The sequence below is a fragment of the Tympanuchus pallidicinctus genome, unplaced genomic scaffold (assembly GCF_026119805.1).
Source record: "Tympanuchus pallidicinctus isolate F22 unplaced genomic scaffold, pur_lepc_1.0 scaffold10, whole genome shotgun sequence".
In the NCBI taxonomy this organism is placed as follows: domain Eukaryota; kingdom Metazoa; phylum Chordata; class Aves; order Galliformes; family Phasianidae; genus Tympanuchus; species Tympanuchus pallidicinctus.
The window spans coordinates 3,279,197-3,855,912 of NW_026294619.1; the positions used below are offsets into that span (position 1 = coordinate 3,279,197).

General features: G+C 44.6%; 2 protein-coding genes across 5 annotated transcripts; one reads left to right on the top strand and one right to left on the bottom strand.

Annotated features, from left to right (window-relative positions):
• The first annotated feature begins 128,667 nt into the window (after positions 1–128,667).
• LSAMP (limbic system associated membrane protein) lies at positions 128,668–416,707 on the top strand. Of its 4 annotated transcripts, XM_052702829.1 has the most exons (9): positions 128,668–129,321; positions 256,464–256,696; positions 310,231–310,356; positions 387,950–388,084; positions 392,136–392,256; positions 393,139–393,287; positions 399,549–399,601; positions 405,224–405,416; positions 411,919–412,093. In XM_052702829.1, exons 1-8 carry the CDS (start codon positions 129,167–129,169, stop codon positions 405,407–405,409), a joined length of 1,158 nt encoding a protein of 385 aa, XP_052558789.1. In that variant the 5' UTR covers positions 128,668–129,166; the 3' UTR covers positions 405,410–405,416; positions 411,919–412,093. The 4 variants fall into 4 exon arrangements, with proteins under 4 accessions (XP_052558789.1, XP_052558792.1, XP_052558810.1 ...); XM_052702832.1 differs by lacking the exon at positions 405,224–405,416 and having other exon boundaries at positions 128,670–129,321; positions 399,549–399,584; positions 411,919–416,707; XM_052702850.1 differs by lacking the exons at positions 399,549–399,601; positions 405,224–405,416; positions 411,919–412,093 and adding an exon at positions 394,120–394,476 and having other exon boundaries at positions 128,672–129,321.
• Positions 416,708–436,731: 20,024 nt separating this feature from the next.
• GAP43 (growth associated protein 43) lies at positions 436,732–489,708 on the bottom strand. Its single transcript, XM_052704599.1, has 3 exons — positions 489,579–489,708; positions 459,648–460,269; positions 436,732–437,036 (listed from the first exon to the last, which is right to left on the bottom strand). The coding sequence occupies exons 1-3, from the start codon at positions 489,606–489,608 to the stop codon at positions 436,948–436,950; spliced, it is 741 nt and encodes a 246-aa protein (XP_052560559.1). The 5' UTR covers positions 489,609–489,708; the 3' UTR covers positions 436,732–436,947.
• Between the last annotated feature and the right edge of the window lie 87,008 nt (positions 489,709–576,716).

Consider the following 576,716-nt stretch of genomic DNA (forward strand, 5'->3'; position numbering starts at 1 on the left):
AGCACTTCTTTCTAGCTACAGGCAGTGTAAGCTTATGAAGTGGAAACCACCTTGTTGGAGAGAGGTATAAAGGAGCAGCCTGACTCTCTAGTATGAATATGACGGAGTATTGTTTTCTTCAAGGGAACAGCAAGTTGTGTTTATCTTTGTATAACTGGTTCTGGTCACAGCCTTATTTGGGAGTGGGCTGTGACCACCTTGTTTGAGGCTGGCTGTCCCAGAAGGATTATCAGTGCTGTGCCATTTACCTGAGATGCTGAGGGTGAGCAAAGCAGTGCCCACCAATTGCATCTGCAGCATCCTCACAGCTTAAGCTTCGTGCACAGGGATTCATTTCACATGCTGTACATTATTGGTGGTCTCTCAGCAGGCAGGGTTGGTTATTTGTTTCCGTCCTACCCAGCTTGTTGCTTTCCCTGTTTCTGACCTAGCTAGCGTGCCAGTCTCTTGACAAGCCCCTGGCTGGCCAGTGTTCAGCTGAGCGGCACGGGTGCTCAGGAGCCTGCCATGGATGGTCTGTAAATCAGTTTGTGCTGTGCAGCAAGGCTCTGGCTTAACGATGAGTCAGAAGAAAAATGTTATTAATATTTAATGCGCGAGCTGAACGTCTGGCGTGCTGTTATTAGTTACACATCATGAGGGGTGCAGTATCGGCTACCAGTCAATGCAGGTCGCTTCCTCCAATGTTCTCATTCTGCAGACTTAATTTGTACTGTATTTTTCCATTCACTGAGACAAATATCTGCTCCATTTAAAGGGGCTTTGTCAAAATCTTCCAGCTAAATCTTTAAATTGGTGTGCCTAGCTTTCAAGACCCCTTTCTGTGAGACACTTGATTACTTCGGAGAGCAATTCCTCAAGCTGTGGGGCACTGCTGACTTCCAGAGGGGTTCTGTGCTACATTCTGGCTGTGAGACCCCATTTGGAACAGGCTGCCCCGGGAGGTGGTGGAGTCTCCTTCTCTGGAGATGTTCAAGACCTGCCTGGAATGCCTACCTGTGCGGCCTGCTGTAGGGAACCTGCTTTGGCAGGGGGGTTGGACTCAATGATCTCTGGAGGTCCCTTCCAACCCCTACAGTTCTGTGATTCTGTGATCTGGCAGATGGCCCTTTGGGGGTGAGCTGTAGGAGTCATGGAGAGCAGGTCTGAACTGAGTCTGCCTGAACCTGTTCTTCAACAGTCTACTGCTTGCAAACCCTTTAAGTACAATACCCAAGCCAGGGCTGTGTCTTTTAGCCAGCAATGGTGTTCTGCTGCTGAAGAGCACTGAATAATCCACATCTGAACTCTTCCTCAAAGCCTTTTTTCAGCCAGCTTCCCAGCATGGAGAATGCAGGGATGTGCTGCTAGGATTTCTGATCTCCACACATCATGTGAGGATAGATAGCTGTCCCTGGCTTGGGCTCTTGTTGTGCTGTAGCAGCCACTGAGCCTCCAGGAGGATGAGGTTTTATTTATGAATTGAAGTAAAGCTGCGCAGGGTGAGGAGTCCAGGCCAGTAATTTGTATGCAATTAGTGTAAAAATTATGCTTTCTCAGAAAAGCATCTGGCCAGTTTCTGCAGTCCGTTCCCTTCTATTCCCCCACCATACACAGTCATTAGACTGGGGTACATTTTCTTACTTGTTTTCAAGTCTCTTCATGGCCCTCTTGCTCATAAAGGTGTTGTTTATTATTATTTTTTTTCAACCTGCTCTAAAACTACATGCTAAAGAAGATTTAAAAAAAAAAAAAAGGAAAATGAAAAAAAGACAAGGAGGGGAAAACCAACTACAGTATTGCCTCCAAAGAGGACACATGGTTTACAAATAAGTGATTTTTCTCTTCCCAGTTACTTAATACTTTGTGGGAGAATTTGCAGCTTCAGGCATGGATTGGCTTCTTGTGACAGTGAGAAAGGGATCCCTTCTCATTTCACACTGTTTCAATGCAAAGGTCTCTGCTCTTTGCTACAGGTCGCGTTTAAAAAGAGGAATGGCTGGCAGGGACAGGGATTGTTCCCTTCTACTCTGCTCTTGTGAGGCCCCATCTGGAGTACTGCATCCAGGTCTGGGGTCCCCAGCACAAGAAAGATATGGAGCTCTTAGTGCAGGTCCAGAGGAGAGCCACTAAGATGATCAGAGGGTTGGAGCACCTCTCCTATGAAGAAAGGTTGAGGAAACTGGGCTTGTTTAGCTTGGAAAACAGATGGCTCTGGGGAGACCTCATTGTGGCCTTCCAGTATTTGAAAGGAACATACAGGCAGGAGGGGGAACAGCTGCTCATGAGGGTGGATATTGACAGGACAAGGGAAATTGATTTAAGCTGAGACAGAGGATGTTTAGGTCAGATGTTAGGAAATTTTTCACACAGAGGTGGTGACGCACTGAACAGGTTGCCCAAGGAGGCTGTGGATGCCCCATCCCTGGAGGCATTCAAGGCCAGGCTGGATGTGGCTCTGGGCAGCCTGGTCTGCTGGTTGGTGACTCTGCACATAGCAGGGGAGGTGAAACTAGATGATCATTGTGGTCCTTTTCAACCCAGGCCATTCTATGATTCTGTTCTAAGTTATTCCTGAATCCCAGCATCGCAGCTTATACTGAATTCAGAGCTCACCCTTCAGAGCTTCAGCATCATTCATTCCTCTTGCGCTAAACTGACCAGCTCTTGAAGTCTTGCTTACTTGGAGTCAGCACCAATAAGAAGATTAAATGAAGGGAAACAGTTGTATTCATAAAGCATGTCTCTTCTTATGGCATATGGGGGGAGGCACATACAGCTCCTCTTTCTCTATTCTTTTTGCAAGATAAATCCAATTCCTGTTCATTTTGGGGGGGGGAAAAAAAAAAATCACAAGGAAAGCAACAAAGCCATACACAGGTAATAACACTTCAGGAGTGGCTTCTGGGGAAGAAAAAAATAGCGTATTGCTCTCAGCGGAAGCAGCTGCTTTCCTTTCTGTGTATTAACCCATTCCCCTTTGAATACCTTTTAATTTCTCATTCCCAGCTGTTTATATTTTTATGCTAGAGTATTTCTTCAAGACACTTGACTGGAGCAATCTTATCAAATTGAGGTCAGTCTTACTGTAGGACTCCTCACTCAGCCATTGGGCTCAGTACTTCACATGGGAAGAGAAAAGTTATCTCAGTAAGCGAAGACTGTGAGAATGAGATCTGACCAGAAAATTGTTATTTTAAGACTATTCTGACTCTGCTTAACCAGCTTATTTTGACCACGTAAGATATTATTAAAAGATTAAAAGTTCAGCTCCACAGTGTCATAACTTTGTTATTTTTAAATTTTAGCACACGTGCTGGAAATGCATTAAGGATAATAGAAGTCTGTACACACAGTGATTTTTTCTTTAAAAAAAAAAAAACCAACAACAAACCAAAACAAAAGAAAAAGACCAAAACCAACCCAATAAAATCATTGTGTGAAGTAGCAGGATGGGATGGATAGGCATAGAACGCGTTTTGAATGATTTTATTAACGCTATTATTAATAATTTTTAAAATAGCTTATTTTCATAAAGTTCCAGTGACATAATCCTTCAGGCTGTGACCTAGTGCCCACTGGTGTCAATGTCACCAACTGGTGTCAGTAGATTATCTATTAAAAAAAAAAAGATTTTAAAATATAGTAATTATTCTCTCAATTGAATAAAAATAGAATGTTCTTTTGTATCAGAATTAAGGCCATGGTAGTATAGGATCCTGGAGCGTTTTTACCCACTTCAGAGTATTAGTCTAGAGAGAGGCAGAATTCCAGTTAGGAATAATTGCACATATTCTTGCTATGCTCTTCTTCTTTTTTCCACTTCATATCTCCCTGTCCTTCCTATAAATTGGCTGTGTTTCTGTAAATTGAAGTTTTTTGTTTGTGGAGTTTGCAAAACGTTCAGTGATTTCTTGTGGAAGAAGCATTAATAACTAGCATATTGGTGCTAATAAGTTGTGTGCTTTTTTTTTCTTTTTTTAAATCACAATCAGAGTATGAAGATTTGCTGTGAATTGTAAAATTAGCCAAAGCCGCCTGGCATGTCGCTGCTGCACTTTTTCTCTTCCACATGACATATTCTTAACTAAGTCAATCATTTACATGGGCTTTAAATTTAATTTAAATGTAATGAATTTAAATTGGGCTTTGCTCTATTTCAAGGTTGTTGGGTTACTTTTCTGTAAGTTAACATTCAGCACGAGGGATTCAACTTTAGGTTTGCTGTTTCAGTTACTCCCTCTCCTGCCCCTTTTTTCTTTCTTCTTTTTTTCCCCCTTTCCCACTTTCCCAAATCAAATCCAGTCCCACCACCTGGTGGCCCAGGAAGTGTGTGGGAAGGAGAAAGGGGCAATGCAGTGGCAAGCGACGCGTGCTGGGAATGTGAGGATTGGCAGCAACAGAAAAGCATTATGAGAAAATCAAACATACGTTTTCAGGAGGAACCGTGCGATTCTCTCTGCGCATTAGTGCCTATCTCAGTAATCATTCTTTTCCTCCATCAGGAGCCCTCTTAATCCTCCACCCCATCGTCCTCCTCTATCAAATCTCCAATACTTCTGAAACAAATCAAATCAAGAATTAACCTTTCAGCCGTGAAACATTCCTTTGCTATGGTATGTGTGTCCCCTGTTAATCACTGTGCTGCAAAAACATGAGGCAGAGAGTGCGTACTCCATCAGAGTTACTGGACTTCTATATTTTCTACGTTTGCCCTTGTAAAAGTCCCTTGGTCCATCTTAGCAAGAATCTCATGATGCCTTTTCTCAAATGTTGCACTGGGGAGATACTGGTCTGTAGTGGCCCTAAACTGGAAGCGGTTCTGGAAAGCCACTCTGCCCAGAAGTCATTGTGCATCTATGGGGATGATTGCCACATAGGGAGCATATAAGCAGGAAGGGAAATGGCTGTCTATGAGGGTGGGTGGTTATAGAACAAGGGGAATGGTTTTAAACTGAGAGGTTTAGGTTACATGTTAGGAGGAAGTTTTTCACATACAGGTGGTGATGCACTGGAAAATCTTGCCCAAGGAGGCTGTGGATGCCCCATCCCTGGAGGCATTCAAGGCCAGGCTGGATGTGGCTCTGGGCAGCCTGGTCTGCTGGTTGGCGACCCTGCACATAGCAGGGGGGTTGAAACTAGATGAGCATTGTGGTCCTTTTCAACTCAGGCCACTCTGTGATTGCCATGGTGCTGCTCATTCATTTAGGGAAGGTTTTCTTTATTGCACTTGGAAAGGGACTGTAAGGAGAGCTTACTCAAAGTCAGTGATTTAAAATGAGCAATTTGGAGACAAATTCTAGGCAAAGAAAAAGTGAAGCAGAGTGGCTTGAATTTGGAAGGACTCAAGAGTGAGAGAGAGGGCAGTTTTGCATAGTTTCAGGACAGTGCCTCCCAGAGCCTGATCCCAGCATCTGCCTTGTAGGCATAGAATATACAAACAGGATGCCTCAAATAATTTGCTTATTTCTGTGAAGTCTTAGTATTTTCTTGGTCGTTTCTGTGCATTTAACCCAGGCTGCCCACTGTCCATGTATGCCAGGTAATTCTAGATAGTAATGGGAAAGACTGTCGGTGTTGCACTTCAGTGTACCTTCTGTGGAAATGCTTTTCTCTGCTTTCTTTTTTTCCCATGTCAGTATCAGGTTACAGTTTCTTTTACCTATCTGCCAATGGTATAAATTGCTACCATTTTGTTTTCCCTCATCTGGATGTCTTCCCCCTAAAATAAGGTCAACAGAGTGCAAATATGTTAGTGCATTCAGTCTCGTTTCATTTTCAGCTAAAAACTGGGGTGCTACTGCCACTACACTTAGTATTAACTCTCTTACAGTGGCTGCAGGTTCCCCAGGGGTTAACAGTGCTGGTTGCAAAGTGCAGAAAAAATATAGCAGCTCAATAGTAATGAAGTAACAATGTACTAACATAGCAAAAAATTGAGTGAAAATTAGAGCATAGCTGATTCATCACTGTGTTATTCTACTTAAACCAGTAGTGAATCAGAGCCAGCAGCTTGGGGAGAGGTTGTTAGAGTCTTTATGAAGTTTAGAGCCATTTACCAGCATACAGTCAAATTCATTTTGTTTCATTACAGTTATGATAACCTTACGTATTTGGGGACAGGGAGTAAATTTTGTTTTGTTTTGGGTGTGTATATTGTTTTGTCTCTTGAAGGACAAATCTGTTGCAGAAGTTTCTCTGTGTTCCTGCCTAATAAGAGCCAGGCTGTAAACCTGTAGTAAAACAGTTGTAGCATCAAGGGGTATGCATAGTAACTTTTAAAGTGGTGTATCATTTCTGTGCACTTGTAAATACAGCCGTTCTACCTACTGTTGGTCTTGCCTTATAATTAGACATACTTAGAGTCTTCTCTAAGTAATATTTCTGAGAGTTAGGTAAATAATTTATAGGGTACTCTTCACAAATGGATACAATGTGAATTCAGAGCTAATCTGCTCCTCTGGAGGTACATAAAATTATCAAGCTTATACAAGAGCAAGCTAATTAGAAAGCAATCATCATCAACAACAGCTGTTCTTAGCTCGCTGAAGGGCGGAGGCTTCTCTAACACTGTCCACTCATCCATTTCCTCTCCCCAGCTTTCTGAGACACAAAAGCATCTCCAGAGCTACTCACATACAGCCATTCCTGCCAGTTGCTCCCAGCTCAGTGGTCTGTCTATGCTGGCAGTGGGTTCATTTCTGCGGCATGTTATTGCCATCTCACTGAGGATGGATGTGTATCTGGGTCACGGTTGGAAGGGGAAAGATGGGGGATGTGTCCAAAGTGTCTTTCATCCCACCATCCCAAAAGGAGGTTTTTGACCACAAGATTTTGGTCTTTCTTATTTTATATATATATATATATATGTATATATATGTATGTATAAATTGTAATATTTCAGTGGGGTTGAAAACTGTGGTAAATGACAATAATAATAATGAAAAGAAGTAATAATTTCTGTGACATTACTTTTAAGAAGTAACATTTGGAAATGGTGCAGTCAGTTCCCTTTCCTGACTTCACCTTTGTTCCTTTTAACCCCATCATGGGCAGTGTTTCACCCACTGGGTGGAAGAACGTGTCCATCAACTTGTACCTCAAAAGTGAAGTCATAAACCCTACAATATAAAGCATCCATGAACTTGGCAGGTACCCTCTTGCCTTGTAGTCACCACGTGGCACGTAATGGAAAGCCAAGAAACTTATTCATTGTAGCTGCCTCAGTGCATACTGAAGTACCTTCTTCTAGCAAATTTGTTGTGCTGGTAGACTGGAGAGGGATGAATTAGCTCTGGAAGATCTGTGACGAGAGAGAGAGAGTGGTTAGAGAGGTTTTCAGGATCACTCAGCTCCAACTCCTTCCTAGTGCCCCAGTGATTAGAAGAACCTTGCCAACGCGTCATAAAGCTCTGAATGGTGAGGAGGTGATCTGTTGGCAGCTGGCCTGGGGGCACATGCTGCTGGAGGCAGTCTTTATCCTCAGCAATGAATGACAGAGAGGTTTTTTTAGAAGGCTAGGGTGGCCTCAAAACATTACATCGCTTTTCTACTTTGGTGAAGGATTCATCAGAGAAGCCTTCAGCTGCCAAATATCTGACCTTGGAGAAGGCCAGACTGTCCCACAGAGAACTGAGAGTTGCTGGTGGTCGTCTTAATTTCTTTTTGCTCTCCTCTCTGCAAAACACAGAAGAGCTGAGAGGAAGGGAAAAGTAGACTGTCAGCGGAAATGCTTTGAGAGACCTCACTAAGGATAGGCTCTCCTTAGCAGATGATACTGTGTGAGTTGCAGAAGAGGAGACTAGGTTTGGGGTGAGGAAATATGGGTATCTGAAGAGGAATTCAGGGTTGGCAAAGCCTGTGACAGCTTTATAGATTAAACTGCTGCCAGATGTTAATTGTTTTCTGTGTAGTTTTCAATTGATCTGTAATTTGACTGTAGATTCCAGGCTTTTATAATAAATTGTGTACAAAGCTAGCCACTTAAGGTGATAATAAAGACTCAAAGGCAGACAGAGTCATAAATTTGGACTTATCCAAGAGTAAGAGATGAGTTAGGGCTTCCGTGGGAGTGTTTTATTTTTCTTCTCCTTCCTGCATTTTTGTTGTGTAGAGAAATGGGAAGGAACTGGAGTTTTTCTGCTCTGGAGACAGGAGCGAAGCAGAAGGTTGGATCCTAGCTGTGCTGCAGACACATTCCTTTCAGTGGATGATGCCCCAGCATCCATTTAACCTGGCAGATTAAAACTCCCATTTGCTCTGATAGGGCAGGAGCCTTTTTGGTGCTCAGGTGTTCTCCTCTGTCTTCGTTCATGTATGTGCATCCACATTCGCTGGTGTGTGTGTCCATCTACTATTTTGGCTTTTCACTGTGACAGCTGCTGGCTTGGCTTGTTGTAGTGAAAGCCCTGCTGGAGGGTAATAACCTGCAGACCTTGCATCCTGGTGTGGTGTCTTGCACTTAGTTTCAGAGGTGTTAAGACTGCCTGTGGACAGGTACTTCTGTCTCCATCTCTGGCAAATGCTAGGAAGCAACTGTCAGGCCCCAGATGATAAAAATTGGCTTGGATGGAGCACTTCAGGCCTTCTGCTCTTTCTGTCACTCTGTGAATGGGGCGCAGAGTTTTGGTCTCAAAGATTTATGATAGTGACTATCTGATCATGATTTGTAGCATGCAGTGCTGTGGCACTGAGGTGTATGGCAGCAGTTGGCCTCAGCAGAATGACAGTTTTCTACTTGAAAATAGTTTTTGTCTCCCTAGCAAAATGTTCTGCTGCACTCTTGCAGGAAAATTGAGTGATATGGGGATTACTTAGGGCTTTGAGTAGTTGCGAGAGTGCACATAGAACCCTCTTAGAGGAATATTGAACAGGAGTCACAACTGGGCCACTGTGAGCTTGGCTCTACTCCTGGACGCAGGGCACGAGAGCTCATGCATCAGATAAGGGAACTGGAATTGTTCTGGTGGCTTCAGCAAAACTAAACTGATTAGCATCACCTGATTGCATGGCCCTTTCCCATCGTTTTTTGCAAAGGCTGACAGTGCGATAACAATTTGCAAACTGCTGAGGACAGCTGCTGTGCTGTTGGACAGTTCAGGGGACTCTGCAGGAGTCAGGAGCCTCAATGGGCCTGAAACACTTGAAACAGAAAGCACCAGGTTTTCCTCATCCTTGCCCTGTGGGGCATCTTTGCAGCAAGTGGCTAAGGCTGTTTGGAATCTACCCACATTGGTTTCTGATGACACCAGAGCTGCTGTGAGCATTCTCTTCTCCTAGTGCCATGCCTGCCTCTGCTGCTGCTTCCATTCGAAGTCACCCCTCTGTCTCCTTCCAGCTGCTGCCACACAAGCCCATGCATTTTGATTTTTCTTTGAGCTCCTGCTTCAAAGGAGTGTCCTTACATAGTTCTTCCCAGAGTACAACCCCTTTGTTTCAAGTTAATGCTCCTGTGTGACAGTAAGCCAAACAAGGGGCTGTAAGATGCTGTGCTGATGCACAAAACCACTTGTGTGCCCATATCCCCCACTGAACGTGTGCATTATGTTTCATTGTCCTGTGTGTGAGCTGCCACAAATAGTGTGTGTGTGTCGTGTATGCTATAGGTTCTGAGGATTTTATTGTCTGGCATGCTCTGGTGTCTCACTGATGTGTATGCTTTCTGCATGCTCTCCTGCCCTGTGATAGTAGCATCCTCTGAGAGCAGGATGGCAGCCAGCTGCTGGCTCATAATTTGGCGTGGACTGTCTGTCACATGGGATTAGCTTTTCTGATGTAGGTTTCTATGACAAGCTTTCCTTTTGAAGGCGTAGAATTGAAGCTGAATGTATGCAGAGCAGCACTGTGCAAGGTGATGGGCTCTTGTATGTGCATACCTGGAGTCGTGCTGTTTGTCCTGTGATGCTCAATATGAAATCCTGAGTGAGTTCTCCTTAGACAAATATATCTGAGGAGTTCTCCCTTGTATAAAAGGTCTTAAGATTGAACTTCTACAGCAGGATCTACTGTCTTGCAGAAGAGGCTGCTGAGAGAACTGAACAGCCTGATCTAGGGAGTGGTCAAAGATGAGAGAGCCCAGTGTGGAGAACTGTGCTGTTAATTTACTCTCGTCTCTCTTTTTGTGGAACAATAAATCCTTTCATCCCACAGACAGTGCATCCTGCTGAGAGCTAAAGCAATGAGATTGTGTATGCTCTGCAAGCACTCATCTGCCTAGAGATCCAAGCCCTCCTTCTGCTCCCCTCCTTTGCTACCCTGCCCTGCCACAAACAACCACTTTATGACCTAAGAAAATGGTTCCTGTAAAGGCTAAAAGGCACCCAGCCTGCTAGCATTTAGAGAACTGTTGGACTTTCCCCTTTTCAACTGGTCTTTGCCACTTGAAACTAATTCATGAGATCCATATTTCTTTTCTCACTGTGTGATCCTTGGAAGCAGAAGGCAAATGAGAAGGGCACACTCAGTTTCTACCCGCAGATGCAGCAGAAGCAGACAGCGGTTGCAGTTGAGGAATTTCTTACCTTTGTGCCTGTTTTTACTTTCTTTTTTTTTTTTTCCCCTGCTGCTCTCTTCCTTAAGAGTACCTTGCACTCATCACTGTGCTAAGTCACTTGTAGCCCTATGACTCTCGATTGCCCTGTAGAGAGGGGTGGGCTATTAACTGAAGTGGAAAGGGTTGGTGTGTTGTTACTTCTTCCTCAGCAGAACTGTCTGAGAAAGAAATAATATCTCAAGGACATCTCTCCTCCCACTTTGGAATCCCTCAGCCAGCTGGAGAGGATCTTGAAATATGTCCAGTTCAGCCGAGCCCTGTGATGGGACTTTTATTGCTGCTAACGAGGCAGGTCACCATGCAGTACCTGCCTGAGGACCTTCAGAGCTGTTCCCCTTCCCTGCAGCAGAGATGCTGCTCACCCTCTGACCTGCTCCTCTCTCAGAGGCATCACACCATCCATGCTGTCATTGGACAGGTTGCCCTTCCCCAGAATCTGCTCCACGCCCTGTTTTAATTAAACAACCTAATCTTTTAAGTGACCCTATGCCGTGACAGCTGCTGTAGGGCCTGCAGAGTCCGGACGAACTTAATTACTCACTTTGGAGATGCTGTGCTCAGCCATCCAAGTGACAGGGCCTTCATCTTCCTATTCATGCTTTCCAGTACAGTTTCTCCTGCGGTGCCAGACCCAACCTCCAGCAGGTGGTACTTGCCCCAGGCACTCCTGCCTGGCTCTTATTTAAACCGCCTTCTGCCTGCAGTCCTTTGTGCAAAAACTCACTCACACCTCAGTCCTTTCCAGCGGCACCAGCTCTGAGTTCTTGACTGAAAGCCTACAGCTGGAGACACAGCAGTGATTTCAAGTGATTCCTCTCATTCACTGGGAGATTTTGAAGGCCTCAATGGCCTGACTTTGGACTTTAGGCCAGCAGTTAATCACAGTTAAAGCCCCACAGCTCAAGGTGTGGAGTCTTCCACAGAGCAGAACGCAGGAGAAAGGGATGCAACAAGGTTTGGCGGTCTGCTTCTCTGTGTTTAGGGGAACCACATACCTCACCTGAATGGCTTCAACTGCTGGGCACATTTCTTTATATATGTCAGTTTATTCTCTGTTGTAGCTCAAGGGCATTTGAAGGACTTACTGCAAACTGGGAGAAAGGGATGGGTCTTACAGGTGGAAGGAGGAGGAGCTGCCATTTGTTTTGTCACTGGAAATTGTCTGATCCTGGCTGGAGTCCTCCTGTTTCCCTTGGCAGAGGGGAATGTGCAGGGAGGGGGTAAAACCTGTCTCTTTAATCTGGAGAGTTGAAAAGGCCCAGATAAATAAATAAATAAATAAGCTTCTTCTCTTAATATTCTGGGCTGAATCTCTCTGAAGGGAAAATGAAAGGGGAGAATGAGAAAATCATAGTTTGTCCTGTGCAGCGAGAATGTGTCATCACACCCATGCTTCTAGGTGGTGGGTTTGCTCATGAAATGTCCTTATTTACTCTCCCACGCTTTGCTAAAGTGTTTTTGCTGAGCAGAGTTGAAGCGTTTTTTAAGAGTTTGCTTCTCTCGAGCACTCTGTAGATGGCACCGCTGCGCCCCTTTCCAGGAACGGGATCTGAAATGCTAACGTGAAGTACCGGTGCCATCTGCTGGCAAAGAGGAGTTTGTCTTCTCGTGAGTTTTGTTCTTAGCGGCTTGAATGCAGCAGGGTAGCCGCAGACTGCTCCATTTTGGGTGTTTGAGTAGTGGAGTGTGAGCTCCAGCATTTCTAATTTGGATTGATTTGTTTGTACGTAAAGATCTTGTAGCCCTGGCTTCTCGCTGCAGGACTTGCAATGCAGCCCTTGCCTGGTGGTAGTGTCCCCGTTCCACAGAATGCTGAAGGGTTTTGTGGAAATCCCTCAGACTGCTATGTCCAGATGGGATGGAAGATGCTGCCCCATAAAGCCTTGTGAAAATGAGCTTTGCAAACTCACATAAAGTACTGCAGAAAGAACTGTATTCCTCTCTTCAGAGTTTGGATGGTGTGCACTATGAAGATCTTTCTCAGATGCTCACATCCATCCCTGGGAGAGCTCGGCAGGCCTGACCTTGAACACTTGGCACTGAACTTGGCATTGAACACCTCCAGTGACGGGGGCATCCATAGCTTGTGCTGGTGCACCATCCACATAGTGAAGAATTTCCTCCTAACAACTAATCAGCATCTCACTTATTTTAGTTTAATATCCTTTACCTTGTCCTATTGCTCTCAGACTGTTTAAGAAGTTGGTCTCTGTCTTGTTTATAATAAGCTTCCCTTACTGGAAGGCCTCAATAAGGTCTCCCCAGAGCTTGCTTTTTTTCTGAGCTGAACAAGCCCAGCTCCCTAAACCTGCCTTTTTAGGAGCAGTGCTCCAGCCCTCTGAACATCTGGTCCAGCAGTGCTGACCCGTTTCACTGCACTGGTTGCAGGAGGTGAGAGAGGGTCAGCCCTGCTCTTCTTACCTCAGAAAAATAAAGGCATCGTTGATGAACTTTTTCACAGCCTCAGTCTTCATCTCTAACTCTGAAGGGTGACTGAAGGTGAGGGGAACACCCCACCATAGCCCAGCAATTATTCTGCACAGCTAGGAGTGAAACTCTGAACCATCCCTTCACTTATGCATTGGTACTAACACAGCTTCAGGCCTTGGTGAAAGCTGAAGACCAGGATCTCTTTTGTCTCTCTTTAAGATCTTTGCACAGATTGTGGCTGATTACACTGAAAGCAGGTCTGGAAACAAGCAAGGTCCATATTAGGGTTTCATTTGGATTCCTTCAGAGCTTCAGAAATGGTTGTGGTGATTGGGAGAGGTGAAAGGATAAATGGGGAGATATGTTTACCTTCATGGAAAATACTTTTTGTGAAGATAACCAGTGAAAGTGTGACACAACTTTTCTGAGAAAGGTCTCTCAAATTCCAGAGGGAATTTCTGGTGTAGGAAGGATAAGGAAATGGCAAAGACTGAATGGTATCCTGAAGACAAAAAGCAACATTTGTCTCTGCTCTTCCTCTCATGTTTTTCACTGTTGTTTTTTTTTTTCTTTTTTTTTCCCCACGGATGTTTTACGTTTTCCAGTATTCTTGGGCTGGTTGTGTTTTGTTTTTGTCTCAGAACGCATTCTTAAGGTTCAGGTTGGATATTAGGAAAACATCCAAAATACATTAGAAAAAAATCCTCAGGAAAAGCTGTGAGGTATTGGCACAGATTGCCCAGGGAGGTGATGGAGTCACTGTGGGCATGGTGGAGATGGGCTGACGGTGGTCTTTTCCAACCTTAATGATTCCATGATTTTCTGAAGTAGGTGACTCACAGCTGTAAGTGCATGGACCTGATAGGTGAGAGCTTTCTAGAGGAGAGGGTGACTCTTCTGTAGATAGCCAAAGGCTGAAGGACTGCTTTAATGGCTTCTGGCACTGCAGAACAGCATCCTCTTTTTTTTTTTTTTTTGCGTTATTTCTGCCCATCATTAAAGCTCCCATTGCCACTTCATGAGCAAATGCTGCACTTTCCTCATCAACTTCCCAAACCTTGTGCTATCCGCATGCTTCAGGTAGAGCGCTGCCAAGCAGACTGTGCTGCAGACACTGCCAATGAGAGCTAAAGAACAAGGATGTGGGAGTTGCTAGGGAAAAATGGAAGAGAAAAAGTGGAACATGTGGGTAGGGTAGGGGAATGGAGTTGCAGGATCTAGATTTCTTTTTTTTGTTTTGTATTTGGTTGTGAATGTAGCAGTTTCATAGTTAACAATAGCTGAATCTTCTTTGACCATCATAGAGAATAAAACTCATGCACTTTCACTCTTAGCAACCTCACATAACAATGCAGGAAGCTGCAAAACTTTCCAAATCCTTGCTTGTTGTGTAACGCCTTTTAAAGGATCCTCTTGGATATAAGTGACAGTGGCAGCATATGAAGCCGTTTCTGTTCTCTGTGCTGCAGCCAACAGAGAGCAGCATCGTTATACGTCTGCTCACACAGGCGGTGAGGAGAAGCCACTGCAGTGCCTTGCTTCAAGAGGGAAGAGAGATCAGGAGCGTTCCTTGGGAGTGGCAGCGTTGGTCCAGGAGGCACTGAAGCATCACATACGTTTGTGACCAGTGCCAGGCCAGGCTCTGACTGAGATTTGGGCAGAAAACATGGATAATAAGCTGTAAAGCTTGTTGGTTTGTTTTAATCAAACTTGACAGCAGTTTGTCAAAACGTTTACCATCTCTTGTATTAGGGAACTAAGCTAGGTAGCACAAGGCTGTGCTCTGAAATACATTTCCCATCTGACAGAGAGAAGTCTGGGCTTCTCATTCTTTTTGTAGGATGGGGCTTGCAGCACTACCCTGGCTCTTGAGGGTGTTATATGGGTGAAGCATGGATGTCTGCAGACTGTGGAGTGGGGAAGCAGGAGGTAATGGTCCTGAGAGCAATACGCTCCTCAGTCCTGGGGGTAAGTTGAGTCAGATTTGGATTGCAGCCTGGTGGGTATGTGTGTGAAGGGCCACAGCAGGCTGTTATCTAGGAAAAGGCAGCATTTATCTATCTATATATATAAAGGCAGCACCTATCTGTGCAACATCTTTTCTGCTAGAATTAGTGGCTAAAGCCATGTTGGTACATCTTCCCTTAATGCACGCACAGCTAAAGAGGTTAGGGTGGGCAGGACCCACTTCCAAAATAGCAGATTCTTCCCCTGTGGCTGCAGGTGCTGCCTCAATAGGGAAGCATGCTATGGCTTGCTGCTAACCCACCCATGCACAAGCCACAGAGAATTAGCCAGATGGTTTCACTTGAAAAAATCAAAAGTGCAAAGCCATCTGCTCTCCTGTCCAGATGATCGTGAACTTGACTTCTTGTCTACCAGTCTAAATTGAATCTCCCAGAGGGCAGGAATGTGTGTGTGTGCCCAGGTCAGAAATCATTGAGCCTGATGGGGGCAAGAGGACTGCAAACAGCTTTATCACTCGAATTTCTTGTGGGCAGAAGTTTCCAGCATGTGTTGCGGCAACCTTTCCACGGTGAGACAAATGGCAGCAAAACAGCTATTAGTCAGGGGAAAACATCAGCTGGGAAGGCTGCAGAGCACTGGCTGGCTCTGCCTGCCTGCAGCCCAGGGAACGGCAGAGGGAGCGCTCGCATCACTCTCAGGGATACATCTGCATCTCTTCCCAACCAGGCATGAGGGAGAGCTGCTCAGGGAATGGGTTAGATGCTCCTGAAGATGCTTACGCCTCAAGATGGTCATGACTTAGCTGATGGAGGAATGACACTGCCAGAGCATGCAAGCCTTCAGACAAGGATAAGAGAGAAATGCTCGCACAGGGGACAGTTGCTACTGAATGTAAATTGGAAAGATCTGTAGGCTGGAGCACCTCCTCTATGAGGACAGGCTGAGGGAGTTGGGCTTGTTCAGCCTGGAGAAGAGAAGGCTGTGGGGTGACCTCACTGCAGCCTATCAATACCTGAAGGGAACCTACACCCAGGAGGGGAGTAAACTCTTCAGAAGGGCTGACAACAGCAGGACTAGGGGAAATGGATCCAAGTTGAAGGAGGGAAGATTTAGGTTGGATGTTAGGGGGAAGTTCTTCACAAGGAGAGTGGTTAGGCCCTGGAACGGGCTGCCCAGGGAGGTTGTGGATGCCCCGTCCTTGGACGTGTTCAAGGCCAGGTTGGACGGGGTCCTGGGCAACCTGATCTGAATGTGTACGTTTGGTGGCCCTGCTAGGCAGGGGGGTTGGAACTACATGATCCTTGAGGTCCCTTCCAACCCGGGTGATTCTGTGATTCTGTGTGATCTGTGACAAAAAATTAGATCCTATATAGGGACTGAATAGAGCTTAGGGGCCGAAATCTTTCTCCAGCAATAGCTAGAAAGCCTAATTTGACTCTGGTTCTGTTCTCTCTTTTTAGATTTGTGTGATTTTGTTAGGAAAGAAGTCCCCTTGCTGGAACTGTTGTAGAAATCATGGCAGTTAATTCAGCGTTGCAAGCAGATGTTTGTATGACTAGAGCATAATTGTGTAGTTGCCAGCACTCATGTTTTGTCATGAGCTGTGTAGTATTCTCTGTGTTCCCAAAGGCCTTAATGTTGAAGTCAAAATAATTTGTCTTTCACATTTCTGGCCCTCATGCTTTAGACAACCAGAATGGGCCTGAAAGGTTAAGAAGAAAGGAGGGGAATGAAAAGAACACATTTGTTTTTTGGAAAAAAAAATGAAAGCCCACCAGGGGACTGACTCCCGATTTTATTATTTGTTTGTTTGTAATGTATTGGTAACGCAGCACTGAGGAAATGTTGTGAATTTTGCTGGTTTCCTTGGAAGTTAAATTCCCTGGAAGCTGTATTCATCCATTTGAGAATATGCAAAGCTACCACATAACTCTTGCAGTCACTCAGGAAAGATAGGTGCAAAATCCCAAACTCACTGCTAACAAGTAAGGTGAAAATAAAAGATAGCTTGCAGAGATAAAGGAACAAGATTCATCAAGACAAGCTCTGTTCAGCAAAAGCTTGAAAGTACAAGCTTACTTTTCTGCAAAGAAATCATCCTGCTGACTTCAGTGGATTTTATTGTGTTCATATCCAAATGATTTTGAAGAGAAAATAGGCTGGAGGAAGCTGGGAAGCACTAGTGGACAGTTCATGAATTGGAGGAGGTAGAATTAAGCTAATAAATGATTCATTCAGAATTGTTTACCCAGCTTTAGCTAGCATCAGGAGGGAAAGAATGCAAATGGGGCTGATTATCCAGCTTCACTTTGTGCCACTGAGTTGTTCTTGGCTCAGGAACTCTTCCTACAAAGGGAAGGCTTGCGCACACTATCACTTGAGGACATTTATCACAGAATTGGACAAAGGTCTGAGAATGCACAGCAGGAAATCCTCATGGCAGAGCAGAGGGCTGGATTCCCCAGGTGCTCTTTCCTTATCTGCCACAATGCTTTAGTGTTGGTAACCATGCACATTGCTAGCAGAATTGCCTGAATGAAATTGCGATGAGGGAACTCTCCCCTAAGAGTTGAACACAATAAGGATTGCTAATAAAGGTACAGCAGAATCCTTGTCAAGTTGCTAACTCTTTCTTGCAGAGGAAATAGCAAAGCTAAAGTGAAAATACCTGGCTGATTCTCTGCAAAATCTACAGCCAGCCCTCTGTCTCAGATGAGGATTTTGGAATTGGATCCACCCACCAGCTCCAGTGACAAGCAGCAGGAAGCCCAAGACAGGCCTCACACTGATGGTGTTGCTCAAGACGACTGTGTTTGCTGTTCCTCAGTGCCCCTGAAGAAGCAACCCATGCACAGAGATGCAGGAGGCAGGCCTGTTTATTTTGTGACCTACTCCAAGCAGAAACTGCTAGCCAAAGAGAGGGCAGAGCAGTCTCTTGGTGGATGTGATACCTGCCATTAGATGGCCTTCCCTTGAGAACATGTTCATCTACAGGCATAGGACAAAGAACTGAGAGTGCACAGAAATGCTCATAACAATTTCTTGGGGTTGGGAATGTAAGGGGGATAGCAGGAAAATGCCCAGTGCTGTTTGAAATGTTAATGAAGTTACCAGCAAAGCCATAATGATGTTCCAGAGGAGAGGGCCAGGGAAAACATGGGCTCTACTTTACTGGGAGTTTAAAAGAATAGCATGGACAAATGTCTGTCAGGAATGATTTTAATGTAGTTGATGTTTTGGGGGGAAGAGAATGTCTAGGTGATTCATCAGCAGTCTCCCAGCTTTATTTTATGGGATTGTAGTAGTATCGGTTGTAGGGCAGAACTGCATAGTAGCTCAAAGTGACTACAGATGGTCAAGAACTCTGCTTTACAAGTGGTTCTTGTCAGTGTCACTCCGGGACATGAGGACTAATGATGCTGTAGAAGGAATGACAGCCACTCACTCATGAACGCAGCCGCCTTCAGCACCTTAAGTTGTCTTTGGAGGTCTCCCATCCACGAATCTGAATTAATGCTCCCCTGGAACAGGGAGAGAGAGACAGAAGGAGATTTATGGTGGTTTGCAAGCCTGAGAGAGACACCATGACTAACAAGCTAATTAGCCCCTCAAAAGCTGGTAGACAAATGGAGAAGAGCTTCTGTCTAACCCGTAGCCGTACATTTTGCACACTGCAAAGGCAACTTGCCTGCAGGGGCCAGCAGAGTTTGCTAGGAAAGAGACTTCATGTACATCTGCTTCCCATCTCGCCCCCTGCACCTCACCATGGTGACAAGGTTTCCATCCACACAAGATGTCTGAGGTGTAGGTGAAAGAGACTTTGGTGTTGGAGTTGGGGTAACTGAAGCGTGAGCCTGGTGGAGGAGGGGCACCAGTAACACTGTGCACCCTACATTTCTTGAGGCTCCTGCCTTGCGAGTTTCAGAGCGAGGGAGCAGCCCACTCCACCTCCATCTCTGTGAAATGGATGGAACATAAGAAACGTTTTAAATAATTGAGTAATGAAATGAATATATTAATGCTCAGAGAGCGAGAGAGGGCTCCTGGTTGGACTCATTCAGGCAAACAGCCCCTGACAAGCCAGGAGAGAAGTAGGGTCAGCATTTATTCCTCTGGAGGGGATTGTTCAGTGGCTCTCCACAGAGCCCTCCTTTTCTCTCCCATTTCTTTGTTCAGTGATTGCAGCTGATTTTCTATCTCCAGGTTGTCTATTCAGCCCTGTTCTCATACTTGACTGTCTCTGCATCTTATCTTCCTTTAGCTTTACGCTGTTTAATCCTCCAAAACACAGACATCCTTCTCATCCTATCCATCTCCAAGACGTATGTTCACCCTTATTCTGTAGCCACTTTGCTTCTTAGGAGTATTTAATTACAGGTGAGATTCATCTTCTCTGCAGATATGCTGCCTCTTGTTCAGGAGACAAGTAAGTGTTGAACACCAAGTGCACTTTGTTTCTGGGAACACTTGCACGGCTGGCAGCTGAGGCTGGCGGTCCGAACCATCCATTTGCTTATGCAGGAGCACAAGCACAGAAACACGTTGGGTTAGGTAAGTCAGGCAGTAAATGGCACAGGAGCTGGCATTAAGAACTGTGATTCTAGTGAAAAACAGGGAGCAATCAAGCTGGCTGCAAACAGCTGCTGCACAGTGTTTGTTACACCCTGCTCTGCCCACACCCATCCTGGCTGCAGACCCCAGGCTCGGGCTGCCCGTAGCAGCTCTGCTTGTGCCCCTGTCCACCCTGCCAGCCCCCCTGCGCTCTCCCCACTGCTTCAGGACTTAATTCCTCTTTGTGGAGTCTGCCAGTGTTGCTGATGCATGTGGCGATTTGTCAAAACGACCGTTCAATTCCAGACTATTATGACAAAACCCGTTGATTCCTATCAAGTGTAACCTGAGTCATATTTCAGATCCTAAATCCAAAGTGCTTAAGGAATCACTCAGCCATTTTTTGTTTGTAAATGTAAATGCAAATCATCCAGATACTAGCTTTGCCCTGCTTGAGCACTTCTTTTTCCCACTCAGATCTTCCTGTTTGGATTATGTGGGGAGCAGAAACTTCGGAGTTCTGGTAGCCCTGACGCTGAAGTCAGCAGGGCCCTGCTGCCTATGCTAAACAAAGCAGTTGTGCTGCTGCTGTGTTGTACTGAAGGTGCAGGGCTTTATGTTGAAACCTAGGGTGAAATGGACAAGTGTAAGTCAGAGCAGGAATGGGTTCAGAAGAACGTGAGAAGAGATGAGCTGGCAGAAGCTGGGAGCTGGAGGCACTGCTGGAAACTTAATTTTCCTCTTTTGGTGATGAGAAGATTCCACAGATCAACATAAATGAGTAGCTTGTATTAAAAAAACCACTTAAAATATATCTACAAGATACTTATATAATAGTTATGGAATCGGAACCTGGGTAGGGATCAGAGCAGCAGCTGGTGAGGAGAGGAGACGCTGATGGAGAGAGACAGATGGTTTCTGGGTGCTGCGTGCAGGGACGGGTGGGGAGGAGGAGAGCACCAGTAGTTGAAAAGTGGCAGCTCTCTCCTTCATCTGAAAAGTTATTTCTTATGCAGAGTGAGTGTAACCCTCCAATGCGTCTTCCAGTTAGTGACACCCAGGAAATGTTTTATGGATGAGACTCCATCACCTGTTAGCATGAAGAGGAGAAGGCAGAGCCACCGGTGATGGATGATCCTCTGGAAACTGCACTGTGTCCTCTGTACCTCCAGCTCTGTGCCTCTTTATCATGCATCATCACAGCAGCATCCACCTGTGGCTGCCAGGAAACTCCCAGTTCCCAGCTCCTCTCCCACTTAACTTCCAAGATGTTCTGACATCTCCTTCTCTGAATCTGCCTTTCTTTCTGAGTAAAGATGGATGAACTGTGGCCATTCCTGGAGGTGACAAAGGGATTGTTCTTCTCCGGACATGTTGTGTAGAGTTGTTACTTGTTAACCCTCACTTCCTCAGCGAGCATCCTAGCATAAATCAGATGGTTTTGTGGCTTGGGGGACAAAGCAGAAAGATTTTGCAGAGGATTTATTTTGAGTGATCGTGGATACATGCTTGCCAGTTTGAAATCTTTGTGTGCAGTATTTTTTGTTTCTTTTAGTAAATACTCTTTCTCTGTGTCTATGTCACTGTAAACTACAGTTGTTAATGACACGGGGAATGACAGAAAATAACCACGATGTGTATTGGAAACCCCTGGCCCCCAAACCAGATTATGGTGAGAGATGAAGTAAGGAGAGTGCTTCAGAGGTGACAGGCCAATCCCGCTGATACTGCTCGTTTGCTGAGCAGCCTCAAAATCCAAGCACTTGTCAGAACCTCATTTAATAAAAGTCATTTTCTGTATACATTTGGAAAATACAGACAGAGCCTAGGTACTGGCCAGTGTTTCAGTGCGTCTGTTCTTGGATGGTGCAGTATCAATTAAACCTTCCTCTTCAGTCCCCAGTCATCAGGAGCTCCCTTCTGTGTCTGCCAAACCCAGTTTACAGAAGCAGGTCTCTGACTGTGAGCTGTGTTATTGCCATGCCAACCCTTTCTTCTTTCCTGAGTCCCTGAGTCCCATCTTTGTTTTTGCTTCCTGCAGGAAGCCTCCTGCTAACTCCTCATTAATCAGCCGGCAGTTCACTTCAGCGCATCACTTAGTCTCATCTACGTGGTGCCCAAGCCTCCCCATCTTTTTTATTCCTCTGCAAACCAGAGATGGCTTCAGTGTATGAGAGCCCTGGAGAAGCAGTGTAGTGCTGGTACGCTGCAGGCTGGGAGCAAAACCCCAGGGCTGATTCAAGCATGCAGTTCTGGCTCCAGGTTGGGTAGCAAGGCCAGTGTAGGTAAATTTCTCGAAGCTCTGCTACCTGCCTCCCAATTGCTTCCCAGCAGGCAAGTCCAAGTGATGCAGAGGGGCTTGGGACCAAGCTATGACCGCATTGCCTCTGCATGTAGCATATACAGTGTCCCATAGAGTAAAGGAAGTATCAAGCTACGAGGCTGAGGCTATCCTGACTGCCTGGCCCAGCTCTCATCCATCACACCCACATCCACATGGTGCACATACAGCAGGCCTGATAGCAGGGGAAGATGAATGCCAAGGAATGCTGCTGTGGTAATCGCCCACCCCAAGAGGCAGAATTTGTCCTGATTGCCAGCGAGCTGGGGATACAGCCTAATAATGGGTCCTAGGGAGCAAATTTATTTTAGTTTTATTCCCCCTCACCCCCACCCTTTCCTTTGCCTGAGTGTTTAGCTCTGAAAAGAATAATTTATCAAATCATTTTTCTTCAACTTCGGAGGAGGAAGAAAAAGGATGGAGGGGAAAAAAGGGCCCTTTGCTGTTTTAATTGCTTTGCGGTGTACTTGTGAGAGCGGAGCCGAGCTTATCAAAGCTGGTGCAGCTGAGTCCCTGCCACTTGCTAATGAGAGCTGCCACGTGAGCAGCCACGCTCCTCCGATGGAGCAGATAGTGCTCCGACCAGGCAGGGCTCAAACACTGGCATGTTCGCTTAAATGAGGAGCTATGAAATGAGGGGGGGGGGGGCTGCTGGGGAAGCTTGTTTTACAAGGACTCGGAAATCAAATTAAGGGGGTTGTTTATCTTTTTTTTTAAAAGGCAAAATGAGGCGTACAACCTAGGATATTGCTGGACTTGTTTTTCTGATGATTCATTTCTGAGTCAGGTGCCAGAGTCTAGGGAAAAAGAGGAGGTTTTTTTGTTTGTTTTATTTTGTTTTTGTTTTTCCTGGAGTGAATAAAACACAAGGAACCATCTGGATTCCTGCAGCTCATTTGTTTCTGTGCATCTTTCAAGAGTTGGGTGCTGTGGCCACTCCTGAGAGCTACTATGGAGGCTAGGGAGATCTAGTTGCAGGGTTGGAAGGGCTGATTAATTGGTCATAGCTCTGCAGTACTGAGGAGCAGTCCTGAACCTCTGGCTCAGGATCATTCCTACTGAGTCTTAATCTCTTAGTACAGTTTTATGTCGTTTCTGCTAAGTTTAAACTCATTGCAAGCCAGTTTCTGGCAGGTGAACATTTACACTAGCTGCCAAGGTTCATGGGTTATATCATAACTAGCATCCTGACCTCCAGCATCTCTACGTATATAGGATTGGGTTTTGCCATGGTATTTTAGTCACAGGCACCTCATAGCTTTTCTTCATGTGGCTGCACCAAAACCTTTCAATGCAGCTACCACTCCTTGTGCAACCCAAACAAACCAGCTAACCACCAGCTAGCCCAATTTTGAGTGGCAAGTTGGATCAGGTGCCATCCTTTCTGGCTTTTATTATTTTAGGGTTCTGTAGTTATGTGCTCCTGTTGTGCTGAGGATGAGTCTAGGGTACCCCCAAGTGGAGTGCATCCAGGATTGTACCCATCAGTGAAGATGACTTCTCCCAGCACAGGGTTCAGCACAGCATTGCAGGCAGGAACACAGGGTATGAAGGAGGTGACTAAGATCTCCTATTTAAGTTCCTTTTCTATAAAATTGCTCTTGTCCCTCCTGGCTGTCAGCACACTTAGGTTTCACATTTTTAATTAAAAACTCTACAGCCAAAATTTCTGTAATATTGTGAAAGCAGAAACTGTATTCTACCTGACTGCTTGTCAGTTTCTTCCAATGAAGAAACAATGTCGGTTCTCTAAAATATCAAACGTGAATAAAATATGTTCCCTTTTTCTTTTTTTTTTTAATCTTTACTTAAAAAAAAAATAGTTTCATAAAAAGCTCTCTTGAAAGCAATGATAGGACAATCTATTATTAAATGAAACAAATCAATATTAATGCAATCTGATGGCTGAGATTTGCTTGAGTAGTATTTTATATTCATGTGTATGCTGTTAACTCTGCCTTATTAGATATCCGCAACATGGGTGAGTTAAGGTTGCTGTGGGAACCATCATTTTTTAACTTTCCTGACTTTTACACAGGTGAAGTCAACCCCAAGCTAGCTTGCATTAATATCATGTAATTTCCTTGATTGAAAAAAGTGTTGGAGTACTTTATTGTCTGTGTTCCCGCATTCGATTGCATGTTCAGCCCATAAGACTTCAATTCATAGCCCCACAGCAAAGAATTAGAGCGTTTGAGCTGGAGCTCTCTTTTCACAGACACAGAGAAAGAATAAAGAGGGGTTTTTTTTGTTGTTTTTTTTTTTCTTTTCTTCCAGAAAGCACTACTCCAGGAAGAGTGCAGAATTCTGCACTATGTCAACATCCGAAATGGTGGGAAAATGATGTCAGGCGTGGGCTGTGCATGTCACCAAGTGAATGCAATGCTAGTGTGAGGCTTCATTATGCTCTCTGCTGTTCCAATACATCTTCCTTATACCATGTCTTTTCCTGAGCTTATCAAGCTTATTCAGGAGGAGTGAATCCAATGGATGGCACCCTGCCCACAGCAGGGGGTTGGAACTGGATGGTCTTGAAGGTCTCTCCCAACCCAAGCCATTCTATGACTCTATGATGATTCTATTTAATTGCCTATTACTAATTATCTACAACTTAACAACATTAGTATCTAAAACTATATTGGCTGCAGGCTCTTTATAGTCAGTGGAGCGAGATAGCCAGTTAGGAAACTGTTTGTCAGACATTTTCATCTCATGTCCTCAACAGGATGGGATGCTGTTTTCACATAGAGCCTCTGTTTCTAGTACCAAAACTGGCTTGCAGTTCTCTGCAAAGCTCTGCTTTGTGCCATGGAGAAATGGCCTCAGAGCTGTTTCTTTTACTGGACATGATTTGTACTGTTCAGCGTATTTTCAACTACTTGTCATCAGCACGTGAAATTTTACCATCAATACGAGTTTAGCTAAAGCTGGAGCATAAAGGGAAAATAGCAGCTCATCTGTTGTAACTGTTGGATAAGGACATGTAAATCTGGGAATAGATGTGGAAAAGAAGAACCTGGAGCTGGCATCCTACGTTCATCTACTCGGGAGGTATTGGAAATAGCAAATCAAGCCTCTCTGTGTGGGAAGCAAGCAATCTTTAATAGTTGGTTGGCCTCTTTTGGCTAATAATGCTAGTCAAAATGAGTGGTGTTATTGATAGCAGTCATTTTGTGTAGGAGCTGAAAAGAATGTGTGAATCTCAGTTTAAGACATATGTTGTAACTCTACTTATGCAAGGGGATAACTGTTTCAATGGTTAACTGAACTCCTGCAGTAAGTCATTGTGGCTGTTTAGCAGAGATAGGACCATGCACACTATTATGGTGTGTTACGGAACTACACAATTTATTATTTTGTGCCTTTGTTGGATGGTGACACTTTTTGCAATTATTTGTTTCAGAAAGACAACTTAAGCCAGTCAATGTGATCCTTTCAGTCCAGAGATGGAATTTCCTTGGGGCAAAAGCAGTTAATAAAAGTTAAGTCATTGCATAACGGGACAGGAAAGAATGCCATGTGACTGAGATGGCCAATTAGACATCATGAATATTCAGAATACTCTAATCGAATGAAAGCTCATTACAAACACTCAGACTGAAATTTACTCATGTAAAATATTCATTGAACAATTTTGCATAAATAAATAATAAACAATAATAAATGCATAAAAAATTTGTTCATAGACCATCTATCAGCAAGGGAACAAAAAGGACGGAATCTGCTAAATAAACTGAATGCAATGAGTAATCTGCCTACTGCGAGTTCTCCCATGGTAAGTCTGCTGGGGAGATCTGACATGGGCATCTCTCTTCTGAGAAGATATGAGTGAGTCTGAAATTTCGCTGAACATGTAAACTGGAGAAAACTTACAGGAGCAGAGAGAGGTTCAAACCCGTTTCTGCCTGTGAGCAAAAGCAGCCTCTTGTTCAGCCAGCCAAGGTTTACAAAACTCCTCCCTATGCAGAGGATATGCTCAGCTTCGCCTGTTGTGGTAGAGGGATGCTGAGCGAGGACAAAATTGAAACTGTAGTGGGTGTGAGGTGCAAGGGAATGTATATTGCTGGACACATGCAAACAGACTGTAAACAAACAGAAAAAGGTCAAAGCTGTCCCAGAGCTGCATATGAAATAAATGCAAATATCCGTGTCCTCTCCGCCTACCTGCTTGGTTAGCAGGGCCAGGGAGAGGAGGGGAAGAGCAATCAAAATGCTGTTCCAGTAAAATGTGAAAGCCAAAGAGCTGTTAGGAGAGAAATACCAAGGAAAGGTGCTCTCCTCTGATTGGAGATGGCTGCAAGTGGAAAAGGCTTATGCTCTGATCATACTGTGGGGATGCCCGTCTATGTAGCATCTGGCTCTTGGGAGGTCTGTGACACAGCCTGACCTATTGAGCATGGGCTACGCAGGAGCTGTGTCTTCAGGGCAACTTTTGTTGTTTGCTTGAACAGATGCTAGAATAGCAGCTGCCTGCTCTCCAGTTGTGCCCCATCATGGGAGCAGTGAGTGGGACAGGGATAGGGATACAGGGTGATTGCATAGCCCTTTGTGCTGCCCAGTAATTAGAATGTAAAGGTGGTTTGTAAGGGTTAATTTAGTGAGATTGCTTACATTCCCACTGCTTACTCTGAGCTGTGATCTTGGGCTGTTCAGGGGTGCACCTGTTTTCCTTGGCCTTCAGGAGGTATTCAGCATCTCTGCTGATTAGGCAAGGAATGCAGACCGGGTGGGCTCTCATCTGTTGTCATGCCACGTGTCCAGTTCCCAGCAGGTGAATGTGTGATGCTAGCATGAAGAAAAACCATCTCCCATTGTGAAAGAGGATTTCTGAAATGCGGGATTTTCTACTGAAGTGGATGATTATGTGTCTTTCAGTCTGGAGTGAAACTTTTGAGCTTTCTTGGTTGGATTTTGGTTGGAAGAGAATCCTCCTCCTTTAACTGTTTGCAAATCCCTACCCTGTTATCACAAGACAGTTAACTGTCTAATCACATGGTTTTATTGCATGCTTAGCCATGAAACACCCCATCCTGCCAGATGCTCTAACAGACTGTATTAGGGAAATAATAACAAGGCAATTCAGAAGGCTCGTCTCATAGCTGCTGGGTAATTTAGTGACCAGGCTGTTCTGTAATTTTGTTGTCACTGTGGCTCTGTGGATTTGGCTGGGAAAAACTGTGTCAACACATGTGCCATTTGCCGTGATGGACTGTGTGTTCTCCAGCCACGCTGCATGGGAGGAGCTGGTATATGAAGAACTGGAGGTGTGCTCGTTTCTCTTTATTGCTAGTCAGGGCGGACCTCTGCAAGGGGGCTGATCATTGCTTTCCTTGCTAGCTGCTTTATCGGAGAGATCAAAAACAGAAATTGTAGTGTGGGTTGGTACTTCTCATCCCTACAACTGGTATTTCTAGGAGAGAATGGAATATATGGGATGGGAACTCTTTATCTGTTCAGGACAAAAAGTTATCCCTTGGGCTCTCTCAGATTAACATTTCTGCAAGCGCCAGGATTTATCGAACAGAGGAAGGCAGAGAATATATTAAACCATCTGTTTCCCTATTGAAAGACACTGTAAGGTAGGACAGAGATGAGTGTGTCTCCTTGTTCACGGCTGCTACGTAACAGTGAGAGATGGGAGATTGAGTGCTGGCAGGAGACATTTAAAGACAAGTAGCATTCGGTAGGAGCCTCAGTAAATTCATATTTACTAGCAAAGGAGGAATAGCAGCGTATGAGCAATGTGCAAGTGAGAAATTTCTGTTCCATCAATCCTTGTCTGTGCTCTGTGCCTCAGCATGAGGCTTTCTTCAGCCCCAGTCTGTCTGAACAAGGCTTGGTTTGAACAATCCCTCTTTTCCTCGAACCCGGGTTGTAACCCCTTTGTAAAAGCACAGCTCCCTCCAGACAGTGATCAGAAACCCACCTCCTCCAGCCATGCTACTCATTCATAACCCATGCCTCAAATAGACTGCTAAACAAATGAGAGTGTGGATGCTTCACCTCGTCCTTGTGCCACAGCAGATGGCTGAACAGCACATCCTGCCAAGCAGAGGGTGGCAGAAGCTCAGCCCTGGTGCTGGGCAGAAAGAAGAAAAGGGTGTCTGTGACTACCAATAAAGGGAGCAGTCCTCTCAGCTTTATTGAGCTGTACTGGAAGAAGCGTCTGTTTTGCAGCACCTATTCCTCTCCCAAAAAGATCATAAAGATTATTGCTTGTTGTATTTTTATCTCTCTGCTCTCACATTTCCTTCATCTGGACAGCAGAAGAGAGGAAAGGCATCAAAGCAGGCCTCCAACACTACCCAAATATCAGATGAGGAGTATTTGTGTTTGGGAGTGCTCAGATCTTTAAGATAAATATCGCTTGCACTGTGTTCAGTGGAGATTGCAGGGGGAAAGCATCCACATTTACAGAGGAAATGAACTGCCCAGTCACTATGTATAAAGTGAATGGAAGGTGCTCGAAGGAAGAGGTGGCAATTAGGAGGCTTGTTTGGCGTTTGAGAAAAGAAAGTTCAATTCCCTGCTGTGTCATACACGACCCATTTGTCAGGCAGGTCATTTAGCCCTCTACTCCCTGAGTTCACCATTGCAATATGACAGTGGCATCCACCTTACAGAAGCATTATGAATGCAAATATGCTACCCCGAGGTACTGAGATACCATAGAAAGAAAACTAGTAAACACAGGTACCTAGAATGAAATACAGCCCCTTAATGCACTCTAGCAATGTCAGAAACCATGCAGTGACAAAGGTCCAGCTGACGGTCTAGCTGACTGCAGGCAGTTGAACAGGGTCTGTTTCTTGCTCAGAGCTTTGACAATGCTTAGCATATTACAGAGTGTTCTTGGTTGCTTCCTAGACGTTACCATATTATTAAATAATCATCTACTGAAATTCCTGTAATAAAAGTGAACGAGCTGGGATTTTTCTCCTTCTGTTTCTGCTGCAAAAGCACAGTCTAGCATACACCAAGATGTGCCCCATACTGATGTCACGGAGAGCAGATCTTGCACAGAATTAAGGAATTCTAATGCCTGCTTGTTGATGAAGCTGCTGCTCAGAGGTGGAATGAGGTGGCACGTTCCTGTGCCACTTCTTTAGCACACTGATAACTATGCCATCATTTTTATAGAAAACAGCTCCGTTCATAGAGCTCTGATGATCTTAACAAGTGCTGCCACTGCTGCTGGGTTTCTGCAAGGTTATGCTGATTTAGGAACTGTTTCTTCTCTGGAATGCAAGTTACAACTCATCCTCTGGCTGGCCCAATCTTCTGTGACTGGCCTTCAGCATTGTGCCTCTCAGTGAGCTCAGCAGGAGCAGGGATGCCTGATGGGCAAATCAGCAGAAAGCTGTCTCCTGGCTAGTAGCAACTGCTCTATCACAGCAGCCATAGTGTGGGCACAGCTGGGGCTGTGCTGTAACTCCTTGCACCGCTTGAGTCAGCACGGAGCTCCCTCATGAGTCACTAGCTCAGCATAGAGGCAAGACTATGTGGGGTGCAGCAACTCGTGCACACATGAATTGAGTCTGCTATGTCTTCTTGAAGTCCTGCACTGTAGGATGAATGGGGACTCCCCAATCACCCTCATGTGAATGGGAACTAGATACAATGTGATGCAGAGATCTATCTACACATCCAGGAAGGGAGCACGCACACCCACAGAAACACTATACCTTTGTCATTTTACTCCCCATTTTGAGTTCTGGGCAAGCAAATGAGAGCAGTGCTGAAAGTCAGGAGCTGAGGATACTGCTAGATGATCAGAACAGAGAGTTTAAAATCCCTGTTTGCAAGCAGACATCTCAGGAAGTCTTTGGGAAAAAAAAGATGGATGTCCGTGGGAGACTCTTATCCAAGCACTGACCTATAGTCTGGTAACTCATCCCATCTTCAGTATGACCAGTGGTAGATCAGAGGCAGCTGTCAGTCACTTACATTGCACCAATTTTGGGCTATGCAGTCAAACAAAGGTATTGTTCAACTTTTATTTCATACCATGTGCAAATATAGTATACATTCTGAACTGCTCGTATCTGCATCTTAGGTTCTTTCATCTCCCCGTTAATCATTTTTAGACTTTCTTTTTAATTCAGATTTTGAAAGTTTCTCATATTAGCTTATTTCTATGGGTTTTTGTACTTGCTGTTCTACTACCATGGAACAGTGAGTTCCACAGGTTCTCAAGTAGGCACAGTATGACACAGATGTGCAATTAGTGAAGCTCTACACTGAGTGTTTTCCTATTCCTCTCTTTTGGGTCGCTGAACAGTAGCATATCATTCATACTTGAGGTTCTAGAGGTTGTCCTGGTTTTGAAACGGTAAAGAGCAATAGCATTTTCCCAGCAGCTTAGCAATACAGAGAGATACATTCTCTTCTCTCGCTTCAGGGTATTTAAAGCTGCTTTCCTGTTATGCTTCTGCAGTCAGCAATGGACCTCAGTGCCTTTCTCCTTCCTCCTAGCTCTCCCCACTTCCCTCTTTATAGCTGTAATAGCTTCAATGAGGTTTGAATTCAAGCTTTCAATATTCCATGACCAAACCTCTGCAGGTAGCATGGCGAATTGGTTTCCATGCCTGAGATGCCTGCTTTCATAGAGCACGTTGAGTCATTGTGCCAAGGGAGGAAATGGAGCAGCCTCAAACTAACCTGAGAATATCGGTCGACTCCAGAGCTCTTGTGGAGGAAGCAAGGAGGGCTGGCAGAAGCCCTGATTAGTTACCCTACTGGATTTTAAACTGGTTTTTGGATGAAGAATTTACTGGGAACTCTGTGTCCTGGACTTTGTGCAAATCGAACTACAAGTGAGGCCAGCTTCAGAATTACTGGAGCGCTGAATGAATTGTGTTGCAGTGGCTGCAAGTTGAGCACATAAGTCTAAGTGCTTGGCACCCAGTTGTTAGGAGCAACAGCAACTAAAGAAGCAGTGAGAAGAGAAAAGAATTTAGGGTGGAACTGCATGGCACCCAGTGTGTGAATTCTGGCTGCTGCATCCAACATGGACACACATGCACAGGTCTTAGAGCTGATAAGCGTGCAGCCTGGCCTGGCAGGTGATGCAGTCAGTGTGCACATGCTCCTCACATCTCTCCAGGTGGCTTTCCCAGCTTAGTGCTCCCGTGGGTCCCACAGGGTCCTCTCCAACCCCTCTACAGTGCTCTGTGAGCAGGCTGGCCCTGAGAGAGCATTCTGGGGACCACACAGGAGACCACTGGGATGGATTAGCCAAACATTTTCCCATGGATTGCCTTGCCACGGAGCCAGTCTGTATCCATGACAGGTTTACTCTACTAGCAAACCCTCAAGGGACTTGCATAACCACTTAGACTATAAATCTGCCCCTTTAATACATTTAGTCTGCAGCTAGTCATTTCTCTCCTGTGATGTTTCTCATCTCTTTTCTTCACTTCTCTGCTTTAGAGTTGCTATTAGTCCTGCCTTTCTTTCCCCCCTCTGATTTCTTTCCCTCCTCCTTTCTTTCTCCTCTGGTGATAGAGTCCACTGAGCAGTCTGATTGCCACTCTGGGGTTCAGGTCCTGCTGTAGGGTGGACATATTGCCTTGCCTTTTCTCCTTACCTGCTACCTCATTTTAAGATGCTTGCATAGGCACAAAATGGAGCACCATGACTAGACAGATGCATTCTAAACCTATTTATTAACCACCTCTGTGGCAGTCCTCATTTCCCTTTCAGAAGTGAAGTATGTGTCCATTTCTCTTTTCTAGTAGTTTGTCTTATTTTGCATCTTTCTGCACGCCTGCAAGCAAGTTAAAATGCCCTTGTGCTGAAAGTGTTGGGGAGAATCCTTCACGATTCAAGCATAGGAGATGCTGGCACCTTGTTTTTGCAAACAGTTTGTAATGTTTTACCCAGCATCTAAAAGTAGGCCATACTGATGGGTTCAGAGTCCTGGAGAAAATATTTCTGCCTAACATTCTACTTCTCTTCTGCCTCTTCAAAAGCACTGTGGACATAATTTTCCAGCCCTTCTACCTCATAGGTATCCAAGAGTTCACTGGGCAAGGGCAGAAACACCCTGCTTCATGAGGCTTGCACATTTAATCCATCCCAATAGGGAGGTTAAATCTCTTAGTATGTCATGGATGTGTCTATGCATATATGCCCACCAGTGCACTCTCATATAGAAACATCCCAATATCCACGTGACTAAACAGAGAGGAGTGTTTAGGGGAGAATGAGCTGACCCTATTGGGGCCATAGAGGTAGGATGAGGGAGAAAGCCCCCCTCCCCTGCTTGCCAGTGGAACATGTCTGGGAAAGGAGGGGAGGTGGCAGACTTGTGCTGTCTGTACTGGTGAAGCAGCTTCCATTGAAGCCAGAGTGCTGCTGGGGGTAAGCCTGAGCCCATTGAAGAATCCCTGCTGCAGTGCAAACCTCACTCCTCAGTGCAGGACATTGCATAAAGCTACCATCTGTCCTAATGTGATGTGTGTTTTTAACAGCACCAGCATCCTCTGTGAATTTATAGTGATTTTTCATTTAATCCCCTTGGCATGGCTTGCTAGTTGTTTTGCCTTCAAATAACATAGCAAAAGGAAATTTCCTCCATGTTCTCTGTCGCTGGTCCTGATTTGGATCTGACATTCACACCATTTGGAGAGGAGTGAGGGAAGAGAGTAATTTTCCAGTTTCACTGCTGCTCTTTTTTTTTTTGTAAGAGGCAGGTGCTGGGGGATTGTCATACCTGGATCACTGTGTTCAGGAGTGAGTTACTGGTCTAATAAGGCCACCTTCTTTGGCATTGGCCAGAGGAAGCTATTTCAGTAAAGCAGAGAATGGCCGTCATTCTATGCAGAGAAAGCAGTAAATTGCAGCATTGCTCGAAGAAAGAGAAGTGAGACCTCCAGGCTGAACTGGCACTGCAGCGTTTTGCAGGACCTGCTCTTTTAGCAGCAAGTTTCAGCTTTTGACTTAGAGGACCACAGGGCAGGTTGTACGTAGAAGAAATTGAATCCAGGATCATGAAGCCTGACTTAGCAAGCACGGCTTTTCTGGGCTCCCCTGATTTCCTTTGCCAGAGTGTTAGTTTGCCTCTCATGGAATATCTTTCAGCTCTTTTCTTACACCCTTTGGGAAACAAAAATATAGATTACATATACTGCACAGGGAGTGAAAAAATAAATAAAATAAATCTTCTTCATGCAAACTAGACATCTTTTCCACATCAAAACATCTTGGTTGCAAAGCTTGTCAGTAGTTTTTGTCATTCTCTCTGGGCAAAAACACACTTTTGTTTTTCAGAATGAGACAAAGCTCTCATGTCTAGCCAGCTTGGTGAGAAACATTGAGTCCATGCAGATGGTTTCAATTCTGCCTAAATTCTTGTGTTTCTCCATAGCTGGCTCTAGCTTTCCCGATGTTCACACCCAGAAGTGTCAGCAAGAGGTCAGTAGTAGAATCAAGGCTGTTCAAATTTGGCCCCTCATCCTTGAGTTTTTGATTAAGTGGTCAAGAAGACTGCAGGTACAAGGCTGTGTCTTGGCTATCCTAGCCAAAGTAGCTGGGAAAGGGAAGGGTACAGCAAGACTAAAAAGTTGTTCCTGCCTTTATATTTTTCAGCAAGTCTGCAGAATAGTCTAAAAGCAATGAAATACCAAATACTGTTAACAGGAACAGCTCTTTTCTGAATCTGTGAAAAACACACAGTTGCCTGTTGATCGTTATCATAAATTGTATTATATCCTACTTCTCAGTCTTTTTCATTAGGAGATCCCAGGGCTCAGCTGCAAATGTAATGCCCACATCTGCAAAAAGCTAAGCAGCCCATCTGTATTCACAAGCTGTTATCTGTGGTTTCATCTCTGTTACATTGCCTTTATATAGTTTCCATAGGTTGTTCCATGCCAGGCTGCTGCTGTTGTATCCAGACATCCTGGCTTCAAGTAGCCATAAGCTTCTCTTGGCCTGCACAGGCTGTTTGCTTCGCTTTTTTTTTTTCTTCCCCTGCCCTGCTTCAAGTACTTTTTTTCCCTTTCCATAGAAGCTGGTCTTATGCTCTGTGTGCTGTATGCACTGGAGCCAGTCCTCACTGCTCTGGAGCAGGGTACACCTTTTATTAGAGCTTTGTAGGCAGGGTGAGTTTATAGACCCTTTCCTCAGGGACCCATCATACTTAAAGTGAAAATTATGCACAGAGATTGTAAAGATTCGGAAATCCCAGACATTCTTTACTAGCATGAGTATGTGCAAGGCATGGAAAATCATACATGGCAGTTACTTTTCCCTGCTGGCCCCTAAGGACTCTGTATTCCTGTACCCACCAAAGACCTCACAGCCTTTCACCGTCAGTGGTTGAGGGAATGCTCTGGCTTTTATAAGAGCTGGCTACCTCCACAGTGTGTTCCCATCAATGCCATGCACTGCTAGGTGCTCTGCTTTTCCTTCTTTCCCACTTCCAGCCTTAGTTTCAGCTTGGAAAACCAGCTTGCCCTAGGCAGCAGCCAGCTGGTTTTCTTTTGTGCTCTGTTTGAGTGGATGCCATCAAAGTTTAACAGGCCTATTCTGTTATCATTGTCACCTCCTGTGGATTTTAGTTCAACTTAGAGGCAGAAAACCTCAGAAAAGAAAATACAAAAAAAAAAAAAAAAGAGAAAAAAAGAGAAGGTATGAGAACCTCTCAGATCTTGGAGTCCTCCACTAAAGCTGGAGCCCCTAGCATCAAACAGAATTCATAAGCTTCACTCAGACACATTATCCACATAGTCATGGCAGCTCACCGTCCGCTGGCACTGGTATGAGTTGATCTGGGGTGCAAACACTCATTGGCACTCACAGAAAGGGGAAAGCGTGTGTGCAGCAGGTGCCAATGCAAGCAGCATCCTTTGGAGAAATGACTGTGGAGCCGCCTGTGGTCATGGAAACCACTCCTGCCTTCCCTCCCCTTCCAGCACAGCGAGACAGAACGGTTTGTTCTTGCCATAGCTGCCTTGTGCACAGCCTGAGCTCCTGGGAAGCCGAATGCGGGCAGCCTTTTGTGCTGCGCCATGCTTTCAGCGGCAGGCCACATACAGTTAACCGTCCTCCCCGCACCCCACCAACGCCCCTTCAAAGGGAAAATTAGATCAAAGTTTTATCAGTTCGCTGTGTTTGAGAGTAACACATGCCAGGATTAATAGTTCTCAATTTTTCAGAAATATTAAAATTTGCTCTCTATTGTCAGGACAATAAATCTTTTAGCCTGCAAGTTCATCTTGCTCTGAGAACGACCAAGCGATTACTGACCCCAATTACACAATTAAATCTTTGAAATAATACTGTTTGATATTAAACAATTACATTTCTCATATGAAAATATCACCATTCTCTTGCCAGCTAAGAGAGTATTAATAATGTATCTACACAGATTCTATTGTGTGTTAATAATGAATGTCTACAAAACCTTATAGGACGTTAATACTGCATGTACCCACAGAGCTCTATAGGATGCTAATACTCACCCACAAGGCCATGGGAAATGCAAATAGTGAATGCAAAGCAAAGAAATGGGATTGCCTACCCATTCTAGTCTTTAATACAGCAGTCTGCTCTCAGCACTGAGAGCAGTGTAACATCACAGAAAAACAGGAGGAAAGTGCAGTCAGATGCTCATGAGGATGAGGAAAAGGGCCATGTGTATAAGATGTGAGTGGTAACTATCAGAAGTGATGTTTGAGATCTAATAAGAACTGGGGGCTTCTGGCATTGACTTTGCTGGGATTTGGAGTGGAGAGTACGGGAATATGTGGGGCAAAACCAGGTCTAGTCATAGAGCAAAATGGAAATGTGGAAAGTGTTGGTACGCTGAGCAGGAAACCCTTAATGCACTCGCAAAACACAAGCATGGCAGTCTGTTCTGGTCTCTGGATGTAATTAATAATTGAAAGCAACAATATTGCACAAGGAAAGGAAAGATGGAAGCTGTCTCAAAGAACTTAAATGTGGAGATGTGGAATAATACCTGAAAAGATGGAGTAGGAGTCTCATTGCTGGCAGCAGTTACAACCAGCATGGATTAAGTTGTAGGAAAAAAACACAGAAAGGAATGTAAGGGCCTGGCTCCACTGGTGCTGGGCTAGGTGGCTGAAATGGTTACTGCTGCCTGTGCTGTCGCTGGTTATGCCATGGCTGCATGTGCTCACAAATCCTAGCAGCAGCGAATGCTGGTTTAACAAGCATCCACAGAATTTTCACAGAAATATTTACCTCCCAGTTGCTCCGGGATATTGAAATACATCTCTGAACCTGATGTAAAAATAAGCAACTGCAGCATCTTGTCGGATGACAATAACGTGCCTCTGCAATCCCACGCCAGAAGCTAATAATTCAAAGCCACAAAATGGAAGTTGCTTAGTAGTTATGGAAAGGTGTACTTTCTTTTTTTATACTAGATCCTGAGCACTGCAAGCAGAGAAATGTCTCTCTTTAGTGCCAAACAATATTTTAAAGTTGCACTGCAGGAAAGCTGCCCTACAAATTGAATTGTGGTAGAGCAGGCAAGGTGTCCTGTTGCCACATGTTCATTCCTATAGATAGCACTTTCTGTTCCTCAAGCAAGCAGGACTTGCTTGGCAGGGTTCTTGGTTGTGCCACTTGGCAGACTGGCAGCATTATGGTTGGCTGGTGCACCCTTCTGTGTCCCATGCTGGATGGGACCCTGAAAGACAGGCTGCCAGATGCACACAGAGTATTCAGGGCACAGCATTGTTTGTATGAGAAGTGACTTTAGAGAACATAACCCCTGACCGATAGGAGTCAGAATAGCAAAACAAAACAGAAGAATAAAATGAAATGAACCTTCAGACAGGTCCCTTAGGAATAGACTGGGGCACTGGTTAACAAAAGAACTATTTGTTTCCACGATAAAACACTCCTTTTGTGTTCTCTTCTGTGTGTATTGTAGTGAGTATATTGACTGGCAGGAATGTTCATGGGAGCACTGAATTTTATGTAAATATTGGAGACTATTTGCAGGAGGCAAATTTTGAACTCATAAAAAGTAGTATTCTCTATGGAAGCCTGATCCTAAAGGTTACTCAAAAAACAAAAACATACAGTGGGATTTACAGAATATATTTCACAGAAATGTATCTAACTCAGCTCCAATTTTGAATATCGACTATCTGGGCACAGTTTGTGGACAAACAATATACTGAGAATTATTTACAGAGACAAGTCAGCAAATAATTGCAAATGACAAATAAATTTGAGAAAATTACAAACTGCTTGTGGACAGTTCATGAACAGAAGTGAGGCAAAATTAATCAGATAAATTATTCACAATGAATGAATCTCTCAGCTCTAATTAAAACTCTGTAGGGTATTAATAATACATGCTCACAGAACCACAAACAGAATCTTATAACCAAAAGGATCCATCTGTGTCTGCCTCGCAGACCTTCCCATCCTAGAAGGGCAAGCTGCTGTTACCATCATGTCTTGATATTTTGTGTTTGCATGCTGATGCTGCTTGCTGCTGATAAAAGCCCTCTTTGCAGGCGGTATGTGTGGTTAGTGTGGTAGGTTTCCCACAGATGTTTGTGGTGCAGAGGATCTGCTCCTTCAGAGTTCTTTTTGCTCTTCCAGCTCTAGGAGGATTCCTGGGGAACATGCATAGCATTGCCACTGCTTGTCTGAAGTCCTTCAGGTTTTTCCTTCATGAGTGTTGCAAATGATTTAGAAAATGATTTAGAAAATGATTTTTTTTTTCTTTTTTTCCCCAAGATACAGATACAAACAAAGACCTAAAGGCCTAATCCTGAAGATTCTCACAATGGGAACTTGGCTAGCCCAGAGTTTCCCTGCACCGACTCTGCCAGTGCCCCCAGTGGCTTGCAGCCCTTTGTATTGCAGATTGAGACTCCTTGCACATAGGTCTGCTGTGACCTGGTGTGCTTCCTGATTAAAGAAAGCCTTATCCTAACAGGAATATTTTGAGGGGCTTGATCACTGTGCATAGCAGGACTCTCTGCCATGGGCAAGGAGCAGAAAGCCCAAGGCATTAGGCTGAGTGATGGCTGTTCTGCCTGTTGAAAAAATGCCAGCAAAATAAGGAGACTTGTTCTTCCTCCCTCCCACAGTTGTGTTATTTAGCTCTGTTTGTGGTATAACTGCATCTTCATACTCTGAGGAACTTCTCAAACCCACTCCCCCTGCCCTGATTCCCTGTCTTGCAGTCAAGACTTAGTCAATCAGAAAATTGTTTAATACTCCTTTATTCCCAAGAGATCTCCTGGCCTTCTGTGTTCCCATCCATCAGCTTCTTTTCTACCAGCTACCCCCACCCCTCCTATGTCTTTTATCTGCCCAAACTCAATCACTCTTTCCCTCTTCTTTTTTCACTTGTCAAAAGGAATCAGAATTCAATAAGAGCAGGCTGCAAAATATCAGCATTAATCCCCTTGTTCTCATGGGGCCAATGCCATGAGTCCCTGGGTCCCCTTATCGGCACCAAACTGTATTTCACCAGCTAGAACCCTTCTGATAGCATGAATACCTGCCATGCAGGTGTCTCCAGCTGACAAGATAACACATTATCAATCATATATCCCCAATTTATGCAAAAAGCCCGTCTTCCGTTTATTTCATCTCATGGTGGATGAAGAGCTGGTGGAGGGGCCGAAAAATTAAATCCTTTCTGTTCCCTTACACTCTTAGAGCCAAATGACACGTCTCTTGCCTATCCACAGCAAAAGCCTTTCTCCCCTATAATTCACTTATTAGCAGTTATGCGGTGATGGTGGCTCAGAAAAGGAGCCCTGTGGAAAACCACCAGTGACTGGTCATGAGTCTGATGTAACTCCATTAATTACAAACTTTTATGTCTGACCTGTCAGCCACCCGCTCACCCATTGTAATAGGTTTTTCTCTGTCTGTATGCTGTATATTTGTCCAAAAGGATACTGTGAAAAGCAGTATCACAAGTTTTGCTGAAACCCGCCAAGATTACATCAACTGGCCTCTCTTGCTCAGCCAGATTGGTAACAGAATCACAGAATCACAGAATCACCCGGGTTGGAAGGGACCTCAAGGATCATGTAGTTCCAACCCCCCTGCCTAGCAGGGCCACCAAACGTACACATTCAGATCAGGTTGCCCAGGACCCCGTCCAACCTGGCCTTGAACACGTCCAAGGACGGGGCATCCACAACCTCCCTGGGCAGCCCGTTCCAGGGCCTAACCACTCTCCTTGTGAAGAACTTCCCCCTAACATCCAACCTAAATCTTCCCTCCTTCAACTTGGATCCATTTCCCCTAGTCCTGCTGTTGTCAGCCCTCTTGAAGAGTTTACTCCCCTCCTGGGTGTAGGTTCCCTTCAGGTATTGATAGGCTGCAATGAGGTCACCCTGCAGCCTTCTCTTCTCCAGGCTGAACAAGCCCAACTCCCTCAGCCTGTCCTCATAGGGGAGGTGCTCCAGCCCCCTGATCATCTTAGTCGCCCTCCTCTGGACCCCTTCCAAGATCTCTACGTCTTTCTTGTACTGAGGGCTCCACACCTGGACACAGTACTCCAGATGGGGCCTCACAAGAGCCGAGTAGAGAGGGACAATCACCTCCCTCTCCCTGCTGACCAGCCCTCTCCTGATGGAGCCCAGGATCCCATTTGCCTTTCGAGCTGCCAGAGCGCACTGCTGGCTCATGTTAAGTCTCTCGTCCATCAGGACCCCCAGGTCCTTCTCTGCCGAGCTGCTCTCAAGGACCACTCCTCCCAGCCTGTACGGGTGCCTGGGGTTCTTCCGGCCCAAATGCAAAACCTTGCACTTTGCCGTGTTGAACCGCACCACTCAGCTTGGTGTCGTCAGCAAACTTGCTGAGGGTGCACTCAATTCCCTCATCGATGTCATTAATAAAGATGTTAAAGAGCACCGGTCCCAAGACAGACCCTTGGGGGACACCACTTGTTACCGGCCTCTACCTGGACATAGAGCCATTGACCACCACCCTCTGTCTGCGGCCTTTCAACCAATTGCTTATCCATCGGGTCGTCCACCCATCAAATCCACTTCCCTCCAATTTGGAGATGAGGATGTGGTGGGGGACCATGTCAAAGGCCTTGCTCAGGTCCAGGTAAATGACATCGGTCGCATTCCCTTCGTCCACCAATGCCGTCACTCCATCATAGAAGGCCACAAGATAACCTTCTTATGGTAACCTTCTTATGAAGGAGGTGCAGTTGGTTAAACAGGATTTTCCCCTTGTGAACTCATGCCGGCTGTGACCAATGACTATGTTGTTTTTCAAGTGTTTTTCAATAACTTCCAGAATAATCTTCTCCATAATTTTGCAAAGCAACAAAGAGAGAGTGACAGACCTGATGCAGGAGGCAGAAGATGTTCAGGGTACATCTTGCTCTTCACAGGCCATCTAAGGTGCCCATTACAGTCATAAAGGAGGGCAGGACCTTGCCTCTGTGAATCATAGAATCATAGAATGGCTTGGACTGGAAGGGACCCCAAGGATCATCAAGTTCCAACCCCCCTTCCACAGGCAGGGCCATCAACCTCCATATCTAATACTAGACCTAGGTTGCCCAAGGCCCCATCCAACCTGGCCTTGAACACTTCCATGGATGGGGCATCCACAGCCTCTCTGGGCAGCCTGTTCCAGCACTTGCCACTCTCTCTGTAAAGAACTTCCCCCTGACATCCAATCTAAGCCTTCCCTCCTTGAGCATAAAACCGTTCCCCCTTGTCCTATCACTATCTACCCAAATAAAAAGTTGATTCTTAGCCTTTTTACAACCCCCTTATAAATACTGGAAGGCTGCCATGAGGTCTTCTTGCAGCCTTCTCTTCTCCAGGCTGCACAAGCCCAGATCCCTCAGCCTGTCTTTGTAGGGGAGGTGCTCCAGTCCCCTGATCATCTTTGTGGCTCTTCTCTGGACCCTCTCCAGCAGCTCCCTGTCTTTCTTGTACTGGGCGCCACAGACCTGGACACAGTACTCCAGATGGGGCTTCAGAAGGGTAGAGTAGAGAGGTCCCTCTCTCTGCTGGACACCCCTCTGAACACATGGCATCTTTAAGTTGTGAAAGCTCTCTGTGCTGGCAGCTCGCCTTCCTCCTGTGACAGCCCCAAATGGCTATTGCCTGCCAGGGCTCATTGGCAAGGGTCTGTAGGACAAGCAAGATTGGCTTCAATTCACAACTCTTTTAGTCATGTCCTCCAACACAATTCAGCCTCGTCAGCAAGGTGTGGGATGTGCATGAAATAGCTTTCTTTACTTCATCCTGCAGAGCGGAGTAGGACTAAAATTGATCTTAAGTGAGAGGGATGAGGAAGGAATATGCAGTGTCTGTGGCATTGGGGGTTTTTATGCCTTTAGTTATGTTCTCTGGACTCTGCAAAGTTAATGGCACAACTTCCATGTCTGTAACAGATATTGGTATAAAAATGCCTTTGACCAGTCTAGTTTGTTTTGTTTACTGTAGGGAACTATGCTTTCATAGTAAAAGGAGCCAGTACAGGTCTAACAGTTACTTAGGTTGAAATGCTTGGATAAGATTTCACAAACTGAAATAGTCAGACCTGTACACAGTACTGAGTTGACCAGCTTGACCTTCCACTGAAGTCTGATCTCAGTGGTAGCCATCATATGCAAAGATCCAGTTTAAAAGTCCTAAAAAAAAAAAAAAAAAAAACAAAGTAAGAATGAATGATACTTAGTAAGTAAAGAAATGGAGATGCAGTACCGTTTCCATTCCTGCAAGGTGGCATTTTCTCTGCTCCACAGCGCCCTTGGTTCACAGAGTGGCTGATGATGTGTGGGGAAGGAAATAAGCAGCAAGAGCAAATGACCTCATAGTCAGCGAAGAGCTTGGCTTTTATTGCAAATGCCTTTACTAGGATGGAAAAAGGTAGGAACCAAAAGAAAAAAGAAAAAAAAAAAAAAAAAAAGGCAGAAAGCTCAAGGCAGAAAAAGGCCTGGAAAAGATGTCTTTTCAGTTGTTTCCACAGCATCTGTTCCTAAAAGGGGTTGTGGTTCCTTAAACATATATTTAACCCTATTCTCACAAGTCTTTTCTGTTCACTAATAAAGGAAGATTCTAAAAACAACAGTGAGCCCAGGTGTATCACAGGGCAGTATTTATCTTGGTCTCTAATCTGTACTTGAATTGTAATGTGCTTGGAGCAGTGACTGTATCCTTGGTCTTTGTGTGTGCAATACTTATCAGAGTGGATTTCTGTTCCGCAAATGCAGCTCCCATGTGCTGCCTCAATACAGAAAATTAGTGATGGTAATAAATCACAGCCAGCACTGATTCTGGAAAGACCAGTTGTGTGGGAGAGGAAAAGAACAGTGGCTGTTAAACCTAAATCATAGATGTTCCTGTACTCTCTTGAAGTCTTTGTCCCCCTTCAGTGTCTGCCCTTGCTACTTATTAAAAAGTAAAATGACTCCTTTAGAATGAAGGCTTGTTCTGTTGGTACTGAAGATCCCAGCTTTAAGCTCTAGGGACAGGTGTGGCATCTGCCATCACTCACGGTGCCCAGAAATCAAAATGCTTATGCCTGTTATGTCAGTGAGAGTGTCTGTCTCTCTCTGACAAGGGAGTCAGTTGACTGGTGGACTTGCTATAATGAATTAGCTAGCTGAGCCAGTGTCCCTTTTCTAATCATCATGGGTAATTAGTATTCTGTACCACTCCAGTCCTTCCAGATGCAGGAGTCCCCACCTTTGCACTGAGGCACTATGGGGAGATCTTCTCTATCTCTGGACCCTCCAATTTTCCACGTAACAGCTGATATCACTCTCCAGACCTCTACCTCCCTTTCACCCTTGGGACCTCTCCATAAAGACACCTGTCTTATTCTATTAGGACTGTTCCCTGTGGGGACGTGGAGATGTATGGATCATGTCTACTGCAGTTTCCATCTCCAAACTATGACATGTCATTGATCAACATCTTCTTGCTCTTGTGTCTCCTCCCTCAGTCATTAATGACCTTGATGGACACTTTATGTTGTACTGCCTTGTTTTCCCAGCACTGAAAAACGTGCTGGTGAATCAATCAGAAGCCTTCTGTTTCTTCTTCTTCACTGAAGTTTTTGTTATATCCACACTGAGAGAGAACATTAGCATGAATGAATATGATGGAGAGCTATAAAGTTTTTATTATCACAATTTTAGGCTGTTCATCTTATAAGAGGCAAACTAACTCCTTGGGAGGGAAGAGTATTGGGAAGCACTTGCAGAGCAGTCTGGGGAGGAATCCCAGTGGGGATGGAGCAGATGAAGGACAAGGGAATTTGTGTTGTTCATAAAAGCAAAATGAAGGTAGTTTGCAATAATCAACCCTCAGCTACATGCAGGTAGTGTGAAATTGTCATCTTGAAGTGGCCTAACTTTGTGCATTGGAGAATCGTATTTAGCCTCTTACATGTACTAGTTTGGTCTGGATAATACAATTAATAAAAAGTGGCTTGCATAGTGCCCAGGACAGCTGCCATAAGTGTGTGGATGCTCTCTGGGCCTGTGGATGAATATACTGTGGATGTGTAAGCGCTTTTCTCTTATTTACTCCTCTCACCCTCCTCCCCTTTTAAAAAAGACAATTTCTGTGCATCTTTCCCTGGTCTCTGGACTGTGACTTTCAGACAGTTTTCGATAAGTCTGTGTGGGTGTGGGTTGTTTTGTCACTTATTACCTGGGCACTGCAGAGCTCGCTGAGTTTAAATTTATGTGTTCCGGCTTTTATTGCTGTGCCACTTGGCTCTTTTGAATTATCTCAGTCACCAAATGAATTTTATAGTCCACTGGGGGCTGTCCATGCTTGTTAAGGTGATATTTCCATCTCCAGTGTGCTGTGGAATCTCATCTGCCACACAGCAATCGCTTCTGCCGCCAGCTGCCTATCACTTCGTCAAGAAGCACCCCCTGCTCCTCGGAGACTAAGGCAGTGACTGGACGAGTTGTAGCAGGGCTCCTGGGAAAATGCATGACTCACAGCAGGACTTTTGCTCAGGAAGGAGGTGTTTGATGCTGTTGCATCGTTGGGTCATACCAGCTGCTTGCCCCTGAGCCCTACTTCAACTACATCCCTCCATAAAGAAGGATTATCAAGCAGAAGAGGTGGTCCCATGGTTCAAGATCCATCCTTTTGTTTTGCCATAAATTGTTTTCTCAGTCTCTTCTGGAAGCGGGTCTGATATTATGAACCCCACTGTCATTTCAGTAAAGTTGTCAAAGTTTCAGGGGTATTTTGAGAGTTTCCCATGGCTTGCATCAGGTCTCATAGCACAGCAGGTCTGTATGGTGGCAGAGGTATGAGAGCAAGTGAGAAATTTATTACTCTGCAGTGATGAATGCTGTGGGTTTGATACAGTGCTGAAGCATGAGGAGTTGTCCAAGGGCAGACCTAATGGCTTGTACTCCTAGCAGGGATCACAACACTCTCCCTCTCCATCTCGGCATCCAGAAGACTCTCTTTCCCAGGAGACTTCACCTCTTCCCGGTGCCTCCCCAAGTACCCCCACAAGCACTTGCCATGACTGCGTAGATGTCTCCAAATGACTGTTTCTGTCTTGGAACCTTTTACCTGTTTTCCATTGGCAAAAAACAATTAGTATGTCCCTTGTGCCATTTGTTGGCATGGCTGATAAGCAGCCCATGTATGGCTTTGCCAGGAGCCTGCAGGTAGAGAGATCGGCTCTGCTTTTCAGCTACAGTATGTTATCCATCACGGTGGCAATACAGTGATTGTTCGTCAGATGATGTGGAGTTCTTGCATTTTTGCCCTGATCCCCTTAACAGAGCTTCCAGTGGAGTCAACCACTAGAAGATAACTTGCTGCTTTCGTTTTCCTGCACAAAGGGCTTTTTGATGGTATTTCTCAGTGAGTCTCTGCTGGACTCCATGTGATGTTGTTTCCTTTCTCCACTCCTCCATTGTAAACTACCAATCAGTGATATATTGCAGCTGTTTTCATGATTCATTTTCTTAAGCCTGTCGTAAGGCTAATTGGTTTTCAGTTTAAGTCCTGGATCTTGCAAATTACAGTGTGTGGGCACTTTGCAGGATCCAGGCCCCAAATTTTCAATCCCCATTGTCATTAGCTGTGCTAGACTCTGTGTTAATCCCTCTCCAGCTAACTGTCTTCATACAGCAATTTAACTGCTTCATATTAACCTAGTGTACCTCTTCCTGCTGATTGTTCTGCGTTCCTGTGTCACCCTTGTGAGCACCCCTTGTATCCCTCCTACTGAGTGCAAATAAAAGCAAATTATGAACAAAATAAAGCTTAAAGCTACACATCTCCTCCCTTTCTCCCCATTCTGTCCCTCCAAAAAAAAAAACAAACACAACACCATACCAAAACAGATTCCTGTAAGGAGTTATCATGTCCATCATTTAACTAAACTGTACATATCTAGTGTTTTTAATCTCCCCTCATAAATCAATCCCTCCAGGTCCTTATCTAGTTCAACCGTCTGGAAATTAAAAAATAAAACAGATGTCACAATAGGACAACTCTGAAATGTCTTTTCTGGGGAGGGATTGAGTGGTAGCAAATGATATTTTGTATTTTATAACCCCTTCCATCTAAGGATCTCGATGTACTTTGCAAACAGGAGTGACTTAAGGGGTCACTGTGTCCCCCGTGAGGCTGGAAAGGCTTGTCACAAATCTGTGTCAGCTAGCACCTGTCTTTATGAAGCACGTGCAGCTGCTGGAATTGCTCAGCCTCTGCAGGGATTGAAGTCATTTTTTCCTGCTGCAGGAAATTAGCTTCTACCTGCTTCAGTTGCAAGTGAAGAGGAGGCTTCCCATTAGGAGCAGAAGGCTTCTTACGGAGATGTGAAATACTGACTTCTTTTAGTAAAGCTAACTGGATTAAATGTGTACGCATTTAATAAGCCATGTATTTTAGAGGCAGGAAAAGTCAGACACAAAAGACAAAGTGATATGTTCGGCATCATGCAGTGAACAAGAGACAGCGAGGGAATCTTCATCCATTGTTTTAACTGCAGAACCATTCCCTTTTCTGCAAATAGCAGGAAATTCTGACTACTTATGGCCAGCAGCATGAAATTTGGGCTATACATCTAGGGATTCAACAGAATGGCTTTATCAGAAACTCCAGATTTGCTTACAGGCGCCAAGGGAACAGTCTTTCTCAGGAGATTTCCACTGCTTCCTGCTTCAAGGAAGATTGTTTTCAAGGAAGACAAGAGCAGCTGTCTTTCTGGTGGTATCTTGCCATTCCACACTGTCCTCGCAGCCCCCAGAAGGCACACTGGCCTGCCCTCAGATGAGATAGCAGAAGGTACCAGGTCTTTTTCAGGTTTGGCTGAATTTCTGAATGTAGGCTTGCATTTTTTCTTCTCTTGCCCTTACTGATCCAACCCATCCCCAATAATTATCTCTCAGATTCATCCTTTCCCTCCATCCCGATTCTCCTTAACTGCTCATTGAGATTAGGAAACATCCTTTTAGTCTCTCTCTCTCATCCTCATTAAATCTCCTTTTTATTTTTTTTTTTTCCTTTATCTTCATCTTCTCCTTCCTAGACTGTCACTAAATTAAAAAAGAAAAAAAGTAAAGAAAAGCTCTTTAATGTGTTAAAAAAAAAAACTCTTTGAAAATGATACCGTCTGTGTCGCTTCTCTCTCTCTGTCTTTCTTGCTGTATGCGCTTATTTATTTATTTTTACAGACTGAACTAAAACTGGCTTATTGATAAAAGCCACAGTGGCTGCTGTTTGCTGATGATTAGATGCAAAGAAGAGGCCTTTCCTTGCTCAGATAGGTAAATATGTAAAAGATGTTATTTAAATTGAAAGAACAGCATGACAGTGTGCATTCCTCCTCCCTCCACCACCACATGTCACAGGCACAGATGTCCAGGAAAAAGACAGGACTAGAATCCAAAGATAAAAGCAGAGTTTGCCCACGAATGTGTACTTAACCCCAGGCACTGATTCCAGAAACTGCTGATGTCTCCAGGCCCTTGAGAGATGTTCCTCTTACTAGCAGACTGCAAATTACAGCATCTCAACCCTCATGGTTTCCATTAGTCAGCCCTAGAAAGGAAATGGTACAGAAGAGCAGCTTCTTACCCAATGCGAGCAGGATCAAGATGTTCTCTTTCAAAAAGAAAAGAAAAAAAAGTAACACTTTACTGTTTGAAATACTTGAGGACCAAGCCTAAACATTTTCTCACAATACCCTTCAGTTTGGAAATTTGTAATCTGAATCAAAGTGCTAATAGTCAGAAAAGACTACTAATTCATCTTCACTTTAATCTGAATGTGTTACTATATGAGCATGTGTCCAGGTTATCTTTGTTCTCTCTCTCTCAAATACTATGAGGAATGAAACTGCAGGAGCTTTTGTGTTAGCTACGTGCACTTATCCAGAGCTGTGTGCCCATAGCAAGTCAAAGTTGTGCTCTTGCACATTTAGAGTTGTTGGCAAACAACCTGCTGCAGGTAGCTTGCTGCAGTCACACTTGTGGTATTGGTAATGAGGTTGGTAACTCCTGGTTGCAGAGCTCCAGACCATCTGTGTGTGCCAGCTGCCTGGGCACTGACATGAAAGAGCTGGGTGTGATGGTGGCACATAGAATCACAGAAGTGTTGGTTGGAGGGGACCACTCATTGGGCCTCCAGTCTCCAGTCCAAACATCTCTCAGAGGGCCACACGTCAGGATCAAAAGTGCTATATCTCAGTAGGTTGATTTCCTCTTCCCCCCTCCTTCTCCTGCCTCATTACCTCCTCAACACTCTGCCAGCACCAAGGCAGCGTTGGCTGCCTATCCAAGTCTCAGTTCCAGAGGCACATGAGGTGGCCTGTTGCAGAGCCAGCGTAGATCCAGATTTGCTTTTTAGTTCAGCTGTAATGTGTTTTTGGCTTATGAGCAGAACCTGCTTCAGTTGTTGGGTATCGCAGCTGTAGAAGGCAAGGAACAGGTCCAACGCACTATGCACTGGGGCCTTTTGTATGTCTGGTGGAAGGTGTGTGTGGGGAAAAAGAAGAGAGCCTTTGGATAGTTGGGAAGTATGACAAACTCTTATTCTTCTAGTCAGTCCATTCTCTTGACTGAAGAGTTGATGTCACAAATAAAAAGGTACGTCATGACTCGAGCACTGGCCTAGGAGAACATTACTGCCTAGAGGAGACAGCAGTGAAGGTCTTTCATCTGGCCTGTGCTCGAACACATAAAAAATGATTTTAGAAGTAGAAAAAGAGAAAGAAAAACTACAAATTGATAAAATCAAGAACTCAAACTGAAAGAGCAAAGTAGGAAAAAGACACAGATACCAGAAAGGAGAAACTCTGCGTCATGGGGAAGGTCAATATGATTTATTTTCATGAGCAGGATCTAGTCTTGGAAAGGTGGTTTGCATTTTTTTTCCCATGTGGTTACCTATAAGGAGGCATCTAGGTGAATCTGTAATAACAAGTGTCAATTTTGCTGCGTTTAATGAGTGATGTGGTTTGTACTGGAAGAAATCATGTAATATACAAGCTCGCATTGCTGCACTGATCTGAGGAAGTCAGTGATACTTTTTAGTTTGCCCTTCAGGGTAAGTAGGACTGGATTCTCGACAACATCAACAAAATGTTCTTGAGAATACAGCAAGGGTGCAAATGGAGAAGAGGAGAAGGGTTTCTGCCAGATCCGTGACCTGATTTCTGCTGGTGGCATTTTGTTCAGATAGACATCGGCCTTACTTTTGTAGTGGAGCCAAACAAAACCCACAGCATATCCATCTGCATTTCAAGCTGTATCATTATGAAGTTGCCTTTGAATTTTCCAGTTCTGTGTGATCCTGCTGCCCTTGACTCCTGTGGTAGAAAATACCAGTTTATATAACCAACGGCTGTGCCTTGCTGTCTGGAGTTACCTCAAAAAAGCCACAAAGCCCAGTGAAAACATGCATCCTATATCTTATGTCTTAGAAATGCTGCAGGCATTTACCAGATCATTCTCTATGATTCTTCAGTGCTTAGTCACTAATTGTTATTCACTGCTCCCACAGAGCATTTTGTTTTTTATGACGTGTGTAAATGGCACACTTATTACCAAACAAGGTTTAAGAGTGAGAACAAATCTAGTTTATTCTAATAAAGTGAAAATTAAAACAGTGGGCTACACTATTGGAAATGGGAGTTACGCAAAATGAGACAGCAAAATGGACTGTCAGTTATCTATGTGACACTTTTCTTCTCTTTCCTGCTCTTTACTGAGGAGCTCTCTCCCAGCCTGGGACTCTTAGAACTGAGAGTGAATGCCAGGAGTTATTCTTCCTGAGTGAATAGCTTACATGGCGTACGGCCTTCCAGTATATAACCTTCCATCTTTAAGGAACCATGGCATGAATGTGCCTTTTCAAAGTGGCTCCTTACCTCACTATTCTCTCTTATAAGTTTTGTACTTATACAGAGAGAATACTTACAGAGTATTCACTAATAGCATCCTTTCCCTTTCTATTACACTGTTCAGATGATTTCTGAGAGGGAAAGGGAGAGGGAGAGGAGAAACAGTTGGAAGGACCTTCAAAGACCAAGAAGCACAGCTGACTGGCCACTTCAGGGCTAAACAAAGGTGAAAGATCTCCAGAAGTATGGAGCATCCTCTAGAGGGCTTGATGACTTCCAAGAAAAAAGGGAAAATGAATCATTCTCAGATTTGTATCCCTCGTGCAGGCATCAGGCCCTTCACTCCCTTTGATACCACTCCTGGTGGTCCCCAAGCAGAGCTGTCAAATGGTAAGATGGTGGGACAGCCATTGTCAGGCTGATGGCAGTCCTCATACAGAGGGGCTATTCGCCTCTGTGCTGTAACTAACAGTGGTGAGGGGTACCAGGAAGGATCTCTGTTGGGTTGCTCCCAGTCATTCCATATGAGAGGTTAAAAAAAAAGGTGTTTCAAATGTTTCCTTTCTACATGCCTAGAGGCTGCTTCTGCTCCTCACTCTCCATCTTTTTGATTGTTTTTCTTTATATCCTTTTGCTGTCTTGCTTTTTTGGATGGGAATCTCTGAGGGACTGTGATAGTCTCTACCCTATATGCCCAGTAGTTAGGGGCTTCACCATTAGTGGGGCCCGTGAGCCTAAAAACAACCAAGCGTAGTGGTTGGGTATTTGCTGGGGTGAAGTTCATATCACAGTGTTACAAGGTTTCCAAGCTTCCTCAGACCTAGAAAGTGATCAAATAAAGAAGAAAAAATGCTTACTTAACATGAAAAAACCTGAAAGTGTCAAAAAAACTGAAGGCAATGGTGCCAGTCCCCCCCGGCACATGGCAGAGCAGCCTCTCTCCCTTTGCTACAAACGCAGGCCTGTCACTTCAGAGGGACATATGGCCCTTTCATTTCTCTGGCTGTCACCACAAGAGCAGAAAGACCACCCTGGAAGCCACCACCCCTACTGCTGCCCTCCCCTTCTGAGCAGGAGAAGGGACAACCTGTCGTACTGTACCTGTTATCTCCTGGGGAAGGGAAATGGAGAGAAGTTATCCATTTTTCCACAGTTGGGGCATGGCCACAGTGCAGAGAACAGCACCAGCAAGGGCTGGCCATGGTTGGAGATGTGCAGCACATCACCTGCTGTGAAGGCCTTGGGGGCCCCTCTGCTACGTGCCACTGGGATTGAAGCACTTTATTCTTTTATCAAAGAGAATTTAGATTGGACATCTAAACCCCTTTAAAAACAGAGAAGTCTTGATGTTCTGTGTTCCCAGTGTTTGATGCGGGAGTGTTGCAAGGGGCAGGTAACACTGGTTTCCTGGCCCCATCTTGCATTGCACAAGTCCTATGGCATGGTGGGGCAGAAGAGTCCAAGACCTACTGTGAGGAGCAGGTCCTTACAGTGACCTTCAGCTGGACGGATGGGGAGTGCTTTCAGTTGTCAGAAAGATGAATGAGTAAGTAAAGGCTTCTTTAGATCTCTTAAAGGACTGTAGTGAGCCTTTTCCCATGGGAAGACATTATGAAAGCTTGAGCACTGAGTTATGGAGTTTGGCTTTTATGCTTCTGGTGACTGATGACTCATATCTTTGGCTTAGAAAGCCTTGCTGTCCATTTGCCTGCCACAACTTCCCTCAGTTTGAGCAGCAGTGCATCATTTGATATTCCTTTTTATGTACAGGTAATACGCACCGTTATGTATAAGTACAGAAGGCACAATCACAAACTTGAAAGACACTGGGTTTGCAGAGTGCTGTGGGAGGACCAGGAGGGTGACCGAGTGTCAGTAGCTCTATTTTCATAGTGTAGAGGGGAGATTTTTAAAGGGTTGCAGTGTGCCTCTGGGAATTTGGTGCTCAAGTTCCAGGTTTTTAAACATGCTGGTGTCTCAGTAGGTTTAAGCAGTATAGAAAGATGAAGGTAGCAGCTCTGGCAGTGCAGACTTAAAGGCATGATCCCATATGTTTGAGGTGGCAGGGAAAGAGGCAGTGGGATGTGACTGGAGGGGAAATGTGGAGGAAGCTGAAATGTGCTATCGCTGGTAAAGGAGGAGGCTGAGCTCAAGGTGAGTTCAAACAGGTGAAAAGAACAGACAGGGCTGAAATTGCTGTAGTTTTTTGTAAGTGAGAAGAAGAAATTGAAAACTCAAGAAATTGAAACTCAATCCGGTGGACACTTCAGAAACAACGGAGGGATGAAGTGGGATAGATGTGCTGTGACAGGATTTCAGGGTGAGGAGAGAGAATGCTAATGGCTATATTGTATACACTTCGTGTGTCAGAAAAGCTAGGAAGAAATTGCAGTGTATGGAAGTGAGCAGGAACGAGCAGCCAGGCATGCCTCCCAGCTGTCAGGACAAAAAAGAAGGGCTTGGGTGCTGGCTATGTTGCACAGTTGTCATCATCCCAAGGGACTGCCATCTGAAAGCCTCTCCGTGGGAGGTTCACTATTTCCCCTGTCAGTACTGCAGTCTCTCATTCTACACACTGAAGAAGCGGCCCCCAGGACTCAAGAGACCAGGCTGGGTCATAATAGTTTCATTCCTCTTCCAGGCCTACCACCTTTCCAAAGGCTTCTGCTTTTCTGCACTCTGGGGAAATGAACTTTCTGGAGAGAAAGGGCACAGATATTGTGAAAACTATTTCAGTGGAGTTGTTTAATTGCAAAGGAGGAAAAACAATTTGTAAATTAAATGAAGTACCCTGTTTACAATTAAGAAGTGTAAAGAATGATCTGAGAAGAAACTGACATTTTGTCAGTCTGATGGCACAGTCGAAGCCACAGGAGATACAGCAGAGCATCTCAAAGTAACAAAGGAAGCAGTGGCTTTTAGAGCAACAGGAAGGCAATTAGCTTTGTTTTCCCTACAGTTCCTTAGATGTCTGCTTGCTGTTACCTAACTGTCCTGTCTGCCTCTTCATCCTGTGCTCTGCTAGGCAACGTGCACACTAGAGGGTCACAGAAACTTGAGGGGTAGCTGAGAACGGCTACAGTATTAACCATCTGTAAACTGAATTGCATCGTGTAGTCTAGCACCTGCTCCCTCCCTAACAAGATGAGTGGGAAGGGTTTTCACATGAGGTAGTTAACATGTTTGTCTGTCTTTTGGTCTGTATATTGCAACAGAGATGTGCAGCAGAGGCTGGGTATTCCTTGTAGTGGTGGAGCTGGGGTTGCTTTGCTGTGTATGTTTGTAGTCTAGCCTCCAGGCTTTCCCCTGGGTGGTGTGAGGCTTCCAAAAAGTGGTCAGAAGGAGCTGGAATCTATGAAGCAGTCACACTTGTTAAGATGTTGGCAGCAGTAGCTGTCTAGCCAGTTGCTTAACTATTAAATAGTATGTCTGTACTCTCCTAGGACATCCTGCAGTAAAAATTAATAGTGATTACATAGCGATAATACAGTGGTTCTGATAATAGTCATATCAGCCTGTATGTAAAGAGATAAGAGCCAATACTATAAATACAGTAATATCTATGTGGAGAGTCTTAAGAACATCACATATAATAAATGTGGCTATAGTATTTGTAATGAACAGTGTAGTTCTTTGCCTATAAACTCTGCAGTTTTCTTGCAATTAACTTGCTTCATTTTATTCCTTTTTTCCTCTCTGTGCTGCTGTAACTGCATAAGGACGCTTATGACTTAAGTAAGAAGCTATACTGAGCTGAGTAGGTGCCTGTTAATATTCACACTAAACTTTAGAGCAGAGACTAAGGTAACAGAAAAGTTCTCAGGACAGCCTTGTGCTCAGAGCTTAGAAGGCTTTTCTGGATTTCCACTTCCATTAGTCTTTCTTTTTCTTGTACTGTGCCATGAGAAAGCACGTGAGGAAATGGATGAAAGCTTTTTAAGCTGACTCACTAAGGTTAAGGTGCCTTGTTACTCAGTGTATGCACACTTAGAAGATTCACAACAGCTGTGGGAAGAAGTCCCGCCTCCTCTGAGAAACTGAAGTGAGCAGAGACAGCAGAAAAACCCTTCTGTGTGCTGCACACTTGTGCCTCCTGTCTGTGGCTTCAGGGAGGAACTTCGAGGTGCTCTGCGCTTCCTCAGGGCTTAGTCCCAAGATATCCATACATTCTTTGAGTGCCAGCAGCCAAGGATCGAAGCAGGAAACTCTGAGGTTAGTGCTATCAATTTTTTTTTTTTTTTCTTTTCTTTAAAGAAAGAGGAAATAGAGGTGTCAACAGAGGGAGGGCCTTCCCTAGCTTTCTAAGCTGGTGCTGCCAGGGTTAGAGAAGGGGGTTACTATTTCAGGACATTCCTTCTCACTAGAAACACAGAAGGGAGACTTTTAGATTCAGAAATCCTATTAGGAGTGATCTGTGCTGAGGATAGCTGCTTTTCTGTGGATTGCAATGTGTGGAGGGCACTAAGGTTTTCTCAGGCCCAGGTGGTTATGCTTTGAAAAAGATGGCACAGCGTGTGGTAAACTAACTGATCAGCCCAGTGTGCTGGGATGATAAGGAGGGCAAGGTATCCTCAATGAGAGGGGAAAAAGTCCTCAGGAGTGCAAGGGATTGTACAGCTCAGACCCTGCTGGTGGTGCTTTACACACAGAGTTAGCTGCCCAAAAGCTTGGCCTTCTTCTTGGCCTAACAGTGAGATGTGCCTGTTGGGTGGCACCAACTGCAGACGCTGCCTGTGGACCCAAAACTTCTCCAGACTTATAAAATTCATTCTAAAAGACTTTGGCTGCAGTGTTTGTCAGAAACCCAAAAGGATCCTGATGGCACAGACAGCTGCCGTGCTCGCCTGCAGGGCAGCAATGATAGAGCAATACTTTTGAGTGGATAATGGGGACAGGAGTGGTGTGGGGGATGGTGAGGGAAATGGGCCACACAAGTGCTTTAGGAACTTTCTAGAGGTGATCAGGGTTACTGTCAGGAGTGGTCTGTTCAGCTGGCTGCTGTGCTGCTGAGAGTGGGTGAGGTGGTTTCCTTAATTTATGTTTAGAACAGCATTTTCAGCTGATATAAATGCATTACTTGCAAAATTCAAAATGGTATGTATAGAGTTGCAATCAGATATAAAACTCAAAAATCTGACAATGTCTCTTTACCAAAGATTTTCATAGAATTATAAAATGGTTTGGGTTGGAAGGGACCTTCAAGATCATCTAGTTCCAACCCCTTGCTTTAGGCAGACACCTCCCTCTAGACCAGGTTGCTCAGAGTTCCACCCAGTCTGACCTTGAACACATCCAGGGAGGGGGTATCCACAACCTTGTTGGGCAACCTGTTCCAGTGCCTCACCACCTTCACAGTAAAGAATTTCTTTCTAATCTCTAGTCTAAAACTACCCTCTGCTAGTTTAAAGCCATTTCTTCTCAACCTGTTGCTGCATACCCTTACAAAAAGTCCCTCCCCAGCTTTCCTGTAGGCTGCTTTTAGGTCCTAGGAGGCCACTATAATGTCCCTCTGGTGTTTTCTCTAGCCTGAAGAGCCCCAGTTCTCTGTCTGTCCTCATAGGGTAGGTTCTCCAGCCCTCTCATCATCTTCACAGCCCACCTCTGGACATGCTCCAACAGCTTGATGTCCTTGTTGTGCTGGAGGCCCCAGAACTGGACACAGTTCTCTAGGTGGGGTCTCACATGGACAGAGTAGATGGGCAGAATCACCTCTATTGACCTGCTGTTTATGCTTCTCTTGATGCAGCCCGGATATGATGGGCCTTCTGGGCTGCATGCACACACTGACAGTTCATGTTGAGTCTTTCATCAACAGACACCCCCAAATCCTTCTCCTCAGGGCTGCTCTCAAGCCATTCTCTGCCCAGTCTGTGTTTATGCTTGGGATTTCCCTGATACAGGTGCAGGACTTTGCACTTCGCTTTGTTAGACTTCACAAGATAACTGGCCCATATCTTAAGCCTGTTCAGGTTGCTCTGATGGGCATCTCTTCCCTCTGGGGAGTCAACTGCACCACTTAGCTTGGCGCCGTCAGCAAACTTGCTGGGGGTGCATTCAATCTCACTGTCCATGTCACCTACAGAGATGTTAAATCTAATCCCAGCACTGATCCCTGATGAATACCACTTTTCACTGGTACACTGAGCCATTGACCACAACTCTCTGCAGCCACTCAGCCAGTTCTTCATCCAGCCAGTGGTCCATCCATCAAATCCATTTTTCTCCAATTTGGAGACCAGGATGTCATGTAGGACAGGTGGATGATGTCAGTTGCTCTTCCATTATCTACTGAAATTCTAAATCCATCATAAAAGGTCAGCAAGTTTGCCAGGCATGATTTACCCTCAGTGAAGTCGTGTTGGTTACCACCAATCACTTCATCTTTATTTTTCATGTGCCTTAGGGCCTTCAGGAGGATCTGTTCCATGATCTTGCCAGGCACAGAGGTAAGAGTGAGGGCCTGTAGTTCTCTGCGTCTTCTTTTTTTTTTCCCTTTCTTGAAAGTGGGGATTATATTTCCCTTTTTCAATCAGTGAGAACCTCACCAGACTGCTGTGACCTATCAAATGCAATGCGATAGTGGTTTAGAAACTTCTTCTGCCAGTTACCTTTGAATCTGTGAATGGATCACCTCAGGTCCCATAGACTTGTGCTCCTTCAAGTTTTTTTGGTGGTCTTGAACCTGATCTTCACTTACAGTAGGCAGATCTTCCTTCTTCCACTTCTTTCCTTTGTTTTCTGCAACTTGGGTGGTATGACTAGAGCTCTTGCTGGTGAAGACTTTTAATAATCCCTGTCTTACTAGAGGGAAATCTTTCTCACTTGACAGTCATTCCTTACTCATGTAATCACTTTTTGGTAGTCTGTACATCTGTGAATAACTATTTTCAAGGATGAAGTATAGGAAATGTAAAATTTCATCTGAAAGTCTCTGAGACCTCATTAAGAATTGCAACTGCTGCCACTGATCAGCTCGTTTCCCCAAAACAAGTTCAAATATCCCCCTAATTTTATGATTTTTGTTCCTCTCTTTTTTAAAATGTTTTAAGAAAAATATTAAAAAACTTAAATGTTTTGTTATTTACATGTTAACAATATTGTATATTTGATGAGGGCTGCTCTGAAAGTAATGCCTCCTATGTTATTGTGTTTGCCCGTGATGTCTGAAACAGATGTTGGTGGTATGGCAGTAGAGTTTGAACCTTCCCACCAGCATTCCATTACATGTTGTTGCTATGCGCCAAATAGCAGCAGAGGGGCAGACAAAATGGTATCTGACATGGAAGTGTGTATGAAGCAAAGATCACAGAATCATGAATACCCATGCATTACTACAGAACTCTTAGGACTGGTATGGCTCTCTGGTTGCTATCCAGTATTGTTTTCTTTTTTCTTCATGTTGACAGTGATGAAGTAGCAAAAGGAGGTCAAATTGAAAGGGAATTCAGGATCTTGATAATGTATAGGTGAACAATTAGCTGATGGATTGGGCTCTATGTTACAGAATTGGGGTTAAATCAAATTGGTGTCCAGTCAGTGATTGTGTTCCATATTAGAGCTAATTCTTCTCAGTGTTTTCATGAATATATTGGATGCAGGACTCGAAGGTATACTAAGTGTGTTTATAGACAAAGCTAAATTAGGAGGAGCTGCTGACTCCCTTGAGACCTTGCAGAGAAGTCTTAGCAAACTGATGGGCTGGGCAATTGCCAACCCTGTGAAGTTCAACAAGAGCTAGTGTGTGATTCTGCACCAGAGAAGGAGTGTGAGTCTGTGCCCCTGTATCTGTATACAGACCAGTGGATGAGAGGCTGGAGAGCAGCCACAAATAAAGGGATCGGGGATTCTGGCTGAAAGCAAGTTGAATGTGAGTCAGCGTGCCCTGGCAGCCCAAAAGGCCATCAGTACCCTGTGGTGCATCAGGCCCAGCACAGCCAGCTGGGTAGGGGGAAGGGTCGTCTCGCTTTGCTCTGCATTGCTGCAGCCTCACCACCAGAAGAAAATGGGAGAGGTCAGCAAGCAGGGACCTGGAAGGAGAAAGAAATAGAAATTGCAGTCTAATTTTTTTTCTCTCTCCCTATCTTCCCATTTCTCAGTCTTGTCTGTTTGAGGCTTCATGTCAAATACCTCTGTGCGTGTTCCCCTCCCCACTCCCAAATCTCATCTCTCTTCAGAGCCTTGGCTTTAAATACGCGCACATATATATGCAATTAAATGCAGGCTTTGACTTTTCGCCTGGGAAACTGGAGGGATAAGGTGAGCTAAGCTTTTAATTACGAGTACCCATTCTGGGAGGCAGGGAATTCAAGCTGACAGTAGATGCTGCAGTGCTGTGCTTAATCCCGTCTTACAGGGAAGGGAGGGGAAAAAACATGAATCTGCTGGAGAAAAGGTTTCCTGAGTATATAAAGAAAATATTGTTTCTTTTTGCTTTCCCTTTTGAACATTTTTTTTTTTTTTCAATGTCAAGTAGAAATTAGGCATTAAATACTGAGAATTTGATTATGGCTTTTATTAAGGTGAAAGCATTAATGTGCCCAGCTGACCTCTAGCGTCGTGCTGTTTGTGCTAGAATGGGTTATGTTCATCCAGGCTTCTTGCATTAACTTGGCTGGAGTCACAGTCACAGACAGTTTGCTTTTGTTTGAGCGATTATCTTGGTGAAGTGATGAACAGTGTAGGAGTTCAGTGGCACTGCTTCCAATACAAGCACAGTTGAGGTTGCTTGGGGAAAAAATAAGAAGTGTTCATTTACATTCTGCAAAGAAACCACTAACGGGTTTTCCAGTGTTACAAAAAGTAAAAGTTGTTCTCTGCTGTTTGCCAAGTATGATGCATGGTCCAGTCTCGTTCATGCCTCTCTTCTTTTTTTTTTCCCCCTGTTCCTTCCAGTTATTTGTCCCTGTGGTTTAGGAACAGTAAACTGTCTCCTTGCTTAAGAGGTGGTGAGCCTACAAAGGGAGGTAGGATCAGGCCTGGAGCCAGGATAGCAGGTGCAAGTCACAGGTGAAGACTTGACTGAAGAGGAAAAGCAGAACAGAAAGTGAAATGTGCTCACATAGCATCTCTGCTGAAGTGCTGGAAGGCATCACATCTATCTTGTCTTTGTGTCCTTCTCCTCCCAGCCTATGCTACAGCTTTGTCAGTCAAACTCTGCACTCTTTGCAATTGTCCATGTGCTATTTTCTGTAGTGTGTTTTTTCTGCAGCTTGTGCTGGAGCCTCTGACCAACCAGCCTTGGTTCAGGCTGGAGCTGCTCTTGTTGCCACTACTAGCTATTACAAGCCTTTCCAATATTTTTCCTTCTCCCTTCCTTTTCTCTAGATTAAGTAGTTGCGTGTCTGTGAAACTATTGCATTTGAGTATGTCCATGAAAGAGGAAGAAAGGTCTTTACCTTTCATATAGGAGAGTCAGTTATTCCTTTAGGGAAGCTTCTCACAGAAGGACATGGGATGCCACGTACTGGAGCATAACATTTTTATAAAGGGTTTTTAGATCAAGAGAAGGTATTAAGGGCCAGGTTTAGCAGGAGCCTGTTAAAGAATGAGGTCTGGGCATTCAGAGAGCTGGTTAGTCAGTGGCACAGTGGAGCTCTTGTTTTCTTGTTTCCACGCTTTGGAGGGAGCTGGGCTAATATCAACATTTCAGCTGGGATTTTTCTTAATTCGAGTTCTTTTATCTGAACTTATGCAGAACAAGAACTGTAAGAATGAGTCTTCTGCTATAGACTGTGACCCTCTATGCGGCATAAAAGCCGAGGCCTTTGCCTAAGACTGCTGTTAACTGGAAAACCTGACTGTCTTACTGATATGAAAAATCTCAAAATTTCACTACTGCCTCTGAAGATCCTCTGTAATACCATCATGCCTCCTGATTAATTTCCATAATGCAGTTTTGCCAAGTAGACCTCTGTAACCTTCTAGCTGACCTCTCTAACCTGCTGTTCCTCACAGGTTCCTGCTATTAAGAGCTGAATAATCCACCCAAACCTACCGCCTTCAAACAGATTAATGGAGTGGCCTGACATTTATATAAGACAGATTCCCTTCTCCAAAGATACCATCTGTACAAAGCCTTTATTTCTTGGCCTCAGCTCTGCTTTTTTTTTTTCTTTGTTATTTTTTTAAGATGCCTTTTTTCCTTTGCTTCAATTCTTCAACTTAGAAAACTGAGTTGTATTTACACAACTACAGCGTGTCACCTGTGATAAAGGAAACCTGTCCCAAGCTAGCTAGCATTCAGTTTAGGATTTAACAGCCTGTATTAGATACAGTGCTCTAGGTAGACTTCTCTGTGCCACTTCAGTCAAGTGGGAAGTGTGGCAGTGAAGTTGGTGATTGCCTAATGAAGCAAGATCCGTGGGGATCTGACAGCCAATTTGTGCATGGGGAAAGAAAGCACTTGAGAAATTAAGACATTTCTTAGCTTGAAACTAATAGTGTGTGTGCATGCATGTATGTATGGGGGGGGGGCATCTCAAAAATGCTTAGAATCCCAACAAACCTAGCTGCACCTTTTGTGAGTCTTCTGATGTTTGGCTTGCAGAAAATTGTGAATCCCTTCAGTGAATAATGTTCTCAGTCTTCAGGATTGCCTTATTTCTCATGCCTTAAACACTGACAGCGTTGCCCAGTTTCATGAAACACAATAAAGATGAATGCACGGAGGCTCTGTGATAGTGGGCTAGTGTGGTGACTAGGAAGGGGGAGAGAAAGGCACAGATTAGTCTTGGAGAGGTCCCCTAAAGCAGCACAGGTAAATTTAGAGGTTGGTTTTACTTGTGGGGAGAGTTTTTTTTGTTTATTTTTTCACCTGAGGGTTTGTTTCCTATTGCCTCCTTGACCTGCATTTTGCAGATGGAAGGAATCTCAGCCTGGAGCAAAATTTTCTTTTCTCACTTGGCTGTGCTGGTCCTGATGGAAGGGTTCTACAAACAAGCAGCAGGAAAAAAAAGCAGAGTGTCTTGGTGCCCTGCTTTGTGTGATGCCTGAAAGCTCTCCAAGTCATCACTGGGGCAGAGCTGAGATACAGAATGGGACTGTGGGGGTCTGAGCTGAGGACCTCAGTCTGTTGGCTTGCCTCTCCCCCCACTTCTCCAACTCCAGCTGTGGAATCCCTTTCTGAGAGGCTCTTGTAAAGGAGCTCAGCATGGCTGTGCTGGATTCAGCCCTCTGACCTGCGTTTCAAACCACCTTGTAGCACAAAGCAGGTCTGGAGAAGGCTTGTGTGAAAGCCTTTTGGGAATGGATTTGTGGAAAGAGGGAAAACAAAGAAGTGGGATGTAATAAGCACACCGGGGAAGGAAGGAGCAAAAGAGAAGGGAGCTCTCTGATCTGTTGTCTGCTCAAAGTGCCTTGGCCATGGGCTTGCCCCTAAGGTGGTGCTGGGGAGGTGAGACTGAATGCGCAGTTGGTATGTCAGGAGGATATGTCTGAGAGAAGCGTTTATTTAAGACAATCGTGATCAAATATTCATCACCTCTCACTCCCTCCATCCCACTACGGCTTCTTTCTTGCTTCTCTCAGCTGGAAAAGACTTCAGAGTAAAAGAGGGAGCAGCACTTAAATGCTTATTTATGTTGTCATTTCTAGGCATTTTATCAGGTTTCTAATGAAATAGATTTTCTCTCAAGAGGTGCATATTTTCTGAGCCAGAGGGGGAGAACACTACAGATTGCTGAAAAAACTGCCCACATTCAATACATTTGTTGCATTATTAATGATGATAAAAGCAAGAGGTTATAAACATTTTCTTTTCTAAGTACTAATTGTAGCTGACCTTAGCTTTAAAAAAAAAAAAAAAAAGTACAAACAAACCCAGTAAGCCTAAAATGTAACTGTCAGGGCAAAACTCTCTTCTTGACAATCCCCAATGCTTTCACATATATCATTTCTAAGAGTGCTGCCAGAGCCAAACCATTTGGGACTAGAATTATAGCAGAGATTAGCAGGATTCTGTTCCAAGAATATCTTTATGGTGATCACTTGTCACTTGTCATTACAAATAAATCCTATTGGTCTTCTTTCCTCAGTCTCATCCTTGGCTTACTTACACTTGAGAAATCATTCTTCTTCTCTCTTTTACCAGCAAGCAAAATTCAGGTTGCTTCTTCAAGTGGCTGCTGGTTTATCCTGACTCAACACAGCCATCAGCCCTGGGTGGGGGAAGATGCAGGAGTTTTTCATGCTTGTGTTTTGTCCTGTAGCTGATAAAATGTATTCTAGTTGGTGTTGTTGGATTATTTCACATTTCTGTGTTTTCACGTGGGGCACAAAGGAACAGACAGCTGACCCTGCATCCCATTTCCTCGGACAAAATGAAGGTGCTTTTTGAGCCATGACTCTGACTCTCACGGGCACCTGGAGTGTTCCAGCAGGACAAGTTTCTTTTCATGCTGTATTGCTCACATGCACACAGGAGAAGCCATCTGAGTAAAATAGCAGAAAACAAGTGCATGAAGAAATAAAATAGGCCTTTCATTTGCCTGCACCAGTTTAGTGGGCTAGCTAGCTGATTGGAGAGCCCAGGTATCACGAATTTTGTAGTGCAGTCCCACCTCGTGAACTGCATACCTTCTCTTGGAGGCTGATGCACGCAGGGCTGTGGACAGGGTAGCTAATAACTAGACTGTCTACTTCAGTGATGCTGGTGCTCTTGTTCAAGGCAGCATGAGGCAAATTTTGCTGGCTGAATTCTCCACAGCTGTCGTGAAACCCACTGAGTTTTTATGGGTGATGCTGAGACATCCTAAGTCTAAGCAGCAGAAATGGAATATGAAGCAATTAAGGAAGGTATTGCACTGTTACATGAACAAATCAAGTTAGTTATCCATATGAATGTTCAGAAGGGTTGAGAGTTGAATAGTTACCCGCTGACTTGTGTTGCTTTCTTTGGAGCTTTAAAAAAGACATTTTGTGTTAACATCGGAGCTTAGGCTGGTGTTTGAATATGCTTTAAAAAACCAAATGCATTCACTGATATGTTGGCTTTGTTTGCAACAGAATGCCTTATTTCTATTTATTATTTCAGTCATTTATTATTTATGTTACAGCAACAGCTAGAAGCCTCTTTTTGCTAGGTGTCATACAGATTCATTGTAAAGGGAAAGTTTGTCTTGTCTGCTTGAGATGTGGGCATGCATTCAGAGAAAGGAGAAAACTAATTGCAGAACATGGGAAGGGCTCAGATCTGTTGGATTCTGGCTTCCCAATGTAAACAGTGGCCCTCACAAAGGGCTGTGTGAAACAAAGATGTTGCCCTCTTTCATGTGAAAGCTTTAGTTTGAACTGACACTGGATGGAAGCCTTTAAGTATATCATACCAGTAGCTCTGCTTGGATGGAATGTCTTCCTGAATTGTATTGCTCAGCTGAAGAAAACTGTGTTGCCTGAAGCTGGTGGCCTCTGTGTTTCTTCTGGAGCACTTTCCAGAGGCAGAAAATTAGAGGTCGTGCTTAACTTCTCTCCTTAGTAGAACACATTGTCCACATTGCTCAAGGTACCTGGGCAATCTTCCCCAGATGTGCATGCTAACAACTAAATGTTTTGATGGCTGCTGGTCTTTGAGTTTAAAAGCAGTTGGAAAGGGACCAAACCCTTGGAGATTCATATTTGCTTTCGTTAGGATAATTAAAGAGCAGAATAAGCAGAACAGACAAACTTCCCCAATTTAAGATTCAAATGAGGGATTCTGTGAATGGTATTTTGGATCAGGTTTTCCTTCATGCTATGCAAGGAAATGGAGTTCCAGCAAGAAGAGGACGGGGATGATTTGAGAATCTTGTTTTTTGTTTTGTGTTTTTTTTTTTTTTTAATGCATCTTCTGTCAGTACTTGAATATGAGACATAGATGATCTCCTGATCTTGGTATAGAAGTAGAGTTATTCACGGGAGTGAATCTCCCAAAGGATTTTCTTGGTTATTTGTTTCTCTTGAAGAAGAAAACTTTAGTTTTGCGGCTTTGCGGAAGAAACTTCAGAAGTGTTTCAGTAGAATGACAAAGTGATTGTAAGGGGAAAGAGATGGAAGTTGCATGGTGATGGGTTTCAGTGTGAGAGGGAGAAATATTAAAATGGAAAAGACATGTAGATGCAGCACTGTAGGACTTGATTTAGTGATGGGACTTGCTTGGTCTGATTCATGGTTGAACTCCACGGTCTTGAAGGCCTCTTCCAACCTAGGTGATTCTGTGATTCTCTGTTTCCCAAGTGGCCAATTTCATGTATTTATTCTGCTTTGGTGGACGTGCGTAGCAGTAGAGCTGGCTACACTGGTGTTCTGTGAATGCAGCCATACAGTGAATCTGCCACTGTGTGGTTGATCATAGAGGAAATCATAGAATCATGAACGTTGGAAATGGCCACTAAGGTAATCTAGTCCAACCATCAACCCATCACTACCATGCACAAACGAGCTGCTTTCCTGGTTCTAGTGCAGTATGGAAGTTAATGTGAATTTGACAGATAATCACCCGCTTCTTCCCCTGTACCGCAGCAAGGATAAGCAGCTGAAAGCATGCCTTCCAAAAGTCTTTGTAACAGTGGTACTTTCTCTGTGAGTAGGTACTGTAACGGAAAGAGTTGTGGTTGTGTTCTTTAATGGAGATCTCCTTATCTGGGTAGTATTCTTGTCCTTTAACAGACAGAACATCAACTTTGTAGCTTTGCTAATATTCCAGCATATCTGCTCTATATCTACTTTATTTGTGTCATTATTTCTGGCATTAGCCTTGCTGTCTTCTCACGCCCCTCCCCCCCGACACAGCTAGGCCAAATATCAAACAGATGCCTTTTCCTCAGGGATGTCACTGAACTCATTTCTGACAGACAGGGCTATTTTCTTATTAATTATTTAGTCAGTTTCTCTGAGGAGATCTAGGCCCTTTCAAAAGCACTTTCTGGTTTTCTTCCAGTGCGTTGGAGCTGCGTGTACACGGTGGTACTGTGCCACACATGTGAGCAGTGTCCTTGTGTCTGAGTCGACTCTTGTTCAAGGAGTAGACTTGCTCTTCCCAGCGAGTTCTGGTGTCATTACTTCTGCTTCTGCCCATGGAACAGATGCCAGAGGGCACGTGTGGGGAGGCAGTCTGTGAAGACTAGGCATAAAGCTAAGCAAGTAAAAAAATAATTGCAGGAGGCTGTCCTTCACCTTTTATTTTGTAAACACTCAAGTATTAAATATAAATGAATCTTTCAAGGATGTATGTTTTCTTCAGGGATGCCTGTTTGCTACATCCTTGTTATAAGAAGGCTTGTTTCTTTTGGGTCTAGAAAGCAAAAAAGATATCTTCTCTATCCCTGCTCTCTCCTCCAACTCCCACACAGTCTTCCTTTTTTTCTTGCTTCCTTCACTGAATGATAGGAGAGCAATGAATGCTGCAAAGCAAGCATGCCCTTACATAAACTACCTAACCAAAATCTTAAGCATGTTATAAACCTCAGCAACCAACTTTTTCACATAGCTTTGCCTCTGGACCATGTTTGTTTAACCTGTGTCACTCACTGGGGCAGCTCCCCTGTTTTGAGTGCTGGATGCCAACGTGTTCAACAGAGCACAGAGGCTGCAATCAGAGCTTACAGGTCATTGTCTATCTTCTGCAGACTGGCATGAGCAGCTTGGGTATGTATTTTTGATAGCAACCCCCTTGTTGCTTCAGATTAAAATGTTTTTCTGCAGTTATTTTATATCAGTGCTGCAAATTACATCACATAGCAGGAGACATCACCTTGTTGGCTACTTTATTTTTTTATAAGTTAAGTTGCCTTGTAGTAGAAGCAGACTATCATTGGCTAAACTGCAAGATCATTACTGAATGTATTATCTTAAGTACATCATATGAGTGTCATGTCTACTGCAAAGTACTGATGAGATAATCCTAAACCATACCAGCTGTCAGCAAGAGGAGAAGAGGCAGGTTAGGGATGCATTTAATTTTTGTACTTCTAGCTGTTTTGCATAAACAAGCCATTGCACCAGTATTAGTTTGAAAAACATGCAGATTAATTATTGCACATTTAGTAGCAAAACTACCTTTTTTTAAAAAAAGGTCTCTGATGGCATCTGGGATGTAAGATGGCACTATTGTTTTGGGTTTTTTTTCTTCAGCGGGGAACTCGCAGCGACTCCCCTCATAGCCTCTTGCAGCAGGGAGCAGGCAGAAGCAGCAGCTGTGGTGTGCTCTGGTCCCAGCTGGATGAAGCACATATGCCACAGTATGAAAGCTGTGTCGCTAGGAAAGTGATCAAAGCTTCACTACTGTTGCATTCAGAGTCTCCTTCTGCCTTAGACCCAGGAGCACAGCTCTTCCCCATCTCGACTGCTTCCAGGGGAAGGCATGGTTTCTGTGTAACTGTAAAAAAAATAGCTGGCACCTACAGCCAGTTCCTCCAGTCTCCTTCCAGTGCCTTCCAGTTCTCTGCGTGTGTGGTGTCAGCAAATGCACAGCAGTTCTGCTTCCAAATGGGATTGGGCAAAATAAAATAAATTATTCATCACAGCAAAAGCTTGAGCTGTCGAAGTGTTTGTCTTCTGTAGTGCCTTTGTTATCAGTTCCATCACCAAGGCCAGCACACCTTGTCGTGGGTTAGAAGTCAAACCACTACAGAGGTGCCATTCCCTTCCATTTCGGTAACTAAGAGTCAGGGGTAGAGGTGAGTAACATTACATTTGGGACAAAGGCACTGCAGGTCGTGGTTGGGAGCATTTCTTTCTTTAGGGACTACAGATTTAACTGTAGGGGGTGAGCTTTTTCCTCATTTCTTTCCTTAGCTCCAGTGACTAGAGGTGAGGTTTGAAGTTCTTTTCCAATCTGTTTATTTGCTCCCTCCTCTATAAAGACAGAAGAGTTGCATCCATCTTTTGCGTAGGGGAGAAACGTGAGAGAGTAGTATTAAGTTAATGGAGGACAGGCTGAATGACGGATAACCTGTCTGTCCTTCTTACATATTCCCTCTTCACCTCTTTCAGTCATTCATGTGCTTTATCACTTACTCTCACAAAATGTATGCAAACTGACATCTAAAGTCTGAATGTTTTTCTGCCCTACCCTTTTCTCTTCGTACTTGTTAGTTTACTCTGTTCCATGTTCTGGTCCAAAGAGGGGCAACAAGACTTGTGAAGGGCTTGGAGAATATGCCCTATAAGGAGTGACTGAAGGAACTGGGGCTGTTCAGTGTGGGGAAAGGAGGCTGAGGGGAGACCTTATTGTTCTCTTCCAATACCTGAAAGGTGATTTCAGTAAGAGCAGGGCTGGTCTCTTCTCATTGGTGACAGGACAAAGGGAAATGGCTCCAAGTTGTTCCAGGGGAGGTTTAGGTTGGATATCAGGAAGAGCTTCTTTATGGAAGGGGTTGTTAAGCACTGTAATAGGCTCCCCAGGGAGGTGGTTGAGTTACCATCCCCAGATGTGTTTAAAAACCATTTGGATGTGGTGCTCAGGGACAAGATTTAGTGGTGAGTTGTTAGAGTTAGGGTACTGTGATTAGATTGTGGTTGGACTTGATGATCTTGAAGGTCTTTTCAACTTGAGCGATTCTATGTCTTTAAGAGGAGATCAAAAAACACAAGCATGGGAAGGTGTAGCAGTAGGTATAGCCAGCAGTAATATGAGAGATGACATGAAGGAGGAGAGGAAATTCAGACAAACTTGCTAAACCTTGAAAGCTCCACTGCTTCTTGGCTCTCCTGAGGGCCATGTCTTTGCATGAGCAGGAACAGCCTTAAGGCTGCTCTTCCTCATAGCAATGTATCAGTTGCTCCACAGCTTTTTGTGATTCCCATGGCACCTATGTTCTGGCCCCAAGAAAAGCTCTGAAAGTTATCCTCTTTCTTCTAAATCACTGTGGCCACAAGGGAAAGAGGTTGGACAGCTGTATGGAAGTGGCCTATAATTTTGGATGCTTTGCTCTCTGCTGAGTATCTCTGATGACATTGCTTTCCTTCAACATCAATGTGCATGCAGGCTTATACAGAGTGGGGTCTGTAGGGGGAAGTGTGGCTTTTTTTTTTGACTTCTGCAACCTGTCCTTGTTTGGAACTCCCTATGAGGAGCTCCCTCATCTTTTCAAGTTGCCCTTTGAAGGCTAAAGGAGAATGGGGACCAAAGAAGTGAAAGGTATGCGCAAGCAGGCGGGTTACTGAGGGCCTGTTCATATTAGGGCCATCTTCTGATTCCTCGCTTTAAAGACATTTTATCTTCACTTCCAAGGGAGGTCTGTTCTTTGCCCTTTTTTCCTAAGTAACTAAAATTCATCAGATAACCTCTTAAGGCCAGACCTAAGGCAAAATCAGTCTCCAAAGGAAGCAGCAATTGCTATAGCTTAGACAGCTAGCAGAATGTGAAATCCATATTGGTTTTTAAAAGCACAGGCTTTGTCTTGCTTATCTCTAATGATGACAGGCAGCAATTATTTTTATTACATACACATGTGGACATGTGAAATACAGACTCTGCTAAAGGCAGGAGCTTCCTGGGGGACCTTGTAGTGATCCTCACTTCACTGCTGAGGGCAGCTGAATCTTTTCTTGAGCAACGTCCTGTCTCAGTGTTTGAATCAAGTACCCTGATTGATCTGTTTTCCTCTGGAGTTTATTAACTGCTCTGTTCCCCTAGGAGAGCTGGGTTTGGAGGGGAGATGCACGGCAGTGAGATGAGCATGCACTGTGGCCCCACCAGCTGGGGCTCTGATGGAGAACCAGGGGGTTTTAAATGTCAGTGAGTTAATAGCATCCAACTGGTCCCTGAAAAGGAGGATGCTGCAAGCAGAGGCTTTCTTCTGGGCAGGCTGGAAGGCTCCTAATTACTAGAAATCAAGAGAAAAGTCAGTCAGGCGTGAGATAGAAACCTCACAGTGGGGAAACACCACACTGGGAAATGCCTAGTGAGCAGACAAAGTTTCTTAGCTCTTCACAAATGTAGAAGATGATTACCGTCAAATTTCTTTCTCTTCCTTGCTCTCCTACTTCCCTGTGGAAAGAAAAACAAGCTCTGTCTCACAAGCTGTGCCTCTCCCTGTCAGTCCCTCTGGGGTCCCCACAGTTATGCAGAGCACTTTCCTGCTGCTGCGCACTTTCAGCTGGCCCTCTGCAGCCCAGGGTAGAGTTAATGAGCTGGGGATGCAGCACTGTGCTCCTCTCCTTGCTTTCATTATGCTTCTTACTTCAAGCTTGCTCTTCTTCTTCCCCCCTCCCTCCCCAACTCATATGTACACACTCAAGATCAACCTGGCTGTGTGAGTCGATCATACGATGCCTTGCTTTGGGCTGCAGAATGATCCCAGAGAGCTCTGATTAATGTGAAAAACTGGTGTCAGGTAAAACCAGGACTTTGTGTGCTCACTCTGCAAGAGCTGATTGCTTGTGAACACAAATTGAAGGGAATGGTGAAGTGAATTAACTCCCTGATAGGATTGGGGAGGACCAGTCAGCCACTGCCTTGACAAATCTGCCTTGTCTTTGTGTTTTCCGGTCCCCATTTGTCACTGTGAAGATTTCCTTCCCCCTGTAGTTTCTCCCCTGCGGTTTACACATAGTCTTGGGAGCCAGGAACTCTGTGTTTGTCCTAGATTCCTCACAATTTCCTGGAGTCACTGAATTATTAGGGCCAAAACAATCTGAGTATCTTGTGTTGCTCGGAGGGGAACTGCCCTTGCTTTTTTCGTGCCTGCCTTACAGAGCTGTTTTTCTTTATACAGCTTTGGCTCAAAATGTAATGCTGGGAAGTTTTCTTCCTCCTGTTCTGCAGCAGTGGAGGTCACCCAGTAAGATCCGAGTCTCACGGAGGTGAGGAAGGTCAAGTGAGGAAAGCAGGAAGGCACGCGTGTTGTGCTTGGTTTCTAGGAAGTTTGTTGGAAGCTGTTTGTGTCACTTCAGACCTTTGTGTCTCTCTCACAGCCTGCAGCTATGCGTGCTACTGCTGATCTTCTGCTTGGTTTTTGACAGAAACCACAAGTCAGGTTTTCTGTGAGAATGTGTCACTGTCCTTTGGCTGTGTCGTGGCACCTTGTAATCATGGATATGTGCCACTGTGCTGAACTCTCTGCCCTGTTAAGTCTGCAGCTCTCGTGTTAGCTGTAGTGTTGATGACAGCCCTGTAGTGCAGAGTTCCTTCGAAACTTGACTTCGGGCTTGGACTCTTCCGTGCTACTGGTTTGCCCTGTGCAGGAGCGCACTCAGTGGGAGGGGATGGCCATTTCTAGCTACTGCAGGAAAACAGCCATGTATCCTTGCTTTTTTTGGAAGCCTTGGGAGAGGAAGGAGGGAGAAAAGTATGAAAAGCCCAGCAAGTCGTCACTCAGTCACAGAGCTGTGACTCAGCCTTAGCTCTCCCTGGAAACTCTGATCACATCTCCAGAATGTGCATGGAAAGCAGTGCTGAGGCAGGGAAGCGTAAGTCTGGGGTCAAAGAATTAACAAATGGATGTTTCAGCTGAAAGCACAATGAAGTCTCTGCTGCTGGAGCTCAAATCACTTTGCATCTTTATAATATGAACAACGCTATTATTAACATACAACTTGTGTGCTGTTTTTTTTTTTTTTTTTTTTTTTTTTTTTTTTCCCTCTTCTGCTCCAGAGGAATGGAATTCCCCTAATCCCTGTTTTATAGATAACATGAGGAACAGGCAGGTGAAACAGTCAACAGCCTAGCCAGAGATGCAGCATTTTCCCTGGGATCTATAGTACATTTGTATAATACCTAGGCTCTTCATCTTAGTATTCAAGGCTGTCTTTGTAGGAGAAGGGCTTGTTTGGTCTGGGCTGATGTTTTTCCTGTGGAAGTAAACGTGCCTGCTCCTCTTCCAACCATCCTTACCACCCACTGTTTCTGCAGTGATTCACTGCCCACTGAGTTATGCACTGTCATCTTGTGCATGGGCAGGTCTATGCAGCTTGTTTGGGATTCTTTGAGCCTGTGAGGTTACTAAGAGGATGTCCCTGCAATACTCTCTTTGTCTGTTTTGGATATTAATTACAAGGCACAGGTATGTTAATGTAGAGTAAACTTGGTTGTTTATTGCATACAGCCATCTTTGCCTCGGGAGGTCACTGAAGCCAATTATTGTAAAAGGATTTCAGAAAAGGCCTGGATAATTTTATGACCACTTGTAATTTTATATTAAGAAGGGGATAATCAAATCTTACTCTTTGTGGCAGAAGATGATAACCATAGGGACTATGAAATGGCTCATTTTCTCTCCCATGCCTTAGCTGACCATTAGGCTGGAGGTTTCACCTGCCTCTCTATCACTTTAAATTAATTGCTGCTGAGCAGAGCAGACTAAAGGCCCTTAATCTTCTGATTTCATCTGGCAGGTTGAAAGCTGTTAGACTTTGGTCTGCTTCTCCTGTTTTGTTGTTGGGGAGAAGCAAGTAGAGATATTTCCAATGGAAATCATTGGGTGCAGGAACAGCCCCAGCTGCCCTGTGCATTCCTGGACAGGTCAAGCTCACAGCTGTGCTCCTGGTTGCCGGAGCAGTGGCACAGCATCACAGGTACATGGTGAATAGCTTCTGGCCCCAACAACTCAACCAGAGCAGCTGTCACATTGCCTGGCCCCCAGGCAGCATTTGTATGAGCAGCCTGTCTTGGCAAATGATTACGTTGGATTTTGGATGAGAAAAAAGTCTTCTCATTTGTTCCAGGCTTCAGCTGCATTGCTTGCATTGGCTCATCTTTAGGATGTTCCTTGGGCAGGGGATGCCAAGCTGACGGGATTGAGAAGTGAGGGTAATACAGGGAGTTTTTCATTCTGTGGCTCTGCTGTGCTGGCTCCATCGTGATCCATGGCTGTCTGCTGCGTTTGTTCTGTGAGGTGCTGCAAATGGATGAAATGTTTCACTGAATAATGAATTGTGGCCTTTGAGGCAGCCGTCTGTGGAGATGCTTCAAGCCATTTTCAATTGTGAAGAAAGTGATGTTCTTGCCAGTGGCCTCTCCAGCTTGCAGAATTCCTCGTGCAGTTTCCTCATCAGCTTTCTGTATAAAATGGAAATTTCAGCTGCATCAGTTTTCAGTCACTACTAGACAAACTGTTTTCCCTCCCCAGTCTTTTAACCTCTCTGCTTGTAGGCAGAGGCCAGAATGCAGGTTGTCACAGATACGCCATAGGTGAATAAAGTAAAACTAACTGGATATTTTATCTAAACACTCTGTATTTTAGCCCTCTGCATCTGAAGGATCCTGTGCAGATGCACTTTGGGGAATGCATCTCTTCTGAGGCTGGATGTGGTAGCAACTTCTCCACTGCAATATTAACTGTTGGTTGAGATCATAAAATATAGAAAGAGCTCTGTGTCCGGTTAAGGAAGATGGAAATGGTATCCCTTTATCTTATCCTAGCTAGAAGACAGCAAACATCTGTGCAGCTGTACGTGAGAGTCTCTTCAGTCTCTTGCTTCAGTCAGTAACGCTCTGAACTGGCAAATCCACTGCCTTGGCATGCTGTTTTGTAGTGTTACACTGTCCATCTCTTACAGATGGGAATCCTAAATACTTGATGGAGAGGAATGAGATCAAAAGTAGAAAAACTGCAGGATTGTTGGCAAAGGAGAATAAGAGATGCTGTCAAGAGAGGAACTGAACTGGGAAGGGGAGTAAATGAGGCAGATCGATGCAAGAAGGCTGTTCAAAAGGCAGGACGCAGAGCAGAGACTTTCAGAGCAACAGCAGTGAAAGCTCTACCACATGAGATAGTGCACAATGAGAAGAGCAGTGGTTAGAGAACACAAGAACTCCATCTGTCAAGGTTTACATCTCGACATCCATCAGATCCTTCTCCTTGCAATCAGTGTTCCCATCTCGTTCCAGCCCTCCATACCTTGCTTTGTGCCGTGCTGCTTCCTTCCCATTCCACAGGCTTCAAGCTGTGAGTATTTCTCCCAGCTGCCACAGGCTAGTCCAGGTGATCTCATGACTCTTCAGGCTGAATTTTTCTTTACCTATAATTGAAGGAGCAAAACAAAAAAATGTTCCTTCTCAGTCAGCCTGGTGGCTCTGCACCGAATTTATCAGCATGTGCATCCTGATGCTCGATGTTCTCCCACAAATTGGGCATTGCTGTCCTCAGGTCATAGGGCTGTGTGTTTTTCACTGAGTTTGGTCTTCTCATTATCTGCTATAATTGGGGAAAACTTTAACTTCATGGGACAGAAGCTGTCAAACCTATTTCTCTGGTATGTCTGTAACTGCAGGAATTTGTAAAAATAGAGCCAGAGCAGCATAGCGCTGATTGGAGCTTGCAGCAGTTTACCAACAACCACTAATTGCCAGCTCTGTTCGGATGAATTGAAAATGACCAAGATAATGCAAATTAAGAAGATGTTCCCTTAGCAGGGTTTTAGCAGCTTCTGGGAGCAGGAGAAGTCATGCAGCTATCTCTGATCCTGTGAGCAGAGTTCAATTTGTGGCGGCTTCCTTAGGCTGGGAGTAAACCTGTGAGCCCCTGGACCACGGGCTGCCTCCAGGGCTGTGCTGGTAGCTAATGCCATGCAGAGCCAGGGTTTCTCTCAGTCTATTTTGGTCTGCCTATGTAGCTTTTAATGAAATATTTTCAAACTTTATCAGTAAGAATTGACGCCGCGAGTTTCTTACGCGCTCTGTTTTTTTCCTGAATGTAGTAGTGATGCACTGGGAAACTCTACGCCTGAGAGAATACTGACAGGGATGCGGGATCAGTTGTGTAAGAGATTCCTGAGATTCCCTTGTTCTCTTTGTTCTCTTGTTGTGCAGTTCTGTGGGACTCCCTGATAAATCCATGAGCGCAGGTGGAGTAGAGCCTGATTATTGTGGGAGGACAGAGGGGAAGCCTCCCTGCTCTCTGATCCCTTCCATCACATTCAAGAAATGTGCCTATGGGGAGAGAGCCCTGACACGCATGCCCTGTGTTTAAGGCAATGGAAAGAACTGTGTATTTCAACAGTTTGTGTTTCTGGTGGTCTGCTGTGGTAGGCAGATAGAGACCCTTCAGCTTTTGCAAATGAAGTAATTTCACCTTTTTTGTCCCTACCTCGTACAAGTTTTTTATTTTTTTGGTGGGAGAAAGTAGCCTGCTCTAAGGAGCAAACAGAAGTCAGATCTGTGCCAGGCAGGGGGAAGTTGGGTACTGTAAGTACAACAGCACAGCCTCAGCAAGGAGCAGCCAGTAGTAAGCATGGGGCGTCCTCTTGACAAAGGGTGTGGGGCACTGGATAGATTTAACCTGGCCCTGCCAGAGAGTGGCTGTCATCACGTACTTCCAGGGGTAGCAAATAATGGTGAACCTGACAAATATTGTGTTGGAAATTGTCATCACCAGATGGAAGTCTGCCCAGATGTCTCTGCTGATTTGAAACTTGCTGGCTGTTATCTGGGTGGCTGCCCAGTCACAAAAAAACTTGTACTGAAATGGCTTGAGGTCTTGGGTGCCATTCCTACCGTTTCACTCAGGGAATAAAATCAGAGGAGCAGGCTGTCTATGGACTCTGTCATTTCTTTCTGGTGCTTGTCCTATGGCAGTGGATGTTTCTAGGAACAAGCTGGTTAGTTTGTCTTTTTTTCCATGAATGTTCTTATGGGCACATTAGGGTGTGAACACTGCTGAAGTACAGATAGTTTTAAAAGTTTTTTTTTTAGAAAGAAAAAACGTGTTTCATTTCCCACTTTTCTTTGGAAAATGAGATTGGTGGGAATGTGTTTGCATGTGCGTAAGGTAAGGTAGTGATGTTCAGAATGGCTAGTGTGAGTGCACTTAATAGTACACACAGAGGGAGAAACTTGAGACTGATGGTGTTGTTGTTTCGAATTAAGCTTTTTTTTCCACAGTGAAGGCTCAAAGAAAGTTGAGGATAGCTGCCATGGTGCAGGAGGTACAGAGGAAGGGCTTTAACACTGGCAGCAGAGTGCCAGCAGTGAAAGAATCCAGAGGTTCAAACATAATTCTGCACTTCCACTCTCTCTTTAAGTGGTGTGCTTATGTTAAGCAATTCTCATTCACAATGAAATCTGGTGTACTTTATTTAATAACTGTGTCAGGGGGCTCCTCTGCGATCCGGAGTGCCAGAATTGGTTGGCTTTTTAATGGGGCCTGTCAAGGGAATTGGCTACAGATGGGGAAATGAGACGTGTTCACTCATCTCTGGTTTTAACCTCCCAGCTCTGGAGTAGAGGGTGGGTTCTGTTAAGTGCACTTTGTGGCTTTTTCTGGTCCGTAACAGCTCTCTACTTAATGCAAAATGCTACTTCTCAGCTTTAACTCAGCAAGGCAAAGTGCAGTGTTACAAAAGCACTGTGGGAGGGGAGAGGACGGAGAGGAAGTACGCATGTTTATTTGCTCCCATTACAGCACTGCTGTTATGAACACAGATCGAAGCTTTCCTTCCAAAAGGCCCCTTGGCACAGGTTATTTGCACATAAATGGCTGCAGGTGATTTATTCATCTGGCACAACTGGGTTCTGCAAAAGAAACCGTGGGCTCTACTTCCAATACGTTAATACCATTCCTGCAGTGGTCAGAGGGCACGTGGAATTTGCTTTGCTATGGGAGGCTGCAGACTTGAAGAGCATGGCTGAAATTTTCAAAAATCTGGAGTAATTTGTAGATGTCCTTTCTGCTTACTGGTATAACTTTTTTGAGCATAGCACTAACTGTCACATAGGGATTTCGATGCTGTGGTACAAAGGGAAGGAAGATTGTTAGGGAAGGAGTTAGGAAGGGAAAATTTGCATTGCCTAACTGGGTTAGTGTGTTATGCCACTGTAGAGGAAAGAAGAGTTTGAATACAGGGGAAGAAGAAGGGGACTGCTGTGGGCTTGTTCATTAGGTAGAATTGACTTCAGTGATTAAAGAATGCCATGGAGCTAGGTGGTCTTGAAGGTCTCTTCCAACCTAATCCATTTCTATGTAATCATACAAAAATGATTCCTTGATATGAGGGTATATTATACCTCTGTCTGAATTAGCTATATATGTGACTGAATCTAGATTTTGATGACTGAGTGTTGCCCCTTGAATCCCTCTGGTGGTGGCTTTGTTTCCTCTGGAGCTGTTGGTGTCCGCCATTCTGTAGACGTCTAGCTACATCATTTGTAACATGAATTACAGTATTGTAACTCATTAGAGAGAAGAGAATTTGTCATAAAGATGAAATTCAAATGCGTGCAGTGACTATGGTTGGATGATGTCATCACTGGCTGGGTTGGTGAGGATGTTGTGTACTTTGACTTCAGCAAGGTGTTTGCCATCTCCCACAACATCCTTGTTAGAAAATTTAGGAAGTATGGGACAGATGAGTAGATGTAGTGATGCAGAGTCTGGTTGGAGGCCTGTAACAAGAGGTGTTCCCCAGGGGTCAGTGCTGGGTCTGGTCTTGTTCAATGTTTTCATCAGTGACCTGGGTGAAGGGATAGCATCCACCCTCAGCAAGTCTGCTGATGATACAAAGTTCGGAGGAGTGGCTGACCTGCTGGTAGGCTGTGCTGCCATTCAACAAGACCTGGACAGACTGGAGAACTGGGCAGGGAGGAACCTGATGAGGATTAACAAGAGCAAGTGTAGAGTCTTGCACCTGGGGAGGAATAACCACAAGCATCTGTACAGGTTAGGGGCTGATCTGCTGGACAAGGGGCTCTGTAGAGAAGGATCTGGTGAACAACAGGCTGGCCATGAGCCAGCAGTGTGCCCTTGTAGCCAAAAAGACCAATGGTATCTTGGGGTGCATTAAAAAGAGTGTGGCCAGCAGGTTGAGGGAGGTGATTCTTCCCCTCTAACTCTCAATGTGGTGAGGTCACATTTAGAATACTGTGTCCAGTTCTGGGCTTCCCAGTTCAAAAAAGGCAAGGATCTCCTAGAAAGAAGTCCAGCAGAGGGTCACAAAGATGAGGAAGGGCCTGCAGCTTCTCCTGTATGAGGAAAGGCTGAATAATGTGGGTCTGTTCAGCCTGGGGAAAAGAAGACTGAGAGGGGATCTAATAAATGTCTAAAGGGGTGTGGGAGGCAAATGGATGAGGCCAGGCTCCTCTTGGTGGTGCATAATGATAGGACAAGGAGTAGTGGCCCAAAACTTGAACATAGTAAGTTCCATACAAAGATGCAGAAGAACTTCTTATACTTCTTATGAACCTGCAATAAGGGTGACAGACCACTGGGACAGGTTGCCCAGAGATGTTGTGGGGTCCCCTTCTATGGACATATTCAAGACCCATCTGGACACCTACCTGTGTGATCTACTATAGGGAACCTGCTTTAGCAGGGGAGTTGGACTCGATGATCTTTTGGAGGTCCCTTCCATCCCTGCAACTCTGTGATCCTACTGGTCTTTTGCAACCTTAATGATTGTATGATTCTTAATGATTCTGTGATCTATCACTACTGGTTTTTAAGGTGAAAAGGACTTTCTAGGTAGAGTACCTGGATCCTAGAAATTGAGTACCAAGAAGTAATGAGTTGCTGGGAGAGGGATATGGTGGGGAAGCGACTGCATGGATCAAGTGGTCATACAAATCAGTAGGGTGAACAGAGGATGTTGTGGAAAGGAATTTGTTTTAGAAAGCACCTTGTAAAAATTGGGGTCCTCAGAGCCATCTGTAGAGAAAGCGGTCTGAAAATCTCTCACATCTAACTTCAAAGGTGCCCAAAGGCTTTCAAGTGCAAATATTTAGAAGCTTGAGCATCAGTTGAGAGCAGAGGGGATGGCTTGTTTTCCCTCTCACTATTCCCCCTCTCCCCCCAAAGGGAATTACGAACTGTTATTTCCATAAAAGTTTTCCACAAGGGAAACCTGTTTCCATCACAGTATATTTACATGAAAGGCGAAAAAGCCAAAAGTCTACAGTAATAGAACTGCAAAGCACTTACGTCTTTAGATGTCCTTCTTCAGGAGAACATGAATTGTTTTTCTCTGACCTAACCTGTTGCCTCTGAGCTGGGACTTATCATAGAAAATCTCAAGATAGAGAAGCTCATGTTTGGATTGGATTAAAATTTGGCATCCACTAATCAAACAAGAGAGGAGCTGGAGAGAAAGGTACACTGAATGTTTAGGCACCTGTATCGTTGACCAGCTGGAGCCAAGAGTATAGGGTGTTTGTCCTATCACAGTATGCAGAATTTTGTACAGCATGGTGGTCAGGGTATGAATTGAAAGTTGAAGGAGCTGGGTCCATATGCTCTCAGATAACTCTTAGACAAGTCCTTCAATCTTTTAGTCCTTTAGCTCGCTGCTTGCAAAAATGAGGGTTGTGACATTGTCTTAAATCAGAAGCCTTGCAAACATACATATGTTACTGATGTTCCAGTTCTGAAGATGATATGAATGCATTCAACAGTTAAGATAAGCCAGCGATTGAAGGGTATGGAAGGTAGCTGGGTTTAAGTTCTGTTTTGAGTTCACTTTCCTGCAGGCCGCGCGTAAGAACTTGAAATGAGTCTGCTGGAACCTGACATCTAATTCCTTCCCATCTCTAGAGGAATAGAAAATACCATCTAGATTGTGTACTTAGGAAGTCAGCATATGTTGATTTTTAACAGGGCTGAGGTTATTTAATCTTTGTTACTTTTACGTGACTCAAGATCTTCTTCAATGCCATTAGAGGAAATAAGACAATTTCCTTTTTTTCCTCCTTCTCTTTTATGACAAAAACCCAATCTGCTTAGGGTTAGCTCTGTTATAGAATTTTCCTTTTAACAAACCCAGTAATACAAAAATGTCATGTGAAATCCTTCTCGCCCATTACAGAACAATAAATCTCAATCTAGAAGCTGGAGATCTCTGTGGAAAAAGTCTCTCTCTAAATATTTATATATATATTTAAATTTTATTTCAAATTCTCTGTTGTTTTCTGCTTGTCTCTACCCCTTGGAAAAAAATGTCCTTATGTGAAATAAATCAGCTTCAGTTTTCTTGAGATGACAGAGCAACTTCTATTTATACCAATTTAAAAGTCTTGGATACGGGATCAAAATGTGAATGCAGACAATGTCCAGCTATTTCTTAAGTGACCGTAGTTTGAGCTCTCCCATTGTCTGACAGCTTGTTTGAAGAAGGGTGGTGGGAGTGATGGTCTGGCATAGTAAAGAGTGTAGAAAGGCCTGGGGAACAAAAAAGGAGTCAAGATCTCACTGGGCTAGCTGACTCACAAGGAAGGTAACGCTGTCAGAGAAAGCCTGAGTCAGCCCTGCAGTGGAAGGTTGAAAAAGATCTAAATATATCCAATTTCTGTTCATGCTATGACAGCTTATAATATTCTTAACCAAATATTCATCGTATTCCTACTGTTAGAATGCAGCCCTGGTGCGAACACACTGCGAGTCTGGCACTCGAGTAGCATTTGGCTCTGTGCTTTGCCAGAGTCATCCTAGGTGACCTTGGGTAAGTCACAAAAGGAGAAATGAATATTGTGAAATCCCTTTACAAGTTGTGTGCTTCCCTCTTTCCTCAGGAATCTATCAGAGTTCCTAAGCCAGATATGCCCTTTTTTTTTTTTCCACGAATGTGGGAAAGTCTATGTGCAGGGTGGGGGACAACAGCAAGGTTCTCTTTTGTTTGCTCTAGGTTCTTCCTCTTGCTGAATAGCTCAGGTCTGCATATTCCTTGAAATGTGGGCTTAAGTCCTTACTGGTAATTGAGTATAGGAAGGATTTGCATGAGTGTGCTCTGTACTAGATTATAGCTTTGCAAAGTGCTGCTATGTCCTCCTTGTCTTCAAAGAGAAAAGGAAGATGGGGATGTGTTTGTGCAGTAGGAAACATACTGTGTGTAAAACCCAGATGACAAGGCAGTGAGGGAGTATCTAGCACATCAATTCAGCCAGAACATGGCTGTGAAGGAGGGTTTTGAATGTCTGCCAGGTTTAAGTGGTTATACACATGTTTAATTGGAGAAATATAGATGTCTCAATAATGGATGAGCATAAAGATTACCCACAGAATTACCTCAGGTGCCTCCAGGGCATTGAACAGAAGCCAGGAGGAGGTTTGGTGCATGGCCAGTAGCACCTACGTGTTCAAGGTCTGTTTAAGGATCCTGCACTTGGCTCTCCAGTAATGCGAGCACAGCTCTGCCTGCCAGAAGTGTCACGGGTATTCATACCCAAAGTGCAGAAGTGCTGGGACACTACGGACATGTGGTGCTTATCAGTGCCTATGAAATGTGATCAGGATGGCTCCTCGAGGGTGCATCTGCAAAGGTGAGACTGGAATTTAAATTTTATTAGCTCTCAGCTGCAGGTTTTTGCCAGCTTGGTGTAGCTGGAGACGAAGGAGCAGATTTTGACCCTGAGGCCTGTGCAGTCCCTGAAGAATGGACAGGGGTGCTGCTCTTAGGATGCAGGTGAGCTGACATGTGAGTTGGAACACTGCTGGCAGAAAATGCAGCAGGAGGGGCCGTAACCTGGCAGCAGCGAAGCTCTTAGCCTTCGTGTTTTGCTCAAGCCTGAAAAGCTGTAAAGGTCAAGGCAAATTCTGGGCTTCCTCACAGTCTTCCTGCAGCTCTGCTCCAGATGTCTTGGTGCTTTAGTTGTTTTTCGTTTTGTCTCTTCATAATTTTGTTTCTCTCCTTCGTTTTGCTTGTGTGCGTTTCTTGCAGTTTATAAGGAATCAGAAGTGGGGGAGGGGGAACTTTCAGCGCTAGGAAAAAACAGCCAATGCACCTCATGCCCACATGGCTCTCGCACACACACTTCCTGCGTTTGACAGCAAAATCAATTAATCATTAGGAATCTCCTCCTGGTATCAGCACTGAAAGATTTCTTTGCTGTAGAAGAGAAAAAGCATACAGGAAAAAGGCAGAAAACGTAAAGAAAACAAACAAACAAAAAGCCCAATGAAAGAAAATGAAAACCCACATTTTCCACCTAAATGTTTTCTCTCTCTTGTTTTCCTTTCACATAGCCACACACTCACACCTGCAGATGTTGACACAGCGATCTGGCTGGCTGGAGCTGCCACTCAGTACAAGCACTATGGGAGGGCAGAAAATAGCACTCTGAGGAATAAATGTGTCCCTGTTGGTCCCGCTTGGGAGGGTTGTCTTGTGTGGGTCTCCTCTTTATCCCCTGCTCTGTTTTCTCTGTTGAGTGTGAGCGTATCCACAGGACTCCTTTTGAATTTCCAAAGAGACACACTTGCCCCTTTCTGCCCGTTTCTTGCAGGGAACAAATGTGCAGAATGCTGTCTCTGAAAACTTGACCAAGAGGTTTTCTGCTCTGATGGAGATTGTTAGTCCCCTCCTTATCTTCTGGGATACTTGTCCCCTGTGCCAGTGTTTGCTTCTGATTTAATGCAGTGCTGAGAACAAGCTGTATTCCCAAGCTGCTGTGTAGAAAGAAGGGCAAATATGTCATCTCTGCCAGCTGAAATCTTCAAGGTGAGAGGAGGGATCAAGCATAACGCAGGAGAAGCTCACATGAAGGTGACCTGGTGGCTGTGGGGTTTTAGTTTTGTTTGCAGAGAAACCATATGGGTATCTGTGCATACTGCTGTAGGGAAAGCAATTCCCCCGCAGAATAAAAAATGACATTCATGGTGCTTTGATCCTATATGTCACTAATGCAGCTTCAGCACAGGCTGATGTTAGTCAAATGCAATTGCCCTTAGCAGGCCACCCAGCATTTCCAGCTGGAGCAGCGCATGGGCTAACATTTCTTCCTCTGCAACCAGGGCCCGCTCCATGCAGTCTCTGTCCTTGCAGGGAGTACTGGCAGCAGGTCTCTCCCTGGTGTCCTCAGAAGGCACCAAGCAGAGAGCTTCCTGGTTCCTGTCTACCCTTAGAACATGAAATCACTGATGAGACAATGTGGAGATTAAATGAGGAAAGCTTAGGCTGTTAAGGTGATTGGGAGCTCACTGCAGCACAGAGAGATATCTCTGCTCTGCAGGCAAGATGGAGGGGTTTGTATTTTTTTTTTTTTTTTTTGCCTGTTGGGTTATTTTGTCCTCCTCCAGGCAGCAGAATTCACATTCACAGCATCGCAGTTCCTCCTGCTTACTCCACACCACACTCTACCACCACTAACTCCTTGGCCCAAGCTGTGGGTGTTGGGACCCTGCTCCTGTTTGTCTGGTGATGAGCATGCATTTTTCTGTCCCACCCTGTGAGACCCCAGTTTCTTTTAAACAAACACGCACACCCCACAAACATTTTAAGGAGACTTTTGCTGATATAAGCATTAAAATTCAATGGCCTTAACTGCAGGATGTTTGAATTGGAAATTATTTGCTTTCTCTAATCCACCAAATAAGCCAAATAAACCCAAACTGCCTCGCTGCAAAGGTGACTCTCGCTTTTTGTGCGTTTGGAGTTTGCTGTGATGATCCTGAGTATTTCTCCATAACCAAAAGGAAATAAAACCCATCCATCTGTGCCGGCAGCTCTAAAAGATTCTGGTTTATTCGGGCGGGAGTTATGTGAGGAAAGGACCGTGGCTGAAAGCACCACAGGGAATTAGGAACGCTGAGGCACGATTCTGCTTCTGTCTTGGTGAGTGATATTAGTCGAGTTATGAAAACTTGGATGTTTTTCCCCTTCATTCAAGCCTAACTCAAAGGCATACTGCATAAAAAGGCTCACTGGTGCCAATTTTTCACTCTGCCTGGCATCTGCGGCCGGGGATGGTGTTAACAAAGAAGCTAGTGGTTGGTTCTGTGGCTTAGAAGTCAATTGTATGCTAACCTCTGTGTATAATTTAAGAGCAGCCTGAGGGAATACTAGTCCACGAGTTCCTTTAAACTGTACCATCTGGCCAGGGCCCCTGGTGACAAAGATGCGGAGTCAGAGAGTGATAGTGTTCCAGCTGCACCCCATATTGCCTTCCATGTTCCCCTTACCAGGAGAGGTGCAGTGGGAATCCAGTGCCATCAGCTTCAGCTGCACACCAACTGGGAGCATCCTTCTGGGGAAGGTCTTCTCCCTCAGAAGACAGTGGGTGAATCGCTGTCCAACTGTTATGGCCTAATTCTGTTTTGAGAAGAGTTTTAGAGGGAAAGCATGGATATTCTCAAGATGAATTTTTCAAGTCAATGCCACGATGAAAATACTGATTTTGTTGTTAAACTAGTTCCTGTTTTCTTGTTTTGTTTTGTTGTTGTTATATATGATTGTCTCTGGAGAAATCATCTCCATTTGAATTTCAGGGAAGATTATTTTCTGTAAGTCCAAAATGTGCAAGTTTATAAATCAATAAAGATGGCGCTTGATCTCAGTTCTGCCTGGTCCCCCTGTAAAAGTGTGTGCTCTGATTTAATACAAGAGTTGTCTGTCACAGACAATGGATGACTCTACCTAACAGAACTGTTGACGCACAAAAGTTATTTCCATCACATCTACAAGCTTAAAGAATGTGTTTTGCCGATGCAATTAATTTGAAACAAACCCTGTGTATCCTGTAGAAAAATTAGGACGCAGCAAATCCTGGCAAAAGAATGGCAGCTCAACCTCTTTCCCTGTCAGAAGTGCAGGCAGAGCAGAATAGTTCAAGGCAGCTGGGACTGCCCCAGCCACAAGATTACAATGCCTCTTAGAAGATGTAGGGGTGCACCTGCTATTGCATGGAATTGCATCAGCTTGGATGAGTCAAAAACAGCATGTGGAGGTGGCCCACTGTCTTGCAGACCTTAAAAGGCAGTATATTGCATGATTTTTCATTTTTATTTTTTAATTTTTATGTCATCTCTGGGAAGGTGGGAAGGTAGAAAGGCCTGACGTGGTCTGTGGCTTGGTCTTCATAAAGGTCAATGAGTGCTAAGCTCTGACTGATTTGAATGTTAGAAGTGATGCCTGGCTGAGTCTTGCGTTACCAGGAGACTGGATTTAGGAGTGCTGGGGCTTAACGTGTCAGGATGTTTGGCAGCAAGTTCAGGCAGTGCCAAAGCATATGGTATGTTTTATTAAATACCTGCTCACAATTTAGCCAAGAAACTTGGCAGCCAGCATGTGATGTCCAACTGAACATGTGGAAGCTTCGAACCACCGAGGCTGATCTCCAGCCCTTGGACAAACAGGAAAGCATTATGAGAAGCTAGTAAAAACAGGCACCACATTCTCTCTTGAGACCCAGCCATCAGTGAGCAGTGCATGCCCAGTGGCAGGAGAGTCACGCAGTGTCTGTACTGCTTTTCGACAGTGCAGTATCAAAGGTTTCTGTACCAATGTGTTTGCTATTAGGTTTCCTCATTCATGCTCCCACCTTTCTTGGCTTCTCCTCAGAGCTGGAGTGGGAGGACGCTGTCAATTATTCTATTTGTGCTCCATCCACAATCTGAAACTCTGCCCATTATTCTAGGGCAGACAGATGTTTTTGTTGAAATGAATGGCTGGAAACAAGTTAACAATGCCGACAGTTAAATTGACATAATTAGACTTCAGAGTTAATACCCATAGAGACCTTTGAGAGGAGCTGGTATTTAACATAGCTGTTGTTCTTTTGAAAAGGGATAAGATGGATCTGTATTAGGGAATAAAAATAATATTAAAGAAAAGATTACAAACTTTTTTTTTTTTAATCACAAAGGTTATCACTTTGCTAAATGCAGAACTGAAGGATCCCATAGTCTGTGTTGAGTGCTCCCAGATGTTGCATTCCAGTGCATTGTTAGGTGCTTATGCAGTCTGAGCCTTAATTTTGCTTTCTGAAATACTTTTTGCATTATTTCTTGGCTTAATTGTTTTGTTTTGACATATATCCCATTTGGTTTTCCTGTATTCAGTCTTGTTCTCTATTTCAACTTTCAACTTCTCTGTTGCAACTCTTTCCCTTTGTTACGCATACTAGCTTGTCATGATGCAAAATTTTAGGTCCAAGCAGGCAAACCTATACCTTCTGACATGAAATCTGCAGCTGTGTCCTTTGTGCCTTCCACTGCTCTTAGAGAGTGCCCACATAGCTGTGCTATGCTCTGAGCATGTCATGTGTTATTGAGTGATAATTTTGCTTAGAACGCATAAAGTAGAACAAAAAATGAGCTACCATAAAGGGAAAGGGAGCATCTTTTTAATAAACTTATTTGTTCCCTTACCTGGAAACTGCTCTGAGCAGCCCAATACTCGCAGAGGTACTTGAATTTTTGCTCCTGTGCAGGAATTGTGCAGTGTAGAAGATCAAGCTGTCTGCCTCCATTTGTGTAATGAGACCACTGGAGGTAGGAGTTGAGACTCAGACTGAGATGCACGTGAAAGATCGTGAAATGCTCTTTAAACAGATGTACAATTACAGCACTTCATATTTTCCTGGAACACTGGCTTTGTGCTATTAGTTTCCTGACAAGGAAGTTTGTTTAATGTTTGATTTGGTTTTTGTTTTTTATTTTTTATTTGCACTGCTGGAGCCAGAGCGTAGTATATCCAGAAGCAATAGAGCTTTTATAGGAATCTGTGCCTTTCAAGCTGGCATTTGCCCTTTGCAAGCAAAAAAGAAGAAGAAAAAAATAATAAGAAAGGCTGAAGTCTTTACAGTGCCTAGTGAATCCCCCAAGTCAACCACAGAAGTCTGAAGGCCGACAGCACGAGGTGCACCGTAGGCCCCGGTTCTCCTCCAGGAGCATTGTTTGAACACAATGAAAAGGGCTTCAGTTGCAGAAGTCAGAAAAAAATCAGTGCTCTGCAAAGGCAAAGGATACCAAAGGATGCTTGTGTTGGGAGCTGCCCTGAAATGAGGAGATGCGAGTGAGATTTGGCTTTGCCTCTCCCTGCAGTTCCAGGTTGCTTGGATCCTAGCCCTTGTGGTTGGCTTTCGTTCTTCCAGAAAGCCATAAAATGTCTTTTGTATTGTAAGGGAAACAGAAAAAGCTAGAATAAAAAGTCAGTGAGTGAGGAGGAGAAAAGCAGTAAGGGAATTATAGAAGTGCTGCACGCAGCTTCCCTAAGGCCTCTCTGCAGCCCCCATTTCCTTAGGCAGCCTGCCCAGATCGCAGGCAAGCTTGAAACTTCCTCTGCCTTTATTATGGAGTGCTTTTCCAGAGTTCCTTATCAGAGTCTCAGTACCCAGTTCTCCAGGGCTGTTTGCTACATGTCTGGCAGAGGTGTGCTCTGTGAGGGCGCTCCGCCATGCTGACCTCTTCTGTCTCCATGCTCAAAATGGGGACTTTCAGTCCAAAATGGCATTTATTGCAGACGAAAAAAAAAGGGAAAAGTTTCAGAAGGTTGGACTAGATGATCCCTGGAGGTCCCTTCCAAACCCGACGATTCTGTGATTCCATGAGAGAGCACAGTTCACTGAGTATTTTTAACATGAGAAATGATTCCAACCTCTTGCAAATTAGCAAACTCAGTATATAGACTAGAAAGGTTGGCTGGTTTTCAAAGAAAAACAGAAGAAAATGCCCAGGAAAGAAAAACCATTCATTACTGCTTGCCCGTGAAGACAAAGAATATTTTAAGTCTTTGTCCTACCAGTTGTTCTAGACCTGTTTTTAAAAATAAAAGTTCATGGTTTTGTGGTGGCTTGGCTATGAGGAGCTGTTTGGATTTGATGCAGACCAAACAGTGAGCAAAGCCTTTGCGTATGGGATAAAATATGGCTTTCTCCCTACCGTACTCCATAGCTGAGCTTCAGAGTTTTGCCACTTTGTTACTTTAGGCATAAAGTTAGGGTACCTGATTTAGGAGGATGATCTTTGAAAGTGACTTTGATGGTAACAATCATCCTGCAATTTGTCTGTCTGTCTCTTCATTCTTGAATCATCCAAGGTGCCTAGACTCTTAGTACAGCATCTTTGATGAGATAAGCCTGGATGTAAATCCTGGACATGTGCTGTTGTCTTGTAGTGAGGGAGGGTGTTCTTGGCGTTAGCATAAAATTGATGTACCTATCACTCTGGCTTGCATGACATTGTCTGAGTATCACAGATGGTTGTAGTAGACCTTCTACTAACTGGTCTTGTTCAACACCTTCATCAATGACCTTGATGAGTAGCCAACCTCAGCAAGTTTGCTGATGATACGAAGCTGGGAGGATTGGCTGACACGCCTGAAGGCTGTGCTGCCATTCAGCAAGACCTGGACAGGCTGGAGAGCTGGGCAGTAAAAAACCAGATGAGGTTTAACAAAAGCAAGTGTAGAGTCTTGCATCTAGGGAGGAATAATTGCATGCACCAGTACAGGCTGAGGGATGAGCTGCTGGAGGGGAGCTCTGCAGAGAGGGACCTGGGTGTCCTGGTGGATGACAGGTTGGCCATGAGCCAGCAGTGTGCCCTTGTGGCCAAAAAGGCCAGTGGCATCCTGGGATGCATTAAAAAGAGCGTGGCCAGCAGGTCGAGGGAGGTGATCCTCCCCCTCTACTCTGCCCTGGCAAGACCTCATCTGGAGTACTGTGTCAAGTTCTGGGCTCCCAGTACAAAAAAAAAAAACAGGGATATCTTAGAAAGAGTCCAGTGGAGGACCACAAAGATGGTGAAGGGCCTGGAGCATCTCCCCTATGAAGAAAGGCTGAGTGAACTGGGTCTGTTCAGCCTTGAGAAAAGAAGACTGAGGGGGGACCTGATCCAGGTCTATGAATATCTAAGGTGGGGGGCAGAGTGGCAAGGCTGGATTCTTTTCTGCAGTGTGTGGAGACAGGACAAGGGGAAACGGCAAGAAAATGAAGCATAGGAAGTTCTGCACAAATGTGCACAAGAACTTCTTTACAGTGAGGTGACGGAGCACTGGAACAGGCTGCCCAGGGAGGTGGTGGAGTCTCCTTCTCTGGAGATGTTCAAGACCTGCTTGGATGCCTACCTGTGCGACCTGCTGTAGGGAACCTGCTTTGGCAGGGGGGTTGGACTCAATGATCTCTGGAGGTCCCTTCCAACCCCTACAATTCTGTGATTCTAGGGATACCTAATGCTCGTGGCCCCCTGCACTAATGGCTGCTCAGGGACATTACTGGAGAACATACCAAAATACTTGAATACCTGCCAAGTTCAGCATCTCTGTGCAACTGTTAAGTGAACTCAAATGACAGATGCCCCATTCCTGTACCCTACAATTGGGGTGCGAGTTTTTAGTTCTTGGATGAAATGGCTGCATGGAGAAAACAAACTGGCTGGGAGCTGATTGTGAGCCAGGGGCCAGACCACAGCTGTGATTTTGAGAACCACAGCTACCTCTACTCACTTAGGACTGAAAAACACCTTGTCATCATTAGCCTCTGGTCTGTCAGTTTGAAAGGTGCCTCTGTAGAGCTAAAATTTCATGTATTAGTGCTGCTCTGTAACAATGTAGAAAATGATCAGCTTCTTTTCTGCCCCACCCCAAAAGAACAAGTTTCCAGTACAAGATGTATTGTGTTTTGACTTTATTATTTTTTTTTCCCTCGGACACAGAGGTAAGCTGATTAACTTGTACAGGGAAAGCAAATATGAAGTTACAATTAAGGGCTTGGTGTTTGTCCTGAAAGCTGACCCAAGTGTACTAGGTGACTGCCAAAAGGTTAAGTGCAAACTGTGTCTAATTTGTCTGGATCTCAGGCAGAGCAGATCTTCCATCTGCGAGTTCAGAGTTGGCTGGGGTAGGAGATGGTTTGTTTTTCTCTGTTACTGAGTCAACAGCCATGGGGTGAATGGCTATCACAACTCTCACAAGTTTCTATTCCAGGTGTAACATATGCTTCCTTTGCCTTTCCTTTTTCAATGTAAGTGTTATTTGCATGTATGCAATCAGCAAGATACATTCAGGCTACCAGAAAAATAAATTCTCCATCTCCCCCCCACTCAAATGTGTAGCAGTTGATCTACAGGAACAAATGTTGAGAAAAAATGATTTGTGGCAGATGTTGTATCGTTACCTCACTACTGGAAGTTATTTTGAAGATGTAGAGAAGAACCAGACTACTCTTAAACTAAAGCATGTTTACATTTTAGATACTGAATGCTTATGAGCCGTAATGTATACCACAGACATGGAGAGTAAGCATTTTCTTGATACATAAGTCAAAATGCCAGCTCAGAAAGAAAACAACCAGATGTCTATTAAGCTATTTTTGTCAGGGTTGCTTTGAACTCCAAGCCGTGTTTAAGAATGTCAAGTGCTTTTCAGTATCAGACTTCTTCACGTACATTTTGAGATTAATTTTTAATGGCTGTGAAAGATGAGTGGCTATCATCCTCGCTTTCTATTTGATGAAGACTATTGATGCGATGTGTTGAAAGTGGTGAGAGGAGTAGGTAAGCTTTCTGTTTTGGCTAGTTGGACTGGCATTTCTTTGAAGTCTTACAGCACAGGTGAATTGGCTGAAGAATCTGTTTTTTGCTGGCTGTCAAGATCGCAGTTTTGTTCGTCCAGTAGGCAGCACATAGCCTCTCATAGAGGTGGTACAAATGGGATCCATGCTGTTGATATCTCTAAAGAAGGCCTGGGAAGACTCTGTGCCAAAAGCACCAGTGCTTGCATTTTGCTCAGTGTTACCCTTGTTACCCTTGGCTTCTATTTCACTGTTTATGAATGAAAAAAGAAAGTTGTCATCTCAAAAAATTAATAATAATAACAATATCTTTAAGAATTATTAATGGCTAGTGTGCAAGCAGACAAGACTTCTTAATTCCCAGAAAACTTGTAATGGACTAGTGCCATATGTTTAGAACATATGGACTGATCAAATAAAATGCTTCTGGAGGGAAGCATTTACACCTTGCTTGGCAGCATTTGAAACCAAAATGTAAAAACCATGGTGGATCAGCCCTACCTGCACTGCAGACACTCTAATGAGGCAAGTGGAGAGCTAATGGACTACTGATTAAGCATGTTTTAGATATCCATTTAACTAAAGGAAATATTATTGGGCTTTGCTTACCCAGGAGGTCAGAGATTTCACAGCTTAAAAATGCAGGAAGCATCCCTGAGGGTTATTAAGACATAGCCCCTCAGATCTCTCAGGAATGAGCATTCAGCAGTGCACCATTAGTCTGTCAGATCACATGGTCTTATCACCCTCCTTTCCTTCAATTTTTGCTATATTCACCTGCTGGATCTTGTCTTAAATTAGGCTGTGAGCTCTTTCTGGCTTTCTTTGTATTTGCATAGAGACGAGTACAATGGGGTCCTGATACTGAATGAGGCTTTTGGGTCTACTATAATACCAATATATGAGTAATGAATAGCTAATAATAATAATAATAGTGTCTGCTTTGTGTATGAGCTGCTGCTGCTTTTTTTTTTTTTCTTTTTTTTTTTTTTTCTTTCTTGCTCTTATTCTTGTGAGCTACCTCAGCCTCAGTGGCTTCAGCCCACAATTTCTTTTCTTATTTTGCTTTTCTAAAGTGCAGTGTCTCCAGCCTAGCAAACAGACATACACTGATGTACTAGAGAAGAGCGCAGGTGGAAGAGGGCATGTGACAGGTAGCATAGATGTTCAGTCAGGTCAAATAACAGTGTTATACCTTGAGTCTTAAGCTGCGTCCCAGCTGTCTTTGCCAGTGTTTCAGTACTGTCTCTCCTGTGGTTTATTCTGATTCTTGTGACCTTTTCCAGCTCTCTTCCTTGCTTTACAGTTACAGAAGCTGGATGCCAAGGGCAGCTCTGTGTAGAAGCCCAGCCTGTAAACAGGGATGGCTTCTCTAAGTGGAAATTGCCTGAGCTCAGAAGAAGTATCTCTAGGGACGGACCAACTTTCCCTCAGAGGGAAAAGGCTGGATAAGCACAGAAGGCAGCCTATGCAAAATGAAAAATAAATCTCCCCCAGAATAGTATATGTCAGAGTTAAAATGTAAAAGAAAGAATAAGGTACAGTTAGTTACCTGTGAGCTGCCGTCATCTAGCACTGACTCCATCTCTGTTCAAGTACTTGGTCACTTTTAATAGCTGCCTATTCTGGCACTGTCTTGATTACCTAACCCTTTATATTTGAGAGACATATTTCTTTAGTAATTTTTTTTCAGTGATAAAGTGGATGCTTACCTTGTTCATCTTCACACACCTTTCCTTTGAGTTAGCAGTTACTCTTAGATTTCTGTATTGTCTGTTCAGGCTTCATCTTTCCATCTCTGTGAAGGCAACCCATCCTCGGGACCTTTGAGCAGGTATGGCTAATGAAGGGTCAGTCTTCACTTCAGCTTGTAATTTCCAGCCCAATTGAAAACGTTGGTGCACTGGGGTCCTTACAGGGAATTTTGCACCAGAAAGGCCAGTTCTGTAATAGATTCTCTATAGTCCCTCTTGCTCCTCACACCACACCCTTGCATCGTGTTCTGATGACTGGCTTTGGGGCCAGAGACATTCCCAGCATTCACTTAGTTAACTAGTTGAAGCTGAAAGAAAGGGAATGATGCCAAAAGGAAACTTGCTCCCCATATACACGTCCATCCACTGTGGAACAGAATGGGAGCTCGGGGATGCAGCATGGACTTGGCTTTTAAAGAGCTGCATGCATGGGCGTGTGCCCTGCTTGAAGGGGGAAATGATGATTTGGGAATGCTGTAGTCTTCCAGAACCAAAAAGCTGTGCAGAGCATTGCTACCTCCTGTTTTCAGATGTGCATATGCTTTGTTGACTGACTTGGAGTATATTTAGGAGATAACCAGGAATCTGTCTGCCTGTCTGTCTGCAGGGGGTATAATGTAAGGGTGGGTCTTTCCCACTGTAGTTTTTGGTTGGAAGGAGACTCTGAGAGGGGTGTAGAAAAGGAAGGAGATAACCCTCAGGAAAGTCAAACTATCTATTTATTTAGTTATGTGTTTTGGGTTGCATTTTGCATTAATCGCTGCCACACACAGGAGCCCTGTAATTTATTATTGGTGATAAGTGTGGACAGTAGCTATTATTTTTGCTCTCTGTTCTAAAACGTGGCAAGCAGGGACACTTAGATTTATGGAACATGCATTATTCAAATCTCAAGGCCCGATGGCTCAGCATGAACAACCCCAGCTATTTCCAGAACCTCTCAGTCCTTCCTCCTTTGTTCCTCCTTGTTTTTCCTTTCCCCTATGTTTTCTTGCTGCGTTGTTACGTTGGGTGGAATTTTTTCAGACTGGTGTAGCTCCAGTAAAACTACACGAGTGACAGAATCAATCTCACAGGGAGTTGTGGTTGGGTAGATACCCAACTGTTGGAAAGGTGCTGATGTGGCAAAGTGTAAAAGTTGAGCAGTTTCCTGGGTCAGTCTTCTTTATTTAGCTTTTAATATTGGACCGTACTGGGACTGCTGTAAGGCTGGAACGAAGGCTGTATGTCTTCTTGCCTGCTCCTGCTAGCACTTCAGGCACTACACCTACAAGACCTCTTGTCTTCAGACATGCGCTGTCTCTAAATATGCCTGAAATCACTTTCATGTCTGCAATCAGCATGTTAATCGGTAAATGTCATGAAAGCAGAGGATTTAGATGTCTTCATTCTCTTCTTTGGGTATACAGATTGTGGTAGCCGGGAGGGTTCTCTTGGCAGAAGTTGCCTCTAGCCCGACCGTGGATTTGGCTAGTTTCTCCCTCCAGCTGGTTGTGACTGCTGTTTAATGAATAGTAAAGAATTTCTGGGGAATGGCGAAGAAATCGGTTTCTTGGAAACTCCAATTTGCAGTTAGAGGCCAAAGGAAGAAAAAAATAAATAATCAGGTGTGAAGCCATGAGAAAGCCAGTAAATTTTATGGAGCCTTCAGACCGGGAGATAAAACCTGATGTTGGTAGCAAAACTGAAAATGAAGTCTTTATCACTGAAGAATAATGTATGGAGGCCCAAACAGAGCCACAGCTTAGAAAGACAAGAATAGTCAAGTAGTAATTCTCAAAGAAGGAGTAAAATTTGAGCAAAAAGAAATTCAGTGACTTAAATACCACCTGAAGTGGTCTCAATAGCACCTAGTTCACACGCATGCTTCTGAAGTGTTACAAGTCTCCAAGTGTGAGCACTTCTGTGCTGTCAGGGATGTATTTTAATTGAAATGCTGCTCTTTGTGTTATGTAGCGTAGTTACACCTACTGTGGGCTCATAGGATAAAACCACTACATCTTCACACACATTACCCTTATCTTGAATTGTATATTGCCTTTTAAAAATACTGTTGGAAATAGGTCACCAGGAACCTGCAAAACAGGATATGGTAGAGAACTGAGTAAGTGTGACACGCTATGGGGGATCAGAAAACTGGAATCTGAGGGTTTATTTCCCATGCATTAGTTCACACAGATTTTATCTGCCACTCTGTTAAAATTGTAGAGAACTGGAGGGATCTAGTTGTACTTATGGAAATACAGTATGTGGATAGCAATCTTCAACTTTACCCAATGCAGCTGCATCTTCTCAGGCCATTTATGTACCTGCTGTTGAGCCCTGGTGTTCTTGTTATTTCCATGCTATATTACAGCAGAAGAAAACTTTCTCTTCTTTCTTTGGAGACTCTCAGGATCTGCTCCTAGGGCGAAGTACCTCTTAAAAAAATAAATGTGAGGCACGATGAGAGAAAAACAGATAAATATACAACAGAGAAAATAGCAATTTTGAATCAACGTTAATTGGGAAAAATCAATGAGTTACAATAAAATCTGTGTGTGTGTGTAAAAAATGAGGTAAGGTCCCAGACAAGCATTCTATGTAGATTTGCTTAGGCTCTGCCAAAATACCGTTTCTGATAGAGCCTTTGGAGAGACAGATTTCAGGTCTCACAGACATAAGCATGTTAACTGTTTCTCAGCCTCTGAAATACCATGACCAGGAGAAACTCAAAGTCATGCTTTTGATACTTTAGGAAAGAACTGTAATCTGTACTAATTCAGAATTGAACTGAAGTTAGAAATCCCAATTCCGAGAGCCGCTGAACTTTGACATGTCATCTGGAACAGAACTTTGTGCCTGGTGCCTCTCTATAATAGGATTATTCTGAATTATCCAAACTGAAATTGAGCACACGCAGCAGCGTCACATGGACTGCGGAAACAGGTTATCAGGCTCAAGCAAATGTTGTTTATAGCAGCTAATTTCTTGAATGCACAAGGAGTGCTAGCTCCCATTTTAGGCACTCTGGACGTTAATTCTGAAACTGAAAATATTATATCTGGTTGGAATATTTTCTCTAAGGAAAAAAAATCATCGTATTTAATATTTTTAACATAGTATAAAAATAAAAATGAGTTGCAAATCGGGATGGCAAGGCAAGAGCAAACTGTTGATGGAAAATTAATTTCTAAGAAAATTTCAGAGGAAATTGAGCATGATACAGGTCAGAGCTTTGATGAGATTGACACATAGCTGCAGAATACTTTGATTTCCACAAACTGGCAGTCCTTGCAACACTTTTTTTTCCATGAGACATTTTTCCAATCAGTGTTGCTTATTGTGGCTCAATCATTATGAGTGACTTGAACGGACCAAGTATGTTGTCCTCCCAGGAGAATCACTTGAAGAGTGACATGACACAAAACTTCAAGTAAGTAGATGATTAAAAACTCAGGTGATAGTTTTAAGAGCCTAAAGGGAGAAGTAAGGATATTGAAATCCTTAGAATGCTTTGTATGTTATTTATTGTGTTAGGATAACGTCTAGAGGTGAAATACAATTCCTGTCCCAAATTCCGCACGTTCTAAATAGAGAATGCTTGAAAGTCTGTTATCAGGGTGCTATCAAGTATCTGCAAAGTATTTTGTCTGCTTCTGAATAGAGGTGGGAAATGAAACACAGGGAACTGTGGACATATAAGAAGTAGTCTTTTAAGAACAGGCTAGCTAGAATGCTCAGAAAGTTTAAATGGGCTTAAAGCCTGGAACCAAATAGTGCAGGTCATGCTTGTATGAAAAAGAGAAAGGCAACACAATTGAGGACAATCATACACTGAGTGCATCAGCAGTGCCAACAGCACATGCCAGAGGTTTTTGGCAGTACACATAAAGGAGACATTAATTGAACTGTCAGGAAATAATAATTAGTGAAGTGTATAAAGACAATTAATGTATTATTTATAATGTTGTTCTTCTCTGAAAAGTGTCTGGAAAATGTAAATACAATGGTAGGTCCCAGTAGGAAGCTGTGAGGGTTGAAATTGATCTTTCAGGTAGTGGGGCATGGTGAAGGCCGCACTATTTCCAGCAGCACCTGGGGAACCCTGTAGTATGTGCTGTGTGTTCCTTGAAGGCACAGCCCAGGTTTTTAGACATGTGTTAGTTAAATTAAGCATCTCAGTCTTCACTCCCAAATCCTAGCTGCTGTACTTTCAAGATCTGTTCCTCCCCATGTCTAACATTTCTGATCCTCAAATTCACCAGGATGCCTGTATCTGTGAAGAATAAGAATGGTTAAAAAAGAGATGATTAGCTTTTACCTTCAAATACACCAGAATTAGGTCTTGACTTTTCATAGCTTCCCTTTCCCCACTTGTTTCTGATGTTTAAATGCTGTAGCAGATGTCTTCTTTTCTAGTCATGAGTGACACTGGCAGGGTAAGGTTTCTTTCTTGCATTCCTTTTTCTCATCCTAACTCTCAAGACATTGCTGTTTTTAATTCCAGCGTAATCCAAGAGTCACCGTTTTTTCAGTGGATCCTTTAGTAGACTATTCTAAAGACCTTTATCCCCAGCAAGTCTTAGTAGGGTCTAGCAAGCAACATGCAATGGATTTGGGGCTTCACTGTCTTAATAGTTATGAATTATTTCACCTATCACTGCCTGCTTATCCACTTTTAAAATGAGTGTAATCTAAGCTTACCTAAAGCAGTAGTTGGAGTGCTGACAGTCTTAAAGAGGAGATGCTGGCAGAAATGGAAAGGACGTGTTGGATGCTGAATCAACGAATATGTATCATTTTAAGTTTTTCTCAGAATCTCTCTCTGATTGCTCTAGGGATTTTCTTGTTTTCACACTAAATAGTGGAATAGTGGACTTCCAATCTAGTGCATTTACATTTTTGCAAGCACCACTGCAAAACATCTGGTATTTCAGACAAGTGTTGTGGTCCTTCCTGTGCTAACTTCTTAGAAATTTCCAGGTGGGATGAAGGGAAAGAGCTGTCTTATTTAGTAATCTGCCAACTAGTTTTTTATTTAGAATACTTCCATTTACTCAGGTGGTTATTTTAGATCATTGTAGCAGGGTCAATGTACTTTTCCAGAATGAAGAACAGAGGATGAGATGCTTCTGTAACACACGTGACTTGTACATGAATAACTCAGGCATATGTAATAAAAGCATCTTAATAGGCAGTTGCATGATTCCTGCATTACACTCCTGCTCACTGCATATAGTCCATACAGAAGTTCTCTACAGAAGGGCAGTCAGTCACTTCAGGTTTTAGCTCTATTGGTTTGCTTTAACGGTGCTGATGCTATTAAATATGACAGCGCTATATATTCTTAAATCTGCAAGAAGCTGGTTTAGTGCCATGATTTTATCTAGAAATCCTTAACCATTGTGAGGCACATTGCGTTATGAAACAGAGTAGGATTTAGCAGAAACACAGTGGGAGTTCCACCATGTGTGCTTGGATCAAACATGGCAAAAGAGACAGATATTGTTTTACAGATCGTACCAAAAGAGTTTTGTGGGGCGTAACTTAAACTTACTGCACTACACTTGATCTTAGCCAAAAGGCCGAGAAGCAATACAAGCTATTGAAATTACATGAGCTCCTAAAACAAACTGAGACAAAAGAGATTGATGAACTCTATAAGGTGGATACTAACCAATTGCAGCTTGTCTTTCTCCTTCTTGAAAGCAGCACTGTGATTGCTCTTCAGATCTTTGTAAACAGTCAACATTTGGAATAAAATCTCTGGCTAAAGCTGGGCTTCTCCAAGGAGGCAGCTGTGCTGGCGAGAACCATGCTCCCACAGTATTGCCTTAGTATTCCCTTGGGCTTGGAGAGGAAGGCAGGTTGCACCGCGCTGCTTTGCAGCAGAAGGCCTGAAGGAAATGAGAGGATCAGAGAAGTCAAGCAAGTTGGTGTGTTTGTCATTAGATGAGAAGATCTCCCTTTGAAGTTGTCTCAGGACCTGCCTGAATAACAAGGCCTGTCATGAGTAGACCGATAAAGACCAAGTGCCTGACAGTGACAACAATAACATTTTACCATTCTGGTGGCAGCTGGACTTAAAAGTGAGCTGGGAACAGAGGCTATCTTAGTGCTGTGTGACCAAAAGCCTGCTGTAGAGGTAATGCTGCAGTGAGGAATTAATGTTTCCACGGTGTTTTTTAAAAGGAGGGAACCTTTTCTGACGCTTTGCCCTTTTCAGAGTCTGTATGTGTTTGTCAGCCTAACTTGAGCTTTTAAAGAAGAATTTTACACCAGCATCTCAGTGGGAATTAGAAGATGCTGGGTGTGCTTGAGTATCTATCTGTCAGGTGCAGGTTATTTGCTCTCGTCACCAAGTGGAGCGTGCAGTTTGGGATTGCTGGGCACCTCTTCTGTGGGAGAGCCTGGAACTGGGAGACCAGAGGGAGCAACATGTCAGCTCTGAGATTTGTCAGGACAACTCATGGGGCCTTTTGACTACAAGAGCAGCTGGTATGGGAGGTGGAGGTGAAAATGTACTCGCAAGGCTCTTGCTCAGAGGGGAATATCAAGCATTGTAGAAACCCTGCTGTTCGTAGTTGGAGCAGATATCTGAATGTGTAGAGGGACAGCTCCCGACAGCTATCCAAAATTTAAATGTTATTTCTTTTTTTTTTTTTTTTTTTAATCACATTATACATGTGGCCAGTATACATTTAATTTTTTCCTGGAAGTCTTCTTTCAACCATGTTCTCCCTGTATTTGTTGTGGAGACCTCTTCTTTCTGATTTAAACCTCTATGAAACATAGTCTCTTTTTACCTGTCAGAAAGCCTTTAATTATGGATGCTGCTTTCTTGCAGTAAATGTTGACCTTAAACTTTCCAGCATGTGGTACAGCTGGCAGATCCACAGACATCTTTGAACTAAGTGTGTAGAGTTCAAAAATTTGTTCTTCTTGACCAGAGGGTGTTCTAAATCATGGTAGAAGTCCATGGTTTGCTGGACTTAGAGTGGCTGCTTCACAGATCCCAATCTACTGTAGCAGTTTTGTTAAGAGCTGCTAGGTTTCTGATGAACAAAACAAATGAACATTTTTATTCTATCCATGTCTTTTGTGAATTGATCTTTATAACCATTGCAGTCCATTGATGTTGTTGAAGATCAGGCTCTTGCACAAGCAATGTGAAGGCAAATGATTTCACTGTCTCTAACTTCCAGCCAACCATTGCTGCTATTGAGATAACGTATGTTTTTGTTGCTCCAATGTTTTTTTTTTGCCATTCAGTCAGGGCTCAGAGGTGATGGAAAAAGCAGATTGTCCTTTAGTTTAATAGGTTGCCCTGCTGTTTTCTGATGCTGAGATCCTTGGCTTAATTTATTGCTGCAATGGATTGCTTCCAAATAAGGATAATCCTCCTCATGCTGTTTCTTCACTTGGTTACCTCCAAGTTCTTTTCACTGGCAGCATCAGCCTCTGCAATTCTGATTTATTCTTGCCAGGAGAGTCTTATTTGTTTGCTGTGTTTATTGTGGTTATGGTCCTAAACCCGGTATCTTCAGTAGCTTAAAACTTTCCAAGACAATTGCTTCAAGGCCTTGAACTTTTTCCTCATGTTTTCAACCTAAGTTGAAAACCTAGTTCCAGAAGAAGAATTTGCTTGGCTGTGTTGGTAGACATGATTTTAAAGTCATGACTTTTTTCTTTTCCTGGCTAAATTCATTGAAATTAACAACTTTGTGCGAGGTCGATTCCTGATTGCGTAAGGGAGAGAAAGTGCCAGGAGTTTGCTATCACCAAATTCCTTCAAGAATGCTGTGTACAAAGCAATGGCATCTCTCACATCTGCTCTTTAATAAATAAGATGTTTAATCTGGCTTAGTGAATCTTCTTGGCTCTTAAAGCTGGAGCCTGGCTTTCACCAGGATGCCTGTATCTGTGAAGAATAAGAATGGTTCAAAAAGAGACAATGAGCTTTACCTTCAAAACCTCTCGGTGGCTTTGAAGTGGCTTTGGCACTCTGCACTCTTCTGTCCCACTGCTACAGTCCTCTGTACTCACATGACTGTGGAAAAGAAGATACTAGAGAGGAGAGGGGCGAAACTTGTATCACGTAGTCCAACAAAGCCTTATTTTGATCCTAATTTCCTGCAAAGACAGAAAAAAATAGCATGTGATTGTCTCTTCTCCCCTCCAATTTGCTGGGCATTTTCATCCCTTTTTCCTTCCCCTCTCTTTTCTTTCTTTTTTAAGGAGTGTGAATGTGCGGAGGTGCACAGAGGGAAATAAGTTATCCTTGCAACATGCAGATTCTGGTTGACTGGCAGAAATCAAATAGGACTTCTCCAGGCAACCTTCTTCCAGGTTCACAACATAATAGGCAATGATTCTCACCAGCAGTCTATAACTCTTTTTGTAGCTCTGGGAAAGAGCACTGTTACTTCATTTTAACTTTGTGCAAATTTAATTATCAGCAGAAATTCATTTATGGTAGTAATTTTCGACAAGAAGCCCTTCTTCCAAATAGAAGCTGAAAAGAGAGCACGAGAATGCATTTAAGACAGGCAGATAACTTGCTGTCTAACCTCGAGAAATGCTCGTATTCAAACACCTCATGCACATGGAGCGTCATGCTCCAGCAGACCCTTCACCTCCCTCTGCAAGGGGCCTGAGATAAGGTTGCTCTGTGAACCTCGGAAGAATGAATTTCTCAGCTCCTGCACGATTCACATCTCAGCCTGAAAGTTGCATCAACAGACTATTTGCTGCTAGACTAATTACTGGATATCGACAAGGGGGGTAGATGTTTTTGCATGCTCAACCTCAGCTAACTGCATTAACACAACAGTCAGCTTTCCTGCTTTAAAGCCAGTGAAGGGCGTTCTGCCTCAGACCTGTGCCCTGCTTGTTGGAGTGCTGCAGGGGAGAGCTGAAGGCTTGATTGAAATTTGAAGTTGTGCTCTTCCTGCTCAGTCTTTTGATGAAATGGTTTTTAAATCTGAACGTTGCCCTGTCACGGAGGCACAGCACAAGGTTGCAGCAGGCCCTGGATAAGAAAGCACTGAGGAATGGGAAGTTGGCTACTCACCTGTAGTGCAAAACAACCTCATTGATACGCAGGAGACTTCAGTCTCGGTGACTTTCAATGTCTTCCACAGCATCAAACTGATATTTCAAAGAGATTAAGAACTGAAGGGAACATATGATATCCATTTAAAGCCAAGACTTCAGATTTAATGAAGGCTGTATCAGAATGAGATATGATTCAGATATCAAATTACATTTGTTTAGCCCAACACAGCTTAATAAATCACAGCAACATTTAATAAATATTTATCTTCTTTTAATCACCCGTTAGTGCTTTTTCTGATCTCCCCATTCCCTTAATGGCTCACTCCTGTATTTATGAAATGTGATTTCCATTTCTCTAATAATCAATGCATCTTTTTATTTTTTTATAATTTGGGCAGCTTTACTGAACTTTTGTGAGATTTAATTAAGATTAAGGTTTAATCTTTAATTTCAATATATAAATTACCCCGTGTTTGCCATTAAGTCATTATTTGGTAACTCATTGGGTATGAAGTCTTGACTGGAAATGTGGCAAGCTCAACAGTCATTACAGTATAAATGTTAATGAACTTCAGGGGAATCTTCGGATAGGAGGAGGATCGTGGCTGCAGTTACGTCTCTCTAGCTGATGTGTGTAATTAATAATGCGAAATGGGAAATAAGGAAGGTGGGTTGTGCGTGGCTGTCAGAGCTTCTGTTTGCATGGGTGTCTGGTGCAGCAGTGGAAGTCAGGGTGAGGTCAGTTGGAAAACAGCAGCTTGTGGAAATAACGCTTGTACACGGTGACTCAGCTGCCAGCACGGCATGCAACATGCGAGGAGGCTGTGAGTAGGTGTGAGTCTCATGGGGTATTTCCTACACCATGCTGAGCTGCTTCAGACTCAGAGACTGAGCCGTGCCGAGCCATCTGAAGGGAGATCCAGGTGCTGCCAGCGCCATGACTCTCAGCAAGACCTTGACTGCTGCCTAAATCTCCTTGAAGGTGGTGCTGTGCAGCTGTTCCGTGCTACCTTCCCCGTCATCACTGGCTCCCAAACTCAAAATAATAATCTGTGAAGCTCTGTAGGTGGTTGTCAAAGTCTAATTTAAATTTCAGGGCACATGCATTCTGCAGCCATTTGCTAATCCCAGACACGCTATGGATCTCATCTGCCTACTTGCTTGCTTGTCCTTCCTATGAAAACAAAAAAATCAGAGGGAAGCAAAATGGTATGTTATTATCTTGTCATAGCTTGGGCAGGCACCTGGATCCTGGGGAATGCTCTTAGCTTCCACCATGCAGATAGAACCCATCTTCCAGAAAACTCTCACAGGTAGTTAAGTTAGACATATTTGAGTCTTTCCATGAGTTCATATTGTTTAATGACATTAGCATTGCCTTCGTCTTCTATCTGGCACTGGAAAATTTCTGTTGACTCCCCTTCAGGATCTTCTGCTATGTGCAGAAAACTTTGGTTTACCTACAGAGCCACGGAAATAATGGCTAAAAAAATCCATAAGGATGCATGCAATATTTATAAAGTTAATGCACTGTTCTTTGAATATTCCATGCTTCCATAACATCTGTCACATATCAGTATAATAGTCTCTGAATTTTGTATGACTCCAGAACATCACATCTGCCATGGCCTTTTTTGGCAGTCTGCTGTCTAGATGGGTCATAGTGCTTCTTTTCCCTCTTCCACACTTAATATAAACACCATGCATAGGATAAGGGCCTTATGGACTTCATTGAGGGTACCACTTTTGCCCAAAATGTTGTAGACTCGATTCAGAATTTTTGCTTAACCTCTGCACAAATTTTTCAATACTTACAAAATTATCTAGACCTTAAAATTCTGCTCAATCAGTTGTTAACTGGGCTTAATGCTTTCAGCCTTTGCTCTTCATGTCTTGTTGATGGACCCTTCTCTAACCATCTGAATATTGCAGAGTAAAATACATATTCTGATGCTTCTGTTTATAGGTTTGAACAATACAACCATTTTATATCTCGTCTGAGAAGCAGCCACTGCTGTAAATTAGTGAAGAGCTATCTCTTCTCTCTGGTTCAGTCAATGTGATTACTGCAACATATCTCTTTACTTGAGCCTACTATGACTGTGGCTCCTTTTTTGGGACCCTTTTCCTTCCAAATCACTACCGGAAGGAGATTATCTAAGGAACTTTGTTGTTGTTGTTGTTAGGTGTCACAGCCATTTCCCCATACTGGAACTGCATAGACATATAGTTTGGATTGGAAACGAAGGTTGAGAATAGTAGACTGGGACACAGGGATGAATCCTCAGTGTTTGCTGCACAAGGCACATCTGATGAATGGCATTCCAAACTAGCTCTTCTGTTGGCTCTCCCACCGGAATGCTGTAGTGTAACTACTGCAGTAACATGAGGAAGGAAGAGGGTTTGTTTCCTTTCTCTTCTGAGCCTTCTGCTTGCCACCCATCAAATGTTTTGAAAACATCTGTGAGGAAATTGCTTGCAGTTGCAAGGGGCTGGACTTGGTCAGCAGGTAATTTATAGACCAAAGTAAGTTTAGACTGAATAAGATGCTTCCCTCTAGCATAGTCAGCATGACTGCAATCAGTTGGGGTGGAAAATAAACATATAGTTTATCAGATTCACCAGATGAAGTGCATTAATCCAAGATGTGTGGCAATGCTTGTGTTAAACATCCTTGGTAAGAGTTCTTGGACTGCTTTTGCCTTCTACCTTTTGTCTGCCTTGAGACTGATTCCTCAGCGGTGTCTTGCAGTGAGCAAGGAATTTGAAGGGTTTCAGGAAAGCTATGTTTGATGTGTTAGCTGGGCAGCACTTGCATCAAATCTACAATACCCACATTAAGGTTCTTTGTTAATGGCACCTAACCTCAATTGTTTGAAGGAGATTCTCTGGCAAACTTAAGAGGCCTGATCCAGCAATAGTGCTGGTACAGAGCATGAAAAAGAATACCTTTGCTGTTACACCAAAATGTCTTCTGGTTTTGGGTAGGTCTGTTTGTAACCTAGCAGCAATAGCTCTGGTTTGAGTTTCTCTGTTGCCTCTCTTTGGTTTACCTCTATGGACCATAAAGACTGTGAGTCCCTTTAGTTTCAGGGTTGCTAGAGGAACTGTAAGTTATGGCATGGTAAATGCCCCTTTTGCTAACATATCCCCAAATTATTAGTACTCATCACTTTGAAAATAAGTCCTTGGAGGGAAGAAGGGAAGGAGATTGACAGGCTAACGTCTGTCCTCTGGCATCAGCGTGTGCTGTGGTGTCCTGGGGAGCTTTGGTTTAGATTTTGTAGGCCAGACAGTTCAGGGAAAATCTAAAATGCTGAAGAGGAGAAGATGGATGCCTAAATGGGGGAAAGCATTAATTGCAATTAATGTACAGGAGGAGTAGTTCATCAACAGTAAAGCAGGCGAAGTTCTGACTGGCCAGCCAGCTGCCTACATCTATCACTGCTCAGCACCTGCAGGCAGACATTTTGTTGTGCTTATTCTGCAGCCGCCCAGCACTGATAGAAAGATAGCTGGGGAAGAGGAGAGACAGAGAACTGCAGACACTTGAAAGGAATTTTGCATAGGCACAGGAAGAAATCACACCTGCCAAAGCTGAAAAGTGAAGTGGGAACACTTGTGGCTGGGCAGGGGGAAGAAACTTCTTCCCCAATAGATCACTAGGAGAGGAAAGAAGACAAACAGCTGTACTGCTGGAGCATCGTCCTTCCCTTCCCCAGCTCTGTGCCTTGTTGAGGACGAATACCCTTGCCTTTTGCATCTTGTAAGGGTGATTGCTGCTATGCCATGCTGATTGCATGGTTGCCAGCTTTTTCTGATTTTTATGTATTGAATGGCAAAGCCATACTGACTTTTTGTTTCATGGAGCTTGCCAGAGACCACATTAAAAAGATTCTGGCTTTTGCTCCAGAGCACTAGTTTGAACCATCAGTCATTTTGACATTGGGTTTCCAAAATTGAGTCCAGATGCTAATTTCTTTAATGGAAGCTGCAGATTCTGTAAAGGCCTCCTTCCACGTTGCCCTTGGATCTTCTTTCCCTGGGAAGAGGTGCATACTGTTTTGACAGACAGTTCCTATTTGCATTGGAGCATGCAAGAACATCTGGGGAAAGAAGGGAACTTCACAGTTGCCTGTGGCTGAGAAGAAAAAGTCATCTTAGCACAGCAGATTTGGATGCCTTTGGCTGACAGATGCCACGTGAGTTGTGCTTCTTAGAGGCAGAACAGCTCGGTGTCTTCAAAGCACACCAAATCCGTAGGAGTCACTTTCCTGGATGCACCGCTGTTACTCTGCTTCTTGTTATTAGTGTGTCAGCCTCAGCAGGAAAGCTGGATTTGAGATAAGGCCACAGTTGGAAATATTTGGGTTGGGCATGCTGGTTGTGTAAGGGAGGTGCTCAAAGCCAAGGCTGTGCCTGCCTGGGAGGAATTTGGAGTGAAGCAGCTCGAATCTTATTATGCTAAGGCTGTACCAAGGGAAAAGTTCTGCACAAGCATGTGCAATGGATAAAAACAGGCTTTTGTTGTATTTTGTGCCCTCCTTCGTTACCACAAGTAAGGGTCTCTCTCTCTTAATCTGGAGGAGAAATTGCTCAGCATGGAGGGGGAGGCTCAGCTGGTGTGCTTGAATCACTAGAACAAAACATACCCCCTCAATATCAGAGAAAACCCATCCCAGCCATCAGGATCCTCAAATCTGAGTCTTAGCTAGATGGTAACACATTCATGCTCTCCAGGTGCAATTACGTGTCATACACAGAGGCAGTCTCATCTCTGCTACAAACTCTGGGACAGGAAAGTTCTGTTTTGTTCTCTCACTCGGTTGGTTTGACGTAGCAACTGGCAAAAGAGGACTCTGTTCTGTAAGCACAGAGTGCTGCTGCTGTCCATCTGTTGAGATGCTGACAGTGACGTGTAAACCAAAAGAACCCCACTGACATCAGTGGAGTCATTTCCACCTTAATGAGGTACAGGGATTGAAGTTGGCTGTGACTTTGGACCAGTTCATTTCCTCATGCCTCAGTTTCCCTAGCTGTGAACACATTCATTACATGCTTTCATCAGCTTACCTAGTGTGGTTGAGATTTCTAGGTTGTCTGCAGAGGTTGTTGTAATCTTCAGATGTTGTAGGAGTGGGAAGGATTATCATCATTATTTCTGACAGGCAACTGTAATTCATCTTTGCTTACCAGACCCCTATGGTAGTCTTATTGTGAAATGAGTAAAGGTTGCTTCAGCGTGGGATTCATGTGAGTTTATTTGTCATTGAGCCTGGTAATAAATTGGCCCCAGACAGTGTTACCCGAGCTGTGCAAACAGAGAAAATTTTATGATTCTTAATTTAATTTGTATTCTCCATTTCTCACTATTTGTATTCTCTCAAAGTCTGAAAAAAGCTTCTTCTCCATTTGATCTGGACGTTTCCTGTGTGATGAATGCTGATTATTTCTTTCTCCTCCTCCTGAGATATTTATATTTTTGATATTTTTTTTTTTTTATAAAGTAGGAAACGATGACTTAATTAAGTCATGTGTCTCTTGAAAGTAAAGCTTTTTTAGTTATTTTAAGCTCCCTCCACTGGAGGCTTCTGCAACAGCATTGGAGAATGGAACAACCTCAGATAAATACAACGCTACTTAATTTTATACAGTGCCGTTCTATAAGAAGCTTTTGAAGGTAGAGTCGTAGAGTCATTCTGAGTTGGAAGGGACCCATGAGGATCATGGTGTCCAATTCCTAGGTGTTCTTCCTATGTCTATGGTGAGCATTTTGTGAGGGAATCTTTCAGGCATTGATGTAACACTAATATCTTAACCCTTATAATGACAGACCTTTGGGAAGCAAGTGGAGTGCTTTCAGAGCAAAATATGTGGCTGCCAGTAAAAAGCAACTTTAAGGAACATACTGGGGGGTGAGATGAGGTTATGCTAAGAGCTGCAAGGAGAAGGTTCTTGGAACATGTTGAAAGGACAGTGAATGTAGTAGCTCCTAGAGAGAGCAACTGCACCAGAAACAGAGCAAAGTACCATCCAGCCCTCACCAAGAGCAATAGGAGCAGAGGGCAGACAGAATTATTTTCCCACTGCCAGCAAATCCACCTGTCTTGTAGTCACATAGATAAAGTTGTTTCACGTAGGTACTAGAGAGCATTCAAGCTTGTTATGCATTTCCGAGCTTGCTTAATCAGAAAATAAAATCAGACTGTATATGTGAAAGCATTTCATTTTCAAATGTTTCAACAAAACAGCAGGCAGTCGGTGGGATAGCATTAGGATCACTGAGCCACTTCTTGGTAGGCTTTAATTTGCCTAAGCCTGACTGTTTGGCTTTTGTTGAGAAGGAGGGAAGATGATTTCCCTGCTTCAGGTCACTCTGCTGAGACAGTGGCTTTTTCTCCATCTGGTCCATCTTCTGGCCTTAAGTTACACCATAGGAGCTTCAGGTTGGATATTAGGAAAAATAGTGGAGAGGCAGTGGCACAGTTGCCCAGGGAGGTGGTGGAGTCACCGTGCTGGAGGTGTTCAAAAGCCCATAGATATGGCACTGAGATGCACAGTTAGTGGGGATGAACTGAGGTTGACCTGATAATCCTAGTGGTCTTCTCCGACCTTCATGATTCTGTGATTCTGTAAAGGGAGATAATATTGCTCAAGCTGAGAAAACCAGGAGTGGAGTTGAGTAGAAGGCTGGCAGGATTGACTGAAACAAGTTTTTAGGGTGAAAACTGTATAAGTATTCCTCCCCCTGCCTTTGCTGTGAAGTGTCACCACGCTCTATTCCCTCCCATTCCTCCTGCTCAGAACCACTGTTTATGGATGCTGTCGCATGCTCACCACAACCACACCACTCAGAAGTGCTGCTTGGAGCACTGCCCGCTGCAGTCAGTGCATGTTACCCTGCCCCTCCTCAGCAGCACACAGCACTTGAGGAGCTCGTCCTTATGGGGAGACCCCATGCATGTGCTCACTTTGCAGAGGTAGGGGATGACAGCGAAGAGAGAAAGCTGCTTGGAGTGGTGGTTTTTCTTCATTTTTGCATACAGCTCTTTAATAGCTGTGTAATAAACCAGTATTGATGAAAGAGGCCATTTACCATCAACTTATTTGGTTTTCTGCAATGAGCTAATGTTTAATTAATGTGCAATAACTTCTGCGACCGAATGTATCCCGTTAGATTTACTATAGGGGACAGTTTGAACATCAACTTAAGCGGCCAATGACTGCAAATGTATTTATTAAGGTTTAAACATGTGTAAATGAGTTCGTGTCTATTTGCAGAGCTGTTAAACTACAGTAAATATGTTCTTTGTCAATTGGTGGTTAATTAACATCCATTAGTTCTCCATTAAGAGCACAGTTTGGTGTCTGAATTTCCTTGCTTAGTACTAACTTTGAATTAGGGTTGCATTTTTACCTCCTTCTACAGAACAGTGTTTCCAAAATCCACTTTCTCCATAGGGCTGGAGCGCTGGGAGCAAGAAGACGTGCCAGTTTTTGGAATGTGCTTTGCAAGGCAGGAGGTTCACGAAGGGACAAGTGGAATCTTAGTGCCAGGCCTCGCTGCTCCTATTTATAAGCTGAGAAGCTTCCCTCTTCTCGCAGCTCAGCCTCCCGAATGTTTGTAGGCACTGCAGGTTACAGAGCTGACTCACATGTTCAATGCCTTTCCACCTCTGAGCATTTTGGGATTTGCCAGTGTAAACACTGCTAACACCTGCATGGAGGGGGTACGCAGAACAGATCATAGAGGATCTGTTTACTCCAAAGGAAATATTTAAGGTGGGCATTTCCGAGCAAAGGCTGTGTGGGGCAAGTTCACAGAATTGTAGGGGTTGGAAAGGACCTCTGGAGATCATCGAGTCCAATCCTCCTGCCAAGGCAGGCTCCCTACAGCAGGCTGCGTAGTAGGCATCCAGGCAGGTCTTGAACATCTCCAGAGGAGACTCCATAGCCTCTCTGGGCAGCCTCTTCCAGTGCCTTGTCACCCTTACTGTGAAGAATTTCCTTTGAATATGGTGCAGAACTTTCTATGCTCAAGCTTACAGCCGTTTCCCTTTGTCCTGTCCCCACAGACAGCTGAAAAGAGGTTGGCCATGTCCCTTCGACACAAGGGGTGTTAGGCACCCTGTCTTCCTGCTCGGTTGGCCGCTATGCCAGCAAACAACCACAAGGTGACACTGTCCCAGTACGTTATTTATGTTTTGACAGGGGAGCGTAGATTACATTTGGCATAAAAGAGTGTTCTGGGCATCCGGATCTGTTCCCTGCTTCTTAACTGGGAGTTAGGTATGATGCCGACATCATGCACTTGTTGGATCTAGAAATTAAAAGCATTTTCAAATTGCCAACTCTCCATGCAAGCACTGCCTTTTTACAGAATGAGTAGCTGTAAGAGTGACATTCACTACTGCTCACACACAGCAACTGAGGAATGCCTGACCAGTCACATCACCATCCCAAGCCATCACAAACGTTTTGTCTTTCTCCTCCTTTCCTCTGCAGCTGTCAGAATTTGAGGTGATAGAGCATATTGCTTACGGCTGAGGATGGGAAGAGTCCTGTTGCTTTCTGCAGTTGTGCGAATATACAATATACTAGCTGTGCAAGATACAGCAGTGAAGGGAAACATGGGCTGCTGAGGCCAATATTTTAGGAGCTGGGTTTTTACCCAAGGTATTCCAGTGTCTTTATGCTAGGGTTTGGTTTCTTCATTGTTTTACAAGAATGCTTCAGCTCTTTGCTGGAACTGATCTTGGATGGTAATGCTGAGTGAAGGTATGATGTGGTACAGGCATAATCTGCATGTTGAGGTAATAACCAGTGATGTACATTAGACATATAAGTAAATGGTTAATATGATAAGAATAAGGTACTACAGCATGTGTCATGTTTTATCAGACATAGTATCAGAAGCAGCTGAGATAAAACACATTTGTAAGGTACATGGAAGTACAGGTAAAAGATATGCTCGGAAGGGTGGCCTTTGAACCTGTTTGCCCAGTTGTGATGTTAGGTTACCTGTGGCTATCTTGTTTAACCAGATCAGGTTTAAAGAGCTGACCGTGTTGTTTGTGTGGTCATGAATAACAGGCTGAACTTGATACTGTTCTTTTGCCTCATGCTCTGCGCCTGCAAGCGTTTACTTTGGTTTTAATAACATTAGCTAAATTGGTAGCACTGTTAACTACTTCCCCTTGATTTCTCCCTCATGAGCCTGCATGCCTCCCTGCATTTTGCTACTCTGAGATTATTAAAGGAACAGGCAGAGAAAAGAACAAAACTTTGATCAGTTCTAGCCATCAAAGCCTTCCTCAGCCTCCTAGTAATGGGGATCATTGAGAGAAATTGACCTAGTTTATTTCTAGGGGTGGGGGCAAGAGGAGCTTTGAACTGAATAGGAAATGCAGTAAATGGGCTTTCCTAGAGAAGCAGCAGATTCATAGGATCAAGAATCATAGAATGGTCTGGGTTCAAAAGGACCACAATGGTCATCTGGTTTCAACCCCCCTGCTATGTGCAGGTCGCCAACCAGCAGACCAGGCTGCCCAGAGCCACATCCAGCCTGGCCTTGAATGCCTCCAGGGATGGGGCATCCACAGCCTCCTAGGGCAAGATTTTTCAGGCTCATCCTGGTTCCCTGCATCATTTCACAAAGAAGAAGCTTTTTGTGGTTCATGATTTGGTAGTGGGGAAGAGCCCTATGCTGCCACCGGTATTAAAACCGCATCCTGCCCATTGGTAATCATCTGCATGCATGCCATTATGAGCTTCTGTGAAGTTAAATTAGCAGTTTTGGTTTGAGGCATGTCTGTAAGTAGCAATCATAACTCATCCTTTTTTTCCCCCACCAATTCTAGACAGGCAGGTCCTTGAAAGAACAAATCTGTAAACTGTGAGCAAGTGGACGTGGTAGCCATGTCAGTTGCAGGCACAATGCCAAGGCAGCAGCAGCAGAAACTTGCTTCTTCAGCTCCTTGGACACAGGCTCGATCTGAAAGAATTCATCCCAGAAGAGCAGTAATCAAAAAAGTAGTATCTATGGTAGGGTGCTTTGCTGACTTATAGGAGGAGAGCCAGGCTGAATTATAAAGCGTGAAACTGTCCATTGGGGCTGTTGGGTTTTGTCTTCTTCCCTAAATTGTCCAGTTCTCTGTGCTGCAGTCAGTGCTGCCCAGTCACAGCCTCAGCAGGGGTGGGGAGGATTTCTGGGGATGTTTTTCTGCAGAGCAGACAGGCAGTTGCAGCCTTAGGGGAGGATGGGGACACGCGGTGCCTGACCAATAGTTACGCGCTCAGTGGGAGACCTGAACTACAATTCCCATGAGGCATTCCATTCCCAGAGGCAGACTGCTGGGAGACTCAGAGCAAAATGCACTAAATTCAGAGTGCCAAAACGTTTTGGCTCATTGGAAAACGCTGAAATTTCCCAATTAGCCTCTATATTTCAGATTTTTTTAAATATATATATATATCAACATTAATATTTCAGTCCTTAACTTGAATGAGGGATGGAAATCAGTGATGAAGCTGTTGGAATTTTCCATGAGGAAAACATTCTGATTTGTTGTTTCTTTTTCTTCTGAGCACAGCTTTAAAAAGAGGTAGCTGCACTTGTTTCTGTGAAGTGCTTTGATATATGCGGATGAAAAGAGCTATAGAAGTGCTAATTATTGTCACACCGGTTTTAATTATTCTGTCAGGCTGAGGAGCAGCTGCCAGTTTTCAGCCAGCAGTGGGTTTTTCAAGATGTCCTGTCCACAGTTCTCATAGAAACAATCAGATACTTATTTTTAATTGTTTTAAAAAAGAAATCTCTCTGTGCTCAGCAGATGCTACATCTCTCTGATGGAAGTTCAAATCCACCTGTGTGTGGGATGTTGGTATCAGGGCAGTAATTAAGGGAAGAGATGGAAAGCTCCATTTGCTAGCTAATAGGGAGCAATCCCCGGGGGAGGGGAGGAGGAGGAAGTGGTTGCCAGCCAGGGTGAGATGCTCTGAAATTTGCTGTGCACAACATTTTAAAACGGAAACCACAACGTCCAACATTTGGGAGAGGAGTGTTTTTTACCTCTTTCCTATTTGTCGCTGCAGTTATTTATTTACATTACGTTTTGTTCTGTCTCTGGGAAGACCTAAACGAAGCACTGCATCTTCAGTCAGCTCAGAGAAGCTCAGCAGAGCCGCACAGCTCAGCCAGTTTCAGGATAAACTTTGTTTACCCGGCAGTATTGCCAGCTCTCAGGGGAGCTGGAGTTGGAAGGCCTCTGCTCTTGCCTTGCTTTTCAGCCGTTCCGCCTGGCTGTGCTGCCTCATCTGTGTCAGTGGAATCCTAAGGCGATGCTGGCTGTGTGTGTTTGTCCCTGCAAAATGATCCGACAGAAATCTGGGGGATTTACCTATGGCACTCCAGCAAAGACAGCCTGCCTGGTATAAAGAAGCCTACTGCGTGTGCTAAGGGAGAGATTAGGATCAGGGAACTGATAGGCACAGGGCTCTTTAGGGTGTTGTGTTCTCACAGCAGAAGTATCAGTGCTGTGAGCTAATGGAAGGAAAGGAACTGTATGGACCAGAAGTGACCTGAGGATGCACCCAGACATATCAGGAAATAGGCTACAAGTATTCATGGGGCCATCTCCAATGGAAATGCAAGGTGTCACATAGAAAGGACATCGGTGGCCATGAGCGGATAGCTAAGCTCTGGAAAAGCCGCCTTCCAGTGCAGGCTCTTCTGTCTGTGAGATTTATAGAAATAAGATGAAGTTTTTCATGATCTTTCAAAATTGCATTATGTTTTCAGAAGAAGAAACATTTGCAGAAGGCACAAGTGGCAGTGACAGGTCACTCCCTCACTGTCATATGGTTCTGTGCACCCCTGTGTCAACAAACTGGTGTCTAGGGCATGCAGCAACTTTTCAGTGCTGTCAGTTGGCAATTGGTCTCCATTAAAGGATAACAATGATATTTCTTTGGAGAAGAGACTTTCTCTTCTGTTCTGGTAAATGATGTGTCAGGCTGTTAAATCACAGAGGTGGTTTTATTCTGTCCCATTTGCTCTGTTTGCTTTCTTTCTTTGTATTTCCGGTGTCTAGTTCCTCAAGGCCAGCATGATGTGCTATATGTAAATCTAAGAAGCTTAAAAATCCAAGTCCTTCCACACGTGTGTTCTCCTTTTTAGGGGAGAAGGTCTGCTATATAAAACCCTGTGACATGATAAGCACTAACGTGGCATTGATTTCGATCAATATGAAGCAGAAGGATTTGCCCCACTGCGGCGGCTCCTACTCAGTTGTCGCCTAAGGATTAGGAGGATTTTAAAGAGATAATGCACAGCTATTCTTCCTGTCCTGGAGAGAGCTTGGTGCCGCTTCATGTGACTCAGCTGTAAAGCAGAGGAGACAGACACACAAGGAAAATGTGTCATCAGGACCTCGAGAACCTCTTTCAGACTCTGTGACGCTGGCCCGGTGACGCCCATGTAACTGTTCTGCCTGAGCAAGGAAAAGGGCAGAGGGAAGAACACTATTTCTTCAGAGAGTTGCACAGAGAAACAGCACAAGGGAGTGAAGATTGTACGTGGGGGCCAAGTCTGTACTCTGAAGGACAGTGGGTAATTTCAAGTTTTATCGTATAGTAGAGGCAGGAAATGAGGGTGGGTTTTTGTTGTTGTTTTTTTTTTAAATTAATGTTGAAATGTAATGTGGAGTTATCTAAAAGCAAATTGCATGTTTGGGGAAATCCTACCAGATGTTTTCACTTAGAAAAGTCCAGCTGAATTCACACAGGTACTGGGGCAAGTAGTGCTTTCTTTCCTCCTCTGTGGTCGGCAGACATTAGCCAAAGCCAGGCATGTCATGATAAGCTTCAGTTTGTCCAAATTGCCTTGCAGCAGCTGAATTTCTGCCAGCCTTCCAGCAGGCTTCCACCTCCCTGTGTCCAGGATCAGGCCCACACTGCAGTTTTTGTTCCAGAGCAAAGGTTCTGTGGCCCTGTAAGCTTCTTGCCAGGAGTGTTTATTGAGGAGTGAAGAGATAGGAAGTACGTTGCAGCAGTGTCAGCATTATGTTAACTTCAGCTGGGTTGGCCAGCAGAGCTCAACCTTTCTATCTTTCTCAAGGGAGCTTTGAGGTGAAGCTGTCTTTGGGGCATGTATTAACAGCCTAATGAAAACAAGGCAAGCTGACTCCAACATCTGGTAAGCACAATGGTAGGAAGTAGCTTAAGATTTAACTCATGTTGTACAGCACAGAAACATACTGCTGTATTTGTGATAAGCTGGTAAAACATATTAGTTAGTTAAATGTGTATTCTTTGCATTTCCTAAATCCCGCTATGGACAGTGCAAGAGTAATTTTCTCAAAAGATCATCTGTACCAAGTTAAAACCCTAAATGCAGTTCTTTTTCCTTTCTTTTGAAGAAGGTAAATCTTACTCTGAGATTCACAGAATCACAGAATCACAGAATTGTAGGGGTTGGAAGGGACCTCCAGAGATCATTGAGTCCAACCCCTCTGCCAAAGCAGGTTCCCTACAGCAGGTCGCACAGGTAGGCATCCAGGCGGGTCTTGAACATCTCCAGAGAAGGAGACTCCACCACCTCCCTGGGCAGCCTGTTCCAGTGCTCCGTCACCTCACTGTAAAGAAGTTCTTGTGCACGTTTGTGCAGAACTTCCTATGCTGCAGTTTCCAGCCGTTTCCCCTTGTCCTGTCTCCACTCACCACTGAAAACAGTCTGGCCTCGCCATTCTGCCCCCCACACCTCAGATATTTATAGACCTGGATCAGGTCCCCTCTCAGTCTTCTTTTCTCAAGGCTGAACAGACCCAGTTCACTCAGCCTTTCCTCATAGGAGAGATGCTCCAGGCCCCTCACCATCTTCGTGGCCCTCCGCTGGACTCTTTCCAAGAGATCCTTGTCTTTTTTGTACTGGGGAGCCCAGAACTGGACGCAGTGCTCCAGATGAGGTCTTACCAGGGCAGAGTAGAGGGGGAGGATCACCTCCCTCGACCTGCTGGACACGCTCTTTTTAATGCACCCCAGTAAGCCATTGGCCTTTTTGGCCACAAGGGCACACTGCTGGCTCATGGCCAACCTGTCATCCACCAGGACACCCAGGTCCCTTTCCGCAGAGCTCCCCTCCCTCTGTTTCCTTTTGAGGAAGGCCAGTGAGGAAATAAAAATAATATTTTATATATATATATATATATATTTATTTCTTATTGCCTATATTCCAAATCTTGTAAAAAAATCAGAAAGCATTAATCATTTCTCTAGCCAGTCTAAGACAAAGGGAGAGAATCTATTTTTGTAGGCTCTCTGAATAATGCTTCATGTTTTGTTTTGCTTTCTGAAACACTTTCTGGTCTTAAACTTTATTACCCTTTACCTTAACTTTCCAAAGTCTTCTATTCTGACTTACTATTAATGTGACTTAATTGCTGTGGTTGCCATATGAGTCGTCAAAACAGCTTTGCATCTTTCTGGGGGATGCTAGAATTTGACATTCTCTTTTGTGCTGGCAAAATCGTCAGGGGAGATGAGAGCTATAACCTGCTGGGGAAAGTTATCCTTAACTGCTGGATTCAGGGAATCAGACAAAGTTGAGCAGCTTGCACATTGTTTTGGGGCTTGCCATTAGAGCTTCATTAGCTCCATAATCATATTCCAATTACAAAATATGTCTCTCTGTATACTCAATTCCATCCATCTCCCATACAGCTATCCAAACACATGGCAGCTTTATGGAAAGATATTACAGGAGCCAGAAACATGCAACCTCAGTTTCACTTTGTGAAAGCTCTTGAGTCAACTGTCAGGAGCTGAGGGTCATCTGCTCAGTAGACATCCTCAGTCTTTCTGTTACATGTAGTAAACTAAAAGCAAAATGCCTTGTTCCCCAGTCATCAAAACATTGACTCTTTCCTGGCCATCATGCTCAAACAGTGAATTTTAAGATTGGCTCTTCGGGAGATCTTTCAAGAGCTTCAGAATCATTCTGGATGCTGTAAGAAAAAACTTGCTGTCTGAGTGAAACACTTTTTTTCTGTCCTTTCTATCTTCTGATTTATTTGGTTTCCTTATTGTAAACACTATTCTCTATTTAAAAAAAAAAAAAAAAAAAAAAAGAGAGATAGACTGTAATACGATGGAAAGCACAGTGACAGCAGAGCAGCAAGGTCTCAGGCTGCATGGAGTGAGGATTCACTGAAACACAACAGCCATGGGCGCACAGATAAGGGAACCTTCCTGAACAGGACTCTTCTCCAGTGGAGCTACCATTATCTCTTCTTGCATATCACTGTGATATGTCACCAGGCCTAGCATCTTCTGGAGCTCTTCTTTCAGCAATGACAGACTACTCCTCTGGATGAGATAGGTGGCCCATTGTGCCACTGTCTGTGCTTCGGCCACCCCTGCTTCAGGAAGGTGGATCAGGTCTTTCACCCACCGCTGAATTGGCAAGGTCATCTTAACTAACACTGTTTGGGTTAGTGGCTCTACTGCCTATAATGTGTATGTGCCTGAAATGACTGTTTTCAGTCATACTATCTCTTCTGCTCCACACCAGACCCGAGATGAGAACCCAAGTGGGGTTTGAATGGTTGGGCTGCCATAGGCCCAAGCTGAACCTGACCTGAGTTACATGGACATAAAGTTCAGCTGGAAGGGTAGAATTGCATGCACCTAGTGCTTGTGCCTGTTTAAACTAGTTTAACAGCTAGTTAGGCTGGAAGACCTCCTGTTCCATTCCCCCTTGTCCCATATTCGGTCTTTCTTTGTGAATGTGTATAAAGGCCTCAGCACATGTGCTAAGTGGGATATAAAGGAACATCAGTATTCCAGTATACCCAAAAATTCTTGCAGCTGCCTTGGCACAGTAGGGACTGGGAATGCCTGAACCTTGTCTGTTTATTACACTGGGTAGTACTTTGGTCTTTCCCAACAAAACTACAGCCAGGAATTTCACAGATAGGCCTGGTCCTTGCACCTTCTGTGGATTTATAGCCACCGTTTCTCTTGCAGATAGGTAGAGAATTAATCTGCTGCCTTTTCTAATGCTTCCAGCGAGTCAGACATCAGCATGAGATCATCAGTATAGTGGTAGAGTTTGATGTTATCGGGTTTATTCCAATCCGCTAGGTCATGCACCACTAGGTTATGACAGTACCCTTGTAGCAGGACCTGAAAGGTCCACTGCCTGCTTCCCCACAACATGCAAACTGATCTTATTATTCGTCATGGATGGGAATACTGAAGAATGCATTTGCCAAGCCTAGGCCACAGTGGTAGGTTTCTATCTTCCCTACTTAATTTGTCTGTAAGGGAGGCAATACTGGGCACAGCTGCATGATCAGGCAGCATGGCCTTATTCACTTCTCTGTAATCCACTGTCACTCCCCACATTCCATCTTTCGTACTGGCCACATGGAGGAATTATACAGGCTACGTACAGGTCTTATGATTTCTTATTTTTCAAATTCCTGCACCATTCTTGAGATTTCCTCTTGCACCCCTGGGCTTCTATACTGTTTAGTGTTATTCAGGCAAATCGGTTCATGTTTCATATGGTCTCCTAATATTGCCTGCACTGCCCGGATAATAATACATCTCTCAGTCTGAATTCTCCCACAGTTGTCTGGAGAGTCAGACCCCATAGTATATCTATGCCCAGTATATACTCTGGGACTGGAGCAATAGACATCTTATACTTTTGGAGCCACCCAACCCCCACCTTCAACCTTGTGTGGGTTACAGGGATGGTCTGTCCCCCAAACCCCCAATCACCACCCTAATCTCCATGGAATTTAGTTGGCTCACCATAAACAATTGATGTTTCTGCACCCATGTCTACTAATGCCATCACTTGTTGTATGCTCTTCCAAGACTGAAAATAGTTAATTCAATATAGGGCCCCAGTCCATCTGGGAGTCAGAATCCCCCATCACACAAGTAACTGCTCAATTGCCAATTCTTTTTCCTCAAGTGGCTCAGGCATAGTGGCCCAGGTCACTTGGGAAGGCTTTTTCCTCTTGTTGGGTACTAGAAATCGTCCAAGTTCCATGTTCTTGTTGGCACTTGTTCAGTAATTCCTGTCCCTGCTTTTTTGTTTTTTGTTTTTTTAATTTTTTATTTTCCTCCAGCTGCTTCCATAGCTGGAGGAAAACAGGATTGGGCTGGCAATCAATCTTTGCAAATTGAACCCCAGAATTGATTAAATCATTAAACATCTAGTTTTGGGATACCTGCATGGGCCCCAGTCAAGATGTCCGCAGGGTGGGTCTCCTAGTTTTAGTTACGGAGAGGACCTCTGCCCCTTCTCATGTTCCGATATTGTGGCTGGTCTGTAGGCACTTGTTTGAACAATATGCATTAATAGTTAGTGGTAGCAACCCATGCTACAGTGGATTTTGCTCCTACTCTTTCTTCTTTGTTAGGAAAATTTGTTCTCGTTTATTCAAAAGTTCTGCCATCTTGGAAGGGGATTTAATAATTGTACCATTGTCCATTATGGGTCCCCATTCTGAAATGATTTGAGCAGCATTCTGCCAGGGGGATCCCAGCGTTTCCCCCAGGAGTTCCTCCTTCGGAGTATTAGAGGTCCCGATGACCAGCCAATGCATTATCCTTGTAAGATAATCCATCCTAAGTATATATGCTGCTGTCACTCCTGCCTGGTTAGTGTAACATGATGGAAAGCACAATACTGACAGCTGAACAGCAAGATCCCAGGCAGCAGCAAGTGAGGATTCACTCAAATGCAACAGCAGTTAGCATAGAAACAAGAGAAAGAAGCTGATTATCTTCAGAAGGCCTTACATAAGCAGGGATCTCCAGGGCAATATCCTTACGTCCACTGCCAACCTTTAGCTGAGGTCTGGGAAGGGGTGGATCCTGGCTTCGTCTCTTCAGTCACTCAGGTGCACTGCATGCCCCTGAGCTCCCCTGAGTTGGCCCTGCCTTCCTGTCAGGTGCTCAATCACTGGTTCAAGCCTTAACTTAGCATTTCCACTGCAAAGACCATAGAGCTTAAAACTTGGTGGTGTTTTTTTGTTTTTTTCTTCTTCTTCAGTTATCTCAGTAGGTTGGAATGTCATATATGCTGGTTTTACCTCACAGAGCATGATGATGTCATAGTCCCCTTTCCACAACAAAGCATACCCTGCTCCTCCCTCCTCCGAGTTTCTTTCCTTATGTACTTACAGTGCCTGGGGCCTCAACCACGACTCTGTTGTGCTGGGTACATTAGAGTGGGGAGCGTTTTCTCTCTAGTGAAACTTAAATCTTGTGAGCAACTCTCTGTGCCATTAAGAGCAAGCAACCTTTTCAGTCCAAAGATTTAAGCCCTGACATGTTACCTATCAACCTTATATGTAAAATAAAACTTTAGCTTTTTGGATCTTTCTTATTGCCAAACGTTGAAGGATGTAACCACATTATATATCAAGTATTGATTTCTTCCAGTTTCCTTTGGATACTTTTGAGTGCTCATGGTCTTTCTGTGCTTCGATCAACAGTGCTTCATTTGTACAGTGGCATTGAGGGGGCTCTGCGGTGTGGATGCTTTATCAGAGTCCATCTTGGAAGGACATAAAGGCAGCAGGGGCTATTTTGAGGCTTTTCTGTTACCTCTGTAAACATCTGCATGGCTGCTGTTTTGCTGATAAAAATATGATTTTCATTTGCAGCAATATATATATATGAATATAAAATAGTGATTTAACAAAGCTTAATTGTAAATAAGACAGCAACTCTATAAGATGTAAGATGGCAAGGACAGGGTTAAACATACTTATCCAGGAAGACCCTTCTGTTGAGCCACAAGGTTCAGAGTGGGCCACTTTGCTTCTGAACTCCTTGAACCAAATCAAGGAGTATATGGATGGTTGATAACACTCCTAAGTCCCAGACTTTGTCAGTATTTTATGTCTAAAGGATTATATGTTGGCAGTTAATCTAAGACACCATCTTAGCAAAACTTAAAAAGTTCTGCAAGCTATTAGTCACTTACTGAGGACCTGTCACAGCAAGGATTCTTTTGATGTCAAGGCATAGGGAATCTCTTCAGTAGAGGCATTCCTACTCAAGGGGAGATTGTGTTGTATATCCCACTGTTGTATAGGAGAGCTCAATGTGCTCCTGGGCTGCTCACTGTTTAAGAGGTAAGATGATTGACTCATAGTCATATTTGCGAACTGAATGCAGATCTTAGTTTCTTCTAAATTTGGCTTGAGTGAGACAATGACCTGCACCGTGGTCAGGTGAGTGCATTGCTCAAGTTAGCCCTTAATTATTGTGTTGTTACTTGTCTTCCCCAAATCCCCATTGAGTGGAATGCAGCCATCGTGACCTGTCACATCCATCATGACTGTCACTGATGTTTATTAACTGCTCAAGTTGGATACAGGAATCACGACCACCTTTGGTGATTATCACTTTAAAAAGATTACAGGAAATATAGATCAGGTTGCAGAGGGATGGAGGAAGCATACCGTCACGTGATATCAACATTAATTTATTGACATTATGTTTACCAAAATGCTTAAACCTCAGTGCCAGTTGTGATTCCCTTAACTTTTGTGATAACCGTGCAAATGTGTTTTACATGATGGCTTACAGTGTGGAGGCATGTGTCTGGTAGCATAAGCAGTGTGACTGGCAGTGGTGTTTGCAGATATCCCTTACTCACAGGTATCTCAGTCCCTCAGCCACGGAAATGAGGCTGAATATTTCAGTTTGTATCAACAATGCATCCTCAGTCTCATCATAGTTGTAATGTGAACAAGGCACCAGCTTTTCATGAAGCACTCATCAAACATCAGTAAGGGACAGATTTGTTTTGGAAGTTCTTGAGTAATGATGGCGATAATCTGCATGACCTACATTGCTTGTGGCTAGGAGCTTTATTAGTTTGGCTTCTTGGTGTTTCCTTATTGATTGAGTTACAGCAGTAAGACATGACAATTAATTATAGCAATTTGGCTACCAAAGATATTTCACTGTGAAATAATTTCGTGTACCATGTATGTCAGGGATATGAGGAGAGTTTATTTGAAGTCAGTGGAAGAAACTTTTCAAAAACCTATACTCTGTTGTGTCCTTTAGCAGAGAGGAGAAATAGAAAATACCTGGATTTCGTCCAGACAGCCAAATTTGTCTCAACCTCCTATTTCCTATTAGCTCAGAATTTTCTTTCTCCTTGGTGGATGCTTAACAGATCTTCATGTAAGGTCCTCATTTGCTTCTTGGCACTGGAGGATTGGCCCAGATGGTGACAGGACAGACAGAGTGTGTAAGCACTGTTTATGGCATTAGATTTCTCAGGTGGTTCCTTGGTATGTCCCAGGCACGCACTCAGTACAGAAATAATGCAAGGTTTGGGAGCATGGGAACTGTAGAACTAGCTTCACCCTCATCCTACTAGCAGCTGCCTTTTGCTTTTGGAACACAGTCCTTTTCCTGTCATCCTCTGAGAATTTTCTTTACTAAATACCAGCAGAGACCTAAAATATAGGTCTTTCTGTGGCATGTTACATCATTAGATTCAAGTTTCTTACTGACAGCCATTCAGTTGCTTTGGGTGTTGGGAAGCATTTGGAGGGGAATGGAAATGTTTTTACAGCGTGCTTGTGATGCAAGGGGATTGGCCCCAAGGTCCCCACTAGGCTCTCACGTCGTGCGATTCCCTGCAGACACACATGGGCAGAGAGGTGCTGTAAGGCCATCGGCTTCCCGCTGGCATTGGTCCTGGCATTCTTCTTTGCAGAAAGCATTTCTTGAATAAGGGGCCTTATTCTGAATACTGCTCTCCGTTCGTATTGTGTTCTAATAATATCACACAAGAGACATGAAATGGCTTTGATCATAGGGAGTAAATGCCACCAAATATTCTTCTTCCTGAAGGAGAAGCCTTTTCCTTGCGTCATTAAAAATTCATGACAATAGCAGCTTCATCTTTTCAGGACTTAGCTACATTAGCAGATGAGGAGAGTGGGCAGGGATAACAGGGGATGCTGATGGACAGAATAGGGGTGTCCTGCCAGAGATGGAAGCAGTAGAAATAAGCACTTCATCTGCTTATGCCAGGTCTGTCAAAGGCTAGTCAGATTCACTGTTTGTTCCCCATTTTGATGAACAATGAATTTACTGGAAAATTGTTGTAATTCAGTCCAATGAATTTGGATTTGAAGGTATGCCTTAATTTCCATATTTGCTTTGCTATTTCTGTGTTGTGATCACTCTCTAGCCAAGAGAAATTTACAGGAAGCAGGGTGAGAGGTGGACTCGGGAGGTGAATTTACAGCCCCGATGAAATTAGTGACAAAGCTCCATGTGATTCTATCAGGGCTAGGACTCCTCCAAAGGGCCTTTGCCTGTCAAGATTGTTTTTGCCATCTCAGAAACTCTTAGAAATTTCAAACGAGTAAAATTGGTGGGCTTTAGGCTTCTTCTGCTTCCAACCTTCATCAGAAAAGTATGTTTTGAGGCCTAGGACTTGTGAGGATAACTCCCTGCTTTTGGCGGCACTTTCTTACTGTGCCAAGCCCATGACAGGCTTTCCTGCCAGCTGTTTTGTAGTAAGCACTCACCACACAGAAAGTACCTCTGCTAAAGGATTTTTGCATTCTTCCATGTGACTATGTGATAGTGTTTTGTCAAGGTGAAAACTATCCTTTTCACAAATCCAGGCCCTCCTTGGTTCCTCACTTCTATCTGGCAATTGCAGGGCAATTCCTTGCAGACAGAAAGAATAAGGTGAAAAGGTTTTATGGGCCACGTTTTTTGACTTCAAAGTAATCAGCGATAGGTATCCCCCAAGGGCACCTGAGGCAACCTCACCTACCAGTGCTATCAGTCTGGTATCTGGGGTTTGTTTGCTAGTCCATTTGTGTGTCACTTTTTAAGTAATGAGCAATGGAAATGGCCTGCTTAGAGCTCCCTCTCATCATCAGAGAGGTTTTGGGGGGCTTATTTCATTACCCTGCTCCAGTCAGATCCATCTGTAGGGCTGTTTGCACATCAACAGCCTCTGTCCAGGCAGCTGCCAGGGTGCTCTGTCCGACCTGCTCTTTGTCCTCCCCTGATGTCTGCCCGCAGGAAGAAGCTGGTGGGCTCATGGCGTTATTTAAAAATCACCTGTGTGTTGTATAAATAAGGAAGGTAATGAAGTGTTGCTGAAGGCCAGGGCTTATGCACAAATCCTCAGGGGTTCACGGGAAGCAACGCTTCCATTCCTCTTTGGGCTCTTTTCTTTTTGTTCATTCAGCAAGCTCTTAGATCTAACAGGTTTCTTCAGAGAAATAGATTGTTAGAAGGGGTGTTTGCTGGCAGTATGGGGACAGGTTGAATTCCTACAGCTGTCTCTGCCCCATAAGGAGAACGCTCACCTGTTCTCATACTGGAAGCCTTAAAAAATGTTCCCAGCTCTCTGCTCTAAGGAGCTGTTTCAGGATGTGTGGGTCACTCCTCCAGCCCAGCTTTAGCAGCACTGTAAGATGGGCTACAGAGAAGAATTTCTGTTCCCTCTGTGGGTATTGGCTTGTCTGGTAGGTACTGTTTCACCTGAGCAGTTTTCAAGTATGCCCACCTTGGGGTTACTTTTGTTTATTCAAATTGATGAGTTTGAATGAGATTAGATCAGGGTGGTTGAGACAGACTGCCTCTGCCTCAAGCAGTGACGCCCGTGGGCAGTGCAGCTGTGCTGCTGCTACATCCCATCTCAGGACTATGCCGGAAGCAGAGCGGAGCTGCCTGACAGGACCAGCTGTTGGAAATGCCACCAGCAAAATCCTTCATCCCCTGGGGAGCCACCTTATTTCTGCAGCTCTCAGTGAGAGGGTCCTCCTTACCCCTTCCACTGCTTGGACTTGGGCTTGGCTTCTAAGTTCTCATTCCTGGCCCTATCTGCATGCAGTCTGACCCTCATCGCCAGCATGGCACAGGGAATCTGGTATCTGCCAGCTCTTGTGGGGGCTGCTGAGAGAACTCTATTTCCCTTCCTGGCATTTCCACCCTGGGGATGCATGGTAGTGTATTTAACTAGGATCAAAATTGGTACAAAGTGAGACTCAAACAGGTACAACACTATTCTTAGGGGAGAGAGTTTCTAACTACACATGTCCATTTAGTCTGAGCAGATAAATGCATGATTGGACTCAGTGGCTGGACTGTAAAGAAAATAAGTTGGTGCTTAAAATAAGATGAGAAAATCTTGACTTGAGGGGGATAATTAATTAATAAAACCACTGATCTTAAATCTCTGCAACTGGAGGTGCGTAAACCAAAGTTGGGAGAGTCTCTTTCACAAGGTCCTCTGGCACCTTGGCACAACCAGTGGTCGTGGCTTCTTGCCAAGAGAAGTGAGTGAGTTTCCATGGCTTGGGGCAGGCAGCTGGACAGCAGCTTTAAAACCTATAAATAGGGCTGTCCCTGACAGATATAGGACATGGATGCAACTCAGAAAAAGGAGAGAAACTTAAAAATATCAGGATGAGGAGACAGGAGAAAAGAGCAGAAAATAAGTGATGCAAAGGTATCCCTGATTTGCAACCTGTAAGAATGGTATTGAGTAGTCTGTGGGACAGTTCTCCCATCTCGTCATCTGGAAAATCTGGACAAGTTTAGGAATACGTTTTCCTTCTTTTCAGATTTGAATGCAGTGAAATGATGTCAAGTGTTTTCAGAAGCATGAATTTCAGGCAGATTGTAATTTCAGAGGGACCCTTCTCCAAATTTCTGCATTCAAATTTATCTCCTTGCTTGTTGTCTGTGAGGTTTTCTGACAGTACCTGCTGTCCTGATGGCATCACAAATCTTGAGAATCTTTCTTGTCTCGCTGAAGGCCTCACTTTCAGTTTCATAAAAACTATGTGGGAGCTTCTGTAATGGACAAGAAAAAGCATGGCACAACAGCCTGCTGCACTCTATTCATCACAATAAAATTAATTCTCTGGTGATGATGAATGTATAGCATGTATCATTTCAGAAAGACTTGGGAGCTCTGTTCCGAATCATCACTGTCAGGATGATTATTCTCATCCATTAGTATTGTGTGGAGAGCTCCATGCTGGAGCAGGTCATTGAATTTAGAGCAAGGCTCAGCAGAATGGGTTTTACCACTTCTTGGTCGTACAGGATTCCTGTCTGCTGTGATCACAACATCCTTGGCAGTGGCCACACAGTCATTTGGGGGTTTGTTAATGACTGTGTTAAGAAACACATCACAAACTTGCCCCGCATGTTCTATAGATTGTGGCTTGCGGATACTTTTTTTATTGCATTGTCAGATCTTTTTACAGTCTGTGGTGCTTCATCCTTTGAATACCATCAGAAACTAGAGGTTTACAGGGATCTCCATTAGGAGGCTGGAAATTACAACGTGCCCCAGGAGACATTACTTTTTTAAATGGTTAAATTAGGCGTCTGCTCTGAAGTGTCCTCAAGAGAAGATTATCTCTCTAAGGGCAGAGAGAGACAAGGGAGATTAGCCTTTTAGCTTTTGTGAATTCCTCATTAAGTGATTTACTTAAAGTCACAGAGCAAATAGGGGCTGGAGGCCTCCCAAGTCCTAGAACCTCCCAGCTTCAGGGTCATCTCTGCTTATATGTTGGGTGGGACTTTCAACTACTTTAGCATCCTTTTGTGAAGCCAATCCTAGTTACTTCTATTGGGGCTGTAGATCTTCACTAGCACTGGGAGGGACGTTCCGGGAAGACACTGAGCCTACACAAATAGAGCTGCTGCCTTTCCAGGCATTTGTACAGGAAGTGAAGCATTTCAGGCTCCACTTGACTCATCAAGTGTTACTTGACAGTTGTAAAGCAACGATTTCCCTCCCAGAGCAAAAAAAAACACATGTAGCATCCCTTTGAGAAATGCCAGAGCTGGACTCAGCTCTCTCCCTGCTTCCTAAGCCATGAACAGGAGAGGGCCTTGGGAGGGCAGTGCAGGCTGCTGCCCAGTAGGTCTGCAGACTCTGTGTGCAGGTAGGGTTTAACTGAACAACTTCTAACAAAAATGGAAGCTCTCCTAGTTTCTCATTCCTCAGAAGTAAGAAGGACTTGTTACCAATGACTTTTTAGTTCTAAAAGCACTTACTGTGGCAGCAACCAGTAATTAAGGCCACAAACCAGTTGTGATGCTAATTCTTTAATGCCACTCAATCATATCCTGCTGAAAAAAGGCTGCTGTTCTTCTCCTGTCTAAGCTTTGGATTTGGTCTTTAAGGGTGAATCTGAGCATGAGTACAAATCCATTTAGCCAGTTGAACAAGATTTTCTCTTTCAATGATGGTAACAGTTTTCAACCCAGACAGTGCAGAAGCAAAAGAACTTCCAAGCTCAAGGCCTCACATTTAGCTGGTGGAAATCAGGGATAGCTTTTCAGCTGTGGGGGTGATACGTCAACTTAGGGCAACTCAGAACCTGGATCTTGGTCTCTAAATTGTCCACGTGGAAGTGATCGATTGTGAAGCCAGATCGATGACACAGTAAAGAGGTTACAAATCGGTGGAAATCACTACTGCTCTGATACAGGAGGAGGTTATGTTACAGCTCAGTGACCACACTTAGAGTGTTGTGCATGTACATGTTATCATCCACAGTTATGACCTATCTGTGACTGCTCTTGATGTGCTAAATCCTTCTGTCTGATGAGGTTCTTAGTTCAGAGGAAGCTTGTTCTGGTTTCAATATATGTCCTGACATGTGTCTCAGGCCTAAGCTTGCTGATTTTCAGATTCAAAAGCCAGACTGATTTATAGATTTGCAAACCAGTCATAACAAGCCAGTTTTTCTTAAAATAAAGCACATGCTGAAAGTGTTATTACTAGTATTTGAGCTATCATACACTTACATTTCCTCATATTGCAGAATGTTTCCATATAACCTGTCTTCTCTGAGTGCCCTGGGGATATGAGTAAGTGACATTAATGCTCCAGTCTCCATAGGATGAAGATGGGTAGACAGCATCTTGCCCTCAGATTTTCTTCTTTTCAGTTTCCTCATGGAAACGTCCTCTCTTTTTGCAACTCGCTTTTTGGCCTGGTGTAGATGGAGGCCACTGTATCTGGCAGGTACAGCTGGAAGAATGGTCCGAGTGCAGCCTAGAGGAACTCTCTTTAAGTGTGAGGAAAAAGGTGTTTAACATTCAAAGTTCATTTCGTCCTCAGTTTGCCTGTAGACGCACCTGCTGCATTCACAGGCTTTTCCCCTTCTCTTTTAGTCTTGCTTCTCCTCCTGCTCCTCCTCCTTTTCTACTCTTTTGTCTCCCCATAGGCCAGAAAGAAAAGGAGGGTTGAACATAGCTGCTTAATTAAATGATACAGCCCTTTGCCACCATGGCAGAAATGTATGCCAGGAGGATCTGCAGGCACAGGAAGCAGAGATCATCATTGCCTTGACACGGTTCCTTCATCTTCTTCCACGTGAAACCACTTTGCCTCTTCCCCATTCATCTCCATAACTTCTCTGCCAATGGAACACAACTGTATTTTCTCTGCATGGCTGAGGAGCTGTGAGTAGGCTCTGCTGCTGAGTACAGCAGTGTATCTTGGCTAAACATGTCATAGCTCACAAAACATCATATGTTTTCACTGACCCCTGTAGATACCCTAAATAAAGTCCCTAGGTGCTTGGATTTGACTTGCAGAGCAGTTAATGTTGTCCCCTTGCAGCAATCAGGTGTGTCATGAAAGACTCTGAAGGCTTCTGTGAGAAATTCTTTGCCTTTAGACAGTTCAAATGCAGAGAAGTCCATCCCTGTTTGTGTCCAAAGTCCATGATTTTAGTTTCTGCTGGCTTTCCATCAGAAGCAGATGGAGGAAGGTGATGTGGTACCTACAGGACTAGGCTCATGCTGCCCATTCCATTCCTGTACTACAGCATATTAAAAAAATTTTGACTCGTCAGGCCAGAACTGACAGTTTTTAGAAGGTAGGAAAGTCGGAAGGCAGTCCTGCTGCTTTCATTATCAGCTTCCAGCAGGGGGAGATGAGCCTAGAGAGTTATTTCTTCCGGGAGCACACACCGAAAAAACCCATGTTATTTATTTTGCTCATGAAGCTTTCTCCTAGCATCTGTGTGATTCTTGCTTGTTTGGACTTTTACACCCAGGCAACTTCTTCCTTTTACTTCTGTATGTTTTTAAAAGCAAATAAGACAAATTTCAATGTTTTCCCAAGGTTTACAAGACCCTCAGGGGAATTTAATCCTTATCCCTCTGTTTATTATGATGATTATTATTAAATAGTTATGCTAGAGTGGTTCTAATGAGGATTGCATAAATGTCTGAGAAGAGGAAGACTTTGTTCTTATTTCCATTTCAGTGGAGAGGGGTCTCCCACTCTGCTGTGATGCAACTATGTTATTGGGAGGCATAGCCAAGTGCAGTCCCACCTTAAGTCAGGCTGTCATGGGGGTCTGGGGATAGGATTCCTGCCTTCTCCCTCTCTGAACCCTCCTCTGTCACTGTCTATATAAAACATACCAGTGTCACTTTCCACGAAGTATATTTAACTAAGCATTAAATTTAGATTTAACTGGATAGTTATTGCCTCCTAAGTAAATACTCTGAGATAAGGAAATATTTAGTGAGCTCTAGCAGTTGGGTGGCAGATGCTTCTTGCATTACATAATAGTTAATCTTTGACAAATATGTTTTCCTTACTCCACTGGCATTTAATTTACATACAATAGTTCTTATTAAATGTAGATGGAACATATGTGGGAGGCCCTTGTAAAACAGATCCATGCAAAGTTTTGATTTGCAAAGAGGAGTGCTATCTAACTTCATATGGGGCTGGGGCTTGTACTCAAACTGTTGCAAGAGTCCAGAGGCATCTTCCTGATGCCCATCGTACCATGCCTGGGATGCCACCAGTGATGGCATGTCTTTCCCTTGTGCATAGATAGGGCAGTGGCTCTGAGTCGCTCAGCAGCAGGGGCTTCTTCAGTTCTGTCTGCAGCAGCTCAGAAACACTCAGTGTGTGTGGATGAACTGCCAAGCCCTTTCTCCTTGCTCCCCTTCTCTGTTGCCATCCATACCAAGTCTCTTGTTGGGAACTATCTGCATCTGCTCACTCCCTTGGCTTGAATACAAAGCAGCCATCTCTTTTGCTACTGCTTGCATGACACTGGAGAAGTGGTGTCTTGACCTTAGCCCTTAATTTGTGGGTTTTTAACACATGCGGAGATTGTTTAAGCACCCACAGACAGCATAGCCTTTCCATACCAAGACTGCAGGGGTTGGTTCCTAGGGGTTCAGAGAGGACTGGATGCATTCCTGGAAGAAGAAAATCAATAGAGGGCCATGAACTACAAAGACATTGCCACTGGCTTGGGACATGCCGTAGACACAGATCATTGGGAACTGGGGAAACGCTCAGGGGCAATCACTGCCCGCTCGCCTTGAGCTCGTGATTGGCTCAGCAACAGGATGCAGGGCTGGCTGGACCTCTGCTCTGATCCTGAGCCTCCATTTGTATGGCAGGGGGTCACTGCTTGCATCTCCCTAGTTTGGGTCTGACGTGCCCCCAGGAGTCTTCAAACTACCTCTCCCCTCCGTTTTGGCCATAGAAGGGTTATTATGCTGGTCGAGCATTCCTAGGAGCCGTTCTCCATCCCTCCCTCCCTCACACACAGGGGAGCGGGATGGGGAAGCAGCAAGCCGGTGACAGCAGTAAGACACACGGCCTATTCCTCTCCATTAATTTCATCTTTTTTTTTTCCTCTCACTCCGGTGCAGGGCCGTTGTGTGCTCCGGGAGCCTTCCCGGCGGGCAGCGCTGCTGCAGGGCTCGGGGCTCAGCTGCGGCTGCTGGCACGCGGGGAGGACAGGCTGAGCATTCACACTGGCGGCAGCTCAATACCAGCATTGTCCGCCCTCCGTCCCTCAAAGGCTGGGAAAAGAGGGGGGGAGGGAGGGACCGAGCGAGCGGGGAGAGCTGGGAGGGAGGCGGAGGGAGCGATGTGCCACTGTTTGTTTGGGGAGAGAAAGTGTGAGAAGGGAAAAAGCGCTGCTTGGGGCTGCAGGGGCAGTTGCCAGCATTGCTCCTCCTCGTATCGGCGAGCTCAAAGCCAAGTTGTTTGCACTTTTGGCCGTGCTGCTTTGAACACGCAGCCCCCTTCTCGCAGTATTTACTCCTGTGACCGTTCACCGTATTGTCCTCCATCCTCCGTACCCCGCTCCTGGGGCCTCCTCCATCTGCCTCCCGCAGCCACCCCCGCCTGCCCTCAGCCTCGCCACCTCCCTTCCCGGCTCCCCCATTCCTCCTTCCTCTCTCCCATCCTGCCTCCATCCTCCCTTTCCCTCCTGTCCCCATCCTTCCTCCTTCCTCTTCCCAGTCTCCCAGCTCGCCATCGTCTTTCCCCTTCCCGGGCTCCCTCCGCTCACGCACACACACTCGCGCATCCCCGGCCAGTCCCATCGCGGAAGCCCGGTCCCGAGGATCAGAGGGGCTGAGGGCATGGGACCGGGGATGCAGCCGCTCCTCGCCGCTCCCTTCCCGCTCTCGCTCCAGCCGTGCGGCCGAGCCGCCGTCCTCATCTCACGAGTGCGGCTCCCTCCCTCCTCCTCCTCTCCAACCTCCTCCTCCTCTCCCTCCTCCCTCGCTCGCTCCGCCTGGGAAAGTGGGTTAGGAAGGGAGCTGGGAGCTGCACAGCCACGCACCGAAGCAGGACCGGCCAGGCGCGCAGCCGGCGGCACGGGAGCTGCGCTCTTCTTTTTTTTTTTTTCCCACCTTTCTCCATCGCTCCAGACGGGTTGATTTAATTGTTGCTGGGTTTTGCCGCCTGACTTTTGCGTCGTTTTGATCTGCCTTTCTGACACGCGCACGCTCCTCTTTTTTCCCTCTCTTTTCCTCCGCTGAAGGTTGTGCTCAGACTTTTTTTGGAAAGAGGGGGGGAAGAAGCCGGCGAGAGACCGAAAAGAGCACAAGAAAGTGGCAGCTGAGGGCTGTGAAATCACCTCCCCTTTCCGGGGCTGTCTGTCAGAGCGAGAGTTGTACATTATTATTACTGTTTTTCTTTCTCCATCCATCCATCCACCCATCCACATACACGCGCAGAGAGAGACGAGTGCAGGCAGCGAAACTCACCGAGACCAGCCATGGTAGCGAGGGCTCAGCCTGATCGGAAACAATTACCACTGGTCCTACTGAGATTGCTCTGCCTTCTCCCCACAGGGCTGCCAGTCCGCAGCGTGGATTTTACCCGCGGCACCGATAACATCACCGTGAGGCAGGGGGACACAGCCATCCTCAGGTAGGGCGTTCTGCCAACTTTTCCTTTTCCGTATGCGTGTCTGTGCTGCCGTGCTTGCAATGCATAGATGTAATACTGTGTGCGTGCCTCTGTGAGTGTTATTTTGCCTCTCCGACTGCGGTAACGGCAGCTGCTGCAAGCAGGCTCCGCGTGTGTGTTTGTGCCTTCGTATCAAAACATTTGCAAAGCCTTTGAAAGCCTCTCGTAGTGCTCTGGATCAAAAGAATTTCAGCGGGGAAAGATGTGTTTGTGTGAGTCTGCTCTCGCCAGCGTGCGTTCGCCACCAGCCCAGCCGTATCAATGGAGAGAGCGAAAGGGATCCAGCTGTGCTTGCCAGATGTTCCGTTGATTATGCCGTGCCTCTTGTCGTACCTTTGCAAAAACTTTATCCCTGGTGCTGTGGGAGCTCTCGGACAAGTTGTTGCGGGAAACTCTGGCTTTTCATTTTATTTATTTATTTTCTGTGCCCGGAAGGGAGGGCAAATGGATACAGAAGTGGGAAGGATGGAGAATAAACAGCGGGAGAGCTTTGGTGTCCCCGCAGCTCACATCTCACTCACTGCGCTGGGTCTTTTGCAGGGCTCGGTGGGTGGGTGTTTGCTGTGCCTGAGCAGCTGGGAGGAGGAGGGTGTCTTTGCACACCAAGCCGTGTTTTGCTGGCAGTGTTGAGCACTGTATTTCCTTATCCGCCGTGTGGGTTTTCCAGCAGTAGTTCTGTGGCTTCGCGGGCTTTTGGTTCAGAGCGTCTCAAATAGCTGAAAGCTGCTCCTGTGGGTTTATTTTTCAAATTCTGCCTTGCTCAACTTACCTGCAGTAGGTTCCCTACCAAAGGAAAATGCTGTGTGTGTGCATGTGCTGTATATTATGGCTATAAAACTACTGGACGTAACATGAAATAAAGTCTGTAATCTGTGTGAGGAGCTGATAGTGCACAAACCCTGAAGCACCAAGGGAGCAATTCCCTAGCAAAGCGAGCAGCAGCCGCAAAGTTTTCTTTCTCTTCCTCTGAAATAAATCCTGCTGGATGCCACCAAACAGCCTGCAACATGATCCTCTGTGCCCTGCATCCCTCCCAGTTAATGACAGAGGGTGTGTGAGCCAGCAAGATGGGATCGGGGACGGAGGATGCTAGGAGAGAGATGTATGTGTCTGTGTGTATCGCTTCCCTCAGCCCCCGTGTGCTGGCTTGTTTTGATCCTGGCATATCCGTTCACAGCTTCCATTCCCCAGCTCTCCAGACTTGTTAACTCGCGTGTAAGATTTATCCACACAGGGTAATAGGATTTACAGAGTAATTCATCTGCCTTGCATACGCGATGGAAGGGGTTTAGAGGCGACACGGTAAACACCTAACAAGGGGTGTTGCCTCTGACTCCGGGCTCCTCTCCTTTCCACTCAGTAGCAATTCATATATCCCATTAACCCTTTTCTGGTGGAACTCTTGGCCGGCTCATCCCATTTTTTAAAGGCAAATCCCTTCCATCAATCCTTTGCCTTGGTCAGGCAGATGTTTGCTGGCGTATGTTTGGGACAGCAGCTGCAGACAAGTCATTAAGCTCACTTGCCCAGCCAGGGGTCACTGGATTTCCATTTCCCACTTAGCCTTGGAGCTCTGAAGTTTATCTAAACACTGTGTGCTGAAGCTGTGTTTGCAGCAGAGCAAGCTGAAGGATGGTGGGGATGCTGCCTGCATGTGTTGCCTGCAAAAAGTTCTGTCAGCAAGCCAAGCAGGGTGACAGGGAGTGTGCCTGGGAGAGTGGTTTTGGGGTTCATAGATGTGCACGGAGAGCGTGGCCTCTCAGTGTTAGGTCAGGCACTAAAATGCACCATCTGAATAATGAGATCCAGCTGTGTTAGCCAGATGTGTGCCAAGTGGCACAGTTGGTGGGAGCTGTGCACCTCCCAGCCCTGCAACTGCAGCACCAAGTAGTATGCTGCTCCTGGCAGGATGTGCTTCTGTCACAGGTCAGCATGGACAGTGACCTCCCCCAGCTCTTTAAGCAGACCTCGTGTTTCTGAGGAAGGGAGGTTGTCTCCCTCCCTTTCCCCAGGACTAGCCCCATGTTTCTGGGACATTTTGGTCCTTGCTTCAGAGGAGGGGCTGCAGCCGGGAGATGGGATGTCAGGTTGCAAAGGGAGAGGGTTCCCTCTGCCTTGAGGTCCCGCACAATGACTTTCATTCCCTCAGTTTTAAAGTCAGACTCTGTTTGCTTGCTCCCCCCTCACTGTCTCCCCTGCCGCTCCAAAACATAACTCATCATGACAGCCTTGTGTTTGGAAAACTCCCAGCATCTCGCTCTCAGTGCCTACAGACCCACTGGTGACAACACAAGGGGAAGAGCCAGATGGGGAAAAACTATTAGATGGTCTGTTCTGACCATGCTCTGAGCAGATCTTTACTTCCACAGAGAGATAGATAAGAGATTTCTGTACAGAGATCGTATCACCTCTTGTATCTTTGTTACACATCTACTTCAGAGCGAGCATGCAGCAGCAGTTTACCAGTGCACAGTAGCTCCAGCCTCTAGCTTGAAAAGAAAATGTAGGAGGGAATGAAAATGGTATGCAGTTGGAGAGAATGGAAGGCAATGTACATAACGATAATATTAGTAAAAACATTCTGTTCCTCCAAATTGTGGCGCGGAACATTCAGCGTGGCATGGAAGACGGGGTATTCTCAGTGCATCTGCTCCTCGGGGGCCTTGCCCGTTTATTTATGCTGTTGCACTGGTAGGCGGAAGAATGGGCGGATGGACTAATCTATGAAGGGGAGAAAAATATTTTCCTATTGTAAACCCTAATGTTCCTAAAGGAAGCCACTCCTCTGGAGCTTCATCTACAGCTTGTTAGAATGGAATTATTCTGGGAAGTTTGAGTATGACTTTTTAAAGCCATGGCATTTGAATATTCCCCTGCTACGGACATTAGAAAAATGTTCTGAACGCTATACTGGCTCATCTCCTAAATGACCTGGCACCAGGTTTGATTCATCTGTTGGCCTTGCTGAAGGTTGATGACTTTCAGCGATATTTTGGCATGGGGAAGTTAGTCAGGGAATTGCAAAGAGGGAGAATAAAAATAGCTTGTGATGGACTATCCACAGGGAAAAGGGTAATGATCGGCTCCTTGCAGTAAGACTGGAAAGGGAGGAGGGGGCTGAAAGGTGTAAGAGGTGAGAAGGGCTGAGCAGAGCTGCTGGGGTTTGTCTTCGGCCAGGAAGATGGAATGGGATGTTTAGGAGACGATGCTGTGCATCAGAAGCTCTGTCAGATTTAAGATTTAGTTCATTTTTAACTCTGTCTTCAGCAAGTGAAGGGGAACACTGAACCTTAATTTGAGTACTGAGAGGGAATCGTGTAATTCCTGCCAATGCAAGATCAATTTCTGCCTGCAAGATCACGGTCACGAGGTTTTCAGGTTTTGTATGCAACTTCTCTACTTGATGTTAAAAAAAATTGCCAAGCAACGAACACACAAAATATCCCCCACAGTCAATTAAAACATGAAAAGAAAAACACAGCCCTTCTTTCTGTTTACCCACTTCCACCTCATTTTTCCTGCAAGCACTGAGTGAGCAAAGGCAGGGGCCCAGTGCTAGGGAGGGGATGAGAAACAGGAGGACATCAGCTCAGCTGTGACACGTGTGGTAGTGCAGGGAAGCTGCTGCAAGCTGAGGAAGCAGGAGACCGTGTCACTGTGTTACATTTGGCCTTCAGGTAGAGTTGCAAGCAATTTAGTGATGGAGTCCGTGCTGTATGATCACACCAGAGTACCTTTACAGCACTGTTCTGGGGCCATCAGCAGGGCTTGCAGCTTGCCCAGTGCTTTTGGTAGTCATGGTACAGGGACTAGTTTGGCCTTTTATGTCTTCTGCAATGGGTCTCGTTGCTAGCTGGAAACAAAATGGGTCTCATTCCCATTCCCATCCATTCACTGATACCAGGAGAAATCCACCAGAGCCGAAGGGCACTGCCAGAAATACCTTCTTTGTCTTTGGGGCAGTTTCCTGGGGACTGCCAGTAAAAAGGCACAAGTGACACAGGGCCTAAGCTGCCAGGTGCTTCTCAGGTGATGCTGAGCCCCATGGGGAGCTGGGACCTGGCAGAATCTAGAATCTGGTTCATGGTGTTTGAGTTTTTCCAAGTGTCAGCTTTTTGTCAATCTGCTTCTGAGGCATTAATGAAAACTAACATTTAGCTAGGTGTCCAGTTTCCATTTTTACCAGGTAGGAGGCTTTAGGCTGACAGCATGTATGGGAGCTTTCATCCTAATGGGCAGTTTCTAAAAGTCCATGTGGCAGGATGGCCTGGCATTCGGTGACCAGCAGTGGCAGTGGCACTGTTTGTGTGATCCTGTGGTATGAGCAATTTCTGCTAACTCTGTTAGTGGCTGCCCTGTGTTTTGCTCATGTTCCACGTGTAGAGCTGTATGGAGGATAAAGGCACTTCAGGCCAAGTAGCAGCACAGCATCACGACAAAGCTTATGCCCTATACATACGTTTTAAAATAAAAGGAAAAGCTCTTCAGATTATACTTATAATTAGCATATGATTTATAACAGGGAGCACCGAGTTGAGCCCTTTACTAGAAATGAGAATAGGCATGTTCAAAGGTATAATGCTACATAATAATACAGTCTCGGCGGTAAAATTGTAACCCTGCTTATTAGTGGTATTGTTGTGGCACTTAAGGCCACGGCTAAGTCAAGGCACCCTTTGTGTTAAGTGCTATGTGAGCGAAAGTGAGTCCCTGGCCATTAACTGGGATGGGCAGGGGATGGGGGAGAGGGGGAGGCCCAGGGTGACCGGCCTGGCCCCAGGGCGACAGCCCAGCAACATCTCCATTAGGCTCAGCCACACACTACAGCCCAGCAGATGTGACAAGCAAGGCTTCCCGTGTGCATCCTGTTCTTCTCTGGCATACAGTGCTGTTGTAATGTGTGCATGTTGAGAGGGCGTGTTGGGGTCTGTGCGAAAGGGTCCACACTTAGCTGATACTTTCCTTCAAAAAAAAAAAGAAAAAGAAAAAGAAAAAGAACTAAACTATAAAAAGAAGTATATAAATGCAGTAACAGATGATGTTGCAAAACTTCCAGGTCTGGCAGCAGATGGTGCCATTATATGAAGGCACACACGCATACATAGATGTCTGTGTGTATACATATGATAAAGGGAATTGCAGTACGTACGGGAGATCGGCATCTCTCCTCCTCTCACATGCACGTGCATATGCACAGCGTTACGCACAGAACACCCAGTGAGGAGTGGGGAGCTTGTCAGAAGGCTCCCCACTCAAGGGGACAAACAAGGACAAACCAATTATAAGCAAAGGTTGGCTGGAAATTAGGGAAAGATTCTTCTTTTGGTGGCATTACTTATGTTGAATAACACTGTACGTACAAGTTGCATTCAGAAAGATGGAGGAGGAGAAGCAGTATCCGACTGTATGGCTTTAACCTCCTCTCCTGAGCCTGCACGCGCACTTCAGTTTGCAGCTGAGCACCATATGCTTTCCTACGTAGTTGACATTAAAATTTATATAGTGGGATGTGTTACCTTGGAGTGTCTTGGAGCCAGTACCTCTTCCACACTGCTCCCCTCCTCTGCGGGTCACAAGGAGAGATTGAGCCTTAAAATACCTTGCAGTTACGGGAATTTGCAGTCTCATAACTATAAGTTTTCAAAATATATATTAGACATACCTGCCCTTTCCTTCCAGACCCATAGGCTTCCCATTCTGATGGAGCTGCAGGGCCACCACTTGCTGTGACGCGGCTGCAGGGCTCCAGCAGGCACACTGCAAGGCTGGATGTAGCCATTTTCACCTCCTTGTGTTGTCCATCAAAATTCGCTCTGGTTTGTGTGAACTCTGGCTCTCCTGGAGTAAGAGCAGTGGAGGGCACAAAGGTGAAGTCGGGAATTTACTGAGTTTTCTTTTTACTCTTCTCTGGCTCAAGAAGAAACGAATGTGATTTTCAGCTGAATCTGACACCAAAGCATTTGCTTCAGGCTTCAGGCACATCTAACATGTCTGGTTTTATGGTAAGTAATGGGAACTAATAACGTTGAGTTTCACCTCTGCCTAGAAAGCAGCTATTTCAAAATAATCCCAGCAGCCAGTCTCCTCGGTGCACGCCTCATTCTGCAGATCTTGTTATTAGGAGCAACTCGGTTGTGTGGGAGAGGCCTGCTCTGACCCCCAGGCGCCCCGTTGTGCAGGGAGGGGAGAACCAACCCCGCTGCAGCCCAGCTGAATGCACCGAGGATGGGCTGCTCTAGCCAGAGGCAGCGTGATGGAGCTCTCTGCTGTCCATCACTCTCTCTGTCCCAGGATGGCTGTTTGCACTCAGTGAGAGACCGAGCCTCGGAGCTGCCTGTCTGCCTGGGTTTTGGTGCTTTGCCGTGCAACCAAAACCCATGAAACCCACTAGCAGGCAGCACTCATGATTTTGAATAGTAAATACAAATCTCTCCTCTCCCTCTGTGTATCTTTCTCTGTTATTAAGCTGACAGGCACTTAGCCAATTACCCAGTTATAGTCTCAGCTGTACTTATGGAGGAGGAAGAGACAACGTGCACAGCTCCTGTCTTCAGGGCTTCAGCTGAGCCTCCCTTGCGTGCTGTAGAGTTTTCCCTTATGTGGGCTGCTTAAGACGCTTGGGGAAAGAAACCAATGACAAAGATGAGTTACGGGAGGGGAACGTGGAAAGCAGGAAAGGGGGCTGCTCACCTAAACCAGCGGCAAGGGCAGAACTTCCATTGTTTGCCATTGGTTTTGTGTTCAAATTTGGCAGAACTGTGAGCGCCTTTGTTGAAAGAGGTCGCGTTGGGGGTGGAATGCGATGGCTACGGGGACACGCTCTGTCTTTTTTGGCTGTGACAGGGCTGAGAGTCAGAAACTGCAGCGACAGACTGTGAATCTGTGCCTTGAAGTACGGGGCTATGTGTACGTGGGGGATGTAGTGTGAATCCGTAACTCGGAGCCAAGAGCCACCCCTAATCCCTGATGCATTGCGCCTAGAACATACAGCCTGCGCCAGCTCAAGTGTTTACTCCAAACAGCAAAATTTAGGCGAATAGAGCTGAAGTGTTCTGTGAATATTTTCATGAATGTTAAAAATGAATTCACTTTGGCTGCAGCTGCGCTTCCTTTGTGTGTGCTCATGCATCCTTTTTTGTTTTCCTCTCTCCCCTGTGTATAATCTGAGTGGATGAGTTTTCTTTGCCCCAGCGTTCACGTACAGAACATTTTAAACAGGTTTGTAGATGAGGAAACAAGGTTCTAGCTGCAACTTCAGCAGCTGGCAGCCCGTGGCTGTGCAGATCTGCAGGCACGTGCCCTTCTCTCCCCAGGCACTAAGTTGGTGCATACGCTATGATGCTCTTGATACGTATTTATATAGGATGTTGCTTGGGGAGCATTGGTCATGGTCCTTGCAACACCTCATCAGAGCCTGAGCGTAAAAGCAGTGGAACAAGCAAGATGTGGAGCTGATCGCAGCTTGAGCCACAGTAATTTATGTGCATGTGACAACAGAAAATTACCTTTAAACTCTGCACCCAACCAATCAATCTTGCAGCAGCCTGTTTTTGGTAGGAAAGGTGCCTCAGGCCAAGCCTATCAAGCTCAGAAAAAGAAAGGTTAAAATGTTCTACCATCATAATCTCTTTCTTTTCGTTTGGAGGAGAGGAGCCACAGTGACAAAGCCAGGCTGACTCCTTCACGATGAGCCCCTCCCACCCCCAGCTCAGATTCCCAAAAGGAGTCGGCAGGAATTTCTGTGGTCTGATCCCAACTTCATCTTCTCGGGGAACAGAAAGCATGTGATGGAGGGGCATGCTGGAATTAGAAAGCGCTTGAGAGAGGAAAAGCATCACCACGGCAAAGCAGCAACCCTACTGGATGGCTGCAGGTAGCACAGGGACTTCAGGAAACCCCCTTGGATCCAGGCTGCCTTCTGAGCCTGCAGCAGAGGGACGTGGGAAGTGATTAATCCCCGCAAATTACTGTCCCCTCCTTGCCAAATACAATATAACATGATCCGTAGTCTCCCTCTCTGCAGCTATGGAGCACGGAGCCTGCGCCAGCTGCAGCAGTTGTTTATTGGAGCCCTGTTGTATTCAAGCCCCCTCCTTGTGTGAGCTGTGGCATGTGTGGTTTGCTGGAGCCTTGGTCCCTTGAGAGCAGGCGCATTTATTAACAGTTCCCTTGGGCTAAAGGACAGCGAAGATGGGCAGGGAATGCTGCACCCTCCTTATCTCCTTCCCGTTCTTGTTTGCAGCTTGCTGTTTCTCAGATGGACTCTATCCTCTGGGGTTTGCTGGAGGATGTAGCCCATTTTGAAAGCTTGGCAAATGCAGCCCCTTGTAGTGGCTTTCCCCCTCAACTTTCCCACTGCAGGCTGTTTTCTGGAATGGATCAGCTCAAAATGAGCAGAAGCATGCTTCTTTATTTAAAGCCAAAAAGGCAGAAAGTATAAACATTAAGAAGTGTGCATAGTCTGATCCTTTCTCACTTGCATGCTACATAAAGCAGCCATGGTTTTGGATAGCAAATAATTCAGGGCAGTATGCTTTAAAGTGTGCTAAGTGTGGGCAGCAATAACAGGTGTTCTTATCATAATGAGGGACAGAAAAGGAGTTGCCTCCTTCACCAGCTGAATTCATTCTTTAGGGCCTCCTGCTATTATACCTACTGCTTGCTGACACTTAGAGTGTGCCAAGAGCAGATGCAGCACCTCATCTTCTTTCTTCCACTGCCATCCTTGGGTGTCTTCTGCCTTCAGGACAGGGGAAAGGGTCAAGCACATATGCAAATGTTTGTCAGTTGGGACAGGAAGGATGGGTAAGTTCATCGGGGGACAGGTGGTGTATCTTCATCTCTATTTCCCCTCATGAAGCCTGTACACAGCTCCCCCTGTTTGGCATGCTCCCCAACCCAGCCTGTGACCTTGATGAAGCTGTCTGTCACATCTCTTCCATGTCTTCTCCACTTCCCCTACCTCTCCTTTGCTTTTTGTCTCTCTCAATCCATCTCTTTCTCACCCATTGCCCCTCCTCAAGCATGCTTTTATTCCTGACTCGAGCCACTTCTTTCTCTTCTTTGTCTTCTGCTCTCTTTGCTCAGTTGTCCTCTTCTTCAGACTTCCCTTCTTCCTGGACCTGGGTGCAAGAATGAGGAACTGGGGGAGAAGCAGAGGAGGATGGCAGAGCAGCATGGAGACTGTGATGCGCTGGCCTCTTCTGCTTTAGATGACAGACTGAGCTCTGAGCTCTTTTGTGGAGCCCAGCCACTCAGTTAGCCACTGGTCTTCAGGCTGGGCCTGCAGAATATTCCCAGAGCATTTATTTTCTGCTCCAGTGCAGAATGCCTGATGCCTGTTTGTCCTCTGAGTGAGGGTAGAGGCTGTGTGTCACCAATAAAGCTCCTTATTTTCCTAACAGGAATGTAGTTACATCCCAGTGATCTGCTGCTCCTGCTTTCAATTGCAGCCCAAGTTGGAAATGAGTGGAAGAATAGGGCAGCTGACAGGCAAGAACTGAGGCTGCAGGCTTGCGTGAAAGCAGCTTTGCTGCAGTCTGCAGAAGACCACACTGCTCTGCTTATTTCACATGCTCTGTGGTTCTGCTGGTAGAAGATAAAAGGGTGCAGAAGGTTTGGTTTTTTTTCTATCACGTCACGTCCTTCTTGGGTGAGAAATCTGACACTCCTGCACAGTGCTGATTTGGGGAGACCCAGACTGGTACTGGGGTACAGACCTGACCCTACACAAACGGCAAGGAAGACAGATGCACTTAAATAAAAGCAGTAGTGCAATGCTGTGGAAAGTCCTCAGTGTTTAAAGTGCCAAACCTCTCTGGCCATGAAGAGAAGCAGTTTGTCTTTAGCTATTGAGTTATGATCATCTCAGACAGATTAGTCCATCGTAGGAGAGGCTTTGCAGAAACTCTGGAGGCACCTCCGCACGTTTGGCAGGGAACCATGAGATGCTAAGAACTAAAGCCAGCTACTGGTGCTGTATGTGCATAGCCCTCAATGCTTGTAAGCTTTTTTTATCCTTCCATGGTACCTCTGTTTTGTGGGACTGGGTCTCCAAAGCCTTTGTGGCAACAAATTCAACCTGGCTGCCTTCACACTTAAGGGAAACCTGAGCCTGGCATCCATAATCAGGAGCAGAAGGTGCTGCCGGCAATCTGTCTTCCGAGCACTGCATTAAACCCATTTTAGCTCTTTCAGCTAAATATCAAATTGTCTGTCCACCCACACATCCTCCCCCCTGCATCGACTGTGCTTAGTGGTGGACCATCTGTAGGACTTCCACCAGGACAAGGGGGTCCACAGGGGTTCTTGCATAATGTACTTTGTGCGTGTTTGTTGGCCTTTAGAGTGGCATTTCTTGCCTTCCTATTACTCTGGCTGCTCTCCAGTACTGGCGACGAATCAGAGGCATGCAGGTCTATCCATTTGAAAAGTGTGTCCCAAGGTGGAGCAACACGCAGCTTCCTTCTCACTTGTGTTAGGAAGAGGTGCTTAGATGCAGGCCAAGTGAGTCAAGGACCTTGAGCATAATCGGGACAGTTAGCCTTTTAACTGACCTCTTTTTTCCTTACTTAATTCAAAGCAGGAACTGTTAGGCTTAAGGAAGAGAGGTCTAAGGATGAGGTATGATTAATGACATGTAAGCAGGTAAGATGCAAAAAGAAAGAAATAATATTTTCTGCAGGAGAATGCAATGAGGAATGGTTTTAGACTGCAGCAAGAGAGGTGGGCAGAATGTCAGTAAGAACCCTGCAGCAGTAAAGGCAGCAAAACATTGGATCAAATTGCTTTGGGTAGCTGTAGCTCCATTACTAGAGGGCTGTAAGGACAGACTAGACATATACAAGGAGTGACAGATGCCACAAATGACGAAGTAGAACTGATCCATCCTTCACATAGAGGAACAGACTGGATGGTTCCTTTGGGTCTCTTGCCCTCTGCTTCTCTGCACATAGCCTTTGGGCTCAGAGGATGGCAGGAGCTCGGCAGAAAGACATCTGAAGGCAGAGAGGAGTGCCTTTGGAAGGAGCCTTGTAAACCTGGCCAGGAGGTCCTTGCCCATTTCTCCTGCTGCAGCTGCTCTTCTCCTTTCCATCCCTGGAGCACAACATGCTCTGAGCCATCAGTAGTTGGTGCCTCTCCAGTCCATGCATGTTACACTAAAACTATCTGGCAGAAGAGGCAAGAATCAATATCAAGACTGTTCTTAAAACCAATTTTCTGTTGAAGGGACACATACCTGTTCCTCATCTGCTGCCCTGGGAGGGCTGTGGAACGTAGAGGATATTCTTCCACAGATGTGACAGGAAAAATGAGTTGAAAGTTGCTTCTTAGTGGAGAAGTTTGAAGTTGTTACTGAATGTTCATCTCATAAAGCTTTGTCAGCATGTTCTGCTAATGAAATGGTACCTTTCCCTGCTGTGAAGTCATCTCTATGCTCTGGGATCTGAACATGTGAGACTCAGGGTCTGCCTGAGGGATGGTTGTGATAGTGTTATGAGCGCTGCTGGGGCCTTTCACTATGGGGGAGGTAGCATGTAACATAAGGCACAAAATCTTGCATCCACTGCTGTGCCTCAAGGCAGAGATTTGGCTGGCTTCCAGGGACATCTCAAGCAGCCAGAAGGCTCAGTGCAATGGGGATGCAGGGGAGCACAGGAAAGGACGTTCTGGGAGAGAGAAGAGCAAGTTAAGAGAGGAAAAACTATCCAAGAGTGGGGGTGAAGAATGCGAAACAAATCTTGAGGGCCTGCTGTAAAGCTTGGATGGATGTCCTTTGTCTTAATCTTTCTCCAGCTGTAGTGACCAGGTTGTTACAAACTGGTCAGGTAGGCTGCCAGAGGCTGTCTCCATTGCTCACCCATCGTCCGCTCTTGTCCCGTCTCTGACTCGTGTTTTCTTGTCAGCATTTCTTTCCAACAGATCGATCCCTTCTTGGCTCATCCCAGTGATTTTTTAAGCATAGAGAGAAACTTCCTCTTGGTGAGTGAGAGATAATCAAGCTGAATTTTACCCATCTCTGAAGTGCAGGCAGTCTGTGAGCAGAACCAAAGTCAATATCTTGGCAGATGCTGTTTTGCATTGATTTATCTTCTCTTGGAGTAGGCTGGATGGCCTCAAAGAAGGCAGCACGGTCTCCTGGCCAAGCCCCAAAGCATTCGCAGGCAACATTAGCCTGTTTGATTCAGGATCAAGGAGCTGCTCTCCTCACTGTCTGGGAGTAGAAGACTGTAGTGCCAAACTCACAAATCCCTCCTTTACTCTTGCGTTCATACTGGTGCTAGTTCTTGTGCCGAGACAGATATTGGGCTCTGAGCAGTAGCTCAGGGTGCTGAGCTAAGCCAGCCTCATCTGCTGGCTTAATGGAGCAAGAAAACAGCCGTCTGTGCTGCTGCTGGGGCAGGGAAGAGCAGCAGGGGACCTGCCCCTGGGGAGCTTGCAGCACAGGGGGGGAGGAGGGGAGTTTCCCTTGTGGGAAACCGGCATGTGTTGAGAAAAAGGGAGAGGAAACTTCTCTGTGAGCAGGGAGGGCCTCCAGCAGAGCAGGCAGGGGGCTTTCAAAACCACAGCTAAAGAGAAACCATGTGTATGATCTCTAGCAGACAGCTGTGTACAAAACCCGGTCCCTCTGGCACCATCCCATCTCCTCAGCTCCCTCCCAGCCCCTCAGCTCCCAGCCTGGCTGAACCCATCACAGCTCCTCTCCCCCCACCTTGCTGCTTTCATGCTAGAGCAGCACTGACACATCTCCAGCTCTGCAGTCTCCCTGAGGGCCTGGCCAGATGCTGATTGTCTTCATGCCCAGTTGGGGACAGCAGGAATTGTTATAAAATAGCATTGATTCCTTGTGCAGCACGGAGAAAACTTTCCCGAACAAGTCCATGCCTTTGCTCCTGGGTCTCGCTGAGATGTCTCTCAAATGTCACAGTACGTTTGCAGTGGAGAGTACCTCTGGAGGCTTCCTGTGGGCTCAGGTCTTGATCCAGACGGAAAATAGAACGAGTTGGTTGAATCTTTCCTTGCAACCTAATTCTTTCTGCTTCCCCTTGTCATTTTTACGTGAACAGAAGAGGCTTGGGACTGAAATAGGAGAAGCTGCAGAAGCGAGCGCTTCGGATGCAGGAGAATGCTGTGCTGGGGGAAGGAGAGGGGCCTGGAGCAATGGCTGAGCTGCAGTGCACAGGGTAGGGGCAGAGCTGGGCTGAGGAGCTGGGGGTGCAGGTCTGCCATACTGTCACGTGAGGGTGGCACATTAAGGGAGGGCAAGCATTTCTACAAGACAGCAAACAAAAACAAGGGGAGCTTCTTCTCCCCTTGTGTTGCTTTGCTGTGGCAGGAATCTGTGCAATGTGGAGGAGCCCAGAGGAACCTGTGCCGAAGCACAGCTCCTGGCCCCCGGCTCCCTGCCCATAGGTACAGCTGAGCACACAGCACCTGTGGGCAGATGGAGCCCTTTCTATCTCTCCAGTTGACACCAGCTCCATTTGTCCCCTGCTTCAGCTCTGTTTGAGTCCTAGGCACTGCGTGCTGCTGCTGGGGCTGGTGTTGGCACCAGCACGTGTTCCTTCACTTGAGGGCCTGCGGCCACGGGACTGGTACTGTGCTTGTATGCCATCCACTTCTGTTTGTGATTTCTGCCCTGTCCTTGCTTATTCTCTGGTTTCCTTTGTGTTTATTATTCTAATTTATTGAGTTACCTGAAGTGTTGCTGCAGACACCAAGGCTGCTTTGCAGAAATTAACGATTGTGCATTCTGCGTGGTGGTGCCTCGTATAGACTTGGCTTTTATGCGATGGAGCTTAAAATATGCTCAGGGAAAATGAAAATGTTCACCTCCATTATAAGCACGCGTAGATAAGTTGTTGTCAGATCTGTGCCAGAGCACGTGGAATTACTTTGAGACTGTTTTGCTCAGTAGTCGCTGCCATTTCTGAACCTCAAGATACTTTAATTAATTTACCCTTCGAAACAAGTTACAGTTGGTCACTCCATTCTGCAGTGGGAGAAACTGAGGCTCAAAAATGAGATGTGCTTAAGCAAATCAGTGGCTGGCCAAAGGCCGCTTGGTTTATAGGTGGTCTTCAGAGTTGTGCTACGTAACAGGCTGCTGCACCAAGGTGTTGCAGCAGAAAGCCTCCTGGTATGTTCTGGGCTGCATGAAAAGAGGAGTGGCCAGCGGGGAGAGGGAGGCGATTGTCCCCCTCTACTTGGCTCTTGTGAGGCCCCATCTGGAGTACTGCGTCCAGGCCTGGGGCCCCCAGAACAAGAAAGAAGTGGAGCTCTTGGAGCAGGTCCAGAGGAGAGCCACTAAGATGATCAGAGGGTCGGAGCACCTCTCCCATGAGGAACGGTTCAGGGAACTGGGCTTGTTTAGCTTGGAGAAGAGAAGGTGCTGGGGAGACCTCATTGTGGCCTTCCAGTACTTGAAGGAGCTTATAAACAGGAGGGGGAACGTTTATGTTTATAGGGAGGATAGTGATAGGGCAAGGGGGAATGATATTAAACAGAGACAGGGGAGGTTTAGGTTAGACATTAGGAGGAAGTTTTTCACACAGAGGTGGTGACGCACTGAACAGGTTGCCCAGAGAGGCTGTGGATGCCCCATCCCTGGAGGCATTCAAGGCCAGGCTGGATGTGGCTCTGGGCAGCCTGGTCTGCTGGTTGGCGACTCTGTCTGTGGGAGAAAGGTTGAAACTAGATGATCATTGTGGTCCTTTTCAACGCAGGCCATTCTATGATTCTATCATAATATAACAGAAAAGTGGGGATGCTATCTTCTCAGTTGTGGTCAGAAAGGCCCGAGCTGGCAGTTCCAGTTCACTGGCAATGAAGGTACATGCAGGGAACATGCAGCTTCTTTTGTGTTTCTGAGAAAGTCACTGATCACTGCTCACGCTCAGCTCCCAGTACATGAAATGGAGATTCTGGTCCAAAGGATAAGCGGGATGGTGCAGAATGAGCCTGCATTCATGTATCTCTGTAAAGGGTACAAAAGATAAAGATAGCTGTGTGGACTCTTGTGTTGTTTATGATGTTCTCATTTGCTTTTCTGGTAAAGAATAAAGAAGAATGTCTAAAGAATTAATTGCACAGTGCTTAGCAGCTTGCTGGGCTCTGCTGGGAAGATCAGGATGGGGACATAGGAGATGACAGACCTACGTGTCTTGGAGGTGTGCGGCAGGTCCTTTCAGGGGCTGTAACTCAGTTGCGTGTGCCCTCCCAGCTCACTGCGTTCCTTGATGTGTCCGTGCCAGATTCGGTTTTTCTTGGAGATTACTCAAAGGGGGAATGTATGATGCAGGGTGGAAATTCTAGCTGCTGGGACATAAGCCACTTGCATAGTGTGTTCTCTCCCCTCTCTTGCCTGAATGCTTAAAAATCCTGCAGAGAGAGTACTTTTCAAACAGACTCTTAATTAACATATGTGAATTTCCTCACAAACAGAAGAATTTAGGAAATATCAGGTGATAGCAGAAGTCTTTTAGAGCACTATCTTGCATTTCTTAATCGGCATTGTGTAAGAAAATAGAAAACCATCCTAAGTGGGCAAATATGCAAAATGACTTGCTGATATGAGAAATTTCTTCTGTGCCTTAGGCGGATTGTCTCCTGCATGTGGTTAGAAACAAGAGGATTTGTATCGCAGATGTTGGGGGAAGAGGTTGTGAGGAGGAGTTTTCCCATCACATATTAAGCAAACATTGGTATTCTTGCAATTCACATAATTGCCTTGTGCTCCTTTTGTGAACAGAGTTTGGCCTTGGTAATACATAGGTGGCTCCAAAAGTAGTGCTTCTTATTTATTCCCATGGAAACCATAACAGATACAAAGAGCACAATAATACTGTTCAGCAGAGCAAATTCTCAGCTACAGAAATCTATTTTTCTAAACAGTCTAGGTTAGCTATGAATTTTCAGTTAGCGATGAACAAGAGCTGTACTTGTAAAGATCTGCATGACAGACATGACCCACTGTTTCACAGCTGCTTTGACAGCTTTGTTGCTATCAAAATGTTGCCCACGCAGTCCATCTTTCATTGGCCCGAGCAGATGGAAATCAGAAGATGCAAAATCTGGACTATACAGCAGGTGTAGTAGGACAGTCCAGCTAAGACTGGCAACCTGTTCCACGGTCTTCCAAGTGGTAAGGGGCCTGGTGTTATTGTGTTGCAAAAGGAAGACTGTTGTTTTCTCTGACCTGACCCTGGAAGTTTGAGCCTTCAGCTCAGTCATTGTCACAATGTAGTGGTTAGAGTTGATGGTTTGTCCGTGTTCCAAGAAATGCAGCATAGTCACTCCTTTTTATTGCAAAAAAACGATGCACGTCACTTCACCCACCAAGGCCTGCATCTTGAACATTTTCTTCAATTGCCATTCCATGGACTGTACCTTTACAGGGCATTTGCCTTCTCTGTGCTCTCCATTATTTTGTTTATTGCTGGACTATCTGCTCTGATTTGTTTCCTCCCGATAGCAGAAGGCTCCAGTCTTTTCAATCTCCCTTCTCACAGAAGTTTTGCCAGGCCTCTAACTCACTGCTGTCACCCGTCCCTGAACCTCGTTTATTTCTATTGCGCCTTGTGCAGATATGGTGACCTGATGTGGAATATCGTATTGCGGTACAGCACTCTGCTTGGCCTTGGTTTTTCTCTCTATCTCCTTGCAACCTGTCATCATGTTTAGATTTTTTTGTCAGTTCCAAGCAGAGGATTTTCAGGACTCTTCCATATACATATGGAGAAATCTTTTCTTAATGATTAAATGATTTAGAAGCCAACAAGATATCTCAGATTATTTTTTCCAGAGTGTGCACCACCCTATGTCCTGTTCCTAGTAAGACCTCTTGCATAAGGCAACATGTGCCTGAGCAGAATATCCTTTTTTTCAGTTTTTTTCTAAGCCAAGTTGCTGCACTGCCTGCTTGCACTCTTGTTTAATGGAACCTCAGTCTACTCTTCTGTTTGTTTTTTTTTCCTTAAAATTCGCTGTTTATTTTTTAAGCAGTCTTCTTGCCATCCCTGCAGGAAGGGTCCTGCTGCAGGGCACAGTGCACTTCTCATCACTCAGGCAGTTGCCTCTGAGGCAGAACCTGGCAATTATCAAATGGCACGTGGCAGACAAGAAGTGAAGAAGAAGGATGTATCCAATTGAGACTGCAAGTGGAGTTTGGGATGGCAGATTGTAATTAAACTAATCAGAATTCAGACATGACTACCGTCTTCGCACCCGGCGCTTTTGAGAAGTGTCAAGCAATCTTTGATTATAAACAGTCTCTTCCTTTATACTCTTATCATACTAAAGATGTTGTCCAATGTCTGATGTATTAAGTCCTAGGAGGCTAAAAGGTACTAAGTAGCTTCTTTTGCCAGAAAACCAAAGCCACCTGTACAAAGCCTCTGTGGGCTTGAGCAGAGTAACGTCCTCAGAACTCTGCTTTTCTGCACAGTATCCACCTGAAACTTTTTTTCTGTATTTTTCAGAGACCATTACTTTTTTTTTCAGATGGAAGTAGAAAGCAGCAGTATTCAGGTGGAAGAAGCAGGCATGGAGGCTGCTGAACAAGGTGTAGCCATAGAAATCAAGAGATAGAGAAGGAGAGGTATCAATACGAGCTTCCTTACCGCAGATGCTTTTAGGCTTGCCTCTTACTTGATCACTTATTGTATGTAATTACTTCAATCGAACTTTCTTTGAGCTGTGTTATTTCATACAGAACAAGAAATCCATTTGATTTGTAAGAAACTTCTGAAACCATGTGGCTGACCTCAGCTCCCAAAAGAGTCCAGTGGAGAATTCAAACATACAAAGGAAAAACGCTTGAGCAAAATACAAGAAAATTGCTTGGCATGGTTTTGACCTGAAATACGCCCTAATAAGATGCTGGTTGCAAAAGCTGAGATCACGTGATGCTCAACAGTCATCCAGCTGTGAATAGCTGATTCACTTTTTTTTTTCCCCTATTTAAACTGAGAGAAAAAAATAAGGACATTCTTAGTCTGTGTTACTGAAGAGCAATAGATTTAGGTATGGCTCTGTAGGAAGAGCCCCTAGTGCTTTTGCTATCTAACCTATTGTGTTTTAGTACAGGAAACGCATATTGGTATATGCTCTTAAAATCTGATAAGTTGGCAATAGTAGCAGACTTCAAGAACTCCCTCTGACCTTTTGGGAGGAAATTAGTCTCCTGTATGTTCAGAGCACTACCTTCTTCCTTCTTTCTGGAAGAGTGCAGTTGCAAAGTCCTTTTGGATAATCAAGGCTCCAGCTCTTGATGAAATAAAACAACCTTTTATAACAACAGCACCTCCTTCCCGCATCTCCTTTCCTCCCAGAGTGCAGTTTACCTCCCACCACGTCTCTGTAAGTTCCCTGTTTGTTCCTCCAAAACATTTTACAACTCTTTAATGAGACACGTATCTCCAATTTACTACTATTTAAAAGGGTAAGCAGTTAATGTCATAAGACTGAGAATGCCTGGTAATTAATTATTAACTCCAAGGACCTAGCTATCTCTCTAACCAGCCTTGTCTCAAATAGCATCTCTCTCAGTTAAAACCTCTGTTCACAGTAATTAAGTAGGAAGGAGGAGGAGCATCGTGGAGTCTGCCCAGCCAAATCTAGCTAAGACCAAGTGCAGCTCTGCCAGGCTGCCCTTTCATCTGACTGTCTGGCACTGGCATCATGGGAAAACAAATTTGCGTGACCCTTCATGCACTCCGGCTTTGTCTAACAGCAACTTCTGCAAATAATTCAAGGGGATCCCCTCTGCTCCCTACTGCCAAAGTACGAAGCTGGTTGGGATCGTCCCCATCTCTGGAAGGGCAGCCTGTCCTGGGAAGACTGCAGCCATCAGCCAGCAGTACTGCTGTGCTCCCTGAGAGTGCAGCATTCAGAGCTGGAAGCAGTTTGCATGACTGGCCCTCAGCACCTATGCAGCATCCTGTAGCACTTGGCTTAGGCTCTTTAAACAGCATTTAGCCTAGAGTTTTGCAAGCAGAAATGCTAGTGTGTTGGGAAGAGATGTTTGTTAAGCATATACAGTGCCTGATGCAGAGATGCAGAACAAGATGATTGAGGTGAGAGCCTGTGGTTTGCAATGGGAATGTGCTGAAAGCATTAGTGGTGGGTTTACAACCTCAGGTCGAGCCGGCTTGATGAAGGACTCTCTCGTCGTGATCTTGCATGGGAGAGCAAGATTGGGAAACCCATGGTGTGTTTTCTACACTGCTGACTCACTATGCGTGAGTTTTGGCATCCTCTTTCCACTTTCTAGACTTCCCCTTCCTTATCTACTCTTTAACGGGGATAAAGATGCTTAGCACCTTCCAAAACTGCCTTCAGCGCTGTGAAGGAAAAGTGCTAAATAGCACTGGGGAAAAGCAGGGTTGGTTCATTGTCTCGTGGCCAAGTTTCACTTTGTTTAGCTATTTAATTGCCTCTGTACTTTCAGCTAGAAGAGGTATTCTTCAGAGCTTCCTTAAACTGTCTTGTGGTGCATCTGTGCACTGCTAACAAGCGAGGCTTTTCAAGTCTAAAGGGAGATGCCCTTCTGTGATGACTGAAGTGATCGCTCATTGTTCCTTTCCCATCTCCCAAAGGTGCTGCCAGGCTTTAATGAACTATTCATCAAGTGCTTTGAGATCTTTTGATGGAAGCAGTCCAGGCTAGTACATGATTCTCACTGCCAGGGAGAGGATGACATCCAGCCATTTGCTGATTGCCTTCATCTGCAGTCAATAGCCCCTTTCTTTGGATGGGGGAATCCAGCAGCAAAAACGCTGCTGCAGACTTAAAATGTGAACAAATAGGAAGCTGTAACTGTGTCAGGTTCTTTTATTGCAATGTTTTTAATTGGCTAGATCTGTGGAAAGGACAGGCAGGTTGGATCTGAGATTTCTGTGGGTTTTTTTGGTGCGTGGTTGGTTGGTTGTTTGTTTGAATCAGGGCTTGCCTTCCTGTTGTGGCTCTACTGCACAGAATAGGCTGTTTTTGCCAACTGCTCCAAGTCTGATGCTGAGTTGATCAGAACTGAGCTTTTGTGTGCATGACTGTCTTCTGTGCAGTCCTTGTAATTTTACCTCTGTAATAAACTTCTGTGCATAGTGGGACTCGAGTGCATTTGCTGTGCCAATAAATCCTGTGGCCTCAGCATGGGATCCCTTGTCTCTGTGTGAGGATGGATTGTGAAGCAAGAAGGAGATGGACACATCAGTGAGGGGGAAGTCTGAACATCGTGCAGATGTCTGCCCTGCCTGGACATACATCTACCTGCTGCATAGTGGCACATTATTTCTGTGTCATATTTTGAAAAGGCTGAACCTCAAGCAAGACAATACATTTCACTCCTGCTGTCACGTACTCTTTCCCTCCCCCTGCTCCAAGCGGCCTGTTCTGTGTGCTGGAGGAGCCTCACCTTGCTCTCTCACTCCACATAGCCCTATTTCTTCTTTCTTCCTTTATGCCTCTCTTTCTAATTATCCTTTTCATCTTCTGTTTCCTTTGTTTGTTTAACCTCTCCCATCTCATTCAGAGAAATGCATTCCATTTCTCTCCCCTCCTGGCAGTGCCATTTCTGTACCTGTGTGCACAGGTTGCCCCCACCTCCTGGGCTTCAGTTACCCTTCTCCCATAGCTGTCTTCTCCTTTGTAAAGTGCTTTGAGGTTCCTTTATTCCTGCCACGGCCATACCTGTGAGTCAGAGCTACGAATTCTTATCCCTTTTGGCTGGGCCCTGAGTCCAAAGAACAAAAGGGAGAATCTTCCTTCAAGGAGCTTATGCTCTGAGCAGCAGGGATAAGAGGTGAGAGCAGGCAGCGAGTGCACGGAAAGCACAAGATACTGCAGGTCAGCGTGATACTGACAGCCTGGCCCTACAGAAGTGCCTAAATGATATTATTCCCATTTCTTTTTCCCCTTCTGCTCTCTTTTCTATCCTTTTAATCACCTCTGGGTTGTCTTTTTCTTCTGTCCTAGAGATTATAGGGGCTTTGTCATTTTGTCTCCAAGCAAAGGGAGAGAGCACAGAGTGTTTTCATTAGGGCAGGGGCTGGAAGGAAGGAGCAAGCCGTGGTATATGCTAGCTTTAATCTTTATGGTAATACTTCGGTAAATATCTGCTGTTCTTTCTCTCCTGTCAGTGTGGCAGCCTGTGAATGGTATGGAGTTGAGATCAGGGGAAGAAGAGGGAACTGCCGAGAGGATTAGGAGGTTAAGATAGGATTATGAGGTCAGAATGGAGAAAAAAAAAGAGAGAGAGAGAGAAAAGAAATAGCAAAAGAAAGGGAAAGAAAATGAAGTGTAGTAGTTGCGATAGTGGAAAGTGAGGCAAGTATACAGGGTACTGGAGAAGATGAGACTTTTATGAATGGGTCGATGAATTCAGAGGTCCTGGAGTCAATAGTCTCTCTCAAATGATTTATTGAACAGAAAATCATTTGTTCCATGTTGCTCCACAAAGGCTTTTCTTCTTCTTTGCTCTGGAGAAGGGGTCTGGCAGGGATACACAGACACCACAGTACCTGGCAGCCCTGCTCAGCCAGGAGAGCACAGCAGGAGAGACTGTCAGGAGAGGTGCGTGAGCCACCACAGCTACACCGGAGGAGCTGGAACTGGGATAGTCCTTGCTCAACTCTGACAGCCTCCCTCCCTCCCTCGTGGTCCTGCTGTTTGGTGCCCTACTTTTAGGCAGCCTCCTGCTGAGAGTGATGGAAAAAAAAAGTGAAAAAGGTGCAAGTGCCTGCTTCCTTGAGCTGATCTGTGTGGAGCTCAGGGAACAGATTTGGGACTTTGGAGGTCAGGGCAGTTTCAGTCCTGCTTTCGGTTGGTGTAATCAAAAGGAGAGAATGGGTGAACCATGTCTAGACTCAGAAGGAAGTGACCCAGACCATTGCACACATTTAATAAGTTTGGATGAATTAAACCAAGCAGGTCAAATGTCCGATCTGCCTCTTCTCCTCTAAAAAATAATGAAACGAGAAGCTAAAAAGAATGCGGCATTGGGTTTGGTAATGAAGCCCTTCATTACCAGGGAGTCAGGGCAAAACAAGGGCCTCCCTCTCTCTGTGTGAACTCAGCAGTGCATCCAAAGCATCCACACCTCCAGCAATGCTAGTGGAAATGTGAGTGTTCCTTCTCTTTTTGCATGTCACACAACAAAAAGGTGTGGAAGCTGCAAAATGGCTTCTGACCCCTGGTCAGCGACAGGTCGGTGGGATGCAGCAGGTGGGGAGCTGAGTGCAGTCTGTGCACACACGTGGTTTCCCAAGCAGTCTGTGAGGCCTGGCATGTAGTCTGCCCTGTAGGCTCTGCTTCTGCATTAGCAGGAGTTCTGAAGAAGGCATGAATGCCTTTCCAGAGACAGGGACTAGAAGGGAGCACACCACTTCCTCTGCTGTAGGCTCAGTGATCTTCACAACTGATGGCAGCCTGTAGCCTTTACATTATTTTATATGATGCTGTTGTTTGACACTGCCTGGACATGTGGCACTTCCCAGCACTCGAGAAGCAGAGATGTGCAGTTCTCCTTCAGTTTTCTCTGTGGGCAAAAGTGAGTTCTGGATGGTCTGTGTGGGTCTGTGAGGAGCGCTGCTCCTCTCTTTCTGTTCTCCTGAAACAGGTTCTACTCCATTGAGAGCATGTGGTCACTGCTTGTCTCTCTCCCCAAAAGGAATGAAAGCTCATTACAGGTTTTTGCCTCTTTTCATCCTTCCTTCTCCATTCGCTCTTTGGAAAGCTTGAGGCAGCAAGTCCTGTGCTCTCTTACATCCCTGGTACAACTCAGTCGTTCTGTGCAGCAGGGTGAGATGCCTGCTGTCAGCAAAAGTTGGGATGCTCATAAAATCTGGGCGTTTTCTCACATTGACAGCCCTTCTGACCATCCCTTTCCCTCTGCCTCTGAGCCCTTCCAGTCCTTCATTTGTGCCCTTGCTTTCTGAAGTCACCCTGTAATTTGTCACTTTTTGGAGGTAATGCTGAGTGCAGCCCCACTGAAGCAGGGACTTTTGCTTTCTTGGACTGTGTTCTCTCAACTGGTTAAGATCTTCAGAGATGCTCATGGGCTTTATGTAATTTCCATCTGCATTCAGACAGCTAGACTCCGTTTCGTTTTATTTGCATTTAACAATAAGCTGCTTTTCCTTAGCTCTAAGTTGCAAATTATCAAAAGTCATCAAACTCTATCCATTGAAATTAAATATATAGTCCCTAATCAAATCCAGGTCAGTTAATCTGACTGGCTGCAGAATGGTCCCAGGGCAGGACTAGGACAACTACTGTATATACAGGGGTAGAAAATTCTTTGATGTATTTCACTAGGGGCCACACAAGACATTTCTGATATAATGTGATTGTTCAGACGAATGCCTAAGCTGCCTTGGCTCTGTATATTCATCTTTAATTACTAAAATAGGACAGATAATTCATAACCCTTGAGGTCTTTATTTTCTGACAGTGAAATTCAATGTATGCTTGGCCAAGGGGGAGAAAGGTAGATTCCAAGAGCAAAAGAACAAAGTGAGAGGAGTAGATGAAGAAAGCAAAAAAAAAAAGAAAAAAAAAAAGAGAGATATTAAAATAAAAAGCATTCTGGAAATATGAGGGAGAATGAGAAGTAAATGAGGAGGCAGCATAGAACAGCCTAATGGTCAGTTGTACATCCTTTACTGTGAGTAACAGGACTGCATTAAGCATTATCATGTTGTTGCTTATTATCAAATACAACTAGATGCACTGATCTTGATGTTCCTTCCACTTCTGTGTTTTGGGGAGGGGTGTAATGACTCCTTTAATACAGGCACTTTATATAGGGAGAATGAGCGACAGTCCTTCCAATTCAACGATCTTGAATTGTGTATGTGGTTGCATCTTACCAGCAAAGCCAGTTGTCAAATAATAGCATCTTTGAGGATGTGTTTTCACAGAGTTTGGAGGACGAGGTTCAGAGGAGATGAGGGATGGAAGGGAGAAAATAAAAGCAGACACAAGAAGAAAATACAGATAAGGAGGAGAGGCTCAAATCACAAACTGACTGCCATAAAGTCAGAGGGAATTGACAGACCACCACGTAACAGCAGAAGGATAGACATCTAGATCCCAGCAAGTTGAGAGGCAGTAATGTTGATGTCCTATGGCTAGGTCACTGCCAGTCAGTATAAATGCTGCTGCACATTCGCAGCCAAAGGGGCTTAGCAAAGCTAATGAGCAAGGAAAGAATGAGGGTCTGGGGAAGGAGAATTTCTCTCTTAAAACTGGCTGGGAGAGGATGTCTCTGTGCGAAAGGATTTGCAAGGCAAAACAGCACACACTAGTGCAATAAATAAGCTGAGCTAGGGAGACAGTGAAGGGAGGAACGGGAAGTCAGGTTGTAGTAAGGAAAAGGGAGAGCCTGGCATATTTGCCCTGTCTAAATCTGCTCGGTCCTAGTAATTAGAAAGAACATACTGAGAGTGCTCATCAGAGTTGCAAGTTTAATGATTCAAAATTACAGCAGCCTGACATCCATTAAGCCAAAGCATTTGTTTTGGAAATGTCATTTTTCATGAGGGAACACTGTCAAAGCACTGCCCAGTCTTGTGCTGGCAGAGCTTTTAATGGCAACCCAAGACTGATGTGTCAGGAGCATACAGGGCAGGAACTAGGGGTTTTGGCAGAGCCAAGTTTGAGAAACGGAGGGTTGAATGAGTAGGGATGCTGCAGGGCAGGAGAGGAACACTGGTAGGATTAGGTGAAAGCATACCTTGTACCTTCCCCTTCTTGGGCATTGCTGTTTGTAAGTGTTACGTGCACCTACAGTTTTCATTTAAGGGAAGTGTAGTTTCTGCTTTGTTTCACTGTGCTATGAAATCTGTCACACTTAGGGGCTGCAGAGAAACATCTGTCCTTAGCCATGGGGAGCGAAGAAGGACCTGCTTTGTTTCTTGCCAGGGATGGTGGTCATTTTTGGGCACAGAGGGGTTACGGCAGGAATCTGCTAGCAGTGTTGTTCTGCCAGTCCCCAGCAAGCAGCTGTGTGCTTGCTCCCTGCCTTAGTTCCTTCCTGCAGCAGTGTGCAGGCAGCAGGATCTGTCCATTTCACAGGAAGGCTAATTCATGTGCCTGTATGTTAGTGAAGATGACCAACAACAAGATTGCAGAAAAGCAAAATCTGAAGAACAAGTCCTTGTGCTTTGAGTGACAGTACTTCTAACTGGAGGTACACTTGCAGACTGTGGCAGGGAGTAAACTGTTTCAATCAAAAACTAAGCCATGGTGAAAAACTCGCTGAGCTTCAGGTCATGCAAAGACACAGGAAAATCCATCTACATTTTTCATCTCAATTTATCTCAAGCACTGAAGCATCATCAAGTCAAAAAACCACAAAATACCTTATGTGAGAGCCCGTGACCTGTCAGCATGAACCTGCAGAGCACGTTGGGCATTTCAGCATGCTGGCTCTTGACAGAGAACTTGGAAGGACATCAGGTAAATTCATTAGAAACCAGTAGTTCCATTAGTGTTATAAGGAAACCTGTTTTCTGTGCCTCACGTATCACAGCTCTGTTGGGTACTGATGATGCACAAACAGTTTAAGTGCTTCTAGTAGGCGGATTTTATACCTTTCCTGCTGAGTACTTCCTTTGGTACTTGGTAATGTTCCTCGGGTGCATAGCAATGTCAGTGTTTTAATACTAGCAACAGCAGTAGCTTATGTTTATCTTTTATCACTTAATCATTGATTTCTGAAATACGTTTCTGAATGTCAAAACCGTGGATTCCAGATCTGCTGTTTCAAGCAAACCTAGGAAGTAGGTTTGGTTTTGAGTTGCTAGAGTTCAGGCCCAGCCTTTTGACCAAGGACCTCCACCACTGGTTCCATGACCTAAGCCAGTAAGCAGGGGTAACAGCTGCAGTCACTCTAACCAGTACTGATTATGCCAGTAAGTTAGTGAGAGAGAAGGAACCAAAAGGCTTGTGCAAGTTCACTTCATGCAGAGAAAGCATTCACTGCAAAATTTAGTGCCAGTTCTGAACTTTCTCTGTATGTTTCTGAGTATTTCAACACAGGATTTATTCAGTCTGCTGCTGCCAAGTGTGTGCAAATTTTGTTCTACGCACTAAGGGCTCATGTCACATCCCTGATGTCTGTATGTGTGGAGTTGTTAGAGCAAAAGACTCATGATAATGCCTTAGGGCAGGAAGCGACAGCATGAGCGAAGAGTATTGGAAGGCTGGCACAGGAGCTGAGGAATGGCCAAATTCTGCCTGCATCCCTAAGAAGTGTTAAGTGACTGAGAGACAGCTTCTGTGTTTCACTGAATCACAGAATTGCAGGGATTGGAGGCGACCTCAAGAGATCATGTGCTGAAGCAGGTTCCCTACAACAGGTTGCACAGGTAGGCATCCAGTTGGGTCTTGAATATCTCCATAGAAAGAGACTCCACAGCCTCTTTGGGCAACCTGTCCCAGTGCTCCGTCACCTTTACTGTACAGTTCTTCTGCATGTCTGTATGGAACTTCTGTGTTCAAGTTTTAGGCTATTACTCCATTATGCACCACCACGTGCATTCATTTGTCTCCCATCTCCATTTAGATATTTATAAACATCAGATCTCCCCTCAATCTTCTTTTCCCCAGGCTGAACAGACCCAGCCTTTCCTCATACAGGAGATGCTCCAGGCCCTTCCTCATCTTTGTGGCCTTCCACTGGGCTCCTTTCAGCTGCCAAGGAGCTCCAAATCTTTGGTTCCTATGAGACTGAGACCGTGGCACCTGACTTCATTCCAAACAGAGGCAATCAGCCTGTTCTTGCCTTACTTTAATCACCTTCCTACTGAAGGTTGGCTGCTTTTTGGATAGGTTTGTATCCCATATATTTCCTCTCTGCACCATCTGTTCGCAGACTGGATTACAGTTGCTGCCAGTTAAAAAGCAGATTGCTTTGGCCCAAGGTCAGGATCGCAGCCCCAGTGCCCTGCCTGCCTCCCGTGGATTTACACACTGCACAGAGGGCTCACCGCCTGGCTGCTGCTTGCCCAAAGTTCCCACCTACTGCCACGGAGGGATATTCAGGTCCTTCCTCTTGTACCTTGCTCCCATCCTCCTGGACTCTGTCCTCCTATATGCCCTACACTTGGCTCACTTTAAAGGCCAGGGAAAGAGAGGAGAAGGTAAAAGTACTGGCTGTCAGCCTTGATTTACCTCCAGTGACACACCGTGCTCAGACTTGTCAGCATGCCAGCCTCAGCATATATCAGCACTGCTTGCCAAATCGTTTTGGTGACTTCTGAGAGACATTTGAGCCCTGCTCTGCCCTGCTGGTAATTCAGAGGCTGGCTTACTTCAAGGAATGGTGAGGAGGTGCCGAGCAATAGGATATCTGTCCCACCATCTGACTTTATCTGACTGGCAGAAAAGAGAAGAGGGATTTGCAGTAGTGTGGTATTCCTCAGCCATGGTTGTGCCCTTCACAAAAAAGAAAAGGGGGCCAGTGCATTTGTTTATCAGGGCACAGTGGTATCCAGAGGGTGAACAGCAAGGAGATTCTCTGATCAATATTTATCTGAGGAAAGCAATGGAACCACTGGCATGCCTAACCCCAGATGCATCTGAACCATAGTCTTGTACTTACGGCTGTACGGAAACTGGATGCACAAATCTCCACATTTCTTTTCCCTTTCCCTTCCTTCTGATTGTATGGACTCTTTGCAATCTCTTCTTGATTTTCTCTTCTTCCACCTCAGACCCTCTGTAATTTGTTCTCTGTGTTTTGAGGGCGGTGCTGGGCCTCAATCGGCCTCTTTGTGGCAAATTGCAGGGCTCTGCTCCCTTGTTTGACATAGCACATTCCCTTATTCTACTTTCTTCTTCCAACTTTAAGTCACACGTAGTGTCAGTGCCACATCCTCCTGAGCTCTGTGAATCTCAAAGGGCTTTGTCCTTTCCAGACGCTCACATTGCCGAATCCAGGTTCAACCACCCAAAGTGACTTCTAGACCTCCTGCACTCTGACCTATCACACTATCTCTACACCTCTTAGTCAGCAAGGGCTCACAGCTCAGGCTGTTGTTGAAAAGCTGCTTGCTTTTTCCTTTCAATTCTATTCACTCCAGTCCTTTTATCACTCCTAATGATGAAAAAATCCTCCCAGTCACATACTCTTGTAATATGGAGGCTAGTTATTTTCTCTCTTGTATTATTCCTAGTCTGTTTCTTCCTCTGCCACATACAGAAAATCCATCTCTTTTTTCTCTCAATGTTTCTAACACTTCTTCATGTCTTAATCCTCCTTAGTCTTGATTATCTTAACATTTGCTTCCATACTTCCTTGAAAGTCTACCCCCTTTCTCTGGACACCATAAAGTGGCATGCTAAAATCTCCCCTTTTCCTCTGCTAGTGAGAATTCATCATCTTTCTGTTTGTGTGACTCATCCTGATGTCCTTTGGACTCGAAGTTCCTTGTCTTTGCCTTCATGATCCTACAAAATCTTGCTGGTGTTTCTAACTGAACTCTCACATTCCCTGCCTTTTTATAACAGTGGTATTGTCCCAGTCATTTACCAACAGTATTCCTCGGGTACAGCAACACAACACCCTTCTGAGACCATTTCTTCTTTGTATTTTTACCTGACACCCCAAAGTGTTTCTTTTCTGCACTTTCTCAGTGTCAAAGGAGTAACCGTTCCCGCCTCCTTCACTCTATGCCTTATCTTAGGCACTTCTCTTGGCAGTGAGGGATTGCGTGCTTTGCCCTCAGCATTGCTGGATGGTGCTCAGTGACTTGCATACCCATTCAGTTGCCCTTTAATCCAACCATACTTGCCAAAACTTTAGTTCCTACTACCTCAGTAATCTGCCCTGCTTATTTCAGCCCCCGCAAGAAGCTGGGGATGCCAGGCTGGGAGGTATGTGCCCCATATTTGGGTCTCAGTGCTAGATGTGGCTGGATTAGGGATACCGTGGCTGTTGTGTAATAGCACTAAGAGGATTGCTGTTACCTTCCCAAGCGTGACTCAACTGAAACTTATTTTGGATGTAGGTGGGCAGGTGATGTGTCCCAAGAGGAAGGGGAGGGAACAGATTCCTCAACCATAAGTCATCTTTTTTTGTTGTTTGGTGGTTCTTGTTGCTAGCAGTACAGCACAGCATCCAATTTCTGGAGCAGAAACGATCCTGTTGGCCTGTCCTGCTGCAGGGCCAATGCAGGGCTGGGCTGGGTGGGGAGCAGGAGGCACAGAGCTGGGCCCTCGGTGCAGGGCAGGCTCTGGCAGGGAGCAGGCTGTTCCCTCCATTAGCGCTATAATTCAGGATGCCACCAGGATGACCTGGCTGGATTAATGAGGTGATTCCTCTGCACCTCATATGGCCTTGAGCTCTTGTCGTTTAGCCTCAGCCCAAGAGGCCTGGCTCTGTGCTGAGGGGTTGGGGAGCAGGAGGAGACCTGCTGCTGGTTGGAGTGGGGCTTGAGAAAGCCAATACTCTAATGAACCAGCAATGGCACCTAATCAATGTGTGAAAAATGGGTAATTCTTCCTAATGCCCTGTTAATGTTCTCGTAATGATCTGTCAGGGAACTCTGGCTAATTATCGTCATGGTAATTTGGCACAGGTTAGCTTGGGATAATGTGGCCTGTGTGACCAAGAGCACATATTGCCACCCATGGCCTCCTGCTCTGCTGCTCTCTCCATTTCCTCCCGCTCTTCCCCTGCTATCTCCCTTTCCTGATCACAGTTGTAATTAGGCAATTAGTTGATTGATTAGTTAATGTTTGTACAACACTTCAAACATGCATAGTCCCAATTCAGCGATCTTTGTTACTGCTTCTTTGCTTCTGTCTTTTTTCTTGCTTTTATGATGCATTTGTCCCTCTTCCTTCTTCCCCTCCTATTCCTACCTCTCCTGGAGGTTCGGGACATATTTGTTCTGGTGTTTTTCACACTAGCCCAAAGACCACATAGAATCCCTATTTCTTCAGCCTTACCACCATGCCAGGGCACGGGCTTTCTCTTACAACTGCTTCAGTCTTGCTGTCCCATCACAATCTACCACTGCCCGGTGCACAGAAATCTGAAATCTGTGCCGTGTGATGCTGGAATACAATCCTGTTTTACTGGCCAGTATGTTGTTGACCTCGAGTCGAATTTTAATTCATGTAATTTTTTAGGGAGCTTAGCGAAAGGAAAGAGTACATTGTGCCTTTGAAAGTCTTCTTGTTTCCCTGCGGTGCTAAATCAGGAATACCGAGGACTTACATTTAAGCTCTTGCTACAGTTAGCTTGAAGCTAGCTAGAAAGGAAGTGAGTGGGAGGGCAAGTGGAGAGCGACCTATTTGCACATTAATGTATGATACGCCTCATTGTATTATATAAAGGCCTGGTTTGCATATGTTTACATAGCTTTTCAAAAGGGGAAACCCAGTCATTGGAAACCCTCAGGATGAGCATATGGCTATAGAATGGCTGTACATTTACAGAGGAGCTTTCTTCTCCTAGCTGACATTTATGTAGCTTATTTGTGTCATCCAGAAGGATCCCAAACCACTTAGCTCACTGCTGAAAGGCAGCCAACTCTGAAATGAAACAAGTTCACCATTCTTGCAGAGAAATTCCCCTGCAATGAAAGTTTAGGATGGGATCTGGAGATCCTTTCTGTGGCAGAATATACATTCAGGACCTTGGCTTAGGAAGCTAAGGGTGCAGCAATATGCCGATGCCACTGTGGTCTGTTGGGACTTCTGGGATTTCTTAGTGACAGGCCATGGCCAGTCTGAATAATTCTGCCTCCTACAACTGGGTGCTCTTTAATAATAAAATCACCTTTGTACATAGCCAAACCTCAGCTCCCTTATTGTCAAAAGACCTAAAAGGTCTTTTACTTCTTAGGAGGGAGTGGAGCAAGGCTGTGTGTGAGATTGGATTTCTTGTCCCGGCAACACAGCTTCCCTCCTGACTCGTAGTATCACTGGTTCTCTCCATTTGGTTCTACAACAACAGCTTTGCCATCCCTTAAAGACTGTGAAGATGTCACAACTGCTTAATATTAACAACTGTAATTTTTCCCTCACTTGTCTCTGGCCTGGCTTGGCTCTAGAGAATGCCTGGTTCTAATCTTGAGCCTTCTTGTCTATTTGCTACATCACTTCTGCAAAGTGGAGATGCTTTTGTAGATGGAAGCCAATGCAGAATGTCAGTGTGCTGAGAGCTGGATAAATCCTGCCCAAATGTAACGTGTTGATAGTCAACAGACTTGTTTCTAAAAACCCTTCCTCCAGTGAGTGACCTGGAGCTGACCCACGTTTATTTTGGTATCATTCAACTCAAGTCTGAATCTGGCCAGGAACACATTTTGTCTCTTTGTTTTTTTTCTTCTTCTTCTTTTTTTTTCTTTTTTTCCAGGAAAGAGTAATTGTGAAAATGGAGATATTACTTCTCTTTTACCACTCTGAACCACTCTGTGTTTTGTTCTAACCCTTTTAGAAACTGTTAATTTACTGAGCTGTGTTCGCTCAATGTTTCCAGAGAGAAGAAAACAAGTACCAGTGTTCCTGCCGTGTGAGTGGCTTGAATAGCAATATAGGAAGAGAGAGCACAACAGACAGAAGAGTACTCTGGTACAAGATTAGGCAGTTGAGATTTAGTACTGAAATGTATAAACCAGAGGGCATATCTGTATGTCTCATCTGTTTACTGATCAGTCTCCATGCCTATTCCCCCTTTCCTGCTCCCCCCCTTACCCATTCAGACACAGTGGCCAGCACTGGGAAGGAGTGTATCTTTCCTTGCAGAAGTGTGTTTCCAATTACAGGCCCTTCAGGCACTCATTCTGATGAGAGATTAGAAAATGACTTTCCCTCTGCTGCTCATTCCCTCTCTTAATCTACCTGCTCCTATCCGTGTGTATGGAAGTTTGATGTGCTGCTTCCCTTACTTCTGGGTCTCCCAGCGAGGAGATACAGAATACGCTGAACTCTGGCTATGAAAAAAGACAGAGGACAAATTATGACAAATGCTTATAAAATTCTGAATGTCATGGAGGAGGTTTCACTGAGTATTTATAATGCAAGAGCTAGTAGCAGGTTCAGCACTGACTGAAGAGGAGTTCCTTTTTCAAACACAGGATGTTTTGTGTAGAACTCATGGGAATTAGCACCCAGAGCCACATTCAGAAAGCCTTCTTTAATCTGCTATAATAGCAGCCTGTAGATTGCCACCCTTACTCATGCATTTATTTCTGCTACTGCATGGGGATCTATACTGTCCTGCCATTGTCACCCTCGGTTTCCCCTTTGTGGGATTCACCATGGTTATGGGGTTAATCATAGAATCATAGAATGGCCTTGGTTGAAAAGGACCATAATGAATCATCTAGATTCAACTCTCCTGCCACAGTCAAGATCTCCAACCAGCAGACCAGGCTGCCCAGAGCCACATCCAGCCTGGCCTTGAATGCCTCCAGGGATGGGGCATCCACAGCCTCTCTGGGCAACCTGTTCAGTGCGTCACCGCCTCTGTGTGAAAAACTTCCTCCTAATCTCTAACCTAAATCTCCCGTCTTAGTTTAAAACCACTCCCCCTTGTCCTGTCACTATCCACCCTCGTAAACAGGCATTCCCCCTCCTGTTTATAAGCTCCCTTCAAGTACTGGAAGGCCACAATGAGGTCTCCCCAGAGCTTTCTCTTCTCCAAGCTAAACAAGCCCAGTTCCCTCAACCTTTCTTCATAGGAGAGGTGCTCCAACCCTCTGATCATCTTAGTGATGCTCTGGACTTGATATTTAAGCCTTGGTACTTAAAATGTTCCTTAGCCTTATCCAATTTTCCAATTTATTCGCCCCCCTCCCCCCCCCCCCTTTTTTTTTTTTAAATGTGTTAATTTTTAGCCTGTAAAAAGAGAAATATGGCATCAATTAATCTCAAATTCTTCTACTAATTATACAGCTGATTCATGCCCTCCATGCAATGCTTTGTCACTCCTTAATAAACTTTAGCAAATACGCACAGGGGCCCCTTAGCAGCATGCATGTAACAAACCTCAAGTTACACTGGTTGGGTTTCTTAGAGGTAGGTACAACGTTGCTTGTTCCTTCTTTAAACAGTTTCCATTTTGTATGATCTTTTGCAGCCCACGGTCTCTCCAGGGCTCTAATCATTTGCATTACCCGTGTCTGCTCCTCTCACTCATTTTTTAGAAAAGTACTAGAGCTGACCAGCCACAGTTTTCCAGCTGAAGGCACGGCTTGACATATGCAGTGGCATTAATACTTTTCTCAGTGGGTGAGATTCACCCACCCCTGAGAGAAATGACTCACACGAAGTCTAGGCACCACTTAAATCCAACGTAAGCTGTATTTTGTTGGCTTAGATGAGATTTTGCTGGAGCTTTGGCCTCGCGCTGAGCCTCTGCACAGGAATGATTTTTCACCAAGTATTATTTTTGCGTCTTAACGTTTCATTTACTTTGGGTCTACTATTGAGGTACGCCGGAGAAAAGTCTTCATTGATCTGCCTACAGTAACACAGTTTTTTTTCTCATCGGATCATACTTAATTTTACAGCCCAGGGAGATATCTGAGGAGTGTAGATTATTTTTCCGAATGCGCATTGCCTGTGTCAAGACCGAAGCTCTTTCTGTGGTCTGTCCAGCTGCTATGTATCAGCTTGACTCTTTGAGGATCCACAGAGTCCAGGATTGATCATTTTATATTAGCAGTAGATATTGGTCTCTCGCAATTTCCTTCTCCCTCTCAGTGCATTAGCTGATGTATTGCGTATATACGCAAGTCGTACAAAATTCTCAGCAGCACCCTGCTGTTTTCACCGTATTAAAAGAAGATCCATCATTCTTTCTTTTCTGCTTTTTGTCTTGTAGAGACATGTTTTCCACGAGAGAACTTTACATCTCCGATGCAGTATTCCTTAGTTTTTGTAACAGATTTTTCATGAAATGCTCTGCCAGAGTCTTTTTGAAAGGCAATTTATAGGAATATCCACGTGTGCCTATCTTTTGCAGGGAAACAAAAGTCAGAAGTGAAAAACACTCAAAAAGCAAATGAAAGGAATAGCTGTTGTATACGGAACAGTTAAAGACGCGGCTCTGTTGGAGCGTAAACACCGCTAAGGATCCCCGTGGTCAAGACTGCAAAACCAGAGCAGAACAATCTGGACATCTCTTTTACTATGACCTTAGCTGAACCTCATATACTTCATCAATTCTGCAGGCCCACTGAATTTTCCCAAAAGAGGGCCAAAGTAATGAGCATTTATGTGCTCTTCAGCAGTAAAGGGCAAAGAGAATTAGTATCAGTTATTATTTTCCAGTGATGCCAGGCCTCGAGGCTTGTTGTCACAGTGATGTTCTAGCACGTGGCAGATTTCAAGCAGTCACACTTAGCAAGACTATGAACACAGGGGAAAGTTGGCCTTCCTTTGTTTCTTCAAGAAACGTTTTCTTCTTCATCTTATTTTTTGTCACCTGATTTAACAGGCCTTCCTTCAGGTGAAGGTGCAATCTTAGGGCAGCTGACACTGGAATGCCTGTGAAGGGTACCCGCTGTCGGGGTGGTTTTGTTTTCTATTTATTATTGTCCTTGATGGCTTCAGAAGAACAAAATGTATTTCCAAAGTCATGCATGAGCATGAGCTCTTGGAAGGACATAGCCAGGTACTGTACAGCAGTTAACAGATGGAGACAGGAGCACATCCTGAGGACAAAGAAATGAGGTTGCCCTCCAGTTTGCATTTCTCCTGTGCCCTCTTCCACCTCCATCATATTTGTGCGCTACAGGCGCGCTAAAGGCATTGGTAGTATATCTTGCTGGAACAGGATGAAAAGCCATCTTGCTCTTCACTTTCCCCTCTTTTGCATGCCTTCTCCTCCTCTTCCTCCTACTTCTCTTCTTCCTCCTCCTCTTTCTCCTCTTCCTTCTCCATCTTGTCTTCCTCACACACTCAGATGCCTGCACGCACACAGCCACTCGTGTGGATGCACACATTCCTTCCCTTGCAGTAGCTGTCCCTTCAAATCACATGTTGATCTCTGTGGGGACATCTCTTGGCACAACAAAGGAAAATAGATCTTGTCTGTAAGAATATCTTAGGAAGAAAAGCCACACAAAGATGAACCTCTGAGTAACAGAGTGAGCGAAGCTGAGAGAAAGCTGTCTTGTTACATATAATTGAATCCCTCAGCACCCTTAAGTGACACCTTTCTTGCTTACACATACAGGAAATATACTGCACAAATCCTATTAAGCTGCAGCTAAACTAATTTAGCTGGTGGAGTGGGTGGACAAAATCCTTCTTCCTTTAAGAAATTGTGTACCACTGATTGCCTGATAAATGTGTACGAAACCCCCCTGTTTAAAGAAGATGCAAGGACTGACACAATGCCCAGGCTCACAGCTGGAGTAGAAGGAGGCAGGTATTTCACGTCAGTCAATTACTTTACAATGGAGAAAAGCATGCACAGACCCTTCCCTTTTGCAATGAAGGGGCAAACTCGTGGCAGCAGAGTGCAGTTACACTGCTGGGAGCTGCTGGGTACCAGCAGCTCTTAGACGTCAGTGCTCGTGACAAGAAGCGGCCAGGCCCTTGTGCTCAGGTTTTAGCCATTAAAGTGGTTGTTGCGTTTTGCACCTGCCATACAGCACATTGATCTTGTTACATCTAGCCCTTGCTTAAATCCATCAGGATTTTGTATGCAGAGGCAGACAGGCAAAACCTGGAATTTGTCATAAGCTCTAGAAGAAGAAAGCAGAGTTTAGGGACTGGTGAGCAGTGCCTTTATGGCCACCCAGAGCTGTAAGAATGAGTTAATGGGCTGTTGTCACAAAGGCTGGCAACATCTCGTTGCAGCATCTCATGAAGAGCAGGTGAATAAATTCAATTCTCACCATATCTCTGGCTAGCGGGGTGCTGAGTACTGCTCAGTCACGTGAAGAAAGTCAGTGATTTTCCTGTACTTTGTGGTTACCTGCCGTAGAGGCCCAGCTCTCACATGTGTTGATGGGGAAATGGTCCTGGTGCTGGGTGCTGGAAGCTAGGTAATGCTTCATTCCATTATTATGAATTTATTATGCCATTGTTTGATTCTTTTGGAACCTTGTTAGATCTTAGCCTCAGTTATTTAAGGGAAACTAGTATGGCTGCAAATAGAAACTGACCTGTTGTGATAAGTTCCTGATCATGAACTCTGGGCATCTTCCATGTACAAAATTAGCCATGCAGCAGTAAAGTTAGGATTTCTGAACTGTGGCCATGTAGACGTCTTCGTTTGCATCTCCAAGGCAAAAAACCTGGGGTGGGATTACCCAGCTCCCTTCCAATAACTGTGCTACATTGAGGAGTCAGAACAGTAGCTCTTAGGATGATTCTCATTTTGAATGAAACTTAGGTTGGATGAGATTATACAGCAAGGAGGTAGATGTGTTGCGTGGTGGAGAATCTCCTTAGGGCCTTTGCCTGATACATACTTCCAGAAAAAGTTGATGTGTGGCCAGTGGTCTCATGTGCTGCTTGCAGTGCATCTCTTTTCTGATAGTTGTTAGTCACTGAGCTATCTTAAGCAGATATGTGGCCTTCATTGCCCTACTATATGAGTACCTCTCAATCTTTTTAATGCATTGTCAGAGCACCTCAGGCGTGCAAGGAAGTAAAATTACTCTATTTCACAGATGGGAAACAGGGAAATTGATGGTGAAACTCTTAGAAAGATACAGATACCAAAGTCTTGCCCAACTGCCACTCTTGTCTCTTAAATCCAAATGCGCTTCTTCAGTGATGCTTGTTTTTATATAATAGATGCATATTTGTGTTGTTTACTATCATTTCTATCCAGGTACTTACACTGTGTTTCTGTACAAGCCTAGGAGAACCCTAGTCCTATTAAGACTGAGCAGCTTAGCAGCTTGGCTTCAGAGCAGAGGCTTTGGGCAGAGGTGCGAGTGCCTTGCTCCATGGGCTATGCATGATCCTTCCTTTCTCAGGCCCAGAGCATTTTTATGGTAGATTTAGGAGGAAGGAACTAGTATCTTCTCAGCACCAATGGGGATTATGGGAGTTCCTCTGGGAAATGGAAGAGTATGATCTGACCCTCCTCAGACAGAAACCAGAATTAGACCTACATCCCTAATGAATTTTCAAGCTGCTGAGATATAACATGAAGGGGAGCTGGTAGCAATCATTTCTTTCTTCACCCTCTTTTCTGGAAACATTTTTCCAGGAGAGGGCAGATTTTTACCTAAGTGGTTCAGCTATAGAGACAGGTAGCATTTAGCAGGCTAACAGGCACTGCACCCCACTCCCACCCCCTTTCCTCCATTACCATCTGTGCAGCATCCCTTCCTAGTCATATGATTATATGACTTATATGCAGGAGCTACTGCAGAGCTCTACTGGAGGACAGGGTGTCCAAAGACTGACTTTAAGCATGCAAGGCAGCAGGTTGCAAGAAAGGAATGACAGTCCAGGATTCTTTGGCAAAAGTGGTGACACAACTGGTAATTTAATAGCTGCTAACTGAAACAGATCAGTGTGATACAACAGGAACACAGCGTGGTACAGCTCCTATAGCCACTGATTATCATTCATTCCACTCTGTCTCTTTGGCTCCTTCAGCATCAGAGAACTCAAAAAGGTGCAGAAAAGAAGGGCCGAAAATACAATGTGAGAGGCTTCAAGTCCTGAGCTAACAGGACTGGCTAAAAATAAAAGAAGGTCTTTATAGTCTATGAAGAAGATAAAGAAGGAGAAGCTGTTAAGAGAGGATTTAATTAAGTGTAAAATCCTAAATGGGACAGATAATGCCATGGCATGTTACTGTTCACAGACTGGCTCAGGGAGAGGACGGGCACCTGCAAAGGAAATGAGTTCAGCTCAGCTGATTTGACAGGACTTATTCACACAAAACCTACATATGCCTGTGCCAGAAAGAAGTGAGAGGAAGGAGCTTCAGCGTAGCACAGGTAGAAAGGCTTCCCAAGGGGAGCAGGGGACTCTAAGTATCTTAGTTAGAAAAGGAGATGGATGGTCTAGCATGAAGCAGGAGATGGTCTGGTGACCAGCTAGGAGCTTCCTGGCCTGGACCATGGAGTGTGGCACAAGTAGGAAGATCTCTTTTGTCTCAAGCTGGGTAAAGTTGCTGAGGTAGCATTAAGACTTCGACAAGACTAGTTAAAGAGCAGCATGACCCATACTGTGTATTTTACTTCTCTGAGTGGTATTCTCAGAGCATAAAATCTGACCTTCCCAGTGCACTTCAAGAACAATGGCAAATATCTTCTGAATCACAGAGGAAGGTTTGTCCTGTCCTTTGCTCTAATGAACTTGCAGGAGAATCACATTTGCTGCATGCAATAGAGTGTTGTTCTTGATACATCTTACGATGCCAGAAACCTGCCCTGGGATTGCCTCTGCCTATGTTTCCAAATGTTTTGCCAGGGACTGGGGAAGAAGCAGTTTAGAAATTCAAGGCCTCTGGTGCGTGTTTGCCATAGCATATTGTCTGCTCCCAGTATCATACTGGATCTCATTTCAAGTTCTAATTAAAGTGTAAGCATGAGAAATATGTCTAAGGAAGGAATTTCCATCCTTGAAGTTTCATTTCCTCTAAGAAAACCTAGAAATATCACCAAAAATAAACAAAAGGCTCAGAAGCCTCTTTTTCATTTCTTTCTCCTCCTTCTTCCCACCTTCCCCACTTGTATTTTTTCTGTAGTTCAAGCTGGCAGTATTGCTGATAAATTCCTTATGACATGGTCGCTGCTCTGAAGGTTACACTGAATAGGGGAAATATCATTAAAGCCAGGATAGCGCTTCAAATGGAAGATTTTCAGTACCAGTAGTGAGAATAAGGAGGGGAGAGGGCTGCAGGGGTGAACCGAGGAAGGAGAGAACATATTCATTAAATGAGATCTGAGAAATTAGTGCAGCGCCTCCTCTTTGCCGTGCTGAGAACAGATTTTGTTTGACGGAGGGAGAATGCAGTTGGTTTTGCAATACCAGTACTGAAAAATGATTTCCAGAAATACGATACATTGTGCAAAGATTTGCCAAATTTTCCATTTAGAAAAGAATAATAGTATGAGTATTTAGCTAATGAAAAATGTAGACAGACAAACAAAACCGTCCTCAAATGCCGTTTAGCTGTTGCACATCTCCTGGGAATCAGCTGCTGCTTTCAGTCTGGTTTTACCTGCTATTGCTCTAAGCTAAACTTTCCATTTATATGAGAAAAACTGGAGTCAGGAGGATTACAAGCACCTCCGCTTTTGATTTTTAATAAAAAGCGAACATTTACTTCTCAACAGTAGCAGCAAGAAAGGGAATTAAACCTGAAGAGAGCGGGCTGACCTCTGGGAGCATGAGCACGTGCACACACGGATTCTCCCTGTCTCTCTTCTTGTTGCCCAGTCCTTCTGCTGGCATACACTGTGCTGTGTGCATGCCAAGGTGTGTATGTGTGCCTGCCGTGCTGTATGCTCTTGCACGCTTGATTCCTCGCAGGTGACCCCATGTGAAGATGCACATGTGGCCTCTTCATTCATTCTCCTCCAGCTGTGTAGATGCACAGGCCTTCATCCCCTTTTTCTTATAGCAAGCCCCTTACAGCATCTCTAAAACCATTCTGTAGAATTGTACTCAGCTATTCAAAGGCAGGAATCTGATCCATGAAAGAGGATTTTAAAATAGCAAATGCAGGAGTATATTTGAAGTCTGTCTTTTTGTTCCCTGCTTTGATAGCGCACATTTACAAGTTTTTATTTGAATCCCTAACAGCTAGAAACTTGAATTTGTATTTGAAAGAAAAGCTGCAAGGCCTTTGGTTGGCCATCCAGCTTTAGAAGCTGGGACTTTGGGGAAAAAAAACATACCTACGTAGTCACAGAGCACAGATAAAATCGCAAAGGTAGGCAATATCAAATGAAACTTGAGATTACAGGAGAGTTGGCCAGGAAATCCCCACACCGGTGCTTTTTCTGTTGTGTTTTCTAACCCTGCTCTGGTTAATGCTTCCTGACCCAGCAGCAGGAAGGGAAAAAAAAACCCTCTCTCTCTTCACTGGATATTTATGCTCCCGTGACAGCTATCACTGTGCCAATGCTGTCCTGGGTAGCAAGGCAGCAGAGGAGGGTTTTCCAAGAAGGAATAATGCAGGCGGGGCTGAAGAAGCAGATGTACATTATTTGTATTGGCAGAAGGTGAAAAACAACCCAACCCCCTCCCCACCGAAAAGCACACTTATAATTAAAGCCCAACAGATTTATTGCTTTGACTCATTCTGGAATTTATCAAAGTATCGCTGTGTGGCACAGAAGTGTACGGCATGATTTACAGTGGAAAGGCACGGCAGCGATTCCCTCCAGGAGAACAGAGGGAGCTTTGTTGCTGCTGTGATAGGACCAGACGTGGTGGGAGAACCTGGGGAAGCAAGTGCTTTGTCAAAGCCGACCTCTTGCCTCCTCCGTGTGTGTGTGCACAAATCTAGTCACTCCGATCACATCAGATGCTCTAATCATTGTGACATTATGTATGGAGAAGCAGGCGCTCGTAGAGCACACGCTACTTTCTTCATCATCATCATCTAGTTGCTTTTTAGGAATTTTTTTCACCTTCTGATGAAGAAAACACGCTGGAAATTGACAGCAGGGATAATGAACACAAGAAGGTGTTATAGATGGTGGCAAACTAGGAAACAGGTTTCTGAACTTCCTAACTTGTGTTCGTTTAAACAAATGGATTTATGTTTGCATGCGGCGTTCAGTAGTACATAATTTTTGCATTTCAGAACACCGGGGGAGACCCTCTGTAGGCAATATAAGAGCAGTAAATTGTAGACCTGGCAAGTGGGCTGCGTGAGCCTTGTCATGAATGCAGAACTCGCCTCAAATTGTAAAGATGTGAGTTCAAATCCCTCTGGGGGTTCTGTTTTTATTAGTAATACTTCATAACTTTAATTCTAGGTGTCAAATGGATCACTGCACGTTCAGTACTTAATTATCTCCATCATCCAAAAATACCCTGCCTCTAATAAAAATATTTAAACAGCTCTTCCAGGAGCATAGCGTGATGCAGGGCCCTCCCTATTCCTCAGAATGTCCCAGTTCTGCTGATGATGTTTGTTAGGTGGAGCAGTCAAAAGCATCAAAGTGGCTGAAGCGTTTTTGCCTAAGAGGGGTGAGGTGTGTGAATGAGGCCTGGGTAGCTCTGTCCCACCTAATTTTAACTTCAGATAAACCAGTGGTGGTGGGATGTCAGCAAACCAGACTAAATATCCAGCATCACAGGATTGTAGAGGTTGAAAGGGACCTCTGAAGGTCATCAAATCTGACCTCTACTAAAGCAAGTACCTTACAACAGTTTGCACAGGAAAGCATCCAGGCAGGTTTTGTGTATCTCCAGAGATGGAGATTCCACTACTTCTCTGTGCACTTGTTCCAGTGCTCTTTCACCCTCTAATGAATGGTTAATTGTTGCTGTGCCATCGTGCCTTGGGGCTGCTGTAGGAAATGTCTCCAGCTAGTTTACACGTCAGATAAATCACAGTCCTGTTCACTATCACAGTTTGTATACATTGTTTATATGAATCCTTGAGTTTCGCAAGGAAAGTGAGAAAAACCAGACGCCAAACATAGTAAAGTGCTCTGTAATTATGGCCCTGTGGTATTTTTTTTCAGATGAGAGGAGTTATTTGTTTCTTGTGGCGCTAACGCTCATGAAGAGTTTGTGCTTCACTTTCCACACGGAGGCTTCCTCTCTCTGTTACATGCAGCATGCATGGTAAAATAAATTATTTCTTACAGTGTAGTGTACAATAACTGCTGCTTCCATTCACTCTTGGGCACTAAGAAGCCCAGAGATTCTGTCACCTTGCTGTCAGACTGTTAGTTTCCTTTGACAATGGGCAGAGAAAAGGGCATTTCCAGAGCAATTTTTGAATGGTTTCAGTCTTTCCACTGTGTTACTAATACTGTTTTGTTCTTGTTACTATATGGTGTGGCTTTCACTTTGTGCAATAGCATTTATTTTCAAAGATTGCATTCTGCTTATTACGTTATTATATTCTGATTCTCAGATTGTACCAACATTCTCATCCAGTCATAACATGGAAGCATCACTGATAGTTTTGCTTCAAACTGGGGATCAGTTTCATTCAGAATGTATGAAAGCCCTCTAATGAATCTGAGCAGAGTTTCAACCCAGTGACAGACGGATGTATTCATTCAGCTTATGCCTGGTTTTGCATTTTGTATTTCAAATGTTACACATGGCAGTAACAAAGTTCTGCTAATCCTTGATGCTAAACAGAGCTGGTCAAAATGAGGATAAAACTGCTGGCGAAGTGTCTCTGTTAAAATAATTCTGTTTGTTAGTTTGTTTATTTATTTATTTTCCACCAGTTTTGGAACCTCTCGGTGTTTTGCAGAGCGATTTTGCAAGAAATGATCTGGCAACTTTTGGATTTTTTCAACACTTATGGGAGAGTGTTGAGTTTTCTTGTCTGCCTGACATGAATTGGCAGGAAGGGCTGTGTGTACAGCTTCCACTGAAAAATGCCAATTAAGTAATGTACTACTTGTTGAATAATTAAAGCATCAGCCAGCGTACTCATTAAGTGTTCTCAGCAGCTGATCCAAGTGGTTGCACTGGGTGGTTGGGCACTTTCTGTGCTTGTTGACAAGGTTTGTTTTTTTTTCAAGATACAAACTGTCATTCTAAAAAATCTGCAGTTATGGCTGGGATAAACACGTTCACAGTGTGGCCTGCAGCCTGTGTGTTTCAGCAGGGCATTTAGACAGGCTAGGGGTGTTTGAAAAGCACCCATGCTACTGGCAGTAGCAAAGTTTGATGATGGTAATGAAATCCATATGGTACGTGCATGATATGAAAGACTTTCTTTGGGTATGGGGTGTCGGGTCCTGAGCTCTAAATGCCAGTAATCTCCCTCCCACCGTGTTGTCCTTGCTTTGTTCATCAGTTTGCCTTATTGTGCTTTCCTCCTCCTTCTCCCCAGCCTGCCCCACCACTGCCTACGGCCCCATGTTTCTCCTGTGTATTCATTTCCTCCTTGTAGATCAATTCAGCCTGTCCTGGCCAATTTGCACTGCTGACTGGCCTCAGCAGCCTACGTCCTTGTCACTGCTGTGCTGAATTAGAAATTAAACCATGTCGGATGAGAGCCACGGAGAGGCCTTCTACAGGTTATCGACGGAGTCTGTTGACAGTTTCCCAAGCCACTATCTTGCATCCCAGCCAACAGCAGCAAAAGAAACTGGGTCATTCCAGACAGAAGCCTGGCTGTTCTTGTCCAGCAGTGACATCAGGAGTGGTTTTTACTCATCTGTAGGATAGCAGTGTGTGGCAAGCACTCATACAGAGGTGTATGCAAGCATCTTGTGAGCCTGTTTGACCACAGGCCTGCTCCAATCTCACATTAGGCTTTTATAGTTTTAATTAGCTGAGAAATAAGTCTTCAGCTTTGCTTCATTGCTAGACACTTCTAATGTCTCTCCCTAAGTGCCTTCTGCAAACACAGGTCACTGTATAACTGCATGGTCAGTGCTGGTTGAGGTGCAGGTACTCATTTCTATAGTGGGAGTTCAGAACAGGGTAAGTTAACATAGGAAAAGTGTGTGACAGGTGACGTGGCAAATGGCAGCTAAGCTAGGGAAGCTGGGAACTCAGTTTTGCAAACCAAAGCTATGCCTGTTGGCAGAGCAATCTCCTTAGCCCTCATGCTTTCAACAGATGTGTTCAGCACAAACCCTCCCTTGCTGCTGTGACACCAAATTCAGTTGCACAGACCAGGAGGCCCACAGGCCCTGAGCCCCAGCTAGGCTGGGACAGCTGAGTTCTGCCTGCAGGGAGCCAGCCCACTTCTCCTAGCAACCCAGTGTGAATTTGACCATAAGGAACTCCACTGAAGTAGGGAACTTGCAGTGGTGGAGTTCAACATCTTCAGATGCCTTTGTTCTAAAAATTAAAGAAGAAAAGTAACAGGGAGAAAGTCCTGTTTGAGGAAATAAAGATATTTTATGTGATGTACGGTTTGACCTTAAGATGTTGTTACCAGTGCATCTGAGGAAAGAACAGATGCTTCTAGATGGACCAAGGATTTTCTTTCCCTTATCAGAAGGTTAAAATAAATGCTTTTCCCCTGCTGCTCCTTTTCCTGCGGTCCTCTGGCTGATAAGAGGGAGATCAGTGTTATCAGACAAGGAGGCAGGATAATCCTCAAGAGGGGGGCCATAGCCCTAGAAGGCGGTAGGGCAGTGGAAGGGAAGGCTCTGCATGCCCTGGGGAGGAGAGGGATTGCGTCCCACCCTTGCTCCATGGCAGGAGGCAGCACAGCCCATTTACTCAAAGTGAGAGCTGGGCCCTGCTCTCTGATTCAGTCATGGTCTCAACTGCCTTTCCCTGAATTATCGAGGGAAGTTGCACTGATGGGATGCAAGCCCTGCTCTGCAATTCAAAGGCAGGTTGGGAAATCTTTGCATCTGAGGGCCAAGCTGGACTCTTCTCTAAGGTGCTGCTGCAGCTGGAGCTTCTCTAACTCTGGTTCTGCTGACCAAACAGGAGGTTCTAGTTCCTGCTTCGGGGGCTGTGCTGGCTCTGCCAGGAGAAAAAAGTAGTGAATGCTTATTTCAGTCAAGAAAGTGAGTGGTGCTCTCCCTGATCAGCCCAGGGGAGAGATTGAGTGTGCAGAAAATGCAGTGTTCTTGCACAGTCACTTCTCCAACCCGAGCTGCGTTTTGAGGATGCAGAGCTCTGCTTGGCGTGGGAGGAACTAAGCTTTGTGCTGCTGCCTCAGCATTTGTGCCATCCGCTTGTGCCGAGCAGAGTATTTTTTCTTCTCTTCTCTTCTCTTCTCTTTTTTTTTTTTTTTTTTTGGAGTGCTCCATGAAATTGTAGTGACTCTTTAATTATCTTGGGAGCTCCATGAGCTATTTTGATGTGTTGCCTCTCTGGCTTTGGCACACGCTCTGGGCTGATGACACATGGTCACCATTCTCCATCTCCGCATCACTCTGTCACCGCTGAATTTCAAATGTCGCCCTTGAATTTGACACGTAGGGATCTGGCCAGACTTTAAAAATCCTCTCCTGCCTTCAGACACCAGTGCAGGTAATAAAAGGGATTTATCAGCCTGCACTTCTCTGTGCCTGTGGGAACGAGCAAGGTGTAAATTCATACTGAGTTCTCAGGAGACCAGTTTGCCTCTTTCTCTCAAAATACCGTATAGCATAACTTTATTGTCTTGGGATTTTTTTTTTTTATTATTTTTTTAATTTTTAAAAAATTTTTTGCAAATTGTATCTCAAGTTCTTACAGAGCAAAACAACTCACAACAATGGATAAATGAGGAGTTGAGAGCTGGCAGTCAGAGGGGCCAAGAGCAGAACAGCAGAGGGAGCGGGGACCAGAGAAAGAGGATGGGGAGATGTGAGCTGTGAGGGAGAGCAGCAGAGATGGCTGAGCTGGCAGGAGAGCTGCTGTGCACAGCGGGAGCAGAGGAGGAGCCGGCTGCTGAGCCAAGCTGTGAGCAGAGGGAAGAAGAAGAGGTGGGTGCGGGAGAAGGGAGATGGCAGGAAGGTCAGCTGGGTCCGCTGCAGGGAAGATTGCACAACAGGGGCAGGTGGTTTTCAGAAGTATACATTGTTGGAGCAGCATTGTATGAGTTCTGATATGGAAAGATGTAAGTAGGCATGTACCAACACACACGAAGGAACTGGAGAGCCGCATATCGGGGGAAAAAAGAGATTTCTTCTTCACAGCTGCGCAGTGCAAAAGCTTGGAGACATCTTTGGGATCAGTGCCCTTCAGTAGTGACTGGTCCAGAAGTGCTCCCTGCTAGGGCAGCTCTCACTGGGGCTTGCCAGCAGTGTTCTTCTGTCCCCCGAGTCCTTGGGTGTGCAGGCCAGCCACTAGCCACTTGTTTTCTTTTACCTCTCTTTGCTAAATTGGTTTGATCAAAACATACCCAGGACCTGGGAGTCTAAATAATGGTCTTGCACTTCCCGTGTGGAGCTCAGTAATATTTACTGAGCCCGACGGCTTCATTCTCCTTGGCTCTGACTGCATTAATGGCTGGCTGCAGGGAGGGAGGGCAGGGATGAAGGATAGCTGAGAGGGGTCCAGGCGACACGGCTAACGGATGGCCTTATTAGAGACACTTTCCTGGGGCCTAAGTGGAGCTTTTTTGTCTGAGTCGGCAAGAAGTGGGTCATTTTGCTGGGCTGTCAGGCCCCAGCTCTCACTGGAGAGAGGATGCGGTGAATGCAGCAGCATGCTGGCTTTTGGATGCTGCACCTGGCTGGGGGTGAGGCAGAGAGACCTGCCTGTACACTGCCCTTAGGGACCCCTTCCTGGAGAAAAGCAGACCCTGAACGCTGCCAAATCCCACTCGATCAGCAAGCAAAACGCAGAAGGAAGCTGGTAGGGAAGTAATGCAGCTGATCCCACTGCAGAACACTCCTCTCCCAGCTTTTATCGCTACCTCTCTCTGCAGTTCTCTGGAGAGGCGGTGGTGGCTGACGAGGGACTGGCTCAAGCTGCTATCCATCTAATCTGGCAGCAGTTTTAGAGACCTAGTGACAGCTGGGTCTCATTGGTCCAGTGTCGGGTCACACCTGCAGGGATCTGAGGCTGCTACAGCCATGCAGGGAGAGTCCCAGCTCCATCTTAAGCTCTCACTGCTGGTGGCTTTAGCTCTGCAGATGCCTGCTTCTCTCTGTAGTACTGGCCCAGTCTTGGGGATGTTGCATACTTACTCCCTCCTACCATCCTTGCCATCATAAATGTGTTGATGGATCACCTGAAAAAAGCAGTATCAGAAGCAAACGAGCCAGAGTACGCTGCAAGAGACTGCTCTGAGGGTATTTCCAGCTCAGCAGGAAACCCAGTCCTAAGAATTTATAGCTCAAGATTGCCAGAGTTGAAGTCTGAGATAGTCTCCAGTAAGATTTACATTTCTTTCGGCACTATCCCAAATGCAGCTGGTGATTCCTGTGATGCTCACCAGTCCTAGGAACACAGATTGCTACCAGAGGCAATGCTGGGTTTATCCCAGCACATCTTCCTGAGGAGGACCTGATTAAAAAAGAGCAAATGTGCTGTCAGCTCTGTCTTAGAGGACATGAGAGATGGAGTCCTTTTTTGTTAATAAGGAGGGCTTGGTGCTGCATTGCATTGGCTTCCATGTGAACTGGTGTTATGTGAGGGGTATCTGAAAAGGATGGTACAGTTGGGGTAAAAAATTTCCTGTTTCCTGAAGTGGTATTTGGGTGAAGTACCTCTGGCTCAGCATGCTGGAGAAGGGTGCTGTGAGATACTTTGGAGGAAAAACATGACCAGGTGAAATGCTATGGTAGGAGACAGGAGTAAAGATGCTTACATTCCTGTGAGGCAGGAAGCAAAAGGTCAGTTTGGTATGGATTTACCGCCACCCACCCTGGTTTTGTACTCCCAGGAACCCACCACATTCTGAGCACCATTGGGCAGGATGAGAAACCAGACCACAGGCATTGCTCTGTCCTTGTCCAGCTCTTCAGAGATCTGTTGCACATAGCAGCCTCTGAGTTGCCGGTCTGGGTGAGACAGATGTAATAGCTGGTCTCTGGGATTGCCACGTGATTCTGAAAGGTGCAAGCAGCTTGTACCACACCGTGGCTGAATTACCTATTCACAGCAGACATTTTCTTCCTGATTGAATGAGGTTAATGAACATCTTATGCCTGCCAGCATGAGGGTATGTAGTCCTTTATCAAACATAGGCGATGATTCTGTTGTTGCTATAAAAGCTTTGCTCTTTTTTTTTCTTCTTGTTTTTCAATCCTCCTCTTTAATTTGCAGCAATAAGTTCCAAAAGTTGATTTTATGTAACAGGAAAAAAAAACACACTGCCTTTGGACAAAAATATTTTGAGTCCTTTTACCGTGAGCTTTATAGTGTGTTCATATATATGTTACAACTGGGAAGGATGGTCACTGTTTAAAAAGAAAAGAAATCCGATATGAATGATCAATTACTTGATTCCCCCAAACAATCAACAGCCCATGGCAGATTGCCGTATCCTGTGGCAGTAATGAATTAATGATTACCTTTAGATTAGGCTTGTACTGCATGCCTGAGACCCCGAGAGCATGGCTAAATTGGCTCGGATGGAGCTGGGATTGCTGAGTCTGTATAAGCCTCCTTGGGCTGTGATCTTGTCAGAACTCATACACTGAGCTGAAGAGTTTGATTAGGCGGCCAGGCCTGTGGGGAGGAAGCGGGAAGAGTCTGGACTCTTTGATAATGAAGACTTGAGCTCACATACCTGCAGCGGGCTTTCAAAGGCAGCAGGCCCTATGTGCAGACCCAGGCAGGCGAGCAGGCTCTCAAGGAGCTCCAGCGTCACCGTGGGGCTTATTCCAGTCCCCAGAGCATGGCCTGGATCCCAGTGCAGCGTGCACAGCCAACATGCTGGCCTCCTTCCCTTCTCTTCCCTGGCCCGTGGGACCTCCCTCGGCAGCTGACACAATCCAACCAGTCATAGCTTTTGACGTGGGCAAGATCTGTCTTCCTGGCATTAGGGCCTCAATTAGCCTCTTCTATTTCTAATGCTCTAAATTTGCGTGGTGAGAGCTGGGATTAAGGACAGGCAGTCTTAGTGCAGCTCCTATTAATAAATAAGGAAGATTAGGAGCTTTGTCAGATAGACACTGCTTCCTCCTTCATTTAATTATTCAAGAACACCTTGTGTTTAACCCTCCACCCTCTGAATGAAGTAAATAAAGAGGTCTGAGATTATTAAAGATAACATTTAAATTAATTTTCTGTGTTGTTGGTCAGGTAAGAAAATTTGTCCTCCTGTAATTGAATGATCCTGGTGCTGGCTTCCGCGGGTTTTTAAAGAAGTCTTTTGCTCCCTTTTTTGCATAAATACATTTTTCTGTCAGGTTGGGAATATTTCTGTCTGTGCTCAGGGACTGCTGTTCCTACTTACAAAGCACAAGTAGCAACAGGGCAAATTTCTTCCCTACCAGCAGGCCACAGTTCAGCTCCTGAGGGACCACATTTGGAATTAAACTAGGAGCGAAATTTTTGTGGCCCACTTTTCCTTGCTGATACTGCCAGAAAGAAGGATGTCTGATGGACTTTGTGAGGTTATCTGAGGTTTTCATCTTACCGACACCTTCTCATTCATTTCATAGTTGGTCCTCTAAGAGGCATTAGTACCCAAGAAAGAACCTGCTCCCAAGGATGCATTCAGGTTGCAGTGACCTGGAGGTAAAAAGTACTTCATCCCATTCCTATGCAGCTAAATCCCCTCGGGATGTGTATCTCAAAGTGTGACTACAACAGTTTCCAGATGTTTCATATCTTCTCATGCTCTATAAAGAATGATGACTAAATTGCAGTTTAGTGACCTTAGAGATATAAAAAGGGGGAGGGAGAGAGGTGGCTGTCTGGCAGAGAGCTTTACAGTAATGGGATCTTTGCCAGTATCATTCATGCTTGAGTCAAGGACTTTCATTTCCCAAAAAGAACTGGGGATTACTGCAGCTTCTGCAGCTGCCCTGCAAGCAGATATGTCCTATCCAAAGATGTGGGTGTGTGCAAAGGCATCCTGGTGTCACCTCGCCTCGTAATAGGAACAAATGTAGCAGAGATTGGGATGCTTAGTCTCAAAAATCCTGAAGGAAGAGATGGCAGCTATTAGCCCCAGTATAATCCGTTTGTCTTCTGTGCCTCTGGCCACAGCGGGCTCTGCAAAGCTACCTTGTGCATGCTGTGAGCCCTGATGCAGGCTGGAAGGGCTGACTCAGTGCATTCTTCTTCCATCTCAAGTTGCAGGGCATAATTCCTGATCAGCTAATGTGGATTAATTGTTTCAGGATTTATGCATTTTTTATCTCTCAGGGGGTCTTTGGATTCATTGTTATTTGTAACAGTGAGCTACGCAGGGGCAGATAAGAGCCTTGAGACCACCATCATTTGGCTTGGAGCCTTCTCGTCGTCTTTTGCTGATTGCTCTTGCCCCATGTACATCATTTTGGAATATAAGACATGATGCTTCCTGGCACGGGCCATTTCTTTTTTCTGATGACCTAAGATCAATAGACTGTGTTGTTTCTAAGCAAACTGCTGCTAAACAGCTCTCTGATTACATCTCCTGTTTTTGTTCCTAAGCAGGCCTGCAAATTTCTGGGCATGTAAAGGCACGTTCACTTTGAGGAAAACTTGTTCTACATCGCCTGTTTCAGAGCAATTTTCATCTAGGAGATTAGCAGAGCAGCACAGGGACATCTTAATGTACACTCAGGAAACTCAGAGTTGGTTTTTCAGAGCATCTATTCTTTCCAACTTTAGAAGGTGCTTTCAGCAAATATTCTCTGCTGTTCACTTGGCATTGACTGTTTCTGTAAATGCTCTGGCAGCGAACTTATTCAGTAGAATAGTCCCAGAAAGGGGTATGACTGAAGTCACCTAAATAAATAATGTAGGGGAATATTCACTGATTTCTCTGCCCAGCATCTTGTACAGTGCTGTGTGCTGTTCTTGTTCGTGTAATGGATTACCTTGTTCTCCATAAAACACGTGATGGGGATGGATTTTTGCCATTGAAAGAGCCTCCAGTGGCAGAAAGGAAGAACTCGAGATGAGCAATGTACTTCCCTCTCCATATTTCCTCAGCCTGTACAAACTCCTCCTGCTGCTTTCCTCCCAGGAGCCATGAAGGTCAGGATGCTGACGCTGACTCTGAAGCATGAGGAGGCACCTTCCCTCCCATGGAGGGCGATGGACCAATATTTTTCCAACAGTGTTTCTCCCAGCTGCTGGCGTGCCGAGCCCTGGATCAAGCTGTGAATTAAACGTCCCTTGTCCACAGACTCCACAGACCAGGCCTTCCAGCAGCCCTGCTAGGATGTCCAATTCAGCCAGGACCTTTTTGAAGCTCAGGGCTAAAGACTCAGGGTGCGGAGCCCAGGTAAAATTAGGATAGATTCTGTAAACCCAGATTGCAATTATGTGGTCACCTTGGTGCTCCTCCTTTGTTGTAACACCCCCCCCCATGGTCTCCAAGGAGTGACTCAAACCCAGCTGAAGCAAGGAGGGAACTCCCTTTGGGAAGGAAAATGATGACTTTTCCTTCATTTGGAGAACACTATCTGTAGGTGGGTAACAGTTGTTTTGGAATAACCGAGAGCGTAACAAAGGAAGGGGCTGGGAACGCTTTTCCATTTTCACAGAAGTGTGATGATGATAGGACTGCTCGCTGTGAGACTTCATTCTGTACAGAGTGACACTATTTAGAGAAGCCACGCTCACACGCAGCGTCCTTTGCTCTGCCTGCACCTGCGCTCTGTGTGTGCTACTGCAGATGGAGGGCATTAGTTGTGTTTTGCTCCACTTCAAATGCATCTCCCTTTCACTCCCTCTTTGTCTTTGGAGAATGTTATGGCACTGAGCTGAGCAGGCTGACAGTGCCACGTATCCTTTGTATGCACACGCGGAGGCACAGGAGTAAGCATCCCTGCTGCAGCCTGGAAGCTTTCTCTTTGTAATAGAATACGGGCACACACATAGTGAGAGGGAAGAGGAATCCTCAGTGTGCTCTCCATACCTTTTGTTTGACATGGGGGCTGTGTGCATTAAATTAAGACTCGTGCTTGGGGAGTGTGTCCTTTTATGTAAGAGGGTCATCTCATAAGTGGGGCAGGTCAAAGCATCTCGTGTCCCACACTAAGCAGCTTTGACCCATGTAGTGCACGTCAGACTATCACTCTTAATTTGATAAACTGAACACTAGATTGATAATCCTGCCTTGTTTTTCCCTCTTCTCCTCTTTCTAAATATATCTGTACCTCTCTGTCCCTTAACTGTGAACTTGTATCTACCTCTCTCCATAGATTAATCATAAATATGGATATAGATGACAGAAGGGCATGGTGGGAAGGCAAAGCTATCTACCTCATTTATCATTGCTACAGTGGATGTTTGGGTGGTGCCTCACCTGTCCAAGGTCCACGCTTTTCAAGCAGGGTCAAGAGCAAAGGTATTGGAACAAACAGGTCACAGCCTAGCTAATTTTAGTCTTCTGCTTTGTGTGGTTAGCTCTCTCTGAGCAAATGAATCTCAGGCCCTTGGCGCGCTCTTGAGTGACTAGAAAAATTATGCCTGGTAATTTTCAGTCAGCTTGAGCAGATTTACATTGAGGCACGGAGAGTCAGACCCCTCGATTGCAGTATATTAAAAGGATGAACGAGGGCTTTTGAAAGGGTCAGAAAATGAAAGGGATCAGTTGTTGGCAAATATTTGTAGACAAGCATTCAAATCAGCACAAGGGTTTTGTAAAATTCTAAAGATTCAAGGTCATGACGGTGGGAATTGAGGACTGGGGACTTTCTTTTTGGCACTGAGCAAACTAATTGAAATATTAATTAAAAGTATTTTTAAAACTACCAATAGCATTGAAAGCACCAAGTTAAAGATGGACCAAAAACGTCCCTCTGTCCTTTCAGACCATGCTGACAAGCGTCTTGTGTGCAGTGATGCAGCAGTGAAATAATCAGCTGTACCCTGCACTGATGCACTATCTGCTGACGTGCTGCGTGCAGTTTTGGGCAACATGCCTTAAGGAAGAGGTAAACAAGCAGGAGAGAACCCAGAGGGGAGCAGAAGGTTTTCCAAGAGGCTTTGAAAACACGACCTGTATCGAAAGGTTAAAAGGACTAGAACCGTAAAGTTTCACTTTTCTAAAAGGGAAAGGCAAAGAGAAACGTTAAGAGTCTTTGTTCTTATAAATTGTTCTTTTAAAGGTGGTATTGATCTGTTGTGCTCTGAATCCCAAGATGCGAAGTTGAATACTACGAAGGCTTTCTAACTATGGGAATAACAATGTGCTGGAAGGGGTTAGAATCATAGAATCATGTGGCCTGGGTTGAAAAGGACCACAATGATCATCTAGTTTCAACCCCCTGCTATGTGCAGGGTCGCCAACCAGCAGACCAGGCTGCCCAGAGCCACATCCAGCCTGGCCTTGAATGCCTCCAGGGATGGGGCATCCACAGCCTCCTTGTGCAACCAGTGGTTCCAGTGCGTCACCACCTCTGTGTGAAAAACTTCCTCCTAATCTCTAACCTAAACCTCCCCTATTTCAATTTAAAACCATTCCCCCTTTTCCTATCACTATCCACCCTCGTAAACAGCCATTTCCTCTCCCTATTTATATGCTCCCTTCAAATATTGGAAGGCCACAATGAGCTCTCCCTGGACCCTTCTCTTCTCCAAGCTAAACAAGCCTAGTTCCTTCAACTTTTCTTTATAGTAGAGGTGCTCCAGCCCTCTGATCACTTAGTTAGCATAGGTGAGAGAATGCAGAGCCTCTTTCATTGGCACTTCAAGTCATGTAGGCTGATGATACTCTCCAGGAGTGGAGTTAGAGGTACATTTGATCCTGTCTCGGTGTGGCAGGCTGGACCAGATGATGTTCTTGAGGTCCTGGCTGGTTTTACCTTGCTGCAATTGCTGTGATTCGACATGGTCAAACCAATCTGACTTCCATATAAGCCAGCTGTCTTTTCTTTACCATACTAAAATTACTCCCGTCTGAAACAGATGAGATACCAAGAAATGAGTACATTTCATGTAAGCAAACTTTTCTAAATGCCTTTAGGTTTGTTTTTTTACTCAGTCTCTTACAGGAGATTATTAAGGAACAAGCTTGTCACTGGGTAAGAGATAAAGCTGTATCACAAATAAAGTAATAAGAAAAACAAAATTTACTGAATAAATGCAGAGGGAATATATAGCTGGTTCTCATCATGAAAAGATGCCTCAGCTCAGTGAAAGTGTCACCAAACAGTGTTATGACTTGTGTTTAATATGGATTAATAGCCCCAAAAAGGGAATATTGCTTGGGAGGAGATGTGTGTAGATAATACAGCAATATTTCGGTTGCCCAAGCTTACGAAAGGCATTGAGGAGCTCTGGCAACGAGCTCGCTGAGGTGGTTTACAAGCGTCATGAGAGTAAATGAAATTCAGTGTAGCAGAGGCAAGGTGATGCACTCAGGAAACAACACATTAGAATTAGTCATGCTCGTTTCTGGGTTCTAAAATAATTGTAACCACTCAAAAGAAAGGAACAAACAAACAAACAAAAAGAGACACGGCTGTGAGCAGCTCTGTGAAAACATTTGTTCAGCCTGTAGTGATGGTGAAATAAAAGCATGGAAGATGAGAGAGTGCATTAAGAAAGGGGTAGAGAATAATAGATAAAATAATACAGTACCATTATATAAATTGATGGTACGTGCTCTCCTTGTACACTCTATTCAGTTTGCTCACCTCATCGCACAAAAGGAAATAACAGAAATAGATGAATGACCAGAGAAAGGGAACAAAAATGACTGGAGTCTTTTAATAGCTTTCTTCATAAAGAATGATTAAAAAGAGCAACACTGTTTTCTCGAGGAAAGACAAATAAGAAGCACTGTGACAAAGGTACAGAAATAGTCACTGCAAAAAATAAGTTCACTCAGCCATTCCTATTGACTTTGCCTTCATTAGAAGAAAACAGGAGAAGCAATTACATGAAAAGGAAAATGATTTACACCTGTGAAGAGGAGATGCTCTTTTACAAAATGGCTAATTAACATATGGAACTTAGTGCCACCAGATACCACCCAAAATCAGAAACAGAGCAAGAGCTCAATGAGATTCTAGGCTGACTCCTGTGTGCGTACTGGTAACACTCAAAGGCCCACCAGCAAAGATAAGAAGAAACACTGGACAAGGTAATACATAAGACAGGAGAGAGCAAGGGGTCTTGAATCTTCCTGTTCCTCAGTAACAAACAAAAAATCTATTATAGTCTTGAGAGCAGGAGAGGATCTTCCCTTCCAGCACATTGTCACGTGTGTGGACGGTCTGGGAGTACTTTGGTAACTTACTCTAGAGCGAGCCATTTGTAGAGATGGGATGTGATTGAGGTGAATTATTAGTTACCTGTTTTCTGTCTTTTGAACTGTGGCATTTTGAAGATTTTGGCAAGAGAGCAGCTGGCTTCTAGTTCCAGTTCTGCCATGGAATCATTTTGGGGTATTTCATGTCTCTTTCCTCAGTTTTCCTGTCTGTACATAGGATAGCTGTATTGGTGCAGCCTTGTAGGTTAAGAGACTCCAGGATGCTTAACCAGTTCTTGTTTGTTAGTTACTGTTAGAAGCTGAGATGGGCGTACTAATGATGCTTGGTGAAAAAAGCAGTATGATAGGCTGTGATGTCCAGGTGTTTCTGTGTTATTTTAAATGTGACAGGCTGTTGTATTTTCAGGCAGAGGATGTGTTCCCCTTCCTCATGCTACCCTGTGGTCCTGTGGCCATACTCATGCTCAGGAACCTGCTCATGAATCAGGACCTTCTTTGCAAGACATTAAAGAACACCTTATGTTAGCATTAACTTCTTATTTTGTGGGTGCTCAAATCCTTCATCCCCAAAATCAATTTTGATAACCATGGATATCGACTACATTCAAATATACCTTTCGGGCCAGCAGTTTTTTGCCTTGCTTTTCCTGGCCGTATTAGTCAGAATCTAGGGCAGTTTCTCTGTGTGCGTGTTCCATCTGCAGCTTGCAGAGAGTTCATTCTGTTGTAGAGTAAGGAGCAGAAAGCATCAACTGCAAATATGAAATTTAGGTGCCTCCACTCCACCTCACCTGGATGTCAGCCGTGCCATGGACTGTGCCAGGACACACAAACCTACACATCCTTCTTTTCACTGCAGCTCCGATTTCTCCACATGGTGACACACGTGTTTCAATGAGTGCGTGTTCCCATCATTCCCCAGTGTCCCATCTGGCACAGCTTGTGGCTGCTATGGAGCACACATTTACAATTCCCATCAGGCAAGAATAAATGGTTGTAGCTGAAATCTGTCCCAAGTGATAGAGGAGTGTTTAGTCATCTCCTTACTAGGAAATAATCCTAGCAAGTACTTGGTTGGTGCTTTTTATTTCCTAAGTGCTTTACAAATATCAGTTAATCCTCAGGTACCAGCACACCTTTTGCTTGGCTGTTTGTACTGAGGGCTGAACATCAGCTCTCTGATGCTAGAGGCAAGAGCCTTTACTCTCTGAGCTAAACAGCCAGCTCCAGTTGCCTGTCTTCTAGGGTGTCTTTAGCCCCTCCATCTTCCCTGTTCACGACCACAGAGGGCAGATTGCTGCATTATTAATTTCTCATGCTCTCTTAATACCTTCCATAAGCGAGGAGAAAGGAAGAGAAATGCCTCTCCCGCTGCAAAGAGAAACCTGCCAGATTCCAGGGAGGTACTTTTCTCTTCCTGCCCATCCTGAATGGTGCATTCCTCTAGATAGTTTCTGACCAGCAGAGAGCAAATCATAATTTAGATTTCTTTTTTCCAAAATCAATTAGACTCTTTCAGTGGTAGAAGTAATTTGTGTGACTTTTAATCTTTTGCCTCAGACTGATCAGCACTTTTTGAAGAATGTGGAGCCAATGTCTCTGCTAATCCAGGTAAATCAACCATATCTGGAGACAGACGGACAGAGAGGGAAGGAAGGGAAGCTATTAAAACCAAGGAAGGCCCGTCTCAGGATTAAAAGGCATCAGTAAGGTACCTGATTTATAGGAGAAGAGTTGCCTTTCAGTCATTTTTAATGGAATATTATTAAAGGAAAATCAGGAGCTGTGAAACCTTTTGTGTCTCATCTCCTAATGTATTTATTTCTGCAGCAGGGAACCCTGTTAACCCCACCAGGTAATGTATTCCTCGGCTGGCACAGGTGGCAAGGTTGTCCCCTAGAAATCTTATTACAGAACAAACTCTGTTAAATATTTGCACATGAAAAGTCTGTCTCAAGGTTTCAGGGTTCTGCAGTTTGCTTCTAAAGAAAAGTGCCTTGTGGAGCTGCTGAGTCTTGCTGTGTGTGGCTATCAGATACCATCATTTTCCACAACTCTCTGCTTTTTTTCTTTCCCCAACACCAATTAATTTAGATAGATAGACTGCTAAATAAATGCTTGCCTAAAACAGTGTTGGCCTCTGGGCAAGGGTTGGGTTATGCTTCCGAATTGCTTTCCCATAATTTTTTAAGCAATCTAATAGTTGAGATTGTCGTCATTGTAAGGAAGGTGAGTTCCGCATAGCAAATGACATACAAACCTCAATCTTGCAAACACCTATTTCATTTTCTGTACCATTAATAGTCCTACTGCAGTTGCTGGGAAGTCTAAAGATGACTATATTGAAATGTCAACCCCGAATATGAGTAATATGGAAGACGTGGCTTTCTTGTGATATTAGTGAAGACTCTACAGGAGGAAAGGCTGTTGGACTGGATCTATCTTTTGCGTTCTTCATTCTTGCCATCACCGTTCATTATCAGCAATGCTTTCTAGTGCGTGCTGAAATCCTCACAGAGATGCCTAGATACTTGTTCATTGGCTTTCCAACTGGACTGTTTATGCAAGAGGAGGTTCTTAGAGGCAGCCACCATATTGCTAACATAGCAGTCAAGCGGACTTGCTCAAAACCCAAAGCATTTAGCTGCTTTTGCATTAATTATTGAGCCACAGGCTTTCAAATCCCTTGCAAATGTAAATGAGAAAGTTGCATGTGTGCATCTTTATGCATTCCTGCAAGGTGTTTCCATCAAAAGGAATCACCCCCTACAGTCATTGGTTTCAGCCAGAACAGTGGCACAGTGGGAAGCATGTTTACATTCAGATGTTACCACCTCAAAAGCAGAATCAGTAAAAACATAGTTTTGATTTCATAGGATCAAATAAGAGAATATCCCAGTGCTTTCCTTTCTTTCTACTAAGTCTTTTAAGCAGCGTTTGTTTAAACAGCATCAAAGTATTTATAAGCAAATTAGGCAAAATCACGTAGTAACCTGATAAGAAAGGTGTAAGTTTTTTCTTCTAGGACCTCCCACGATGTGCCTGCTGATTAAGGCTTAACAATGTATGTCACTGTTGTGGGTTTGCTAAGAACAAGCCTGCCATTGGGCCTCTTTGGGAGCTTTTATGCAGCAAAGCAGTAAATGGCAACACAAGATAAAAGCTGGTGGAGAACTGGGACCTTAGGCAAGCCAGAGAGCCAGGTTATGATCTCAGTGTAGCTGGCATAAAGGTGTAATAACATGAAAGTGGTTATTGCAGCTTCTGTGTTCACCTCTGCCATAAGTCGGTCAGATTTAGGTTTTCTGAACGGATCCATGCATGCTGACACAGGTGTGGGTTATGCAGCACTGTGTGGATGGGCAGAAGGAAGTTTCTTGTGATGTCTCAATTTTATCTCATTCTGGTTCAGTGTAAATGCTTTGCTGCCTTCATAATAGACACGGGTCCATTTAAATTCACCTCAGGTTTCTCTCATGCGCCTGTGTGAGCTGGAATTGTGATGTATTGGGAGCATATGGTGAGTTCTAGGAAAGCAGCCCTGCCAGGGATGTATTTTATCAACTGCTGATCCAGAGATCTTAGCTGGTGGTTAGTGGTGTTTGGTGCAGTCATTTCAGAGCCCCAGTTCCACTGGCCACAAGAACTCTCAGATGTTCCACTTCTGGGCAGGATTTTGCATTGCTGCTGGGCAGTGAGGCTCTGACTCCTGGCTTCAGCAGGAAGTTTCTCGATGCACTCACAGAAAATACTACATTAAAACCAGCTGAAAAGCTGGATATTTTTCTCCAAAGTGATGATCTTGCAAAAAGTTCCCATTAGCAAATTTCACATAGTCAAAAGGGTCTTCATTTTTTAGCTGAAAGATATTTCTCCATGTGAAAAGTCTTTTTCTTTTGAGGGGAAAAAACAGTTTCTTTATTTATGCAGGAACCAAAATTTCCATTTAAAAAGTGTTCCAAACGATGGCTTTCAAGCAGATGCAAATCCATTCTTTCTCCAACCCGAAAACTGTGGCACACACTCATCTACACTTGCAGTTGGCTTCCCACTCTCTCTGCCCAACATCTCCCTTAGGAGAGCACCTGAGAGCCCGGCCTTGTTATTTAATCCCAGCAAAAGTTGTGCTGCAGCTGCTCCCTGAAGATTGCTGCACCACATGAAATGACTATGCACAAAATTTACTGATACGCTGTGTACTTCTTTAGTGGAATATTTTCTTTAGAGCATCTTCACACCCTTCTCCTCTTTCCCTGCTTTCCTCCAAGGGAATATGAGCCTTTTTACTTTTAGGTTTTCATTTTGTTTTGTTGTCTTGTTTATTGCTTTCTGTCTCTCTGAGGTTCCCATACAAGACTTAGCTGCATCTGGCTTTTATTTGAGGAAAGTCCAAGCTTGCTTCTCTCGGCCTCACTGCTGGGTTCTCTCTCTCTCTCTCTTTTTCCTTTTCCTTTTGTTTGTGTTAGGAAGCCCTTGTGCTTCTCTGATGTTTTTCATCTTGGGACAGTGGTCTGTTGTATCTGATTCTGGTGTTAGAGGAGGGAATAATGAGGTTGGAGTGCAATGATTGTTTAATTAAAATGTGCACTGTATGAATTCAGGGGACTATATTTTGTATATATATACTATTTGTGCACACGTATACATATACATGTGCATGGATACATATCATACTGGTAATTGCTCTGAGCATCTTTCTTGCTTTCCTGTACTGCACCATTCACTGTTTGCTACAGGGGAAAGGAAGAGCAGAGAGCACACAGAAATGTCACAGCTGAGAGGGTTTCTGTAATCCTCCAACATATGTTAAACATTAAAGCTCCTTCAGCAAGTCTGATGTGCTCACAGTCATCATGGGACCAGCAGTTAAAGCGCCCCAGTGCTGCCAGGAAAACGTTATCCTGGCCCTAATTGAGAGCGACTTAACTAATGTTTCATTTCCTAATTAGTCCTTGTCAGCCGCTGGAAGACTGCGGATGCTGCTGGTGGCATGGGGCCCATCACTGCTGTAATTGAAGTCGTTCTGACAGTCCAGGGCTTTGGGGTGATCCATAAAGTAAGGCTGATGGTTTGGGACCAAACTGGGTGGTGGAGGAGAGAGGGTCAAGCATCGGCTGAGGCACCGTGTGAGTGTGCTGTGCCAAACCTGAATGGTCACGGATCAACTCTGAAGCGACAGAGATGGTAGGAGAGCAGTGAGGGGATGAGGAGATCACTCTGCTGAGCTCAAGTGGCTGGAGAAAGCTCGCCAAAGAGAGCTGCTGTTACTGCATGGGAAGTGAGGAGGAGCAGATCCTTTTCTGGAGAGCAGGTGATGAGCAGTGACAGACCAGCTGTGAGGAAACAGCGTGAGTTTGGTGGGAAGAGCTCAGCCTCAGCTCCCTCGCTCTTGAGTGCTGTGATTGAGCTCCTGCCTTCCCCACCACCCCTGATTGGGTCTCTGCTGGGTCAGGACGTCCCTTAGCTGTGGTGTCAAGGTACCTGAAGCAGAGCCAGGGACTGTGGGCACCCAGGACAGTGCCACATCAGTTGGGGACAGGGCATTGGGCTAACAATTGGAAAATAAACTTCTAAAAGCCTCTTTCAGTTGGAGATGAAAGAGAGGGAACAGAGTTTGTGAACAGATTCTAGCCAGGAAGAAGTGATTTGGAGCTGCTTGGCAAGGGGGTTATCTGCCTTTGCTTGCCAAAAACCCTGGTAAACAGTAGGTTGGGATGTATCTTGGGGAGGAACATGGCTCATCGCACACATTGCAGGATTTGTGAAGGGGAGCATCTGGGCACCTGTGACTTTGGCAAATACAGCTGGCAGGCACCTGAAGGACGAGTGGGCAGCAGGAAACCTGCAGGAAGAAAATACAGGCAGAGCCAGCTCTGAGGCACATCTAGCTGTGCACTGGGTGCTGTAGCCCTGCCCATGCCTCGAGTCATTGTGATGGTCACAAGAGAGGTCTGCAGGTGATGGAACACATCACAGCATGCAGGTGTGCTGAAGGAACAGGAACTGGAGTCAGATCTCTGGGTTGATGTGTGAGTACCATGGTGAGTAAGAAAAACCCAACAGCTTCTTGCTTAATGAGCACAGTTCAATGGTTCAAGCTGTAAATGGATAAGCAAGCGTAGATTTGTAGCACAGCATCAAATGAAGGGAGAGAGCTGTGTAAGTGCTGGGTGATGTACTGTCTTAGTGGGATGATGCTCAACATAGGCATCTTTTCCCAGAGACTCTCTAGTTTCTTACTGAGTACCCCATAAAGGTAAAAAGGGGAGCTTTCAGATGCATGTAGAACCCCACTGTGTTTGTAATTTCTATAGCAAACATGACCCAACCCGCTCCTAGCTCCTGCCTGGGTGATTTCTCCCTTTGTACCAATTGCGTTGCTCGACCTTGTTGCCCTCTGTGAACCTGTGAACTCAAACACAGCATAATAAATTCCCACTTCATCCCAGGTGCCTGTCAGCCTGGAGCTTCTGAAGTAAGGTGAAGAGGGAAAGAGGGGGCTCGTGTCTCTTTACCAAATCAGGCTGGCTCTCTAATGCCCCATTAGCATACCACACGCAAGCATTCAGCTTTTAATTAGTTACGTGGTGTGATAATTAAGTAGCATTTCTCCACAATTTTCCTCTTGTGTGGAGTGGAGGGGAGGGGGACGGGTGCCTGTTGGGGCTGGGGGTTGAGGTTGTGTTAATGCTGTAATTGCGACCCCAAGGAGAAGGTGAAGCCAAACGCACGCTCTCCTGGGGAGCCAGGGAAGCTGCTTTAGTCTGGCTCCATCTCCCTCCCTCACCCAGCAGTGCAGGCTTCCCCTTCTTCTCCCTGCAAAGCTCTGTGTAGAGAAAATCATCTCCTCTGGCCCTGAGCTTGTGCTCCGTCTCTTTCTGGGGGGGCAAAAGAGGGCCAGCATCCTGCAAGAATGACAGTTGCCTGTATTTATGGGACTGCTATGGGGAGAGGGAAGGATCTGATGGGGACGTGCAGGATCAAGGGAACCATGAGCTGTTCCAGATCCGGGGAGCCATGCACAGAGCCAAGCTGGAGCAGTAACACAAAGGTGTTCTGTAGTAACAGGGGGAATGGGACATTGACAGAGTAGGGCAGGAGAGAGACAAGGGCAGAGCATGATGGGCTGCAGTGCACCATAAATTTGGTGTTTGGCTCTGCAGCAGGCATTGGAGGATAAAACAGCCTTCCTGCCATCAGGAACAGCAAGGGCCTGTGCCCAGCTGCAGCAGGGCAAGCGTGGCCTCATCAGTGGGGAATCTCTTATCGAAGTGTGGAACAGGTATAATTGATCCATGCAAAGCAGCGGCAGAAATAAAATAGAGCCTATTACCAATGCGGCCTGTTGTTTCAGCAGCATGCACACCATTGGGCTGCTTATGACAGGGAAACAGATGGTAGTTCTGTGAGCCTCGCACATCCTGGCACGCATGGAGATTCAAAGAGTTACTGCATCATGGAAGAGGCAGATGCAAGTTTGTTAGGTTATAAAACAAAATACAATTTCACAATGAACTCGGCAGCCACACCGTCCCTTAGCCCGTTCAGAACTGTCTGCATCGAGTATTTCTCCACTTTCCAATCACAAATTCAAATGATAGTGAACTCTAAAATATGGTGGGCTTTTCTGCTTGTGCGATATGTGGGAGCAGAACACCCACAACTAATAAATAATTTCCAGAAAGGCCTTTTGAAAATGATCCATTGGTCTTTGGAGTGACAGCATAAAGCTCTTCCTAGGACATCACTGCCAAACCATGGCCCTGGGCTTTCATCTGCTAAGGTGAGCTCTGGTACCTGGATTTGCCTGCTCACCCTGGTACTTCAGGCACTCCCGCCTTAACCAGCAGGCAAGGTTTTTGCCTTTGTAGTGTCCATCTCAGGGGGTTCTACCAACACTTCAGTCTGCTCCCCACAGGCTGAGGAGCCATCTCCTCCAGCTTGGAGTGTTAGCATGGTGCTTGTGGGAGTGGCACCATTTTAAGATCTGCATCTTTGCTGCTGTGGAGAACAGCAGCCTGTCTGTGGAAATGGCCAACAGCTGCTCCGGAGTTGTGCTCTCCATGCACATGGGGAAGGTTTCTAGGAGGCTGCTTAACAAATGTAGATGGCAGAGATGAAATGGCAGGGCTGCTGTCATTGGTGTTTGGTGATTGTGTGCAAAGCAACAGGAGCGCTGAGTATCCGTGGAACTCTACAGATGTAGAGAGGGTGTTGAATAGAAGGGTGTTGAATAGAAAATGGCACAGCTATGATGCATCTTTGAGTTTAGGGTGTCAGGGAAAGCATTTTGAAGTTCTGCCAGTGTAAGATGTGAGGCTTTTGCCTTCATAGCAGCTCACTTCCCTGTTGGGCAGCTCTGAGGATGAGTGCTTTGCTCCCTTCCTGCTCTCCCACCCTACCTCCCAGCTGTTCCAATGCCTCGTAGTGCTGCCCTGCTCTCCAAGTCCCAGACCTGTTTTACCCCAAGCCTATCATTCCTGCCCAAATGTACTATGATACGTGAAAGTGTCCAGTAGGATAATCATCTGTAATTACCAAAACACTTTTTTTCCATTGACGAAGCTAGGCTTGGAGTTTGGAATACAGGGCGTAAAAGACCAGTAGAATAGAGCTTGATTGATAGCTAGCATGATTGCAAAACTACAGTACCTGCATCCAGACAGCTATAAATTGTTCCACAGTGCCTATCAGCCAGTTTCTCTTGAAACATTTGATTAGAGCTTCTTTCAGCCACCCTTGGCCCTCCCCAGCTGCTAGGGAAAGGGCTTTTGTATGAGAAAAGCTTACGTGATTCAAGCTGAAATCGCGTCCTAAATATTTGAAGCGACATGAATTGAACACCCACATCTTTTTCTATGGCACTGAAACTGGCTAGAGAACTGCCTTGCAAAATGATAGAGCATTCAATAGCCAAAGCATAAAATTGCTTGCCCAAAATAAAATGGCAGAAATGCTGGAAAATTATCTGCCCAAGAAGAGGGTGTGTGCGTAGGTTTTTTTGTTTGTTTGTTTTGTTTTTAATTTGGTCACTGGCACAAGTGTCTGAGCAACACGCAGATTTTTGCTGTATCCCTCACCTTTTGCTGTTTCCCTTGGGAAGAAGGTGCTCGCAACCTGGGGAGGTTTGTCTTCACGTCCCATTGGAAAGCGCCATAGCAGCATCACTGCAAACTAAGCTCAAGGTCACTGACAGAACAGAGACTTGAACTCCAAAATTCTTCACACGCTGCCCTGCCCTTTCTCCTCTTCCAGGGTAGGACTGAGGGCTGGGGAACACCCAGCGGGTGTATGTGAGTCACGTTTTGCAAAGCTGTGCAACTATTTAAGCGTCCTACCCAGCTTAAATGGCAATGGGCAGAGACCTCCCACGCAGAACTGTCAGAGCAGCGTGTATTTATTTATTTATTCTCTTTTGGATAATTTAGTTTAAATCAATGTGACACACACTGGTATGTTTTCTAGTATAAATCAACAGGAAAATATAGTTCTGTCCTTGTTATGTGTACAGGCTGGCATATCCATCTATGCGGCTGAGAAGACTCGGGGGGCCTGACAATGAAACTTCCCAGAGGAAACTAACTTTTGCATTCCCTCCCCCAAATGTCTATTGCCTCTGCAAGCGCTTTTTCTTTTACTAATGAGAATAATAAGCTTTCACAGAGAGAGACTTGCAGCATGTGTTTACTGCTGGGAAAGAATGTAGATAGAGGTTCGAAAGAAAGCAAAATAAGGTTCTATCTGTGGTATCTTGTTCAGAAGAAATGGCGGTTTAAGGAAGAGAACTCAGAATCACTGAGGATCCTTGAACTTGGTTTTGGGATTCTTTTAATGGAAGTAGAAGTGAAATAAAACCACTTAGCAGTTTTGAATCAAAATATCAGCTACACTTGGAAGCAATCTGTGAAGCAAATTATTTTTGTATGTATAGCTGTTAAACAAAAACTGAATACGTTTTGCAATACTCGATTTCTTCAAGTATTTGCATGGGAAAGGAAGTAGCACTCCACTTCTGTGGAGCACTGAGTGCAGGGGATTTTCACAGTCAGACTCCATAGGCCAATATCCAAACTGAGGCTCCCAAATCTTCTGTTCCCTCCCTGTCTTAACATTCAAATATTTCCATATTAAGACCTCAAACAGCTAAAACTTCAGCATGACACTCACGCAAGGTGAATGAAAAGCATGCCTGGGGAGAGCACAAATCATTAGTGAAGTGAATGGTTGGTCTGCCTTTTTCCTATCGCAACCCTTTTGCAGCCATCACAGAGCAATTACAAATAGGTGGATGTAGGGCCAGAAAGGCATTGCAGGCTGGCTTTCAGGCTATTTTCCTAAAGGAAAACAGGGCAAATCAGTTGCAGTGCACTGACAGAGTGACATGCCATCCTTAGATGGATGCAGGTGAAAGGAAAACACCCAAGTTATAGCAACCAGCACATTATCTCAAGGAACTGCAGAATACTGCACTGGGGATAGGGTGTAGCAGTGGGGGAAATAAAGCAAGCCCAAAATAAACTAGTCTGTGCTATCACACCCATTGGAAATGGGTGGCTTGCTGCAGCTTACAATGCTGCTCTGTCTTCTAGGCACCTTGACACCAAGAGGATGCAGACAAATCAGAGAGAATCCAGAGAACAGCAGCTAGGATGATTAAAGGGCTGAGGGATTGACTTATTAGGGAAGAAGATTAAAGGAACTAAATATGTCTAGCTTGGCTAAGTGGCAACTTAAGACGGGACATGAATTATAACAATCCACCAGCTTTTGAAGGATGCAAACAGCTAGGAAAGAGAGAAACAGGGAGCAATTGACAAGTCTGGTTCAAGGGGTGAAGAGTAGCTCACTGAGCATATGATAATTTAGGTCGAATAACCAACAAACAAAGAATCCCACCCAATATCCTGGATAGCTGATGAGTCTTTGAAGGAAATAATAGACAGTAAACAGTGAGTTGCATTTAAATAGAGATACACCGTAAGAGCTAGACCCTGTGTTTGGTAGTCTCCTGGCAGTAGTTCATCAGTACTGCTGTCTTGCTTAGGCCAGTCAGTAATTGCTCCTGCTCAGATCGTGGCTGCTAATGCACAGAGGTGAGAGGCTACCACAGAGGGCAGATCTACTGGGAATGGGAACAACAACGTGGGGATGCTGTGAGAGTGCACTCAGTGCTCTCTTCCTGTGTTTTTTGGGGGGATGTGAAGCACCTGAAAGTTCAATTATCTTTGTGACTTTATCTTGCCAGTGGGATCAGAGGTGAGGTTTGCGATTTCATCTTCTCATTTTCTCCCTGCATATCACATAGCCATGGCAGAGCGCATGTGCTGAGCTGCCAGAAATTCTGCATATTATGGAGCTTGCTGTACCGACAGCGTGAAATGGAGGTGTCAGAAGGATTCGTGCCACTAATTAAGCTGCTGTGTGTGGAAACATAAGCGTTGTCAGTATTTAGCCCCTACCATGCCTCAAGGCTCTGCTGAGGTGTTTTTCCTCTCGTTGGCTCGCTGCCCCCCCCAAGATGCCTTCTGAGGGGCTTCTTGCTTTGCTGCCGGCAGGCCCTGCATGGGTCCATGGAGAAACAGAGTCTGTGTTTTTTGGGAGAGCACCAGAGATCTGGACCTTGTCAGGGAGGTGTTTGGGCTGGGCTGTATTCCCAAACCAGGCCATGCACACGGCTTCCAGGAGCATCTATTAGAGGTCAAGCACAGACAGCCAACGTACCACTTGCAGGAGGAAAGGAGACAGCATACTTCTGTCCCCAGTAATAGGGAGCACAGGGCCTAGGTCGCATTCCTGGCCTTTCATATGGCTTAGCAGTCCTGCCCTAGCCCTGCTCTTGCCCAGGTGGGCCCATAGGAGAGGATGAGGCCAGGCCCATCTTTTTGCACTGTGGAGATAACACCTGCCACACTGTGAGTTCTGCAGGCTGGGGCACGTTCTTCATGCGGTGAGGTCCAGCTGTGCTGCGGAGGAAGGGCCTCGTCCCTTGGTGTTATTTGTGGGTCTGCACTTCAATCCCCCACAGAGTATGGAATGACAGAGAGCGCAAAGGTTTCCCACTGCGCAGCATCAGCCCTTCCACTGCAGTCAGGGCCGGGTGCTGCTGCTTCTGGCCTGCCAGCATCCCCTGTACTCCCTACAGGTTACCTAAACACCCCCAGAGCAGCAGTGGGGGCAGGTAGTGCCAGCAGTGCCGGTGTCAGCAGTGCCAGCAGCACACAATACGGAGGTGTTCCCACACAATAAGTTCTGCCTGATTGCAGGCCAGCCCTCCACCAGGCGTGTGATCAAGTACCCTCCCCACCCCAGCCCCCTTTTTGCATAGAGGCTGTTTTGCAGAAAACACCATGGGGAAAGCGGCTTTTGCTAAATGTTTTATAATGTGCCAGGGAACCTTTATCAAACATTTAATCCCAAACCTGGCTTTGAAGCAGGGAGGCATACAATTCCGTAATTAATTTTTTTTTTTTTTTACCTTCTTTTGCTAATCGCTGATAAAAAGCTTAATTCTATTAACAACTCGACTTGACAAATTGCACCGTTCAACGGAAGCGTTTAGAAATTAATTACGCATTTTATTGCATAAGATCGGATAAACAGGGGAGCGCCGGCTGAGCGGGAGAGGAGCATCGGTGCTGGGCCCAACGCAGCCGCTCTACGGATTGGTAGCCCTTTTCTTACACCATCTTGGAGCGTGCGATTTACATGGCGAGAGAATTGCTGACGGGACTGTTTTTCCATTTGTTTGTTCTGGTCTCCTTGCTGATTGCAAAAGTTCCACGTAGGAGAGTTTATTTTTGTAAAGGTGAATTGCAAAGCTACGGTGAAAATTCAGCTAAGCACAAATTTCTGTGCTGAACAGCCTCCGGGGGGGATAGCTGGGCTCCACGAGGCTGAGGATAATGAGAACAGGGGATAGCAGAGCAAACCGTGAAGTGAAGGAACAGCAAAGCGTTGTAGGGCACAAACAGCAGATTGGGATGAAGGGAAGCCCAGCAAGTCGTATGTGTAGCCACTGAGAGAACGTGTGGGTTTGTACTTGTGCATGCATGTAAATTTGCATGCATAGGAGCGTTCGTAGATACATCGCACATGTGTGTATGCATGAAGACACAAATATGCTCCCAAATTCCCCGTTATGAAATTCAGTAATTTGTGGTTTCATGAAGCTATTCCAGGAAAAATGGAGAGATATACCAAAATGGCAGATTTGTTTTATCTGCCATCCTAACATACCACAGCTGTCCATAAGCAATCCTTAATGATGTTCAGACTCAGAGCCACATTAGCAGACCTCCAGGTTTGCGGCAGGGCTTTTCTTTTGGGTCCTTGTTTGAACCTCCAGTGAGATTTGGGCCCATTCCTGTTAACTTGGAATGCATGGATGGCATTTCTCCATCCTTCCCACGCTGCTGCCTGTGCGCTGGCTTGTTTTTCTCTCGGCTTTGTTTTTATTTCTTAGAGGCATACCAATAACCTTTCTCCTTGGCTGCAATCCATGCTGTTGTGACCCTGATGAGTTCCAATCTGAATCTGGAAAAGCAAGAAAATGAACTTCATTTCTCACCGCTGCCTCATTTTCCGTAGGTGGGCCTGGCAAGCGCAGGTCCCCGCAGGCTGCCCAGCCAGCTGGCGAACACTCGCTTATGAGTAGGGCTTGGGAGGAGAGGGTCACTGGGGGTGTGCTGGGCATATACACATCCCTATTTGTCCTGTGTGGACAGCGAAGCCCATGCACCAAAATAGGGATGATTGAGTCCATCTTGAACTCTCCCTTCTTCCCCTGGTAAACACAGGAGCAGCCTCAGGAGTGAGAAAGGATGTCCACAGGCACATCCTTGCTGTCGTCCTCTGCTGCTGCCCTCCCTCGTGCACACAAGCCACAGCAAGTGGACAGTGTGGGAGCATGATGATGCTTTTCTGGTATCTCAGTTCATGCTGCTCCTCTAATTGCAGTAGGCACAGGGGAAGGCAAGGACCACGTCAACAGTCATTGATGCTTTTTTGCAGCACCTCTCTCCTTACATTAGGAATTTCCTTTATTTTGGTGGCATCGGTTGGGATTACTCAGTTAAGGCTAAGTTTATACTTCCACTTTTAGGCTTATTTTTAGTTTTCCAACCCATGTTAGGAGAAACTAATTTGTTTGCAAAATGAGATATTCAAAACCATGTAAAATATGCCAAGGAGAGGTGGGACTTCTTTCTTTTTTTTCCTTTTTTCTTTTTTTTTTTTTTTTCCTCCCTTAGCAGGATTACAAGTGTTCATGATTTGCCACAGCATCCACTAACTTTATCATCTCTTATTACATCTCTCTCTTTGACTCAGGCACTCCCAGCCGCTTTGCCTTGCCAGAGCTCACAGTGTCACACCCCCACACAGGTATTTTTCACAGGCAGCAGCTGGCAACTGGAGAGAGGACCCCCCGAGGTGGGGGCATGGCCAGCCCTCAATAGCTTGTGCTAGGAGAGGGAGTCATGGGGTTGTGGTGATGAAAGGCAATCGGGGAGTAATCGAGTTGTGGGAGCATAGGAGAGGCAGAAACAGATATACAGATGGTGCTCGGCAACTAAGAAAAGAAACATGGTGAAGGAGTGAAAGAAAAATAAATAAAAGTTAATAGAGCTAAGCAAAAATACTGAGAGGAGAAATATAGTGCTGCTGAAAGAGGGAACAGAATGAACCCAGAGACAGGCAACAGGGACGCTGCAGAGAAAAAAATATTAACAATAAAAGATAGATCACAGCGTGCTAGATGGCAAGAAATAAACAGCAAGTTTAGACAATTTCAAGGAAAACTATTGAGTCAAAATGTGTAGAGGGAAAAAGGAGAGAGAGGAAAGAAGGCAAAGTGGGGGGAGAAGAAATTCAGAGGCAGCTTTGAAAATGAGAATTAAGTGACTGAAGCGTCAGTGCCAAATGAGCATGGTACTCCAAGGTCTAAGGCATTTAGCAATGAAATCCAGAGGGAGCGATGAAAGCTGCCTGGTGGCAGCCCCCCAGCCCACCCCTGGGGCTGCCCGACCCCACAAGCTGCCCACATGGGGATCAGCAGCCCCCATCAGCAAGGACAAGTGGTTTCGGGAAGGGATGCACAAAGGAGAAGGGAGAGGAGAAATGTATCTGCCCTAGCAAGCCTCTTTGCTGCAGGGTCTGTGTGGTTTCAGGGCTGGGTGAATTTGTCCCAGGATGGGTTGGAGGTGCAGGTGGGTGCCGGCAGTTCACCCTGGCCCAGCTGGCATTATGCAGGATGATGGGGTATGAAGGAATGCACCATTGGTGTCCGGTGAAGCAAGAGGAATTCACTGGTATTTAAAGTTAAATCAATGTGCTGCCTGCAAAAAATGATCCTTTGCCCTGAATATTAATGTCAATTTGGCGTATGATAATTTAAATTTAATTTAGTTGTATAGGATTCATTCTCAGACCTACGCATGAATAGACAAGTAATTTTGCAACATGACTTCATCCAGCCCTTCTGCTTGTAAAGCCGTCACAATGCGTTCAGCCACAGGCCAGGACGTCCCCGTCTCTTATCCACCGTGGTCCCCCGCTCTCCTTCCCTGCCTCTGAAATGTGAAGCTTGATGGAGCGTGGCAACGTGTGATGGTGAATAGGAGAACAGTAAGCAAAAAATGTTACCCCTTCCAGTGTCATGAGCAAAATCCCAGCTGCACTTCGTGCTCTGGTGCCAGGAGCTATTAATAGAGGTCTGCTAAGGTTTATTAATTATAGCATTATACTGGGCCTGCTTCAGTACGAAGAGCGTGTACATTTTGTTCCCATTTCCCCATGTATCTTCTTTCTGTCATCTGAAGAAGCATACATAGGTGCAAAGGTGTTTTGAAAACAAAGGAAGAATAGCCATGCAGGAAGCTTCTAAAACTCATACGCCAGGCCCAGCATACCCAAAACACCTCAGTGAGAGCTCAGCCTTTGCTGGTGCTGTGGTTGTATCTGGGCAAAATGCAAAAACGTGGTGTCCTCAGACTGTTGGGAAAATCAGACTTTATTTTCGATTCTGAGCTGTGCCAGTTGACAGCTCCCTGCAAAACCCACCAGGTGAAGCACATCAGTAAGAGCTATTTATTTACAGACCTGCCATCCAGAAGTGCAGCTGAACATCTCAGCTTCCCTTAATAGAAGCCAACATGACCTGACAGACTTTGATCTTCTGAAAATAACACCAGGTTCCAGTGGTGACGTAGGGCACTGTAGGAAGTCTGCGAGGGACTCTTCAGGTTCCTTCACTGAACAGCTTAGTAGCACTTAAGAGCATGATCCTGTAAATCTGCTCTTAGGCAACTAGCCCATTGAGTTTAATGGGATTACTTGTGCGAGTAAGGCTTTGTGAGATGCAGCCTTAAGGGTGGTGGAAATGTAGGGAGCTGGCACAGTAGGATATACCTTGATGGAGATGCATACATCACTGGGAATAGATTATACTCCCAGGGCTGTGAGCCATTTGGTTTGCACCAAAGGGGAAGGAGATGTCGGGAAGGGTAGCAGAGAGGCTCAGTGTGGGCAGTGCAGAGATGGGGACCGGCGATCCCTAAGATGGCTGAGGGACTGTCAAAGTGGGATGTGTATGTGCAGGGAGATTCATGAGTCTTCCGTTCTGATTCCAAAGCAAAGCTTGATATGATGATGTTTGCAAGCCTTCTTCCCTCTGTCTCTGCGAGTACTGAGGTTTGGGTAGAACAAATGCTCATGAAAATAAAATTCCTACTATGAGTATTTCCATCAAAGGCAGTTTTGAAATGCTCTGTTGAATGGTGAAATTTCCATTTGTGTTGCCAGCTTTTTATCCAAGTCACAAGCTTCGTTTTTAACCTGATCCTCTGTTAGTTGGGTCAAGCTGGATAAATGTGGCACTTCTCTTCCTGTCCGCGTTCTGGAGCTGCCTGTCTGCAGTGGGTTCCATTGCTTCGGCCTCACTCTGAGCTATGCTGGCTGGCTGTGATGGAGCCCTCTCATAAGCCCATGTTTGATCTGTGCATAAACTTGTACATTTTCCAGCATTTCTCTAACATGCCTGGCTCGTGTTGTGTTGATTTTGCTAGCGATACGGGTGTTAGTCCTGCAGTATGTAGGAGGGAGTGGTAGGGCTTGCAGCTGGCAGTAATGCTCGCAGTATGTGTAATGTGTTGGGAAAAGATTATTTGCTGCCAGAAAATACGTCAGTAATCCCGAATAATAAATGAACTTGAGAATTGGAGATTTCCCTTGCTATCACAAAAATGCTATGGCTTTGGTCACTTACAAATACACATAAGTGTGTTTGGTCAGCAGTGCAAATCTCTCCTGGTTTTGGTGAGGAAAAAACACCTGAGTCCAGGCTTGTCCTTCAGGTTCCCTGCCTTCTAAGGAACCATCTGAAAAAGGCGCAAGTGATGTTTAGCTTCAGGTTTTGCAGTCCTGTGATGTCCTGTGAGGTCTTGTGATGTCCATCCAGAAGGACCTGTAATGTTCTCCACATGGCATTTTGCTGAGGATGGCATCCACTCACTGTAGACAGAATTTCTGCATCTAGAGAGACAGGCAGGGAGGAAGGATGATGTGTCATCCCTCTGCCCTGGCAGAGAGAGGCGTCAAAGACACGTCCCTTCTGGCTTGGTGGACTGGGAGGCTGCCCCTGCACTGTCCCTGTGAGTGTCTCAGACCCGAGGACATCTCCCATTTCCCTTATGTACGCACAAGTCCAGGAACAGCAGCACATGTGAACGAGCATCACATAGCAATTGGGGCAAGTGTGTTTGTCACCTGTCAAGCTTGGTGCTGGCACGTCTGGATCTGCACATCCACCTGCTTCAGGAGAGAAAACACACCAGCGTGCCCCGGGGATGTGCCCGTATGGTCCCCACGTGTGGGGCTGCATTTGAGGCATGTCGCTGTGTCCTCTGCCCACGTCTGCCTGCGTGTGCGACTGCGAGGGTTGTTAATCCTGTTTATAGCCGGCAGCAAGATGGGCAGGGAGCCGCTTAACAAGAGCTGACACATGAAGAAATAAGGCTTTTGTCTCCGTTGTACGTTAAACAATTCATGAGGTTTGGAGTTGAATAAGACATTTAATGAACGTTGGCCTGCTCGGGCTGCCTGCAGCTGGTCATTTCTCACCAAGGCCTCGGTGCTTTTAAAGGCAGAATAAGGAGATGTGAGCCATGAGTCATAAAATTTTAACAAATAAATGGCATTTCCTATTTTTCTTAACATGTGGAAATAGATGAGACTGCTAATAGCAGCATTTCCAAATATCTGGAACAGCAGCAGGTTTGTAGATGTTGTGGGAGCACAGCTAAATGGTGGCGAGGATTACATGTGGATAGTTGTATTTACCTATCGCTGGCATTGTTTGTTTGGTGTACAGAAGCAGGTCCAGGATCCCTGCTTGCTTTGCAGCAGCACCTTGTTAATTCCCTGCTTAGCTCTCACACGTATGAGGGGCAGAGTGGTGCAAAGGGGATGATTTGTGAGCTGAGCAGATCTCGCAAGGGTGGCTAATTGGGGGCTGAAGGAAGGGGGGCTGCTGAGGTGCCCGTGGCTGCGGGAGCATGTGGTTACCCTTATGGTTTCATCTTGGTTTTATATTATGCGAGATTGTCTCCCTTTACACTGAAAAAAGGGGGAAAAAAAAGAGAGAGGGAGAGAAAGACATGTTTACACACTTTAAATGTTTGGAAATAAAACTTTACAGGGCTGCTGTTATGTTGCTGTACTCCCATTTGATTCACTTCACCAGGTTCTGTGGTGCCAACAAGCAGCATCTATTTGTGCTTTTGCAGTTTGTTCTCCCCATGGGCTGAGGGGAGCCGGGGTCAGTAGCCTGCAGTGTTGTGAGGCTGGGCTCCCCCGAGCTCTCTTGGGCATAGGCAGTAAGCACCAGCATGGATGCTGCATCTGGGGCCACGTGGGCTTTCTGATGTCTCTCTCCTCAGTGCTTCCAGATGGGAGCCTGGAGCAGAGGCAGAGGCAGGGAGGGGTGTGCTGCCACTGCTGCTGAAGTGTTGCAATTTAATTTGCTTTTGGGGGGCTGTTCATTGCCGTTGGCTTTGCGCACAGCTGCTGACTGCCCATCCCACAGGTAGCAGGAAGGTTGCCTTTCTCTCCCTGGTGAGTGTGAAGCCCCACTGCTGTGCCGGGGCTTGAGCTGGCCATCTAAACCAGATGGTGCAGCTTCATGCTCAGCTTGCACCACTGCCCAAGGCAGGTAGTCAGTGCCTGCATACCCACTGGATGATACAGAAAGCAGCTGCCCTACATGATGCTTTTGTCCATCCATTACAAGAAGAGAGTAGCTGAGCCCTGGGACACCAGTCCCACTGGTCCCAGCAGCACATTTTCTTGGAAAGGCTTTGAAAATCCTGTTTATAATCCCAGTCCGGCTTTCAGTATGGCAACAGGGACTTTTGTTTTGGCCTGCTCATAATACTCAGGCATTTTGCTCCAGAACAAAGAATCCTGTTTTAGCAACAGTCTTTATTAGTGCATATTAATGTGCGCAGTTGGTGTCATTTATTTTAACATGGAATTTAACACTTTCTGTCTCTGCACTGGATTAATAGGAATCTCATTGTCTGTCAGTGGGAGGCAGCCATTTAGGCTGTTTCACATTATGTGCTCTGGCATTTAGTGCACTCTTTAGATTGTAGCTTTTCAAGACAAGGGTCTTCTTTTTCTTCTTGTGCAGTAGATTCTTCCTAATGTGCAGCTATATATATAGCTATTACTGCTAATTCACCTAATATGGCATGGAGAATTGATAGGTCTTTGGAAATGTTGTGACGAAGAATCATGCAACACGATACATGGTGTTAGCAGTTACAGAGGTCACAGGATTGGGTTTACATTGCATTTATCTTCCTCACTTCTCCAGCTCCTCATGCCCTTGAATCACACGCACCTCACAAAGAGGGGGAATCAACATGGCTTCATCATGGCCTCAGTAGAAGAAGAATGTGACCCAAAGATACAAAATGCCTCTTTTTTTTTTTTTTTTTGGATGTCTCCTGACTCCAGTTGTTACTGTAGATCTGTATGAACATTGCTTTCAGATTTGTGATGCCCCAAGTCATCATTTTTTGTTAGCTAGCCTTGGTCACAAAACTTACAGATGCAGCTTTAAAATAAGCAGCTTTGTAGTTGCTTCCTTTCACTAAAGAAATGCCTGCCCTCAAACACAGGGGCGAGAAAGTAGAGCAGGGGATTACAAGGGAAGATGATATGCCATGCACAAATACACATCGACGGCCTCGGGCTTTGACACCAAATTATTATGCTAATGCCATGCACATTGGTGCAGTGACTGTTTGCAAAGGCAGTGTCTTTTAGGAATGGGTCAAAAATTTGTGTTACTGTTTTATCACAGGGCTCATTCCTGTGAAACTGGAGTTACAAATCCGTCTTGAGGCCTGACTGCTATGAGATCTACAGCCTGTACCTTGCTTTTCACAGAGGTGAAAGCTCCTTGAAGCAAATCATGTTGGCTGGTTACAAGCCCTTAGGGTGCTGTCATTAGACAAGCAGGAGAGGGTGAGCAGAGCTGAGGTCCTGGCACAGAAGCTGTGTTGAGTGACACTGGTGCTTTCCAGCCATCAAGTGGCATTTGCTCAGTGTCTACTCCTCGGGCTGAATCTGATGACACCAAGATGGCTTGTTGTGTCTGGTGGCTCAAAGCCCTCCCCATATGGGACAGGGACAGCTGTAGAATTTCCACTTTGTATTTTGGAGTCAAAACTGGGGAGCAGAATAAACCTTGGAACAGCATTTTTGCGTTAAACCAGCTGTCAGATGGGAAAATCACAGTCTTTCACCTCACATGAAAGAGTCAGGGAACCTATCGCTCTATCCATCCTTTGGTGTCTATTTTCTATGACTCTCTCCCTTCACCCCACCGTATGCGACACACTAACCGTGCTGTCTCCCCTTCCTCTTTTCTGCCCCAGCGTTGTGAGCTGGAGAGTGATGTCTAGTAGTGCTTTTTGTCATACAAAGTGTAGAGCAATATGAGGATGGCAGCCCTACGGGAGCAGATGGCATCACTCGCCTGGCTCTGTTTCCTCAGACAAAGTAGGATACTGCAAACTGGTGCTCGCTTTGCATGGTACTGTCTGCTTGACATATCCACGGGTCCTGTGCAGTCTGGAGAAGCAGGCAGGCTGTTAGAATGGCTAATGTGAGCAGGGTGTGGTGAAGGCATGTTGGGAATGGAAGTCCTGCATGTTTCTGGCTGTGTTACTTCTCAGAGGAAAGGATAAGATGCCAAAAGAAAGAGGCCATAAAGAGGAGATTTCTCCACTCTCCTCTGCTTGCGGAAGTGTGACCAAGAAGTGCACCCTACCATTTCCAGCAGTGGAGGCCAAAAATATAGGATTAATTAGAGCAGGGAGGAGAGGGAAGGTTCACTGTTCCAGGATGTCCAAGCTGTGAGCCGTCTCCTAGCCAGGCACTTTCCATAGCCAGGAGCCCTCCTGCCCCGTCCATGCTGTGCTGCATGTGACAGTACTGTCTCCTTCAGTTATGTAGTAGCCTCCCTAATTTTGGCTTGCTGGCCCACCCTCTCCATGTTAGCGCGTTGCTAATAATTACCATTTTTCAGAACTATTTTGACTGTTAAAAAATGTTTTTTTTAAAAAAAAAAGGAAATAAGCTGATTAAAAGAGACTACTCATTAGCATAAGCTCTTTGCCGTTCAGCCCTCTTCATAATTAAAAGCACTCATCTGTGGAGACCTCGATTCTCCCCTGTCCTCTGGGCTAGCTTTTTGGACATTTTTCCCTGTCAGTTTGCTGTATTTTACCCTATCCTTCTTTTTCTGGTTTCCTCTCCAGCAGCTTCCTGGTAATGGTGGCAGAGGATTCAGGCAGGTGGAGGCTTAGGTATTAAGTATGAGATGAAAAACAGGACAAATTTGCTGTGCCTTAAAGCAGTGTCTTCTGTTTATGGCTGCTGGCGTGGGAACAAAGCAACAGTGTGCTGTGTGGCAGCCATCTCTGCTCTAAACAGCATTGGACCGGGGGGGGGGGGGGGGGGGGAGGGTTGTATGGATGGCAGACCTGTCATGCACCATGCTTACAGCCCTTCACCAGGGGAGCGGAGGGGCAGCGCTGAGCTCTGCTCTGTGTGACAGCGACAGGGCCCGAGGGAACGGCATGGAGCTGTCAGGGGAGGGCAGCTGGGGGTCAGGGACAGGGGCTGCACCACAGGGTGCTGGGCATGGAACAGCCTGCCTAGGGCAGCGGGCACGGCACTGAGCTGTGAGAGTTCAAGGAGTGTTTGGACACCGCTCTCAGATATAGGGCTTGGATTTTGGGTGGTGCTGTGGTCCTTGTGGGTCCCTTTCTACTTAGGATACTTCCCTGCTTCCTCCTTCCCTCGCTCCCTCAGTACCATGCAGTTCTCTGTGTCTCCTGTTTGTCAATAGCCACCACATTTAATCCTGAAATGCTGGCCTTTGTGAGTCCACTGAGTACTCTGGAAACCTGTGGAAGAAATGGAGGAGAGCCCTACCTATAGTTCTCAGCACCATCTATGTTTTTACAATTAAAGCCCTGAGGCAGAAGCTACATTCAAATCATCTTGCAGCTTAAGTTTTATGAGTGGAAGCTCACCTCCGTGGGGTGGACAATTGCTTGGCATAGACGAACGGGATTCAGTTGCCTGAGTGAACCCCTCTCACTGGTGCAGATGAGGGAGATTTCTCCAGACAGTCTTGTTTAGAAGTCTATTTATGGCTAATATTCTCCTGTGATGTGAAACGATGATGGACCTTGAAGTATTCCATCAACTGTTTGCTTTCCCAAGGAAAATTTCTGTGGGTCACTTGTCAACTATGGCAGATGGTAGCAGTCAGCAAAAATGTGGTTTCTTCATTTAAGAAACTGCACCCATGACTGCAGTTGTGCATTACTTGATGCTACTAAAGGGCAGCCAGGTTGGTGCGAACATCAGCTTTTCCCTAAACAAACTTGGGGCTGGCTGGCAAAGATCTATAACCTATTCCAGGAACAGTAGGAGATGGCAGGCCTTTTCCTTGTCCCTGTTTCCCTCTCATTTCCTCACTACCAAGACTGCAAAAGGACTGGAGTAATTCCAGTTTGCCTGGGAGGAGTCTCTAGGTAATGGGGCCATTTGGCTTTATAGCACCTTTTTGCTCCTGGAGCAAAGCTTAAGAACTGTAACTGGTACCAGCTTTGGTTCACTATCTCTACTCTCCATGCTTTTTCAGTGTCTTATGCTTGGCCCTGCAGGAGCTGACACAGCTATAGAGAAGTGAGATTGGCGTCTAATTTGCGTCATGCCTCAGCAGCTACAGTCTGACTGCAGGCTTTTTCTTCCCAGGGTTCCTCTAAGAGCCAGCAAAGAACAGCTGATTTTTGGATCCATGAGGGATTTGAGATGGCTGGCAGGTTAGATACACTGGGGCTAATGGTCATCTCTTTCACATCAACTTTCCATTGGTGGAACTCCATTGATTGTAATGAAGTGATGCCTGATTTACCGTGACAGCCAGAAAAGCATCGCTGTTACTTTTATTTATTTCCCTTAGCTCTGTAAAACGTAACACATCTGAAGTGAAGGGGAATATGTCACAGTGAGAGACTTACCCCAGTGAAAAGCACTTGAAAAGCTTCTGGACTCTATGCTCCAAAATTCACCCCACACTCCTCCATCTTCTTTCCCTGACTTGTATCCATAAATCCCCTGCAGTGCTGCATGTGTCTGTCTCCTCTGAGCTTGTGTGTGCTATGCGAGGATCATCTCAGCACTGGATATGGGGGTGGAGAGAGGGGTACACTGGTGTTGACTCTTGATCATACCATGGTACCTCGTAAGTAGCTTGGCAGGAGTTTGTGACGTGACAGCAGGCACCGTCAGCCCCAGGTATGCATTCAGCCAAACTATGGCTGCAAAGTCACATTTAAAAGGTCAGGAGCAATGTTCTCCGTTTTCACTTTCCCCCAGCACCATGGACTTGCTCTGCTTGCTTGACTGTCTTTTTCAGAGCTGTCAACCTGGCTAAGGTCTCACCTGTGTTTCAGAAATAACCTGAAATGAACAGCCTGAATAGCCTGCAAAGGTCAAGGCAATGCCTCACTGCTGGTGAAGGGCCAGAGTCACTTGTTGTTTCACTCATTTCATTTGGTAATGTTGAAGATTGTGGCTCAATTTTTCTCAATCCAATAATCTATGTTTACCTTCGCAGAAAGGGTGCATGCTACTGTCCTTTTTTTGAAGGCAGGGAAACTGAAGCAGTAACGCATTTATACTAAGCTGCCCAGGATATCTCCATGTGTTGCTTTTCACCATCAGAGCTACAAAAGGAGAGTGAATGATGTTATCTGCAATGTACAGTTATAAAAATCCAGTCGTGTTGTTGGGAGAGAGCTGTCAGGGCAGCATAGTGTGTCTTCTTGAGTTGCTGTGATGCCCAGAACCAGCAGGCAGGTTGTAGTTAGCCTACAGTAGTTAGCTGTAGTTAGCTGTAGTTAGACTGTGACTCTCCAGCCTGGGTGCATGGCTCTGAAACTTTGCAGGGAGGACAGATCAGCAGGCTGTCCCTTTGCACCACAGCGATGACTGTGCTGCACTTCTGCATAAGTGAGCAAATAGAAAGTGGAAGTGGCAAAAAAGTTTCACTACGAAGTGTTCACACTTGTCCTCAGTCACAGCAGGGCTATACATTTAGCACCTCCAGCATCCTTCTCAAGAATGGAGACAAAAAGCATGTTCATCCAGCCCTTTCCAATATTTGGGGCAAGTGTTGTGCTGCTTTCAAGGGAGGGCATTACTGTCGTGAACAGGCATTCAAAGTGCAGTATGTCCATCAGTCACTGCAGAATCAGAAGCATCTTCACGTTGTGTTTTGCTGCTTACAACCACAGAATTCAGAGGCAAAGGTTATGTGGGAACAGTGTCCTACCTTCCCATTACAGGAGTTAGGTGGTCCCTTTCATAGAATTATATCATAGAATGGCCTGTGTTGAAAAGGACCACAATGATCATTTAGTTTCAAGCCCCTGCTATGTGCAGGGTCACCAACCACCAGAACCAGGCTGCCCAGAGCCACATCCAGCCTGGCCTTGAATGCCTGCAGGGATGGGGCATCCACAGCCTCCTTGGGCAACCTGTTCCAGTGCATCACCACCCTCTGTGTGAAGGACTTCTTCCTTCTCCTTCCATTTCTCACTGAATTTCAAACTGATGATAGCAGAGGCTTCTCTGGATAAATGGTCAAGACGTTGTTTCTGATTTTTGTCACAGGGCCTGACTGTTTCCCTGTGAAACTGTTGCTTTGGCCCTATGGATGCTGGCTTAAGTCCTACAGGAGTCCTACAGACTCCTAGCTTAGTGGGTTTGTGAAAAGTCATGGTGATGAGGTGCTCTGCAGAGGAAATGAGAAAACATAGGGGCAGTACTGGTGTGGAAGGATGCTGAGAGCTATATAGATAATGAGTTTTACATTCAGACCATGGTAACATTACAGTTATATCAAGTCTTAGTTATTTCAGGTCTTAGGAGAACTTGCCAGACACTGCTGCTCTTTCTCATAGCAATAGCATTTCCACTTGACCCAGGGCACTTAAATACTGTGGTATTAACTTTAAAGTAGACAAATATTTGTGGATAGATAGTTTACCTAGAGAAGGAGATTTATTATTTGCTATGTAGAGTCAGCAGACTCCATGGGAATCCATGTATTTACTTTCTGGGGGCAGTGTAGGTTGCTGTCTACAGTGAGGCAGTGTGTACGTGGGAAACTTCTGAAGTTCTCAAACTGACATGTTTGAAAAGCAATGGGTGCTACAGGGTAGATGGGTGGGTAACCCTGTGTTTTTTTTGAACAATAAGATCAGGTAAATTCTGATCAGATAAATTCTGATTGCCTATTTTCTATTCCCTCATCTGGTGAAATCCTGCATATTAAGCGTAAGGAATTGAGATGTATATAACAGTGGTTAAATTCAAAAATGGAACACAAATATAGTTCTCAATTTGAACTATTCAAGTCTATCCAAATAAAGCTCTTGTCTTTTGTCCAAGACTTTGTGGAACACTTAGGTTTCTACTACCATGTACCAACCTTTCATAGTCTTACTTTTCATCTGTCCTGCTAACACATAGCTCTTTGATATCTGGCTACAAAGATGGGACTCTTGAGGGACACAAGGAGTTAAGCAGTGAACAGAGCAGTCACCTGGCTAGTAAATTAGGGAGGAGGACCCTGATCCTCTAGCCAAAGTGCTCATATTTGCTAAGACTGGCTCCAAGCATCAGGTTGTAAGGAGTCTTCCCTCTCCCTCAGGGATCCAGGTCTTTTCTTTAGTTAGCTAGGGAGAGAAAAACAGTAGCAAACCAAAACAAAAAGCCTGACATCAGATCTAATTAATAATAATAGAAAAGCCAATTTCACAGCCCATTACCCCTTGTAGCCAGGTGGGGGGTAGGCAGGTGATGAGGAGGAGGGACTTGAACAAACATGGGCGGGTGTGTTTGTGGACCTCATGAAAGAGGTGGGGTGATGGTGACTCTCAGAGTTTCCCTGCCAGACGTATAGCTTTAGGCTCCATTAACCCAGAACCCAACAGAAGGTACCATAGCCAAGGGGAGAATCTTTAAAAATGCCGACAGCATCATTTTGCTTCATTAGCAGGGCTCCTGCGTGCCTCGTTCTCTCTTCCCCGCCACCACGACCCCCTCCCCTCCATCCATGCCCCCTCCTTTCCCTCTCTTTCCGTTTCGTTTAACTGAAGGCAATTCATCTCGTTTTAATTAATTTTTACTTGCAGCGTTATCACCCCAAGTATAAAGGCAAAAAGTTGTTTTTTTTAATTACAAAGCTAACGGCATTAATTACCAGTACAGTAAATGCATCAACGCTCAGGAGCCAAGTAGCGTTTGGAGGCACTGAGGCAGTGAGCGGCTGTGACAGCTGTAAAGGGCTTTAGTTTTTTTATTCCTTCTTCTTTTTCTTTCTTTCTTTTTTTTTTTCTCTTTTTCTTTTTTCTCCTTTTTCCTTCTGTTTAACAACCTCATCATAGAAGAGCCTCTCTTTGGAAAAAAAACAAAAAAACAAACAGCCTGAGAGTGTCTAAAACACAAGTGGACACCTCCAGCTGTCCACTGGGATTTGGCATTTGGAAGGGGTGTAGCAGTGAACCCTTGAATGAAAGAGTTGGAAGTGTCAGGAAGAGTCCATTTAGTTCATCTTTTGCCATCAGAGCAGATGCTGCTGAATCTGTTTCAATTCTGGTGGATATTTTGTCAGTCTACTTTGACAGACTTAAGGAAGTGCATGTTTTTGCGGTCTTCCAAGTCTGCACAGTCCAACTCCAGCTAGTTGAGTAGTTCAGCCTGGTTTCACACTCATTTCCTAAGTGTATCTTTGTGAAATGGGATATTTGCAAAACTTTGGTGGGCTGGGAAGTGGAGATAAGACAAAATGATGGGTAGCTAACCTCTGTCCAAGCAGGACACGTGGGCCCATCTCCAGGAGGCGAAGGTGATTCTTTGCTTCAGCTGTGATCTCCACAGACCCTGAGTACAAACCAAAAAGCCTAAGTAGTTTCACTCTTAAAACGCAAAGTACTTTGCGTTTTAAAAAAAAAAAAAAAGTGGGTGGTATTATACAAGAGCTGCATTTTCTTCTCAGATTCACTGTGGGCACACAAGTGGTCATTCAGGTCTTGGGTGAAAGTCTTCTTGTGAGGATAAGGTATGTGCTGCTTCAGTATCCTTGCACACGTGTGGGAGGAGATGTGCAGAAAGGACGGTGCTCACATGCCCTGAGCGTGATGTTATGCTGATTTGATCACGTATCCTCAGTACCCAGAAGCCTTCCTCACTTCTTCTGTCTGAAAGTTTTTATGTTGGAAATGACTCTATAACAAAGTTTGGTTCTGAAGTGGTAACTGTGGTTCGGTCCATTACTGAGATAAAGCACAGGGTATGGTAAAGCACTAAGTCAGACTCAGATGATATGATGTAAAAACTTGTTGCATCTGACATGAGGTTATGAAATTGGGGTGGGGATCAGGATGCCATTCGTGGTCCCCGTTCTGAAAACTTCTATCAGCTCCTGTGGCTAACGAACGTAAAATGTCAAGTCCAGGAGGAGAATGTGGGAGAAGTCCTCATTATGTAGGAGCCACATCGTTGCACGGATTTATATTTTGGGTTTCAAAACATATTCATTTCTCAAAAAGAGACTTTAAAATGTTCTTGAGTTTTTTACACCATACAAAGCAGCACTTGATGACAGGGAGAACAGTCAAGAGAATAAATAGCTTTGCCTCTCTGTAATGTGTGGAGACATAAGGACTTTGTCTCAGAAAACGGGTGCCAAGTGTACTGACTTTGTTAGAGAACTGGGCTTGGAAAGTGAGGTGTGAACAGCACTGACAGCGTTGGAGAGGGGATCTTGACTCTGTGCTAGGCAATTAAGAGGCATCTGGCCCAGTAGCTTTTGTTTCTGTATGGTCCCAGAGGCAGGTGCAGAATTGGTTCAGAAGGAGAGAGGGGTCAGCTTGGCGACCACACCATGGTAGTGACAGATGAAGGAGGCTTCGTCTTCACCAGTCAATGGTCACCCTTTGAAGGAAAGGAAGGATGGTGCAGAAAAGGCCCCTCAGTAACTGAGTGGGCCAGGGAAGGAGATGCAGCGTGTGAGGAAGGTTGCTTTTGCTATTTTTATAAGAATAAAGGAACAAGTATGTGGAGGATGGACCCCAGACAGAAGGCTTACAATGGGATTCCTGAGCCATGCTTTGCTTTGAGCTGTTTATGGCCCAAACCTTGTCTGGTCCTGCTACAGTGAAATACCTCCATTAAATTGTACAAGGCTGTTCATTCAGCCCTCTCTAAAAGGATGAGGAGATAGGTCTTTGTATGTCCTTGCTTTTCAGTAACCTGGATGTGGGAGGACAGTGAGAATGAGTGAAAATGACCCTAATAAAGAAATGTCTATCATTTTCTTATCCCAGCCAGAAATTCTGTGGCACAGAACATTTAAAAAAAAAAAAAAGACTAAAAAAAAATTTAAGAACTTGGAAACAACCTGAAGGGAAAAAGTTATGAAATTAAAACCTAGAGAACCAGCAGAGAAGGTGCTTTAAAAATCTGTTATTAAAGTCACAGGAGGTAGCACCATAGCCTGAAATGAAAATCAAAATAAAAACCTGGAAGCAAAAAAGGTAAGAGAAACTGGTGCACTTAAATAGCAGGTTATGTGGGTTTATTCAAGTCAGAGAAAGAATCCTTTAAAAATTGGATATTCCGTCCAAGTGATGCTAATAGGATGGAACATAAATTGCAGCACTGAGATGTAAAATTGAGATTAAAAAAAAAAAAAATTGAAGAATAAACAGCCAAAGATAACACAACCAATAATAATAATTTCTTTACATACCAAGAGTTGGGAGCCCCAGGGAGAGTCAGTTGAGGAGGTAATCAGGATGGACAGAGATTGCGGGGAAGTCTTGGTCATTACTAAAGAGGAGAAGAGGACCCTGAATGCCCCCATATGCATTTTGCAGAGAAAAGAAATGACACTGTCCTCGGGTGATGTGTGAGTAATAACAAATCTGCGTGTAAAATGGGACTGTGCCAGATCTCCCTGTTATTCCAAAGAGATTCCATGTCTGCAGGTCCCAAATGTGACTTGTTGTTCTTTATAGAGGAATTTGTATCCTTTCAGCTTTACCCTGGTACCACCATATATTCTGTGGGGAAAAACAACCTGAAAAGAGCAGGTATGAAATTAGAACTTTTAGAACCAGCAGGGGACTGCTATAGGAAGACATCCTTATTAGATTCACAGGAGGTAGTACCATACCCGTAGATTAAAATTGAAATCAGAACCTGGAAGCAAAAAGGAAGTAGAAACAAGGGCAGTTAAATGCCAAGTTGCACGGGTTTATTCACATCTTTAAAAAATATATATATAAATAAACAAGCAACAAAAGAAAGAAATGTAAAAAAGGAGCATCCCAGGGTATGGAATGCCCTATTCTTTTTTGTTGCTGTTCTTAATGGTCAGGATCTTCGTCTGTATAATCTTAATCAGTTTTGTTATTCCACTTTGACTGCTTCTGTTGGTCATCTCCATTCTGAAATGAGCGTTTCTGTCACCCACGTCAGGCTTTGGGCTGACTGCTGGCATGGCCCCATGCTGCCAGGTACCTGCCATGGGCTGTGCCAGTTGCAAGTGGTAGTGGAGGAGCAGAAACGGGTCAGGAGAATGCTTTAGAGATTTAGTTTAGAGGAGTTTGTTGGAATCACATCAACACGTTACCTTCTGTGTCGCATCAACGAGTTACCTCCCGCATTTCAAAAGATGAATTTCTTCTCTACCTATCTCTTCCTCTCCTCAAAGTATTCTCATGAGCACCCCTGCATGTCCCCTAGGCCCGACCTTACTTTCTGCTTAGTCGCTGGATTGTCCCTCCCCTCCCTTCCCTCCACCCCCGGCCCCTGCCTTCAATCTGCATCCCAGTCACCTTCCCGCGTCTGTTCCGCGTCCTTCTCCCTTTTGCATTTATTTATTTATTTCGCTTCCCCGGGGAGGGAAATGGAGAAAAAAATAAAAATAACTATGCAAATGAAAGGGAAAAAACGGAGAGAAATTTAATTAAAATGTGTGTGTTTCTTTCCCTTCGAGTGCTTTAGGGTGGAATAGCAAATTGTTAAAAAAGAGAGCACTCAGAATAAGGTTAAAGAGCTGAAAACTGATTACATGCAATTGAAAATGAAAGCGGGGAGGGGGGCGGTGGAGATGCAGTGTATTGAGATAGGTAAAAGGCTCAGGGAAACTCTTGCTGGAGATGGGGCATTTTTCAATGTGAGTTACAGCCAGGCAGGCGCTGCATGCGAAGTCTGTGATGGGGTTTCAGATGCTTTACATCAGGAGAGAGGCAGGGAGGAGAGCTTTTTACTTTGAAGAGCAATCTGGAGAGAGCACCGTGCAGATGAGAGCTGAAAAGAAAACAGGTCAGGGTGGAGGGCTGGAGGTGAGGCATCTGCTCCATCCATCCTGGTTTGCGGTGGTAGCTCTGCCATGCCACAGCAGAGGGCAGCGCTACCAGAGCCTCCAAGGGTGAGAGGGAGGAATAAAACAAGCTCATGCGTTATGCAGGATCTGCAATCTTCATTTCTGAGCTTGATCAAAGCCCTGGATAGGTGTGTGTGTCTGCAGGAATGGGAAAGAGAAGTTGTTGGGAGCTGTGTTTTGGCTTATGAAAGATTCCAGGGTGAAATCCGAGTTTGTGGGGGAGCTGAGGTTCCCGGCCTCAGGCAACTTTGGAACACAGGGCCCGCTGCTGGTCTGTTCATGGGGGATTCTGGCAGTTCTTCCTAAAATAACAGCTCCATTAGATTGAGCACGGGTCCTTCAGGAGTAAAGCCTGTCTTCCCTGTAGGCGTGCTGGGTCAACATAAGGACCAGCTACCATCTTGTGCATCAGTGAGAATGTATATATTATCAGGTCTCACTTTGGAGCAGTGTTTTTCCATTACATCTTCTCCATTCTATTCTCATTCCATTGTGGGAATCATTTCTTGGCAGCTTCATTTTGTAATTAAACAGCCTGTGAAAGACCACATCCCCACTTGTGCCCAACCTTAGCTCCAGCCTGCCAAAGCCTCTTCATTACCAAGAGCCCACGGGACACCTCATGAATTTCATTTCTGAACCAGTGTCTGGCCCAGTGCAGCCGTGAAGAGGCACATTCCTAGCAGCTCTTTCCCAGTGCCATCATCACCTGCAGCAGGGACTGGAGGCTTTGTCTCAGAGCTGCAGCAAAACCCAAGCCCTCCTTTATTTGCTGCTAGCGCATACTGCATTCAGATGCTGATCCTGCACTTCTTCGAGCCTTGGCTGGAAAGAGAGGAGAACAGGGAGTGCTGGAGGCAGCTGCTGGGCTTTGCGTACTGTGGGTACCTGGAATAGTGTTTGGAAGGGCTTCCACCCTAAGTAGCCATCCCATCCAAGTTACTGACCATGGCTCGTCTGCGTGCTTTTTCAACCCTCTCTTGCTAGAGGCTTGGTGGTAAGGACAGTCAGATCCTTCCCCCTCTGCCATAGCAGAGGTCGAGGTTGCAGCTTCTGTAACCTACCAAGGGCAGCTGTTCCCTTCTGCCCTCAGATATTAAGGGTCCAATTTTCCCTTTCATTTCCTGTGCCTTTTTGAGGGAAAGAGAGAAAAGAAGTCTCTGCTGTGATGCAGAGTGATTGCTGCCATTTGACATCGGCATTTATCTGCTTGGTCTTTTCATTATCTCCTTCTCATTTGTTTCTGCTCATTTTCAAGTGTCTGCTGATCCTCTTCCTTCCTCTGGGGCTGGCTGTTGTTAAAACTCCACTGCTTACCTGCTCCGTATATCTTGACTTATCTGCTTGGTTCACGTCTCCATTCATTGATTTTTCATACCCAGCTGCTAAATGAGCACTATTTGCCCCTTTTCTGCAAGCATCTTCCCCTTTGCTACTGCAAACTCCTCCGTACTCCAGCTAAAGCACTCTGGATTCTCATTACAAACAGCAAAGCCGGTAGGCTTCTGATTTCTCCAGCTTCTGCCTGTGTGCCAGTTGCTTTATTTTCAGTATAGAGGTCACACCGCTGCTGACTCTTGCTAGAGACGTTTCCCTAACTTTGAGCCCAATTTATCAGTCAGGAAACATGGCTCATTTTTCCCAGGTGCCCAGACCAGGAATAGCCTCTGGCTGTTACATAGCTTTTCAACAAACTGTGTCAAGAAGCAACAAAATCCTGCCTCTGGGAACATGTTCCCTTTCTTAGTTTTATTCTGTATTGTTAAAATCTCGGTTAGTGTCTCAATTACATATAGACAGGTACAAGCTACAAATTCAGATCAGAAATTCACGGATGTTTGTATCCCAAGGGCTTGTCTGCCTCACTTTTTTGTACCAAAGCTATACAGATACATGAGGGATAAGCTACGAATACATCTGTAGGAGTATCACTGTCCCTACATTTGAGGGTTATTCTGAGCCATTCAAAGCTGCTTTAGTAGTGCAAAGTCTAGAAGCAGGCCACCCCCAAAGTTACTGCATAAACCTAAGTGCTAGAAAATCCAGCCTCCAGTGCAGACATACGCACCAAAAGCCAAATCAATGCTTTTTATCCAGTACTATAGCAGAGGTATCAATCCCACATTTCGTACCCATAAAATCAGTGCAATTTCTGTTAACTTTGACATATCTCTTTTTCAATACTCATGAGGCCTGCTGTTCTGGGGGAGGAGAGGGAATAATAAAAGCACGAGACACACAGCACAGCTTGCGGTCTGCAGAGATCTTGTGCAGCATTGTCTGTTGAACCAAAATGTAGATATTGTAGATATAAATGGAGGCATTGCAGATAAAATAAGACACAGCAAGAATCACTGCAGATTTCTCAAAAACACCACGGGTGGAAAATACCTACAAGATCATCCAGTCCAACCACCCACCTATCACTAATAGTTCTCACTACACCATCTCCCTCAACACAATGTCCAAACGTTCCTTGAACACCTCCAGGGTCGGTGACTCCACCACCTCCCTGGGCAGCCCATTCCACTGCTTGACCACTCTTTCAGAAAAGTAGCATTTCCTAATGTCCAGCCTAAATCTCCCCTGGTGCAGCTTGAAGCCATTCATTCTAGTTCTATCAGCAGTTATACAAGAGAAGAGGCCGATCCCCAGCTCACTACAACCTTCCTTCAGGTGGTTACAGAAAGCAGTAAAGTCTCCCCTGAGCCTCCTCTTCTCCAGACTGAACAATCCCAGCTCCTTCAGCCACTCCTCCTAAGGCCTGTGCTCCACATCTCCACTGTCCTGGTGTGTGTTTGCTACTGTGGAGTTAGGAAGTCTTTGGGGCTGGAGGTTTTTTGAGGCAGAAAAATGGTTTCTTTGCCTTCTGTAAGTGAAGTTTTGGAAGAGAAGCTAAGTTTGACTCACTGGAAGTCTCCAGTGCTCGTAATTGTAGGAAGTTTGTGGTTCTGGAGGTTTCTTGGTTACTCTGCAGTGACATTCCCTATGTCTACTCCCAGTTAATACAGACGTGTTGGGAAAGCATAATCCTGTGGTTGCCTGTGAAGTCCCACATCTAACATTCCCTCTTGGATTCAGGAAAGAGAAACCTGTGTAGGTGTGAATTTCTGTGGGCTGCAGGAAAGGCTGCCCAGGAGCTGGGAGGCGAAGCAGGCAATTCTGCTTGTCCCAGCACGGGTCCTGAGCTTTGCTTTCCCAACTGTGGAAGGCTGGCAGCATGCATATGTTGCTCTTAATCTTCCTTTTGCATCCCTGTTTTTGTAGTTGTCAGAGCGCCATATTATGCAAATTGGAATTAAGCAATTAAGGCGATAATGTTTCCCTTGAAGAGTTTGACAAGGCAGAAGGAACACAGACTGCTTTCCAGACAAGCTTTTGGTTGCATATTTACCTAAAAACAAAAGTAAGAAGGTGATGGACAGACACCCCCGCAGCTCCATGGCTGAGCCACTGCAGTTATCCTCCCGTTCTGCTTATCTCATGCCCGCTATCAAGGCCATGGGTCAGAGGAGTTGCTCCCTTGTCCCCTCAGCACGTGAGAGGCTAAGGGATGCCACAGCCCTGCATGGCGTTTGCATCTTAAACAGATGTTTAAGGGTAGATCTCAGCACCGTGCTGTGCTTAGGTTCAAGGGCTTTTGACACTGACCCAGCAGTTGGGCTATCACACAGCTTTGCAAAGCTGGTATTGGGGATGAGGAAGGGTGAAACTGCTGTCAGACGCGAGGGTGCAAAAGTTCAGAGCTGTCAGGAGTTCTTTGACTTTGTGACTTTGCTGTCTCTTGTGATTTCTTCCCATCTTGCCCACAGCGAAAGTTCCTCTTGTTCTCACAGAGAACTTTCTAGTCTTCCTTCATGTAGACTTGCAGTAAGTTTGGGAAAGAGGCTGTGGGTCTGCTATTGAACTATTTTGCCACAGCAGTGATTTTTGTGTTGCAATCAAAGATGGGCTAAAACTGAAGCTGCAAATCTCAATTGTCTTTGAAAGCAAGGTGCTGGGAGCTGGACTGACCTCTGGAGATTTGTGCTGCCGTTGCCTTTGCGCACTCTTTGTGTTCAGCAGTTGAGGTAATGCCTTTGAAAGCAGTTGATCAGATGTAAAATCTGCTTTGAAGCAATAATTATGTGACGGATCAGACCCTGGGGGTAGAAATCTGCAAAATGGCATCATTTGAGATGAGCTTCACCCTTTGTTTTTTCACAAGCTGTCCTTTTTTTTTCCTTGGGCTGTAGGTGGTCACCTCTGCTTTGAACTTCACTAGCTCTTGAGCATCACATTTTCCGCATCCTCTGCAGTCCCAATGGAAAAAGGAAGGGGGGAGGGGGTGTTACGGAGTTGTTGCCAGCTGAGATACAGAGGACCTGATTCACCGTGGCTCTGGTGCACCCAGGGAGTCACTCTGGCACAAAACAGTGACTCAGAGGTGGTGACTCAGGCTCCAGCTCTCTATTAAATAGTCAGCAAATGTGGCAAGCTGAGTCCCAAGCGACACTAATGACTGAGAAGAGATTGGAAAGCCTGGGGTCTAATGGGGTCTGTTTCCCAGCTGGCGTGGGCACACAGGGAGGCATTACCAGAGAGAGGTAATGGGTTGATCGGGCTGTGTGACAGAGCAGTCTTTTGCAACAGCATATGGGAGTGCACAGGAGGATTTGCTTTAGCTTAAACCCTTCCTCAAGTTGCGTGAGCTAAAATGAAAGAAGGCCTGCTCAGAGATGATTGTGAGAAGCTGAGAGGATATTGCAGAGATGGATGACCCTTTTCCCTAAGTATTTTTTACTGCTTATTTTCAGAAGAAGGATATGGATGAAGGGGACCCTTCTTCCAACCCAGCAGGGCTGATATTAGGCTACATTTATGGGTAAAGCTGTAGTGAGTTAATCATCCATTATGAGACCCTGCTTCTCTTACATGGAGCAGCTTTCACATGGCAGCAAGTTGTCCCCAGTGGCATGACTGTCCAAAGCTGTTCTTTATGTCTCCATCTTGCCTGGTCACTTCCCAGTGAGGTCAGCTGAGCTTATTCTCAGTGGCAGTTGTTTGGCCTGAATTAGTACTCAAGGAAGCATTGGCTCAATCGATCCAGATAGCTCTATCTAGCCTTTTTTTAAATAAGGCCACAAGTTCCCACCAGCTGCGCATCATTTATCTGCTGTGGAGTTTAGCAGCCAAGCTGTGTTTGTGGAGACAGGAAAAACAAATAGAAAGGAAAAAATCCTGGAACAGCAAAAGGTAAATGCCTGCTTCTGCTTTCACTCAGGGTAGCCAGAGGAAGTACTTAAGGGCCACTACCAAGCCTTGATGCCCTCCATCCCTCCTCCTCGCTCGCCTTTAACTGCTCTCTGTGGCCACGCTTAGTGGCTGTTTGCCTTTGATTTACCGTTTAACCGGCATACTGAGCCCTGGTTCCAACTGCGATTGCTCTTTTCCTCCCACTAGCTGAGAGCTGCACCGTGCTGCCCTCCCTCCCTCCCTCCTCGGAGAAGCTCCGGACGCTCTGCCGGATGCTTTAATGAGCTTGCATTTTCCTGAGAGGCCAGATCTGATCGTGACTTGAATGGCAGCTGCCAAGCAGACAGAGCTTTTAGTTTCAAACTCAGCAAGAAAATGGTTTTGCCTTCCATCAGAGCACCTTGTGTACTTCAGAGGCTCACTCATTACGAGCAATTTCTATTAAGAGCTGAGTACCTTTTGTGTTCCTTGGGAGCAAAGGATGCTGAGTGTCTCCCAGGGCCTGCTCAGCACCGCTGAGGATTGCGCCTGCTGTGTGTTTGTGAACTAGCATCAGCAGAGATTAGACAAGCATGCTGGGAAGAGTGCGACTCCAATTGCAGTCCCTGGAGGCTTTTTTGTTGTTGTTTCTGCTGGTTCACTAGGTATTCTCCCCCACCCCCTTCTTAATATATTTATCTTACAAAAGTTGCGTTTTGTACTCTCCTGAAAAGCATTTGCCATTTTCTGTATGCCTGGCAGATCTTCTCGGAGTGCTCTGCTTCCCACTGGGAGCTGCAAGCATTTGAAGGGTAAATACAGTGAAGGATACAAGTTTCTTATGGGGGTTCTAGGCTGTTCAACTGAAAAGCATGAGGTGTCATAGAAAGAAGATTGTCAAAAGTGCCCGGGCGTTGAGCAAGGCTCGAGTCCTGCTGATGGAACAGGTCTCCAAGAGGAGGGAGAAGGTTCTTCTTTCCTAAAAACTGAAGAGGAGAAAGAAGCTTATGGGTATATGATGGGATGTGGCAGGGGAACCTCATAAGCAAATGAGACAATTTCTGCCTCAGTGGATAGGGGAACTCAATCGAGTCCTTCTGTGACTGTTGTAGCCACAGAGCTTGTGCACTTACAAAGGTGAATTTAGGCAAAGAGTGCACTCCTGTTGTACATCAGAAGTCGCTCTCACAAATGGCCTTCAGAGAAGGCAGTATCAAGGAGCATCCCTGAGCACCACCATCTTCCTGGCAAGGTCCGAGGATAAGCCCAGTGGGCTCGCTGACCTCCAAAGAGCAGACGATGATAAGGATGCTGAACTGCAGTCCAGAAGGAAAGATTTCTCCTTCTTCCTACACTCCAACTCCCACAGCTGGATCTGAGTAAATGACTCATGCCAGCTGCAGCTCACAAAGTGACAAGAAATAAAGAAGCCAAGGGGACAAGGGAGAGTAAAGCCAACTGAGTTCATCTGCTGTGCTGTTAGTATGTCATGGACCGTGCTTTCATGGAGCTCAGAGGGGCTTCAGCTCTGCAACAGGAATAGGGTACATATGCAGTATTTCCTGTGCAAGATGTTTTACAAAGTACTCTGAATAGGAAAGAGTCTGAGTGGCAAGGAACTTCATTAACTACAAGAGATGTCTTTAATAAAGATGACAATAGTACTGAAAACACCAGAGAAGCACTGTAAGATGAGGAAGGCCCTTTATGCTAACATCCTATTAAGCAACAGAAAGCAGGTTGAGAGCAAACCTTGGTCTATAATTTCAGAAAATTGTGTTTTATCACAATTGCCCCAAACTATCAAGCCTTTGACCCCCAGTGCAAGTGGAAGGAAACCCTGTCTTCATTTACACTGCTCTTTGTCTAGAATGTGCCAACCAAAATCCCTGGAAGCACAATAAGAAATACAATCTATCTATAATTAAATGTCTCTAAATCTCATTGAACTTGAGAGTGGCTGACAGGTGGATGAATATTCAATTGAAGTATTGTACACGCTGTCCCTTTTCTTCTGAGCTTTCCCTAGAATCAGCTTTTAGTCGCTTTGAGAGGCAAGAGAATGGACTTTGCAGACTGCCTCTTTAACCTGTACAACAGCTTTTCTGTTCTGCGCTGCATCAGGATTTGCCTCCCTGGCCTTCTGGGAAGCCAAGAGGTACCCGATCCCTGTTCACATCACTGAGGATGTCACCAATGCCTATTTTAGTTTCAAGGATAAAGTAACTTCTAGTCACATTTGAAACCTGTGAGCTATGAAATCCACAATCTGAGTTTTGACTATCTTATGACCTGCTCCATGCCTGACTTCTTTCTCTGCTCCAGTGTCCTGTTCCATGCGTGACCATTTATCCACATCAATGCAGTAAAATGCAGGTGAGGAGCACAAAGTTTTCTCATTCTCTTTTGATTGCCTTTTTCACTTGACAACAGTATATTACAATAGTAGTGGCAAGGCTGACAATTTTGGTTTGTCACCTTTGATTCTTACTCCTGGTCTCTGATCGCCGCTTCATCTCATCAAACAATACAGGAAAAACTCTCTAGCCCATTTCTCATATTGTATTAAGTATTTAAATCACCCTCCATTTTATCACCATGCCTAACAGCATCTAGGTCTTTGTTCTAAGCACATCCCTGGAATAGCACAGGCCCTACAGTATTCCTCAGCAACCTCATACAGCAGAGTATGCCCGCCTTCAACGCTTGCTCTAGCTTAAGGAGTTTGAGCCAATGCATCGTAGTCCCAACTCTTCTCCATTAAAATGCAGGCACGTGCTGTTTGTTTATCTCCCTCTGGGAACAAGCCGAGAAGAGTGTTAGTGTCTAGGAAAATAGTAATAATAATAATAATAATAATAATAATAATAATAATAAAGCCCCTAGGTGACAACTCAATGTTTTCCGAGGTCTGGTTAAGTTCTTTGGAGCATAGAACTCCATCACTTTTCTCAGCAGGGTATAATTACTCATAACTTGAAGGTTTTATCTCTGGGCTTCCTGTATGAAAAGGGAGAAAGGAGGTAAATCTTGCATTCCACGAGAGTATAGATGTTTAATTAAGTATCGCATTTAATTGTTCCAGACTTCTGCTTGACAGTCACTGAATTTTGAACATTTTGTTGTTTTGGTGTTGTTTTTGGTTTTGTTTTTTTTTAATTGGAATTGAAAAGAAAAAAAGTGTCTGACATGTAAATGTTGTCAGTCCCGTGTCTCGCTCTGTGCCTCAGGGTGACATGATCCAGGACTGGTACCCAGGTTCCTGCTGGGAACTCTATTTCCACTCCGTTCTCTGGGGGACAAGTTACTCCCTCCATCCTGCTTCCAGTAGCCCTTTCTGTCACCTGAAGTCCAACCTGACTTGTGCCTGCTCCCTGGCATTTGTATTCAGGTCTTTCCTCTCTCTTTCTTCCTGTTTCTTCGGGACTAGGGAAAGAAGGGCAAACTGGACCTTGGAATAATAAATGTTCTGTGTCTTTCTTACACCTCCATTCATCCAAAGATCTCAGAGCACTTTGCAGGAATTAATAATATAAGGCTCGCTCTCTCTCTGTTAAGGTGACTGGTTTTATTGTCCTTGCAGTGATAATAGCAGTCTCTTTGAAGCCTGCTTTGTCTCCTGTCGGATTGGGAGATCTCCTATCTGTAAAGGAAGGAGAAGGTAAATCCTCTCCAACACTGCTTCCCAAGAGCAGAGATGCCTGTGCTGAGGCCTAGTGGTGGTTTGGCTATGGCCAGCACCAGCATTACAAGATGTGAGACCCTGATGTGCAGCCTCTGCTGGGAAGGGGCAACCACGTGAAGGCAGGAAGGCTGCTGGTGGGAGTTGGGTCTGTGTGAGATTCTCCTCTTTGACCAAACTCTGGAGGCTTTAGAGGAGGCAGGCCTGACATTTACGTGCTGTAAGTAGGGAGATCACAGCTAATAAGCTCTGTCTGTGAAGCAATGAGAATTGAGTCACTTGTGCTGATTCTCATCGTAAACAGTACCCAACCACAGTTTTTCCAGTGGAGTTGTTTCTTGGGGCTGTCAAAACTATGACAGAAAGAGGAGAATTCAGTGATTTGGTTTCTTTGTCTTTCTGCCCCTTTCTTGAGGATAAACAGAAGTGCTGTCTTGCTTTTCCTTCTATGTCTCTGCTGTAGTTTCTATATACAGCACAGCAACTTTTCTGTGCTGCTTTTGTCCCACCTGGTGCTAAAATCCCCTGAAGACCAGACTCCCTTTGCCTCTGATTGAGCTTCTGTGCCTTGTTTTCAGCCCCGAGAGACAGTGATGAAGCAACATCTCAGCCTGACTGAAATAAAGTGCATTTGAGCCTCTTTGGGTTGTCTCACAACAGCAGGTTCCACCATGGCTTGCTGAAGCACAGTTTGCCCGTGCTGTTACTCGTGCCCCAACAAGATGGAAGGAGATTTTGTGGTACCACAGCAGCCCTCCAGTTCAAATGCCTGCTGGGACCTGTAGGAAGACTCTATGACAGGAGGGGGATGATAGAAAAGGAAGGAGAGGCACATGAGCTGAAAAAAAAGAAAGATGAAGAGTGACTGGAAGACCCTACTCTTCAGTTATAATAGGCTTCATCTATCAGATAGATTGCCTTAATGTGTCTCCTAACAAGGCTTCTCCAACACACACACACCCTTTACTTTGGTTTACCTCTTTGATACTGTCACATGTTCTTCATTTTCCAGTGCACTGCATTCATTCTTTGCCTTTAAACTCTAAGGATTAAAGCAACTGGATAAAATAAATAAATAAATGAAATTAAAAGAGCTGACATTTCATGCTGTTGTCGGCAGCCTTTGATTTTCTTCCAGAACAAGATCATTACTTTTCTGTCCTGCTTTCAAAAAAAAAAAAAAAAGAAAAAAAGAAATAGAAAAAGATATGCATAGACTCCTTATATATTCATTTATCACTTCTGGGATATGGTAAATGTGGGGAGCAGTTAAAGAAGGAGACACTTGTGTCTGCAGCGTAGGGAACCGTAAGAGACGGGAAGCTAAAAGCTTCCAAATCTAGTTCTGGGAAGGGGACATCCTTTGGCTGAATTGTTCATAGAATCCCCAGGACAACAACTTCATGGTCCAGGCTGAAGCTACCATAGTAACAAAGATCATCTAGATGAAAAACAATCTAAACTGTGAAGTTACAGTCCAAACAATAATTCTGCAAGCCTTCAAAGAGGAGGAAAGATGACCCCTAGGATTTTCGGCTCACTGCTACTAGCATGGAGACTGGGAGGTAATTCATAAAGTGTGGTGCTGGCTCTCATTCTGTGCAGGTTTGGAAGTTCCTAGGCCCAAGTTTTTTATTGACAGCAGATTATATCTATCCAGGAGCTTTTCCTAGGTTTGAAGCTTAACTCAAATTTGCTGTGTCTGTGCCTCTTCAGAGCAGACTGAGCTGTGGCTCTACATCCACAATTGTGGGATCAATGAACCTGCTGTGGAATGTTTGGGAACCCACTAGAGGCACATTTCCCACCATGAAATTGGAGGATATGCGGCAGTTCAGATCCAGCCTTGTTTGGGCTCTGAGCGTATCATAAATCTCTGGCACTGGGTGATGCTTTGCTGTGCAAACGAAGTCCAAGGAGAGCCTGAAGCAAAGAAAACGTGTTTGCACTCTCGGTTCCAGCCTGAGTGAATCACAGAGTGACTATAAATAAGGAGAAGGAAACTGCTGCAAGGAAGCTGATTACATGAAATCGTCCATTCCCTCCATTTCCTTTTTCCAGGATGGTTCAGTGCATCATCTGTATGTTTCTGACAGGACAGTTTTGGTACATCCTAATGCCGAGCCTCTTAACAACTGTGGTCGTATCATTGTTTTCTCAGCCATACTGCCTTACAGTTGCTGCCCTATGTTGCTGAGAGACTTTCTTGAGCTATCTCCTAACAAAGACGTGTGTTATAGTACTGGCAGTTCCTTGTTTAACCTGGGCAGAAGGCAGCATCAGCTGAGAGAAGAGATGTTAAGGTTTGATACATGCTAGTTGATGGAGGTGAGTCTTATGGGACAACCTGACATCATTGCCGTACATGCTTCATGTAAAAGTTCTGTGCATGTCATGCAAATGTTAAGCATGCCAAGTAATGCATTGCAATTAACTCAAAAACCTCTGATTTTCGTGCGTTTCATCTTCCTAAAATCCTGGCTATAAAAAGAAATGGAATCTTTCGAAAACTTTGAAATTCCTCTTGTCAGGACCTCTTGCCTCAGTGAGCTTCTTGATATGGACAGATTTCCATGTCTGTGTTGGTCTTACAGCATGAAGTCAATGACAAGATGTATGTTAAAGGTCAAAGGCCTAGAACTGGATGATTCAGTGCACATCCTTGTGGTTCTCTACTATGCGTTGCCTTTTCCTGCCAGCAGGACAAGCCAGCCCTGTTTACCTGTTTGGCATGCTGGGAGTTAGCATCAAATGTTACATTCCTAACCACGCTGGCTGCATACTGCACAAACAGTATCAAAATACAAAATCTGGTTTCCTATCAATTGTCCAAACAACACCAGGATGAGTCACTGGTACAGGTTACCTTGTGTTGTGGTTGATGCCCTGTCCTTGGAGACTTTCAAGGCGAGGCTGGATAAGGTCCTGGTCAACCTGGTCTAGCTGTGGTGTTCCTGTTTATTTCAGGGGAGCAGAAATAGGTGGTCCTGAGAGGCTCCTTCCAACTCTCAGGATTCTGTTATGCTATGATTCTCCTATGCTCATATGCTATGCTATGATCATCTCAGTCACAACTAGAGAAATAAATATCGGACACGGTTTCTTGGTTTCAACTATGACAACTTATTGTGCAGCTGTTGACTTAATTAAATTAGAATGACCTCTAAAAGTACGTCCATTAAGAGCAACGCTGCAGAGCAAAGTATTCTGGGTACCATTCTGCAAATAGCAATTTTGTCCCATGGTTCTGCATTGCTCTCAGAATGCTCACTAACAGTGCTCAATGCCCAGTCTTGGTCAGCAGTGACACACATAACTCCAAGTGGCTCGCTCAGCAATCGCTTCATCGCATTCAAACGTGTTTCGTCCTGATCAGAAACAGAAGATCAGCAGCACCAAAAACAGAGCTCCTTTCATTGGCCGCAAAGACATTAGCAGCTTACTTGTGCTACTCTGCCTGAACTGCCCTGCTTTGACATGAAGAGGATCTGGTCTGTATAACCTGATGACTGCTGGATGTGCCACTGTAGCAGAGATGTAGACCTGTTGGGCGGAGACTTCTCCATTTATGCTTATGTTCTCAGGGTATATCCTCCAAGTCACCAGGCAGCTTTCACACGAGAAATGGAGTCACAGCCATTCAGGGTTGAGACCACTGCAATTCTTCTCTGTTCAAGTATGTGTGGAGAAAAATTTCTTGCCTTTGTGGTGCAATAGAGGTGATTCAGCTTCTTAGTTGCTGAGCTATTGCCTATTGCAAACTGTATGGAGAAGAGTGAGTATCTTAATTTTTCAAATTAGGCTCAGAGAGTAGATGATGACTCTCAAGCCTGTTTTGTACGGAACCAAAACCCCTGAGAAGATGTTCTCGAGGATGGTGATTGCACTGTTGATCTGAGACCTGGGACATCTGGGTTCATTTGCATATTCTTCCAAGCATCCTGTGTGACTTAGGGCCTTGCTCAAATGCCTGTCTGCCCAGGCATCCAGGACAGGAAAAGGATTTAATCTGGCCCCATTTCCCTACACAGTCATCACAGAGAGTCAGGTGTTTCCCTTAGGCCATCTCATCTTACTCTGGGTCCATGCTCATCTTTCCTCTGACCAAAGAACCAAGATTTGCTACCCTTAGATAACATGTGACCTGAGTCCCACCAGCTGGGATGCAAAAAAACAATCAGCAAAGTCTTTTGCATGTAGGTAGCAGCAGGTCTGAGCACAGCTTTTGCTTTGGTGCCCTGAAGTAGCCTTTTTGAGAACATTCCACGTTTTTCCAACACACTGCACAAGCATCAGTGATTGCCCAGTTTCTGTACTTGCTAGTTTTACTTTCTACAATTCAGGTGCGAAATGCTACAATTATCTGGCACCTCTGCCTTGTTTTGGGTGAGAGGAGATTATGGCATTTTAGTACATGCTCCGGAAGTGAGAAGTCACAGCTTTGGAAGCAGGGCCTGGGGTAATGGCTTGCTCTTAGCAGGATGATAGAACACCTTGGCCCATGCCCACAGGCTCACTGGTGGCTCTATTTTAGCATGCACCACTTTGTCTCTTCCTCGTCAGATGCTGGGAATATTTGTTATGGCAGACTCTAGAGAGATCAGCGCTACTTCCAAGCCTTGATCACTGAGCTGGAGTAACTAGTGGGTTGATTCAGTGCTGTCACTGCTTCCTTACAAGTTGCTGCTAACCCCTAGCCCGGTGTTAAAGGAAGCTGAAGTATTAGTTACAAATATCATCTGTCAGAAACGGCTTCTGCTACTCTTGCAGCGTGCAGCACTTTATACCACAAGTTTTTGCTCAGAGGTGATAGTGTGAAGAATATGGATAGCAGCAAAGCAGAGGGATGTTAGAGCATTGCTGCTGTGTGATAAGCAATTTGTTTATAAACGGCTTCAGATTTTCTTCCAGTGTTTTAGTGGTTGATAAGTGCTCACTAAAAAGAGTAATTTTTAGAACTCCAGCTGTTCTTTACAAACTGTTTGCTTCAATGAATCATTACTTGCTCAGTATTTGCACTCTTTTATTGGTTAACTGAATATCATGCTAATTGTCTTTCTCAACTGGGTAAGTAAAATATTGGTCAGACTTTTTTTTTTTTTTTTTTTTTTAAATCAGGCTGTTGGGAAATTTTTTCATTCTGCAACATCGATGTATCAGAATGGAAACATTTTACAGAAACGTGTGTTTCTGTATGCAGCAGCCTTCAGCTTTTCAGAATCAATATATAAATTCTGGTCAAAAGGCAAAAGAGAGAAATAGTCAAATTGGGCTCTTACTGAACAGGCAGGGATCTTGTCTAGGCTGCAGAAAACCCTGTCCAAAGCCTTGTATGGCAATCTGGCAGGATCTTGTACCCGTATCTTGCATATACCAAGCAAATGAATGACTGTTACCTGCTCAGGAGTGGCTCTTCCTCGACCCAAAAGAAAAAAAAAAAAAAAAAAAAAAAAAAAGAAATAAAAAGTTTAAAACTTTGTAATAAAACTTAGGAACAAATTCCAGAACTTCAAAATTTTGCATGCAAATGAATTAATGTATTTTAATTCTTTGGCCAGTCCTATGAATAACAAATAGATGCTGTCTGGTGGTGTATCAGCCTTCATGTTACGAAGCATGAAACCTTGGCAGTTCACAATTTTTCACTGACACCAAGAAAGTTGTCAAATGCTCACAAGTGACAAGTGCCACGAGTGCATAAATCACAGCCATTCAAGCTCAGCTTTTTTATTATAGCAACTGCTAACCGATCAGGGGCATTTTCTTTTAGTGTTTTGTTCACTCAGTACTAGCAAATACAGTATGATGCAGTGAAAAAGAAGTGGGAACACTAGGCAGCTTCAGTTATTGCAAGATCTCATAAACTTGCTTGAAAAGGATGAAAAGCTTGAAAAGGATGAAAACGTCAGAGTAACGTTGTCTTTTGCTTGCATTCTGGTTACATCTCAGTATTGGTAGTTTTGGTTCTTAACCTGAATCACTGTTGGTCATTATGTTGGTAAGTGTGAGCTATTTGGCTGATGATCATGTTCTGCTTTAGAAGTGCCTGTGTATGACTCGGAGGTGAAGTGGCTACATGTGGAAGCAATTTTGAACCTTTCTTGATACAAAAAAAAGAATATTTGAATACAAAACCAAAGAAATCGTGATGTTTTTGATGTCTGCTTTTGGCAAATCTGTTGATGTCAAGTGTACTTGCAAACTGCAACCTCAGATACTAGGAAATAATCTTTTGGGTCTTAATAAAAAAAAAAAAAAAAAAAAGTCTTCAGACAGCTGTCCAACTCTAGGAAATAAATGGGAACAATTTGATTTTAGCCATGACAATGCACAATCTGGCATTTTTTGAATGAGAAAAACTTGGAGACTGGAAATTAAACTGTCAGTGCTGGAAAGTATGGGACTGTGAAGACCACAGAGTGTTTAATCAGTGTGTTAGGATCATTCCTGAAAGGGGCAGGAAACAGATTGCCCTGGAAGGACAAAACTCCACAAATGTAATTGCAGTGTAAGGACAGAAGAAGGTGGGTGCAGGAGCGACAGGAGCTGAACAGGCAGATGGAGGACAGTGAAGTTTGCTTTTTAATATATGCACTAGAGAAGAATTCTACTGTCCCGAAATCCTTTCCACAAAGTCATCCTTAAACTGGACCCATAACTTGAGGGAGAGAGCAGAACCTGACTGTTCAGGCGATGCTGAGGGGATACTGATGGCTCTCGTAAGTGCATAGTCGAATAGTTCCTTGGATGGACACGGGAATAAGAGCAAGGTCAGCAGTGGCATTATGCTATTAAATTTCCTCATGCAGGCAGCCATTAGTAAGCTATCTCTGCTTATTGCTGTAATAATGTATGCTCTGGCTCTGCACTGTCATCGGATACAGAATTTTGGACCCTTTCTTCACTGTTGTTGTCCCTGATCGCAACCGTACTGCTGCACCAGAAGGAGCTGCATCTTTCACCCCAGCTTTTCTGTGGCATCATCCTTGACAGGGATGTTCACTCCAGTTCCAGAGACAGTGATTACATCCACAGGCTAGTGCGATGTGCAGCATCTGCAACAAACTGAAATCAAGCACATTCTCTGTAAAGATGAGCTTTGTTTTGCTGTTACAAAAACCTCACATGCTTTTTTTTCTTATCTCTCTGATCCTAATCCTGATGTTTCCCTTTAGTCTCGTCTCAAACGGTATAGCAGAGCGCAGAATAAGATAATCTGTACCAAGCAAGTCATGCAGCTTGGAGCTGCATTGAAGGAGGGGAGGGGTGTCAGATGAGGGTTAGGAAAATGTTCTTCATCTTTTCTTAAGGGTGGTGGGCGTGTAACAGGCTGCCCAGAGCAGTGGGCACAGCCCCGAGTGCTGGACTTCAAGGAGTGTTTGTACACTGCTCTCACATAGGGTTTGGATTTTGGTTGGCCCTGTGTGGAGGCAGGAGTTGTACTCGATGATGCTTGCAGGTCCCTTCCAACTCAGGATATTCTATGCTTCTGTGTAAATAAAGCCTAGTGACACCCATGTGTTAGGTATGCATGTGCTGCTTGCCCACTGCTTGTCAGCTGTGTACTACAGTCTGGGGTAGTGCCACTAACCAGTCGCTCCCCAAACGAGGCAAACTGCACATCTGTGTTTGAATGTCACTCCCTGCATGCGTGTCTGATCATCATTTGTAACTGATGTCAGGGAGATTGTTTTTGGTGTGGAAGTGAGGAGCCCCAGTTTCTGGTCTGAATGAACGACTCTGCTGTGACTTAGCTTTCCATTTTTTGACTGTTTGTTTTATTTGCAAAGCCCTTTTCCTCCATCCTCTCCATCCCTGTCGCTCTGTTTGTAGAGAAAACAGGCAGAACTGACATGTAAAGGTGCCCTCAGAGCCAATTTGCAGCAATTGGTAAAGATCAGACTGCATCCATCTAAAAATGCCTATCCATAGGGAGCTGCCTCGGAGCTGAGTGTGGGAGAGTGTTTTAAAGGCACAGCTAGAGCAGGAAAAGGATCTGTTTTTAAATTGGAGAGGGGCAGATCAATTCAAAAACAGCAAGGCTGTCCTCAGCCCTTCACCTACACCTTCTTTGAGAGCTGAGACTGTGATTGCATTTTTATTTGTTGCCGTACATTTTTGCACTGCTTGGTTTTAACTCAAATGGCAGCACTAACGCTAGACACACTGTATTAGCAGCTCTTTGTAACTACCAAGCAGAGAGTGGTGAGCAAAAAACTGTAGTGTGTGTCTTTACAGATCCAAATCCCTTGGCATTTTAGTCTTGTGCTGCTAGGTTAGTGGGTTGGCATTTTTGTTTTGTTTTGTTTCTTTGGACCTTTTATTTTATTTTATTTTATTTTATTTTATTTTATTTTATTTTATTTTATTTTTTTGTAAAGCTAAGACTTCTCTACAAAGTTTGATGGAAGATTTTGGCCAAAAATACTGCTTTTCCTCTTGCCCTGTCTACCTAGCCAAAATCATTTGGAGTTTTGTTGGTTATGCCAGCTAGAAAAGGAAATTGGCAGTAAAATCATGTTTCTTTGGCAAAGTCTGTCTGTTCCCAAGAATGTATCCCGCCTTATTTCTGTTGGGCAGCAGGGAGCAGGCTATTGGAGCCAGTTATCCCATCCACTGCTCCAGCTTGGTTTCAGCGAGCGCCTGGTGTGAGAACCCCTCTCCTTGGGCTCCTTTCTGCTGGGTCATCCTCAGTTCTGCTCCCCTCTCTGCTAGCTTCAGCACACTGTCACGTTTTCTACCCAAGCTGTTTTGATGCCATTTGCATATTCAGCAAGCTTTCCTTAGCAATTACAAGCTCATGCTCTCTCTAACTACTGCAATGACATTTTCAGGTAGGTGTTGCAGGAACAGTTAGGGCTCTGAGTTTCAGCAAGGCTTAACTTTTGTATCTTCAGAGTTTGGAGCAGTTTGGGTTCATACTTCAGAGGGAGAACCCCCAAGCAACATCAAGTAGGATAAGGCATCTGCAGCCCTGTGGCTTTATGCTGGCAGCTGATGCAAGGCTCTATCAGTCATGCAGTCAACAGCATGCACCTTCAAGTCATCGGTAAGGTTTATGATGCTAGGAAAAATTATCTGATTCTGTATTCCTTCTGCAGGCTTGTTGTCTCCCTCTCCCCCTTGTCCCCTGTGTGTAAATGTTGCAAAGCTATCTTTTGCTCAGCTACTGATTAATCCAGCATTAATCGACCTCCCCTAATTGTACTTGGCTATTTTCTCTCCCTTTATCCTTAAATTGCTCTACTGGGCAGGGGGTCTGGAGGGCAAACACATTCATTATCTTACCGGCAAACAAGATATGAATTGCACTGCAGGGGACAAAATTAAATTTACAGTTTCCCCTTGTACATGTCATAAACTATTGATTTAAAACAAGAGGGGACTCAGGAGTGGAGCCAGTACATCGGCAATCTTGCGCTGTTTTCGCTGTATTCTGCCAGGGGTGCAGAGGAGTAGTGGGTCCCCCAGGGGATTTGTAAGGCAATGAAAAAGGCAGAGGGTAGTTAAGGTGTAGTCTGTCTGGTAGCTCCACGGGCGGCTTACCGACGACTCTCTTTCTAGCTCTAGATCTTAAAGTCCTGTGGTAGTCTTAATGGACCCACAGCAGATACTTCTTCCCACATATGCAAAGACTGTTGTGATAAGGAGCTCTTTAGAGACTCCATGTGTGTAGCCCAGTCCCAATGACAGGGAAAGGAAGGGATTTCAGACACTGGCCGTGGTGTTTGTTGTTGGTTCTCGCCCTGTCTGCTGTGCCAAATAGAGGAACTATTGGCTGGCAGCATGAGCAAATCAAAGAGTACCTTTGCAGTGCTCAGTCAGCGTGAGCCCTAGCAACTGGCACATTGCTAAAGCACAGTGTTTGCCTCATATCTCATGGTCTCTCAAACAAGACTGGAAACTCTCGTGTAATAAAGGCCAGGAAAAAGCATATAGTCCATTCACACAGGAGAAATATCCTGCATGTGTTACTGGTTGTCAGCAGCATGCCACGCTGTGTCCCTCTGCTAGCGTTGGGGCTAGTATGTATGGGGCTAAACGCAGACCCAGTGCTTGGTGGAACGTCATCTATTATATGCCTAATGATGTTAAAAAAGAATTTAGTCCCTCCTGTACTGGCAGCCGTTTCTCATTACCAGTTAATTGGACCTAGATGCAGTCACTGTTGAAATCTGTTGTCAGTAGCAAGTTGTTATATTAGAGTAGGTGCACCTTGGGAGGGTTGCTTATGTCTCCAGACAGCATGAGAGAGTCAAAGGCTGCAACTACATAAAACATTTTCCTTTTCCTAGGGTTTCCTAGGGACAGATCCCATTAAGGTGTACTCTGGCAAGACTAATAGGGCTGCTGACAAGGGTTGAACCTGTATGTTGTCCAGACAGCAAAAGGCTTTCAGCACCTATTCAGCACAAGAAATCTTGTTGCTTCTCCCTGACAGCTGCAAGAAAGGTGGGAGGATCTGCTGGAGAAATCTTCCTTTCCCCTCCTTTGCCTCCTCTGAGATGGTCCACATGGAGAATTAGATGCAAGACTCTGCATACTATCTGCTATAGGACCTAATCTAGCAAGTGGCCAAAGATAAGCACTGACTGCCGAGATTTGATGTGAAAATCTGTGCAGAGGAAGCTCTTTGCAGTGAGGAACTTTTATTAGCTCCAGGATATTGACTACATACACTCAAGCACTGTCTTCTCTCATCTTATCTATTGCTTCAAATGTGTGCCTACCCACTGACCCGACTCTTCCGGATCGTTCCTTTAATCAGCTTGGGGATGTAGGAGAATATTTTGTCAGAAAATATTTCTGACTGCCAAACTTAGTTTATTTGCGTCTCATTGCAAAACAGACCCCAAGAGGTGAAATGCCGTAATCACTTGCATTTCTGATTCCCCAGATCACTTGCCTCTAAATAACTATGATGTGCTGTGAGGACTGGGTAAGAATTTAATTATGTTATCACAATTAACCTGCCATCTTTTTATTTTATTTTTTTTTTCTCTCCTCTTTTTTTTTTCTTACAACTACAAAATTAACTTTAATTTTGAGCCAAAGGCTTTGTTGTCAGCAACTTTATCTGCTATTTGCCAACTCGCCACAGAATCTTTTCTACTAGCACATAAAATAAGAATTCACAAAGCACTTTAAAGCTTGAATACGTCTTTACTTGCACAGCTTCTCCTGTTCATTTTCAGGATAGTCTTTTGCAGTCTGTAATACATCACTAGCACTGCCCCTTCTTCCTTCTTGTGTTGTAGATTTCCTAGGGTCATAAAAAACTTTTATCAAAGAAAACCCTCCCATGTGTACTCCATATTGTCTGCTCCCTTGCAGTACCTTTTCTACAGCTAACTAAGGACCATGGCTTTCATTCCTGTGTCTTCTCCACAGAGGATGGGAGTTTCTTTCAATCAGGGTGAAGCATTCAAGCAGTGTGGTGAGTGCTTTTCAGTTCAGAACCATGGAACACATTGGGTTGTAAGGGACCTTAAAGATCATCCAGTTCCAAGCACCCTGCTTTGGTAGGGTTGCAGTCCCCATTCCAGTGTATGAGCTAGTAGGGAGGCACGCAACTACCATTCACCCAAAGACTCCTGCTTGGTACAGTCAGCTTTGTAACAGTCTCGTTTTCATCTCTCCTTCAACAGTACTCCATTTTTTTTCTTTCAGTGGTAGTTATATTTGCCATATTGAGAGGTTAAAGTGACTTTCCGCCCACTTTGGGCAATTTAAGAATCTCACATGAGACAATGAAGCTACGGTTCCATTTGTCACTCAGTTTCCACCGTTCTCTTTCGTGTCACACATCTTCCCCTCCTTCCTTACCTGTTCTTCAATAAGGGATTTCTCTACTTTTCTCATCTTCTGCATAAGCCCAACCCTGAAGCAGAGCAGCTGTCTTATCTCTGCCTGGCCCAGGGGTCTGAGCATCTGGATGAAAGTGCTGACTCTTTTCTTTTGTGCGGTGCAGAAGATGTGCCCTAGTACCCTTCATTTCCAAGCAGAGCTGGAGCTAGTCCAGCCTGTGAAATCTGCCTAGAATCTCAATTTTCCTCTCCTTGCCTGCTGTCACCAGAGAAATCCCAGCTTCATCAAGTGCTTATTCTGGTACTTGGCTTGTTGAATTGCTGGGGAAGGTGACTTGAGAATTTTGGGTTCTTGCCAGTCATTCACAAGCCAATAGCAGCAGGGGGAATAGTCACTCATAGCACCTGTGCCAAAATGTGGGCATAGGCCTGGGAGCTTTTAGGAGCCCTTGAAATGTCACAGTATGCAGTTGTTCAGGAATTCTGGAGGGTCACCTGGATTTTCTTATCTGCTCCGTCAGCAAATGGAAGTTATTCTTCATCTTTACTTCGTTACCAACCAGAACTGACCGTAAATCACTTTCAGGAGTTGTTTTTGCCTTCTTCCTTCCCTGCCATCTACCCTGTATGGCCTGTGTTCCAGCCCTCTCTGAGCCTGCACTTCTAGGAGTATCCTACATCATGGCTGTTTGTTCTCCTGAGTGTGTTGTGTATAAAGGAATTACTACAACATATGGTCAACACTCCACACTTCATATGTTATCCATCACATTACAGAGTTCAACCACGTGTCCCTCCTGCAGCCAGGGAAAAGAGCCTGCCCAGCTCCCATCAAGTGGTCCTATTAACTTGCCCCTCTGCAAGAGGCTTTGGGATCATTTGCAGACATTGCTCAGATGCAAGGGTAGTACCAAAAAGTTGGCAGTGAATGGAGCGATGAGGAAGCGTGCGGAAGTCAGCTGGGAGAAGGGACAGTATGGAGTAAATTAGGGAGAGAGGAGGAGTTCAGGTTGTGAATGGAAAAGAAGAGAATAAAAGGAGAGTGACGACTTGAGGGAAGAAATAACAGCTGTGTTTTGAAGGAGATGTAAAATCAACATTCTTGCCTCTCTCAGCTATTAAAAATCTCTTTGATTTTGTTTTAAAGCCCAGATTGTTATCCCAAGAGTCAGGTCTAAATTCAGAGTGGGTAATTGCAGCCTGACCTACTTGTCAGACCCATTCTGGTGGCAGTAGGGTCTCACTTTCTGAACCTAGCTGTGCTGTGCTGCTGCTGTTATCTAACCTAGAAGTGGCTTCATCTCAGTGCTGAAGGAAATGACTGTGACATGGGTCTCTCTAGTTTCATCCCAGTTCCTCATGTTAGAGGGAGGTACCTCCACCGTTCGGGAACAACACTTGCCTTCAGAAATGCGCAGAAATTCCTTGGCAGAGTAAACAAATGTGTGCCTGGGAATTCCCACCCCATTGGAGAGTTTGGATGGCGGCAGAGAAGGCGAGCAGCAGAGTAGAAAGGACCAGCTGTGTGTTGTAGAAAGGAGGGCTGTGTGTTGTTCCCTTGCTCACTTGATACTGATAGGAGGCAGACTGGTTTTGAGAGGCTTAGAGGGCTGATATGGTTGAATCTCCCATTGAGTCCTTCCACTTTCAGCTTTCAACCAGTCCTGTCACAGACAGAACTGCCAACATTCTCTTTGAAACTTAGTTGGGAAGGCAGCTCTGGTGGTCTCTTGTCCAACGTCCTTCTCAAAGCAGAGCTAACTTCAGCATTTGATCAGGTTACTGGACCTTGCTGCATTAAATTTTGGAAATCTCCCAGGACAGAGGTTCTTCAGCCTGCCTTGGCACCTTTCCAGTGCTGCAACACCCTCATTATGAAAATATATATATTTTTTTCCCACCAAACATTTTAAGAGCTCAAAATTGCTCCAGTTGTACCCTCAGAACTGCTGATGGGAGGGAAATATTCATTTACTTTGGCCTGCTGTTTACACTCTCATTATTGCAGCCAGCTATGCCTTTAGCCTTCCTTGCTGCAAGGGCATGATGGAGAATGATCTTCAGCTGTTAATAACAGGGACTCTCTGGTCTTTTTCTGCAGGGCAAGTTAGACCTCATTCTGAAGTGTTGCATGGGATCATTTCAGCAGATAAAAGACTTTGCACTTGTCCTTGTTGAATTTCATGAAGCTCCTGTTATCCAGTTTGTCCAGGTCCACAGAATAGCCTCCAGGGAGCCCCAAGCTTCCCTGAGTTTGATTTTCTTCCTAAAGATGATGGAGATTTGGTGTTGAGCTCAATGGTCCTTGTAGATCCCTTCCAGCTCCTGACATTCTATGATTCTATGTTCATCCAGGTTGCTGATGATCAGGTACACCAGTCTGTCTGACTTTGTGCAGAGAACTGAGTACTACTACTGTTAGCATGGGTTAGAGTGCAGAAAGCTGGGGGCCTTCAGCCTCTGAGGTACAAAAACAGCTTGAGATACCTTCTGCCTTGAAGGGAACGCAGGTTAAGTAGACAAGGCAGAGAAAGGGCATGAAAAAAAAATGAGACCAAGAGATGTTTTGGCTTGCTTGAGTTGACATTTCAGGAGGCTTCATTGCTGAGAGTAGAAGTGTATTTGCTGAGCATTAGGGCAGCATGATAAACATGGGCTGCCCGGCTGCCTGGCTCACTGTGTGCAAGTATTATGGTATTACTGAGCCTGCAGACAAGCCAGGTAGCTTTCTTTTCTTCCCCACCCCACCTGGCTTTTGAACCTTGAACTTGCTCCATGGAAATGTTCAACCCACAAACCGGCTCCATGGGGCAGCTCTGCGTGTCAGTGCTGTGGGGATGGGGGCTGCCCTAAAGGGAGACAAGATCCCATCCCCAGGTGCTTCCATCCACACTCACCAGCCCTGCTCAGCAAGCCCAGGGCTTCAGCTGTTGGAGAGATTAAGGAAGTAGTTGAATCTGCTAATGCAATAATAGTAATTAATAACAATAATGGGTGCTTTTAATGTATTTTGTCATGATTTACTAGGCAGGGAGTGCCGTAGGAGAGCAGAGCACTTTGCAGTGAGAATAAAAAGGCAAGGTGACTGGGCCCTAAATTGCACATCTGGGCGTGATTTGGAGAGGCAATTTATTGAGACCATAAATGACGGCTTTTTCAAGCAGCTTGTTTTGGTGCCTGTGAGGGAGAGCACGGCTCCTGATTTAAGGCTCCGCTCTGCAGTCCTGGCTCACAATATAGGGTTCCAGGAGCATCCCTCACGGCAGAGGAGCCCACTCACTGAGGGTGCCCTCTTTTTCCAGGCTCTCTGGTTGCAGTGTGGTCTGCAACAGCCCTGGCTCTGTCAGTCCCTCAGAAGCAATTCCTTCTGCCCCTAAAAACGAGCTCTGTGAAATGTAAAAGGCTGTGGAGAAGCCCATCCTCCCAGCACAACTTTAACGCTTGCATTGATCTCAGTGATTTTGTGTCAGCGTTGTGGCATGAGTTGGCCTCCGCGCTGCAGAGCCTTGCCTGGGCGAGTGGGCACTTTTCATTGGGTTTTATTAGTATTACTATGATAGGGCCTGCAGCAAAGAGCTTGCCAGGATGCAGCATGCCCTTCCCTGAGGCTGTGAGCATTGTGGTGGAGTGCCGCAGGTAGTGGCCAGGCGCAGAGGCCTGGGGTCCATACAGCCTCCCCTGGGATAATCTGCTGCTCAAATAAGCTGGAGGACAGAGTAAATCAGAGCAAACAAGCCAGAGAAAAAGCAATCCTTAAAAGCCCTGGGCTCATCTTGGCAGTCATCCCTGCCTCCGTGTGCAAGGAGGCCATGGAAGCTCCACATGGAGGGGGATGGGGAGGCTCACCAGCCACTCTGCAGAGCGTGGGCACTCATTAGAGCTCATCAAGAGCCTTTTAATGAACTTCCAAACTAGCAGGGGTCAGATGTAATGGTAGGTGATGTGTGAATGAGAAGGAAGCTGGGAAGGGCAAGAGGCAGCAGTGAGGGGACTGTGCTTACACAGTGCTGGGAGAAGGATGCCATTGAAAGCTGCAGCAAAGGCAGCAAGCATCCTCCCTATGCTGTCAGCCTCTCACAAGGCAGTAGGCAGCTGGGAAGAAGGAGCAGGGGCTGATGCTGAGCAGAGTCTCCATGCAGCCGCCAAGCACCCTGCTGAGAATTTTAATTCCTTGAGGCCAGGGGATCCTGTCTGTGGGCTCGCTTGGGAGCCTCCTCTGCCCAAGCAGGGCTATGCTTGCAGCCTTGTGGTACAGACCCACACCCAGAGGTGTCCACATGTGCCAGCAGATTTTGGGCCAAGTGATCCAAAATCAGGGTGCAGGGACATGTCTGTGTGAGGGGCTATACCTGCATGTGGCTGACACCCTGGAACATTGCAGTGGCAGCTCTGTGGGCATCGTGCACTCGTTTCTGTGCGGATTTTTGCTGATGGGGATGATATATGCATACAAAGTATTTTGTTATTGTTATTATTACCCAAAGTTATGGATCAGCTTGAGAAACTCAAATGCAGTAAATCACTGGGACTGGGGTAGCATTAGTCTCAGGGCTGTGAAGTAAATAATGCATGAAATATACTGACAGCAGTGTCTGACAGATCCTTATAAACTGCATCTCTCTAACGAGCGCAGAGCTGCTAATAGCAGGGCTGGATTCGGGAAGAAAACACGGAAACCTTGCCGCTTTCAGACAGTATGATGCAGATCAGCAACTGCTGCTCCCGCAGCCAAGGACCTGCTGTAGAGAAGGGATGATGGCATGGGGCTCTGGTGGCAGACTGCTGTCCCTCCTCCCCCCCCACGTGTCTCCAGCCTGCCCTGCCTTCACCCCAGTGCACTGGGAGAGGAAATGCTGAAGGCATGCTAACTGCTATTATTATTTTTTTAATAATCAAAAGACATCCTGGGAATTATGTGTCTATGAGCTCTCTTTCAATCCTAGCCAAACTGATTGTGGAGCTAATTAAAGACAGACAGGTACAATAGTCGGATAACTGTAACACAACAGGATCAATCCTATGCGGCTTCTAGAAGGTAAAACTGGGCCTTTTTGAGCCACGAGTTTTTATTTTTTTTAAGTTCAATAAAGTAAGAGATAAAGGTGATCCCCAGCAGACATTACGTGCTTTGATTTTCACAAAGCCTTTGATAAGGCCTTTCACAGGAAATTACGAAGGGAAATAAATAGCCATGGGAGAAGGGGCAAGGTCTTGGCATGGTTTAAAAAATGGTTGAGTGAGAAGCAGAGAGCAGTTGCACCTTCCGTGGAGAACAGCTACAGTGGGAGTCAGAGAGTTACTTGGAGGACTTCTGTCTGCCTGCATTTGTTCGTAGTGTTTTGGTGATGACCCAGCCCAATGTTAGGGTGTCACAAGGCCCATCAGCACCATGGTGGGCTGCAGAGCAGTAAAGCAGGCTGCAAAAACAGCCTCCACTTCAGCTGCACGGTGATGAGCTGAGCTCCCGGGCTTCTCAGGGGGAAGAGATTGGGAGTCATGGTGAGTAACTCGATAAAAGCTTCTTCACTGGGTAGTATCGCTTCCAAAAGCAGAGAGGATGCTTGGTTGCCTTTAAGGGACAGGAAAACAATAGGGAATATGTTATAAAAAATGACATTATCTTGAACACTGGCTACACCCTCATTTAAGACAGCATGTAGAATTACCAGAGGGCCGTGAAGCATGCTTAGTAATCTTGTGAGATTTACCTACAAGGAGGCAGTCGGTTGGACCAAATGGGGCTCTTTTTTCTCTTTTTTTTTTTCTTCTGTTTTCAACTGTTAGCAATCTCACAAAAACACACGAGCTCCATTTCCCCTTTGCATCTCTCCCTCCTCGTGCTTGGTGATGTGCCCTCTGCCATACCCATGCATGCACTGCCTCCAAACTCCAAAGGGATGGTGAGCTCCACACATCCGAATGCTGTAGGCTTGTAATTGAGTTAGTTACACTAATGAAGGGTGCGGCAGAAACGGATTGGTCCTTCCTCCTTCTCTCCTTCTGTAACACTAGAACAAGAGGTCACTTGGAGATGCTAATAGCGGCTTAATTTAGACCACATGAAAGGAGACACTTTTTCGCACAGCAGGTAGTCAGTGTGTGAAATCCACACTGCCTCCGGAGGTCAGAGAGTCAAACGATGCAGAAGGATTTGTGAAGTTTCTGGGTCATTTTTTTTGCACTATAACAGCTATCATCATGGAGAATACGAGAGCACCCCCAGGCAAGACCCCATGTGCAGCGCATGGAGCAGCAGTCAGCGCTGCCCTAGTGGCTTTAACCTTCATGCCCAAAGGAAGCCAGGGTTGGTCTGGTTAGAGATTATAGAGTCATAGAATCATAGAATGGCCTGGGTTGAAAAGGACCACAATGATCATCTGGTTTCAACCCTCTGCTATGTGCACGGTCACCAACCACCAGCCCAGGCTGCCCAGAGCCACATCCAGCCTGGCCTTGAATGCCTCCAGGGATGGGGCATCCACAGCCTCCTTGGGCAACCTGTTCAGTGCGTCACCACCTCTGTGTGAAAAACTTCCTCCTAATCTCTAACCTAAATCTCCCCTGTCTGAGTTTAAAACCACTTCCCCTTGTTCTATCACTGTCCACCCTCATAAACAACCTTTCCCCTCCTGTTTATATTCTCCCTTCAAGGAGATCTTCCCCCCAGTGTGTGTAAATATCTGGGATTGCCCCGACCCAAGAGCAGCACCCTGCACAAGTGTCATGCTTTCATTTTTCTTCTGTTCCACGTCTAACTCAACTGTCCATCTAGCACTCCCCTTCCCTTGGTGTCATGCATCATGAGTGGTAACAGAAGTAGTGCAGCCAGCAGGAGCAAGGAGGTGATTGTCCCTCTGTACTCAGCGCTGGTGAGGCTGCATCTTGAGTACTGTGTTCGGTTTTGAGCCCCTCACTGCAAGGCCCTGGAGTGCATCCAGAGAAGGTCAGTGGAGCTGGTGAGGTGTCTGGAACACAAGTCTTACGGTGAGTGGCTGAGGGAACTCAGATTGTTCAGTCTGGAGAACAGAAGGTTCAGGGGAGACCTTCCCGTATCACAGCTCCATGAAAGGAAGTTGTGACGAGGTGGGTGTTGGCCTCTTCTCTCAGGTAACAGCAGTAGGATAAGAAGGTATGGCCTCAAGTTGTGAGAGAATAGATTCAGGTTGGATATTAGGAAAAATGGCTTATTAGAAAGAGTGGCGAGGCAATGGCATAGGCTGCTCAGGGAGGTGGTGGAGTAACTGTCCCAGAAAGTGTTCAAGAACCATGGTGATGTGGCACTGAGGGATGTGATTAGTGTACATGGTGGGGGTTGGTCAATGGTTGGACTTGATTTTAGTTGTCTTTTCCAACCTTAATGACTATGTGATTTCTGTGAGGGCTCTGTTTCAATATATAAATGAATCTTTTGCTCTGATGTTAAAAAAAGGGAGGACAGTAACTCTGCAGCTGCCTTTATCCTGGCCAAGTCAGTCCATGACCCATAGCGTTTGAGTGATCTTGAGATCTCTTGAACATGGTGTCTGTGGACTGGTGGCTTTGCGACTCTTCCAGTTGGTTGCCTGCATTGCCTGCAGCACCATGAGCTGCTCAGCAGGTCTGACTGTGTGTAGGTGTTGGTAGATTCTCCCTGTGGGCACCACAGGCCAGAGACTGTGGTAGTGTTGAAGAGCTGTAAACATGGGAAGGTATTTGTATTTATCATCAAGAACAAAGCATAAAAGAACAGGGAAAAATATTTGCAGAGCTGTCTTTGTCTTTAGATCCATGTTTGACTGACCTGGAGTCCTAGGAAAGCCATTATCCCCTAGAGGTTTGGACTCAATCTGTTGTTGCTGTTTTTCTTCCCGTTGGTAAATCCAGCTCAAATCCTTTTGTCACTCTGCACTCATTTTGACAACAGGGGCTGCCTCACAGCGGTGCAGAGGGCTTTACAGGGGATGGAGCCAGGACACCAGCGCTTCTAGTGTCGTCCTTCAACTCCTTGCTGTAAGAAGTGGGCTGTTGGGTGCGTTCCCTTGTAGATAGCTGCTGAAAAATCTCAGTTCGTGTACACTAAAAGTGATCATAATTCACTCAAGGCTTCTGAAGCTCTACACACAGCTCTCCTTCTGGCGGCATCACGGCAGCTCTCCAGCTATCCTGCCCGCCTTTTGCTTTCCACTGTTGTTGCCACCTTGATAGCTGCCTGTGTTTTAATATGTCAGCCTGTTGGATTTTTTTTCCTTCTCTTGTATCCTGTGTTCCTCTAACAAGCAGCTTGCAACAGAACAAACAAGCAATGCAGGAGTGCTCTAGGCAAACGGGATGTTTGGTGTTTGATTTGAATACATACATATTTTTCTTGGTTAAAACTTGTGATATTCATCAAACACATCGAGGAAGGCTGTGAACAAGACCTCTCTCTTTTTCCTCTCTGACACACACTCCTCATCTCAGACGAATCCTGCACACCTTCTCATTCTCACTCTCGCTGTCTGCTTTCCCTGCAGAGCACAGTCTCTCTCACATCCTTGCACGCACGTTCTATGACCGAGGTCTCATTCTGGCATATATGAAGCTGCCTTCTTGTCTCAGCAGACCCTGTGCACGCTGCAGATGACACATGCACCCATGCACAGCTGCTTGTGCACCCACAGGGGCTCTACTGCCAAGAACAAAATTGCTTCTAAATTATGTGGCTGGGTACGGCTGTGGTAGGGAGGAATGGGTGAAGAGGTGAGGCAGGGCTGGAAACAGTGTCATCTTTTCACCTTTCTGCACTGATAACATGGAGGAGAGAGCATGGCCTTGTCGCTCTGTCATTCACTTGCATCCCCTCCCATGCAGTCTCATACCATTCTCCCCAAAACTTTCTTGGTCGCCCTTGCTGATGGCTCCTTTTCTCTTGTTTCTGCCTGTCTGTCAGGCCCTGATCACATCGCTGTCAGGGTTGCAATGACAGCAGCTTTTTCTGACAGGTGGATATGGTTCTGTCACTCTCAGCAAAGCTCTTCAGCACCCAGATCCGAGCCGAAGTAGCAGTGCTGGAAGGCACAGCTAAATGGTCAAATGTGACGATGACATCTCATGTTTCTGCATGCACAAGGTGACAATCCTGCCAGGTTCGGCTGTGTATTTTCAGGATGCCCTGCTTTCAAAGAAAGCCTTGCAAACTGTGCTTTGCCTTTATGAGGACTGAGATTTGCTGTGGCTCTTAAAAGAAAAGAAGGCCCTAGACTTTTCTCTCACGTGTGTCTCTCCCCTCTCCTGTGTAGGGAGGCACTGTATAGCCTTCACCTTGCATGAAGCAATGACAATGTTTTGGCTGCTGTGATGGATGCTGTGGGTGTGCTCTAGAGCAGGCAGATGGATGCCCTTCACCTAGAACATGACCACGTGCATCCATAAAGCCTGAGAGGTGCTCAATGCGTGCACAGCAGGCGAGAACTCTCAGGTTTTCTGATTACCGTGGTGGCAGCTGGTAACCTTCCAGCAATGGGTGATTGGAGTGGTGCATTCCCATGGCTGCTGCAGTGCTCAGATGGTGCTCGGATTTGAACTGGCACCAGGCAGGCTGGGAGCGAAGAGATTATTAACAGGGAATGCGAAGAAGAGGAAAGGTGTTTAGGCAGCTCCTACTTTGCATGTCTAATTCGGGAGCTAACCCTTCTGTAACTCCCCGTTCTGTGCCCAAATTCAAACTATGCAAAATCATAACTCATTAAGCATTAGTATACCGTAAGATAAAGACCTTGCTTGTGTAAGGCCATCAAGCACCGATATTGACTCTCCAGGACATTTCTAAGGCTATTTATATCACAATAAAGCCTTTTTATGAGCGTCATCAATCAAGAGAGACCGCATTTTGGCCTGGAAATGATTCTGCTTGAGTTTCCAGAAAGGAGAAGGGTAAGTAATTATGGGATGCATTATCCTCAATCTCATCTGAAACCCCTAATTGAAACCACACAGGAATAGAGTGTATTGGTTATAAAATAGATGGTAGGGGCATTGCTAGCGCACCTACGGTGAGTACAACCTTCCAGTTCACAAAGGGGTAGAGGCTGGTTTTTCGGTGGGTAACACAGAAGTTGCTTATGCCCATGTCTGAACAAGGAGCATCTGCATTTCCCTGCAGTTGTGCTGAGTGGGGGGTACTCACTGCTTGCAACTCACTGTGCCCCCAAGGTGCTTCTCTGCATGCAGCTGAGCATAGGCAGGAGCAGCCATGCTGCAGGTAAGGGAGTGCGGCTTCACATTGCCTGTGGGGACCTCCGAGCCTGAGTAATGGCAGGGCTTGAAAGCTGTTACAGATATTTGATAATTAATTGGCTGGGAAATCAGTTTATTTTAATGACTCTGGTTAAATAAAGTAGAGAGATAAAAGGACTCTAAGTTCCTGCGGTGCTAAACTACTTCCAGGGACAGAGACAGCCCATTACATGTCTGCTTTTATGCCAATGGAGGCTTTTAGTTCTTGCAAAGGCTCTCCTGAATGGTGGTTGAAACCTTTATCTTCCCCAAATCCCAGCAGTTTGGGTTTGGAACAAGAAAGGCTGAAGAGTGGTTTATTACCCAGGATCTGCCAGGCGGGAGGGGACAGGCTATAGAGCTGCTGCCGTAACCTCGTGCTTCACCTCCGGCCCAGTACTTACCGCAACGCGGCTCCACTGGTGGTTTATCACTGCTGTATACTGCTCTAGGGGGAGCAATGCATGTAGCTCGGTTAACCTCACTTGTCTTTCCTAACACTGGCAGATCTCACACACTCAAGATAGCATCACATAGAGGAGACGTGCAGCAGCCCAGCATGAGCAATACCGAGGCTGGGCAACCCTGAACTGCTTTTCCCTGATGAAAAGCTGCAGCAGCACAGCCAGCACGATCACCACAGAGTCAGAGAGGGGTTGGTCTCAAGTCCCCTGAGTCAGTTGTCTTTTATCTTCCAGCTGTTTTGGAGGTATCCTTGTTTAGCACATGGATGTGTTCCTTGAGGGAAAACAACGTGTCTGGCCAAAGAGAAGAGGGGATTTGACTGGGATCTCAGCATGAAGATTTCAGAGGGTCATGCTGGTGTGAGCTTTACGTGGGTCTGTAAGAAGATGTTTTGTGTGTGACTGTTCCAAGCGCGTGGAAGGACCTCAGCAGCAATGCTGAAGGAGAAACTGTAGGATCTGTTCCTTGCTTTGAATGTGAACTTTCATCTCGAGCCAGTGCATCTCGTCCTGAGGGTTGTGCAGCAAGCTGTGGATATATGAGCAGTGTTCCCAGCGCAGTCATATTTGTCAGAGTCTGCAAAGAGCCTGCAACACCATCTGTTTTAGTGAGCAGATAAGGGATTAAACTGCAGGAATCACGAGATCTATGCAATACATGGAGGGGTGGGGGGGGCATGCCAGACGATCACAGTACAGCTTCTTTTTTTTCCCCAAAACCTAAGAATAACTTTAACATTCTCACTTCTAGGGTTTAATGTCAAAATTAACTACTATTTCACTCCCGTCTCGCAAATCCCAAACAGCTCTCATTGCTGCCAGTACTGGTGCTTACGCTGCTGCAGATTAAAATTCAGCACACATCCTCTCCAAGAAAGAAGTGCTGTTTTAATAGAGCAGACCAAAAAGAAAACCCTCAGAGTGGTAGAAGTACAGCAGGACCTCGTGTTTGCTGCCTTGTAGCTCTCAGAAGTGAGCAGTGTCCAAGGGTAATTTTGGTTTAGGTGTCCCACAAGGTTGTGCAGTCCTGTGTAAATGCCAACCAAGCACAGACGCTGGGGATGCAGACACCCACTGGGTGGGCACGACGTCAGCTCCCTTGCATGGCTGGTGAAAGCCTACCTCTAGCCAAGTGTAAACGCAGAGCAGGCTACAAATCCTCATCTTTTAAACAATCCCTGGATCTGAAACCTCCTGCCAGCTGGAGCTGCTTTTAACTGAGCAGACTGAAGTGCTGTATTTAACGAATTCATTTAGAAGCTGATGTGAGGAAGCAGGGCCGAGCCTCAAGTCATGTAAATCTAGGCATCTCCATTTACTTAGCAAGGCCTCATTGACCTTTGATTTACACCGGCTGAAGCTGCAGTTGGGCATCTCTCCATTCACTGCCAGACTTCGGAAAATTAGTTAGCACAAGCAGTCTGCCAGAAGAACGGGCAGGATCAGGCATGGTCCACGTGGGCAGCCTGAGCGCTTGCCATGGCAGGAAGAAAGCAAGCTGCTGGCAGCGCAGGACCGAGCTCTGTGGGTAGGGGACTGACTGTGCATAGGGGAGAGGTGTCATTGCACGGCAGGCTTCTGGGAGAAGTGGCAGGAAGGACAGTTGGTCCAGGTAAGGTACTTCTGGGTAAACCCTTCCAGCAGGATTCAGCAGTATTGTTTTTGGGTGGAAGTGCAAAAAAAAAAATAAATTAAAGTTCGGTTTTCTTGCCGATTTGCACAGCTTGTTTTGCCAGTTCTTGAAGACTGCAGGTCAGAATGTTCAGGAGCAGTCAGAGCGGTTGTGCCTGCGATGCCGCTGGGAGCTGCGCGGGAGTTCATGCTCCAAAGCTCGGAGCCAGTTGACCCAAGCCTGTTGCTTTCAAACTGTGGGCAGCATGAGTTTGTGCCTTGGCTGCTGCTTTCTGCTCTGAATTAGTGTCCCCAGGCAGTTCCCAATTAGAGAGAGTGAAAGCACAATCTCTCACAGTAGTGCTCAGATAAGTGTGCCCAAAGGTGGTGTCTGGGTTTGTGAAGGCTGTTTTGCAGCCATCACTCCCCACCTCTCACCATCCCCGCTGCACACCAAGCAACTCTGCCTATGAGGCAGGTCAGGTCTGCCAGGTTTCACTGCAGGATGACTGTGGGAATTACTCCTTCCCCAGTTCTCTATGAGTCCTGCCTTCCTACCAGTCTGTTTCAAACAGGAGGTTTTAACCAAGCTCCTGGCTTTCATATTAACAGACAAAACACTATCCAATGTGCTTGACACTTCTTTTCCACTCTTCCCTCTTTCCTCTGCTGTTTATTTATTTATAAACATGTCCTCTTCTGCAAGGCGTACTGTATTGGAGGGTGAAGGTAAGCTCAGATCAAAGCTTTTCAGAATTCTCCCTTCCAGCCACTTCTCTTCTTCCCCTCCCCTGCAAGCCTTTTTCCAGTGCCTCCTTTGGAAAGGCTCCTTTGGTGGGCTGAAGTGGTACATTGGAAGGAGGCAGAATGCAGCAAAGCTGCAAATAAAGGGACAAAAGTATTGCCAAGCACTGCCTAGCTTTTATGGCTTTGCCATGGTTTCCACTTAATGAAGCTCTTTGGCACACAGGATAAGCAGAACACGTCTGAGCCTTTTAGCACTTTCTTCTATGATTATAAAACATCTGTGAGACGTATTTTCAATAACAGCTCATATTCAACAGCAAGGTAAAGAAAGGGCTACATTGATAAAGAACTCATTCTGCCAAATGCTGTTTAGAAATGTTGGTGTTGTACTGCGAGCTGGTAGGCCCCAGAGCAGTTTGGCAAATCTGATCTTAATCTCAGTGCTGAGCACTTTTAAAAGTCAGGGGTCAGTTGTGACTTTTAAGGGCTTGAAAACTTGAAATGCTTTTGGGAATATGACCATCTGCCAGTGGTTTTTGGAAATAACAAAACATTTAGTCTTTGTATCGGTAGTTTATTCAACTAGTAGTTGATTGCTTAGGAATGTACTTAATGAAAAGAAGACTGTAGCTGTATTAAGTATCTGAAACATTAGAGGCTTCCTTGCTTTCCTTGGGGGACTCTTCATGAGACTAGCGCTTGAAGGTAGTAAAAAAGTTCTTCTTCTTCAAGTCTGAACACTTATTTCTCCTCTCTTTCTTGACTCAGTTCTCCTTTCTGGACCCCCACACATCATGCTAAATAATTCCTCTCTTCCCTTGGTGCTTTCAGCTTCCAAAGAGGTATAGCTTGTCAACATATCCCTTTTAAGTCCTCTCTTAGTCAGGTTATACATATTTAATGTTTTAAGCTTCCCTTAGATGCTGATCCCTTTCCAGTCTTTGATGGATTTTGTTGTTGCTTGCCTCTGAATTCCCTCCAATTTCCCCATATCACTCTGGTAACAAGGTAACCTGGGATTGACTGTACCGTCCAGGTGCGCTCCGTACTCATCCGAAGTTGGTTTTGGATGGAATTAAAAAAGAGAAGCAGCAGAATCTCTCAAAGGGAATCTGCTTCGTGTCTTCTTCTCTCAAGGCATTATTTCATGATGGTATTTCAGCACTGGCTTCAGATATGGAAATGAGAACGTGTGCCTTGCTCAGAAGCTGTTTTCTACTTTCATGTGGAAGAGAGATAGAAAAGGGGAAGAAGGGTTAAGCTCCTCAAAGGCTGTGTCTACATTAGACTTTTTTCTTTCTATTTCCTACTGTTGCTCACATGGGTGTAGCTTAGTCCACAGTGGCACTGATGACATTGTTGGAGCAGTCAGGGAAGTCAATGTTTCTCTGTACATGATCTGTGCAATCTCTGCAAGCCCCAGCTCCACCAGTTGTGCAGCAGCAGTGGGAGCTTTAGATGGAAAGGATCAGTTGTAAATAATAGCTGGAGTGTTGGCACATCAAGGAGATGTCCCTCTTGCGGATGCAGCAGCAGGAGGGATAAGGCAGGTTAGGCCCACCATTGCCCTCATTGCCGTAAGCCATCCTTCTCATTCAGCTGCTGAGGGCAGTGCTTGGAAGGGTGGATGATAATTTGTGTGAGTCATCTCAGGTATTCAGAGCCTCAGAGAAGATGGGAAAATTTGGTCTTATTTTCGCTAATATTGCTCCCGTTCCCACTGTGCTTTGCCTCTAAAAGGAATTTCGGTATTCTCCTTTCCCTTTTGGAGAAGGAACAGTATAGATGGAAAAGATACGGTCCTCAAAACAGCACGATGTTGGAAGCCAGGTAGTGTACTACTCAGGTGTTGGGAGGAACTGTTTCACATCATACAGAGTATGGAGTCACTTCCGAATTTCCTGTAACACTTAAATCTGATACAAGTCACAGCCCTGTACCAATTAAGGGTTAATCTATGAAATTCTCAGCAACAAATTATCAAATTATCTCAAAATGAGGATGTTAATGAGTTTAAAAACAAAAGAAAAAGGGGGCAAGGGGTTAAGAAATGCCTGGGGATAAAAGAGGTATAGTACAAACTTACAAGGTGGAATGCAAACTGTCATTCAGACAGGAGGCCAACTCATATTTGCTTAAGTCTAGATTAATGGGCTTTTGTGGCTGGAAAGGATCATGAGATTTAGATGGTGATTTACGCCGTCCTTTTAGTAGGTGTTCCAGCTTTGTTTGAAATGTCTGTCACTAATTACAGGAGGATGAGCACTGGACCGTGCATCTGGGTGCTCAGATCCTGCAATACCCATTCACTGCTGCTGCTGTTCCCAGTTTGTTCCCCAGACATTCGTGTCTGGACAACCCTTGCTCTATGATCCCATTTCTTTCTGCTTTCCCTTCTTTCAGAACTGGCCTTTTCTATACTAATCTGTGGCATCATCTCATTCTCCAGTAGCTGTGCCGGCTGCCTTGATGTTTCTCGCCAGCTTTTGCCTCTCCCTGTTTTTTCTCTCCCCCCTCCTGCAATGTAGCATTGCCTTTCTCCATCTGCCCGATTGTCTCTCTGCTTTTTATCTGGGTGCTGGAGCTCCAGGTGCTGTCATTCTCTGCGACAGCACAGAACGTTTCGCATTGCCTCTGCGGCTGGATAATTACCAGATACTGAGTCACGTGGACTACCCAGCCAAACCCTCCCTCCCCTCCTGCCAGAGAGGAGATCACATCTCGGAAATACGTTTCCTTTTTATTATTATTATTATTATTTTTAAGAAGAAAACCAAGGGAAAGTTTGGAAGTTGCTCTTCTGGAACGACCTAGTGGTGAGCACATGAATGTTATCAATAAGGCAGTGGTGGCTCAGGTAGAAGGAATACTTCATCTCCAATACTGAATTTTGTGAAGGAAGGTAAAGGGGATGATAGTCTATAGGGGCAACTTATTAGTCACTCCCAGGCCCAGTCTTGATGTATTCCTGAGGCAGAAAAACATTATAATAGTACAGAGACTCTTGAGTTGATGCTTAGTTTCAGGTCCTTCTACAAATTCAGTGTAAAAGCCAATATCCAGTTCCCAGAAGAGACTAATTGCCTTTCAGTGAGCTTCAGTTCCTAAGCGACTGCAGGTGCTTTTTAAATGCCAGCTCATGTCCTGCTGATGGTAAAAGCACAGCATCCTTGGCGTAAGTGAAGCGAAACCCAAAGACAGATCCTCTGGCAGTGTTCCCCATTGCCATCCTGCATCATCTCTGTTATTCCCTGGTTTCCCCTTATGAAAGTGCAGAGGTCCCAGTGATGCTACGAGAAGCTGCAGACAAGCCAAGTGAGGCATACACTCACGGCTGGATGAGGCTGTGTGATCAGTAGCTGATTAGCGTCACCTAATCATGCTTCGTCGAGATCAGAATCAGGTTTCTGACTGTACTTAAAAGGGACACCAACAAGTCCCAAAAGGGAAAAGGAGGGAGCTCGTGGGCTTTCCTCAGCAGTCTTATCCTCCCATCTGATCCCACTGCAAGACCCTGATGGAAGCTTTAGGAGCTTTATTTGGAAATCTGAAATGTACTGGGTCTGGCTAGGATGGAGTTAACTTTCTTCATAGCAGCTCGTACTGATATCGTTAAAAGGTACCTCTGCTTGAATGGATGTGGACTAGAGCTGTTTATGCAGGTATACTGATCCCCAGAAGATGGGAAGAGCTATAAATCAAGCCAGTATAAGTTCTCTTGTTCTGGTATAGTTACATCCACCCCAGGAGAGTACTGGCATAACAATTACTGTAATTTTGGGTTTGATAATTTTTTTCTATACAGAAAACAGAAACCTCTGCTCTTAAGAAGTCATTTTAACATAAAGAAAACCCATGGGAAACCAGCTGTGTGTCTGCTAGTGAGAGCCCATGCAGCTCTCATTTTTAGGCTGGAATATTTTTGGCGAATTCCCTTGGATTTCATTTTCCGTCCGTATCGAATGGAGAGATGAGGATGCTCACAGCACATGAGCAGTTCTGCACTGATAGTCATATTCGCTGGTTGCAATCGTTTTTGCTTTCATTAAAAACAGTTGATGTTAGGGAGAGCGAGATAGGAACGTTTCTGTACAAGGCACTGGGGAGACCTCATCTAGAAAGTTGGGTATGAATTCTGGTCACGGCAGAGGAGTTCAGACTGAAGCAGGTGTGGAGAAGGGCTACTGGGATGTTTAGGGCAATGGAGAGTCTATCATACAAGAAGAAACTAGAAGAGTCTGGCTTGTTGAGCCCAGCAAAATGAAGGCTGAGAGGGAATATGATTGCTCTCAGTGAACACACTGGAAGATAAGCACCCAGGAGAGAGAAAAGTTATTTAAGCTAAAGGATGGTGTTGGCATGAGAGGAAATGGATATAATCCAGCCATGAATAAATCTAGACTTAAAATTAGAAAAAGAGAAAGAAAAAAAAAAAAGGTTTCTAATCAGCAGAGCAGAAAGACTTTGGGCTGCCTGCCATGCCAAGCATTGGAGAGGGCACTCATGCAATTCCATGGAGAGTGAGCAGTGGTGCAGGGACCAGAATTGTTGTGAGTGAGTGGTGAGGGGTTAGGGTTAGGGTAGGGTTAGGGTTAGGGTAGGGTTAGGGTTAGGGTGAGCTTTGGAATTGCTTTTAGCTGATGAGTGTTAGCATTTCTCCTAGCAGTGCTAGTGGAGCTGGTCCTGGCTGTGTAAATAAATGTCTGCAGTCAGGAGCAACAGAGCACATCTCTGGAGACAATGAGCCAGGTAAGATTTTCTTTGCATCATGTGTCTAGTTTTTCCTATAGTTAGAGGTGACATTTCTGGCTGAAGATCCCAAAGCACTTTCCTGGGGTAAAGGCATTATCCTTCCCTTTTCTACTGTGAAATTGCCCAAGACCGTTTTCAGTATTGTGGAAATGGTGACTGAGATGTGTGTGAGGATGTCCAGGTGCCTTTCTCCAGTTCCAGTTTCCAGTTGTCCACTCCTGGATGGCTCTTACACGATTGTCAGGCATTGAGTGAGGAAAGGAAAGATACCAGTAGCAGCTAGAAATGGCGCAGTAGCTAAAAATCATGAAGGAGCCACATCATATTGTACTGTTTGTTTTATTTTGTTTTATTTTTAGTTAAGTTTTTGGGGGGCTTTTTTTTTTTTTGCTTTTTTTTTTTTTTTTTTTTTTTTTTATGAGATAGCAAAGAGGCTAAAGAGGCACAGCAGCAAGTTTTCTTTTCCTTCTCTGTGTATGGATTGAACTGATGGTAAAATCAATAGTTCCTAAGTCCCTGTAGTGATTGTCCAAGACGTGACCATCACCGCTCGCCGCCCTTCTCAGTAGCTACATCAGCAGATGTCAAGAAATTAAACCCGAAACCACAAGGAAAAGCTGAATGGATGGATCACAAATAGTTTATTAGCACTCACTAGCACTGATGGTAATGCTTTCAATAAGCCTAATGAAAAGCATTTGACTATCTCAGTGAACTTGTTTATTGATTATTAGTGAATGATAAGAGCCATTTGATATCTTGCAAGATGCCTTGCTCCCATTGCCTTGCAGTTAAAATGTCAGTTAACATGCCATTTAATATTCTATTAGTATTGAATTAGCACTTATTACACTGTGAAAATCATCACCATAAATCCTTATTAAAGCATGATCCATAAGGTTGGGTGGCATCTCTGGCAGAGTAGGAGGGTGCGTGTGTGCAGGCTGACATGCTGGGAAACCTGAGTGCATGTTTGGAGCATGCCTGGGCTTGGAGTTTCCACACTCATACACTGATTTTCTGTGGCAGTTTCAGAGGCACAGGTATGCCCAGATGAGTAGTTCAGACCCAGTTTGCTCGCTCGTCCAGTTTTCCTCCTTGCCTTTTCTTTCCCTCTCTCTCTCCCATTATTTTGGTTGTACCACTGGCCTAAGGATAACCCTGGGCAAAAGCAGCACACAACACGTTATGACACAGTTTTTGTTTTCTGTAGTGTGTCTCCTCCTCCTGTCAGTCACTGAGGGCCCCTGAGTGAGCATTCTGAAGGGGTATCTTTGCACCTCATTAAAGAGCATGGCGCAGAAATGCCACACCTGCCTCCAGGCAGAGTAGGTGGTACATATAGTGCAAGTCCAAAAAGCAGCATGACTGGGTTGGTGCTGTGCTGGCTCTGTTGTACTCCGCTCGTTCAGATAGGTGTATTGCGGGTTTGGAAGTGGCTGAGAAACTTCAACGCCCACTGAGTTCAGCTGCAGCTGTTAATCTGCTTAGTTTCTCAATGCCATCCCCCTTGGGATCTTCACAAATCCAAAATGTGCACAGAGGAACTTGGAATACCTTTCAGAAAGATTGAACCTTAGGCTGGGGTCTTTTGGGCTGCTCTCTAAAGCAAATGTTTGTCAAATCAGGCTTGCTTCCAGCCTGGCCAGCAGCTTGGTGAGCCTCTCAGCTAGTCCCACACAGCCTGGCTTTCCTCCTACTCCCAGGTAACTCAGTACAACCCAGAGTGCATCCACAGAGCAGGGGAGTGGGAGGTGCTGGCTGTATGGTGGGGTCACGTCACACAGGACACAGCTGTGGCATGGCCTGAATGAAATGCATTCAAGCAGAGGAACCTGGAAAATGTCTGACCCGTGCTAAGAGGCTGTGTGAAAGCCTCCTAGCCTACTGTCAAATGTTTGTCTTATCATGAAGTGATAATCTTTATCCTCTCTATTCTTTCTCAAAGGCAACACATGCCTGAATAGTGCCAGGGAGAGGTGCTAGATTATTTGGATGCCAGGAGGCTGTGAGCAGAGCTCTGAGCAATGGAGGAGCGAAAGCTCTGGAGACTGAGCTGCTCTGTCCTACAGGCTGCTGACAGACAGGCTCTCTCAGCCTATGTGAGCCTGGCTCTGATGGGTACAGCTGCCAAGAGAGAGAGAAGTTGAGTCCCCCTTGTCTTCTTCAGCTGTGAGCTTAACACCACAGCTTCTTCTCCTTGTGCTGCTGAAACTGAGGGCTGAAGAAGCTGTGTGCTGAGCTGACAAAGCTGAAGCCCTGAACCTTTGCCCTCTAGACTGGCAGGGGGCTGGGAATGCAACTCCTCTCGTGTGCTTAACTTCTGAAGGTGAGCTGGGAGCATGTGAAGGACTCCTGACCTTTCCTACTGGCAGTTAGAAGGGATCTGGTGACTGGGATCTCTTGTGGCCTTCCAAAGTCATTAATTGTGCGTGTGTAGGCCACAGACAACAGGAAGTGAGACCAGGAGCTGTGGCCACCCCAAATCTCAAATGTTCATGAAGCCTTTCCAAAAATCCTTGTGAAAGAATCGGGCTTTGGGCCATGGTGATGAGGAGCTGCTGTACTAGCAGGATTGTACTAACTAGTACCTGAGCAACGTAGTAGTGGGAAGGGACAAAATGGAGGCGCTTGTTAATCTCTCTCTCACCTTTCTCACCATCTTCAGGTGTTATGTAGAAGACAGGAGCTCCAAGGTGGCCTGGTTAAACCGTTCTGGCATCATTTTTGCTGGAGAGGACAAGTGGTCCCTGGACCCTCGAGTAGAACTTGAGAAGAGAAACCCCCTGGAGTACAGCCTGCGGATCCAGAAAGTGGATGTCTATGATGAGGGGTCCTATACGTGTTCAGTGCAGACACAGCATCACCCCAAGACTTCCCAGGTTTACTTGATTGTGCAAGGTAAGCAACATGCCTGAGAAGCAAGCAAAGAGAGACAAACATGGCAGGTGGAAGGATCTGTGTCCTTCTTAGGGAAACCACAGAGCCAGTAGGCTGTGGACCTTGCAATAGCAGCCAGGAGTGAGCAATTCCTTTGGTTTACAGCAGGAGCCAGCAGGGCTTCTCCTTCCTCTGTGGCATGGCGGCTTTGCTCTGACATCAGTCTGTCCGTTCCAAAGCAGTGACAGAGTAGGGAATATCAGTGATGCCAAGGCATATTCTAGATACAAACCTGGCTCTTGGCTCTGGTCCTTCTGGCTCTGAGGGGAAAGCATTTGTTTATGATGCCACCTGTTGGGATGAGGTGCTTGTCTTGTGTCTTCCCAGATAGCCCTCTTGTTTCTTCATCGTCTCTGTCCTCAGATTTTCTTTCTTTCTTCTTACATCAGCAAGAATGTTGTGCTTTTTGGCCTTCTGTTGTCAGCCTCTTGCAAGGCTGGGGAATTAATTTTTCTGGATGTTTTTCTGTGCAGGGTCACTGGTTTGCAGGGTGCACTGTCTCTAGGCATGTGTGAAACCTGGTACCTGTGGTAGCAGCCGCCTACCTTATGTTATGTACTCCATTTTTAGCTGCCCTCCTCCTGCGTATGTCACAGGGAACTGGAAACTTGGCAATCTGAAGCAGCATTGCCCTGTCTGCCTGCCTGCATGCTTGGTGTAATAGAGAGTAAACACATCAAGGAGGTCACCAATTACTGGTAAGGGCACTATGGAGTTTGCTTGTTCCATCCTGCCTAGACCAGAATAGCAAACAAAACAGTTGACTTTTTTTTTTTAATTTAATCTTCCTGCAATTCTGTCTATCTGCCTATTTATCTAAAATATTTATAGATTAGCTTAAATAGATAGATATGTATGGCTGTGTTTAATACGTACTGCAGAAACGTTCAGCTTCTTTGTTATGAGTCAGATAGGAATTTGTTGTCTCTTCGGATCTGTCTAGCAAACAAAAATGCTCCAAATTTCATTTCTCGCAGCTAATGTTTGGATTATTCTGTGTATAAATACATGTACAAATGGACTCTCCTCTTGCTATTACTTGGCCAGCTCAGGGCTAACTAGCATGTTGAGTGTTCATCAAGACAAAGTCGGGCTGTGTGGTCAGGGGTGATGCCTTACATGTGAGTGCAGTAAAAATGAAGTTCCCAATTTGTCTTGTGCAAAATCCCCCTTCAGCAGCATGAGGAGTTATGTGCACCAGCACTCGGAGCAGGTCTTCTGGACTGTGTGAGAGTTTGAGGGAATGCAGCCAGCATGAAACGCACTCACAGAGCCCTGGAGGTGTACCCAGCCTTGCTGCAACCGTGCAGGTAGTTTACTTCTGGTAAAGTCTGACCGCATGCGGTTTTCATTTACCTGTCCAGAAAAAAATTGGTATGAATGAATTTTAGAGCCATGCACATGTATTATTAATTTTATTTGTGCCCATTAGATACAAGTGTAAGCAGCAGAATTGAGTTCTCCAGCTGAGCTTTCAATTAAATGTGTGGGTGTCCAGCTCTGAGCTACTGCCACCTTTCTGAGGATGAGAGAATTCAGGTACTGGCACACTCAAACATGCCTCACAGCAGTGTCTGTGGATAATCTTTGCTTAACATGTTCCATGAATTTACCAAAAGACCCACTGCAACATCATGCTTACTTCTCAAGCCTCAGGTCCCAGAATTCTGTAATTAGATGAAACTCACAGCTTCAATTTTTCTAAAATTAAATATGATTTGTTATGATAGTTGAAAGAAAAATTAAAAAAGAGAAATATAAATACAAATTCCTCTACAATTTGGAGGAATTAGGCTTGTTTTAAACCATATTTTTATTAGTTTAAAACTAATGAATAATTCATTTTAAATAATCTTAACTAATAAAACTAATTTATTAGAAACTGGTATACACTGCAAAATATCCCTTTTCTCTCACTGTATCATTTTCTCATATTGATTATTATTATTATTCCCAGATGTGCAGTTTGCCAGCCTGAAAAATAGTCTGTCACTAGTGCAAATGAGAGGAGTTTGGATATTGAGTTGTGTGCTAAGCTTTTTAGGTTTCTTATTTAATATAATTTATTTCTTTCTCATGCTTTTGTGTAATAAAATTAAAAGCATGGACTAGAGAAAGCAGCAGGCATCCTAAACTGAAAAGTAAATAAATGTTTTCGGGAGGACACAGCTCCTGAAAAATTAAATAACAGGGTTGTTAGCTGATTGATGTGCTGGTCTGGCAGGAGGATGCCTGGGCTGACCATCAAAAGTTCTTTCTGAGCAATCAGGCTGGTGCTGCCCACACTTGCCACCAGACATCCTGCAGTGTCTGCTGATGGACATCAGCTGTGCTCATGCCCTTTCTCTTGCTCAGTTAGTGATGTCCCAGGTCTCTGCTCCCCTGCACTGCGTACCAGAGGCAGGGCCTTAATCTCTCATTTTTCTGCAACCTCATCTAGATGGTCACTGTGAAAGCCCAGCCCCCTCACGCCAAGAAACAGATGAGCTGGCTATCCCAGAGACTAACAAGTAGGTAGGTACAGGATAGGTGCAGTATAAATAAGGAAGGCCACTTCCATAACTGCAGTGCCAGCTGAAAGAGATGGGTTTTGATGTTCCCTAAGAATTGGCTGCATTTACATCATCAAGCTTAATGGAGTTTCATTTCCACTCTTCAGCAAATCATAGAATCATAGAATATAAGATTATCCAGCATTCTTTATTACTCTTTCCCCTTTTTCAAACTCTAAGACTGCTCTACTTGGAGATGTAGACATCCACTGCTTAAAGATTGCTGAGTATAACCATTGGCTGGCTCTTCTGTCTTTCTGACTCAGATGGCCAACGCTGTTGCCAAAGTGGGGTGAGCTGGAGGCAGCTGTTTCTGCCCAGCTCAGTCACAAACAAGTGCTGGTATTGTGCCCTTCACATTGAGGTGAAGACATGAAAAGGCAGCTATAACCCACCAGCATTTTATGCTGCCACGCTGTTGGTGTAGTGGCAATTAGAGACTTTCATTTGCTACTCTGCATATTTCTTTTTGCCTTTGATCAGAGATGCAAAGATCTGGAAGGGCCCACAAGAGGCAGCATGCTCCCTTCCTCTGCACTAGAGACAAGATCAGATAGATGTTGGTTGCTTCCAACATGTGTTTTTTGAAGAGACCCCATGCACCAAAAGCCGTGTATGGCCATTATCTCATACTTGTTGTGCTTGGAAAGCTTTTAGTAAGATGTGATCCAAACTGTTTTTGTTGCCAAATATTTATGATCCTTCCCCAACAGATGATGGTAATTTGTCTTCCTCTTACTCAAAACTACCTTTCACCTGCCCATTAAACCCTATGGTCTTAGACATCTGCAATCAAGCCTATCTCACAAGTTGTATTTTCCATCCCTTACATTGTGCTTTTTTCACTACTGTACAATTTGGTAACACTTTTCCTTAAATATATTGTCCAGAACCTAAGCAAAAGTTCTAGTTTAGGACTCATTTGTGCAGGTGAAAGGTAAATAAATGACTGTATATTTTGCATGTCATGCTTCACTTAACTGACCTTAGAATGAGATGAAATTCACCTTTTATTTATAAGAATACCTCATTGCTTTCTCTTATTAATTCCTGCAGCTCTCAGGTAGTGGCTTACTGCATGTTGTGACTTGATGCACATTCTCCATTTCTACAGCTGAGCATTAATTGTGATTTCCCCCTTCCTGAGCACAGCACTGGTGCTTGCTGCTGTTGCTTTCCATCCAGTTGATTTCTCAATGGAGATGGGCTCCGTGGAGAACGTACTTGTAGTGGCCCTCATCTTGGCTTCCTCATTGAAAGTCAGGTGCCTTCTTTCTACTGCATCCCAAAGGTGTTAAGTGAAGCATTGAAAAGATTAGGGCACAAAGAAGTCCGTGGTAACAACTCACAAAACCTCCCTCCCCACAGATAGCTGTCTGTTGTTCACAGCTCTTTGAAGCATCCTGATGGTGATTTAACATCTGCCATATTTTCTTACCTTGTTCAGGAGGCTGTCAGGCCTGCTCAAGTCAAGATATATCACGCACTGCTCCCTCTTTATCCACTATGCCAGTTATGCTATAAAAAAAGGGGTGACAAGATATATGTTTGCCAAAAGTGCATTGGTTATTTTTTCCTTTACTGTATTATTATCCTCTAGGTGTTTATAAAGGGAATGTTTAATTGTTTGTTCCAGTACAAACTCAGTAACTTGTTCTAGAAGAACAAGTCATAAAGGGAACCTGGTGGCTGCCCCTCTCTAAGCTCTGTCTTGGGCTCTTCTAGGGCTGTAGCCTCAGGCCCTTTTCAGATATAAATAAATGCCAGAGGATAAACCCCAACAGTCCTCACTTAGCAGGGTCACAGGCACAGAGACACAGAGATATTAGCAGGCATGGGGCTTAAAACTTTTGGCACTATTAAAACTGTCCAGCTCAAGCTAAATTACTGTCAGGTACGAGCAGGCAGATAGTTGCTGGTTTTGCTGTCAAGAGGCTTTGCACCACGGCATCACTGTGAATGGAGACGGCCGGGAACTCTTCAGTGGGACAAAAACATTTGACTGGTTTTGGCTTTGATTAAAATTTCATCAGGAAGGTTTTAGAGGTGTTAGATTCCTTTTGTGGTCAAAACTGGGAATAGGAAAAAAATACAGAATTACCGTAATTTATCTATAAGCTAATGGTCGTATCTGGAGTATGGAGAACTCATGCTTGCCTTTTTGCTCAGACTGTGGGACTCTTGCAGCCTTTAACATTTCTTGTGATTCCCAGTTATTGGCAGTTCAAAGGATGTGCGCTCTCCCTTGTTTAGATGTTTATTTTATGACAAAAATTCAAAAGAGCTTTGTCATTTTGGCAGAACAAAAACAAACTTGGAAGCATCAGCAGCAAGTTCTCGTGAAGAGGAATTCTCGTTTTCTGCCCAGCCCTGATCACAAACTCGAAATCAGTGTGTACCAGCTAAAGGCCAAATCCTCCAGTTTTCTTCCAACTGATCACAGGCATTATTCTGTGGAAAGAACCACACAGGTTCTTTCTCCATTATGCACAGCCTTTGAGGAGCTCCTTGCTTACGAAGATTCAGAGTTGGCCGTTCATTGTTTCTAAGTGGTACAAAGATGTAGTTGTTGATGCTGAGATTTACTCATTGAAAAATTATTATTAACTCTATTTGGTACATTAGCTGTTGCCCTTCAGTATCCGTTCCCCTGAAATTAAAGGACTTAGTGCATGCACTGCAGAGCAAAATTCCTTGTCCACTAAGACAGCTGAAGCTAGCCAGGCTTCTTGTGTATAAACACTGCCCTGGCAGTGAGTTCCTTGGTAAGATCTAGTTCTGGAGTTTCCTCTGAGGAGGAAGGGGGTTTTCTATCTACGCAGCCTTTGCCCTCACTGCTGAAGATAAGCACAGGGGAAAATTCTGCCTTAGACTTCAGAGTTATGGGAAGTGTTTCTGGACACAACTGGAGCAAGGAACGCCAGTGTCTTTCACATAAACCTGAAGTCATATATCAGATGGATGTAAATGTTGCTGGACATCTTGGAGTAAGCCAGCGAGACAGAGATTCATGTGACCACATGTAGCTGTTTCCACTGGAGTGACTCACCTTGGACTCCCTTTATCACCAGTGAGGAGAAGCAGGCCTTTCTAGGACATTAACCAGTTCAACCTAAAGGAGCCAGTCTCCAGCAGCTGCAGAGGGGAGTGCAGAGTGGGCAATCTGTGTGGAGCTGTGCACCTTTTAGCCTTTCTAGACCCCTTACTGTCATTCTACTCCAGTTTGTTCCCTGACAGATATGGGGTTGGTGGCTCTCAGTGCTTGCAGGTGGTCACTGCAGACCAGAGCTGGTTTCAAGCTAAGCAGAGTTTTGATGGGGGCCCATCTTCCCCTGGCATTTCTGGCCTTCCCACTCCTGTGCTAGAAGCAGAGCAACTTGAAGAGAGCTGAAGCTATTTTTCCTTTGCTAGCCAAGCAGTAAGGATGTTGGAGTCAGGTGCTGTTCTCTGAGATACGTTTTCTTTCCTGCTTGGTGGGCGCAGAGCCCAGAATTCGGAGGGATCTTTCTAAGTGCTAGCACTGTAGCATTTTCAATTCCAGGGAGTCTGCAGTAGGTAAGAATGAGCACAGACCACTTTGTCTTTTTCAGGACATAGCTCCAGTGGGAAAACGACAGTGAATTTGGCATGCTGTTGCAAAGAATAATGAGATAACATGGGAGTATGAATTTTCTGGGAGGGAGAAAAAATATCATTTTACTGGAAGCAGTGCAGGAAAAGAAGAAAAAAATGGAGGGAGGAGATAAATTTGGATTACTACAGGGCTGGGAGAGACAGGACCAACGTGCACAGAAGGAAGTGACAGCAGATCAGATTGGTGGGGAAATTAAGCAGAGACTGCAGAGAATCATCTTGGGGAACCAAAGCACAGTAGATTTTGCTGCCCCCCTTCTGTTGTTATTGTGGACTGTAATTTCCTACCAGCAAAGTAAGTCTAGAATTTCAGGCGCATAGTAGCAGTGGTGGCAGCCTTTCTAGGTTTTCTGTGCTGGGTTTTTGTTGTTCCCCCCTCAAAACCAATAAATGACAAGAAATTGCACCTGGTGTTTCATAGTTTACCAAGGAACTTTCTGCCACTCCCCATCTGTTTATGGTCTCCCCACAGTGTCCTGATTCCTCTTAACTTTTATTTTCCTATCTCTAGGCAGGGCTGGAATGTTACTATGCAGTGTAGGTTTTGGCTCTGTTTTATAGGTTGACTCTCAGCACTTAGTGCATAAATCAGGAAGTTCTTCTGGAAATATTTTGGTGCTTGCTTTGCAGGTGCAGGCAAGAGACAAAAACAGAATACTTCAAAAAATGCTTACTCATTTTGGTGGAAAAAGTATTGCATAAAATGCACTGAATGTTTTCCTGTGGCTGGGAGGAAGGGTCTTGATATGATAATCCAGTTCCGTATATATATAACTCATCTTAGCTTGAGTGGTCTCTTTAGATAAGTATCATCTGACTTTGCGTGATTTTGCCTGTTCAGCTGATTCAAGGTTCAGACCAATGCTGTGAAACATTTTCCCTTGATATTTTTTTGTCCAGTTTTCTCAGCCTACTGTGCCATGTCTTAGCTGGGGCCGTTATGCAGTGGTGTCGGGACAATATTTGCTTTCAGCTCCATAAACAGCAAGTATCTAGTCCCATGTCTGCTAACCCTTGAGAGTGCAGATAGCCATTAATCGTATATCCAAGTGTGTTCCTTCTCTTGTGGCTGGAACAGCAGTATCCATGGTAGCAAAAGAGTTGTTTTGAACAGTTCAAGCCTTGAACCTCGACTCGATTTGCCCATAACAGGATATAGCCCCTTTGATATCCTAAGTAATGTCTTGTCAAATGTTGAAGAAAAATTTGTTCTGCAGATAAAAAGTGCTCTGAAAGTAACACCTCCTGTTTATTTCCATGGAAACTACAACAGATACAAAGAGCACAATAACACTATTTGATAGAATGTATTCTCAGCTACAAAACACTTTTTTTTTTCTTTTTTTTTTCCAACTCAGTCACTAATACTGGCTGTGCATTTTTGCTAGTGATGAACAAGAGCCTGAATGCCATGATCCTAAAATTCTGCATCAGCGGAGATGCCCCACTGTCACTGTCACCACTACTGAAAAGCACCACCCACTGCCTCACTGTGCTCTCATCCACTGTTTGTTCTTCATAACTATTCAGCAAATGTCAATGAATATCAACGGGTGCCATTTGTTCCCCAAGGAGAAATTCAGTGACACGCCTTTGTTTCATCAGCACTTTCGTATCAGACGCCATTCTGTCAGACTGCCCCTCTGCTGCCATCTGTCACACAGCAACAACATGTAAGGGAACACTGGTAGGAAGGTTCAACCTCTACTGCCATACCACCAACATCCGCCTCTGATGTCATGCGCCAACATAATGAAATAGAAGGCATTGCTTTCAGAGCAGCCCTTGTAATGCTTGTTGTAAATAACAAGCCTGTAACTATTTAGTAGTTTGGAGATGAGCAATGACTTTTTTTATAAAAAGAAAAATTTCTCACAAGATCTGATCTAATCTAAAGCTTTGTATTTCTAACCTACAATAATAAAAGATGTATATCTAGTCTCCACTAGAAATTTTAGGATCAGCTTGTATTTTTACTTGCGCTACAGATGAGAGCTAAAGGTTAATCATGCTCCACCTTTTCCTGTCTCAGATCAACCTTTACTGTAGCTTTACTATCTATTTTATTTTCTTCCTTTCCTTTGAAAGAAATATTGCCAGGTTGAGGTTAGCTAGATTTGTGGTTTGCTTAGCTGAGTTTTTATTATATTCAAACCCCAGAGATGCTGAAGTTAGCTTGGTTTGCGAAGGAAGAGTATGTAGGATTTTGTTAGTATGGTTATTCTGTTTGCCTGTCCTTCTTCTGTGTAATCCTCTGCTCAGCTACCTCCAGCACCTCTTGTATCCACTGAGACCTCCACTCTGCCTTAAAACATTCCCACCAATGTCTCCCAGTCTCCTACTGCATCCCTTTCTGATGGGGCGTACAAAAAGGTTTTTGGCTACATGTCAGTTTGGATCTATGGGTGTGCCAGCTGGCTGGTGCCATGTTCACCAAAACTGGTCAAGGGCTCTGAAGGCTGTCCAATGGATGAGACAGGAGGACCTGGGACAGCCAGGAATTGTTAACACACAGAACAGTGTGTTACTTTTTATTGTTTTTCTTATTTCACCGGTTCCTGTGGAGTTGATACTGCAAATCTGCCATGCCCGAAGCTCCATATGGGATTCTCTTGAAATTCCAGATTCCTGGGGCCCAGCAGCTCAAGTTTCGTGGGTTTGGGCGATGTGTTACTGTCTACACTTGTAGCTGTGTATTAATGGATAAGGACCTGGATCAAAATTGCGATTCCACTGAAATTAAAGGGAATTTTGTTTCATTGGCGTCAAGACAATTGGAATTGACTAGAAACAGATTGTAAAATAAACCTAGATGGAGCCAACAGTTCAAACACAACATCCAGACTTGCAGAAAGAAGCAAATTTATTTCCTGCTTTAAAAGCTTTCCATTTAATATGAATTAATTACAGAAAGAAAGAAATTGCCACATCAGGAAAGGAAACAAGGTAATCATATTTCTAATGTGAGACTGTCCTTGTAAAGGTGACTTTGGGATTTGAAGGTGAGAGAAGGCAGATAGATAGTTATGTTATCTGTGCTGTATCTTCCTACCACGTGTTTATGTCTGCACAGTGCATATTGATCCCAGCCACCTCGTTGTAACCTTGTGCTTCTATGACTTGTCTCTATCCAGTTGCTAGCCATCTTCTCACTTCCCAGCAGATGTGTCATTTGTCGTTCTGGTGTACGTGCAAGCCGTATCTTGGAGGATATGCCTCCAGCTACTTTCCACAAAAACAACAAATGATAAACTGTATTAAGTGATAGGCTTTCAGGGTTCGGATTTTGATGGCTTTTTCAGCACTCAAGCTCTTCTTTTTATCTTCAGAAATATTGGAATTGCTACCTCAGTAGCAGCTCCTTACTCACCAGAAAGCGAAGAAGCGTTCTGAGAAAATAATGACTTAATATCACATTTCCTGTATAGCTGCTAAAACGTCAGTAGTTGGTTGCTTGAAAAAAAAAAAAAAAAAAAAAAGTCTCCAAAATAACAGAATAGCAGCTTGGTTTAATAAAGCCTGAGATGTGATAGTTAAGGAGGAAAAAATAACTTGCCAAATGTGAGTACTGCAAAATAGACAAAACCGACACAGATACTTAGACATATGGCTTCCATTTAGTGAGTATTCAGACAGGGAGCACTTTCTCAAAATCAACCCTAGCTTTTGAAAATATCTTGGAAAAAGTAAATATTAGGTTAAAATGTGTTAATCTCCAACAGAAGACTGGAGGAAAGTAATGGATTAGAAAAGCAATAGCAGAATCCAGGTTGTTCCTGGGAAAGAAAGAAAAGCTCACCTTGGCGGTTTGATTTAGCACATGGTAGATGTCATCAGTGATGCTGAGTCTTTGTCTGTCACAGCTCAGACTGTCAGTAGGGAGACCTGTGGTAAGAGAATCAAACCCTTCTTGAGCCATGTGTATGTAAGTCTGGGAATATTCAGACTTCTGAATCAAGAGATCAGTTTGTTTCCTGAAGGCACATCAAGAGTTGCCATCACTTGTTTGTTTGCCTTTCACTTTGGAAATCCCTTTGGGAATCCAAAAATGGGGATTGAGAGCATGGTCTGTTCTGATGGCAAAAGGTTGAGGCTGTTGAGGCTTGGACAAAGCTACGCATAAAATTCCCTCCACTTTCATGTATCGGATTTACCTTACATCATCTACTTGGAGGCACTTGTCCAATGTTCTAGAATTTGTTCCAGGAATATCTTTATTACATGGACGCATGTAGGAATGAGGAACAGTGTTAAAATGTAAAACTTCCAGGGACTCCTCAAACAGAAAAGTAGGGTATAACTACATTTTTCTTCTCATTCCATGAAGGTTACCTTTAAAAAAAAAAAAAAAATCGGTGAAGGAAAAAAAAATTGATAACTAGGGAGGTCCTCTTTAATGAAATGAGAATTGGATTTTGGTGATAAGTTTTAATTTAGGGCAAATAATTTAATTGGAATGACTCATTAATTTTGGGGTTCGTAAATTGGGCCTCTGGCAGCCTATTATCTTCTCTTTTCCATTCTGAGTATTCTCTGCCTGCAGTATAAGAAAAGCATAAGAAAACTCCTTTGCCTTTAATAAGGAGACACTTCCTTTTACTGTGTGGTGAAGGGACTCTCATGGTGCTGTTAATGCAATGGAGTCTCACCCTTGGGTGAGCTTAGCTTTTGAGCTGCACTTTTCCCAGCACCCTGGCTGCAGTTGGTTGTAAGAGAGGTTAGTTGTGGTCTGCCTGGCAGGGCCGTCACAAGCTGGCTTGGGAACCATTAACAAAATTGCCTGCAAGAAGATTAGAACTGTGTCACAATAAGTTTAATGTCAGGACTAACGTATAGCATGTAGGTAGCTCCAAAAGTAATGCTTCCTATTTATTTCTGTGGAAACGCAACAGATGCAAAGAGCACAGTAACAATGTTTGAAAGAGTAAATTCTCATCTACAAAACACTCATTTTCAGCATTATCACCACCATTAACTATGCTTTTTTACTACTGATGAATAAGAGCCTGCATGCTGTGCTCATAAAAATCTGCACCAGCAAAGGTGACCCGCTGTTTCACAACTGCTATGACAGCTTTGTTGCTAGGAAAATGTTGCCCATGCAGTCCATCTTTCATTGGCCCAAAGAGATGGAAGTCAGAAGGTGTGCCAAATATGGATGACGCTGTGGGTGTGGTTGGACAGTCCAGCCAAGACTGGCAGCACGTTCCATGGTCTTCCAAGAGATATGGGGCCTGGTGTTATCATGTTGCAAGAGAAAGGCTGTCATAATCTCTGGCCTGACTCTGGAAGTTCCAGCCTTTGGTTCAGTCAGTGTCGTGATGTAGTGGTCAGAGTCGATGGCTTGTCCGTGTCCCAGGAAATGCAATAGGATCTCCCTTTCCTATCCTAAAAGACAGTGGTGTGGGCTGCATCTGAGCTTCTTCTTTGATGGGGTATTCACCTGCTGCCACTCCACAGACTGCCATTTTGACTCCAGTTTGTAGTGGTGACACCATGTCTTGTCGCTGTCTTGTCATGTCAGATGCAATCCAGGAAACTGTCACCTTCAGCCTTGTATTAGTTCAGCAGGTCTGGTCAAACCTACATATGGTGTTCTGTCTGTTCCTGTGTGAACATTTGTGGGATTCGTCTCTTATAAATTCCAGCATTGCAACCATCACTTCCAAGGAATTGAAAACAGTATTGAGCACTATACACAGTTCTATGGTCGTAATCTACCGATTCACATGGATGAGCTGATTGAGACACTCTTCATTTCGTGGTGTGACAGCTGTGTGTAGCCATCTGGAACATGGCTTGTCTTTCACGTCGCTGAAACGCACCACTCACCACCTCACTATACTCACATCCAGTGTTTGGTCTCCATAAATGTTCAGAAAGCATCAATGAATGTCAATGACTGCCATTTTTTCTGCATGGAGGAAGTCAGTGACACACCTTTTCCTCACACGGCAGCAGCATGTAACACAATATTGGCAGGAATGTTCAACCTCCCCTACTGCCATACCACCACCATCTCCCTCTGACATTGTGGGCTGACACAGTGAAATAGGGGGCATTACTTTTGGAGTAGCCTTTACTCTGAATTAGTGGGTGAGTGACTCATCTGTCAGTGTTGTGTTAACCGGAAGGTTCGGCTCTCAGCTTTGCTGTGTGGTGATTATATCCACCAATGTGTTAAAAGCCAGTGAAGGCAGGCAAAGTAAAGCACATGGTGTGAAGAGCCTTTTAAAGGGAGAGGAGCCAAGAAGCAAGATCTTAAACTGGAATTTCTTGTCGCCCTCATGCGGGTGCCACTGCAGCAGCTGTAGTCTAGAGTGTCTCTTCAAAATGACTGTCCTTCTGTTAGTCTAATGTGAATGTGACTTTTGGGTATGTTCCTGTTTTGATTGCAAAGACAAAATACTTGGCAAAGTAGGATAAAACTCCCCAGATAACCACAGAATGGACTTTCAGTTGTAGAAGCCTTGTGATTTTAACTATACAAATCCAGCTATGATCTTTAGGATTATGTCTGCACAGAACTCCCAGTTTGTGATCTTCTCTGGAAGTTTAATCCACTTAATGACCCGCCGGAAAGAGATAGAGAACAAAAATCCATAGAGACCAACCTTGGCACTCCAAATTGGGGTACCTTGGCTTTCTCACTGCCAATTCCTTAGCCTGTTGCAGAGGATGGAAGTGAGTGTGTTTTTCACTGTTGTAGAATTTTCATGTAATGTGTGGTCTGATTATATTCCAGGAGAGTATTTACAGGTGTGCAAAGCCTGTAGACCATGTTTGCAATCGAGGCTGACGTCTTGGCTGTGCCAATACTGCCTCTGTGGACAGTATCAGAGAGAGCCCTGGACTCCAGGCCAGATGGCATAGACTGGCTTATGTTCATGCTATGTGGTTGTCCTACCCTTTGGAACAGATCATGCTGACACTGCACTGGGCACCGACCAGGGATTGGTCTCCTTGTTCCCTCTTGTGCCTCCGTGGCTGTGAGACATGCAAGGTTTTTTTAGTTAATTGATTGATTTGTTGTATTTTCTGCTTAAAAGAGTCTGGAATAATGAGAAGGCTGGGACAGTCTGGCACAGTGGCGCTTTTATAACTCAGTGCCAGGAGTGTGTGTTACATGGCACAAGGGTGCATGGAAGAATCTGAAAGCTGGGGACTGCAGAATTTGTGTTGGAGGATTTTCCCAGGTCAGGGGAGCCAAAGCTGGCACAGTATGCATGTCTGGAGTGGGCTGGCCTTGTCAGCTGTGCCTGAACCTCCTCTGAAGAGGATGCACCAGAGCCATTCCATAAGAGAAACTGGGACTGAACTCATGTGTATAGCTCTCCAGAAGACTGAAGTGAAAGTTAGTAAACCATATTGACAGTATGGACATAGCCATTCAAGATCCTAAAAGGATTTACCTTGTTTTAATAAATCCAGGGTGTGTACTTGGTACTGCTAGATAAATTACACAAGTGTTCCATCAGAGGCAGGACTACAAATCAGGTCTAGAAATGCACTTCTCTGTCTCTCCATTTTTTATCTGTAATTCTCTTTTAAGGTTGCATCTCTTTTCTATACAGGCACTTAGCCATGCAAATAGAAGGTGTGCAATACAAGTGAGATTCATCACACTTAATTTTATATGTCTAAATATTAGTAGTGCAAGCCTAATTGAGATTTACACAGCGAACTTTTTGATATCTGAAATCTGGTGACATGAATCTATCTTGTGTGTTTAGGCAGGAAAGCGATACTGTGTAAGAGACTGGTTCTGGAGACTGCTATTAGCCATAGTCTGACACTGACTCCTTGGCAGGATTGACTGGCCTTGACTCTTGCCATAACCTGGACTTTGTGACATTAAGCAGTTTAACACTGCCTTTTCTTTGTAATCTGTTCTGCAGTGGATAATGTTTTGGTTATAGTCCCTGATATATTTACCTGTTCTCACAACAGGCAGCTGCTTTTCCCTCCAAATCTCTTGTTTTAAGCCTGCCATAAATTCTTACAAGCTCTCCAGTGGAAGATTGCCATCTTCTTGTCTGAATACTTTTGCCTGATACTGAGCCAGAGGGCACAGGACTCCCCTGAAAAGGTTTCTGCACTTGCTGCTCCCTGAGCCACCAGCCCAGGAAAGCCCTGAGGCAGATGCTAAATTTTTCATTAGATGAGTATTCCTTTTCTAGCCCAAACTATTCTAGGCTACTCCATTTTTTTCTCCTGGATTTTGTGCTGCCCTTGTCTCACTAGTCCTTGAACTCCTTTAGGACATTGGTAGTGTTAAACCCAAATGCTTCTTTCTCCCTCCTTTCTTCTTCCTGAAAAAAAAACTATAAGATTTAAAAACAAAACCACAGATATATAGTCATTGAATCCTGCAGTTGTAGAGTGTTGCTGTAGTTCTGCAAAACCCATTACTCCTTATGAAATTCACAGTATTACCCTCTTCTTCTTGGGGTTTAAGAGCACACTACTGACTGGTCTGCCACCCAGACCCTTCCATTCTCTTAAAAACATACAAACAGATGAACAAAACCTACCCTGCAACTCAGTTTTTCCAGTCATATTGGTTCGGTGGGCACGTCTTCCAGCAGTTGCAGAAACTCCCAAGTCTGCACCTGAATAGCAGAAACTTTCCTTTCCTTGGCCCCCAGATCAAATCAAATTGTTGTTTATTTTATTGCCCTGATAAATTTTTTATTAACTGCGTTACAATTCCATGAGGAGGAGGCAGGGGGAAGAGAAAGAAAAAAGCTGTTCAGGAATGCAGGCTGGGCATAGTGCCCACAATTAATGGGGTAGCAGTGACCAGCGGGTAGTTGAAAATTCACCAGTGCCAACTGCCAAGAGCATTTTGCTGCCTGTGACAGCTGGTCATCATTATTGGACGACTGCTTCTGTGTACATCTTAGTTTTGTATCTTTGTATGCCTCTTACCCAGTCACTCCCGATTTCTGTTTGCAGGGACATACTGAAGCAATTAGGGCATGCTGGATGGTTGTAGGGATGAGTGAACAGCACTGAGAAAATATAGAAAACATAAAATTTATCTCTTACTGCTGCCCTAATTCCATATCAAGGAACTTAAACCGCTGTCTCTGAGATAGGGTTCCCTCAACATTGGATGAATTTGAACTGGGGCTTTGGAGCTCTACCCAACCACTTGGTTAGGCCTTATTCCTTGCTGCTACAGGGCAGTGGATCACTTTAAAACCCGTTACAACCCATACTGACTGTGAAAGCCATCTTTAGCAAGCAAACCCAGCCTTTTAATGCACCATATATCAGGTGTTTGTGTCTGCTGGCCCACTAATGAAACAGTGAACAACTAACCTTGATGGCTTACACTATGCAGTTGCCACTAACAAGGGCAAACCAAGACCACTGTCTGTGCTATCCAACCTGAAGGAAGGGATCTGTAAGTGTAAAAGTATTGTGTGGGTCTGTTACAGCACATATGTGAGGCACTCGTGCTCCTTGGGAATGCACTGAATTCAGCAGATGAGCCAAAGCAGGAATAATTGAGGTGGAGAAAGACCTCAGAACAGAAGGGTTAAATGCAATGCAGGCATTCACCCTCACATTCAGGTGAGGGTGAAGCAGCAGCAGCACATTCATCTATCTGCAGAGAAATTAAAGGAGATAAATCCTTGTATCTGTTTTCCCTGAAATTTTTGACCTGGAGACCCCCACAAGGAGCAGCTGTGTGGTAACTCACAAGAATTAGATGTGTAAAGACTTGTTTAGGATCTAGAGGGAACTCCAAGGCAGAAATGAGTCACCATGTGTAATGTGAACATGTGAAACAGGAAATTGTTGTAGTTGCTCATCCTCTTAGTTTTTTTTCTAGTTTCTGTTCCTCCTTCATCTGCTACACTCAGCCATTGGCCAATCTTGGAAGGGGAACCTCAGACCAGTGATGGAAATATCCATCTCATGCTCTTAGGAAGATGTACCTTCATGTCTTCAGCTTTCCAACTCAGTATTACAGAGCTAGGAGCAGTGACCTGCAGTGACCCAGGCATAACTGGGGAACACTTGGCACCATGCAGGGAGAAGGAACAAAGGATTCTGGATGACTTTTTTTTTGTGGCAGACTCAGAAGACCTGAGTGGAAAAAGAATTTGGTTCTTCGGATAAATCTGCCATTCAGTTGAAGAGAAGGCTGAAATCAGTCTTGAGGAACATATTTCACCCAGGGATGCTGAGCCTGGGAAAGAAAGAGGGTACTGAGTACTTCAGACTAAAGTTCTTATCAGACATGACACCTCAGCAGGGAAACTATTACAGGGCATTATTTACTTTCTGTAAGTATGAAAGGTAACTATACAGTGAATATTGTTTTTTTTTTTTACTTCTATGTCTCTATAAAAAAATGTAGTAAAAATTACTGTGCCAAAAACCACGTACAAAAAGACGCTCCAAGCTCTGTCCCAATAAGTCATTGTGAGACAGCCTACAAACATCAAGAGGCACTGGCTAGCAGAGGGAAGCAGGAGTGCTTTAATTGGATCCAGAGTGCTAAATCAATGGGAAAATACTTCTCATAACTTTTCCAGTATTCTAGCTTATCATCAGTTAAAGCTGCTTTTTACAGGATCCCAACTTGTTCATTAGAGGACCAATCACTGAGTTGCCTGCTATGGTTAAGCAGATATTCTTGCTGTACATCAGTTCTACTCCCTGCCTTTTGCTGCTAGAGAGTTCTTGCCATCCCCATCGTGTCTTCATTTCACTTGTTCACAGTGACACAAGAAGTCTCCTGCTTGAGGTCAGTCTCCCCATTATAAAAGTATCCTGTAGAATTAGTCAGTCTCTAAGACAGGCATGTATAAAAAAAAATAAGCCTTCGGAAAATGGTAGCAGGCTGTCAGTTCCCATTAGCTAATGCTACCTGGGCAACCTGCTGACTCTCCACCATTGTACGTGGGAGAGAGGAGTTTTAATGAGCAGCAGAGGGAGTGGAGAGGAGGCAAAAAGGGAAAGTAGTTTAGAAGTGGTATTTTGGGTAGCACATGACATAGCTATGTTCATAGACATGTTTGTGCTGGTGCCCGTAAGTATGTAATTGAATTTTGCAATAACTGTGTGGCTAACCTGAACTCATCAGGAACTAGCAGTAATACTGAATGATTGCATCTTGGCCCTTCTTTCTTCAGTGGCTTCTTTGAACTCCAGCAAAGTTGATCAATACAAGTAGAATTGTTGCAAACTGTGAAGAGAAATGTGGGATAAGGATCTGGCCACTTGGGAAAATGGCCAGCACTGCGTGCACTATCAGGGCATGAAGGATGCCTGAGGAAGGCTAAGGCCCATCTGCATGCAGTTAAATCTGGGAGAGAGAGATCAAAGACAACAAGAAGACCTTCTTTAAGTACATCAGTAGCAAAGGGAAGTCTAAGGAAAATGTGGTTCCACTACTGAATGAGTTGGGTGCTCTGGTAACAGAGGACACTGAGAAGATTTCTTCACTTCAGTCTTTACCAATAAGACTTTCAGGAAAGAGAGTCTGGACAACGGAAGATCTAGTTAGAGATCATCTAGGCAAACTTGATGCAAACAAATCCATGGCTTTTGATGGATGCACCCAGGAGTGCTGAGAGAGATGGCAGAATTGGTTACCAAACCACTCTCTATCAGCTCTGAAAGGTTTTGGAGGAGGGGAGAGGTGTCTGAAGATGGGAGGAAAACTTATATCACTCTTCCAAAAAGAGCTGGAAAACTACAGGCTAGTCAGCCTCACCTCTATCCCTAGGAAGCCAATGGAACAACTTATTCTGGATGGCATCTTCAAGCAAGTGGAAGAAAAGGAGGTTATCAGGAGTAGTTAACATGGATTCACCAAGGGGAAGTCATGCTTGACCAACCTGGTAGCCTTCTGTGATGTCATAACTGAGTAGATGAGGGGAGCTGTTGTTTACCTTGACTTGAGCAAGGTTTCTGACACTGTCTCTCATAACATCCTTGTAATGAAGCTTAGGAAGTGTGCAGTAGATAAGTGGACAATGAGATGGATTGAAAACTGATTGACTGGCAGAACTCAGAGGGTTGTGATTAGGGGTGCAGACTTTAGTTGGAGGACTGCAGCTAGTGGTTCCCCTAGGGATTGGTGCTGGGTCTGGTTTTGTTTAAAAACTTCATCAGCGACCTGGATGAAGGGATAGAATGCTCCCTCAATACATTTGATGGTGATACAAAGCTGGGGAGAGCAGCTGACATACCAGAAGGCTGTTTTACCATTCAACAAGATCTGGACAGACGGGAGAGTTCGGTGGAGAGGAACCTGATGAGGTTCAACAAGGGCAAGTCCCACACCTGGGAAGGAACAACCACATGCATCAGTATGCATTAGGGGCTGATCTGTTGGAAAGGAGCTTTGTGGAGAAGGACCTGGGCATCCTGGTGGACAACAGGTTGACCATGAGCCAGCAGTGTGCTCTTATGGCCAAGAAGGCTAATGCTATCTTGGGGTGCATTAAAAAAAGTGTGGCCAGCAGGTCAAGGGAGGTGATTCTCTCTCTGTACTCTGCCCTGGTGAGGCCACATCTGGAGCACTGTGTCCGGTTTTGGCATGCCCAGCTCAAGAAAGATGGGGAAATACTGGACAGAGTCAGTGAAAGGCAACAAAAATGATTAGAGGACAGGAATGTCTCCCTTATGTGGAAAGGCTGAGACGCCTGGGACTGTTCAGCCTGGAGAAGGCTGAGTGAGGATGCTTGTAAATCCCATCTAAGGGATGGATATTAAGTGGATGGGGCCAGGTTCCTTTTGATGGTGCCCAGTGACAAGTCAAGGTTTAGTACAAGCAAATTACAACACAGAAACCTCTGAGAAAAATTTTCTCTGAGAAAAATTTCGTTACTTTGATGGTGATAGAGCTCTGGAATAGGCTGCTGGGAGAAGTTGTGGAGCCTCCTACCTCTGGAGGTATTTGAAACTAGCCTAGACACTTTCCTGTGCAGCTTACAGTAGGGAATCTGCTTTAGCAGAGGCATTGGACTAGAGGATTCCTGGAGGTCCCTCCCAACCACTACAGTTCAATGATTCTGTAGTACAACATAACCGACTTCATAGAAGTTGCTCTAAATGTATTGCAGCTAGTTCTGGAGCATGGCAAATTGAATCTAAGTAACTAAACACCCTGCAAACACCTAACAGAACCACCAAACATTTAAAGAAGTTGTGAAGTTATGTATGGAGGTCATAGCTAGGACTAGCAAGGGCAGATCAGGAATGGGATGTATTCAGCTGTGAAATAGTCTACCAAGGACAAAGGCAGAAGAGTCATTTTTCAGAAACTTTTAAGACTAGTTGGCAAAACACTATTAGATATGCAGCAGAGAAGAAACCTGCCTTTCCTAATGCCCCCAGCTCAGTAAGATAGAATAAGCGTGCAAATGATTCTTCTGTCTCTAGAGTATGTGAACATCTGAGATCTGAATTGCTGCAGGTCCCATTCTTCTCCCTGCCATTTGACCTACATTTATATTCTAATTGACTTAGAGCAAAGACTCACAAAGCTTTCTCTTTTTTGCCTGGATGCTGAATTTTCAATGAAAATATAAACTGTCATTAGATGTTGGGCAGATATTGGGCGTAAAGGAGTTGGTTTAAGCTGCAAACAGCACAGTTTATTTCAATTAGTCATTTGGCATACAGAATGCTTGTGACTTGCAGTGACTCTACTTTTGGAGAGGAAATTCGTTAGTATAACTAAATGCACCCCCACTGGATATTATTGTTTGCGCAAAGCTTGCTGCTGGTGAGTGTTGAAGATGTCATGAACCTAGGTTAGTTTTTTTGGACAGTTCCTCCATCTTCACACTGGGAGCTGTGTCCGGAAACACTTTTTCTGCCAGGCCCTTATACTTGATGTGTAAGTGGTGCAACTATTTGTTTTGTTAAGATATTTGTGTCTAATCAGCTTGCCTATACTCACAGACTGATTTTGATTGTCTCTAGCATAGCGTAGTGTTATGCTTGGGTAGGCAGGAGACTAGGCCCACTACTAAAGGTCTCCAATAACATGAGATAAAACATCTCCTCCATCATTACAGTCTATCAGTAATCAGATGCTCCTGGGCCTCCCTGTCCTTTTTTGGCTGAACACTAAAAATATCTCTTTCAGTTTGTGCATCAGAGGGAAGCTTGCCTGGGGGAGCTGCTTGCATCATTTATTATTAGGAACTTTTAGATGTTAGGAATTCTAGGTCTTCCTCTTCATATTGCTATCCATTTGCAAGAGTTTCCTTGCTCTCCCATCTCACATTCACCACAGAGAAGGAAGTCTAGTGTACGGTTGAGACTTGGCTGGGGTAGGAATTCTGTCAGTTTAAAACATCTGGGCTCTTTATGCGAGAAGGACTCTCTTGCTTAAGCTCGCAGAGCTCTCAGCAGACCAAGAGAAAATATGCCTCTCAAATATTCAACCTTTAAATAGGGCGTCCTTCATGTGGTAATATAGGGCCAACTGTATATATACAATATATACCATACAAGTCTGAGGATTGCCCAGGAAGGTAGCTCTCCAAATAGTTCCCCTAGCATGTTTCTGCTTCCCTAGAACGTCAGGCTTTGTTAAGGCCAATTTTTCTGAGGTTTGACAATATGAGGCTCCCATAGTTCCATTTCCTTGTTGTTTGAGGCTGCCTGACAAGTTTGAGCTCTTCTCTGGAGTGTAAAGGGCAGGTGCGTATTTTGTTTTGGTCTGATAACCATTGTGGACTAACAACCAATACAAAGAAGAGAAGGAAATAAATCTCTCCTTTTTTTTAGGCTTGCATGAATGAGATGTCCAAGGCCCCAGAAAGACTGTTGGAGACTTCCATGTTACTGTTGACTTTTGTGGAAGGTATTCAAAAACTGTCGCAGGCAGCAGATTCAAAGCCTTTAAATAGGTTAAAAAAGTAGGTTGCCCCTCATCCACAGGGCAAAAAAAAAAAAAAAAAAAAAAAAAAAAAGTTGTGTTTTCACTGTTCCTCCAAAGCAAGTAGCTAGTTTTTGGCAGAGTTTTTGTGCCTGAAGGCATCACAGTATAATGTGTCTCATAACGGCTGCACACCACATGCTGTGAGCTGTGGAATTTGGAGAAAAGGTATCCGTGCTGGCCAGGAGAACAGCGTACTCCCAACTGCCTTTGTTTCTCCATCACCTTATATTGCCTTCCATCAGATGTGGAGGTGAGATAGAATCACAGAATCACAGAATCGTAAGGGTTGGAAGGGACCTCTAGAGATCATCAAGACCAGCCCCCCTGCCAAAGTAGGTTCTCTACACCAGGTCACACAGGTAGGCATCCAGGCGGGTCTTCAATATCTCCAGAGAAGGAGATTCCACAACCTCCCTGGGCAGCCTGTTCCAGTGCTCCGTCACCTCACTGTAAATAAGTTCTTGTGCACATTTGTGCAGAACTTCCTGTGCTGCAGCTTATGTCCGTGAGATGGGATAGGGCTCTCCTCACCACAGATGTGGTGGAGGGAAAGGCATTTTCCCCAGTCTGCCTCATGGCTGCCTCCTCTGACAGGTGTACAGTGCATCCTGTTGTGCTTGCCTGTGGGCAGTATTGCCTCATCATGAAAGGAGATACAGGAACATAGCAGATGGGGCAGCATGCTAAGATATTCAGTGAGGATCTGTGGTAGCCATTCCTGATACAAGGCAGTGGGAAGGGGAGACAGGCCTGACTCAGCAGTGCAGAGGAGGCAGTAAGGAAATTAGGCTTTATTCTCCTTTGAAGTAGCAAGAAAGGGTGCTTGAATGTTTGGTGCCTACTGGGGGTATCTACATCAAATCCCATGCTGAGCATCAGGCTTCTTGAGTAGCTTTGTGGGAGTTTTTTCTGTGCCCTAATTCTTCACTTGTAAAACGGGATACAGAAAACTTGTATGCTGGGTGCATGGGCCTTGCAGATGCTTTGCATGTTCTCAGAAGTGATCCCATGTTATCAGAGGCAACTGTAATGAACATAACCAAGCAGGTAGGTTTTCTTGGCCTAACTATGGCCACTGTAATACTCTAACTTGAAACCAGGGGCTCTGATGGACACTCTTCTCCTTATTTTATCTTAGACACAATCATCAAGTCATAGAGTATCCTGAGTTTGAAGGGACCCACAAGGATTATCAAGTTCAACTCTTTGCTCCATACATGACTACCTAAAAATTAAACCTTATGTCTGAGAGTGTTGTCCAAACACTTTTTGAAGTCATGCAGGCTCCTCCCGTTCTTGACCTACCCTATTCTTTATCTCTGGAGAGAATGACGTTGAAAAGGTATTGTGAGAGAGCAGTGCTTATGGTAGTAAGGCTGTTACTTCAATGGTGGGGGACAGGGAAGGAGAGGCTGTGTGATGGTGTACCTAAAAAAGGTCTGGGAGGGGGGGCTGTGGGCAATCTCCTCTGTGCACCAGGATAGCATGTGCCAGAGTCCCTGTCATGAGAGACAGTGTGAGGGCCAGACACAGAAAGATACTGGAGCACAGGAGAAAATCTCTTAATTTCATAGCTTAATTAAGCATCACGTAGATTACACAGGGCATCCTGTGGTGCCATTGGTATATCTTAATGCTAGAGGGAATGAGGAAAAGCAAGCCATGTGGGGGAGTGCTTTTTCTGTTCTTGCTGATGGAAACACTCCATTGTAGATTCCTGGCTTTCAAGAAATATGCCTTTCCAGAGGGGAATAACAAGGGGACGCTTGGCTCTTTAACTCACTCTGTTTCCTATAATGAATTGGGGTCTTCCTCCAACATATGCCCAGACAGAGAGGAAAGGGAGCACGTGCAATCAGTTCTCACTCAGCTAACCAACGAGATGTGAAATAGGTTCCAGGGTGGATGATACCCTTGAACGAAGTCACACTGACTTGATTGCTGTGATAATGTATGGATACTCTTTCCCGTAAAGTCTTCCATGTAATTGAACCCTGTTGTCTGGTAACTGGTATCGGGTGAGTAAATCGTTGCTTTCCAATGGAGGTTAAATGCTGCAAGCTTTGTTCATAGCATCTTATCCAACTGTCCCAAGCTCTCTCTTTACCAATGGAAACCTGCCCTTCAGGGAAACCCTGAGGCATGCAAATGTCAGAGGGATTCCTGCCTCCTTTACAGGCATCCTGAATGCAAAATGTTGTATAGTGTGGAAGTCATGGTAGGCCACTCTGACTCCTTCCAATTTAGTTTGGGGCATTTTTGCTCTGCAGCTCAGACTGTCACTTCCATTTCTTGCTTGGCATGCACTGAAGCAGCCCTTTTTTTCACTCTCTGAACTCTCTCATCTCATGTGTCCCTGCCTACAGCAGAGGGGTTGGAACTAGATGATCTTAAAGATCCTTTCCAACTCAAACCATTCTATGATTCTTTGATCTGTCTTGCATTTATTCCTTCCTTTTACTTCTCTTCTTGTCCATCCTTTGTATTTATTTTTTTCTTTTTTCTCTTTCACCTGGAGGAGGTTGCTTCCAGCTACCCTTCCTAATGTACCACTCATTCCTATTGCCTATAGTAAGTCACTCCCCCATGTACACCTCACTAATGCCTCAATTTCTCCATAGATAAATTTAGAAGATAATTATGTGTTTCACCAGTGCAGGAATTACAGGGCTTGGACAGATGATGTCTGCTGCATACTTTGAGGTCCTTGGTACACACTGACAATGGAGTCCACGCAGTAAGGCTGTGGGAAGACACACAATAGAATAAAGGATGCCCTTGGCCCACACTAAAACAACTGTCATTTTCAGTTCCTGTCTGTGAGGGAATTCACAGACTTTAGTAGCAGTGGTATCCAAGATAATGTAAAAATAAGGAACAATCTCCAGACTTTTCCTAATGCCATCATCTTGCTGATCCCAGGCAGCTGCAGAAAGTTTCCCCTTTTTGGTATGGACTGTCTCATTGAGACCAGTCTTGAGGGTTGACATGGGCAAAACCGTTTAGGGAAGTTCACTTAATAACTTCCAATAAGCACTCAGGACACCTTGTGTCCTTTGCTACACAAACAGTGGTAGTTATGCTTAACAGGGGTCCATCGTTGGACTGTTTGCCTAATATTTTCCATGGAGTTACTCCTTTGGGTGAGGATAACTGTTTTAATTTTTCCTCCTACTGCTGCGTTGATCAGGCTGGAGTTTCTCGTCTGGCAGATGCTTGCACTAGAGGAGTGATTTTGCAGAGGATCTGTGCAGACAGTCATACATCAGTCCTCCTATAAATTTGAAGTGACATGCCTGTCAAACTCGGGCAGAGTGTGAGCCCTGGGAAGATGTGGGAGAAATTCTGCTGGAGTCAGATGAGCTATGCCAAAGCAGAAACAGTGCAAGGGAACAGAGGATGACATTCTGAGATCAGGCAGAGGTACTTTATGCTGGATGGAGGGTGGGGGCTTCGTTTTTCACTGTGTGACTGACAGGTTTACCTTCATCTCTATCAACCCTATAATAGAAGTTGACCTTTTCTCTCCAGCAATACAGTTTCAATTGACAAACCCTGCCTCTCCCTCCTTCCTGCAGTCTGTTACAGTAAAACAAGGCCATTCCATCAACTTTTGGCTTGTTTTCCAAAGAAAATGAATATTGTGTGATCATGGTGATGGTCAGCCCTGGCTAATTTCCACCACAGTTGCTGGAGGAATAAAGGCTTCAGGGTTATTAGGGCTCCTATGTATTTTGTGCAAAATATGACCCAAAAGGTAAGAAATGCTCCTTCAGCACTTTCATGGACCAAAATCCAGAAAGAATGAGCTCAACTCTTTTTCAGACTTTAGAAAATCATTGTAGCTACACCACTTTTCATGGCAAAGCCACAGGAAACCAGAAATATGCTCAGAGAAACTTGCATTATGCTCTTATCTTTACCTTTGCATCCTCCTGTGTAAACAGATATTGTTCACAGTACCTTTCCAAATTACATAGAGATTCATGTAGCAAGGATGTGCTATCAGCAGAACTGTAGCACCTTGTACACTGCAGAACCCATGCAGTCACTCCTGATGGGAACATTGTGTCGTGGGATTTCAGCTGGGAATTGCTTATGCAGGCTGGATTTGTATTTGAGCACATGCCTCCATATTGCTGCAGTGCCAGTAAGCACAGGGTTCACATTGTTCCTAAAAAAGAAATAGCTGTGTCAAAGGAAAAGATGTTTCCTTAGCAGCAGACAAATTAGGCTGTATGAAGTGGTAGTTCTGGTGTGCACCAAGTCCTAGCCTGACTGAAATCACCAGCTGCATGAGTGTCAAGGGTGCTGAAATGAACTGCAGTCATTCTTGGGCTGTCACACAACCCTGTGGAAGGTTGCGACTGTTGGTCATTGGGTTTGCTGATGTCCTACTGTCCCCCTTCTATCCCGTGCTCTTAGTTGTCACCTTTCATATAGCTCTGCTTCTCTGGAGGAAAGACTTATCAAATTCATAAAGCTTTAAATACAAAATATTTCCAGAGCAATCTGACAACATGCTGGAGTGAGGTGAGGGGAGAAAGGTCTTTTTCTGTTGTCCCATTCTTTTATCTCTGAGACATCTAGTCGTAATCAAAGCAGCTGCAAACTGCAGGAACATGGTAGAATATACTGTGGGGTTGCTTGTGGGAGCTCTGGCTTTATTGCCTGTGTGCCAGTGAGGACCAGGACCTCTGTGGATTGCCTATAATGAAAGGGGCGTGCTTGCTGCATGGGTAAGCATGTGGAACATATGCGACTGTTTGCTGTGAAGGCTCTGAGCCAGCCAAATCCCTCCCTTTTACTCCAAGCTCTTTCCAACTATTCCAGTCCTACACAAACATCTTCTCCCTCCCATCCTTCCTCTCGCTTGTTCCAGCATCCCAAACCAGGGCCTTTGAGCTCTGCCCCTCCATCTAATCTGTGCTTCCCTGTCTAATGACGTGCGCTAATGTGCGCTAACAGATGTCTGAGCAAAAATTAGCTGTGGTGTCCAAATCAATTAGACTGGAGAGGCTATGCAGGAGCAATTGCTCAATAGGCTGTGCAGGTTGCCTTTCTTTTTCTTTTTTTTTCCTTTTTTCCTTTTTTTTTCTTCCCTTTCTTTAGAATAGGTGAAATTCAGCAGCCAAGCCTTAGCCTGCTTCCCTGCCTTGCAAACTCCACTTACAGGCAGTCTACCTCTGTGCTTAATAGGTTCTGATCTGGTCTCCAGATGGAGCTGGCTCCACCAGCTGCAGGCAAGCAGCAGCTGCTCTCTGAAAGGAGAGGTACATGCTTCTCCAGAACCTCACAGCATGGGTACAGCCGGCACGTCAGAGGCAGCTAAACGGTCCTGGCATTTTTCATGTGTTTGCCTGCTTCGCAGGAAGAGCAAATTAGTTTTACAGGATCAGCCACTTGTGGAGCAGCATCTTGTGGAGAGTTCAAAATGGGCTATGGCACACATAGACTTCTTGGCACTTGGAAGCATGGCTAGAGCTCACCGTATGTAGAGAAAGATTCTCCATGGTGCTGGGAAGCAGAGAGAACACAAATACTGAAATGTACTGTACACACTTTTCAGGCAACAAAAAATCTGCTGCCAACAGGTATGTCTCTCTGTAGTTTTATTGTGTCCTGTGATGGAAGTCTTTTTCTTCAAGGACCTCATGGTAAAGCTGGTGCTTGATTAAACGGGTTTCTTATGTTGCTTGTCAGAGAAATTCAGTCATGGGCCCCAAATCAGCCACACTGTTTGCAAGTGAAATACAGATGTGTTTCTAGAAATTAGCTCAGGGATAAGTGGGAAATACTGCTGGTCTTTCCTTACATACACTGTTCCATCTGGATCATTTTCAGAGCAGCCATTGCTTCACTGCTGTACTCTTGGTACTGACTGCAGTTTTGAAGACAAGATGTAGCTGCAGTGTGTAGAGTTGACCGAAAAGTCAGTACCTTGTGTATGAAGTGGAAATGCATGACTTGCAAGCATCTGTGGAAATACGCTCTTCTTTTTGGGAGCTTTGTTTGAAAGCATACACTATCAAGAACAAATACATACTGAACAACTCTTTCACAGAAGTCCTTATGAAGTTCATTCTAGTTTCAGTCCCCTTTCCATTAGCTGCACCTACTTTTTGAGAACAAATAGTATTTGAAGACCTAATATGTTATCTGAGTCCTACTAGTTTTGGCACATGTAATTCTTCATCTCAGCTGCCAGTGCTTTTCACTCCTAGCTCTAGGTGTTCCCTGTTTCTTGCAAGATGGTGCTGCATGAGATGCTGGTCAGCAAACAGTAGTCATTTAATTTAGGCATGCAAGTACACTGACCAAAAGAAGAGGGTTCAAGTCATTTGTGTGCTTTGCAGAAGTGGTGTCTGGGTACATTTAGTCCTCTCAAGCCACCAGCCCTCCCTCAACTTTTTTTTTTTTTTTTTTTTTCTGCAAGCTTATTGTGTCTTTTTGTGCAAGTTATCTGTGTCCTATTTCCTATTTATGACTCCATTTTGCCATCAAAGTTGGCTGGCTCCTCCTTCCCTCTCCACCCTCCACAGTTAAGCATCTGTATTTCAAATGATGTTTCGCCAGTTGTTCTAGCCTGCTTTTTCCAAAGTGCATCTTGGTTTTGTTTTCCTTTCTCCATTTGTATCTTGTTCAGCCCAATCTTTTGAGGCTTCTGTAAGGCAGCCCCCCCTGCTTCTCTCCTGCTGCCTCATCCCCAGCCCCATGCTGTGCCCACCTTTTGCCCCATCCTGTGTGTGCAGCCATGGGCTGTGAACACTCACCAGCATTGTGCTTGGTTCTGTCAACCAAGCTTCCCAGCCACATTTATCAAAATTATCCCACAGTTCCTTGCAGAGCCGAATATTAATAGGGTTCATTTAAAACCAAGAGTGTTACTAATGCTTTTTTTCCTGTGTGCTAAATGGGAGGAAACAAGTATTACCCAAACAAGCACACATGCAGAAAGTGAGGCTGTTCGGAATAGTAAATAAGGCGAGTGAAATTGGTGGCAGAGGAAATACAGACCAGTCAGAAGGCATACATGTGCCAAGTGCCCTAGTAGTCATTTCTCCCAGACCTAATGGCAAGGCTGCTAGAGCATCCCTTTGATGGCTGGCTGGCATCCCTCTGATGCCAAAGCTGCCTGTTTCTTCATATCAGTCTGATGCAGCTCTGCTTCAAAGGTAGGATACAACTGGTGTTCCCTTCTCTCTTTGCTATGAAGGCTTAGGCAAGAAAATTAGAAGTTGAGATTGGGATAAGAAGGGAGCTGGAAGATTAGTTAGGCAGGTTGCAAGAGCAAAAACATTTGCATCTTTGTCAGGTCTGTATTCATGCTCCCTTTCTTTTAGATCTGTCTTTATTCAGATCTGCTATAGCCCTTTGCCATTCCCCAGTCAAAAGAACTGTCATTCTGTCTGCCAATCCTGCATGTCAGACTCTGCATCCTCCTCTTCATCACTGTAGCCCAGCAGCTAGAACAGGCTCTTTCTAAATGCCCACTTTCTTCCCAGATTAAAACTGAACCTCCAATGGTTTTGTCAGAGAGGAAGCATATAGAATTGCATATAGCACTAGAAAAGATTCGGAAGTGCTTTTATGAGTATCCACAGGTACATGGCATGCTGCCATCAGATTGAGAGTTGCTGTGGAATCTTGCCACTCTCAGAAAGTAGCAGACATAAGCTGCCATAAAGCCCTGTGTAGGGAGAGGGAGAGGTCCCAAAGGGCACAGCAGCACCCTCGTGCAAGTACTGGCATCTGTTCATCCACTGAGAGTCCATCCAGCACTGCTTTCTGTCCCAGCATCCCATGTCGTGGAGCAGGCTGCCCTTCACTTTCTGTTTGAGGTTTCAGCAGCTCACTTCACTCAAGCCTCCATTTGGCCAAACAGAGCTACAGCAGCCCCAGGTGCTTGAAGAAGCAGCAGCATCTCCTTTGGCTTCCAGGAGGCCACTGCTTCTGAAATGCTCTCCCAGCTCAGGAGATCCTCGTGTCCTAGGGATACATACCAGCCAGCTTTAAGAAACTCTTCATCTCAGCCTGACATCGTCCTTGACTTCTCCAAGGAAGCAGCTTTCAGGCACCCTGAAATTTTTCTCCTAGCTTTACTTACACAAGGATCAACAATGCACCATCAGGTCATAAAGCAATCCCCTGCTGTTTCTTGGGTTTAACTCTGATTGCAGCATTTGGGCACACGTTTAGTATTGCCACGTGCATCATTCAGGGACTAATTCTGTTCATGGTAATGTGGGTAAGAGCAAGGATTGCCTCACTCTTTTCAGTAATGACTGTATTGCTGTGTTGCAGAGATCCTTGTGACACTCTGCAAGCCCCTCACGCTGAGCTTTCTCCTCCCTCTTTTCCTTCTTGCTTTGACCTTTGCAGCCCTGCCAGCTGTCATACTTAAAACAGCCCAAAGTGCTTTGTGGCTCTCACACAGACATCTCTACAGTGAGGCAACTTACACCACCTGCCTTCCCCAGGCTTTTCCTCATCCTGTTCTGCCTAGCCTGGGAAGCCAGCCCTGGCTTGGGAAACGGAGGATTTGAAGAAACATCCCATGTGCATAAAAGCACTATGATTGGTACCTGTGGGCAATTAAATGCGGTCCAGCCTTTCAATGCATTGCTCTGTGGTGATTCTAGTGGTAACCAAAGCATAAAAAGCTCACATAGTTGGCATTAGTGCAGGCCAGCTCAGTCCTAGAAAAAAAGCGTTTGTTTCTAGGGGAAGATGAGCATGCTTTTCCTATCTCCAACCTTTGATTTATTCAGTGATAGGCAACTGGGAGTTAGGGAATGCCAAGGAAGCTTTGAGAAAAGTGCTTGAATTTAATTAAGGATTGTGAGACATCCATGGCTTGCAGGAGGGAGGCCGTCTGGTCCTATGGAAGCAGGAATATCAGAGCATTGTGGCTGGTCCTAGATGCCTTCTCCTCATGAGCAAAAAGGGTTTGGTTAGTCCAGGGAAAGATGGGATTTGTTCCTGGTGAGAATGGCAGGAAGAGAGGCGTAAAGATTAGGCTTCACAAGGGGGAACAGCAAAACGGTTGTTTATTACTGATATGAAAACATCTAGGGATGCGAATGTAGAGGAGGAGTTTGATGAGAAGAAACAAAAAGCCTTGTGATTCTGGAGCTTTATGGAGCAAAAACAGATCCCGAGCAGAGTTCATTTAAATGTGCAGTTTTATAGCTGTTAATGTGTTTCCTGGGGAAAAAGGAGGAGGGATTTAGCAGCAGTTACAATAAAGTAAATCACTTAAATGGAAGCAATTGTGTTCCCCAGCCTTCCTGCCTGTCAGTCAGTTCACCAGTGTTTGCAGAAGGAAGGACACAATGGTTTTCGTGCTCCTCATTCCATATTTTCCCAACAAGAAACCCCCTGTGTCTCCTACCCAGCACCTCTTTGTAAACCTCTGTCAGCCCCATGGTTGTGTCGGATGGATACCTCTGCAGCTATGACTTAGTGGTCTCCTGTGCCCCTTCTTTGCTGCTGGGCATTTCAGACACACAAAGCTGTGTGTTTTAGACTCTTTTTCCATGTAACGCTGCTTCCAACTAGTTTTTGTCTGTTTGGGATTCTGCTTGGATTTCCAGAGGCTGTTTTGACCAACTAGAACTTGAGGGGAAAAAAAGAAACAACCAAAGAAAACAAAACACAAGACCTTTCCTGTGCAGTCGTTTCACAAGAGGACAAAATTTAATTGCAAAGTGAATTGGGGAGATCAGAGCAGCAGTGGCTGCAGGCAGTGAGGGGGAAGTTCAGTGCTAATAAATGAAATGTCCCTGATCCAAGGAGAGAAAATAATCAGCACAGCTACAGGACAAACCTGGGACATGACACCAGGCAGCTGAAACTGTCAAATTAATAACACCCCTTTAATTTTGTCCAGCCATTCTACTAAGCCCTTTTCCTGTAGTTGGGTTTCTATTGGGATATAAGCCACGCTGTCTCCCCAGAATAAGAAGGGGAGCTAGGACGAAAGAAGGAGCTCAGCGGGGAGGTTCATAGCATTGCAGAGCATTTTGAGCATCTCACTACTGACTTTTAAAGGGAACAGCTGTAACAGGCGGTGTCTCCAAGGGTGGGAGCTCTGAAGGCTCTGCTCCTAGTCCATGGAGATGGGGAAGTTTTCCCTGAGACACTGAGGGCTGAGACCGCCTTCTCCCTCTGGCTGTGCCCACCTGGCTGGAACAAAATCATGCAAGTAGCACTGCATGCTTTTTCCTTCTCTCCACACACTCTCCTCTCCGTGTTGTTATCCAGTGGGGCGAGATTCAGAGCTCAGGTATCTGAGAAAGAGAGGAACAAAGATTCCTTCATACTGCTCGTAACGTGGCAGTAGCCTTGAGCACACCTGGCCTGGGACCATGGGGCACAGGGGAGGGCAGGGAAGGAACAGAAAGACGGATGCTGGGCGCTGCAAGCATAATTGCTGCCTTGCCTGTAGCTGAAAAGAGTGCTGCTGCCATTCCCACTGGGGCCAATTTGCTATTGCTGCTCTTATCTCCAATGTTCATCAGGCTGCGGCTACAAACTTGCTCTGTCCAGGAAGGCATGTGAACTCCCTCTCACCTCCTTTTACCTCATGATTTGAAAGGGAACAGTGCATAGCAGCCCATCAAGGCACGGAGAGGAGTGCTGCTAAACTGCAAACACCTTGGTTTGGGAATGAGGAAAAGGAAGCCTGAGGTATCAGAGCTACCCAGGTGTCCTAAGAAGGGTTTGTGTGCCTGAAATGAGGGCCTGGCCTCTACAGCTAGGTCCTGAGTTTGGTTTTGGATATTCCATCTGTCTGTGTGTTAATAGCACTCAATTCAGAGCACTGCACTTTTAATGCACAAAAACTACTTCTCAGACTACACGTCCCTAGGATGTAAGTCCAAAACTGAAAATATGAGACTTCCTGACAAAAGCCCTCACATCCTTTGTGGTTTTCAGCAAGTCCCTTAAATTCTTTGGCCCCCATTGCTTTTCCCCTCTTAACTGCATTGCCTTTAAAACTTGAACTAGACTAAACTACCTCAAACAGTGTTATTTTAAGCATCCTGCTTATCATTTTCTGGGGAAAAAAAAAAAAGCTGCATTTCAGACTGAGTTGCCATGTTCACTGAAGCCCAGTTGCAGTTTTTTTAGTAAGAATTTAATATTTAATTTGACCATTTTGCACTGAACAGCATGCAGAATTAAAAGCACATTTTTGCGAGTGAACTAATAGTTCAGATTCCTTATTTAGCTCTTAGCCAACTGAAAAAGAGACTTACTTTGTAACTTCCGATTCTACATTTTTGTGGTGCAGACTGGGGAACGTCATTTCATTTTGCTTATTCCGATTAAAACCAGTGTTCTGTCTGCAGGTCCCAATCAAGTCTTTCTAAGGCTGCAAACAAAGGCTGAGAGATAGTCCCTGCCCTGCAGAGTCTACAGTTTAAATAGACCAGATAAAAATGGAGCGGTAGAAAAAAAAGCATTGCTACTCCCAGTGAGATGAGGCATGTGGAATGTTGCCCAAAATAAGAGCAAGTGAGTGGCAGGGCCTGGCTCTGAACTGCTGTAATCAGTAAAATATTCTATTTTTGATAACTTCCTTGTCTTCTCTGTCCCTTGGCACCCCCGCCTGCTTAGAATTTTTTAGCATACATAAGCATATATTTCATAGAAGATATACTTTTTCTACTTCTTTTGCCCAGTCAAGTTTTAAATACCCCAAACCGAGGAGCTGGAGGAGGCACGAATTGACCGCAGGTGATAGGAAGAGGAAACAGACAAGATTACTTCTGTTCATTCCTGAGTTGTTCCTTTTGGATTTTTTATTCTGTTTTGGTTTTGTCTTCTATTTAAAAAAAAAAAAAAAAAAAGAAAAGAAAAGATCCTAGTAATAAATACAAAGGCTGCTCCAAAAGTAACACCTTCTATTTTGTTATGTTGGCCCATGAGGTCAGAGGTGGATGTAGCTGGTATGGCAGTAGATATGGAACTGGCCCATCGATATTCCCTTCCATGTTGCTGCCATGCAACAGATGGCTGCAGAGGGACAGTCTGACAGAATGGCTTCTGACGTGGGAATGTGGATGAAGCCAAGGTGTGTCATTGAATTTCCTCATGCAGAAAAAATGGCACTCATTGACATTCATCAATGCTTGCTAAACATTTATGGAGACCAAACAGTGGATATGAGCACACAGTGGATGTGAGCACAGCGAGGCAGTGGTCGTGTGTGTTTCAGCAGTGGCGACAGTGACAGCGGGGACCTCCGCTGGTGAACATTGTTATGAGCATGGCATTCAGGCTCTTGTTCTTCGCTGGGGAAAATGCGCAGCTAATGGTGGTGGCCGCTGAAAAAGAGTGCTTTGTAGCTGAGAATATGCTCTATCAAATAGTGTTATGGTCCTCTTTCTATCTATCGCAGTTTCCATGGAAATAAATACGGGGCATTATTTTTGAAGTAACCCATGTATAAAAGAACACAGGTGCACTAGGTGAGAGGTTAGTCTATTATGTTGCAAGGATGCACAACCACGAAACAGTTAACACTTTCAAATGCAGTCCTACGATCTTCTATATTTGCTGTAGAATGGACCAATTCTGGCTAAGTTTGCAAGAGTGCGGAGGTGGTGCTTCAGTGCTGGGATAATTGGTGAGCTCTTCATGATCTGTACAGCTCTTCTCTGGCTAACAGCGAGCTGTACAGATCATGCTCAGATAAATGCTGCTTTGAGTCATTAGCCTTATCCATGTTGTATAATACTAAAATGAGCATTGGTCTAGTCTGGTCTTCGTGTTCAAGTGAGATGTTGTGCATGAGGTGTGTCATCTTTTTTGTATTTAGACTTACCAATACAAGGACTGCCTTTCTTGTTTTTTCTAAATCTTTAGGGTGCTGCTGCATCCCTGGATGAATCGTTCCACTGAATATGTTATGTTAGTGGTGCTAAAATGGACCTTTCTTCCACTGCATGATGCCTTCATAATTTGTCTGAAACTTTACTCTTCTACCATTTATTCTGTCTAGATGCCAGGGAATTTGCTGTCATCTTTCACTTTCTCAGCATTGCTTTTCACCATATTGAATGCATGCATTTCAGTATTTTTCTCTCTTATTCAGTGTGGTTTGGGCCTCAAATGAGGAGGCAATACGTTTGAAACATGATCGAAGCTGATACACTTCAACTTGTCTATAAAGACAGCTATAGACTAATGTGCCATTCCTAATACTGATGTTTTATAGACTGGACCTTACATCATGTTTGTACCTACTAATAGGGGGCCAGGCTGCTTAATCATTTACTCATCTAGAACTTAACCTACATTTTTACATTTGTCAGTCCTTTGAGAAGTGTGTTCCAAAAGTTGCACACCCATTCTTTCTGAAAAGGTGTGTGGATCTCTTCAGACCCATGGTCTTGCCATGACCATGAGAGGACTGTTATTTTCCCAGTAGAGCAAATTAGCTTGTTTAATTCTATTCTGCCTCTATACCTAATCCCTGCATATCCCATTTTGTGTATCTGCCCTGATGGACGTTTGCAGCTCCTCCCAACTGAGCATCATCCACAGCTTTCATTAGGGAGCTACTTCTTCAGGCTCATTAATGAAGATGTTAAATGAAAGCAGACCTCACACAGATTCCTACAGCACCTCGCTTACCCACCTACTTACAACTTTGCTCTTACATGCCCCTTGTCGTTATCCCTGTTTATGGTTCTTCAGGCAATTTCTAATCCGTGACAGTGCTTCTAACCCAAGACAGATTGAATTAAATTCACTTGCAGGAGTTTGTAAAGCGCTATATTAAACATTGCACCCTCTGAATTCCCTGCAACCCTGAATTTAAAAGCAGTCTAAAAATAGTATCACTGGCCATGCACAGATTATACTGGACCATCACAAGTTATAGAGTTGTGGTTTTAGAACAGGTGATAAATATTATTAGTTTGATGAGGCTGGAAGACTGCCCCAGCTCAGGTCTCATCATCTCCAGAATTGACATTGCTTATGCTGTAACATCATTCCTGAGCTACCTGATTTAGAACTTCCATCTGGTTTGTAAGTTACTGTTTTTCCCTATTGAATTAATAATTCAATTGCTTATATAGGCAGTAGCTTAAATATGTGCTTAGTGCTTATCCTTGCTCCAAAAGTGAATTCCAAACTCAGTACTACAGTGCAAGGTGAGAATTGGGCAAGGTGAGAATTGGGCAAGGTTTTCATTCTAATCTAGTTCAGGAAAAAATAAATTATATTTCATTACTAGTCTTTCCCCGGTGAACAATTATATCATCATTACTATTTTTTTTGTTTTCTATATTTCTTTCAATCTGCTGTCTCCCCAAGGGCATGATTTTGAAGGAGTCCCAAGAGGTCTGTACATGAGAAGGGTGAGATCATGGGGAGAAATAAGCTGGTTGATGTCCCTATGGCCATTTCCTAAAAAACGCAGACCAAAACAGAACAGTGATCATTAGTAAAATGCTGTGAATGATGATTCATATAAAATTGTGGAAGCTGTGATCAGAAAATGTGATGCAGCTTCCTACTGGAAGACCAGTTCTGCCGGCGTCAAAGTGTTTTGCAGGAGCATGGTGATGCAACAAATTTTTTTGACAGACGAGTGTCACAACAAATCATTTTAACTTCCTCATTTCATTTCACTAATGTCAAAACATTTAACTGCAATGAGGCAAAAACGTTTCATTTTGACTGTATCATTACATTTAATTTTGTTTAGATTGGCATGTTAATTTTGATACCATATATTTATACCTAATGTTGCAAATTGTTACAAAGCAGTTGAAAAGAACCTCACTTTTCATGCTCTTAAAATATAGACTTAAAATGTTTGCAGAGTTAATATTTAATGAACAACTGCATTCTCTCCCTGAGGTAAATATCTTATCCTACAGTGGTAAGAAGCAGCCTTCAAATATTTCTACCAGTGCTGCTGTCCTCTGAGCTCCATATAGTTTCTGAGGTCTGCGTGCCCTGTCACATATAATTAGGAGCTGTTGAGTGAATTGATCGGTTAATTTCCATCTCGCACTCAGATGCATTTAATCCATTAGCTGATGATTTGCAGAGATTTTTTTTTTCTTCCCTGAATATTTCCTCACCTGTGTTTTATCAGTAGTTAAATTGATTGGGTCACCGTTACTCACTGCTTGTCCAAACCCTGTTTCTTTGTTTGCCTCTTTCCGGGCCATGTGGTATTTTAACAAGCAGTTGGCACTTCAGTCATTTAAATGTCATCATGAATGTCACCTCTTTTTGTTTATTTATTAATCAGCATACCTAGTATCGAATGATATTTCCAAATAAAATTCTTTCTTCCTTTCAGGAGCCTCTAGCATGATCCCATCGCTGCTTCACAATACTGTTGTTTGCACCTTGGTCAAAGACCCAGCCAAAGGCAAACCTTCTTTGAGGTGTTCTGAACGCCTCAGCAGTTCCAGAAGAGCAAGTTGGTCATGGTTGTTTATAAATGGCTTTTGGTGAAAGGGAATTTTCCACCTAATACTGTTTCTTCTGCAAGGTATCGTCTGCAAATTAGGTTTTCTAAAAGTAGGCCTAGATGACCAGACTGATCTTCACAAAAGAAAAAGCCTTGGTCAAACTGCAGAGCAGTGAGTCTGAAATTCTGGACTGTTGCATTTCCACTGTGACCAAAAAGCTCAATGGAGATCCAGGCTAGCGATACATTAAATACTGCATGCACCTAGAATCACAGAGTGACTTAGGTTGGAGGGGCCCTCAATGATCGTCCAGTTCCAACCTGTGCCATGGGCCTTGAGTGCCTCCAAGGGCAGCCACTACTTCTATGGCACTTGCACTTGGCTGGGGAAGTCCTTGGTCCAAAGTCTTGGTAAACAGAAGAGGCAGAAGAGGAGGAAAGAGAGGGCAAAGAGAGTGGCTCAGAGCTGCCAGAGAGCTCCATGGCAGTTAGGCCCAGCTGTGGTTCTGCCTTCCCTTACACTCCCCCCCCTTCTGCCAGCCCCAGTATCTTCTGCATCTCTCACTGCCTGTTTCTTCATCAACTATTCCTTCTTTCTCTCATCTCTCTCTCAAATATATGTGTACAACTCTGGCACGCGATGGCAAGTACTACTGAATTCCAGTTTTTTCTCTGAGTAAACAGACGTGTTCCTCAGCTAAAATAGTGATGAAATTTGCAGCTCACGGTGAGACAGAGAGCAGGGCAATTTGCCAGCAGTTTTTGTGGCTTCTCTTAGCTCATCCCAGTAGCAACACCATTCTGTAGGCAGCCTCACTCTCCAGCCCACCCTCCTTGTTCCCCATTCCCTGGCTGCTAGCAGCAGCCTACCTAAGTCTGGCTTTCCCCTTCTCGCAGCCACTCTCCACTTTAAATAAAAGCAACAAAACTAAACCACACATCCTTGTGAAGAAAACTGAGAAACAAAAGAGATGGCCCATCAGCTGCTAGGAGGATAGAGAAAAAGATACTGAAATATTTCATGCCCTGAGGACAATGTCATGTTGCTCTAGAGGGGCATGATGGACATAGACAGGTATCCACGCCTCTAGGAGCTGCAGCCTGCTTGCAGGCCCAGCTTACTTTCCCAACCCTAGTTCCTTCCTGAGTCATCTTCCTCCTTCTGTCTTTGATGCCCAGAAAGTCTGTAGACTTGAAGAAAACCAAGCCAGTTGTCAAGAGAGTTGCATTCACTATTTGGTGCCTGTACTTCCCGTGGGAAATTGCAAAATGCCCTCAGACTAAGAACGATTGGAAGCCACCAGTTTAGATCATTTAAACAAAGTTATACTAACCTATAGATCCCATCTCCTGGAAGAGAAATGTCCACTCTCCTCAAATGAGGAACACATTGGTAATTTCCCAGTAGGCCAAACACAGCCTTTACTGTGCAAACAGCGAAGTAGATTAAAGCTGCACTCAACTTTAATACAGCACCACAGCCCAAGGGCACTATAGCTGCTCTGATTTGGGGACCAGGCAGATCAGAATGGAGTCTGGCTCAATGGGATCCCAGTTCTCATTTCATATCAAATTGAAAGTAGCCAACAGAGTTACACTGTGCAGCTCAGGGACCACAGTGAGGACAGCTTTGTCTTGGCTGTTTGGCAGGTTACAGACCACCAGCCAAATGAGAGCTCCTGAAGAAGCAAGAGGTTTCAGGAACAAACTGCAGTATGTGTGTAAGTGCTTACATTTGTATGCATGTATGTGTATATATTTGTAAGTGTTCTAAGTATGTATGTATTTTATATGTATATACGCGCGGATACTCACATATGACAGTTTTATGCCATACATATTATTTTTCTGCATGGAGTTGCCTGATGCAGTGCATTGGAATGCACATTTCTATCCATGCTCTCCAAATATCCTTACAAATAGTTGTAAGTCTTCAGTGTTTCACTCAAGCCAAGGAGTAGCTTCTCCAAACATGTATCTGAGTCAGAATTTCTCCCTCTTCAAGGGAAATATCTCCAGTAATTCTGCCCAAAGGAGAGATCTTCCTTCCCCCTTCTCCTTCCATCCTTCTCCTCTGTCCAAGCTCAGGCATCAGTACAGCACAGAGCGTCAGAGGCTATGGGGATGATGAATCTTTGAGCAGGCAGTGTCCTTCTTGTTGCAATGCCTTGCATCTGGTTGAGATCAACTCTGATAGCAAGGAAGGGTAGGCTGACATATCTTGTCACATAAAAGTAAACATCTTTAGAAGGCTACAGGTGAGATCACCATGAATCTCAGGCTGATTTAGGGGAAAATAAGAGAGAGGGGTCAAGAGGTAGATGTGTTTCTCAAGCAGCTGGGTAGATGCTGATCATTTCTAGAGGCTTGAATAGTAAGGGGAGAGAAAGCATGTGCTTACCCCTCATCTGAACTGCTCTGAGCTCTGCCTTCAGCTGAATGGGCAGCAGAAGAAGGCATTGTGTCATTAATTTTAATTTTGCTATTCTTAGCCACGTCCAGGAGACTTCCCTGTAGTTCAGGGGGACAGTAGGAGCCTGTGGGCTCCTCCTGTTCTTGCAATGAATGCATCTGTAATGAAAGAATTGTAGAATCATTTGGGTTGGCAGGGACATTTAAAGGTCTTCTTGTCCAACTCCCCTGCAATGAACAGGAATACCTACAGCTACATTAGACTACTCAGAGTCCCATCCATCCCCACCTTGAATATCTCCAGGGAAGGGGCATCCATCTCCTTGGTTCTGTTGGTCAGGAGAGCATCTTAGTGCAGTGCCATCTTGATACAGCCAGCCAAAGCTGTTTGCATTTTGGTGCTGTGCTTCCAGCTGCTAAGTCAGGAGAAAGTTTTATATACCTCTGAGCTTTCCGTCACACCTCTCTTTCTCTTTAGCTAGAGGTATGGTTTCCATCTCCACTTTCCTTTGTGTTCCCTCAGTAATGCTGACCATGCTCAGTGCCTTATACCTCCTCTTGAACTACGGGTTTTTGTCTGTTCATTGTCAGCATCTTTCCTACACAAATCAGGAGATGGCTTGAGACATGAAGAGTGTGCATCTGCAGTGCACACCTTTGACTTCCAACAAATCTCTTCTCTGCATTTCTCCTTCTTGAACCAGGTCTTGGTTGCTGTCAATCTCCTTCCATTCTGCAGTGCAACTGGCCGGACATCTCAAATCCAAAACAAGTTTTCCTGCCCAGCACAATGGGGAAGTACATCTCCTTCCCTGTTGTCACCACCTCTCTTCTGAGGTAACTAATAAATTGCTCTCAGTCTTTAAATGGGCTGTTATTTCTTCCTTCCATCAGCACTCTCACTCTTAACTCTCAGAGCAGCTTCAGCTTCAATGAATTTATTGGCATGACAGGGTACATAGGTGATGCCAACGTTGACAACTTAATTCATCAAGTGCTACTGTCTTTCTCTCATCTACAGTCTTCTGTCACTCCTTTTCTCTTTTCCCTTCCTCAGCTTACCTTTTTCTCTGTCTGTCTGGCCGTGTCTGTCCTTCTGTCTGAAGTTCTCTTCCTCTCCCCCTCCTTCTTGCTCTGGTAGCCTCCCTAGGTGATAGTTAGCTATCTCACACTCGAGACAATCTGTCTCTCCTGACAAACAGAGCCATCAATCAGAGGGCTCACCAGAGGGGGAAAGAATTGGTCTTTGCAGCACGGTGGCTATTTTCTTCTCTTTGCAGCACATGTAGGGCTGGGGGTTGAGGGCAGCAGTCTTCAAACTGACTTACAGAAGCCACATTTGCTTTAAGGCTGGTCTGGGACTGCAGAAGAGAGAGCTGTTGTGTCACAGGGACAGAGAAAAGAAGAAAAACCCGTCAACGCCAAATGTGTATAGGCAGGTAGAAATATAATTTAAGAGGTCCAACAACTTGACAAAATCCCCCCAGAGAATAAGGACTCTGTTAAATAGAGTAGTAAATGATCTGTCCTTCTCACCCCCCCAATCCCATAATCTTTTGTTGGCATGGCAATTGCCAAAGTGTATAAAGAACGAGACAGATCCCTCAGGTATCTGTCAGCGCTAGATACAATCTACCCAGGACAGTGTGTGTGTGGTATTTAATCCTCCATACATCAAGCATATGCCCAGGATATAGTGTCACACTGTATTTGTGCTGCATCCCTTGTGCCTATTTGTCATGAGTGTCTGTGCCTGATCCAGTGGCAGGTTGATCCATAGTGTGATGCCATCTCAGTTACGTCTCTGCTTTTCCTCAGACTTTGGCAGAGTTTTCATCATTGTGTTCTGATGCAAAGTTTCTTTGTTTTTTTAATCTCTCTTTATACTTTAAGGAAATCAGTTTTTCAGACTCCAGCTTATCATGACCATCAGAATAGAAAGTGTAGAAGTATAGAAAGGCCCTCTGATCGATCAGTATTCCTGACTGCACTGATCGCACTTCTGCTTATTTTTAAGCTTTTACAATGTTTTCTAGATTCCACTTTTTTCCCTTGAGGCATGTGGCTGATCTTCTCCTTTATGAAAAATCAACTTCAAATCTTAGAATCATAGAATGGTTTTGGTTGGAAGAAGCCTCAAAGATCACCAAGTTCCAACCTCCCTGCCGTGCATGGGCAGAGACACCTCCCACTAGACCAGACTGCTCAGGGCCCCATCCAACGTAGCCCTGAATACCTCCAGGGATGGAACATCCGCAGCTTCTCTGGGCAGCCTGTGCCAGAGCCTCACTGTTCCCTGAGTTAAGAACTTCCTCCTAATGTCTAATCTAAATCTGCTCTCTTTTAGTTTAAAACTATTACCCCTTGTCCTATCACTAATTACCCTTACATTATAGAGTCTCTCCCCATCTTTCCTGTTGACTCCTTTAGATAATGAAAGGCCACATTAAGATCTCCCTGGAGACTGCTATGATGAACAGCCCCGATTCTTTCAGCCTGTAAAAGAGTATTTTATTTTTACTTTACATCAGCAATGAAGAATCAGAAACAGACTGTGTAGTCTGTCTGTGGGAAGGTCTGCCTTGGGTTTGCCCTTTTTGCTTTGCCAAGAAAGTCTGCAGCATGATAATTCCTCATGGAGAATTCCCTTTAACAGTCTAAGGCTTTGCAGATACTCCTCCCCTAACCTTCCTATTCATCCTTAGGGGTTGTAGAGGTGAAGGCAATGTACCTGTCATGACACCAGTCAGATACCAATCACTGGGGATGCCATACATCTTGCACTCAGTAATTCTCGAAGAGTAGAATGGACAACTGAGCCTCAGAAAGGTGGGCTGACTTACTCAAGGTCATAGCAAAAATGTGCAGCAAAACAGTCACTGAACTTGGAATAGCAGACCTTCTGAGTCATCCACAAAGTCATTCCTCTCTTCACTTTTGAGTAGAGTTGCTTACCTTGATAACTCTGATAGGTGCTCAGATGTGTGTGTGCTGTTATGGCAGAGACACAGGCTGTTTTCCTTCGACCTTAGCTTTTGATCACCCACAGTGATGGAAGCAAAATGTAGTTTGAAGTGTTCTTTGGTGAGCAACAGGGAAAATCACTTCATTCCCTCTCTCTGGCCAGTAGTGGTAGATTCTGTGGTGGGTAGTGTTTTATTGCTACGTGTCAGACAAAAGGTGTCTGTAGAGGTGCTGTCTCACACAATATGAAGGTGCAGGAGATCTTTTCTTAATTATTCTCCTGAGAGGACAATGCCTGCCCATTTCTTCTCAATTTGTTACTCACCCTTCTGAAATTTCTTACAAAGCCCTGCTGCTTCTTTATTGCACACTCCTGCAGGTATAACTTTCTTGTAGACACCCAGCCTTCTAACAGCCAGACAACTTTGGGTGGGTAATTCCACTCAGCTCCAGTGGAACTTGCCTACCTAAGGGTCTGGTTCCCTGCACCTCTTTGCAAACCCAGCATGTAATATGCAAGATAACTCAGTTTGCTAATACTGAGAGACCAGCAAAAAAATTCCTGTCAGTTTTGAAGAGTTCGGACTTGGAGCTCATTGAGAGAAAAGGGACAGCCAGCATCTTTAATGTGCCTTGCTAAAGCTGCAGGCTATAAGTAATAAGCCTCATGTCTGGACGTGGGGGAGAGATTCTCCTTTAATTGAAATGGCACCAGTAATGTGTTTACAGAGCAAAGCTCTTGGAATCCATCCCTCACATCCCTTGTGGTTGTCTGTGCATATACAGCATGTCCTTACCACATGGCAAAGCTTGGAAAACAAAACAGTGGGAAACTTCCAAAACCTCAAGGTGCTGCTGCACGTGGCTGAACCAAAACAGAGCACTCTGTCTTTTGGCAGAGAGTCTCAGAGAGCAGAAACTCTACTCCTCAAGAAGCCTTGGCTCTCAGTTGGCTTGTGGGAAGGAGTTTGTGGGAAGGAAATCACCACAATTACATCTTAGCTGTAGTTGGCTGCTTGCTTTGTTTGAAAATGCCTTTCCTTCAGAAGCACTGTATTTGCTTTCTTGTCTTTACTGCTGGAGCATATTTGTGTAGATGAGCATGTCTGACAAGGGATTTTTTGCCTTGAACTCTCTGGCTTTCCTTTCTCCGATGGCTGATGATAACATCCTGACCTTTATAAATACGCTGCTGCAGCTATCACCAAGCTTTACAATAACTAACAATTGAAGGTCTCACAGCTGGCATTTCATAACTGCATGTGCTGAGGAAGGCCACCATCTGTGGATTCAGCAGCAATGAAATACAGGAATGCACTGAGCAGCCCAAATGGAAAAACTATGAAGATGGACTTTGAGTCTTTTTCAGGCTCAAAATTTGCAAGATTTTTGGAGATTGGTCTTTGGATCAGGTTCTTTTTTGCTTGATGTGATTTTTGGGGGGCTTTCAGCAACTCTGTGCTACAGCATCAGTCTTATTGCTGATCTGACTGCACAAGCAGCTGTGGTGTCTTCTGTTATAGAATGTTCATCATTCATTGAATTGGACAAAGTGAATCCTCTTGATGTTCAAACAGCTATATTTTCTTCCCGGACTGCTGTCTTAATCCAAGTTGGAAAATTACAGTCCTATAGTTCAATCACAGCATATAGTATTCTTTGCTCTTCTCTGAATCTTTGCCCTTAACACAGGAATGAATTTTATCCAGAATTCTTAAGATTTGAGCATGGGATTTTTCACTTTATTCTCTATACTTTGTACTAAAAACAAAACCAGCATTTCCAAAATGCTGCAGTAGCTTTGTGCTCCTCTGGAAGCCTGGAAGCAATTTTGAAAAGTAGTTACAGTAAGCTGTCCTGCTCCATTTTGCTCATTTCAATGCATAAGAAGGAAAGCTGATAACAAAAAATGTTTTACATCTGCCACATACGTTTGATTTGAGCAAGAGGCTTGCAACTGAGAAGTTGTGGGTATTGGTTGAAACTGAGCCAGATCCTTGGGTATGTGGTATGCACAAGACACTTAGAGCATTGTATTCACTGCCCTGTGGCTTATCACAGAGACTGTGGCATATACCATGGTCAGCCAAAGGAATCTGAGAGCAGAGTTTGGAGAGCTGCCTTTTCTTTTCAGCCTGTGTGTAGATTTCCGTCCGATGGTTCATGAGGGCTGTTCTCTTCTGTGTTGTCTGTCCCTAATGAGCTGAACATAAGCAAAAGTATGCAATCTGAAAAATAAATCATCAGACAAACAAAAACTCTTTGTTTCTGTTTCTCCTGACTATACAGCCATGATAGACAGCCTTGCCTTCATCCAGAGTGGGCTGTCTGCCGAAACTAGCTTCCTACCCTGCTTTCCTGATCAGGAAAGCCTACTCATCTTTGTAACTCATGAACACCCTCTCTGAACCTTTACCTCTTGCTCTGAAATAGCATAGGCTTTTCTGTCTACTTTCTGACTATACCTGGCCTATGCTTTCCAGTCTACTTCCCAAAAAAAGAGGTAATAGGCAGCCACCAAGGACTGCTGGGACTCAGTTAAAAAGCCATAATATGGCTCATTATGTCCTCTCAGCTGTCCCTGTTATGGTTACAATGCTTCTTGAAGCCATCGCCCATTCTTGCTTTAAAAGAATTTGTTCAGAAATCCTTAACATCCAAGAAAGATCTCCCTGGACTTTGAATCAAGCTTGAAAATAATCATACATTAGCTGTACATCCCATATACATCCAACATGCTTGATATTTATACGAAAAAGATTTTCTTAAGAAAACTCTCTGAGATGCATTTGGAGGACTTAAATGCTAAGCAGAACATTTCTCACAGAATTTCTCACAGAATTCTTCAAGGAGGGCGGGTTATGTCTGCAGAAGAAAAGACCTTTTATTACTTCAGTACTGTAACTAAATACTTCCAGATTTGGGGAAAAAGAAAAAAAAAAAGAATGGTCTGAAGGAAAATAGAGGACACACTCGAAGCACAAAAACTGAATGCTGTGTACATTTGTAGTCCTAGAAGTGTTTGGGATTAGGCAGCATTCCAAGGGTTAATCCTTTGGGATGAGCGTGGTAAGTACTTCTGTTGTTGCTTACACATGTCTTGTGAAGGAGGATGTTTTTTCACAGCGGGCCTCTCCAGGAGAATTGGTCAGAAAGCATTTGCAGCTGGCTTCAGCAAGTGCAGTCAGTTTTTGAGCTAAGAGAACCGAAGCGATGCCGATGGCAAGTGCACAGAGCTTTCTTTTAAAGAGATGAACCACAGATAAGTGGATCGCTGCAACCCCAGCATAAATTTGATATGTTAATTGAAAAGAAAAGAAGTTGTGTAGCAAGCAACCAGTACTTCACGTACAGAAGTTGGAATCTGGAGATAAGGAGATACCAGGCATGTGCCTGGCTTGTGCTTTCTACTAAGCATGTGGCTAAGAACCTGGTGTCCAGAATCCACAAACATGGGCTGGTGATCCTTTGCTTGCCCAAGGGGGGCAGCCAGAATCCTTGGTGAAATGCTGACAGCATGGGAGCAGGCCTGGGGCTCAGGCTTGGAGCTGGAGCTGCTTTATGGTAGAAGGCTGGGATCTGAGATTAAAGGTGAGGCACTGGGCTAGAAGGATGAGACTGCTTTTACCCTCGTCCCACAGCATCACACCAGCACACTGAAAAATGAGGTTGGTTGGAGACTTAAACTGTTTTTTTTTTTTCTCTCCGGTTTGCTCTCAATTAGGAAGTAGAATAATTTCTCTCTCGACAAGTTCATGGAGATGAGTTTAAAACAAATCAGTGAGATCATGTAAGCAGTAGAGTCCAGTTCTGTGCTGACTTTTCCAATGGGTCTCAGATAAGGCAGTTCAGCAGGTTTACACTCCATGCTTTTCTCTGCTAGGAATCAACGAACGTACTGAGAGTGTTTGCCATGCAATCTGATGTGGAAAAACAGCCCAGGCATAAAATTTAAATATATGTCAGATGAGACAGAACTTTCCTTTGGACAAAATGGTTTGGCTTGTCAGCACTGCAGCGAGGTCAAACATGCTACCCAGCCCTGTAAACTGAGGGGTTTCCCACATGGCTTTGATATGACCGCGTCCTGTTTGTTGCTCCACTCCCACTCAGTGCAATAGGCACAGTCCCCATTTAGATTTAAATGATTCCCTATGTGACCACCCAGCAAGTGAGGCTCGGCTGCTCAAAAGGGAAGCTTGCTGTCACGCAAAGGCCAAACTGGCAGCCCCCCGTGCTTCCTTCAGCCTGTGTTCTCTGTACATCAGCAGCAACTGATGTTTGGAAGGCAATGTGCCTCAATGGAGCAGGCAGTGCTGGGACTGGCTACTGCAGGTCTCTGGTGGCTTCCTTGCTCAGGATGGGGCAGACCATTCCCTAAAGGCTGCCAGGGGTGAACATGGCAAAACATTCCCTTACAGACAACAGAAATAAGCAGTTTTTACATCTTGTTGAAAACGCTGCAGTGTATTTTGAGAGATCTTTTTGAATCCCAAGGGATTCAAAACAAAAACAAACTTTCATTGTTTCTTTCTACTTCACCAGAAGCTTTAAAGCTACTGGAAGAGGCGCTGGCAGGATGAAGCAAACCGAGCAGAGCAGAAGGTCGGAGAGATGTTTTGAAGTCTGCATTTTTCAGTGAAGTTCAACAACTTCACTCTCTGCCCTCCTGCCCTGGTGACAGCTTCATCTCTCCGGTTGAGGCTGCAGCATGAATCAGACCGTAAAAAACACGTCTCGGGTCTCATGTCGCATTCCATCTGTAAAGTGCTTCCAAGACATTAGCATGCCACATCCCAAAGGGCATCTGAATTTTACTTGCTAGCCCTCAACTTGCTCCCTGTGCAGACTAGAGTAGCAACAAGCTGTTTCTTGTTACTACTGCAAAGAGCTGTGATTAGCCTGCTGCACACATAAGAGGGAAATTAAACCATTTAGTTGTGTTTAGCAGCTCAGCCCCTTCTTCAAGCCCTCTCTCCCTGCTAACACATTGACTAAACAATGACTAATGAGGCCAATTTGCTGACAATTAATTGCCCCAGGAAAGGACCCCTAATTGTGGTGAGCAAGGTGGAAGCTCTAAAGCATTCAAGGGCGTGTGATGGTCAGCAACCCCCTACCTCTGCCTTGGGGCCTATTAGCGACTTGGTATTTGTTGCAAAGTGCCGTTAATTGGGACCTCGGGACAAGGAAATGAGAACTCTGGAGGCTAATTGATAGGCACCTGCAGAGGGCTTTGGTAGCTGCAAAGTTCCTTTGACTTTTGAGAGAAGTCCTGATGTTTTCTTTTTGCCCTGAAAGCCAGGGGCTCCTGTGGATTGGTGAGCGGGAGTCTTATTTTACCCAACAGATGGAGGTCCCACTTGCCAATAGAGAGGGAAGTAAACAGACTGGAGGAGGTAACTAACTAATGGGGATATGTGGAAATGGCTGTGGTGACTTTCTTGTCTGTATTCAAGGTTCCCTTCTTGGGACGAGCTATTAGAGCACTTAATGGAGATTATGGGCTGTTGGGCTTTCTTATTTTCAGTACTGTTTGCTTCTACTTCCTGGATAGATTAAACAGCTTTTGCTGTATCTCAGGTCCGGTGAGTGGGAATAAGACTTTTTTATTATGGTTATTTTATTTTAAATGCATTTTGTAACTTATTGACAAAATACGGAAACATTAAGCAAGTTTATAATTTTAGACTGGGGAGCAGCTGCTTTGGAGTGTAAGTTTGTAACTCACAGTCTTGTGCCAAGCTCCATTTGCCAAAAGGGAGCAGCCAGGTAGCCTAGTTATGGATGACGAGGGGTGCTCTCTAGTTCTGTCGTCTACTGCACTCCACTCATGAGCCAGCCTCTGCGGATGTGAGCTTGCATCTCCTAACCATTGGGCTGACTCATTTGGTAGGAAATCAGGGGCACAGCCTCATTCATTACCTGCTTCCATAGCCACATATGATAAAGCTGACCTAGCGTACACAATTACAGCTAATATCTCAGGAGGAGTTTTGAGCTCTGAAGGGGTTTGGTCATAAAAGGCAAGGATAACAACAGCAGATGTTGTGTGTTCTCTTGTTTGTGGTTTCCTTGCTGCCTCCTGTATATGGCCCCTGGCTTGTAATAACTGCTGTAGCGGGTGTTTTTGAGACATGGCAATGTTTTGTGAAAACAAATCACTTGCTTTCATTTTGAGAGCAACAGTGATTGCGCTGGGGGAGTGTGCTCTATTTTTCATGTCTCGGTCTTTCTTATTATATAAATTAATGTGAGTTGCGGTTGTCATGAAAGTAACAGATTGACAGCAATTAACTTGAATGGGCTTAGTGCAAAGCAGGTTTTGTGCAACCCTTTCCTACCTCGCTCTGTCACTGCACGTTGCCTGGGACTTGCATTTCTCCACCAGCTCTGCCCTTGCCCCTCCTGCTGTGCAGCCCCCCCTCTTCCAGACTTGATCTTCTTGAGAAGAATGGTTACTGGTTAATTTGTTGTTTATGATTTACAATCAATGACGTGTACTAGGAGATGGTGAGCTTGCATCAGGCATATCGTAGATCTGAAAGGTAGAAGAAATAAATAAGCATTCATGAAAAGCTGTTCTTCCTTGAATTCATTTCCAGCTCTCCAGAACGTGTCCTTGGTATGAGTATGGCTGTGTTATGTGGTATTCTGCACATCGGTCCCTTCTCTCCCCCCTTCCAGTGGGTCCCTAAACATAGGGTAATGTCTGCCCTTTTATGCTGAAGGGAGAAAAACAATCTGGCAGCTTAGTCTTCCTTAGCAGTACCATAGACCTGGCAGTGCTTTCCCAACATCACCAGAGCCAAAAGGATCTGACAGCAGCCTGATGTCTGGAGGGACAAGTTGTTCAGCTGAATAGAAGAACGTGGGAAAGTGCTGTTTAATTGTAGTGCTTCCCATTCTGCAGGTCTCCAGGCTGTGATTTTTTTGCCCTGATGCTAGTGGCTCAGAGAGGCCAGGCGTGAGAGGTTTTGCTAGATGAGAGTCACTAAGAGATGGCTGGGCAAGAGGAAATTGTCACATCTCAGAAGCTCCTCGGCCTACAAGATTATTTTTTTTTCTCAGCAGTCATCCTTCCTGCAGTCTGGGAACCGTGAACATATAACACAGCCCACACTTGGGAAAAAAATAATAAGGTCAAAGCTTCTCATTTTAAGACTATCCTAAAAAGGTGTGTACAAAGTAATGACAAGTGCCAAGTAGGCAATGCTAACTGTTGCTGGTGCTGACAATTTCAGCATTTTTAACATGCCATCTTGACATCTTGAAAATTAAGTCTCTGACTTTTTTGTCTGAGAGAAATTAATGTCCGCTAAGATCTGGTCACTTTTAATGCTGACTGGCTGTTAAGCAGGGTAATCTAAACTGGGCTTTACATTCACAGAAAAATTATTTCCTTCGCTATCCCCCTTCCTCTCAGCCTTTCCTTGCCCTCTGTCCAAGGTAGCAGACTGAAGGTAACCAGACATTACACTTCTAACAGGATTTCAGCCTTGAATGCCCTCTTTTCTCTTCCACAGAAAAAGTGGCAAGCTAGATATGACCATCTGGACATATCCTTCTCCTCTTGGGCATTTGGTCTGCGTGGTCAGATCTATTTCTGAGTTCGTTTGATGTGCTGCAAACTAAAATGACTTGACGGCTTTGGAAGGGGCAGGGTGCACATGTCCTAACTGAAGCTCTGCTGCTGATGCCCAATGGTGGCTTTGTCTGCTGAGCCATTTGGCCTGCATTGACCGTTCTGCCAGAGCCTCCATCTGCTAGGCCTACTTCAGCTTAGTCCAGAACAGGTCTTTTCTTGGTTTGTTGTGGGGCTTTTTTTTCCTGATGCAATCCCCAATCCTTTGAAGTTAAGATAAGTCCCTGGAACATGTTGTCTAGCACTGTTTTCGTCTTCTCAGGGCTCTGCTTTCATGTTTTCACCAGCACATCACAACTCAGCTGTGCTGAGGATGCTGTGAAATCACTATCCTCGTGTCCACTGACAGAGAAGTTGGGCACAACTCTTGCAGAAATAGCAGCACTCCGTTTTTCTTTCTCAGCCTACAAGTTTAAAACAAAGCCTACTCAGCGCTGAGCCAGATCTCATCATGGTGCTGCAATTCAATGCTGTTTGTGCATACCACAAACGTGAAACCATAAGTGCCTTTTGGAGGAGGCAGGGCATTTGATTTCCTACCTGGGGTATTTTCTTTCTGCTGTCCTTTCTGCAGTCCTGAGGCATTAGTGGCCACTTCCGGAGAGCACTGTGTGACTGTTGTTTTGTACTGCCAAGCATTTGCTGTGCAGAAAATCCTGAGGACAGGGCTGTGATAAAGGGAAGGAAGCAGGAAATGGATCGCTTTCAGTCAGTGAAACTCTCATACATCCCTCAGCATGGTGAGATATAATTATTTGGCAACATCAGTGTTTTTCAGCAATGCTTGTTTGTTGTTTTTTTTTTCCTTATGTCTTCTCCAACTTCTTCCTACAAGTATGGATGCACTACTAATGGCTCACAGGAAATCATTGATGTAAAAGGTATCAAGGCTTGTTTATCAAAGGATTTTGCTTTGAGAGAAAGGGGTTGATTTTCTGCTCTGCCTTGCTTTACTCAGTGTTGTGCTCTTAGGAAGATATCCCTGCTCTGAAATTCCTTATCTCCTGGAAAGGGAACCCAGGTGCAATCAACTGTCTCTTACATCTCTTACTCCAGTTGCCTCACCAAGAGCTCAGCCATCAACACAAACTCTTGCACAGCAGACTGGCTTCCAAATTCATTTCTCTTTCCATTTTGGTGCCAGTTAGAGAAGGTTGCTTAGGTTTTCATCCAAGCAAGGGTTGAATATCTCCAGAGATGGATATTCCACCACCTTTTTGGGAATCTGTTCCTGTCTTTGATTTTCCAAAAATGAAAGTTTCTTCCTCATTTTGAGTTAGAATTTTCACTGTGTAGCAGCTCGTCTGCTGCTTTTTGCTGATCACTGTGCAATTCTGAATGTCGCCTGTGCACCTTTCCACTAGGTATTTGTAGACAGTAGTAAGACCTTCACTCTTCTTTCTCTCTTCGAGTGTGAACATACCCATCTTTCTCAGGCAGTGCTTGTACACTGTGCGCTTGCAGCCTTCTGATCATCTTGGAAGCCCTCTGGTGGACTTGCTTCTGTATGTCAATGGCGTTCTTGTACTACTGAGCCCAAAACTGGATGTAGTGCTTAAGAGACAGCATCTGAAGCACCATATAAAGAGATATAACCACTTCCCTCCACTTAGGTGGTTATGCTCCTGTTAATACAATCTAAGATATGGTTCATCTTTGTTGCAAGGGCACAAGCTTATGCTAAACCTGTGGAACCACTACTTCTGCTGGGCTACTTTTACCTATCCAGCAAATATCAGTGTGGCTGAAGTTCCCTGCCAGGCCTGTGACTTTGAGGCTTCTTCTGTCTCACAAAAGGACACTTCATCCACTGTCTCTTCATAATGAAATAGCTTGGTAGCAAAAAAAACAGCCATCAAGTGTGATGCTGTGATAGCCTCTGATCCATAGCTCCCAGCCAGCTCACCATTCAGAACACAGCTGGGTGTACTCCAGTCATTGTGATGACTGTATTTGTGCACAGCCCATTTGAGATGGACCCGCAGCTTTCACAAGCAGAAGTGCAAAATCCTTTGCTGTTTTGCTGGTCCCCTCTGCTCTCTAACTGACTACGGTGCCGTACTTTCTCTCCATACTATGACAATCCCTCCCCACTCCTCATTTCAATCCCTCCTCACCTAGGTTAGCAAGCTTGCCTGCAAATATGCATTTGCCTTGTTCATGTAGTTCCTGCTTGGTTGCCCTTGCTCCTCCAAAATGATGCCATGGTCATAGATACTGAAGGCCTGGCTGTGAGTTTGGGGCCAACAGAATGGGGGTTGTAAACACCACTGTTATGAAACCAGGTATGCAGCTTGCTGACGTGAGTTGCTCTCTTCAGGCTTCATTTCCTTTTCCCCACCTATCTATAGGCAGCTCTGCCTCAGAAGGGCCATCAGCCACTCCTGCCAAGGAGCTGGAAGAGGAAGTTGCTGCCTGTTTACTCTGTGGTAAGCAAAGCAGAAAATGATGTTGTTTCATTCCTTGCTACACACAAATTTGGAAGCTGGGGAAAAAAAAAGTAGAAAGTAAGAAGATTCCTTTTTAGCTAAACTCCCTCACCTCCTCCGGGGCATGAAGCATGGAGGAGACACAAACATGAGGAAGGAACAAACCACGGCTTGTTTTGCCTCAGAAAATGGCTGGGAGGCTGAAACACAGGGCTCGCTCCTTGCCCACAGCCTCTGGTTCAAGCCCCTGTGGATCACTTCATTTCCTGACAGAAACTCAGTTACTTGGGAAGGCCGTTAAGGCATCAGGAGCAAAAGCTGTGGCTGGTATGAACCTTTAACCATTCTACTGTGCTTTGGGAGCTGTGCCATGGGAGGTGCGGATAGCGTCTGGCATCCTGCTTAGCTGAAAGGCACCACAGAAAACTTCCTGCTGTTGTTGTACCTTCACACAGCAAATCTCCATAAGCCATGGCTCACATCTCTGCTTCTTGAACTTGTTGTAGCAGTCAGGGAGGAAATTAATTTATGGGCTCTCTAGATCCATTCCCAGTGAGTGTTTGGTAACACAAACAGCAACAGAGCAGGGCCACATGCCCTTACCATGAGTTGTATCTGCTCAGGGAAGGCATCAGTACCAAGTGTACCTCTGATTCTGTGCCTTAGGTCTGGAACCCTGCAGGAGGACATAAAATAGTGTCGAGGGTAATTTTAGTTTCAAAATGAATGTTGAGAGCTGGGGCAGTGTGTAGTGTTGACCTTCTTCTGTGCAGCCTTGGGGCAGTAAGGCAAGTTCCAAGAGGTTCCTTTATGAAGCCTACAAACATAAAGTATCACAGTTGCAGAAAAAGATATTTCTACCTCTTCGAAGATGTAGGTCCTCAAAACAGAGGTAGTCCTGTAGGGCAGCTCACAGAAAAACAAAATTAAGGAGAGAAGATAGCTAAAGGAAGTCTTGTGCAAGAGGCTTTCTTGGAGATTCTGATTTGGTCTCCTCATTGCATATTTCAGGTGAGTCATGCTAGTCCTATGACTGTGCCACCACAGAATTTGTGGTGCTGCTGGGCTTTTTGGGCATGTATCAGGTGCTCTCGTCAATGCTGACAACTTTCTCACAGCCAGAAGACCCTACTTTTTCAGTGTTTCCTGACTCAGCTGTGACCTTGCCCATGTCTCTCTTTCAGTTCTCTTTTCCCTCTCCTGGCTGCTTTACCCCATGCATTACTCCTGAAAGCAGAGCATTGCTCTGTGTATCTTTCTCCATTCTCTTTTTATGTCTTTGCACCATTGAAAGGTTGTTACAGTTGAATTGATTTTCTCGGATGCTAAGAAGCCATAACCTTATATTTGGAGCACTGTTCTAATTCAGAAAACTGGGTGGTAAACTGGAGTGCAATCTGTGAGAGGAGTTCATGTCTGCCTTTGGTTAGTAAGTAGGACCGGCTTCCCTCCAGAATTAATGAGGTTCAACTTTGTTTTGTCTTCACAGTTCCACCAAAGATCTCCAATATCTCCTCGGACATCACCGTGAATGAAGGCAGCAATGTGACCCTGGTTTGCATGGCAAATGGGCGTCCAGAACCTGTGATCACCTGGAGGCACCTCACCCCAACAGGTAAGTGACTCAACAGGCCTGTATCCTGCTGGTGATTTGTGAACTCTGCAGTAGTTTCTTTCTTTTCCAATGTTACTGAAAATTTTAGTAGAAATTCAGGCAAGTGCAGAAATGAGGCAAGGCTCCTCAGTGCATTGCAAGCATGTTTTGTAGCATGACCTGCAAAGCATGATAACCAGATTGTCCCAGGGAACAACTGAAATTACTTCAGTAGATTTTATGCCGAACTGGACCTGTGATTCTGTTTAGCTTTGGCCTTTGTCTTGCTGTTCTGATCTCTACTGCTGGTAATGCACATGAAGGGAGTGGGAAGAAAACGATGCTGGAGTGGGAGAGAAAGAAGAATTTCTGTTTGTATATTACATAGAAGAGGTTCTTTCTGAAAAACTGAGTTTGCTTCCCATTGATTCACCTTAAAAGGGAGAGGAAGATGGTAGTAGAGGTGATTTTATATTACTTTCCACTTTGGCAGACAGTGTTCTGGTTTCTTGTGCGGTGAGTAAAGGAGATATTTGATCTGCCATGCAAAAGAGCAGGCTAGAGGCAGAATTATTCAACAGTTTTGTTCTGCTATCTAAGTGCACCTTCCATGTTTGAAAATGTGGCAAGCTTGGAAGGAAGATGTCCTTTAAGTAGACAGACTTCATGGTGATAGCACTATGAGTTGCAAGGAAACCTTCATTCCTTAAAACTTATCACAGGGGATGGGAACAACTATTGGGTTTCTCTTCTGTATCATGTCATTTGAGGAGAGAGCTCCTTACTGGATTTCCTTTTTGCCATCATAAATTCTGTCATCTGAAGCATGTGGGGAAAACATTCATTAACTCTGTATAGTATTCTGTGATATTGCCATATGTGTAAAGGGTTAAGGAGGGCTTGAAGTATGCAGAATACAAGCCTTCTTTGTATGCTAGAGAAATTTAAGCTGTCAGCCAGCAAAGGGAAGAGAGTTGCACAAATAAAGTTAGAGAGAGGGGGCCAGAAAGAGATGATAGAACAGGGCCCAAGTGCTGCATCCAGAAGCCCCTGGATTTGATGTCTGTGGTTCACGTTGGCGTTGTTCAGGTTTCCTGTCTCATCTCTTCAGCCAAAGCATTCATGTATTTGAAATCTAGATATGCATCTTGTGGTTTGGGCCTATTTCTTGCAGAAGAAGGAAAGAAGATGAGTAAAGACTGCCAGGAAGAAGTGGGAAGAGCAGATGTGGGGAGCTGATGTGGGGAACACTAATCCTTTATGGTATCATTGTCTCTGCTTGATTTTCCAGATTTTTTAGTATTAAGCACAAATGTGCCATTGACATGCATGATGAAATCAGTCCTATCTTTTTCACCTTTAAACATGTACTTAAAATCTTTTAATGTTGACAGTTTTCCTCTTAACATTTATTTCCTACTGAGTCTTCTGTCTTACTGTACCCTCAGTCTTTTAGTCTTCTACCCAGCCTTTTCTTGTATCTTAGTATGAAACACATTGTGAGCACAACCTAGTGTTCGAGTTAAAGGAGTTATAGGAGAATTAAATCTTCATGAAAACTGAGTCCTGACGTGTATCAGATGCATCATTCAGAAGAGCAATATGAAGATTCTTGACTTGGCTCATCACTTTGGCTGCATATTTGTGCTTTGAGGTGTTTTTCAGTTGTACTGCCTTCTCCATGGTATCACAGACTTCATTTCTCCCTTCTGAGGATTCCTCAGAGCATATTTCTATTCTGGCAATCCTCTCTGGTAAACAGCTGGACTGGGGAATCCCACCTCTGCTTTTATTCCTGTGTTAGTTTTCATGGGTCTGTTCATCATTTTCCCAGTGTTGTGCCTCCTCACTTTTCTTCCTGTGCTATGTGTCTCTGTGCTATTACTGCCTTGTAAGTATCCATCAGTGTCTTCTCACTAGCCCTCTTTCAATCAAACTTCAGGCCTTCCTTTTAACAGTGAAGCCCACCAAGCTCCTCCTTTCTAACTGGGGAGGGAGGACAAGCAGTCCTTCATGACAGTCTGTCATGTCCACATCTCACTGCTTGTTCTACTGTCCCTTCCTGCGTCTCAACCCATCTATTAGCTTTTATCCATACAGAGGAACTGATTTCAGGCAGAAGTCCAGTCTTTGTGTAGCACGTATACCAGTAGGACACTTGTCCAAAATGAGGGACAAAAGGGTTCCTTTTATATGTTTTCCCTGAGGTTGACAATTAACAAAAAATTCCAATTGTATTTCAAAGCTACCGTGGTTAGGAACATCTTCTTATCTTGGAATCTTCCTTTTCCGTGATTGTCAGGCATTTTGGCTTGATTTATGCTAGTTTTGAGCACATCTGCTATGCATCAAAGAGCTATTTTAGACATTGTAAAGGTTTCTAAAATCTCTCTCTTTTTCTCTCTGTGGATCTTTTTGTGATTAAACTCATGTCTGCAGAATTCTAAGAACGAGTGTTATGGAGCTTGTGTAGGAGGTTTTCAGTGGACAGGTTATGAAATTAAAGCAGCACTGGGGGTCGAGAGAGCCAAATTACTTTTTCTTTGTGCATTTTCCTGAAGGAGTTCATTAGCAAATTTGTCTACTGTTTTTTTCATTCATTGATTTGGTCAGTAGTGTTTGGCTAATTACCTAGGTTAGGACCACAGAAATGATTTATTTCTTGTTGGCTGGGAAGTTGAAGATACAAATGCAAAGGGAAGTCAGTGATGCTGCCTTCTTTGTGCAAAAGAGGCAGAGATGCATGTGATCATTCATTTAAATGAACCATCATATCCCACTCGTTTGCCTATCTGGGAAATAGAAAATTCATTTTAAAAATGCTGCATGCCTTCCTTTGCTGGTACTTTAGTGAGTACTTGAACAGGGCATTTTTCTCGAATCAACTGTAAGTCCCCAAGCCTTGAATCAACCCACTGGAAAACCCTCTCTCCTTCTCTGGTGAAATAACTGAAGTTTGGCTATAATTGTTGACTCTAGCACCTGGGAAGAAGACAGATAAGGGGAAAAATACTTAATAATTCAGATGGCAATTGACAATACAGATCAGCTTTAGTTCCAAGCAGTATATAGTAATGAAAGCAGAAATGACATTCCTTGAAATGATTCAAGTCCTTGCTCTCCTCCTCTGTTTCTCTTCAGATGGTTGTCTGACTGGATTTTAACAGAGCAACCAAATAAGAGAGTCAGCCAGACCCTTTTCTTCCTTATCTGACAGGTTCCAGTGCTCTAGCATCAGAGCAACAGCATCTAACTAGCTATGGATAGCTTAATAGGCATTGCCTGGGAGCACAAATGTCAGTAGCTCTGCTCCTTCAGCCAGCAGAGGTCTTATGGGATTGCTGACCTGCAGTTTCCAGCACCTCTCTGCACACAGTCCAATTGCCTCCCTTGAGATCCAGGACATGGGCTTATTAAGCCTGCTGCGCCATGTGACTTCTTATCCCACTATGTGATGGTAAGCCTCAGAAACCCTCTGAAATGGATGTATAAGGAGTCCCTGGTTTGTTCCTCTAGAATGGGGATGAATATTGGAGATTACTAATACAAGCTAGGTGACTTGGCAGTTGGCAGCATTAGGAATATTTCACTTGGGGATATCCTGTAGGCTCTCATCTCTTGAAAGGGACAAAACTCAGAATCTCCCCTCTGTGACTTTCTATAAGGAGTGGGTGCTATCCTGTTGTTTTCTTCTTATTATTACTCATAGACTACATGAAGGTATAAATTATTTTTCCTCACTGAATGCAGTCCAATCAAATTCCCAGTTGTGCCATAGGCTGGAGAAGGCCCCAGCTCAGGGCCACATATCATTCATCATGCTGGCAGGTTCTGTGTGGGCTAACAGGGGCGGCCTACCCATCTGTGGCCAGTTTCATTATGAGATGCTCTGTTTTCCCTGAACCATGCATCAGGAGAACAACTTACACAGTCAAGAAAAAACTCAGTCAGATAGTTTACAGATGGTAGGCAGTGTCTGCTTTTGAGCTCATCTTAGTTTTATTTCACGTCTTTCTTGACTTATGTTTATTCAGGCTAATGCATGTTCTCCCTACCCATAAGCTGCTGAGATCAGAATCCAAGAGGCAATCATTTATCATTCCTCATCTCTCCATCTTAGTCAGAGCCATGCTAGATGCTTGGTTGACTGAAAAAGCTTCCTGGGGAAAATAAATATTCATGTACATTCATATACTTCTCAATAAACTCTCTCTCAACAGCAGCCCTAAAGCTCTTGTGAATTGAGTTAACAGCAACATGGACATGGACTGTTGTTGCAGGCATCACCAGAGATCTCGCTATCAAGCCCATTGTCCTAGATGGGCAGACAAATGCCAAAGAAAAAGGCAGCTTCTGTCTGGAGGAGCTGGTATTCACAGTGACAGAAAGAGTCATCCTTCTGCTGCTTTCCCATGAGGTGGTTAAAATCTCCCTGAAGGCTTTGCTCCAGGATGCTATGGCAAGTTCTGTGACATTAGTAGCCAAGTGTTTTGGCAATCTCAGAGGCTGTTACAGGAAGGCAAAGCTACACTGATCTCTATGAGGCTCAGCTCAAGGTTGAACAAATGGGATTTACTGGTTCTGTGTAACCAGTAGAGTTGCAAACCATTCCATTTTCTTAGAGCAGTTACAGTGTGAAACCTCTATGAAATCACCAGGTATTTCATTCCCAGTCTGACTTCCCTGACCTCAGCATAGCAAGGCAGTTTGACATGGAAGACAAAAGAGTCTGGGTTCTCTCATATTCCTCCTGACATTCTAAGGATATGTACTTTAGTTCAAAAAAAGAGCTTAGTTATGGCAGTAGTAATCACAGCATAAAAAACAGTGTAGAGGAAAGCAGATAAGTATTGATTACAACACCCAAGTTTCATGTCACAGCGTAAAATGAAAGGAGATGGGAAGGCTTGTCAGATATGCCAGGTTAATTCTCCCTAGGGGGTGGCAGAAATTCTTATTGAGTTTTAGAGAATTTACCATAACCTGGGAAGTTTAGAAGGGTAGGGAATACAGAAGAGTGCCTTCCTGCTCTGTGTAATTGAGATGGTATACATATAATATGTTTATAAACAGCTGTAGAACTCACTGCCATGGAAAGTTATTTAAAGATAGGAACTTGGCAAGACTCAAACAGTTTGTGTGTTTCTGAGGATAATGTGAACAAATCTGGATATTCTTGTTATTCACACCAAAATACTGAGAAGGATGTTATACTTCATGCTTTGGGGCTCAATTTCTAGAGATGAGGATGAGACCTAAATTGAAAGAGACAGATTATCTCACATCCTCCACTCACTCACGTATCTTCCTTCAGTATGTGCAAGTCCCCTTTTAGGGTCAAATACTGAACATGAAGGAAGCAGAGAGCTCTCTGAAAGCATGAAATTTAAGATGACCTTGTCATTCACACGGGCAACTTTGGTCTTTATGTCCAGTGTTTGTTTGCCTCTTCTTGCTGTCCAAAGCCTTAATACTTCACTTTGAGTTTGTAAGGAAAGCTTATTTCTGCTCAAAGAAGATAATAAACAGAAAGCTTTCATACAGAGTCATCACAAGTCAACCCAGTAAGCACTGGGTGGTGACATGTGGGAAGGGATTTTCTGGTTATCTAAGCTATTTGCATTTAGCCCACCTCTCTTGTACATTCTAAAAACCTTGAGTTGAGGAGAAGAAGTTATATATATTATATATATATATATATTATATTTAACTTTTTTCTTTTAAATGTGATTATTTTTTTTAATTTGGTGGTGTTACTGCATGAGCTCTGTTCATGCCCTTATCTGCCTTTGCCTAATCTGGAAATGTAACGTTTACAAGGTACTTGTTTGACTCAGCTTTCTACGATGTTGGAGGGAAAGAATGCTTTTTAACCATGTCTCCTTTCTTTTATTTCTTGTATCGTCAAAACACTCTGGAAAAAATCTGGTCTTCTCTTCCACAGAGACCTCTCACTTTGTCTCTTATATGATCCCTGTTTGTTTCAGGACTCTTTCTGAAATCTTTTCCTCTCTTAGCCCAGTTTCTCTCTTGTCCAATGTTGTACAGGAGGATTTGGGGAAGGATGCTGGCTCGCAGAGTTCCTGGGAAAGAAGCCAAAGTTTCAACTTTTTCCAGGCTTTTCCAAAAGGCATCCAAATTTACTTCAGTTTCTATTTTCATCCCGGTTACTTTGGCTCCACTTCCCACCCCACCTCCCCTTCCTCCCTTTTTTTTAGAAGTCACAGAATCATATGGGTTGGAAGGGACCTCTGAAGATCATCTAGTCCAATCCACTGCTACAGGTTCCCTGGAGTAAGTTGCATCTTACGTCTTATCCCTTCTTCTTCTTGCATGACCCAGAAGCAAGAGCCTCCCACCCCCATCTATAATAACCTTACGTGATTAAGTCCTACTCTCTCCCTGGTACATAGAATGGGTTTGATTTCTTCCTTCTCTATGCAGCTTATATATCATTAGGTACAGATCGTCCTATTGTAATAGTGCTCCATGCAGTCCCTGCAGTCTGTGTTGCTGTTTCAGTACAAACATGCTTCATGTTGATACATTAAACGTTCATTGTCGTAGCAGCTTTAATGCAGCTTTGATTTCTCTTTCCCATTCCATGACAGAGACAAAGAGTACGGCCTCACAAGTATTTCAGCACTTGAGGAATAGGTGGATTAGTCTGCTGGGAGGAGGGACTTTGCCCTGCTGCCTTCGGCAGTGGTTGGAGGACAACATCTGTGGTCTTTTGGTCAGTGTTTGTCTGTTATATCTTTGGCAGGTTTTTCTGTGCTATCACTGGGAATATGGTAGTTGTGTACCAAGTTAGTGGCTTTCCTGCCAAATAGAAATGCTGTGGGTTTGTTTTTTTTTTTTAATAGCAAGTTGAAGTCTGACAGAATTGCCTCCATTTTTCCTCATCCCAGAATGGGTATTGCTTTGAGTCAGTGCATGGTATATGGATCTTTTCCATGGCATTTTAAAGGCTGAGTTATTTTGTACCTATATAAAAACTTTCATTCACCTACAGAAGAGCAGCATCTTTCTAGTTCACTGCCTGTATAATATTCCTGTCTGTTTGGTTCTGTATAGTCACTACCTCTACCTTCAAGTGCTTCTCAACTGAATCACAGAATCACAGGGTTGGAAGGGACCTCAAGGATCATGAATCTCCAACCCCCTGCCACAGGCAGGGCCACCAACCTCCCCTTTTAATACTAGACCAGGTTGCCCAGGGCCCCATCCAACCTGGCCTTGAATACCTCTAGGGATGGGGCATCCACAACCTCTCCGGGCAGCCTGTTCCAGCACCTCACCACTCTCTCTGTAAAGAACTTCCCCCTGACATCCAACCTAAATCTTCTCTGCCTCAACTGAAAACCATTTCCCCTTGTCCTGCTGTTATCTACCCTTTCAAAGACTTGATTCCCCTCCTGTTTGTAGGCTCCCTTTTGGTACTGAATGGCTGCAGTGAGGTCACCCCGCAGCCTTCTTTTCTCCAGGCTGAACAAGCCCAGCTCCCTCAGCTTGTCTTCGCAGGGGAGGTGCTCCAGTCCCCTGATCATCTTTGTGGCTCTCCTCTGGACCCTCTCCAACAGCTCCCTGTCTTTTTTGTGCTGGGGGCTCCACACTTGGACACAGTATTCCAGATGGGACCTCACAAGAGCAGAGTAGAAGGGGAGACTGAGATGTGCCTGTTTAGCCAGGATATTTGGGATTTACCAGATTATTCTTCTCCTGCTGACTTTCCATGAGACGGTCTTGAAGGATTCCAGAAGACCAGAAATCAAAACTGAGAAGATGAGAGTTCAGAATCTTATATAATTAATGATGATAGGGAAAGGAATTGTTGCCATACACTAGCATAAGTGGAATTCCAACAGCAAGTTGATGAACCTTACCAAATTCACCTTCATTTCCACCTGCAAAAACCTTTTGAAATCAAGGGACATTGCTGGCATGACTAGGATGAAAAAAGATCTGCCTGCCCCTGTCCTTGCTGTTTAGTAGGTTTTGTCTTGCTCTTTCCCTACCAGCCTTCCCTGTGCTCCATTGTACAAACATGCCATTGAGCACACTTGTATCCTACCTTTAAGAAGTCAACTTCAATAGACTTTTGGCAGAAAACATCACTGAATGCAAGATACTGCCTGTGTGTATGTTATCGTGTCTCCCTCTAGTGATGTGAACTAACGAGTCTGCTTTGGGTCACATGTGCTTGGTGCTACTTCTTCAGTGACAGGTATTTTTTAGGCTTTATAGGGGCAAAGAGGTGACATTTTAAGACTGGATCCCATTTCCCTGATGTCTGGAGGTCATACTCATCACTGGCAGCTCCATGTTTACAGCTAGAGCTCACTGCTCAAAATGTAAAGTGTGCTTGTAAAGATACAGAAAGGTTGACTGTGAATTAAAGAGATATTAAATTTAAAATGCTGTGAATTTTCAGGTTTCAGTTCAAACATCCTTAAAAAGTGATTCCTAAGAAGGAAATGGAAAGGCTGCATTTTTTCCCCTTGTAGCTGTAATCTATGAGTACTTCCACTTCAGACAAGCATATTCCTCTCTTTCGCAGTAGGATGAAGATACACTAGGGAAGGTTAAGGTAGTAGCTTAAAGCTCTTCCCTGCATTATTATTATTATATTTCATTTAAAGAGAGTTCACCAATTTTAATATATGGTGTAGTTTGACTTCAGCTGATCTCAGTGACGGCTGACTTCAGTGCCTGATATATGCTGTGTTGGAGCCAGAGCGGCTGTCTCCTCTGGTGTGAGGATCTCAATGAATGTGGATGACAACATCCATAGCAATGCATAGAACAGTGCTGTCCGGAGGGAGTTAAGCATACAGCCCCAAAGTCTTCAACGTTTCCAGCTTCTCCCATGAAATCATTTGATTTTTCTCTTGGCACTCCCTCTACTTGCACACCAGTCCCACTGATGAAGACACTTAGCATCTATGCCCCATGAGCTGCAAGAAGTCTGCTGACAGTGATGAACTCAGGGCAAAAAATAAACTGGCTTTGGGGGGCAGGACATCCTGTCACTGCTTGCTGTGTTGACCACAGCAAGGTCAGGCATCATTCAGCCTTCTGCAGAGTGGAGGCTTTCTCCAGCATCTGAATACAAATGGCTTGGAAGTGGGAACATGCCAACTGAAAGTATTGAGTTATTCTGGTAATAAAAGGCTGCAAAAGAATCTGGGGATGTGAAGGCTGGTGCTCTTTGCCCCCTTCACTCAGACCTTCTTTGTGAGCATTTCAAAACTGTGTCTTCAGAACATCCTTCCCTTTCTTGTCTGAAGAAAAACAGGAGAGACTGTAGACATGGGATTATTTTAACTTAATTTTTTTAGGAGGTGAAATTTCAAAAGCATTGTTCTTATTTTTTCTGCACTTGATTTTTCTTTCTTGCGGAACCATACCAAAAGAAAAAAAAACACAAGTCTTCTCATTTACCCTGTATTATTTCATGCACTGGCTGAGCAAATCATCCCTTCTCGTAGACTTGCAGTGAGTGGCCACCTCAGTATTAGCGTGGTGCGGGGTGCAGAGCAGGCACCAGGAGGATGACTGAGTGCAGGCCCATCCAAACAAGGAAGAGTCACTGCCTGATGCAGCCACTGAAGTTCACACCAGGTTGGGGCTGACATGAGTGATGTGAAGGATGAGCATATCCTGAGGGTCACCACTGGCCTGCAGCCACCAGTAAAAGTGCATAATGCAGGTAATAAGGTCCTGGAAAAAGGCATTGATCGTCAGAGATTTCAATTATCACAGTATTGATGTAAGACTGCAGCAGAGAGGAAGAGCCACAGAATTTGGAGAAGGCCATACCCACGACACACTGCACTGGGCAGCTCAAAAGCCCATGTCTTGTGTCCCAAAAAGGCCACCAGTGGGACATAAGCTGGCTGCAGCTTGAGGCAGACAAAGAAAGCAGTGATGGAGGATTCCTGCTTGCAGTAAATGTTCTTGCGAGCCATGTCCTACTTCATAAGCCTGATTGAGGACGGCCAGCAGAGTCATCCCACTGAGTGGATAAACATTTAAATCAGTGAAAGCCATGTGGGTATCCATGTGCATACTGCTGTATGCTTCACTTGGGAGCCTTTTACTACGTGCTCATTTGTTTGTTCAACCTGCTGGTTGTGTGCATGCATTTTGCTGCACGTGTAAGTTTTTTGATGTTTACCAACCTTACGCACCTTCCTCAAAGGCTAGAACTGTGAAACAGCAGTAAGCATGCAAAGTGAAAACAGAGAAGGAGAAAAAAAGTATCCTGAGTCATGCTGTATCTGCAAGGAAAAGGCATCCTTTGACTGCAGGATATGGATCTGTACAGCTGTCCAGAGACTGCCTATAGAACCTAAAGTACAGCTGTGTGAAGGGAACAGGAGAATAATTAATTATCTTCAGTGTCACTCCTGGTGAGATCCAAAAAGTCAGAAATTCTGTGAACTACAGCTCAGACCAGGCTCCAAACTTTGCATCTCCAGACTCCTTCTGACAATCTCACTTGTATCAAATGTGTTTTTCCCTGATGGACTTGGTGTCTTCTGGGCAAATAAATAATTGGTTCTCATCTCTGTCTTCCCTTCTGCCCACAGGACTTAAAGGTAATTTGTGCTGACTGTTGGTCTTTGGGCAAAAGGCTACTGCAAAGGGAAACCAGGGTGTAAATAAAGATGGATGATTCTTGCACGGTGAAGTTGTAAGTAGCCACTCATCCTGTGAGAGGTCTCCAGCTGTGAGAGGGTTCCTTCAGGAGATTTCCAGGGAATTAAGCAGGTGGGGATGGGAAGCCCCTATGACTTAAACATTTCAGCAAGCTCAGCTCTAGGCTCAAATGCCTGGAGTTGCACACACCGCAGCTTGGGTGAAATACAGGCACACAGTACAGGTGGCTCCATGTGAGAGCCTGGCTTGTGCCTCAAGAAGTGGCAGGGTGGGTCTCAGAGTCCGTGCACAGAGCACAGGCTGTAAGCGAGCTGGGGATGAAGGAAAGTCACATTTGACATGAGCATCTCTTGAGTGAGACCCAGGAAAGATGTAGAATGGAGACTGTTAACTCAAACAGACAAAAGTAATTAGAGGAGCAAAATAATAGATTAATGAGCAGCTAGTGTCAGGGGAACTTAATAATTATCAGTAGAGGGTTTTCTTCAATGCATAGGCTGGCTGAGGGCACGAAACATAGCAAGCAAAACTCTAGTCCTGTTTAAGGAAGCTGCTAGGGGATTAGGGGCAAGGGATGTTTGGAGGATGATAGCAGAGGCTGAGTCAAGTGCTTCCTTTGAATCTCTTGTTTTCTGTAGCTCAGGTAACAGCTGAGGAGGAGGGGGATGTGGGAAATACTAGATAGTATCTAACGGTGTTAATAATGGTTCAATAAAAATGCTCTGATAAGAACACATTAAAGTTGCACAGTTAAGCACTTGCAAGCCAGGTAAGGTGAGATTTAAGGTTACAAATACAACCTTAACTCTTCTCCTGCTGAGTATACCTTAGCAGGCAGCCTCTAATTAAGGGGCATCAGGCTACTTTCCAAGTAATGTATCATAACACTGGTTAATGCTCTCTTCAGCTTTGGGCAGGATCATACGATGCTTTAAATGTTGTGTGTGTCTGTGTGTGCCTGGTGAAACGTATCCATTTTAATAATGGTGCTGAGAATGCTGCATTAGTTGCACTTGAATCAAATAGTGTGGTTTAAACACAAGGTCCATTTAGAGTGTTCAGACAAAAGGCAACCCACCATCCATTCTCTCAGGCCACCATCTCATGTCTCAGAGAGCAGTAGGCTAGGAAGGTGTCAACATTTGCTGCAAGTAATGTTGAATGTAAGAGATTTCTAAGGACTGATTTTGACTCCTTTAGCTGTGTGTGTTGCATTTTTGACCTAATTGCTTTTCTGAAGTCACTCTGACCATAAGCCAAGATATTACTCTGTTACATCAGACTGTACCACAAGATGTGCCTGTCCTCTCTGTCACTGAGACTTGGGTTTTCCATTATCTTATGAATTTATTTTCCTCTTAGGCATTCTACACTTACAGCTTTTAGTCTCATTGCATGTACCGTGGTTTGTGATACAGTGGAAAAGAGAATACGTATAAATGGTACATCTATTCATAAGGAGCGCTGGAGAAGTGAGGGCTTGCAGAGAGGGGCTTAAACTGCACACTGTAGATTCTTGGTAGCTATGTGAAGTTGTTAGCCCTGCCCATGCTATGACCTCACAATCCTTTGAGGAGTATCTATCCCTTCTGCTGTGGAAGTGACATTAGGCTATGACTCTCTCCAAATCTGTCATCACGTGAGTTCAGATGCAGACTTGCATATGTTTGAGAGTGTCTAGAGCAGTCTGGGATGCCCTGAGCTTTATTTTTGTATTGTGGATCAATGTTCAAAGAACAGATGGGGTAGCAGGAAAGCCAAAGGCAAGTGAAGTAGCCTCAGCAGTAATCAGAGCTCTATAGATATTTCTGCAGGTTTCCAAAGGTGTGTTTGGTTGTCCCAGCAAGGAAGAATCAGGTTGTGAGAGCTGTCCCTTCAAGGCCTACCAGTCAAAATAGAGCAGAAGCTCAGCAAAAAGGTTTTGTGTGAAAAGAGAAGGTCACAAAACCCAGCCAGTCCTCTGGGAGCTGGCCACAGAAGAGCAGAGGTCATGTGCAAGAAATGAGAGGACACCTGTGAGGAGACAGCTAGAGAATTTCACAGAAATTTCCCCAGCACAGGAAATATGGTGATTAGTTTCCACAGACCTGCACGCATCTGAAGTGAGCTAAAAATTTCCTCACTCAGAGACTTTGGGGATCACTGAGCATAGTTTGTTTAAAAGAAATGAGCTTCATCTGAGAGGTTTTGCAACTTGTGCTAATGAGAGTCTGTCTGTCAAACTTAAGTGGCATCAAGTGGCTCAGAACAAGGGCTCTTGGGCGTTAAATGGTTCCTACCAAATACCAAGCCCATTACCATGATTGGCTGTTATAGCCCTCTAAACGGCAAAAGTGATTAAATTGGTCGTTATGAAACACTAAAGATGCATAATTATGAAAAATAGGGCTTGAGTAAGAGGAGATTTCATCTCACTCACTGGCTTGTATCTCAAGGAGGAATCAATGCAGAAATGTTTTAAAAGCAGCCAAGGGTTGCCCCTTGTCTGGTTTTCTCTTGGCAGTCTGGAATCATGAATGTGTTTGGAAGGGAGCGTGTTTCTTCAGTCTCTAGGCCAATATATGAGTTGGAGCCTGAGTATAGCAAGAACCTCGTCTGCACATAAGGTTAAAATTCTCCCTTGCCACTGGAGGCTTTGACTCCTTGCTATCCCTCACACCCCATGGCTCTGAGAGAAGTCAGCTCTTCTTGGTTGTGTGCCACAGGATCCATCATACCCATCCAGCAGCACGGAGCAATGAGCTGTGAACATGTGTCCTGTGCTGAGCCAAGCCCCAGCAGAGAATCATTTGGGCAGAAGAGGTTATCTGGGCAGGAGCAGCTCCAGAAACTCGGTGAGAGCTAAAGCATCAACACACTGGTGTTTATTTAGCAGACTGGGCAATCAGAATTAAGAATTGAGCATTTTTCAACAGGAAAATGCTGTGGGAGGCTTTGAGATGCAGCCAGTACCAAGCAAGCCTATCCATACCCAGCTGTCCCTCATTTGCTGAGCAGCTAACCTTGGCATATCAGGTGCTCCTGCCTTATTCAGGAGGCAGGGATCTGTGCTGCTGGATGATGTGGGTATGAGGGCTGCTCCAAAAATCATGCCTTTTATTTTACTATGTTGCCCATGCTATTGGAGCCAGATGTTGGAGGGATGGCAGTAGAGATTGAACCTTCCCACCAGTATTCCCTTACATTTTGTTGCCATGTGATGGATGATGGCAACAGAGAGGCAATCTTGACAGAATAACATCTGACATGGAAGTGCGGATGAAGCAAAGGTATGGAAATGAACTCTTTCATGTGGAAAAAATGGCACCCTTTGACATTCACCAATGCTTGCTGAATGTTTGTGGCGGCCAACCTTTGAATGTGAGCACAGTGAGGAGGTGGGTGGTGTGTTTCAGTGACAGCGGCAGTGAGGCACCTTCATTGGTGCTGATTTGTAGGAGCACAGCATGCAGGCTCTTGTTCTTGCCGGTGAAAATGCGCAACTAATAATGATGGCCACGTTGAAAAGTGGTGTTTTGTAGCTGAGAATATGCTCTATCAAACAGTGTTGTGGTGCTCTTTGTATCTGTTGTAGTTTCCATGGAAATAAATAGGATGCATTACTTTCAGAGTGGCAAACAAGCATTTTGTTCTCCTAGGAAACTCTGTTAGCAGACCATGGTTTGTGCCTCATCAGTGAGCACTGCTGAACTTTACACTTCAGATTCTTCCCTGTGGGCTGAGGGGGCATCTCCTCCTTACACGAGTGGCACTGTTCTAGCATCTGTATGTTTGCGGCTGTGGAGAACAGCAGCCTGTCTGTGGAAACAGCCAACAGCTGCTCCAGAGTTGCTCTCTCCATACCATGGGGAAGGTTTCTAGGAGGCAGCTTAACAAAGGTGGATGGCAGAGATGAAGTGTCGGGGCTCCTGTCACTGGTGTTTGGTGATTGTGTGCAAAGCAACAGGAGCGCTGAGTATCTGTGGAATACAACAGGTGTTGAATACAAAATGGCACAGCTACTACCTGTCTTTGAGCTTAATATGTCAGGGAGAAGGGTTGTGGAGTTCTGTCAGTGAAGAATAGGAGGCCTTTGCCTTTGTAACAGCTCCCTTTCCTATTTTTGGTCAGCTGTGAAGCTGAGGCAGGTGCTTTGCACCCTTTTTGCTCTCCCACCCAGCCTCCCAACTGTTGCTCTCACTGCTGCTTTAGATTGCCCCTCAAGTAATTCTCATGATGAAAGGCTGGAATAGCACCAAGGACAAAGCAAAATATGCGCATGGTTATTCTCACAGCTCCATCAACCCAGTCTTCCTAAAGCTCAGATGTGGGTTTGCAGTTTGCACAGGCTTTCAGTGGAAGCAGGTTATTTATTTATTTATGTTTTAGTATCTTTTTAGTTCTCTCCTTTGATGCCACCCCAATGCTAGAAGAGCTCACTTTTACAACCTCCTCAGAAAGAGTAATAGCTGTGCTGAGCTATACGTAGCCTCTGGGGGCTCTCCACTCTCCTTGGTTGCTGCATTTCTCTGTAGGTGAGCACTGCCTGAGTTTCTGAGTCCATGTCCTTGTTTTTCTGGTTGAACCAAGTGGTCACTGGAGATAAGCTCTTATTTACGTATTACTCCTTCTCTGTCTGATATGTAATGTACTGGCAGATCCTACCTGAAATTCTGCTGACCATTCATTTCCCTCATCTGCCTTCCATCTTTCCTTGTGTAACAGCTGATTTGGAGTACCTTGCAGAAACCTAATTTTTTTGTAAATCAAATGCCTTTAAAAAAATGATCAGATGCTGCTTGGTATCAGAATGTCATTTAAGGCATTAGTCACTTCTAAGAAAATACTCAGTGTGTATGCAATTTATGTTATTATTTGTATCCCAAAGGGCAAGTAATATCATCTTCAGGTGTATGTGAGAGTGTGTGAGCAATCCTGTTGGCTGATTTGCTGTGTAAAATTGCTTTCCCTGGTACTTCTGTTGCTGCTGTAGTCAAAATAAAATGTGCCTTGTCCTAAATGGAAAGCCAACTATCTCCACTTTTTGAAGAGGCTTTACTCTTCACAAAGATAAAGTTGGAACACACCCCTTGGCTCCTGCTCACATTTAATCCTCCTCCAAGTCCAGTCTACTTACCCAACTTGACCTGTCTGAAGAATTGCTTGAGTTAATTTAATTGGAGTTAGAAATATCGTGAAAGGTTTTAGACCGCTCTTGAGTTCTGAACAGAGGACAGCTTGTGAAAATGGATTGATTTCATTCCTTAGATGTCTTTCTAACTTCTTTTCGTGACTTGTTGTAATTTGCACATAGTTGTTAGCTTAAATCCCCAGCTGTACAGGAAAAGATTACTCTTTGCAAGAGTGAATGTTTGCCTCAAATTCTGATTCCGGGAATGCAGACATATTTCATTATTGCAGCTTGCTTCCTGGAAACAATGTGACCACAATGAAGTTCCTTGCCTACACACTGGCTTGTACATATTCGAAAATGCCTACATTTTAGACTCTTCCAGAATAATGAATGCATCTGAGATTTCCCATATTATTAGCTTAGCTTATGCTAAAAAATAATAGGGTTGTGATTGCCATTCTCTTTGGATTTGACATTACAAGTGTGTGTATCAGGAACTGGATCACTTGAGAATTAAGCTTGCTCACTTCCCTGCAGAAATAATTTAGTCCAGATGCCTCAAAAAGCTTAATTTGTGTTCAGGGAACAGCTTCTCAGGAAAGAATGGATTACAGACACTGGAGGATAGAATGAATGGAAAACTGAGCCTGGGTATTGCATATGGATCCTTTTCTGTCTTCTCATTTGGTCTATAAGCCCCAACTGCATTTTAATCAGTTGCTTTTGACAAGTATGATTTTGATGACAAACAACACAGTGGGAGGACACCAATAAAATTGTTCTCATAGGTTTCAGAAGGGCTTCAGAAGTGTCCTCAAACACTGCAGCCTTCATGATCAGGACGTCAATATCCAGAAATTGTACCTAAACATGGAAGTTGCGTATTTCTAGCCTAGACATTTTTATACTAATGGCAAATACTACGTTGTGACTGTGATCTTACTTTTTTGCCTTTGACACACATCACTTTGTTTTGCCTATATGTTGCCTCTCTCTTTGCTTGTTGTTGTTGTTTTTAATCTAGTGCTTATACTCTGTCAATAAATCTAGGAGGGAACGCTGCAAATTCCATGTTTTCCACTCCTCAAATCCTAACTTGGAAACTCAAATTCAAAATGTTAAGCAGAATCCATGTGTACTGCCTTCACATTGCTGTGGCAAACTGACTGCATTGCCTTTAAGATGCTGGAAATAGGTTCCCAAGAAGAAACTGCATTCAGAGTTGTCTGGAATAGATTTTCTGAAAGTGACTTTAAATACAAAAGTACTGTCAAAGAACTACCCTTAGCAAAAGCTACTCATTTAGCTGGCTAGCCAGCAAACCCAAAGACCAGACCATGTATTAGATGTCCTTTACTAGACATCAGTCTCGTGGAGGTAGGGACATTGCCTGTAAGCTTGTACCAAAGCAATCTGTTACCCAGCTGTCCTTCTTCTCACCGTTTGCCAAGTTGGCTTTTTCCTCTCCAGAATTCCCCAGGTCAGGAAAAGAGAATGGAGTGAGGTATACTTGTCAATAGCTCTTCCATCAAAGCCTGCCTAATTTATATGCAGGCAATAAGTGAATTATGCCTGTAGGGAAAGGCAGCAGAGACAGGGCTGTTTGAGCAATTTTAAGTGATCCTTTCCTGTTTGCATTTTTCAGTGTTTTGAAGGCCATTTGTAACTTTTCGTTCCCAGACTTGTGAAAGCATATGGTAGGTAGCAGGGTTTCACACAGCCTCCTGTACGTACCTTGAAAGAGAGTGCACCTGGCAATGAGGTGTTGTGCAAGAAGATTGGAGCATTTGCTGTCTCAGCATGCTCTTATCCAGAGGGTGTATGGCAGTCTCTGAAGAGTTTGCCCTGTAGGTGCAGTGCTCCGAAGTGTTGTTGGACCTGTATCTTGTGCCAAGAGCTGGAGCTGAGGGAGTGGGAGTGTTGAAGAGAAGAAGCTGGCAGGGAGCTTGGAGCAAATGCCTATAGGCATCAAGAGGGCTGTGATAAGCAGGAACCCTGTTCACAGTCAACATCCTTGAGAGCGGTGTGACTGAGTCTGCCCGGGCTTCTCCTCCTGTAGCTCATTTTATCAACACTGGTGCAGGATGCAAAGCAGATCAGGTCTCCAGACTGGGCCTCCTGGCTGCTGAATACCTCCTGTGCTTTGTCCTTCTCCATTTGCCCAAGCATCCCTTTTACAGCAGGAAGAGCAAGACTCTCCTCCTGCTATGAACCCAAACCATTTCCACAGATTTTTGGACGTTGTTGCTGGCCACATCCATACTGTACCACAGTGCAATTACCGGAGACACTCTTCCCCTCTTCCCACCCCATACTGTAGTGCGAATCAACTCTTCTCTTGGCATCAACCTCAAAAGCCAGTATTCATAGCCTTTTTGCTCCTTCTCCCTGCCTTGGTGCTGGCAGCTGCTGTTCCACCGCCTTCCCGCGTTTGAGATACCTGCCACAGTAGTGAGATCCTCCTGCAAGCTCATTAATTGAAAGGAATTTCTGTCTGGCCTGAAGATGTCAGGAGGCTGACGGAGACGTGTTTCTGTAAAATGAGGCTTGATCTTCAGTGCAACAGTCTGGATCACCAAGACTCCTTGACGCTCACTGTCTGCAGCCAGCTTTTCCATGGGGACGTTAATTAAAGCACAGTGTTTGGGGTGTGGTTGCCAGAGCCCCCCAGCTCTTCTGCTGGTGTGTCCTCTGCTGCAGCACTGTGCAAGGGGCCGTTGCTTTCTTCCCCTTGCCTGTTGTGCCACTTGCATTTCTCATTCCCATCAATTTGAAACAGAGCCCTGCTGACCCTGTTGACCGCCACTCATACATTCCCCAGCGTGGTTAATAATAATGGCCTCTGTGGGAAATGATGGGGCTGAGACAGAGAAGGGATGTAATGATGCTATGGCTGGGGTAGGCAGAAAGAGGAAAGCGAAGTGACAAGAAGCTAAGCAGCAAGAGAGTGGTGTGATGATAAAAACAAACAAACCTGCAGATGTCTGAAACCCACAGCAGAGGTATCCCTGAAATAAATGGAGAGAGACAAGCTTGAGCCCCTAAGGGAGAGGAAAGGGGAAAAGAGAGAGAGAGGGGAAAGTGAGCAGAGAATGATCCAATAATTGAGATGGCATCAGGGAAGAAAAGAACTGAAAAACACAGAGGGAAAGACAGGCTTGGAATTGGCAGATGGAAAAGAAAAAGGATGAGAGGCAGAGGGAGCAAGCATGGACGTAGGAAGATGTAGACAGTGAAAGAAAAAGACAGAGGGAATAGTATATGTAGAGCTAACCGTAGGGAATGCAGGCAGAACTGGAGGTGGAGAAGCATGGAGGGAAAGGACCACGTAATGCAGAGGAGGAAAAGCAGAGGTGAACTGAGCCAGGGCAGAGAAAGGAGAGAAAGCACGGTATTTGGGTTTAGAAGGAAGGGAGAAATGAACAGAAAGTGGGACATAGAGAGCTGAAGAAAAGCTAGGTGAAGAGTCCCAGGTCTGTGCTATTGAAATTCACCAGAGAATTATGAAAGGCAGGATCTGGAAACACTGAGGGTCTGATGGCTCCTTCTTCTCTGAGGCTTCACCTGTCCCTTTCAGGTTCTTGGGATCTGAAGGTAAAATTCAGGGAAGCACTTTTTCCTTTTTGCATAAACAGAGTTTATTATGAGGGGAGATTTTTTGACCCTGCGCTGCAGCCCTGGCAACTGTACCAACATAGTAGGCAGGTTTGCTGTACACGTTCTTTCAATAGCAGCCATCTCTTGGCTCAGCAGATCCACCACTTCCTTGCTTCTTGCCTGCTGGGTGCTGCACAAGAACGATGTCTCTTTCTGTTGGTAAAATAGATCAGTGCTGACATCGTGCACTGTCAGAGATTTTTGTACATGCGCAAGCGGCTGCTGTTGCCCTTGGCATTCCTCAATAACCAATTATGTGACTATCTGCATTTTCTGGCTCACTGTTTTTTTACCCCCACACAGATTAAATTAGAGAAGATGGTTGAATTTACTCTTGGTAATTCCTGTCTTTTGGCTGTAGCTGCATCAGTGGCAGTTGCTGGAGAAGAACTGTGTTTGCTGTGCTATGGAAAAGTTGGCCAATGTGTACTACTGGCCCATAGCTGCCCAGAGAAAGTCAAGTGGGCAAAGCTTCTGCAGGGTTCATCATTCTTAGCTGCTCACATGCTCAACAGTTGAAAGCCATTTTGCAAGTGGTCCTGCACTGACAGCTAGCACTCGTGTCCTGGGCTCTGTGCTCAGTTCTTCCCTTGCCGTCCTGTGTAATAGTGTATAAGCCAAAAATCTTTCTTTGCCTCTCTGTTTCCCCCCTCTTCTCCCCCCCCCCAAAATGTCTTCCTGACAGTCTCCATGTGAATTTTAGCTTTGATGTACATCTAAGGCATTTCCGATCTTTTTGATGGGATGAGGCAGGCATGCACTTACGTTAAGCAGAAATATTTTTTTAGGATTTGGTGACAGGTGTAAATGCACGTACACGTCTGGAGCTTTGCTTACTTCAGACATTCTGCAACATTTGTCAAATTGAGTCATTGAGGCTTCTTCTAAGCAAGGCATGAGAATAAGTCTGAAAACAACTGCACAAACAGCACAACCACAACAATATTTATTGTAAAGATCTGCATCAATATTCATGGAACTGTTTTTTATTGCCATCCTTTTCCTCAGCTCTTTTCCAGCTCCTTAGAAATCACACCCCTCCCATCTTTTGCCATTTCAGTTTCCACCTGTTTCATGTCAAGTGTTGAAATCAGCTCTTGTCCTATTTCTTCTGTTAAAGATGAAACTTGTTAGTATCAAATACAAGCCGTCATGGCATGTGGAAAGGGAGGGACATAGGTGAGCCTCATGGCTGGCATTCTGATGCAGAGATTTGGTTTTCAATTAGATAATGCTCTCTGAAAAGAGGGCTGCTGGAGCACATGGGACAATATTGACTAAAGCGCAAAGCAATTCAGTGGGTGACCTTCATGCTCCCAAGGATGTAGCCAGTCAGGATTCATGGAGTGTAAATGCCACCCAATCAGTATTCATTTCATGTGACTCGTAACCAACCAGCACCAGGGAAGGGATGAAAGGCAGCATTCAGGTATGTAATATGATTATCAGATAATATATCAGACTGCGATTCCACAAAGCCAAAGGGTCAACAGGACTGGAAAATGTATTTCACAGCTTCTGAGAAGATGAATTTTTTGAAGATTAGCGTGTTCTCAATATAAATGAATAAATAAATGAATAAAATAAATTGTTGACATATAATATGGCTCCCACTTGTCCCTAGCTGACAGCTCCTGGAGACTATGTCTGTGGGAACTGTCCACACACTATATGTGTGGACATCCTTGTTCATATTTGGTCTGGGTTGTGTTTGTACATTTGGAATAAAAGGAGAGTTCTGGCCCCTTCACCACTCATCTGTCAGCCAGTCCGGGTTCCTCTAACTGAGCATGCTTAGAGAAAGTTTCCTGCTAGGCATCTGCGTGCTCCTTCCTTACCAACCTACCAAAGATTTGAGTCAAATCACCATTGCCACACAAAGTAGCAGACATTTGCTCAAGAGTCAGCATTTTCCTGGCCTTCGACAGGGTGACTTGACTCCCTTGTGTCTGGGAGGATGAGCATGGAGATTATTGCTATGACTGACTGAAGTCATGGTGTTAAAAGTGTACTCTCAACTGTTGGCTCCAGAGAGACTACAGCTGTGATAATGCTATAAATCATTACACTCATAAAACAGGGTCCCAGGCAATTTTTGCTGCTGCTTCTGATCTCCAGTATGAGGAATGGTCTATGATGCTCTGTCTCTGTGATGCTCTGTGATGTCTCTGTCTCAAAGATCATCTCTGAGTGATCTCAACAGCGGCATTGTTTGGGTTCAAAACCTCGCTCATATATAACCCCCAACTTCAAAAAGGAGAATACAGTAGACACAGACTGTGGGTTTTCTGGCATGTAACTGAATATGGCTGCCCAAAAATCTGGGAGCTGTACCTGCAAGGCACCAATGATAGCTACACTGTAGTGAGCGAGAGCAGCTTTTAAGACATCCACTGTCTTTTCTCATGGCTCAAAGAGTGAGTAACAAGAAGTAATAAATCTCAGAGAAAAGAAATGACCTCTGAATCTTCTCAGTAGAAAATCTGGCTCTCTTGAACTGAAAAAAAAAAAAAAAAAAGTAGCTTAGCTTTGGAAATAAGTATTCCTTGCATTAAGGGAAAAAGGGAAGGGAAGTGTGATTTTTTTTTGTAACTAAATTTCAAGACCTTGAGGGACCATCTAGTTTGATTTCAAGTGCTGCACAGTCCAGAGAATCTGGCAAAGCAGTTCCTGTGCCATATCCATAACATCTGTTGGAATGACACAGTAGTTTCCACAAGGGCACAGGTGACTCCACTGCAGCTTTTACATGTTCCTGTGGAGCACTACCGCCCAAAAGAGGTTCCATGAAACCTGGAGCCCCAAGAACATGACCTCTTCTTTTCCTGTACCAGGTTTCCTTCTCACATACAGCTTCCCGCAGCCTGTGGGGAGCGTGAAGAATCAGAGAGATGAAAACTAATGAGGTAAAATATAATCATAACTCTCCTTCAAGCTTGCAAGCTGCTCAGATCAGCTTCTGGGGACGAGCAGTCATTTGTCTTTCTTCCACACTGGTTCGATCTGGCTTAGCTTGCCTCCTCTGAAATACTCGTGATTGGAGTATCTTAGGTGAGAGAAGCGTAATAACTTTGTGCTACACTTAGGACACCACTGTCACATTGAAGGATTGGGGAGGAGCCACTTCATCCAAGGAAAGGATTTGTATTCCATGCCTGCTGAAGTGCAGGCAGCTTCTTCTGGTCTCGGAGGGGAGCAAAGCACCCTCTTGCATTTTGTCTGCTCAAAAAAAATGCTTTGAATTCAGGAATATAGGGTAAGGAAGGAGGAAATCAGCAAGTCCTTCCTGGACATGCACAACTTTCTGTCCCAGTGCAAGCACCCTGACATGGAAGTTTCTAGTTTTCACTGTTTCTAGTGTAATGCTGGAGTGAGGATAAGGAACTGCAAATAAATGAGAACAGATCTTACCCTCAGGAATGTCCTGTGTAGCAAACAGAAAAGTTCTTGTAATGCATGCAAGTTACAGAGGATGTTTGTGTGTACACTAAATGGAGCCAGAAAGAGAGGCCTCCAAGGAGCTGCAACATCTGTTTGTGCTTTAGGCTGTTTCACAGCATTGCAGTGGGCACATTTTTTGAGATTCCAACTTTGTATCTTGATGTATGTTGGTGCAGTAGGATCTGCTACAAGCAGTAAAATAGAAATTGGGAAAGAAAGAAAATGCAGCTGGGTGTATGTTGTGTCCTGAAAAGCCAGTGATCAGCCAGTACATAGGGAAAAATGTATCAAACACAGTAAATCTGGAGCTCTGTCAAGAAGAGGACAAAGGAAGACTTTGTATAAATGGAAATCATAGAATGGCTTGGATTGGAAGGAACCTCAAAGATCATCTAGTTACAACTCCTGCCGCAGGCAGGAAAATAGAGAGAAATGTGATATATAACATTTTCTGAAGAGAACTTGTTGCCTTTGTGTGCAGCTAGACTTAGTTTCTCTTACTTCCTTAAAGAAATGGAGTAATTGACAGGCATTTGTTGCTGGCATGTCAAAAGTGGGAATAGATTGCCATTCTCAGCTTTATCTGAACTGCTCAAATGTTTGTCCTCTGTGAGCTACATATGTGCTTTTGTTGTGAGATGGTGCAGGGCAGTGTGCATCCTCAAATAGACTGAAAGGTCTGAGGGACTGCCTGATTTCACAGTGGTGTGTAAAATACAGTAAATCTGTCAAGTATACCAACTCCCAAAAATCTCTGTGGGGTTCCTGCTCTGAATCTCAGGATCACCACTAGAAGGCAGAGCGTATTGCTGGACATCATCTCACTGGCTAGAAATTGCTTGTATAATCAATAAATATTAAGATGTTATAATTACAAAATAAACGAGAGCTTGGCAAAACAGATAATGATATCAAAAAGAGAACAGATAGAAAGCTTACCCCTATCCTGGGCTCACTTACAAAACTCCAGCAGAGCAGATCTCCAGAAGAGATCCTTCCCCACTGGTAGCCAGCTCTTTAATAGGTCTAGGAGGGGTGGAGCCTGACTCCAAGCTTATTAAAATTTGGGATTTAAGCTTGACACGTTAGACAAATGATCTTGAAAGTCAGAAGTAGGGAAAGGGTGATCAAAGAGAGATACATGTTTTCATACCAACAATGCAGAGAGTGGAACGTTTATATTCTCTGTCTCCCAGACCTTCCTCTGACTTTGAAGGAGATGTCTGATTGCTAAGAAATGTGATAAATTATTTGTGAAGCATAGATAATCTAACTATACTATTTAAATAAAATGGGGAAATAGCTGAATTGTATGCCCTGATTTAGAGTAACGTTTGTAGAACTCAGATTTAAAATGTATGCCCTATAAATAGAGTTTTCTATAGCTGTACAGTGATGGAGAATGTTCAACAGCTTGGCTAGGAGAAGCCTGCCAACATTTCCAACTGAGGATAGCTACAGGTATGCCAGTAAGAACATGCTGAACAGACCTAAGAGTCCAGAAACATTCTGTATGTTCCTGTCCCCAAAAGATACAGAAGAAATTTTTGATGTAAAACTATTCTGAGTGTTGGCAGAGTTACCATCTGAGAATTAGATGAGTGAGTAATCAATCACAGACTTGCTGTGGCATCAAAAGCTTTTGGAAAGATAGGAATTAGAAACTCTTTGGGTTTTTGAAGAAGAGTGTGTATTTTATGTGGTCAACCTCCCTTGAAGTGCTAGCAATAACTTTCTTAGGCAGTGAGTGAGTTATAAACTGTGACAAGTGCCTATACCTGGAACTTTAAACACCAATGTTTTGTTTGGCAGGCCTCTGAAGCTTGCAGAGTCTGAGCAAATGGAGAGAAAACTCTGGGATTTTAAAACCTAATACAGAATTTTGTATTCTAATAGGTCTTTTCTCACCACCTGCACTTCTAGCGGTGCCTCCCCAGGAAAGTGATCAGTGTTTTATTCATTGATTGATTAGATAATGAATGAAAGTGATGAATTGGAAAAGAGAGGATAGAGGCTTTGGAAAAGGAAATGCTTTTGACAGGTGTCAAGAGAAACACAGAAAAAACTTCAGTCCAGAATTAATGGATTAGATACCAAGGGAACCAAGAAAGTAACAGTCACCTATCTTTGAAAAAGAAGCAAAATCCCAAGGGGGAGTTGCAGCAGGCTGCCAGCAAGCTGGAAACAGAAACAATGCACGATGACAGATAAGTGGTGCTTGTGTTTATTTTAGGTTAAGAGAAACAGTAGAGGTGATTTTCATTTTTTTTTTTTTAAGAGGATTAATTCTTTTTTCTTGGAAGCTATTTCTGTTTTGCAAAATTAAAAATGCAGTGGATTCTTTGATTTTATAATACCTTAAAATGTAGCATTGAAGAAGTTATTTTCCTATTCATCTTTTTTATTTCTCAACATTGTATTTAATATTATGGTAATGCCATACATATTTTGAGAGTGTATGTATATTTACACTTTCCACTTTGTAGTTTCTGGGATCATCTCCATTTTTGAGTTAGCATGTAACTGCTCATTTGTTATACAACTTCAGCAGATAAGAAAGCTAAAAGGCTAGAAAGGGGGAGTTTTAAGGAAAGCAAAGGTGAAAAGATAGATGTATGTATCCATTCAGCATCGAGTGGGGAAATGCACAAAGAGCAAAACAGAAATACGAAAATGAGATGTTTCCATTTTTGTCAGACGAGAATTTTTTTTTAAATACATTTGAAATTGAAGCTAAGTTTCCTACTGAAGTAGTTTTATGTGAGAAAAAATGTCATTTGAATAATACATCTGCTGTAGAAAACATTTATTTCAGGAGGAGTACTCCTCAGCTGGAATATTTGGTCTGGCTGTAGGAAGGACAAGAAGGGCAATAGAGCTCTGTGTGTGGCCTTCCTATCAGAGAAGCTGCAGTAATTCTGGGTGCGGAATAGCTTTAAAAATGTTAAGGGACAGAAATAGACATTATGCTTTACTTCTGTATGTTACTTCTTTAGAATACATATCTAAACCCTTCCAGTGTGCATTCAGCTGTGACACCTGCCTTATGCAAAGGTACATGGTATTGAATTGGGTAACAAAGCTTATGTTATCTGTGTAAATGTTGAAAATAAAGAGAAAGTGGAGTGTGGAAAAGGAGTACATTAATATAGACATATCCTTCCTGCCTAAGGAAACCCATACCTTAGCAGTGAGTGGGGTTTATTGTTAACCAGCAAAGCATATCTGGAGAATGATTGCAGAAATGGTGAAACAAATCATTTTAACATAGCACGGTGGGGCTTGGAGTAGGAAGCTGACAGACCTGAGGTCTACTTTTGCATTTGGCGTGGGATGAGTGACCTCTTATGAACTGTGGCCCTTCTTTGTGCCTCAGTTTCCTCAATCGGTGATATTAGTTCATCATTAGGGCACTTTAGACTGCATGTTTTGAAAAGGTTTTTGTCAGAGCTCAGCGTTATTTATCCTAAATGACAGCACCTTGTGTTCGCTGTGTGCTTTCCTCTATTACAAGCCCTTTCTTCACTTGTAGTTTTCCTTATTTATGTCCCATTACCTTTGCGTTAAAGCTCGCATCTGCATTGATTTTACATCACTGCACCGTACTGCAGTCATTACAAGTTTACATTTCGGAGAGATCCTTTTGAATCTTTAACCCACTGCTCCAAAGAGACTGCAGTGGATAACCTCAAGTAGACTTTTTATAACGGGGGAGGTGAACTGACCACTTACTGTCAAGGGAAAGGGCCAAGTAAATTTGAAATAACTACATTCCTAAAGCATCCAAGTCTCTCTTCCCAGAGCATATGAAGATTTTCAAAGCGGGACACTGCCAGTATTATAATAAATCACTTGGGAAAGCACAGTCCTACAGCGGGAAAGTTAAAGAGCATTGCATGTCATGACTTCCACTCATTTGGTGGTATGAATCATTTGGAAACATGAACTCCCTCCCTCCATTCCTTTGGCCATGTCATTAAATCACCGTACTTGCAGCAGGCTGCTTTGTAGATGTTCTGGCAGTGGCATTTGCTAATGACAGCAAAAGGAGCTGGGCCTGACAGCTCTGGAGAACACCGGATGTGAATTGCTCATTTCTCTCTTGAACCTGGATGCCACAACACACCATCAAGTTGTAGTAGCTGGCTGGAGTATGGTTCTTCATCTTTCTGCCTCCACTCCTCACCTGCAGGGCATTTTTAAAAGCACCTTCCTACTTCAGTCTGAAGGAAACATTCTCATAGTTAGCATCCCTGCACAATGGGAAGAGCTACACAGGCAAATGTAAAATAGGTCATTAAGACACAGGAAATATTTATCTATGTGCCCAGTGAGGAATTTGCATGATGCTCTGAGATGTTTCAAAGTGTGAAACTGCTGTTGCACATTGGCTAGGAGGGGTAGCTGGAGCCAAATACAGGATTCTTCTCAGCTCTGCACCCAAGTTGGTGTAAATCCCATGGAATCCTTCACTCAGCTGGCAGGAGCTTTGGAGAGAAGGCCTTAAATCTGTGTCATAGCACCAGCCTCACAAGGGGAAGAATAAAATGTTAGTTTCTGCCTTTGGGCGCAGCAGAGGAAGGTGTTATCCCAAGGAACAGTTGAGACACATGAGCAGTCTGCTGGGAGGAAAAGAAAGCCTAAGTGACCTGTCAGTCAGAGACTTGACGTGGACTAGAAAGCTCTGCAAATGGTCTCATTGCTTGAACAAAGCAGACCCGAGTCTCTTCACTGTGAATGCAGGTACTAATAAGTGTTTCTGTGTTTAAGTTGCTGTACAACTTCAGTTGCTTGTCACAGTATTTAAAGCTCAGATTTACAGTGATACTGGTAATTGCTCAGAGATGGCAGACTGTAGGAAGCAGAGGAGCAGGTATCTTTTCATTTTTGAATTAGTTACGGGACTCGCTCTCCAGGAATCCTGATGCTGGAATTGCAATATCCTGACAGGGGCATAACTATGTGCTGAATCAAACTGGGTTCCTAATAGCTTTGCCTAGCAGCTGAACGCAGGGATTTTGAGTTATTCTTCACTGAATAAACGGTGAGACTGGAAAATAAAAGATCCTGTGATTAATTTACTGAAGAACAGAAGAGATTCATTTTTTGTGTGCTTAGTCTCGCTATTCAAGGGAACTTGCTCATGCTCTTGTTCTGTTTGAGAATGTGTTTCTTTAGTGAGCTGGAGACCTGGAAGTTTAATCAGAGCTTAATCTGTGAAACAGTAATTTTGAGGTCACCAAAGGACAGATGAGGTGGCAAGACTGAGTGTATGTGGTTTGGATGAAATACAGTGATAAAGGACAGTTCCTTTAAAGAAGACATTCCTTGTTATTACCTTGGAGTTTTGTCCTCTAAGCCTGGTCCACATTCAAACTTCTGATGGTGCACACTGTCCGATTATTTACAGTAGAAGTACATGGCCAGTCTCAGGTATGGTCAGAATGGTAGCATGTGAACAGTGTGGACATCAGTTGTACTTCACACAGTAAGATATTTCTGTCCTGGGATGTGCAGGGAGCTGTTTGACTGTTTCAACTTCTGTTTGATTTTTCATCAAAATCAACATGACTTGATCCACTGGGAATTAAGAATTAAGAAATTAGTGGAGGAATACACCTTGCAGGCAAGATACTACAAGCCTGAAGTAGCATTTGTGTGAAGCAGGATCTCCCATGATGGAAATTTCCCTTGGGATTTTTACACCCATGTGGGTTCCTGCCAGGAGCTGGCTGACTGCTCACAGACAGACCCGGTCACTGGATTTGGGGGAAGTGTCCTGGTTCAGCAAATCCCCATGGAGAGCCCAGAGAAACCAGAGTTATTAGAAACGGGCAGTACGGACTGTTTGTGTGAATAAATCTCTGGCATCACAATTTGAAGATTAAAAACTGGCTAGTGAGGACCAATGAAAAGGGGCAAATGGAAGATTCCGTAGTTTTCTTTCTAGGTGGAAAACCAATTTTGCATAGAGAGCCTACCCCAAAGATCTACAGAGCCAGGCTTCCCTGGAAAGAGAAAGCCCAGGTTTCCGTTGTGCCTGCCTGCTGCCCTGGGAAAACTAAATAGAGCTGTGTGATGAGGATAAAACAGCAAGGTAATGCCGACGGCAGAGTACTGCTGCCATTCAATATTTTTCAGTGCCCTCAGGCAAAACTGTTTCTAGTTGGGACAGGGGAGTGTTGATGTGCTAATTCAAAGGAAACGTTTGGCTCTAATTGCGGTGAAGGGAGAGGAGGATGGATGGGTTTAACAATAGATGAACTGTAAGAAGACAAGGCATAGCAACAGAGAGGTAGATAAGGACTAAGATTTAAAGAAAATGGCTCCAGCCTATTCTACCAGGCTGGTTCTAATGAGCTCCGTTCTGCTAGCCCTCGTGCTCATTTTCAGGGAGCTCTTGTGAGGCTATGCAGCTATTGTTTGTCCCCGGTAAAATACAGCTTTCAAGGGAGCTAGTCTTGTTATTCCTGAACTCAGCATTGCATCTGAGTCAAGGTTGTTTTTTTCTCTTCCTCAGTTTCAGTGGGTTAATGTATTTAATCCCCATCTTGGATACAGTGAGTGGATGTGAGCATAAGTACTGACTTGGAACTTGGACACAGCTGGTGGTTTCAAGGACAAATTTTCGAGGAGATTTGAAAGCTTGGGGGCTAAGTTCTCTTACAATGATTGCTCCTTTTTACATGCCTAGATGCTTCTTGATTTCAGATTCAATGGGGGAAGGAAGTGGCTGACTAGAAGGAAACAGACCAACCCCAAGCTATTTCTTCATCATCTCAAGCAAGAAATCCCCTTAGAGAGCTCATTCGACTGAGATTTCCAGCTCGGTTTCACAAAGTGAGGCCCCTCACAGTTTTGTTGGAAACATGATATAGGGCAGATAGGGAGTTAAATGGTTTGTCTGAACAAGTGACTCTGGGAAGTTACACCTGTTCCTTGTGTGCTGCTTACTCCATCTGCAAAACACCGATAAGGATACTTACTGAAGATAGGAATAATGGCTGAACTGGTGTCCAAAGACAGTTGAGGATGTCTGAAACAACTAATTGTTTCTCTCAGTGGCCTTTTAAAATTCCCTGTTCTCAGTACACACGGTATGTAAGTTTTTGCTCATTAAGGTTGCTATGTGATTGCTCACTTACTTAAATGTGATAGGAAGCAAGCAGCTCAGGTATGAACAAATACAGTCTATTCGTAATCACCCTCATTAACAAGGTTCTCGTTCTTGCTCCATGGAGGCTAAATGCTTCCACGTGACCCAGGTCACCACTGGCAAACCTCACATTGCTGGAGCAAAGAGCATTGGTGTAATCCAGTACAGTGACATTTGTTAACATTAACTGTTCATTAACAATTTCTGAGCAGCAGACATGTTCATAAAGCTCGCAGCCTGCTCACGGATAATTCATGAGAATAATAAAAGGATTCATTATTCATATAAGTTCTTTACTGTGGAAATTAAACTGGCTCTAATACCTCACGTGCGTTGGTGCATGTTGGGAAGGTTTATTTGTTGCATTTGTCTTGTGCTTCAAATTCATGGAATTAAAGTTACTATGGAGAGATAAAGCAGTGTGGACTGAGTCTTTACATCTATCATTAAGGCCTTATGAATGCAAAGTCGTGCCACCTCAAGTGCACAAGTGTAGTAAAGGCAATGCTAGTATTAGGTATACTGCCTAATGTATATTCTGTAAAAGCAGTTCTGTGGTGCTTTACAGCAGCACAGCTGTACAGGACCAGGAATATGCTCTCACAGCATATACACAAATATGTGCCCGACGTTAACTTTGTAAATATCATGTCCAAAAGCACCGCCCTCTCTCTTTCATATCTTTTTTAAAAAAAAAAAAATTATTACTATTATTTTTTTAACTGTCTATCTGCTGAGAATTGCAGTTCTCTATAGGTAGAATAGGGTAGCATCAAACTTCTCTTATCTGCTTTAATGTGAAATCAGCTGAGTTTGCTGAGGTTGCTGTTGACTTTTTGCCTTAAGTGGCGTAGGAGATGCTGGGAGCAATAATCTTCAGCAGAGAGATAAGAGCAAGCATGGAGAGGGGATAGTGCCTTCAGAGATTAGGCTTGAAATAAGAGATACCTGACCACGGCTTCCTATTCCTAATAAGACTATTACTATCTGGATAACAAAATTATTTGTAGACTGAGCATTAATACTCCTGATATAATGGTTTGAATGCAAACCGAACTACACAAATAATACAGAAATCAATGAGTATATCTATTCAGTCTGACACTAGCATAAGCTGTCTGTTATTGAAGATTTGAAAGAGTCGTATTATACATCCTAAACAGAAAGCTACACACACTGAAAGGCCTGAGAACAAATGGGCACTTGAACTGTGAACAAAACGGACTGTTGCATGTAAATGAATGTGTGAGCAGGGAGATATTCCCCTGACAGGCATCCACATGCATGCCAAGTAAAACTCACCAGCAAGGCATTGTTGCTGGTAAGAGTGCTGTAATAATTTTCCTGACTACAGGACCTTGAAGATCCCATGGCTAGTGAAAGATGTGGGCAGGGGGGAGGGGGGCAGTCTGTTATATTTATTTTTGCTTTGTGCACTTTGGCAGTGGTGAAATTGCTTCTTAACCTTTTCTTCTTATTCATCCAATGCATTTGAAGTGATAAAACTCCTTTTGCAAGCAGGGAGGTGAAGCTCCACCAGGAAGGAGATGAAATGTCTGTTCTTCTTACAGACATGTATGTATTTGTGTACTGGGGCCTCCCTGATATTTTTTCTCATTTTAATATTTTTTTCCCCTTCTTTCAATCTGCAGAAAAAGAGCAGAAAGAGAGCAGAAGCACCAGTATGAATAGTGTTAACAGCCCTCTTGCAGTGCTTTGAGTGGGCAGAGTTAGAGGGAAGTCAGAAAGTGAAGCCAAAGAACGACCTAGGTGAGGCCATGGCAATCTCTGAGGCTCCTGGCCAGCACACTTTATCCTGTTGTCCCCAAAATGTGTTACTGGAGGAGCCGAGCCAAGTGCTATGAAACTCCTGTTGTTATGCCAAAATCAGGAACTAGCTGCAGAAAAGAGCAGATTCTGTGTAAGTGCCTTAAGCACTGCCCTATTACTACATCCACATTAAAATCACCACTGGACTACCAAACTGCTTGTGTGTTAGCCAAGTCGTACTTTTCTCATCTGAGACCACCACAACAAATCAAACTCCTGAGAAAAGGCTTTGCATGAATGTTTATGGAGTGTCCTTCCCTGCTGGGTGGTGAAATGACCTACTTCAGCCTCATCCTCCAGCATAAAACAGTCCTGTTGCCTCCCCTCCCTTATGATTAGGGAGGACAGAGCTAAACTGTGCTCTTGCCCCAACTATACAAGATGTGAGGTAAAAGAGCAGAGCTCCTTATCACTGCTTGAGCTGAAGGCCTTGGACTGTGTCAGCTGTCAGCCTGCTCCTTTATTAAATACCACTCCATTCCCATGACTCCCTTCCGGAGCAAGTGCTTAGAGAAAGGTGAGCAATGGGCTAAGGAGAGTACTGCTTAACCTCGTGCATAGTCTATCCCCTGCATGATCAGGTTTGGGATATGGGCATGGAAGTTGAATGATTTTGACTTATATCCTGTTCCTAGGCACACACAGAAGTCAAGGCACCGTGATGATGCTTTCTGATATCATTTGATATTATTGATCAAAGAACTCTCTGTGCAACAGTAAGTAGATGAGGGTGGCTCTATTCATGTTTGCTGGACAGATTGTAGGGTTAGTATTGTCCCTACTCTTTTGCTCTCTTCTCTGCACATACAAGAGATGAGAGACTTTGCTGCTTTGCCAGTAACCTACTGGTATGGCTCAGTTCTCATGCTTAGAGGGTGGTAAAGCATTGGAACAAGCTGCACAGAGAGGTTATGGAATCTCTTTCTCTGGAGGTATTCAGAACCCATCTAGATGCTTTCCTGTGCAACCTGCCGTAGGGAACCTGCTTTAGCAGGAGGTTGGTCTAGATAACCTCCAGAGGTCCTTTCCAACCCTAGGATTCTGTAATTCAGGAGGAGCTGACTCTGGTAATGTACAGGAATATGGACTAACTAGCTTCTGAGATCCCTTCAAGGCTTTTATTACATACATCTGTTGTAAGGTAAGCACTGTATTTCCACCGTGTATTAGCACAGTCTAGCCAGCAGGCCTAGTTTCAGTGAAGGTAAGAACATGGCAAGGAGGAGAAAGGGAAGGTAACAGAGCACAGGACACCTTACAATTCAAATTGTAACGATACATCAATGTGCTGAATCAACCTAACTCACACATGTAGGATTTCCTTGTTAAACTGGCTGCAGTTTTCAAGACATACAGTTATGCTAAGCTGCCGTGAGCACACAGCAGTACTCATCCCAGGGAGTGCTTTCCTTACTCATGGTTCCTCAACCCCAGCCCAGCCAGGTGCTATGGGACTGTCCCAATGCCGTGGGACTGTCTCTAGCACCAGCCACACTAAGTGACAGGACTTCACCTTAGCTGTCCAGTGACTTCATAAATATCTGAAAATTCTCTTTCCCAGATGGCATTTTACAAGCAGAGAAAGGGAGGACAAATAAAACCATTGTCAATAGACCTGTGTATGATCTGGCTAAAAGGGAAAACAATATTCCCAGTGAAGAGGCCAGGATGACACATTTCAAAGTCTTCTCTTGGATCCCAGCCAAGCAGGCATACTCATTTTCACCTATGTTTTGACCAGAACTTGATGATCAGGAAATCTCTGATGTATTGTACATGGAAATATAGGTAATTTTTAAATTTAAAAAAACAAAACAAAACAAAACTTTTGCCCTTCAAAAACTGGGTACTCTTCATGACAGCAGCAGTCTTTTTCCACAAATGCCTGAAGACTTCTGACTCCTCAACGTGGCTTTAAAACATGAAGCTTCTGTCTCTGAGTTTAAAAACACTGGAGATTTTCTGATTATCTGTCAAACAAAAGTCAATTCAGTCCAAGTTCTCTACTGTAAAAAGCAAGAAGGTTGTAACTGCAGCAGTGATGGCCAGGTTCCCAGGTAGGGGTGTAGTTATTTTCTGCTTCCCTTAAATTTACCTCAGCAGTTTAAGATTGGACATGGTCCGCATTACCAAAGACAAACGGCTGCTGTGTCAGGCTGTGGAAACTGTCAACGCAAGCCTTACGAGAGCAGCTTCCTTAGCATCCTGCCACAGAGTCAGCCAGATGCCAGGGTCTAGATTGGAAATTATGAGTCAGATCTTCAAATGGAGCAAAATGACCGTGTTCCAAGTCAGTGCTTGATTTACGTCCTCCAAAATCTGGCCTGCTGATCTCAAAATGGATCAAATTATCTGAGTTTCTGGACTCTCTAAAACCCAACCTGATCTGTGCATGTGAAACATGCTCTCAAATACATCAATTCATGTATACACACAGATTGCAGGGACATCTGGCTGACAGAAACTTTAGAGGACATAGAACTTGTGGCAGTGGGAAGGAATCCATTATCTGATTAAAAGACTAGCTACAATGGGAGGAAAAGTACTTGCAATCCACCTGTTGAACAGAGACTTACATGGGGAGGATGCTCAAAGCTCACCATTAACCACTTCTTGCTAATCAGCTTTGATGCAATTCTGCCTAGGCATGCCTAATTCTTGCAAACAGCAATTTGAGACACACAGAACACGAGCAGGTACTGTGACAGCATCTCTAAAGCCTCCACTCCTGCCCTGCGGCCCCCTGGCTCTCTCAGCTCCCTGCCCAAGCTCTGCTCCCCAGCCTTGCTCCATCACTGTCTCATCGCTTGTCACACTGAGCTGTTTGATGTTCTATCTGCAGCTACCAAGGCTACACCAAGCCAAGATCTTTTTGTCAGAGCTGAAGCCAGGAAGGTCACATCTGATGCCAGTGGCCTAAGCCTTCTTCCCAAGGGATGTTTCATTTCGCAGTCACCTTTCTGGTTGGCTAGGCTCCCCAGTAACTCCTCAGTGCTTATAAGCAGTTGATGTGTAGACACGAGCGAGCAGCTGCTGAAAGAGAAGGAGTTAAGAATCATTTAAATCATTAGGTTTTCATCAGATCTCATTCTGCTGCTGGAGTGCCTTGGAAGCATCTGTTAATAAAGCAGGGAGGGGGGCAAAGAATAAAGGCCCTCTCCCTCGTGTTGAGATATCTTTTTCTATCCAGCTGCACCCAGAATGAAAGAGCTATCAAAGAAAGCTCCCCCATTAGCCATCAATTCAGAGCAACTTCAATCAGTCAGTTCTGCTGGAGCCTGCGGGAATATCTCCCCAGCAGCCTCCTACATGCTGCACTTGAGTGCTCAGAGAGAGCCACATTAAACCTTCCTGCTATCAATCCAGAGGCTTCCTTCTCTGTAAGTTAATGAGGTGAGCTGGCTGGCAGCACTGACAGGGAGCTGAGGAGTTAAAATGGAAGTGGAAATGCAAGGCACCCTGTCTGGAAAGGCCTGCACGCAAGAGGGAAGCAGCTAAACCACCTGCCCTCTGTCATGGAGCTCTGCAGGACTGGAGTCTGCAAAGAGGGTTTCTGAGTTTCTGAGCTGTAACAAACCCATGGGAGGTCAAGAGCAATGGAGTGCAGCCACTTACCAGGACAAGGCCTGGACCTTTCCCCTTAATGGGCTGACAGCACTTGTTGGCATGGCCTGTCATCTCTACTCCCAGCCAGATAGCCAGGTAAGAGAGATGATGTTCACCCTCATCCCCACCGTGATTCCTTTTGCTACGCGTACATGATGTGCCTGGTGACCAAGTCTGGAAAAGAAAGGCCATGCCCCTTCTCTGCTGCTCTAATGAGGGGGCAGGTGGCTCACATATGTTGCTTTCCCAGCTGACACAAAACCTCCCTGTTTGTCAGGCAGCTGGAGGATGGCTGAGCCACACAAAACCAGAGTAACTGTCAATTTCCTGGCCATTTTTAAAGACACGGAATAAATCACTGCTTGAGACCAAGGGTCTTCTCTCAGGCCTTGTCTCCAACCACCTGGGATAGACAAAACTGAAGCAAATTCCAAATACATCCAGTATTACACTGGCAGATCTAGTCCAGTTTTCAGTGCTGAACTAGTGTTTTCTCTTTTGGCATCCATCTACTACACACAATTTTATTTCCCCTTCCTTCTCTTGGGAGAAGTTGCTAGTGTTACAGGGAGATTTCCCAAGATAAGAGGGCCTCCCTTTTTGAGTGCCACTTGAAAATTGCTCTTCTTGCGTATCAGAGGCTATAGGTTGGGGCGGGAATAGTGCTGTGATGTGAAGACAAAAGTCACACACCAATTGAGTATTTGTCAACAAGAATGACTAGGTCTAACATGAACTATAGGGAAGTTAAGCCACTTTTGATGAGGTATACCCACACGTCCTGGATCATAAGGTTTTCCTTCAAAGTAAGTTGTCCAACGCAAGAAACGCTGCATGGCCACCCCTATGAGCGTAGCAGAGTATTTTCCTTGATTCTTTGAGACTTGAGTGTTCAAGAGGAATTAGCAGTTCAGAATGACCAGTAGGCAATGGCCTACTGTGACAGCTGGTAATAAGATGCCTCAAATGATGGTGAGTAATATTAGGTTGCTCAAAAAGTAATGCATTCAATTTATTTCCACAGAATCTACAACAGATTCAAAGAGCACAGTCACTATAGTACTACTTGATAGAGCAAATTCTCAGCTACAAAACATGCTTTTTTCCGCACCAAGTAGTTATGCATTTTTGCCAGCAATGAATAAGAATCACAGAATAGGAAAACTGTAGGGGTTGGAAGGGACTTCTGGGGATCATCCAGTCCAACCTCTCTGATAAATCAGGTCCCTTATAGTAGGCTGCATAGGAAAGCATCCAGACAGGTTTTAATATTTCCAGAGCAGGAGATTCCACAACCTCTCTGGGCACCTTGTTCCAGTGCTCTGTCACCCTCAAAGTAATTAGGTTTATTTCTCATGTCAGATCAGTCTGTGTTTCAGTTTGTGCCCATTCTCTCTTGTCCTGTCACTGGGCACCACCAAAATGGGCTCCATTGACATCCACCCCTTAGATATTTACAAGCATTTATAAGATCCCCTCTCAGCCTTCTCCAGACTGAACAGTCCCCTTTATCATCTTTGTTGCCCTCCACTGGACTCTGTTCAGTAGTTGCCTGTCTTTCTTGAGCTGGGGAGCCCAGAACTAGACACAGTGTTTCAGATGTAGCCTCACCAGGGCAGAGTAGAGGGAGAGCATCACCTATGTGCTGGTCATGATCTTGTTAATACACCCCAAGATAGCATTAGCCTCCTTGGCCATAAGACCACACTACTGACTCATGGTCAACCTGTTGTCCTGCAGAATGCCCAGGTCCTTCTCCACAAAGCTCCTTTCCAACAGGTCAGCTCCCAGTGCATCCTGATGAATGTGGTTGTTCCTTTGTAGGTTTAGGACTCTACGCATGCCCTTGTTGAACCTCATCAGGTTCCTGTCCACTCAACTCTCCAGATGGTCCAGGTCTCACTGAATGGTAGTGCAGCCTTCCTGTGTGCTAGCCCACATCCCCTAACTTTGTATTATCAGCAAACTTACTGAGGGAGCACTCTATCCCTTCATCTAGGGAAAGGATAGATGAAGATGTTAAACAAAATCAGACCTGGCACTGATCCCTGGGGAACAGCACCAGTTACAGGCCTCCAGCCAGACTCTGCATCGCTAATCACAGCCCTCTGAACTCTGCCAGTCAGCCACTTCTCAATCCACCTCATTGTCAACTCACCTATTCCACAATTTCTAATCTTCATTACAAGGATGCTGTGGGAGACTACGTCAAATGCCTGAAGTCAAGGTAGACAACAAGAATCATTCCTAATAATTAGCTTGTTTTGAAAGACTCCACACCCTCCTAGGATAAATTAATGTTGTGCATCATTATTCTTTCTATATGTTTGTTTGCTTGTTTGTTTTTACCAACTTCATGATTTTGTCACTTTCATTATGTACTTCAGTCTTTAAGCTGATCTTGTCTTTCCTTCTCACCCTAGTTCTACACCTCTAGTCATTCTTTTGCTCTTTTATGGACTCTTCGCTTGTTGTGCATTTTCTTTTTATCCTCACCCACCAATGTTCATCCTTGCCAGTGGGTTTCCAGTTTGTCAGGTAAATATATTAGTGAGCTGATGACTGTGTCTTACACAGTCTGAATGTAGGTATTGAGACTAAGCAAGTATAGGAAAGCATTCATGATTCCATCAATAATCAGATGCCCACTGATTGTCTGCTGATTTCTTATGCTGGGGCTTGAGCCTGGAATCGGCCTGGCAGCTAGCTCTTCTCAGCTGGAGGAAGTAAACAGGTAGGAAATGAATCCTTCAGGTTAGCCAGGCCACCGATGGATATGTGCTACTAACACAGTTCCCATGTCTCTTCCCATCTGCTTCCATCCTTTTCCAAAACTGTGGAAATCTTCCTGACCGCTACTTGGTAGCTGAGCCATGAGACCATAAATAGTCATTGTCTGAAATTAGAACAAATATCTGGTGTGGTGCCCTAGTTTTGCTAGTGCTGTAAGGCACTCCAAATATTATTTTACTAATGGTCTACACCATTGCTACTTCTTAGAAAGTGCCCCCCAAGCTGAGCCAACAAGATGCACAGGGATTGTTGAAAACGCATCACAGAGATTTATGGCAAGCCTAGTTATCCTCTTTTTATTGCAAAATATCTCCATCTAGTTCAAGGATGTTCCTGGGAAGCGAGAGGTAAAAAAAAATTCACTCTCATGGGGGAACAGATCTAGTTGCAACCTTCACATGCACAGTTAGCTCCTAAGTTCACCATGACACAGTGGGACCATAATCCACATGTTTTGTTTATTCCTGCTCAAACTGGCAGTTACAGGAGGGACAGATGTAGCCCCACTGCCTGTGCTCCACAGAGCACATGTAATGAAAGCTCTGCATCCCAGCCAGCATGTCTGCAGACTGAAGGTTAAGCTGGCAAAAAAGACCTAAGGTCTGACAAACCGCCTGGAGTTTGTTCACATGCATGCTCTCTCATTCTCCCTTTCCACCTCCTCCCTTACCTTCCTTCCCTGACCTTTTGCCAAATATTGTCTATTATTTCTACAGAACAGTGGTTATTTATTTATTTTCCTAAAACTGTTTCCTCTGCTGCTACTTCGTTACAGCCTGATTTTAATGGTCTTCAAGATTGCACCACTGAAATGCTAGACCGGGAGCTTTGCTTTAAAAGAAACATACTGTAACACTGATTTCTTGCTCTCCCTTACATTTCATCTTCCTTTCTTGCGTATGTGTTGTAGAATCTTGAACCCATGTTTGGTGCTGTTGGTGAATAGAATCTTTGTCTCTCAAGGAGAGAAAAGAAGCATTAATTCCCTGCAGTAACATCCATGTACCTGTCCATCACAAGGGTCTGGCAAGCCAGTTTCCTCCTATCAGTAAGATCTCACAGTTCAGTGCCTGAAAGCTCAGGGGTGAAAGTAGGTGAGAGAAGCTGGGGTTCGAGGTAAAGGGTATGAACCTGTCTTTCTGTGATATTACACTGCCCAGGCAGCAAGTGGTGTTGGGTCTTAGTGCATTCTGGCTCTGGCAATTGACCTCAGTCCCTTTTTGCCTCACTTTTTTCCAAATTTGCCTGGATGTCAAGAGAAGGAATTCAGTGAATGCTTCCAGCCTTCTGCTTGGTATTTCTGTGAAGGCAGTATAGGCTCTCTTGCAGCCATTCTGCACTGCCTGCAGTGCTGCACCTGCAGTTCAGCTGAGTCCCAGTTCCTCACTTGTCACTTTTCCTCTTATTAGATGCCAAAGTTTCTCTTTCCCTGTCCCCTTACCCTCACTTCCACTTCCTTCTCTGGAATGAGCAAGGAAAAAGTCTTGGGAAAGTCTAGGTTCCTAGGCCATTTTTGCTTTGAGACGAATAGCCTGACAAATATATAGCAATGGCAAGGGGAGATACAGACAGTCTGCCAGGCTTGTCTGTCCATCAGACAGCAAGAATGTAGTGCTTTATTCACTTGCTGCATCTTCTCATGCCATAAAGCACAGTCCAAATGAAGGCTTGGGGAAAATGGATTTCATACTCCATAAAGAGCTCATTTCTTGCACTGCTGGGTAAGACCATGAACTTCTCCAAGTGGGCTCTGCTGTGCTGGAAATTAGAGAGACCTGAATGTCTGACATTAACAGTGAGCAAAACATTGTGCTGATGCAGGCCCTGCTCTGAACACCGCATACTGAAGTATCTAGGGACGACACCGCAGCCTTTGAAGGCTCTTCTTCAGTTAATAATAATGACAGGGTACTTCAGATGCTGTATACCAAAGGGAAATGCATTCATGTTTTCTAAAGAAGAGTGGGATGATTTATCTAGGGAAGGTAAAACCACTAGCTACCTTGGGCTGGAAAGTATGCCAGAAATTCATTCTGCTCATGTTACTTTAGTGCAAGAAAATAGTCCACAAAGAGAGAAAATTAGAACCATGAATACAGAGGAAATCTAAGCCAGCAGCTACATGTATGAGGTGTATGAGTGCCAGGATGTTGCAAGGTTTGGTGGGTGCGCACAGTAAGCAGACCTTAACTTTGAGGCTGGCCAGAATGGGTCAGAAGAAGTAGTTATGGGGAGAAGCACAACATATTGGTTACTTAACTTTCCCCAAGATGCTGAATTACCTGTCCCTCTCTGTTATCTGGCTGTGTCCTGAGCTATACAGGCTGCTTTGGGATTTTGGCCACTCATCCTGGCTGCTAACATATACTAGAACATCCCTAAAGAGACTGCTGTCTGCCTCGTTACTAACTCCAACCCAGCGAGCTTTTGCCCCGTCTCTTCCACAGCACACTTGTAAGCATTTCCTGCACACAGGATGTTTCTGAGGAACTGGTGATTCTGCAGCAAGTAAAGGGTTGGTTGGACCAGTGCCTTGAGCTGGACCTCTACACATAGGTTGTATTCATTCAGCGCTCCCTAAGAACAGCAAACTCATCCTACAGTTCCAGGTTTTCTTGTAATGTGGCCTTTTTCTAGCTAGTTTATCCTTCATGTTCGTTGTAGAAACAGTGTATATTGTTGCCTGAATTAGGTTCTTTTCTCAGTAGGCATGAGCCTTTATTTCAGCAGCTCTGGTAAGTGTTTGTCAGATAAGGTAAATATAGCATTATTCAGAATAGGCATCACAGCAACAGACAGCAGGATACGGCCTTGCTTAGACGAGAGCTCAGAGCTTAAAGAAGTCCGTTCCTCCTGACAGCCCTGTTTTTCAGGGTGGATTTCATCCCTAGTGCATCCCTTGTGCACGCTGTTATTGTTCAGTACACTTGCAAAACCTTGGATTCCACACAGCTTTCCTGTCCCCAGCTTCAGATACGTGACTTTCATTGAAATCAACAGGCAGTGAACGGGAACTGCTTCCAGCTCAGCATATACACTGCCGAAAGCCTGTGAGCCCAGAGCTTGCTCTTGCTTACCCACTGTAACTGCCCTGGGCTACATCCTGACCTTTTGGGGATGGGTGTAAGCCTGGAGTTAAGACTATCAATTGTGATAGTGTGCATTTAGCATTAGACAGGCATAGCAGAGATCAGAGCCTGCCCATGCTTTCGCCTTTGGTGTTTGACCTTTGCTTAGGTGCATACAGAGCAAGGGTTACTTCCGTGTCCATTTCCACTCTCCATTCCATATATTGTTGTGCTGCTGTGCTCATGCACTGGCTCCACGGTCTCATATACATGCTGCCAAATCCATGCACTCATTTCTGGATTATGTCAACCAGAGGACAGCCTGCACTTGTCAGATTTAGTCATTTCAATCTTTCCTGTAAACGGAATTTCCCAGAGCTGGCTGTACAGTGTCCTGCCAGAGGAGGACAGCAGAGATGATGGCTGGGTATGCTGAGGGATGGAGCAACTTTTCCTGTAGCTGCCAGAAAGAAGGAAATGGGCACACTTCAGCCTGGTTTCGTAGTTCAGCATCTTAGCCCAAATCCAGTCTCAGGCAATGGTTGAATGCTGTAAACAGGGACAGCTGGCATATAATGCACGTATTCATACTGGCTCTGCTATGGAGCTGCTAATTTCCATCAGAGTGATTGAGCAAAACTGATCAAAATGCTGTACGTTGTCTGAGATGGGTTATCTAAGTACTTTTGTTAGGATCCTAAATCCCTAGAAGCAGGCTGCAGTGGACCAACTGTGCTGCAGCTCCAGGGCAGTGGGGACTGTCATCCTAACCAGTGATGTGGTTTCTTCCCTCTTTAGAGACATGCTACCTCAAGAAATCTTGCTTTGGAAAAAGCTGTTCTTCTTATCTTAGATCTCTAACAGAAATGACCCTCTTGTGCATCTTAATTTTCTATCTGATTTCTGTTCCTGAGTGAGTAAAGAAAGAAAAATTTTGTGTCTTAAGCTGAGCTTTATATATCTGTGAACAGTGCAGAAGCCAAGTTGCTGAGAGTGCTGGAAACCACATATATGAATGCATGTGCGTGTAGCCAGAGCTGAACTGAGAGCACTTGCGAGCAAGCCATGTAGGGCAGTGTGGGATGGCACTAGAACAGGACCAGAGGGAGGGAAGTGCACCTCTGTTTCTGTTCAGAAGAGGTTGAAGAGGATTTGCGTATGTAGCATGCATATAGCTGAGAGTGGAACAGTAATTAGGAGTAAGTGAAGGTGAAGCTGAAAAGGGAATTTCATGTTCTGTGGAAGATCTTTCCTTGTAAGTTATTGTTCAGAAAGGTTATTAACAGGCAGCAGTACAAACTGTCCTGAGCCGCATGCTCTGCTTTTGTCTGACTACAGGATTTTTACAAGCCTTTTTTTCTTTGAGAGCTGACAACATAATGGTCCTGGACAATGCCAAATCATCATCTGCACGCTTGCTAGGGGAGCTGGGCTTTTATATGAGAGCGAAGAAGATAAAAACAGCACACTCAAAGCAGGACCAAAATGACTGAACAAGAGAAGGAGAGTAGAAGAGAGAGACTTAAATGCTGTTTGCTGGGCTGGCTGATTTTTTGCCTTCTGTTTACTTTGCTTCGATTTCATCCCCTCCCCTTCTCATCATGTTCTGGACGCCTTGTTTCAGCTCTGCTTCAGTCACTGTGTTGTCCTGTGTTTGCAGAGCATGAAGGGTCTGGTTGTGCAGTAAATACCAAATAGAAGCTTAAAAACCAGGGAGAAAAGCGCTATGAAAGGGAATTGGGTACAGACGTTTTTCTCTCCTTCCCCAAGCAACATTTCTGCTCCTGACAGACAGCACTACAGACTCCACCTCCAATTGGACTCCACTGAAATACTTCTCCAGAGGTATCGCATGAGTGAGACCTGTTGGGTCAAGGCTATAGCCTGGACAAATTGGAACCAATGCCAAGAGGGTGTCTGCATCCCAACACAGGCATCACTGCACTGCCCCGACTGAGCTGTGACTCCTGGCTTGGAGGCCAGTTTTGATCCAGAAAGAGGGGCTTGGCTGTGAGTACTGCCTGCTGACTAGGGGTCAATCCATGTTGCAAGGCTCAGACAGAAAGCCAAACTTCTCTAACACTCATGTGTCTTCAGAAAGATCAGTATTCGGATACTTCCTGACAGACTCTCATAGGCAAACCAGGAGTTTGTGTCTCCAAAGCCCATCTTCTCCCCTCCATTCCCTTATTTCCATTCCCTGAGGCTCCTTATGCATCCCTCACTGTGCAGTTCCTTTGGTAATGTGGTGAGAGGGTGAGCAACAATCAATCTCCTGCTCTTTTTCCTCCACTTCCCCTGCAAAGATTGCAGGAGCTGCTGCAGTCGTTAACACTGAGACACTGCTGTGAAGCATTTCTGTTGCCAGTTTGTGTTTGGTAGGAGGAGGATTTCCTTCAATCAGCGGGTCCCTAAATTGCCCCAGATATACAGTGTGTGCTGGCAGGGATGGCATCTGGCTTTATCAGCTTTGTTGTTTGAAACAAGCTCCATACAGTAACACTGTCACACAGGAACAAGGCAGCACATTGCAATTCATGTCAGTAAACCCTTTATGCTGTTGTGTGTTACCATTAAAGATATGATTGTGTCTGGCATTACAGAGTACTTTAGAAATGTTTTAGGACATTTTAGCTCACTGCACTAGGCCCATTGTCTGCTTGCCTTCAGCAACAAATCTGGGGTGCCTTACTAATCTAAAGTCCAGCTTTACAGAGGAAATCCTCTGAAATAATGTCATCCTCCTGCATACAAAACCATCGGAGCTTTTTGATGTCTTTTATCTTAGACTCTTCCCAGGCTGATATCAAATGGGGAGCAGTAGCTCTTTCCCTTTTCTAATGGGATAAATCTGCTCCTGCCAAGGTGTGAAATATTGCAGCACCACAATTTAACCTGCAGAGAACTGGAAAGTCTGCCATGTGCACTAAGGTTTTGGTGGGGAGGAGAGTGAAGCAAACAAATACTTCTTTAGATATCTGATTTGCTACTCCTGAGTGGTTTGAGACTGGCTGGGATTTTGCAGAGGAAGTATTATGAATGTAGAGTCTGGGTGTCCTTCTGTATAGCTCTGCTCTTTTTGACAGTACCTTTGCCTGTCTATTAGGTTAGCTACTATGCTGCATTCTCAGAAGACCTATGGATCAGTGTTAGGAATCTCACCTCTGTGACTGGAGCCCTTCCTGGAGACTTTTTTGTATGCTTGGTTGGGAACAGTACACTTTGCAAAGAGCCTCAGTTTTGCTTTATTATGTGATTGCATATAAAGAGCTTATTAAAAATGAGTAACAATAACCATGTAATTAACATTACATTTGTTATCGTCCAAGCCCTGTGTTGACTGCTGGTGTTTGGCACAGGCACCGACATGCAATTAAAAAGAAAAAAAAAAGGCTGAAAAAAAATTCAGAGAGTTTTTGAAGGCTTATAGCAGTACAGCAAACTAATGCTACTATGCTAGCTCTTTCTTGACATTTACACTGAAATCTAGAAGAAGCTAGTTAGCCTGGACACATTTTCTAGAAGGAACTCAGGTACTGAGGTCCAGAACAGCTCCTTTTCTTTCCAGGCTCCAAAACACTGAGTCATTTTTTTAGCTCCAAAACAGAGTCATTTTTTCTAGCATGCTAGAAAAAACTGCTTTTTTTTGCCTTCTGGCCTGAGCACAGGAAAGACTGCAGAGAGTGGGCTATTCTTCAGATGTGAGCTCAGCTGATGGAAGCGTCCTCCCTGGCCCTGCCACCAAACCAGCTGGTCTGATCAAGGAAACAGAGTCAACCAAGGGAACTTTACTGCAGCTGAGAGCAGAATAAAAGCCTGAGTCTGCAGGTCCTCAGGATGCTGGTGAGATGCATTGAACAGCAAGGTGCAGTCAGCCTGTGCTCCACCTGGCTACGGCTCTCGCTATGGAGGAGGACTGTGATAGTTCTCATTATTTTGAGGAGAGTAATTTTTTTCTGTAGTATGTGGGTGTCTCTGACTTACGGTCCTGCTGCTCCCCTTGTTACTGGGGTATATGGGGGCAGGACCACCAGTATATGCTTGCATCCTCCAGCAATAGACTTCACAGAACTGCCTAGGAGAGAGGAAACCAAAATAAAAATCACTTCTGTGTCCAAAATGCAGAGAAACAGATAAGAAAGTGTCCAGTCAAACAACAGTACAGCAGAGATTGCTTTCTGTGGGCTGTAAAAAAGGTGCTCAAGAGACGAAATGACAGGCAGCAGCTTGGCAAGCATTAAACATTTTTCTTGGTCCTTCTGCGAGGTACCAGTCCCAGCCAACCTGCAGGCTTTTCCCACAGGGGTCCCTCTTTTTCCCACAGGCTGGTTTCTCACTTCAGGCTTGCCCCATCCCTTGGCTCCTTGCTACCAATGACTTGTCTTCTTCAAGGAGTACTCTGACCAAGTCTGAAGATGGGATCTTTCTGTAAAGTGCATCAGCTGAAGGCTTGCTAAGGTACATAACCATATGTGAGAGTACATGGCACTGCACAGAGCTAAGAGGGAGCCAGAAGTCCGAGGTCTGCTTGGCAAACAGGTTTTTGTGGTACCAATCATGAGTGCTAGGAGACCCAGGAAAAAAAAAAAAAGAGCAAACACAGAATCAGATCAGTAAATGGGAATGAAAAAAACACTCTGCTCACTGTCACCAGATTGGAATGAAAGGAAACCCTTGCTATTGAGCCCTGGGATGAAAAGAGAGACATTCCCACCCAACGCCTCCCACTGAAGCTTTGGCTGTAGATGCGGGGTTTGTGCTGCGCTTTGTCTGCTGGCAAGCTGGGATGCTGCAGGGCTTGTCGGGGAAAGGGGAGCAGAGATGAAAGTTCTGCTGATAGCAGTGGTCTGTTGTGGCCTCCCCAGCACAATCCGCTGAATCAGAGGGAAGCAGGCCCTGTGCTGCCCACGGTTTTTACAAGAAAGGAGATAAGTCAGAAATGAAAGGAAACGCACCAGTCAGTTGTAGTGGCTCAGAATAAATTGCTGTACTCTTGTCAGCAAATTACCTTTTTCTGCAACCACAGCCCCCTCCTGTCCCCACACACTGGTGCCTCTCCCTCCTTCTCCCTCCATTCCTCATGAAGCTGCCTCCATGTTTGCCTGATGCTCTTTATGTAGCATCACCGTACTCCTGAGCATACTGAGAAGCGTGCAAACACAATGTGTGACTCGACTCTTGGAAGGCCAGAGATCTGACCTGCACCCTCGGATGACTGTCAACCATCCTGTCCCAGCAGAGGATGTGCCAGCAGCTCAGATTTCAGCACGCCCCACTCTGGTCTCATGGCAGAAATGCTGCCAAGGCTTCCAGGAGGACACCGTGAAGCTGTCCTGAGCAAATACGGCTTTGCCAACACCTTTTGTGCCTTCTGTGAGCACAGAAAACCTTTCCTTTATGCACATGTGCCTCCATCATTAGTGTCCACATCAGCATGCTGCCCACTGCAGATTTCTCCTCCCTGCTTCCCTCTCAAGCTGTTCAGAGCCAAGCAGGCACTCTCTCTAACGCAGACCTGGCCTGAGAGTAGGCCATGCTGCAAATGGCGACTTGGAGAAGGCCCCTCACGAAGCGCCGTAGGCTGCAGTGTGTTACTGACTGAGAATAGGACATGCTGCTCCTTTCCCGCCATATGCCAGCCTCTGCCGGAGAGCCATCTGCGGCCTGCTCCCAGCTCCTGCTGCCTCAGCCTCTCCAAGCATAAAGGCAGCCTCAGAGTGATGACTACAGAGAAAATAATGTTATAATAACCGAAAGGAACACTCAGAGCTCCTCCAGCACTGCACAGTCTGTTCAGGAAGGCTATAATGTTGTAGGAGAGCAGCGCTTGACCGATGGAAGCTGATTTGTGTTACTGAAAGAACATGTAATGTCGTATTGGATAATATCATCCCTTTCTCTGTGTCTGACTAAATCTCTGAGCTTTTGATTTTCCTTAGCTTATCCGGCTGTGACACTTCCTGCGCATTGGCACAGGATAAGCTCCTTCACCTCTGTGCTGCTTGGGGGATGATTTTTTTTTTCCTTTATCAGGGCACACTCCAGAAAGGCATTGGATGCTGGGTTAAATCTGCCCTCCTAAGATTTTACTTAGCAAAAGAAAAAAAAACAACCACACGTAAAAGCTCTTGTAAAGCTTCTCAGAAGATAGTTGGCAAGACATTGCAGAGCTGTGCTCCTTGGTCTTATCTCCTGGGTCTCAGAAGCTGCAGTGTCCCAGCAAACTGCAGCAGCTGTGGGAGCAGTTACCCTCAAGCTGCAAAAGTAATGCCACTGTAAATGTAAAACAACATAAGAAATGCCAGAATTGTGCCACTGAAGTTGCGATTGTGACAGTGATGTGGAGCCTGAGTTGGGCTTGCCCTATGATGAGATAAGGGATGCAATCCCATTGGAAACACACTTAAATAGGGTGCTTGGGTAAAGGGAGGAGCACAACTGCATCAGAGTAGGTACAAGCTGCCAAGGTAGTAAGTCAGTGTGGATCCTGAGCAGGATGAGCTGTGGGAATTACAGCTGGTGGGAACTGGTTTTGTCCAGCCTCACTTGAAAGTACTGGTTTTCACAGCTTCTCAAGGGATTGCAGGTGCAGGCAGTAAGGGGAGCATGGCATGTCTGCTACCATGGGAGAGAGAACCAGCAGGACTGTGCTGAGGGCAAATCCTGGGGAAGGGCCATGAATCAGCCAAGTACCTTATTTTCAAAACACAGTGCAGGTGAGATGTCTGTCAGGCCCTTTGCACTCTCCTAGATCAGGGTTTGTACCGGGTGCTCAAGGAGCCTCTAAAAGCTCACCTTGGGCAGAGGACGTGCCTCTTCCCTTTCCCAGCATGTGGCATGTCCATCTGCATCCTCTGACATATTAGAGCAACACCCTCGTGACAGAGCTCAGCATAGCCTTCCTTCCTCCACCAGCCTGATCTTGCAGCTATTTCCTATGTATGCCAGCTGTGCTTCTGGAAAACGGAGGAACTCCTAGTGCACAGCTTGGGTAGGAATATGCATGCTGCCTTTTTAGGGGCAGCTGTGAGGAGGGTGGCATATGTCTCTCATTCTTTTCCTGCTGCCCCTGGCAGGAGGAGCACTGTTGCATTACGCCAGCGTTTAAGAAATAATAATAATTAAAAGCTTTCTGATGAACGTGGTTAATTTCCTATTCTAAAAAGCTGCTAAGGCAGCGCCTTTTGTGCATTAGCATATTTGCAAGGTTAATGTAGTGTACTTAATAAGATAAATAATGCTTGTCATGATATTTCAGGCCAATTTTAAGGGGAGGGAATAAAAAATATTTTGCTTAACATTTTAAGTTTTTGCCTGGACAACTTTAAGTTAACTAGTGAACTACCACTGAGTGCTAAAGTATGTTGTCCACTTCTCCTCTTGGCAGGTGTTCATAAGTACTTGCAGCGGGTTAAAGGAGACTGCTGAAGCACAGATGGCACAGGCGAGCTTCAAGTGCGCTCTCAGTGACTGCCATGTTAGGCATCACCCTGGAAATGTGGGTGGGAAGGGCATTGGGAAGGCAGCAAAAGCCTTAGCAGGCTGAAGGAAAAGAGTATGGGATCGGGAACATCTATGAGCAGGATGGGGCAGCGGTACCAACAGAGAATCTGAGGCTACAAGAATGGTGAGCAGTAATCAGCCTTGGACTGATGTGGTGGGACTACAAGGCTGGAAGAGGTAGTGGAGGTTTCTCAACAACTCAGAATTCCTTTTTTTTTTTTTTTTTTTTTAAATGTCTTTTTTGAATTGGTTTATTTTCCTCTAAATGTCCAGAACCAGGGAAGCATTTGAAAAATCCCTATATAAGACACTGTGGGCCAAGAGAGACAATCATAAACCTTCTTACCTACCTGCCAGTGCTGGGGAAGTCTCAGGTAATGGTTAGCAGAGAGCCCTTGTGTTCCTAATGGCTTCTCTTGCCTCCTCTTCTGCAGAATGATTGGTTTCTTAGGCTTTTTAATAATATACAGTAAGAGCAGCAGCATCCTTAGACAAATGAGGCCACAGTGGGCAGGGAAGAAAGATGAGAGAACTTCCCAGGCAAATGATCTGGGGCACCTGGCTTGCTACTCCCACATGCCCTTCCCTTCTCTCCCATCCTCCCCCTGACCAGTCACATAGACCAACCAGCTCATTATTTTCTCATAATGATGAGGACAGGGAGGCAGAAGCAAGCCAGCAAGACTGTGAGTATTTGTTATATAAGAATTTTAAAAATGAATATGCCACCCAGATACATGCCACAGTGAGAGGATGGAGGAATGGACAGGTATTTACCCATCACAGAAGACTGGACCAGTATGATGGGGGAAGACAGCAGAGGCAGCTGCAAGATGAGCACAGAGGGGGTGGAAGAAATAAAATAAAGAAGCTATAACACACAGTGGAGAAAGAAAGATACAATAAAAAGGTGGAACGGGAAGAGAGCTACAGGCAAGGAATGAGGAGGATGAGTAAATAGATACAGCTCAAAGACAGGTGGATGAGTCTGGCAGAGGGAGGATGGAATAATATGTTGTTGTAGGCGTCTGAGGGGGGAGGTTGTGAAGGGTGGAGGGCCAGCGAAAGTGGGTAGATTGATTTTGATGTTAGCTATATTGCAGGTCAAACACAGTCCTCACATCACATCGACTCCACATCTGTTTCTTCTTTTACCTGCCTGTCAGCCCCCTGCTGTGTCCTAGATTTTTCCCTGGAACCCCTCTCAGGCTTTGCACTGCCTGCCTGTCAACCATGGGGTGGGGGGAGCCCAGGGCATCAGGTGAGGTGTGTACTATCCCCTGTGCCCACTGCACCAATCTCAGGGCAGGCTTGCAGAGTTGTGACCCAGTGTGTTGGGAAAGCACATCACGTGTGAGCATACTGTGAGGAGTGTAAGCACATTCTACCTCCTTTTGCCCTCCTGCCCTATCCCCAAGCAAACAGACAGGTTCGCTCCACAGCACAGGGGCATGCAGCCCCCAGCATGGGTCTTCTGCATCGCAGCACTGCAGCCTGTTGTCAGCTTGCAGCAGTGAGTCAAGGAGACAGAACTTTTCCCCTGCCTCCATCCCAGCTGGCTGTTCCTTTCTCTGGCTGGGGGGCCACAAACAATGGCACTGAGCTCTGCAGGGGGACTCTGCTCCCTGCCCTGAGCTTCCAACTCCTTCCTGGCACCCCCACCGCTCTGCTGATGCTAGTTGCGTGGTAACTGTGATGTGCTGAGGGATGACACCTTGCTCACAGCCCTCCCTGCTCTTCCCTCCCCTCCTGTCTGCTGGCACCCAGTGGTTTGCTGGCTCTTTTTCATTTCTCTTCCTTCACCTTCCCATCTTGTTTTTGTCCTCTGGAAATAATTCTAAGCAGTGTGATGTGCTGCCTTAGAGGAAGCAGGATTGCTCTGGGCAGTTAGCGACACATCTGGATAAGGATCTTAAGAAGAAGAAGAAAAAAAAAAAAACAACTCTAAAACACAATCAGAATTTTCTCCATTCACAGTTCCTTTAGTGCTTGCTAGGGCTGCTGGCAGAGCTGGGGGGAGGAGGGGGTCAGCCCAGGGCTTAGGGAGCAAAGGAGCTGAAGGTGAAGGCCAGTGCTTTAGAAGCAAAGATGTAAACAGAAAGAGAACTGTCAAAGCTGTAAGAAGCTCAGGGTTGAGATAACCGAGGGAGACACAGTTCAGGACTGAGGTGCACTGTGTGCAATGCAGTGACTGCCTGAGGCACTCAGCCCAGTGCCTTTGCTGTGCTTTAGTGCTCTGGATGTTGCCCTGTGAACTTCACAAACCAAGGAAATGCAGGAAAAAATGCAAAAGAAAAGGAAGTCCAACTAGTTCAGTTGTTCTGAGCAGAGGAGGAAAAAAGAAAATTAATGTTTCATGCTTTCCCATGTAGAGCTAAGTCTTCCATGGCATGCAGAAATACATATGCAGGCATATGTACGTACGTACACCAACTCTTAGGCAGTACTCAGAAAAGCTTCAGGAGCAGCAGAGAGCCCCATGCTGAAACTCCCTAGATTTGGCTCCTGTCCCTAAGCCCAGTCCTTGGCTGCCCTTCCAGAGCATGTTGGCAAGGGCTCTGTCAGCTGCACTGCACTGACAAAGTTGCAGTGGGGTTAACAGTAATACCGGGGAAGCTTTTGCTCATTCTGTGCATCATCTGTCAGCAGCATGCTCTAGGTCTGTTTATGATAGCAATCAGATAGCAAAACTTCCGGAGGGAAATGCCCCACCAGAAGGCGTTTGTGCAGTAGGCACGGGAATTGAGAAATATGAATGATGGGTGAAAATGTGAGCTGGTATTTATATATATACAATGATAGCTCTTTACTGGGAAATGAAACTCAGCAGGGGAGAAAATACTGTGTAGATTTCAAAAGTCTTCACATGTCCATGCACCATAGAGCATTTCTTCTCCTTCCCTTGTTCAACCCTGACACTTTAGATGCCTCAGACTTGAGCAGTCTGTTTGAACTCCCTGCTGTTAAAAAATCTTGAGGAGACAGCTGAAGCACTTTGCTGCTGACGCCTTTCTTCCAAGGCATCCAGGAACCAGGTGAGAGCAGTATCCGGGCTAGTTTTTGCTCCTAGGAGAGTAGCCAGACTCCCAGCTGCCTCCATGCCCTGTTATGCCTGCTGGGAGAGATAAAGCTGCTGGGTCTCGCTGTCCTGTGGCTGTCCTGTGCTGTAGTGAATCAGTGATAATCCCAGCTTGCTTAGGAGGTGGGATTTCTGTCTCTAGTTAGGAGAGCCTGAAGGGTTTCTCTTTTACAGAAAATTCTTAATAGGGGCTGGTCTGATTTTTGCTGATAAACCTGCATTTTACTCAGGCTTATATGAAGGCACACTTTCACAGCATTGTGTATCTGTGTGCATGAGTTCCGTGTCCTTGCCTTACAGACATAAAGAAGTACGTTTTCCTCTCAGCTTCACAGATCCAGAAAATCACAGACTCACAGAACTGCAGGGGTTGGAAGGGACCTTAGGAAATCATCAATTCCAGGGCCCGGCTAAAGCAGGTTCTCTACAGTAGGTTGCACAGGTAGGTGTGCAGACAGGTCTTGAATACCTCCATAGAGGGAGACTCCACAACTTCTCTGGGCAACCTGTTCCAGTGCTCTGTCACACTTAATGTAAACAAGTTCTTCCACTTCCGTACGGAACTTCTTATGTTCAAGTTTAGGCCATTATTCCTTGTCCTGTCACTGCACACCACTGTGAAGAGCCTGGCCACATTTGTCTCCCACCTCCCTATACTTATTTATAAACAGGTCTGGAGCCCCCAGTACAATAAAGACAGAGAGCTATTTGAAAGGTCCAGAGGAGAGCCACAAAGATGATCAGGGGACTGGAGCACCTCCCCTGCGAAGACAAGCTGAGGGAGCTGGGCTTGTTCAGCCTGGAGAAAAGAAGGCTGCGGGGTGACCTCATTGCAGCCTTTCAGTACCTAAAGGGAGCCTACAAACGGGAGGGGAATCAAGTCTTTGAAAGGGTAGGTAACAGCAGGACAAGGGGAAATGGTTTTAAGTTGAGGCAGGGAAGATTTAGGTTGGATGTCAGGGGGAAATTCTTTACAGAGAGAGTGGTGAGGTGCTGGAACAGGCTGCCCAGAGAGGTTGTGGATGCCCCGTCCCTGGAGGTGTTCAAGGCCAGGTTGGATGGGGCCTTGGGCAGCCTGGTCTAGTATTAAATGGGGAGGTTGGTGGCCCTGCCTGTGGCAGGGGGTTGGAGATTCATGATCCTTGAGGTTCCTTCCAACCTGGACCATTCTGTGATTCTGCAATCAGATTCCCTCTCAGTTTTCCAGGCTAAACAGACCCAGGTTACTCAGACTTTCCTCATACAGGAGATACTCCAGGCTCTTTGTGGCCCTTCACTGGATTCCTTCCAGGAGATCCCTGTTGTTTTTTTTGTACTGGGGAGCCCAGAACTGGACACTGTATTCTAAATGTGGCCTCATCAGGGCAGAGCAGAGGGGGAGGATCACCTCCATTGACCTACTGGCCATGCTCTTATTATCCTGCATCCCAGAATAACACTGGCCTTCTTGGCCACAAGGGCACACTGCTGGCTCATGGCCACCCTGCTGTCCACCAGGACTCCCAGGTCCTTCTCTGCAGAGCTTCTCTCCAGCAGATCAGCCCCTAACCTGTACAGATGCTTGTGGTTATTCCTCCCCCGGTGCAAGACTCTACACTTGCTCTTGTTAATCCTCATCAGGTTCCTCCCTGCCCAATTCTCTAGTCTGTCCAGGTTTTGTTGAATGACAGCACAGATTTCTGATGTGTCAGACACTCTTCCCAGCTTTGTATCATCAGCAAACTGCAAAAGTTGAACTCTATCCCTTCATCCAGGTAATTGATGAAGATGTTGAATAAGATTGGACCCAGCACCAACCCCTGGGAACACTGATAATTACTGGCCTCCAACCAGACTCTGCACCACTGATGAGATGTTCTTTCACCATGAACATTATCAGCAGAAATATATATGTTTCCAATGGCAGGATTATTTTTGCTGAGAATGTTAGATTAGGCAGAAGGGATTTTCTTCTCTAGAAGAACCTCCTGGCATTTGGGAAAAGTATATTTTGTCTTGAATAAATTAGAGAATATCACAAGGAAATTCTTCCACCATCTCGCTTTTACAGCCATTCTATAATCAAGATTTTAAGAAGAGAGGATTGAAAATCCTCAGATTGAAAATCCTGAGGTAAAGGATGATGGGAATCTTTACTCTGATCAATTCTGGGACATGGAACTCTCGGATGAATGGATCCATGATACTCAATATTTATTCATAATAAATGGATTTTAACAGTAGTGATTTGATTGTGCTAGACATATGAAGTATGAATCAGTGAAGGAGGTCATTCTGAGGATATCCAGAATCAGAAGAAACTCATGTGATTTTAATGCACTTAAGTAGAGGTGGTAAGGCTTCTTTTTGCACTTGGCACAGTGAAATATTGACCGTTCACATGAACTCTCCACCCTGGGCGTAAATTATTGTAGAGGGAATTGATTTTGAATCAGTTTTATATTTAGAAATATACGACTTATAAAGTGCAGTGCAACATGTGGTATGTAGGGTGTCTACAGTTTGAATCCTGACTGTGCTTTTGGAGGCATGTCTGCATACTGTGTGCTGGTTCCTGTGGCAGGGATGATCTTTGAGCATGCACTGCACTTTCCAATGCAGCTAAACCAGGAGATGCACAGACTCACTGGCCACTAAGGGAGTGTAATCTATTGAGCCTGTCCTGTGGTTCCCAGCTAGTCCCATGTAACCCCCTGTGATGGGAATAGCTCATCTCTTAAACAGTTTTGCTCTAAAAGTCTGTCTCTTTTGCACTGCACTCTCAATAACATAGACACAGTGGCAGGCCAGGCTGGGCTCTCAGTCTCAAGAATTCTGCCTCTAGAACCTATTACTTCTTGTTGGAGTTATGGCCACCTAGAAGAATGTGAACTTGCCTGGATAATTATTCCATCTCATACTTTTCTCCACCATTGGTAAGCTTGTGTGATTTAGACTTGCCTGTGGTCTAGACTTACCACGCATTGACTGCCCGTTGTTTATGCTGATGAGATCAAATGCCTTCACATTGACCCCTTGATTCCCTGATGCTGGCTGATAACTGCTCTTTCTCCAAAGTATGCTGGCAGTGCCTGGTGGTTTAGCTGTGTTAGGTGAGAAAAAGCGATGTCAAGAGATCACTCTCACAGTGTGCTCCACACATGGCAAGGCTGACGCTTTTCCTGGTTACCTGCAGGGAGCCCTTCCCTCTAGGGCCCTTCTACATAAGAGCACTGTAGCACAGTGCCTTCTGCTGCTTTGGCTGGAAAATGCTGCAGCCCTTTCCCTATAGTAGAGGTACCTGCCAAACTTCCCATCTCTTCTCTGTGTCTGCCAGAAATTGAGTGTTTGCGGCCTCTAAGGTCAGATACTGACAGCAAGAATCAAGAGAGAGCCAGCACTGCGCTCGTGTGCGCTGCACCCACCCTGCCTATCCATTCCCTCACTGCCTCTGAAATGGTGATTGGTTCAAAGAGAAACTGAGTATTGAGGGCAGTCACTACCTTTAAGGGTGCCATTAAGCCATTGTGCTCTTTCTCATTTCCTTTTCCCAGCACTGCAAAGAGTTGCTACTTAACTGGGACTTTCCAAATAGCCTACTGGAGTTAGCCATCCAGAGCCAGTGACTTTCTGTGCATAGAGAGCATCTAATTCTCTTAAAGCCTATGGCAAATCCCAGCATTATTTCCTATGCAGATGACTGCTACACAGAAGCAATTAGGAAGATAACCAGTATCTTCCCTTCCTCTCTTCCATTTTTAAAGCTGCAGGGGACAGTGGCAGTATTTTGGTTACAGATAAGTATAAACGAAACCCTAAGGTGCTGGCAACCCCGAATACTTGTATGTAGCAGTTTCAAACTAGCATCTAGATTTGTATCTCGGATAGGGTTCCTAGCTTCGCTTCTTTGAATAGTAAATCTTTTTCACAGTTTGAACTGTGAATATAATTTAGAATTAATGTACCATGTATGTCTTTGATATGGCCAGAAGGGACAAGTTATGTATCTGAGTTGGAGCAGAAAGATGTATCACCGTATTGGCAGGATCTTTACCACCAGAACAGGAAGTACAGGAGTGTAAAACTAAAGAGACATGGAGAATATTTAGGTCTGGAAGTGTCAAGTATGTACATCTGTGATAGCTGCTCCAGTTTGGTGTGAGATGTTTCAGGTGTAGAAATGGAGTGGAGGAGGCATGAAAACATCTGCAGCAAGGAACCATCTTCTGCAGCCACCATATTTCCTTCTGTTAGAGGTCCAGCACTGGGCAGATCCTGATCCTGTGTTAAGGTTCCTTCTTGGGTACATTCTTCTCCTTTTCTCTTCATCTGTGGGAGAAAGAGAGAGAAGGTTTTTACTGTGTAAAATTGTTTACGGTTAGAAAGCTGAACAGCAGTTTGCAGCATTATATGGCCTTGTTAAGTTATGGTCTGCTTTTCTGCTTGTTGCCTTACTTGAGAAGGAAGGAAAGAATTAGCGCTCGCTAAGTCTGAATGGTAAAATTAATCATGGCTGTGATTCAGTATGGGCAAAACAGCTACACATTTCTCTGTTATTTTTAATTTTGGATCCGAATTGCAGAGTGTATGGAACCCAAAATAGCGACTGAATTCCTGGGAGCAACTTCATTTCCAAATGTGAACGTATCAGAATTGCCAGGGACTGCAGAAAAGGTGCAGGCAGGCGAGCCTGCTTTTAAAGGATCAAAAAGCCCCTCCATTTCTTTGGAGTTAGTCTGAGCTGTTGGTAGTGAGAGATGTCCAAGGCTAGAACAAGGCAGATCATGAAGGTCTGGCTAAGTTTGACCTGCTGTTTTTTAAGGCGGCCTGCCTTTCTCTCAAGGACTGGCTAACACCTCGTGTCTCTCCTTTCCATTTCTTTTTTTCTTTTTGTCTTTTTTTTTCAGGGAGGTCATTATTATTACTATTACTATTGCTATTATTATTATTATTATTAGTTTGCAGTGTTTTGGGGGTTTTTTTTTTAGTCATTTGTGTTGCGCTCTCTTGAGAGCAATGAAAAGAAATCAAAATGCTTTTGTGAGTTGTGACAGAAGAGTGCAAATAGATTGATTAAAAACGCTGTTTCTTTTTTTAATTTAAACAGAGCAGAGCCTTGTGGGTAATGTGCATAATGTATGCTCGGTGGTAACAAGCTGGCTGTGGTGAGAGAGGAAGAAAGTGAGAGAGAGAGGAAAAAAATTGGAAGTGGAGCCAGTGTTGTTCTGCCTTTAAACACAAGATTGATTTTACATTTTCCCTGCGTGTCACTTTCATTACTAGCAAATTAATCCTTCTCTCTCAGGCCTGAAACTTATTTCTGGGGTTTCTCATAAGAAAATAGCTTTTGGTGTTCTGCCTGTTCTTAAAAAGGGAGCTCAGGGCTTGACTACATGAGGAAGTTGCACGCATTTAGCCAAATGTGTAATTTTAAGATTGACCCTGTTACAGAGGTGCAAATGACTGGTTTGTTTTCATTTTGTTTAAGTCTGCTATGCAACTGCCTATACTGACAGAAACACAACTGTCTAGAAATGATGCAGTGGTGTTGACCAGAGGGTGAGTACCATCAGTTTCACTGTGTTGACAAAAAGTTACCTCTTCACAACTATTGCATCTGGTCCAGATTAAAAAAAAAAAAAAAGCCTGTGGCTGGAAGGATCAAGCCCTCCAGAAACCTCAAGGAAGGGGAATGGGAGGTGTTCCTCACCCTAAAACGGCTCTGCAGAGCAACAATGCTTTGGAGCACAGGGATCTGCCATGCTGCTGCAGCCCTCTGGATCTCGGGGAGTTTCTAAGCCTAATAACAGGCCAGAGTTACTGAGCTCTTATTTCAGGTCAGTGATTGCAGGCAATTTTATAGTTAAATAATTTCACTGCCTGAAGCTACAATGATATTGCAAGTTGAGCAAGCCATTTCACCACTTCTGGGTTTCTAATGAGGGCTTAGTGGGACCACTCTCTCTTCAGTCTTCAGTTCACAGTACCAACCTTAGAAATTTGAACGTGCTTTATTTCCATTTAAATTACCTGGTGTACATTGAGCTTAAATCATTTCTTTGCAGTTGATGACCACTTGGTTCATTGCCTAGATAGCAAATCCTCTTGCTTTGTTGTTTGACTCATCTGTATTGATTCCTCTGACAAAGTGAGAGGGCTCTTCTGATTCAGTTTTGGCTCGGAAAGCTGGAGTGTGACCTATTGCCACTTCCTTTGTTAGGTTAACTTTAACATTTTCATTTACCTTCCGTTTAAGATGAGCAGGTAGATCCCAGCTGGCCACTCTCGTGGAGAAGCACTTGCCAGAGTGATCCAGATCTGTTGCACAGATCCATACAGGCTCCCATAACGGGGCTATATCTGAGACCTGCAGTGGCTGGCTAACATCTGGGTTAATGCAACAGCAATTTCTTACCATCAACTGCTGCCACAGAATGAAAGTATAAGAGTATGTTTTTCGGGCTGGATTGGGCAGGGTACTGCAGTACAGTTGACAGTGGTGACTCATAATCAACTCGGGAAGGTTAGGAAGACGGTCTTTATTTTTCCTGCTGAATATCAAAGAGCACACAAAAATAGCCATTTGCAGCGACGTGAAGATTTTCTCCTATCAGTGAAAATACAGCCTATTTTATCTGACCATAGGTCAGGTGTTTATTTGGATTAACAAACAAAAGGCATGCCAGATGCAAGGAGGAGAGAGACTGCTTTTGAATCAAAGGACTCTTATTTTGTCTTTTCCTTCTGAAAACTCTGGTGGCAGCATTTCAAGATGCTTAGGCTACGTTTCAGTGAAAATGACTGCCAGCTTTTCCTTTGCTGTGTGGTGGCCAATTCTGATGGAGGATCTGGTATGTGATTAGGCTTCTTAAGTGGCAGGTGGGGGAGTGCATCCACTTATACAGTTATTGTTAAAATGAGGAGCTTTTGGGACTTCTCTGCAAGAACTCTGGATTGTTGGAAATGTTCCATCGGGTTTTTCAAAAATGCTCACTTATAGACAGGCAAATCACAGTTTTTACTGCTGTCTTCTGGATTTACAGGAGCCTTGAGAAAGCCATTGGCTTCTCTTCGAGCATATGCTTGTTCAAGCATACCTGCACAGAGCAAAGGAGTGCACAGAAAATGGCTGCTCTATACCCAGTTCCATTCTGACTGACTTTAAGGGGAAGGAGCCAGTGAACATCTGAAGTACTTGCTGCTGCTCACTGGACACCAGAACTTGTAGGAATTTGGACTGATTATCTTCAGTGTGAACAGTGTGGTATATTATTGACATCCCTACTTCTGCCATTGCAGAGGACAATCTTATTTTGTCCTCTGCTATGTGTCCTGTGTGTCAAACAAGTTAAGCCTAGAGTGATTCTGTCTTGAAATGGAGACCAAGCTCTATTCCCTTTAGAATAATTTGCTAAAAATGCCCCAGAAATTATTTCATGGGAAGACAGTATCTCAGTCTTGATGCCTGCTCTGATGTGTGAGATTGCCAGCATCGTTTTTAGATACGCTGTGCTTCCCAAGGGACTCCTGGAAGAGCATGTCATTTGGAAGACAGTGATTGTTGCAGAGTGGACCCAGAATGACAGCAGAAGAGTGTCCTATAAGAGTAGAAGTGATCAGTCTGAGGGGGTTTCGGGGAGAGCAAGGGCTGCTGCAGGGCAGGTGGGTGGACACAAGCAGAAACATAGGGTTTGCAAGCACAGGATTTGCCCACAGTAGTGGGCAAGTTTGTACCTTACAGTATAAAGCTCTTCTTTTCCAACAACAGAGTTAATCAGCATTGTAAGCAAGGGATAAAAATTTGAGGATGAACATCACAGAAATTGGAAGGAATGGGGAAGGAATTTTGTATTGTCTTGTTTATCAAGAAACAGAATTTTGTTGGGCCACGATACTAAATTACAAGCATATTATCCTCATGCCTTCCCAGCTCCAGTGCCAGCTCTTTTCTTTTCCAGGTGAGGCATTATTGTGTTAATTCTTGCAGGAGGAGGGAAAAAACAAGTCCAAGTGCCCCTGTTTGAAACGTCCTATCAGTGCATAAAATATGTCTGCGGATTTGAGAATTACGCTGACTTCACAACAGTAAATTTCAGATAAATAATTTATCTCCTGCAAACACATTTCTGTGCTCTTACACATCCATTTGTTTCTGGAAAGCAGCGGGGGCGATGGGGAGGCAGAAGTGATTGGTGCTCACTGGGGAACTTCCCGTGGTGCCGCCTGTAGCTTGGGTGTTGTTGGCTGCTGGAGGTGAGGTTTTGTTCTCGCAGCCACCAGCTCCCACATCATAAATAAAGCCATTTTGGAAACAAGAGGCACCTTGAGCTAAAACTGGCATTTCTCACAGTATTGGCAGATCAAGCCAGCAACTGTTGATTTTAAATGTTTAATGAGCAATATGTTGCTGATTCTGGTAATAATGTTGTGTTTGCCTAACCTTTCTCGGTATGCTCCCTTCTGCTGTATCACTGGCAGGTTTCCAGGAGAGAAGGAAAGGGAAAGAAAATAAAAACCCACCGGGAAGGTTGAAGCAGGTGCAGGGAGAAGAGGAAGACTTGAACGAGTTAAGGAGAAGGGGCATGAAAGGAAGGGGTAGAACTTAATTAAAGAGAAGAGACAGAAGCAGGATATTGATGCCATGCCAGAGTATTAAACTGGAGTTTGCAGAAGACAGCTTTTCCCTGCTGTGATATTCATACTGAAGAAATTGGAAGAGAAAGAATGGGTGCTAGTATGAGATGGACAGGAAGAGTTGTGCAGAGCTGACTCCAGGTCCACGGCATTGTCCAAGAGTTCAGTCAGCTGGTTAAAAGCAGGTGGATTGGAAGAGAAGAAGCATAGTGTATATCAGTTAAGGTGCTCAGTTACTTCTGTGTCAGGCTCATGCAGTGCTCACTCTGAAGGCTGTCAGCAGTACACTGTATATTTTCCAATTTGCTTTTGTTTGACCTGTAGTTGAAAACTCTGAGTCATTCATCATAACCTTCTGTGACACTGGGTAGCAGGTTGTGGCCGTATTGAGGTTTATGTGCGCGTGTAGAATACGAGGGAGGCTTCCTCAACCAGAGGAGGTGGGAGCATGGAATGGAAACTAAGAAAGACTGCTTTTCTAGTCATAAATGGATACCGCATTCACTGCTGTGCTCATCCTAGACTAGATCCTCCCTCTGCTGGTGTGAGCGCTGACCACTGCTTGCTGTACAAGTCCAACCGCGTGCTTAATTTATAACGTGACTATTGTACTGGGGAAAGTACAAGACCGAAACACTGGAAGCTGAAGGCTTCAGTCTTCTGAACAGAGAGGTGTGGGGCAGCAGGGTCAAACGCTTCCCGCTCCAGTGCCTCAAGTTCTCTTTGGCGTGAGTTACGCAGAGAGTTACTGTGCAAAAACTGTGGAAGGTTTTTGTAATATCTTGATTGGGCTCCTGAGTAAGAGCAGGCATTTTCTCATCTTTTAATCATTACCTGTTTGAATGATGCTTAAATCAATGCCTTCATGCCAAATGCTCACTGCCCTATTAGAAAGTCTCTTCTTGCTTTACATAATGGCTTATTTATTGCTTCCATTGTATGTACAGCACAATATATATTGTCCAGAAGGGAGATACAGATACTAGGTCATATGCAGTGAAGGAAGATTTTTCTCTTTTTAATGAGGAGAATATCAGCTTTGCAATGCTTGTTATACTTTTGTTTCCAGGCTGCTGAGTACAAATTGCATTATATAAAATTGACCACACAAATACTACGTATAGAAAAGTGTGATTTGAGACACTGTTAGAAGTAGAGAGCAGCAGGACACAGAGGACGTATCTAAGAAAAGCCTTGTCAGAAAAAGAGCAGTGATCCACCCAGGCCATGTCTTTCCTCAAACAATGAGAGAGGCTTAAGAAGACGGTGTCCTTTATTTATATAAGCTCCCTAATTTATTATTTTACTTCTGTGGGATAACCTGCCACCTCCTTAAGTTACTTGCTTCCTTGTTAAAAAGTGAGTGCAAAACATGAATGTATGTTCCACATTAAATTTTCAATTTTTAAGAGCAAGTATGCATAGGATTGCTGAATTGACCTTCTCTTTCTGTTGTTTACTCTTTCCTTTACACCATCATTATATCTTCTATTGTTTGCCTGCCTTCTTGATAAATGCCTTAAGGACTGAAGTTGATATGTGCAAAAGATATTTTTGTGAGACTTGAGCTTTCCACCAGGGTCCTTAAGTATAAATAGATGCAGACTGTAATTGGTTCAAACCAAACACCTCTTCAGTAGGTCATCTTCAAGGAAATTTCTGGCAGACATGCTCTTTCACACGTGGCATTCTTTGTTATCAACAGCTCCCAGTGATTTCTCTTTAACTCCATTAGTTGTAGGGGATTTTTTGTTCTGTTTTGTTTTTCTCTCTCTTCTTATAATTCCATACAGCTTCGAAGTAGAGCAACCAAGTATTTTCCAATCATGTAATGGGAGATGGAATTGTCTCTGTTGTAACAATCTCCACATGTTTGCCATATTATAGACAACTGTAAAAGCAAAGCAAAGCCGCAAATACAGGAACTCTTCTCCCATTTGCTATTTCACTGTGAATGTTTTTGTCATTGCAGTAGTTCAGATGAGTTATGGCCAGGTTTTGGTCTTTTAGACAGAAATATGATTGGAAGGAGAAAAGAATAGGAAGATATGAGAAGTAATAATAGAGGAAGAGAAGGAGAAGAAAGAGAGGGTAAGACAGAGAAGTGATAAGGCAAAAAGGGGTAGTTGAGCTGAAAAAGAGGGAAAAGGGTGAGAAAGTGGAAGCAGGAAGGTGATGGGTCAAAAGCAGGAGAGGTGATGGAGATCTCTGGGATGGCAAGCTCTGAGGGTTGTGAGCTTTTCTTGCTAGGACAGAGCCCTGCAGAATTCAGTGTTAATCTCTGGCCGGGCCCTTCAGTTTAGGGGCATATAAACAGAGGAAGATTTATTGTGAATTCTGGTTAATAACTTTCTCAAAGGGGAGAACTCCTGTATTCTCTTTGAAATACAATTTCTTGTCTCATAAACTGAACCAGCTGTGACTGTTCCCTCTGCACACAGATTTTTTCATCTTCTTTCCTTTTTTTTTGGCTGGGTGTATGCGTGTGATTTTGCTTAATGATTTTTCCCTGCAGAAGGGACCCAGAATGTGGTGCTGTACACAGTTTTGTGATCAGTGTCTTTGCACAAGCACAAGAAAAATGCCTTGGGCATTTTCTGCTTTTAGAAAGGAACAAGTGTTAGGCTATTAGTCTGAATCTAACTTAGACTGCATTTCTCGTGAGAAAACTCAGTAGGAATTTCTCCTGCATTATTCCGTACAAAGGCCCCTGCCTAACCTGAAATTCAATTTATCACCTAGTCTTCAGTGAAGGGGCTGGAAGAGCTGTTAGCCATGCAGACAGCAGGGAAGGGGCTGTAGGTCAGCATCCCTATGTCCTTTGTTCCCATCCCAGCTCTTAAGGCATTTCTTCCTGGACGGGGCTGATGATATACACCACGGAGCAGGTAGGGACCTGGGTTCCCACCTCAAAAGGGAGTCAAGGCCATCTCCCTCCTCGTGACTCTTAAGCAGTGCTGAATGGTCTCTGCCGGCATCATCTTTGTGGGTACTTTAAATGTTTACCCTATCTTTAGTTTCTTAATTGAAAAGAGCACAGCTTGTCCTTGGGCTAGTACAGAAATCTACCAGTGTTATGGATGACTGAGTGAACAGAAATACAGACAGGGAGTCATACCTTCCTACCTCAACTCACTGTCTACTCCAAGTTAAGGTGTTCAAATCCCTGAATCATTAGGCAAGTGATGCATTGGTTGACACAGCATTCTAGCAGAAATAGCATGTGCAGATATCCAGAGGATGTTCAAATTGAGAAGGTTAAATGTCAACCTTCCACTAATTTCTGTTTGGCAAGGGCTTGGGAAGGCTTCTGGCTTAAGAAAATACCTGAACAGGTACCTCAGTCTCTCATTCTACCAGCTTTCTATCATGACGTCCTACACATACCTTTAGATGGAAAAAGAACAGGGAATGGAAGAACCAGGATTTCCTTGCATGTGAGTTGAGATCACCTCATAGCAGACTGCATATGACAAATGCTCTTTGACAAGCTGCAAGTTAGCATCAGAGGATCACAGAATCATTTGAGTTGAAGAGGACCTTTAAAGATGATCTAGTCAACCCCTTTGCAATGAATAGGGACATCTACAGCTAGATCAGGTTGCTCAAAGCCCCATCCAGCCTGACTTTGAATGTCTCCAGGCACAGGATATCTACCACCTCTCTGCACAACCTATTCCAGTGCCTCACTACTCTTAGCATAAAAAATTTTTACTTATATCCAATCTAAATCTCCCCTCTTTTAGTTTGAAACCATTTTGCCTTGTCCTTTCACAAAATGGGAGGTGTTCCATCCTTTGGGTCATTTTAGTGGCCCTTTTCTGAAGGCGCTCCAGTGGGTCCGTGGTTCTTATGTACTGAGGATTCCACATCTGGATGCAGTACTTCAGGTGAGGCCTCACCAGCACAGAGTAGAGGGGCAGGATCACCTCCCTTCATCTGCTGAGTGTGCAGCTCAGCATACAGTTGGCTTTCTGGGCTGAGGGCACAGTGCTGTCTCATGTCCAGCTTGCTATCCACCAGTATCCCTGGTCCTTTTCAGCAGAGCTAAGTTCCATCATTTCATCCCTTAGCTTGTACTGATAGTGGGTGTTCCTGTGACCCAGGTACAAGACCATGCATTTGGCTTTGTAGAACCTCATGAGATTCTCCTGGGCCCACTGCTTGAGCCTGTTTAGGTCTCTCTGAATAAAATCCCATCCCTCGGGTTTGTCAACCGCATCTCACAGTTTGGTGTCAAACTTGCTGGTGGTGTACTTGATCCCACTGTCAATGTCATTGATGAAGATGAACCCTGAGGGGTGCCGCTCGTCACTGATCTCCATCTAGACATTGACCCATTCTCCAGCCCTTCCAGGGCTGTGTGAAAAGTGCTGGATCTTGCCTTCTGGATCTCCTGCAGTGCTGAGATTGTTTGTGGGCTCAGAGTACAGCTTCTTCCTTGTCTTCTTGAGTCATTAATCACAGACTGTCTCATAATATGAAGCCTTCTATTAGCTGAGGCCTTTTAGAGGAGTTGTCTGCATTCGAGATGGTAGCACTTACTTATCTAGAAATGGGAGGGTAGTTAGGTAATGATATGCTTTATCTGCCTTTAATATGATGGAGCAAACAGAAAATAATGAGGAGGCACCAAACTCACTCTGTCCCTAGGCTTCGTTATAGAAGATCATAGAGACATATTATCTATCTTCTGACTTGTATGTTCCATGCATGTATATATACCATGTAAGTGGCAAAGCTGCTAGCAGCTTTGAGTTGCGTGTGAGCAGTGAAGTTGTTTACCACAGATCAATATAACTCAAATACATCTGAAAGGCTCAGAGTTCAGTAACCACTTGCATGTTGTATTTCCAGCCAACACTATCTACTTTCCTCACTGCTTTCCCATGGCAATACACATTGCTTAGACTAACCTCTGCATCCCCTCCAATTTTAATCAACCTTTAACTTGTATCTCTTGCTCTCTGTCTCATTTCCTTATCTTTCTCCCTTTCTGTAATTTTCCTTCAGACTTCTTTCTCACCAACTATCTTCTTTATGCTTTTTTGTTTGTTTGTTTGTTTCATTTGTGTTGTCTTACTTAGTTCTTCCCCAGTTCTCCATTCTCCTTCCTTCACCTCTTCATCCCTCTCTTTCCTGCTCTACTCATCCCCATGTATATGTAAGCTCAAACTGCCTAAAAATTATCTCAGGACCTTCTGCTCCTAATGCAGCATTAAAAAAAAAATAAATAGTCTGCACACAAATCCACCATTTTAATGTAGTTAACATTCCTCTCCTCCTTCGGCTGTTCTGAAATTGCAGACTGCATAAAATCCCACCAGGATATTGACATAACCTGTAAGCCGGGAAGTTGTTTTAATCAAAACCAGCATCCCACTTGGAATGCTGAACCTAGAAATACAAGGACAGCAGTTTAGAGAGCAGCTGAGAAATAGGGAAATAAGTGATTGGGGAGAGGAGGTTTAAGAGCCATTTTTTTAAATTATTATTTCAATTCCTTCTGGTCAGAAGTTGCAGGACTTTTGTTTTTTTTCTTTTTTTTTTTCTCCATTGAGTCCTCGCCTACACAGAGTGCTCAGATGGAATATTGTTATTGGAGATGTGATAAAAAGGAATTAGATTGGGTGTCTGGATTATTAAGAGGGGTTCTTATCTAGTAAAAGTGTCAGAGGACCTCAGTCCACGGAGCACAGATGATTACTGTGGATGAATTCCTGGTCCTTGGAGGCCAGGTGGGAGGGCACAGTTGTCGTGTTCCCCCCCCCCCGTAAAATTTAGAGCAGCCTTGGCTGAGCCACTTACAAAAGTGTCTGTTAAGTTGCTTGGAAAGCAGCGAACCAAAGAAAGAGCAGAAGATAGCCAGAACTATTTGTCAATTTTGAACTTGTGAACTCCACCTGTTTCCTTCAGTCCACGTTTCAGTCCAGGTTTCCATCTTTGTCCATGTGTGACTGGCCCTACAGATCAGCAGACAAGGACAAGATGTTGATAATTGCAGATGCTTTCAGTGGCAATGCTGATAAAGAGGAGAAGGGGCTGCAGTAAAGGAGAGGTGACCAAAATCTGCGTACTGCAGTGCTGGTAAATATGCCTTTGTTGATGCGAGCCAATGTTACAGCACTCTAGTCTGCCAGGAGGGAGAAGTGGCCCATTTGCAGTCTTGGTTTGTTGCGTAGGCAGCGTAGAAACCCACATGAAGCATACAGCTTTTGCGTTGTGGTGATGAGCGATAAGGGGAGATTTCTGTCCCCAGCCAGCGATCAGTTTATTCACTCAAGTATGAGGATTGATAGCACTTGTCACTATTAGCCCAGCTAATGTAGCTGCAGATGCTACATTTAATCATATAAACTATGTGGCACAATTGCAGAACAAGGGCCTCTGGCCCATTGGAAAAGGGAGTGAAGCAGATTCCTAAGGGGCTGGTGGAGAGCTGCAATCAATGTGCATGCAAGTGACAGAAAACAAGAGGATGCGTCCTGCTTCTGCACAGCACTCTTGAGTAGGGATGTGTGTTTGTGTGCATGCATGTGTATGATCTGCTGTGTGCACATGAGAGAACAAACTGAAAGGATCTTGTATATGAGATCAAGAGTATGCAAGAAAAAAGGCAGAGTTCCACTGTGCATGGAAATAAGGAAAGGAGAGGTTGCGGCAGTTCCATGGGATATGCCTACTCCACTGTGGCTGTCTTTCATGTTACCATATCCCTGACAACTTAGTCTTGATATCTGTGGGCAAATGGGGAGACAGAGCTGCACAGCTTTGTAAAGAAGAGAACAGCTTCGGAATGCTTAAGACCAGTGCTCTTCAACAAGGTGTTTGTAGTACTGTGAGGAGAAAAGAAGCTAGAAGGAAGCATGACAGACCTTTGTGCTGCTAGGAGGCCGTTGCAGGGGTGGTGTCTAGCTGGGTCCAGAACTCATCTGAGCGCAGCAGTAGCACAGAACAGCTTCCCATCTTTCCCACCTCTCAGTGTCATGCCCTTGCTGCAGCAGGGGCCAGAGCAAATGGCTGAGGAGTGTGGAAGGGCAGTGCTCAGTTTTGTTGCTGTGGGCTGAACTCAGGATTTGTGAGAGGCTGTGGAAATAGCCCCACTGACGTGAGATGGGCCACACCTGGACTGTAGCCTAGGTAAGAAGGATCAACCCTGAAATGTTCTCATGCAGAAATGGAGCCAGTCTCTGGTCACATCTGCCAAAACAGTGCTTTTTCTTGGGCGAGCATGTAGCTGTGTAGAGGCAGGCACAGTGCAGCCCTTGAGACAGTGAAGGCAAATGGTGCTCTGAACTGCAGTCCTCCAAAGCAGAGAGGAAGCAGAGAAAGCTCTGCTGTACCCAGGCAAGATTGCAAGCATCTCCCGCATTCGTTTTCCTGCCTGCCAGCCTTCCCTTGCGCACCTCGTCATGTTAACGCTCTGCCATGCGTTCAGTCCCAGCCTCCATGCATACTTTCCCCCATTCGTGCACCCATGCACATACACAGTTTTACCTTCTCCTACTGCCCAGCTCTGTTACTAAGCTCCGACATGTCTGCATTCAGAACAAGACCAGCAAATGTCAGGTTAAAAATGAATGTGTAGGGAATGTCCCTTTTCTCTAAGCTCATACCCTGCTAATGTATACCCCGAGGGGGAGGGTATTCATATATACAGATAGCTGTGGCTTTTGCTGAAGAGGAGCAAGGGAGATGAAGGTCTGGCCCAGCACCTAGCACTTCGAATGAAGTGACTTGTCAAGTATGCAACTGTGGCCAAGATCCTAGAAGCAGTAAATTTAGCAGCACTCACTTCCACTGACAGCCTGTCATGTGCTTGAAACATAAATAGTGGTGGAGACAAATCACTGCTGTTTTCCTATTAAGCTTTGGCCCACTGGCCTCCCAACTTGCCAGCAGCATTTCTACCTAGCCTGTTGCCATGCCTCATCTCAGGGACGGATGGGCCTCCCCACTGCAAGCTTTGGAAGTCGGGAAGGGAATTATTGTGCTGTTATTTCCTCAGGTGTCCTTGGTGTCTGGGTACTTGCTCAGCAGCTGATGGATTTCTCACTCAGGCCGTGTGCTGTCAATCCCTCCTCCCTCTGCCCAAGGTTGAGGGGACATGGGCCCTCTCCCTGGAGGTCTCAGGGTTTTCACCCCTGTCCCTGGTTGCTTCCACGTAGCCTCACAAGGTCGTGCTGATGGAGTAAATGAGGTGCTGATTTGAATAGGGGAGCAAAGGTGACATTTTCCAGTGCACCTGAGTGACTTGCAAGCACAAATGCCATTAAAAGCTGCTGGGTCTTGTTCAGTTAAAGCATTTAGAAGCTTTTGGAAACCTTGTTTTCAAGCATTAATTATTATATAACCATTTAATAAAACATGTCATCAGAAGCTTACATTAATCTTTACAGAGATGAGAGATCCCTTCGTGCTCTAAATTGAGGAATCAGCACATTTCCCCTTCTTCCCTCTCACCTATCAGGTGTGATTCCTCTTCCCTTCTCTCCTCGAGGAAGATGAAATTGTGCCGGTGATTAAGGTGTCCTGCTCTGTGTTGGTTTAATTAGAACAACTGCTATTTCAGCTATGGTAAAACTCTTGTGCTAATAAAACACCTTTCTCTTCAGAAGGGTTGCAGAAAGGAGCCAATGAGTCTGGCACATAAAATGAAGGTTTCTCATGCTCTTCGGTCAGTGTTTTTGGTCTGCCGTCTGTACCCTGCATCCAGTACAGCTGTTGAAGTTTTCTGTAAGCATCGTGAAAAGAAAGAGCATTGGGAACTGGGACAAAGGCAATGAAATACCTTTTTGTTTATTTTTTTTTCTCAGACTTTCTTGTAGTCTCACAAGGTAACGTGCTGGAAGAAATGGGAAGGTGGTTTGAAACTGTTTCTTCTACTCATCATCTTCTGCTTTCTCCCTTTCTGATATCTCATTTTCCTGATGGGAGAGGATCTAACTCGTAGCCATGATTTGCGGTAGAGCTGATGACCAGCAGCAGGAGCAGCATCTGGGAGCTGAAAAGCTCAAAATCAGGGCCTGTATTTCCTCACCGCTTGCCTCCCCTGTGCAATTGTATAAGCTGCAAGATGAGCAAAAGCCTTCCTCCTCCTTCGCAGTCAGCCTTGCTAGTTTGAGAGAGAGAGACTCCCTGTTCTTTGTAGAGCAAGGACGTGTTTAATAGCATAGGAATTACACACCCTGTGCTGAAGCAGTCATTTATCTGGACCAGTATCACTATGAATCAACAGCAGATAACTCAGATGATAATATCACAGGGGCCAGCCCAACTGATCTGAAGTTCCTGCAGTGTACGAGCCCAGGCAGTTATCTTAGCAGCACACTCCACCCTGCTCAAATCCTCTGTAATCCTTGTTTTGATACCTGGCAGTGCTTCATGCACACTCTGTCTTAAGAGCAGCCACCCAGCCTCAGCTTCCAATCCCCCACGTCCCCTGGAGAATAGCCCCTTGCTCCTTTCATGAATGACAGGTATGGTGATGGTGTCAGGCAGTCTCTGTGCTGGACCTAATTGAGAAACATTGCAGCAGGGAGAGTGGCCAACAGGAAAGCAAACAAAATGATTTTTCAAGGAGCTAATCCACCAATACAAATATTGGCGCCAGGCGTCACAACACACTGACGTGTTTTTGAAAGGGTAAATCTTGCTGAGGGGTGGCTTAACTCTTTGACCCCATTTCTACAGTTCAAAACTATAGCTGTGTAAAAGATCAGCGGAAAGATCCAGGCTGATACGGAAATCCCTGGTCTTTACGATTTAGTTGTGAACTCTGTGTTCAGAGTAGCCTTGCTGAAAACAGCGATGAGCTACAGGAATTGCGATCCTGCAAAAGCACATGAGATTCAGGGGCTGTGTGATCTGTCTGTGAAATGATTCACTCCGGTTTGCAGAGAAAGAACAGCAATGTATAAGCTTCTGAGTTAACGCTGTTTCCTATTTCGAGTAAATCTGGGACAGACTGTAATTTCTTAGGCCTTTTTCATGTTCTGAACATAAAAGCATGGAATTTGTGAGCTACACTGAATCTTTGTATTATTTTTATTTTTTGTATTTCTTACAATGTTTAAGTTACATTGAAGTTCTGGGTTCATTCTTACCCCTTCTTCTCAAAAAGTGCAAGTGTACATAACACAGAAGGCAACAAATCCACAGGGAAGAAACAGGGAAACATTTTTGTGGATGCCAGCGAAAGCACGCCGCTTGATTCTTGCACAATAGTATATTGAGCATGTCTTGCTCTACACAGGACACAGGACTCTTGTAAGGAACATAAGAAGAACATTTAAGGATGCCACCAAGCACAGACCAACCCTGTGGTTCTTACACTGGCTGACTGGCACAACCAGTACTACTGAGCACCATCACATGAGGTTTCCCAGAGTTCTAAGCCTGACATAAGGGTTCATGGAATTAAAGTGAGGACATTGCAGTCCGTTCCTGCTCCCTGCTGGCAGGACAGAAGCAATCTGGTTCAGCTGTGCTTTATGGAAAATGCCCCAGAATGGACTTCTTGCTGTTATCTTTTCCGTGGCCTTGAGTCCTCAGGGAAGAACTTGTCAAATTTGTCTTCCAACTGCTTAACGATGATAGCATGAGTGCTTTGTCCAAGATGGAAGAACTTGTAGGGGAAGGAGTAGAAGAGGCCAAATGAGAGGAAACCAGGTGACCCAGCCATGGGAGACAGTAGTGATTGGCTGCTTTCTGTTGCATTTTAATTACTTTTCATTAGTCTCCATGACATGCAGAAAACCTCAGTCCCATGCAGGAGGTCTCAGCTTACATTGCCTTCCTGTCCTTAACACAGTGGGCAACAAACCCCAGCTGTGCTACCATCTATGACTGCACATCATGTAACTCCTAAACTCGGGGCTGCTGGGCTGGCACTGGCGTTCTTGTTGGACCTCCTGCTTTCAACCAGCTTTTTATTAGCTGTTCCAGCACAGTCCCCTCAGCCTCGAGAACTTCTCTACCTTTCCCTTCCAATGCATGGTTTTATTCAAGCATCTGGTGTCATCGCAAGGATTCCTCCAGCTGATTATGATATCTGCCTCACATTGTAAAGTAACCTCCAATTTTGGGGATGGAGGAACAGTGCAATTATTGGTTTGTTTGTGTTTGTATGTCATTTTCTTGGCAGTGGGATTAGTACTTGATGTTTCTTAGCACTGTCCTAACACAACTCACATCGCAGCATGCAACATTTAGGGAGTATAATACTGTAGGTGTGACATTAGATGACTTAATTTACCTTGTGGCTGATAATTTACTTTATACACTGGCATCACGGCCAAGTTCTGTGCAAGAGCAATTTAGCTATTAAAAAAATGCTGTTTCTGTTCATTAAAAAAGTGTTAGCAAACTTGGGTCCAATTCAATAAGTAATGGTGGGGGGGAGACGAAGGGGGGAAAGAAGAAGAAAAGAGATGGACATCTCAAGCTGAGGCAGAATGAAATATCTTTTTCTGATTCAACAAAATCAGAATTTGGTATTTCAGAGAAAGGTTCCCTTCCTTATGTCCACATAAGTTTTGAACAGAAAAAATGTACTCAGTTATTGAGACATAGTGGTCTCTTGCACACCTGCTCTGTGCCCACATCCAGTGGTGTGTGCATGAGACAACCTTTAGTGGTCACTTATAAAAAGGGGGAGCAGGAGTTTGGAGACAGAGGCTGCTTTCATCCAGAGCTGTTGTACGGGAGGAGGGTCCTAGGTGTGCAGGCTTCCTGAGCTGTTGGGGCACAGTCCTGGCTGGAAAGGTACAGCAGCCAGCTCAGCACAGAAGAAGAAAATGGGATCGCTTTTGAGCAAGGTCCCATGAACGACAGGAAAAGTCATGGCAGGGTATTTCCTCCTGATTTGACTCATTCGCATCCATGGAACCAGAGCTCAGCCAGAGCCCTCACTGGCACTGCACTAGTTTTTTGGTTCATGTGTAATAGCTACAGACCTAAGGGCATGGGAGGCATGAGGCCAGCTTGAACAATAAATACCCTGCTGTGCCTTGCTCCCTGAACAAAGTAATTATTGCCTTATTACATCTGACCCCTCTCTTCCTGTCCCTCTGGCAGTGGTGACTCCATGGCAGCCTGTGCCTCTCTGCACTGTGCATCTCTGTTCGCCACCATTTCTCTTCCTGCCTTTATATCTCACTCTTTGGCTCAATGCATTTCTCTGTGTCTGTAGCTGGCCACCATTTTCTCTTTTTCTCAGTCCCTGAAGAATCTCACTTTGTTTCCATTTCCCTCTCCCAGCTTCAGCTTCTGTCCCTCTCTTTGTTCCCTCTCTATTATCTTTCATTTTCTCCATCTATTTTTCTCCGTATCCTGTGCCATGCTCATTTTTCTACCTTCCCTCCTTGCTGTAGCATTGTAGCACTGACGGTCCCTTTGCTCATCTACCATCTGCTGCTCTCCACTGATCTCTTTGCTAAAAACAAGCTTCTTCAGCTAAGGGACAGAAAAATTGCCAAGTTCATTGGAATCTGTGATGGGTGAGGAGACGGAGGCTGATAAATGAAAACTTCAAAGTTTTGAATTAGAAAAAAAATCCCAGCTAGATGTAAAACAAGAAAATGACGTCTAAGTCTCCTGTGGCTATTTTTGGCTTTTAGAAGACTATTTCTAGGGAATACAAGTTGCAGAGGGAAGAAAGAAAGTTAAGAGGGCAAGACCTTCAACAGTAAATGGACAGTGCAGAGGGAATAAAACTTCAGCATTGGAAGTTGCCACACACAAAATACACCACTTCAAATGGCATTTATTGATTTGCACTCCTTTTTCATCCCTTTACATCTTGTTTTAGGCAGAGGAGAGCCCAGCCAGGACACATAGCCCCTTCTGCTCGCCCCTCTTCACAACTACAAAGGGACTTGGAAGAAACACACAGAGGCAGAGCATCTGATCTCTTTTTGCACATACCAAATGCAAACAGATACTTTCATGGAGCTTGAGCTTCAGTTTAATAGAAAAACACAACGGAATTAAAAAGAGAAATGTACTGAGGAAATTTCTGCACAAGGAGGAGCCCAGTGTGGGAGGCACAAAAAGGAGAGGATGGCACACATGGTTGCCACCTCTACGAGTGCACCCATTTCTAAAATGTCCATAAACACATGGGGAAGGTCCAAGTCTTGTGTTTCTGCATGCACAGTGTGATTTGGCAGCATGGATGAGAGCATAGGCAGGTGTGCATGTCACTGGGGGATAATATGCAGAGGGGCTTCTGTGGGGGCTTCTATGAGGGCACGTCCATGGGCTGGGGAGAAAGATGCTTCTTGCCAGTAGGCTGGCCTGCAGGGCTGGTTTGCTGTTAGGGTTCATGATTTAATTTATGAACCCAGGGGATATGAAATGTGGCTGAGGCAGGCAGGCAGAGGAGACACATAGTAGGCCCCTCACAGCAAAGGAGTTGCCCCAAAAAAGACAACACAGCTGGGGGACAGCACTTGTGAGCAAGGACGGTTTTGGCAGTGAGGCCAGGATTGTTCCCCTGGGTAGTGCACTTAAGGCAGATGTTTTCTGTCAGTGGGGAACAGAGCAGCTCACTTGCCACGAGCTGGCAGTCCCGCTCTTCGCCTAACAGAGTATGTTCTTTGTTGTATGCACCAGAGAGCACTGCCCCAACCTTCTCCCTCCCCGCTTTGATAAACTGCAACGTGACAACCATCAGCTCCCTGCCAAAGCTGGCTTCTGCGCTGAAACATTTGTAAATTTGCTCTGTGTATGGAGCTGTGTTTCTGTTCCCCCCCCCTCGCTTTGCCTTGGAGGTTAGAGTTAATATGACTCACCTAATCTGGCTGCCAAGGTGAATTAGTGAAAACATCTCTACAGCTCTGTGCAAGATATCACAACCTGACATTTTTCTAACACACCGTGATATATCTTTTTTCTCTCTCTGATGCGTACTATGACACCTCAATTTTATATAAATGCTCTTTGTTACGAATGGTTAATGTACTCTAGGGAGACAGGGCTGCAAGCAAACGGGTCCTACTTGCAATGGGATTAACCAAGTTGTTTTAGGAAAATGTTGATGCCCAGGGTTGAAACAGATCACTGCTGCAGGGACAGGATCAGTGATACCACCACCACTGTTTCAGACAGCCTATCACAGAAACTTCTCCTGAAGTGGTATGCTCATATCTGCATCCTAGGGCAGAGGAATAAGGAGCTAAGTAGGCTTGGTGGTATCTTCAGCTTCCTTTAACACAGAAGCCTCCCTTTCACACATGCTGGTAGAGCTCCACTGGGCAAAGCAGCAGCCCCTCATATGAATCACCTGCTGGTAAGGGCTGCACGTTGCTGCTGGAAGCCCTTCTGCTGGACACAGCACATGGTTTTAAGTGCATGTGTATACATCAGAGAGGAGCTGAAAAATATCTTCACTTAGGAAATTGTGCACTTCTTGGGATACTTTCTGGAGCCCCTACGATGCAGTGCTCTGATAGACAGACTTAGCAGCACCCCTAATGAGGGTGCCACTCCATTAGAGCTGGTAAGTCACCCTCAACCCTTTTTTCATTACAGTGACAGTCTTGTGACAAGGGCAAATTGCAGGAGAAGCAAGTCCCACTTGGAATGAGCCCTGTGTATAAACAAGGCAGAACTGCAGAGCAAATGATTTGCAAAGCAGAGGCAAATTATGTTTTAACCTTTTCCCTGTAAGTCTTTCCTGGATGTCCAATTAACTTTCCAGTCAACTGGCTGACCTACCAACTGGGAGTGCTGCTGTGAGAGGAGTGGAGTGGTGGTTGTCAGCTCGGACTGAGGGTGGCATTTTCAAAGAGCATTATTAGCAGGCAGCAGCGTGTTAGAAGATGATGTGGGAATTAGAGGAGATCCCAGCCTCCCAACCAAAAATGATTCGTGCTATGGCAGAAACACACCAGATGTATTGGCTATACAAACAGCACCACAGTGCAGAAGTGTTGCAGTTCTCTGCCTATGTTCAGCTGTGGCGATGCTTCGTATCTGAAATGCTGTGTACAGTTTAGGGTGTTGTCAGAGAGATCTAAACGGAAAGAGCAGGAATGAATAAGGTCTACAAAACCTCACCAATAGAGAAAGGTTGAAAGACCTGGCACTATTCAGCCAAAAAAAAACAACCTGGTGGCAATCAAGGGAAGAGTATAAGTGATTTAAAGTTGATAAAAGACTATTGCGGAGAAGGAGGGAATGAGTATTTGTTCTTTTTGTCAATAGGTGGCAAAGACAAAAATAATAGATTTAAATTGCAGCAAGGAAGACTTGGTCAGGCTGCAGGGAAATGGTTTCAGCAGCAAGGACAGGGAAGCACAGGAACAGCCTGTTCAGAGAGACTGCGGAGCCTGTCACTGGAGGGCAGGGCAGGGCTGTCACCAAGAAACAACCCTTGTGTCATGCTAAAGTATGGGAATGGGCTTGATGGGCACTGAAGCTCTTTCCCGTACCAGGACTGGCCTAGCCCTGCTCCTACAGGAGTTAATATTCTCAGACTTATTCATGAGTTACCCCACTGAAAAATACCTATGCAAATCCTGCCCTACTTCTTCCTCCAGGAACTCTGCCCTGGCTGTCCATAAGCACCAGCATAAGATTGAAGCAGTGTCTCAGAGCACTGGCAGGGTTTTGCCAATGGATTGCCTTGTAAAATACATGTCACCATGCAGAAAGACATACAGGTTTAGATGCTGTACTAGATAACATGATTTAGTGGGGAAATATTGGTGATAGGTGCATGGTTGAACTGGATGATCTTGGAGGTTTTTTCCAACCTTGGTGATTCTATGATTCTGTCGTTGTAAGGCATCTCAGCTGACTGCTAGGGATGAGAAAACCTGCATCAGAGCAGTTGGAAATTTGAGATCTACCAATGAGGTATCCACTCATCTGAACATCTGGTAGGAGTTGGAGGAGGGATCACTGAAAGAAGGGGGAAAGCTTGTCTTTCTATGGGCTTAAAAGATGCATGTGCTGTGTGTCTCCATGACAGGGGGTGGTTTTCCCTTAGAACGGTTCTGAAAATTGCCTGGAGAAAAGAAAAGGGCAGAAATAATGGTGTGACAGACAGATTTCTGAGTAGATTCTGAAGTTGCTCAAGTTCCTATCTCTAGTGCAGAAGTCAAATCACTCTGTGTGTGTGGTGCACCCAGCTTGCCCAGGCTTATACACTGCAGCAGCCAAATGTCTTTGTGTGGTAGGATTTGTTGCAGGTGACTATAGGGGACTTGAGCTCCGAAGAGGGGCTTAAATCAGTGCTGCAGAGCCGAGGAGCAGCCCTGTCCTCCAGGCCTTGGCTGAGCTCCGTCAAACTAATGGGAAGTGGGCACAATTTCAGAAGTGCTCAGCACCCTTTGAGCAGAAATTGTCTCCTGGGCAGAGTTTCACTGGAAAATCTGACTGCTCTCCTAGAAGCCTGAAAAGAGAGTCCTTGTTGTGTTGATGTTTTCTTTGAGGGGGTATGAGGGGAAATCTGTCCTGATTCTCGAGTCACAGCTTTCAGAGCTGTCCTAGCGAGGCAGCACAGCTTAAATGTGTCATTTCATGTACCGTAGATGGAGGATTCGTAATGATTATTGGGCTCTGTGGATCAAATGACACTTGATTTCTCAGTTTGGATGTGTTTAACTGTATGTAGCACGGCCTGATCGATGGCTCTTCAGGGTGGCAGCTGCTCTGAGAGGCAAAAAGACATTTTTCCCAGTTTGGCAGTGATGAAAGGGCTGCTGACAGTGCACCAGCATATCTGGGGAACCAGCCACCCCTGGTCAAGCACATCAGTGGGCTGACTTCTCTCAGTCATACCACAGAACTCAGTCCACCTTCACATGATGGAGATTGTGTCTATTGGGCAGCCTGTGCAACACTGTACTACCACTTGTGCTTCCTTCTCAATTTCCTGAACCTGAGTTTTTGATAACTAAATGAAATGCAAATATCTTGCTGATATGGCGTCTGAAATAACCTCGAAATAGCTCCCTCAGTGGCTGTTGTTTATTTGCAGAATCGCTGTTGTGATTGTTCCTCCATAGCAATTAAGCAGAAGGCTTCCCCAGTCTGTATGCTTACCAGAGAGCCATCACCTGTGTTTTTCTGTTCTGCAGGAAGGGAGTTTGAAGGTGAGGAGGAGTACCTGGAGATCTTGGGGATCACACGAGAGCAGTCGGGCAAGTATGAGTGCAAAGCTGCCAACGAGGTCGCTTCAGCAGATGTCAAGCAAGTCCGGGTCACTGTGAACTGTGAGTACCTCGCAGGAGAGCAATCCTTGCCTACGGGCAAGGATGGCTGTGGGGTAAATGGAGATGTCCTCCAGGTCCATGTTAAAGGATCTGAAATGGGGGAGAGCTATAAGGCTCTTACCATAGGGTGGAGTTTGTTCTTTAAATATCAAAATATGTAAGAAAAGGGGAGAAAAAAAGAGAGATGAATCATCACAGAATGGCGTGGGTTGAAAAGGACCACAGTGATCATCTAGTTTCAGCCCCCCTGCTATGTGCAGGATTGCCAACCACCAGACCAGGCTGCCCAGAGCTACATCCAGCCTGGCCTTGAATGCCTCCAGGGTTGGGGCATCCACAGCCTCCCTGGGCAACCTGTTCCAGTGTGTCACCACCATTTGTGTGAAAAACTTCCTCCTAATATTTAACTTAAACCTCAGTTTAAAACCATTCCCCCTTTTCCTATCACTATCCACCCTCATAAACAGTTGTACCCCCTCCTGTTTATATGTTCCCTTCAAGTATTGGAAGGCCACACTTGGAAGGCTCTCCCCGGAGCCTTCTCTTGTCTAAGCTGAACGAGCCCAGTTCCCTCAACCTTTCCTCACAGAAGAGGTGCTCCAGCCCTCTGATCATCTTAGTGGCCCTCCTCTGGACCCACTTTAAGAGCTCCATGTCCTTCCTGTACTGGGATCCCCAGTCCTGGATACAGTACTCCAGATGGGGCATCACAAGAAGTTTCAATGTGTTGCCTCTGTCACTTCCCTCAGACGTCCTGGCCATGCCGTGTTTTTACTTATTGATATTTGAGATAACAGCATAATGAAGAGCGTCTTCAGCAAGAATAGATAAGGTTCAGCCAGCTCAGAGTGAGCATCCATTTGACTCAGCTGCGCTTACATGGGCATCGTGCCCCAGTGGCCTGAGGGAATGCATGGTAGAGGCACCATTAGTGAGAGGGGGCAGAACATGACTTTTAAGCTGGTTTCAGGTCATGTGAAAAAAGCCTTCTGTGCGTCAATGCAGTACAGAAAAAATGTTTGGCGAAAGGAGCCTGCTATCCATCTCAGAGCACTCAGAGGTAGTGCCATGTGACTTACATCCCACTCCAGCTCCTGTGAATCCTCACTGGGTGATGCACTGCTGAGCAGGGCATGGACCACTTTGTGCATGCACACACACAGGGCGGATCCACCTCATCCTGCAGGTGCCCTTGCAGTGACATATGTCAGACCACCTTCGTTCCTGTAGCCTTGTATGTGTGTATGACCACCCCCATATGTGTATGGCTCATGTTTGGCACTAGTTATTTGGTAGGAATATACCCACCTGACTGCTCTGTTTCCCTGACTGGAAGCTAATAGCTCTGCAGCAAGGATGGATGTGACATACACCCCTCTCCTGACCTTCTTCAGGTGACTCACCAGAGCACTAACTTCAGCTGCAATTCAGGTGGTTGCAGGCATGAGTCAGCATGTGCACACATGCCCTTGATTCATAGGTAGCACCCCCTGCGAGTTGGTAGGTGCAGACCTGGCAGCAACAAGTGGCTTTGCCCATCCCTCTCTCATTTCCCACCACATGTGGTTTTAACACATCTTTGTGCCATTCTTGCTCTTCCTTTCCCTCTGAGCCCATCACATCATGTCAACTTTTCTGCCTTGCTTTAGAAGTCAAGGTTGCAGGCATTGCTTTTGGGGCCCCTGCAGCATCTTTGCAATCCAAACCACTTCGGCAGGAATTAGATGTTCCTGCTTTTAGCAGGGAGTTTGGAACTAGATGATCTTCCAACCCAAACCATTCTGTGATTCTATGAAAATTGGATGGTGGGAGTTTAGTAAAGGCTGCTTCATGGGCAGGCTTAACCAACTAGTGTGAAACTGCAGTAGCAGATATAATGAACTAAAGTTTTTGTTTTATGTGTGAAATATGTGGTTTGCTTTGTTGTTTGTAGGTTTTTGTTGGTTTGTTTGTTTGTTTGTTTGTTGTCAAAAACAACTGAGCTTATAAACCCAGGACGTTCCATTAAAAGCAATTAGTATTTTCAGATATTTCTATGAAGTATGATTTCAGTGCTGTATTTAGCATGGTTGGATGAACTCTATGTACAATTTTGACTTTGTTTCAACTTAGTTATTGGAGTGCTAGAGTGAGATCCTTTTTCTCATGGAATATGAAAAGAAGATCTGATGCAGTACTGCAGTATTAGTACATGGCCTAATGTGTAATGTGAGCAAATGATCATTTCCTGCAGGACCAAAAGGTTGCCAAGCATATGGATAGATTCAAAGAGGTCATGAGATGCACAGGAAAAAAAAAAATCGGTCCTGTTTGGGGGACGAAATCCAGATATTTGCATACTTCTTTCCTTATCTTGCTTTCTTAAGCTACACATGCAGTAGAAGCAATGAAAATCACAGTAAGATTGAAAAATGGGACTTGTCCCAAGTGAGGAGCTCCCTGGCCATCCCTTATCACCTGATCTCTCTCGGAGGCTGAGCAGCAGGCAGGTTGTCAGCCGACTGCAGGAGAAAGCAGCATGGCTCTGCTTCGGTCTCACACCACCACCTTCAGGCTTCTTGAGTAATGGCCCTGGCACATTGCAGATGGGAAACTGAGGCCTGGGGAAGCGAGGAGGGAAAGCAGCGAAGGAAGCCCACTCCTGGCTGCCCCGGCCAAATACGGAGTGGCTGCATTTCCTGGGCCCACCGAATGGTTCTGTTTATGGCATGACTCATCGCGCGCTCTGGGTTTAGTGAAGTGGAAAAGGCTTTTCTCACAGCAGCCTGCATGGTACAGCTTGTACAAAAAATTGGAGAAGGAGGCTTAAAAAATCACCTTCGCTATCCTTTTATTACCCCTCCTCCTTCCCGAATTAAAATATTTACGTGAACCCTCAGCCTTTGAATGCAGGATCCTATTTCTGTACACTTATTAATATTTATGATGTTAGAGGGCGCACTGCAATATCCCTAAAGCCCTGCATAAAATCCCGATTAAGGTCAGGAAAGGGATCACATTGAGCTGGCTAATGCGCTCACAACAAACTTCTCTCAGTGCGTTTTCCAGACAGCGCTATTTTTTTAATTTGACAGGCACGATCCATTCTGATTATTTTTTTGGCCTTCCTGTGCCAGGACGGACACAGGCAGCAGAGCTGTGCTCCGTGCACAGGCAGGGTGCTTTGCGGTGGCCTGAGCCTCAGCACGGCAGCTAGCTCTGAGTCCCTGAGCACTGGTGATGGCAGACAAGATGCCTACTCCCTCCCAGCAGCCAGGTGGAAATAATCCTGCCTTTTCATTGGTCCATCTTGTCACCAAGGCTGGAAAAGACCTTTAAGATCATCCAGTCCAACCGTCACCACCATGCCCACTAAGCATGTCCCTAAGTGCCGTATCTACATGTTTCATGAACACCAGGGACGGTGACTCCACCACCTCCTTGGGCAGCTAGATCCAATGCTTCACTACTCTTTTGGAGAAGAAATTCTTCTTGAAATCCAATCAGAACCTCCCCTAGCTCAACTTAAAGTGATAACCTCTCATCCTATCACTTGTTACTTGAGAGAAAAGATCAACCTTTCCTTTCTTATTATAGTTTTGACATTAGATGCAAAGGTTGTATGGAAATCAGTTTTTATGCTAGTGCTAAATTCCTGCTTTCTTTCTTTTGCTTCTGCTTTCTTTCTTTACCATTGATAAAGTCTTTCTCTCATCATCTTCTCTCTGATAAGGCCATGTGAACTAGAGATCCGTGGGTAAATATTCATGAATTACAGGAGTCTATCATTAACCTCAACTTTACCTGCATATGCCTGTGCAATTATGACAGAGCTTTATTCAGTGCCACTGAAGAGAAGCACGCGTAAGGAGTAATGCTGGTATAGTTATTAGAGGAGTTCAAAGAGCAGATATTTTTCAGAGGAGCAGGGGCTGGTTGTGCCCCAGCATACGGCTGCTATAGTCTTCCACTAGCACCAATGGTTTGCTTAAGGAAGCCAGTTCCTGAAGCAGTTCTACTTTTTTTCCATCCATCTGGAAGTTGTGAGTTACCCAGTGTTTCTTTCCTGCAGACCCTCCCACCATCACAGAGTCCAAGAGCAATGAGGCAGCCACGGGACGACAAGCCTTACTCCGCTGTGAGGCATCAGCAGTGCCCACGCCTGATTTTGAGTGGTACAGGGATGACACCAGGTAAGGCCATTAGCTCTCCTTTTCCTTTCTCTACATTTCAGTCCACTCACTAGGGCATCCTTAGACAATCAGCTGTCATCCTCAGTTCTTCTCTTCAAGCAAATTACTCTCTGTGTGCTATGTAAGTCAAGACTGTCCCTTCAGCCCAGGCAGAGGCAGTGTGATTGGGACTGGAAAAGGCAGTCCTTCTCTAAACCAGAGATGCTGAAGGGAGAGCTAAAGATGAAGCTCCTGCCTTTAAATCAGTAATGGAACAATTCACAATTAAGACATTAGTCGTGCTTCCTTCCTTCCGGTGTTCATGTGTTAAATAGATCGTTATGAAAAAATAGTGTTGCTCTCCAAGTATGTAACTCCAATCTAGCCATCTACTTCTAGGCGAGGTATAAGAAAATGAGTAAAAGGATCTGTTCCTTATACCTGAGCATTTACATTGCATTTAGAAAGTAGTGTTATTACTGTAGTTTTTTGGCTCACTCATGTCTGCAGGCTCAGGGGTGGCCTGGCTTTTGTAAATGCTCATATTAAAATATATTAATTGGTATGTTTCACTAAAAATCATTGTTCCAAGTATGAACTAGCCCTCAGTTGGTCGTTGTAAGTTCATTTCCCAGTGTAAGCCAGTGCTGAACAAAGGCTTCTTCCCTTTCCCTCAGCTTTTCTTTCTTCTCCACTGCTTTACCAGAGGCACTCCTCTCTGCTGCACCCCTTTTTCCTTTCATTGGCTCCTGCTTCCCATCAGTGCCTTCCCTGGCCTCTTTCTTCTCACGTCTCCTCACTGCCTGCCTCCATCCTCACCTGCCAGCTGGTCTGAAGAGCATTGATTTCCTCCCCAAAACACAATGGCCACTGCACTGCACTCCTCTTCTCCTATCTTTCCAGGATAAACAGTGCCAATGGTCTGGAGATAAAGAGCACGGGGAGCCAGTCTCTGCTCATGGTGGCTAACGTCACTGAGGAGCACTATGGGAACTACACCTGTGTGGCTGCCAACAAGCTGGGAGTCACAAATGCCAGCCTATACCTTTACAGTAAGTATAGAAGAGGGCGAGGGGAGGTCCAGGTCACTCTCACAAAGAAGAACCAGGCTGCTTTGTAAGCATGCAGGATCACTGGTCCGTAAAACACTGCTTGTCAACCTTGCCAAACCTCTAGCTGAGAACTGACTGCTTTGGACACATACATGTCCACACTCAGAGTGAAACACGAACGCAGCCAAATTAAAAGGTTAAGGTCAAGCCCTTTGATTGACTTTATTTGCCAAAGTCAGACTTTGTTAAAATAATCAAAATGTGTTTGTTTTAAGACTGGAACTGAAAACTCCCTCAGAGTGAAAGCCCTTTTAACAAGCAGAGAAAAGGCCAAGGCTCGAAGGGGCTGTGACAGCTGAGAAATGACAAGTAATTCAGAGAGGTGGAGAGAACTAGCCACTGAGCCTGAGGAGAACAAGAGAGTCAAGAAAAAGAGAAATGAGTTTGAAAGCAGGAGAAAATGGGAAGGAAGGAAGTAGCATAAGACAGAATGATTTAAGGGGGCATACCTTGGGGAACATGGGGGAAAAGATAATCAGCAGGTGAGATATGAAACAACTTTCTGGGATCTCATTGCTCCCTTTCAGTGACTGAGTTTTTGTGGTAAATTAAGAAGAAAGAAGCTGGGGCCATGACAAACTCCAAAAACAGAATTACCTGCTGATTCCAAATTTTGCATCTGGTTCTGTCCTGCCCTATGTTAAGCCCCTGTTCTTCTCCTCCCACCCATGCACACATGGGTATATTCACTATGGTGTTTTCAAAACCCAGTTCTGTATTCAAGGCACAAATCCTGGACTCAGCTTTCACTGCACATTTCTATTGCCTCCAGAAATAGACTGAAGCAGAATGACCCACTCACACAAATGGACCAGAGACTGAGAAGTGACATAGGGTATTCTTCTGCTGATCTCAAACTGAATTAAAGCACTCAGGCCACGACCTGCATGACCTTCTAAACAGAAACAAAAATAAACTATGCAAATCTGTCTTAGTGTGAGAGGCAGTCTAATGTAGTCTCTGTTGTGGGGTCAGATAAATCAAAGTATCAGGAAAAAAAAGTGTTTTGGTTTGGCTTTGTTTTTTAGCAGATGTACTGCAAAAGTACAGATCCATTGGCATTCTTTGTTTGCCACCTCTAGATTTATTACATTGCAGTTTGAATTCTTGTAAAATTTGGGTGCGTTCTGTGGATTTTTTTTTCGTGAAGAATAGATTTATCATAAAAGTACATATATTTGATTTCCTGCTGCATTTGGTGAGGGAAACAAAGCAAATTTCTACTTTGAAGGTCTTTTCACCCTCATCTTGTGACTGTCATGAGATTCAAATGAAATTCTCAGGCAGCAATCTGGAACACAGTTTTCAGATACTTGAGATTTGTTCTTGCTGATATTAATATAATGCTAAGTTTAGAATCCATTATTTGTGGCTGCATTCTAAATTTGGCCCTCTCTATTGGTTCCTGTTGCACAGATGAGCTGAATGCATCACTGAAACAAAATATAAGATGAAATTCAATAATGTATGTATGGACACGTGATATTAGACAGGGGTTGGTTTTTGCTAGAAAAGCATTTTGCACGACTTGAGAGCTTCACCTCAAAGGATCTCAAAGGATTTGCTAGCAATGAATATTTTAACATCGCAAGTTATTCAGAAATCAGTGAGTGTTATTAGCACTTTTTGCAGTAGGAAGACTAAGAAACAGAGTGAAGAAGTGGTTTACCCATGGTCATGAATTCAGTGGCAGAACCTATAAGAAAAGTGAGGAGATCTTGCAGAGTTGCCAGTATCTATACTGAGAGGAAAGGTGGCAACTGTTACGGATGACTTGAACAAGGAAATAAAGTGAGGGTGCTATTTTAACCTCCTTTTAATGTGTGTTGAGGTAACTTTCCTTCTATCAAGTTGTTGGATTTTGTTCATCATTTTTGCAGTAAAAATTCAAGTGCTATCTGTGCCGTGAAACACTTGAGAACTTGTGAAGTAGCAACTTCACAAGAGCCAGAAGAATGGAGGTACAGGAGGTGAGAAAGATTAGACGATTTTCCTCAAACTGTTTCCAACTTCTGTTTTTGTTGTTTAGTTAATTCCCATTTTCTTCAGCATTCAGTGTTGTGGAGGGAGAAAGCCATTGTGAAAATTGTGTAATATTATTTCAGGAACTCTCCATTCTCCTTCTAGTTAGTATGGAAAAGAGAAAAACATTAAGTTCAGGCAGACTCCTGTTGGTACTCCTAAGGTTAAAAAATCAGGGAGGAGGTGAGTGAAGGGAATCAAGCTTCATAAAGAAGTGGCCAGAAACCTACAAGCCCAGCTGACAAAAATGCTGCACTGATCTCAAATAACCAGCAATGCACAATCCCAGCCACAGACTCAAGCATAAGAAAAATTAAGAAAAGCAACGCCAAGTTTTTTCAAGGTACAGTGCATACTCAAATACTCAGTGTTTTTCTTCCAGGATTTTTATTTTAATTTTTTTTTAAATAGAGATCAAGCTTACTGTAGGGCAGCATCCCAGCAGGGAGGCAGACACAGTGGCCCACTGTAAAAAAAAACACAACAACAACAAAAAGTGGCGGTCAGCAGTGCAGTAACAAGCAGAATGTTAGTAATGAGGTACTGGCAGCTTTGTCTGAGGTGGAGGGCAGATGGGGAGCTAGCAAAATGATGTGAAAGAACAGTTCAGCAACAGAGAAAAATGGGTGTCTTCCATTCCATGAAGTCTCCGCCTGCATTTAAAAACTCTGAGAGACCAAGTGCCTTAAAAGTCAATGCCATAGTTAGAAGATGCATTAAATTACAAAAGCAGCTTCCTAGAGCTGTATGAATAGATAGCTAGTGATCTTCCATAAAGGATGTAGCAGCATGAATGCCTGCTGTAGGTGGAGAGATTTATACTCCTCTCTCCTGGAGACAGAGCTTATAGCAACGCACAAATAGCGATACTGGGTCTGTCTTACCCAGGGTCCTGTCTCCAGCAACAATTTGGAATACGTTTGCAGACAGCACACATGTGTACTGTCTGATGATACAGAGGATCTGATAGCTTGCTGCCATCCCCTCCTCCTTGCTTCTTACTCCCCCTGCTCTATGCCCCAAGCTTTTGTTATTTCCCATACTCTAATACCAGTGGGCCACACACCAAGGCAGCTCAACTTGTGAAAACATAAGGGAGCTTTACCACCCACCCTCTGAATGCTCCCAAATGTTTTCTTCTGTTGCAGGGAGCTGAGTTAGTTCAGGGAAAGGTTCAAGGAGCACCAGAGCCCATGCAGGAGGGAGGGACATGCCCACACAGAATCACAGAATCATAGAATGGCCTGGGTTGAAAAGGACCACAATGATCATCTAGTTTCAACCCCCCTGCTGTGTGCAGGGTCACCAACCAGCAGACCAGGCTGCCCAGAGCCACATCCAGCCTGGCCTTGAATGCCTCCAGGGTTGGGGCATCCACAGCCTCCTTGGGCAACCTGTTCCAGTGCGTCACCACCCTCTGTGTGAAAAATATATATGGACAAAGGAGCTGGGAGGCAGCACCATGTTGTGCTGGAGGTGGGTTCAGCTCTGCAGAGCCTGGGAACAGGGCTGGTAACTCGTAGCACAAAATGCCATAAAACGAAGGAAATGGGCAGTAGAACTCCTGAGTGTGAGGGTGACCTGACAGAGGTAAAGCCAGTCTGCTTCACAGAACCGCGAAGGTGAGAAGCAGCACCACAGCTAAAGGGAAAGGTTTTTTCCCACAAATATATGAGGAGAGAGGAACTTGTTTCCTTCTCATTCCATTAAGCCAACAGAGTGCTATGAAGAGCTACAGATATACAAGCCACAATTTATATGTTAGCTCATGCTGCACAGTGGTACACATATGTGCGTATATATATAAATTATATATAAAAGTATATGTCAGATGCTTATCTGCCATACAAGCATATGCATACATAGGCTTACATGTATGAATATATGCGAGCAAACTCATCCACTGGCACACAGAAGTAGCTGCAGCACCTGGCACAATCGTGCAAGGCAGAGAAAACCAATGAAAGTCCTTCCAGACCAGTTGACTTCTGCCTCCTGCAAAGCCAGCTTATCCCTGAGGATAAAGGAGGAGACAACAGCGCGGTACTGCACACCTCAATGCAGTCCTGCTGCCTAAATTGTCTCAATTATGGGAGACTGCCACCTCAGCAGGAGCCCTGCTGCATTCTCAGTGCCCTTCAGCAAGAGAGGAAAGCGGAGGTGAAGCAGCACCTGGCAGGGCCCATGCCAATTAGATGCAGGCAGCAGGCAGCATCCCACCACCACCTCTCAAAGTGCTTCAGGTACAGTTATCAGTTCGGTCCAGCAGTTTCAATCCCAGCTAGAGGCAAGCTTCTCAGAAGAGCTGGCGCTTGCCTCTCACCTGCCATTGCTTGTTAGCACCCTGGCACAAGTGCTAGCTGGTGGGCACCCTCTCATACCCGTTGTCACAGTACTCTGCCTTGCACCTGAGCATCTGCTTGTGGTGGTGGTGTTTGCTATGGTTTGGAGTAAAGTCTGAGGCTCTCAGCGCATCCCCCGTGTATTCCCACAGGCTGTCAGTAACAGAGACTTGGGAGAGGAAAGAAAGTGGTGAGGGTGACAGCCAGATGGAGCGAGGCTGAGACACTGCTAATGAGCCAGGGTGGAGCAATAAAGGCTGCACGCAGCAGGCAAGGGGAACAGAGGGAGAGTCCTTGAATAGAAAGCAGCGTGATAATGAGGCCATAGTGCTTTGCTTTAACTGCTTATACTATTCAGCCTGCAGCCTGCTGTGTGGGAAGAAGGTAAAGGGGAGTTGAGTTATTTAACCAAACTAAATAACAAGGAAGTCATGTCAGCACAACAGCCTGCTTTCACAGAACAATAGTCCCCTGGTGCTACATAAACACAGAGATCGAGGCTAGCTGTGTATTTTCTACACAAGAGACAATCCCCCCTGTCCCTGCTGTGGTCTCCCATGGCTCCATTACCACTGTGAAGGCAGGAGATCTGCAGTATTACAGGTCCTTGTGGTCTCCAGCAAGTCAGAAGCCAGCTCCTTGCACCAGGAGTGCTATACAGAGAGCATTGGCTTCCAGAGAGCTGGGACTGGGGTGATCAGAGAGCAACAGTGGACTACAGCTGTATCTTACCAAGCTGTATGTACATCAGCAGTGATCTTAGCAACACCCTCACAGATAAACCAGGAGACAACTCATTGCCTCAGGCCTATTAGCTTTTGCATAGTGACATATTTCTGCAGCGAAATGCCTGCCTCCCAGTCAGCCCTTGAGTAGGAGCATGCCTCAGTCAGCACAAGGCATCTAGCAAGCTCTATAGTTGATGAAGAGAAACCCAGTGTAGAGCCAGAGTAGAGTCTGGTCTGGTGGGCTTATATTCATGGTTCTGCTCCTGACTCTGCCAACAGATCAGAATTTGACCTTGGACAGACTGCTTCCTTGCTTTCTTCATCACGTGCTCTACCTGTAAAATGGAATTAACACTCCTTCTGCCTCAGGCTGAGGTCTCTGACTGCTGATTTCCCTCAGTGTCTGTGCAATTCTTTTGAGATCCTGGCATGGAGGAAGCAAAGCATGAAGCCAGCAGTGATGTATACCAGAGGCTTGCTGTGATGTAGAACAAGGACACACTGTAAAAACCCGGTAACTGAAACAGCAGGCTCTGCTTGCTGCTAGAGATCGGTGAATCTGTAAAAGCTCTGCTCCTTTACAGAGACAAATGCCCAGAAGAAACAGAATACCATTTAGATTCACCAGGCTGACAATTCCAATGTTCATATCCTTAAGAGACCTCTCACTGGCAAGAAACCCACTGTGGAAAAGGTTGTGTGGAGGCAGTAACTACCCACAGAGGACCTCTACAACTCATCCTGCTGCCAAAGGCTAGCTTCCAGCCAGAGGTGTAGCTAAGAGGAGCTGTAACATGATGACATGAGTGGTCTTGAAATTCAGAGAGGAGATGTGGCCCATTCATTCCAATTGACTTCACTGCAGGTGCTTAATTCCTACTGCTGTATAGATATTATTTGTTTAGTTTTTCAAATGACTTCTCTCTGACTCCCAGTCACAGGGGACGTGTACTAGGTGTGTTGCTAGAAAAATGCTCCATATATGCAACCTATTCTAGCTCATCTAATTTGGGGATGGACAACTCCATCAGGTTTGTATTTGCTGCTTGCTTGGTGTGAAAAGTGGCTTTTCTCCTGCATGTTGCTTATTGTTTTTTTTCCCCCCTTAGAACGAGTTTTACCCACACTCCCCAATCCTTTTCCAGGTCAGTATATGTTTTATGTCAAAGTAGCTCTCTAGCCGGGTCATTCTCCATCATCCTGATAAATGCAAAGAGCTGGGGATGGGCAAAACAGGGCAGGACAATAAGGGCTTTCCCCCCTCTTCCACATGCCATTTGTTCTCTTCTCCTCCCTTATTCTTCCCTCTTTCCTCTCCCATTTCAGGAAACCAATTAGCTAAAAAGCAACAACCATTTCCCAAGCTTTGATCCGTGACACCATGTCCTCATCCAGGTCTGGACAGTATTCACAGGGGATCAGTTTTTCTATACACTGACTCCCTCGTATATACTCTTTCCATCATATCCTGATTTGGATCAAAAGCATAAGGAGACCTAAAATTTTGCAGGGATTGTAGAGTGGATGAATGAGAAGCTGAAAATTAAATTGCTGCCAGGAGATTTTTTTTTCACTCTAGTTGTGCAAACTATTCCCAATGAAAACCTTTTTTTCCTCATTCCTTCATCATACACCCCTAAATCTGCCCTGTAGCTCTGCCTTTGTGGCAGACAGAATGAAAGGAAAAGCAAGGTAAAAGCATATACTACAGTAAAGTGTTATGGACTAGTTTATTGCAATGGGAGACGGCATGAAGGCAAAACAAAGCCTGAATATTCTTCCTGCCCTTGCCGCATGCTGCCCAAGCCTCCCTCATGTACAAGCAGCATGGCCCAGGCTTGCTGAGTGCACATGAGGTTTGGGGTTTGGATGTGATCCTGAGGTAGTGTAAAAGCACAGAAACTCAGCACTTTCAGAAATCAGGCTGTTTCCAGGTGCTTGAAACTAAATCAGCAATAAGGCAGCCGGTCCCCTTATTCATGTTAACATTTTGGCCTAGAGCTCCTCAGTATCTTTGTTTCACTGCCATATGGAGATATACTCAGCTCATGGGATGCTCTGAGGCCTCAACAGTTAACGTCTATGTAGAGCTTGGAGGTGGAGTGCTATTATGAACCCATGTTGTGTTGTAAAAGGGCACCTGCCCAAGTAAAGCACCTGCAGGTACTCCCATGGAAAGAACAATAAATGCTGGGTGTTACATCAGCTCCATTTAACAACTCCATGTTTTCAAATCAAGCTCTGCTCTTGGCAACTTATTTAGGCTCAGGATGTAGTCACAATTGCCTATTTAAAAGGCAAATCCACAAATACAATTAAAGAAAAGCACCTAAAAAAGGAGGAAAAAAAAAAAAGAAAGAAATCAAACTACCATTAAAATGAAATCCCAGAAAGTGATTTGTAAATAACATTCAAGGAGCTGAAGAAAGGAGTAAAGGAAGCCGTTGGGAATGTAGCGTGGCAAAATAAATCCAATTAAACACCATTATCATATGTATTGCAAAATGAAACGTGTGCTTGGATGTGAAATTAAAGTTGCTGAGGCTGTTTGGGATGCAGGTTTTTGAGGAGTTTTCCAATTCTGCGTCTTCTCTTTTAAGCAGAATTCTCCATTACAAATATTTTTGTCTGATGGAAAACCCAGGGCTCTTTCTTTTTATGATTATTTTTATTATATATCCTTAAATTCCACAGACAGGCACTGTTAATTCTTTTCATAGCCAGCCCTGTTTACTGCTGGGTTTGAATTACTAGTCCATTAAGTTAAATGATAAAGCAAAAACCGCAATCGATTTCCAACCAGATTTCCATATCAAATGCCCCTCCTAATCAAGCTGCCAAGACCACCCTGCAGAGCTTTAGTCTGTCCTTTAACACACTTCCCCCTCTGCCTTTGAAGTTGTCGTTTCATCCCTTTGCTGCTCTCTGTTCCCTGAGACCATCTTGAAGGACATCCCAGTGTGACATCACTTCTGTGAGGAGTCTTCAGGAGTCTGTGATGCCAAATGCAGGAATATCTCCACTGACCCTGGACACACTAAGAGGATTTTGCAGAGGGAGAAAGTAGAATTTAAATTCTCATTTGGTTTCTGAAAGCTCATACCAGCTTCTGTAATGCGAGCATTCAGCACAGATATTGGTACTTATCTCAACATTTGCTTTTACTTTGCTGTTCATCTTCAAAGAAACCTTAGGTGTAAAATTGCCTTGTGAGACCTTTTTCTCCCAATGAGTTTGTGTTCTGAGATGCTGTCCTCAGCTCTCAAACAAGCCTTTTCTCAGTGACCAAAATCACAGCCTCCTCCCTCTTCTCCCTTAATTTCCATTTCTCTAAGCCTCAGTAACACTTCCCTGCCCTGTAGGGCTTTGAGCATTAATTTAAAAGGAAGGTGTTTTGAGATGAAGAGCACTGTACTCATTGTAAGCGTTGCTATCATTAGCTAACTGCTGTGGAAACATCTTGCTTTCAGGCAGGCTAGAGACTCAGAAGAAGCTCATTCAGCTAAACACATGGAACTTGAAGGCTGTATCTGGGAAAGCTGGTAGAGCTCAGCTGATTCAGCTCTCAACTTTCCTGATTTTGCAGCAGGGCACTCAAAATGCCCTGAAAATTCTGGCAGGGTGGTGTTACCTAATCACATTCTCCTGTCCTCATTGTAACTTTGCTTTGTGATGGGACCTTAATGCATCCTCAAGTTGTTTTCAAAAGGGATTTTCTTCTGAAAAGGGAGAATTTTCTTATTCCTCATTATACTCAAAAAGGACAGGGCCAAGCGGGATCTGCTGAACCTCAGAAGTCTATCACTGTTATGATGTTAGCTCCATCTCCACCATCCATTGTCCCTTGCCCTCAGCCCTTTGCACATAGACTCACTCCCCTGTGATTAGCACTAAGACTAATCCTCACCGTGGCTTATCCAGACTGACAGGATTCAAAACCCATGATTCTTCCTGTCAGGAGATTCATGATGAAGATTGACCACAGAATAACCAGGAACTTTTCTCAGCAGGATTAAGCTTCAACCTTGGGAGCTCTGTGGGGCGATAATGCATTGTCCAGAGACAAACATCCAGATCACTCCTTGGGGTCTGATCTGACACCAGTCCAGTCATGATCATCAAGAGAGCAACAAAACATTTATAGCAACAGTGTTAGCAATTAGTGGAGGAGGGGGGAGAGAAACAGAATGAGCAGTCCTGTGTTTCTGCCAAAAAGGTGTGCTGATTGGAGAATGACCCCTGATGACTGTAGATTGTAGCTAGACTCCATTTAGCTGTAGCCTGTGTAGCTTGTGCTGTCACTAATGCCTTCATGGGGTGGGTGGAAGATGGGAGAATGGAGAAAAGAGATGTTCATTTGGGTCTGATGACCAGAGTGGGAAACAGAGATGTAATATTGTCTCAGTCCTCTTCTTCCTCCATGGAAATCGTAGCTGTGGAGAAAAGAGAGTTCATCTGTTGCATTGATCTCCTCCACCCATTGCTGCTCCCCTTTTGCTTCCTCCAATGCCTGGCCCCGTCAGTCCTGCTAAGCAGGCAGGTCTCATGTGAGCTGTGTGTCTGTGTTTTAGCAAAAGGATAAACATCTGAATATTTTAAAGCTAAGGAGTGAAGCATGGGGGAATACATCAGAGATTACAGACTGTAAAGAGTTAACACATTATTTGCAGGAGGTTTGCCAACTAGGCAGTGATATGAGAAGAGTCCAGAGAAACCAGTCCTCCAAGTACAATGTGGCTGGTTAAAGAACCCATCTGTCTCGAGTCTTATTCACTGAAGTGAGAACTTGCTCTTCATTTCCAAAAATTGGTCATTGAAAACCCAAGCCTTGACAGTCTCTGAACCATATTAGTCTGTAGAGCTGGGAAAAACACAGCATAAACAAAGACCAAAATAGCCAATCTTGTACCTGGGATAGCCAGCAAAACTCAGGGCTCACCTTGCTTCTTGCTGGTGGTACCCAGCCAGATTTTCCCCTTCTTCCCAAAAGCCCATTTTCCACTGCAGAAGGAGAACAGCTCTGCAGGGTGAATCATGCAAGCCAAGCTTCTCTCATTGCTAAAGGTCAACATCCATGCTTGCCAGGTCTGCAAGCACGGTAGTGGGTGCCAAGCCTGCTGGGGCTTCATGCCAAGGGAACAGGAAGAACGAGACAGGGCAAAAGCAGAAGGCCACAGTATTGTTTGTTGTTTTTTTTTTTTCTTTTGCTTCATAGGTACCAGCCAAGCAGTGGCATTGTGTCTTATTTTGACCCTATGGTTAAAATAGTATCAAAATCAAAGTGATGATGGTCCCTTCCAAAAGGACTAATAGGAATGTAGCTGGGGAAAAAAAACAGACATCTTAGAGAGAAAAGAAATGCCAAGAATTATTTCTATTACCACCGATACTAACATTGCTTCTGGAGAGCAACAGGCAGTTTCTGTTTGCTGAGACTGTTTTAAAAAAACATCTTCTTCTTCCCAAAAAGTGCAAGGCAAAAACCCCAGCTTTTGTAAAGAAGAAAGAGACACAGGGGAGAAAGAGAGAGAGAAATAGCTTTATTGCTTGATCTGTTTCTGTACTTTTTGTTCATTAATTTTAATTTAGATTGATTTATTCCAGAATGAGCCCTGGATTGCATATATTTGCATAACCCTCCCTGGTAGTAATGCTGTGGAGAATCCAGCAAGTGAGGAAAAGATGAAGCAGAGGGTAGGAACAGAGACTGCAAGTCCCAGAACAGTATTCCTCAGGGCTGGGCCCTACACTGGGACTGTGAAGGCATTTCAAGGTCTGTTTAGCCACAGGTATGGCTTTGTGTGCATGCAGAACAGCCCTGCAAAGCAGAGGTCAGAGCTCAGCAGGCAGGAGGGAGAGTGGAGGCTGGGTGAAACCAGTGGGGGAGAAATCACACAACTGCACTGGAGAGATTAGAAACAAACCCCCAGAAAAAAAAGCGCCATGGAATATCAGTTGTCCAGCAGGGACACTGATAGCATCAGAGCTGTAGCATGGACAGATTACCCTGCAGAGCAGAGCTCAGGCAGGCCATAACCCTCCTGAGGCAGATGTCCCCTGCCTGCAGGACACTCATAACCTGATACCATCTGTGTGTTAGATGAGTTTCCGAAGCTACCAGCTGGACGTTCCTCCGCGGGGATGATGAGACTGACTTCTACCCATTGTACAACAGTGTGCCTAAATCCCCACTCTGCCTCTCGGTGAGCTGCCTGCTGAACAGACTGGGATCAAAGCGTGGAGGGCAGCAAGAAGGAGAAAGAACAGCCATTATTGTCTTGATTTAATCCTTAAGCACGCACAAAAATTCCTCTCTCCCCCATTAGAATATGGCCAAAGAGTAACGCCCACCCTCATCATCCTCCTCTCTCCCTCACTTCCATTTCCTCTCAAGAATTTGCCTAACAAATTGGCCTTCCCTCTGGTTGTTGTCCCAAGTGAACAGTCTCTCCATTCACTAACCCATGACGGTAAGTCGGTTTGGGAAGCAGCAGGTTTATCTTCCCGGCTCAGGCACTGCACCGGGCCCGCTTGCGATCCAGTTGCCATTCAGTGTCTGCTCTGCTGTTGATAAAGCACATTACACATGGCTGGGCTTGCATGATTAATACAGCTGTCTAAGCGCTCTCTCTAAAAACAAAAACAACCGGGAGAAGGGAGGTGTGGGATTTGGGAGGGAGGGGGTGCGCAGGGAAAAAAAGAACATTCCGAAGAAATCAGGCTTGCAGTAAAAGCAGAGTTCTCCTGGCAGGCCTGCCCTGCCACGGGCGAGCAGGTCTCTCAGCAGAGCATCCCAGAAGAAGGGAGAAACCTAGCAGTAAGGCAAGCAAAAGAGGAATGCATTGGCCCTTCCCCAGCGTCACCTGCATGTCCCTCTGCAATGTGGATGCATGGGCAGGAGCAAGGAGTCGGGCCATGGAGAAGGATGTGCTGTGATCAGCACAGCTCCAGTGAAGTCCAGACAGGCTGACTCCACGGTAGGTGGTAGAGAAATGCATGCTTGCTGATGGGCCAGTGTACTCCTGAACTCGCTCACATGACATGCTTGGTGGTGCATCCCACTTTCTTCTCCAGCATTATCCATGCTTTAAAGCCCTGCTTGCACTGTTAGGATACTGAAGTGGCCAGGAGTCTCACACTGTGATTGTACATGCCTACACGTCTATGTGTCTACACATCCTTTGAAGTGCAAACTACAAATAGCATGAAGAAATATTTACTTAGGTGTCTCCCATGCTGTAGAGGTGTATCGCAGCCTATGGGCCTGCTTTAACTTTCATGACTTTGAGAGTTCTCGTGTTTGCTGATCACTGAGGAAGGCCTGCAGAAGAGCTCAAGGGCAGGTCAGGGGCACCACACTGCAGGCCCTAGAGGAGAAGGTTAAGAGGGGCAGAGACAGTGGTACAGCTGAGGTAGTGATACAGCTGGATATCTCACATGCTGGTCACTCTCCAGCCCAACCTGGTTGTCTTTCTGCTCCAGTCTCCCCTCCAGGTACCCCTCAGTGTGTCCCTCCCTCTTTATTTCTGTTCACAACCACTCCAGTCTTTCCCTTTTACCTAGCAAACCTTGCTGAAAACGGTAGCAAGGATGAAGTGAGTAAACAGACACACATAAATCTGATGAAAATATTAATTTTTCAAGAGGTTCCAGAGCTTCCCATTGGCAAGTCTGTGAGTGCTCTTGTTAAGGGGAGCTATGCTCTTTGTTCCCTAATGAGAAGCCAAACCATCATCGCTGCTGGTCTGCTGTGCCTTACACAAGTGCTTAAGATGTGAGCAGAGATTTTCCTATTTTAAGAAAAAAGCAAAGAAGGTTTAGATGATGCCCCCAAAAGGCTATGCTACATATTTTTTGGATGGTTTGCTTGTAGGATGGAAGTCCTCAATTCAAAGACTATCATTCAAAGACAAAGGAGTTTTAAGTAACTGATTCCATATCAGCAGTTTGCCAAATTTTTGTTGTTGTTTTTAAATAATCTCTTACAGCTGCTGGGAGAAAAGAAAGGGTGGAGGACGGTTCTTAGCTATGAGATCTTTCTGATTGATATATCCATGATAGATCTGGTAATGAAAGATCTTTGTAAGTTTGAAACACAGGTCTTCTAGCCACCGCCAGCCTAACAGATCAGGGTGACGGTTCATTCTAGACCAGCATTACTGTGAGCCAGCTCTAGAATAAGTGGTGTAAGCAGCCATCTCTTGAAAACCATAGCCTGCTCAGAGAAATACAATTTCAGACCTCAGAGAAGGATGGGTGAGCTGCATTACAGAATGAATCTTCACTATGACATGAGATATGATAGATGAGTACTTAGTGCACCATGAATGAGCTCCAAAACATGGGAAAGAACTGTTCAGTGCTTAAAAAACCATGAGCAAATTCTGACATACATTAAACAGTGTGCTAAGATTGATAGACACCAGAGACATTTCCTTAATCTTACTGGAGAGCCGCTGCAGGGCATCCTCTATCGCTTACACAGTGGTACTTCTGCTTCTAGAAGAGAGAGTCTGTTGCCAGTGCAGTTAGAGTCAAATTTTAATTACAGAAACAGAACTCCACAGATATTAACTGGTAGAGAGAATGGGGTAAAGCAGGTAATGAGCGAAATAGTTTCAACATTAAGAGCAGGGAGTGAATAAGCATGTCTTCTTCTCAAAGTAGAGGGGGACAGACTGAAAACCAGGAAGAAGAAAGCCTCAAATGAACCCTAGTAAGTAGAAGCTGCTAATCCCTAAAGCCGCAGAGTAGAGTGCAAAGCCTTGGAAGAAAGAAATTAATAACTTTCAAAGTATGACCTTGAAAATGGAATTAACAGTATTCCTCCCTTTTAAGCCTTCATGATAATAAAGATTTCATCTTCTGAAGCCCTGGCAAGAGTCAACAGAGTAGAAAAATGAGTTCTTGCAGAGGGGCTGGCAAGTGTAAAACCTAAGGCCCCTCCTCATGTCACTATGGTGCCTATTCACTTTCCCTTTACCTTCTCCCTTAGAGCATTTTTTATTCCTCCCTTATTTTTGGTCCTCTTATTTGTTCACAAAGCCACTCTCCAGCCATTGCTATAAGTATAGTTAACCTATCAGCAGCAACAGAGCCTCATAGGATGGAGAGAAGCTTGAAAGACAGCTTGTGGCTCCACTTGCTTTACCATCATTCCTTTTTTCCCTTCACAGAGAAGTCCTTCTAGACTGTCCCATGCCTTCTCCTGCCCTCACCTTCAGTCAGAAAATCTTGGGGTCTGATCAGCATCTTGCACAACATTTTATCTCATGTTCTTTGAGAAGATCCCAGGGACAGTCACCAAAGCCAGGAAGAATCCTGTGGCTCTCTGATGCCCTTTGGAACTTCTCTGTGCACCCTTGTCTATGAGCACTACAAACTTACCAAGAGCTTACTAAGTCTTACTAATGTAAATAAGATAAAAGTGGACACCAGCTGCCTCTTTTCCTGTTTCCATTTTGGTCTGTTCAGGTGATAGGACGTGGGAGCCAGTGGGACTCCAGGCTGGTGAATGTGAGTGTGAAACATGGAGACACATGCTGGGTGATTGAGACCACAGCTAGGTGATTTTGACCCTCTCTATTTAGACCAAGAACATGTCTATTCCCTGCTTGCAACCAGTACCATTCCATTTGAGATGGCATGTAGCAAGGAAGGATGATCATAGTCAGTGGATGGAATGGAGCTGACTTAGGGTCTGGCTGCCAACTGGACAGAAGAAAGGGAGCATGGCCTCTGGCTAGCTAACCAGCATGGCTAGCTCTGCAAGGGGCTGGCTGCACTCAGACTCCCAGCTCTCCTCCTGGTGCCGATCTATCCCATCCGACAGAGGCGGCAGCACCCACTGCAGAGCCCTTGGCATTGCAGCATCCCTCCTCCAGCACCCATGGGCTGGGCTATGCTGCTAGCCCGTTGCGAAGGGACTTTCGCGGGGCTCTGCTGAATCCTGCAATGGTGTTTTCTTCGTAGCTGCTTTATCGCTTGTTTTCCCTTTGTCTTTTCTCTTCCTTCCGCTGCCACCTGGTGGGAAGAAATGCACATTGCTTAGGGCGCAGCCATTCGCTCGCCTCTGCGCCGGCACTACAGCAGCTTTTCCTACGCCTGTGAGCCGATACAGCTACTCCGTCCCACTTCAAGCACTTTGCTTGGCCTGGCCGTCCTGCGGTGTGCTGGGGAGGCTGCAGAGGGAGGAGTGAACTTTCAGGCTGCAGTCAGCAGCGTGCAGCACACCAGCCTTTCTCTTAGTGCCAGCATCTTGAAGTCACAGTAAAAGGTGACACCCAATGTAATGCAGGGCCATAATATTGCTGCTGGCAGCCAACTGCCACCACAGTCCCTAGAAGCTGAGGGAGGCCGTGGATGCAGAGGTCTTCAAGGAGCCTGTAAGTGCCCCATCCCTGGAAATATTCAAGGCCAGATTGGATGGAGCCCTGGGCAGCCTGAGCTGGTGGGTGGCAGCCCTGCCCACGGCACAAGGTTGGGTGGGCTTCGAGGTCCATTCCAACCCAGGCTGTGCTATGGTGCTATGATAAGTGTCTGGGCAAGGTCATGAAAGAAGCAAATTACACAACATGGAAACATTCTCCTGCCAGAGGCACTAGCCTATGATGCCATAAGCAAGTGAGACCCTGCTGTGGGAAGGGTCATGCAGCCATAATGGCAGTGAGTGCACACAGGGCTGATGAGGCTGCTTCATGCCCAGCACAGCGCAGATAGCTGAGGCTGGATGTGGTTATCCCATGGCAGCAGTCTGCCCTGCTGCACATCTCACTGTCTGCAAGCACAGAAAGGGAAATGCAGCAATTTTACTCTCTGTTCCTTCCAGATCTGTTTGATGTGGCTGGTCATTCGGGTTTTGGGGTCCCTTAGGGGCATGCTTATGAAACACTGCTAGATAAGAGTATTAACTTATCATCCTCACAAGCCCAATTTCCCTGGCTATGATGGAAGGAACCTCCTTGAATGTTATTGCACGGCCATGGCCACAGAGGGGCTGCCCGATCGCGGGGAGCTATCAGCCCAGGAGCTGTGCTGGCAGGCAGACTCCAGGAGCCCGGCTCGGGCTTACCGGAACGTGGCAGGGAGGCACCGTAGTTCCTCTGTAGCCCCTTTTCCCGGTGGGCGGGGATGCCCCATGCCTGGCGCAGGGCCCAGGATGCTCGGACGTGCTGGGGGCACCAGGGGGCGACGGAGACCGCGCTGAGTCTCGGCTTGCGGCAATTCGTGCCCATGTTTCGGTTCCCAGAGATCGGGAGGTTTTGTTTTGTGGCTGGGCTAGAGCCGGCCCGCATTTTCACAGTGCTTGTGAATGCGAAATGCATTGCACTTGGTGCTGCGGTAAGGTCAGGGATCAGGTGCAGCCGCAGGATCCCGTGCAGGTGCTGCAGTGACACAGAGAGCTCAGCAGAGGAACACAAGGACATGCAGTCATGCAGCTTGCATCCTTTCCAGCCATGGAGATGGTATCCTTGGCTCATCAGATGCCCACATGGCTACTTAGTGAAGCTCAGGGAGCAGAAGCTGCTGAGATCATCATCACCCTGCATGTCTTCCCTTATACCTATTCCCTTATACCTACTCTGGAAGACTGTGTCCCATATCACACTGAACTATACCCTACCCTACTTACCTACCCTACCATGCCATACCAACACACACAATCCATGCAGCAATACTCAGGCAAGGTCAAACACTGCCTCTGCCTTGCTAGGTGCCTCCGTAGGTACACTGTGATCCTATATGCACCCTATAGAAAAGTGGCAAGGAGGGGGCTGGTGGCTGCTTGTGTGTGTGTTACAAATGGTATTTCAGATAGAAATAAAGTATTTTAGCCACGTAGCGAAAATGCGACGGCGAAAGGCAGTTTGTGGACAGCATGCCTTGCCTGGTGAGTTGTTGGTTATTTGGTGGGTCACGTTCTGTGACTTATTAACTGCCAAAATGTGGTACAAACAATCCCAGAAAATCACTCCTCCCAAGTTACTTGACCAAGAAAAATGCAGTCTCTGACACAGGGTCAGGTAAGTGCAGCAGCTGAGCTCATTCCTGAGTTCAGTGAGGAAATAAGATCCTATCATCTAAACAAAGAGGGAAACAATGCTGTAGGTTTTGTGTGACAAACTGCAAATGAACAGGGAATACCTGAAAAAAAAGAAGCCATAGATAGAATACAAATTTTCCACATAATCCACTACATTCCTATCTAATGATGAAAGAATAGAACTGGGGCACAGCTGATCTAGAATGTGAAAGGCTACCTTAGAAAGAAATGCAACAATTGCAAGTGCCACAGAATTTATGAGCTCTGGGGAATGCCCTTTGTGGAGGGGCTGCCCAGTTGTCACTAGACAGACCTCAGCTGCTACCTGTGCTGCAGCAGAATGGAGCTCATACCACAGGCTGAGGTGGAGCAACTGCATTTGACTTGCTTGGGGCTCTTCTGAGCAGGAGTCTCAATATTTATCTATTTGATTGTTTGTTTGTTTGTTTTGCCAGTAAGGATATCTTTCTCCACAGCAGGATTGTTCCTTACACAGACTCAAATCCACCTCCACACTTCAGAAACATTGTGTAAAACAGTGTGCATACATGTACACACACATATATATACACACATGGAAATGATGACGAGCACGCCTTTTATGAAAACACAGCAATGCACACAGCACTGCCTCACTATAAAGGAGAGGCTGCTGAGGCTTGTCATTGCAGGATGAATTTAAAACAGCATCGCTGCTTTTAAAGTCATCCAGGAAAGGAAACCCGTCAAGGAAAGGATGGATGAGAAGATGTCAGAAGCGTTTGCACTTAATATTCCTGGAGCAAGCCTGTGTTGTTTGTTGCTGCAGCAGAGCTCTCTTCCCTGCCCCCTCTGGCAGACTCACATGCACACACAAAGATTTGTTCTCCACCCTTGCCAAAAATCCTGGTTTTGCCCCTTAGGTGCCATGCTCTCCTCCTCCCTGAATAAGGAGTGGTGATGGGGAAGTCCTTGGGATGGGGCTTGACCGATTGGACCAGTATGATGCATCAGTCCCTGCAGAGCTGGTGTCTTTCTGCCAAAGAATCATAGAAAGATGATCAAATCATAGAATCATAGAAAGATTATAAAAGCATAGAATGATAGAATTATTAAGGTGAAAGGGATCTTAATGCCCATCCCATTCCAGACCCCTGCTATGAGCAGGGACACCTCCCACTGGATCAGCCTGTCCAGGGCCCCATCCAGTCTGGCCTTGAACACTAGCATGCAAAATTACACCCAAGGGTCACCCACCACAAGGATGGGGACAGAGCAGGGGATGCCATGTTGTGAAGGTTCACGTGATGTTGGTGGCCTTGGGTTGAAGCCTTCCACTCACTCAAAGCCCCATTCCTGCAGGCTGGGTGTCACACAGGGAGAGAGTGCTGGAGCCCTGTGTCCCCAAGCCAAATGTGACGTTGTCCTCTTTTCTCTTCCCTTCTCGTACCCTGCAGGACCCGGCACGGGGAGAGTAGACAATGGCTCCGTGAGCTTGGCCGTCCCACTGTGGCTGTTGGCAGCATCCCTGCTTTGCCTACTCAGCAAGTGTTAATACAAATCAAAATTAAAAATAATAATAATAATAATAATAATAATAATAAACCAACACGACAACAACAACAACAACAACGACAACACACAAAACAAAACGCATTATACAGGAGACAGAGCGAAGAGAGGGGAGAGAGAAAAAAGAGGGGGAGAGAAGAAGTGAGAGGACCGTTTCTATCACAACAACTTCTGCCTGTTCAGGAGCAAAGAGGGGGGAGAGGAAAAATCACAGCAGGACCACTCAGCAACGCTTACATGATTTCCGACTGCCGGCCGTCACAGCACCGACCTCACAAGGAGAGAGGCAAACAGGGCACCCGCAGGGCCCATGGAGCCACAGGATGCTGCGCTTCATCCACATCGATGACACCGAGCTGAGCAAAAAGAAGATCCCTTTTCTTTTCTCTCCTCCTTGCTGTTTTCATACTCCTCACCTGCCTTCCTCCCTCCCTCCTCTTTCTTTCTTGCGCAGAAAGAGGTCTTTGCTTCAGTGTCTATAGCCACTTAACTTTTTGGATGCCCTTGGTCATTTTTGTGAGCCGATGCTCAGGCACTTCATACTTTTGGGAAGAAAAAAAAAAAAAGGAAAAAAAAAATAATGAACAGAGCAAGTTATCAAAGCTCTCTGCGCACTGGTGTCCTATGAAGAACCCCTTCCTCTCTTCACATCATCCCATGCTCCTGTGCACTTTGCTAAACGCTTTCTGTCCTGCACCCTCCCTCTTGCAGCATCCCACTCTGACCTGAAGGAAAGCTATGTCCTTCCAACCCAGCCTGCTCTTTTATTTGCTTTTTTGATTCTCTCCTTCTCCCCCTCAATTTGGCCAAGTGTCTTTCTCCAGTGTGTGCCTGCGTGCGTGCGTGCATGCGTGTATGTGTGGCCCTCGTGCTCTGTCTTCTCTTTCTCTCTTTCTCCTGCTCTCTCTAAGCATGCTGAAGAACAGTCCATGTGTACATACGCCCATCCCACTGTAGATAACGTCCTGCCTTGTCAGTGTGAGACCGCATGCTGAGAGATCTCTTGGACTGAGAAGAGGGCTGAGGAGAGAGGAGCACCTGCAGCTCAGGGCCCTATGTTGGCCCCTCTCCAGAGTGCCTGGTCACCTTGACAGCAGGAGTCATTCTGCATCCTTTCTTCACCTTTTTTTCCCTCCCACCCACACCCGTCTGGCTCTCAGCCTTCATGTACCAGCAGAGCAGCTCATGTGGGTGTGAACCCCACAGTGTGATGGTTCCTAAATAGAACCAATGCCCCCTTCTGTTGTTGTCTTATTGTGTGTTTACACCGCTGCCAGGATGAAGCTCACTTTGCAGCTTACACATACAAAACAAACTGGGTCAGAAGATGTCCAGGACCTATGAATGTAAGAATAAAAACAAATATCAGATCCAAAATTCTGGGCTTAGCCAGAAGGGGCTTCAAGTGGTACAGTGAAGAAGTAGGCTACAGTCTTGCCTCTTCCTGTGTGGAGGGTGCTGGGCCTGCTGGAGAGGGCTGTTGCTTCCAGGCAAATCCCCTGGAAATGCCATGCAAGTGCTTGGCACTGCCAGGCCTCTAAGCACCTGCAAGCTGGCTTTTCTCTATTTTGCCTATGAGTGGGCATAGCAGCATCATGCCCAGCAGCTTGCACATCCCAAGGCCTGGTGCCTTCCTCCTGGCTGCCAGGCTCAGCTTTTGGGACAGCAGCCAGCAGGCAATTCAGCAGGCAGCCATGGTGAGTGAGAAAATGAGAAAGGCTGAGGGGTGGATAGTGGCAGACTTACTGTAGGCCTGCTGTGGGCTTGAGTGGTGTTATATTATGCTCAGTCTCCAGGCCTTGGTGCCATCATGTCCCATATCCCTCAGAGTATTTGTATGCCCCTGTCACTGTGTCTGCATTTCAGGAGATCTGTGTCACTCAGCACGTTGGTCACAGCTCCAGATTTCCTGCTGCAGCAAAGGCTCCTTGTCCTCTGCGGGGTGACCCTGCAGCTGCAGGCTGATGCTGCTCCCGAATCTGGGAGTGGGAAAACTGCACATGGCCAGCATGTCTGGGTCCCCCTGGATCTGTTGGCACCAGGCTGCCCTTCCGGTCTGGGTTAAGTCCTTCCTGTTTAGGTTGAGGGTTCTCTTCCATGGCAGCCTGTTGGTCACTGTGGGGTCTGTCCTGTATCTTGTCCTGCATGGGTCAGAGCCCTGTTGGGGTGCTGCTTGCATGCTATGTCCTCATGGGTTTGGGTGTTTTGAAGAGTTTTGAGGAGATTATTATTTTTTTGAAGAAAGCACACAGGCTTTTGCTTTAAAGACAAATATGTTACAAAAAGCAGGACACCCAATTGCTGAAGCCATCTTCTTCACTGCAGGAAATGGCCACAACCTCGATGCTGGCTTCTGGTCTTTCCTGCAGGATGTCCACAGATTCATGTCCTGGTTGTGTGGCTGTGAGGCAGGCTTACAGCAGATCTACCCCAGGTGTGCCCCATGGGTGCTGCAGGCACTCCACTCTGCCAGATCTCTAGCAGGTATTACTCAGAGCATCTGCCAAGATAAGAGCTCAGATGAACAGGGGAAACATAAGGTCAGCTGCTCTCCCTTCCTTTGGCCATATCTCAAGCCCTTTCTTCTAGAGCTCTCTTTCTCTGCATTCATGTTCCTGCCTCCCCATCCCCTGCAGATAGCTATGCTCTTGCCTCCTACTGCCTCTTGTCTGCCTCTGGACTGGAGAGGGGGGTTTGGAACAGGACACCAGTTCCTTGAGCTTGTCAGTGTCATTGTGTTTGGTCAATGGAGATTTAACATTTAGTGTTACAAAAAGAAGCGAACGAAATGAAAAAAAAAAAAAAAAAAAAAAATTGTATTTCTTCTACCGGTTTGTAAATATTCCAAGAGTTACATGAAATGTCTGGTAATGTCCAAGCAGAGGAACAAAGACTTAGATTTAATATATGGCCCCGTACTTGCTAGCAGATTTCAAACCCTTTTGGATGGCCAAGCGGAGGGTGGAGGCAAGTCTTTCTGGAAGGAGCTGGGCAGCGGGAGTGCTACCTCAGCCTCCCACAGCATTGCTTGGCACATCTGGTGGGTGGCAGGCAAAGCAGGCAGTATGGGACTCTGCGTCTGACGCCTGTACCATGGCACTTGTGCTCATTTTTGTTCATTTCCAGCCCCGCAGCTGGCTGGTATGTTGCTCAGTGATGCACCCTCCCCCCCCTCCTCCTCTCTTCACCAGTGACGTTGTGTCGCCTCATGCTAGCACTGAGTGCATGTTAACGTGCCATTCATGAAGATTTCATTGGTGACATGCATTGTGTCGAGAGTTGGTCTTTGTCTGCACAACTTTCTTACGCCACTGACTGTCGCTGCTTAGGCAGACCTCATGTACTGCTGCCTGCTCCCCTCTTGGTCAAAAAAAGCCTGAATTCCATCAGTGATCCTTAGCTCTGGGTGCATCCTGGCCATGCCCCCAGACCACTTGGCTGAGCAATCTCATTTGCAACGTCCGAGCCCCCAGCACAGATCAAGTTAGTCATGCCGTCGTCTGAATGGGAGCTACACGTCTGGAAAGGATCTTGGGGGAGCAACAGAGAGTTCTGAGGATTCAAGAGCATTTTGGGAAGAGGATTTGGGAAGTCAGAGGAGTTGCATTTAAGTCCTTCTCAACCTGCCATTGTTCAGCTCCATCTTGTGCTACATCTTCTTCCTCCCCTAATGATGGAGATCATGGGCAAGGATAACAACTCTTCTCCACCCACACCTCTGATCCAAGCACACTGACTGGTCACCCACACCATCACAGTGCTTGATGTGATGTAGCAACAGTGACAGTCTTGTGGAGGTCGTAGTGGGTGAGAAGTTCTCCCCCTCTCTCTTCTCCTGCTGCATGATCTCACCGTTTCTCTGGCTCCAGAATTCCTTGAGCTAGGGATGCTAGAAGTGAACTGTCCCATGGAAAGAGCAGCATGCCAGGCAGGGAAGCAGAGGTGAAACTGGATGGTAATTTCCAAGGTGTGATGGCAGTGGAAATGGGTAAGGACGAGTGCTGCCCGTCATCCACGCACAGAGCTCCTAGGCATACCAGCGGGCAGACTGTGCCTCTCAGCACTGGTCATAAAGTGGCTTCATTTCCAGCGGGATACCCTGAAGATATTTTATTTTAAACTGCATGACTCCTGCTACAAAGAGCTGTGTCACACCATTAAAGCCTCTTTCTCTTTTCCTTCTTGCAACTTGCTAGAATGGTGCTCAGGTAGATCCTGCGTCCTCTTAAAGTTTCTGCTTGGCTCCCATCAGGCCAGGCTGAGATATTTACTGTGGGAAAGCAGAAGTCAGCTTGGGGAGGATATGTAGGTGAGGCCCGCTGTATCTCTGCAGCGAAGGGAGATGTGGTGGCAATGAGATCAGCCAAAACACGGCTTGGGAAAAACGAGCATCTCTCCAGGTTAGCCCAGAAGGGTGGCAAGTGAAGAGTCCTTCCTTTGTTGCAGATTGAGGTCACTTCTATGCTGCAGTGCCTCAGCCTGCCTTGGTAAGCCCTGCGGAGGCACCCAGGCAACGGAGAGGAAGGGGCAATGCATGTCAGAAGGTCACAGGACCATAACCCAGGTGCAGTTCCTAGGTAGGGCAGGACCCCCTTCCCCTCCCCCTCATCCTCCCTCTCATTCTCCCCCTTCCCTTCCCTTCCCTTCCCTTCCCTTCCCTTCCCTTCCCTTCCCTTCCCTTCCCTTCCCTTCCCTTCCCTTCCCTTCCCTTCCCTTCCCTTCCCTTCCCTTCCCTTCCCTTCCCTTCCCTTCCCTTCCCTTCCCTTCCCTTCCCTTCCCTTCCCTTCCCTTCCCTTCCCTTCCCTTCCCTTCCCTTCCCTTCCCTTCCCTTCCCTTCCCTTCCCTTCCCTTCCCTTCCCTTCCCTTCCCTTCCCTTCCCTTCCCTTCCCTTCCCTTCCCTTCCCTTCCCTTCCCTTCCCTTCCCTTCCCTTCCCTTCCCTTCCCTTCCTTCCCTTCCCTTCCCTTCCCTTCCCTTCCCTTCCCTTCCCTTCCCTTCCCTTCCCTTCCCTTCCCTTCCCTTCCCTTCCCTTCCCTTCCTTCCCTTCCCTTCCCTTCCCTTCCCTTCCCTTCCCTTCCCTTCCCTTCCCTTCCCTTCCCTTCCCTTCCCTTCCTTCCCTTCCCTTCCCTTCCCTTCCCTTCCCTTCCCTTCCCTTCCCTTCCCTTCCCTTCCCTTCCCTTCCCTTCCCTTCCCTTCCCTTCCCTTCCCTTCCCTTCCCTTCCCTTCCCTTCCCTTCCCTTCCTTTCCCTTCCCCACCCTGCCCCCACATAGATATGTCTGTACAGCCCATGCATAGATGGGTGCAAGGATCAGGTCAACCTGGAAGCCACTCTGTGAGCACAGCACCTCCCAGCCAGGACTGCTCTCCAGACTGTCACACACAGGCACACACACACACCCTATGTCCTCTGCTGTCCTCTGCCACACAAAGCCTAACATGTGCATGCTCCTGGTGATGGCTCCGTCTGTCCGGCATACAGTGAACTCCTGTGCACGTGCAGGAGCACAAACGTGCGAGGACAGGGAGGAGGGGGGCAGAGGGCAAGTGCCTGCCCTGCGGGGCCACCATCACCCACAAACTTTTCAGCTCTCCCAGCTGGAGCCAGGTTTCATCCTCTAGACCTTGAGAACAAAGGCCAGTCCCTTCTTGCTGCACGGCGGGGTGGTTAGAACTCTCCTCATTAACAGTGTTATATACATATAAATATATATATATATCTATATCTTTATATATATTTTTCCCCAGCACTGTAGACATGAGCTGAACTTCTCTTTAACAAAACGAGAAAAGGGCCATTTTATTTTTCGCCATTGGTTTGTTTTTGGAACTAGCTCTGTGAAAGGCAACTCTAAAAGTGCAAGTGTGTATGTAGTGGAAGCGATCAGAAATGAAACCACCCAACCAATGAATGAGCCAAACCCAGTGATGAAAACAAACAAACAAAAAAAGAAGCTTTTTATTTTTTCTTTTCTCAATGTATTTAACTTCTGTTATCTTGTTTCTGTTTCTTTACATGTATGAATGCTCTGCTCTTCTGTGATCTTAAAAAAAAAAAATACAAAAAAATACAAAAATGAAATAAACGTGAAAAGGAGGTGATGTTCCTTCGTTTCCCCTCCCTTCCTTGCGTACCCTGCCTTGTCTCTTCTCCGAGTCTGTCTGCTGGTGGCTTCTCTGCTGGACAGGGTCTTGGCAATGCTGAGGTCCTGGTCCATGCGCACTGAAGCTCAGAGTGAAGGTAAGGCAGCAAAACCCTGGCACACACAATCTCTGTTTTCATTAACATTTTAAATGGTTATTTTTAATGGTACATTTAACTAAGAGTAACTTATCCATGGGAAGAGAATTTGGCTGTTAACACTGGCATCTGCTTAACAAACTGAAGCTTTGCATTTGGTGAAGTGTGAGCATAACACCAATAGCATTACTTGCTAAGAGTAGACTCATTAGCATTAATTGCTGCAGTTAGTACCACAAAGTACTAACTGTAACAGCAGTTATTATATGTACCCCATTCTCCACTGGAAAAGGTACATAGGAAGTAATTAGCAGTGATGCAGACATACCAGCAAAGATCCAAATTCTTGGCACTTAACTCAAAAAAACCATCCACAGGTGTAATAAAGGGGATGAGGTGTTCTGGGGTCGGTGTTCTTCAGCCTTCCTTGCTGGAGGACTGTGTTCAAACACAGCTGAATTGCAATTGGAAATGGATTTATGGACAGTGGCCATCATCAGATGTACAAGAAAAGGCATGTCTCTAAAAGTATCTTACATTTCAGCAAAAAGTAGCAACGTTCAGATTGGATCTTAGGAAATGCTTCTTTTCTGTGAGAATGATCAGGGACTAGAATGACTGCCCAGGAAGGTGGTAGTGTCACTGACCCTGGAGGTGCTAAAGAAACTTTAGATGTTGTACTGAAGGACATGGCTTAGTGAGAAATATTGGTGAAAGGTGGACAGTTGGACTGGATGATCTTAGAGGTTTTTTCCAACCTTGGTGATTCTATGATTCTAAGATTTTACTGTCCAAAGCACGCATTGTCAGAATGGGCAAAAGGGCTGGATACAAGGAAATGCTTTGCAGTGGATGAAACACAGGATTTACCACAGCTGTGCACCAGTTGGCACTCTTAAGGTTGACAGGACTTGTCTCATGTGCCTGTCATCTGCTGGAATCCCAAGGCAGTGTATTTGATTTAGAGACACCATATTTTGGTGCTTCGGACATGAAGTGCAAATTTTTACACGAAGTTTCACCAAACATGACATCCCAGGCTGGGTTACAAATCAGGATGCAAACATCTTACCAAAAAATCCATGCCCAGGCAGCCCAAAAACATGGGTGCATCTCTGAGTTGCAGTGAGTTGGGGTACCCAGGAAAGGAATTCTTTACTTCCAAAGAGCACCTGTCACCTTGTTACTACTCTGTCATCTGTGCTACTAGCACTGCCCAAGCATGGCCAGGGAGGGTGTCTGTCCAATTTTGGAAACACACTGTAGAAAAACTACTCTACACAGCGCTTCCTGTTGATTAATTCCTCCAGAAAACTTACTCCTTCCTTTTCAGAAGTCCCGTGATCCCAGTTAAGCTCAAGAATGTTACAATACCCAGGCAGCTGCAGGAATTATTGTTTCGGCCATTTTCAGAAAGAGGAAGGTGCTAAATGAAGTGCTCACTAAGGCTATCATACATTCCAATAACTTTGGTGGTAAATCTTAATTTCAGGTCTTTTACCGTACTACATACAATACATACTGCCTCTCCCACCAGTGAAGCCATGCAGTTTACCATCAAAATTTTCATGGTCAGAGACAGGAAAAGGTGATGTTTGCCATTAACAGATGGTGCTTTATTATCAGGCTGGAGGGGAAGGCAGCGCAGAGAGAAAAGTCCTTACATTAAGTAAAGGCTGGTATGTCTTCCTCTAGGGCCATCATCCACTTGTAGAGTGACCTAAGAACTGAGATCTTCACAAATCTTCTCCCTGGCTGCTGATTTACTGGTTTGCACAGAGCAGAGTCAAGATAGACCCCTTGCCAGTGTTTGTGCATTGGTTGTCTTCCTTGTGAGAGGAGGTCTGGACTCACCCTATCTTTCCATGACAACTTCTTGACCCAGCCTTCCTTCCACCATAGAGTCCTGCACATCTTCAGCACAGCATCCATCCATGGTGTAAAGGTGCTCTTCATAGCATGGACACCAAAATGTCCAGAGAATCATCACTGAGGACACACACTCTGCCCTGTAGTTACACCCAAGACGGCCTCTCTCAGTGCAGCTGGGGATCTCCTCCAGCTCTGCAGAGAAGAGGTGGGGGATTTGTGCTGCTGCCTGCTGGCAGGGATTTGCTCCATGAAGAAGCTGTAGTGCTTGTGGAAATATTGTGACTGCCCTAAGGCAGCTCCCCTTCCCCCGGCTGGGTCACCCTGAAGGTGCCAGGTCTGCCAGGAGGGCATCTGCAGGCAGGGGAACAAAGGCAGAGCAGGATCTTTGTGTCTTTAATGATGGCTGCAATGAGGGAAAATTAGCGCCAGACAGACAAATGGGGACTCATTTCAAGAGGCAGCGAATGAGACAAAATTGTAATTAAAAGCTCAGGAGATTAACTCTGTGGCAATAAAACTTTATCTCCCAAGGAATTCAGCTCTTTCTCGTTCTCCCACTCTCGTGGGCTGCACCCTTGGAGTGCTTCCTTCCCATCCTCTGGTGCTTTTTCTCTTACATAATTGCTGGAGCTGAGGAAACATTTATTCAGAGCAGGAGAGTGAATCTGCTTTGGTACTGTCCTTCCCTCCCTCCTTTTTCAATTCATATCTGCAACAAACCCTTCCTGTCTGCAAGGAAGGCAAAGGGGAGCAGGAAGTCATCCCATCTCCAATGTTCAAAATTGGATATGCTGTGCTTCATAAAGCCATCTGACAAACTGGCATGTCCTAATAATAGGACCTGGGATGTTTTGCCTTGGGATGCAAGGACAGAGGCTGTGAACTCTGGTGTTTGCCTGTATGCCCGTGGGAATAGGCTTGCCCTTGGTCAGACAGGCAGTTTGGTTTAATGAGTCCTTGTCCATTCTGAAGCACATGTATTCCTCTGCTCCATGACACCTCCATGACACGGGGGGTGTTTTTAGCCCCATGTCCTACAAGAGGGATTCTTGTGAAGGGTGGGAAGAAGTGTGCCTTATGGGGAAAGGGCTCATGTTCCACCTTGTGGGGCCTGCACCTGGAGGGTGGTGACAGAGGAGGAAGGCCTTAGCCAGCATCAGTGTGTTAATTTACGAATGCATGGCTGCATAGGTGCTCAACTCCATCATCCTCTACTCTTACTCTTTTGCATTCCCATTAGCTGACACACCTCCCCACCTTTGCTGGCAATTGGTAGTTAATAGCCACAGGGGCTTTGCCAGCTTACTGCTTTTCTCTCCCATTTCTGCTTCTAGCGCTCGGTTTTGTTGAGCAAGCATGAGCCATTTGGTCCTCATGGATTATTGATGAAGATGGAGAACTTTTCCCTTCACAACTTAGCAGTGGGTGGGTTGGCATGGCAGGGGCTGCAAAGGTGGGAGTGGAGAAGGGGCACACTTCAGTCTGGACTCACTGCTGGGATGATGCACCTGTTATGCCAGTGGAAGAGCAGGGTGTAACGATCTCCTTGGGATTTGACAGCACAGAGGTACTAAGAAAACACTAGCAAAGAATGAAGCACTTTTCCAATAAAAGGGGACACGTTTTCAGGCAGGAGTGGGCAGAGAAAGTCACACCCCACATCTGGTACGCTGGGAGAAGAACTGCAGCCTGCTCGGGGAGCAGGGGCAGAGCTAGAGAACAAAGGATTCGCACAGTTCTATCCAGGCACAAGGGAGGAGAGGCTGCAGCTCTCCGGTGAGATCACATGCCGTGATTTGTGCAAAACCAGGCAAGTCACGCACTTGTGATGGGTCACTGGAACCTACTCAGGTGGAAACGGAAAAATGAGTTTCCCTCCCCAGCACTCAGCCTTTCCTAACCAGCCCTCCTTTTGTGTTTTCCCTCTTTTCACTGCCTCTGCTCACACTGCCTGCTGGTAGTCCAGAAAATGGAAAAAGAAACAGAGATGAATAAGTGTTCGTGAAGAGGGGTGTCCATATGAAATAATGCACACCGGGGAAGTTATGAAGGTTGCTCCAAAAGTGACACCACCTATTTATTTCAATGGAAACTACAACAGATACAGAGAACAAATAACACTATTTGATGGACCATACTCTCAGCAGCAAAACACTGTTTTTCAACTGTTTTTCACCACTATTAGCTGCATATTTTGGCCAGAGATGAACAAGAGCCTGCATGCTTCACTCATAAAAATCTGCACCAGTGGAGGTGCCCCACTGCCACTGTCACCACTGCTGAAATGCACCACCTCACTGTGCTCACATCCACAGTCTGGTCTCTGTAAACATTCAGCAAGCATCAGTGGGTCAGTGGGTAACAGTAACAGAATACTGGTGGGAAGGTTCAACCAATAATGCCATACCAACATCCGCCTTTGAAGATGGGAGTTGACATAATAAAATAGGAGGCATTACTTTTAGAGCAGCCCTGGTTCATTCATGGGATCCAACACAGATACAGAGCTGGCAGCCTGCAAAGGTGCCATCCCTTCCTCTACACAAAGATATGCTGCACAAATCCATCGCAGTCTGAAAACCACTCTAGAGCAAAACAAATAGATCAGAAGAGAAGGACAGAAGCTGAACTGCCTTGTGAATGGAGACACTATTAGAGTGCGGTGCCAACAGGATAATGGACTATCAGTTACTGTTAATACTGAATAGGAAACCAACACAAAGCGAGTTTAATATAGTTCTCCTAAAATTTCTTGTCTCTTCTGCTCTTCCCTTCTTCGAGTAACAGATGAACCTGTCAGACTCCAATCTGCCCCATGGCTCATGGAAAAAAAAAATGTTTATGGAAAAAAAGTAGTAAATTCTGCTCCTTCAGAAGCCCTTTTGCTACGCGAGGTGCCTTATCAGTCAAATACAGTCAGGAATGAAGAACAGCAGTGTTCCCCTCCTTCAATTGCATGTGATCGTGGTGTGCAGTGACATTCCCAGGTGGCACAAAAGCAGGACAAGAGCATGGGGTACCTGTGGGGTATCTGCAGTCAGTCAAGAAAGTACACGCATGCATGATGGACCTTCAGTCCAGCTTAGAAAAGGATGGATCCCAATGCGTCACTTCATACATGGCTTTCTCCATTATGAGTGGGGCAGCATGGATGGCTGCTGAGGAGAATGAGATCCCAATGTCAGGGATGCAGCACCTCTACCACAGCACAGGTGTTAGAGCGTGCAGACTGTACAGAAGGGTAGCTTTTGGGGTCTCTTGTGGCTTAGCACTTGAGCCAGGAGCAGGTGCTTCCTCTCAGCCAGCTGTGGGGCTGAGCTTGCCGTGAGGCTTGCCGAACAAAAGGCAAATCTTATTTTCCCCTTCAGCAGTCACAGCAGCAGAAAAAGGCAGGGCTGGTGTGTCTGCACAGCACAGGCTCCTTCCATGTATGCATGACTGTCTGGCTGCCCTCTCTCCAAACACTGCAGCACCCTGCAGGCTGCTGCTCCAACCCCTTTTTCCTCAGCACAGTGTGCGGAGTAGCCCCCATTGCCTATTCACATATTAAATTCAGATATTAATAAAAGGGTAACTCTTTGGTTAGAGAGGTAACTCAGCACCAAAGCAGATTCACACTCCTGCTGGTTTGCCCAACAAAACCTTCTGTGCAGCAGGCACAGAGAAAGTATGGATGAGGAGCTGAGTGAGCTGTAAAGGTGTGCGGGTGCTCCCCTGGGGCACCGCCCTTAGCAAAGTGCTCTCTGCAGAGATGCTCCCCGGGGGCCTTTTCCTCACTGAGTGCTTTATGAACAGGGGCATTCCCCGGAGATCATCCCTGGAGACACTTTTACCCCCAAAAGGCAGCTGTCTTTGTGGTGTGTATTTTTAACAAAGCTTAAAGGTATGTTTTATTCCCGTCCTCTCCCCCGCAGAACAAATACTCTGGAGCAGAAAAATTATTGATCTGATTTGCACAGGTTCCTGAGGGATGAGCTCACTGCAATTTTCCCACAAGAACAGAGAGGATAAATCACATCTTACGTGTGTCATGGGCAAGATGTGACTTTGTGTTTCTTGGCTTCCTCCTGGTTTCAGACCACAATGTTGATTTGGCAGTTCAGGGTACATCTAAGACCTGAATTTGTATTTTAAATGAAAGGGGACTTTCTGCCCTGATGGTGAGCAGTGTGGGACAAAAGGAGTTCCTGGTTCTGGACTTTGCAGTCCCCAAGCTCCCCAGGAAATCCAATATGAAGAGAAGAACAGTTTTAGTCATAGAATTACAGAGCCATAGAATGGCTTAAATTGAAAGGGGCATCTAAGATGATCCAGTTCCAATCCCCTGTCATGGGCAGGGCTGCCACCCACTAGGTTCAGACTACTCAGGGACCTATCCTTACCGTGAATGCTTTCAGAGATGGGCATCCAAAACCTCTCTGGCAGCCTGTTCCAGCACCTCATCATCCTTTCAGCAAAAAAATCTCACCTGACATCTAATTCTCCCCTCTTTTAGTTTTCTGTGAATAGACTCAAATTCTTCCAGTCTGTGCAATACAAAGATAGGATTGTCAGGTGAGTTTTGTGCAGTGCCACCAGGAAGGAAATGAAGATGACTACTGTTGCATGAAGCATCCAGACCCTGTCAGGCCAACAGAGCAATAAAAGGAAGCCTGAATCTTTCTTCCACCTGTCCTTTGTATCTCTGTGAAATCACCTGAGAAGGTACAGGAGTTTTTTTTCTGTTTGCTGCAGGGCTGACAGAAGTGCACTCATAGGAGCTGAAGGCATGGCCAAGATCTTTGCAGATGCTCTCAGCCTCAACCCAGAGCCTTCAGAAAAGTTCTGCTCAGCCGCTCTCATTGCACAAGATGCATTCTCCTGCCTCACAGGACAGCCATCACTGGAAAAAATAACGCTGTGTGCCTGTTCACAGCATTTTGAACCAACGTAAAATACATTTCCATGTGCAAGTACAAGCAACTACTTGCTTTAGAGTGGTAAATAGCGATTTTTATTTTGTGGGGAGTGTGACATGAACTGATTTGAGTATGGATGCATTGTGGAATGTCTGATTGCTCAGGGAGAGAAAGTCAAGCACTGTAACAATTGCTTCACAAATCATAATTCACAGAATATTCTGCGTTGGAAAGGACCCATAAAGATCATTAAGTTCAGCTTCTGGCCCCATGCAGTATCACCCCAAATCCAAACCCTATGTCTGAGAGCAGTGTCCAAACGCTCCTTGAACTCTGACAGCATGGGGCCGTGCCCACTGACTTTAGGAAAAGATGAAGAACGTTTCCCTAACCCAAGCTGCCCTCCCCTGACGCAGCTCCATGCCGTTCCCTCTGGCCCTGTCGCTGTCACACAGAGCAGAGCTCAGCGCTGCCCCTCCGCTCCCTCCGCTCCGCCATCAGGCTCCCCTCAGCTCCTCTGCTCTGGGCTGAGCACACCATGGGACCTCAGCTGCTCTCCATACACCTTGCTCTCCAGACCCTTCCCTATCTTAATAGCCTTCCTTTCAGCACTCTCTAATAGTTTTATGTTCCAACCTGCAAGAAGAGATGAGACACAAATCTGAGTCACAAGTTCCATGTTGGCTGCACCCATCTCACAGTGCTTTCTGACCACCTCAGCCAAAACAAGTAGTTCTCCCTTTATTATGCAAGTGCCTGTCTGTTGAACACCTACACATGTCAGGGTACAACACATGGAAAGAGAAGCTTTATCATCTAACCGTACTGGTAGATGATAAACCATCTACCAGTGGTTTATCATCTGGTACTTAAGTCCTCGATTAAATGTTTTTTTCTACAGAGAGAGTTAATTGCTACACTCTGGACCTGACATGTTTAAACCTGAGATGCTCCGTGTCTGCTGGCACATGCCTGCTGCTTTGCAAACTTCCCCCTCCTTGCCTGCAAACACACAAATAACCCATAACCGGACTCTCCTCCCTCTGGGGTGCGTGGTTACAAGCACCGTTTGGCAGTAAAGTAAAAACATGCAGACTCATTCACAGCAATGCTGCTGTGCAGGGCTCCGTGGCAGAGCCTGTGGGCGTGCGATGAATACCTAGTAATTAAGCTGATTCTGGGCACGCTGATTATCACTTCAGGAAGATGTGGAACATCCTGCAAGCACTTACACAAACAGCCGATTCCCGGGGCACATGCACGTGTGTGATGGGGAAGGGGGGAAGAGGAAGCAGCCTGACGAGCGCTTTGAAAGTGAGGTAAATAGGTGTTGGTGCATCTGCAGCTGTGTTGGTTTTTTCCTACCAGGCAGAACTGGGACCCCCTGGCTGAGCACCTCAAAGTAGCTTGCAGTGATAACACTGTTGTAGCAAGAATCTGTTTTCTCAGGGCAGTCTCCAGGTCCTGCTATTATCTGTGGAGCCACCGATTGAAACTTTCTCAGGACCTGGACAAGCTGTGGATGCCCCATCCTTAGAGGCATTCAAGACCAGCTTGGGTGGGACCCTGGGCAGCCTGATCTGGTGGGGGGCAGCCCTGCCCATAGCAGGGGATTGGAGCCAGAAGGGCTTTAAGGTCTCTCCCAGCCCATCCATTCTGTGATTCTATGATTCTATGACTTTCATATGGGAAACATCAGACCAGTCGGGGGCAAGATAAGAAAAAGGAAATGAGCACACCTGCAAAGGATCTAACTGATAACATGGCGGGTTGTGCCATGAGGTCTGACTGCTCTGGCTCTGTGCAAGGGAGGGATACGCAGACCCCACCTGGCCTTGAGACACTTCTGAGACACTTCCTACAACACAGTGCAGTGGCACTATTTGTCACACCCTTTCTTTCCAGCAGGACCTTTGCTGTGTCTGGAACTGAGCATCTGAAACCCAGCACACTTCTGCGCTCTCTCCCTGAAGCTCTGGGTTTTCCCTGTATCCCAGCACAGCCTCAGTGCTTAGGCAAGGAGGGAGCTAATTGCCTCCAGGCATTTTCCATCAGCCTGTGCAATTTCTGCAAAGCTCCTGGCCTCACAGATGAGGAAGACAGGCAGGGAGACAGACATGGGCTGTATGTCTGCAACAGGGTTGGGGCAGCAACTCCAGGGAGTACGCTGCCTAATTGGTTTCCTTCCTTTCCTGCTGTATTAATCACCTTCCTGTGCATGCTGCCCTGGGCTCATTTTGAGGGCCCAGCAAGAGGGACAAGAGCAGCCCTGGCAGCTCTGGTCACAGGCTCAAGTCTCTTCCTCTGCCTCCCTGGCTCCACGGCAGCCTACTTTCCACTCAGTCCCTCTTCGGTGCTCTCTAATGGAGGAGGAGGTGAGCATGAAATGGACTGCTAAAACCCATGAATATTTCAGAGGGAAAAGTCAAGGGACTCCATTAAATCCTCTTCAGTCTCTGCAAATGGAGCGGGGGAGGGTGCACTGGTTAATGAGAGACTTCAGCGGCATCCAGGCAATGTCAGGAATGCACGCAGCAGCTTCCAGGCTGCTGTGACCATGTGCATTTCACCCCATATCCCGGCAGCCTTCTCCATACCTCGCTGTCCACACATCCATCCGGCACTAGTGCTATCTTTTCCTTCCCCAGACAGACCTGAACAATGCCACAGTCCATTGTATCTTCTGCTACTGCAGCCTGGCCCAAGGTACCTACCCATTGATCATCACCTGCTCATCCTCTGCCCCCACTCCCCTTCCCACTCTCATACCTGCTTAGTCCCAGCTGCCCTTTCACATCCTTTTGGCTGGCTTTGAGCCCTATGTTCTCCTCCTCCAGCAGCCCACCCTCTCTCCCAGCCACCTTGTCAGCTTCTCACAGCCCCATCCCCATTACCACGGGCTCCAGACATTTTTCCCCGCAGTCAGCAAACAGTGAGCATGGCGGCAGCTTTCATAGCAACAGCCAGACGCAGCCTGACAGCCCCATATGTTTTGGCAGAGACAGTTTCTCCCTCTAATGGGCCCAGAGGAGCACAGCTTTCAAAGGATTCAGTGTGGAAGTGACAAGCTGAAAAGCCTTATTAATGGGATATCGGCTGGCAAGGGGCAGGCGGATGGGGAGTGCTGATTTGCCCAGCAGTGGGTGGAGATGGCAAGAGAGAGCCCCTGTCTCCAGGCCACCACCATCCTGCCATGCACAATGACATGCCACATACCCTACCATCTTTCCCAACCTACTTTTGCCCCACTCATCCTCCTCCTCCTTCTGAGGCATAAAACTTAGCAGCTGTATCCCTATGGTTATTGGGTTTTTCCTAGGGTCTAGTGAGCCTACAGGGTCTTTTAAGACTACTTTTTGCCATCTAGCACTGAACTGGCACTTTGATGACTAGATGGTCCCCAGAGAACACCAAACTGACCCCTCATCAGTCCTGGGGATGCTTCATGGCTTCCAGGAGGATCAGTTCTCCACATCACAAACAGCTAGACTCCAGCACCCTCTTAGGGCATGATTGCACTTAGCAATTTCATGGCTTTTCCTATGTTGTTCCTATAATGTTCAATTACATCACAAACTGAGAACATGAAGGTGAGGACTCTGCCTCACAGCACCCACAATTAGACCAACCCTGCATTTAAACACAAGCACAGACAGGAGGTGAATGAAGCTCATCAAAATCTAAACCACAGACTGAATGAATGTGCGTAGATAAATGGCCATGGATGGGCACCCAGAGCATGCAGGGGACAATTGAAGGGGACTCTTCTCCTTTTGACCTCTCCTTCACCAAGAAAACTTGGTTCTCCTCTAGGTCAGGGTCCTAAGGATGGCCACCAAATACTTTAGAAGATGACATCTCAAGAGGGAAAAAAAAACAATCACAGACTCTGTAGAGACTTCACCAGCAGTTTCCACCTCAGCCCAGACAATCCCCGCCCAGCCAGCGATGGCCTGCACCATCCTCTCTCCCTCGACAGATAATGACTCTTATCTCTCTCCTGGCTTAGCATCCACCCATGGTTCCCAAAAGTCTAATTACATTTTACTCATAACTTGTTTCATCAATTATCATAATTAAATTAAGCTCGAAGCAGTGCCTTTCTACCTATACTCAGCTTATAATTCAGGTTGTAGGCTGGTTCATTTATAGACTAAAGCACCCTGAAATCCACCTGTTTCTGCAGCTACTGCAGCTCATCTGGTACAAGCTGCCACCTCTGCAAACTCTCACTGCACTGCAGATTCAGTGCTACTCCTTGGAGAGTGCCAGACTTTCACTGCCTTGACTGTCTTGTTCATGCTCACCACTCTGTGCCAAGTGAAATTAAAATTATTTCCTCTTTAATAAACAAAAACAGTCCTGTGAACAGGAAAATAATTTCATTTTTGATAAACAAAAGTGATCTTAAGTACAGAAGTGTGCAATTTCCTTTGTCTGGCATTTCCTGCTCTTCTTCAGAGGGCAGCAGCTTCTGTCAATCTGGATGCCAGCCTTGCATATGACAGTAAAACAGGGCAAAATGTAACTGATTAGGAGCCAGTAAATGTCTGTTGCATGGTGCTTGGTGCTGCCTGCAACACAAAGGAAAGCAGACTTAGAAATGCGAGTGAAAGTAACTCATCTTCTGCCCTTACACACTTCTGAAGCTCTCGGTGTGCTTTCTCCAAGGAGAGGACGTCTCCCAGGAAGGTGTGGGATAAGTGTGGGCAATGCCATGGGAACCAGAAACACATTCATCTGCCCACACCTCACAGCAGTCACGGGGAGGCTGCTGACACAGATTACATACATAAAAAGCCTCCCAGAGGAGGCTGTGTACCTGGACAGCACCCAAGGTGAGCCTCATTTTGTACAGTTTGGGCAGAAAATCGATTCCACCCCATAGTGGCAAGAGTGTGACACTGAAAAGGATGCCCAAGAAGCTTTGTGTGCCTGGTTGGAAAGGTTCTGGAGGGGACTGATATGCAGCTGAGAGTCTCTGCTGACACGTGTGCCAAGGGCTAACAGTTCAGCCTCCTGTCCCCACACTGCCATGCAGAGCGCCAGGCAGCCCTGCCACCCTGAGGGAGCCATTCACTTGGAGGGAGGCCTTTACCTGCTGCTTCCCAGCTGTTTCATCCCACCAAAGCAAAACCAATCTGCCAGGGCTGAGCCCTGCAATCTAGCTCTGTGGCTAATTGAAACCACTTGATTTTGAATGCTAAATATTTGTTTGCACACAAGCTGGAGTCCACGCCTTTTTTGGAGAAGCATGGGGCAACTGATGATTACATGCAAGAACACAGACATCTAATTGTGTCATTTTCATTTGCAAATTGGCACTTTGTCCAGAGCCCATGTGAGATGCTGAGGTCTGCTCTGTTTCCCAGGCAGCTCCTTGGAGCCCCATCAGGAATTTTCCTGGGCCCTTGCTAAGCCAGCTGCTGTATTTCAGAGAGGAGATGCAAACGCTTTCTAAATCGTGCTTGCAAAGCTTCCTGGGATGAACAGATGAGATAAAAATGTCTGATTTCAGCTCTGCTCTTGAGCTGCTGACATATACAGCACAGTATTAAAGACAGCAGCCTAGCACAGCTTCAGGAATTGCTGCTCTGTTCATATTTCATTGCACTTGGCACAAAACTGATGAAAGCACTTGGTGGGATTCCTAAGGTGCTGAGGTATGTATTCTTATCCCAGTGGGTTACCAAAGCTTCAATTCCTATGGGGTATTCGATATCTTTAGGTAGAGTTGCATAGAAAGCAACAAAACAGAACAAAAACAACCAACAGATTGTCTGATTGTCTAAAAAATTTGGTACTTGCTTTTCCTTAAACATGCTGGGTGCTTTCCTTAATGGTGAGTCACATCACTACTTGCACATGCCAGCGAATTCCTCCACTCAGAACATCCCAGGCCCAGCACTTTACTGCAGACATGGTGCAGATATGTGGTGGTGAAGGCACAGCTTTCCTCAGTTTGGCTACATCTTGGGGAGCACCAAGACAGCCACAGATTTTTCCTGGGTCAAGAGAATCTGCAGCTATACGTGTTTCTTATTATATAAATATCTGGTACTTCTGTATGGGAAGACCACATCTTGCTTTGGTCCTGTGTCTTCTACCTCAATGGATATTTAACAACAGTAAAACCATACCAGGCCTTTTACTTCACCCTTTCATTTTAACATAATTTTTTTTTTGCCCAGAGAGAATAAACAGAAAGTATTTCTTTCCACTGTAACAGGATTTAACTGGAAAGGTTGTGGGATAATGGAATGAGATTTGTCAAACAAGCTCTGAAAATCTGCACAAGGGAGAAACTGCTATTCCAGGAGCAAATAACTGCACACAAGAGCACATATCTGTAAGTGAGAGACTTTATTTGAACCAATTTTTCAAATACAGACATCTGTATTATTCTCACTTCTCGGGAATGTTTTCTGCTCAGTTTTGAAGCTTGCAACCTTAGGACAATATTCAGGACATATGTGTACATTAGATCTCTGCAGATGGACACATTCATAATGCACAAGTACAATGAGTGAGAGACTCTTTCCAGATCCTCACACAAGAGCATCGGAAATGGGCCGCTCTAATCGTCAAGTTCTGCTCTTATTAGCTTCCAGACACGTCACAGTTCTTTACACTCTCTAGGCTGTAGCCTTCTTCTTCGGGCCCTGATTTACCACTGTGTTACTTCAGCTGTATGCCAGTGTAACTCCTCAAAATAGGGCTTAGGTGATGCATAGGGATGTGTTTTGTTCATTGGGAACAGGCATGAGCAGAAAAACCAAGCTATTGGATGAACGGCTATCCTAGGATTTTCTCTTATGAGAGCAGTCAGGATCTCGGGCTGGGATTTTTGGAAGTGACCGGTGGTTCTGGGTGTGTACTACATCAATCTTGATGCTCACAGTACGTTGAGGACCTCAAAGTTTGTGCCCCAGTAAGGAGTCTCCAAGTTGGGCGCTCCAGATGTGAACCACTTGGTCACTATCCGGTTCTGCAAATCTCAGCCTTCACCTTTTCTTCCGAGTATTGCTCAACAGAGGAATGTGGTAATAAAGCATTGTAGGTAAGAATGCAGGCTCGCATATGACCTGAGATCAACACCCTGAACAATGGATAGAGGGTAGTGTTTTCAGGGCCACCTAAATGACTTGGGATTTATAGCTCCTTTTTCCAAAATGACTTGAGAATTTTAGCCCTGACATGGGCTTCAGATAGAAGCTTGGACATCCTTCAGGATCTGGGCCTTAGGAGCCTTAAATTAATTTGAAAGCCAGTGAAATGTATACTCTCAAGCACCCATGTCACTTGGGTTATTCTGAAAATGATACCCTATATACATATGGGTAGGTAAGGGGCAGACTTTCACAGGCACAAGTGGCAGTTAGACATGTAACTCCCATTGATTTTTTTCCCCCTCGGGGACCTGGAAAACTCCCCCCGAGGAGTTGAATCCTCCTCTTGCATTATTTTCACACCAGATTAACACCACTGCTTCCAGTGGAGTGACTCCTGAGTTACCCCAGTGTGAGCGAGAGGAGAACCAGTCCTGAGGTGCTCTAAATATCCAGTGAAAGTGCTAATGTGGCAATGCGGAAAAGTGGGGAATCTAGCACAGGCCTGGAATAAGACTCCGCCACCGCCACCCCAGTCATTGAGCTCAAGTGGTCACCGAACAGACTCTTGGCCAAGAGGGCCCAAAAGAGCCTCCCCTCCACCTCTGCAAACCACAGCCTCACTGCTTCCCTCCAAAGACACCTATGACAAACACCAGACCTTTGGTACAAAAAGCCTCATGTGCTACAATGTGCCATTTGGAGAGCACCGAAAAAAAATGAACTACCTCATTTTATGCTTTTCTTCCTTCCTTTCTTCTTAAATTGTAGTCAATTCTTTCATCTACAGCAACATGCTCCCCTAGAGACAGTGCTTATGTAGTCACCTTACATGAGTTCCTTCCAGCTAAGGCCGCTCACGGGGCTGTGTTAGGGTTTGGTGCTGGAAAACACAGGGTCTGGAGGTGTCCCAGCAGGATACACTTCCCTCCCTTTGGAGAGTGGCTCACAGAGGATCTTCTTGGCTGATGCAATGCTTCCAGGTGTTGTGGTTTTTTATATGCTGTCAATGCATCAAGTCCATGGATGCCGTAAGCATTGCAAAGCAGACCAAATTCAAGCAAATGATTCATTGCACTGATGGGGGGGCTGTTAACTTTGGATTTTTTATGGTTTTCCAAGGCTTAATCTAGATGAGGTGAAATGTCAAGAGCCGGCCTACAGCTGTTAGGAGCATTCAGCACAGATGTGGATCACTAGCACAACGCACTGCAGAGGCACCAAAAAGTCCCTCCTGGACTCAGCTCTGCGCATGAGGCCAGGCACCATTCTCCCTGCAGGAGTCACCTTGTCATCCCCTTCCCTCTCCAGACACAAAGCAACAACCACAGACACCTTCAGGCAGGATATATACTCTTCAGGGAAAGAGAAAGAGATACACGTCTGTTGTTGCATTAGGAGCAGTAGAAAAGCTCCAGCCACTCTGCTGGATACTCCTCACTCCCCTCTTCACTTCTGTGACCTCCTGTCTTTTGTGCTGCTCTCAGCTCACATGATACCCTGCTAGAAAATTCATTCCCCCAAAACCCCTGTTTTCCTTCCAGTTTCCGTCCTGTGCTACATCCTTTGAACTGCTTCCTTTCAGCCTTTAAAGTCTGACTGAAGAGGCAACACAAGGAAATCCAAATGCTTTTCTCTGCTCTCTTCCTGTACCCTGCAGACAGCCCAACTTCCTATACAAATCTTGTGTACTACACATGAAACCACCTCGTGCTCAAGGCAGGGTTTGTCTGTGTGCTCTCTCTCACGCTCCCTTTGCCCTGACTCTCTGGCAGGATCAGGACACGGTACAATAAGAAAGATAGGGGGGTGCTTGGTTACAGCAAGTAAATTTTAAACTGGAACCAAGGGAGAGGAATTAGTATTCAAATTTTTTTAGGTTTGCAGTTGGTAACCACATACCCCGTTCTCTTCGTGGGGGGGAAAAGAAAACACAAAACCCAACCCTTTGTTCTCTAAGCAACATGGCAAAGTATGTTCTTATAAACGGTGGCAAAACACACGCGATGCCCCAGCCATCAGCCAAGGGGGAAGCAACATGCAAAATGCAAAGATAAAACATCCCCAAGGGAGAGCAAATGTTTCTGTTTATCAAGGAGGGAGGAAGGTGTATGTCCAGGAAGACATAAGAGGTTGTTTTCTTTTCCTGATAAAGTGAAAAATTGTAATAATAAAATGGAGTTAAGAGGGAAAGTTTGGGGTTTGAAGTCAGAAGAGCAGGGATACCAAGCGGTCCTTGCAGACACGCAACTCGAAAGTAAACCCTTTTAAATGGCCATGACAGGAGATGAGGTCAAATAAAAGCCATGCTTTCTCCTTCCTGCCTCCTCCTGAACACTTCTCCCACACTCCTGAGAGCTGAACCTCGCTCCTCTCCGTGCAGCGCTAGAGTCACAGAGCGTCCGCAGCGTCCTGGCCGGGCACCCAGCGTGCCATGAACAGCAAACATACTCTGCCTCTCTCCTGGTGCGCCCCGTGCCCATCAGAGCGCTCTCCCTCCCATACCCCATCCGCAGGCTTGTGAGACCTGGCATACGGTCCAAGCAGTGCCTGATGTCCGCGCTACATTTGCTGAGTTGAGGTCAGGCTGGAAGGTGTCTCAGGGTTTAGTACCCATCATGACATGGGAATATTAGCATATATATCGTTTATGAAGTATGACACAATACCTATCTGTCAGTCAGCCCATCTTTCTACCTATTGAGTCTGTCTAATCTACTTCAGCTAGCTACGTTTCACTATCGCTATCAATCACCTATTGCTCCATGTTACCTAATTTCTTCCTGTCTCTCTCTCACCTTTTTCACTCTAACCTTTCTTACTCTAGCTATACTCCCCTCTCTCTCCCTATCATCCATCTATCCACTCTAAAGTCTTTTTTTCCCTTCCTCTCTCTAATCCCTGTTTTAAAAAATCTCTGTCCAATCTCTCTCCCACTCTCTCTTTCCCTCTCTTTTTTCAATCCTCCCACTCTCTCTCTCTCATATTTCTACACAAGGTCAGGAAGCGCATGGAAATGAATCCCTACACATTTTGATGGCACATCCAGTTCAAAGGGATTCACTCTGAGGAGACACAGTTCATCTTTTCTCCCTATTTCCAACAAAGAGATGGAGGAGAACAAAGGAAGTGGGAATTAGCAAGACTTTGGGGCTGTCAGCAGACTCATCTTTTGGTGCTACTGCTTTTAGGCCAATTTAATCCTGGTCCTGCCAACAGCACTGTTCGGCAGTCCCAGCAGCCATTTGGCCTCTGGGCTGCCCGTCCTTCACGATGGAAGGCCAGGTCTGGTGGAAAGCTGGGGGCAATCCTGCATGCTGTGGGCAGTGGCCAGGAGGTATACACAGTGGTGCTCGGATGAAGAGCCCAGCTACAGCTATGCTTAGAGCAGGCTGCAGGAGGTGGTCATAAATGACAGCTGAAGCCTAGGCTGGGTGACTAAACCTAGGTTTTACCAGGCAGCAAGGGACAAAAATTTCTCCAAGTGCTTTTGGCTGGTTCTGACACCACCAGACCTTGCCATGACCACATGCCTATGCACTTACTGCACTGCCCCAGTACATTTTGCCAAACAGACCATCTTTGGAGAACAATGTCACATCAGTCAACAACTTCTTAATTTCCATCCCAGTGAGGCAAACTCCAGTGGGGACCTGGCCCTTCCTGGCTCTCAATGCATTTCTTGGCAGGGCTCAGAGTTTCAGCATGGACCAAAGCAGGTCCTTCAGATGGCACCCATGGGGCTGCCTGGGATCACTCCTCTGAGGTCACTGTGCTCCCCTAAAACAGGACTTAGAGGACTCCTGGAAGCGCACTTCTTTTGTTCTTTCCCAAGATCAATTTTGCTACTTTTCTTAAGCTAATGCCTCACTCAGAGCTGATGCCTCACTCAAAATCAAAGCCTGCTTCCCTTGAAAATCCCCTGAGTGATGCCAAGGAGGAGAGTGCTTGGCCACTGACCGATGGTAGAGCAGTGGCTGAAGAGCAGAGTGGGGCCACGCAGCAAGCAGGCCACCAAAGAGCAGTCTGCACAGAGGCCAGCAGGACGTACAGCAGCATAGAAATGCGACACGGTTATGTTAATGATCATTATTCTCATTTATTATAATTATTGTTCAGTTTGAAAAAGGAGCCTGGAGCCAAGCATTATGCTAATTGGCACATTTTTTTTTTGTTGTTGCTGTTGTTCTAGTTCTGAAAAGAAAATGGGATTTAGTACTATTGTTTGTTCATTTGTTTTGTTAAGTTTGTTTGTTTTTCTTTCGTTCATTCCATCACATTGAAAAAGGAAGAAAAGGATTACTATTCTTTTTTTCCTGCTTTGCTTTTGTTTTAACTCACTCAGTAAGTCTGGACTCCTCGGATGAACGGAACATTGCACACACACACTTGGAGAAGAGAGAGAGGAGAGAGAGAGAGAGAGCGCTCGCGGTGGGCAGACAGACACACGCACGCGCCAGGTCAAAGAACTCTGATACAGTGCAAGAATTTTCCCAAAATGATTGGATCATCATTACCAAAAAACTCGCCATAACAACACCAAGAAACAAAGAAATGTTTAAGCCACACTGTTTGACTGGGATTTTTCCTGCTTTTTTTTTTTTTTTTTTTTTTTTTTTTTTTTTTCTTCTTTAAATGTTTGCCACACAGAGAGAAAAAGGGTTTAAGTGGGAATGGGAGAGGGACGGACAGGCTCACAGACGTGAGCAGGAATGGGGGAGATCAAGATCGGGGCAGGAAGGAAGGATAGAGGATAGGGGGAGGGAGGGAGGGGCAACGGGGAGTCATTTCTTAATGTTCAGGCATTTTCTTGGTCCGCCTTGCTCTCTTCTTCTTTCACCTCTTCCTGCTGGGCACTTTCAGTAGGTTTGGTTTCTTCTACAGCATCTAGTGGGAAAGAGATGATTCAGCATTAGTCAGCCACAATCTAGAGCATCCTGCACATGCATGCAGTCATGCACAAGAAAACTGCTGGGCTTTTGGCTTCTCTCTCCCAAAGGAGACCCAGGTCTCAAGGTTTCTAGCATGGGAAGAAGATGCCCAGGTTCAGCCTAGCAGATGGGTGCATGGCTCTCACATGAAATCTCCAGCCCTACCAGAAACCTGATGCAACTGGGAGGAGCTGCCTAGAGCCCTAAGCCCAGCCTCCTGCTGATGTGTCAGTCAACTCACATTCATTTCACCACACGCACTGATGAAGCTCTTGGCTTGTAGGGTGAAACCAGCTAGATCCAATGTATGAATTATACTTTTATTACACCCACTGGCTGTGCCAATCACCATTGAATTTCTCAGCTCTAATTGCTGCTACTGAACTTCTCAGAAGCTTGGAAGAGGGAAAATAAAAATTGTAACCTGTAACTCAGATTCCTCTTACACCAAACAGAAATAACGAATGGGAGCCTTTGGACAGGAGGTTGTCTTTCTCTCCAGTTTTCTGGCCTCTCCTTCCAAAGGCAGAGCTGCATGGGGGGAAGCAGTGATAGCAAATGGAGGGTGGATCTGCAATCCCACAGTAAACAAACCATCAGGGAGGGGAAGACAGAGGCAGTCAGGAGGAACAAGACAGTGGTTCACCAAAGGGTTGCAGGATAATGCTAAGGTCTTAGTGCACTGGAGTGGTTGGTCTGCCAATTCTCGCCATTCCATGCTTACTACTCCTCAACTCACCTAAACATATGCACTGACACTGTGGAGAAGTCAAGCAAGGATCATCACTCCAGATTTATTATAAACAATAGAGAAAAGAAGTGCCAAAGGGCTGGTGGTGCAGGATGGGGTACAGGACTGATATGTCACATACTGCAGCACTGGTGCTCGATATACCTCTACATCATCTATGTATTTCTTGTGGGCTCAAGGGTACCGTTGAACAAACCACTTCCTGGCTTCTGAGATGGGCTATCATCTTGTGTTACAATGGCAAATAAAATAGACCAGGGTTTGCTCTCTTGTCCTGAAGCTACATGGCACTACTCAACTCAGGTACATATGGCTAAATCCTTGCACTCCAGAACAAGAAAGGATGTGTCTGAGAGCTGTCTGGAGCAAAGCTAATTGGAATATTAAAAAACCACAGTATGGCCCACTTTGTCAGCTTAACATTACAGATGTTCACGTGACAATGTTTAGTTTGTGAAGGTAAGCATCCTCTCATCCATGTTTATCACTAGTCAGAATACTAAATGGGATGTGAACCATTCCTGACTGAGGCCGATGATGCATTTTTGCCTGGTCCATTCGATGCCATCAGATGGCAGACTTGTATTTGCTTCCAGCACTGGAAGCAGGTGCCGCAGCTCTCACACCCCTCTCTGCCTCAGCTCCTTAGCCTCTCTTTTTACGCCTTCCTATGCACCATTTCCACGTGCATCACCTTTAAGGTGTAACATCCCAACCTAAATCAACTTTATCAACTGCCCTGCTTTTGGAACTTAAAACACTTTCTGTCTTAATGAACTTCAGACATTGATTTTCCAGTAAGAAAAATTCTTCAAGAACATCCCCATCACCCAATACCGTGGCGTGAGATCCTGCATTGCCAGCCAGCAAAAGCTTCTATGCATTTGCTGGTTGCATTCAAAATGGGGGAATGATGTGGGATTGCTCACGATACTGTCCCTGCTGGCTCACCACAGTGGCAAATCTAATTTCCAGGGGACTGTCTGTGGCACCTATAGGGCCTTGGCTGGCAGAGGAATTTCCTTGCTGCACAGGAGCCTTGCTGTCCACCCTGTACTTCTCTGGAGGCAGTTGGCAGTAGGCAGACATTGCACTGACTTCTGCCATGCTGAAATAGCCTAGACTGACTCTAAGGTCAGGGAGCAGCAGAAAGACTCTAAAGTCACTTCATTACATATTCAAGTCCTCTGCAGAACAGAAAGGAATCAGAAAAAAAAAAAAAAACAAACATATGCTGAACACAACCTTGAGTCACTTTTCACCTTTTGTTAATGGCCCAAGTATAAATAAGAGCTGTATCTTTCTAACAAGAGCTATCAAGCCAAATTCATCTAGCCACTCTCCTTTTAATTGTACATGGTTTTGAAATGAGGGGAAATACCATAGCCACACGTGCACCCTGCTGCCACTAACCTACGTCTCACTTCCTAGCAGCTTTAGCACAGTTCCATTGATCTTTAAGACAAGGGAAAAGAAGCAACCTGGTGTTATTATTCAGTAATGAGTTTCAGCAAGAGGTAACATCACAAAGGATAAACAATTCAGCATAAAAAATGAAGTTCAAGCTGTGGCACTGCTAAATCACAGCAGTGAAAAGAAGAGGGTTCTCCCCGAGCAATGGGAGCATTGCAGCACAACCCTACTGACATCAGGGCCAGTTAATAGCAGTTTATGATTCACAAGGAGAGACGAAACGGTTTTGCCTGACTCACCCTTCACCGGTTTGTTTGATGCAGGTTATTTCTGCAGTATGTTCTCGGGGGTTTTCTCCAACCTAGTTTTCAGCGTCCCAGTAAAGTCTGCCAGGTATCCCTGGGGAGATTATTACAGACTTATCCTGGGGGATCTCATAGATCAGAGAGGAGCTTTCTTCCTCTCTTCCTCGATATCAGGCTTGATTTCCCACTGCCTTGAACTCTGGGCTGTTGCACATGTTGATTTGTAATGGACAGGTACAGTTACACAGCCAGACCTGTACAACCTTGACATTTCACATTCACTTTGCACTTTGTTGAACTAGGTGTAAAAGGTGACAAAAAAAAAAGCAGGTGAGAATTCAGGGCATCGAGGTGAAATGTTCTACACCCTGCTTGAGGAACAACAGCATGCCATCCCAAGTGGTAAAATTTCTACCTGTCTAAAGCTGCCCCTTCAGAACATGCAAGCATTGTGAGGTCTCAACCAGAAAGACCAGAGTGCCCGTGTCCACCCTCAGTGAAGAGAACAAACAAGTGGCACTGACTTATCCTTTAAGATGGGCCTGGACCAGGGCAGCTGAAAGATGCACTAGGAGACATCACAAAATAGGAATGTTGAAGTAAGAGAGGATAGAGAGGATAGGGACCCTATTCATCACCCGGCAGCCATGCACAGACATCATCAGCTGGTCTTCTCACCCTGCTCTCCCTTTCCAATTACTGAAGATAAACATGGCATTTTTGAGGCTATTAACTGAACCTCTAAGGGCTGCTTCAAAAGTAATGGTTCATATTTTATTACATTGGCCCATGACATCAGAGGATGTTGGTGGTTTGGCCTGAGCCTGCATGCCACACTCATCAAGATCTGCACCAGCAAAGGTGCCCCGATGCTTTTTTTTGCCACTGCTGAAACATGACCCACTGCCTCGCTGTGCTCATATCCACTCTTTGGACTTCAGAAATGTTCAGACGTTGTCAGTGACTGTCAGTAAGTACAAAAACCTTTTGGACAGCCTTGGACAAACCCTAGGCTGTGACCATGCAAGTGCTTCAAGGATAGGGCTGTTTGATGGGAGGGACTGAAGTGTGCTTGCTTCCCAGCTTAAGGGCTCTGTCTTGACAGTTGCCTCATACCTAGAGCTCGCACCTGACAGGGAATTTTAAGTGCTTTGTCCATGGGAGAGAAATGATACATAAATAAACTACAGATCCTTGATGAAATGGGGTCTTTAGGGAGCTTCTGTCCCTCAGCACTCTATTTCCTGGAAATGATGAGAATCATATCCATAAGCTCTGCTGGTGAGCAAACATCTTGAACATATGCAGCTCTGCATGCTGTGGAGCCGCAGCAAGTGTGCAGGCAACAGCATGGCTGAATGGTGGCACCTCCAGCTGCCTTTGCCTGTGCTGCACTCTAATGGTTGAGCATGCAGGCTTCTCTCCAAGTCTCCCCACTGCCCTACATTAGTGAAATTAAGTTGAGTGGATTTCCGGGTAAAATACTGTCTCTTGGGACCTGCCCAGCTCCCATCTGACTTGCCAAGATTAATTAAATCAGAGCAGACATCAGTTTATGACCAGAGTAGCAGTAACCTCTCTTCTGATCATTTCTTTTGTGGTTGGTGGCTTGGGTTTTGTTTTCCTTTTCTTTTCTGTTCCATTGTAGATCTTCAAATTACCACAGCTGATGCCAAAATAAAAGAAATTGCACAAACACTCTGGGACTCTACTACAGATGCAGGAATTTTGCTTCTGCTGCTTTCCCACTGTTTGCATAATTATTACTGATATTGATTGTGTGGCTTGAACATGTCTGCGTGCTAACGCATTGCCCATCCCTCCTCAACAGCTGCTCTTTCTCAAGCATTGGCCACAATGTGGGTCCATTTGCCATACTCAACTCCTTTTTCTCTCTGCCCTCTGCCAGCTACAACTTGGCCAGAAATGGGAGTGAAAGCCTGCACCCTGTCTGGTCTCCTCTTTGCTTCCAAATATTAATCTGGGTTTTGCTGCCCTGTTATAAGCAGCCCCCGTTTACTTCAGAGAGGGGAATTTTTTGGAAGGTAAGGAATACAGGGAGGCCCCATTTGAAATCTGTGACCTAAGCATCTCCTAGTTTTAATGACATTTGGGTCCAGATTTGGATCCAGGCTTCACAGCTTGATTCATCTGTCCCGATCCATCTGTCCTTCTTGCCAGCCAGAAGCTGCTTCCAGGCAGTCTATGGTAGGTCTGAAATTGATGAAATCAGATGCAGCTCGGGTTCAGAGCTGTTGCTTATACAGCTCCCTTCCTGATCCAAGTTAGCCTATTGCAGTCAGCCCTGCTATGCACCATACACAGCTCTAAAATCCTACGCCCTGTCCGCTCACTGCTTCTGTGGATCGACAAATTTATGCCGGGAAGTGAAGAGCTGCGGAATTCGGACAAGTGACTGTTCCTGTTCCAGGGAGAGGGGTTGAGAGACTTTTCCCAGAAGCCTAGGGAATCCCTTGCTCGCTATGGGCAGACCCAAGGCAAAGCAGCAGGGAAGTAGAATGTGCTGTATTCACGGATCCTGCTGGTAAAGGAGGCACGTGGCATGCTGGGGAAGGGGTGAAGATTTGAACAAAAAGGTGAATGTGGCCACAACACATAGCATTTTTGGCCTCCCACTCCTGCACCACATCACCTCTGTTTCAGCCTCGTGTATGCCAACCCCAATTGTACCAACAGAGAGAGGAAAAGCCACTTCTGCCAGTGCCACAGCTGATGACTGCGGGCCCAGCTTGGGCAGCCTCCTCCTTCCACTTCAGATCAATACTCGGAGGACAACCAGCCCCAGATGTGTCCTCCCAGACACATTTGCACTTTGTCACGATGCCCAGCTCGTAGCTTAGGGATTTCCCCTCCTTCCCTTTCTTCCCCAGCACCACCGAAATCCCACCCTGCGTTGGCATCTGTGCGTGCAGGAGGTGGGAAGGGAGGAGTGGGTGATGGGCTCAGGGAGGGGCTGCGAAGGGCTGCAGCTCCATGGCCCAGCATCTTTCCCAGTGTCTAGACACCAGCTGCCGGGTTGCCATGGAAACACTCAACTTGGGCGGATGGGCAGAAGCTGCGGGGTCTCCAGAGAAAAGGAAGTGGTGCAGCATGAGGGTGGGGAGAGAAAAAGGGAGATGTTCTTCGCAAATGGGAGGTGTTAACCCTGTTACAGCTACGTTTGCAAATATTTCTGCTTCCTGGAGAACTGGGAAAGGAGCGGCTGTCCTTTCTTCCGCTGCTGTTTCCTTCCTGCACACAGAGGCAGCCAAACCTGAAGGCTGAGACAAATGACATGCCAGCTGCTGGCAGGTGTGTGATCACTGCCTATTGACAGCACTTTGGGCCCACATACAGCACCTATGGCAGGGCCGTTGCAGACAGCTACAATGGGAAGAAGCCTACAGCTTACCAAAGTGGTTAGGTTTTTCAGTCATAGTTCTCTCTCAGCTGCCATCACAGCTACAGCAAATGCAGTCCAAGAGTGACACAGTAGTTGAAGAGGAGGCAAAGGAGCTTTTTTGGTGTGAGAGTGCCTCAGAGGCAGATGGCTCGCAATGAGGTCTCCCCAGAGCCTTTTCCTCTCCAAGCTAAGCAAGCCCAAATCTCTCAACCTTTCTTCCTATGAGAAGTGCTCCAGGCTTTTGATCATTTTTGTGGCCCTCCTCAGACAGCTCCAACAGCTCCACATCTTTCTTGTGCTGCGGACAAGCAGGGGGGGAACAATCACCTCCCTCTCCCTACTTCTCTTTTGACGCAGCCCAGGGTACTCTTGGCCTTCCAGCTTCAAGCATACACACTTCAGGCTCATGTCCAGCTTTTCATCCACCAAGACACCTAACTCCACTGCAGGGCTGTTGAATTCTTCTCCCAGTTTGTACACATATCTGGGATTGCCCCTTGCTCTTGATTTTGTTGAACCTCATCAGATTAACGTGGGCCCAATTTCAAGCCTGTCCAGGTTCCTCCAGATGGCATCCCTTTCTTCTATTGCATCAACCATACCACCTGCAAACTTGATAATGGTACACTCCATCCCACAGTCTATGTCATTCATAAGGACGTTGAAGAGCACCAGTCCCAAGATGGACCCATGGGTCACCACTCATCACCAGTCTCCACTTGAACAAAAACCATTGACCAGAACCCTCTGACTGTGACCATCCAACTAACTTTTTATCTACCAAATAGTATTGCTTCCAAATCCATATTTTTCCAATTTAGGGACAAGAATGTGGTTCAAGATCATATTGAAAGCCTTGCACAGGTCCATGGAGATGACATCAGTTGCATTTCTTTTGTCCACTAATGCCCTCACTTCATGGTAGAAAGTCAACAGATTGGTCAGGCATGATCTGCCCTTGGTGAAAGCATGCTGGCTGTTTCAGTTCACTTTCTTGCTCACATGTGCCTTAACATCTCTTCCAGGAGGATCTGTTCCATGATCCTCAAAATGTGAGGCTCATCTTCCTTAACAATGGGAGAGATGTTTCCTTTTTCCAGTCAACAGGGACTTCCTCTGACAGACATGACTTTTCAAATACGATGGAAAATGGCTTGGCAACAACATCAGCCAATTCCTTCAGGACTCTGGCATGCATATTGTCTAACCCTGTCAACTTGTACATACGGGAGGTATGGAAAGCATGACTGTCAGTGAAGACCAAGACAAAGAACTTGCTTAGTGCCTCAGCCTTCCCCGTATCTGTTGAAGCCAGATCTCTCTTCTCATTTTATCAGAGGAGATATACTCTCCTTTGCCTGTCTTTTCTGATGCATGTATCTGAAAGATCCCTTCCTGTTACTTTTCACGTCTTGCCATCTTCAATTCCATCAATACATTGGCTTTCCTGATCCCATCTCTGCATGTCTGAATGGCATCCCTCTATTTTTTCCTGGCCACCCATCCTTGTTTCCAGTGCATATACATTTCCATCTTTTCCCTCAGTTAGTCCAGTAGGTCCTTGCTCAACCATGCCAGTTTCCTGCCTCCTCTGCTTAATGTCTTATGCTGAGGGATGGAGAGCTCTTGTGCTCTCAGAAAGGTGTCCTTAAAGAGCTGACAGGTCTGTTCCATTTCTTTGTTCCTAAGGACAGTTTCCCAGAAGATCTCATCCAATGACTCCTGAAACAGCTAGAATTTCACTACTGCTCTTTGCCAGGCCCACAGTGCTCAAGCTCACACACTTGACCACGCCATGATCACTACAGCCCAGACTGCCTGCAGTTTTAGTATATTTAATGATATCTGCTGCACTGCTGAGCACCAAGTCCAGTAATGCTTTACCTCTGGCTGGTCTGTCCAATACCTGGACCAGAAAGTTATCCTTAATGAAACCCAGGAGTATCCTGGATTGCTTGCAGCTTGCTGTATCATTTCCCAGCAGACATCTGGGTGGTTGAAGTCCCCCATTAGTATGAGAACCTGCGAGTGACGCCTCTTGTAGCTGAAGCAAGAAAACCTAGTCAACAGGCTCTCCGTGATCAAGCAGAGTGTAGTAGACCCTGACCACCAGGTGTTCTTTATTGGTCCAGTCCCTAATTTTAATCCACAAACTCTCCGTCTGGTCGGGGCTGTTTCTCAGAGGCAGCTCTTTGCTGTGTATCCACTTCTTAACATAGAGTGCAACTTCCCTGCCCCTCCTACCTTGCCTATCCCTTCTAAAAAAGCTTATTTTATAAGGTATAATCTCTAAATCATACATTTGTGACGCATCCAGATCTATGTGAAACTTAAGAGCCCTCTTCATTGTGACCTTCCCAAATATCTATAGGCAGACAGCAATGTATTTATGTGATCTTTATCACCATAACAATGACCTAACTCACAATTGTGGAGGTATTTAATTATTGTGTCCTCCCAGTGGGGAAGCAAGGGCTTTTATCTGCATTTTAGAGACACAGTATGAGGAGCTGGGATGCAGTCATACAAGAGCCTGTGGTATTCCCCTGTGGCTGAGTCTCCTCTTCCAACAGCATTTTCATAGGGGCAGCAACTTGGTCCTGGTGTTCAGAAAAAGGTCTGTGATTTCTGAAATTCCCTAATTTCAGGCTAAAACTGGAAGTGCAGCAACCTCAGCAATGTTACCAGCCAGCCATCACAAGACAGCAGGTAGAAGAACAGCATTTATAACTTTACCTCTCTGAAATAGGAATACCTGAGAAGAAATAACCTAGCAGTTATTCCTTGCTCTTCACATTCACTACTTCAGTAGATTTCACAGAGGTCCTGCACACTATAAAGGCAACTCTTTTTAATTAATTAAATACCTTGTGATTTAAACAGCTTGAATACAGAGGTTTTTACTGGCTTCCAGCTGTGGAATGTGACTCTTGGCAGCTGTTCTTGGCATACGCATTGAAAAACAAGATGTCCCCGTCTCATCATACAAGAGTACTCTTTTGTGCCACCCATCTTTTCCTCCTAAGTTGGATTAAATGCTGGAAAATGGTTTGGAAACGGGGAATGTGAATGGAAAGAGTACCAAGGTCTTCTCAAGATGCATCCATTTATTCTTTAGCCTCTCTACCGTTTTTGCCCTGTGAGATCATAGAGGAGAAATCAGAGGAAAGATAAGAGGGAATGGAAATACTCGGAACTGATCATGGGCAAGTGAGCCAAAAGCAGCCTGACTGAAGTGATTGCTAGTGATTCCTGTACAATTGGGACAATCCCAGAAAAGTAATTAATTCAGGGAATGAAGCTTACAGCACTTTGGAGATGGAGGTGCACATTTGGAGAGTCCTGGCAGATACACAGAGAGTGACAGCTCTGCTGATCAGCCTGGCAATTGTGGTAGGATCAGTAGGGGAAAAAAATGAACCCAAAACAGTGGCAGCCTGCTGGCATTCATGCACTGCTGATCCTGAAATAACAAGGGCTCAGGAGAGGAAGGAAATATGCAATGCTGGAGCCTTTGGGTCTCAGTCTTCAGCTCCTACCCACCTTGTCACATGGGACAGGCTGTGAGGTTGCTCTCCTCCCCTGCTTTGGTAATACTGGCAAGAGAAAAGGGGCCAGAAGAGGAAATTTTCTGTAATTGCAGCAAAAAGGTCTAGAAATTCCTTTGGTGCATCCAGAATTAATGTGCTGCTCCTCCCCTTGTTCTCCTCCCCTTTCAGCTGTCACTGACAGGAAAACAAATTACTGCAGCCCTTACTATAAGCCACACTCCCGCCTCCCTTCCCCCAGTCCAAAAGACATGTGCCATTCATAAGCTGCCTGACTGCTAGTCTCCATTATTAAACCCTGGAAGGCTGATAAATTGGGGATTCATGGAGCCTGCAAGCCTCCAACAACTCAGATTGCCATGGAAACCAGAGGCAGACTCCATCTCCAGCAGAAATGATATTGATCTAGCTGAAGGCAGGGAATTACAATCAAGGAGAGAAAATAAAATGTCTCTTTTTCTTCCTTTTGCCACCCTCCGATTTTGTGCAGAAGCAAAAGGGAAATTTCATTTAGAGATCATTAGTTTGTTTCAAGGCTCTGCAAATTTGATGCTAAAATGAATACTTGTTGTCAGGCCTTCCACGGCCATTTCGTTGATAACTGCCCCCAGCAGTTGCAACGTCACCAGTATGAGCTCTTTGCATCAAAGATGTTAATATTTCCCACATGCTGACCTGTAGGGTCCCAATGTGTTTTGTGCAGAATAAGCATCAAAACACACCCACAGCTCTCTGGGAGGCAGTTTGGTATTAATACTATTCCCACTGAAATTACTGGGAGCCTTTGCTGTTCTTTTCAATGAGAAGAGGTCTTCACATGCATTGTGACAGCCTGGACGCAGGAAAAGACACTGTGAACCAAGTAGTCTGCTGGGGAAATCCTCATCTGGAGAGAACATGAAGTGGCACTGCTGGCGCAGAACACCCTTCCTCTTAAATCCAAATCCGTTCTTTGGGACTGCTTAATCACAGCCCTCCATGGCAGGAAAGAGCAGGAATAACAGCACCCATCCTGAAAAGGTGAATGGGTAATGACACTTTTCAATCTAACCCTGCAAAGGCCTGATCCTCCCTGGTTGAGGACCTCTTCCCTTAGGTGCCTATGACAATGTCTAAGAGTTGTGATGTGAGAGAACCCAGCTTATCTTACAGCAGAAGGCCAGGCAACATACTTGCCTCTTCTGCCTTAAGAAATCTCTTGCTGTGAAAGGAGCAGCAGTAGCATCACTAATTCTAGTTTTAGTCTAAATATGGCAGCTTTAAAGAAAAAAACAAACACAAAAACAGTAACAAAAAACACAGCAAAGCAATCTTCTCCCAGGAAGGAGAGACATCCCTCTCATGGGAGGGACGTACTGTCCTCCAATGTGAGCACTGCACCAAGTACATCAGGGCGGCTGCCCCACAACAGCCATTTCAGTTTAATTGGCTTTTCACAATAACAGTTGAATTAGGAAAGTAATGAATTTGGTCTCTTTGAACAGAGTGGCTGCAAATGCTACAAATGACATCTTGCAGAGGTACAGCCAGGTTATACCCAGAATGGTGGCGCAGCATGTTCACGTTGGTTGTTACTGGCAAAGTTGAAGCTCATTTGTATGGTTCATGTACTCTTATCCGAGGCATAAACTTGACCAGGCCTGAGCAGCTCAGAAATTGCACTGAAGCAGAGACAATGGCCACTGCTTTGTGCTCATGTTGTCTCCCTTGGTCCTCTGGCAGATGTTTTTCCTTGGAAAGTTTCTTGGCTCAGGTCCTGCATGCTGCTCATAGAGTGTTGTTGGGGGATATACATGTGAATGAACATATCTCTCTCGCTCTTCCTCTCCTACTGGAGCTGTTCCACTTCCATAAGTCATTAAATATTCATTAGGCCAGAGAAAAAGATTGATTCCGTAGTCTGGTAGTGAGGATACTCATCTGGAAAGGGGGAGATCAAGCTTGGTCCCAATCTTGGTCCCAGTAAATAATAAATAATTTATACGAAGTGGAACAACTACAGCAAGAGGCATCAAGAGAAACATCCAGCACAGCCAACAGCCTGATGTCTTCCCTGCTGCTAAGCTTATTTGATTTCATTTTCCTGATGCAAGGCACAGACACATGCTGTCTTCTTCCACTTTAGGGAGTACCTGACCCCTCACATGCTTGCTACTATAAAAGCAGACAAAGGTTTCTCTTACTACTTTCATCCAGAAATCCCACAGTTCCTGATTCTGGTGTGTTATGTTTCATTCTGACAAATTCATAGAATCATAGAATGGCCTGGGTTGAAAAGGACCACAGTGATCATCTGGTTTCAATCCCCCTGCTGCGTGCAGGGTCACCGACCACCAGACCAGGCTGCCCAGAGCCACATCCAGCCTGGCCTTGAATGCCTCCAGGGGCTTCCACAACCTCCTTGGGCAACCTGTTCAGTGCATCACCACCCTCTGAGTGCAAAACTTCCTCTTAATATCTAACCTAAACCTCCCCTGACTCTGTTTAAATCCATTCCCCTTGTCCTATCACTATCTACCCTTGTAATCTGTCTTTCCCTCTCCTGTTTATATGTTCTTTTCAAATTTTGGAAGACCACAATGAGGTCTCCCCAGAACATTCTCAGTTCCCTCAACCTTTTGTCATAGGAGAGGTTCTCCAGCCCTCTGATCTTAGTGGCCCTCCTCTGGACCCGTTCCATGAGTTCCACGTCTTTCTTGTTCTGGGTGCCCTAGGCCTGGATGCAGTACTCCAGATGGGGTCTCACAAGAGCTAAATAGAGACAATCACCTCCCTCTCCCTGCTGGCCACTCCTCTTCTAACACAGCCCAGAACACAGTTGGCCTTCCAGGCAGCAAGCACACACTGCTGGTTCATCTGTCTTCTCGTCTACCAGGACTTCCAAGTCCTCTGCAGGGCTGCTCTCAAGGAGACCTTCCCCCAGTTTGTATAAATAACTGGGATTGCCCTGGCCCAAATGCAGCACCTTGTGCTTGGCCTTGTTGAACCTCATTAGGTTCTCATGGGCCCATTTCTCCAGCCTGTCCAGGTCCCTCTGGATGGCTTCCCTTCCCCTTACTGTATCAACTGCACCGCTCAGCTTGGTGTCATCTGCGAACTTGCTGAGGGTGCACTCCATGCCATCATCTATGTCGTTGAAGAAGATGTTGAAATTAAAGGGATCTTTAATGAAAACAAGTTTCATTAAAAAAATTAGAGTCTGGCAGGACTTAGAAGCTCTGCATGGAGGCAGTCTAAACTGCAGTAAAGCTCAGGCCCTCTGTTTGACAGAAACATGTGTACTTGTTTTGCTAGAAATGAAGTCTAGAACCATGCAACATCATTCAGGAATGACTGGAATTTTCTCCTTGTTCCCTCAGGTAGACATCAGTGACTCCATCCATCTTTCTCAGTCATTTGACTTCAGCAGAGAAGGTTTGTAGCCTAAGGCAGAAAGAAACATTTTATTTCTCATTCTATGTGTCTTTATTGAGTGCAGTGAACAGTACTGAGTTAGTATCTCTTGAGACCAAATCTAGCCATTCACTCACAGCACTGGTGCTGTACAGTGGTATGGCTGTGTTTTTCTCCCCAGTGCCTTGCTGCTGGGCTGTAGGTACGTTAGGAGGGGTTGTGTCATAGACAGGAAGTGAAGTTTAGTCCCTGTGCCTGGCGCTGTGTTTGGCCACATTGTCAGGTCTACAAACAAAGAACTGACAGTAGCGAAGGGAAGGGTTCGTGCTTACTACCTTCATGCACACAAAAAAGCTTAAGGATGTGCCCAAACCATTTACATTGCTGCAGGATCTTACCAGTCCCACTGGCTTGCCAACCTGGAGCACTCTGTGAATACAGCAGAGTTGCAACTTTCTGCCACAAGTTCTGACCACAAGTGAAAGCAGAAGGCCAATATTTATAGAATCACAGAATCATATAATCACAGAATGGCAGTTGGAAGGGTCTCAAGGATCACCACATTCCAGTCCCCTCCTCCCCCAATCCCTTCACACGAAGTGTTTCCAACAACTAGATCAAGTACTAGATTAGATTGCCCAGGGCTCCATACAACCTGGTCTTGAACATTTCCAAGGATGGGGCATCCACAACCTCATTGAGCAACCTGTTCCAGCACCTCCCACTCCTCAGTGAAAAATCTTCCCCTGACATCTAACCTAAATCTTCCTTCCTTCAGTTTAAAAACATTTCCCCTTTTCCTATCATCCAGTTCCAACCCCCTGCCATGGGCAGAGTTTCCAGTAACTAGATCAAGCTGCCCAGGATCCCATCCAACACAACCTTGATGCCTCCAGGAATGGGACATCCACAGCTTCTCTAGGCAGCCAGTGCCTCACTGTGCTCTGAGTAAATAATTTCCTCTTAACTGGTAAAATAGATCTCCACTCTTTTAGTTTAAAACCATTCCTCCTTGTACTATCACTATCAGACCATGTAAAATATTGGTCTCCATCCTGTTTATAAGATCCCCTCAAATACTGAAAGGGCCACAATGAGGTCTCCATGGAGCCTTCTCTTCTCCAGGCTGAACCAGTCCAGCTTCCTCAGCCTTTCTTCACAGCCAAGGTGACCTCTGGTCATTTCTGTGGCCCTCCTTTGGATCTGCTCCTTGTCCTTCTTGTGGCGGAGTCCCCAGACCTGAATTTAGATGAAGCCTCAGGAGAGCAGATTAGAGGGGGACAGTCACCTCCCTCACCCTGCTGGCTGTCCCTCTTTTGTATTTCAGTAGTGCACTGAGCATGTCACAATGGAAGAAACAAATAGATAATTTCCAAGCAAATCTGAGATTAAGACCACAGATTTCCTCAACTCATACTTTTTTCTGAAGTGCAGCAGAGCAGACTCCAGCCCAGGGCTGGATCTCCAATGGCTTCTCTCTTGTTTCAGCATTGGTGACTGAAGATTATTCTGAATCTCTTACAACACCAATGCTAAAATAACAGGTGAAATCCTAGCCTTACTTAAATTGGTGAGGTTTATATTTCAGCTCTGAAGCTGCAGCTGCCATTGGTGAGTGTTGCTTCTGAACAGGCCGTAAAAGATGGAAGTAAGGAGAGAGAAAGAACAGGAGCTTGAAGACAAATTTTGGAATAGGCAACGCAGGTTGTCAGAGCCAGAATATATACTTATGCCTAAAGCCAGACAGAATGTGGGGATAAAGTATTAAAATTCACCAAAACACTAGGCAGTTATGGACTTCATCCACACAGGCTTGCATTCAAACCTTCTTCCTCCTTCTTAGAGTTTTGCATCATTTTCAAATCAACAGGTGCTCAAATCTCTTCAGGACCAAAACGGTACTCTAAAAATACTTTGTACCACCTTAATTCTAACTACTTTTATCCCATTTTCCATGTCTTCCATCAGCTATCTAGTAAGATCTTTGAAACATTTTTCACAGCTGCTAAGACAGTTCTGCCGAAGTCAGCAGCACTGGGGAATGCTACTGCACAGAAGCCACTGCTCTCACTCCTGCCCTCTCATCCCTTTCTTTATACATGAAATGCATTGTCAGTTCTGGTTCTGCAGTACTGCACAGCTTTAACATAGGGATTGGGATGCTCTTCTAAATGTTTGAGAAATTTTCTTCTTCATTAAGCCCTGTAGGTTACAGGTAATGTCCAGTCATCATTAATAGCATTTCCAATTACTGTTTCTTGCTGGAGGAAAATGAAGAGGTTGAATAGTGTCTGTTTTCTTTCATAATGAAAAGAGGATTCGTTTGCTTGAGGTACAGCTGGAAGAGTGTGGTCACTTGAACACTGGCTAATTGGGACCTTATGACCTCTATCTAAGGCTTATTTACAAGAAGCCTTGAGTCTCACTGTTCCTATCATTAGGATAACAACATTTCCTTTGCATCTCTTGTCCTTGTCCAGTTCTTTAGTTCTTTCCCTGAATACTCTGCAGCTCAGCAAAGGGCCAATGTCCAGCATGGGCACCTGGCTGCCAGAACCTCAGCTGAGATTTAAGCCCTGGTCCAATGTTGCATGCTGACAGTGATATTACATAGGCCACAGAAAGGAAGAAGCAGCATTTTCACAGACCACATATTCACAGTTGAAGATGATAAAGCCAAAGATCTTTATATGGTGTATCATCTAGTTGGGAAGAAAACCACAGATCTACTTGCCTGCAAAATCAAATTCCCCTTCAGAGAAAAGCTACAGCACTCTTTATTAATTAATTTTTTCCAATACTTTATTATTAACCATCTCCTCTACTTTTCTGCCTGAAAAATAGCTCAATATCAACAGAGAGAAAAGCTAAGGAATTAGGAAGTTCTCCTTTATATCTACAGCATTATGTAGCCTTGAGAAATACACTGTGCTTAGAGATGTTCAAATTGAGCTTGCATGAGTTGGGGTTTCGGATGGTCTATTGGAAGTTCAGAACTGGAGGTGGAACCTACACACAAAGCCAACTCTAGCAGCTGTCTTCATGTCTACCACTGACTTGTAGGCCTCCTGCAACTATTTCAATTTCTTTGGTTCTCCTGACCACTGCCAAGTTTCACAGACAACTATATGGCTGAATATATTTGTGCTATGCTTTTACAAAAAGGACACCTTTCAAGTATAAAATGGACCTACATGTCATTGCAGTCATCCACGATCATTGAGTGGCTGTGTTCAAAAAACAAATATGTTAGTGTGTAAAAGGGCTGGAATGAAGAGAAACACAGAAGAAATACTGCCTTCCTGGAAATACATAACAAGTACAGCCTTTTCTGGACTAATGTATGTAGTGTTTGTCACCCTGTTTCACAAAGAACGTTTGCAGATTTAAGGGGAGTTCGGAGCAAGAGACAAAGCCTGGGAATTCTTTCATACAAAATGCAACTGAAAACATTGCTTGTGTTTTTGTCAGGAAAGAGTGAAATAGCAAGGTCTGTGGTGCTGTGCCATCTGTGCATATGCCTATAGAATACACTATATGCCATAAGCAACAGCATAATGTTGCTTAATAGCATAAAGGGCTATCAGAAGCTTTTGTTCTCTCTGTGATGAACACAAGTAAAGAAAGATATTTCAGGCAATGATGTCCAATTCATTGGTAATCTTTCCAGACATGGTACAGCTGATTGGAGTTGGGAAAGCTGTTGACACTTAGTTAATCAGATATTGTGTATTTTTATATATGCCACATAAAAGCCCTAGTTATAATTAGTATTGAAAGAGATGATACATCACACTTAAGGTGTTAAATCAAATTCTAAGTGGCAAAGGACAGGGATGGGTCCTAGCTGTAGAGAGCCTATAGCAGCATTTGTTGCTGGCCACAGCAGGAGAAGTACAGTAAATGAATGTTAGGTCTGACTTGTATTGGCAGCTTTTATGTCCCTCTGCAGTTATTCTATAACTTCACCCTGCTAGGCTCCATGGAGCTGCTGCAGATTGGAAGCGATCGCTGAACTGCCACTGGTAATCCAGTATTAATGCACCTATTATGCAGCACTCAAGGAATGTTGAACTAATCTGATCCCTCTGACCTGCTGAACCTTCCCAGTCCCATTTCTTTCTGCAGTCATCTATACCACTGAGTCAGTACTGCTACCTCTAGAGTGACGCTGCTTGGATCTGTAAATCCCAGCTGATACTCTGCAAGCTTATATCTGTCTGCAAAGTTCAGCCTACTTGATCCCAGTGCAAAGAGATGACACTGGTGGTGCTGCAGAGCACAGCTGGGAGCTACAGCAAACAGCTGCCATTTAAATTTCATTGTCTGTCTGCTCTGTCCAAGTCTGTCTGCTATTTGAAACTTCCTACACTAAAAATTTAGCTATCATTTATGGCAGAGGGGATTCCTTCCATGTGGGGATTTTGGAGCATTTTCTGAAGATGGCCTGTAGCAGGTCACTGCAGAAGGCACTGTAACAAAGACATAGTGATTGAAAGCATGACCTAGGCAGTTTAACCATGGACTTTGGCTGTAGAGACCTGTATTAGTGTGAGTGACCACTACGCAATACACAAGACATCAGTATGTACTGCCTTCAACTCCATCTGCATGTACTGCCTTCAAGAGCTCTTTCCTATAGAGGTCTGTAGGAGTATAATGCTCTCAGCAAACCTCACTGTATGCATCACCTAGAAAGTTTAGTACTATACATGTCCAAGACTTTGTCCATTTGTGAGAATGCTATATAGATTCAAACAATAGTGAGGCTGTTGTTTACAACCTCCCCATGGACAGGAAAGCCATGCAGTTTGCCATGATCAGTGAGGAGTGGCTCACCTGATACTGCAACAGCTGTGGTTCTCAGCATTAAAAGGTGTCATCTTTCCTATAATTTCCATCCTTCACAAAATAAACCAGTTAACCACTCTTTCTAACTGAGGCCTCCTTGGCCTAAACCAATGATTAATTTGCTTTCCTTGGGAGGCATTTTCCAGAGTCATCCCACATGGTATCAGTAAATATGCTTAATGCCACCTACAATTTCATTAAAAATGGTCAGGTCTTTTATACTGCCTACATGTATACCGGGCAAGCAGTATCTCATTTAAAAATGGCAAATTTAACACATACATGGCACCAGAGATAATATTTCACTCTGCAACAGAGAAGAAAATCTGCATCTATTACAAGTTTCTGGTTGTCTGAAAAACTCTGCTCCTCACAGGGACTGCAATCCACATATCCACCTAGGCACAATGCAAAGATTAAAATTTTCAGAGCAGCTGAGGACTAGGCACATACTTTGTCACCCTGAACCATGGTGCAGGTAACCTAAATTGCATTTATATTCTTATTTTTTTGCTTGAGTAATACTACAGACAGGAAAATTCTGGTATGCTTGCTTAGAGTTGTTCCCTCTGGGGTGCTCATGGGAGGACTAGTGCATTTGCATTGTGTTCCTCAGCTGCCAGGTGTAGCAGCGGAGATAAGCTCCAGTGAAACAGGAATGTCAGTGAGGTTGCTCTGTCTCCTGCCAGCTACCCACAAGCCAAGACTAAAATTCCAGTTATACAACTGCAATCCTCTTGCATAGTGCAGGCTGTACTCTAGCTCCTACATGACAATGGACAGTCTTCCCTTCCAAATCTTTATACAGCCAGTGCTCTCTAGATGCAGCAACTATTGTCCTTCAATCAATACACTGATTGAGCAATAAACAAAGAACTTATTCAGCTATAAATCATGGAAAAGGATCTGCAGGGACTTGCTGCCTCTGAGGAAGTGAACATGGTGCCTCCCTGTGTTCCTTGCTTGCAGGGTACGGGGCCCCAGGGAGAACTGTGGGCTTGCACGCATGCAGGACAATTGACATCTGGCTGATTTTTCATTTCAGCCGTGAAACTACCCCATTGTAAAGCTATTTCATCAAGCAGGAGAAAGCAATCTTCATTGCTCAACAAAAGAAGACCAATTTGTTTCCTTAGACACAATTTACTCTTTCACATTTCTGGGCTTTGTTGTATCCTTACCTGACAACTTGAGAATGCTTTTGAAGTGAGAGCTAGCCAAGTTTGGAGATGAGCCTTGAAAACCTGGTAAATTACAAAGAGAATCTAACATTGTGTGATATTCACCTCTTCTCCTCATAAGGCTCACAGTATCCCTTCTTCTATAATTTGCTGTGCTGGATGCTGATCTCACTTCAAAGCTGTATTAATGTAGATTCTTTCCAATGACACTGATGGACACTCTCCACATTTAAGTTAGTGCACCCTAGATTTAATATCTCACCTCTCCATCCATATGTAAGGTATAAATTCCTTCCAGTCACTTTTGAATTTTGACCTGTTGAGTAGATTGTCATTCAAGGCAATTTCTCTAAGCATAATTCCAACGTTAAAGGGGCAAAAGTTGGATCATAACTAGAAAGTCAACAAAAATAAGTATTGGCAAGAAAGCTCAAGTAAGAGAATACCTTTCTGACATGCAAGTCATCCACTAGTCATGAAGAGAACAGAACGATGTCTTTCTTACTTCAGTCCCGCATTGCTACTGAACAAAGCCCAGTGACTCATTTCATAGTGTCCTCAGGTTGGAATCTTCCTACTTTTCTCAGAGACGATTCACTGAGGATTGCTTAGAAACTGCCCTACTTTACAATTGAGAATGCCCATGATATGAGAACAACTAATAATGGATGCAGGACAATTGGGTGAAGTCATTTCCTAAGCCACTACCAATATACAGGTCGAGTACATGGAACTGAATAACAAGAAGGGTTGAGGTCTGTCAGGGGAATTAGAGGATTGTATGAAGAATCACCCAGCCTCCCTCCCACTCCAGAAACATTAAATATTAAGCATTTAAAAATCATGCAGTCCTCTTTATCCATTAATTAGTCTTTTCCTCTCTTCCTGTCTTCTTTGTCTTGTCTTCTGATAAAAATAAAAAATCTCTTTGACTGTTTCTTGTGTTTGTCCATAGAAGATATCTACAGATAACACAATATAGCCTGTATCTACAGCCTGTAGTAAAATTCAAGGCAGATGAACATGACTGCACAAAAGTAGCACGGTCGGCAAGCCTCACAGTAGTAGCAGCCAAGCATGCTATGGCAACCAGCCAACCAATGACACTGGCGAGGAGCCAATTTGATTTATTTTTGGCAGCCTGAGACTGCATTCTACTACTGTGCCAGTCTTCGATCACAGAAATGATAAGAGATGACCTTTGAAAGCCAAGGGGACAACTTCTGGGAGAAGGGAACTGATGAAGCTGAAACAGGGTCTGTCCCCAGGCTAGCAGAGTACCAGAGTGGCAGATGTTTGGTAGCCCTCCCTCTTCCAAGAACAATCAACTAGTTCAGTCATGCCAGCAACCATCAGTGAATGATATGTTTACTGGGTGAAAACTGGGAGAAAGGTTGAGACACATGTCTGTAAGACCATGAAAGGTGTAAGTGCCAAGAGAGAGAAACAGTTTTAAAGAGATGAGAGAGAATAATAGAATTAAGATAAACAAAAGAGAATTTAGGCATCCTAACATGAAACATTGTCTGTCTGTGGGATCTTTGATACTGTGACGATGCTCTTCTGTGGAAGATGCTATGAAGAGAGAGCTGCTTCTTACTATTCTCGACATTGTGCTATAGAGCATGTTGCAGAACACAACCTAGCATCCTCAAAGAGACAGACAAGGCCTATTAAATCTGTGGGTTTTTCTTCTTCATTTCCTTCTTGCATTGCTCTGGGGCCCAGCTGTTTGACTTTGTGGCTAGGAGGCTGATACCATCCTTTAATAAGAATTTAGCAAAAAAAAAATAATCTATATTCATTAACATTTTAAAGAGAATATCAGTTTAACTGTGGCCACACACCTTCCATGTTTGCTTTCTGCAAACATTTGTAAGCTTGCATGCATATTAAGTGGGTCTGAATAGATGCACATACTGGCCTTGAACAATCAAATAATCACTGAAAGCTCATTTTTAAACACTTATTTGATTGTAGATTTTGTAACTTACTCTGTTGGCTAGTTATTTACATAAGCAGCAGTATCATGTGCAAATGTGTATTAGATTGTAATATTCTCATTTCAAATGATGTTAAGGGCAACAAGACCATGGGGAAGATATCTGCAAATGACTCAGAATACTGAGTACAAAAAAAGAAAACATTATTTGATTACTGACCATTGAAAACAGGTAAAATTAAGCAAGTGAAATATCTTAATGCTATGAATTGCCTATCTCTATTCATTACAGAATATTACACTGAATAAAAATATGATGTTAATTCAAAGCAGAATAGCTATTCTTATTTAGGAATAAGACACTCCAAATCTTAACCGAAAGTTAATTTGCACTCATTATTCTGTGTACACAAGACTCCAAAACACTGAATTACACTGTTTTTACCAGTGACATTTATACCTTTGCTTGTGTACAAATACAATGCAAGTACAGCATGCAACATACCAAATTAGATTTCTCAAATCATATACCATTTATTTTGCAACTCAACTCATCATATAAAGTGAAAGACAGAAGGGATGGAGACCACCAAGAGCCAACATGGTTGAATGCAAATTCAAGATTTATCTCTAGAAATGCTTAAATGAAAGGAAGTAAAATAAGCATCCCTTTGCTGTTATGTACTTTCAGCTTAGAGTCACACTCCTCAAAGCAGTTCCCCTTGTCTGCACATTAAAACAGAATTATTTTGCACGAGCTCTTCTCTGAGTACTTATCTGTCCTTTTGGATAAGTACTTCCTTATCTTTCCACTTTGCTGAGTGGGTGCAGTCACCTGAAGCTCTGAGTTAGCTATGAAGCTTGGAAGCCTAACTGTAGAATTGGATTTATCATTTTGGAAGAGAAGTCATTCAAACAAATGGAATGAGGAAAAAACATCAGTGAGTGCAAGTCTGGATGAAGATGCTCTCTAACATTTATAAAAGGCCACTTCTGAAAATCAAGGTGGTACCCTACATTTTTTTTCCTCAACAAACTATTGATCCCAGTTGAGTGCCTCATGAATGTGGAGGTCAGTTACACTTTGCACTGCCTCTTGATCAAGTTTCATGTGGTGCCTGCCTCTGATGTACTGTTTCTTTTATTTATGTTGTTTTTCTTTGATAATTTACAGAAAGTAAAGACCAAGAGCAAAAACGTCCTCAGGTCTTTGATGTGTTTTCTACCTATCTCAGTATCATAATTCAGTAACTGCTCTTTATGGTTTGCAAGCAATATGCTACTGTCAAAAATGTTCACTTTTGCCTCTCCAAACTTTTGACTTCTTCCCAGGGAACTAGTTAAACAGACCTGCAGCTTGGTTAGGAGAAAGAATTGGAAAACACTTCCTAGACTGACTGCATTCAGCTCTCTCTCTCCAGTCCTCATTCATTGAGCTGTCAGGGCCTTTAATCTTCCCTTTCCTACCTGATCCTATTATCAGCTGACTGACCCTCTCTCGCCACCATGTAGAAAAGGGCTAGATGGCACATCCACCTACCTAGAGGAACAAGAGCCTCAAGAGGAAATGCAGTTTTTCCAAAGATATTGGGAAGCAGAAGAGAGGGTGTTAAGGAAGAGCATGCACATCCACCACCCAGAAAACCTTTCGAAGGCATTCTGTCTTTAAGTCTCACTCTGATTCCTGTGATGGAATCAGAGGTCTCGGAGCCATCTGTATGAGAACAAGGCAGGCACCCATTTCTGGAGAGGCCCACTCCCTACCGAGGCGCTCACTCACCTGTCTTCTCTTCGGTTTGGCTGCTCTCCACTGTCTCCATTTGGGGTTGCGCTGTTGCCTTGGCAGTAGCATCCTCTGCAGCAGGGGTGGTGGTGGCAGTGGTGTCAGCAGCAGGCACGTCGGCTTGTTTAGGCTCCTCTTTGTCTTGGGCTTCGTCAGCCTTCAAGGATGGCGAGTTATCAGTGGAAGCTTTAGTGGCACTTTCTGTCTCGGCGGCGGCAGCGGATTTTTCCTCCGAGGAGGCGGCAGGAGTGGCAGCCTGCGGGGCTGGCTGCTCTGAGCCCGTGTCAGCGGCTCCGTTCCCTTTTTTCTCCTCTGCTGGCGCGCTGCTGTCTTTGCTGCCCTCATCCAGCTGGGCACTGTCGGCGGCGCTGGCCTCTGTGGCAGCAGAAGCCTCACTCTCTTTGTTCTCAGCCGCTCCGCCAGCAGGGCCTTCATCCTTCTTGTCGGCGGCCTCAGACTCGGATGCGGGGGCATCTGCCTTCTTCTCCCCCTTGAGCTTTTTCCTTGTTATGTGTCCACGGAAGCTGGCCTGGATTTTGGTCGCTGCCTTATGAGCTTTATCTTCTGGTTTGATGCCATCTTGCTCAATCTTTTGGTCCCCGTCCTCATTTTTTTCAACCTTAGAAGAAGAACAAGGAAGGAGGGCAGAGGAGAAAACAGGGTAGTATGGTTAGGTTGTGGGTGGACTTGATCTTTAAGGTCCTTTCCAATCTGAGTGATTCTATGATTAGATAAGATTACTCCAGACACAGCCCAGACTCGTCTTTAATTGGGAAATTCCCACCCTCCCCTCCTGCTAACAGGTGACAAGTTTGGAAGCAGCCATTGCATTTGTTATGGGTTTGAGGACAGTGGCTCTTACTTCATGGCTGGGCAGACACAGGGGATTGGCAAAAGGAATTTGCCATCATCTCTGCTAGCGATGCTAGAGCAACTTGCCTGCATGGAAAGGCTTGCACTAGCTGGACTGTCACTGCTGGCATGATTTACTTTCCCATCCATTTTGAAATTTTCCATTTTTTTCCCCCAGTTACTTTTAAAACACTCTCCCACAGGGGTGTCCCACAGTCTTTCCAGATCCTCTTATGCCTTCAACTCTTTGTTCCTTTTTAATGAAACTTTGTTTCACAGGTGTGTGACTCTAGCTACATCGAGTGTTTCATGCTTTATAGCTTTTTCACTCAGATTTGCCTGCAGAGACCATTACTGCCACCCGCCCTGCCACAGATGCAAGCTATTACGCACACATACATATCCTTCTTACAAACGGCCTGCCTGCAAGCATTCTGAGACCTTTTTCTCTGCTCCCCACTCTTGGTTTCATTGTAAAAATAATGGACAGATAGATATCAGTGTTTCCAATTTCAGCAGATTATGACTATTTCTCTGACTGTTGGGTAGAACACGGCTTTACAACAAAGAACAAGCATTCCTCCTGTTTTTTAGACTTAAGCCATGCATTAAAGACTTAAATAGGACCAAAACAGAGCCCATACTTCATGCTGGTCTGCTGCAGACAGATAATGCTCAGTTTGTAAAATCCTACTGAATTTACAGGTCATACCATTCTTCACCCCAATAACTTTAGCTGTTCTTGGGCAAGTAGCAGCTCAGCTGCATACTGATGAAAGGACACTGTTCTATTAATATTCCCATTGGGAAGCATTCAAAAGAGCTACTCAGAAGCAGAGGCACTGGCCTCTTTGCTGTCTGTGCCTGGTTTCCAATGCTGGCTCGGGTCACAAAAGAAAGAAAATGAGCTGGCTGAGAAAGATAGCAAGTGTTTATTTCTCCAAGGGAAGAAGAAACTATTCCTCAGGCCACTGCAACTGAGAGATGCCATCTGGGGAAAGGACCAGAACCAGAAGTTCATAAATACGCCCAAAAAGACTGCAGTTGGAATAAGGGAGGAGACACTGCTGTATCAACACATAGTGCTAGAAAACAGTGCATGTGAAGAGGGTGACAGTGGACTGGCTACAGTCATCAGTCACTGAGAAACAGACTGTAAGGGATCGTTTCCATGCATAATGAAAACACTGATGTGAGACAGATGGGAATGCACATGTGAACAAAGCAGTGCCAGCAAACCCAATATTTGGCCACCAGTAAGCAAGAAGTACCCACCACATCCTTCTGGGGCCACCAGTGAGGACAAGGTCCCCTCTCCTGATGTCCAAGCAGGACAGTTCTCCAGATAAACAGGGGTGAATTTCAGTAGAGATGGTGGCCAAGGAGCTAGCAGCCCCAAATAATCATGGAAAAGAGCTGCTCCGCACAGCTGTGTAGGATTAAGGATTGGTCTGAATGCACCAGCACAGCTGATGTTGCAATGTGACCCAGATGAGCAGAGCAGAGTTCTGCACAAATTCACCTACCCTGCTCTTCAGGCAAGCTGTGCAGTTTCCACTAAGTCCTATGTTGCTGCAGCAACATTACTACTGCCCAGGGAGGTTGTGGAGTCTCCTTCTCTGGAGATGTTCAAGACCTGCCTGGACACCTATTTGTGTGACCTGGTGTAGGGAACTTCCTTTGGCAGGGGGGTTGGACTCGATGGTCTCTGGAGGTCCCTTCCAACCCCTATGATTCTGTGATTCTGTGTAGACAAGTTGGTTTAAGGAGAGCTTGAATATATACGCATTACACTGAAGCCAGAGCAGCACAGACACAGATACACAGACATAGATATTCCTTTCTAGCACCAAGTAACACATGCCCTAGCTTTGACACTCACAAAGGTCTGTGATCAGTTTCAAACAGCAGCATGACTGGGAAACTGGAAAAATAACTACAAGATCCTAAAGATCCAGTACTATATGTCGGATTCCTGTCAAGCCAATAGTGAATGTGGCAAAATTTCAGTCCTTGGACAAAAGGTGAAAATTATTGCTTGAAAGATCTCTTGCCACTAGGACAGCTGTGATGAAATGTAGCCTTGCTGCATATCTTGGTGACAGCTTCCTCCACAGCAGATACCCTGTCACCAGGGCTATGCAGTTCTGCGAGAGCTTCTCTCCCTCCTGCTGCAGGATGGATTCTCCTGACACAAGAGTTCTGATCAAGGTGCATGCAGGGCTCACTGGCCAACCACCCTTAACCTGACCAGGAGTGGGAGAGTGTTTTTCCTCTTCTGGGATGTCAGACTGGAACCTCACAACCACAACTACTGTATTTCAGAGCTAGAAGGCTCACTGCTATTCCAATGACATCATTGTCCTCTTATCCCAATTGGGATGACATCAGCTTGAGTCCCTGCCAGACTGCAAAGTTCACAATTGCAGAATGTTTTTCCAACAGTGCGCTTACAGCATCAATTCAGATATAAAAGATAAGGAACATGAGGCTGGGTCAGACATGGTTTTAAGGTCATGAATAAAAACAATGTTCTAATAGTTGGACTGTGTCAACTCCAATGGCTCTTAGTAGCCCTCAAGAATCCCACTTCAGTTTTTCTCCACTGCAGCATCCTAGGCATTTGAAATGACTTATTTTGAGCTACTGGCCTGAAGCTACTTCTGGGATAGGACACGATATCCATCTAGTATGTAAGTCATGTTGTGTAACAATGGGTTGGATAAGAAGCAGATTGTTTGGAGGTAAACTTCTGTTCTCACAAAAAAAATGAGGGCTCTTCATCTGTAGATTACGCACACAACAGATAAGGTTTAATTAAGGAAGTTGCTCAGAAATAACCTGTACACAATGAAATTCCTGGAAAGCAATTTGTCTTCCTTCGAAAGCTAAAAGGGTGAGTCAGCCTTGCCAGGATGTATTCAAAAGCACTGCAGTGGAAAATGAGAAATCTATCTGTCTTATCTATCCGCCATGCATGTATGACATCTTGGTCATAATATTGTAGTATTCTGGTACAAAAGTGACAATTATTATTAGTGTTTGTACAGACTCAAGAGCCCCTAGCCAAGAAAGCAGGTCTGGTAAGGAAAGTTCTCATGTATTATTATTCAGTCATGCACCCCCTTCATCTATAAATTTATGTATAAACTCACACTAATACTTAATATTGAAATATTCAAGATATTCTTAATGTGCATGGAACTTGAAAATACTAAGGCTGGTTCATATATAGGTACATACAGAGCCAAACACGTCCTTCTTCATTTAGACCATCCCCACATACCCTCTGAAGCCAATATACAAAGCTTTCCCTTTATGAAACATTCTGGTAGCATTTATGTCTCTATCTGCATAGCCCACATCATCTTTCCAATCCTGGAAAAATGATCCTCTCACCATCTCAATCTGCTTGTCTGCCACACCTCCAGCTTTCTAGGACATTCCTTCCCAGGCAGACAGTTCCTGTAAGTGAGACTTTCCTTGCTGTCACATAGCTCAGAGTAGTAGATGAGAAATGAATGCTTAGGACATAGGGTAGAGGTTAGTTTGTAAGTAATAAAAATGTGGAAATTTCATTGACCCAAGACCCCAAGATTTCTAATCTCTGGCTACTTTTCTACCTTCCATCTCCAGAGCTTACAGAGGTATCAAATATAACAAATAATGAAGAAATCTCTGTTTTAACCTCCAAGACCAGCTAAACGGAAAATATGTTACTCTCATTTTAAAAAACAAACAAACAAAAAGAAAACAACTTTGTATTTAGTGAAAAGATATATGGACCTTAAGTAATTCAATTTTCATGACACCTGCACTAAGGTACATGTGGAAATCTTTCCTTCAGTTGACTGGGTGAAACAGAGCTGAATCAGCTAATCATTGGTGGTATTTGTGGGGTGAATTATAGAATGGCTTGGGTTGGAAGGGACCTCAAAGCCCATCCAGTTCCAAGCCCCTAACGTGGGCAGGACTTTCACCCACCAGCTCAGGCCGCCCGGGGCCCCATCCAACCTGCCCTTAAACATTTGCAGGGATCAGACATCCACAATCTCTCTGGGCAGCTTTTTTTCTGCACTTCACCATCCTCTAAGTGAAAAAATGTAGTTTAAAACCATTCATCCTTGTCTTAATGCTATTTGCCTGTGTAAAAAGCTGGTCTACCTCTAGTTTGTAAGTTCTCTTTAAATACTGGAAGGCTGCAATGAGATCTCCCTAGAGTCTTCTCTTCCCCAGGCTGAACCTGTCCAGCTCCCTCAGCCTTTCTTCGTCAGCCCTCTGAGGAAGGTACACATCAGCCCATAATGCTCTAATCTTGACTACTGTACAAAATATATTTGACTGACATCATTCAATTGATTTGCAATGAGATTTAGGCACCTGATTCTCACTGATTTCACAGGATTGAGTCACCTCAAAGCTTTTGTGGGCCTGGCTCTGCATGACCTGATTTGTCTCAGATATAGTATTTAAGGAGCAGAGTGCATTAAAAAAACAAAAAACAAAACAAAAAAAAAAACCATCTGTCTCCCCAGAAGGAGTGAAACATGGACACATGAGAGAGAGAGAGAGAGAGAAAAGACTTTCACATCTTGTGAAGTGAGGAAGCAATTTAGCACAGAGAACAGCTTTCTTTTTTAACCCAGTTAAATGGTGTGAAGACACCTGGATATGGGATGGCACCTCTTAGCACAACCTGTCTGCAAGTCGAGGAAACAAACAGAGTTCCTTTTATTCCCAGGCTGGCAATGGTGATGGTGGCAAAACACCTCAGAAAGAGAAAAGGTTAGTTTGTGTCTCCAGAGGCTATGCAAGATGGTTCCCCAGAGTATAACCAGCAGGGCATCAGCTCTTCAGCTTTAATACTTGAGCAATTATTGGGTTTCCATTATTTTCCCTATGAGATTCTCTCACAGATGTGAAATTTTCCCTCTGTTTTATGATACCTGAAATGGAACAGGCTTATGATAGGCAGGCAATAGATGGATGTTATACACTTGTGTATGGTGACTAAGAAGTGAGGTAGAAAATTACCTAAACTAAATCTATGTAAGTATTTTCAGTGTGCCTTCTCAATAAATCCACTATACTTTCCACTTTGGTGTCATCTACTACCTGATCTCCCCGTAGTTCCAGTGTTTAAATTGAGAAAGGCACCATAAATACCTACACTGCCTTTGCAGGCTGGGTCAGAAAAGGAAAAGCCTCGTACCTGAAGCTGATGCAAAGTGCCCAATGTCCAACACTCAGACTTTTTGGAGCAGAATGGCTTTGGGAAGTCTGAGAAATAGCACTTGGGTCTGTGGGAAACACTACTTGGGTTTGCTGCCGTGGCCACAGAGCACAAGATGCCTTCACTCATCTTTCAGCTCCATGTGCCCAAATTATACTTTGGTGCTACAGCCCACCAAAATGATGCTTTTACAGGATGTCAAGGATGTATGCTTACCCTGAGGGCTTATGTGTGTGAGGGTACCTGAGAACACAAGGTCTGTGTGGACTATATTGAAGATTTTGAGTGCTTGCCATAATCAGCATCTATGCTCTTGTTCTAGGTTGGATCTTGGCACATGTCATGCTACTAGCTGTGCCTAGTCTTCTTTTTGGAAAGAAATATCTGTGTTGCTCCAGAAGGAGCCAGCCAGCAGGTGTTCAGGTCAAGGCACAAAACCTTTTAAAGTAACACCTTTACATGAAGCAGTAGCTTGTATCCTGCAGCTCTTATTCATCCCCTCTGTGCAAGCACAGGTCTGCATCAAGCTCTGCTGAAGGGAAGTGTCCCTGCTTCTCCCCAACCCAAGCAAACTGCAGGCAGGGATACCACAAATCCTTCCACTGCTGGTCTCTGAGGTTCACTTGACCTTTACTAGGTTGCACCAAGGAATTATGAGGCATTTTGTGCTGGCACCCACAGAGCAGGAGCAACCAGGCTGAGGCCCTATTACTAGTTTTGCACACAATATTTCTCCCTCCTAATTTGCCCAGGGTTTTTCTAGCCAGCAGAATGACAATGAAAGGCTCAAGCCCCAAGACCATCCAATCCCTAAACCTTCTTCTTAATCTGCTTATTAGTCTTAGACTTCTGGTACCTATGACAGTAACTCTTAAAACTAATCACTCAACCTTGTGAAGAGAGAGAGTAGAGCTTCAAGTAGCTCCCTCCCTGCTTGATGATAAGCATGGGGCGGTATTTATTATTTTTACTATTATTATTTTAATTTACATCATTGAAAATGGGGGCAATTACCATCTGAGAAAGCATTCACAGGTTTGTTAAAGTCAAACAAACATCATAAGCAATTAGGGAAAGCAAAGAGCGTATTAACTCCCGTGACTTGGGAATATACTCAGAGGGTGGGCTCTGCCAATACAGCAGTAAGCTCCCCTCCCAGCACAGCCCCAGGCCTTGCCACTGTCTGGTTGAGCAAGGAAGTTGTGGAGATGAATCCCACAGTGAAAAGAAAGGGCTCTGCACAGGGCTGATCTGGTAAGAGAGAAGGCTAGGGCAGTGCCATGTCAGAGCTTGAGAGGGAGAAAGAAATGAGAGTGTAGGACTGGAAAGTACAAAAGAATTAAATTGGGAGGAGAAAAGGAAAGGAAGAGAAGAAGTAAAACCTTGTCAGAACCAAGCCACTTCATTCAGCACAGACTACCCCCATGAGCCATGCTCACCTCATTAACTGTGTTCACATCAACCAAGTCTTCAGTGAGGAAAACTCTTTGACTATGCAATAGCCTCCCTTGCCTTCCCCACACTGCTCTACAGTAAACTGTTCTGTGAGATGATGCTTCTATAACACATTGCATCCCCCACTGCTTTATACCTAGGACCAGCCCAAAGAAGAAAAGGTCTCTCTCCTCCTCAACTTCAGCTATTGATAGGGTAATACTCTACGCCTGCTTCCTGTGCCCACACCCATGATGGGTGGCACAGGGGTGCTGCATCCCACTGAAATTAGTGGCAGACCAAAGGAAGTCACAACCAAGATTCTTGATCAGGATCTGGCAAGGACAGTCAACATTGCTTTTCTTACCATTCATTATCCACCCAGTCAGACTTTTTTCTTCTGTTTTTCTAATCTCCCAAAAGTGAGCCTGAGCCACGGAACCACCTTCAGCCAACACCTTCCTCCTCCACAGGGAGCAGAGAATAACCTCTTTAATCATCAGAGCTACTTCCAGCAAAGCCCAAACAACCAGACTTGCAGGTCTTCTACATTACTTGAAAAATGCTCTAAACCAGATCATTTTGAAGCATCTCTCACTACTTTTTCAGCTTCTGTTTCAGACAGACCAATGCCACAACCTCTCTGCAGAGCTGAACAGTGCACGTATTGTGACCTTGTATCCCTAAAGAGGAGGATTTCATAACAAAGGCTGCTACCTATTGGTATAGATTCAGTCTCCTTACAGGTGCAGCTTGTTTACTTGGCTTAAAGTTTTGAAGGGTTCGATGGCTCCTGGTGGCTTTCCTAACCAGCCACGATTAGATCTGCTGGCTCAGCTTCTTGCTTTGCAGTGTTGCCTAACCCTACTAACACCAGACCTAGTTCCACTAAGACTGCAGTTAGCTTTGTATCTGGATGGCAGTGTTGAGTGCTGGCTCTGATTTTCACAGCACCTCCATTTACTGATTTGTGTTGTGGCTCTTCATGTTAATTTGGGATTTTCTTCATCCACACAGATGCATTTTTTTGTTTCTGGCTTGCCCCGGCCTTTCTCTCCACCCACCCTTACTTCAGTGGTACCATTGGTGCTCGTGGTTGCTCCACAGACTTTCAATTTGCAATTGCAATGCAGCAAATAGGGCTCTCACTACAGTATGCATATGGACTCACTACAAGTAATGGATAAGACATGGCCACCTCTTATGGATCTGAATTTTTCCAACCAACAGCATGTCTTGGATACCAGAGACCTTACAGGAAATCTTCTGTGAAATTATTCTTGGCCTACTTTTTTTCTTTTCATTCCTTTTATGTGTTTAAACACAAGCAGAGAAAGGAGGGAGATGTGTCTCTCCTCCCTACTTACCCTCGTCTTAGTTGAAGTGAGGATGGAAAGAATAAAACTTACTCTTGAAATATCATAGAGGAGAATGGGTCCTTGGGCCCACTATCAGCTCTTAGATATTGCTGACACAGAAAAGTGTGAGAAGGCCTGGACCTTATCTCTCTATTTCTCCTAGCCCAAAGTTTGTACAGCTCACTAACAGACAGTTGCACTGAGATCTTATTGGAAATTCAAAGCCAAATGCAATGTTGGGAGGCTAAAGTGGGGTGTAATTCTATTGATTTCAATGTAATTTTCACCTGAGATAATATTTATAAGTCCTTTGTGGTCTGCTACTCCAAACTGCTTGGGAAAGATGACATTGCTATGTTCCAAAAGTACTCTGATCCTAATTGAGTTAGCATTTGTAGTGCTGTGAGAGTCTCAAATGCATGGTGTTGTAGCAAGACAAAGTATTGTGCAATATTTAAGCTTCGCTCTTATCTATTCCCTCCTGTCAATGTAGGATAAGAACATCCTGAAAGGAGGGATGAGAGTCTGTCAGAACCTGAAAAGGCCTCCAGAGGGGACCTGTATGACACAGCTTCTTTCACTCAAGTATTTGGGGCTTGACTGACTGAGACCATGCACCATTTGTGTTACTTTAATACTTTCCAGGGTGCATAAAGCTGAAGAATCAAACCCTTGATTGCAGCTGTCACTCCTGGTGGCAGAGTGCCCACGGCTTAATGCTGTCCTTACCCCTCTCCTGTCCTTCAGGCAGGGTTGTCACCAGAGCGCAGACAGGGCTTTGATGGGAACTTTCCTTGGGGGCCACAGGCAGAAAACGTGACACAGAGCAGCCTTAGGGCTTAATCACTTATTCCAGAGACTGGCACTGAGCTCTGGGAAATGCATATGTGGCTTCAAGCCATTTTGTTTCCTACTTTGCTCCTCTACTGTACACAACTCTATTGAAAAAGGAAGAGGGGGAGGCAAGCCTGCAGTGCATGCTGAGATAGACCCTTTGTGGACACTGTTGAGTTAATGTTGTAAAGATCTCCAGCCAAAAGGAACATGTTGAATAGATGTTGGGAAAAAAAGCCTAAGTGTTTGGATCTGCCTCTCATAAGGGCTAGTATGCCCACAGACATATGTAAAAAGTCTCTCAGAGCTTCCCCTAAGAATCCTGCTGTAGATGAGCTCTTCTGTCTTGCTCTTCTGGACATCTCATCACTAAGTAGATTTTATAAGAGAGCTTCAAATGGCTTTAAATATCTTGGTTCTAAAATCTTCTGGTTTTTTTGTTTTTTTGGGTTTTTTTGTTTTTTTTTTTCCATTCTTCACTCAGGAAATGGAACAAGCTCCTTCTACTTCTTTTGTTCTGCTGTGGATGTGTTATGAGAAGTGGGTTTTCATCATGAGCAGAACCTGTGAGGTTTCTTCTCTCATGAGCCAGTGCAAAGACAGGCAGAAAGCAATGGCATAAACGTGTAGACTGTCTAACATCAGGAAAGTGTGTGTTCAGTCTTTCAGGAAGAGCCAGCACACACAGAGTGCCCAGCTTTGTCACAGAATGAAGAGCTAATAGAAAGCATTGAAGGCCAGTTAGATGCTCTCCAGGGCCCTCTCAGCCCTCTCTGTGCACTGCAGCAGGGCTGATATTGTTCATATTTAACCAACTCTGTAAGATCAGCACCTCTTACCAGCATTCATTCATTTCCCCCAAAGATGATTCTCTGGGTTTCTCTGACAGCTTATTCATTTGGTAAGCTAAAGAGTTCCTTCCCAGAGTTTCAGTCAGCCCCTTGCTTCTTGACCATGTTGAGAACAGCTTGCTTCTGCTTTCTTAGTAACATTCCTTTATAAATCAATAACTCCCATCTCTCATACTGCTCTTTCTTACCAGACCATTCTTCCTACAAGTCTTAATCCCAGCTCAGGGATCCTACTTTACTTACTTACTGAATTCACACTTGTTCTGCTGAGAAATGACTAAAACATCACCCCAGCTTTAATGAATAACGAAACACTATACTCACGAAAATAATAATTAGCAGTGTAGCTAAAAATACATCAGTGTGTGGATCAGACTCCCAAAGGCAGTAAGAAAAGCCGCAGCCACGAACATAGATGGTGATGAAAATAGCTCAGCACTTTAGAAAAAAAGAAAAAAAGAAAGACTTCAGGGGAACTTAGGAATGGCTGAGTAACCTATAGATAGACAGCAATCCATGCAGACTGTTCAGTGCAGCCCTAAGCCTGACTGCTCCATTTCCTGTCAGCCTTTCCCAAACGCCATTCAGTACATTTAGGAGTTTTCTGAGGATGTCAAGAGGTTGGATAGCTGAAGCTGGCTAGGACAAATAAGATGGAGTGGAAGGAAGCCAGCCACTTTTCAGAGGTTCTTAGAGTTTTCATCCGGGCTCCTATTGTACTAACAGTGAGTTTCCAGATGAAGGAAGAGGTGCCTGCTGTGAGAAGAGCCAAATGCAGGAGGATTTATGATGATGACGATGGTTATTATTTCTATATCCTTGGGATATATCTCCCTTGTGGTGCTGGGACAGGAAGCAAAGAAGCAAGCAACAGAAGTCAAGACAATGAGAGTGCTGAATACAAGAAAGTTCACAGGCAGCATACTGGTTTAAGGAGGAAAGACAATTGAGATACTGTAGGGACCAGCTTGCTTTCTTAGAGCACCATCAGACAGCCTTTTTTTTTTTTTTTTCAGAAAGAATTTCTGCTTCTTTGGGAAATCACAGGACAAAGATGACTCTTGTGAGTCCAATTTGTTGATTCATCAACAGTAACAACATTTAGTCCTTCACAAGACATGCTACTGGAATTAGGCAAATTGCAGGTCTGCTCAAATGAAGAAAAAATTACAGTATGCAAAGATTACGGTCTATGTTATATGGAGGTTGCATCAGTAATTATATTCCACTTTTCAGATGAACTGTTGGCTTAGCCATGAAAATAGTCACAAATCCCACATATATTATTACAGTGAATGATTACTGTATCAGATATTTTAGCCTTGGAATCTTCTCGTTTTGTTATTTGTGGGTTGTTTGGGTTTTGTTCATTTGAACCTTTTATTTCCTTCCTCTTCAGTGAAAAAGAGGAAACTATCATTGGAGTATCACAAACTGCATGTCACAAACATATATATACATATATAAACAGAGGAGTACATCAATAACATGGGAGCAATCTACTGCCTGAATTCAGTTGGCATAACCTATTCACTAAATCCTGCTGAAATAAAATCAGAAATGAAGCACAGATGCAGAATATTTCCAAACAGAATAAATTCCACAAGGGTCCTTTGAGCTCCTCAAGAAACAACAAGTTCCAAATGCATGAATGGTAGTCTTCCAAACTAGTCTCTAACTCAGGGTTTCACAATCCGTCTAATCACTAGTAATACTTAACAGCATTGAATGTAGATGTGAAGACCCTTTTGGGGCTTTCAGATACTTAACATTTTGATTTCAGCGTAATGCAAAGGACAACAGTTTCCACCTGTTTCTTGCTTTGGTTGCAGAAACTTTTATTTCAAAGCCTCAAGAAAATATAACACATCCTCCTCTCTCCTCATCAAGGTGCTCACTTTCCAGATTGCACTTTACAGACATTAATAAATTGCTGACATTTTAGTACGCGTTTATATGCTTTAGATCTAGTGGGTCCGTATAAACTTGATTCAATGAAGAATTAAAGGGCCAGGTCTTAAGGAACCAGTGGTAGGCTTTTCACAAATGCCTCCTTGCCTTAATCCTGCTAAAACCAGTGAGAATTAAGCACCAAGACTCTTCGAAAAACCTCTTGGGCTCCTGCCTATATAAATCTAATTTGTCAGGACAGTTCTGTAAATTACCCAATGCCAGCTTGCTACTGTTGGAAAGCAGCACAGTAAATATCTGCTGAAAGATTGCAAAGTAAAACAAAGGAGCTTAAAGAAGACTTAATGCTTGAGAGGGAATTCTGGATATTTGGAGCTCAGGAAACTCAGGGGTATAAAAGGATTACAGTAAAATCTTGGTCCCGATTTTTGCAGTCAAAAGGTGGAAAGTGAAAATGCAGGAGGCAGACAAACTCCTACAGCTCTGCTCTACTTTGCAGAAGTCTTCTGTTAGCCTGGCCCAGGATTTTCACAGGGCAGCTCCTAGTTGCATGTCCCTCACCTCTGATTAGCTGGCTTTATATGCTTTGGGTTTGATTCAGAGCAGTGCTGAACACTCAGAGCTGCAGCTGAGATCAAGGGGAAATGTTTTCAGATATGTGCAACAGAAAATAAAAGCCAGTAGTAAAAGTCACGTCTTTTCTCAGAACTGGCACCTGAAATTAGGGAATCCTGTTGACCAAACAATCTCTTTGTGCCTCAGTTGTCCATCTGCAAAAACAGAATAAAATATTCAGTTACCTCACATAGGTGTCACAAAGATTAACTAAGTAATGTCAGGGAAGTTCACAGAATCACAAGGCAGACCAGGAGAAAATTAATATTTCTGATTTCAGAGCAGAATCTGAAGAGTATTTACTGAGTATAGCTGTGGGGTCACATGCTGACTTATTATGAGTGAACAAAATATTGAATAACTGCTCATTAAGTGAGTGCTGTCCATTCTGTGACCTGAGTGTGGCAGGAATCCCTGGATAGAAAAATAAGATGTAGTCCTGCTATTAGATGTGTATTAAAATACATACACAAGAGGAGACTGTTGTGAGTTTGCACAGGCAACTACACTTCCAGTACTGGCTAGCTTTTGAGTACTTAACTTAGCAGCCTTAATAACTGCCTTTTAACACAGTTTCTCTGTGGTCTTTTTCACATGTACACTAGCTCACATTGCATCTGAAATCTAAATATATTTTCACTCTTATTAATGCAGGATAATTCCATTTCTACCCTGATTTCACCTTCTAAAATGCAGTGAACTGCATCATGGGAGTTCAAACCTCCTGGCCTACAAAAACACCTGCCAAGGTTTGGGCAGGTTCTAGTTTGATCACTTTGCAGAAGAGAAGGCACTAGGGACACCTCATTGCAGTCTTCCAGTATTTAAGCAAGCTTATAAGCAAGAGAAGGAACAACTTTCTACACGACCTGATAGTGACAGGACAAGGAGGAATGGCTTTAAACTAAAAGAAGAGCTATTTAGATTAGATATTGGAAAGATTATTTACCCAGTGGGTGGTGAGTCTCTGGAAAAAGTTGCCTGGAAGAGCTGTGGGTGCCCCATCCTTGGAGGTAGTCAAGGACAGGTTGGATGGGGCCATGGGCAGCCTGAGCTTGTGGGTGGCAGCCCTGCCCACAGTAGGAGGGTTGGAGCTTAATGATCTTCAAGGTCCCTTCCAATTCAAGCTGTTCTATAATTCTGTTACTCAATTTTTCTATGTTCAAGAGGTGCCAAACCCATGGCAGGTACCAGGAATGAGGTGAGGGATTTTCAACAAGTAGCTTAGGAGGAAGTTTTTCACTCAGAGGGTGGTGACACACTGGAACAGGTTGCCCAAGGAGGCTGTGGATGCCCCATCCTTGGAGGCATTCAAGGCCAGGCTGGATGTGGCTCTGGGCAGCCTGGTCTGCTGGTTGGTGACCCTGCACACAGCAGGGGAGTTGAAACTAGATGGTCTTTGTGGACCTTTTCAAGCTGTTCTGTGATTCTATAAGACCACGAGACTGTTCTCCTATATGGGAATGCCTACTGAAAAGCAGCACTAGCACCAGCAAAGTGTGCTATCAGTAATCTGACGTATTTCCATAGTAAGAGTCACACTTCAATTCCTCAGTCTCTGTGTGTGGCTTAGAAGCCACAGGTTGGTCATAGTCAAATTAGGAAAGGCAGAATTATCAGTGGAAAATGAGATATTTTTCTTAGCAAAAAAATAAATTAATGGAAAGTAAGTCTTATCTGGCAATTTAATGAATGCACAATTACTGCATCAGGGAAAAGCCCCCTGAAGATTTCACTATTTAATATGTACAAAAAGCTACTGAACAGAGAATTACTTTGTTCAAAGGATCAGTTATATCCTTGCCTAGTTTCCAGCAACTCAGTAGCTATCCTGCAGTATCAGAACTGGAACAGCAAAGGTGCTGCAGGGCAAGAGCATGGGATGCTGATAAAAGTGGAACAATGGAATGGCAGAAATTCTGCTCAGCATTTTTCTCTGCTCTGTATAACTGAGTGCTATTTCACTGCCACTGGCAGCAAACTGACCTCCAGTTCACACTGCAGTACTTGAAAATCGCGTTTTTTAGAAACTGTGCCCATCTCCAATTGTGATTCATTTCTCCAGGCATTTCTGCGACGTTCAGAGTTTTCACAAATAGATTTCCAAACAGCAGAGTTGCTCTGTACTCCAAAGAGGTACTCAGCATACTCTGCTGCTCGCTGCACCTGACAGCAGGAAAAGCTTAGAGGCAAGTACCCAAGAGAGAAGTTGAAACATTACAGCTTGGAGATATCAGTATCGATGCTACCTTGCTGTGTGAAGCTGAGATGCAATTAATTATATGTGAGAGGTAGAGCTGGATGGGGCAGGATATGAGGAGCCAGAGCAACGAGAAACACATTTTCCTTTCTGTGGGACCGGGCCAGAACCACAGAAGAAAAAGAGGAAAAACCAGACCTGTCAGTGGGACCAATCACTGTACTTAGCAAGACAGGAAGGCTAACCTCAGTGTGGGAAGGCCCATTCAGTTGTAGAATTCTGTGCTGTGGCAGTGGAGATGCTTTGGGGATCAAAAAAGGAGTCGGAGTTGCTCCAGGATGAAATCCCATCTGATCTGAAGGAAGTGAGAACCAGAAAATTCCCACCACCTCATAAATGCTAACACAAGACCTGCATTTTCATTACCTCTGGCAAGCATGCATCTAGTTTGGCCAGATTCACTTTGCAGCAAGGCCTTTTTCTTCTCTACACTGATAACCTCTCCACTTCCACCCCTAACTGGCCAAGGAGGGGGATCCTGCCTCCAGACTTCACATCAAAACCTTCTCTTATAGCCAACTCCATATAGTGTCTCTCCAGATCACTCAGCCCTGGCCAATGAGTCTGCAAAAATCCTGACAGTCAGAGGACTAACTAGAGGAGCAGTCTCTTAAGATGCCATGATGGGCAGTCTTGCCAGAAGGTACTCAAAACAGGAGACAAGGTGCCCTCATAAGGCACAGGCTTCATAACTAGTAGTTAGTTTTGTCAGGTTTACAGTGGCATGCCATGCTGACACACCTCAAGAGAACAGAGGTACAAGTCTTCTTCTATGCATGGAGTGCAGGAGAATTGCTTTTGTTCAAAGACTTCTGAATTTCTGCATTGGAATTTCTCTATTTCCATTTCAGCCTCTGTTAAGACAAAACTGTTCCCTGAGATGTTAGGTTGCTTTGTGCCCTGGTGGAACAGGAATCTAAACTTCATGAGAGAAGCATCAAGGTTGGGACAGAGAACCTACAGTGCCATATACCTGCCTGCTTTCTGGCTTGTCAAACCTAGGTCTTCCTCAGGAGATCCTCCCACACAATCCTACAGACAGATGCATGCTCCATTCCCACAGGCACACACACAAAATGACCAGCAAACCGAGCAAACAAATGATTTACATTACTCAAGCCACATCTTCCAGCTGCAAGGCAAAGGAAGAGGAAAAGAAAAGTATGTTTCCCATTATTTCTAGATTAGTTTATGGAAGGAATGTAAATACTAGTTTAAATGGTATTGATGGTACACAGAGGAGAAAACAGGCAGAATGACTTTTGCTGATGATTCCACTTTCTTCTGTGCCTCAGTTTCTGCACTCACAAAGGAAACAATAACAAGAGAGGTCTAGGCTTGATCTGCTAGGGATCTAGGATGATACTACAGAAAAGGGTAGTACTAGTTTCAATGGCAGAACATTTGGCCCATTTTGGTCCAGTAATTTTGCAACCCCTTATTCACAGGCACAAGTACACAGTAGTGTGACTCATGCATTACATAAAAAGCCTGTCCTACAATCATCTTTATGGCCACATGCTAAAAGCTGATGTAGAAAATGTAAAATGGAGACTCTCTGAAACTTGGCTTTCACACCCTTTTGAGTATGCCCTATGATAATTTTTACCATGTCATTTATTTTTTTCTGCAAGTCCTCCCCACCCCCAGCTACTATAAAAGATAGGCAAAGCTCACTGAGTGGGTAGCTATTCAGTATTTCCCTTTATCCTAATTTCAGGCATGGCAAAGTGCCTTATTTGCCACACATCACTCAAAGCCAGGACTGAATACAGAATTACTAATTACCTCACAGCCTTTTCTAGGGTACTGTTTTGCCACAGTATCTCAGTGCTCCATGAGCCTTAACAGATGTTCTCACCAGGGAGGTAGGTGGGGTTGTTATCTCTACTTCACAGACACTGAAATCAGACACAAAGAGTGTAAGGTGAAAAAGTCCGCAGCATCTGCTGATTTGGGGTCCCTAATTTGAGACGCCTTGGATTAGCATTTCCCCAGATCTGTGTGCACACTGGGAGCAGAACTCCACACAATACCAGCTCTGCATTTCTGCCAATCAGAGCCCAGGTGTCTCAGATGGAGAAACCAGAAAATGAGAACACACCAATTAGTGGCCACCCCTGGAAATCTCATTTATAGGCATTTTCAGTATCACACAGAAACCTGTGGCAGGAGGCAGGAAAAATTCAGGAGCAGAATTCAATTGCCATAACATGAGACCATTCTTCTTCTTTCAAACAGCCCTCCGCTCAGTTCAATACACAACCTTCATCGCTGGCAATAAATGGAACAGGAGACTATAGAAAACATCTTTGTTCATGGCAAAACTCTTTCAGTCCCTAAGTACATCTTATTTTGTGCATTGAATGTGGCTAGGATCCTAGCAAAAAATTAACCCACCCACTCCCTTCCCCTCCTTCCCCCTTCCCCCCCCCAAAAAAAAAAAATAAGATCAACACACTATTTGACCATATAATTAAGCACCAAACCATATGCCTGTATACGAGAGAGGGCAAATCAGAGAAGGAAGGAATGACAACTCTTTAATTAATTATTTACATTCAAAGTGTCTGGCTTTGAAAACTCAAAATTTGCTTTAAGAAGTAATTTCCTATTTTAAAAATGCAAATGAAAAAGAAAGGAAATAGGAAATTCCATCTTTTGAAACTATAATGGCATTATGTTTCCTTGTGTTTTAAAGCTACAGTTGTTGCTTATTAAATGGTTGCAAAACTCTTACACTTTTTCTTCTACTATCAACTTCAGACACAGCCAAACAAAGAAAAAAAATTAAGAAAAAAATCACAATATGCTTTTGAAGAAGATACCTACCAAGGAACTTCTTGTCCACACAGGAAAAATTCAGCAAAATTCCACGTAGTTAAAAAGACCATCTTTGATTGTTACAATTTATCTCATCCCCTAAATGCTGGGTAATCCTGATTACAGGGAAGATGTTTTGTTCCTGCTTTTCTGTTTTGCAAAGGCTTTGGAAGAACCTAAGAAAAGGATATCTCGCTGAGGGTTGTATGGACTCAGCACATGATAATAGAAGATACTACAGATCAGCTTTATTTCTTCCATAATCTCATGTAGCAGTATTTCTTCTGCTGTAGAAGAATTTATCCAAAGAAAGTGAAATCCCTTCAATATTACATCTCAGCATGTTTTATTTAGTACTCCCAGCAACCGCTGGGACACATCATAATGGGAATAGAGGGGAATAAGTACTAAAGGTGAGTGCTAGTAGGGGTACAGCACTCCAGTTGGGAATTCCTGAGTGACTGCCATATAAATGCTTTGAGATAATTCACGTCAGACAGGTAGAAGAAGTCACCAACTGATAAATCCCTACTAATCCTCTCCTGAGGGTGATGAAAAGGAAATATCAGTGTGGAGTTCCAGCAGATGACCAAGTTCAGAAGACAGATAGTGGAGTTACATCTAGGATGAGATGACTTGCAGAAATCATAGCTTTAAGGCCACCAGAAAATATGTGCTGAACTAGACACCTCATTATCACAATACACCAAATGAATGTCTTCTGAACCTATACGCTCGTGCTAAAAGCAGAAGACAGAGTGACATCTAAACTGTCAGGATTTAGGCATCTAGCTCCAGTTATCAGTGAAGCATCATCTGTTTTGGATTCCAATCCCTGAATCTCTGCTCAAAAAGGACATAACTATAGTCCTCTCTGACAGCATGCAATTTATAGGCTTTTAGGTAATTATCTGAGTGCTCAAATTATGCTACCTACATTATGCCCCAGTTCTCTACCTGAAGGGATCTCAAGTCTTACTTTTCCTACTACAGAAGACTGTTTAGAGTAAGATACTTCTAGCTTTTCATGCTTAATATATTAGGCTTTTTTTATTTTCTTTTTCATGGAAGAATTAAATTAGCTTGAGACCAGAGACAGCACAGAAGTAAATCTAGCTTTACAGTCCAGTGGCTAAGCACTCTTCTGCAAAGGGGCAGATTGGGTCCAGTTCCTGCTTCAGTGAATATTTGATACTAATCACAGAAAATCCTCCTTGGAGACCATATGAGACCATTTAGTCCACCTTGGGTTCAGCAATACCTCAAGAGCCCTACAGTGACTGGAGCTGCTGCATTGGCTTTCTCAGACAATCTACCCCACTGCATCAGTTTCTTTTTGGTGAGAAAACTCTTCCTAAACCATAGTCTGAATCACTCTCATAGCCCATTAAAGACATTCACTTCCTGTTTTATCCATTCTGGACACAAAGAAGAGATTATTCTCATTTTATTGCACTTGTTTCCTATGCATTTGAAGACCTTTATCCTAAGTCCTCTCTGCCTTACGCCTTTTAAGTTAAAAACAAGCTAATTATTTCAGTCTTTCCTCGCAGATTACATTTCCCTTGACCTCCAGCAATTCTCACTGTCCCAGTTTGCACCCTCCCTCACTGGACCAGACTTTCTTAGAGAACGATGAAGAATAAAGCATGGCATTTCAGCTGAGACTTACATGTCCTGATCAGAGCAGAAGGCTTATTGTGTGCATCTTACAGCCTCTACTTCTATTTGCACAACCTGGTAAGATGAACTTGTGGTCATCTAGAGATGCTGTCTCCCCTCCTGAAGGATAGTTGGTTGTTGTGTTGGCCTCCATGGATAGCTGGGTGCAATTTATTAATCCTGCCCATGCAGAGCACCTTGGATTCATTCTGATGCTTTTCAGACTAAGTCCTTGGTTTGACAAGATTGCCTTGAATTCCAGTAAATTTCACCAACATATACCTGGTTCACATTGTCTGTATTTTAAATAAAACACTTCTTTTAGCCAGTCATCCAGGTTGAAATTAAAATATAAAGTACAATGTACTTGATGAGAACGATTAAGCACTAACAGACCACAGCTCAAGCTGTGGCAATCCGCTCAATACAGTCTTCTATTTCGACAGGAAATCAGCAAAAGTTACTCATTGAGTAGGATTATCTACATCAGTTATGCATCTCTGTTTTAATGTTTTCATTTGGACCATGCTCCTTTGCTTCACTTACGATAAAAGCTTGTGAGATAATGTCAAAATCCTTAAAAATGACAAGGTATGACAACCACTTCCCCTGTATCCACAAGGCTTGTTACAGAAGAAAGCTAAATTAGTTTGACATGATCTATTCTTGACAGATCTGTGCTGGTTCCTAATCATCTTCTTTATTAGATTATTTCCACCATTTTTTTTTCCAGGAATGAAGTTAGACTGAGTAGTCTGTAATTTCTTATCTCCTCCTTGTTCTTTTTCAGGTTTCAGACACTCCACCCAGTCCTCACGAGTTTTCAAAGCACTCAGAGCTTCACAGATTGCTTCCACCAGCTTCATAAACAACTCAGGATGGTTTGAATCAACCATATTACATCACTACATTCTGATCTGTTCTTACCCGTTCCTACACCTTGACCTTCTTCCTTTGGCTGCACATCATTTTAGCCATTTACTAGCAGTTGACCATGCCACTGAAGACATGCAAAATAAGCATTAAATACTTCAAGAAACATGATGTAAAGTTCTAACTGAAGCTCTTCCCACCCTCCATGAATATCGTAAACACCAAGGTAGAGAGTTATGATGACATTCTTACACTTCCTTCCTCTGGTCCAAACAATATTTGATTCTTCCATGAAACAAATGATCATTGTGTCCAAGAAACACTGGGATAAGTGGGTCCCTGCATAATGTCTAATATAGACTAATAGCACATTCTCCTTGGAGATGGGTTTTCAGATCTACTCTGGGAGTAATGGTATATTTATCGCATTTCTAGGTGATTACTTCAACCAAAGTGTCTCTGGATTACAGTAAGGTAGTAAATTTTCTTCCTCTTGGATGCACTCTGCAGAGGCTTGATCTGACAAACTTACCCATTTTGGCTGTGCAGGGAAAGCAACTGGAAGAATACTTGGCTTGTTGATCCCAACAGCGTAGCTGTTAAATAGGTATTGAGCTGATTAATGTTTATAAAACTAAGATTATTTAGGGATTCTAGTAAGAAATCTTTCAATGTTTAGGAAGCCCTACAGGTATATGTATAATTACGTCAGGACTTGAGTTACCTCCATAGTTGTAAAGGAAGGAAGATCTAAAGTTCTACAATGTCAGACAGAGCACCTCTAAGAAGGTAGTTGAACTTGGAACAGCATAAATCGCTGATTTCTGACTTTAGAACAATGGTAAATACTGTGATACATCTTGGACTCCTATTTCCAGCCACACCTTAATTACAAAGGAATGAAATTCTACAAGATAAGGCACTGTCTTATGGTATCTTTTCCTGTCTTGTAGAATCCCATAATTCAAAGGAAAAAAACAAGGATCATAAAACAGAAATAACTGAACTTTAAAGGAAGATTTGCTAATCCTATAAGCCCTTTGGGCTCATTTTTTACTAATTTGTCAATTCTTTTATCTTCCAAGAGTCATATAAACTGGCATCATTATGGAAGGTTTTTTTTGCTGTATGTCTAGTTTTACCCTATAAGAGGGTATTGATTCACATTAATTTTTGTAACTATGCTCTGTAAATGATCTAAATTCTATTTACTTCATGGAAGTTTTTGGTTAGCTTCAGTTCTGTTACTTTGAGGGGGTATCTTTCTTCCTTGCTCCATTCTTCCTCCCCTCCAGATTGAATCTCTTCTAGTCAGTATTTCTGACTGGGCTTTGGAAACATAGGAAAGGCCCTTTAGAAGATCCTGCACTTCAGGAGGGATTGCTTGCACCCCTTTCATGCTTTTTACTACATTTTTAAAGGTCCTGACTTTGTTAAACATCAATTTTCTGTTGTGGATGTCTGTCCTCAAAACTCTTCACAGGGCTTCCCCTGGGTCTTCCACTGGAAATGCAAAGAGCAGGAAGGGTTAAAAATACTGTACTTCATCCTTGATCAGGCAGAGTCTCCATTCTGACAGGTTCTGACTCAGCCTGTGCTGTCCAGCCCTTTGCAAGCTGCCAATCTGATTACTCCAATGAAACAAGTTAAGAAGGAAATAGTAACACCAAAATGTTTCTAGTTTTGAGGAACATAAAATGCAATTTCAGTGTAGCCCTCTAGTCTGCTGTGAAATGTCCCTGCTGAGCACAAACCCTTTGGTCAGCTTGTAAAAGCCCCTTTACATCAGTTCCCCATTGTTCCATTTCCCCAGAGTTCTGGTGCAACCTTCCAGCCACACCATGCCCTGCTCAAGCAGAGCAGATGATGCTATCCAGGCATTTTCTCAGCAGTGGATCTCACACTTACACGAAAATAAAAATGCCTGCAAGTTTTACTTCAGCAAATCAGCAAGTCACACTTGTTTCCTTAGTTCTACATTTCAAAACACAGATAACTTTAATGAAATTCTTGTTAAATCCACCACTGAATAACTTATTCCTAAATCTGTGGGTAAACAAAAGAGAAAAGCATGGTGCCATACTGTCCCAATATCCTCATCCTTGAGTACTTAACATTGCAGATTTATAAGGTTATTGGATACTATTGATAAAATAAATAGATTAGATTCTATTCGATATTGTGATGAACTGGATGCCAATTGATAGGTCTTAATTATAAGAGTAATCGAAACTAAATTATTCTAAACATCATCAATTATTAGAAGCTATCCCAAATGATGAAAACTAGAAGTTCCAGGGACCACAGCTTCACTCCTAGGAAATTACGAGAAGAGTGGAATAAGACTAGCTTCAGAACTGGGTCCAGATCCAAACACACTCCTCTGACTGATTAAATTTTAGGGGCATTCAAACCAAGCAAGTAAGATTCTTTCAGAGTCTGTTAGCTTTACTAATTACCAGCCTTCAGAGATACATGTCTCCTACACTGAAAATGTTTAAATATTATGAGATGTCCCAGTTTTCTATAAATATATACCATGATTATAGCTGGAATTAATTCAAGAAACTTCAGAAGTAAGATGAGTAATGAATGAGACTGACATTTATTGGTTATAATTTGAAAGAAGATAAGTACATCCTGGCTTCCTTTTCAAGGAATCAAAGCCAACCAGCCCTGGTGGGAAGAAGGCAATCTCTGGACACTCTTTTGACTAACAAGACAGCTACAACACACACTGACACCTAAGAGTGGCATCAGCAGCTGAGGGACAGGCCCAGAGGAAGCATGAACCGTCAGGAAAGCAGGAACTGATACTAGCATGTACTGTATGAACTGCTTCTATGGCAGCCATACTCCTCCCCAGCTGCTTGCTGGGGTTGGGCAGTTTTTCACCTATGTGACAGCAATGAAATAAATAGGTGAGAATGAACCACTCTGCTGTCTCTGCCTATAGGCATTCATTTTCTTCAACTGCAACACCTACCCAAGTGGAGGAGACCTGGGGATGCTACAAATGCCAACCGGAAGCACAAAGGAAGAACCTTTGTATTTTCTCCTAGCAGTTTCCCTGCTCATTCCAGAGTCAGGAGGGTGAAAAGAAAAGGCCTATGATGGTAGTAGAGAATGCTGCTGCCAGCAGGACTTCCCAAGAAGCATAGACTTATGGAAGGCTGGTAGGTACCCAGCTGGAGGAGAGAAGCAGCAGCAGGAGGACAGCACGGTTAAGGGAGCAGGAAGGAGGCAAGGAGAAGAACAGAAGAGACAAAACAAATAATAGGAGGAATCACCAGGATCAATGTAACTCCAAAAGTTACAAATTCCCATTTTTATATGGAAAACAAATCAGTATTTTCATCAGTATTTCCACCCCACATTAAATTCTGTAGGTTGTACAGGCTGGTGCACAGTGATAGTAGTAGAAGAGTAGCATACTGGTGAAAGGTAGGGGGAAGGTTAAGTAGTAACCCTCTCTCAAACTCTGGTTCATCGTGGTTAAAAATGAGTCTGGGGAGAAATTCAGTGCTTTGTTTATTAGCCACACAAGTGGCTAATAAACATCCCAGCATGGGCTGAGGACAGATACAGCAATGCTTTGCTTATTTACATCACCTTTCACCTGAAGGCATCTGAATCCCTTTTTTTTTTCCCCACATACTAATTGTTTAGATTCCATTTTAAAGCAGCATCTTGCAGAGAGGGCCATGATAGCCAGAAAAACTATGCCTTCATCAAGTCAGAAAGCAGGTTAATAGTGCTGTTAGAATCAGCTAATTCAGAAATCAGCTCTCCCCAAACACATTCCTGTATACTAACTACTGGCCTGTGTTGCTTGCAACCATGAAAAGCCATGGAGTTTTACACACACACGCTCAGCAGGTAATAGAGAGAGCCCTAAGGATATATAAACACCTTCTCCACATGAGGCTATCAGAAGTCTGAGGTTACATGATGCCTCCCAGCATGCTCAGGAAGATCTTGGAATTAAGAGATGAAATGACTGCAAATGGACTTCAAACTTTGAACTTCAGTACCTGCTTCCAGGATACCTGCTCTGCTATTTTGGTATTTCCACTGGCAAGGCCCATTCATCTTTCACTCAGCCTTTCTAGATGGCCAGTCTCATCTCAGCAGCCTAGTATTACCCTGGATGGAGCTACTGGGCTGTGGTTGTTGCCTTACAGTTGGAAATTGGTTCTTCATAGCTCAGATGCAGCCAGATGTGGACTGCTGCCTAATGCCTTCCTGAGATTTGCCAGCCTCATGGCAAATGGGTAATGAAATGCACAGTGACTTCCAAAGGGCATCAGCACAGAGGGCTGCCATCAAAAGGTTTCCCATCCTCAGGTGGCTTTAGCCTGGACCTGTGGTCAGAACTTTCATTCATTCTCAAACCCAAATAAAGCCCTCCCTTTGAGGAAGCCTGAAACAACGGAACAGCAAAGGACAAGAGGGGAGTTATATGAAGGAAAGGATACAAGGGCCAGCAACACATGGATTGAGCAAATGGCAGTCAGTGATGTATCACCAAGCAGTAATGCACCACTGGGAGCATGAGAGAACTCAAGTTATACAAACTTGGTGTAAAAGCAAGCATTTGCTTCATACTCTCTTACCCAAAAGCTAAGGTAGTCCTTGGGTTATGCCTGCTGGTAACACCTCAGCATGTATGTACTTGCTTTGTACAGACCAGGGTGAGCCCACATATGCCCCATTCTCTGCACATAGAGCCAACAAGTTGCTCAGGGGGGCACATGTCCCTGTGTGTGAGGCCAGTGAACCCAAGCAGGTATACACATCCTTGATTTACATCACACAAGTCTATCAGCCTGTTTTTATCCTGCTGTGGGCAAAGGGACAAGTTTACCTTCCCATTAGCATAAGAAGGCTTTGCAGTACGGCAGATGTCACAGTGGGGTGTTCTCCCTCCACAGTGTCTCTGGGAAATGGGGAGGGAGAAATGCAGTGTCTGTGTAGGGCAGCTCCTAGATCACAGAGTCCATGACAGCTGGCCTGAAGTGAGAGCAGACTTCAGGAGGAATCTCTGTGCACTTTCATCTTCATGTCAGTGAGAGCTATACAACAGCAGGAGAGCTTCCTGTCAGATCAAGCCTTAAGCAGGAGAAGACTCAAGCGTACCAGGCCATAGCCTGTAGGTACCAGTGGTACTGCCTGCTGCATGACGCCGGGGATTCCAACTCAGGAGCAAGTGGCAAAAAGAAGTTTCAATCAACAGACTGGCATCTCTCTTTTTGAGCATTACGGCTGTCCTTCTGTCCCTGGCAACTCTGCCTACATTTGCTGAAGAAGGGGCTTGTCTGCACCATTAAGAACCTTTACTTTACGCGATCGAGAAGAAATCAATGCCTTTAATTGTCAGCAATGGCAGCGGAGGAGGACAGGGAGATGGGAGGGGTGTTTCTCTGGAGACATGCTTCTCAGGAGAAATCCCAGTAGTATTGTCACAGGAAAAGAAATAGTAAGGACCTGAAGTAATTAAACTTCCAGGCAGCAATTGTTTACTGGAAGCAGGGCAGAAACGGCTCTGAGCCTCATAGAAAATCAGGGCAGTGGCTTGGCTCTCCTAGGGTGCAGATGCCCCTACCCTGAAGTCAGTGGCTGGAGGTGACATTTACACCATGCTGGTGAGTGGAGAGAGGAGAAATGCGGACAGCCCCTTTCCTTTACTTTTCCTTTTGCTTTCCCTTCCTCTTCCCCCTCCATCTCGGTGTTTATAGGCACAGCCATGCCTCGCAAGTTTGGAAGCATCCGCATCGTGCGGCATAATCAAGTTATTCTAAATGAGATCTGAGACATTTTAATATCCTGAGGCCATACACCCTTAACTCCGCGTGCATCTTCCTCTCTCTCTTTTTCTCCATTTCCTCCTTCCCGCTCACCTCTGCAGTTCCTGGAATGACAAGACACCTCACCGGCTGGCTGCAATTGCTAAAACACTCCCTAATGCTTTCTCCGATTGCATTAAGCGGCTTCTTCAGAGATACAGCCCTGTTTATTCATGCTGCTCGTGTGGAAGGGGAAAGAAATGCAGACTGCCTCTCCCCCTCCCTCCTTTGATTCGATGGGTGTGGCAGGTTTAAACCTTTGCAGCCGAGGCTCGCCAGCACTGGGCGCGGAGCGGAGGACGGAGCGGGAGGGAAGCCGTCGGATATGGCTGGTGATGAATGAGACTCATCTCACCCACAAGTGGGAAACCTGCTTGCGGGTTATTGTTTAATCACTCATGCAATCCAATACTGAGCACATACCCCCATCACGCCCATCTGTTCCAGTATGCGGTGCATACAACACTCGCATTTCTAGACACCTATCTGACTACCCAGCCCTGCAAATTACTGACCGCATCTCTTGCCAGAAGGAAAGGTTACATTCAGTTTTTCAGAAACTGCCTGACACAGCCCTTACGTTATGCCTCTTTTTAGCTGAATATGTTGCAGGCATGGATTCAGAGGTGCAATTGGCTGTGGGCAGAAATGACAACACCAAGCTATCTACATCTCTCATGGGTGTGCAGTCAGATACCTTGCTCCTCATGCTGGCATTGCACCCACAAGAAAGAATCATCTGCAAACTGCAAGTGTGTGAACACATTTGTCTTCGACGGGCGGGAGAACAGACGCATACAGACGCACCTAGACACAAATGTGAAGAGATTCCTTCCACGCCCAAGCCTGTAACTTCAATGGTTTGCTCTTTTGCTGCCAGAAAGGCGGGACATCGGGGGTTTCCCCTAAAAAAATAATATGAGGTGAGCTGTCCTTATTTTTTGCGATGGAAGCTCTGATCTGTCCTGATAACTCATTCCCTTTTTGTCCTTCCATGAAAGATCTGGGTGGGGGCATAGGAAGAGCCCAAGCTGAAAACTGCAATCTTTTTCTTCTCCAAATTAAATATGCCTCTAATGTACCACCAGCATCGCTGACCGCATTGCTATATTGCCAGTTCGGCAATTTCAGCGTATATTGAGGTATAGGAATGGGAGCTGGGCTCCAAGCCCAGAAACATCCATGGAATATGCACAGGCAGGCACATTCAGGATGTATGGTCGCATAACGATGAGAAAGCATGTGCAAACGAGAGCATGTGTGCTGGTGCATATATGTGTAGTAGGGTTGCGAGCGATCAGAGAGCGCGGATGTGTGCTGCACATGCACGCGCAAAGGGGTGTGTACCATGCGGTGGATTAATGTACAGGGCAGGGGGAGAGCACCGCGTGTGATCCAGATACCTGCATGCCACGCATTTCTTAATATGTTAGAATACGGAGTGATAGGAGCGGATGCACGCAGATGTAAAGAACAGCACGTTGCAGTTTGAATCAGGAGTGCAAATGCTCAGCCTGTGAAAGTGGAGGCAAAATTATTCCCCAATAGGTTTTTTTCTGACTCCAGAAGACTCCAATGCTACTTACTTTATCTTAAAATTTGCCGTGAACCTCTGCACTCTGCCTCTCTGTCTGCCTGCCTTTTCCTCCTCCGCTCTTTTCATCCCATAACTGCCAGCTGAACATGCTGTGCTGGCTGGCTGCAGTGTGATCCCCTCTCCCCCCAGCCATCACCCCCTCCCTCCAGATTTTAGCAAACGTATCATTAATTGCAGAGCATTTGAAACCTGCATGGGGAAAAACACAAGATGACGCAGGGTCCCTTTCCACCCTGCTTGCCTGCCCCTCCCCATTATTCTACAAAATCACTCCTTCATCTGATAACACGTTTCTCCATTCAGAAACACACCTTTCCCTGCATTTTTTTAAGCACTGCACTGTTCTATAGTATGGGAGCTTCTTGCATCAATGTGCTAAGCTATGGCTCGTGAGTGCTGCAGTGCTATATTGTAAGGGATATATCAATGTATGCACATATAAAGTAACCACTGTGGTTCCACACCCAAGACTGAGTTGAGCTTTGCTCTCAGAACAAGGATCCAAGCTCTTTGTCATTACCTCTGAACCTATAATTAGGGGAAGTTCCCCAAATGCCTTATAAAGATATCTGGGGGCATCTCCTGCCTCCAAGTTTTACCTGAATAAATCCAACATCCTCCCAAGAAAGTCTAAGCAGCTCCATGAAAATGGGCTCTTTTAATAAGGAGCAGGTTTGGACTTTCATACAAAATAAAAACAGGGAAGGTGGGAATGAATTATATAGCTTTTTTTTTTTTTTTTTCATTCAAATATATCATTTTAGATACAAAAATTTCATCGCTGACAATCAAGCCGCCGCCCGAATTTCCTTATCAACCCGATTTCCTGACAGGAAAAGCCAGGAGGAACCAGTGAAAAGAATGAACTGGTTTCCAACAGGTTCACACCGTGAGCCTCTCTTATCCCACCCGAGTTCGGAGCTGGCAGAGGCGTGGTCCTCTGTCTCCTCACCAGCTGGTGCACAGTTGTCTAACTGGTTGTACTACGAAGGGTACCGCAAAGAGGCTGCATCTCCCCTCTCCTGGCCAATGCTTTTGTTATTAATTAATTACACTTTTCATTATACCATAGGTTGGAAGAAGGGGAGAGAAAAAAGAAAAAAGCAAAATAAAATAAAATAAAAAAAAAAATCTTCAAGTTAATTCCTGCTCGGATTGTTGTAAGACAAAAAAAAAAAAGGAATGCACCTGTTCTCCGAGCCACCTCACAGCACATGCCCGTAAAGCATCTCCCATTCATCAGAGCCAGGAGCAATAGAAAGCACTCTGACCAGGGATCAAGGCTCACCAGGCATCCTTTCTTTTCTTGGCATATGATGAAGAATCGCTTCCTTTATCTCCAAGGTAGAGCCAGATCTCATCACGCTTCCTGCCAGCCTCCCCCCCCCCCCCACCCCCCACCCTACATCCACACCCTCAGAACCACCGAGAGAAAATCCCAGGCAATGCATCTGATCACAATTAAAGCAAAAAATAATGCTAATAGTAATGGGGAGATGCTGGTAGCTCCCCAAATGTGGACACAGGCCACCCCCCTCCCCACATCAGCAGCCCAGGAAAACCAAAGCAGTCACGCTGAAGGGTGTGAAAAGAGCCTTCAGTCGCAAGATGCTAAAGAATTGCAAAAGAGACATCTGCTGAAAGCAGCTGAAATGTCCTCCCCCTTGCCCCAGCCCCTACCCAAGCCCCTCACACATGCGGGCAGACACACACCCCACGGGCAACCAAGAGCCTGGGAGATTTCTTAGCAGAAAGAAATATAAAAATCTGCAGTTCTACCTGTTTTGTTCTTCTCATACAGCACAGCATGATCGTATTGTCCCCTTCCTTCCTTCTTCTTCCTTCCTTCTCCTCTCTGCTTTTCCTCTTCTCTCTCTTATCTCTCCCCCCCACCCTCTCCGCTCCCTCCCTCCCTCCCTCCCTCTCTCTCCTCTCTCGCACACGCACACACGCACACACGCACACACACCAGGGCAGCGAGCAGTGACTAGAAGGTCCACAGCCACCGCTCGTCGCACATGCACCCGCCGCCTCTCCCTACACCCTGCCCAGAATTGTTCCCCGGCGCTCCCCGACTCGTCCCCTCCCCGGCCCACCCCACGCCCAGCCCCGCAGCCCCCCCAGGTCCCTTGGCCAGCCTCATGAATAATTAACATCTCCAATCTGGACCCAATTACCCAACGCCTTTCAGAGGCTACTGGGAAGAGGGGACGCGGCGGGAGCCCCCAGCCCCGCTCCCACCCGAGCCCCCGGCCACGGTCGGGAGTGGGATTTATACATGGAGGAGCACGGGGTGGGCACGGAGGGGAGACGAGGGAGCGGGGTTCTTGCCGCCGCACGCTGTGTGCTTCATGCACAGGTGACGTACCGTAGGTGGGAGCTGTCAGCTAAACGGGAGTTGGAAAATATGTTAAAATGGCTGTTGGAAGCCCCCCCTCCCCCTCCCTGCACACCCGCAAACATATATGCACACGCTGCCATCTCCGTGCGTGCAGGCACAAACCCCCATGGCAATGTCTTCCTGTCCCTACAACGGGACAACTTTCCCTCTTGTCCCCTGAGTCCATCCTATAGACTTTGCGTAGGCACAGAAAATGATACCCCTGCAACAGATTTATTATTTTTTTAAATTTAAATAGCACTACAGAAGTCATCTGTCTCCCTTCTCTATAGTTCTATATTAATTTCCCTGCCTAAGTGATTTCTGCATCTATTGATCTCAGCCAGCAAATTTCTGTAAACTGATTTCTGTAAAACCATGGTAAGGGAGATGTGCATGTTCACACACAACCATCCCTGTGCATGTATAGGGGCAAAAATGTATGGGTCTGCATGCACGGCAGATCATGGCAATGAGTGAGTTGGAGTGAACATTAATGCACACACACACCTCCAAGCACACGTCTTGAAAGTTTTAGCATGGTGTTTTCTTGGAATATATACGAGCAGGGTAGCTATATCTGTCATTCTGAAAAAATATTCCAGACAATGTTTAAAGCAAAGCATGAGAATGTTGAGCATGTGAAAAATATAAAAAGACTGCTGGATTTTTTATTTCATCTACCAAAATTCAAATTTAGCTTATTTAATTTACTGTGTCTAGGAGGCACAGTCAAATGCTGTTCTCTTTCATAGTACTAATGTCACTACATCAACTTCTCAGTTACACCATGGAGTTACTCCTAATTTACTGTAATGTGAAACTGCTCACAAAAAAGAGTCTTAGGTTATTAGTAAGTGTAAATATAGCTAAATAGATTCTGAATACAAATATTCACACATATACAAATAAATACAGATATAGATACAGTTTCTGAAATACCCCTCAGCGCAGACTCCTGCATAATCATATTCAGTTGCTATGACATCATTGCAATTCCCAGCACCCCATTTTTTTTTTTTAAGGAAAGTAAACAGCATTTCAAAGAGAATCTATCTAGCTACATCTGTGTGTAGTTTAAGGGAAGTGCCTTTTAGAGTTAAGCAGGTATAAATATTACTTCTGGATTTATCGTCTAGAAAAGGGAAACCATTGCACGGTAATGAGATGCAGAGAAGATACTAAACTGGGAAGAGTTGTGAGCACCAGCTGACAGCGAAGTAAACCAAAGGATTAAATAACAAAAATTAGATTCATCTTCAGAAGATGTGTGCGGAGGGAAAGAAGGCAAACCATGCAATCGTAAAAGAAGTGAGAAGTGGATCTGCAGAAAACAATTGGCATCAGATCAGAGGAAGGGATGTCGGTGGCATAAACCATTGATGGCAACTCCATGTCAAGGCAATGAGAAGCAAGGCTATAGCATTTTGGAATATGCCTATGGGGCTTACGAGTCTCTGCCCCAGCTTCAGATGTTGCCGGGGCTCATCTTCTCAACAAAACTAGTGTGCCGTGAGCTCAGATCTGCTTGCTACCCCGCACAACGTGTGCCCTTGGGATACAGAACTCGCCCTGTTCAAGCACGCACTTTCTGTCTGCGAATATAACCCTGGACTCACTTTGGAGATAATGAAGAGGAATGGGAACTTCTAGGATGTGATTCAGATCATCCTATAGCAGAAGCCTAAACTGGGTCAGATGAATCACACTTCAGAAGTGTTTTAGAAGCTCATGTTCTTCCCACTGAAGAGGCCTTTTTAGGGAACCTCCCTGCTGTAGGGAGCCCTGGCAAGGAAAGCCTGCCTGGCCCCCACTTTTCCCAGACACCCACTCAGACAAGAAGCAGGCTGGCAGCTGAATGACTGCATGAGTACAGTGAAGGCAAATCCAACGTCCTGTATGCACTTGGTGTTGCTGCTCAGCCCCTGAAGTCAGAGCCAAAGTCAGAGCCACTTTGCTTCACATCCAGGCCCATGGGCACTCAACACTCTCGCCCACTGCAAACCACTTCTGTCATAAAGACAAAAGTCCTTAATGAGTTTGCTATGCATGTGGAGTTAGTGGTGGTCAGCCAGTCACTGGAGAGTCACATCTGAGTTCCCTCTGAATTAATCTTCTCATGTAGAAGAGCCATATACTGTGACCCAAGTTACCACCTATTTTAGTTCCTGACACCTTCTTCTTTAAAAATCAGGACCCCTTAAGTATTTTTAAAAGTGGTACTTTACACTGTTTACCCAGCTGCGTGGTTTTGACAATGATACGTTTGACGATTATGTGTTTGATAATTATATGTGCGGAGGCTAAGGGGAAGTATCATGGCGGCTGCAGCTCCTCTCAGGGAGCAGAGGGGCAGCGCTGAGCTCTGCTCTGTGTGACAGCGACAGGGCCCGAGGGAACGGCGTGGAGCTGTCAGGGGAGGGCAGCTGGGGGTCAGGGACAGGGGCTGCACCACAGGGCGCTGGGCATGGAACAGCCTGCCCAGAGTTCAAGGAGCATTTGGATAAAGCTCACAGACATAGGGTTTGAATGTTTTGTGGTGCTGTGTGGAGTCACGTGTTGGACTTGATGAATCTTGTGGGACTCTTCCAGCTCAGGATATTCTATGAGTTTGTGATATCCCTATACCTGCTGTCCTGCCATTTTGGCTATGTCATCACTTCAACTTGTAGGGTAAATTATCTGATTACCACATAGAAAGGAAAAAAAGGATGAGTCCACAGCAATTATAGAAAAGTTGAAAAGAATGTGGAATTTGAGTATGAGGTTAAAGACACACACTTCGGCCAAGGCATTATTGAATATCAGAAGCAAAACTCAAGGAAAGTAGAGGTGAATCCCCATTTCTCAAAGTCACTGAGTCAAGATAGGATGCTTTATTCAAATGACTCTTTCATCTCTCCACTGTGCTGCCAGTGCTGGCTCATTCACCACTCCTTCAGATTTTCTGGATATCACTGCACTATGCAGTGCAGACATGCCTTGGAAGTCTCCTTTGACCTTGGCTTTTGAACCTATACAAGTAAAAGGATGAGCAGTTTCAGAGAACAACATGAACGGGGAACTGGGCAACAGGTCTGGCAGGAGGGGATGAACAATGAGTATAGGTTTTAAATGCTTCATCTGTGAGACTTGTCTTAATGACACCTGAGAAGGTGGAGAAGTGTGGTATTTTCAAAAGCTGTAAGCCTCAAGAAGGGAAAGGAATTATTTGGAGAGATATATAGCCTACTGTTTGGTGTATGCTGCACGTTCCTCCTCTGTGAAGGAAGGTTTGGTTAATGTAAAATAATTATTAAGATAACTTCTTTAATTCAAAGCCATGTTTTCAGTTTAAAAGACTCCAGATCATTTAAAAGTAATGACACGTATTGGTGGTTGTTGCAACATAGGGTGGAGGGGAGGGAACTGAGAAATGCAAACCAGTGCTGTTTTCCTGTTGACTTCTCTTGCAAGGTTTATCAGCGCCTGAAGTTACCCCAGTAGCTCATGGTCCATATTGGTTCAAAGAAGAACATCTTCAGTTCAGCTGCAAATCTAGGTGCTACAGTAAAAGCTCATCTTCAGTTTTGGTTTAAAGAATCACCTTGTTTGAACTAGTTTCTGTGACTATCATCAGGCTGATCTCCTGGACAGAAAAAATTAAATAAAAGCAAGTTAAAGGAAGACAATTTGCCTATAGGAACCACCCTAGTGGCAAGCAAGCTGAGCTGAAGAGGCGTCTTTTCAAGAGAGGCACTGTGAAAGTCCTGTTACTAAGGATATTTAAAGCTTCAGTATAAACAGAACTGAAGTGAACGACTTGCTTTCGTTAGGAGATAGATTGGATTTTCTCTTTATTCATATGTTCCACATATAGTGGTAGCCTTGCCTTTTGTTAGCCAAATTTCATACTGAAGGGAAAAAAGCCAATTTTAAAAAGATTTTTTAGGATCCACATTTGAATAGGCATTCCTGAAAATCCCTCTGTTGGCCGTTTGTATTTTTAATGTCCTCTGGAGCTATCCAACTGTGGACTCATTTGGCCTCACTTTCAGTCATCTAAAGTCTATTGACACAAAATAGTGTAGTGTACCACTATGAGCAAACTCCTTTTTTAGCCTGATTTAGATATATTCAGGAATCTCCCTGGGGGAGTGTGGTTTCCAGTATAAGGGTTACTTATGCTACCTTAGATTTCAGTTAATCCTGAGTTTAGAAATTAAAAAAGGAGAGCCTGGTTTATTTTGACAAGACTGTCCATGTTCATCAAGCTGAAATAAATGGCTTTGAAACCCTGATTTTTAATAGTCACAGTGCCAGTGTGGTATTGAATCTTTTAAATTCTGATACCTTATCTGGAAGGCTTCCAAAAATGCCAGTCCAGGAATGCTCTATTTCATTCAATGTCTTTAACAACTGCTTGGTAGCTCATCCTCTGCAACAGTGAGTACACATGACATTTGTAATTGTTGCCAACTCACAGGTGCTCTGCATTTATTCCCAGTGAATTTCACTTTTCTTTCTGTACCTGCACAGCTGGGTCACAGTACTGAAAACGCATGGCTTTACAATTGGAAACATAGTAAGAAATGGCCTCAAGAATTTCCATGTTTTTCATTATTAGAGAAAAAATGCGTTTTCTGTAACTTGTGTGGCATATTCAAACTCGAATATCTGGGTGGAACCAAGAGTAGAAAGATTTTAACATGCACAGAGAATGGTCTTTACAACTCCCAGGTCATTATTAATTATTGTTGAGCTTCAGAATGATAAAAAATGCAAACACAATAGTTAAATACCAGAACAGTTTAATGCTGAATATCATAACTCTTTAATAAAATGAAATCTCATCTGTTTATCTGTCAACAAGAAAAATATCTTCATGGAGAGCAGACAGCCTATCCACTATTATTCTCTATATAGTATAAGTCTGCCATTGGAGAACACAATACGTTACAAGCCAAACCAAATATATGGCAGGATGACACAGGAAGCCCCTTCTTTCTTCTTCAGGGACCTTTCAATCTGTGCTGTTGGGTCCACACAGCAGTCCCTTGTGCTGTAGACTCAGGAAAGCAAGCTTTGAACAAGAACCAGCTGTAACCCAGATGGACCACTTACCTATTTCTCAAGTTGGCTCCATATTTACTCCAAGTTATAGAATCATAGAATGGCTCGGGTTGGAATGGATCTGAAGGACCATCAAGTTCCAACCCTCTGCTACAGGCAGGGTCTCCAGCTGCTAGACCAAGTACTAGATCAGATTGCCCAGGGCACCATCCAACCTGGCCTTAAATGCCTCCAGGGATGGGACATCCACAAAGTCTCCAGGCAGCCTGTTCCAGCACCTCACCACTCTCTCAGTGAAAAACCTCCCCATGACATCCAATCTAAAGCTTCCCTCGTTTAGTTTAAAACCATTCTCCCTTGTCCTATCACAATCTACCTGTATAAAAATTTTATTTCTGTTGTGTTTATAAAATCCCTTGAAATACTGGAAGGTTGCAATGATGTCTCCTCACAGCCTTCACTATTCCAGGCTGATCAAGCCTGGTTCCTTCATCCTATCTTCATAAGAAAAGTGCTCCACTCCTTGGATCATCTTTGTGGCACTTCTCTCGACCATTTCCAAACGCTCCACATCTTTCCTTTGTTGAAAGCCCCAGACTTGGATGCAGTATTCCAGTTGGGGCCTCATGAGGGCAGAGTAGAGGGGGAATAATCACCTCCCTCACCGTGCTGGCCATTCCTCTTCTGATTGAAACCCAGGATGCCATTGGCATTCTGGGCTGCAAGTATGCAATGCCAACCTATGTTAAGTTTTTCCTCAACCATAACCTCTAAGTCCCTCTCAGCAGGAGTAGTCTCAAGGAGTTCTTCTCCCAGTTTGTATAGATATCTGGGATCACCTCAATCCACGTGCAAAACCTTGCACTTCGCTTTGTTGAAACTCATTAGGTTCACAAGGGTCCACCTTTTGAGCTTGTCAAGGTCCCTCTAGATGGCATCCCTTCCTTCTACTGTATCAACGACACCACTCAGCTTGGTGTCATCAGCAAATTTACTGAAAATGCACTCAATCCCATCATCTGTGTCATTTATAAAGATGTTAAAGAGTACCAGCCCCAAGATGGACCCCTAGGTGACACTGCTCATTACTGGTCTCTAGAGCCATTGACTACATCGCTCTGGCTGCAGCCTTCCAACCAACTCCTTACCCAGTGAATTCATCCACCCTTCAAATCCATATCCCTCCAACATAGATAAAAGGATGTGATAGGGGACCACGTCAGAGGTCTTGCAGAAATCCAGGTAGATTGCATCAGTTGCCTTTTCTTTGTGCAGTGATGCTGAAGTCCATCACTGAAGGCCACCAGGCTGGTCAGTCATGACCCCTCCTTGATGAAGCCATGCTGGCTGTCTCAGACCCCCTGATCATCCCTCATATGCCTTAACATATCTTCCAAGAGGATCTGTTCCATGATCTTCTCAGACACAACGGTGATGTTCATCGGCCTGTAGTTCCCTGGGTCTTCCTTATTCCCTTTTTCCAGTCACTGGGGACTTTGCCTGACAGCCATGACTTTTCAGGTATGTTGGAGAGCTCAGCAACCACATCAGCCAGCTTCCCAGCTCCCCAGTTCCTACCTAGAGGTTCAGGTTCAGGGCTGTGAGGTTCAGGGACATAAGAATCTTGGCTGCCAATGAAGACTGAGGCAAAGAACTCCTTGAGTACCTTAGCCTTCTCTATATCTGTTGTAGCCAAGTCCTGCAGTGTCGTGGCTAAGTTGCTGCCAGCATCCAGGCTTGTTACGTTACAGCGCCACGCAAATGATGTCCATGCTGCTCCCTGCTTCTTGGTGTGATGGGACTGGGACAGGCATGCACTGAGATGTGAGTCCAGCTCTAACTTCATGGCATGAGAAAAGTAGAGGATTCCATCCCAGTGCTGTTTCAATCTCTTGTTGACTTCTTCAGTGATACATTGCCATTCCCCTAACACTACAGTGCTGCATCCAATAGATCAGATCTTACCTAACTTTCAGACCTTAAGGAAACAGCATTAAGAATTTCTGACTGTGGCCGTGCTTCAGTCACAGGCGTGTGATGACCAGGCCACGTATTGAACAAGATCACAGCAGCAGGCTTCAGAAACCACAGAGAGGGTTTTTAAAAGAGTGCCTGTACTGTGAGGTGCTGGGCTGAACCGATAGGATATTTTCACTTATTTTCACATTTCCAGAACTATACAAGGAGATAGTAGAACAGTTTCTTCAGTTTATTCAGTTTCTACTGGGAGTAGAAGACTGTAAACATCCACATGAGTAGAATCACTGCAGCTCTTTCAGAAATAAAGGCTGAAGCATTTTTAACACCCACCTTAAGGCCCTAAAAAGCAGCTCTCCCCATTGTGACTTCATTCAGGTTGGACACAAGATCTAGAAAGAGGAAAGTCCATGTCCCTGAGTTTTTCCAACAGGCATGCATGACACATGCAGACAGTTTGTTCCCTTGCAGTGAGCTCCACGGCACAAACCTCACTATGTCCAATTAAAGTAGAAGAGTCCTTATCCAAAATACCAAGCACAGGGCTCGATCAGCCAACTGGTGTGTAGTTAGGCCTTATCATTGTTAGAGTTCCCAAAAAGTAGTCCTACTTGAAACAGAGATGGACCACCAGTGATTTTTAAGAAATCCGGCATCAGACCTCAATGAATTGCAGATAGGAACTGTGACACTCTTATAGAAGTGCTCAGTTTGGTCTATAAAATTATCAGTATTGGAGAACAGAAATTTCTAGTTAAGAATCCCACAGCTCAGCTTCCTCATCACTTCACTCCAATGGCATCAGAGCTCTGCATTGGCATGTGTGTGCATTAAAAAAGATTTATCTTACACTGACAGAGGTACACCATGCACAGTCCTCACAGTAGTGCCCTGGTATAGCAATTATTGTTTGCTTTCCAGGACCCCACTGTCAGCCAAAAGAATTCACCCTGGAGGGCAGGAAACACAGATGGAATTTTATTAAGAGTCCAGGACTGTGCAGGCAGGAATCCAAACCTGCTGCCCTGTGGATGGAAACTGCGTTGCAAGGAAAGGCCCTGTTTTAGCTCAGCTCCACGGGACACAGAGCCATGTTTCTGGAGCCTGTCTTACTGGAGATATAGAAGCAGCTCCAAGCATAACAGTGAATTTTCTTACTGTGTAAATCCATGGGATTAGCTCCTTCCACAAGTGATCCTGATGGCAAGGAGAAAGAGAAGCTTTCTGGGGTGAGGCAGCTTAATCTCCCAGGCTGCCATACAGTCCCCCCCACTACTTGACAGATCTGTGTTATACAACATCAGTGGCATAAAATGTGCCTAGCACTGCTGCACAATAGTTTCACAGTTCACCCAGGTTTTCCCATCCTCCTGGAGTAGCTGCCATCCACAGCTGCCAGTCCTCACTACCCAGTAGGTGAGGCACAACAAGATGTGAGGCCAGAGAGAGGGAAATGCTATCCTGAAAAATGCGGTGAGAAGGAGCAAGCGAGGTGACAAGGACCTGCATCCAAGTGAACAGGGATTTTTATGGAACAAAATAGCACAGGAAATGCAATACTCAATGGAGGTGGAAAGGTCTCCTTCAGCTTGAGGGAGAGAGAGAAAAGCATTCACCTACAGCCTGCATCAGAGAAGATAAGTATTCTGATCTTGACGATCTTTTCATGTGTGTTCATCTCAGCAGGGAAAAGTTAAAATTTATTTTATTACTGTATGTTGTAAAATATGAAAGGCAATTCTACCCTAATTTATTCAGCAGAGAGGAGGAAACGGTTCATTCTCTGTTTGTTATGAAAGCTAAACCCAGGTATGAACAATGTTCCATAGTAAATGACAGAGAGTTTGAAAATCTCAGCTATATCATATGATCATCTATTGAAAGATTCTATTGTTAAGGATAGATACAAGGGAATACAATTTCAGCTGCTTCAGGAACTGTAATTCTGAGCTTCCTCAATTTCTAGAGTTCTCTACAGTCTCTACAGGAATCTGTGTTTTCTCAGCACAGCTTTTTGCATGCTATTTCCTTGGGTACTTTCTAAACAGGAAATAAGTCTTTGTAACATTAGAAAAGCCAGCTTTGTATGTTCTGCTTTCTCAAAGTTAGTCACATCATAAAGATAAGACTTGAATGGCCTTCTGTTCAAGAACAATTCTGAGTTCAGTCAAAAACTTTAAATGTTAGTAATCCCTTCTTAAGGATAAAAGCTAAAAAAAAAAAAAAAAGAAGAAGATCAGAGAAAACAAAACATCACAGGCAACACCAAGAAAAAAGAGGAAAAGATGCTACAGTGTCAGGTAATCTCTATTACACAACACACTCCAGCTTAACTGTTAGCCTCTAACATTGAACAGAGTGCAGCATGGTCATTTTCACTCTTGCATTAAGCTCCAACAGTTACCAAGACATGGCTTGAGGCACTGTGATGCCTTCTAGGTCTTCCAACCTTCCTGCAACAACAGGGAATTAATAAACCAAAGCTGAACCCAATAGAAAAAGGGACGTTGCTGAAACACATTGCACATTAACACGGTTGCCTGAAAGCCAGTGAAGGTTATTAATTCTTAGACCTTTGGCAAGTACTGCCACCTTCTATGTTTATTCATCCAAGAAATCAAATGGTCTCCCAAGGGTTGTTTAGTGACTGTCTTATTTAATCTTGACTACTAAAAATATCAGGACTTTGCTGAATCTACCTTTTTACTATCTCGTCAACCTCCTGCAATCTCTTACTAAATCTTCTTCACACGCAATTCAACCTCACTGGCCTGAAATTTGTCTTGCTATTTCCCAGGAAATCTAAGAGAAATCGACATCTTTCCATGTAAGTATACTGGTCTCACATCCCGGGAGAATTAGAGGATGATTTTGTACTTTGAAAACATAAGACATACTCAGCATCAGACTACAGTTCTGTTCCTCTGCATGAAAAAAATTTAGGAAGCATTTATTTTGTCTTTGTCGATCTTACAACTGATTTCAAATCCTATCTTTCTTATCGCTTCCTTCAACTCATGCAATAGATTGTATGAGACTTCCTGCCTGTCTCACAATAGTAAGGTCATCTGCGAATCAAAGAAATTAGTGCAGGACATGTCATTTCACCTAATTCTGAGAATTTCACAGCAGTTTTAGCAAATATATTATTAAAAACCGTAAGAGATGGTAAACCTTTCTGCCCTCTCCTGCAGTGTTACTAAGTGGAACAGATTCTACTCTGTAGTCACCACTTTTTGAACCACAAAATGCAAAATTGTCCTACCTTAATTACTTTATTGAGGATTTTAAACTCTTTATTTATATCCAATGCAATCGTGTTTTTGTAAAATCTTTGCAAGTATTCTAGTCATAATCTCATGTCTTTTCAATTTCTTTCGATTTGCTGGTAAGTTGTTGGATCTGCTGTGAATTATTTCTCAAATCCTTATTCCTTCCTCTAAGGGATTAAATCCATAGAAGGATCAAAGGTAGGATTCTGCAGACTGACAAAAATGCTTTGATAAACATTAGTTTGCCTGCCTTTTTCAAATTTGGATGCAGAACCACTTGCTCTCATTTAAAAAAAAAATTCTTTGCAACATCCCATCCTCAACTTTGAGAACGAATCTTTCTGTTCTCCGTCACCCAGTCTGGAACGCAACAGAATTTGTTGCTTTATTCTGACCCCAGTGCTCAACTGCTCTTTGCATTTCTTCCAATTTTGATTCTTTCACCAATGTTTCAGGTCTTTGAAAGATAATGAGTTAACAAACTTAAGTAAAGCTCCAGGTAAAGCAAAACCATCTCCATTCTGACAATATAGAATACCAGCACTTTGGGTATGTGTCTTTGATAATGCAGTGCAGTTTTGATGTAATTTTCTCTACGGGTAGGTTTCCAAATCAGTACAGTATTTCAGACCCATCAGAAGCTATTTCTACATCAGCTGTCTGCAAACATATTCATTCTGCAATTTACGGACTTCTCAACTGTTATTGGGCAGCAATATTAAAGCAAAAGTTGTGTTGTATGGTTCATTTAACCAATGGTGTTTGTGATGCCCATGGTGCAAAGAACGGCTTTGAGCTGCAGTGGTATTAGAAAAAAACATTAAAAACAATGTTTTCTAGGCTTTCCCACTCAGCAGGAAGAAGTTGCACAGCCATGCAAGTAAATTATAGGCTTATCATTCCTCATCAAGCATCAGCACTGACATTCAGCAGAATCTGCATGCCCTTGCAGCAAGACCACAGAAAAGTAGTAGATTGAACTGCTCTGTGCGTTTGTGCTTCCCCTTATTTATTGCCCCTGCTCTGTGATTTTGCTGCATGGTTATTCAACAGTTGCCCTTTGAAGAAGAAGCATGTGGCACAGAGATGACTAGAAGGCAAGGCTAGAAAAGAGCAACATAGGAAGCAGTTGCATAGGGCTTACTAAAAAGGGCAACTAACTGATTCATCCATGCCCTCCCGAGCAAACCATGCCATATAAATGCTATTTTGAAATTAGCATTGTGGTATAAGAAGGATTAGTTAGCAATGATATGCATGCTTGAAGTGTGAATATGTAATGTCTTTTCTCCCTAAAGAAAGACAATTTTTTCCCCCTCCAACTGCATGGTTTCACTCAATTTACAATGTGTGCCCCAAGGCCATTTTTGCAGCCAATTCTAATTTAAAAGAATTAGCAGGATTTTCCTTCTCTAGCATTGGACTAGCATTCTGCCTCTGACTCTCACTGAATATTGGAGAAAGAAGGCAAACGAAATGTTGTAAACCAGCATAACAAGATACTGCCATAGGAAGAGATAGGAACCAGAGTTGCTGCCTCTTGGAGGTCTTGCAAGGAAAAACAGCAAATTTGCCAGGCTACAGATTGCTGTGTTAGCATGCAGTAAGGTTGAAAGAGCATACGGCAGAAATGGCTGCCTGGCTGTGGTGCACCTATTGCCAGCCCCGTCATTCAGAGCTGTGAAGACAAGATAAAGGTTTATTTTAGTGCCCTGACAGCTGACAGGAATGTATTGCAGAAGCTGCTGAATCTCAGTCAGGGAGAAGGAGAGGCAGGGAAGAGAAGTCAAAATCAATCATATACTTGGTGTGTGCCAGTCTAGTCTCCTGGGGGCAAAAGATAGGGTGAGAACTCTTGTGTATTCTGTGTGTACAGCACATTCCATGAAAGGGTGCTAACAAATGCAAAAAGCAGTCAGCAAAAGGAGCTAGAAGAATCTGAACTTTATTTTATGTTGTACTCACTTTTCAAATATCATGGAGAAAACTATTGCTCTTGTCTATGAGGAAAGCTGATCTGACTGTCCCAAATGGAGAGGAACTTCAGCCAGCAAGATCCTCCTTGCAGTGCAATATTCCTGGTAGGTTTCCATAGTTCCACAGCTCTGGACACCTGAGATGAGAAGGAATGGCAGAAGGAAGAGGTTGTGTTTTTTTAAGAAGCATTTTGAGTCTTCCTACAAAATCAGTAACAATTTGTAGACTGAGGAAAAAAAAATATGCACACACAAACCAAAACACACAAAAACCATGGCAATATGGCAATGTTTAGATGAAAACTTTCTACAGAGATTAAGTACTTTGTTAAATGGATGTAACTAAAAAAAAATAATAATCCCACAGTTCTGCCTCAGTCGTTGAGGATGCTCCCCCCACCTCACCCCACATCTTCCTTTCTGTTTAGTTTAGACACACGATTTTAGATACATTCCCTCTAACGTGTCACAGAATCACAGAACTGCATGGGTTGGAAGAGATCTCAAGAAATCGAGTCCAACTCCCCCACTAAAGCAGGTTCCCTAGCTGCTCCTATCTTTACTGTTCTCCTGTCTCTACTGTTGATACCAGTTGGTTCTTTGCTTAATGTTTTTAAGCTAGAATATTGCTGTGCTACTTCTACTTCCAGTGAACATACAGCCTTTTTCCCAACCAAAGTTTTTGAATGGTGTTCTGCATCTTGTCACGCCTACAGGCTCCTAATTCCTTGCAGTAGGAGACATCCTTTACACAACACCAGGTACAATGCTGAACAAACTGCAGAAGATAGGTAGATGTGTCAGTTTTTTCATGTTTTAAAAGAAGTCCAAATAAAAAGAAAAGTTGGACCTGGGTTTCAGGGGCAGTCAGGAATAAACTTTGGATTCAGATTCAATAAGCAAGGCATTTGAGTCAGATTTATGTGCTTGCTTTGGAACAAAACGTCCCTACAACAGAGCCTGGATTTACTCCTTCTCATTGTCGTAATGTGTAAATGACACATCTTAACATGCCTCTCGTGTCTGATTGTTCCTCATGTTTCCTCTCGCTTCATGTAATAAAACACCTTTTAAACAAGCACCTTGCCATTTTGGAGCGGAATAATCTCAGTCTGTGCTTGAATTGCTGAAGGAGTGAAGGAAAGAAGGCAAAAGAAATCTGCCAGCATGGCTGAGAGAGAAGCTTATCTTGCCTTGGCTGGGTTCACTTTGGTTTCCCTCTTCAGCTTCTTTCCGTCAATCGCCGTACTAATGTATCCCCAAAGGTGCTGATCCCAGAACAATATGCTACAAAGATGATTACAGTCTAAAAAAGAAAAGAAAACCCTGTCACTATGGATGTTGTAGGTTTCAGCTTTTCACATTTAATCCTTTAATTGGTCTTTCTGGCAAGAAGAATTTGATACTTGGCTTTATTGCTGCATGGATGAGCTCTATTGCAAATCCCATTGGGATGAAGTTGCAGTCATTTGGCAGTAAGAAGATCCTTAGCAACTTCTCAAAAACCTACCCAGAGGGTTCCTTGTTGACATCAGAGTTTTTATGTGATGTCATAAAGCCTCCTAGGAAATTAAAAAAAAATAGCAGTAGAACCTTTGGATATCTGATGAGACTGTGGCAAACCCTTATTCTGAACCTGTGTGTATCAAGAGCTAAAGAAGTGTTTGGGTCTTGGCTTGTAGCCAAAACATTGATGAATGCAGAATACAGAGCAACACCTGAACAGGCTGTATCCACAATGAGAACAAATACTGTAAAGATATTGAGTGCGTAGGACAACAGGGAGAGAGAGCCTTGTACCAAGATGTCTGGGGAGGACTAATCTATATGTATTTACAGTTTACTATTGTTTTATGAACAGTTCTATAGTCTATCTGCCTGCAGTTGGGCAAATCCAAACAAAGGCTGAGTAATCGGAGTAACAGACTCTTTGGAAGAGAAAGTTATGTCTTATGGGAACACACAAGTAAAGTACCTTGTAATCTCCCGTGCTCCAGCTCAAGAGCAAATAGCAGCTTCTTCATATTCCAAATGATCAGCTCGTGAGGTAAGAAAGAGAGAAACTACTCAGTTTAGAATACAATGAAACTTAGGAACTCTGATTCACATCCTATTCATTAACAACTGGTAACTCTTTCTTCTCAAAGAGAAGGGGAAAGACTTAAGTCATTGTAACAAGTGCCTCTTCAAGACAGGAGTATACCATGAGTTTAAAAGTCACTGAATTAAAACCTGAAAATTTGGACTTAAAAGCCCCTCAAGTCAGACAGTTTTTGCTGATGTAACTAATGAGGTATCTGAATCTTACGACCCATTGTCGTGGCATATATGAAAAAAGAGCAGATTAACAGCTATCAAGCTAAAAATAAAAGCACATCACCTCAGATGTTGGGCCTCCTGTGCTTACTGCAAAGGGTGGGGTAGGATTGGTAGAGCTGTGCGTCCATCGTGGATGTCACCATGGCACACCCACGCCAACATCTCCACGGAGACACAGCACATTTCTAGCTCCTGCATCACCAACTTGTTGCCAAGGAAACAAGAGGATGCAAAAAGAAAAAAGAAAAAAAAAAAAAAAAGAAGAAGAAGAAGAAAAAAATCTCAATGACATTCAATTTTGAGACAGTCAAGAAAACCCTGAAAGGGATTTTTAAAGTGCCTGAGAAGGAAATGGAAATTGGGCTTCTAATTACAGATTCTCAACCAACTCCTCTTTATTCTCCGGTTATTCTGTCTGCGCACGTCACTGTCTTCCTGCCATTCTCTGTCTACAGAGGTACGAATGCCAGACATCAGTGAAAAGAGAATCAAAAAGAGCTTTCCTGGAGTGAAGGAGGAGATGAGGGAGGGAGAGCGGGGGAAAGGTTACTCAGTACAAGCAACAGTGGAGATTCCAGAACTCCGGGAAAGGTGGTGGACAGAAGCTGCAGGAAAGGAAACATGTGAAAGAAAGGCAGAGTGGGAGCAAAGGTTTCTGTGACAAGAGGATGTATGCATTTGGCAGGTGAGGGTGTACACATGCATCTCTACATCCAAATGCATCTGCATGTTTATATATGCAGCTGAAAAGGTACGTCTAAATCCATACTTAACAGTCCAGAACCTGTTTTGTACTCCTCCAAAAAATCAATAAGTTGACTGAGAAATCAAGCAATTAAACATGGAAAAATTTTTGCCCCTTCCTTCCTTCCTTCCTTCCTTCCTTCCTTCCTTCCTTCCTTCCTTCCTTCCTTCCTTCCTTCCTTCCTTCCTTCCTTCCTTCCTTCCTTCCTTCCTTCCTTCCTTCCTTCCTTCCTTCCTTTTTTAATACACTTTAAATGAGCATAGAGATTAACTGTTTGTGTAAATGTGTGCCTATCATCTTACTTGAGCATGGGACATAGAGAAGGTTTCATTATATGATAGCACAAAGTGGCACAAATGTTGAATGGTTATCCTCCATAGCTAGCAGTATCGCTTGCATTTGTGTTAATGCTGAAACAGATGAAAGAGCTCTGTTTTCAAGTTCTTCTCTTCAGTACCTCACCACTTGCAGTCTCACTCTTCTTCACGCCTCAAAACTGTCATCAAATTTGCAGCCTGAGGTGAGATGGCTGTAGGCCAAAAAGGCAAACTTATACACAGAAGTTAATTATTGCAATGAAATACCTACAGAATGGCACTGGAGCATCCCCATTAAAACCTAAGGAGCTTTTCAAGGCTGGATATCCAAGGAATTCATGATCTATGGCAGCTAATACTAAAAGGATGCCATCAGTAGGGTTTGGACTCCATGCCACATAGAGAAGCTGCAGTCTGGCCATATCAAAACATCTCTCATGCCACTCCACTTGCCCCTTGTGTATACTTTTTCAGGACTAAGAAGCCCTCTACTAAGGCAGATTGCCTTCCCCTTGCTAGAGGCAGGCATGAAGGAGGATGTCAAGCACCCCTCTCCAAACCTGTGTAGTGATTGATAGTCTTGGAGTCCAACAGCAGCGGGCACGGCACCGAGTGCTGGAGTTCAAGAACCATTTGAACACCACTCTTAGAATTAGGCTTTGAATTTTGTGTGGTGCTGTGAGGCCAGCAGTTGGACTTGATGATCCCTGTGGGTCCCTTCCAACTCAGAATATTCTATGATTCTATTCTATAATTCTTTTAAATGATGAAGCCAAGATCAGATTAAAACATTTTAAGCAGTTGTCAGTGGCCACTTCAACCTTTTTCTTGGGTAAGATGATGATAGGTAGAATAACTAAAGCAAAGGCCATAGAAAGTTGTCTCTCTGCTTTTTCTGCCTCAGTGTCGGGCTCCTTGTAGACTCAGCCCTTGTCCACAAAGACAGAACACAGCGTGGGTAGATCCAGAGCGGCCCTCTCATCCCACTAAAGCTGCAATGACAAGGAGTTTCTGGTGCTGAGAGCTAAATAAATGTAAGAAATAGGGAAGCAGAGGCATTGCTGTCAAGATGCAGGGGAGGTCTGAGTCAGGGAGAAGACAGTAGAAGTCTTTTTTCTCTCTTCACAGATGAAAAGGATTTCTTACTTCTCCAGCATATGGCTCAGTCATACTTTCCTCTCACATATCCAAAACATTAATTTTTCTCAACAGAGAAACACTATGCAGATGATTATTTTCTGAATATTGAAAAAAAAAAGGGTGCTTCTAGCAGGTAATTAAAATGAACAAACTACTTGTGGGGAAAAAAAAAAAAAAGGATTCTTTTAAAAAAGGTGTATTTATTTCACAACTTCTAGCTTCTGAATCACTGGTGACATATTCATTTTTCCTGGAAGGAAGAATGTTTTTCTGGTAACTTGCTGTTTAGAATGGATTTGTTGTAAAATACCAAACAAGTGTCATTAAAATTTGCTTAGGACAACATACAACTTCTGATGATTTTTGATTTTTCTGTTAGCCCCAAGCGTTGTTTATCGATGAACCAAACAATTGCTCCAATTGACTCTTCTAAGGCAGGTATTTTATAAGTTGCATTTCCCTAGGTATCATTTTGAATCTTCAACAAGCATTTTAATAATAACTATTGAAAGCCTAAGTGCTTTGAGTGAAAAAGTGAAAAAAAGTCCAGGACATTCCACAATTTCGAAAAAAATGTTTCTAAACCTCTACAGTGGTCTCTATTGTAAAAAAAATTGCAATAGAATTTTAAAATTATCTAAAATACATGTGGGCTTGTATGCATATTTACAAGATGTGTTATTTTATACTTAGACACTTTCATTTTGTGTAATAGACACACACTATCTTTCTTCTAGGACACATGGCCTTTCCTCTTCTGAACAAGCACAATGCAGTCTCTCTCTTTTGTATACACACATACACATGTGTGCATACTATAACGCATTATAACGCACCGCATTCACAAAATGTCATGTACACAGTGTAATCTCACCCTCTCTAAAAGCACAAATAAATATTTCTTAGGAAAAGCACAGGTACATACACCTGCACAATGAAATCTTTGAAACACAGAGGCCCTGAGAACACGATTTTCTCTCTCTCTAATACGTACTGTTGTTCCTTTTCCTAACACAATGTAATCTCTCTCACGCTCACTTTCTTTCATATACACAGAGACACACAAACGTACACATACAGTGTAATCTCTCTCAGATTCAACTACATTATCTACATTATTTTCAGAATTACTTTCCGCCTGATATTTTCATTTGTAGACTCCATCACTCACAACTACTCAAATGCTTGCAGAGGTGGAAGGATGTGGATGGAAGGGAGTCCTTGAGCATACAAACGCCTATGTGCTCACAAAAGAAGCCTTTTCTGGAAAGACTTTCTTTTACAAAGAATATGTTGTAAGTAACACTTTCACTTTGGATGCAGTATTGGTTATGCAGTGTTTCTTGTGATGATATTACTCCACTAACAAATGAAACTCAAACAACTTGATAAAAAAAGAAGTCTGCTAGATCATAAAAACATATTATTTCCATGTTTCTACCACTGTCACATATTTCATTGACATACTGAACGACTCTTACTGCAAGCAAATTACAATATGCAGTTACACCGATATTCCCTGTGACATATCACACAGTGTAGGCCCTAGATATCAAAAGAAAAAAAAGAAAGATGTATAGAGGAGGTTCCACCTCCACTTAAGCTATTATTTCTACAACAAAAGTCTACACTTAAATCACTTGTATTAGCAGGATTGTTCTAATGGGAATATTAGATGAATGTCTGCCTTTGTGAGCTTCTTTACACAATGGAGACTGATAACAGTAAGAATTAGGGGATACAGCGCTGAGCAGTTCTCTTGTATGTCAGTGATTCAGAGATGGGGAGTTTGATGATGGTTTTGGGGGAACTCAGCAAAAGTGAGTTTCATATCCTTATTCTGATTTCCAGTCAATAAATTGCGCTATAACCAAAACAAATACTAAAATGAAAACACTGTAAAGGATCGGGAGTTCGTCAGTGATGCTAAAGACTAGCAAAAGAGGAAGTTTTGCAGGGCTATATTGGGCGGCCAGTAATTTTATTACCTCCATAGGGCAAGTTATGAAGGAAAACTAAAGAGGAATAGAAAATATTAAAAATAAATAAATAAATCAGGAAAACAGCTTCAAAGGCATTGTCTTAGCTTTATATATGCACTCTTGGTCACTAACACGCAGTAACTTGATAAAATCCCTGGGAAAATGCTACTTCTAGGCCATAAGGGGGATTTTGGCCAAGAATTTGGGTCACAGGATCAGGTACTTAAAAAGCACTTCCTTGGAGATATGGGAAAGGGAGTACCTTTGTGGAGCTGAAACACATAGAAGACAGGCTCCATTGAGTGCTTGGATGTGCCAAGACATCTGTCGTATTACCAGTAGAGAACTAGAGGAGAGGTTTTCCTTTCATAGTTTATGATAGTATTCAAATTAACAATATCTTGCTTTGAGAACCTGTTATCAGAGCAGAACCATACGGCTCCCAGCAGGAAGCCTGCTGAGCCGGAACCAACTGTGATCACAGGCAATCGGAGTGGATGGATGTAGGCAAATAATAGGAGACAACAGATCCCATTTTAAAGATGTGAAAGCCCAGAACTTGAAGAACTGCACTCAGGTGTGGTGGGAATGTGGTATCTCCAGCTCCTGGCAGTGAGACCCGTGGATAGTACATGTATGTTGTTAGCAGCACTAAACAGGGCATGTGAAACACCCATGCCTTGCAGACTTATGGCATTTGTTAGTCTGTAGTCCTATGGAAAGTCTAAAGTAGTGGTTTTCTAACAGCATCAGACCAGTATTCAGCTAACCCACAAATATCTAAACCCAAGCTTATGACAAAACTGGACTATGTCTAACCACTTTTGACAAGACAGAAATTGACTCTAATCTACTGCAGGAAGCACACATCACCACAGAGCTTGCAAAATCCATACAGTGAGCGTTAATGTCAGCTTCTTTCTGTCCACAGAATTGACAGAGCAGGAGCAGATGCACTGCAAACTTCCCCCACACACCACATACTCATGCCCTCTGAAATAGATGCCAAGTGATCCTGACTGTAAGGCTGTTTATAACACTGGCGTGCATTAGAGGATAAAAGAGCACTTCGCAATCAAGACCCAAGCTCGCTCAGCCCCTGAAGGGCAGCTTTCTACAGTGAGAAATTCAGCTGTTGCATATAGCAAATACAAGCGTAACATGGCACATGAATTTCTGACACTGTGCCCTATGCTGCCCTGTCCCCTTTCTTGAGATATCTGATAGCCACCTGGTATCTGCTGCACAGAAAATATTCCTCACAAAATAGACTAAGAGACTAGCTCTGCTGCTCTCAGCAGCTGCAGACTTTTCTCCTTCTCCCTGACATCAAATATCCTGACACTGGGGATCCTTGCTATTTTGAATGTTATTTAGATGTCATTTCTGCTGCTCTGCCACTGACCTTAAAACCCTACATGCCAATCGCGAGAGATATTTATTTTTCAGAATCACCTTCACAGCACTAAGTCTCTGAGGACCTGCAGGGGAAAGTCACTTGTGGGCTAGTCAGCTCACCTGGAAAGCTGTCTGCTTAGCATCTCCTTGTGGTGTCTTGGCCAACGGTTCATCACTAGGAATAAACCATTTTTGTGCATAGCTGATCAGAGTTTGCCACAGGTCGCTTGGTCTGTGGAGCAGTTGTCACTGCCATATTCTTCTCAGTTGCTTCCTGACCTTGCTGTTCCTGCAAGTCTGAGCAGAGGCCTTACTGTCAAACTTTCCAGGTAGAGCTCAATGCAGTTTCCTGCAGTTCTTTTACGTTTATCTCTAATGAGATTGACCCACAGAGGCCATTCCATTGGTATTCAGGAAAAAGCCACTAATCAAGCTGACAGAAAGACATGCGACAAAGATTCTCCCTCTCTGTCTCTCTGTGTTCCATACTTTCTTCTTTTCTGATGAATCAACCTAGTTATCTATCTTTCTGTCACAATAGCAGTTAAGCAGCACTTCAATATTTCTGAAATAGAAAAAAACGATATGCTCCTTTCTTTTTTCTCTTCCAAGGCTGTAGGAGGAATTGTTCAATTAGTTTTTAGGTGCCGTGATTTGTTTGCTTGTTTATAAGCATACATGTGAGTGGGTGTTTTATAGATGTGTGTGAAGAGCTCCACGGTTGGGGCTAGGCTGAAGAACCAAGCCAGATTTTTATTAAGGAGAGTGGCGAGATGCATGACCTTCCATGGCTGATGTAGTAAATACCTCCACAGCACAGCCCGTGTCAGCAATCCAATCTGTCTCTTGCTTTTAATTCAGCCCCACCAACAAATCTGGGCAGTTGCCATGGAAGGAAGAAACTTAATGGGGGAAGGAAGAGCACTAATTATTTCTGACTTGGTTGCTTCAAGATTTCTGGCCACGGATAAACAAGATAGCCCCCATTGCTAACTGAACGTCAAAAAGGAGGCAAATAATGTAGAGAGCGTCAGTACCATTCATGAGGCCAAAATCTATGGATGGGGAGGAAAAGAGCTTTGGGACACACAGGGTTCTCTTGGGTTTGAAGCAGCAGTGGAGCGAAACACTGTGTAGATCTTTGCAGAAACTTTTGACATTGCCAGTACTCTGAGACATAACAGAGGGAATTTTTTGGACAGTTTGCTCTTTCAAAAAATAATTTCTACAAAACTTCTCTAAAAAACATTCATGCCATCAAGTACAAATATCCCAAAATATTTTGCTCCCATCAATGACATACTCCAATGGCTTCTAACAACCACATCTAGTGGAACAGCTTTCATCCTTTTAACAGCTCTTCCTTTCTCCATGTGCCATATGTTGTGCGCAGATTCCATAAATAGAGAGAGCCGAAGGCAATATTGAGGGTCTCCTGCCATTTTTTGAAGCTAACTACTACTCAAGGGATAAAATAGCATCAAAAATGATGTCAGGACTTCTGCAGTAACAGGACATGGCAAAAGAAAGCATTTAAGTTGAGAGAAGATATTTCCAGCATTGATTCACTGGGAGAGTGCTACCCCTATCCAGATTGCATGGCCATTTGGGGACTTCATATAATTCTGGGATGACTGTTTTGAGATTTTACAGTAAGTGCTATGAGAAGAAAAAAGTCTCTTTGTTCACCCTAAGGCAGTCTGTGTCTAAGTTTGTCCGACTGCCTACCAGTCTTCTGGCAATGACTTCTGACAGATTTTGTCTCTAGTTGCTACTAGAAGAGTAGTGGAGTCATTACTGTAAAGACCTTTCTTAAATGTATATGTACGTAGGAGATGGAACAGAAGGGAGAGGCAAAGGTGAGGTACTGGCTACAGAAGAACCCTGCATTCCTACTATGCTCATTTTGCAAGAATGTGTTATGAAAAGGAAGACAAGAGAATTGCTTACCTAGCTGGACGCACATTCTAGGTGCCCACAACACAAAAAGACTTCCTCCTTAGAAGTAACAGCTGATTTGAGAAGTGCTTAACTTCGGAAAGCAGAAGGGAAGAAAACGTATGTTCCAGCTGTAACACAGCTGCAGTGAACCATCCTGAAGTCATTATAGTGGCTCAGCATGGACCTCAGTGGAAAGTCATTGCATCTCTGTGTGAGATTGGCTTCAAAATCAAGCAATGCAAAACACATATATGTAAATACATACGTATGTATGTATGTATGCATATTTATAATCTGCATTCTTTTAATTTCCTTTCTGGGTTTTGAGTACTCAGATTTCATATGGCTCATTCTTTTAGTGTTGTTTGCAACTCTGAAAACTAGAAGCTCATATTTACAAAAATGAAATATTTTATTATTGTGTAATCCCATGATTCTAGTGGCTGGGGATTTTAAGAAACAGCTGAAGTACCATGTAATGCACAGTGCTGGACACTGCTGTTCCGAGCATAGGTCTGTTTACAATCTTTCTGTTAATGTACACTTTCCCTTCCATATATCACAGCCTTCCTTAAAGCTGTGGATTCCTGGAACTGCTGAGCTACTTCTCAGTGGATGGGTGTAATGTGGGTGTAACGTTAGATCTGAAGCCATGTCAAAGTTACTTCCCTACAAGGTAGACCAGAAGCAATGGAAAAGCAGCAGCAGTTTGATCCAGCATTTGTCTCATAGACAGACCTTTATGCCAGCACTGGATGACATACTTCCCAAATAACACATGCCAGAGGGTCTCTACTGTCTCTTCCCAAGGAAAGCAATGCTCCCTTGAGGAGAAGGCTTTCCCTTGCTCTCTTTTTCTTCTCCTGTTATGCTTCAATAATAGAAAATGCTGCATTTTCCATCAGTTAAGCTTGCAAATTCCTAGGCAGACAACAGATAGATCTCTCCGTTTGCTGGCCCTTCTGTGACCAACTCAAAGAATACAAACAAGTGATGAGGCAGATGCTAAAGATGGTACAAAACTACAATGTAAACAAAGGCTCTTGTGGGATGATGACAGCACCACCACTTGACTTCTGCAGACCAAAGGCAGAAGTGAGAACAGAATGGCTCTTTCCCTATCCCACTTGGATTCCCAGATAAGATTGTTTATAGAATAATAGAATCATAGAATCGCTCAGGTTGGAAAAGACCTTAAAGATCATCAAGTCACACCACAACCTAACCACACTATCCTAACTCTAACAACCCACTGCTAAATCATGTCCCTCAGCACCACATCCAAACATTTTTTAAACACATTCAGGGATGGTGACTCAACCATTTCTCTGGGAAGCCTATTCCAGTGCTTAACAACTCTTTCAGTAAAGAAGTTCTTTGTAAAATCCAACCTAAATCTCCTCTGGTTCAACTTGAGGCCACTTCCCCTCATCCTGTTACCTGTCACCACTGAGAAGAGACCAGCCCCACTCTCACTGCAATCACCTTTCAGGTACTGGAAGAGAGCAATAAGGTCTCTCCTCAGCCTCCTCTTCCCCTGATGAACAGCTCCAGTTTCTTCAGTCACTCCTGAGAAGGCACGTTCTCCAAGCCCTTCACAAGCCTTGTTGCCATTCTTTGGACCTGCTCCAGCACCTCAGTGTTCCTTCTGCATTGAGGTGCCCAAAACTGAACACACTGCTTGAGGCGAGGTCTCACCAGAGCCGAGTACATGTGTATATGAGATTCATAAAGCACAGCGACACCCCTCCTCTGAGTATCCAATACTGTCACAGAGACCAAAAAGCTGGGAGTCTAGACTGCATCGCTAGTATTCACCTGGATGTTTGATCTTCATTATTTGCAGCAAAAGCAAACAATGTGAGATGATGATGCAACAGACCTCTTGAAAAGCATATATGTCCAGCTCCCTGTAACCCCAGAATAGGGAGAAAGCCAGAAAGCAGGCAAATGACAGCTGAGTGGAGCACTGCCTACATCTCCACTGCCCTTCCCTTCCCAAGCGGCAACCAAAGGAGGGCAAGTGCTTGGAAGGAGGCAGACAGGCTCCCTGATGTGAGAGCCCTGCTCATAAAACTCAATTAAGTGTATTACAGATGAGCTCATTCCCAACGGTGGGTCACATTCCATTAGAGGTAGGCTCGATGCCAGGCAGACTCAGCTCTGCTCGGATGGCAGGGCAGTCTGCCCCACCGTTTACCGACTCTGCCTCTGATCTCACCATAGCCTGCAGGATTTCCTGCACCATGTCCTACCACTGAATGGCTGGCTCATTGCTCACCCCTGCTCACTGTCCCTGTGAGATAATCAGAAATAGCTTTAGGTCATGAGGAAGGATGGGGATGGGCAAGCTCTCTGAACCCATGTGGTCTTGGAGAGTAGTGTGGGAAGGGAAAAGCAGAGGGAGAAAGAGTGAAGAGAAAGATGAGGAGAAAGGGGAGGTGTCCCTGAAGGAGAGGAACACAGAAAGCACCAGCCCCATAAACTGGATCAGTGGTATTTTACGTAAAAGTGAGAGTAATCAGAGCTCTCAGCTCACTAATCCCAAAGGATTTTTCACAGCATAGGTGTAAGATTACAGCATAGTCTGCTGTATGAATGTATATATTCCACCCACAGACACTGCACTCCAGCATTCATTAATGGGTGTGTGTTTGTATATTGGGAACAAAGAGTGTCAGAGGTGGATTTATGTGTGGGAATAACTGTTTGGAAGCGAAAGGAGGGAAGGGAGAAGGTGAATGAACCTGTGAAGGGTGAGCATGTGTGGGCGTGAGGGCAAGAGAAAGATGGATGAATGAGTGTGTGGGTGTGTAATATATGGGATGCACTAAGTCAAATGTTATAAGCACCTGCAGGCATTTTGCCAGATTTGAGACCTATTTTGACTTGCCTTGTGCATCCCACTTTCCTGTTCACTGTTTGCAAACGTTCCTGGCAGCGCAGCTTAATTTGTACAAATAGCAACCGACCGACAGAGAGCCAAACATGTTGTGAAATAGGCAGAGGAAGAAGCAGTTTTCTGTGCAGATCCAAGCAGCAGGGGCTTGGTACCATCTGGAACCTACGTACCAAGACCCAGGAAAAGACCTAAAAGGGAGATCAATTTAGTTATCTCCCCACCACTTGCCATCCCACGTGAGGAACAAATACTTCAGATAAGTTGCGGAGTGAGACATGCTGTCTGGACAGCGATCTTCATAGGACACGGGACCCACACAGCGCAGGCATCTGCTATCCTGGCACAGGAGACATCAGCATCTTCAGAAAGAGCTTTTTGCTTTATCTCAGAAAGGCTGAGAGGAAGACAGCAGCCTTATGTTTCATTACCTTGTATATGACAAGTGAATTCCATTTGGCAGTGGGAGGCATCAGGTTTCCTATTTGTTTTACCACCAGTTTACTGGGCAGTCTTGGACAACTCCACTCACTTTCTGCACATCTGTTTCCTAAGCTAAAAACCAAACAAACAAACAAAAAAAACCAACCAAAATCTAGCAGTAAAGACGTGGGCATGAGATTTCTTGATGAAAAGAACTGTGTAAGACTCAGGTGGTACTGTTCTTCTGCACTAGCAGAGAGGGATTACTAAATCTCTTGTGTTCTCCTTGGCAGCAGTATCCAACTCTGAATTCCAGGATTTCTAACTCTAGGCTCTCTAATCCTGCTGCTCCCTTCAGCAGATCATGACACAGGTTCTGGCTTGCTCAGAACTTCCAGTGTAACAGGTAGAGACCATAAGAGATAGTGAGAGATCACTCAGTCCCTTTTGCACGTCCCAGATTGTGCTTGCTACTCTCCCCTTGGCAATATCACCACTGGTTGCATGTTGTGTGTATCAGAGTCCAGTATAGATGGGACACCACAGTACTGTGGCCACATCCTTTCTCTCCCAACCATTGCTCCAGGAGAATAAAGGGAGATGTAAAGCAGCCAAGAAGTCAGACTTGCTGTCTTTTAAATCTGCTTTTCCCTTACTTTCTGATGGGCTTTTCTTTACCAGCATCACTCTATCAGTTAACCTTGACACAAAGGTTTGCGCCAAAGTGCTGTGCAAACTGTTCAGAGCTGCCTTGCTCCAGCTGGTCTTGCTGCAGGTTCCTGTAATGGCTGACAGTACAGTGCTATATGCTCCTGCCTGTGTGTGTGAAATAGCCAGTCTTTTCATTTTACCTGCAACAGAAACAGTGACCTGTCTATGCAAACAGCCCCCTCTCCCTTTAAGTAGAGGCAAGACAATACATTCCCTCTCCAGGGAGAAAATCAGAGATGCTAACTGGGTGCCAAAGCACTATGTATTAAAAGGCTTTTTCACCCTAATAGTATATCAGGTCCTGTTCCAAAAGCTACTTTTGAACCACAGCCAGAAATGATGTGGTTCTATCCAATGTGTTTTTCTTCGGCCTCCACCCCCGACCCACCCCAGCACTTTTTGCTCCACGAACGTATTTCATTCAATAAACAGCTTAAGGCACTGCTTGCAAAGAGGATCTTTTGTGAAATACCATAGGTCTGCCTTCTAAACCTTTCAGCTGAATGAAAATAACTGCTGTGGTTACCACAGCACAAGCTACACAAATATGATGCTTATGTTTAATTACACTGAGTGGCTGAGGCCACTGCCTTACTTTGCTCTGGGATATGTTCTTCTGAAAAGCAGCCAGGTAATTCAGCTGCTGCTGCCATTCCCGTAGTGCCTTAGGAAGGGAACAGGGCTGACAGGGAGTGGAATTTCTGTGCGGTTAACTACAGCAAGCAAACCTGAGCCAAGGGTCTCAAAAGATGGGACTACATCAGACAGCATAGAGGTGGAGTGCCAGCTGTGGTTGGTGAATTCTAAGGAGTGTACATAAAGTTCAGTTGTGAAGTACGGATTTGAGGGACTGGTCCTGTGCAAGAAGAGGAAACAGAAAGAAAAAGAAAATGGACTTGGAAGGGAAAGAAGATTATGAGATGCCAGTAACCTCAGCCCTCATAAATTTACACATCTTGGCCCTTCTGTGAGTGATGCTGCCAGCCTTGCTTTCCATTACTCTGACAGAGTTGACACTAGTGTCAGAGGCATTTCATTACCTCATGCAGCTACTGCCTAATTTGTATGTGCCTAGAGTTGGCCATGGATAGTTCTGCCCCATATAACTCCAGAACTGGAAAAAATACAACCACCTGTGCACAGATTTGAACCCCTGTGAATTCTACTCAGGAACAAGGTTGATTAACTTCAATGCCATGCTATGTTAATACGGCTAATTTCTTTCCACAGTTCATGTCTCTGCATGGGTAAACACAAATATACTAGATCATCCGGTGCACATTGAAGTACCCACAGTACAGCACTGATCTGCCTATATGAACATGCCCTGTGTAGCCTATTCATGAGTGATGTTTTCATCTCCGTGGGCTATGTCTTTTGCAGTGCAAGCAGTTCTTGGACTCAAAACCTCTCTCATCTTCAACAAATTCCTCTCAGAACGCTTCAGAAATCTTCCACTACTAAAACTTGGCTAAAATCAGCCAAGCTTCACGTGACTCTAGGGATACCTGGATAAAAGAGAATCCAGAGGGCTGGGTATTTTTTGCTTGGTTTGATTTTCTTTCTTCCCTTGTATGAGAACTGGTGAATAGTGAGTCTACACTACAGCTAGAGCTCCCTGCTGCTGCATTCAATTTTACAAGACTCTTTTTGGAAGACACTGCCTGCAATGGACACCACTTAGTGTCCATCTTCTTTATGTATAGCTAATGGGTAGACACTTGTCTGATTTCAACTTGTTCATTTCATGGACATATACACAATTCTCACATGAATTGTGATCCTTGGCTTTAAAAGGTAAAGACAGCTGCATTTAACCCTCTGGCCACACACTGCAGATCCCTGGGCCTGGCGCTTTCATTTCCCAGGAAGATTCTGCATTGCGCGGTCACCATGGCAATAAACACTTTTCTATATGGTAACAACTGTTCTGAACTCTGGAACTTACTCCACTCTGAAGATGAAGCCGGCGTATTGACACAGGCAGTCTGTTTTGCCTGTGAATCCCAGCCACAGCATCTCTGCCTCTGCTGTTCGCCAAGCACCTTCCTGCACCCCACCACATTTCTGAGATGACCTGGCGCACCCTTGGGGCATCGTAGGGGCTGCCACCAGAGGAAGCAGCTGGGCTGACCTCCTAAATATTTGATCAGGAGAACGGCTGGTGTCTTTACCAAGACTACCGCATGACAGCTCCTTGGAGGATGCAGTTGCCTCCGCCCTGCGCCGCCATCCCTCCGCCATCTCTCCCCGCCCCCATTCTCCCTCGCGTCTCCGCAGACGACTCCCCTTCCCCCGCCGCAATCGCCATGGAAACCGGCCCCGATCAGCTGCCGGCTGCGGCCCGGCCGCCGCGGCGCCTCCGAAGAAGGTGGTGGAGAGAAGCGATGGCCGCAGCGGCTTTGCGACCTGCCCGCAGGGCGGCCATTTTCTGCCCGGTCAGCGAGAGGGGCGGCGGATCCGGTTCTCCTGCCTGAGCAGCCCGGCGTTGGTGGGACTAGGAGGGGATGGAGCGGTGGCAGCACGCTGCAGCCTGTGCTTGCGTGGTTGCCCCAGTTCAAGTCCTGAAAGAGGAGGCTTCCCTTGTGGGGAAGGGACTCCTAAAGGCGATCTAGTCCAACTCTCTGCAATGATCGTGGATACCTACACCTAGGTCCGGTTGCTCAGAGTCGGATTCAGCCTGACCTTGAATGTCTCCATGGATGCCCGCGTCCACCATCTCTGGGCAACCTGTGCTAGTGCTTCAGTGCCCTTATTGTAAAGAGCTTTTTCCTTAGATCCAGGCTAAATCTGCCCTCGTTTAGTTTGAAACCATTTTCCCTTGGCCTGTCACCAGGCACCCTGCTAAAGAGTCTACCCTTCTTTCTTATAGCCCCTCTTTAGATACTGAAATGCTCTCCCCAGAGCCTTTTCTTTTCCAGTCTGAACAGCCCCGGCTCTCTCAGCCTGCCCTTGTAGGAGAGGTATTCCATCCCTTGGATCATTTTTGTGGCTCTCCTTATGGGAGGACTGTGTAGCATACCTCTTCATTGCAAAAGTCAGCATCCCACTCAAGCCCCTCCCAACCTCAGTCCCCTTCATGCAGTTCCCATGTGCTCCCGCACAGACAAATGTGATCAAACAGAAGAAGAGTTGTGCCACGCAGCAGAAATGGGAAATGGCTCTGGAAGCCCTCACAAAACCCACAGCAGATCCTGTAGCAAATCAACAGGTCCTCCAGTAGACTCTTATAGAACTAGCCTAGTGGTGCAAATGCATCTCAAATTATGTCCTGAAAGTGGGTTGAAATAAAATAGGAAATTCAGCTTTCCTGTCTGAACGTACATTTTTTCCACCTTTCTCCCAGTTACACCTTCCTGGCTAGCAAAACCTCATCTCCAGTTTCAGCTCTGAGAGATTCATGGCAACTGGAAGGTATGTTCCTAATTTTGGATTTATCCATAATCCTATCTTGATCTAGCCCTAAAAACACCTTCATCCCTAAGAAGCTCTCCTGGATCTCATCCTGTTCTCAGTCATGTCCCTAATTATGTGGCTGCTGAAATCTTTCTGCCCAATTTCGCTGTAATATTTCACAGTGTCCCCAACTAGCAATTATATGCCAGAGATCAAAAGGAGCGTTTCCTCATAGTCGTACACTCTGGCTGAGACTAAGATTTTGCCTGTGTATGTGAGGCAGCCCTATTGTCTCAGCTTTTCTAAATCAAACTGGTGTTGGCTGCTTGTTGTCCTCCAGCTTTCCCTCCCTGCATTTTCCCTATAATGATCTCTGCCGTTTGCCTTTCTCCAGTATTGAGACTGCAGCTCAAATCTCTTTTTTTGCTGTTGTCCTCCCATGCTTCAACACCAAGAGTTCACTCCCTAATATGACACATTAGAGACATGGCAGGTGCTGTTTGGCTTCACCCAAGGAATGTCTCCTCGACACTGCTGTTAGTAAATTATGAGATCTGATGTGATCTAATATGCCTGAGTGTTAGATGCAAACCCCCTCAGCTGTAAAATGCTAGGTGTAGTTGCAAGCAGCTCTCTATTTTCTGCTCCTCTCATATTTTCATATTACACTAAATAAATATGACCCTTCCTTCTTCCCTACTAGAACAACCCATTTATCCAACGCTTAAATATATAAGTAATGAAGGTGATAGAAGTGCACGCTAATGGAACATTAAGGCTGTAATTTAAATACACACAGAGCCTAGGCTATTCACTCCCTGTTACGTGATGTTAGGCCAGTTCTCTAGCTCCATGGACCAGAGGAAAAACACACATCACAGGGAGGTGAGTGCTGGGAGTTGCACTGAAGTCAGTGCAACTGACTGAGTTTGTCAGTCATAAAAATTGCTACTGAGGTTTAGACGTGTATCTAAACCTCATTCTATTTTGTCTAATCAGAACTGCTGCACCTCTTCCTTTAGAATGAGCTCTTCAATAAGGCATCTGTGCTTTTATTACTCTCCCAGCTGACCACAACAATGAAACTGCCATTGCCAGAAGAAGCTCTGGTTGACTCAACTGCGACAGCCATTTGGAAGCCACCCAGCTGTGTAGCAGCTATGTAACTAGCTAAGCATTGCCTCCAGACAACAGACCTCATATACCATTACTGCTAGAATCCACCATGAAGTTCATTCTTTGGCTTATCAACAAATAGAGTAATGAAGTACAGGATGAAAAGATGGAGGAGGAAATAGACTGGGAGGAGAATGAAATTAGATTCTGCTTGGCCCTCAGAAGCCATTAGGATGAGGAGGGAACGTGCAAAGAAAAAAATCAACCAATTACAGAGAATAAGAATGGGTAAATGAAAATAAACCTGTTATCCATTTCAGCATGCAGTTTTTGCAAGTACACCCTAGTGTGTATGCTAGACTATCTCAGTCCCTTGAAAGACTTGGCATGTAACATATACCATAATGAAACTTGTGCTTCCCAGCACCTTTAACTGCCACTCCATTAATTCCAAAATCTAAGAAAATAGGGTTCAAAGGGGTAACAATAGACCTTGTTGTCTGCCTTCTCTGCCACTACCCAGGATCAGCTACCAAGAAATGCCCACACTGGTAACTGGCATTGTTTTCGTCATTATAATGTAGTGACATAGTGAGATATTAATCAAACCATCTGACAGTCTGGATGGTGGGATTTATCCCAAGTGTTTGTACTTAGAAGAATGAAGTATCTCCTTCAGGGACTTGGAACCTTGCCTATTTTCAGGCTTAATTTGCCTTCAGCCTACTGCAGGGAAGTTTAGGATGAAGTTTTACCTCTTCAAATAGGTTAGCTGTGTTAGTCCATCACTTGTGAGTTTGGAATCCTCCACACTTTGTACCCAAAGATTAAAATTAGCACAAAACAAACTCTGTTTTTGCTTTGTACAGACTAAATCTGAAGAAGTGAAATCAATAAGTACAATGCCTAAATTAAGTCACCTATGTTAATGTTTATCTGGCCTGCATGTACCTTAAATAGTGGGAAAGCATGAGAGCCTCCTACTGCTAAACTTTGTGGGGTAAGGAAGGAGATGAAAATTGGATTTAGAGGCAGAGAAGGCCACAGGTTGCTTAATAAGGGTCTTCTCACAGGAGGGAGGTCAGTCAGAAGGATGAAAGTAGGGTTGGCTTCGGGCTTTAGGACAGCTCTTCTGGCAGGAGCAAACTAAGGGCAGAAGATGGATGGGTCCCACCACCATTACACAAGCAGCTCCTTCTCAAAATTCAGTATCAGCAGGAACAAAAATTAGCATGCACCCATTTCTTAATTAAAATTGTGTTGGATTATCTCTTTTTTACAGCAAGCTCCGTTTCAGTCGCAAAACAGGTTTAGACTTCAAAAGTAACAACACAGTGACTCCCGGAACAGAGTATACTACAGAGACCAATCTTTGCTTTCAGTGGTGATTCACAGGGGCAAATGAGGACAAAATTAATATATGTAGGGGAGAAAAACTGACATTGCTGTGGAAACCATTTCATTTCATGACATTTTAAGTTTAAACTGTAAATTCCTGACAATGAATCAATGTACTTTTGTGTTATTCTACTGTTGCAGCCAACCCAGAGTGGGCCTTGATGACAAATACCTTCCGTGCTATCTCCATGCAGCAGAAGTCCCTACTGTTTCAGCCAAAATGCCTGTAGTGGCAGTATATGCTTTTTGTGGTTCAGCTAGGACTGGGAAACTTGATCTCATAAACTTTGTCAGCATGAATTATGATTTTATTATATTAAATTGTTTCTTGGCGTTTGCCCATACACCACATGACAGCCTGAGCAAACATGCAGTACAAGTCCCTCTGCCAGAACATGCAGGCACAGGGGCAAAGTTATGGTTGTTGTGAGACCTCCTATCTCTGAGCCTGTCCAATTTGGTCATGATTGACATCTCAGCTGTCGTGTTTCATCACTGTAAGTCCCCCCTTCCCTGCCTCATTCTTCAGCCTTCAGAAGGTTGGTGCTCGGTCCTCTGTCTGTTCAGAGGAAGCGTCATGACCTACACGTCTGTCCCTGACCTTTAGCCTGATCAATAAAACTACAAATTGGTCTTTTCTTATCCTCGGCACTTTAGTCATAAAATCCCTATTGAGATGGAATGAAACACTGAACTTTATGTCTCGGCATCATGAACATATTTCGAGGCGGGGGAGAGAGACTGGCAGTATTTCAGCCATTAAATATACAACCCTCTTTCGTTCACTCACTCTCAGTGCAGCAATCTTGCATTTTATATTTGAAACTTGTAGAACATCCCTGTCAGTTCAATATTTATATATTTTCCTAAATGTTCGGGAACGGAGAAAACCCTGCATCCTTTACCAACTCTTCTTTCCACTACATTCTTTCCCCCTTTCTTGACTGTCCCCACTTAATGTTGCTGTGAATAGGGATGACTGGCTTAGGGTCCCTGTACAGCATCCTACTGGGCATGGGATGCATCTCCATTGCATGGAGCAGGGTATTCATGGGGAAAAGAGGGATCATTTATCTCTGTGAGGAGAAGGTTTGAAAGGAGGGCAAATTAAAAAAAAACAAAACAAAAAAAAAAAAAAACCACCAAACAGAAGTGTTTAACCCCAATTTTGAGGCACTGTTGCTATTATTTCTACTATCAGATATTTTGCCACGGTCACTGCCTAAACTGAATCAGGCAGCACGCGTGGATGTTGGAGAGCACAACCCAGTGTGCTCATCTCATTAGACACTGCAGCGGTGTCAGCAGACCTGAGCTTGCACTTGCCCTTCTGCAATAAACAGTACTGAGTCTCAGGGAGTTGAGCCTGGAGAAACACATAAGGACTCGTTTTTAAATACCAAGAGCATTTATCAGAAAATCAGAGGAGTCCTAACATGGTGATAGAGGTATTTAGTGTCATTTTATTCTTACTGCAGAGCAATACAGCGGAGGGATGAGGCTGTACTGTGCACTTTTGCACACAGCTTGCATGACCTATTCCATTCTCTTTACAGTGAAAAGGCTGGTGGGGCCACATGACTTCTTCATGCTGGTGAAACAGTCATGTGTTCAACATGCACAGCTGCCAGTAAGACTGGAAACCATACTTTCTACTCAGCTGCATTGCCATGGAATGGCCCTGAATAACCTCCTGTGTCACTTCAGGGCTTTAGCTTACAAAATGAAACATGACTGTGAATCAGAGGAAGGAAGAAAATCATTGCAGGCTCTCTTTGGATTCTTTTTTAATAGTTGGACCACTCCTTACGCCAGGAATACTTGGCATCATGTCCATCCATCCCGAAAAACAGAAAGCCAGATGCAGTCAAAGGGTGAACTGGAAGTCCAGAAGCCTTTCAGTCACTGAAAACTCAGGAGAAGTGGTATGAAAATAGCACCACCTCCAATGCACATCATCCACACTAATGTGTGCTAAATAATACTGCCGAGTCTGCAGAAAATACAGTTTCCTGCACCTAAGCTTGGAGAAGAGGCCAGAAATGCTGTGTTGGAATCACAGCTCATGTGCAAGGCAGGCAGGTGACATGTTCAAAATGGAGAGAAGAAACAGCTCCTTTACATAACGTGCAGTTAAGCTCAGGAGCACCTTTCCTCAGAAGTTTATGGATGCTCAAATTCTTTTAAGTTTCCAAAGTAATCAGATACCATTCTGGAAGAAATAAACATCTGAAGCTACCTGATGTAGCTCTTCTGTTGGATTATACAGGGAATTTTTAAGCCAAAACTTGCTGGATGCTGAGAGAGGGAGTATACAGGAAAAGGGACGTTACCTGCTGTCCCTGCTTCATACTCTTACCAAGGCATCCTGTCAGCCACTACTGGGGGCAGTTTTCCAGGGTATCCTGAATGGTTTCTTTTGCTATAGCGTTTATGATATATTCTTACATAGCATAGGCTGAGACCAGAGTCTTCTGTGTTTACACACTTGGGAGGGAAATCCCAGCTCTTGGAAACAGGCCTTTTCCAAGTCTTTGAGTCACATCAGCTTTAGTGACATCAGATCTCTAGATATCATTGCAGAGATGACACTTCAATCTTCATCCCTGCTTACCCTTTATTTTGCCTGCCACATGATCTTGGTGCCATAACAGAGACTGGGTGTTTAATGTACACTGTGATGCCTTGCAAAAGAAGAGGAGTCTTTCCTCAGAAAAGCTGGATGCTGAAAAAAAAATAGACAAAAAGACACCACAGAACAAGCAGTGAGAAGAAGCTGAGAAGAAGTCACTCTTACTGGAGCTGCTGGAAAGAGCAGTTCACAACTCTTAATGTCAAGACCTACGTATGCTGTGTCACTCAGTCCAGTCCCAGGCTTTTTTATGTCATACCTCTGAATAGCTTTTTTGCTATTTTCTTAAATGCTTCCTGATTTCAGATGAGTGCCACTTCTTCTAATGAAAAGCATGAGGATCCAAAGGTGTACAACAGCTTTTGGTGATGGTTATAGCTCTGTATCACTGTGTTCATCTTTCCTTCTGCAATGCCATTATAGGCCATAGGAGGTAAATATTTGGAAGATAACACACCTTTAGGGATCAGTCTGAGCTGCAAAGTACATTTCAAACATACCAATGTTCACCCACTAGTTTCCTCTTGTAGTCCATTCTTTCCAGACGATGCCAGGACTGATATAGCTGAGGCCTTTCAGGCAACAGACTACTGAAACAGTGGCATGACTACATCATGATTTTAGTAGAATCAGGATTTCATTCTCCAGCTTCTCAATATGTTGGCTGATAGTGTATTTGAGCTTATAACTTGAAGTACTCCATATGACATTCACTACGCTGCATACCAACAATTTTGTGTTGGAATCGACTTAGTCATTCTGAGATCTTTATTCATATGGTTGAGCTGTGCAAGGAATAAATGTTTCTAGTACCAAATTCAAAAAGAATATATTTTATTGTAGACTAGAAAGTCTTCTTTGGTGGCAGTGCTGGGGATTTATAGCAGTTTACCAAATGCACAAACTGTGTCTGTGTTTTAAGCTCTTATCTCTATACTAAACTTCTTCCATAAATCTTAGGCCTAATGCTGCTTTTCAGTTACACCAACACAAAAGCAGTAGCTTCTATAGTATTTTAAAACAGATAAATTACAGAAGAATCTGTTCCCTTCTAGTCTCAGTATTTCTGAATGTTCATCATATCTATGTGTAGAACATATACACACTCCAGATTAGCACTTGACCAAGTTTGGCCTTGGTGGAATGCAACTGATAGTCACTGACTATAACCAAGAAGGGCAAATTCTAAAGATCCATTATTTGAAATGATTTATGTGACAGATATTGTGATGGATTTGGGGTGTTTGCTTGTTTTGTTTTTACAGTATATTGCAGGTCAACTCACAATATGTGCTATAGTTAGAGCTGTGGATAAAATAGCAAGTTCACAGAGGAAAAATAAGAAAAGAATTTACACTTCATTCATTTTTTTGTCTCTGCTGCTTTTAATGCCAAAATATGTTTATTGTATCCTAATCTACATCAAACTGTCTTACAGGAATATTCATTATTCTTTTATTGTCAGCAAAACACATTGAAAGAGGCATATTAAACATCTGGCCAACATACGTTTATGTGGCCCAAATGGCATATTTAAGTTCTATAGTATGTAAGAATTCCTTTGGAAAAATAAAACTCTTTGCTTTGGGAGAGAACCCATTGAATACAAGCTGATATAACTAAGGCAACGGTCTCTGCATGAGACAATGGATAGCTTAAAACAAAGCCTGAGTAGTGCAAACTCCTGTACTCAGCCATTAATCTCAGATTAAGCCTAATGAGGGCACTTAGACAGTCAGAAATAACTAGCTTGCTGCCAAGCCTCAGTAACTGATAAAGAGACATGCTTGGGTGAAAACTGAATATGGCCAAAAGTAGGAAATGCAAAGGAAGTGAAAGGAGAAGGGAGTAGAAGAAAAAAAGCAGAGATTTGGGAGGGATAAAAAATAAAGGAAGTGGGCATGTTCTCATCCCCATAGAGATCTCTCAGTAAAGGGTGCAATTGGTGGAGTGATATTTGCAGCTCACAGAGGTGTGAGAGCAGCCACAGCTCTTGTGAGGTTGGTGTGAGGCTGCCTGGGAAGTAAATTCCCGGGCATCAGGTCGCAGCCTTGTCAGCTTGGGTTTTCAGCCTTGGACGATTTTCCTGCTGTCAGTACGTTTTAGGGTGAGAATGGTAAGGTCTGCAACAGTGCAGTGCAGTGCAGAAGGAGAAGGAAGGAGGTCTCAAAAGCTGAAAAGAAGGGGAGCAGGAAGAGGATCGTTAGTATTGTGGGCAGCATCAGCATGATGGAAAAGATAATAGATTTCAGGAGGAGTGTGAGCAAGAGAGGGTGGCAGTGGGATTTTGAAATCTATGAGAGACCACAAGCAGGCAATGGGGTTTTGTCTCCTCTCTTCCAGTTCACTCACCACCTCTTCTGGTGCCCTTTACTTCGTGGAACACATGGACTCCATTTCCAACTTGCTCCATTTCCTGCATCCCACAAACACCTCTCTCTACCTGAGCATCCTTCTACTTGCACGTAGTTTCTCCGTCCTGTTTATCATTCATCCCACTGAGCACAATGGTTCCTATGACAGAGACTGCTGCACAGGGATATGAGCACAGGGCCAGAACTAGGAAGACAGAGATGATGGCATAAGGTGAAGGAGATGCAAGTGCAAATGACTGCACCACCACTGTCAATGCAGAAGGTAGCAAAGGCAACATATAGATAAGGGAGCCCAGGCACCTAGTTATCCTTCATAAGTCTTCACCTTAATACTACCGTCTAACTTACAGGGGTTTTAATATGTCAAGGGATGTGGCAATTGACAGGGGAAGGTCTGTTCCTACAGAAAACACAGTTTATGGGGTATATGTGAGTGTGGGAGTACCTTAGCAGTCAAATTCCCCATAGCAGCTGCCACCTCTCCTGCAGGAGAGCCTGCTGTGAGACCGCAGCCTTGGGCACAGCTGGCTGGCAGACAGGCAGGGTGCAAAGGGGAGAGTGCTGGGAGTGCTGAGCAGGGAAGGAGGGAGATGCAGCGGCTGTGCCAGGTGGCAGGAGGTGGGGTGAAGCAGTGGGGAACTGATGTGTTGCACGCAGAAGGTGCACCAGCTGGCAGGGCTGAAAGTCCTGGTCTTACCAGGCTGAGCAGAGCACAGACAAACCAACATAGTGGAAAGGGACAAGACTGAGATTGAGGTCATATTCACAGCACAGACATGTAATTTCCACCACGTGACAGTTCTGCACCTTTATTCGATGTAAGAGTTAAAAGGCTTGGAAATAATCAGCAAGAATAAACCTTGGATCACAAGCATCAGGGAGCACCCAATGAGAAAAGCACTATTCATTTGTTTTATTCGATAGTAGAGGAAACCCTGTCTTATTTTAAACTGGGATGGAATACTGCAGGTCTTGTCACATGCTTTAATCTCTTGGCTTTATAAATTTCTACAGGTGTGTGTGCCCACTTTACAAATTTAACTAGTGCACTAATCTGTTCTGGACTAACTAAATATTGCAGTGTTGAGTTTGGGTCTAATTTTCAAAAGCCCTATCAAATGGTTAAAAGGTTGCATCATATTTTCCAGAGCAACTTCAGCACTTTGAGATCAAATTTTATCAGTAGTCGATTTCGATTGGGCTCTCAAAATCACCCTCTGTACTTTAGGAGGGTTTGTTTTGTATTTCAGAAGCATCATAGCCTACGTTAAGAATGGGGAGGTCTTGGAGTGGGGGAGTCTTGGATGGGAGAAGTCAGCGGGTGGTGAGAGAATGGCTGCTACAGAAAGGAGCACAGGACATGCTAGGTTTGGTTTCTTTGGGGCAAATTAAAAGGGACATACAATGATGATAACCATAACAAGAGTAACAACAGCACCAATAACAAGGGGAGGGTGAGCTTGCTGTCACATGAACTCTGGTAAATTGAACCACAGTGGTGCTGCTGCCCTCAGCTGCTCACCGTCTCCTCTGCCAAAGCAAAGCCGATGGAAGGGAAGCATGCCTGGATCAGCAGCTGTCCTTGCACAGCCCACAGTGGGCTGCAGCTCACACGTGCTATGATGAAGCGCTGCTGTTGAGCTGCAAGCATGCATTTCCCAGTTCTGTTCCAGCTGGCAGACGGGCTGGGCAGGGAGGGCACTAATATCCCATCAAACCCATAAAAATCAGAGCTCTTATTTTGATCCTCATGAATGAGGAGCCCTGCGTCATGCCTGACTATGTGACTCTCCCATAGGATTGCACACTGATGGCATCTGAGAGGCTCTTGATTGGGCATAGCCCAGAGCAAATGGACATTTTTAATGAAACAGGATGAGCAACGTTGTGTTAACCCAGAAGAATAGGGCAAGCGTGGTAAGTGCAGTGCTGTCTCAGGTCGTAACCCCAGGCTGGTGCAGTGATGATGTGTTGCACCCTGTCCAGGGGACAGCCATCAACCCTGTCCTGGGGACACTCTTCCCCAGCAGCCAAGGCCAAGCCCTGCCCATTGCCATGCTTGCAACATGTCCACTGCTCTTTCTCTCCGCTGAAGCAGCTGTTGCTAGGGAACTGCTTAAAGTTCAAAAGACAGTGCAGGATAAGAGGCGAGCAGCAACTGAAGGATGGCAGGCCAGAGTCTGGCAGATGGAAGGGACAGAGGAAGGGAGCAGGGGGTTCTGGAGAGAAGGAGTAAAGGATGGGGTGGGAATTCCTTCTCCCCCTGCCACAGAGCAACAACTCCCTGCCCCTTGCAGCTGCCCTGGGTTTTAATATACCTGGAAAGGGGCAGGTTGTGTTTCTTTCTTTTGATTTAGTGTGCTTTCACATTATATGTTGTACTTAATTTAATTATCACCCCTTCTTCCATCACTTTCCTCTTTTAATTAAAAGAGAAAGTGTTATTTTCACCTTTCCTTTACTCTTACAGATCATTATTCTTTTCCACTGAGGCACTTAAGCTGTGGAAACACTTCGTTTTATAAATTCTGATAAAAACAAAACAACAGCTTTTTTTCTCTTCGTGCTCCAAATTTTCCTTCTTCTTGGAGATTTCTTCTTCCTGGGAGCTGACAGATGATCTGACTGTGAATCAGGGTTATACAACTATTCACCATCCAGAGCTACCTAAGCTCGAGTCAAGATCTGCTTTGTTCATCTAAAAGGGGTTTTTCAAAGCCAGCTGAACCCAGCAGCAGGTCATCTTCACATGAAACTCGCTCTGCTTTAAGCTTCTTACTGCTCAAGCACTACAAATCACTGCTGGCCTGCAGCTCACCTGTAAGAAATGTGGCTCACATTTGCATCCTGTGACATCTGACTGTCCAGCAAAGCCACCGAGCACTTTTAGAGTTGGTATGGATCTCTGCATGGGTCCAAACCACGGTTCAAACACCAGCATTAAGTACTCATAAAGATGCTCCAAGGTCCCTGTGACCGCAAGTGCCTATTGTGTGGGTTGGAGTGTGGTAAGTGATAGCGTTTGAATTTGAGAGAGTTCTAACTGTGGGAAATACTGTCTGAATAGTGAACAACTGCATCTAAATAAAGAATAAGATTATATGGTTCATTGCCAAGCAGAAACAGAACCAAAATATTCTCAGCAATTAAAAAAAAATAATAACATCATGTGAATAAAAGGGTTGGTAACAAGATATATATTTATGAAGTCGTTGAAGAAAATGAAGTAAGCTATATGTGAAGTTTCCAAACTCAACTGTGGTTGCAATAACTTCCAAAGAAAGCCACGGTTATAATAAAAAGCTCTGTTTTACTGGCTTCAAATACTACAGTGTGTAACTGACTTACAGCAGGGGCTGCTCATCCAATAGGTAGTATTTCACTTCAAGCATCTGGTCCAAAATCAGCCTTGATTAGCAGTGATTGAATATTGTTAGTGTTTTGTTGGTCTTTGGAGGAACCAATGAAATAAGTTGGAGGTTTCATAGCACTTTCTACTGGACAGGTGCCCACACCACTGAAACCACAGCTCTTTGGGGGCTGGCTGCATCCACTCTTATTGGCAATCTCAGCGAAGAGGCTCACTGCTGAATGGAGTGTGGAGCAGTTTCCACGCTGATATTTCTTCCTGCAGAGAAGGTCCCCAGCCCTGTGCTGAAAAACTGTAAAGAAAATACTGGGCTCAGTGGCTTCAGAGGCCAGAGCAAGAAAGTTCCTTTCAGAGTTTGGACCAAAGGGGATAGAGGAAGATTACCAAGCTTGCAGGTGTTTTTTTTTTCTTTTCCATTTTTCCAGGGAAAAAGTAGTGAGGGTGCAAGCCCGACATCAGTGGGATGGAAATTCTATTTGCTTTGATCTTCAGTGATCTCTTCTGCATCACCAAAGGAGCCCTGGCCCTGTGTAGTGTCTGCAGTTCTTCATGGCCAGAGATGTGGTTACCAGGAAGTCCATGAGTCACCCCTAAGGATGCAAAGAATAAAATGGCTGGATAGAAACCGTGTCATTTTCTGAACTTGGAAAGCTCACACTGTTCTTGCTGCTCAGTGACAGGCAGAAGGACTGACCACTGGAAATGAAGGCTCTTTGGCACGTCGGGTTTGGTCTGTAGAGGCTATTCACAGTGCTCTATAGCTCATCTTTCTGACTGACATTTAAATTTAACATATTGCTTTCACCTCATCTCCCTCCTCCTGTTGCTTCTTGGCAGGCTAATAAATCCACCTGGCTTTTGATGGCTGTCTGTCAGGCTGCTTCACCCAACCATCTCCAGGTCCTGTTCATTTCCCTCGGCAAGTATGTCCATCTTCTACTTTGCTCCTATATTTATTTGCCACTTGGCCTTGCAGTATCTGCCAGACTGTCGTTATCCTCAGCAGACGGTATTAGGTGGCTTTTTCATTAACCTCTTTGCTGATGTAGGAGAAATGCATGGTAGAAAGGGCTCACAAAGGCAGGCTGAAAACATGGTCAGCAGAGTTGGGAGAGAAGGACCACCCAGCAGCTGCTGTGCTCAGGAATTCCCTATTGCCATGAAAATCTTGAATAACTCATGCACCAGATGCTGGACTGCAACCAAAAGACACCAATGTGCTAATGCTCAGGGGGATCTTTTAGTCAGAGAAACATTTGCACGTAAAGCTAGCTGCAGGCCAGACCTGTGGCTGCAGACCAGTTTTCTGGGTGCCTTCTCCAGCCTCCTCCTACATCCCAAGCAATAAACTATGCTTTGAATCTTCCCTCTGAAGAAGCTCTCCGGCTTCATTAACAAGCCGCATTGGGTAGACAAGCTTTGTACCCTAGACTTTCATCTAATGCTGAGAGATATCCCTGACAGATAGAAGGGGAATCATTCATAGACACCTGTGTTTCCCCACTGATTATACCGGGAGTCTGAATACATGCTTATACCAGATGTCTGGTTTTTAGATGCTTAAACTCAGCTGCAATAAACCTCATGCCTCATAGTCTCAAGATAACAAACAATAAATGATTGGAAGTGAAGTCATCTGAAGTTAGAGTTGTCTTCAATATTTCCGTAAAGTAACAAATAAACACCAATATTCTACAGCTGGTCAAATTTATTACACAACATAAAAGACAAGTGAAACCAGAATAGGATGTTTCATGTCCAGAAGTGGTTTCTTGGGACCACAGAGTTTGAGTGAAGGAACTTAGCTGTTATTAATTGACTAATTGCCTTTGGCCTGAGCAGATAGAAAAATGCAGCTGTAGTTGCTATGGATAGGAAACAACAGCGCAGTCACTGGAGTATAAAGCAGTGAATGATTAAAGGTTTATTCATGCTACCTGATAGCCCAACTAGCAGAACAGTGGTGGTTTGATCAGATGTGCTTGAAAGGAGAGCTCATGTCAAGAACAGCGTTGCCCCAGTCAGAGCAATGAGGGCTGGAGAAGGAAGGGGACAGGCCCTGGAGAACGGCACTGATGACGAGGTAATATTTCATAAGATGAAAGATCAGCAAGGCACAGCCTCAGCACTGAACCCAAAACAACTAAGCATGATTCCCTGAGAGCAAAGTTGTCTCTGCTGCCTTTCCTGCGCAGAGAGACTGATACCAGGGGATTTATGAAGAAGTTGTAGGAAGGGCTTTAAAATATCCAAATATAAATGGCACTTCTTGACACATGGGGAGAAAAAATGTGTCTGCAGAATCCTCTTCCCAATCCAAACAGTTTTCTCTGTGTGTTTTTAATAGAGAACAAGGACAAGAAAATGCATTTAGGATGCAGTGGTGTCAAAAGTGGTTGTGAGGTTTGCCACATTGCAAATACTGCAACATGATAGGAATGGAGCTCTAAAGAAAAACAGCTGGTACTGAGGATTTGATGTCTACGTTGCACACATTTTGGAGGGTTTAGATTGGTCTGGATGGATTCTGATTCCATGGGCTGAATGTTCATTAGTAAACACATTTCTGAAACATGGTTTTCCATTTAAAAGGGAAAGTAAAATAACTGGGAGACAACCAGAAGATTCACTTCAGAAGTGCACCTTTGGAACAAAATAAAATTATTTAGACACATGGTATGTAACCCTAAGCATGCCTCCCCTTCTATAAAATAGAATGAATTATGTTCATCTGCCCCAAAAAGGATATTATTATCCAGAGTCCATTTATCTGTTGGAAGTGTAGTGCATTAGCAGCTGAGGATGAATACTGTGTATTTAGAAACATTAACACTTGGAAAGCGTATAGGAATGCCCTAAAAAGAAACATACCCTATGTTAGCTATATTCTCTGTGCTTTAATGATCCACCCACATTCCGAATGTTGCCTCCCTCTTTTTCAATCCTTCTTTGGCCTCGTGCCACATTTATTTGCACAAAGTAGTTTTTCCTTTGCATTGTGTGTTGCTGAGAGCCCCTTGTGAAATGCTGAGAACCCTCAACGCCTGCTGACTCTGGTGAAAACGGATGGCACTCAACACTCTGTAAAAGAGCACACAGTCTCCTGGCTGTTAGCAAAGGATGTAGAGGGCAAATGGCTGTGTGGGTGTAAGCATGTCCACAGGGAAAAGAGGAAGCAGCTGTGTGTGAGAAAAAAAGAATGACCAAGGAGAAGAGTTGTGTGTATGTGATAGGGGGAGACTAATACAGTTAAAATTGAAGTGATAAATCATACCTGAGATTTCTCCTGAGACCTATAAATAGGAAACTGAAAAGCATTTCCTTCTATTTATTTTATAAGTGCTATAAACTTTATCAGCTTTTAGTATTGGAGACTCGTGCAGTATTTATGGGCTGTTTACTTTAGAAGTTATTCAGAGGTTAGCGTCAGGAGGCTAATGAAAAAGAAAATTGGGATGGGTAAAGAAAAAGAGTGCTTTTTCCTACAGCCCCTTAGTAATAAATGCATCACATCTAAGTTGCTTGGCCCTCTTCCCAATGTCCTTTGCTCCAGGGATGCCTGTATTTCTCTAGCAGGTACTTACCCTGAGCTTCACAGCTCCACAGGGGATCACAAAGAGCATCACTTATTGGTAAAAACGAAGAAAAACATGTGCTGGAATTCCCCTGGGAAGACTCAGAATTGCACAATGGAACTTGCATGCGTCAGAAAGTGTTTCTGATGCTTGGACAGATGAAGGTATGTAAAGGTCTTTTAAATGGGCCAGAATCCAAGGTCTGCCTCGAGTAGTCTCACCTGCAATATAGAGGAAGGCCACTGCAGGAATGTCCTTTTTCAATGAGTAAGATGAGGGCAGTATTTTTGGATGGATTAATAATTCTAACTAAATAAGGACCTCCTTATCCCTCCCAGAATTTCACACCAAACACAGTTCAAATGCCTAATTTATTTCTGAGTGTTTGGAAACTTAATTTTAACTTTATGTGCTTATGCTTTTTCAGAGATTGCTTATCTGTGCTCTTTCCTTTCAGATGGAGACAACTGTTTGCAAAGTTTTTGAGAGAAAGATAAAATCTCTTCAAATTTATAGCTGGGAAAAAAGCATTCCAGAACCTGCTATTATGTAGAACCTTCTCTTGGTGAAAGTTGCAGATTATTCACATAAGGAAATATGAACATACAGTGACAACTGGGCCCCATTATGAAAAGGAATTCCCTTCAAAGAAAAGGCAGCAAATACAAACCAAAACAACTCTGAAGAGCACATCTTACAAGTAGGATGGGTGAATGAGCCCCAAATGGGGAAGAGGTGGACACCAGACATGGCATCAGCAAAGCGCAAGGCTTTTGTGCAGCTTGGTTGTTTCTGTATACACCATAGTATAAACACTGAGCTAAGAAGAGAACATAAAAAGAGGCAGCTTGCTGATCTCAAAGGCAGAGAGTAGTATACAAAAAACTTAATTTGTTCTCCATACCAAAGAGCAGACCACTGGGTTGTCCAATTTATCATTTATGAGTTCCTTAAGAGAAGCTCCCAGTGTGTAATAGGTTAATAAGTCATTAGTATGGAAGAGAAAATTCAAGACCATGAACGCATAGTGGGAAGCTAGACACAGACATTCACACAAGAAGAGACCTGCTTTTTCTTTTTTTTTTTTCTTTTTTTTTTCTTTTTTTTTTTAACATTCCAAATGAAAGACCAAAGTTCTAAAATGTTGTACAGAATTTGGCAAATTTCTGAAGTCTTCAAATCAAGATCAGACACTTTACATTTTAACTATACACATGAGTTATTGGACTCATTACTGAAACAGCTGGATAAATGTCTCTGGCATGTGTCAGATTAGATAGCGTATTAATCCCTTCTGTCTCGAAAAATTTAAGTTTGTCAAAGAAGAAATTATTTATTCCTGTAGATGCAAAACAGTCTTTATAGTTTGACTATAGAGACCCTATCCAAAAAGAAAGCTTTACGTGGAGAGATTCTATGGAGGAAGGTTTTTTTGCCTATGGAAGCCTGCATATTCTGGGTAATTTTTTGCCAATAAAAATTCAGCGGAAATTATGCCTTCAGCTTCAATAAAGATGAGGTTTAAACTGTTGTCTCTGGCAGCGGTTGCCTGTTACCTTCTGAGAAGCTTCAAACAATTCTTGAAATTCAGTGATGCCTTTCTTGCTTGTCACCTAGCACCAGGTGGATTAGCAGAATGCTTTGTGCTTCAGAGAGCCCTGGAACAAACCGTCAAGGATAGTTCTGTGGTAACCTCTTTTACATATGCTATTCAAAACTTCTGCTGCTGTTGACCCTGCTGGAAAAAAAAACAAAAACAAAACAAAACAAAACAAAAAAAACCTGACTGCATTATTTTTAAACCATTCTTTACAGATTATTTTTTTATTTACTTGTATGGAATTTGTCAAAAGAGCTGGAAGTAAAAGTTATTTGGCGTAAATAAACCACAATGCATGTCTCCTAAGACTTTATGTCTAGACCAGAAAGTTAGTTATGGAATAACAAAAGGGAGAAAGAAGAGAAAAAGAAGGTGTGGTGAAAGGGTACACAGCCAGCATCGTACCTAGCAAAGACTGAAAGAAAAATAATGATGACCCATGGTTCAGTTATTACAACACAAAAGTTCAGAGAGGGCAAAAGGCCTGAATTACTGGAAAGAAAATGATTAAATGATTCTGCTCTTTACTAGCCTAAGGAAGATGTAAGTGAATATGTTACCATTGAAACCAGACACAAGACAGAGATGAGGAACAGTCCTATCTTGATTAAATCAATAAAAGGCTACATTTTTGTAAGAGTGCTATATGCACATTATTAACTAAAACAATATGATGCAGCTATCATTCTTGAATATCATCCATTTAAATTCATAGGAAGTTTCTCACTTTTGCTTCAGGGAATGATATGGAGGAGTAAGTATTTATTTTTATTTCACATCCTATGTGAAGGAGACCTGTGCAACCCCAGACCTAGGAGGTGTCTTCGAATTGTAGAATCACAGAATGGCTTGGGTTGGAAGGGACTTTAACAATCATCCAGTTCCAAGCCCCTTGCCATGAGCAAGGTTGCCACCCACATCAGGCTACCCAGGATCCCATCCAACCTAGTCTTGAATGCTGCCAGGGGGACAGCCTGTGCCAGTGGCTTACCACTTCTCAGTAAAGAACTTCTACCTAACATCTAACCCAAATCTCCCCTCTTTTAGTTTGAAGTCATTCCTCCTTGTCCTGTCACTATCTGAGAGTGAAAAAGTTGGTCCCTCTCCTGCTTATAAGATCCTGTCAAGTACAGGAAGGCCTCAATGAGATCTCCCCAGGGCCTTCTCTTCTCCGGGCTGAACAAGTCCAACTTCCTCAACCTTTTTTCATAGGAGAGGTCCTTCCTGTTCATCTTTATACTCTGAAATAAATCATCATTTATCGGAGTTAGTCATACTTTGTCCAGATGTATACACGATACCAGAAAGGTCCAGTTGGCATCCCAAAGACCAGAACCAGCCTTCCTTTCAGCCCATGTCTCCTGTGAGGAAGTGGAGAACAGATGCTTGGGTAGCACACGTAGACCTAAGAATCAAGCACCTTCCCTCAGGGTTGAGAAAAAATTGATGGTTAGAGTTCCACATGCAAGAAGAGATGGCACCAAGCATTTTCTTTCATTGAGAGACTTCTGCCAGCAACCTGTCATCTCTTCTGACGTCAGACCATGAAAGGATTTCTGGATCTCATCCTCCCAGTGTGGAAGTAGGTGACCTGTTATGCTGAAGCAATATTGAAGAAATCCTGAAACAAAAAGCAAAATCATATAAATAAACAAGGAAACAAACAAATCCAATGCCCAAGAGAAACACAAACAAACAAAAAGGAAAATGAAAGACACTGAAGACTATAATCTAATTACTTAAGTCTTCAGTGATGGGAGGTGTGTGCTGATTCTACCTTTAAGATGACACGAGCATATATCTGACCAAGACCCATCACAAAGGAATGCATCAGTAAACACAGAGCCACATACCTTCAGCGTAGAATAGTTATTACTTAGGAATAAAGCAAATGGGTCCATAAACGCTACAACTACTGAAGCACAGTTTGCTTCCCATCTGTGACCTAGCATCATGTGACTGAGAAGCTTGTTCTGTATCTGGGATGCCTCCAAGAGCTCCTTCTAGTGTAGTTTCTGATGTGCAGTAAGGGGTGAGATCACATCTTCATCCTTTCCTTGCTAGCTGCTGAGATGGTCTCTTCTCTGGCTGAACAGTATACAAAGCTTGCTGTCAAAACCTGCAGTCCTCACAAAAACAGCCAACAGGTTCAAGTGCTGGAGGAAAGAATGACCAAAATGCAGTGCTAAGAGAGAGCAAAAGTAAGCAAGTAGAGAGCAGGGAGATTTTGGATCCTTTGCAGTACTCTACAGCACTCAGGGGAACGAAATGGCTGCTGTCTCTGAACACAAACTCCTTTGGAGTCCCTGGAAGAGCGCAGGTACAATTCTTCAAAAGCAATGCCTCAATGCTGTACAAGCCCACTCTGCTGCTGGCTTGAGCTTTGTTCAATCATGTTTGCCTGCTCAAAGAGCAAGAAAATCCATCCAGGGAAGGTTTATTCATTTGAAAAGATTATGACTTTGAAGTGAAAGAATCAGACCCACTACGATGAAAGCAGTGGCGGTTTTGAGGTGACAATGGCTTTCTCACCAGGTGACAAGACCATAAATGTCAATGGGCATTTCATTAGAGGGAAGGAAAGAATGTATAGACTAATAAAAGGCATGATGCTGACAGCAGCTTCTCCTCAGCAAACATTTCCGGCCCACTCATCTGTCATACAAGCAAAATTTATTGCCTCTACAGAATGCATTAACCCTTAATACATTGGCTAGGGTCCAGGGAACAGCCATTTCTATGCAAGTTATGTCCAGCAATAGAAATACAAGATTTGGCTTCAGGGAAAAGTCTAGTTATATCCTCCCACCCTGCCAGAGATCAGACAATCTATTCTATGACTAAGGTTGGAAAAGATCTCTAAGATCATCCTGTCCAACTGTCCACCTTTCACTAACATTTCTGATTAAACCAAATCCCTCAGTACAACACCTAAATGTTTCTTCAACACCTCCAGGGTTGGTAACTCCACCACCTCCCTGGGCAACCTATTCCTGTGCCTGACCACTCTCTTGGAGAAGAATTATTTCATAATGTCCAACCTGAATCTCCCCTGGTGCAACTTGAGGCCATTCCCTTTAGTCCTACTGGTAGTTTCATAGGAGAAGAGGCTGACTCCCACCTCACCACAGCCTCCCTTCAGGGAGCAATATGGTCACCCCTGAGCCTCCTCTTCTCCAGACTGAACAATCCCAGCTCCCTCAGCCGCTCCTCATAAGATTTGTGCCACAGACTCCACACAGCTTCACTGCCCTTCTCTGGACATGCTCCAGGGCCTCAGAGTCTTTCTTGTACTAGGAGCACAAAATTGAACGCAATACGTCAAGATGTGACTTCTCCAGTGATGAGTTGAGTACAGAGGAATGATCGCTTCCCTTCTCCTGCTGGCAACACTATTTCTGATACAAGCCAGGATGCCGTTGGCCTTCTTGGCCATCTTGGCGCACTGCATCTTTCTTCACCTGATCACTAACACAATCCAATTTCTCCTGTCCATACCTATTTTTGTATCCTGCAAGCCTATAGCCTGTTCATTTGTCAGAAAAGGTGGTCCTAGTCTTCACCCCAAAACTCTCACTGCAATCTCTGATAATGCACCGGCTCCTCCCTTGCCCTATTTTCCACCTTGGTCTGAATACTTACTCAGGGTGGCCCTTTTCAGACGCTGAGCTGTGAATGAAGATGAGTGAGGTAATCAGTACGTAGACCTCATAGCTTAAAGGCAACCATGCTTTAAGTACAGGATGATCTGTGGACTTGGGAGCTCTTCATATTTGGAACAAGAAAAGTCTTTCACTATCATCTTTTCTTTCATTAATTGTAACTGCACCTATTTTTCTTGGTGGACTTCCAGAAGATCTCCCAGTGCAGAGTATCCGCAGATGTAACAGGGATACATCCATTAGAAAATCTATTCCAGTTTGTGCTCTTTGCTCCTTGCTCCTCTCCAGGGGCTTCCTTTCTCCCCCTCTCCCACTGCCCTGGGGAAATGCTGAAGCCAGCTCCTAATTAAAGTGCTCACAATTCCCCACTGCAGCACTGGCGCCAGGCCCTGAAACCATCCTGCATCCGCATCCCTTAGAGACACTCAGCCACGCTCAGACACCTCACTGCTCACTCCTTCTGTCACAGAACTCCCCAGATTGGCTCCAGCGGGTATCTTCTGTGTTTTCTCATCTGTGCTAATCTCTCGCCAGTGCAGCAGACAGGGGATGGGGAGGTCACTCGGCAAATGGAGTGAAGATCTCCCCGCCCTGAAAAAAATGAAAGGAAGAGCTGTGAGGGGAGGTGAGAAGGGCTGGAGCAGTGATACAACTCCGCCTTGTGCTGCTTCACAGTGACAGCATTTCCATTTGACTTGCTGTTGTCCTTTGCTGGGGTCTGATGCACTGCACAATGCATGCCACCCACATGACACTGAGCATGTAATCCACTTACTGCCCAGATTAGTGCTTTACAGGCACCGTGTCTACACTCACACAGCCAACATGGCCACATGGCCTACCCCACAAAGCAGCACAAACAAGTTCTGTTCCATGCCTCTCCCTATGCATGCTCTGCCCACCATAGGCACACTCATAGCCCCCCACCAGCAAAGTATTTATTTCTGAGGGCATCTTTTGTGCAGCACGGAAACACTGCTGCTGAATGCACTATGCAACTAACACACACACGTATCCCTACTGCAGCAAGTGCCCACCACACAGTGGTGCTAGGAATAATAATAATGCATATTATAATGCTCTGTGTGGAAATACACACCTCAAGTGTCCTTTGGAACAGAATCTGTATTCATACTCATCCTGGGAAGACCGTAGCTGTCTCATGCACCAGCATCACTTAAAAGACATGATAAATGATCACATCATTTATGATGTCCAGCCCAGGAAATGTACTAAAGGAGCTGCAGAGTTGAATCAGACAGAGCCCCTCTTCATTTGGCGTGTCATGCTTTATTTTTGCAATTAGAGCTGTTCCTTATTGGGCAATACAGGAGACAGAGTCATAGCACCTCTATTCTCTGAACTAAGCAGAACTCTGCTACACAGAGGCTTTTCCTGATATGTCTGGGACTATGTGCCAAAGTATATTATAGTCCCAGTACTATACTAAAGCATTATGTATGTTTCAAACCTTCTATGTAAATCCTCATCAGATGTGAATAAGTAAGCACCAACTTGATCAAAATCATACTCATATACAAATGCACATGTGAAACATTTATTCTTCCCATCAGCCACACATATAAGCTCTCTGGAGGTGCCTACTAAAGTCTGTTGGTGAAAAACAAGCTACGCCTCACAACCAGTCAAACTACACTGTGTCATTATGGAAAATTCAGTGGTAGGATTAATGTGTTCCACAGTAATGTTTTCACAGGTATATGAGCGACTTAAGAGCCTAAACCTTATTTGTACAAGGAAAGCAGACCTTACTGCTGAACCTCCTGCACCAGTATAGATGAAGTTCAATTTTGCCACCGCATGAGAGGCAACAAGGGTGGACACTTGCTGCCTGGGGAGGGCAAGTAGGGGGTACAAGCCATCCTCAGGACTTGGTCGCAGGATGGGCAGGGAGTTCTGCTTCCAGGGAGACAATGCACACTCAAGCACAGCCCTTGGCTCTCACCTCTTGGTCTGTGGGCAGGCAGCCTCCTTTCCCCTGGTCCTGAGACAGAAAAGCAGCAAAGGGACAGCGACTGTTTGCTGCCACCAGAAGCCTGCTGCTCTAGGCAACTGCCTGCTTCAGCTGTGTGTAAAGCTGGCACTAATCGCACCCGGCCTTGAATGAGGCTTAGGCTCAGGGGACTTGGCTGTTTTGGAAATTGTTAGCCTGTATTTCTCTTTCAGCTGTGGCAGATGAGGAGACAACGGGGCAAAGGGAGCAAGAAAAGCCAGTATAGCTGGAGTTGCCCACAAGTTTTTACACAATATATGAGAAATTGCTATGGGAAGGTGGAAGTATCTACTTAGAGATTCAGCCTAGCAATGTCAGAAAACTGCTATCAGGTATTCTGAGAGAAAATCTCTGTGAAAAGAGAAAAATAGAAAATAATTTAACCAAAATGTTCAGTGAAGCGAGTTGAGTTTTCCTTATCGATTACTGCAAATCAAACTATTTCAACCCAGAATAAAAATGGTCTGGTTGACAGTAACGAAATGTTGAGTTTGCAGCGCCATTATGGAGTCTTGTAAGAATCACGGCATGAAGTGACTTGTGCTCCTGCTTCACATTGTGTGCTGGGGTCTTCAGGTGGAGCGTGCCTCCCCCAAGACCCACCAATGACAATCAGTAAGTGGATTCTATCATTGCTGCAGCTGTGTGTTGCAGTGCATCATGAGCTGTGATGTCTGGCAGGGGTGCTTGTCTCTTAAGGGAAATGAAACAGCCTCCAGCTCTCTCACAAAAAGGAAAACAAATGGAAAAGACGAGTGCAGAAATACATTGAAAGCAACAGGCATGTGAAGATCCTTTCAATTATAATCTCTAGGGCTGGAGGCTTACGTACTATTTTGTTAGCTGATGAGTGAATTTGCAGCCAAATACTGACCCCATTAGACTGGAACCGTCAACAAGTCTATGAAAACAACATAGTGTTAACCAGAAGGCTAAACAATAGCTTATGGTTGAAGTCATTATAGAGAAACAAACTTGACTATCAACAATCCTACCAATGAGAGGCACTTAAAGAACAATTAGTCATTGTTTCACCCAATAAAGAATCACCAGAATTGTCAGATTTAGGTAGAAGTAATTCTTTGAAATAGTTCTTAAATAAACATATATCTTTCTGGTATAAAAAGTTGTACAGACCAGGAACAGAAATGGATTCAGACAGGGAATAAGCAGTTTCACTGCTGGTGACGATGGAACACTAGAGTTTCTCTGTGATATTTGAATTTCCTTACTTGCTAATGGTTGAGAGCTGGGAATGTTTGATTAGAAAAGACTGGTCATTATTTATTTCCTCTCTTCCCTGTGGTTTTTCCTCAGCACTTAGAACTGAACACATTGGAAACATACAAATAAAAGAGGTGCTCTGATTGCCCAGCACTGATATGTCAGTTTTTAGGTTCCTACTACCCAGCAGGGCACCAGCACACAACATGTGCTGTGTTACACTGGAGTGAAAATGTCATCCAGCATCAGCTCAGCCACATGCAGCCATTTGATTGTAAGAAATGCTGTGTGTTTCCAATAATTCCTGTCTCTCCTCTCATCAAGGAAAAACTATCATCTCTCCCCAAATCAAAACATAATCTGCTCAACAGGAAGCTAATAAAAGAAGTGCCATTCTGAGGGGAAGAATGACAGGGAAATTTTTAGGCACATAAATTATTAATAAAAAAGACTGTTGTTGTTCAAAAATAGTCCAAGCTGCTATTACTTCATTTGGAGTTGCTTTCTGGACAACAACCAAAGCGGCTGTCTAGGAAGAGGATTGCAAACCTCATGCTTGCATTAAAGATGTAAGTAAGACTCATGCCAAAGGCTGCAACAGTCTTGTTACCTTTTTCTATGTGAAGCTATACAGAATGAAATTCTACTTAGTTACTGAATAGAACCAGATTTCTTCTGAAAAGATAGTCTTCCTCCTATGTAGATCATCACTAGTCTCAACAATCTACAATCAGTGAAGAAGGTGGCTTTCATCCAGCATGCTAAAATACCTCAAAATAAGCAGTTTGTACTGTTACTGCTCTTAGGTGTCCATTACTGGAGCTACTTCTATTTGCAGATGTCCAAAGCAGAGACATGTCTAAGGAAAACAGACTGACATTCCCAACCTGATGTGTCTATCTCCAGTTTTCTGCTAATCTTGTGCAAAAATCTACCAGAAATAAAAAGGATTACATTTCCAGTCCCTGTAGCAAAGCATATGGGACCAAATAACCCCCCAAACTCTTTCTCTCCATGCACATTTCCATGCTGCCAGTCGTGACCAGCCACTAAAGGCAGAACCCACTCTATCCTAGGAAAGCACTGCCTTCAACACTGATTTCATCACTGTTTGTTGGGTTTTTTTTCCCAACAATATTGGCCAGATCCATCAACACTGCAGCACCTTTTGAATGAAAAGCCCCAACAAGCTGCAGAATTCACAGCTATTTTAAGGCTAAGCAAAAGCACTGGGAAACCTCCGCACTGGTGCTCACAGGTAGCAAGCACCAACGCCCCAGATACCTTCAGGGCTTGCTGGGATCTGATTTGGCCCTAGACAGCCCATCTTAAGCTATCACCATGGAAACCAGCACGTTCCTGGGCCACCTTTTCTTGGGACAGTCTGGTTTTTCTTGAAGCTCAGCTAGAAGTGGTTATTCTCATACCAAAAGGGGGTAATACTCTAAGTAACAACATACAGACTACAAACAAATTCCTCCTGTATTTCAAGGAAGCCTTCTGAGATTTGGTGGCCATTGTCGAGAGGAAAAATAATGGGCTGGCCTGCTGAGACATGGGCGCCTTGTGGGAATATTGACTTTACCATTTCTCACCGGACCTCGGGCCAGCGAAACGGTAAAGATACCTTCTAATAGTAGGTACAGGGAGAGGCATAACAAGATAAAAAATATGCCATACAGCAATGTGCTCTGTGGCCATTTTGTCGACAAGGCTGAGTTGTGTGTGCCTTTCTCACACAGAGACGTACCATATGTTTTTTGCAACCAATTATCTTATTCACAGCTAGAACACATTCCCCTGCTAAGACAAAACCTGCAACTTCTGCTCCCCATCAGAGTCTCAGAATGAGCAGTGCACTGACAATTTTGTCCCCCAGGGCCAGGTATCTAAGCCCAAGGGACTGGAAAACACCCACACAGCACCAAGTGAAAACACCAAATCAAACAAACCTGGAAGGAGGGGAGAGCTGCCAGCTCCTCAGGAACACTAACAAGAAAAGCAAAGCAAGGCAGCACGCTCCCTCTTTGCAGCTTCCAGTTAGAGTGCGCCATGACTGCAGCTACCAAGGTGGAAGAGCAGGTTCAGGGCCTGGCTCTGCATTACCTGGCAGTCCTGTGCCATCAGGATGTGCCAGTCACACTGGTCACCTGCAGATGAAAGCATTCTCTCTCAAGAAATTGCCAGAAGGCTCCTTTTAGTTCTCCATTTTTGAAACAAAGCTAATTTTTAAGACATTTCTGCAAAATGGAACAGGCATAACAACGGCTGCAGGAGAGGCACAAAAGTACCCAAGATCAGAAGTGTTCTGCTTTACAGAGATAAAGACCTTCCAAACATCAAAAAACATTCCTAATTTTGAAACAGGATTGCAGGATTATTTTCTGCCATTGCTGAAAGAAAGAAAAACAACACACCTATGCACAGAAAGGCTGAGACAGAGAGAGAGAGGAGAGTTCAGTCCTTCTCCCTATGTTCCCCATGCCCATCCCTGCATCAGTAACAAGCAGCCTCAGGAGTGCAGGACAGGAGAAGAGGAATTGTGGCCAGGAGCAATGAAGGAAGCATTGCATTGATGGCTCATGCAAGGCAATGTGGGTACTGAGCAGGTTGCAAAAAGCTGATGTGCCATCCAGCACACCACAGAGGACAGCTTTGAACTACCAGTTGTAATGACATGTTGCAAGTCTCTAGGGAGACTTGGCAGTGAAATCCTATTGTTGCAGGGTCACCTGTACAGGGACATCAGAGAGGTGTCAGGCATAAACTCTGTGAGTATGGCTGTTTTTCTACAGATGCTCAGGAGGAAGCAGATTGCTCTAAGGGGCAAACAAGGCTGGAGCTGAAAAAAGATAGATCCAAGTGTTAACACAAACCAAGATGAAAGGCCAAGGGTTTATTTTTGATTTGTATGCTCTCCAGTGATCTGTGACCCACTCTGACCTCTCCCTCTGACCCCTCATCTCCAGCAGTTAGGGGGAGAATTAGTCACTCTAACTAAGGACACAGTGCCTCCAACTGAGGTCTGTGCAAGTTTCTTTAGGATTAGGGGACTGTAATTCCCTGCAGCATATGCTGTAGGTCACAGTGCTTCTCCTGTTGGTCGTCCATCTTCCATGGTTACTCAGCAGGAAGTCTTTTTTTGTTGAATTTGTTGCATGGTGCTCATTTCAGAATTGATCTTGTCACTACAATAGGAACCTCGGTTGTCACTTCTGGCTGCCCTGTTATTGCCTCATTTTTCCTAATGAGCAGCAGAAATAGTGAGTCAAGTTCTGCAAGCCTGATACTCCATTAATGCTGCTGAAAGGGTGAGACACTGCCCATGAGTTGCTTAGGGTATGCAGAGCTACAGAAATTTTGCTCTGTCTTATGAGTGAGCTTTGACTGGACCAAACACAGCTGGGATGAAATGACCGACTTCTTACTAAACAAGAAGTTAATCTCATCAGAGGACTCGATCAAAAAAGGTGGACTGCATTTCCTCAGGGTCTGCCCTGGTCCCGTGGGAGGGACAACAGGGACAAAGAATTGAAATGGATGGCTTGCTCCCACTGCGGCCTCCCCAGATTTGCAATTCAATTCAATAAAAGGTGGAGCAGACTGCTGAGCTGCCTCTGAAAGGGTCAGAGGGTTCAGAAGCAGCAGGAGGGAAATGGAGGCAGGATGCAAGCAAGAGAAGGGACAACATTATTCTTCTTCACTCCAGAGTGAACGCTTTGCCCCAGGGGCAGGAGAAAGAGAACCTCCCTGATTGAATTACCAGCAGGACCAGAAGAATAAGCGAGTGCTGGATGGCTGACACCCATAGCGTTTGGCAGGCATAGATGTGACCCAAATCAGGGTGAGCAGCATCTTACAGTAAGAAAACGTTTGCTCAGGGTACTGGAAACAAACTTTCTACTCTTGTGTCCACATCCCTGTTCTACCACCTTCCAAACATTCCTAACTTTCCATGCTACGGAAAAGGACAGAGGCAGTGTGTTATACCAAAGCACATAATAAGATTAATTTTTTCCTGAGTTGCAAGAGGCTACTGAGACTGCCCAGAAATATGTACTGAAGTGTTCTAGGAGACTACTTTAGCTTAACCCCTTACCTCTAATCCCTGGAGAGGGTGAGGTATTGTAGTAGGCAGCACTGCCTAAGAGCTGAGCAGCTATCATGAATTACAGCACAGTGATGAGAGCGATTTAGTACACAGACAGAAGAGGACCTGAAAAGGTCATGAAGAAAATCCCTTGATTTAACCACTAAAATGTACAGAATTATTAGTAAGCAAATTTGTTTCCTTGAAGTTTCAGTTTCTTATTCTTGCCCAAATTCAGACTATACTATTCATGGGAAGTTAACACTATCTAAATCAATCAGTACAGTGCATTAGCTTGCAGTGCAGTCCTGTCCCAAATTTTTGAGGACAGAACCAGCGCTAGGGATTGTCAGCACCAAGAGAGTACTCACCTGGATGATAAGGAATTTTAAAATCATACACTTCTGCTCATCTACACGTCTTTGGATCAGGCAGGACGTTGCTGGACGTGGCTCCTAGCCTGCTGTTGGAAAGGGAGTCAGGCAGGATGATACAAGTGGGTCTTTCCAGCCTTCAGAACTCAATCTTTCACAGGTTCATTTCTTTCTCATTCTTTATTTCTCTCATTTTATATTTTGATTTTCTTCTGACAGAATTATGTGCTGTCCAGCACTGGATGTCTTCAGGCAGCACTGCATACATCTCTTACCCGTAAATCTTTCTTAGCATAAAATGATGGTCACAAGAAGCAGACGTATCAGTGCCACTATGTCCCAGCTCCATTTTTCAATAGCGGCCTGTTCAAGCAGAGTATAGAACTAAGCGTGGAGCTTCAAACTGAAGTTTAGCAGGAGAGAGCAAGCTGCAGAATGCAATTCTGTAGTAAAAATTGCAATTCTGTGGTAAAATCTTCATGCTAGGGCAGGTATAAACTCAGTTTACAGAAAAGGGGAAAAGTAAATTTAAGACTAGTCTTTATCTGCTTGTTTTTATAATACCTCCAAATGGCAACAGTCTTGCACAGTCCTTTACTCCTCCTACTCCCCCCAGGAAGGATAGTGCATGTTTTCTGCCTTTCTCTTCAGAGCTTAGCAAGGCAATTTCTTGATTTCTTTACCACTCCCTAGGGTGAGCCTGGAAGCTTTTTAAACCGGATTACAGGCAGCGCTGCTTAGCTTCCGCTAAAATGGCACCTCCAGACTAAACTAGTCATCTTATGGAGTTTGATCTCTCCTAAATCATTTTTCTACTCAACATCCAAGCAGGAAATACATTTTTCTCATCTTTCTCCTATGCACTGATTTACCCACTTCTAATGTATTTCACAGCAGTCTGTATCCAAATATTTAGTGAGTAGGGTTCACATGTATTGCAAATCATATAAGAAAGCAAGCCATCTTTGCTAGGATCAAGGCCAAAGTCAGAACCTCTTCATTCTTCTCCATTCATCTGGATTTAACTCATCTTTTCAGAGCACTCTGACTCAGGCAGCCTCAGCAAAGTACAAATTCCAGCTGCTCTGATCTTACAGATTCAAAATTCAAATATTACCATTTTCATGGGTACATGCTTCCTATACTTTGAACTTGCTTTGAACTTTGGGTTTGAACAAACTTAGGAGCTTCTGGTCATAATCAGTGAGATTTCATCTAGTGGCGAAAAAAGGGAGGAAGAGAGGGGTGAAAGGGGGAAGAAAGAAAAAGGATGTTCTTTATGGATCAGACAGAAAATCAGCCTTGGGTTCAATCAAAAAGGTCAGATGAATTTCCTAATGAGTCCTGCCTATGTTTTAAGCTCACACTGACAGTTGCAGCCAGTCCAATTTCACTCCATTTCAGGTGTCATTTTGAATGTTTCATGCACTTCTAGACCTCACCATTTTCAAAATATGTAACTTGGTTATTATATTATATAAATCATATCACAAAAGAAGATGGTCAGACTGTTAAACCTCTTCTCAATTGCTCAACTTTGAGAAGGCCATTTTTTCCATAATATGCTGAGGTTTTTTCACATGGAGGTAAAGAAGCCACAGATGTCTATATGGTAAAACTGTTTCAGCTGGGTCTTGATCTTGAAGGTTCCTGCATATGGAGGGCCCTTGGTTTGGTGGAAGTTGCTGTAGGTACCCACAGGTGCTGGGACTTCTGGATTCACTTCTGCCCCACGCTACCAAACAGCCTGTTTCTTGGGCAGCAGCACATCCATCCTGAGAGCCTGTGCTGCCACAGAGTGCTGGATGAGTTTCAGCGCATGATATGAGAGACTGATTATGAACGTGGTCACCTGAAAGGAGAGCAGCTCAAGGGCTTGCATTCATAAGGCAAGGAAGCTGTGGTTGTCTGATGCCAGCAGCATTCCAACTTCCTGCGTGCTGCTGCTCTTCCTGGTCAAGAAAGTCTTTTCTACCATTATTCCTCCCGTGCATTCTGCTACTTTCCAGTTGTATGAGCCCATTATAATACAGCTTTCTAGTCCTTCTTTGACAGGTTGAATCCAAGTATTTCTTCTTCTCCTCTTTCTGGAGGCAGTTGCATGTGATCACTTGAGTAAACTGCGTGTGTTTCACTGAAACCTGAATGATGCTTATGCAGCAAAGAGAGATCCAAATGCAAACTGCTTCTCCAGTTTGCTTCAAGCTGATGGTGGAGAGAGATAAGCGTGACACAACCGATCAGGTGCCAGCCCTTCAACCAATGCAACTTCATTCCTGTTCAGACCACATTTGCAAACTAAGTTACCTTCTGCTTTTCCCAATAGATCAAAGCAGGTGCACAAAGGGAAGTGGGGTAATATCCATCCATGGAGATATTCGCAACTTGCCTAGAGTTGTGAATATCTCCATGGAGTCAGAGGGACACCTGAGCAACCTGGTCTGACTGGCCCTACAGAAGGTGGGAGAAGAAACCTCTGTAACCTCCTCCATGATTTTCTGATTCAATCATCTTTCGAGTTGTTTGGCTGACACATTTTTGGGCAAGAAAAGAGTTGAAATGCACACTGTTCATTATAAACATACATATAACAATAAGTAAAAATAGATATATTCTCCTGTATAACAAACCTTAGTTTGTTTTTTTTTTTTTCTAGAAGCGAAATATGAGTTCAAATTTAGCTGAAGCTAATGCTTCAGCTCTCTTCTGCTTATACAAATAGGGTAAAAATATTCTACTACGTCTCTGTCTATCTGTTCTTTTTCTAACATTTTTTAGGTGTCTCAAAACAACTCAACTATACCATAGGTCTGAAGTTCAGCTTCAACTTGGATATTATTAGTATTATCACCTAAGAGTTCTGAAACAGAAAGGGTGAAGGAATTGGAAAGAAGAAAATTCCAATTAAAAGTAGGAAGTGTGGAGTACAAAGAGAGATTGTGAAGTGATGACGAATGAGTACAGGAAAGACAAGCAGAGACTGTCAAATAAGCAGCAGGAATGCAAGGAGAAAGGGATTTTAATTTTAAAAAACTTGATAACTACAGATAACTACAGCTAGCCAGAAACTACTTTTTTTTCCTCTGGAAACATTTTTACAAAAATATGAATTGCTAGGATTTTTTTTTTTAAGACTCAAAAAAAACAAGCTTTCATCAAAGACAAACCATTTTCAATACAAATAGGAAAGATATATTTTCAAGTGTTTTCAATTTCCTTTATTTTTTTAATAAAATATGAGGGAAAGATGAATTGTATAACTATCATAAGAATCACATAACCATAGAATGGCTTGGATTGGAAGGGACCTAAAAGACCACCCAGTTCCAGCCCACCGACTGTGGGAAGGGTTGCCGCCCACCAGATCTGGCTGCCCAGGGCTCCATCCAACCTATTATTGAATGCCTCCAGGGGAGCAGCCTGTCCCAGTGCCTTACCACCTTCTGAGTAAAGAACTTCTACCTAACATCTAACCCAACAGGAGAGCAAAGTCAGTCCCCTCCTGCTTATAAGATCCCCTCAAGTACAGGAAGGCCGCAATAAGATCTCCCCAGAGCCTTCACTTCTCCAGGCTGAACAAGCTTAGCTTCCTCAATCTTTCCTCATAGGTGAGGTGCTTCAGCCCTTTGATCATCTTCATGGCCCTCCTCTGGACCCGCTCCAAGAGCTCCACGTCCTCCTGTACTGGAGGCCCCAGGCCTGGATGCAGTACTCCAGATTGTGCCTTACAAGGGCAGTGTAGAAGGGGAGAGTCACCTCCTTCTTTCTCACTGGTGGCCATTCTTTATTCTTAATGTCCACATTATCAAATGCTTTTGTTGCAGGAGGGCCTAGTGACAAAATGTGTATTTTCTCCCTCTCAGTATGTTAGAATATGTTCTCAGAATATGTTCAGAGGATTCTATCCTGGTGGCTCAGCCATGCTTTTTGGGAGTGGGAAAAATTTGTGGGTTCCAATTCCTCATACAGAAGACTGAAATGATCTCCTTGCTGACACTTCAGCTTCTGTCTTCTCCTCACTCTTACTTTACATCAGCTTGAATTTGCATATTATTTTGCCATCTCAGAAACTACAGCTCATGGGACACAAATGATTCAGCAGAGAAAGAGAAAAGAATTCACCCATCTCATTGCTGCCATACTTTCTTTATTCATCTTTTCATCTATGAGGACCCTGAAGTCCTACTCCACAGGGCTGCTCTCAGTGAGTTCTTCTCCCAGTCTGTACACACATCTGGGTTTGCCCCAACCCAAGTGCAACATCTCACAGTTGGCGTTATTGAACCTCATTAGATTCATGTGAACCCACTTCTCAAGCTTGTCCAGGTCCATCTGGATGTCATCCCATCCCTTTATTGTGTCAACTGCATTAATCAGCTTCACCTTAATGTCATTAGCAAACATGCTGAGGGTACCTGATCTCACTGTCTATGTCATTGATAAAGATGTTGAAGATCACTGGCGCCTTGATGGACCTCTGGAGGATACCATTGTTGAGCAGCCTCCACCTGGACACAGAGCCATTGACACTTCTCTGGCTGTGACCAGCCAACCAAGCTTTATTCACTGAATAGCTCAGCCTTCAAATCCGTACCTCTCCAACTTAGAGATAAATATGTGGTGCAGGACCATGTCGAAGATCATGCACCAGTCCAAGCAGACGATATCAGTTGCCCTCCATTAGTCCACCAAAACCATCATTCCATCATAGAAGGCCACCACATTGGTCAGAAATCTGCCCTTGGTTAAGCTGTGATGGTAACTCTCAAATCAACTCACATGTGCCTTAATATCTCATTCAGGCTGGTCTGCTCTGACCTTTCCAGGCACAGAGGTAAAACTTACTGGCTGGTAATTTCCCACGTCTTTGTTTCTCCCCTTCTTAAAAAATGGGAGTGATGTTTCCCTTTTTCCAGTTACTTTTAATGACTTCAGGTCTGGTTTGGCCCAATTCCATGACTGATGGAGTAGAGGGACCCACAGACCCCCACTTTAAGAAAGGAAGGGGGGAGGGGATGTAGGGAAATGGTCCTAAGAACAAAACAGCAGCAACGAGATAAGGGAGAAAACTAATTTACTAAATATGATAGCGGAATGCAAGATAACACTATATAATGTAATGTAATTTCAATTGAAGCTAATAAATCAAATAAAATGAGAAAGAGAATGTCCAAAACCAAAGGCCTTACTCTAATGTTGAAGGCAAGATGACTAGGAAGCACACACCCCAGTGACAAGCAGTGAAAGAAGGGGGGGACATCTTATGACTCACAAGCAGTTTTATCTTTCCCACTAAATGGAAAATGGAATTGAAACAGTGAAAGTGTTTTGGGATATGTAGTTCTTCTCTTCTGAGAACAAGGAATCCGAAAATATCAACAGTACACAGAACTGGAGCATTAACTCCTTAACTCCCAGTGTACTCCATGATGTTATGATGTGGAATACTGATAACAAATAGTCATAAAACCATGGCAGTCTGACAGCCACACGCTTTCAAATATGATGGAGTGGCTTGGTAACCACATCAGCCAATTCCTTCAGGACCCCAGGGTTACAGCCTCATGAGGTAGTCTCAACTTGCTCTGCTCTTATGGTGGGAAAGATTTAGCTCCCTTGACCCCCACCTAGAATTTCAGGTCCATGAGAGACATTGGAAGCCTAACTTGGTCAATGAAGAACAACACAAAGAACTCATTGAGTACCTTGGTCTTTTCCATGTCTGTTGAAGCCAATACCCCCTCAGAGGGGGGTATACCCTCCTTTGCTTGTCTCTTCTGACCAATGCATTTAAAGAAACCTTTCTTGTTATTTATCATGTTCTTCACCATGTTCAGTTCCATCTGCACTTTGGCTTTCCTGATTCCATCACTGCATGTTCAGATGGCATCCCTTCCTAGAGGTATGGTATTCTTCCTAGATCACCCATCCCTGTTGCCACTGCCTCTTTAATGATCTCACCTGCACTGGTGAGCATTGGGTCCAGTAAAAGTCCACTTCTGGTGGATCTGCCCAATACCTGGACCAGGAAGTTATCCTCAACAGATTCCAGGATTTCTCTGGATTGTTTGCAGCCCACTATGTTTTCTTCTCAGCAGACATCTCAGTGTGAGAACCTGTGAGTGTGGCATCGCTCATAGCTGAAACAAGAAGACCTCATCAACATGTTTTCCTGGATCAGGTGGTCTGTAATAGACTCTGACCACTTGATGTCCTTTATTGGTCCAGTCCCTAATTTTAATCCATAATCTCTCAGCCTGGCCATGGTTTTTTCTCAGAGGCATTTCTTTGCAGTCTATCCAATTTTTAACATAGAGGGCAATTGTCCCACTCCTCATGCCTTCCTTATCCCTTCTAAAAAGCTTGTAGCCTCCGACTGTAGTATTCTAGTTGTGCAATTCATCCCACCATGTTTATTAAGTCATAGTTTTTAATTGATTCATGATTTCCAACTTCTCCTTATTTCCCATGCTGTGCATTGGTACAGTGGCACTTCAACTGGGCTATTGACCACATTACCTTCCTGAAGGAGCCTGCTGCCAAATCTACTTTGATAAATCTGAAGTTTTCCCCTTCTGCTTCCTAAAGCAACATTGTACCCTGGCTTTTTTCTGTCTCTCAGCAGTACATTCAATTCAATACATTCATCAAATCTAGTTTAAAGCTCTGCTGATCAGCCTAGTCAATTTGCTGTTCATTATGCTCTTGCCCCTCCTGGTCAGTTGTGTCCCATCCAGTGTTGACACGCCTGATCTATTGACTGCGTGTCCTATATCACAGAACTTAAAGCTCTACACCATCTACACAGCTGTTCATTCAACTGATCTGTTCTCTTCCTCCTGCCTGGATCCCAATCTCCATCTGGGAAGATGAAAGAGAACACTACCTGTGCTCCCAATCCATTCAACATCTTTCTTCTAATATTTCTTAATTTCCTAGTTTCAGCCAGCTTAATAGAACAGAAACAGATAGTAGTCTTCCAGTTTTAACATACCTGGTAGCCTCTTCCTCATGTCCTGAATGTGGGATTGTGGCAAGCAGCAAATCTCTTTGTAGAGGTTATCCACATGTCAAGTGGGTGCCATAGTGTCCCTCAGAGTCGAATTTCCAGTAAATAAGATCCTTTGCCTTTCTTTGGTGGCACTGGTTCCGACTTGGGTCCTCAGTTAAACCACCTTGACGTGGTTGTCCCTTTCTGGTTCTGAATCACTATCTTCATCCTCTTCCACTTTTATCCCCAGAGCTTCATATACAGTGCTTCAGGAGCAAGGGAAAGGTGCCCTCTTCTGCTGTGAGCAGAGACCAGGGTCCTGTCTCCCTCATCTTGAATGTCTTCTGCCATTTGCCTCCAGGGTTGATAGTTTGCTTAGCTTCTTCCCCCTGCAGGAACTTAAGACAACTCTGTTGGTCTGCCTACATCACTGCACAATAGCATTCATCAGTGTTTCCCTCTGATTGCTGATACTTCTCAGCCTGGCAGTCTACTCACAGTCTACTCACCTGCTCAAAAAGTTCATCAACTCAGCACACTTCTTCCCCTGAATCGTTCACTGAAAAAAGTTTCAGATATCTTATGGAGTAATGTCAGCTTAGGGCAGCTTGGCTGTTGTCAAAGCATTATCCAGCACTGCTATTTCACATTTGATTGTAAGAATTTTACACGTATTTAATATTCCTTAGGAGGAAAAAAGAAACACAACAACACAAGCAGATTACAAGGACAAAATGATTTAACATCTGAAAAGATAACTGCACAGATCTACAAAGCTACAAATACCTTGAGATTAAACTTCTTCCTACTGTCTCCCTCCCTCTCCCAGCAAATTATTCTCAGCTTTCTGTTGTGTTTTATGCAGCCATTAACAAAGTCCTTCTTCCTACACTACTGTCAGCTGAGCTCTTCTACGCAAAGTAGCTGGGGCAAATAATCCATCATCTGGCCCCTCTGCAATTCGTGAAAAACTCAGCACCAGGCAGCTTTACAATGCAAAACGCTGACTTTTTACTTTTTCCTAACATAAGGCTGTGGATGTAGAGGATGAGGTTAAAATCATTTATTCAGAACATTTGCTGAAGAGCTATGTTGGGAGAGGGAAAATCGAGGCTAACCCCAGGTCCTGAGACACATCAAAAGCCCCAGTTTTTAAGAGTTACTGATCAAGCTAATTGGTGTTATCTGGAGTAGGAGGGGAATACATGAAATGAAGATCCATCTTGAGCCTGAGTTCCCTCCCTCTGCTCCATATTCTCTGCTCTTTTTCTTGCATTAGTTTTCTTTATCATTATGCTATTAAGGCAATGCAGCCTAAGGGAATGCCCGGAGCAAATACACAGATTCTTCTTACATTTTTGTAGGATCGTACACCAAAGATGTGCTTCCCATCTTTATCTATGGGACTCTTTATTAAAATACTTTGCAGGATTATTCCTGCAGGTTTTTGGGTTTTGTTTTTGTTTTTTTTTCTGGGGTTTTGTTCTTCTCATGAGGAGAAAGTCAGCTGGAGAAGCTGGCATCATGCAGTTCTCAAAATATTTCTGTTTCCAGAAGGGAGTGCAGCAGAGAATGCAAACAATGGCTGTGGAGAGGAGGAGGGAGAAGAATGGATTTGCTCATAATTTTGCTTCCACATGGCTCAGCCTTACTCTCCAGTTGTTATGACACCTTTGTGCCACACACACCCCAAGTCTGCATAGTCCTCCTATGCTGCCTCACCCTCCCTTATCCACCATTTGCTACCCTGAGCCATTGTACCTCGCTTCCAGCAGGACTATGTGAGAACTATTGTTGCTGTTTGACAGATGAACATGAAAAAGGAAAAGACAAAACATTGTAGTAGTTGTAATCTGAGCCAGAATTCAAATGCTTAGGGGAATTTCTTTGCCAAATCAGTGAACAAACAAACAAACAAACAATCTCTCTCTCTCTCTCTCTTTTTTTTTTCTTTTTTTCTTATTTTGGCTCAGGAAAAACATTTCATTCAGTTTGAAATGAAAAAAAATTCCTTTCCATTTTCAGTATGCCTCACAATGAATGACTGCAGGCACACACTGCTTTATTCAGTAGCACAGTGCTAAGACACACAAAGCACAGAGGGGCAGCATTTGCCGTCTCTGGAGATTGGAATACTCAGGTTTTCCCATTTTAGGTCCATGTCCTCTGCCACAGAACTTTCTTAAGCAATTTAAGGCCAGTCTTCACATTGCTCTGCTCTGTATTACACATGCAATGCATGTAGCCAATCTCTTTATAAGTCCAACAGGAGAAGGATTTAAATATGTTATCAGAAAGTGGAACAGCACCTGTAGGAGGGTATGAAAGAGATTTGCTTCACAAAATCTCAGGTTAAAATATAGTTTCAAGCAATTGAGGCAGAGTCTGTCTCTCCATCAGCATGAGTGAATGAATGGAACAGAGAGCTAGGTTAACACAGGCCCTTCCTCATCAGCCTCTACTTGAGGAATATTAGGCAGGGAGGAATGAGAGGAGGAAAGAACTGTTTATCCATTCATCAGATTTGATTATAATTATTGTATGATCGTGACTGATTTCATGATCATTAAGAGATAGTATAGTTACCAGAAACACTTGGTTTTGTTTCATTATGAGTTATGTACAAAGCTCTTTGAACCAGAGACAGCACTTCTTACAATCAATACAATATTGCACAGTGACACACTAAAACCCAAAACTTCAGCAAGGACTCTTGACACTACATGAATAGCACATCTAACAGTGAAAATGCTTAAAAAAAAAAAAAGAAAAAGAGAGAGAAAAAGAAGAAAAACCTCAAACCAGATCACTCGTATCCTAAAGAAGAGTTCTTTTCAGACTGTTTATTCCAAGATTTTTCATTTTGTATGAAGTAATTAGTCTAAATGATAGTGACATTTGATAAATGTAAGTTAACTCATTTCCTAAAACTCCAGTGAAAATCTCAGCTTTAGGGGAAGGGAGATGCAAAAATGTTCACCTTAGGAGGCATCCTGAGGCACTGCAAGTGGTTGGAGAGATGAGTAGTAAGAGCAGCATTTCAAACACAGTTTATCAGCAACCAAGGGGCAAAAACACTGAAAAAGTAAAGAAACCACTTCTCAGTATAGCAACAAGGCTAACTGGGAACTGCTTTGCCTCCCATTCAGACACTGCAGACCCACATGAATCTATTTGTTTCCCCATTTACCCTTCTGTTGACAGGATGCAGTCTGGGTATGAGCCATCCCGGTTGTGCCAGGTACCTCAGAAGGCAACCGGGCAGCCCAGCACAGGTTGTCCTCTGCCTCTCCACATCTGGAGCAGGTGGATGTTGTTGGTTCATTCACTGCATCACTTTCAGTCAGGCTGCAAGTGAACTCCATTTCACTTTGCTTATAAATGCTTTATCTTCACATTGCCGTTGTTCCCCAGGAATCTGGCTCTCCTTACGGCACTTTGTTCTTTAATGACTTTTTTTTCCTGGAATTTAAAAATAATAGTAATTACAGAAAAAGTCTTTCTATGCTGTTCTGAATAAATGAAGTCCCTTTGAGAAGAACTGTTAGCAAAAATGAAATGAAGACGTCTTCTGCCATGCTGCCCACACCCCTGTCGTATCCAGTCAATAGTATGAACTTTCTACAGAGCAGAGATTCTAACAGGACAAAAACTGGTCCTGTTAAATTATGCAGCACTCACAATCTGATACGTTCACTCCACATCTTTGAATCTCCAATGGTATGACAGGAAAGATGTATGTGTTAAACTTCCATATAAACTTGAATGTTCTTTTTTGTCCTTCCTATATAAGTTAAATTAAAAGCCATTAAGCATGCTTTTTGCATACAAGGAAATACAGCAAGATGTGGAGCTGTATGGTAAGCGTATGTGCAATTGCTGTATGGGGAGTAATTGAATCAGTGAAACCTGCTTGCAACACTCAGTCTGCACATGCAAGGATGCTGACTGAATTTTGAGAATGAAAGGTGAATGACTGGGAACACCAGCCCTGTGACCCATGCATGTGGAATCGTGCAAGCTTCAAGCTGCACAAGAACCAGCTCTTCCCAAATCTAATTTCAAGCATAGAACTCCTTAGAAAGCAAAAGAGAATTTCATTTTGCAGGACTGAAGTGCTCCCTGAGCTCCTTACTGATACTGGCAAGCAGGCTGAAATATTGCCAGTAGATTTTAGCTTGGTTTCTAAGGAAACAAGGCCTTTGTGATTGCACAGGAGCATGTGTGTCCGTGTGTGTGTACGTTAGCCTCTCAAATGCCCTTCACTTCCAATACCTTTTGAGCTCATCAACCAATCTCAAGCCAACCTTGCTGAAGGATATGAGCATTGGAGATACAGCGTTCTTACAAGTGTCACGAAAATATGTGCTCGCAGAAAAGATGTGCTGTTCATTCTGCCGCTGACAAGAAAAGCTAACAAACTTGCCCTTTTCAGACTTCAGGGAACCCAGGATACTGGAGGCCGTATTCCATTATTTCTGCAGTTTGTGAACGTGTTTGTTTCACCTTGTTGAAGCATTATCTGACATCTGCTGGACTGAGCCCACTGAAAGGGGATGATCAGCAGCCACTGTCCAGTGATCCATGCCGGATGCAAGATGATGCTGACAGAGGGTCCCTGTATTTTCTAGTGCATCAGGTCTTGACTTGAGTCTCATGTGAGGGGACTTTGGGCCATGAGACTCCCTCATCTGGTATTATTTGACCAAAGTGTCCCAAATTCCCTTGGCTTCGGTGCTTTTCTTGTTGCTTTTCACCCCCATGCTGACTCTGCTCTTTAAATGTATCCAGAGAGCATCTCTAGGAGGGAGGGAACACGGGCACCAACGAAGCGGAGATGTGCTTAATGCAGGCACCATTAATAAATCACTGATAGTTAAGATATAGATTGGGTGATGGGTGGCAGATGGGAAGGAGGAATGTCAAATTGCTTTTCTCATATAGATTATTGGATTAACAAGGAAGCAGCGGGCGTGTGGCAAACCGGTGTAACAAATTACTATCATAAAGAAAAAAAATGGAACTCATCGCGAGCTGGTAATAATGCCATGTCGGCCATTAGCTCTCTGCAGAGGTACTCAGCGCTCAACATCCGTCTTCTGGAAAAGAGACGGCCGCTGGACCACCAGGGTTAAGAAGGGCCCCATTTGCTCTCCCTTCCCCCTCCCCCTGCCTCCTAGCTCTGAGCTCATGCTGTAAAACAGGGTGGCCAACAGCAGCAGTAATGAATAATCGTCAGAGCTTTTAATAAGCACTGCTAATTATTCCCCCCTGCCTTTGCTCGGGCTCCTGCACTCCCCTGCACCAATGCAGACGATATTGGCGTGAGATCAGCAGGCAAACAGCAAACTGCCAAGCTGACTCTGATCTTGGGTTTCAATCCTGTTCCATCTGAAAGCAATGACTAAAATTCTGTTTGCCTTTAACAGAAGCAGATAAAGTCTTAATTCTCCTGCTGTTCCAACTGCCCAGCACAAGCTCCTGGCCTGCAGTTCAAGAGTTGCATACCACCATTATGCTGCAAACAATTCCTCCTGATACACACTCAGTGCTTCAAGAGAAGCCTCAAGCTGGCTTTTCTCCCTTCTGTCAGAGTTCCCATTGCCTACTACCAGCAGTGAGGTATGTCAGAAAGAAGAGAGCCAGCACAGCAGGAGAACTACAATCTACAGGTGTTGTGGGAATAACAAGCATATCTTCTAAAATGTATGCATTCAGTAATGGTGAAGCTGTGAAAATCCTATGTGGAGAAGGAATGAATGGAATAGAATGGCACAGCACAACGTAGAAGAGCCCAGTTTGATCACTGATCTATTCTTATGGATTCAGTCACTCGGTTCCTCAAATCTCTGGTTCAGATTAGGCTAGGTAGAATCATGTTTTTCTTCCGTCCACCCACGTTTCTGTGTTTGGCCACCTGTCCTTCATATGGTAGGGGCTGCATCCCCTCACATTAACCCCCCCCAGCCGGTCTATCCCTGCATGCTGCATCCAAACCACACAGTCAATGCATGTGAAAAAGGCTCTGCCCAATCCTTATGGTCCAGACTCAAATAGCAAGCATCATTTTTCTGTTTCCCACACCACTCCCTCCCTTCCCTGTCAGCCTCATTTAATTGCTCTGGAGACAGCAGAAGCCAGAAATCAATGTCCAAACATTATCAGACTATTTCTCTTAGCCTTACAACTTGCTATAGAGCAGGCTAAATCACACTGTGAGACCTTCCTCTCACTTGAATGCCTTTCTCATGTGAGCAGAGTGCACTGTTGCAGCAGAAGTCAGCTGCTGACCTGTGCAGAGTGCCTGCCTGCAGGCACTGAACACCTTTCTGCACCACTCTCCTGCACAGGCAGTGAGGTCAGACTGTGCTGCTGCAAGATGAAGCCCACTTAATACGTAAAATCAAAAGCGAGCTGCTTGCCCAGGCAGTTGGGCTCTCTAAAATCCTTGTGATTTTGTTCAGCTGCTGATCTTTCCAATCCAGTCTCATTTTGGCCAGAAGACTTAGAGAGCAGTCTGAAGAAGGGCCAGAGAAAGAACCAGCAGTTTCCATAGTTTCAGTGGTCAACCTCCACATCAGAAAAAAACTGGCTTTGTTTGTCATCAAAGGCGTTGTTGGTCATTTTCCTGATGAGGCCAAAGAACAATTAGACCATGGAGGCTGGAACATCACAGGCAAACTTGACAAGGACACCAAGAGCCTCCTGGTTCCTATCAGCTCAAATCTTGTAAATGATCTGTGATCAATTGGCTTTCATTTCCAGAGCTATTATCTGGCACTTCCCCACACAAAATTACCATTTAAAACTCTGTTATAGATGTAGTGTTGGCATGTGCATGTATGTGTTTCTCTGTGTGCATGCTGGTGTGTCCATGGGTTGATGGGGCTGATAGAACAGGTTTGGGCTGTCATTATAGCAAAGCCACAAACTAGTCACAGCTCTCCATGGAAACTGTAATCCCTGTGAAATAGGATCTTTGTTTGTTTTTGTTTTTAAGAAACTCATAAAAAATGAGAGATTGTAAAGCTAGATAGAAAGATTGAAGAGGACAAGAAAACCATTATCTTATCTCACAGACTGCCCCAGCCCCAAAACAGTCAACTGGTTTTTAGGACTTGCTTCTGGTGATGGACTGGCTACTTATGTTTTCCACCCTCCTCTGTGTCAACACGTACCTCATCCTTTGTCAGGTTAAAAATAAAAATCAACAACCACAAGAAAAAAAACATAAAAATAGAGGACAATTTCATCTCCTACACATCTTCCCCCATATAATTTATCCTGGATAGATGAATAGAAACAATGAAAGTGGTTTAAATGTGAAGTGGAGAAGTTGTTTGTCCATCATATGCTTAAGGAAAAAAAAACGGCAACAACACCCACTGATTATGGAGACAATATTACAACCTTACAATATACTGCTGAGTGGAATGGATATAGGAATGACAGCATCATGACATACCAGTTGGGTTTTCATTTACAGCTAATCTATAGCTCCAATCATTACTCACAACACTCACAAAGCAGAGAAAGCAGCCACAGCCCCAGCACAGAATTTCACTGTCTTTGTTGTGGCATTTGAGCCACAGTTTTAGGGCTAGAATAACAAATTCTAGGTTTCTATTTTGTGCCTAGAGCTTCAAGTCCAGTCTATTCAAGAAACTGGTCATCTGCAAAGGACTTGGTGCTTTCAGTTCCCTATCCAAGGGGACTGACTTGTTGCCAGTGATGTCACTTGCTGTTACCCAGTGCAGTGATGCCATCACAGGGCTAGGTGCTCACAGCAAACATCAGGCAGTAACGTGAACAGATGGAGTGCTCAAGTACTAAACTAGACCTGAATTAAAGGGGGTAAAAAAAAAACAAAGCAGAAAACAGACCCAGAATACATCCCAATTCAGTGCTCCAAGGGTAATGGCATGTTTTCATCTCCTGAGGTGCAAAGAGAGCACAGCACGCAGTGGGTGAATGGTTGTGGGGAGAAAGGAGCTAAAAGATGGACATTTATGTTTCCCAAGAGATGCTGCTTCTGTGCAGGGGGAAACACAGAACAAAGGAAAGTCGGAGGTGGAGGAAGGTTGGAATCGACCCAGACACTTGCTTTTTTGAGAGAAAACAAGGTATTTTCCTGCTGAAAATCCTCTCTGCAGTAAACTCCCATTTTCTGACTGAAGAATGTTTTTATCTGAAGTCTATGGGTGCATTTACTCTAAGTTCACTTTGTCAGTGAGAAAAAATGTTCTGTTTTGAAAGGGAACCGGTGCCCTGAGGCTTAAGGCAAAGATTGTGTAGCATATGGATTTCTGAATTTCAGGCCAGTACAAAATGGCCCATTTGCAGCACAGAGCAGCAGACATCATACAAGAAACAGTAAAGAACCACTAAAAAACATTTGATTTCTGTAATTAAATGAATTTATCAAGCCTCTGAGGTATGTATGAAAGTATGAGGTCATGCCAAGTATATAGGAAGTCTGTTTTCTAACACACAGGCAGGTTTCAAACAAAGACTTCAGCAGCAGAATCTCTGAAAAAGAACATCAACTTCCCTAAGCATTCTTTGAAAGCTGCTCGTCCATCTGTGGACCATGGGTTATCCCTGCCACTGGGGCAGGTGGCCTTAGACCAGAAAGTCTTCCACCACACCTGTGGCCCAGAGACAACCAGCCCAGGTGGCTTCTTCCCAGTTAAAAGTTCCAGATGCACCTGCAGGATTTAAAATGTGTAGGTTTTCAGGCAGAAAGCTAATCTTTTGAATCTGTTAATTAACTGGATGCCAACTGGAGAGTGCAGGTGTTTGGCAGTTTCATGAGACATGCCACAGAGTCAGCAGCTGCCATTGTATTGCTTGAACCGGAAAACATTCTTTGCTTGTGGCCCAACACAGAGGGCCTGTACTGGTACTGGGGGTAACAAATGCTGTGACTTTCTGTGTTGCAATGAGATTTTGGTCAGTCGCAGCCGTGGAGGAGGACAAAATCTCAAACTGATGAGCCCCAGCAAACCTCTCCATGTCATTTAGGACATTGTGGTCCCAGCTGTCTTTCTGCCTGAGGTTCAACATGACCACAGAGATGCCCCATGGGACATTTGCCAACAAATTTGCCCCCATGAAACTGGTGATCGGGGGAAGAGAGCAGGCTGGAGATTGTACCAAAGGCTCAGAACCCCAGAGATTCCCCTGTCCTGGTGTTGGAGGTGCTTCATGTGGGTTATGGTACTGTGGGGGGAACAAGGGTCATTCATCCTTCACAGACTAATGCAGAGCTCTGCAAAGTGGCACAGCATCCTTACACTCCATCCTCATTCCTGTCAGGGCTTTGTGTTTGAACGAAGTTTTGGCAGCCCATGAAAATAGGACTGAGGGAGATAGCAATGGGATAGGTGAGAAACATCACATTCACTTGAAAACACCTGAACCTTCTAAAATTTGTATCACAGGTAATCTTACTCATACCATTCTTTGGAATACTTGACTGTAGTTTTAATAATATGCTTTTCATTGTATATGATTTGCTACAGAAAAAAGAAAAAAGGAAGAAACAAACATTTCTGTCATGTATTTGACAGCATTGGAATGACATAAACACATTCAGGTTGGATATTAGGAAAAGTTTCTTCTCCAAAAGAGTGGTCAGGTGCTGGAACAGGTTTCCCACGGAGGTGGTTGAGTCCCTGTCCCTGGAGGTGTCAAGAACTGTGGAGATGTGGTACTAAGGGACATGATTCAGTGAAGAAATATCAGCGGTAAGTAGATAGTTGCACTAGATGATCTTGGAGCTCTTTTGCAACCTTGGTGATTCTATGATTCAGTAATTCTTTAAGAGATGGGGACAGACCTGAATGCCACTGCTCCAGCAGCACTGAGTCCAGGAACTGGGCTGCTATGAGTGACTGCAAGTGAAGCAAAGGTTTTAACACAAGCAGCTCCCCTTCTCTGAGAGCCCTCTCCCCAGTCTATTTTCTCTTCCTTGGTTCTGTCTTCAGTGGGTGTTCTGGTCTGTAGTTGGGAGGTAGCTGCTGGGGACTGCAAAATGGACCCGTTTATAGACCTTTACACTGCTTCTGCTTCCTCTACAAATAGCTTTAAAAGGAATGGTCTTGAAAATGGTGTAACAGATTATCAGAATTGCTCATTGCCCTGTCATAAGCATAGAAAAGCTATGATTGCATTTGAGAGGAAGCAGCAGTGCAACGCCAAGAGGATATACAGTGAGCATCAAGGCTTGATCTTTCAAGGGAGGCTTAGGAGAATAGTGTGTCCATCTCTCCCTGAGCTCCTCTGAAAACCCATAGTTCCTGTCAGGGACGATATCTAGCATTCATCCACCTAGTTTGTCTGCAGGAGGCTACAAAGTGCCTGACGTAGGCACAGAGCTGACAGAACAGCAGGATTCCCTGGCGAGGCCACCAGAGCAGTGAACAGACAGCAAGGTCTCTTTTCCCCCAACCCCCTAACTGATTAGCATGCTCAAGAAAGGTTTTGGGTGTGCAAGATATCTGTAAGGCCTGCTGCCAGCTTTTTTGCAGAAGCACTGATTTTTCATGATGTGAGTTATCGCTTTCTTCTAGTAATTATTGATAATGCTCTTGGATGAATTACAGACATTTAAAAATGAATTAGATTGCCTGTGTCTCTGTCTCTCCCGTCCCCTTTCTGTTTCACCACCACAGGATCTCCAGCTTTGAAATGTTGATACATATTCATTGCAGCTTCTAAGACTTGAAAGGCATAGCTAAAGGGAGAGCTCTGATCAACAAGAATGTGAAAGCAGCAATGAAAGCAGGATACGTGGATGCAAGCTCAGTGAGTAAGCAGCATTTGAACAGTTAGCACAGTGAATGAGGCAACGGGAGATCTGAATTCTGGTTCTGATTCTGCTGTCTCTGATGGCTGTGGACAAGACTGCGTGCCTCAGCTCCTTTAGCTGCAGGATAGATGCAGCAACAAAGCTTCAGCATTCTGAAGCATCATGCTAATAAACGCAGTCCAAAACTGGTGACAAATTAATCCAGCTATCACCTTTCTTGTCACTTCCACTTGTCAGACTGATGAATCCAGTGAGAAATGACGGGGGGGAAAAAAAAGCCAAGCAGTTACCAAAATCACAGGTGAAAACCTCTTCTGCTCATAGTATCCAGAGCAGCATCCCTGTGGCATGTGATATGCATCCACTTTCGTACAATCATGCATGTGCACACATGCATACACGCTCTGTACTTGCACAGAGCTAAGCTTTGTTCTGTCTTGTGTTGAAGAGTTCCTAAACTAGAATTTGAAGCAACGATGAAAAGATGTTTAGGGGGATCTTCCAGATCTATTCCTACAGATTTGGAGGTAGTGAGAAAATGTAAGTGAAATATGAGCTTGTGTTTCTTTGGACCATTGCAACCGTGTAGGTGTGAAAAGTGAAGCAAATTGCCTTTGTGCCAGTGGAGGAGCATAATACTGGCATGCTCATTTGGCTCTTTCCTTCTTTTTGACTGCAGTTTCTTCTGTGCACTCCTTTGATGTGAAACTGTGTCCAGCACCAGAAGGGTTTTGGTTAGAAATCTCTGTTTAGGGCATAAGACAGAAAATCACACTAAGTAAGAATTCAATTATTAATCTGAAAAAATCCTTCCTAACCAAAGCTTCATCAGAACTAGTGAGAAACTTTGGCTTTTAGCAAGCTAGCAATTTTTTGTTAAAATCAGTGTGGTTGAAAAAGGCTGGCTGTGACATCTGAGCAGTTCTACCTCTCCTTGGCACAGCTTCAGAATGCAAAACTGTTGCATTTGGGACATCTTCAACCTCTTGTGTGGAAGCTCACTCACCTGTTAAAGCTGCCTAGCCTATTCATTTTACGCCCTTGCAATTCAAACACCACTTGCAATTCTTCTCTTTCTTCCTGAGGATCTCTCTTTATGCTTATGCTAAATATGAAACTGGTAAAAAGTATCCAAGTAACAGCAACAAGCCTCTAAGCAGAGCAGGTTTAATGCTTGAGTAAGCTTTTTTTCTTATAGCTCCCAATATTAATACATTTCAGATATTTTCCCCAGAGAAGAAAGAGTAGCTTGCAGCTTGTTCAATTTCTAGCCTTTCTACCAGGCTTGCCAGTGAAGAAGGGAGACAGTTTCCAGCAGCAGTGGTATTTCTGACATTCACTGATCGAGTAGGAAATGGACTGGGACTAGGTTCGTTTCCTATCAGCTGACAGCCAGTCAGCACTTGATAGGAATTTGCAGTCCCTGCTGGGTGTGGGTTGGACTCATATTGGCAAACTCCACATGAAAAGGCTGTCTAACCCATTACTAAACTGTTGATCCTCCATCTCCTGTGAGGATTCATTTTATAGTCTTTATGAGTAGCTCTTGATGTAAAATGGTTGGGACTACAAAGATACAAAAAAGAAAAAGCATATATGAGAGAAAGCATAGCTCTTTGTTTCTAGAAACACAAAGATCCATTCCTGAACTCCTGAAATATGGAGGCTGGATAATGAACCAAATCTGATTTACGAAGGAGATGTTCTTCTGTCAGCTGCAGAAAGGTCACACCTGGAACATACAGGCTTTAACCATTACATATAAAGATGGATGCAGAGCAGGTTTCCAGGAACTCCAACCCACTGCAGTCCCCAGGGGCATACTGTGAAGTTGCAAAGAATTGGGATTTTTTTTCAGTTAAAGTGGGAGTCCCTCTTTCCCCTCATGCACCCAGAAGAGAGGTCAAGTGAGAAGCAATTCTCAGGCAAGCAAATTGTCACACAGGAGCATTTGGGCTGAGCACTTTGCCTGTCCATAGGAAAGCAATCTGGCCTACTTTATCATGAACCCCTATCAACCCTGAGGGAAGACATCACTGGAGACTTAATAACCCCATCACAGAGCAGAAATCATGTGATGTAAATCCCAATCTCTGTTTTCTTCTGAGTTTCTCTTGGAGGTTTCCTCTGCCCCTGCTCTGCAGATCTCTCTTCCCAGGGTAGAGCTGGCAAGATCTGCCTGCTAACATGAATCAGGCCCAAGGCACTGGCCAGATACTCAGCAGCAAAAGCCAACGTAGTACCACAAGGCTAATGGCTCTGTCTCAGTTTTACACCAGAAGACAGCACAGCTCAAGTGCATTATTAGGTATATTATGAAATTTGTTGCTTGATTTACACCTATGTTGACAACGCATTGTCTGTTTGGAGTGCCATTCCTTAATCTGTCCAAGAGGCATCAGCCAGGGCAAAGGAACAGTGACTTGGAGAGGGAATCCTGCTACCTAACCGCCAGGATGCCCTTAAGGCAATATCACCTTGGTTTCCCCCACACAAGACTCAGAACACATATTTAGGCATCCTTTGTTGAAGGGGACTAACCATACCCCCAGTGTTATTACAGATGCTCCTTATTGAGGTCATGCCTGTGGCAGCTGATGCTCCTTCATAAACGATCACAAGTAAATCAGTGTCTTTGACTTACAGTGGCAAGATAGTTCTGTTTGATGACAGCCTGCTTTAATGTGTCTTTTATCAGTGCCTTTCTCCCAAGATAAGGAGACTGTCAGAAAGATATCAGCAGTGGTTTAGGGAGAGCCTGCTGCTGTTCTAAATTAACAGCAGGACAGTCTCCATATACATCTCTTGGTGGGAGGTGCTAAAGGAAGCTTGGCCACAAGGACTGTGTTACTCATGGCACCAGTGTATATGCTCCTAACTACCAGCTGTATTATCTCTGCTGAGGGTGGATTAAACTCCAAGTAGGCTGCATATTCCCTTCTGATAACAGGCTACCTCATCTCACATCACCTCGGTCTGCGAATACTGATAGGCTCAGATCACTGTGAAGAAAAGAAACCCTAATCTGGAGCAAGGGAGAGTGTAAATGAATATACAGTTGTGGCTCTAAAAAAAACCCAAGAGATTCCTCTGGATTCACAACAGCTGAGTGGTGTACAGAGTATTGGAGCTGGTGTGGACCATCAAAGTAGAACATGGTCTCCCTCTATATTCTTATAAGACCCAACCTGGAGTCCAGTTCTGGGGGCCCCCACCACGACAAGGACACTGAGTTGTTGGAGTGGGTCCAGAGGAGGGCTACAAAGATGATCAGAGGGCTGGAGAACCTTCCCTACAAAGACAGGCTGAGAGAGTTGGGGCTCTTTAGCCTGGAAAAGAGAAAGGTCTGGGGGAATATTGTAACAGCCTTCCAGTACCTGAGGGGAATCTACAGGAAAGCTGGGGAGGGACTGCATAACGGCATGTAGTGACAAGACAAGAGGAAATGGTTTTCAAATGGAAGAAGGTAGATTTAGACCAGATATTAGGAAGCAATTCTCTGCAGTGAGAGAGGTGGGACACTGGAACAGATTGCCCAGTGAAGTTGTGGATGCCCCCTACCTGGAAGTATTCAAGGCCAGGCCTTGAGCAACCTGGTCTAGTGTAAGGTGTCCCTGCCTATAGAAGGGGGTTGGAACTAGGTGATCTTAAAAGTCCCTTCCAACCCAAACCATTCTATGATTCTACAATTTTCCAGGTCCTAATAGACTAGGGTCCACAGAGAGCAGTGCAGGGTACCAAAAGGCTTAATTCAGACTTAAAACCACAGTGTGGGTCCTTGTTGATGTTGGGGGATGTGGGAACACTGAAGATGAGAGTGTGAATTCCAGGCCACTGGGAAGAAGGGTAGTAAGTCCCAAGCTAGTAATTAAAGGACTTAGTTACATGTTGTTATGGATGCTGTGATAAGGTATAGCCATGGGCCAAGAGAAGTGGCATGGGAAACGGTTAAATAAATCTATATGAAAAGAGTTCATTGTCCATGTGAGAATGCATGCATATGCCAGAGCCTGGATCTGTGTTTCTGGCTGCCTTCTCAATCCAGTGCACAAGGCAAAAGGGGAATTATGAATCTATTTCCCCAAGATTATGGTGAGGGTAGACAAAATGGACATACGTTTTTCCTCAGAAGGGAGAGGCTAGCATGTTTTCTTTTATCCATTCAGAAAGTCACGAATGCAAACAAGATGGTAGTCTTTTCTCACCTGAACATATGGCTTTCTCTCTGCAGTGCCAGTGCCTACCTCTGGCAGGCTGCCCCAGAGGTCATAAACCTGAGCTGAGAGGCCAAGACTGTCAGTGCTTCTTCTTCATATCACCTCATTTTGGCCATGCAAGAGGATGTCAGGGGTATCTGAGCTTGATCTCCTTTCAGTTCACCTGGTGTGCCTCAGTCTACATGCACTGGTATGCAGACATGTTGTCACCAGCCCCAGCCTCAGGCAACAAGAAGTTTTGTCCCTGTTGGCAAAGATTGTACTCCCAAAGTGCTGAAAGATGACTCCAGTGGCTTATGTAGGTTCCTTCTTTTTCATTCTCCTGCAGAGGGAAAATGCCTTCACTGACCAAGTCAGTGACCAAGAGTTCTCCATCATTAAGGTCCATTTTCCTGTGATTGCAGCTACCTGACAAAAACTGAGTCTACCTGGCTGCTTCCAATCTTGAGTGTGGTGCATGAGGCAGCCTTTAAACTATGCCCACATCTCTCCATTTTCATAATCCGAGATAGGTCTCCTTCCTTTTCTTCTCTGGGGAGGAACAGAAGGCTAAGCTGTTATCTCTGTGTTTAATTCATTCATATATGTAATAGCTGTTCCTTTGAATTGCTGACTCAAGACCCATTGTGATTACATTAAACAGAAAGTTTCTCATCCTTATTCTCACTTTTAATATTAGACACGATTAATACTTACGTTCACTGACTTTGGGCAAGAAAGTCATCAGCAAAGCAGCAGAGGATCATGAATATATATGTATGCATATACATATATATTTTGTCTATGTCTGCATGCATGCACTTCACCTCTGAAAAATGAAATCCTTCTGTATGCTAATTTTTCTCATTGAGTTTCCAAGACAACGGTAGTTGCACTGGTCTGCTTTTTTTGTCTGATTTTTGGATGGTCCTGTGTGGAGCCAGGGTATGGACTTGATACTTATGAGTCCATTCCAACTCAGGATATTCTGTGACTGTGATTCACTCTGCATTGTCCCCATCTAACTCCCTGGCCCCATCTTCAGAGCCAGCTTTACAGTCTGTAAACACATTGTGTTTAGGTTTTTTACATTTCTGTATCTTTTTCACATGTTTCTAATCAAGTATACTGGACAGCCCTGCTACATGAATCAGTGAATACCTGCCCAGAGAGAAGTTAGCTCTGAATAAGCTACATGTGAACTTGCAGAGAGCATCAACCACTCTGGAGTGATGGCTGTGTGAATTTTCTTTCTCCATGTTGCATGCGGAGTCACTTATCCCATTTATTTTGCCAAATAAACAACCTCACTTTGGTATGGGTAAAAGCATGTCCCTGACTTTCAGATTGTCCTCTTCACTATTGCCTCCTTCATTTCATAGAATCATAGAATCATAGAATGCTCTGGGTTGAAAAGGATCATAACGATCATCTAGTTTCAACCCCCCTGCCATGGGCAGGATCACCAACCACTAGACTACGCTGCCCAGAGCCACATCCAGCCTTTCCACTGTGTCAGTCCAGCTCCTTTCTTCCTTAGCTGAAAACCCAGATTATTTACCAATTGCACCATTCTCCTTCTATTTATCTCCTTTTCACTCCTGCAGCAAATGTTACCATGACCATGAAAACTATCAATTCACAGAATTTAGGAAGATGCAGCAGGAAATCAGGGAAAAAACAAAATTTCTAGATATCAGTATGAGGTAGCTGCTCAGACTTCAGATTTGAAGGAAGCTTCTTCTCCACCTTCTCTCATTATTTGTAGCTGTCATTTCTTATCAGTTCAGAAGATCAGACTCACTCATGGGGCACATGACTACTGGCAGAATATAATCAGGTGCCTATGAAAGCAGCCCAATTCCTGTGCTGTTACAAGAAAGCGTGAGAGAGTAATGGAATACTCTCTGGAAAGATTCTGCATGGAAGCTGTGAATCAGACATTTCTGCTTATCTCTTATCAGGCTTTATTTTCCAGCTCTTTAAAAGAAGCTTGTGCTGAAAAGCAACAAAAAAAGCAAACCTCAGGTCCAAGCTTTGTTTAGAACTGCTTGGATTTGGTGGATTCAAAAACCTGTTCAAGTTTGATAGGAATACATGCAGGTCTAAGAAATCCCTTGGGAAAGGCAATCTTTCCTGCAGAAAGCTGGAAAAAGTGCTCATATTTAGTGATGAGGGAGAGTAAACAAAACCACAGATGCTCCAAAATACTGCCCAAAGGTTATTTCTATATGCAGCTGTGGAAGAATAACAAGCAGCAGTGCAAAACGTTGGGATTCAGGGAGAACAAAGATTTGGAGAACAACACATACATCCTCATTGGCTGCTGTAGAAAATAACTGCAGAAACATCCAGCATCCTGACAGATCCCAGATCTAGTACAATAATCAGAAGCACTCATGCAGTCCCTCAGTTTCCAGCTCTGCTGGATGCAAGATCAACAGCAAAATGGCTTTCTTTACAGGAACATGCCTGGGTGTCACACATCACAAATCTCCATAGCCTAATTTTTTACTGTGTATATTCAAAAAGCACAGGAGATCAAATACAAAGAGGAAGATAAATAATAGCAAATAAAAATGAAATAAAACATGGACCCAACTGGTGCAAAGCTGTGCTGTTGTGAGTGGCTTCCCTTACCATCCTTGAAGGGAGATAGCTGAGGAGGTCAGAAAGAGGGCTGCTTGACTCTCATCTTCCAGGAAACTTCTCAGCTGTAGCTATTTGTTTGAGAAATGAAGATGCAGACGAAAAGCTCCATTCTAAAGAAGGCAAAGCCTAGTCTGAAGACACTCCTTCTATCCACACAAACTTGCCTGCTTTCTGTATCCCTGTAACTTTATGTGGAGCATCAGCTTTTATGGAGCATTGGTCTTATGTCAACGAAGAGCCAATTTTTGAGCATCAAGCTCAAATTTTACAAGAACTAGTGATTTTTATGCAGCCTCTTAAGGCTCTTTGTAGAGTTCAAGAGATTAAACTGCCCTATAGATACAGACAACGTTTTGTTTTGGCTGGATATTATCTAATCACGCTTCAGAATAGGGTCAGACACAATCCAAGTCTTATGACAGTTGTATTCACACCTACTTGTCACTAGTGAGTGCAGAGGTCTTCAACAACACTATCAGCTGAGGGAGGAAACAATACACAGTGAAAAATGGCTCACAGTGAGTCACTTGCTGCTACATGTACAACTGGCAGCCTCAAAAAGGAAGAATGTGCTTGTTGCTTGATCCTGAATTTATTGCTATGAATTACATTTTTCCCTACTGTTGCCCAAAATTAGATTTGCAACACAATTTGAAGATCTCTTTTATAAACTCTTGCCTGTAATAACTGAAAAGATAGAAATCATTAAAGACTAGTTAAGTTGTGGATGAGAATTTTAATACATTTTTCAAGTGAGATTTTATATCTAGAGCATATATTTGCAGTCTCTCTTTAGAAATCCCAAATGAAGTTTTCACTCAGCTAAACATAACAGCGTTGACTTTTACCCAAAGCATCAAGTTGTGCCAGCATTTCTGATACACTAATTACAGATAAGGCTGACATATGAACTCAGTGTCAGCTGTGTTGGGTTATATCAAAGGTCCATCTAACCAGGACCCTATGTCCTGCAATGACTGGAGTGACACACTTGGAAAGTGCTTTTTCTCAAAAGAACAAATATAACAAATATATCTGGAACATCCGTAATCTTCTGACATTTGGCTGCCCCCTGGTTCTCACAGCAGAGAGCAACCATTCCCCATGCCATCTGTGAGAAGGCAGAACGAGCCCTGTGTCACCACTGGGTACATCTCTCATGGTAGGTACAGAAAGCCTCTTAACTGTACACATTCATCTCAATCGCAGTAGCTCACTAAGCCAAATCTAAGCCCAAGAAATGCAGATATTAAGCAAGGCAAAGTCAGCACACCCTTCAGGATACCTGCATTCTTTTTGCTGGACTAGTTCATTGCAATTGTTGACAGTCTCCTTTGGTTGACACCTCCTTCTTTTACCTGCTCTGGCAGCCTATCTAACCCCTGCAGGAGTCCAGAGTCCCAGGGCCCAAAGCACATGCCCACTATCTTGAGGGATCCTGGTGCCAGCCAATCTTTGTATTCTTCAAAGTCAAAGGCCCTTTGTCTTTGTCTTTGCTCCGTGTCTCCTTTCAGTTCCAATATGCTCTTGATTTGCACTAAAGGATTTTCACTGAGAACCAAGGGGAGAGGCATGCAGCTAGACCAGAAAAGACACGGTAAGCAAGACACGTCCTGCATGAGTAAATAACAAGAGGGATGCTGGAAATGCTTCAGTCAACTCTGAGGCCAAGTAAGCTGAGCTGAACGCTGAGCAATGACCATCTCTGTCCATCTCTATTCACAGACCAGCCAACAGGTATCCAGTATCTACTGTTCTGGGATAATCTTAAACCTAATTTGAGGGGTGGTGCAGGAAAGAGCTGTGATCAGATTCTCTGAACAAGTAATTTAAACCTTTTTCTATAGAGCTTAGCTTCTTCTTCCATATCACGTCTCTCCTTTTAAACTAAGGTTAAAATAAAGTCAGTATAAGGTAATTGTTGGAAAAGAGAAGAAAACAGCAATCTCTAGGTGATATCTGCCAGCTCCTCTCACACAAACACTAGCAGCATCCACATGCACTCATATACACACACACACACAAATACATACACAGAGTCTACTTCAAAGAAGGGAACTGTTTGAAAAGGTCAGCATTCCATATTCTGCCCTAAGAACCACAGAAAATACTCATGTAGTTGATCTTCTGCCCTGGAGAAGAATTACTATTTGTATAAACATGAGTGTTTTACCTGTTCTGAAATACCTCCAGTGCTGGCAATTCCCACAGTCTCCCTAGGCCATCTATTCCTGACCTCATATACCTTTTCTTTAGCTTAAAAACTTGCTCAAGCATTTAGTTTAAGTCTCCTTTATAGCAATGTATGAAGAGAATAGTTTGTTTCATTTCTCCCACCAGAAATTTCTTATATTTTTAAAGACTTGAAGTTTCCTATGACTTCCCTCCAACCGCAGTCTTTTTTAGTCAATACAACCACATGTCTTTCGGTATTCCCTCACAGGTTGTGTTTTCTAGACCGCAGATCATTTTTATTCCTCTTCTCTTCTGTCCAAATAAAATAGCCAAATATTTCTTTTCATGCAGCATACGAAACTGGATGCAGTGCTTCAGCAAGGTTTTACCCTCACAGAGCAGAATATGGCCTCCAATGTTATCTGACTTTTCTTATAGCTTGACATGATGCCTGTCCTTTTTTTTTTTTTTTTTTTTTGGTGACAGTTCAGCATTTAGAGAATACGTGTAGGTACCTTCAAGTCTTATTAGGGACTTATTAGATGGGACAAATAGTTCATACTTTAAAATGAAGAGATGACAAGGTACAGCAGTCAAGTAGGAAAATAGGCAGACCTTATAGACTTAAGTCTTGAACTGGAGAAATGACAATTTCTTTGAACAACATTCTGGCACAGCTAGAACATCGGGCTAGATTTTGAACGTTTTATTGCATTTTGGATACTGAAAGCCAGAGAAAGAGTCAAAGAGAAGTTCATAGAAGGACAACAAAAATGATTAAGAGGTTACATAGAGAAAAGCAACAAAAAAAAAGTCATTCTCTATAATTTAATCAAGTAATAATTCTGGGGAATATTATAGGATTAAACAAGTGTCAAAGATGGAAACACAAACAATGCAATGGCTTAGAGTATTAAAGGACAAGAAGCAGATGGTCATGAGCAAATGCACTGACATGAAATTAATGAAAATATCATTTCAGTGTAACCTTGCATAGAATGGGCTTTATCAGGCAGTAGAATAGTTCTCACAAAAAGTGATGGAAGCACCACACATTTCTGCATTTGAAGCCAGCCTAGACAAAAGAAATATTAGTGGACAGCAAGGGAAAGGTCTGTGGAGCAGTCAGGTCTGGATTATTTTTTGCCTACCTACCATTCCTTTTTTCAAAGAAGAAAATGTAAAAATTACACATATATGAAGAGAAAGACCACTCTACTGTATCTTTGGACTGACTGATAGAAAAGTTCATACAAGAGATTATGGGGATAATTTGGGAATGAGGGAGACTGATCTGCAGCCCAGTGAGATCAGAAAGCAGCCCTCTTCTGACTTTGCTGGGATTAGGGAAAACCTTGAGAAATTTACCTCAGGATTCCTAAAGCAGATATCAGCTTTTGTGTTATGTCTAAGCTTCTCATAGACAGAGACAATTTGCTACTGATCCATCAGGGGCTGAGTAGAGCAAGTGTGACAGCAATGAGACAGGTGAATTCTTTTGTCTGTTTCTGCTGAATCATTTGTGTCCCATGAGCTGTAGTTTCTGAGATGGCAAAATAATGTGCAAATTCAAGCTGATGTGAAGTCAGAGTAATGAGAAGACAGAAGCTGTTGGTGTCAGCAAGGAGATTATTTCAGCCCTCTGCACGAGGGGTTTGAATCCAAATTGTTCTCACTCCCAAAAAGCATGGCTGAGCTACCAGGCCACTGCCAGTCACTCCAGCTGTGACTGCCTTGCTTTGCAACAATATACTGAGAGGGAGAAAATAAACATTTTGTCACTTGGTCCTCTTGCATCAAAACTGCTTGACAACAAGGTACTCGTTAAGGGGTGGCCAGCAGTGAGAGGGAGGTGATTGCCCCCTTCTACTTTGCTCTCCAGGCCCCATCTGGAGTACTGCACCCAGGTCTGGGGCCCTCAGTACAGGAGGGATGTGGAGCTGGAGAAGATGACGGCAGAAAGCTGCATGTCCTGCAGTTGCCTTGGCGCCTCATACAGTGAACCCTGGTGGCATGGACTGCTGCTGGAAATAGCTGCTATACATCTCAAGGCATTGAATGCCTTGCATTCCTCTTACTTGGGGTCAATGGCCTTGCTTTCCTCCAGATCATGCAGCCTGCCACCAAGGTACGATGTGGCCACCACCCAGTTCAAGTGAAATGCTTTTGTATTGAAACTGACAAGAAAAATTCCCATTTCCCGAGGAAAACCCCAACCCCTGCTACTTCAAGGTGTATAAAAGAAAGCCGTGCGGGTTCACACGCATGCTGTTCATTCCAAGGCCTGCAGAGAATCCTGAGCTTCAGGGTGGCAGCCCCGCAGACACCAGCCCCGCAGACCAGAGCAGAGCATGGAGCACTGCGGGCCCAGCTGCCAGGCGGTGTCACACTCAATTTCACAGAGAGCGGCAGGACTTCTTCACAGCTCACACCAGGCAGCAGCTCTCAGGTCCCAGACATTTATGTCCTGAACAAGCCAGCTCATTTAGCTTTTGTCACAGGTGTTTTTTGTTGGTTTGTTTGTGGGGTTTTTTTTTTTTGCAAGATCTGCTGGAGTAAAATGCTGTTTGCACATCAGCAGGCTTGTCATGGCCTCCCTGTCACATCTATCAGAGGATCTCTGTGGATTCAGGCTGAACATCTCACGTTGCAGTGCTGGAACAGAAAGTCCTTTCCCATCTTGCGTGTGCGGGGGCAGCGGGCTGCTCTTCCACACTGCAGGACCGCGGGGG

What these genes read in the sequence shown, in the direction of transcription:
- LSAMP (XM_052702829.1), top strand. Translation starts at nt 129,167, where the DNA reads ATGGTAGCGAGGGCTCAGCCTGATCGGAAACAATTACCACTGGTCCTA. An exon ending in GAGGCACCTCACCCCAACAG is followed by an intron (nt 310,357 to 387,949) that starts GTAAGTGACTCA and finishes TCTGTTCTGCAG; the next exon opens with GAAGGGAGTTTGAAGGTGAG. An exon ending in TGCCAGCCTATACCTTTACA is followed by an intron (nt 393,288 to 399,548) that starts GTAAGTATAGAA and finishes TTCCCCCCTTAG; the next exon opens with AACGAGTTTTACCCACACTC.
- GAP43 (XM_052704599.1), bottom strand. Translation starts at nt 489,608, where the DNA reads ATGCTGTGCTGTATGAGAAGAACAAAACAG. An exon ending in GTATGAGAAGAACAAAACAG is followed by an intron (nt 460,270 to 489,578) that starts GTAGAACTGCAG and finishes TCTTCTTCTAAG; the next exon opens with GTTGAAAAAAATGAGGACGG. An exon ending in CCAAACCGAAGAGAAGACAG is followed by an intron (nt 437,037 to 459,647) that starts GTGAGTGAGCGC and finishes CTTTCCCACTAG; the next exon opens with ATGCTGTAGAAGAAACCAAA.